The 562,454-nt window shown below is 44.7% G+C and overlaps 2 protein-coding genes across 3 annotated transcripts; both read left to right on the top strand.

The window, feature by feature from the left end:
• The first annotated feature begins 29,546 nt into the window (after positions 1-29,546).
• LOC141098264 (intelectin-1-like) lies at positions 29,547-136,074 on the top strand. Of its 2 annotated transcripts, XM_073585898.1 has the most exons (9): positions 29,547-29,578; positions 72,466-72,649; positions 76,559-76,646; positions 102,856-103,023; positions 103,184-103,431; positions 123,996-124,154; positions 130,967-131,087; positions 131,174-131,277; positions 135,703-136,074. In XM_073585898.1, the coding sequence occupies exons 2-9, from the start codon at positions 72,602-72,604 to the stop codon at positions 135,853-135,855; spliced, it is 1,089 nt and encodes a 362-aa protein (XP_073441999.1). In that variant the 5' UTR covers positions 29,547-29,578; positions 72,466-72,601; the 3' UTR covers positions 135,856-136,074. The 2 variants fall into 2 exon arrangements, with proteins under 2 accessions (XP_073441999.1, XP_073442000.1); XM_073585899.1 differs by lacking the exon at positions 72,466-72,649 and having other exon boundaries at positions 29,549-29,578.
• A 171,534-nt stretch (positions 136,075-307,608) lies between these two features.
• On the top strand, positions 307,609-532,661 carry HTR7 (5-hydroxytryptamine receptor 7). Its single transcript, XM_073585897.1, has 3 exons — positions 307,609-308,647; positions 487,138-487,887; positions 532,357-532,661. The coding sequence occupies exons 1-3, from the start codon at positions 308,121-308,123 to the stop codon at positions 532,415-532,417; spliced, it is 1,338 nt and encodes a 445-aa protein (XP_073441998.1). The 5' UTR covers positions 307,609-308,120; the 3' UTR covers positions 532,418-532,661.
• Positions 532,662-562,454: the final 29,793 nt, after the last annotated feature.

The following is a 562,454-nucleotide window of genomic DNA, read 5'->3' as shown; positions in this document are numbered from 1 at the left end:
GGGTCATCAGGCTGCCTTTACTATTCTTAAAGGGCCAGCAGTCAGCCCTCACTATTCTTAGAAAGCGATCAGCCAGCTATGCTTTGCTGTTCCCATTATTAAATAGTGGGTCTCCTATACTGTTATTGCATATGCAGTGAGTGGCAGGGCTGCCCAAAATTTGGATGCACCCCAATACCCTTTGAAGAAATGTACAGGAGGGATGCTTGAAAGCAATGTTCCCATTATTAGAAAGTTGATACTCCCATACTGTTTGCCCATGAAGTGAATGCAACACCAGCCTCAAATGTGGGCGCACCCCAACAACCCTTTGAAGAGACGTACAGGATGGCCCCCTGAAAGCAATGTTCCCATTGTTAGGAAGTTGGTTCTCCCATACTGTTTGCCCAAGAAGTGAAGAAGTGAATACAAGGCCTGCCCTGCCCCAAATTTAGACGCACCAAAATAACCCTTGGAACAGACATACAGGATGGCCACCTGAAAGCAATGTTCCCATTATTAGGAAGTTGGTACTCCCATACTGTTTGCCTATGCAGTAAATGCAACACCTGCCCCAAATTTGGACGCACCCCAATAACCCTTTGAACAGGGTCACTGAGAGGGAGAAACTCCTGCCAGAACAGTGGGCACAGGTACTGGCGCCATACTTGATGGAGGAACCTCAGAAAGCATTCAAAGATTTAGCTTTGCAGGACGCTAAAGAGTACAGCAAGCTAAAAATAGATATTCTTGCATGCTTGGGCATAGTAGTGACACTCAGGCCGTATCACTGGGGCAAACCATCGCGCTCCCAAATGTTTGACCTGTTGCACCTGGTTCACAAATGGCTGCAGCAAGAGTCCTGTACACCTGCGCAGATGGTAGAACAGGTGGTGATAGATTGGTTTGTGCACTTTCTGCCAAGGCCCATTAATTTGGGTTGCACAGGGTGATCCCCGGAATGCAGATGAACTGGTCGGACTGGTCAAGAAATACCAGGGGATGGAAGGTTCCATGGGAAAGCAGCCCACTCCATACCAGGTGTCTTAACAGGGGGCAGAGGCCCAAAATGGATTGGGGCGTCCATACTGTTTGCATATGCAGTGAATTCCAGAGCTTCCACAAATTTTGGTGCACCTCAATACCCCTTGGAAGAGATGTAGAGGATTGCCTCATAAAACAATTTTCCCATTATTAGGAAGTGGGTCTTCTGTACTGTTTGCCTATGTAGTGAATGCAATGGCTGCCAAAAATTTGGATGCACCCCAATATCCCTTTGACGAGACGTGGATGAGGGTCTCATAAAAAATGTTGCGGGTCTCCTATACTTGTAATGCCTAGACACTAAATGTATGGACTGACAAACATTTACCCCTGGGGGTATACATGAACATACTGTATAAAAATTTTTGTTATGGGGCATCATAAATACCCTTTAAAAAATTTATGGAGGTGGTGGTGGGCATCATAAATACCCTTTAAAAAATTTATGGAGGTGGTGGTGGGTGATGAGGATAAGGAGAAGAAGAACAACAGCAAAGAGCGAAAATCAGGAAGCATATACCCATGTGTGGGTGTGTAGAGGTGCATGGAATAGACCTCCCAAAAAAAGACACTGGATAAGAACGTATGTTATGCTGCTATCATTTGGTGGTGTAGAGAAGTCTGGCCCAATCCATCCCATGTTCATTTTTATAAGAGTCAGCCTGTCAGCATTTTCAATAGACAGGCAGATGAACTTATCAGTTATAATTTCATCAGCGGCACTAAAAACCAACTCTGACAAAACGCTAGCGGCAGGGCAGGCTAGGACCTCAAAGGAGTAGAGAGCCAGATCATGCCACATGTCCAGCTTGGATACCCAATAATTATAAGGCACAGAGAAATCACAGAGGACATTGGTACGGTCAGCAAGGTACTCCCTTCAGCATCTTCCAAAGTTTTGCACGCTTTGTAATAGTACCCCACGCCTCAGGGCCAGTGCGATGGGAGGGTCTGAGAAAACTCTCCCAGAACTTTGACAGTGTTCCCCTGCCTCTACTGGATTGGAGCTGTGTCTCTCTCATCTGTACTCCTTAGTTGTCTAATGAGCTGTGACCTCTGCTGCCAGAGTTTTCAGATGGGAATTTTTTTAATAATTCCGCAACAAGGGCCCTCTGGTACAGCCCTATTTTAGTAGACCTGTCTGCCTCTGGAATAAGAGATAGAAAGTTCTCCTTGTAGCGTGGGTCTAGAAGTGTCACCAACTTGTCACCCGAGATTTGGAGAATGCGAGGGTCACGGGAAAGGCAACTTAACATAAACTCTGCCATACGTGCCAGACTCAGGCCATCCACACTGAACAGACAGTATGACAGTCGTGCAAATAGTACTGTCTATAGCGCATGAATCTAGCTCCTGTTCTTCCTCCTCTTCTTCATCGTCACCCAATCCACGTTGGGATGAGATGAAGCTGGATTGTGTGTAATCTCCCTGTATGGTTCCTTGCTACATCTCATCGTGCTCTGCCTGTAAAAATCGCAGGAACATGGGATGTCATCATGGACAGGTGACAGATCAAGAGTTAACAGGGATTTATTACCAACAGGGATACTCCACACAGGGAGTGTAAGGACATGGGAATGTGGAAGGGAGTAGGGCATAACTGGGTGCATGATTGTTCAGTAAGAAAAGAGAAGAACTTATCAGTCTGTAATCTTCTTGATTGCAGCTCCTCAGTCTCCAACGGTGGCACCGACAACAGCGCCTTGTGTAATCTTTGAGCTGCCCGGCGTAGACGAAGTTCCTGGTTTCCGATGTGGGCGAGGGTCTTTACTGGGTTAAGTGGGATCCTGCTCCCACACTTCCTTCGTACTGTGCTCAGTTCGTTGTGAGATACCGCTGGAGCGTATCTCTGCTCCGCAGTGTAAACAGATGAAGAGTCACCAAGATCTATGCAGCACTAAGTACTCTACTTGCGGCACATGCGCTGTATTGCTCAGTCACTAAGCGCGTGGCACCTCAATCTCTGCCAGCTACTGGGCGTGCTACAACACCTGGCTCAGTTCTGCTCTGCTCCACACGGCTCCGTTCTGCTCAGCTCTGTTCTGTGCAGCTGTCCTGCAGGGCTCTGCTCTGTATGGCTCTGTTTTGCAGAGCTCTGCTCTGCACGGCTCTCTCTGCTCCTTCTATATGGCCCATCGCCACGCCGGTGCTCTCTGGCAGGGAAAGCAGGGCACACCACTCTCTGTGCTGCCCTCTACACTACTCTGTGCCAGTGCCAGACTGACTTGCTTTGCGCACTTTTTCTTTTTAAGCCTCCAACCCTGCACACCTTTTCAGTTTCTCCGCATCCTCCTGGGATAGAGGGAAGCTCCGTCTCACTCAGGCTTTCCCCAGAGAGCAGGAGAAGGTCTTCCCTACTCAGGCATCTCCCCGGGAACAGAGGAAGCAGCCTTTTTAGTTCTGGACCCGGCATGCAGGTACCCGCGGTCCGGCCAACCTCCTTACACGCCTGCAATGCATCCTGTTTGATTGTGAGCAGAGAGTGTTTCAAAACACAGAGAAACGGGATGGTGACACTAATTATGGCGTCATCGCGGCTCACCATCTTGGTGGAGTCCTCAACATTTTGGAGGATGGTACATATGTCTGACATCCATGTCCACTCCTGAGATCTTATGTGTGGAGTCTGAACTGAATACCGAAGGCCTTGTTCATGCTGGTAGTCAACAACTGCCCTCTTCTGCTCACAAATCTTTTTCAACATCTGCAGTGTAGAGTTCCTGCTCGTGCGGACATGTTAGCAGCGGATTAATCAGCGTAACATCCAGAGTCAGCAACACAGAATGTAGATTTATTCATATCCAGGTTGAACAGCTTACAGCATGAAATGTGATTAGTCTGGTATCTGCTGCGGCTTGAAGCATGGGAGCATTACAACAGCAAGAAGGGAAGAGAAGGAGGGGGCATCCTGTCTGTTTTTTTTTTTTTGTCACTGAACTTTGTACTTTGTTAACAATCTCACAATATGCACAATATATAAAACAGTACAGTAGTAGTTGTTGCAATACATACAGATCAATATGCATTATTCCAACACCCCCACTCAACAACTACTTATCCTCTTAGTCCCAGTGTGGTCCTCAATTCTTGGAACCTGGCTCGTGGCAATGGCTTTGTCATAATGTCACATTTCCAAGGTCTTTTGTTTCAAAATGCTGGTTCAGAATTTCAGCCATTTTTCCAATTTCTGCATCTTCCTGATGAACTACAATCACATCGTCCACATATAAGAGAATATACATCCACTTTCCATCTGTATATTTTGTGTATAAGCATGGATCCGCTTGACCTCTTTTAAAACCTTCTTCCAACAAGACCTTATTCATCTTGGTATTCCATGCTCTTGCTGATTGCTTAAGACCATAAAGGGATTTTTGTAGTTTGCAAACAAGATTCTCTTCACCCCCTTTTACATAACATTCAGGTTGAGTCATGTATAAGTCCTCAATGTCACCACTTAAAAAGGCAGTTTTTATATCCAAATGTCTGACATTCATCTTTTGTACAGCAGCTACAGCTAACAAAGCTCTGAATGTGGTCTGTTTAGCGACTGGAGCAAACGTAGCATTGTAATCTTCGCCATACTTTTGAGAATATCCTTTTGCCACCAACCTTGCTTTAAATCTGTGGACTTTACCTTCAGAGTCATATTTGGTTTTGAAGACCCACTTGCACTTGATTGCCGTTTTGTCCTGTGGCAGCTTGGTGAGTTTCCAAATTTGAAGTTGATGAAGCGATTTGATTTCCTCATTAGCAGCATTGATCCACTTTGTTCTTTCATGGACAGATAGTTCTTGCATTTCATCCCATGACTGCGGCTCTGATTCAGGTAGTGTCTTGACTATGTAGGATAGACATTTAGCTGGTATGCCTCTGTTTGATCTTGAAGATCTCCTGATTTCAGATTCACCTGATTTTTCTGTTGTTCCTTCAGTGGTTGAAGAATCCAGCCAGACCTCTACATCCTCCTTGTTATTGTCTTGTAATTGTGACTTCAGCTGGACTACTGGCGTGATGTCACAAAACTTGGGGGACACAAAGTTCTCATCAATCACTACATCTCTACTTATTGTGACCTTGTTTGTTTCTGGGTGTAGAATCCTATAACCTTTCTGGGTTTCACTGTAGCCTACCAGGATCCCTTCCTTAGCGTGAGATTCCCACTTAGTTCGCCTTTCTTTGGGAACATGTACAAGGGCTTTACTTCCGAATATTTTTATATGATGTAGTTTTGGCTTTCTGCTGTTCCATTGCTCAAACGGAGTTTTCTCTGTAGCTTTACCTGGTAGTCTGTTCTGAAGATAGCAAGCTGTCATGATTGCTTCACCCCAATATGCTGTGGGCAGATTTGCAACAAACAACATACTTCTTCCACTTTCACAGAGTGTTTGGTTCCTTCTTTCCGCGACACCATTTTGCTCAGGATTGTACGGTACAGTGGTCTGAAATAGGATTCCATTTTTCTTTAAAATGCTCTGTGTCTCATTACTTGTGTATTCAGTCCCATTATCTGCACGTAGAATCTTTGGCATTCTCCCAAATTTATTATATACCTCAGCTAGATATAGTTCAAGTTTCTCTGGAACTTCTTTCTTGCTGTGAAGCAGATGGACAACTGTATATCTTGAATGATCATCAATAAATGTGAGAAATATCTCTTCTTCCCAGGAGTCTGAGTGCTCATTGGACCACAGACATCTGTATGTATTATATCTAGTGTCTGTTCTGTTCTTGTAGTACTTCTCTTAGGAAAAGCTTTTCTAGACATTTTCCCTTTGATGCAGCTAGTACATTTCATTATCTGGTTACATAGATCAATTGTAATGTCCTAAGCTAGTTGCTTTTGAACTAACTTCCTTATTGCTTCCGTGTCTCTGTGTGCTAGGTGCCTATGCCATACATGAATGCAGTTATTGTGCCTTTCTTCCTGAGCAGTATACACACACTCTTTGCATTTAAGCTGGTAAAGTTCATTTGTGATTTTTCCTTCTGCTTGTGTGTGGCCCTCTTTTGGGATGATGCAGCTATCATGCTTAAATGTAACTTCATTTCCTTGTTTTGTGAGTTTCTTCACAGATAGTAAATTACTCTCAAGGCTAGGCACATAGAGCACATCTTTTACTGGGATCTTCTTGCTTTGTGCTAGTGAGATTTGACAATCAATATAACCATCTCCTATACCTTGTGAAGTCATGTACTGACCATTAGCCATAATCACTTTCTCTGACTTACTTTGGTTAAGCTTAGAAAAGAAGTCCCTGTTATTAGTCATGTGACTAGTTGCTCCAGAGTTTATACACCATGCATGCTTTGATGTATTTACACTGACAGTAAATGCAGTTTCAGTATTCACAGAATCATTTTCTGCAGACACAGCACTTTTAACCCTTTGGAGACTGCTTTGCTTTTTCAGCTGATTCATTCTAGCTTTCCAGACTCTGCAGTCGGCTTTCAAATGTCCTGATTTCTTGCAAACAAAACATTCACGTGTTTCTTTTAGGTGCTTTCTGTTATCATTTAGATTTTGTGTCTGTAAAGCAGATTCTGCATCGCATGTCCTGCTGTTTACACCTTCCGCTTTCCGCTTATATTCATCTATGAGCTTCCCTCTGACATACTCCAATGTAAGCTCATCATCTGGGCGCGCATCTAGTGCGGTTACAAGCACCACTAAGCAGTAACGCGGCTACATGAAAGTCCTTCAAATCTTCTCCAATGCCTCTCAGGCGTTCTACAATCTCTAGAATGCTTGTTATGTAGTCCTGCATATCCTGGCCATTCTGTAGTTTAGACTGGTACAATTTTCTCATGAGATAAAGTTTATTGCTTAAATTTATCCTCTCATGCACCTTTTGCAGCTGCTCCCACATTTCTCTTGCAGTTTCACTTTTACACTCATGCACAATCTGATCATCATCTATACTGAGCGATATGGTACTTTGTGCTTTCTGATCCATGTCTATCCACTCCTGTGATACTGGGTCAGGTTTAGGCTCCTGTGTGTATTTCCACATACCTTCTCTTATCAGCAGCATTTTCACTTTGAATTTCCAGGATTGATAATTCTGGTTAGTGAGACTTGGTACTGTAAACTTCATGGAGTTGCTGCTGCTTGTGGCCATCTTTGCTGTCTTCCTTTCTTTTCTTTTCTCTGTGCTCTGGGGATCTGGGACTCTAGGACTCCGGGCCCATAATTTGTTAGCAGCGGATTAATCAGTGTAACATCCAGAGTCAGCAACACAGAATGTAGATTTATTCATATCCAGGTTGAACAGCTTACAGCATGAAATGTGATCAGTCTGGTATCTGTTGCGGCTTGCAGCATGGGAGCATTACAACAGCAAGAAGGGAAGAGAAGGAGGGGGCATCCTGTCTGTTTTTTTTTTGTCACTGAACTTTGTTAACAATCTCACAATATGCACAATATATAAAACAGTACAGTAGTAGTTGTTGCAATACATACAGATCAGTATGCATTATTCCAACAGGACATCACACATCAGTCGGTGAGCTGGACTCTGCAAATGCTGCTGAATCACGGCAAGGGTGGAGGAAGATGTAGTTGACCTTTTAAAATGAGCACACAGGCAGCATACTTTGACAATCAGATATGGCAGCTCCAGGTAGGTTTTGAGAAACCCATGAACAACGAGTTTAAGCACATGGGCCAGGCATGGTACGTGTGTGAGCTCACCTCACCTCAGAGCCGCCATCAGGTTCCGACCATTGTCACACACGACCATGCCTGGCTGTAGGTTCAATGGTGTCAGCCACAGATCTGCCTGCTCTTTCAGAGCTGTCCACAACTCTTCAGCATTGTGCGGTTTGTCACCTAAGCATTTTAGCTTCAGCACAGCCTGTTGCCGCTGGCAGAGGCAGTGCTGCAGTGCTTCCAGCTTGTGACTGATGTGGTCATTTTGGAGATGGATGCTGAAGAGGAGGAGGATGAGGAGCAGTTGCTGTAGTCTGTGGGGCAACCCTGATTGAACTAGGGCCCACAATCCTCAGCATCGGGAGGACGTGTTCCATCTCAAGGTCCAACTGGGTCCCTGCTTCCACTATGTTAACCCAGTGTGCCGTCAGCGAGATGTACCATCCCTGCCCACAAGCACTTGCCCACATGTCCGTGGTTAGGAGGACTTTCCCAGTAACTGCATTATTGAGGGCATGGCTATTGTTGTGCGACTCATGCTTGTGTAATGCTGGGATGGAACACCGGGAAAAATAGTGGGGACTGAGTGCCGAGGGATGACCGCCGCCATCAGGTTGCGGAAAGCTTCCGTCTCCACGAGCCTAAAAGGCAACATTTTGAGCGAAAGCAGTCACGAAATGTGTTAATTGAGTTGAATGACCTGTGGGGCATTGACTGTGTATTTGCGCTTGCATTCCAAGGACTGGGGAATGTGAAACGGAGGCCAGGGAGGGAGTTGTGGCAGTAGGTGGCAGTACTGGCACACCCTGGCCCTCCGCTCTATAAACACATAGTAGTTCACTCACTTGCAAGCCAGTGGCCATTCCGCATGGCAGGGAGTCCTTTTCCTTTAACACCACACAATGACAGTCAGAGTCCAGGTTCAACTTCAACAAAACTCAGCTCGTTTTACTCAGCTCTTTCAGTTTAGTCACAGAAACAGCACAAGATTCTTCTCAGAATATCACCATTCCATTTCCTGTACTGTCCCTCACTCCTCCAGAAATATCCACCGGATCCGCCGGTCCCGCAGATTCCTTACTGGTCAGACTAACCCGTTTCAGGAGTTCACCGACCGCTTCCCTTTCTGAAGGTGAAGTCGAGAAATGGCTCTTCCATTCCTTACTAGGCCCTATGCCTTGGACGTTTAGAGTTGTTCCCAGGAAGTTAGCTGCAACCCTTCTGATGCTGCCAAGATATTCCTCAACACATGTGACTGTCAGCTCTAGGCCCTGGGCTGCTGGGCTCTTCAGCTTAAACTTTCCCCCTGAACACTACTGTGCTGTCCTTGCTCTCGGCTCACACTCTGCTCAACACTACACTGACTCAATCCCAGGAAGTTACCCAAACTACCCTCAGTTGACTCCTCCTAAGTTTATTTGCAATGCATAAGCATAAGTACAATTCTAATACATAATATATACTGTGATAAAACACTCCGGGATCGCCTTTGCTGGGGTCAAAGGTCACGTGCATTCAGCATGAAACTCAGGCGCAGAGCTGGGATTCGGGTGTAACTGACCCTGGGTCAGGTTTATTAACGGTGAAAGCAATGCAAAAGGAAATAAAACATAAAACAAATCCTTGCCTGTCCGGCACTAACTAAACAATGGACAACCTAACTACCAACTGGCGGGCTTCTCCCGTCCAGCCAAACCACAGTTGCAGTGGGCACTGCTTTCACTCACGTGTGTGTCTCTCACACAGACAAGCTCTCTGTGTTCCCAGGCTGAGACACTCACACAACCACCTGGCATCCTTTTATATCCACCTCCCATTATCCATTAGTAAGCAGGTGCGATACTGACCAGACTAGGCCACATAGGAAAGGAATCTGGGCGAGATATACCTGCCCTCATCCACTATTCCCACATGATTCTCACATATCCCCCCCTCTGCTCAGACCACTCCGGTCGAGCAATGACACCCGCCAAACAGTGCACTCGGGACAGGGCATCTGCATTCCCCATCTGTTCCCCTGGGCGGTGCTCCACCGTAAAAGTGTAGGCCTGCAAGGCAAGGAACCACCGGGTCACCCGGCTATTCCGTTCCTTGTTCAAGTGCATCCACTTGAGAGGGGCATGGTCAGTGATCAGCCTGAACTTTCGGCCCACCAGGTAATATTTGAGGGCCTCTAGAGCCCACTTAATAGCTAGGCACTCTTTTTCCACGACTGCATACCTTTGCTCGTGTTTATTCAGCTTCCTTTTGAGATAGAGGACTGGGTGTTCCACTCCGTCCCTCACTTGTGAGAGTACGGCCCCGATACCGGTATCAGAGGCATCCGTTTGTACCACAAACTCGCTGCGGAAGTCCGGAGTCACCAGTACGGGCTGAGAGCAAAGTGCCCGTTTTAGGCTATGGAAGGCTTCTTCAGCCGCTAAACTCCATTTAATCATGACGGAGTCTTTCCCTTTTGTAAGATCCATCAGGGGGGTAGCGATGGCTGCAAAATTGGGTATGAACCGGCGATAATAGCCGGCGATCCCCAGGAAGGCTTGCACCTGCTTCTTGTTGACAGGTTGTGGCCAGTCCTGAACCGCCTGAATCTTATCAACCTGGGGTTTAACAACACCCCTCCCAATTACATACCCCAAATACCGGGCTTCTTCTAGCCCGATGTGACAGTTCTTGGGGTTCGCGGTTAGACCTGCCTCCCACAGGTCGTCAATCACAGCTTGTACTTTCTGGAGATGAGTCTCCCAGTCCAAGCTGTAAATGACAATGTCATCCAAATAGGCCAAAGCATACTGCCTATGTGGCCTCAGGACTCGATCCATCAGTCTCTGGAAGGTCGCCGGTGCCCCGTGCAGTCCAAACGGCATATACACATACTGAAATAAACCTTCCGGCGTAGCAAATGCCGTCTTTTCTCTGGCAGCCTCAGCCAGAGGGATCTGCCAATACCCCTTTGTTAGATCTAGGGTCGTAATATACCGGGCTTTTCCTAACCGATCTATTAACTCGTCGACCCGGGGCATAGGATAGGCATCAAATTTTGAGACCGCATTCAGTTTCCTGAAGTCATTGCAGAACCGGATGGTGCCGTCCGGTTTAGGAATTAGCACAATCGGGCTGGACCAAGCACTGTGCGATTCCTCAATGACACCTAACTCTAACCTTGCCTTCACTTCTTGGGAAACGGCTTCACAGCACGCTTCCGGGATTCGGTAGGGCTTTACGTGAACTGTGACACCAGGTTCCGTTACGATGTCATGTTTCATTAGCATAGTCTGCCCGGGTTTTTCTGAGAAAAACTTTTGGTTGTGAAGTAGAAACTGCCTGACCTCAGTCTTTTGCTGCTCCGAGAGAGTCTCTGCAACCCGTACCTCCGGTATGGTATGCGAGCAGACAGGACGGGCCAGCTCCACTGACAAGGCAGACCGCTCCTTCCAGGGCTTTATCAGATTTACATGATAAATCTGTTCAGGTTTTCGTTTACCTGCCTGGTATACTTTGTAGTTTACTTCACCAACTCTTTCCTTGATCTCAAAGGGGCCCTGCCACTTTGCCAGGAACTTACTGTCCACCGTGGGCACCAGGATCAACACCTTATCTCCGGGTGCAAACGTACGGATCTTGGCGCCCCTATCATAGATTGTTTTTTGGGCTCCTTGAGCCTGTATCATGTGTTCTTTGACGACAGGCATAACAGCCGCAATACGGTCCTGCATTTGTGTGACGTGATCTATCACTGTTTTAAACGGAGTGACCTGACCCTCCCAGGTTTCTTTTGCAACATCTAATAGTCCGCGAGGACGTCGGGCGTACAATAACTCAAAAGGCGAGAATCCCGTGGAAGACAGGGGTACTTCCCTGATGGCAAAAAGCAAATACGGAAGTAAATAGTCCCAGTTCTTCCCATCCTTGTCTATCACCTTTCTCAGCATCTGCTTCAGAGTTTTATTGAACCGTTCGACCAACCCGTCTGTTTGAGGGTGATACACGGATGTGCGTAACGGTTCGATTTGTAACAACTGGCAGAGCTCCTTCATTACCCTGGACATAAAGGGGGTCCCCTGGTCGGTGAGTATCTGTTTCGGTATACCGACCCGACTAAACACATGCACCAGTTCCTTGGCAATCGTCTTGGTGGCCGTGTTACGCAAAGGGATGGCCTCTGGGTAACGAGTGGCATAATCCAAGATGACCAGGATATGTTGGTGTCCACGTGCAGACCGTGGAAGGGGCCCAACTAAATCCATCCCAATCCTCTCAAACGGGACTTCAATAATAGGTAGGGGTACCAAAGGGCTACAGAACCGGGGCTTAGGTGCAGAGGCTTGGCAGTCAGGACAAGACTCACAATATACACGAATATCGTGATGCATGCCTGGCCAAACAAAACAGTGTAATATCCTTTCGGTGGTTTTCTGGACTCCCAGGTGACCTCCCATCACATGTCCGTGGGCCAGGTCCAGCACCTGCCGCCGGTAGGGTTTTGGCACGACTAATAGTTTCACCGTATCTTCCCCCTTTTTCTCTATCTGATAGAGTAAATCATTCTCCAGAACCATGTAAGGATATGCCAGCGTAGAGCCAGGTTCTACGGGTACCCCGTTTATCACTTTTACATTTGTCCTAGCCTGAGAAAGGGTAGGATCCTTTATTTGCTTGCTTTGGAAGTCATCTTTCTGAACTTCTAAATCCGGCAAACGGGGAGGTGGACGGCTGTCGGCCTCCTCCTCTTCCCCGGTCTCCTCCGTATCACCCGCCATGACTGAAAACGGGAACTGCAGGTCATTTCCCGCAGACTCTTCCCCCGAGTCTTCCGGGGAGACCTCTTCCAGGGGTTTGGGACCCACACGTGCCCTGGGAGAAGAATCATGTACACTATTACCCGAGGGCATCAACTGATTCTCCCACAATTGCCAGAAGTGGGGAAAATCCCGGCCCAGGATAACATCATGCAATAATGCCGGGACGAGTCCCACTTTATGTTGCACAGACCCATAGGAAGTAGTAATGTATATGACCGTGGTGAGGTACGAACAGGTGTCTCCATGCACACACGTTACAGAAAATTTGTCTGATGGGCCAGTCGGGGCTGACACCAGACTGGCCTTCACCAGAGTCACCACACTTCCCGAGTCTAACAATGCCACCACATTTTTGCCATCAACAGTTAAATCACACAAGTGTTTTTCCACATCCTTTTGACCGGCATTCACACTCACCACCCGTGCAACCATAGACATGCGGTTTTTAGAGTCTGTGACGTCGCACTGCATGGGTTCAGTAGTGACCGGACAGTTCGCAGCAATATGTCCCATCTCTTGGCAGCGGAAACACCTAACGGGCCCCTTGCTTAGACCATAGTTCGTTACTCTCGGCCTCGCAGTGCGGGCAGTCCCGTTTTCCTCCCCCACTGTCTTAGGGATTTTTCCATCTCCCCTACTCCCTGGAACAGTCTTACCGGTTCACCGTGGAGATGATGAAGAACGAGGTGGGGTAGCGTCGTCTCGGAGTCCTTCTGCCACGGAGTAACGTTCAACCAGATCCACCAGTTGATCTGCCGTCGTAGGATTTCCATGGCTTACCCACTTCCTCAGGGCTGGCGGTAGAGCTCTCAGGTACTTGTCCATGACGACTCTCTGGATTATCTCTGGCGCTGTCAGCACCTCGGGTTGTAGCCACTTCTTCGTCATGTGGATCAGGTCGAACATCTGTGACCGCGGTGGTTTATCCGGCTGATAAGTCCATTGATGCACTCTCTGTGCACGGACAGCGGTCGTCACTCCCAGCCGGGCCAAGATCTCGGCTTTCAGTTTGTCAAAGTCCTGCCTGGCTTCAGGCTCTAAGTCATAATAAGCCTTTTGGGCCTCACCGGAAAGAAACGGGGCAATCAGGCCGGCCCATTGTGCCATCGGCCATTTTTCTCGCACGGCCGTCCGTTCAAACGTGGTCAGGTATGCCTCGACGTCATCTTTGGTCGTCATTTTCTGCCAGTACCGACTCACGTGAATCACTCTCGACTCGGCTTCCAGGTTAAGCTCAGGTAAGCTTGCCAAGCGCTGCGCCACCTGCTGGAGAAGCGAACGATCGGCAACTGTCATGTCCACCAACTCCTTCAGCTGGGCCATCATCACCCGATTAGCTTCTTGCTGGACGGCGGTGGACTGTACCAGCGCTTTCACCACGTCCTCCATGCTCATGCTTGCAACGTGCTGCCCGCGTTCTCCACCACAATGTGATAAAACACTCCGGGATCGCCTTTGCTGGGGTCAAAGGTCACGTTCATTCAGCATGAAACTCAGGCGCAGAGCTGGGATTCGGGTGTAACTGACCCTGGGTCAGGTTTATTAACGGTGAAAGCAATGCAAAAGGAAATAAAACATAAAACAAATCCTTGCCTGTCCGGCACTAACTAAACAATGGACAACCTAACTACCAACTGGCGGGCTTCTCCCGTCCAGCCAAACCACAGTTGCAGTGGGCACTGCTTTCACTCACGTGTGTGTCTCTCACACAGACAAGCTCTCTGTGTTCCCAGGCTGAGACACTCACACAACCACCTGGCATCCTTTTATATCCACCTCCCATTATCCATTAGTAAGCAGGTGCGATACTGACCAGACTAGGCCACATAGGAAAGGAATCTGGGCGAGATATACCTGCCCTCATCCACTATTCCCACATGATTCTCACAATACACATATATACGGGACACATGAAATATACTGTTTCTGTCAAGAACATATTTACATGCCAGGGACATATGCAAGGAGTGCAGGACATTAAACTGGCTCCCATAACCCCTAGATATGGACAACTGAACGCTGCACTGGGACAAGGACGTGGACGTTCTTGATGATGGTGCTTGTTGAGTGTGTGCAATGACAGGTGCAGGGCAGGAGGCATCTTTGCATGAACTATAGACAGGGGATTTGCTTGCATGCACAACAGTGGAAGAAGCAGTGTTGTCACCCGCAGACACTGTTCGTGGACCCTGTGGTTTGGCCCACAAAGTCGGTTGCTTTGCTGCCATGTGCCTGATCATGCTGGTGATAGTGAGCCTGGTAGTTCTGCTACCCCGCTGAAGCTGGCAAGTGTGGGGAAGGTGACTTGATGGACCGACGTGACTGGTAGAAGGAGGGGACGGTTTGTGCACTAGGGACAGAGATTGACAGGTTAGAAAGGTAACTGCAGGGAAAGACAGAAAAGGGAGTGCAGTACCAGAAGGGCATGCAAGTGATTGGCTTGCTTTGGTGGGCGTCACAGGGGGTATAAAAGGGCGTGCACGCCGACCGCCATCTTCCTTCTGCCGATCTTAGCATAGGGAGAGGTTGCTGCTGCTGATTCTGTAGGGAGAGCGTTAGGCAGGGAAGAAGAAAAAAAAACTGCTTCTGCTGCTAGCGATTTTGCCTGTACAACACACCAGTCACTGTGTGTGCAGTGCAAGGGGAGGCTATATTGTGGTGGATCAGCGGTGTTGGTTGTTAGGCTGCCTTCTAAGGCTTCCTGACAGCTGCATTGCTGTTTACCCACTGCTCTGCAAACTGCTTTTTTAAAAGCAATCCCAATTTTTTTTTTTGTCCTGCTGAGGTACTGAGCGCGCATTTTTTCACACCATACAGCGGTGTACGCTCCTCACACAGTACCGTGTAACGGCTGTTATCACAGCCACAGTGAAGCTATCTGTGTGTCACTCTGTGAGAATAAGTCGAGGACATGTTCCGTTCTTGCAGACCTGCACCTACTAGTTTTGTCTAGCTTTCAAACAGTTAAATATATTTGCTGTTTGATCACATTCAAAACTATAGAGAGACAGCGTGTGTCAGTCCGTATACTTAAAAAACACGGAGCTTGACAATTTTACGTACACCGGACAGCCGTTTACGTGCACGCTCCTCTCAGTACCGTGTAACGGCTGTTATCACGGCCACAGTGAAGCTATCTGTGTGTCACTGTGGAAGGATAAGTGGAGGACTTGTTCCGTTCTTACAGACCTACACTCTAGGGAGATTCCTATTCTGCCCAATTCTACATACACCTTGTAGTTTGTGATACACTAGCCAATTTCTGCCTGTGACATAGCGCTCTGATATTCAGTGGGCCTCACACAATCCAAAAGTGTCCAGTGTCCACTAGTGTGTGCAGAAATTCAAAATCTCCCTTATCCTGTAGTCACTTTTTTCACACCTGTGCCATCAAGCCTGTGACAGCGCTCTGATATTCAGTGGGCCTCACACAATCCAAAAGTGTCCAGTGTCCTCTAGTGTGTGCAGAAATTCAAAATCTCCCTTATCCTGTAGTCACTTTTTTCACACCTGTGCCATCGAGCCTGTGACATAGCGCTCTGATATTCAGTGGGCCTCACACAATCCAAAAGTGTCCAGTGTCCACTAGTGTGTGCAGAAATTCAAAATCTCTGTGATCCTGTAGTCACTTTTTTCACACCTGTGCCATCAAGCCTGTGACATAGCGCTCTGATATTCAGTGGGCCTCACACAATCCAAAAGTGTCCAGTGTCCACTAGTGTCTGCAAAAATTCAAAATCTCCCTTATCCTGTAGTCACTTTTTTCACACCTGTGCCATCGAGCCTGTGACATAGCGCTCTGATATTCAGTGGGCCTCACACAATCCATAAGTGTCCAGTGTCCACAAGCGTGTGCAGAAATTCAAAATCTCTGTGATCCTGTAGTCACTTTTTTCACACCTGTGCCATCGAGCCTGTGACATAGCGCTCTGATATTCAGTGGGCCTCACACAATCCAAAAGTGTCCAGTGTCCACTAGTGTGTGCAGAAATTCAAAATCTCCCTTATCCTGTAGTCACTTTTTTCACACCTGTGCCATCGAGCCTGTGACATAGCGCTCTGATATTCAGTGGGCCTCACACAATCCAAAAGTGTCCAGTGTCCACTAGTGTGTGCAGAAATTCAAAATCTCCCTTATCCTGTAGTCACTTTTTTCACACCTGTGCCATCGAGCCTGTGACATAGCGCTCTGATATTCAGTGGGCCTCACACAATCCAAAAGTGTCCAGTGTCCACTAGTGTGTGCAGAAATTCAAAATCTCCCTTATCCTGTAGTCACTTTTTTCACACCTGTGCCATCGAGCCTGTGACATAGCGCTCTGATATTCAGTGGGCCTCACACAATCCATAAGTGTCCAGTGTCCACAAGTGTGTGCAGAAATTCAAAATCTCCCCTGTCCTATAGACACCTTGTACCTTGTTTTACATCACTATATAGTTTGTTGGATTTTGTCTACATTTCTACAAAAAATGAGGAAGGCTGGTGAAAGAGGCCGTGGAATTGGGCGGGGGTTGGCAGCTGGCAATGATGGTGTTGGTGGTGGATCTGATGGTAGTGGCAAGAGCAAAATAGGACCGAATGCAGGAGGTGTTGAGCCTGCGTCATCGTCTGGCTCCATAAGGCTTCAAAGTCTTAGTTTTCTAGGAGTTGGCAAACCGCTTTTAAAGCCAGAACATCAGGAAAAAGTTTTGTCTTACATTGCTGACTCAGCCTCCAGCTCTATCGCCTCCTCTTCTGAAGTTGTAAAAAGTAAAAGCACTGAGTCATCATTGGAGGCTCATGTTCATGAACCACACCTTTCCTTGTGTCCTTCACCCCAACCAAGATTGAAGGATGACGCAGGCCATACTACTGATTACTCCATGGAGCTGTTTTCACATACCATGCCTGGATTATCAAGTGAAATGGTGAATTACCCAGGCCAAGATGAATCTGACGTGGAGTGCACTGATGCACAGCCGCTGATAGATGATTCTGCTGGTACGTTCACTCAGAGCACTACATTGTCCTCGCAGTGTACAGAGCCAGATTCTGACCCTGACTCAGGTGCCCCTTCCCGCACACTATACCACCATACACGGTGACACAGAGGAAGGTGCACATGACATTGAAGAGGAGGTGATGGATGACCCAGTTGTTGACCCAGATTGGCATCCATTGGGGGAAGAGGGTGCTGCTTCCAATAGCTCAGATGAGGAGCATCCACAGCAGACATCGACATCGCAACAGCTGTTATCTGGCAGGCCCGGAGCACTCCAAAGACAGGATCCAAAAATCAAAAGAGTTACTGGACAGCTTGTCCAGAGGGTCAAAAGATCACAGCGTGCTAGGCCGCAAAATGTCTGCCAAAGTAGGAAGAGTGCAGTGTGGCACTTTTTTGAACAAAATCCTCATGATCAGGCCAAGGTTATCTGTAAGAAGTGTGCAAAGACCTTTAGCCGAGGGAAAAATCTGAAAAATTTGAATACCAGTTGCATGCTTAGACATTTAACCAGCATGCACTTGCAAGCGTGGACACAACACCAAACCTCAAGTGCCACATGTGCAACTGATCACAAAGAAGGTAGTCAGCAACGCTACATTGTTTCCCCCACTGTAAGCCCACCGGTTAGCACAGCAGCAAATGTTGAGGTGTCGTTGCAAGGCCACAGCAGTCAGGGAATCCCACTGTTATATCAACGAAATACTGAATCTAGGCCATCAGAAAGAACACCAACTCCATCACCATCATCAACCCTCTCTCAGTCCGCCCTGTCCACCGCTACTTCCACCATATGCAGCTCTCAAGTCCAGCTCACCCTCCCAGACACTATGAGTAGGTCAAGAAAGTACTCAGTCTCTCATCCGCGTGCACTGGGTTTGAACGCCCACATTGCCAAACTAATCTCGTTTGAGATGATGCCCTATTGGTTAGTGGAAAGCGCAGCTTTCCGCGAACTCATGGCCTATGCAGTACCACGCTATGACCTACCCAGTCGCCACTTCTTCTCTTGCAAAGTCATCCCAGCCCTCCACCATCATGTAAAGGACCGCATTGTCCATGCACTCAAGCAGTCAGTGAGTGGAAAGGTGCACCTCACAACTGATGCATGGTCCAGTCGGCATGGCCAGGGCCGTTACGTGTCCATCACTGCGCACTGGGTTAATGTGGTGGATGCAGGGTCCACAGGGGACAGCGGTGGTGGGACAGTGCTGCCTAGCCCACGGTATAGGAAACAGTTGGCTGTAGGCGTTCCACCCTCCTCCTCCTCCTCCTCCTCCTCCAGAAGCGAAAGCTCGTCCACAGAGCGCAGTCGTACGAGCACTCCATCTGCAGCTGCCACTGTTGCACACGAGGTGTCCCCCTATCGAGCAGCTAGTGGAAAGCGTCAGCAGGCTGTGTTGCAGATGATGTGTTTGGGCGACAGACACGCCGCCGAGGTGCTGGCCGAGTACTTGAAGCGACAAACTGAGTCATGGCTGGGTAGTGTACATCTTGAGGCAGGCAAGGTAGTTAGTGATAACGGCCGTAATTTTGTGGCAGCCATAGCCCTTTCAAAACTCAGCCACATACCTTGCTTGGCTCACACCTTGAACCTGGTGGTGCAGTGCTTCCTCAAAAATTATCCGGAGTTAACAGCCCTGCTCCAGAAGGTGCGAAGACTGTGCGCGCACATCCGCCGGTCGCCTGTACACTCCGTTTGTATGCAGAAGCTGCAGCGATTGCTCCACCTTCCCAACCACCGCCTCATTATCGACATTGCAACAAGGTGGAACTCCACCCTGCACATGGTGGAGCGGCTGTGCGAGCAGAGGCAGGCCATAATGCATTTGTGGGAGGATACATGGCCAGGCACTTTGAGAGCAGACATGGAGTTGACAGGTGTGCAGTGGTCGAAGCTGAAAGACCTCTGTAAAGTCCTTCAGTGTTTTGAGGAATGCACACGACTGGTAAGCGCAGACGACGCCATCCTAAGCATGAGCATCCCACTTATGTGTCTGCTCATGCAAACTTTGACGCACCTTAAGGAGCAGGCGTCTGCAGCCAATGTTGATGAGGAGGAAGTGGAGGAGGGAATCCTTGATGACATTCAGCCATTGTCTGCTCAGGGACCTCTCCTGGACGAGGTGGAGGAAGAAGAGGAGGAGGAGGATGATGATGGGGATGATTACTTAGGGGAGGAGGATGCATCTCGTGGGGCAAGTGAAAATGTTGGCGTGGCAAGGTCTGGTACAGGGTTTGTGCATGACTGGAGGGATGTGGATTTGCCAGAAAGTGCTCCTCCACCCAGCACTCGCAGTGCATCATTGACACTGGGAACATTGGCCCACATGTCAGATTATGCCTTGCAGATCCTAAAAAGGGACCCCCGCATTGCCAAAATGAAGAACGATGACGACTACTGGTTGGCCAGCATCCTGGATCCACGCTATAAAGGCAAATTACAAAACATCATGCCACAGGAGAACCTTGACCTAATATTGGCTAATAAACAAGCAACTCTGGTAAATCGGTTGCTTGAGGCATTCCCAGCACACAGCAGCGGTGATGGTTCAAACACGAGCCGTACGGGCCGGGGGCAGCTTGGCAGAGGTGTTCGTGGTGCACACAGCAGAAGTGGCGTTGGAGACAGGGGTTTCATGACAATGTTGTGGACTGATTTTTCAAGTACCGCTCACACAACTGGTAATACTGCATCGATGGAAAGTGACAGGAGACAGCAGTTGTCAACTATGGTTACAAACTACTTTTCCTCCCATATCGATGTTCTCCCACACAGGTCATTCCCCTTTGACTATTGGGCCGCTAAACTGGACACCTGGCCTGAATTGGCACAATATGCCTTACAGGAGCTCGCTTGCCCAGCTGCAAGTGTGCTATCGGAAAGAGTCTTCAGTGCAGCTGGATCAATCCTGACAGAAAAAAGGACCCGTCTGTCAACCCAAAATGTGGATGATCTAACCTTCATTAAAATGAACCATGTATGGGTTTGCAAGTATTTTGTCCCACCTTCCCCTGATGACACATAGGGTGACAGAAAAATGGCTTGCTTTGGTCCACCTCTTCCTGGGACTTGATCTATTTCGCCTTTTGCATCAGCTGAATGTCCAACATCAACATATGCCACTTTCTAAAACTCCCTTACTGTGCTGCCTCCCCCCCATGGCCGGGGTCACCACCTAGCGCATGACACCGTGCGAGTGCCGTTGCCCTGGACAGGTGGGTAGGCTGACTCTTTGGAGCGGGCACTGGCACAGGGTCCCTCATAGTGCAATCAAGTGTCTCTGACGGTGGTGGTGCACACCCGCCGTCAGACACACCGCCGTACTATGAGGGGCCCAGTGCCAGTACCGACGCCCACGAGTGGGCCCCCCTTGCTTGGGCAGGGCCCCAGCATTTGCAATCTTTACCTCTCCCTGCTCCTCCGCTGTGTAGTCTGGGTCGTCAAATCCATACTGTGCCTGACACCGTCTGAGCCTGCCTCCTGATGTATAGACATATATTTTGAATGTGTACGCTATCCATACATGTTACCCGGGGATACGGTACCCTTTCTCACCTTTGTGCAATCACGTGCAATCCATACTGGGCCTAACACCATCTGAGCCTGCCTCCTGATGTATAGACATATATTTTGAATGTGTACGCTATCCATACATGTTATCCGGGGTTACGGTACCCTTTCTCACATTTGTGCAATCACGTGCAAGCCATACTGGGCCTAACACTGTCTGAGCCTGCCTCCTGATGTATAGACATATATTTTGAATGTGTACGCTATCCATACATGTTATCCGGGGATACGGTACCCTTTCTTACCTTTGTGCAATCACGTGCAAGCCATACTGGGCCTAACACCGTCTGAGCCTGCCTCCTGATGTATAGACATATATTTTGAATGTGTACGCTATCCATACATGTTATTTGGGGATACGGTACCCTTTCTCACCTTTGTGCAATCACGTGCAAGCCATACTGGGCCTAACACCGTCTGAGCCTGCCTCCTGATGTATTGACATATATTTTGAATGTGTACGCTATCCGTACATGTTATCAGGGGATACGGTACCCTTTCTCACCTTTGTGCAATCACGTGTAATCCATACTGGGCGTGAGAACGGCTGGCGAGCTGTTAAGCAAGCTACAGCACCTGTGGTTTGCACACGTAAGTTTTTTATTTTTTCAGGAATGACGGTTAGGCCTAATTCCGGAACTGCGGTTGACCTGCACTTACTGGGAAATCATCGTTCGCGGGAAATAATTGTAATCAGTGAGCCCCATCACTAACGTTGTTCAGCGGGTTATCTGCACCTGTAAGCGACAAACGCTGGCCTTTTCAGTGTCGCGCACATGCAGCCACGGACATGTAAGGGCATGACACACCAGTTATTGGCCAATCTCATGTGCCAGAGCCTCATGTGTCCCTCTAGTAAGCCGGACTCGGACCGCGGGGCATGACGGAGTCTCGTTCGTTAACGGAATTAAGCTTGCAATGTGTGCATCTTTTCTGTAGCTGGCATGGTTGAGGTTTCCCAGGTGGAGTCGAATTTAACCGTAGGCTCCACTCCTGGTGGTGCCCTTCTGGACATTCCTTTAAGGTTCAGCTTTGCAACCATACTACCCACGTAAAACAAACACTTTGCCGTCATGAACGCTGTTTGGAGGGTCATGACTCGTGAGAATAACGCCGCCCAATCAGTTAACCTGCTAGAGAGATCCTTCGTTGCTCCCAAGCATGACATCACACTCCCTAGGAGGAAGGTAATGCCACTGTGGCGACCGTACTCCTGGGGGCGACACAATTGCACTGATGCCCAGCCACTGCTCGATGAATCTGCTGGTACATTGACCCAGACCACTACATTCCCCTCGCACGCTACACGGCCTGAATCTGACCCTGATGAAACTCAGGTTACCCTTCCCATGTACAGTTCTATCTTACACGGTGACAAAGAGGAAGCTGCAGATGAAAGTGCTGGTTCGGCCCACACGCCATCAGACACACCACCGTACTGTCAGGGGCCCTGTGCCAGTGCCGTCGCCAACGAGTGGGCCCCCCCTGCTTGCTCAGGATCACAACACTTGCAAGGTTGAAATACTGTGCAGTGAGATGGAAGATGGGGACGACGAGGAGTCCAGACTAGTACAGGGATTCCCTAGCGAGGAGACTTATTTGATTGTTTTCAATGTTGGGACAGCAATTTTTGGGGAGCACTATACTCTGGAGAATGATAGATGGGGCCCACCATACACTGGAACATTCCAAAGGTGGACATCAGACACTGGAGCAGCATTTACAGGGCCCATTATACACTAGAGCATTAGAAATGGGGCCCATTATGTTTGGAGCATTATTTGGGCCCATAAGACAGTGGAGCTTCATCCATGGGGACCAACATATACTGTAGCATTATGTGGAGCTCATCATATACTGTTTCAAACATTATATGGGACCAATGATTCTGTATGGAGAAATAGATGGGCCTCGTCATGAGATGTAAAAAGTGAAGTATTTTTCATTGTACTATACCACTATTTCTCTGCCGTATCGGAGCATGATGAGTTGTGGTATGTGTTAAAGGGGCGCTCTTTCGCCCAGGGCACATGAAAACCAGGAGCCAGCCCTACCCCCGCACAACTTTAGCCAAATAACCCCCATTTTTCAGTGCGTAACTTGTATTATGAAGTTAATTAAGGTTGACAAGCTTAAGTAAGAAGAATTGATGCTTTTGGCATTCAAATGGGCACTGTAGGTGTGTTTCCTGTCCTCCTCTCACTGCCGACTTTTATTCCCCATTGACTTACATTGGGTTTCGTGTTTCGGGATGACCCCGACTTTTCCCTATAATCGGCCGATCTTGCTCGACCCGACTTTTGGAAAAGTCGGGTTTCACGAAACGAAACTCGACCCTAAAAAACCAAAAGTCGCTCAACTCTAATTATTTACATTACATTCATCTCTGTGGGTACTGATGCTGATGTCGCCTATTATATTACTTACAAATATTTGCTTGATTCTGCCATTTTAGTAATCATTTGGGGTCTCCAACACTGTAATCTTCAGGAATCAAACACTTATCACATACAATGCCTTGAAAAAATATTCATATCATGTGAAGTTTTCCACTTCATATTCACAAACTTAAATGTATTTTCCAGGATGTCCCTCCTGACAGCACCAAGCAGGTCGTCCTTCATATCCTTTCAGGGATAGGAAAAACACGAGAGGTTAAAAGGCCTCTCCCACCCTTCAGTATCTTTTCCAAGTACCACACCAGGACGGATGCAACAATATTTTATTAAATTCTCTTATACAAATGTTAAATCACATAAATATGGAAAATTTTCCAAAAAGGGAGGGAAATAACCATGCTTTCAGGATGAACTCCTTGAAATACAATTACCATTAGGTCTAATTACCATTTTCCAGGACGTTCCTAATGACAGCACCAAGGAGAATACCAGAGCTAGGGTGGGAAAACTGCATGGAGAACCGTCCTACTAAAAGCAGTCTACTGCTCTGAAACCACGTCAAATTTGTAGTGTCTAGAACAGGTGTTCAGGCTGGACTACGTTGTGGCCCTACAGATTTGACCTACCGAAGCTCCCCATCTCTCTCTGCCCAGAATATGGAGAATGTTTTAGTCGAATGGGCTTTCAAAACCTCTGGGGGGGTTTCCTTCTGATGCATAGGCCAGACCTAACATGGCTCTAATCTATCTTGCTATTGTAGACTTAGCTGCCTTTTTACCTCTATGTCTTTGCTACTATTAGATAAACAAATTGGGGTTCTGTCTAAAATCTCTGGTAGCCTCCAGGTAATGAATGACTGTCTCCCTGACCTCTAGAGAGTGAAAAAACTGCTCCTTCTGATTCTTGGGATGCTAACAAATTAAGGCAGGACAACCTCCTGGTTCATATTTGAGGTAGACACTAATTTGCGAAGGCCGGATCAAACCTGAAGACTATTTGGTCATCATAAATCTGTAGACATGGATGTTAGGCATCGGCTTCCTGTCACTGCACAGCAGGAATCCCAAGCCTTGCCTTCGGTGGTCTCCCATTCCTCTTCAGCCGCAGGGGAGGCTGCTCAGACTAGCACTGTGGCTTTGGTTGCTGCTGCCATCTCTGGTCCAGCTATAGCAACGCATGCTGGTAAGCAGCGAGCTACTCCACGGACTAAGTCCTCCTTTCAGTCTACTGAGCATGCCCGTGGGACGATCTCTCATTGGAGATCGGAGGTCACATGTCCTTCTCCAGCTTGGATTGGACCAACAGGAAGGTCCCGGAAGGAGGCTGCTATAAAAGGCTCGCATGGTTGCTCGGCCATGCGCTAGTATAGACAGTATTTTGCAGTTGTGTGTGTGAAGGTGGATGTATGTGTTCTGGTGACTGACTCATTAAGACTCCCTCTCTCTGGTTGTGCATGTGTATAGAGTATTGGAGATAAGTCAGCGCCTACAAGTGGCATTGCCTATGTGCCACGGTGCATCCAGTCCTCTGCACCACACTTACCACCTAACTGTGCCATCCAGCACAAGGCACTACTATACTGCGTCAAGCAGCAACCGCCAGTGCGGCGCCGTGCGCTAACATTGCGCTATCCTGCCATAAGGTTAGGCTGGTTAGTGGCGTCAGCCAGTGCGGCGCTGTCTGCACCTAGTGTGCTTTATCTTTAATTTGTGTATGTCCAGGCACCACAGTAGCGGTGCCGAACGCTAGTGGGTGGGTCTAGAGGGACTCTAAACCTGTGTCCTTGGGGCAGGTTCCTGTGACCAACACACTAGCGCTCATTCAGCGGTATTGCGGCCCTGTGAAGCAACATGGTCCGCTTCCTATTAACCGGATGAGGTTAACCTGTGTGTACTAGTTATACCGCCAGTTATTGTCCGCCATTACCGAGCAGCAGTTGTCATCTCTGCACAGTGGACCCCGGGCTGCGAACGCACCTCTTACCACCTCTTTATTATTTGGTGCGTTCCGCCATCCCTAACACATGGATTTCTGATGCACAAGGCCTGTAACTCTCCAATGCTCTTTGCAGAGGCGATGGCCGCAAAAAAGCAGATAGAGCGTCGACCCCTTTGGGATTGTCCAGAGGTTTTAATGTATAAAACATTCTGACTTGCGCATTGCCCTCTACTCCTCTTTGGTCAGACCTCATCTGGAATACTGTGTCCAGTTTTGGGCGCCACATTTTAAAAAAGCCATCAACAAACTGGAGCAAGTTCAGAAAAGAGCGACCAGAATGGTGACCGGTCTGCAAACTCTGTCTTATGAGGAAAGGTTGCAGGATATGGGAATGTTTAGCTTGCAAAAGAGAAGACTGAGAGGAGACTTAATAACTGTCTACAAACATCTCAAGGGCTGTCACATTGCAGAAGGATCATCTTTATTCTCATTTGCACAAGGAAAGACTAGAAGCAATGGGATGAAACTGAATGGGAGGAGACACAGATTAGATATTAGAAAAAACTTTTTGACAGTTAGAGTGATCAATGAGTGGAACAGGCTGCCACGAGAGGTGGTGAGTTCTCCTTCAATAGACTCTCCTTCTCCAAAACCAACTTCACCTTCATGGAACATCAACTTTCCTCTTTACTCTCCAAATCATATCTCGTCACCACCTGTGAACTTGAGCCCAAACTGTCCCACCTCATTCCAAACCTTACAACAGTCTTTATTCCAAAACTAACCCACCACTTCAACCTGTCACTAACAACTGTTGTCTTCCCCTCATGCTTCAGACATAACTCGATCACACCCATCCTCAAAAAGTCCTCCCTTGACACATCCTTTGTGTTTGGCTATCGCCCAATATCACTTCTCCCCTAAGCCTCAAAACTAGTGGAACACTTTCATTTTGAATTGTTCTCAAATCTATCCAAGTCTTTGACCGCTTACAATCTAGCTGCTGACTGCACCATTCCACTGAAAGTTCCCTTACTAAAGTCAACAACGATCTACTAACTGCCAAATCAAAGTGACACTATTTAGTTCTCTTCCTCCTGGACCTGTCTTCTGCCTACGACACAGTGGACCATTTCCTCTTACAACAGATTCTCTCATCTCTTGGCATCACAGACTTGGTCCTCTCTTGGATCTCCTCATACCTAACAGACAGGACATTCAATGTCTCCCACTCACACACCACCTCCTCATTTTGTTCCCTATCTGTCAGTGTCCACCAAGGTTCAGTTTTAGGGCCCCTGCTCTACTCCATCTACACCTTCCGCCTGGGACGGCACATGGAATCTCATGGCTTTCAGTATCACTTCTATGCTGATGACACACAGATCTACCTCTCCGGACCTGATATCACCTCCTTACTTACCAGAATCCCACATTATCAGTCCTCTATTTCATCTTTCTTCTCTGCTAGATTTCTAAGTCTTAACATGGATAAAACCAAATTCATAATCTTTCCACCATCTCATTCAACCCCCCAACTGACCTATCCATCAAAACCAATGACTTGACTCTGATCTCTCCTTCAAATCTGAGATCCAAGTCATTTCCCCTTCCTGCTCCAACTCAAAAATATCTCCCGAATCCACAAGTTCCTCAATCTGCAAAAATACTAGTGCATACCCTCATCAACTCCTGCCTTGACTACTGCAACCTCTTGCTCTGTGGCTTCCCTTCTAATACTATCACACCCATCCAATCTATCCTAAACTCTGCTACCCGACTAATACACCAGTCACCCCGATATTCCCTGACTTCTTACCTATGGTCAATCCTTGCACTGGCTCCCTGTTGTCCAGAGACTCCTGTTCAGAACCCCAAGTGTCTCCTCAATACATCAGTGACCTAGTCTCCTGGTACTTACCCGCACGCAACCTTTGATCTTCACAAGATCTCCTTTTCTACTCCCCTTTTATCTCCTCTTCCCACAATCACATTCTAGATTTCGCCCATAGATCCCCTCTACTCTGGAACTGTGTCCCTCAACATATCATACTCTCAACTACCATGGGAACCTTCAAAACGAACCTGAAGAAATACCTCTTCCAACAAGCTCACAACCTCCACTATCCATCGCTCCACCATATTGCTGCGCAAGCAGCTCTACCTACAACTATTATATCCTCTCCTCATCCATGCTTTGTAGACTGTGATCCCTCTCATCCAGTAGAAGCCAGTGTCTTGTATTGTTTAAGATTATTGTACTTGTTTTTATCATGTTTACCCTTTTCACATAAATGGCGATATAACAATAAATAATAATAATAATACCGCTGTGCAGCTGTCACAGAAAGGGAGTCGAGTAGAACATACAGTAACTGAAGTTTTAAAAAAACTGCACAATTATAGTATTTCTAAATTTTAGAAAAGTTTGTACTTCAAGTTGGGTCTCCTTCATGTGTGTTGCATGTAGCAGTACCAGACCGACAGGCCTGCAAATATTTTCAGTCAGCTACCTGTGCTACTATCCTTAAATTCTTATAACATTTGTGGTATACCAAGCTGATATTTGTGGCCAATCAAAAATCACGTTTAAGATGTTCCAAGGGGTATCAGGGCTCCCAGCTAAGAAGGCTTACATCGCTCCCTCACCCACCTCGTCTTAATTGAAACTTTGTCATGATCCATGCTGGATCAGGACTGATAAGAAGCACAGGTAACCTTTTTTTTTTCTTAAGCTGTGCTTAAGTTTGGTTTTTGCCCCCCGGTGGCCATTAGGATTATTGCACTGTGGTGTCTTTTGTTCTAAGTTTGCCCCCGGTGGTGGTGATCGTCATTGCACTCTTGTTTCTTTAGTTAAGTGCACATGATTATAATGCAGGTGTGATTGCTGGCTCTTACCTATAAAAGAGTCACAGGTGTTGCAATCAGTGTTGGTGATAGTGTTCATTTCAACCATCCTTGGTGGAGGAAGGAGCTGGAGAGCGTTCCTTGCAGCACTGTCTTAGCCCTGGTGTGGAAGGAGTCATAGGGGATTTCCTTGTAGCTCTGACAGAGCTTGGTGGCAGCGATTCAGGAGGAGAGCTGCATTCTGGTGGTGGACTCTGTTACCAGGAGCAAGAGCAACAGAGTAAAGCTAAGTGGTGTTTCCCTGTTTGTGTTTTCCTTAGTGTGTATTAGTACAGCGGTGGGGCCAGTGCCTTCACCACCCAGCTCCCTAGCAAGGGATAGGTGTAGGGTGTGCTAGGGCGACAGGTTCCTGATCGGCACCTGTTGCGGAACCGGCATAGGGAGCATTAGGGACACTGACTCAGGGGAGTGCAGGAGGTCTCCACGTCCCCTTTCCCTATCACAGGGCCCACCATTGTAACTGTTTCCCCTTTTCCCGTGTCTTGTTGTTTTAGTTACCGTCCGGCGGGCCATGTCACACAGGACAGTATCACGTTCCGCATCTTGTTGTTTCAGTTACCGGCCTGCGGGTCGCATCACACAGGACGGGTCATTGTGACAAACTTCAATTCAAAGCTGTAAATGCTGTACCAGACGCTGATACCTCATGCATGGCCCATGACTGACTGCTGCTGTGTGGGTAAATTGATGCCAGTTTTCATGATGTCTACCCCTAATTTTAGCTGTTTGGGAAGCATTTTGTCACTCCTTAAGGTGTTCTGTACATGTTTGGACTCCCATTGAATGTAATGGGGTTCAGGTACGTTTGTCGAACCGTTTGTTGAACATGTTCGTGAAGTCTAATCGTTCAGCGAATCAAACCGAACCTTGAAAGGTTTGCTTATCTCTAATTGCAGGTGCACGGCCTACATGTTTACACATGTACATTACATAACACAAGATGGCCAGTAACAGAAAATATGTAATTATTGACATGTTCTCCAGAAAACACGTGTTCACAATGTCACCTGAAAAACAAGTGCTTTTCTGGAGATGCACATTCTCATTATATGATGCCTTGTATTATGGCATACCAGATAGAATGTAACACAGCTCAATTAATGTAATAATAAGTTGCAACAAATATTATATTCTGGGAATGAAGACAATTAAAAAAGATAAATATTGAAGGCAAATATTGTTTGAGTCACATATTTATTATTATGGTCTATACAGACATCTGATTGGAGAGTTTGGATTAGAGAGCGCTATAAATGCTGGCATATGGACAAGTGTCCTGCTACACTGCAAGAACCTCTGAGCTGGTAAGAGGCACCTCTTACATTGGTCTTCTTTTAGCTTGCCATGTGCAGAGTTGAATTAGGTTTTATTTTGGGCTATGATTCCTGAACATATATGGGCATTATTTTTATTAAACCAATTCTCTTTATTTATCAATTTGATTAACCCCTTTGGGCTTACTTTTATTTTTTGTGCTTTTGTTTTTCCTCTGCTTCTTTGAAGAGCCATAACTTTTTTTAGGGCTTGTTTTTGCCAGAACAAGTTGTAGTTTTGAATGGTTTCAATTTTTTTTTACCATATAATGTACTGAAATACAGGAACAAAATTCCAGGTAGTGTGAAATTGTGAAAAGTATTGCAATCTCTCCATTGTTTTTTGGGTTTTGCTTTTACAGTGTTCATTGTGTAGTATGGCAACATGATTCTCTAGGTCAGTTCGATTATGGTGATATTAAACTTGAATAGTTTTTCTTATATTTTAGTAGTGGAAAATATTCTGAATTTTGTAAACGGTTACTTTTTATTTTCCCATCGATGTTTCTGTGTGAGGGATTGTTTTTTTGTGTGATGAGTTAATGTTTCTATTGGTAAATTTTGAGGTACATGATATATTGATCACTTTCTTTTCCAATTTTTGTGTAACTGTGGTGAGTGAAAAACTGCAAATATCGCATTTTTATTTATGCTTTTGCAGTTATTATTTCTTTATTGTAAAAATATTAAAAAGGATGAGTTATTGGTAGTGTTGAGCATTCCGATACCGCAAGTATCGGGTATCGGCCGATACTTGCTGTATCGGAATTCCGATACCGACTTCCGATATTTTTTCAATATCGGAATTCGGCATCGGAATCGGAAGTTCAGTTGATTGACGGCCTGACGTCATCATGATGCGCGGTGTGTGCGCATCATGATGCGCCGTCATTTCGGGCCTTCCGGGGGTCTCTGCCGGCCTGCTGGGGGGCTGTGCCGGCCTGCCGGGGGGCTGTGCCGGCCTGCCGGGGGGCTGTGTGGACTGCCCGGGGTCTGTACCGGCCTGCCGGGGGGCTGTGCCGGCCTGCCGGTGGTCTGTGCACCCTGTGGGGGTCTGTACCGGCCTGCCGGGGGGCTGTGCCGGCCTGCCGGGGGGCTGTGCTGATGTCCGGGGGTCTGTGCAAGCATCGTCCGATGGGACTACAAGTCCCATCGGGCGATGCCTGCTACCATGACAGTGATTGACACATTAGCCAATGATGGGACAGTAGTAGTCCCATCATCCGGCTAATGTGTTAAATGTTAAAAAAAAAAAAAAAAAATACTACATACATACTACATGCTACATACATACTACATATATACTACATACATACTACATACATACTGCATGCTACATACATACTACATACATACTACATACATACTACATGCATGCTACATATATACTACATGCTACATACATACCACATACATACTACATGCATGCTACATATATACTACATGCTACATACATACCACATACATACTACATACATGCTACATATATACTACATACATACCACATACATACTACATACATGCTACATACATACTACATACATACTACATGCATGCTACATACATACTACATACATACTACATGCATGCTACATACATGCTACATACATACTACATGCTACATACATACTACATATATACTACATACATACTACATATATACTACATACATACCACATATATACTACATACATACTACATGCATGCTACATACATACTACATGCTACATACATACCACATACATACTACATACATGCTACATATATACTACATGCATGCTACATACATACTACATATATACTACATGCATGCTACATACATACTGCATGCTACATGCATGCTACATACATACTACATACATACTACATGCATGCTACATACATACTACATGCTACATACATACCACATACATACTACATACATGCTACATATATACTACATGCATGCTACATACATACTACATATATACTACATGCATGCTACATACATACTACATGCATGCTACATACATACTACATACATACTACATGCTACATACATACCACATATATACTACATACATACAATACATTCATACAATACATACATAGACATACAGTACATATAACATAGAGTAACATACTTACCAATACTTGTCACATTGTTCCCCGAAGCCATTGTCTTTCCGGAATAAATATTAACATAACAAACCACAAAAATACTCACCCACGATCCGAAGCAGTCCACGAGTGTGTCCCACGACGATCTTGGGTAGAGAACGGCAGCATCAGATGATGCTGCCGTTCTCTACGGGCTGCAGGAATCCAATGACGGAAGGTAGGTATCCTTCCGCACTGTATTCCTCCGCCACTTAAAAAAAAAAAAGTCCCTAGTCTCACTTTATGCCATTGCTGTGTGGGAAATTCCCACACAGCAATGGCATAAAGTGAGACTAGGGACTTTTTTTTTTTTTAAGTGGCGGAGGAATACAGTGCGGAAGGATACCTACCTTCCGTCATTGGATTCCTGCAGCCCGTAGAGAACGGCAGCAACAGCTGATGCTGCAGTTCTCTACCCAAGATCGTCGTGGGACACACTCGTGGACTGCTTCGGATCGTGGGTGAGTATTTTTGTGGTTTGTTATGTTAATATTTATTCCGTAGACGACAATGGCTTCGGGGAACAATGTGACAAGTATTGGTAAGTATGTTACTCTATGTTATATGTACTGTATGTCTATGTATGTATTGTATGAATGTATTGTATGTATGTAGTATATATGTGGTATGTATGTAGCATGTAGTATGTATGTAGTATGTATGTAGCATGCATGTAGCATGTAGTATGTATGTAGCATGCATGTAGTATATATGTAGTATGTATGTAGCATGCATGTAGTATATATGTAGCATGTATGTAGTATGTATGTGGTATGTATGTAGCATGTAGTATGTATGTAGCATGCATGTAGTATGTATGTAGCATGCATGTAGCATGCATGTAGTATGTATGTAGTATATATGTAGCATGCATGTAGTATATATGTAGCATGTATGTGGTATGTATGTAGCATGTAGTATGTATGTAGCATGTATGTAGTATATATGTAGTATGTATGTAGTATGTATGTAGCATGTAGTATGTATGTAGCATGCATGTAGTATATATGTAGTATGTATGTAGCATGCATGTAGTATATATGTAGTATGTATGTGGTATGTATGTAGCATGTAGTATGTATGTAGCATGCATGTAGTATATATGTAGTATGTATGTAGCATGTAGTATGCAGTATGTATGTAGCATGCATGTAGTATATATGTAGTATGTATGTTGCATGTAGTATGAATGTAGCATGTATGTAGTATGTAGTATGAATGTAGCATGTATGTAGTATGCATGTTGTATGTATGTAGCATGTAATTTTTTTTTTTTTTTTTTTTTACATTTAACACATTAGCCGGATGATGGGACTACTACTGTCCCATCATTGGCTAATGTGTCAATCACTGTCATGGTAGCAGGCATCGCCCGATGGGACTTGTAGTCCCATCGGACGATGCCTGCACAGACCCCCGGAGCCTGCACAGACCACCGGCAGGCCGGCACAGCCCCCCGGCAGGCCGGCACAGCCCCCCGGCAGGCCGGCACAGCCCCCCGGAGCCTGCACAGTCCCCCGGCAGGCCGGCACAGCCCCCCGGAGCCTGCACAGCCCCCCGGCAGGCCGGCACAGCCCCCCGGCAGGCCGGCACAGCCCCCCGGAGCCTGCACAGACCACCGGCAGGCCGGCACAGACCACCGGAGCCTGCACAGACCCCCTGGCAGGCCGGCACAGCCCCCCGAAAGGCCCGTACAGACCCCAGAGAGGCTGTACAAGGGCAGGAAAGGGTTTTTCTTATTCCGATACCGGAAGTCCCATAGACTTGAATGGGACTTCCGGTATCGGAATCGGCGATACCGATACTTTTTTTAAAGATCGGCCGATACCATCCGATACGATACTTTGAAGTATCGGATGGTATCGCTCAACTCTAGTTATTGGATGTGGTATATCTTGTAGTATATCTTGATTTTTCCAAAGCGTTTGATACCGTGCCACACAAGAGGTTGGTACACAAAATGAGAATGCTGGGTCTGGGGGAAAATGTGTGTAAATGGGTAAGTAACTGGCTTAGTGATAGAAAGCAGAGGGTGGTTATAAATGGTATATTCTCTAACTGGGTCGCTGTGACCAGTGGGGTACCGCAGGGGTCGGTGTTGGGACCTATTCTCTTCAACATATTTATTAACGATCACCATTACACACTGAACGGGAAACCACAGGGTAAATCTGACATGGAGAAGGACTTGGGGATCCTAGTTAATGATAAACTTACCTGGAGCAGCCAGTGCCAGGCAGCAGCTGCCAAGGCAAACAGGATCATGGGGTGCATTACAAGAGGTCTGGATACACATGATGAGAGCATTATACTGCCTTTGTACAAATCTTTGGTTAGACTGAACATGGAGTACTGTGTACAGTTTTGGGCACCGGTGCTCAGGAAGGATATAATGGAACTAGAGCGGGTACAAAATTAATAAAGGGGATGGGGGAACTACAATACCCAGAGAGATTAGCAAAATTAGGATTATTTAGTCTAGAAAAAAGACGACTGAGGGGCGATCTAATAACCATGTATAAGTATATAAGGGGACAATACAAATATCTCTCCGAGGATCTGTTTATAGAAAGGAAGGTGACAGTCACAAGGGGGCATTCTCTGCGTCTGGAGGAGAAAAGGCTTTTCCACCAACATAGAATTGGATTCTTTACTGTTAGGGCAGTGAGAATCTGGAATTCCCTGCCTGAGGAGGTGGTGATGGCGAACTCAGTCGAAGGGTTCAAGAGAGGCCTGAATGTCATCCTGGAGCGTAACAATATTGTATCTTACAGTTATTATTAGGTTCTTTAGAAGGACATAAATCTGGGGATTTATTCTGACAGAATTTTATAGGCTGAACTGGATGGACTAATGTCTTTTTTCGGCCTTATTAACTATGTTACTATGATGATTAAACCTTTAATATTTTTGCAATTTTTTTTTTTAAAAAGATGTTAGCCATTTTTTATTTTTTGCTTAGTTTTTAGCTTCCCGAGGAGACTTTAACCGGTAGTAATTTGATTGCATATACTAGATTATGCAGTAGCATAGCTACCACGGATGGCAGAAGGGTGGTCTCCCCAGGCCCTGCGCTCTGAGGGTGCCCACTCGGAGCTAGGCCCACGCCGATACAGTTACTTTCTATGGCAGAGCAGGAAGAATCGATCTGCCCTGCTCTGAGGCTCCTGAGCAGGAGGGGGGACCCGGTGCCAGCAGTGGGCCCCCACACCCGTCATCGCAGATTCAACTGTATCCAGAACAGTGGAGGATCCAAGAGGAAGAGAGGTGAGTATTGTGTTTATTTTTTTCTGCAGGTGCATTATACTATAGAGGCCTAAGGGGGAGCGCATTATATTAGAATCTGCCTATGAGGAGACTGCATTATATTAGAGTCTGCCTTTGGGGTCTGCATTATACTAGTCTGCCTACGGGGGGGTGCATTATACAATAGAGTCTGCCTATGGGGGGCTGCATTATACTATAGAGTCTGCCTATAGAGGGCTGCATTATGCTATAGAGTCTGGTTAAGGGGGGTGCATTATACAATATAGATTCTGTCTATGGGGGGCTGCATTATACAGTATACAAGGTGGCCAATTTATATGGATACACATAAATAAAATGGGAATGGTTAGTGATATCAACTTCCTGTTTGTGGCACATTAGTATATGGGAGGGGGAAAACTTTTCCAGATGGGTGCTGCCATTTTGAAGGCAGCCATTTTGGTTCCAACTTTATTTTTTTCAATGGGAAGAGGGTCATGTGACACATCAAACTTATTGAGAACTAGCTGAAGAACCCGGCATTGCCTGGGCATAGTAACCAAATGTGGTTAGTTATAACAAATTATAATGATTATATTGCACATAAAAACATTTCACATCATATATTCAACACTACAGATTTGCAACACAAATTAACTAAACCATTACCCAACTATTGATAGTATTTTATTTTCAACTCATTCAAGAGCCTTTTGATAAACAACATTTTTGGTTTTTCCTTTCGGTGCAAAGATGAACAGATTTTTGGCAGTTCCAACTCTTGAACAGACCATGTAAAGTTGACCATGAGAAAAGCATGGATATTGCAAATCCATGCCTACTACTTTCAAGGACTGTCCCTGAGCATTGTTAATGGACATTGCAAATAGCAGTTGAACAGGAAACTGGAGGCGTTTAAAATAAAAAAACAAATCAGATGGAATGAGTGGAATTCTGGGAATGAAAATGTCCTCTCCTTTGGCACATCCTGTTTCTGAGCTGTGTATCTAACCCTATCCTGTGTGATAATGTCTGCTGAGCTGTGTACCTAATCCTCTCCTGTGTGATACTTTCTGCTGAGCTGTGTATCTAATCCTATCGTGTGTTACTGACTGCTCAGCAGTATATCTAATCCTATCCTGTGTTACTGACTGCTGAGCAGTGTATCTATTGCTATCCTGTGTGATACCATCTGCTGAGCCGTGTATGTAACCCTATCCTGTGTGATACTGACTGCTGAGCCGTGTACCTAATCCTATCATGTGTTACTGACTTATCAGCCATGTATCTAATCCTATTATGTGTGATACTGTCTGCTGAGCCGTCTATCTAATGCTATTCTGTGTGATACTGTGTGCTGAGCTGTGTATCTAATCCTATCCTGTGTGATACTGTCTGCTGAACTGTGTATCTAATCCTCTCCTGTGTGATACTGACTACTGATCTGTGTATCTAGTCCTATCCTGTGTGATACTGACTGCTGAGCCGTGTATCTAATCCTATCCTGTGTGATACTGGGCTACCCCTGCAGTCTGTGTCAGAGGGTGGTCTGTGTCGGCACGGTAATAAATTGTGCTATTTCCAGCTTTACAGAAGGACGATGACACCATAGAAATGATAAGAATAATAGGCAAAATTGTTTGGTGAATTGGAATGCGCAGGGTTAAAATTTCGCCTCACAACATAGCCTATGATGCTCTCGGGGTCCAGACGTGTGACTGTGCAAAATTTTGTGGCTGTAGCTGCGACGGTGCAGATGCCAATCCCGGACATTCTTACATACATACAAACATACACATACACATACAGCTTTATATATTAGATTTCACAAGAAAAACAATGGTTTGCTTGGTTTCAACATAACTTTATTCTTTCATGAGTTAGTTACAAGTTTCTCTTTGTTTACAGCCATTGACATGTCGCCGAGGTTAACACGTGAGGAGCAGATAGAAATTATGTTGATGTCTGGTGAACGCAGTACCCGGGTCTGTGCAGCAGATTTCAATGCAAGACACCCTACACAAGAAAACTGTCACCATTCCCATTTTATTTAGGTGTATCCATATAAATGGCCCACCCAAAAAAGTTTGTCTCATCACTGAACATAATGTTCTGTGTAAACTGAGGGTCCTGTTCCAATTTTTGTTTTGCCCATTCTGCTAATTCAGCGTGTCGATCTGGGTCACCAACCATTCCCATTTTATTTAGGTATATCCATATAAATGGCCCACCCTGAAGACTTTATCTATGGTGGACTGCATTACTCTATAGAGTCTGCCTATGGGTAGTGCATTACACAATATTGAGGACTATCTGATGCATTATACTATATGGAGGCTATCTATGGGGCCATCATACAGTTTCACAGCAGAAAAAAGGGGGCAAATAAACGTCCCAGAATAAAATTCAATCAAGTTTATTAAATAAACATATAAGACACAACGGAATAATAATAATAATTAATCAAGGACAAAGTAAAAAAATTGATGTCCTGTTCCTTCCCACCACTAGAGTATAGGTTGACTATGTGTATATTGCATCTGTGACATCAATTTTTTAACTTTGCTCTTAATTAATTATTATTATGATTCTGTTGTGTCTTATATGTTTATTTAATAAATTCGATTGAATTTTATTCTGGGACGTTTATTTTTTCTGCTGTGAAAGTTAAATGCTATGGGAGAGTCCTGAGCTACTGTAGCCCCCATCACCACTTGGAATTGGGTATGACTGTAATAATTGAACTGGTATGATTTCTGTTCTTAAGATATCATTCCTTAATTGGCCATCATACAGTGTGGAGATTACAGTGACGGGCCATAATACAGTGTTGGAGCCATCAAACAGTTTGGGGGATACTAAGAAGTCAGTATATACAGTGAGAGAGCATTATACTGTGTATAGAGGCGCTGTACAGGGAGGAGAGACTCGGGACATTATTAAATGTAAAGTGGACAATTATTATCATAGGGGAACTCAAGTTACTGCGACTGTCAAAGGGGCACACAGAGGGCATTATTACATTCTAGTGGACAAAAAGTGGGCACTGTTTTCTAGGGAACTTGCACCTGGCATTACTATAATATAGAGGGTTGCTTTAGAATTTAGAGGGCACAGAAAACCACACAGTAGTTGCAATAATAGGGACACATACGGCAGCAAGATTTTATCTGAAACAGAAAATCCAAATGACAGCAAATAAGAAAAAAATAAAAGAATTTCAAAAATAACAAGAAATAGTATTACATACAAATCACATATCCATTACTGTGTACAGTAAAGCCTTCCACAAAATTCTTGTACTTAGAATTAGTAGCATTTTTAATAGGCATTCACGTATGAGAAAAATTATTATTCATCTAGTTCCACCATTAGTAAAAATAAAGTAGAAACATATATTAATCATATACAGAACAAAGAAACGTCGCAACCAAGTGGAAAAGGTTCCAATACCTGTATAACTAAAGGTCCACACATGTCACAACTTGGATTCCTCAGGTATCCATTTCATATAAGTGGCCTGTAGATTACCTCATATAGAAAAGGAACACCGATCAGTATCCCAAACAAAGTGCAAATACCTCATGTGAAACAAAGGGTTAAACCCGCTTTAACATACCACCAAAGTGACCGTCCAAGGGGCATGTCGGCAAGTGTTGCGGTGTGTTCTGTGAACGCCGTGCAGGGAGCGCACCTTAAGTATCATGGCGGATAATCAGTTCCGGGGAAGGTGTCAGTGTCCAAGGCGGAAGACTGCGCATGCGTCGGCGAAGTTTGACAAAAAAGACCGAAGCCTCACAGATATAGGAGCGCCGTACACCCGAAGATCACCGGAGAGTCCCAAAACTCAATAGGGACGCCGCCAATATCCCAGGAGATAAAGTGCGCAGACGTGGACATCAATGTGACAATCAAGTGACTGGTTTATCGCGGGTGCTATCAGTTTGTAACTAGAAAAAAAGGAAAAAGTATTAATAAGAATAATAATGGAAATAATATTAATAAATGTAATCCAAATTACAAAATATTAAATGATGTCATAACCACTTGGGTATAATATACTAAAGCACGCGCTAATACAGTAGGTTACCTAAAACTGCAACCAAAGTATTTTCATAATTAATTGTAAAAAATCATAAAAGAACAATACCCATTAAATTCATACAAAACAGAGGGAAAAATTCAGCAATGGGTAACGTGTATCCATATTAACTGAAGAAATTGACATGAGCTGAAGCATATGGAACGGGGTCCGGCACAGGTCCCTGCAGGGAACAAGGCTGAACTAACAACAGCAAAGCAGAAATCAGAGTAAGGCAAAAGCAGACAAATGACTTATCTGAAAGATGCAGGACCAAGCAGGGGACAAACAGACTTCCAAAGTGCACAGGAAGAAACCAAATCACTAGCAACAATTGAGGGAAGATTGCTCACTTAAATTTTCCCAGTTTGTAACACCTGACCTCCAATCATCCTCTTCAGGTGATTGACATCTGTCAGCTAGACCAACGTCATTACCCGCTGCAACTACCAGAGGGAGCCCAAACTCAGAAGCCAGGTCAAAAGTGTTCACAATAGTACCCCCCCTTGAGGAGGGGTCACCAAACCCTCACCCGAGCCACCAGGCCGATCCGGATGGGCCCAGTGGAAGGCACGAACCAATCTCTTGGAATGAATGTCAGAAGCAAACACCCAAGAATTATCTTCCTGACCATAACCCTTCCACTTGACCAAGTACTGGAGCCTCCATCTAGCCAGACGAGAATCCAATACCTTTTCTACCTCATACTCCAGATTATCCTTAACCAATACAGGATCAGGGGGTGCAGCCATGGGAACTACTGGCTCCACAAACCTTTTCAACAAAGATTTATCAAAAACGTTGTGAATCTTAAAAATTCCTGGAAGAGCCAAACGGAAGGAAACAGGATTAAGGATCTCCAAAATCTTATAAGGTCCAATGAACCTTGGCTTGAATTTTGGAGATGCAACTTTCATAGGAATATTTTTTGAGGATAACCAAACCATGTCACAAACTTTAAACCTGGGACCAATAGTCCTATGCCGATTGGCAAACCGTTGGGCCTTCTCCTGAGAATTAGACAACTTATCCACTACTTGATCCCAAATCTGCTGCATTCTCTCTACCACAGAATCTACACCTGGACAGGCCGAAGCCTCCACCTGCCCTGAAGAAAACTAAGGGTGAAACCCAAAGTTGCAGAAAAAAGGAGACATCAAAGTGGCAGAACTAGCACAATTATTTAGAGCAAATTCAGCAAAGGGCAAAAAAGAGACCCAGTCATCTTGATCAGCAGACACAAAACATCTCAAATAGGTTTCCAAAGTCTGGTTTGCTCTCTCAGTCTGCCCATCGGTCTGAGGATGAAACGCACAGGAGGACAACTGAATTCCAAGTTTAGAACAAAAAGTTCTCCAAAATCTGGAAACAAACTGAACTCCTCTGTCAGACACAGTGTTCTCCGGAATGCCGTGCAAACGAACCACCTGTTGTAAAAACAAGGGCATCAACTCGGAAGAGGATGGCAACTTCGGCAATGGTACAAGATGGACCATCTTGGAAAATCTATCACAGATCACCCAGATAACAGTCATTCTCTGAGAGGCAGGGAGGTCGGAAATAAAATCCATTGAGATGTGGGTCTATGGCCTCCTGGGCACCGATAGTGGCATTAAAAATCCACTAGAACGAGAACAGGGCTTGGACCGAGAACAAGTCCCACAGGACTGCAAAAAATTCCTGACATTCCGAGATAAGGCAGGCCACCAAAAAGACCGACTCACCAAATCTCTGGTACCAAAAATACCTGGATGACCAGCCAACGCAGAGCAATGAATTTCAGACATCACTCTTCTCCTCCATTGGTCGGGGACATACAATTTCCCCATAGGGAATCGTTCAGGTTTGTCCTCCTGAAATTCCTCCAAGGTAAGTCTCAAATCGGGTGAAATAGCGGAAAGAACCACACCCTCATTTAGAATGGTAAAAGGCTCAGTCACATCAAGAGAATCCGCAAAGAAACTCCTAGAGAGGGCATCCGCCATAATATTCTTAGTGCCCGGAAGAAAGGAGACCACAAAATTAAAAAGCATGAAAAACAAGGCCCACCTAGCCTGTCTAAAGTTGGAGTCACACATAGCGACTTACCAGCGATACCGACACCGATATCAAGGTGTCAGGATCGCTGGTAAGTCGCTATGTGATCGCTGGTGAGCTGTCACACAGACAGCTTCACCAGCGATCAGTACAGTGATGCCGAGCGCCCGGCATCGCTTGCCATCCCTGTGAAAATAGAATTAAAATAAAAAATATTGTCATTCTCACCTTCCGACGTCCCGCGTAGCCTTCCTCTCTCCACGCTCCGGTCCCAGTAATCCTTTGCGAGAATGACCGCGAGATGTCACGGTCTCGCGGGAGCGCAAACTCTCGCGGTCATTCGTGCAAAGGATCACTGGGACCGGAGCGTGGAGAGAGGAAGGCTGCGCAGGACGTCGAAAGGTGAGAATAGCAATATTTTTTATTTTAATTCTATTTTTTACAGCTGATCGCTGGTCTCCCGCCTGTCACACACAGCGATGTGTGCTGGCCAGCGGGAGACCAGCGACGAAAAATATGTCCAGAGGTTTCTTGCAGCGATTAGCGATACCGGCAGGGGGGGCACTCGCTGATCGCTGTCACACACAGCGATCTCGCTGGTGAGATCGCTGTTACGTCACAAAAGTTGTGACTCAGCAGCGATCTCGCTAGCAAGATTGCTATGTGTGAATCGAGCTTAGGATTCAATCGCTTGGCTGATTCAAGATAGATCAAGTTCTTCTGGTCAGTGAGGACCAAAACTTGATGTCTGGCTCCCTACAACCAATGTCTCCACTCCTCAAACACCCACTTCATAGCCAACAATTCCCGATTCCCCACATCATAATTACGTTCAGATGGGGAAAATTTTCGAGAAAAGAAGGCACAAGGGTTCATCTAAGGCCTGTTTCACACTTCAGTTTTTTGTGTCAGTTAAAATCCGCCAAAATGGCGGAAAGCGGATCCGTTGGTAACTGATGTGAACGGATGTCACCGGACCGTTTTTTTGACGGATCCAATGAATGAAGAATTAAAAGAACCGCCGCCCGGGAAGGGGAGAGAGGGAGAGAGAGAGAGAGACAGAATGAATTCTCTTCAGCCGCCAGAACAGGGTTAAATTTGCGGCCGAATACGGGGGGGTAAAGACAGTTAAACGGGGTCCCAGGCAGCACACGGGGGGCCCCAGGCAGCACACATTGTGCAGAGACAGCGAACAGGGTCCCAGGCAGCACACGAGGCCCCAGGCAGCACACAGGGGCGCCAGGCATCACATGGGGAAGAGACAGTAAACATGTTTTGCCTGGGACCACGTTTGCAGTCTCTGCCCCCCGTGTGCTGCCTGGGATCCCCATGTGCTGCCTGGGGCCCCGTTTGCTGCCTGGGACTCCGTTTGCTGTCTCTGCCCCCTGTGTGCTGCCTGGGGCCCTATGCGCTTCCTAGGACCCCGTTCGCTGTCTGGGGCCCCGTTTTCATGGTTCTCAAAAGCGTTAAAAATCTGATCTACAGCAGCTAGGGTATATTCTGGCCCAGAGGGGTATAAACTGGCCTAGGCCACTTTAACCCCAGGTATATTCTGGGCAGGGGATTAATCTGGCTTGTTACATCAGTATGCGTATGCAAGGGGAGAATACACAAACACCTTGCAGATGTCCTTGGTTGGATTTGAACTCAGGATTCCAGCACTGCAAGGCTGTGGAGCTAACCACTGAGTCACCATGCTACCCCTGTAAGAATCAACAAGCTTCTTACATCCCTCAAATGTAAAATTGGACCACTCTTCTTTTGCAGACTGCTCCAGGTCTCTCATATTTGAAGGCACCTTCTCACAATAGCAATTTGAAGATCTCTCTACAGGTATTCAGTGGGATTTAGATCCAGATTCATTGATGGCCACATCAGAACTCTCCAGCGCTTTGATTCTATCTATTTCTGGGTGCTTTTTATAGAATGTTTAGATTCATTGTCCTGCTGGAGGACCCATGATGCTTATAAGGCCTGTTTCACACTACAGTTTATTGACGTCAGTCAAAATCCGCCGTTTTTATAAAAAAAACAGATCCACCTTTTTTTGGCGGATCCTTTTTTTTTCTCCATAGACTTGCATTAGTGGCAGATTTTAACTGATGGTCATCCGTTGGATCCGTTTTTTGACGGATCCGTTAGAATTGTAGCATCTCCCGGGCGGAGCAGATGGACAATGAAACGTTTTTTTCCAGCAGCGGACCGCTATTTTAAACTACGCATGCCTAGAAGCTTTGCTGTTCCAAGCATTTTAACCCTAAACTACGTTCTGGAAGCAGCGAAAAAAAAATCAGTCTCTCTCTCCTTTTCCAGACCGCGGTTCCTTTAAATTTCCTGCCCTTTGCACCTTCAGCGAATCCGACCACAAAAACGGTCCAGTGACATCCATTTGTTGCAAAACGAAAACGGATCCTTTTTTTAATCTTTGGCGGATTTCAACTGAAGAAACATAACTGAAGTGTGAAACAGGCCTAAGACGCAAACCAAGCTTTCTGACACGGGGCACCACATTGTAGTTTGAATTATACAATTCACTTTATTCAAATAATGTAACGAAAAACTAGAAAAAGTGTTCATTGTGCAATAAAAATGACCTGGTGACATAATTCTCCAGGTTAGAACAATTAGATGATACCACATTTGCTAAAATGTATTTTTTTTATTTCAGTAATGAAAAAAATTTGCATGTTCGTAATGCAAAACAAGGTGTTTTGTGTTGCCAGCATCGACAATATAGCATTGTGTATATGTTAAATATTAGGCTTCTAAAAGATTTTTTTTTACAGACAATTGTTGAAGGTTATTACAGTCTCCAATCTTCATCAAAGTCTACAGTCTTCGAGGGAGTAGAAGAAGTGGACACCAGAAAAGGATTACTCTATTGATCTCCTTATCATTTTCTTCTGGCCTTGCACATTTTACAAAGCCATTAAAAGTGTGGGAGTACATCAACTACAATTTCAAAATATTTGAATGGGGCCCGCAAGCTGTTACTGTAGGGTTCAGCAGGTTCGCAGGATGCAGTGACGAGGCACGAGACTGAGTGTGGTTTGTGGAAACAACTTTTATAAACTGTAGCCGCTGGGGCTATATTGAGCAAACAAAAGGGGTTAACAATAACCAGTCCACGCAGGGACTCAACAAACCTAACAACACTTTCTTATTATGGATGCGACTAACCCGGTTTGCCTGGGATGCTATAGGCCACGTATGACCAAACTGGGGGTCCTTATCTACTATAATAGACTTATCCTTCCAGGGGTCTGTCAGGTTCACAGGTGTGGCCGCGTAGAGGTTGCTGATGCGGCTGCCTTTACTTCTCGATACTCCAGGATGAAAATGGGCGCAACAGGCCCTGAAGAAACGATGCCGGTGGGGCGCAAAAGGCCCTGAAGAAACGATGACGGTGGGGCGCAAGAGGCCCTGAAGAAACGATGCCGGTGAGGCGCAACAGGCCCTGAAGAAATGGTGACGGTGGGGTGCAACAGGCCCTGAAGAAACGGTGACTGTGGGGCGCAACAGGCCCTGAAGAAATGATGATGATGGGGCGCAACAGGCCCTGAAGAAACGATGACGATGGGGGGCAACAGGCCCTGAAGAAACGATGATGGTGGGACGCAAAAGGCCCTGAAGAAACGGTGCCGATGGGGCGCTACAGGCCCTGAAGGAACAATGCCGGTGGGCGCGGTGATGACGCAGTCTCTAAATGTAACCGTTCACCAGTCTCTGCCCAGAGTCCCTCAGCAAACCGGACGGGGGCCTCTACTGCCGCCCGTAGCAAGGTGGCGCCCCCTTGGGCCGGTGATGACAGGGCCACAGCTGAGGGAGAAGGCAGGGGGGCAGTGTCCTGACCGCTGTAAAGGAATAGTCTCTAGTCGCAGCGGTCAGTGGAGGTCGTGGACCTGTCACAGCAGGATGTGAAACAGCGGGGGCGGCTGTATGTGACCATATGAGGGGAGCGGCCGCCGGTGCAAGGCTCTCACGTGTCACTAGTCAGTAAGTCCACAGCTTTCCTTGCACAGGGCCCTGTCGGTCTCTCCACAACACACCGTCCGCTCTCTCGGTCCTCTCTGTCTCACCCAGCTTCTTGTCTGTAGTCCGGCTCTCTGTCAACTGCCACTTAAGCATGCCCCCTGCTCCTTTTATCCTTGCCCCGCCCCCTGTTTCCCTGACAACTTCAGTCAAGTATCTCCCTTTACTGTTCTCCCAGTATCGTTCCCTCAGGAACCCTGATGGCGGTCCCTTGGGTACCTGCCTCGTCACTGCATGGGAGTCCTCCTCCCCACATTACCTTCAAGGGTCAATGGATTGCTGTATTACTCAGCTTATCTTTTTTTCCTTGCTTTGAATTTTGTGCAAAGCCTTTATGAGCGTAGGAGTACATCAACTACACTTTCTAAATGTTTGAATAAGGTCAGGAAATTGTTGCCTTCAAGGGTCCATGGATGACTGGATGACCCACCTTATTTTTTTCTGGCTTTGCGTAGTGTGCAAAGCCTTTATGAGTGCCACAACTACTCTTCTTAATTTTTTTTATGAGGCACTCCATTTGGTGCTTTCAAGTATGTAAGGATGACCCTTCATATCATTTTTTTTCTGACTTTGCACTGTGTGCAGAGCCTTTAGGTGCGTAGGAGTACCACAACTACATTTTGCTGACAATATTTAAATGAGGTACTACAATTTGTGCCTTCAAGGGTATATTGATGACCTTGTTTGTAATTTTTGGCAGGCTTTTCACTGTGTCCAGAGCTTTTATGAGTGTAGGAGTATGACAACTACACTTTGTTCACAATATTTGAATTAGGCAGTACCGTAGGTGCTTTTAAGGGTTTATGAATGACCCTGCTTGTAATTTTTGGCAGGCTTTGCACTTACCTGTTATGTAGGTGGATGTAAGCTCCACTAGATGGCAATAGAGTGGAGGGAGGACTGCATACAGCAAAAGCAGACCTGCAGTGCAGCAGCGAGGCTACCACCAGATGCCAGCAGAATAGTCAAACAAGCCGGGTTGATATTAGTCTGTAGCAAAGGAATAAACAAGTCAGTACCAAAGGAATAAACAAGCTAAATGGGTCAATACCGGTCAGGAGCAGATATGCCAAAGACAAAAGACCAACATCAGGTCAGGGTCCAAGCCAAGTCAAATACCAGGGAGTCAAAACATGAAAGGGGAACACAGAGTTGGGACGGGAAGAGAGGAATAAACAGACATGAGTGTTAGGAATGGCGGAATGCACTAAATAAAAATAAATAATAAAGTGAGTTCGCCGCTTGGGGTCCACCGTGCAGTAGGTGTTACACCGCTGCTAGGTAATGACAGACGAGCAATATGGCGGTATAATGCGCACGGATTAGACTTCAGCCGAAGTGCGCAAAGCGAGCTCTGTTCGCGCACAGAGGCGCCACAACATAAACATAAGAAAACACTGAGCCTGTTAGTGTCACAGACCACAGGGAAATGCACACACGGTATCTGGTCACAGGAGCAGGGCCCAAGGCAGAGGAGCTCCGTCCGTCTAGACCTACCGTGTGTGCGGCGTCGCTACTGCAGACGCCAAGGAGGGCTGCAACTGCAGCACGGCGTAGGGCGCGGCCGCTAGTCGACAAAGCTAGGAAGCAGGCGCAATGTCGGATGCTAGAGTAGAGGTGCGGTGTGCACAGTGGCCTAAGGCTTGCCACTGACTGGCGCTGACTGCTGCACTAATTCCCTATCCACATGCATAATATCAGAGGGAAGGGGTTTCAAATGAGTCAGTCACCAGAGTCATACATCCGTCACCATTCACACATTTAGCTTGAAAAGTCTATACTAACGCATGGCCGAACGGTCATGCGTGCTTTTTATAGCCGTGCGGGACCTTCCAGATCTCCGAGATGGACCAATGAGATCTGGAGCAGGACCTGGGCACATGACTCCTGATCTCCAATGGGAGATCGCCTCGTGAGCATGCCCAGTAGGAGCACAGAGGAATGGTCTGCTGTAAATTAATCTTCTCTGCAGTAGATAGACAGCAGGAGACCGCAGAATGTGAGGCTCTGGATTCCTGCAGAGCAGACGCAGAAACCAGATGCCTAACATTACCCCCCTCCTAGGGCCCCCTCCCCTCTGAGCCTTCCAATCCACCATCTTGTGCCCAACAGAGGCATAGGTCTCAGACTCGTCCGAAGGCAATTCTGATGTCCCGGTAGATGACACGGAAAACCGGGACACGTGGAAGGTATCAGAGGCGGCCAGATCGCCAGGTTTAAGAAGGGACACGTGGGAGACAATGGGAGCGGCAAAATCGCCAGGAGCATAGGTTGAAGTGGAACGCCGCGGTGTGTCGGCGGACGTCTCCGCTCTCTGTTTAAAGAGGCTATCCCGAGCACATGAGGCGCATGCCCGAATATATTTTTTAATGTCCCGAGCCCTGTGCGGCCACCAATACGACCCTGCCAGGAGTTTTGTGGTCTGCATGTAGCCACAGTGACCACCCACCCTGGACGCGTGTGCCCATGCGAGAACCTTCAGCCGAAGGTGAGGGGGGGCAAAGGTCTTGCCCGGTGGCACAGAGTTTGGCCATTGCGGGGCCCCGTTATCCTGGGGAGCAGAGTGCTGACAGTGGTAGCCGCAAGTGGAGCTTAGTGCTGGACGCGCCTCGAGACTGGCGTGAGACATCTCCATGGGCTCTGGGAGTGAACACTCTGGCTGGGTGATTCCAATGGTTCAAAGAGGTTGGGAGCCGGAGTAACCCTCCATCTGGATTGAGCACGCTCCAGCCCGCGCTCCTAGAAATGGAGATCAATGCGGGTGGCAATGGCAATCAGCTCCTCCAGACTTGCAGGAAACTCTCTGGTAGATAGAGCATCCTTAACATGCTCAGCTAAACCTCTCCAAAACACAGGGATGAGGGCTCTATCAGACCACTCCAGCTCGGAAGCCAGTGTCCGAAAATGAACGGCATACTGGCTGACAGAGAGGGATCCCTGAGTTAATGCAAGGAGCTCAAGAGAGGTATCGTGCGTGACCCGTGGTCCCAGGAAAACCTGCTTGATAGATGTTAAGAACTGAGCAGCGGTCCGAACCTCAGGGTCACCACTCTCCCACAGTGGCATGGCACACTCCAACGCCCTGCCCGACTGAAGGGAATTAATAAACCCCACCTTAGCCCGTTCTGTAGGGTATCGCGTAGCCAGTAACTCCAGCTGGATAGAGCACTGGCTCACGAAACCCCTACAGGAGGCGCAATCGCCAGAAAATTTATCGGACAACGGGAGGCGGGAAACTATCGGCACAGGGGAAGACATGGACATACGGGAAACCGCCTCTGCGATCACCTGTACAGCAGCCTCCAAAGACTTCGCCGCTGAGATAACACTCTCAAGAGTAGCCAACCGGCCCTCTAGCTGGCGAATGCACTGAAGGAGTTGCTGCTGATCTGCCATTACTAGCCAGACCCTGGCGCTAGTATAATGTTAGGAACGGCGGAACGCACTAAATTAAAATAAATAATAAAGTGCGTTCGCCGCTCGGGGTCCACCGTGCAGTAGGTGTTACACCGCTGCTAGGTAATGACAGACGAGCAATATGGCGGTGTAACGCGCACAGGTTAGACTTCACCCGGAGTGCGCGAAGCAGGCTCTGTTCACGCACAGAGGTGCCGCAACATAAACATAAGAAAACGCTGAGCCTGTTAGTGTCACAGACCACAGGGAAATGCACACACGGTATCTGGTCACAGGAGCAGGGCCCAAGGCAGAGGAGCTGCGTCCGTCTAGACCTACTGTGTGTGCGGCGTCGCTACTGCGGACGCCAAGGAGGGCTGCAACTGCAGCGCGGCGTAGGGCGCGGCCGCTAGTCGACAAAGCTAGGAAGCAGGCGCAATGTCAGATGCTAGAGTAGAGGTGCGGTGTGCACAGTGGCCTAAGGCTTACCACTGACTGGCGCTGACTGCTGCACTAATTCCCTATCCACATACGTAATATCAGAGGGAAGGGGTTTCAAATGAGTCAGGCACCAGAGTCATACATCCATCACCATTCACACATTTAGCTTGAAAAGTCTATACTAGCGCATGGCCGAACGGTCATGCGTGCTTTTTATAGCCGTGCGGGACCTTCCAGATTTCCGAGATGGACCAATGAGATCTGGAGCAGGACCTGGGCACATGACTCCCGATCTCCATTGGGAGATCGCTTCGTGAGCATGCCCAGTAGGAGCACAGAGGAACTTAGTCTCTGGAGCGGTCTGCCGCAAAGTAATCTTCTCTGGAGTAGATAGACAGAAGGAGACCACAGAATGTGAGGCTCTAGATTCCTGCAGAGCAGACACAGAAACCAGATGCCTAACACATGGGTACAGTCAGCAAAAGGAGGACAAATCAGGGCAAGCAGAGTCAGCTACCCATGCCGTAGGCAGAAACTATAACTTACACTGCCTGCAGGATGCAGTGGAGGGAAATAGTGGCCTGAAGCCAGAAAGAGGCAGAGAAAAGTTAACCTTTGACATGATCAGACTAGGAAAGAGAGACAGGATACAATCCCTGGCCAGGATCATGATACTTTATGAGTGTAGGAGTACCACTACATAACAATTTGAACATAATCTGTATGAGGCCCTCCTTTAAGTCTAATACAGTGTGTATTTGAGTCCCTCTTCCATCTAATTTTTGACAGTTCTTGCTTCCTTCATAAATTACACTGCAGTTTCCAAGTTTTTAACAAAAAATAATAAAAATATAATAATAATAGTCAATTAAATTTTGGTTTACTTAAATTCCTTCTTTTACAATCTTATTTAAATTTTACCTTATATACAAGTTACTATACAGGAAAGGGTGTTTCATAAAAGACGTTAACTGTAAACTCCAATTTCTCGTCGATTTTGAATGTTTTATTGTCCGTCCTTAAAGAGGAGTAAAAGTTTAAACAACACCATTGTCCTCAGCAGCCATCTGGGAGTCAGAGATGCTTCCAAGAGCCTTCCCCATGCTGTTCCCTTCCATTCAGCACTTTTTCCATCCATTTCAACATATTCACTGCCACTCCCCCCCAGACCTTCTTGTGGGATCTGCTTGAAAAATGCTTGGATTGACTCTCATTATACTCAATACTCAAAACAAGTATCTGAGCATTAGGAATTGCTCAGTTTGAGTAACGAGCATCAAAGCATCTTAGTGCTCACTCATTCCGAATATATATACCGTATACAGTATGTTTGTGGTTGAAGATTTTCATTCTACTTGGAAATTTAGACTCATTGTGATGGGTTTCATTTAAAAATAAGTATTGTGGTTGTTTAGGAGGCATGTCCAAGTAAAATAAGTCATAGTTTAAAGTGTCCTTCAATTTGTTTTTAAGTGTTAAAATTTGTTTTTTTGAATATGTGATCAGTGACAAGACAATCTCATAACCTCTTGAAACAGATGCCCTGTAGTGGCAGAGACTGGCATTAGGGAACCTTGGAAAATTCACATTTATGTGTAATTGCTGCATTGTAGTATCATGATGTGACTGTAACAGCTCCCTGTACTGTCCCAATGATTACAAGCAGATGCAGGGAGAATAAAACTTTATTTTCTCCCTAAAGCTGCTGCTCCAGTAAGGTAGCCATGTATGCGTTAAAGTGAACATGTCATCAGGATTGTGCTCAGTATTCTACAGACACTGTCAGGTTGGCACTGTTATACTGATTAAAATGATATCTTGCATGATGAAATCCGTCTTGTGGTGGTTGTTTAATCTTCATTTATAGTATTCAGTTAATGAGATTCTCGTGCTCTGAGGCGGCCTGTGGGGGGGTCTTTTTGAGGTGCTCTGCTTACATATTCATCCTTATGGCTTATCACAGATCAATGATCCTTTAGTGACCTACCCCTTATTTTACATACTGTATATCTTATTGATTGAAAAAAAAATGACATTCATCATGCAGGTGCATATTTTCATTTAATTTAGTCATATATATTTCTTGAGAAAAAAAATGGTGCCAGCAGCCACGCCTGCGCAATAGCTTCATTCGGAACAGTATAGATACTACTGCGCAAATGCTGCTACCGATGCCATTTTGCTAGAGAAAAAAATTTGACTCCATTAAGATGGTGCCAGAGGCATCTGTACAGTACCATCTATCGGCACCGCTGGTGCCATTTTGATGGAGCCAAATTTTTTTCTCTAGCAAAATGGAACAGATGGCACACCTGCGCAGTAGCATCTATCGCGTTTCGAATTGTTCTACTGTGCAGATGCAGCCGTCGTTGCCATTTTGATTAAGATAATTTTTTTTTCTCAAGAAATTTACAGGTGCTTCTCACAAAATTAGAATATCATCAAAAAGTAAATTTATTTTAATTCTTCAATACAAAAAGTGAAACTCACATATTATATAGCGTCATTACAAACAGAGTGATCTATTTCAAGTGTTTATTTCTGTTAATGTTGATCATTGTGGATTACAGCCAATGAAAACCCAAAAGTCATTATCTCAGTAAATTAGAATAATTAGCAAAAAACATTGGCAAAGGCTTCTTAAGCGTTTAAAAAGGTCCCTTAGTTTGTTTAGGCTCTACAGTGATGGGGAAGACTGCTGACTTGACAGATGTCCAGAAGGCAGTCATTGACACACTCCACAAGGAGGGTAAGCCACAAAAGGTTATTGTTAAAGAAGCTGGCTGTTCACAGAGTGATGTATCCAAGCATATTAATGGAAAGTTTAGTTAAAGGAAAAAGTGTAGTAGAATTTTGGGGAGACGCACAAGCAGTGGACTGCTGCTGGAGTCATTGCTTCAAGAGACACAACACAGAGATGTATCCAGGACATGGGCTACAAGTGTTGCATTCCTTTTGTCAAGCAACTCATGACTAATAGACAATGCCAGATGCGTCTTACCTGGGCCAAAGAGAAAAACAACTGGACTGTTGCTCAAGGTGTTGTTTTCAGATGGAAGTTAATTTTGCATTTCTTTTGGAAATCAAGGTCCAAGAGTCTGGAGGAAGAGTGGAGAGGTCACAATCCAATCTGCTTGAGGTCTAGTGTGAAGTTTTCACAATCAGGGATGGTTTGGGGAGCCATGTCATCTCTTGGTGTAGGTCCACTGTGTTTTATCAAGACCAAAGTCAGCGAAGCTGTCTACTAGCTTTTTGCATATGGAAATTTAATTCTCCAGCAGTACTTGGCCCCTGTCTACACTGCCAAAAGTACCAAAACCTGGTTTAAAAACAACAGTATCACTGTGCTTGATTGGCCAGGAAACTCGCTTGCCCTTATTGTCAAAAGGAAGATGAGAGACACCAGACCCAACAATGCAGATGAGCTGAAGGCTGCTATGAAAGGAACATGGGATTTTAAAACACCTCAGCAGTGCCACAGGCTGATCGCATCCATTCCATTGATCACATGCGGGAGTCCTCAATATGAAAAACCCCTACATTTTTGGGGCATGTCCCCTCCAAAAGACAATATGACTCACAAAAATATCCTCCAAAAGGAGACAAACAACAGAGGGATATTGCAAAATGGTACTTTATTGAAAAAAATTCATAAAAAATTGGTAATAAAAAGGGAATGACTCGAAATATACATGAATCAGGGACATATCACCATAAAATACCAAAAATGCACAAAAGCTGTTTACAAACCAGTATGCCGATCAATAAATGTAATTATGTGCCACTGAAATTGGTACACCAAAAATATGTAACGTGAAAATCAGCACTAAAAAACTGGGGTTATGTAAACAAATGCCCCTACCATATATAAAGTGCACTAGTGCTTGTAAATGTAGATCATAGCAAGATCAAGGCATAACACTAATAAACCTGCTTGCAGAGACATAATAATCATACCTCAATGAAACCCAAATGACACATGAGTTACTGGGAGCAAAAAAACGCAATCCCTGAATTTGGGTATAAGCTATCATAGTGCAGTCCCCAAATAGGACATGAAGGGTATAACCAATAAACACACGGGGCATACATATAAAACAAAAGTAAAGAAGGGCATATACCTGTAGTTGGCACAATGGAGTCCTGGCATCCCTGCTGCTCCGACGCGCGTTTCGCAATCCTTCTATGTCACATCCGGTGTAGTGCTCCATGTCACTTCCGGTGGTGACCGCCGTTTCAGTTTCATATGGCCATGCACTTCTATTGGCTACTGAGACCTGTCCATCAGAATGCGGGGTCCAATTAGAACACACTTGTGATGTATTTAAACCTGACGCGCCCCCTGCTCTGACAAAGGATTGCGAGTCATTCCCTTTTTATTACCAATTTTTTATGATTTTTTTTCAATAAAGTACCATTTTGCAATATCCCTCTGTTGTTTGTCTCCTTTTGGAGGATATTTTTTGTGAGTCACATCCATTCCATGCAGTAATTGATGCAAAAGGAGCCCCCACCAAGTATTGAGTGCATCTACTGAACATACATTTCATTAGGCCAATATTTTGGATTTTAAAATAATTTTTAAAGAATTCTAATTTACTGAGATAATGACTTTTGGGTTTTCATTGGCTGTAAGACATAGTCATCAACATTAACAGAAATAAACACGTGAAATAGACCACTCAGTTTGTAATGAATCTATATAATATGAGTTTCACTTTTTGTATTGAAGAACTGAAATTAACTTTTTGATGATATTCTAATTTTGTGAGAAGCACATGTGTATGACTATATTAAATGAAAATATGAAAATTATAGATTGTATCATGCTACAACGCAGGGGCCCGCATGATGAATTATTATTTTTTTAAACAATAAGATATACAGTATGTTAAATAGGGGGCAGGTCAGTGTGTAGTGTCGGTGGTGGGGTGCCGAGCTGGGGGGGGTGGTCCTACTTTTATACCGCGCAGAGATGACAACAGAGACACGATGGAGGCAGATTCTGGGTGCAACAGGTCCAAGTTTATTTCTTCACTTGCCGTCCGACTGATGGCACACCTCGCGGCCCTCCGTTTCCAGAGCCGCTTCTCACACCGTACACTGGAGACGTGTCTGCACACACCGTCCCCTCCTTTACTGTCGACGCTCCTGACAGTTCCGTCACTGTGGCCGCCTTAGGCCCATTAATCAACAGCGCTTCTACTGCTCAGTCGTCGTGTCACATACGGTGTCTTACACCCAGTACCTCGTCTCAACTGCGGTCCTTTCCTGTCAGGACCACCCCCCTGACGTCCTCTCTCCTCAGTCCCCCTGGTCTGGATTCTCCTCAGAGTGCACAGACTGTCGTAGTCCTCCTGTCACTTGAGCTCTCCCTGGGGACTGGAACCTTCTGGAACCCTCCCTCAGTATTTATAACTCTCCCGGTTCCTTGAAACTGTCACTCTAACTGTCACCACGCCCCCCATGACCAACGGTTTCTAAAGCCCTAAGCTGCTGTAAAGTCCTTTGCTCACACTCCTCCCTGCCATCTAATGTCCACCCAAGGTACTGCACGTCCACTACACTTTCCTAGCTGTTTCCCCTCTATAATAACTGACACCTACCTACACTGTGCATACCTATCTTTCTCCATTCTGACACGTCCGTCCGTCCGTCAGGTCACCTTCCCTACACTCCCCCTTCCGTTGTCCATTGTCGTCCTCGACAATCGTCATCCCTGCCTTTGTCGTTCTGAATCTACACCTACATTCTGTTGTCGGACCAGAAGTTGAGCCAAACCCACTATCTGCGGGGGCCGAACCATACTGGGAGCACTATGCTCTGAGCAGCCTACTGCTACTCACCAGCGCGCACGCCACATGACAACGTCTTTCAAATTGGGCAAGGTACACCCGTATTCTCTCTACGGCGTGTATCTTTCCCCTACTCTCCCCTACTGTTACCTTTCACTATCCGGTACGCCATGATCGAGGCCACTCACCTACCAGATCATTGCCGGCGCCCGCCTTTCCTTTTTCAGGGGTGTCCGTGGTGTTGGGGACCTGACCTAGGACGGCTGTCTTTCTCACGTCTTCCAACTCATTTTCCTTCTTTCAATTACATGTCATGGTCGGCGTCCCGGTCTCCCAGACCTCCTCAACTCTTAGATCCCTACCGGATCTCACACTTTCCTTTGGTCCCGCAGACCTTCCCTTACCCGGACCTGTTGCATTTACTTTGGCATATTATACATTAAACAACTTTATAATAGCACAAGTACCCATTTTTATAATTTTTTTTTTTTTTTCTTGCTTTAAAACTCAACGTTCAACAATAAACATCGCCAGTACTCCTTTTCCCTCCCCCTTCCTTGGACATGAACACTCCCTCTTGTCTTCGTATCCCCGTTCTGTCAAGTTTCCAAATCAGTAAAATAACATCCTGTAAGAGGAACATTCTAAAAAAAAACAGCTTAATCACATAAAACATTTTTTTTTTTTTAAAACTAGAACTGTTCTTTCAGACTCTGACAGTCCAGGCCATCTCCTGATGGCCGGTAGCAAGGGGCCCACAGCCGTGGAACTCCTGGGGTGAAGGGAGTGTCCAATACAGTCCTCTTTACGGGGGTTCGCGTTCCTCAGGTACCGCCAGTACCGCCACCGCATAATACCCGCGGGGGCAGTATTCTTTATAATAAGAGACAAAGTCCCCTATTTCCAGGGCACGGCCGTGGCGTATGGAGGCTACGTTCACGTATACCTTCTGACCAGTCTGATCACGTATGAAGCCATACCCCCGGGCCACATTGGTGTACACCAGCCGCCCCCGGGATCTTTCCACCGCCATGCCAGCCTCCCCTTTTGAATGAAGCAGGCTCCATACCTCCTGCTCTCGAACCTTCTTTTGTTTTACCACCTCCGCAACCCAAACGGAGGGTACCGCGCCAGTCCCAGAGTCCGGTGGGCGGGACCTTGCCGAGAAGGGGCGCGGGCAGAGGCGGTCGATGATATCTGTGGCCCAGCAGCCGCTGGGGCCGGGTAGCGGATGGGAGCAGCCGTGATTCCGGAGGGCTGGTCCACAGGGCCCGTTAAACAGACCCTAGCCGGTTCCAATACTGGCATTACCGCGGCCGCAGGGTAGGCCGCATCCACAACTTCCAATGGAGCCGGAGTAACAGCCGGTCCCAACGACGCAGCTGCTATCAGCAGGGGGAACGCAGCAGCGTCTTCTTTGGATGACTTCCACACTGGCGGCTCCAGGCGGGGTACCTCAGGGACTTGAGCAGGGGCCTCGCTCAACTCTGCATACACCACCGGGCCCGATGTACCAAGGTCTTCCGGGGCGCAGGGGGCAGCGTGCTGCGGTGGAATGATGAGGGCCGCTGGCGGAGGCACTGGGGGTGCTGAGGGTACTCTCACCTTCCCCGGCGCTGCGGCCTCCATCACATAAATACGCGGCTTCACCCGCAGCCTCCGTCCCTTGCTCCACTGTCCCGCGGGTCTTTCCCCCAAACTCGGGGGCTCCGCTGAGAAGTCCTCTGCTGGTATTGGTGGCGGCCGTTCTCGCTGACTCTGCTCAGGCTCCGCACCCCAGCTCAGCATCCCGCTGTTCTCCCGTGGCTCTGAGGGCGACTTCTGGCACAGCTCCATCCCCTGCCGCCACTGCCACTCTAGGCGGCCGATGCCCCGACACCTGCAGAGTCTCATACCGTCCGTTGGGCAGCACTCGAATGGCATCAGACAGCCGCAGCCAAGTTTTTCTTCTGTGCCACTCCCTCTGTGAGGTGAGGTGTCGGCAGGCCTCTCCACCCTCCTGTCAGGGTCCAATATATGGAAGCGTCGATCTCCAGGCACATACTGCTTCCTTTTGGGGTACGTTGGAGGGGGTCCCAGTCCATTCAACACAACTGCAAACACCCGGACCTCTCCTCTGCGCTGAAGCAACACCGCCATACTGCACAGTCCCTGGTACCGCCCCGGATCCTCTGCTGGCCACACAGATCCGCCACAGCGCTTCCCATTTGTATTCCACAGGTAGGTCATTTGTAATCCACAGGTAATTGTAATCCAAACAGAGTAGTCCAAGTCCTTTTCCAGTCTTTGAGGCAGGTCTGCCGCAGAAGATGAGGTATTAGCGGCGTCGATCCTGCCGACTACGCCAAATGTAGTGTCGGTGGTGGGGTGCCGAGCTGGGGAGGGTGGTCCTACTTTTATACCGCGCAGAGATGACAACAGAGACACGATGGAGGCAGATTCTGGGTGCAACAGGTCCAAGTTTATTTCTTCACTTGCCGTCCGACTGATGGCACACCTCGCGGCCCTCCGTTTCCAGAGCCGCTTCTCACACCGTACACTGGAGACGTGTCTGCACACACCGTCCCCTCCTTTACTGTCGACGCTCCTGACAGTTCCGTCACTGTGGCCGCCTTATGCCCATTAACCAACAGCGCTTCTACTGCTCAGTCGTCGTGTCACATACGGTGTCTTACACCCAGTACCTCGTCTCAACTGTGGTCATTTCCTGTCAGGACCACCCCTCTGACGTCCTCTCTCCTCAGTCCCCCTGGTCTGGATTCTCCTCAGAGTGCACAGACTGTCGTAGTCCTCCTGTCACTTGAGCTCCCCCTGGGGACTGGAACCTTCTGGAACCCTCCCTCAGTATTTATAACTCTCCCGGTTCCTTGAAACTGTCACTCTAACTGTCACCACGCCCCCCATGACCAACGGTTTCTAAAGCCCTAAGCTGCTGTAAAGTCCTTTGCTCACACTCCTCCCTGCCATCTAATGTCCACCCAAGGTACTGCACGTCCACTACACTTTCCTAGCTGTTTCCCCTCTATAATAACTGACACCTACCTACACTGTGCATACCTATCTTTCTCCATTCTGACACGTCCGTCCGTCAGGTCACCTTCCCTACAAGTGAGGGATCAGTGACCTATCATAAGCCCATAAGGATGAATATGTAAGCAGAGCACAACATAAAGCCCCGCCCACAGACTGCCCCAAAGCACGAGAATCTCATTAACTGTATACTACACATAAAGATTAAACCACAAACACAAGACAGATTTCATCACCAAGGTATCATTTTAATAAGTATAATGGCGCCAACCTGACAGTATATGTAGGATACTGAGCACAATTCTGCTGACAGGTTCCCTTTAACACCTTTCTGACATCTGATGTACTATCCCGTCCACGGTACCCGAGTCCATATGACTGGGGATGGGATAGTACATCATCGCAATCAGCAGCACCCCCCGGGGGGAGCGCCGCTGATTGCGGCTGGGTGTCAGCTGATTATCACAGCTGACACCCGGCACTATGTGTCAGGGGCGGTCATGGACCGCCCCCGGCACATTAACCCTCGGCATACTGTGATCAAACATGATCGCAGTGTACCAGGGGATTAGAAAAGCATTGGCAGGGAGGGGGTTCCCTCCTTGCTTCCCTGAGACCCCCAGCGCAGCGAGATTTGCTCCTTCCCTGCAGGCCCCTGGATCCAAGATGGCCACGGGGGGCCTTCGGAGGCCTGCAGGGAGGTGGCTTCCTCAGTGCCTGCTAAGAGCAGGCATGAGGAAGCCTGCTGCAGTGCCTGTTAGATCGCTGATCTGACACAGCGCTGTGTGAAGTGTCAGATAAGCGATCTGACACAAAACAGTGATGTCCCCATGTCCCCCCCTGGGACAAAGTAATAAAGTTTAAAAAAGTGTAAAAATTGTTTATAAAAAATCACTAAATAAATAAATTTAAAAAATCCCTAATAAATTCATTTTTTGGAAATATAAAAACAAAACAATTAAAGTACACATAATTAGTATCGCCGCGTCCGTAACAACCCGCCCTATAAAACGGTCCCACTAGTTAACCCCTTTAGTGAACCCCTTAAAAATAAAAAACAAAGCAAAAAATAATGCTTTATCATACTGCCGAACAAAAAGTGGAATAACTCACGATCAAAAAGACGCATATAAATATCCATGGTTTCGCTGAAAACGTCATCTTGTCCCGCAAAAAACGAGCTGCCACACAGCATCATCAGCGAAAAATAAAAAAGTTATAGCTCGCAGAATAAAGCGATGCAAAAATAATTATTTTTTATATAAAATTGCTTTCATTGCATAAAAGCGTCAAAACATAAAAAAAGACATAAATGAGCTATCGCTGTAGTCATACTGACCCAAAGAATAAAACCGCTTTATCAATTTTACCACACATGGAACGGTGTAAACGCACCCCCCAAAAGAAATTAATGAAATGCTGTTTTTTGTTCATTCTGCGTCCCAAAAATCGGAATAAAAAGCGATCAAAAAAAGTCACGTACCCGAAAATAGTACCAATAAAAATGTCAACTCGTTCCACAAAAAATAAGACTTCACATGATTCAGTGGGTCAAAATACGGAAAAATTATAGATCTGAAAATGTGGTGATGCAAAAACTATTTTTACAATAAAAAGAGTCTTTTAGCGTGCGACAACTGCCAAACATAAAAACCCACCATAAATAGTAAATTAAACCCCCCTTTATCACCCCCTTAGTTAAGGAAAAATAATAACACTAAAAAAAAGTATTTATTTCCATTTTCCCATTAGGGTTAGGGTTAGGGCTAGGGTTAGAGTTAGGGCTAGGGCTAGGGTTAGGGCTAGGGTTAGGGCTGAGATTAGGGTTAGGGATGTGTTAGGGTTAGGGTTGTAGTTAGAATTGGGGGGTTTCCACTGTTTAGGCACATCAGGTGTTCTCCAAACGCAACATGGTGTCTGATCTTAATTCCAGCCAATTCTGCGTTGAAAAAGTCAAATGGTGCTCCTTCCCTTCCAAGCTCTGCCATGCGCCCAAACAATGGTTTACCCCCACATATGGGGTATCATCCTACTCAGGACAAATTGTACAACAACTTTTGGGGTCCAATTTCTCCTGATACCCTTGGGAAAATAAAAAATTGGATGCAAAAATATCAGTTTTGTGGAAAAAAATATGATTTTTTTATTTTTATGGCTCTACGTTATAAACTTCTGTGAAGCACTTTGGGGGTTCAAAGTGCTCAAAACACATCTAAATAAGTTCCTTGGGGTGTCTAGTTTCCAAAATGGGGTCACTTGTGAGGGGTTTCAACATATTAGGCACATCAGAGGCTCTCCAAATGCAACATGACACCCGCAGACCATTCCATCAAACCAAAGTCTGCATTCCAAAACATCACTACTTCCCTTCCGAGCCCCGACGTGTGCCCATACAGTAGTTTTCTCCCACATATGGGATATGAGCGTACTCAGGACAAATTGCACAACAACTTTTGGGGTCCAATTTCTCCTGTTACCCTTGAGAAAATAAAAAAATTGGGGACTAAAAGATCATGTTTGTTGAAAAAAATGATTTTTTTATTTTCACAACCGGGCGTTATAAACTTCTGTGAAGCACTTGGGGGGTTCAAAGTGCTCACTGCACATCTAGATAAGTTCCTTGGGGGGGTCTAGTTTCCAAAATGGTGTCATTTGTTGGGGGTTTCCACTGTTTCCAAACGCGACATGGCGTCCGATCTCAATTCCAGCCAAAAAAGTCAAATGGCGCTGCTTCCCTTCCGAGCTCTGCCATGTGCCCAAATAGTTGTTTACCCCCACATGTGGGGTATCAGCGTAATCAGGACAAATTGCACAATAACTTTTGGGGTCCTGTTACCCTTGGGAAAATAAAAATTGGGGGGTGAAAAGATCATTTTTGTGGAAAAAATATGATTTTTTAATTTTACGGCTGTACATTATAAACTTCTGTGAAGCCCTTGGGGGTTCAAAGTGCTCACCACACATCTAGATAAGTTCCTTGGGGGGTCTAGTTTCCAAAATGGTGTCATTTGTGGGGGGTTTCCATTGTTTTGGCACATCAGGGGTTTTCCAAATGCAACTTGGCATCCGATCTAAATTCCAGCCAAAAAAGTCAAATGGCGCTACTCCCTTCCGAGCACAGCTATGCACCCAAATAGTGGCTTACCCCACATGTGGAGTATCAGCGTACTCAAGACAAATTGCACAATAACTTTTGGGGTCCTGTTACCCTTGGGAAAATAAAAATTAGGGGTGAAAAGATCATTTTTGTGGAAAAAATATGATTTTTTAATTTTACGGCTGTACATTATAAACTTCTGTGAAGCCCTTGGGGGTTCAAAGTGCTCACCACACATCTAGATAAGTTCCTTGGGGGGTCTAGTTTCCAAAATGGTGTCATTTGTGGGGGGTTTCCATTGTTTTGGCACATCAGGGGTTTTCCAAATGCAACTTGGCATCCGATCTAAATTCCAGCCAAAAAAGTCAAATGGCGCTACTCCCTTCCGAGCACAGCTATGCACCCAAATAGTGGCTTACCCCACATGTGGAGTATCAGCGTACTCAAGACAAATTGCACAATAACTTTTGGGGTCCTGTTACCCTTGGGAAAATAAAAATTAGGGGTGAAAAGATCATTTTTGTGGAAAAAATATGATTTTTTAATTTTACGGCTGTACATTATAAACTTCTGTGAAGCCCTTGGGGGTTCAAAGTGCTCACCACACATCTAGATAAGTTCCTTGGGGGGTCTAGTTTCCAAAATGGTGTCATTTGTGGGGGGTTTCCATTGTTTTGGCACATCAGGGGTTTTCCAAATGCAACTTGGCATCCGATCTAAATTCCAGCCAAAAAAGTCAAATGGCGCTACTCCCTTCCGAGCACAGCTATGCACCCAAATAGTGGCTTACCCCACATGTGGAGTATCAGCGTACTCAAGACAAATTGCACAATAACTTTTGGGGTCCTGTTACCCTTGGGAAAATAAAAATTAGGGGTGAAAAGATCATTTTTGTGGAAAAAAAATGTTTTTTTAATTGTACGGCTGTACGTTATAAACGTCTGTGAAGCCCTTGTGGGTTCAAAGTGCTAACCACATATCTAGATAAGTTCCTTGGGGGGTCTAGTTTTCAAAATGGGGTCACTTGTGGGGGGTTTCCACTGTTTAGGCACATCAAAAGCTCTCCAAACGTGACATGGCGTCTGATCTAAATTCCAGTCAATATTGCCGTGAAAAAGTCAAACGGCGCTCCTCCCTTCCTGAGCTCTGCCATGCGCTGAAACAGTGGTTCCCCCGCAACATATCAGGTATCAGCGTACTCAGAACAAATTACACAAAAACTTTTGCAGTCCAATTTCTCCTGTTACCCTTGGTAAAATAAAAAAATTGGACCTGAAGTAATTTTTTTTGTGAAAAAAAGTTAAATGTTCATTTTTTTTAAACATTCAAAAAATTACGGTGAGGCACCTGAAGGGTTAATAAACTTCTTGAATCTGGTTTTGAGCACCTTGAGGGGTATCTCACTTTTGCGTATTTACTATGATATAGACCCCTAAAAGTGACTTCAAATGTGATGTGATCTCTAAAAATAAAATGGTGTTGCAAAAATGAGAAATTGCTGGTCAATTTTTAATCTGCAGATAAATAGCATTTCTAAAGGTGAGAGATTCACTTTAATATCTTTTTATTGATTTTTAAATGCAAAACAAAAAAGAACATTCTTTGAAATGTATATAGTTTTACAATGGAGTATTGAAAGTCCTTTGTCGATAATCATAGGTAAATATACAATGCATGACCTTAATCATATTCGTTCATATATACCGTAATAAACTAATTCTTTTAAATACATTTCTAAAAGCAAAACAGTATAAAATACAGATATAAAAAGAATAAACAGAAGATAGGAATGGAGTGATAGAAATGTTCCCCAAGGCTGGGGAGGGGGCGGAATGACGCCTAAATTCAGACTATCCCAGAAGGATTTCAGGGATAGTGTTATCATTGCCTTAGTATCTGGTCTAGTGTTAGTATAAGAGGAAGACCATTTTCTTGACTCTTTCAACTTACTATCTTTGAAGAAGTCGTAATATTCATCAGACTCTCTATATGATATCCATGGAGCCCAAATTTCCCTAAATTTATCATGTGAGAGGTTTGTATATGTGACTATTTCTTCTATATAGTACAACTGATCTACTTTTTGTATCCACTCTGAAGTGCACCTGCAACTCTGGGAGCGCCATTTTGGAGGAATAAGTAATTTAGCTGCCGCCACCAGAAATAACAATAAGGATTTCTACTTTGTTTGCTGGGAATCACTGGACCAGTTTAGGAAAATAAGATTCGGTTGTAGAGGTTTTGTAAGCTTGCACAATTTAGTGATAATTTTCAGGACACCTTCCCAGAATGGCGTTATCATATTGCAAGACCACCATAAGTGAAGGAATGTTCCCTTATCTGTAGCACATCTCCAGCAAATTGGAGGAATATTGGGATACCATCTATGTGTTATCACTGGAGTGATGTACCACCTTGTAACAATCTTATAGGAGTTTTCTTGGACTCTCACACATCCGGACAGGCCATATGAATTTTTATATATATGTTCAACTTCCCAGTCCTGCAGTGTGATGCCCAGTTCTTTCTCCCATGCCAGTATATACGCTCTTTTTACAGAGATTGAATTGGTCATGAGTATCTGGTACAATTTTGCCAGTATACCTCTTGGGCATTTGGTCTGGGTTATTAATGATTCAAAGACTGTTAATCTCCTGGTTGGGACTCCAGGTTTTAAATACAATTCCATGGCATTTTTGAGTCTCTGATAGTTAAGAAAATTTAGATGGTAATTTGGGAACTTAGTTTGTAAATCTGGTAATGGGAGTGGGGTGCCCTCTGCCAAAAAAAAATCCTATTTCATCTCTAATTTGGTGCAAGGAGTCAATAGACTTAGTTTTGACCTTATCCAGATACAATCCCGGCAAGTCCACAATTCTGGCTAAAGGTGACGGGAGTGGCATTTGTGAAGTCGAATGATTCGCCCAAGTTTGCACTATATTCCTAGTAATAGCATTGAGTACGTCTAATTTATAGATAAATTCCTTGGATGCGTGGAGTATGGTGGAGATCGGTATTGATATTGATTCCTTTGCTACCTGTACCCATAATTTATGTTCGTAGTTTCTCGCCCAGTCAACTACCAGAGACAGCGTCGCTGCTATTTGATACCTCTGTGGATCAGGAGCTCCCATGCCTCCTTTAGAACGAGGGAGCGATAGTGTCTTAAAATTATGTCTAGATTTGGAGATTTTCCATATATACCTCCCAAAAATGGAGCGCACCTTTTGGAAAAAGGTGGCAGGAATTTGAATAGGAAGCATTCAGGAAACATAGCTGAACTTGGGTAAGATGAAGCTTTTTAATAAATTATTGCGTCCCATCCATGATACAAAAGGTGCCCTCCATGTTTTGATCGATTCCAAAGTAGCATTAAGTAATGGTACATAGTTAAGTGTAAACAGTGAGTGCCAGTGGGGGCTTAGTTTAATTCCTAGATAACTAATGTGGCTCGAGTTCCACGGGAATCTGGATTTGATGTCCTGAAGGGATGAATTTTGGATATTCATACTCATCGCTTCTGACTTATCAAGATTCACTTTGAAATTCGAGAGATCACCAAATTTTTCAAACATTTCCAGTACCGCTGGAATTTCTCTATTCGCGTTAGGTAATAGAAATAACAAGTCGTCTGCGAAGGCTGCTACAACATGTGATGTCCCTGCCAGCTGTACCCCTTCAATGTCTGGGTGTTGTCTTATACTTTGAATCAAAGTTTCAATAGTCAGAACAAGTAGAGATGGTGAGAGCGGGCAACCTTGTCGGGTGCCATTTCTTATCTCAAACGGTGCAGATAAGTCTCCATTAACCCTAACTTTTGCCGTTGGACATGTATACATTTGAAATATAGCATTAATTAATGACAAGGGGAAACCAAATTTCAAAAGAGTCTCTTGCATGAAAGTCCAGTCAACCCTGTCGAACGTCTTCTCTGCATCCTTTCCCATTAGTACTAAGGGTTTCTGGTGCAGACGGGCATGTTGCATCAAGTATAGAATTCTTACTGAATTGTCTTTGCCTTCCCTGCCCCCTTCAAAGCCCGCTTGATCTGGTAAAATCAGCGTATCTAAAATCAGACTTATTCTATTGGCAATCATTTTTGCAAAAAATTTAAGATCATTATTCAATAGAGAGATTGGTCTATAGTTGCTACACATCTCAGGGTCTTTGCCCTCTTTATGAATCAATGAGATATGTGCTTCCAGCGTCTGTTTCGGGAAGGTTGCTCCCACTAGCAGTTCATTGCACAACTTCAGAAGGTGGGGGCTTAAGATCTCTTGAAAGGTTTTGCAGTAGGAGGCAGGTAGACCATCCGGACCCGTACTTTGCCCATCGGACACCTCGACAGGGCCGACTGGAGTTCCTGCCCAGTAAAGGGAATACTCAACCTGAGTTGTTGGTCATCAGAGAGCTTTGGTAGGTTGATTGAGTGCAAAATTTGTTTATGTCAGTCATTCTCAAGTTGCAAAATATTTTCGCAGGGAAGTAAATTGTAGAGAGAGGTATTATAATCTCGAAAGCCCTTTGCTATACTATCCGGGTTTGTAATTTTAGTTCCATTCGAACTTTTGAGGGCATAGATAAGTGACCTTGCTTTTCTCTTTTTAATCAGAGAGACCATGAACTTTGACACTTTATCACCATGGGCAAAAATGTTATGCTTCCATTTTGTAAAAAATGTTATTGAGTCTTTGTTCATCATGTCTCTCAGAATTTGTCTCTTTTGTGTCAGAAGAGCTAGAGTTTGAGGGTTCTGTGATTGTTTATGGTCTTTTTCAAGGGATTGAATCTCCCTAAAAAGGGTATCTAAATTTGTTTGTCTTAATTTTTTCTGATGTGAGGCTAATGAAATCATCTCCCCCCTTACTACAGCCTTGTGCGCTTCCCAGACAATAGGGAACTGAATATTGTCTTGTGTGTGTTAAGCTCAAAATATGTATTTAACGTTTTCTTTATTTTATCCTTAAAGGACTGTTCAGACAGGAAGGACTCATTTAGTCTCCAAGTATTATTTTGGGGTCTGTGTCCTATCACCAGTTTGACTACAAGAATAGAATGGTCAGAGTGCACATTAGAGAATATTTGTGCATCTTTTAGAAACGGGATTGACTGAAATGGTAGGAAAAAATAATCAATGTGGCTATACGACGACTGTGCTTGTGAATAATGGGGTGAAATCTTTTAAGGTAGGGAAAAGATATCTCCAAGTATCAATAAGTTGATTTAAATTTAAAATCGTGAAGATACGCTTAAGTGCTCTCTTAGTAATATTAGATTTCCCTGTGGAGGTGTCCAGTACTGGTTCTAGAGGTGTATTTAGATCCCCCCTATAATTAAGGTTCCCTCTGTAAACTGGGTGATACACTTTAATTACTTATTTTCATACAGTGAGGAAAAAAGTATTTAGTCAGCCACCAACTGTGCAAGTTCTTCCACTTAAAAAGATGAGAGAGGCCTGTAATTGATATCATAGGTAGACCACAAGTATGACAGACAAAATGAGAAAACAAATCCAGAAAATCACCTTGCTTGATTTGGCAAGATTTATTTAGAAAATTATGGTGGAAAATAAGTATTTGGTCATCTAAAAACATGCAAGATTTCTGGCTCTCACAGACCTGTAACTTCTTTTTTAAGAGGCTCCTCTGTCCTCAACTCATTGCCTGTCTTAATGGCACCTGTTTGAACTTGTTATCAGTATAAAAGACACCTGTCCACAACCTCAAACAATCACACTCCAAACTCCACTATGGTGAAGACCAAAGAGCTGTCGAAGGACACCAGAGACAAAATTGTAGCCCTGCACTGGGCTGGAATGACTGAATCTGCCATAGGCAAGCATCTTGGTGTGATGAAATCAACTGTGGGAGCAATAATAAGAAAATGGAAGACATACAAGACCTCTGATAATCTCTCTCGATCTGGGGCTCCACGCAAAATCTCACCCCGTGGGGTCAAAGTGATCACAAGAATGGTGAGCAAAAATCCCAGAACCATACGGGGGAACTAGTGAATGACCTGCATAGAGCTGGGACCACCGTAACAAAGGCTACCATCAGTAACACACTACGTCGCCTGGGACTCAGATCCTTCACTGCCAGACATGCCCCATGCTTAAGCCAGTACATGTCCGGGCCCATCTGAAGCTTGCTAGAGAGCATTTGCATTATCCAGAAGAGTATTGGAAGAATGTCATCTGGTCTGATGAAACCAAAGTAGAACTGTTTGGTAGGAACAAAACTTGTCGTGTTTGGAGAAGACAGAATGCTGAGTTGCATCCAAAGAACACTATACCTACTGTGAAGCATGGGAGTGGCAACATCATGCTTTGGGGCTGTTTCTCTGTAGGACGACTTACCCATGTACATGAGTGAAAACCTCCGTCTATCTGCAAGAGCATTGAAGATGAAACGTGAATGGGTCTTTCAGCATGATAATGATCCCAAGCACACCACCAGAGCAACAAAGGAGTGGCTTCGTAAGAAGCATATGAAGGTCCTGGAGTGGCCTAGCCAGTCTCCAGATCTCTAAACCATAGAAAACCTTTGGAGAGAGTTGAAAGTCCATGTTGCCCAGCAACAGGCCCAAAATATCACTGCTCTAGATGAGATCTGCATGGAGGAATGAGCCAACATACTGTCATGATACCAGTGCTGGGTGACAGGCACTTCTGGGGTTAATGTTCTGATCGCAATGCAGACTCTCACCTGCACACCTGGGACCTATTAGGGTGGCTTCTCATTGGTTCTGGGGAGGCTTCTTATAGCCTCAGGAAGCTCCCATCCCCCCGTCAGTTATACTTTCGCCCTTGGCATTGTGTGGTGACCCCTGAGTGTGTTAGTGCTGTGTTCTGGTTGCTTGATTCCCTGTGTATGACTCAGTCTGTTCTCTGGATATCGCTTTGGATTCTGCTTGGTACCTTCTACGTCTGTTTAGTTTTTGATCTCTGCTTGGCCCTGACTATCCGCTCTGTCTCATCCCTGGTACTGTATTGATATCTTGTGTATGACCTTTGGCTTTGTCTGACCTCCCGTCTGTTTATCCCTCCTGTACCTCGCTTGCCTGTATTGTGCCTGACCTCTGCTTTGCCCGACTCTGAGTTTTCTTCCTCCTCTGAAAGCAGGACACTAAGCCCCGCCCCTTGCAGTCACATGACCGTTCACATGACCGTAGGTCCTGTGCCGGCTTTCTAATCTTCTACATTCAGGTCCTGTGCATCTTTGTTGTCCGGCTGTTCTTGTCCCCAGGGGTCCCTACGGTACAGGTGAGTCCCTGCTTAGCGGAGGCTGTACGCCGGCACTGTTAGGACCCTGACACATACCACCAACAGTGTGTGCCAACCTTCTGAAGACTTAGGCTGGGTTCACACGCAGTGGAACTCTCACGGAAATTACAGCGAGAATTCCGGAATTCCATTCCGCTGGAAAATCGCATTTTAAATTACCGCGGAAAAACTAGCATTTTGCAAGCGTAATTAGTTTGCAGAATTGCTAGCGTTTTCCAAACGATCTGTAGCATCGCTTGGAGAACTGATTGACAGGTTGGTCACACTCGTCAAACATAGTGTTTGACGAGTGTGACCAACTTTTTACTATTGAGGCCGCCTATGCAGCTTCAATAGTAAAAGATAGAATGTAAAAAATAATAATAAAAAAAAATATTGTTATTCTCACCTTCCGACGTCCCGCGCAGCCTTCCCGCCTCTCTCAACGCTCCCGGTCCCAGTAATCCTTTGTGACAATTACCGCGATGACATCCGTTCTCGCGGGATCGCAACGTCTCGCGGTCATTCGCGATGACGTCACGCGAATGACCGCGAGACTTCTCGATCCTGTGAGAATGGACGTCATCGCTCGCAAAGGCTTACTGGGACCGGGAGCGTGGAGAGAGGCGGGAAGGCTGTGTGGGACGTCAGAAGGTGAGAATACCAATATTTTTTATTTTAAATTCTATTTTTTACAGGGATATGGTACCTAAAGCCCGGAGGACAGTCTCCTCTCCTCCGGACCGTGGGTACCATCCGCAAATGTTCTGCTTACTTTTCGCATGGTGTGCACAGCCACATGCGGAAAGTAAGCAGAACAATGCATTCCTATGGGTGCGGGATCGCCGCGATTCCGCGAAATTAATGAGCATGCTGCGTTTTATACCACGAAGCGATTCCGCCGTGGTAAAAACCGCAGCATTAGCACAGCATTGCGGAATCCCATAGGAATGCATGGTATGCTTATTTTTCGCGTTTTCGCGGCAAAATCGCGCGGTTAAAACCGCCGTAGAAACGCGAAAAAAACGCCACTTGTGAACTCAGCCTTACAGAAAACGTTTGACCTCTGTCATTGCCAACAAAGGATATATAACAAAATATTGAGATGAACTTTTATTAATGACCAAATACTTATTTTCCACCATAATTTGCAAAATAAATTTTGCCAAACCAGACAAGGTGATTTTCTGGATTTGTTTTCTCCTTTTTTCTCTCATAGTTGTGGTCTACCTATGATGTCAATTACAGGCCTCTCCCCTTTTTAAATGGGAGAACTTGCACAATTGGTGGCTGACCAAACACTTTTTTCCCCACTGCATTTTACATATATACATTAATATTGATTTTAAATACTTAGTCAAAAATTATGATGGGTGGCTGGGCGTGGCCTGGGCTCTGAGCATGTAGGCAGCAAGAGCTCTAAGCTCCCAAAGTCACATTCTAAAGCTACAAAATAAGCGTGCATAGCGTTAACCAAAATAACCTTGCTGGACCCTATTTTATTTATGAAGTTTGGGTGCCCATTTTGAGACAAAAAGCAGGTCTCTGGTCCAAAGAGGACTGAAGAAATAAGCTTTTACAAGTCTGGATGGCTGCGGTGCAGCAGAAGCTGAGGGACATCACCCCACATCCTCTGCCCTCCTGTGAAGAGACCGGAGTGCCAGCCTAGGCTTTACTGAAGCCAGGATGGATCTGGAGGATCATTATTGGTACTGAGGACTTTATTTGGACCCCCCCAGTAAGGTACAATGTAAATCCAACTGTCTGCACAGCTTTCTGTCTGTAGTGTGTGGAGGATAACAGTGTGGCTGTGGCGGAGGGATACAGACTCCTGCATGTTCATCCCTGCTGATTACACCTGAGTGCCGCTGAATTCTGACTGCTGTAACATCAGGGTGAGGTTAGTGGGGACAGAGGAGCTTCCCTTGACATATTCTAGCATGGCACGCTGAAGAGGAAAGCAAAGACACCGGCAGGGACTCTTTCTTTGCCAAGGAGCTGAAGGGCGGAGGGATACCACCAGACTTCTAGGACCATACCCCGGAATTGGCCAAGAACAGCGCTATACAGCCTCATAAAGGACCGGATCAGAGGCGACTAGCACCGGGGGAGCCACTAAAAACTGCTGAGGTGAGGCACAACTGAAATCCGGTCACTAGAACCAGACGCTGCACACTGATCACAGCCACAATAGAACTCAATGGGAAGTAGCTCCAGCTGTGTCCAGCCTGTCAGCGATGCAGAAACCTGACATCTCAGGCCTCGCAGCACACAGCAAGTGGACCCCGGTACTACAGGCTCAGCTATACCCCAGAACTGTGCGGTGCAGCAGGTAAGTCATCCCCAAGAGTACTGAGGAGAAGGATATACAGTAGATTGCAGGGAGGGCCCTCACTATCCCCACACAATAAAGGAATACTGACTATTCTGCACTTACCAGCAGCGCAGACTTATAACACAATAGTGATCGTAGGTTCTGGCTGGTGGCCCCGGTGCCCTATACTCATCTGTGCAGTGCACCATAATAGAGGATTATCCACTCTTCAAGCAAGGATCAGAGCTACAGTGGACTGCTTGCATTATTATTGAGGAATTGTGTGACTTTTGGCGCTTTTACTGAGGGTTTCTCAGTTGACTCCTTTTCTGAAACTTGTTTTAGACCATTTTACTTAACTTGTCTGATTGATCAAGCTAAAAGGGTCATAGATCTGAGGCCAGGGAAGGCTGCGTGGCAAATTAAGATGCAGTCAGGCAGGGGCAGAATTAATAATAGCTCACACAGGGTGATGAGGCACAATTTGGGGGCATATTCAAAATCCTATGAGGATATCCCTAATGTGTTAAGCCCCACAAAATCTAGGTCACCTTTGAAAAGAGGTGAGCCCAAAACGCCTTATATAAAACAACCCCATAACCTTGCACCTATCAAAGCTGCAAAAGGGGGATCAGGTATCAATAACCCATTGACCAAAACACTGCCTAAAATACAACCTGAAACAATTCAAAAAAATAAAAATTTTGGGGGACACATTAAAACTCCTCCTCCAAATCAGCTCCTCACGGAGGAAATGGACACTTCCAAATCAAACAAAAGGTAGGGCCCAGACAATCAGGAAAACACCAAGAGTCTTTCTTCTGAGAACTCCGACAGTGTCTCAGCTGACTATACCCCAAACACAAGCCCTGAAAGACAGAGGCCTAGAAGGGACACTGGAGGTCCATTTCCTTCATTTGAGGTTCCTCCTCCATCCATCAACCTGGGGGAATACAAGGGGTCCAATAAACAAGCCACCGAAGGATTCATGGCGGATCTCTTCCAGTCCTTCAGTGATGCCCTAAAAATAGGGTAGACTCAGGCTAAGGCCCTACAGGAAACTTGCAGGAATCTTAGCTAAAACGTTGAGAAATATGAGGTAAAGATGGTACAGGCGGAGAGGGACATAGTCTACCTCTCAAAGGAAAATTCTCTCCTCAAAACTGAGGTTATTTCCATTAAAAACAAATTGACGGATCTGGAGGACCGAAGCAGGAGAAATAACTTAAAAATATGAGGTATTCCTGAGTCGGTCTCCCAGGCAGATCTTTCAGATTACACTAAAAATGTATTCAAAAAATTATCGCCAAAATTGACAGAATTAGAAGTAAATATTGATCGTATACACTGCCTCCCACGTCCAAAAGGGGTCCCACAGGAAAAGCCTAGGGACACTATCCTCAGAGTCCATTTTTTTGAAACAAAAGAGAAGGTTCTAAAATCTCTGAGAGAGAGAGAGGTTCACCTCCAGAGCCACATAAAGATTTAAAGATTTTCCAAGACTTCTCCAAAGAGACAATGGACGCAAGAAGGTCCTTCAGAGATTTGACCTCTAAACTTAGAGAGCTCAGAGTGTCATATAGATGGGGTTCCCTACCAAGCTATTAGTCTGGTAGAATGACAAAAACTACCTCATCTACACTCCACACGATGGTCAGAAGTTCCTTAAATTTCTGATGGATGACCCAGCATTTAGGGATAGGGATTAGGACTGATTTTTATCTTATGTTCGAATTTACATGGTGTATACTATTAATTTCCTTTTCATGAATATGAGTATCTTATGACCCGTATTTACGGTTTATTGATGTCACTGTGGGAACTTGCCACTTAATTTTTTCTCACTTTTTCCCCCACACTAAGGTGAGACACCAACCGGTTTGGAGTCCTCCAGGAGAACGCTCAAGTTCCTAATTTTTTTTTCTGTATTTCACTGTTTTGCTTGTTTCCATTTTTCTGTTTTGATATTGCACTCTAACGATGAAAATCTTATCATACAATCTTAGGGGGCTCAACAGTCCGAATAAGAGGTATGCGGTATGGAAGGAGATCAACCGAACCCGTGCTGAATTGGTATGCCTCCAGGAGGTTAAACTGACCTCCGATCAACACCCGATCTTCCAGCACAAGAACTTTCCACACATGTACAAGTCACTGTCCACAAATAAAAAGGCTGGGGTCATTATACAGGTAGGTGGCACCGTTACTTTTCAGCTCATCAAAGAGATACCAGACTCATTGGGCAGGTTTCATATACTCATATGCTTACTCCATGAAAGGCCATGCACAATAGTGAATGTATACGCACCTAACAAGGGACACATTCGTTTCTTGAACAAGCTAATCAAAAAAATAGACAAAGTCAAAACAGGTGATCTGATCTTACTAGGCAATTTTAATATTGTCCCAGATAGTAGCATTGATTCATCTTCATAAGTTCGCCACAGGGTTCCAGCTTTGAAAAACTGGTTAACTCAAAATGAGCTTTATGATGCTTTTCGTTGCTTGAACACATCGTCTCGTGAGTATTCTCACTTTTCAGATGTACATAAGACAGCATCTAGAATCGATCTACTACTTACTAATATATTTACTTTAACCAAAATTAAAGATATACGGTTCATGCAAAAGACCATCTCGGATCATACCCCGGTACTCGCTGAGTTCCTCGTGGGTCCTCCCTCTGACAAGCCATTCCTCTGGAGACTTAACCCAGCCTTGTTATATACCAGAGTACAAGCAAGAGATAGAAAATGTTCTCTTAAACTACTTCAAGAAAAATGTATCTGGTGAAGTAGATCAGTTCACGGTCTGGAATGCCCATAAGGCAGTCCTGAGGGGATGCCTTATGCAGATCCTCTCTAAACATAAGAAGAGAAATAGGGAAAAAATTACAAACCTACAGGCCCATATTAATGATCTAGAAAAAAAAACAAACCAACTTGAAAGTACCTTCCCAAACCATCCAGGCTGAGATTTTGAGACTCAGACAGAGTCTGAGATCTGAAATCTACCAGGAATACGATGCAGCCATCAAAGCATCAAGGTATAAATCGTATACATCTCTCAACAAGCCTACTAAGTTTATGATGAGGAAATTAAAAAGAGAAAGAATCAAAAAAATTATAATTAAGATTGTATCTCCGTCGGGTGATCCCAAAATTCACCCTAGGGACATTGTCAACTCGTTTGCAGATTTCTTTAAAAATCTTTATAACCTGAAAGATAACCCCCAAACACTTGTGGTTAACTCAAATTTTGTGGATTCTTTTCTACAGAGTATCGATTTACCAAGAGTTGATGAGCTGGATTTGAATTATGTCAATAGCCCTTTTACAGAGAATGAAATAGTTGACGTTATCAAGAAACTGCAGTCCCAAAAATCACCAGGGCTGGATGGCCTCTCTGGGGAATACTATAAATCCTTTTAAAAAATTCTGGCTCCACATTTGGCTTCCGTCTTTGGTCTGGCAGCCTCTTGGGGTTCCTTCCCAAAGGAGATGTTAGGGGCAACAATTGTCATGATTCCAAAGGAGGGGGGAGACCCCGAGAGGATACAGAACTATAGGCCAATCTCGCTCATAAACAGCGATATTAAAATCTACTCAAAGATCATCGCAAACTGACTAAAAAACATCCTGCCACGTCTGTTGGTGGATGATCAAATAGGGTTCTCAGAGGGCCGCCAGGCCTCAGATGGGACTAGAAGGGTGTTGAACTTAATAAATTTAGCTAACAATTTGAGAACCGAAACTGCTTTTCTGGCACTGGACGCCGAGAAGGAGTTTGATAGACTAAACTGGCTATATTTAAAAACAACTCTCGCTAGATTTGACTTTGACGAGAAATTTCTATCAACAGTCTTCGCCCTATACTCGGGTCCTAGTGCCAGGATCTATGCAAACAACTTCCTTTTGTGACTCGTTCGACATTACTAATGACACAAGACAGGGGTGCCCCTGTCTCTCCTTCTATTTGTGCTTGCCATAGAGCCCCTAGCCGAAAAAATTAGATTAAACAATGATATTAAAGGCTTTGAACTGCCATCACGAAATTTTAAAATCCGGTTATTCGCAGATGATCTCTTCCTCACACTTCTTGATCCCACAAATTCCATTAAAGCCCTTTCAGATGAACTGGAAAAATTCTCTAGAGCATCCTATTTTAAGATAAACCCACATCCAAATTTATAACTCTAAACATGAAACAATCCAAAATTAACGAAATAAAGACTCAAACCCAGTTCATTTGGGAGGAGAAAGAGATTGTCTATCTAGGGATTAGAATAGCAGGATCAATCCAAGCCACAGTTAGGGCCAATTTAGACAGCATTATAAAGACTATTACAGGCAATCTATCCTTTTTGGCTCAGTTAGAGACTTCCATTTTTGGGAAGATACTGGCAGTCAAAGCCCTTATCCTTCCCAAAATTTTATACATATTTAGGACTTTGCCAGTTAGCTTTCCACGCCAATCCATTGATAAAATTCAAGAGCTCATCCAACCATTTATTTGGAAAGGTAAGAAAGCAAGAACATCTGCAGACTTACTTTATAAAAATAAAAAACATGGGGGCGCAGGACTGTCCAACATCTACGCTTATTATCAGGCCTCACTTATTAAACAGAGCTGGCACTGGTTTATGGAAAACATGACACATCCGGCTTGGTATGGCTTGGAGAGAGATGCTAGTGATAGAGGTTCCACGCAAAAGCTTTTCTTTTTCTTCCTTCTGCAAAAGCACAGTGCGAACTCATCGCATCCTATATTTCGGTCGATAATCTCAGCCTGGAGGGAACTCATTAAGCCGACTAAAAATATCAAAAAAGCAGAGCAAATCTTAAAACTACCTCTATCTTTATTTGCACTGATGGATGATCTCCCGATGCCGGAGGTATGGGGGAAATCTGGAATCAAAAAGGTGGGGGATGTTTTTAGTGGAGTGGAGCTCTTGAAATTCAGTGACATCAAGGCTAAATATAATCTACCATCATCTGAGCTGGTCTTTTACACCATGTTGAAAGACAGAATTTTGAAAATCATAAAAGGGAAGACTTTAAATTATGAAATGCTAACTTCACTGTTGTGCAACCTTAAAAATAAAAACCTCTGGAGTCTGCGTAACTTGTATAGATCTGTCGTCAAGGACATAACGAGCCACAAAAACATATACATGAAGAGATGGGAGTCCAATTTAGGTGTTGATATCCGTCTCGAGAATTGGAACGATGCCATCAAATTCACTTACAATTCCAACATATCAATGGGTCTTCATGAGAGTTATTTCAAATTGTTAAATAGGTGGTACTATACCCCGACAAGGTTATCACATTTTAACACAGAATTGTCTTCCTTGTGCTGGAGAGGCTGTGGACATCAAGGGAACCTCTACCATATATTTTGGGGTTGTTCAAAGATCAAAAACCTCTGGTTCCAGGTCACACAGCACATTAACCTCATTGCTAAGGACTTCAGAATTACGCCTGAAAGAGCACTTCTTTCATTAGACATGGAACAGTTCAGTTTGATGATTCGGTAAGATAAATTATCATACACATCCTCTTAGTGACTAAGACCATGCTAGCACAATGGTGGAAGAAAGTCGAGGTTCCTAAGTTTTCGGACATACTTGATAAGATAGGCCAACATAGTGATTTAGAACTCAGATTTGCGATTAACAACAATCACATCCACAAATATACAAAAAAAATGGAAGACTTGGAACAACAAATTCCATATCAAATAGACCTATTAAGAGGTATTATATTTTGAGGCCTAAACATGGCCGTTGTAGTACCGGGATGTTGTATCTCCTTCCAAGATTGTTACCCCCATAATAAGGATTGGCGATTTTCTTTTCCTTTTATGTTGTTATTTGCTATATGCTATTTAATGCCTATTTGTGGGTTCTCTAGTTTTAAATTTTTTCCGTACCTCTACAAGGTTCTTTACTTCCCATTCCTTTTCCTCCCTTCCTACCTTCCTTCCCTTACCCTGTTTAATTACTGAAAACCAATAAAATTATTTGAAAAGAAAAATTATGATGGGTTTCATGTTAATACATATTACATGCTTTGTTTTCTTTGCCTTTAATTTTAGTTTCTACATACATCAAAAGGAAAGATGCTAGTGTACAGCATCTTAATCATCTCTTTGCTACTTTCTGAAGTGAATAGTGACAAATGTGGTGAGTACTTTTTCAAATAAATATTGACGTAAAATGCATATAATAAAATATATTTTCTTGGTGAAATAATTATTATCGAACATGAAATTAAATATTATTAAATTAAAGATGTTGTAAGGGCTCAAATAAACAAGCCAAGAAACATGCTATAAACCAGAGACACTTGAAAAAGGAATGTCCAGCTCCAAGGTTAAAATCCAAAGAATTTCTTTATTGTATATCCATTAAAAATTCATGACATGGCTGCTATATTCATCACATCGAGGACAAAGCCTATGAGGATCTGGACGCGTTTCAAATACTGTGTGTTCTTAAACTCAATGTTCGGAACGCGTCCAGATCCTCATAGGTTTTGTCCTTGATGTGAGGTGAGTATAGCAGCCATGTCATGAATTTTTAATGTATATACAATAAAGAAATTCTTTGTATTTTAACCATGGAGCTGGACATTTCTTTTTCAAGTATTCATCTGATACGTCTGCTGGAGACGGGTCCCTGCTCGGTGTGCTGATGCCGTTTGGAAAACACTTGGGGGTGGGCTGAATTTCTTTGTTCATTTATATAGAGACCACCAATAAAATAATCAAAATTTCAAAATTTATTAGAGACAACACAACGCCAAGAAACTAAAAACATTTAAAAGCAACCCATTATATACACAGCCATTGATGGGGTCCACCCACTGGACAAGCACCATAATATTATTAACATGCAAAAAGGTACAATAATCTAATATATACTTATCTTGTAATGTCTTCAAATCCTGTTCTGTCCAGATGTCACCGGATTCCAGAATTCCAAGCGGCAGAAGTGCACTGACCGCCATATTGGGACACCCAAGTGATGGGTGTCTCAATATGGAAACTGCTGGTGGTACCAGCCTCTTGTGCGGTACCACCAGCGGAACACCGTTGCACCACACACACATAGTATACGCCGTACGCACCACCCACACAAACACACATTGTATATGCCATACACACACCACACACTGTATACGCCGTACGCACCACACACACACACTGTATACTCTGTATGCACCACACACACACACACAAACACACTGTATATGCCATACACACCACACACACACACTGTATATGCCATACACACCACACACACACACACACTGTATATGCCATACACACCACACACATACACTGTATACGCCATAACCACACACACACTGTATACACCGTAAGCACCACACACACACAAACACTCTGTATATGCTGTACGCACCACTCACACACACACACACAAACACTGTATACAATGTACGCAGCCTCTTGTTGTGCGGTACGACCAGCGGAACATCATCGCGAACACGCAGCCACCGGGATCAGCCTAATGATTCACTGACCGCTGCCATCTTTGTACAGGAGTAGCACATGTGCAGTTTTAATGTGACCGCCGCTATCTGTCTGCACAAAGATGGTGGCGGAACACATGAGGGAAGAAGACAGCATAGTGGTGAAGAGAGAGAGCAGACAAGGGGGAGAGCACATGGGGTAGACAGGTCAAAGAAGAGAGCACAGACGGCAGAAGTCAGCACATGGGGAAAGAGAGAGTGGATAAGTGGGTGAGCACATGGAGGGATAGATTCTAAACACTGCAAAGCCTGCCCCCATGGTGACAAAACCTCCCTCCCGATGCGATAGCATCGGACCTCCATCTAGTAGTACAATAATGGAACAATAATCCTGTTAGTTGTGTCAAATATTCGACTCTGGTCCTTATTAAAATATCAAGTTTTTTTGACATCCTATGTGAGGAACACAAATTTAATGTGAAACCTGCTGCACCAAGAACAAATTGAAATCCATGTATATGCTGTGTGAACACCTGGCAAAGAATATGAATGTATATCCTCCTGAATATCACAAAGGCACCATAAAGGAGAATTGAAAAGGTGCTCATATAGACAGGGTTAGGCCAAAGAATAGACTTTTGTCTCTATTTGTTTGCTGATATACAGGGGGACATTATGTGCAATTGTATATTGCACATAATGTCCCCCTGTATATCAGCAAACAAATAGAGACAAAAGTGAAACAAGTAACTATATATCTCTGGAGTAATATAATATAATGTTCAAAGTGAACCTCGGAGCAATACCATAATTGAGATAGGATTTACCTCAGCAATTGAAAAAGAGCTGCAAGTAACAGGTAAATGAAAGTAATTTAGAAATAAGGTTCCCCAAAGGCCTTCAATATAAAGGCCTGATAAGTGGCTGCTGTGGACTGCCATCCACAGGTGAGAACAACAATATCTTAAGTACAGGATCAGAGTAGGTGCTGACAAGTGGACCGGTGGGCATGAGGAGCCCGGCGCGTGTGGCCACTAGAGTGGCTTCATCAGGGGCAAGTGTGGTGATGGGGTGAGACTCCTGAAAATAAATAAATATGCCAAATGAGCAGAATCCTCATCAGCTGGGAATCTTGGCGACATGAGGCCAGAAATGACGTAGGCGCTAGAATTCGAAGCACAAGAGGTGAGGTGCACTTGAAAAAAGTGCACTCCAGGAAGAGACAACGGTTCGCCGTGAGTTACGCATGCGCAGAATAACTCCCCATGAGGCACGTAATGTTAGAGTCAATAGTCAAGGAAATGTGATATGCGCATGTGCAGGAAGTTTACAAGGAGCACAGTTCAATGCAATTAAAGGATCCGAGGCACCGGAAGTCAGGTGCGCTGATATAATGTGCACTATGAGAACAAAAAGGCATCGGCTACTCACGCACGCACAAAATAAAGCCACACAATGTATTTAGTCTTGGAATTAGTCATAAGAAATTACTGACATATGCGCAAGAGCAAAAAGTTTTCAAAGTATGCAATTAACTGTGATAGTAACCCATAGATTGTTATGGAGTACACACAGAACAAATGTCTATTATACATGCATGAAAACTAAAGCATAAATATGCAAAAGGAGCAGGAAAGGTGAAGGTAAGTATCAATGATGTCGTAGACCAATGTAGCTTATTTTAAGGGGGCAGACACTCCAAAAGGCAAAATAAATGTTTCTAACAAGTCTCCTAGTCAATGGGATGGTGTCTGGGATATTAGAATAACACAACTGAGGAATCAAATGTAAGACGAAAGTGATAACGTTTGCAATTAAAGATTAAATAACTTTATTTAAATTTATCAAGTATGGAAAATTTAGACAAATAAATACTATAACAATCACTTTGGAGTTGAAAATCCCAACCTAAATAAGAAGCCATATGGAACATCTAAAAAGGGAATAAATGATCATAGAGAATGCATATATAGCCAGAGATGGTAAAACATCACTGGTTATGTAATCCCCATGAATGACAAGGCAAACTATTAACCCATTTACCCCCAAGGGTGGTTTGCACGTTCATGACTGGGCCAATTTTTACAATTCTGACCACTGTCCCTTTATGAGGTAATAAATCTGGAATGCTTCCATGAATCCCAGGGATTCTGACATTGCTTTCTCTTGACATATTGTACTTCCTGTTAGTGGTAAAATTTCATTGATATAACTTGCTTTTATTTGTGAAAAAAATGGAAATTTGGCAAAAATTTAGAAAATTTCGCAATTTTCCAACTTTGAATTTTGATGCCCTTTAAATCAGAGAGATATGGCACACAGAAAACTTAATAAGTAACATTTCCCACATGTTTACTTTACATCAGCACAATTTGGGAACCAAAATTTTTTTTTTGTTAGGAAGTTATAAGGGTTAAAAGTTGACCAGCGATTTCTCATTTTTGCAACACCATTTTATTTTTAGGGACCACATCACATTTGAAGTCACTTTGAGGTGTCTATATGATAGAAAATACCCAAAAGTGATACCATTCTAAAAACTGCACCCCTCAAGGTGCTTAAAACCACATTCAAGAAGTTTATTAACCCTTCAGGTGCTTCACAGGAATTTTTTGAATGTTTAAAAAAAATTAACATTTAACTTTTTTTCACAAAAAAATTACTTCAGGTCCAATTTTTTTATTTTACCAAGGGTAACAGGAGAAATTGGAATTCAAAAGTTATTGTGCAATCTGTCCTGAGTACGCTGATACCTGACATGTGGGGGGAAGCACTGTTTCAGTGCATGGCAGAGCTCAGAAGGGAAGGAGCGCCATTTGACTTTTTCAATGCAAAATTGGCTGGAATTCAGATTGGATGCCATGTCACGTTTGGAGAGCTCCCTGATGTGCCTAAACAGTGGAAACCCCCCACAAGTGACCCCATTTTGGAAACTAGACCCCCCAAGGAACTTATCTAGATATGTGGTGAGAACATTGAACCCCCAAGGGCTTCACAGAAGTTTATAACCCCCAGGCGTGAAAATAAAAAAATCATATTTTTTTTCCACAAAAATGATATTTGTCCTGAGTAGGCTGATACCCCGTAAGTGGGGGTAAAACACTGTTTGGGCGCATGGCAGAGCTTGGAAGGGAAGGAGCACCGTTTGATGTTTTTCAACGCAGAATTGACTGGAATTGAGATCAGACGCTATGTTGCATTTGGAGAGCACCTTATGTACCTAAACAGTGGAAACCCCCCAATTCTAGCTCCAATCCTAACCCCAACACACTCCTAACCCTAATCTCAGCCCTAACCCTAGCCCTAACCCTAATGGGAAAATGGAAATAAATACATTTTTTTTAATTTTATTATTTTTCCCTAAGAGGGTGATAAAGGGGGGGTTTGATTTACTATTTATGGCAGATTTTTACATTTGGCAGCTGTCACACGCTAAAAGACGCTTTTTATTGTAAAAATACTTTTTGCATCACCACATTTTGAGAGCTATAATTTTTCCATATTTTGACCCACTGAGTCATGTGAGGTCTTATTTTTTGCTGGACGAGTTGACGTTTTTATTGGTACCATTTTCGGGCACATGACATTTTTTGATTGCTTTTATTCCGATTTTTGGGACACAGAATGAACAAAAACCAGCATTTCATGAATTTCTTTTGGGGGGTGAGTTTACACCATTCTGCGTGTGGTAAAATTGATAAAGCAGTACCATGATTATTTATATCAGTCTTTTTGATCACGCGTTATTGCATTTTTTGTTCGGCGGTATGATAATAAAGCATTGTTTTTTGCTTTGTTTTTATTATTATTTTTTAAGGGGTTCGCTAAAGGGGTTAACTAATGGTTTTAACGGGCGGGTCGTTACGGACACGGTGATACCAAATATGTTTACTTTTATTGTTTTTTTTTTTATTTCCAAAATATGAATTTATTAGGGATTTTTTTTTTATTTATTTAGCAATTTTTTATAAATTATTTTTATACCTTTTTTTTTTTACTTTATTACATTGTCCCAGGGGGGACATCACCGTCATGTGTCAGTTCGCTGATCTGACACTTCACACAGTGCTATGTCAGATCAGCGATGTGACAGGTGGTGCACAGGCTTCCTCATGCCTGCGCTCTGTAGGCAGTGAGAAAGCCACCTCCCTGCAGGCCCCCGAAGGTCCCCCCGCCATATCGGATCCGGGGACCTACAAGGAAGGAGGCCCCCAGAGCAGCGCAGCACATTGTGCTGTGCTGGGGGTCTCAGGGAAGCACGGAGGGAGCCTCCTCCCTGCCGATGCTTCTCTAAACCCCCGGTACACTGCGATCATGTTTGATTGCAGTGTGCCAGGGGTTAACGTTCCGGCGGCAGATGTCAGAAAGGGGTTAATAGAAGAGGCCTGCTGCATAAGTGTTAGGGCTGGCAGAATGCACCAAATATTAAAAAGATCCACCATGCAGAGATGCTAACTGCTGCTCGGTAATGGCAGACACACAATGGTGGTGGTATCGCACTGGACACACGTGGGTTAAACGCCACCCAGTGTGTAGATGCCATGAGCTCTGTTGCTTCAGAGAGCCACGGAACTGCAGAGCAGAGATACCGTACCCTGTTGACTGTCACAGGGCAGAGCTGAATCAGCGCTACTGTTCGGTCACAAGACTCAGCCCCAAGGACGCGGGGTAAGAGCCTCTCTAGACCCACTAAGCACATGGTGTCGCACCTGCAAATGCCACAATAGATGCTGGCTACTGTGGAGGGCAGACCAAGTGCACAGTGGTGTATAGGCAAAGCCACTACTTGGCGCTGATGATAGGCCCTGACTCTGCCTCTTACCTGCACTAACTGGCAAGGCTGAATAACACATGCATACCAAGGGAAGGGGTTTCATAATGAATCAATCACCAGAGACAATCATACGTGCATACAACACTCACTCCACATGGACTATCCTAGCGCATGGCCGTGCGATCCTTATATAACCGCAGCCTTCCAGGACCTTGCTGATGGCCCATTCCTAGCTGCTTAAGGAGCTGAGCATGTGACCTCCGACCACCAATGAGCGGTCGTCTCACGGGCATGCTCAGATGGAGAAAAGCAGGACTTATTCCCAGGAGCGTCTGCTCACCACTGACTAATGCTGGATGCTATAGCCGAACCTGGGGTGGCAGCATCAACCAAATGCATAGCATTAGCCTGAGCAAGATGCTGGGACTGACATCTCTGCTGAGCAGGAACCTCTGCAGCTAAAGAAGTATAGGAGACCGCAGAGGAAATGGCTTGAGATTCCCCCTGTGCAGTGGCGGGAACTCGACGCCTAACATTGCCCCCCCTCCTTGGGCCTCGCTACGCACAAAAGCTGCAATGAGCTCAATAGGTTTCCAGGTCCTGTCCTTTGGGCCATGACCCTTCCAGTCCATCAGATAGTACTTTTTGCCATGTACCACCTTTGCCCCCAACAATGGCGTTCACCTCATAATCATCCCTGGACGAGCTTGTTGTCCTGGCAGATGACTCAGAAAACCGGGACATGTGAACGGGTTTAATGAGGGACACATGAAAGGTGTCGGTGATACGGCGTGGAGGAAGGGCCAGACGATAGACCACAGGGTTGGCTTGTTCCAGGACCTTGAAGGAATCTATGTAGCAAGGTGCAAACTTAGTGGACTCAACTTGCAGCCTAATGTTACGGGAGGAGAGCCACACTAAGATGCCCGGAGCGGGGTGCCGGTGTGCATCGGCAGAGACCCTCATTCTCTCCTTAGAAGCCCAGATGGCATCCTGTGTGCGGTCCCAAATGTCACATGCTTCCACCGCCCATTTTGCCACCCTAGAGTCGGTGGATGACACAGGCATGGGCACAGGGACATGCGGATGTTGGCTGTAATTAAGAAGGAATGGGGTCTGCCCAGTGGAGTTGGCTACGGTGTTGTACAGCACAAACTCTGCCCACGGTAGCAAGAATACCAAGTCATCCTACCTGGCCGAAACAAAATGTCGCAGGTATGTGACCAGGGTCTGGTTGGCCCTCTCTACCAACCCGTTTGTCTCAGGATGGTAGGCTGAAGAGATTTAGCGCAATGCTGAGTAGGCCACAAAGGTCTCTCCAGAACCGAGACGCGAAATGGGGACCTCGGTCACTGACTATTTTGTCAGGCATACCATGTAGGCGAAAAACATGCTTATTGAACAACACCGCCAAGTCCCGTGCAGAAGGTACCCGCGGAAGAGGCATCAGATGCACCATTTTGGAAAAATGGTCGGTGACTACCCAGATAATGGTGCAGCTACAGGACTTGGGTAAGCCCACCAAAAAGTCCATCCTGACCATTTCCCAGGGCCTGTCCGCCACCAGCAGGGGCATAGTAACCACGCAGGCCGTTGCCGAGGAGACTGATTCTTGGCGCAGGAGACACATGCCCGAATATAGTCTCCGATGTCATGGGCCATATGCAGCCACCAGTACGTCATCGCCAGGAGCTCAAATGACCTCTTGGTCCCAAAATGTCCACCCACCCTGGACGAGTGAGCCAAAGAGAGAACCTCCGGTCGCAAATTAGATGGTACAAAAGTCTTGCCCGGGGGCACAGACTCTAGTGAGACCGAAGCCACAGTTCTCAGGCTCCTCCTCATCTGATGATACTACGGAGTGGGAGAGGACTCCTGCTCAAACACACACTTCTCCTACTTGGCATACAGGGAGATTGCCCATAGGAAGCCGAAGACTTTGCAAACATCTCTCCGGTGGGAGTCTATATCTAGAGAGTAGATGAGAAAATCATCCAGATAGACTACAACTGAGGTGATGAGCATATCCCGGAAGATATTCACAAAGTCTTGGAAGACAGCAGGGGCATTACAGAGCCCAAAGGGCATCACCAGGTATTCATAGTGCCTGTCCCTGGTGTGGTGTTAAATGCAGTCTTCTATTCGTCCCCCCTCACGGATGCGAAAAAGGTTGTTAGCACCCCACAGATCAAGTTTAGTAAAAACCCTCACTCCCTGCAACCTATCGAAGAACTCAGATATCAGTGGCAGAGGGTACTTATTCTTAATGGTTATGGCATTAAGACCCCTGTAATCTATGCATGGACGTAGTTCCCCATTCTTCTGCATGAAGAAGAACACAGACACCACGGGTGACACTGACTTCCTAATGAATACTCTTGCCAGATTGTCCTGAATGTACTGAGACATTGCCTCTGTCTCTGGGAGAGAAAGTGGGTAGACTCGACCCCGGAATGGCTCAGCACCAGGCAAGAGGTCAATAGGACAGTCATAGGGGCGGTGAGGCAGAAGGGTCTCCGCCGCCTTTTTGGAGAACACGTCTGCATAGGCCCAATAGTGTTTGGGAAGAGAGGAAAGATCTGCGGGTACTTCTGTAGTAGCAACTTGAACACACTCCCTCAGACATCTACCCTCACAAGATTTCCTCCATCCCAGAATTCTTCCTGAGGACCACTCTATATGAGGAGAGTGATTATGTAGCCAAGATATCCCTAAGAGGACCTCATCTATTCCCTCGGGAATAACTAACAGAGAGATAATCTCCTGATGGGAAGGAGACATGGAGAGAGTAAAAGGAATGGTTTTATGGGTAATCTGTGAGGGCAATGTAGACCCATTTACCACTTGTACAGTCACTGGTTTGGCGAGCATCACCAGGGGTATTGCGTGGGCGTAGGCAGAAGACATAAATTTGCCCTCCGCCCTGGAGTCCTTGCAAAGCTCTACCGCATGAGTGGATAGGCCTATGGTAACTGTCCCCTTGAAGAACAGTTTGGAGGAAAACGCCACTGTACCTAGTGAATCTCCTCCTATGGTCACTAGGCGAGGTCATTTTCTCGACCGCTGAGGGCAACTTCTGGCATAGTGTCCCGACTGCTGGCAGACTGAACAGACCGTGGGCACTCAAGTGACTTGGGACTTAGATCCCACTCGAGCTTTATGGGCTTTTTTGGCTCGGACATCCGATCCGGAGATTCCAGAGGTCTAGTAAAGGTGGGAGCCAACCGAAACCTCTGCCTACACTGGGCTCGCTCCAACCCTCGCTTGGTAAAACGAAGGTCGATGCGAGTGGAGACCACTATTAGCTCCTCCAGTGTGGTGGGAATCTCTCTAGTGGCCAAAGCGTCCATCAGACTGGCCCCTCCAAAATACAGGGATGAGGACTTTATCCGACCACTCCAGCTCAGATACTAAAGTCTGGAAGTGGACGGCAAAATGACTGACCATGGACGAGCCCTGTGTCAGTGCCAGCAGTTGGAGCGCCGTATCATGGGTGACTCGAAGTCACAAAAAGACCTGTTTCAGAGTGCTCAGAAACCATGGAGCACTCTGCACCACATGATCGTCATGCTCCCACTGTGCAGAGATGTTAACTGCTGCTCAGTAATGGCAGACAAAAAATGGCGGTATCGCACTGCACACACGTGGGTTAAACACAGTGTGTAGTTTCGACAAGCTCTGTTGATTCACAGAGCCACGGAACCGCAGAGCACAGATACTGTACCCTATTGACTGTCACAGGGCACAGCTGGAACAACGCTAGTGTTCAGTCACAACACTCAGCTCCGAGGACTCAGGATAAGAGCCTCTCTAAACCCACTAAGCGCTCCTGCGAATGCCACTAATAGATGCTGGCTACTGTGGAGTGCAGACAGAGTGCACAGTGGTGTATAGGCAAAGTCACTACTTGGTGGCCGTGCGATCCTTTAATAACTGCAGCCTTCCAGGATCTTGCAGCAGCAACCAAATGCATAGCATTGGCCTGAGCAAGATGCTGGGACCAATGACTGTGCTGAGCAGGAACCTCTGCGGCTGAAGAAGAATGGGAGACCGCAGAGGACATGGCATGAGACTCCCCCTGTGCAGCGGCGGGAACTCGACGCCTAACAATAAGAATACTAGGTATAATCACACACACCCCTGTATATGTCATATGTCATTAAGGTACATGGGACCAGAAATATGGCAACAACCCATGTCAGTTAAGTTGAAAAACAAAACAAGTACACTGCAAATTGGTTGACTGAAGAATTTGTCTAATTGTGGAATGTCCTCACAAAAAGCCATGATAATATGTCTGTTTGCTGGTTAAAAAAGTGATAGTGTCCCAGCATTAAAGATGCCATAACGTTATAATCGTTATGCACTAGTACCTGTGAATATATCTGTTAAAATTGACAGGCATACCCATCTATAGGAGGAAAGACTGAGAAGAAACCATACAAAAAGGCCTAAATGAGGAGGGGGATTGGAATAACAATTCTGGCTATATTATGATAGTATTTGCATAGAATCAGATTGGTCCAGATAGGAAGTCAAAAAAAGGATCAGGCTCCAAATATTTAAAAAAGACCATGTAAAAGCGTTCTTAGGTTATGTGCACATGTTGCGGATTTACCTGTGGAATTTTCTTCACAAATTCTTCCTCTCTTGGCAGAAAACGCAGTTGAAAATCTGCGCGGATTTGTATGCGTTTTTGTAAGCTAAATAAAGTTATATTATTTAACAAAAAAAAAAATCCAGCAATGGATGTGCAAGACCTCTGGGCTTTCACAAAATGCCGGCACAGCCCCCGCACCACAGAGCACCGCCGAACCTGCCGCACCAGCCCGTGATGGTATTTCTTAGAAGCCACCGCATCACATCAATGGATGTGCTGGGGCTCTGGGTTTTCAGAAAATGTCGGCGAAGCCCCCTGCAGCTTTAGCACCGCCGAACCTGCCGCACCAGTCTGGGATGGGAGTCATATCGCTGGACCAGTGAACATCCCCTGTGACCACACTCCACCAGCACTGCCAATCTCCCCGGTAAGCTGAATTTGGATTGTAAGACTGACCTCCATTTGACACATTCATTTTTTTTGCCGATTTTCCTTCTGAAAATTTGGGGTGCGTCTTATGGTCAGATGCGTCTTATAGTCTGAAAACTACGGTATTCCTCAGCTCCTTACAACAAAATGTGATCATTCACAACAGCGAGTGTTTCAAAAACACCACACAATTTCATTTAGCCCTTTGTGAATAGTTACTTAACTATTCTTTAGAGATGAGGAAATCTTTGTTGGCTGTTTGCCAAATTTTTCTCCAAAATGTAACTATTTGGGAATCCATTTGCCATGAAACAAAAGTAGATAAATTGCTCTCAAAAGACTTGTATAACAGTCTGAAGTCTTTTGGGAATGTATGCAACCCCTTTCAAGCTCTTAAACCCCTTCCTGGCATGGCAGTCTGTCATTTTTGTACTATAATTTTTTACTCCCCTTTTACAATAGACATAAGTCTTTTATTTTTCAGTCAACATAGCTGTATGGAGCCTTATTTTTGCAGGAAGTGTTGTAGTTTTGCATTACACCATTCATTTTACCACTCAATATCCCCAAAAAAGGAAAAATATTTCAAGTGAAATGGTAATTAAAATTAATGCAATTACGCAGTTATTTTGGGGGTTTTGTCTTTACAGTATTCATTGTATGGTAAAAACGACTTGTCACCATAATTCTCCAGGTCAGTTGCAGTGAAGGAAAACTTATATATTGTTGGTTTTATTTCAGCGAAAAAAATGTGAAAATTTATTAGAAATTATTTTGCTTCAGTCGCCAGTTGTAAGACAAGTAACGTTTTTATTTTTCGGTTGATGGAGCTGAGTGAGGGCTTATTTTTTGTATGGAGAGCTAATAATTGTATTGATAGGTTAGATAAAGCATTTTGAGCACTTTGTGTTGCATTTTTTTATGGAGCTGTGGTGAACGGAAAAAATGCAATTCTGGCATTTTGATTCCTTATCTCATTCCAATGTTTTCGGATCAGGTTAATTAATGTTATATTTTGACAGTCCATACTATTACTGATATTGTGATACCAAATACAGTATGTTATTTAAAAATTTGTTTTCATTTCTTTATTTTTAATAAGGAAAAGGGGAAGGTGATTTGAATATTTATACCTTTAAAAAAAAAACTTTGTTTACTGTATTTTTAGTCTTTTCATGGGTTTGAACCTGTAATTGTCTGATTGCTTGTACTATAGTCTACAGTACCATAATAAACATCACGGTGTCCTATGAATGCCAGCCATAAACAATTTTTACAGGAGGACCAACATGACCCCCAGCTGTCATTTGTAGCCAGTGATGCCACCTGCAATAGCATCACAAAGGGGGAGGGTGTGGATGGGTGCATAGAATCATAGAATGAGAGAGCTGGAAGGGACCTACTGGGTCATCTGGTCCAACCCTCTGCTCAAAGCAGGATTCACTATATCATCCCAGACAGATGTCTGTCCAGCCTCTGTTTGAAGACTTCTGTTGAAGGAGAAAGGAGAACTCACCACCTCTCATGGCAGCCTGTTCCACTCATTGATCACTCTGTCAAAAAGATTTTTCTAATATCTAATCTGTGTCTCCTCCCATTCAGTTTCATCCCATTGCTTGTAGTCTTTCCTTGTGCAAATGAGAATTAAGAAGATCCTTCTACAATGTGTATAACCAGCCAATGGATAGAATATTTAAAATATACCTTTTATTAGTTTATATAAAATAAAGTGCAAGGTGCTCAAGTTACGTTAAACACAACAAAGAAGAATGCATAAATGAAAAAAGCTAGTATTGCCCATCGTTGCTAGGTATCCCAATTATCAAGCATATTCATTGGGTACTTGAAATCAATCAAAAACAGCCGACCTCTTCTAAAGACATAAAGTACATAGTTCTCAAAATAGTCTCTAGGCTTATCATATCATAGCATTGGCCGTCTTTTATTGGAAACCGGTGTCATGCCATCAATATGTTCCCAAATATGGCATACCCGTTTCCCTCTCCTCATCAGGAGTACTATATATAACAGGGTACAATACTGCTATACAGAATAAAACAGAACCACATAGCCTCAGTTATCGCATTTGCTGTGGGTTCTATGGCACATATATAGTATATCAGATAGAAATGTATCATGTGTCCTAACAAAGATATAATCCCGCATACCCTTCATCTATATCAGTAACAAATCTGAATCCACCAGGTATGCATAAATATCTTAGATAGACCGTCTCTTATATAGTGAGACCAATATCTGGACACCAAAGTATTAAATAAAAAACGGAACAATCTCACCCAATTAACAGGGGCATTCTCTGATTGATTGCCATCTCCGTGACTAGTGAGCGCGATACCCCTTTCTCCCGACGCGTTTCGTCCAATCTCATCAGGGGAGTCAAGTGGGGTTCATCTGAATGGTGTATCACGCATGGCCGTTCTATACTTCATCCGACATTATGTGTACATACACTCATGCATGCCTCCTTTTAAATGTTGGCGCCGTGGCGTCTCGGGAAGCCGACACTTCCGGTCCCTGATCCACCTCACATCCTGTGTTCAGGTCGCGCGCATCATCAGTGTGCTCGCTCAACAGAGCGCGTCACACGCTGAGAGCGCGTCTACCACCAACTGGGCATGCGCACATAGCGCTGCCCGCTCCAAAGGGAGAATGATACATATACATTATATTATATTATAATGGCGCTATTTAGTTGCGGCATCAGACAGCCCCTGTTGCACTACATATGCGCCTATCATTACCATCCATACAACAGCAAAATATCATCTCATGCTAATTGTGGGAGCCCCTTTAGAGTTTTAATTCTTGGAGATATTACCATATTTTGGAGTATCCTCTACTTCAATCATGTGCAGGAATTCATATATAAGGGATTAGTTCCATGTTTAATCAGGGGTTTTAGTTAGTACAGCTGCAGAATCAACAGACCCCTTCAGAGATATATCAGTTCTAGAAAAACAGGCAGTTATGAAAATTATTGCTATGACAGTACCGACTCACTTTGACCAGATGGGCCTTATTACCACCGAAAAGTGAAAGGGGTGCCACTACATTCTCCCTATAACAGTTCCTAGACTACCTCTCCCTACCTACCGCGGAGATTGGCACCCTAAGACCTGCGCAGATGGCGTCCCCACTCAACGTCGGCTGTCCCTCACTGCTGACCCTATTAATCCCTTTGCTAGATGAAAGATACAAAGGATAGTTGATCATTAAGGCCCTTTGGATATGTAGTTTGTAACCAGAAGATCCATTTTGTTTCCTTTAGGAGGATCATCTGGTCCCAATTGCCCCCACGTATGGGTGGTTTTATTTTGTCAATACCCATAAATGTATTAGCCTTGGAGTTACCCTGATGGTATCCATTTATGTGGTTGGCAATAGACGTGTCCCTTTTATTGCTGATGTCACGCATGTGTTCTCCTACCCTCCTCCGAAACTCTCTCTTGGTCTTTCCTACGTATTCCAGACCGCATTCACATGTTGCCTTATACACCACCCCTGTGCTTTGGCAATTGATAAACTGTCTAATAGAGTACACTTTACCAGTGTTACTGCTTTTAAAGGTTTTACCAGGGGATATAGAAACACATGCTTTGCATTTCCCACATCTATGGCATCCCAGTGGAGGTGACCCCAACCATGTCTGGTTACACGGATTCTGAAGATGACTGTGGACCAATCTATCCCTCAGTGATCTACCTCGACGAAAGGTGACCTGAGGGGTAGGGCCCACTGTATCCCTGACATCCACGTCCATACACAACACTGCCCAGTGTCGTTCTAAGATTTTACGTATCTCTTTAGCCCCACTAGAAAACTTCGTTATAAACCTAGAGATATTATCCTCCCGTTTCGGAGGTGCATGGCTCAATAGATCTCTTCTGTTTTTTGTCAGAGAGTTTTTGTAGGCTTCAGTTAACACATTCTTAGGATAGCCTCTATCCAAAAACCTTTGCTTTAAATCATCAGCCTGTTCCTTATAATTGGCTGTATTTGAGCAATTCCGACGAATTCTAAGATATTGTCCCTTCGGAATGCCTTTCTTCGGGGAGTTGGGATGCCCACTTTCCCATCTCAAGAGGGAATTTGTAGCCGTAGGTTTACGGTAGTTTTTTGTCATAAGCTCACCATTCTCATTCTTTTGGACTAGGATGTCTAGGAATGTCAGACTGCATTTATTAACCTCATAGGTGAAATGCAAACCTATCTCATTGTCATTCAGTCCCCCAACGAACTGACCAAAGTCAACCTCTGTACCTTTCCATATGACGAACACGTCGTCTATGTAGCGTACCCACATCACTATCTTCTCGCTGAATTCAGTGAATGTATCATTGAATACTATATTCTCCTCCCACCAGCCCAGGAGCAAATTTGCGTACGTAGGGGCACAGGGGCTCCCCATCGCAGTACCCCTGAGCTGGTGGAAGACCTTGTTATCAAACAAGAAGATATTACTATTAAGGCAAAATTCCAAAGCTTTCATCACAAACTCATTATGTCTATGGTATTGACAACCTCTTGTATGTAAGTAGCTATCAACAGCTTTAAGACCAGCATCATGAGGGATTGAGGAGTATAGTGCTTCCACATCTATACTTCCCATTATCATATCAGTTTCTAAGCACACACCATCTAGTTTCCCAATAAGTCGGTAGTGTCACGCACATATGAATTTAGAGACAGGACAAATGGTCTGAGTATCTGATCAAGATATAGACCCAAATTTTGTGTAATACTGTTAATACCTGCTACAATCAGTCTCCCTTTAAGGGGATTCGTGCCTTTATGAATTTTTGGAAGGCAATAAAACGTGGCCATAACAGGGTGCACTGGAATGAGAAAATCTCTCTCATTCGCATCAATTACACCAGCATCAAAGCCTTCATTAATCAGGTTTATTAGATTACGAACAATGTTATTAGTGGGATTACTCTGGACCACTTCATAGTTCTCACCATCATTCAATATTGCCATACACATGGACTTATATTGCATTATGTCCATCACCACTACATTTCCTCCTTTATCTGAAGGTTTAATTATGATGCTCTTGTCCTGCTCCAGAATCTTCAAACTACCCATTTCCTTATTTGTAAAATTGTGAAAGTTAGCCTTAAAGGTACTTGACAGATTCATTAGATCGTTCGACACAAGATTGACAAATACATCTATCGAGCTTAAATCTCCCGTTTGGGGTGGCATTTTTGTACTCTTGTTCTTTAATTTTGTAAATGGACCCACTCCTCTATCATTGGGGTTCACATCTCCCAAATGATACAAGAATCGTACATCCGCCAATAACTCGTCATCAATGCCAAACTCTGTCGATGTCTTTTTGTCCTCTCTTATAAAATGTTTTCGCCATTTCAATTTTCGTGCGAATAGGTGGAGATCTTTAATTGTTTCAAAGCAGTCATAATCACTTGTGGGAACAAAGGATAACCCTTTACTTAGAACACACATTTCAATTTCCGTTAATGGTCGTGTAGAGAGATTAACTACTTGAGGTTCTAAGGGGCGTTGTGAGTGTTCTGTCGACTTCTTAGGGGGTAGCTGAGGTCTAAAAAATCTCCCTGCGGGGACCTTCTATTGCTCCCTCTATTACCACCTCTATTTCCTCTACCTCTACCTCTTCCCCTCTGATACCTAGACTTTGTCTCAGTGTCTGACACCTCAGCTTCAGAGGAGATGTCTGTTTCTGGTATTTTAAAATTACGACCAATGGATACTGAATATGCTTTATTTTCTCTGAATTCCAGAAGGTCCCTGTTATAGATTTTGTGTTTCCGTTCTTTCAAATGGTATTGGAATCTTTCAAGATTATTTTGCAGACTCAGCTCTTTAGCTGCAAAATCTGGTTCACTTGAGAATTTTTTTGTGACTTCTATCTGTTCTTTTAAAGTCTCGTTTAATTTATTTAGGGTCACCTTCTCTTCATCTAGTAATAGTTTCATAAGTCTAAGGGAACTTTCTGTTGCTTCTTTTTCCCACTTCGCTATAAGACCTGGGTTCTTGTATCTATAGCCCAGTGCAAGAGTAATTCTTAAATGTCATGGGACTATTCCTGCTCTGATATAATTGTCCAAACTTTGGACCTCCCACCAGGATGAAACTTGATCTTTATATGTTTTTGTCAATTCCTTAAAGGCAGCAGTGTATGAAGGAGTATATCTCTTCTGTACAAACATACGGTCCGAAAAAACATCTCGTGCCTCAGACACCCAAGCATTGGTATCAATCCCTACTGTTAGAAATCCTGCCATAATCCTCAGTCAAAATATATATATACAGCACTAGGATATCCACTTCCCAAATTGTATAACCAGCCATGGATAGAATATTTAAAATATACCTTTTATTAGTTTATATAAAATAAAGTGCAAGGTGCTCAAGTTACGTTAAACACAACAAAGAAGAACGCATAAATGAAAAAAGCTAGTATTGCCCATCGTTACTAGGTATCCCAATTATCAAGCATATTCATTGGGTACTTGAAATCAATCAAAAACAGCCGACCTCTTCTAAAGACATAAAGTACATAGTTCTCAAAATAGTCTCTAGGCTTATCATATCATAGCATTGGCCGTCTTTTATTGGAAACCGGTGTCATGCCATCAATATGTTCCCAAATATGGCATACCCGTTTCCCTCTCCTCATCAGGAGTACTATATATAACAGGGTACAATACTGCTATACAGAATAAAACAGAACCACATAGCCTCAGTTATCGCATTTGCTGTGGGTTCTATGGCACATATATAGTATATCAGATAGAAATGTATCAAGTGTCCTAATAAAGATATAATCCCGCATACCCTTCATCTATATCAGTAACAAATCTGAATCCACCAGGTATGCATAAATATCTTAGATAGACCGTCTCTTATATAGTGAGACCAATATCTGGACACCAAAGTATTAAATAAAAAACGGAACAATCTCACCCAATTAACAGGGGCATTCTCTGATTGATTGCCATCTCCGTGACTAGTGAGCGCGATACCCCTTTCTCCCGACGCGTTTCGTCCAATCTCATCAGGGGAGTCAAGTGGGGTTCATCTGAATGGTGTATCACGCATGGCCGTTCTATACTTCATCCGACATTATGTGTACATACACTCATGCATGCCTCCTTTTAAATGTTGGTGCCGTGGCGTCTCGGGAAGCCGACACTTCCGGTCCCTGATCCACCTCACATCCTGTGTTCAGGTCGCGCGCATCATCAGTGTGCTTGCTCAACAGAGCGCGTCACACGCTGAGAGCGCGTCTACCACCAACTGGGCATGCGCACATAGCACTGCCCGCTCCAAAGGGAGAATGATACATATACATTATATTATATTATAATGGCGCTATTTAGTTGCGGCATCAGACAGCCCCTGTTGCACTACATATGCGCCTATCATTACCATCCATACAACAGCAAAATATCATCTCATGCTAATTGTGGGAGCCCCTTTAGAGTTTTAATTCTTGGAGATATTACCATATTTTGGAGTATCCCCTACTTCAATCATGTGCAGGAATTCATATATAAGGGATTAGTTCCATGTTTAATCAGGGGTTTTAGTTAGTACAGCTGCAGAATCAACAGACCCCTTCAGAGATATATCAGTTCTAGAAAAACAGGCAGTTATGAAAATTATTGCTATGACAGTACCGACTCACTTTGACCAGATGGGCCTTATTACCACCGAAAAGTGAAAGGGGTGCCACTACATTCTCCCTATAACAGTTCCTAGACTACCTCTCCCTACCTACCGCGGAGATTGGCACCCTAAGACCTGCGCAGATGGCGTCCCCACTCAACGTCGGCTGTCCCTCACTGCTGACCCTATTAATCCCTTTGCTAGATGAAAGATACAAAGGATAGTTGATCATTAAGGCCCTTTGGATATGTAGTTTGTAACCAGAAGATCCATTTTGTTTCCTTTAGGAGGATCATCTGGTCCCAATTGCCCCCACGTATGGGTGGTTTTATTTTGTCAATACCCATAAATGTATTAGCCTTGGAGTTACCCTGATGGTATCCATTTATGTGGTTGGCAATAGACGTGTCCCTTTTATTGCTGATGTCACGCATGTGTTCTCCTACCCTCCTCCGAAACTCTCTCTTGGTCTTTCCTACGTATTCCAGACCGCATTCACATGTTGCCTTATACACCACCCCTGTGCTTTGGCAATTGATAAACTGTCTAATAGAGTACACTTTACCAGTGTTACTGCTTTTAAAGGTTTTACCAGGGGATATAGAAACACATGCTTTGCATTTCCCACATCTATGGCATCCCAGTGGAGGTGACCCCAACCATGTCTGGTTACACGGATTCTGAAGATGACTGTGGACCAATCTATCCCTCAGTGATCTACCTCGACGAAAGGTGACCTGAGGGGTAGGGCCCACTGTATCCCTGACATCCACGTCCATACACAACACTGCCCAGTGTCGTTCTAAGATTTTACGTATCTCTTTAGCCCCACTAGAAAACTTCGTTATAAACCTAGAGATATTATCCTCCCGTTTCGGAGGTGCATGGCTCAATAGATCTCTTCTGTTTTTTGTCAGAGAGTTTTTGTAGGCTTCAGTTAACACATTCTTAGGATAGCCTCTATCCAAAAACCTTTGCTTTAAATCATCAGCCTGTTCCTTATAATTGGCTGTATTTGAGCAATTCCGACGAATTCTAAGATATTGTCCCTTCGGAATGCCTTTCTTCGGGGAGTTGGGATGCCCACTTTCCCATCTCAAGAGGGAATTTGTAGCCGTAGGTTTACGGTAGTTTTTTGTCATAAGCTCACCATTCTCATTCTTTTGGACTAGGATGTCTAGGAATGTCAGACTGCATTTATTAACCTCATAGGTGAAATGCAAACCTATCTCATTGTCATTCAGTCCCCCAACGAACTGACCAAAGTCAACCTCTGTACCTTTCCATATGACGAACACGTCGTCTATGTAGCGTACCCACATCACTATCTTCTCGCTGAATTCAGTGAATGTATCATTGAATACTATATTCTCCTCCCACCAGCCCAGGAGCAAATTTGCGTACGTAGGGGCACAGGGGCTCCCCATCGCAGTACCCCTGAGCTGGTGGAAGACCTTGTTATCAAACAAGAAGATATTACTATTAAGGCAAAATTCCAAAGCTTTCATCACAAACTCATTATGTCTATGGTATTGACAACCTCTTGTATGTAAGTAGCTATCAACAGCTTTAAGACCAGCATCATGAGGGATTGAGGAGTATAGTGCTTCCACATCTATACTTCCCATTATCATATCAGTTTCTAAGCACACACCATCTAGTTTCCCAATAAGTCGGTAGTGTCACGCACATATGAATTTAGAGACAGGACAAATGGTCTGAGTATCTGATCAAGATATAGACCCAAATTTTGTGTAATACTGTTAATACCTGCTACAATCAGTCTCCCTTTAAGGGGATTCGTGCCTTTATGAATTTTTGGAAGGCAATAAAACGTGGCCATAACAGGGTGCACTGGAATGAGAAAATCTCTCTCATTCGCATCAATTACACCAGCATCAAAGCCTTCATTAATCAGGTTTATTAGATTACGAACAATGTTATTAGTGGGATTACTCTGGACCACTTCATAGTTCTCACCATCATTCAATATTGCCATACACATGGACTTATATTGCATTATGTCCATCACCACTACATTTCCTCCTTTATCTGAAGGTTTAATTATGATGCTCTTGTCCTGCTCCAGAATCTTCAAACTACCCATTTCCTTATTTGTAAAATTGTGAAAGTTAGCCTTAAAGGTACTTGACAGATTCATTAGATCGTTCGACACAAGATTGACAAATACATCTATCGAGCTTAAATCTCCCGTTTGGGGTGGCATTTTTGTACTCTTGTTCTTTAATTTTGTAAATGGACCCACTCCTCTATCATTGGGGTTCACATCTCCCAAATGATACAAGAATCGTACATCCGCCAATAACTCGTCATCAATGCCAAACTCTGTCGATGTCTTTTTGTCCTCTCTTATAAAATGTTTTCGCCATTTCAATTTTCGTGCGAATAGGTGGAGATCTTTAATTGTTTCAAAGCAGTCATAATCACTTGTGGGAACAAAGGATAACCCTTTACTTAGAACACACATTTCAATTTCCGTTAATGGTCGTGTAGAGAGATTAACTACTTGAGGTTCTAAGGGGCGTTGTGAGTGTTCTGTCGACTTCTTAGGGGGTAGCTGAGGTCTAAAAAATCTCCCTGCGGGGACCTTCTATTGCTCCCTCTATTACCACCTCTATTTCCTCTACCTCTACCTCTTCCCCTCTGATACCTAGACTTTGTCTCAGTGTCTGACACCTCAGCTTCAGAGGAGATGTCTGTTTCTGGTATTTTAAAATTACGACCAATGGATACTGAATATGCTTTATTTTCTCTGAATTCCAGAAGGTCCCTGTTATAGATTTTGTGTTTCCGTTCTTTCAAATGGTATTGGAATCTTTCAAGATTATTTTGCAGACTCAGCTCTTTAGCTGCAAAATCTGGTTCACTTGAGAATTTTTTTGTGACTTCTATCTGTTCTTTTAAAGTCTCGTTTAATTTATTTAGGGTCACCTTCTCTTCATCTAGTAATAGTTTCATAAGTCTAAGGGAACTTTCTGTTGCTTCTTTTTCCCACTTCGCTATAAGACCTGGGTTCTTGTATCTATAGCCCAGTGCAAGAGTAATTCTTAAATGTCATGGGACTATTCCTGCTCTGATATAATTGTCCAAACTTTGGACCTCCCACCAGGATGAAACTTGATCTTTATATGTTTTTGTCAATTCCTTAAAGGCAGCAGTGTATGAAGGAGTATATCTCTTCTGTACAAACATACGGTCCGAAAAAACATCTCGTGCCTCAGACACCCAAGCATTGGTATCAATCCCTACTGTTAGAAATCCTGCCATAATCCTCAGTCAAAATATATATATACAGCACTAGGATATCCACTTCCCAAATTGTATAACCAGCCATGGATAGAATATTTAAAATATACCTTTTATTAGTTTATATAAAATAAAGTGCAAGGTGCTCAAGTTACGTTAAACACAACAAAGAAGAACGCATAAATGAAAAAAGCTAGTATTGCCCATCGTTACTAGGTATCCCAATTATCAAGCATATTCATTGGGTACTTGAAATCAATCAAAAACAGCCGACCTCTTCTAAAGACATAAAGTACATAGTTCTCAAAATAGTCTCTAGGCTTATCATATCATAGCATTGGCCGTCTTTTATTGGAAACCGGTGTCATGCCATCAATATGTTCCCAAATATGGCATACCCGTTTCCCTCTCCTCATCAGGAGTACTATATATAACAGGGTACAATACTGCTATACAGAATAAAACAGAACCACATAGCCTCAGTTATCGCATTTGCTGTGGGTTCTATGGCACATATATAGTATATCAGATAGAAATGTATCAAGTGTCCTAATAAAGATATAATCCCGCATACCCTTCATCTATATCAGTAACAAATCTGAATCCACCAGGTATGCATAAATATCTTAGATAGACCGTCTCTTATATAGTGAGACCAATATCTGGACACCAAAGTATTAAATAAAAAACGGAACAATCTCACCCAATTAACAGGGGCATTCTCTGATTGATTGCCATCTCCGTGACTAGTGAGCGCGATACCCCTTTCTCCCGACGCGTTTCGTCCAATCTCATCAGGGGAGTCAAGTGGGGTTCATCTGAATGGTGTATCACGCATGGCCGTTCTATACTTCATCCGACATTATGTGTACATACACTCATGCATGCCTCCTTTTAAATGTTGGTGCCGTGGCGTCTCGGGAAGCCGACACTTCCGGTCCCTGATCCACCTCACATCCTGTGTTCAGGTCGCGCGCATCATCAGTGTGCTTGCTCAACAGAGCGCGTCACACGCTGAGAGCGCGTCTACCACCAACTGGGCATGCGCACATAGCACTGCCCGCTCCAAAGGGAGAATGATACATATACATTATATTATATTATAATGGCGCTATTTAGTTGCGGCATCAGACAGCCCCTGTTGCACTACATATGCGCCTATCATTACCATCCATACAACAGCAAAATATCATCTCATGCTAATTGTGGGAGCCCCTTTAGAGTTTTAATTCTTGGAGATATTACCATATTTTGGAGTATCCCCTACTTCAATCATGTGCAGGAATTCATATATAAGGGATTAGTTCCATGTTTAATCAGGGGTTTTAGTTAGTACAGCTGCAGAATCAACAGACCCCTTCAGAGATATATCAGTTCTAGAAAAACAGGCAGTTATGAAAATTATTGCTATGACAGTACCGACTCACTTTGACCAGATGGGCCTTATTACCACCGAAAAGTGAAAGGGGTGCCACTACATTCTCCCTATAACAGTTCCTAGACTACCTCTCCCTACCTACCGCGGAGATTGGCACCCTAAGACCTGCGCAGATGGCGTCCCCACTCAACGTCGGCTGTCCCTCACTGCTGACCCTATTAATCCCTTTGCTAGATGAAAGATACAAAGGATTTATTTTATATAAACTATTAAAAGGTATATTTTAAATATTCTATCCATTGGCTGGTTATACAATTTGGGAAGTGGATATCCTAGTGCCTTCTACAATGTGACAGCCTTTCATGGAAAGGCTTGCATTAATTGCTGCATTCATAGATTGGTAGCGTAATAATCTTAGAGGGAAATAACGGCTGTGTACCGGGAAAGCCTCCATAGCGACCCATTGACGCCCCGTGATGGCAACATGAAATGACAGTGTTGATGGGTTCATGGAAAGGCTCATCCCCATGTTAACGTGCATCAACTGGTGCTACCAGAGATTGATAGCGTTAGGTAAATAGTTATTATTATTATTTATTATTATAGCGCCATTTATTCCATGGCGCTTTACATGTGAGGAGGAGTACACATAATACATACAAGTACAGTAATCTTAAACAATACAAGTCATGACTGGTACAGGATGAGAGAGGACCCTGCCTGCGAGGGCTCACAATCTACAACGGGATGGGTGAGGATACAGTAGGCGAGGATAGAGCTGGTCGTGCAGCGGTTTGGTGGATCGGTGGTTACTGCAAGTTGTAGGCTTGTCGGAAGAGGTAGGTCTTCAAGTTCTTTTTGAAGGTTTCCATGGTAGGCGATAGTCTGATATGTTGTGGTAAAGAGTTCCAGAGTAGAGGGGATGCGCGGGAGAAATCTTGTATGCGATTGTGGGAAGAGGAGATAAGAGGGGAGTACAGAAGGAGATCTTGTGAGGATCGGAGGTTTCGTGCAGGTAAGTACCAGGAGACTAGGTCACAGATGTACGGAGGACTCAGGTTGTGGATGGCTTTGTATGTCATGGTTAGGGTTTTGAACTGGAGTCTTTGGGTAATGTGGAGCCAGTGCAGGGATTGACAGAGGGGAGAGGCCGGGGAATAGCAGGGGGACAGGTGGATTAGTCAGGCAGCAGAGTTAAGAATAGATTGGAGGGGTGCGAGAGTGTTAGAGGGGAGGCCACAGAGCAGGAGGTTGCAGTAGTCAAGGCGGGAGATGATGAGGGCATGGACTAGGGTTTTTGCAGATTCTTGGTTGAGGAATGTACGGATCCGTGAAATATTTTTGAGTTGAAGTCGGCAGGAAGCAGAAAGGGCTTGGATATGTGGTTTGAAAGAGAGATCAGCAACTGCAGATCTCAAGGTTATTAGAAGCAGATAATAGCTTTTTGCTATCAGAGATGAAAGCTAAGTTCCTGAACTCATATGAAAGATGAGTGACTCAATATTAGAGATGAGTGAATTTGTTTGGATTCCGAATACGATCAGATTCCAATTTTGTTTTTGCAATATTCGTCAAACACTGCTGAACGCCATTAGAGTCAATGGGAGCAGAAATTTCCGAATATGTTCATAACCGAACATAAGACATATATTCGGCACGAATAGTGTTCGAATATGGCTCAAATATGACAAAACAAGATCAAATTTGCTCATCTCTACTCAACATATGATGAAATAGAACTTCACATGTTGGGAAGAGGTTAATGCAAATGCAGCCTTAAAGTCAAAGTTTATTCAACATATAAACGGATGAAAACCATTAGTAACCAGCAGCCTGTTTAATAATACGCTGTTTTTTGCACTTTGTATGCTTTTTTATGGAAAAATGGTCCAAAAATTATCCCTTTTTAGAGCTAGATGATGACCAAACCATTCACATGGAGTATGTATAAACAAAGCTATGGGTTTTTGACTAGTGGACCAAAAATGATCTCTTTTGTTGAGTAGCAACAGGTTTGTTGCTTAGTAAGTGAAGAAGCATTCTTTTTTTGGGAGGGATCAGCAACAGGTTTGAACAAGAAGTGCAAAATAAACATTAATAAAATCATATTTGACTAATTCAAAATGTGTACAAAAATATAGGAGCAAATTTTGTGTGGCAGAGTTAGCTTTTTTCTGTCAACAATATTGGTGGCTTGCTTCTGAATAAAGAATGAAAAAAGAGTAATTGAAATGAGGCAGCTGCACTATAATCTGTGATCAATCACTGTCAGCTCTTCTCTCTGTTTCTCCATTGAATCTTTATATTTTTCTCTTTTCTTAATGGACCACTAATCTTAATCAGTACTGCTATTGTGTTATATACTATCTGGACAAATTTTTCACTGTTTTAAGGCTTTCTTTCCTATTTTTAATGTTAAGCTGTGATGTCCTTTCACTATGCTGATTAATCCGAAAATGCCCGATGCATGCCTTGCCTCTGCTTTCATCTCCTGACTCTAAATTGGCTGTAACTTGTGATGTGATAATTGCAAACCCTTATGTGGAAATGCGTCTTGCCACTTCCAAGGTAATATGAGTCTTCACTGCTAAAATGTCGACAACAAATCGCTAATTGTTCAAATTTGTTGGGTCAGCTAACCAAATTGATTCACTCGTTTCTACGATTTTGTTATAAAAACATCCCAAAAGAACAAAACATTTCTATTGGAAAAATGGTATAATTATGAAATATCAATATGTTAGCATGCATTACCAAATTCTTGTTTTTTAGGTAAATCTTCTATTGCCGAGATTAAACAAAACCTTCAGAGTCTGTTTTCTTGCTGGGACAATGAAAATGACTATAACTACAAGTCAAAGGCTAGGTATGCGGCTGGTGGGTCAGACTATGGACACAGAAGTTGCAAAGAAATCAAGAGCGTTTATACGTATGCTGAAGGTGAGCTATATCTCTCATAATGTCCATTAAAGCTTTATAATTTTTCAGACTTTCTGTGTTTAAATTTATTGCTTAGGCACATATCCATACATACTGTATGTATGTTCGTAAGTGAATATTCAAAATTAATTTCATATTGTATGGCTCATTTTCCATTTAGATGGAATATATAGTTTGACCACAGAAGATGGCGTAATGTATCAGACCTACTGTGACATGACAACCAATGGTGGAGGATGGACATTGGTGGCTAGCATCCATGAAAATAACATCAATGGTAAATGTACACAGGGAGATCGCTGGTCCAGCCAATCAGGAAGCAACGCCAACAATCCAACGGGAGATGACAACTGGGCTAACTATGCCACATTTGGTTTACCTGATGGAGCTACCAGTGATGATTATAAGGTACTTGATATGAAAAAAACATGGAAATATAAGGCTGCATACACACAGCAGAGCCTCATCCCTCACATATCAGACACACGCAGCTCACACCGCTCACATATCAGACTCACACAGTCCATACACACCATTCACATATCAGACATATACAGCTCACACCGCTCACATATCAGACACATAGAGCTCACACCGCTCACATATTACACACAGGCAGCACACAAACATCGGTCACATATCAGACATAAAGGACTTATATTTAAATCATCAGCAGATTGGATATTCATTGGCATGTAAAAGTTGGGCACCCCTGGTCAAAATTACTGTGATTGTGAACGGTTAAGCAAGTTGAAGTTCAAATGATCTCTAAGAGGCCTAAAGTTAAAGATGACACATTTCCTTTGCATTTTAGGCAAAAAATATATATATTTTCATTTTTTACATTTTAAAAATTACAAAAAGGAAAATGGTCCAATGCAATAGTTTGGGCCCCTTGAAGACTTGTGTGCTCAGATTACTTTGTCCAAGGTTTCAGACATTAATTAGCCTGTTGGGTCATGGCTTTTTCACTATCTTTGTTAGGAAAGGCTAGGTGATGCAAATTTCCCCGGTTTTGTAAAAACCCAGCCTCCTCTAACTTTTTGCCAAAAAACAGCAGCCATGGGTTCTTTTAAGAAGCGCCTAGCACTCTGAAAATGAAAATGGTGGAGGCCCACAAAGAAGGAGAAGGCTATAAGATAGCAAAGCGTTTTCAAGTTGCCCTTTCCTCAGTTTGAAATCTAATTAAGAAATGACAGTTAAGGCCTCTTTCACACATCAGGTTTTCGCCGTCAGGCACGATCCGGCACTTTTGACAAAAACCGGATCCGGCGAAATGCAATGCCGGATCCGGTTTCCCCTCCATTGACTTGCATTTGCGCCGGATCGCGCCGGATGGCCATGCGTTTCATCCGGTTTTCGCCGGATCCGGCAATGTGTTGCAATCTGGCGTCTGGAAAAAACGGCTACTGTAACATTTTTTGTCTCCGGCGAAAAAGCCGGAGACGCCGGATCCGGCGCGTCCGGCTTTTTCACACAATGAAAGTCTATGAGCGCCGCAATGCGCCGGATCCGTTTTTTTGGGTCTGAGCATGCTCAGTAGCTCTGCCCGCAGCAACACATATATAAAAGCATGACAGTGGGACCCTCAGCCACACCCAACATGCCACCCAAGACAGCAACCAGGCGCAGGAGAAGGCAGGAGACCACTACAGCACCATCAGCACCACCACCACCCCAAATGGAGCAGCAAAGGGAACATGCTGAACAACGGGAGGGGAGTCCAGCAGCAGATGAGAGACGGTAATTATCAAATCCCCCATTCCTCAAAACGAGGGCCATGGAATATCAAGATATTCATTGGCCCTTTGTTTCTCTTTTTTCAACAGCCGCCCAAGAGATGCAGCAGCAGCAGCAGCAGCACTGGCAGCATTGGCAGCAGCAACAGCAGCAGCACCACCCACAGCCATGGAGTCTGGCCAGCAACATGACAGCACATCTTCTTCTGGGAGCCCTCCCTCGCATCGTTAGCGTTTGACGGTAAGTTTTTATTTCCAAAATCCATCAAGAAGAAGGAAGGGGTGGACAGACACCTGGAGTGGGCTCACAATTGGTAAGTTTTTTGCATCAAACGCAGAAACACAACATCACACTACACACAACACATAGAAAACAATGCACCGCAGACCTCACACAGCAAACAAATGCCTACATCCAAACACATAATTTTTTTTCTTTTCTTCTCTTGTCTTCCCAATCTGGTGCTCGGCCAAGAGGTCCTCGCAGTGCCTTCCAGGGTCGTCGGCGACAGCAACGCGGCGGTCACCAGCGTGTAAGTATAATATTTAAGTTAAATTTTGGTACACTTTTTATTTCATGTCTTAAAGTGTGGTGACTAATTTTGCTATTTTTCTATTTTACTTTAACAGCCTTCACAGCGTGCTCCCGACTCAGACGGTGAGGATGGAGGAATTGATGTGGACCACCTCATCGATCTCGTCAGAGAAAGGGAGCCGCTATGGAATATGGCTGACCGCCGCCATGCTGACCTGATTGTTACCCGACGACTCTGGGAGGAAATCTGTTCGCTCCTTGTGGGCCGCTGGGAGGACCTCGATGCTCGGGCCCAGATTAAAGAGCGTAAGTATATACAGTACCGGTTGCTTGATGTAAACCAGTGTTTCCCGAACTCCAGTCCTCGTGGTCCCCACGGATCATGTGTTCAGGATTTCTATTTACTATGGAAATCCTGAAAACATGACCCCTGGGGACCATGAGGACTGGAGTTTGGGAAACACTGATGTTGTATACTAACCACTTTGTCCTTTCTCGTTTCAGGGGACAGAATTGTGAAGCGGTGGCGGTCTGTGAGGGATCGTTTCAAGAAGGAGTTCAATAAAGAGATGCGGGCCCCGAGTGGATCTGGAGGACGCAGGAGCAAGTACAAGTACGCACAAGCCCTGTCGTTCCTCCGGGATACAATGGTCACCAGAAGTTAAATATTACACACCACATGTGAAAAAAAAATGTTTAGATGTAACAATTTTTTTTCAGCCAGGGCCATGCCATGTCACTATTTTAATTGTCTTTTTTCTCTTTATTCCACAGCACGGTGAGCAGCACTCGGGAACCTGCACGTTTGGACCCTTCTGAGGCGATCCCTGAGGAGACCGGCACCGAGGGACACTTCGACTGCCCCGGTACATCTGCACCTTCCCAGCCTTCCCACACATTTGACCCATCTGTCCCATCCACCAGCACAGGAGCATCGTGGCCGCCTACATTACATGAAGCTGCTGGTGAGGAGATCGCTTTCCCTTTACCCCACCGTTCTGCCCCTGCCACCTCTAGTACACCTGCGGGTACTGGGCGGCAGCGGCAGAGGGGTCAGGAAAAGACTTATGCGCCAGAGTTCTTGCATCTGAATGCATCTTTCCAGAACTGTCTAAAAGTCTTGTCAAAGCAAATCTCCGCAGGCTTTCAGCAGATCAACTCCAGCATTCTGGAGGTGAAGACACTTCTGCAAACCATGCATTCAGAAGCAAGATCTTCGACAAACCACACCTTTTTCAAGTCTGTTGTGGAGCGCATGGAAACGCTCTCTCCTACCCAGCAGATGCATGTAATGCATTCATGCCACGGTTCTCTCCAGCACGTTACCTCCCAACCTCCTCCTTCAACCCCAGTAGTTCCTCCACCTGCACCCCCTCCAGCCACTTTCCATCCTCCCCCTCCTATTAAATACCAGCCACCTCCCCAGTACCAGCAACCTCCCCAGTACCAGCAACCTCCCCAGTACCAGACATCTTCCCACTTCCAGCAACCTGCCCCGTACCAAACTCCTTCCCCGTACCAAACTCCTTCCCCATACAACTTTCCATCAACATCATCTGCTCCTACAGTCCCTGCCCAACCCTCCACTCCACCGCCCACCACCTCTTCTGCCTCCCACATGTCCACCCATTCTGTAGCTTTTTCCACACCTTCACCTCTAACTGTTCCTTCCCCACCACGATCCAGTGTCGAAGTGTCCCGCAGCCCCTCCAGCAGTATTTCCACCCCACACTACACCGATTTGTAATGTGTGTTTTGTAATAAAAATGCCCATTTGGTTTAAAACCTTTATTAAAAAAAGTTTTTTTAACTTTAAAAACATTTTACAAAAAAAAAAATATTTTAAATAAAAGTTAAATTAACGTTTTACAATAGTTGTCTGTCATTTCTTTCTGCGGCGAAATATGTTTAAAAAAAAGGTTAAATACAGGGTATTTCAAAGGTGAAATGGTATTCAAAACCAGGTATATAACTGTGGGTAAATTTTAGCTTTTTGCCACAGTTGTGTTCCTGGTTGTGTTTGAAGCAAAGTATTTCACCTAAAAAGTTGTGTTTATTGTTGGTGATTTCCTAACAATGTACACAACTTTTGTTAAAAGGTGAAATACTTTGCATAAAACACAACCAGGTACACACCTGTGGCCTAAAGGTAAAAATATTAAGACCATGACAAGATAGCCAACTTTGGTTGGCAAAGGTATATACTGTTGGTACAGAAGGTACACAAGTTTGGTTAAGGGCACAAATCTTTCACACTCTGTCATCCTGCCAGTGTACTCTGCCTTGAGGTGACATAAAGTATAGTGCAAAATTGTCCCTCATTACTGAAACCGTCACAGAACTTCTAGTGGTAATGTCATGGTAATCTTGCAAGGTGGTTTCTTCAGAGGTGTCCTCAATGGAAATGGGTTCCTTGCAGGTAACAAAATTGTGGAGTACCACGCAAGCTTTGATCACCTCGTCCACAGTTTCTGTCTTGAGGTTGATCGCAGTCAATAGGACCCGCCATTTGGCTGTCAGAATACCAAAGGTACATTCAACCATTCTTCTTGCTCTTGTGAGGCGGTAATTAAAAATGCATTTTGTTCTTGACAATCCTCTGCTACCGTACAGTTTCAAAAGGTGTTCTGACAGCTGGAAGGCTTCATCCCCTACACAGACAAATGGCATAGGTGGACCAGATGTTTGCAGCAGCGGTCTAGGGGATGGGAACTGGAAGGTGTTTCCATACAGTTTACGCCGCATGGCAGACAGTTTGAAAACTTGAGAGTCATTGGAGCGGCCATAGGCCCCAATATCAACAGCAATAAATTTGTATTCCGCGTCAGCGATGGCCATGAGGACAATTGAAAAATATTTCTTGTAATTGAAATATTCCGATCCCGATCCGGCTGGCTTTACAATGCGGATATGTTTCCCGTCCACAGCGCCCAAGCAGTTCGGAAACTGACATATCTGTTGAAACTTTTCTGAAATTTCTATCCACCTCTCTGTTGTGGGCTCTGGTAAAAACTCTTCAGCTAAGGAGTCCCACAGTGCACGGCATGTGTACTTCACTATTCCAGATATGGTGGAAATCCCGAGTCTGTACTGGAAATGCAGTGACGAAAGGGATTCTCCAGTTGCAAGAAATCTGTGGGGAATTAAAAAACAATCAATTAGTTTAAAATCACAGCATTACATACCAAAACTCAGCTATAACACTTGGAGATACAAACTACCACCAACAAGATTGCAGTGAAAGTGTGCTCTGATGCGAGCATATCCAATAAATGTGGCTTACCTTAAAGTCACCATCAGATGCTCTGCGGGTGAAACAGAGAAGCGGCAATAGGAGTCCGATTTTCTTATGAGGTGTGCAATGCGCTCCACCAAGTAATCAAAATTCTCCATTTTCATCCGAACATATCCAAAAAATTTATCCGGGTTTCGTCTAAGGTCCATGCAGAGTGTAGAATAGACCCCACGCGTCATTCTCTTGGCTGTGATGGGGTGGATCCACAAACGTCGTCTACGATGCCTGATGCGCTGCTGTCTCGCTCTCTCCTTCTCCAGAACAATCACCCTCAAACGATTCGCCTCCGCTGTAAAATTCGCCAAATTCTTCAAAATATTTCCAATCACAACATCCATCTTCGCCAGTAACTTGCTCTTCTCTCCAACCTGCACTTTCTCCTCTACAACCTGTCAAAGAAGGGCTGTAGGAACATGCTATATATAGTTTTTCAGTAGCCAATCCCGTTCGGAAGGCCACAAGGTGCGATTTTAAAAACCGGATCCGGCGTAATCCGTCGAAAAACGGATCGAAAACCGGATGAACCGGATGAGACGGATCCGGTTTTGGCTGTCAAGCGCAAGACGGATCCGTCAGAAAACCGGATCCGTCACATCCGGTTTTACAAAACATTCGCCGGATCCGGCGCTCCGGCACGACGCCGGAACGCGCCTGACGCCGAAAACCTGATGTGTGAAAGTAGCCTAACAGGAACAGTGGAGTTAAAGATATGGTCTGGAAGACCAAGAAAAATTTCAGTGAAAGCTATTCATAGGATTGCTAAAGAAGCAAATCAGAATCCCCACTTGACTACCAATGACTTTCAGAAAGATTTAGCACTCTGAAGTTGTGGTACATTGTTCTGCTGTTCAGAGACACCTGCACAAATATGGCCTACATGGAAGAGTCATAAAAAAACCTCACCTGCATCCTCAGCATAAAATTTAACAACAGAAATAGGTAAAAGAATATCTACACAAGCCTGATGCATTTTGGAAACAAGTTCTGTGGACCGATGAGGTTAAAATAGAACTCTTGGCCACAATAATCAAAAGTATGTGTGGAGATAAAAGGGCACAACATTTCAGGAAAAGAACATCTCACCAACCATTAACCATGGGCGTGGAACAATCATGCTTTGGGGGAACATTTCATGGGGTACAGGGAAAAATGGATTCAATGTAGAGTTGAGCGAAATGGGTCGGCCAATTTCAGAATCCGCCGACTTTGGCTAAAGTCGGGTTTTGCCGATCGAAACCCGACCATAGCGTGAGGTCGGCCATGAGGTCGCCGACTTGAGTGCCAAAGTCGCGTTTCCCACAATCCTTCCTGCACCTTTTCTCAGCCAATCATGAAGGACGCTTCGTGTGGCGTCACAGTGCCTATAAAAGGCGGTGATCGCCGACTGCCATCTTACTTCTGTCGACCTTAGCATAGGGAGAGGTTGCTGCTGCTCGTTCTGAATAGGGAGAGTGTTTAGGCAGGCAAAAGAAAAAAATTGCTTCTGCTGATAGCGAATGTCACTGTACAACACAACAGTTTGTGTGCAGTGACAGGGGAGGCTATATTTTTGTGCATCAGCTCTGTTGGTTATTAGGCTGCCTTATAAGGCTACCTGATAGCTGCACTGCTGTGTGCACACTGCTGTGCAAACTGCTTTTTTAAAAGCAAAAATCCTTTTATTCCTTTTTTTCTGCACAGTAGATACTGAGCGTAAATTTTTTCACGCACTGTATAGAGGTGTACACTCCTCACACACTACCGTGGTATCACGGACAAATACATGCTATATGTGTGTGATTCCGTAAAAAAATACACGGAGATTAACATTTTTCCATACATACACCGTATAGAGGTGTCCGATTCTCAAACAGTATCGGATATTTGGTGTTCTTATTACGGTCACATCTCCACAGAGACAGCGTGTGTGTGTGACACTCCATAAAAACATACACAGACATTTCCATTTCTCCATACATCGTATTGACTGCTGTCCGATTATCAAACAGTATCGGATATCTGGTGTTCTTATTACGGTCACATCTCCAAAGAGTCAGCGTGTGTGTGTGACACTCCATAAATACATATACGGACATTTCCATTTCTCCATACACCCTCATCCCCCAATCCTGGTATGCATGGTACTCCCTCATCCTTATCCTGGTATGTATGGTCCCCTCACCCCCTATCCTGGTATGCATGTTACCCCTCATCCCCCAGTCCTGGTATGCATGGTCCTCTCACCCCCCAATCCTGGTATGCATGGTACCCCCTCATCCCTATCCTGGTATGCATGGTACCCCTCATCCCCCAATCCTGGTATGCATGGTCCTCTCACCCGCCTATCATGGTGTGCATGGTCCCCTCACCCCCTATCCTGGTATGCATGGTACCCCTCATCCCCCAATCCTGGTATGCATGGTTCCCTCACCCCCCAATCCTGGTATGCATGGTACCCCTCATCCCCCAATCCTGGTATGCATGGTACCCCTCATCCCCCAATCCTGGTATGCATGGTCCCCTCTCCCCCTATCCTGGTATGTATGGTCCCTTCACCCCCGATCCTGGTATGCATGGTACCCCTCATCCCCCAATCCTGGTATGCATGGTCCTCTCACCCCCTATCCTGGTATGAATGGTCCCCTCACCCCCAATCCTGGTATGCATGGTACCCCTCATTCCCCAATCCTGGTATGCATGGTACCCCTCATCCCCCAATCCTGGTATGCATGGTCCCCTCACCCCCCTATCCTGGTATGCATGGTAACCCTCATCCCCCAATCCTGGTATGCATGGCCCCCTCACCACCCAATCCTGGTATGCATGGCCCCCTCACCCCCCAGTCCTGGTATGCATGGTCCTCTCACCCCCCTGTCCTGGTAGGCATGGTACCCCTCATCCCCCAATCCTGGCATGCATGGCCCCCTCACTCCCTAATCCTGGTATGCATGGCCCCCTCAGCCCCCAAATCCTGGTATGCATGGCCCCCTCACCTCCCTATCCTGGTATGCATGGTCCTCTCACCTCCCCTATCATGGTTTGCATGGTCCCTTCACTCACAAAAAAAAAAAACATTTATACTCACCTTTCTTTCCTGTGCTCCAGCGCTGTTCTGCTGGAGACCGGGGCAGGAGTGAGGCCGGAATCGCGCATGCCCATAGCGCTGTCCGGTGCCATATTGCTGAAGACACACTGCAAGTGTGTCTTCAGTAAAATGGCGCCGGATCGCGCATGCGCAGCGCAATTCCGGCCGCACTCCAGCCCCGGTTTCCGGGTGAAGAGAAGCGCCGTGGCAACGCTCCTCCCGGTCAGGTATGTATGTATGGCATCGGAGATGGCGGTATGCAGTGTGTACGGTACCGCCATCTCCGCGTCGCGCTTGTGCAGTCTATAAAGGCTTCGGACAGAGTGACGCTTACAGCGTTATATTAGAGATATCAATAATGCTTAACCAAATTCTGACCCTTTTTTTTTTTTACTTTGTCACAAAACAAAATAAATTTTGTTCATATAGACCAGGGGTACACAACCTGCTGTTTAGGGGCAACATGTAGTCCGAAATGCCATTTGGCTCGGCCCCCAACCAAATGGACAGAAAAATGCTTGATTGACAAGTTAACTACCGTATGTCATTGTCCCAGAAAGTTGGCGGGGAGCAGCGGAGCAGCAGGTCACAGAGGCAGGAGCCTGTGGCTGTGGCTAAAGCCTGTGCCGCTGCCAAAGAGAAATGAATGACAGCTGCAGCCACCGACTTCCAGAGACACTCTACTCACCTTCCTCCTGCGTGCCCTTGCAGCATCTAATTAGTTCCGGTGCCCTCGCAGCATCTTGTTGGTGCCGCCTTCCAGCAGCTCTTTCTATGCTGAGCGATCATGTGGCACCGCTCATTAAGGTAATGAATATGCACATGTCTCCACTCCCATATGCGTGGGGGGAATATTCATTACCTTAATGAGCGGTGCCATGTGATCGCTCAGCACAGGAAGAGCTGCTGGAAGCTGGCCCCAACAATATGCTGCGAGCGAGGGCGCTGGGACCAACGAGATGCTGTGAGGGCATGCTGGAGGACAGTGAGTAGGATTTTTTTTGTAAATAGGAAGCATGCATACGAGGATGGGAGGGGGGGAGCCATGCATACCAGGACAGCGACAGGGGTAGCCACACATACCAGGACAGTGACGGGGGAACCATGCATACCAGGCCAGGACGGGGGAACCATGCATACCAGGACATCGATGGGGGAGCCTCGCATACCAGGACAGGACGGGGGGAGCCACGCATACCAAGGCAACGATGGGGGGAGCCACGTATACCATGACAGGGATGAGGGGACAATGCATACCCAGCTTATACTCGAGTCAATAAGCTTACCCAGTTTTCCGTGGCAAAATTAGGTGCCTCGGCTTATACTTGGGTAAGCTTACACTCGAGTGTATACGGTATATATGAGCAGCCACATAGGAGAGCAGTGACAAGCAGCTGAACATCAGGGACTGGAAGTAATAACAGTGCCCTATGTAGACATCTCTGGAGGCCTCATACATCAGGAGAATGGGATCAATTAACCCCGGCACTCCAGAAATGAGTATGTGAATAAGGCCAGGGTCAGACAAGAGCTGATTCTATGTATGTATATGACACTTGGCTCAAACTCTGCCAGAGTTTTAGCTGTGTGTCAGTTTAATGTGATCCGATTCTCTGGCATGAGATAGTCGTATCACAGGTGCAGAGAAGATGGAGAACTTAACTTCTCCATCTTCTGCATTGTCTCCTTCCGCATATATCAGATTGCACTCGGATGTCACCTGAGTGCAGCCCAATATTTCACACATAAACTTGTATGGTTGCACATGATCCAAATTCCAGAACAACTTGCAGCATGCTGTGATTTTTTTTTTTCCGAATGCCAAATTGGCATGAGAATAAAATGCCAGATCTGCATTGCCCCATAGTATACCATTGGTCTCATTGCTATCCGATAAAGCTTTGAATATCATTCAGCCATGTTATACGCTCATGTGAGCAAGCCCTTAGATGGGTGGCTTCCATCTCTGTGCTCGCTTCACGGTAGTGTATGGGAGTTCTGAAACATTGAGCAGTAGGCAAAAAACCCATGATCTTTTGTAGAGAGCTGTGTGAATGCATGACCTGTCCATCTTTATGGCCTATGCAAACAGTTTTTTATGAGGATTTAGAAGCGGATTTTACTGCCAGCCCACATAAAAATGCTTTAAATACTCTGTGAATAAGCCCCAGGCCCACAACATCCATCTCGAGGTTGCCCCAGATCATATAGACAGAATCACACGGAAGGGTATTTTTGGCAATCCACTACCCTGAGTATTAGGCCCACACTGTCCCTAGCAGCTTCTTGTCCCAGGCCTGCTACTTCACTCACTGCTGTCCACACACTGACTGGCCCTGTCACTTCCTCGACCTGCTACCAACACTCAGTCTCCCCTCCCAAACTGGACCGGTCATTACAGTGAACCCTGTCTCAGCTAACTGCAGCTCCAGTGGGTATCATCCTTTCATATGAAGAAAATAGAAAGAAGTCCAGCTCCACGAAAAAATACGATTTTCAAATTTATTCCAATATGGATATAAAGCAATTCAGCTCCAGGACTGCATCAGCTCAAACAGGAGAGACATGAGCGACGCGTTTCGATCGCTACATGCGATCTTTATCTCTCCTGTTTGAGCTGATGCAGTCCTGGAGCTGAAACATTTTATGTCCATTTTGGAATAAATTTGAAAATCGTATTTTTTCGTGGAGCTGGATTTCTTTCTATTTTCTTCATTGGATTGGCCACTGCAGGATGGCGTTCCATGCTCCCTCTGGAAGTCAGTGAGCTGGCTTTATATCTTTATGTGATCATCCTTTCATAACATACATTAACATTAAATGCATTTAACCTTTGAAATGTCAGGGATCAAGCCCTCAGCCGCCACCACTGCTGCACACACCTTGTTTTGTTTTTCCTGAGTGTTTTGCCAAAGAGGTGCATATTTGCAAAATGCAGCATGTCACTTCTTTCTGTGTTTTTTCACCAATTTTTACCCATTGAAATCAATGGATAATGCAAAAAATGCTGCAGAAAACACAGGTATGAGGTATTGCTGCCTTTTTGGTGCCAAAACCTGATGAAGTTGAATCAGATTTTTTTTACGCACTAATCTTTATCAGCATGCACAAAAGACAAAAGTACCCTGACAAAAATTCAGCAAAAAGAACGCAGCAAAACCAAAGCAAAAAACACAGCAAAAACTAAGCAAAAAAACACAGCAAAAACTAAGCCAAACCTGCTTCTTGTAAGCAGCTGAAGCTTTACATAAAAAAACGCTGCAAAAATACAACTTGTGAACATAGCCTTAGATGCTGCATTTTTGATGTAGTGAAAATACACAATGTCAAAAGCTTACCAAAAACTCATCATGGTTAGGCCTCATTCATACATCCATTTTTAAACATGTACATGATAAAATGACGTTGGTGTCATCTGTGTATCCATCTTTACCATCAGTGTTGAACAACAGCATGGATTTTAATGGGTACATGTTGTATCTGTGAAAAAAACAATACAGCACAAGAAATATGGATGCGTGAATGAAGAGGTTAGAGGGCTGATTGTTGGTGGTAAGGTGACGGTAAGTTCCCAGATGAGAATTTGGTGAATTTTTGATGCCGCAGATTTTCTGCACTATTTCTGCATATTTTTACAAACGTTTTTTCTTGTTTTTTTTTGTCATATTTTAAATAAAGTTGCTTTTTCAATACTTCTTGGTATTTTCCTAGGACAAAACTTCATATGGGGGTTACATGCATTTTTTACTATTTTCTGCAGTGGAAATGCACATGTGTTTTTTACCTTTGGGTTTTCAGTATCAACTGCAATTGTATGAGGAAATTCTGCACGTAAAACCAGTGTACCCGCATGAGAGATTGACACAATATTGATTTGAAACACACACAAGTCAGTTTACCATGAGTAAAAAAAATCCCACAGAGGACACGAGATTTCTGTAATTCCCATCCACTGGATAAGTTAGATGCTGCATTTTTGATGCGGTGAAAATAGGCAACATCAAAATCTCATCGAGAGCTACGATTCATAGTTAGGGGCATTCAAGGTTAGTTTTAGTCAATTTTGAATTATGAAGAACAAATTTTACTAAAAATATTATTACATTTCAGAATTTTGTTTTAACTTCTTTACCCCCAAGGGTGGTTTGTACGTTAATGACCGGGTCAATTTTTACAATTCTGACCACTGTCCCTTTATGAGGTAATAACTCTGGAACGCTTCCATGGATCCCGGTGATTCTGAGAATGTTTTTTCATGACATATTGTACTTTATGATACTGGTAAAATTTCTTTGATAAGACTTGCGTTTATTTGTGAAACAAATGGAAATTTGGCAAAAAATTTTAAAATTTCACAATTTTCAAACTTTGAATTTTCATGCCCTCAAATCACAGAGATATGTCACACAAAATAATTACTAAATAACATTTCCCACATGTTTGCTTTACATCAGCACAATTTTGGAAGCAAAATTTTTTTGTTAGGAAGTTATAAGGGTTAAAAGTTAAACAACAATTTCTCATTTTTACAACATCATTTTTTTTTAGGGACCACATCACATTTGAAGCCACTTTGAGGGGTTTATATGATAGAAAATACCAAAAAAGTGACACCATTCTAAACCAGACCCCCTCAAGGTGCTCAAAACCACATTCAAGAAGTTTATTAACCTTACAGGTGCTTCACAGGAATTTTTGGAATGTTTAAAAAAAAATGACCATTTAACTTTTTTCACACAAAAATGACTTCAGATCAAAATTTTTTTTTTTACCAAAGATAACAGGAGAAATTGGACCACAAAAGTTGTTGTGCAATTTTTCCTGAGTACACAGATTCCACATATGTGCAGGTAAACCACTGTTTAGGCGCATGGGCGAGCTGGGAAGGGAAGGAGTGCTGTTTGACTTTTTCAATGCAAAATTGGCTGATATTGAGATCGGACGCCATGTCTTTTTTGGAGAGCCCCTAATGTGCCTAAACAGTGGAAACACCCCACAAGTGACACCATTTTCAAAACTAGAACCCCTAAGGAACTTATCAAGATGTGTGGTGAGCACTTTGAACCCCCAAGTGCTTCACAGAAGTTTATAATGAAGAGCAGAAAAAATAAAAAATATTTTTTCCACTTTTTGCCCTCAATTTTTTATTTTACCAAGGGTAACAGGAGAAATTGAACCATAAAAGTTGTTGTGCAATTTGTCCTGAGTACACTGATAACCCATATGTGAGGGTAAACCACTGTTTGGGCGCATGACAGAGCTCGGAAGGGAAGGAGTGCCATTTTACTTTTTCTTATTCTTATTGTTTTATAATACATAACAAAAACAAACATATCAACAGGTTCAAACAAGCAAACCATGTGGAATAGTAACTACTAAAATAGAGAATTGTGTAGTAACATGAAAACAAACAACTCTATGCAGTATCAACAGTAGTTTGCAATAGGCAATTGACCTGTTAAACTAAATCACAAGAAGGAGAAGAGAAAAGAGAAGAAATGTTTATTGGGACCAATAGGGACCATGAGGACAAATCACTAAGGCAGATGGAGTATGAACTATAATATCGGCATACTAAATATCGTAAAAGGATAAGCTAGCAATTATCTTAGCATATTTTGGTACATCGATGAGGATAAGAAGGATTCCCAATGAAACTATTTTGCAGCCACTTTGTTAGCTGCCTCTTGTGTATGGGCTATCAAGGATTCCATCCGGTGAACTGTAGCCACCTACCCAAACCATTCCTGTAGAGAAGGCGGGTCTAAGGACTTCCAATATCATGGAATTACCACCCTAGCAACCTGAAGAAGATGCTTCAACAACTATTTCTTAAAAGCATTCTTAGGCATGGGATTGACACTCCCGTCATTTCTTTAATTGCTTTAAGAACACCCTCCCTGAAGGCCGCCAAGGATGGGCATGCACACGATATATGCAACATCAAACCCACATGAGCCCCATATCGCCAGCACAGGTTGGATACTCCTAGGAATCATTTATGTAAGACCAAAGGTACACAATACCATCTAGATACTATTTGTCAGGAACACCGCACTACACTTGCTCACTGAGCCATTGCGCGTGTCCTGAGTACAGAAACAGTGCTAAAAGATACCTGTGGAGCAGGGCAGCAGAGGTGACGATGCGTGCTTCAGACTATCCATGTCAGGATCCTGTCAGCACCGGAAAGTAAAGATGCACAGGACCTGGGGACGCTGAAGTTAGCAAGCTGGCACAGGACCTATGGTCATGTGACTGCAAGGGGGCAGGGCTTAGCGTCCTGCTTTTAGAGATAACAGGATCCCATACAACACAGTCAGGCAAAATGGAGGTCACACACTGTACAGGCAAACGAGGCACAGGAGGGACAAACAGACGGGTGGTCAGACAAAGCCAAAGGTCATACACAAGAGGGCTATGAGGTACCAAGGGAACGAGCAGAGAGAAGTCGGGTCACAAGCAGAGAGTCATACACGAGAGGTAGCGCAGTACCAGAGGGACAGGCAGAACTCGTAACAGGGACAGAACCGGATCAAAACCAAACAAGCAAGCAAGATATCTGGCACAAGGCACACGTACGCACAAGGTCAACTAACTCAGCCGAGGGCAGGAGTATAACTGACACCGGACCTAGGTCCAGTGAGCATTAAGTAGCTGCCCTCTGACAGAGAGAGGCGGAACAATTAACCCCCAGTCTTGACCAGGACGGGCCAAAGTGAAACCCCGTCCTGGATCATGACACTATTGCAGAACTAGTTTCGTGAGCTTTAGTGACTATATTAGATTTATGAGAATGATGGAAACATTTATACCATTGTTATCTTGTAAAGGATTGATGGAGCTCCCTTTCCCATGCCTTACAAAAACGGGGAAGCATATCCGGATCACTGACTTTTTCAACGCAAAATTGGCTGGAATTGAGATCGGACGCCATGTCGCATTTGGAGAGCTCCTGATGTGCCTAAACAGTGGAAACTCCCCAAAAGTTTCACCATTTTGGAAACTAGACCCCCCAAGAAACTTATCTAGATGCGTTGTGAGCACTTTGAACCCCCAAGTGCATAGAATCATAGAATCATAGAATCGTAGAGTTAGAAGGGACCTCCTGGGCCATCTGGTCCAACCCCCTGCTCAAAGCAGGATTCGCTAAATCATCCCAGTCAGATGTCTGTCCAGCCTCTGTTTGAAGACTTCCATTGAAGGAGAACTCACCACTTCTCGTGGCAGCTTGTTCCACTCATTGATCACTCTAACTGTCAAAAAGTTTTTTCTAATATGTAATCTGTGTCTCCTCCCATTCAGTTTCATCCCATTGCTTCTAGTCTTTCCTTGTGCAAATGAGAATAAAGTTGATCCTTCTACAATGTGACAGCCCTTTAGATATTTGTAGACAGCTATTAAGTCTCCTCTCAGTCGTCTCTTTTGCAAACTAAACATTCCCAAATCCTGCAACCTTTCCTCATAAGACACGGTTTGCAGACCGGTCACCATTCTGGTCACTCTTTTCTGAACTTGCTCCAGTTTGTTGATGTCTTTTTTAAAATGTGGTGCCCAAAACTGGACACAATATTCCAGATGAGGTCTGACCAAAGAGGAGTAGAGGGAAATAATGACTTCACGTGATCTAGACTGTATGCTTCTGTTTATACATCCTAGAATTGCATTTGCCTTTTTTGCTGCTGCATCACACTGTTGACTCATATTCAGTCTGTGATCTATTAGTATACCCAAGTCTTTTTCACATGTGCTGTTGCTTAGCCCTATTCCTCCCATTCCGTATATGCTTTTTTCATTTTTATTGCCCAGATGTAGTACTTTGCATTTTTCCCTGTTAAAAACCATTCTGTTAGTTGCTGCCCACTTCTCCAGTTTATTTATATCTTTTTTAATCCTCTCTCTCTCTTCTCTAGTATTAGCTATCCCTCCTAGCTTTGTGTCATCAGCAAATTTAATCAGTTTACCCTCAATTCCTTCATCTAAATCGTTGATAAAGATGTTGAACAATACAGGGCCCAGGACAGAGCCCTGTGGTACCCCACTTGAGACATTCTTCCAACTGGATGTGCAGCTATTTATGACCACTCTTTGGGTCTGATCACTAAGCCAGTTATGAATCCACCTAACAGTTGCCTTGTCCATTCCACACTTAGTCATTTTTTCAATAAGGATTGTATGAGATACTTTGTCACATGCTTTGCTGAAGTCAAGATATACGATATCTACAGCATTTCCTTGATCCACCCAATCAGTGATTCCATCATAGAAGGAAATTAAGTTAGTCTGACATGACTTATTAATTACAAACCCATGCTGACTCTGTTTAGTCACTTCATTCTTATCCAGGTACTGACATACATGTTGTTTAATTATTTGTTCAAAGATCTTTCCTGGTATAGAAGTCAGACTCACCAGCCTATAGTTGCCTGGGTCCACCTTCTTCCCCTGATTGAAGATAGGAACAACATTTGCTCTTCTCCAGTCTTCTGGGACTTCTCCTGTTCTCTAAGAATTTTCAAAGATTATGGAGAGGGGTTCAAAAATTTCTTCTGCTATCTCCTTCAGTACTCTGGGGTGTAATTCATCTGGACCTGGAGACTTGAATTCATTTAGGTTAGCTAAGTGTTTCCTCACTATCTTTCTGTTTATAGATATCCTGGATTCTTCTATTCCCTTAATAGGACAGTGAAGAACAGTTGATGTTACATTTCCTTTCTGAGAGAAAACAGATGCAAAATAGGAATTTAAAAGTTCGGCCTTCTCAATATCCTGTCTTACCATTTCATCATTTTCATCCTGTAAAAATCCTATAGCATCTTTGACTTTTCTTTTACTTTTGATTGACATATCCCCAAAATCCTTTATTATTGCTTTTGACATCTCTTGCAAGCCTCAATTCTGCAGGTTCTGCAGACAGCATTATATTCTTCTTTCGATATGCCTCCCTCTTTTCATTTTATAAACATTTTTATTTCCTTTTTAGCATGTGCTTAAGTTCTGTGTTCATCCATCCTGGCTTCCTTAAATGCTTCCTATTCTTCCCTCTTTTCGGAATTGTTAACAATTGTGCTTTGAGAATTTCATTTTTCAAGATTTCCCATCCTTCCTGGACATTTTTGTCTTTAAGGATATCCAGCCATTGGATCCCCCCAATTCTCTTTCTGAATCCCTTAAAATCTGCCTTTCTGAAATCTAACCTTGACGTCTGAGTCTTCACAGGTCTTCCTCCTCTAGTTATCCAAAATTCTAAAATAGCATGGAATACTACTTTTGAGGCACAGTGCAAAGCTCAGAAGGGAAGAGGCGCCATATTGGAGTTCAGATTTTTCTTGAATGGTTTGAGGATGCCATATCACATTGGCAAAGCAGAGCCCCTGAGGTGCCATAACAACAGAAACCCCCTATATGTGAACTCATTTTACAAACTACACTACCCAAAGAATTCATCTAGCGGTGCAGTGATCATATTAACACCATGTGTCTCACAGAATTTTATACCACTGAGCGGTGAAGAAAGAATAACTTACATTTTTACCACTAAAATGTTGTTTTAGCCCCAAGTTTTTAATTTTTCTAAGGGCTAGTAGGATTTTTTTTTAGAACAAACTGAGGTCCATTTTTTCCTGAGTGTGCCAATACCCTAAATGTAAGGCTGGGGTCGCACTGCGTTATGGCAGTCCGTTAGACGGACTGCGTTACACCGCGGTATAACGCGGTGTAACGCAGTCCGTTAACACTGCCATTAACCCCCATTATCTGGAGCATTGCCAAAGCATGCCATAATCGGCATGTGCTAGCGATGTGCCGTCATTCAGTGACGGAGCCTCGGATGTGGGCTGTAGCGCCTGAGGCTCTGTCACCGCTAGCGAAGATGAATCATCTGTGCTAGCGGTATAGCATAACGCGATTGCGCCAGATTTTACTGTTATGGTTGCAGGTGCCATGACCCACGGGGAGAGCCCATGAGGTGCTAGAACAGCAGAACCCCCATAAGTGACCCCATTTTACAAACTACACCTCTCAACAAATTCATCTAGAGGTGCAGTGATCATATTGACACCATGGGTGTGTCACAGAATTTTATACCATTGAGCAGTGAAGACAAAATAGCTAAATTATTACAACCAAAATTTTGTTTTAGCCAAATATTTTACATTTTCACACAAGAAGTGTGTAACAATGGCACCAAAATTTGCCCCACAATTTTTAGTGAACGTGGCAATACCCCATATGTGGCTGTACTGTACTACTTAGCCAGACGGAGACTCGGGAGGAAGGAGCGCTATTTGCCTATTCAAGTGAATAGGTCTGTGCACATGTCAGTGTGTTTCCATGGACTGTTTTCAGCATTGGGCCACAAAACATCCCGCTCACGTGCATACGCATAACACACATGGATGTCATCCATGCGACATGCATCGGCTCTGGGGAAGAAGTGTAAGCACTGTTCCCCGGTGCCAGGTGCTGAACCCGGCTCTCATCATTCTCCCCTGCTTTGCCGGCGATCAGCGTGAGCAGGGAAGAATGATGAGCATTTAATCTAAGTGATAAAAGAGACAGAAGGCGGCGGCTGATGGGACTAATATTCTCATCCTACCGCTGCTGATAATAACAGTGACAGCAGGAGCAGCTGATGGGGGTATTCATCAGCCACTGCCTGCGCTATAAATAAATAAATGTAAAAACCAGCGTGGGTTCCCCTGTATTTTCTATAACCAGCCAGGCAAAATCACAGCTGGGAGCTGCAACCCTCAGCTGTCAGCTTCAGCAAGGCTGGTTATCGAGAATAGAGGGGTCCCCACGCTTTTTTAAATAATAATTTAAAAAAACAGCCTGGGGTCCCCCCATTTTTGACATCCAGCCTTGCTGAAGCTCACAGCTGGGGGCTGGCATTCTCATGTGATTCAGTCATGGTGCGGTGGTATTTGTCCCTTGTATGTGGCTTTATTGGTCATTTTAAAAATTGGATGATAAAAATATACCTAAAATTGCATTGTATATTTTAGCAAATGTTTAATAAGTTACAGTAGAGTATCGCCCTGGCAAAAGAGTCTACTTTGTCATGGTGATGGATTAAAAAATCTTTTGTCCAAAACAAAAGCTGCTGTTTATGTATGTGATCTGGTGATGGGAACTGTTAATGTATGATTGGTGAGGACATGGTGCAGAAGTGGAGCTTTTCCAAGAGAGGGTGGTGGGACTGTGGAAGGTTCGAGGGGTAGAGGCAGGGCTAGGGTGGGGCCTTTGTGGAGTTTCAAGGGGCCCCCAAAATTTTGCCAGTATGAGGCCCCGAAATTCCCAGTGTCAGCCTTGTTTATACCGTTTTGTGTGTGGTAAAATTGATAAAGCAGTTTTATTCTTCGGGTCAGTACAATTACAGCGATACCTCATTTATATCTTTTTTCATGTTTTGGTGCTTTTTTACAATAAAAACTCTTTTATAGAAAAAAAATAATTATTTTTGTATCACATTATTCTTAGAGCTATACCTTTTTTATTTTTCCACTGATAAACTTGTATGGTGGTTTGGTTTTTGCGGGACAAGATGACGTTTTCGGTGGTACCATGTTTATTTATATCAGTCTTTTGGATCGCGTGTTATTCCACTTTTTGTTCGGAGGTATAATGATAAAGCATTGTTTTTTGCCTACTTTTTATTTTTTTATGGTTTTCACTAAAGGGGTTAACTAGTGGGACAGTTTTATAGAACGATTCTTTGTGGACACAACGATACCAAATATGTATACTTTTATTGTTTAGATTTTTCTTCATTCAAATATTTAATTAGTGATAGAATATATATTAATTTTTTCATAATTATTATTGTTTTTAATATTTTTACAATTATTGAAAAAAATGTGTTTTTACTTTTTTCTAACTTTTTTACTTAGTCCCACTATTAGACAATCATTTTTTGCAGGCTGATTGCTTTTATAGCATGCAGATGAAGCAGCACTGACAGTGAGACTTCCTGATCATGCACTGTGCATGATTATCAAGTTTCTTCTCTCTGGTGACCCAGATGTCGTCATGACAACATCGGGACCCCGCATCACGGCGCAGGGTCTCTGATCCAAAGGCTATCAGCCTTCTGCAGGCTTCCTGAATGATGCAATCTTGTTCGATCGCAGCATTTCGGGGGTTAAAGTGCCAGGAGCAGTCTCCATGTGCGTGGCCGATCACGATAACGTTATATTCCGTACCTGGTCAGATATGCCCAGAACACATGGACGGAATATTACGTCAGATGTCAGAAAGCGGTTAAACCTGTTTAATTGTGAATTCCAGGAATGTTGAAAAATGTTGGTATCTCTCTATTTTAATCTTTTTTTTCCCCAGAATCCAGGATATTATGATATTGCTGCTGAAGACTTGGGGTTATGGCATGTTCCCAACAAGACACCACTGTCTAACTGGAGAAACACCGCTATTTTAAGATATCGCACAAACAACGGTTTCTTTTCCAAAGAAGGTGGTAATCTCTTCGGCCTATACAATGTAAGAAATGCCAATAACTCCATTATAAATGTCTACCTTAGTTCTATGTTTTACAACATTACAATTATTTGTAATTGGTCTTATTTCAAGCAATATAAAAATATAAATCAAAACACTGGATGTACTGTCTAAGGCATGAGTGAATTATATGGAGGACTTTCACATTTAGGAATGATTTGACATATCAGTATAAGGAGACTTCTAGGCCATGCAATGCTCCTCTGGGAAATTAAATATGCAAATAGCCTCTTCAGAAAGAAAAGGATTTGATCTCTGGAACCATCTATTGGAGACCCCAGTTAGAGGTCTCTCATTTAGCCAAATCAGATCTCCTTCTGTGTATTGAGGAGGAGCAGCATCCTGAAACACAAGTCTGCAAATAGAGTTTCCGGTTTGGCTTGTCATGTGACAAGGATTGTTAAAGTTCACCTGTCAGCAGTTTTGGCCAATATAAGATGCGGCTATCACCTTTCAGGGCTTATGTACAGCATTCTGTAATGCTGTAGCCAGCTCCAGGTTTTTGAGGGCCCCGGGCAAAAGAGTCTCAGTGGGCCCCTCCTTTAACACATACCATGATTCATGCCGTGTGGCATCCGTGGTGCCGGCCAAAAATGGACTTGTCTCCGTGTGGATCACACGGACACGCATGTGATCCACATGGACACACGCTCTGTGGCAAAACACGTTCATGTGAAGGAGGCTATTGATTATTAGTGTACGTATGAAAGAAAGATGAGAAAGAAAGAACAGAGAGAGACAGAGAACAGAAAGAAAGAAAGAAAGAAGGGAAAGAAAGAACAGAGAAAGAAAGAACAGAGAGAAAGAAAGGAAGAACAGAGAGAGAAAGAAAGAGCAGAGAGAGAAAGAAAGAACAGAAAAAGAAAGAAAGATTAGAGAAAGAAAGAGGGGAAAGAGAAAGAAAGAATGAGCAGGGTGAAAGAAAGAACAGAAAGAAACAGAAAGAGGGGAAAGAAAGAAAGAACAGAGAGAGAAAGAAAGAGGGGAAAGAAAGAACAGAGAGGGGGAAGAAAGAAATAAAGAAAGAAAGAGTGGACAGAAAAAAAGAACAGAGAAAGAAGGAAAGAGGGAAAAAAGAACAGAGAGGGAAAGAGAAAGAGTGGACAGAGAAAAAGAACAGAGAGAAAAAAGAAAGAGGGGAAAGAAAGAACAGAGAGATAGAGAGAAAGAAGGGAAGGAACAGAGAGAAAGGAAGAAAGAAAGGGACAGAAAGAACAGAGAGAGAGAAAGATGGGAAAGAAAGAACAGAGAGAAAGGAAGAAAGATCAGAGAGAGAAAGACAGATCAGAGAAAGAGAAAGAGAGGAAAGAAAGAGCAGAAAGAACAGAGCAAAAGAAAGAACAGAGAGAAAGAAAGAGAGGGGAAAGAAAGACAGAGCAGAGAAAGAGTGGAAAGAAAGAGGGGAAGAAAGAAAGAACAGAGCGAGAGAAAGAGGAAAGAACTTAGAGAAAGAAAGAAAGAAAGAGGGGAAAGAAACAAATAACAGATAGAGAGAAAGAGAGGAAAGAAAGAAGAGAGAAAGAAGAAATAAAGAACAGAGAAAGCGAAGGAACAGAGATAGAAAAAAAAGACGGGAAAGAAATAGAAAGAAAGAACAGAGAGAAAGAAAGAAGGGAAGAAATAAGAGATAAAAAAGAAAGAGGGGAAAGAAAGAACAGAGAGAGAGGGGAAGGAAAGAAAGAACAGAGAAAAGGAAAGAAAAATAACAGTGAGAAAGAGTGAACAGAAAAAAAGGACAGAGAGAAAGAAACAAAGAAAGAAAGAAAGAGGGGAGAGAGAAAGAAAGAGGGGAAAGAAATAAAGAAAGAACATCAAAAGAAAAAACAGAGAGAGAAAGAGGGGAAAGAAAGAAGCCGATCCCGCTGTTCACGCTGTCGGAGGACACGGTGATGGTTCTGAAGCATTCCCTGAAGTGCCTCCATAGTTCCGTCAAAATCTCCTCCCGAAATGACCTCATTTCCGGTCAGTTCCAGCACGTCACTTCCAGTAGAATGTCACGTGCGAGTTTTAAAGTGCTCTTTGGGGCTCCACCGTGTAATCCTGTGTCCATAGGAAAAGTAAGCTCCCGGCTGGGGCAGTCTCTCTATCAAAATCGTGATTGTCCCGCTGGATCCGGGACAGTTGGGAGTTATGAATGCTCCTCCCCATACACCTCGTACACGCACGGCTCCGCACACCTCATAACACACACGGTTCTGGTTTGTATGCCTCGTACACACATGGCTCTGCTCTGTACACCTTGTACACACACAGCTCCACTCCATACACACGCGGTTTCACTCCGTCCACACTCGGCTCTGCTCCGTAAACACACGGCTCAGCTCCGTAGTTTACTTTACACACAGGGCTCCATTCCGTACACCTCGTACACACAGCTCCACTCCGTACACCTCATACACACATGGCTCCACTCTGTAAACATCCGGCTCCGTAGTTTACTTTACACACAGGGCTCCATTCCATACACCTTGTACACAAGCAGCTCCGCTCCGTACACCTCGTACACCGTACACACGCAGCTCCGCTCATCTCGTACACATGCAGCTCCGCTCCGTACACCTCGTACATATCCGGCTCCGCTCCGTACACCTCGTTCACAAGGCTCCGCTCTGTACACCTCGTACACACATGGCTCTGCCCTGTACACCTCTTACACATACAGCTCCAGGCTTCACTCCGTACACCTCGTACACATGTGGCTCGGCTCTGCACACCTCGTACACACGCAGCTCCGCACACCTTGTACACATGCAGCTCCGCTCTGTACACCTCGTACACACATGGCTTCTCTCTGTACACCTCGTACACACACTGCTTCGCTCCGTACACCTTGTACACAAACGGCTCCGCTCCATACACCTCGCACACACATGGCTACGCTCTGTACACCATGTACCCACGCAGCTCTGCTCTGTACACCTCGTACACACATGGCTCCTCTCTGTACACCTCATACACACACGGCTTCGCTCCGTACACCTCGTACACACACATCTCCGTTCCGTACACCTCGTACACACATGGCTCCGCTCCGTACACCTCGTACACACATGGCTGTGCTCTGTACACGTCATACACATGCGGCTCCTCTCCGTACACCTAGTACACACGCTACTCCACTCCGTACACCTTGTACACACGTGGCTCCGCTCCGATCACCTCCTCGTACATACGCGGCTCCGCTCCAGTACACCTCGTACACACACGGCTCTGCTCCATACATATCCCGCTCTGCTCCGTACACCTCATACACACGGCTCCGCTCCGTACACCTCATACACACACGGCTCTGCTCCGTACACCTCGTACACACATGGCTCCGCTCTGTACACCTCGTACAAACATGGCTCCACTTCAGACACCTTGTACACACATGGCTCCGCTCTGTACACCTCGTACACACGCGGCTCCGCTCCGTACACCCCGTACACACGCGGCTCCGCTCCATACACTTCGTACACACACGGCTCCGCTCCGATCACCTCCTCGTACACACACGGCTCCGCACCGGTACACCTCGTACACGCACGGCTCTGCTCCGTACACCTCGTACACAAGCGGCTCCACTCCATACACCTCGTTCACACACAGCTCTGCTCCATACACACACAGCTCTGCTACATTGCCCCTGTAAACCCCCCTGACCCCACACATAAACTTCCCGGACCCTCATCCAGTACCATGACAACCTGCACAGCAGAGTCCTGCAGACACGGCTTCTGATCATGTGACCACTGACTCTTCCCCTCCTGTGACCTCATCACAGGTCCTGTGCCAGAAGAGAACATAGCCTAGCGATTACTAATTGCTGGCTACAGTGGCTCACGGAGAGGACGAAGGATGGGGTCGGTGCATGGGGGGCGTGGCGGCGGGTACCCAGACAGCATGAGTGGGCCCCCCGGTCTCGCCAGGGCCCCGGCACTTGCCCGGGTGCGCCGGGTGCTGACACTGGCCCTGTGTATAAAAGCCCCCAACCCAACCTGAAAAAAAAGTTTTATTATACTGAACTGCGGTGCCATCCAGTTCGAGCGAGGGGTGTTGCTGGTCTTGGTCCGGCACCTTCCATCTTCTTATGATCTCCGCTCTCATGCTTGCTTCTTGTGAATGACACGACCCTGCATCATCAACAGAGGCTGGCTGACATCGTGCTCCTGCGCAGGCGTACTTATCTGCCCTGTTGAGGGCAGAGCAAAGTACTGCAGTGCGCAGGTGGCGGAGCTCTTTGACCTTTTCAGGCGCCTGCGCACTGCAGTACTTTGCTCTGCAAGCAGGAGGGCAACGATCATAAGAAGAAGGGAAGCACCAGACCAAGACCAACAACACCCATCGAACCAGACCGCCCTGCAGGTATGTATAATAAAACTTATTTTTCAGTTCTTCCAGGTCGGGTTGGGGGTTTATATACAGAGTTATAGAATTCATAGTCTTGAAATGTGATGGCTGCATCTTATATTAGCCAAAACTGCTGACAGGTTCCCTTTAAATGGTCGATATTGACTTATATGATTTTTCCATCCAATTGATGGTGCCAGACATCAAACACTCTTCCTTCTAAAGAGGCTATTTGCACATTTTGGAACCGTAATCCTGTATAATTTTGGCATTATTTAGGTACTAAGCACCTACTGTATACAACACAACATTCTCAAAATAGTAATGATCATTGTAGACAGAATAATGTTTTGGGCCCTTTAATTCGGAGAAGATGGGAGGGTTATGGGTCCTTAGATCCCCATCAATTGCTCAAAAGACCTCTTAGAAGTGTGTAACTTAGATGTGACTTTTTACTGTGCAATTTTAAGAGGTGTAAAGGAAATGATAAGTGGTTTTCCTAATATTTTAAAAATATAAATATGAAAATTGTAACTTAGATTTTAATTCAGCCCCCTGTAGCCTGATACCTTGTAGGACCACCATTTGCTGAAATTACTGCAGCAAGTCTTTTTGGGTAAGTCTCTACCAGCTTTGCACATCTAGAGGCAAAAACTTTTGCGCATTCGTTTTTGCAAAAAAATGTCTGTGAACAGCAATTTTAAAGCCTGTCTGAACTTTGACTGAGCTAAATATTGAGAGCTAGATATCTTCTGGCGATATCTTCTGGCGAGGATGAGTGAACACTGTCATTTCTTGCAACACAGCACACTCCACTAGGTGGTACAGCAGTGACTGCACTACAGCAACTTGACTAGATGAGAGTTGAGTTGTCACACAAAGGAATGACTGGGAGTATACGCCTGTTTCCTCAACACCAAAAAAAGAAAAAAAAAAACAAAGAGAAAAATGAATAGGGCCAGCACTCCTTTAGCACTGAATTAGAGTACTGTAAAGAATAGGAGTACATAAATACCTTATGTATCCAATACACAAACACATACATGAATTATGTGTCAGTAATAAATGAGCAATAACCATAAATATAAAAGTAATAAACAGCTGTAAATATTAAAAAAGTAAGTTACTTAGCTAACATTTTAACATGTGATCAAAAACTGGAAAAGCCATCCAACCACATCACGGTGTAGCTATATATGTCATGATCCATGCTGGATTATGACAGATAAAAGCACTAGTAACCTTTTTTTTTCCTTTGAGCTGGTTGCTAAGAGAGTGTTTTGCCCTCGGTGGCCATTTGGGTCATTACACAGTGGTGTCTTTGTTCTAGCTTGCCCCGGTGGTGGTTAGTGTTATTGCACATGATAATAAAGCAGGTGTGATTGCTGGCTTACTTATATAAGAGTGTCAGGTGGTTGCAATCACGGTTGGTGATATTGCCCATTTCCAACCAAGACTGGTGAAGGAAAGAACTACAGAGAGCAGCTCAGGGGAGCTCTGGTGTAAAGTCTGGTGAAGGAAGGAATTACAGAGAGGTGTTCCTTGCAGCTCTGACAAAGCTTGGAGAAGTAGCAGCTATTCTGGAGGAAAGCTGCATTCTGGTGGTGGACTCTGTTGCTGGGAGCAATAGCAACAGAGCAAAGCTAAGTGGTGTTTCCCTGTTTGTATTTTTCCCTGGTGTGTATTAGTACAGTGGTGGGGCCAGTGCCTGCACCACCCAGCTCCCTAGCAAGGGATAGGTGTAGGGTGTGCTAGGATGACAGGTTCCGGCTTGGCGACAGGTGAGGAGCCTGTATAGGGAACGTTAGGAGTGTGAAGGACACTGACTCAGGGGAGTGCAGGAGGTCTCCACGTCCCCATTCCCTATTGCAGGGCCCACCATTGTAACTGTTTCCCCTTCCCCCGTGTCTTGTTGTCTTAGTTACCGGCCTGCGGGTCATGTCACACAGGACGGGTCCACATGACAATATATGGATGGATCTTCAATACAATAATCAGTCATTATGATCCCTGACCTGCCATTATGGTGGCAGAGGAGCTTTGCAGAATACTGACTCAAACTGACTGTGTCGCTGTCAGGGGTATCATATTCCTGCTGTAACTGAGATAAGTGAAGAGCCATATATTATATTATGCCCTCCACTTCCTCCCACTATTTTACTTTCCAGAAGCAAAGAAGGCCAGAAGTGACATACGTTTGCCTGCACGCTGGTAGCAGTGCTGGCTGTGCTGTTAGTGTCTACCATATTCTTAGACTTGAATTGTGTTTTCTTTCTTTTGCTACCCCGTCTGTTGCCAGTGCCACTTTACTTTGGCCATTCATTTTGCACACAAGGATTATAACCACACTTATCAAAACCTTGACAAATTAGAATGAACAAGAAATATTAGATAGGGTACACATACAGCAAATATAACATTTTATTTGATTCCTAAAAAATATTTGCTTGATTTTCTCACAGAAATACCCAGTGGTGTACAATGTTGGAGCCTGCCCCACAAATAATGGACCCGCTTTTCCTGTGGTGTATGACTACGGCAGTGCTGAGAAGTCAAAATCATACTTTTCACCAAATGGACAAAGTAAGATAACATCCAAATGTACCATAAGATGACCGAGATTATGGTTATGAATATGAACTTTAATCAAATTTTCTGTATTTCTGCAGAAGAGTTAATTGGGGGTTATGTCCAGTTCCGTGTTATTAATAACGAAAGAGCTCCTCTGGCGTTGTGTCCAGGTATAAAGGTGACAGCATGCAATGCAGAACATGTAAGTATTAACAGTGCATCACATAATGTTTTGAATAAATATTTTGGTCCTTGCTCTATTTTTTTAACATATGCAAATGAAGTAAATTAAATTCCCGTGTCAGCAACCCTTATTAAATCGAATGGTTCACCACAAGCTGCCAAATATTCTTAAACCTACACTAATAAAATGCAATTGATAAATTGTCATCTAAGTCACTTTTCTTATTTATTTTGTGGCATCTGTTGCTGTTTTTGCTAAAATTCTTTAAAAAATCGTGCACGTACTTCATAAATTTCGTGCAAAGTCAAAACTGGTATTTATTTTTGCATTTAACTGTTTTGTAACTCTTTAGAACCAAAAGACACACATTTTGGAAAAAGTTGTAAACATTGTACAAAAAATTGCTTAAAAGGGGACATTTTCTCAAAAAAAATTGCAACTTTTTGAAAAATTCCAAATGATAATTCAAAAACATCTGGAAAGCCTAAAGCCTCGCCACAATGAAGGACTAAAAAAAGTTAAAAAAAAAAAAGCAAACAAATATAAATAATTTATTACCCCCGCTATAACTGAATTAAAAATAAAGAAATAAAAAATACACTTAGAGTGCCTTGAGAAAGTATTCATTCCCCATGAAATTTATCACATTTTTTCACATTACACCCACAAATGTAAATATACTTTTTTTGGACTGTGACGTACATTTCTATTCAGCCTCCTGAGTCAATACTTTATAAGGCCACCTTTCACTGCAATTACTGCTGTGAGACTTTTGGGGTATGTCTCTACCAGCTGTGCACATCTAGAGTTTTAAATTTTAGTCATACGGCTATGTTGACATGTGTATAAAAAAAGTTATGGCACTTGGAAGAAGGGGAGGAAAACGAAAATGCAAAAAGGTAAAATCCCTTGGTTGAGAAAGGATTTAAAAAAATGCAAATTAAAAAATAAGTTGCAAATTAAAAAAAGCACAAAATTAGACAAAAATGGCAAAAAAGTAATGATGACTTGGCCCTTAAGAAACTGTAGATATACAGTACAGACCAAAAGTTTGGACACACCTTCTCAATCAAAGCGTTTTCTTTATTTTCATAACTATGAAAATTGTAGATTCACTCTGAAGGCATCAAAGCTATGAATTAACACATGTGGAATTATATAATTAACAAGAAAGTGTGAAACAACTGAAAATACTGTATGTTCTTCAAAGTAGCCACCTTTTGCTTTGATTACTGCTTTGCACACTCTTGGCATTCTCTTGATGAGCTTCAAGAGGTAGTCACTGGAAATGGTTTTCACTTCACAGGTGTGCCCTGTCAGGTTTAATAAGTGGGATTTCTTGCCTTATAAATGGGGTTGGGACCATCAGTTGTGTTGTGCAGAAGTCTGGTGGATACACAGCTGATAGTCCTACTGAATAGACTGTTAGAATTTGTATTATGGCAAGAAAAAAGCAGCTGAGTAAAGAAAAACGAGTCGCCATCATTACTTTAGGAAATGAAGGTTAGTCAGTCCGAAAAATTGGGAAAACTTTGAACCCCAAGTTCAGTGGCAAAAACCATCAAGCGCTACAAAGAAACTGGCTCACATGAGGACCACCCAGGAAAAGAAGACCAAGATTACACCTGTGAAGTGAAAACCATTTCCGGTGACTACCTCTAGAAGCTCATCAAGAGAATGCCAAGAGTGTGCAAAGCAGTAATCAAAGCAAAAGGTGGCTACTTTGAAGAACCTAGAATATAAGACATGTTTTCAGTTGTTTCACACTTTTTTGTTAACTATATAATTCCACATGTGTTAATTCATAGTTTTGATGCCTTCAGAGTGAATCTATAATTTTCATTGTCATGAAAATAAAGTAAACTCTTTGAATGAGGTGTGTCCAAACTCTTGGTCTGTACTGTATATGGCACTCCTTTTAAAGGAGAACATGGTGCTTGAATAGGGATCCAGTCCATATAATAAGAAAGAGAAACTTGGCACTTTTATTTTGCAGTAAATGAGCAAAAGTTTTTTCAATGGCAATCCAAAACAATATAACAACCAGGTTGTAATTGTAAATATATATCGTGAGGGTAACTCTAGAAAAAAGGAGGAAGACAACCTGTTTGGTGCACATAAATGCAAGAATATGCCTCCGATGTAAGTAGCCCCTTAAGATACAGGAATTCAAGGGAGAGACACACACATACACATAAACCTGATCATGTGTTGCAATAATATGGTTATACTAGTATTGAGGACACAATTGTTCACTGGTAGATTAGATGTCCATGATCAATCACTGTGCATATAAGAGACATACATATAAATAAATAATATGCACCTCAATTAAAATAATGATATTATTGCGCTAAGACCAGGATCACACTACCGTGTGTGATGCGAGAAATTTGCATAAGTCTCTCGCATAAACACCTGACGCTACCACTGGCACTCAGGGCTGGAGCTGGGGCTGCATGTATTTCTATGCAGCTGCAGCTCCTGTCCTGAGTGCCAGCGGCAGCGCCGGGTGTTGAGATGAGAGACTCGTGCGAGTTTCTCGCATCACACACGGTAGTGTGATCCCGACCTGATACCAAGGATCTGATTGTCCGTAAAAGGAGATATTGTCTGTGAACACTCACTATGCATCCGATGATCCTGTATTGGGAGCGAGGCAAAAAAATGGACACAGAGGCATAGAACGCTGTGAAGATCATCATGGAGTCCCAGCCGGAGGCTCAACCGGAAGCTTCTGGTAGACTGCGTGTGGGAGCAAATGGCGTGTTCTCAAAAATGAAAGATCTATGGGAAATAGCCTCTTTAAATCAATATTTAAAATGAGCACATTCCGAAAAGACTTGATTGTCCAAAAAAAACAAACTGACAGGTAATTTTGGAATTCCCGTTATTCAGCAAGAATGGCATAGTATGTTTTTTGATTTTTCTAAGAAAAATGTTTAATTCATTCAGAAAAAATGAGATAAATACATAAAATGGATCATACTATCAGAGACCTCTTTAATAGACTTCAACCATTTAAACAAATAGAAGTCTCAAATATTTCCAATAATATTCTGCATCGCATCAAAAATAAAGAAAATTAAATTCTTGATAAAAAACATGAAAAAATTTAGGAGAGCTATCGTTCCATTTGATGAACATTTTCTAAATAACATATTTTGCAATGATGATTTGGGTATAGCAGCCAAATTCATTGCAGTGGATGAATACCGGATCTCTATGTACAAATCATGCAGATTTTTGGATTTTTCTCCATAGGACAATTACAGTGAGGAGGCCCTTCTAGAGTCTGATGAATTATCAGCCCCTCTAATATCTGGATCTTGCTTTAACTCCTTGCCTTTGTCTCCCATTATGACAGTGTCAAAAAAATTGGAAGCTAATCATATTAACACTGGCCATCACAATAAGCATAAAAATGACAAAAAAAATCCATAAAACCTAATGGACTCAACAAATGTATTATTTTTGAGGGTTGTGATTCCATTACCTCAGAGGAGATCCCTGATGACAATATGTGTGGAGCACCCAATACTCACATCGGTTTAACTCTAGATGGGGATTCCACATCCACGAATGAGACCATGGAACCATAAACCCCAACCAAAACACCTTTACCAAGTGTACACCACTATTTTCCCACTAAATCCAACACTATAAGCAAGCTGACTATCCTTCAAAACAATATTAAGAAAACCCACTCTGAAAAGCTAGCCTCGAGAGGGGCATGTTTAAAAGCAAGGGTCAGTCTAAATTACACCTCAATAAAGGGGAAGAAACGCTGACCGCAGCATGTCAATTTCTCTTGTTAGCGTCCCCAAGAGAAATTACATCACCTGGTTAGTCTAGGCCTACAAGCACGGTGTTTCTCTCAGCATACGTCCTGACTTCCTAGCGCAAAATATGTTCCCGCCTTGTCACTCAAGCCTTTTATATGGGGTAGCTGTGCCACAGACATTACCTGACCCAGTGGTCTTCTTAGACCCTTCCTTCCCGCAACACTTCCATTATCCTTTAATTCAGCAGGGTTCCGTTTGAACAGTGGGTGGCTGTCTTGAATCTCATCTTCCACGGCAAACCCACTACACACAAAAAAGCACCACGTCTGCACAAAGTATTTGCATGACCCCTATAAAGAAACAATATGGACCTTTACCCATTACAGGGCCGTTGACTCTTGCGCTAGGTTAATTGGACCTGTGGAACGGCAGTACAGTGCCCACATTCTTGTTTAAATCTCAGTCATAATAGGTTATGGCACCTGAAACAGTATGAACTCAGTATGTCATAACAGTAATAGAGTTCAAGGAGATGTCTTCTAGAAAGGGTGGTGATAATGCTCCTCCAGGAATCTCCTTAGACCCTTTTATGATTGGGCACCATCAAGTGATAATGAAATTTGTAACAGATATTTATTTTTGTTTAATACATTTGCAGCACTGTATTGGAGGAGGTGGATATATGCCTGAAGGAAATCCTAAGCAGTGTGGAGATTTTGCATCTTTTGACTGGGATGGTAATGGAAAACATGCAGGTTGGAGTTCAAGCAGAGAAATAACTGAAGCGGCCGTCCTTCTTTTCTATCGTTAGTTTAATTATACTTTTCATCTGAAATTTACAAAAGTAGAGCAAAGTAATTCCTGGGAATTGTATTAAATATTCAAAACAATAAAATAATTGCATAACAATGTACATTACCATGGAATCAATGGAGTTCTAAAAATAAATAACAATAATAACAATAACCATGATTTCAGAGCGAATAAAGATTTACACTTACATCAATAAAAACAATATTTCTGCAAGTAAGGTACCTTTCATACTTCCTATTTTTACACACTGTACGTGTGCATATTATATTCTATGGAACTAATCACAAGAACTGGAAGATCTGCAGCAATTGGACCAGAGATTTTATCCAATCTGCAGCAAGTAGCCCAGTAAGTGACATATCACTGGAATCAGAGTCACTGCCATTAAATCATGCTTCTCACACTGCGGGGGGCTTATTATCAAAGGAGGTTAATTGGAGCGTTGCTATATCACACAGGAGAACAATTCTCATATAGAGGCACAATAAGGAGTCATTTACCATAAGGAGGGTTGCGGGTCATTATTATAAGAAGGTGTGGCGCCCCTGAGGCTTCAGTCGCCACAGAGGTACTGCACCTTCTCCTAAGGTGTAGTGCCCCACCATCCAGGTAAGGTGGGAACTCCTGACCACACTCCACACCTGCATTCCACACACAGGATAGTTCAGTGGGGCCACCTAACAGCTTCAGGCTGGGGGTTAGCAGAGCACCCCTCGTGGAACCCTGCTTCGTAACACGAGATGTGCTGGGAGGTGGGTGGAGTGAGATGATATAAAAGAGTGGGAAGAGTGAGAGTTAGGAGAGAGTTAGTTAGTGAGAGAAGAGAGAAGATGGGTGTCTGAAGGACGTGCTGCAGCAGGTCCCAGTGATCTGGGCTGCTGGCACGAGAAAAACCAGAGAAAGAGACTGATAAGACTGATAACCTAACCTTCCATAAGAGAGATAGAACAGATTGGAACGAAGGAGAATAGAAGGATGGTGGGAAGCAGGTTGAAGAAAGATAGAGAACCCTTCCAGTCCAGAGAGCGCAAAGGCCGGGGCCCGGTCCCCGAGGTTGATTGGATCATTATGTCCGGCAACAGACACCGGAGGAGTAGTGAGCCGCTAACGCCTTGCTCCCATCATAGACTTGGGACACAACAGCAACTGAATAGATAGCCGGGACACAGTGAGGAGTCCCCGAAGCAGGCTACAGCTGTCTGTCATACAAGTAAAGACTAGGAACACCTAGAGAGAGGCATTCCAGGGTAACAAAGTACTGGAGTGCTTCGCACCTAAAGGCGCATTGGAGGAGTCGTTCAGTAAGGTACATGTTGGCGGAGTGTGGAAGGGAGAATCCTATCCTGCCTGGAGGTTGGCTGGAGCCCTGACCTGGAGAACACGGTACGGAGGCAGGCAGTTGAGTGTACTGCAAACAGTGAGTAAAGCTTTGGAACTGCATACTCTGGTGTCCTCCAGTTATTCCAGCACCGCTACACCTGAGTAACAACATCTATACCATTCTGCGCCTCTCCTCATCCATTGCACCTACACTGCCCTGGGACTACAGCTCCACCTGTGGGGACCTATACCATCTTTGCAGCACCACACCATCAGTCCCAGGGGATCTGCATGCAGCGTTGGCTCAACATCTTACTTGCCAAACACCATGAGTGGCGTCACAAACTATTCTAATAAACTTTAACACCATTACCATCACCGCCATTGATATTGGGCGCCCAGAGCCACGGACCGGGTCACCGCTGCTGTGACACACTCCCGCCTTGACACCGGCCCGGTACCGAGTACTCCGCTCCCCTGGGTGTGTGAGGGCGACCCAAAGGCATAATGGGGGGGGGCAATATCATAAGAAAGCTCACTGGGGTCATCATCCAAAGGAGGCATACTAGGAGGTAATTATTATAAGGAAAATAAAATGAAGTCATTATTATAAGCAAAGACAAGGGGGAGGTAATTATTAAAATGAAGCACAACCTGGGGACATTATCAAAAGGAGACACACATTATTATAAGGAGGCACATGGGAGAGGAACATCATAGAGAAGCACACTGGAGATATAATTATTTTAAGGCAGCACTTTGGGGGTGGTCATTATCATAAGGAGAAACACTGAGGGGAGGGTATTATGAGGAGGCTCATTTGGGAGCGGGAATGGTAGGGTCAATATCATAAGTAGGCACATTAGGGGGTAATTGTAAGGAGGTACACTGGAGGTTCATCATCATAAGGAGGCCCATGGGAGGGAGGTCATCATAAGGAGGCAAATTGTGGGTATCATGATCCAATGGAGGCACACTGAGTGGAGGTTTATTATTAAAGAGGTACATTGTGGGGGGATCATTATCATAAAAAGGCACACAGGAGGGGGTCATCATAATGAGACACAATGGAGGGGCATTATATGGAGGCACACTATGGGTGTGCCATCATCATAAAAAGGCACATAGGAGGGGGTCATCATAATGAGGGACAGTGTCATTTTGATAAGGAGAAGTACTTGGGGGGCATTGTTATGAAGAGGCACCCAGGGGAGGTCACTATCTTAAAGAGGCACATGGGAGGGAGTCATAGTACTGAAGCAGGAGTCCCTGCAATTTAATACAACGAATTAACCCCTTAAATTAACCCCTACAAGTCCAAAAATTTAACCACAAACCCTCATCTAATTAATAGTGATAGACATAACAAAAAAAACATGAAATGAAATGGTTAACTGTATGTAAACCATATGTCATTTCATGTCGGGCAGGAGAATGATTATACAAAAGCCGGCAAATGTTTCTGCGGCTATTCTGCTATAATGAACTGTATGAATTTGTAATATATATTAAAGTGTCTCTATGACATGTATAAAATATATATATATATGTGTCTAGATCTATTCATTCTTTGTGTGGGGAAACCTGTCATTGGGCTCCATTATATGTCCATTTAGCTACCCTGCGAGAAAATCTCGCCAGACGGATGTCAAACGGATCCTTACATGCGATTAAAATCGCATTAATTAAGAATAATCGCATCAAAAATGGATCAATGGTTAAGATACCTTTGTGCGATTTCGGACCATTAAAATGGGACCTTTTTTTAATGGTTGTGTGTGTGACTCCAGCCTCAGACTCAGACCGGGAGAATCAAGCACAAATGGGAGGCTTAGTCCTCCCCACCTACAAATGCCTAGTTCAGGAGCAGGCTACATTATAAGGGTGTAGCCACACCCACGAACACAGCAGCTGACTGGACACGTGACTGTGACCTCACCACAGGTCCTTGCAAAACATTAGTAATATAGCAATATCTATTATGCCATACATTACGGAGACAAGCCATCTCTGAGACACATATCTCCCGTCAATAATACAACCCTTAGCCACGCCACATACCTCGCCCCTATGCCTAAAGCTGTGGGGCTTGGCACTTTCACCTACCAGGCAAGGGATTCTTGAGAGGGCATCGGCATTCCCATGTAGCTTCCCGGCCCTATGCTCTACATGGAAGCTGAAGTCTTGCAGGGCTAAGAACCAGCAGGTGACCCTTGCATTCTTACCCTTTGTTTCCCTCATCCATCTGAGTGGGGCATTGCCGGATATTAATCTAAACTTACGTCCCACCAGATAGTACCGTAACGTATCCACTGCTCACTGTATGGCCAAACACTCCTTCTCTACAACTGAGTAATTCCTTTCGCATGAAGATAGCTTCCTACTCAGGTAGAGGGAAGGATGCTCCTCCCCATGTATCTCCTGGGAGAGGGCTGCACCTACCCCGACATCTGAGGTGTCTGTCTGAAGGATGAACTCTTTTTTAACTCCTTCATGACCAAGCCTATTTTGACCTTAATGACTAGGCCATTTTTTGCAATTCTGACCAGTGTCCCTTTATGAGGTAATAACTCAGGAACGCTTCAATGGATCCTAGCGAATCTGGGAATGTTTTTTTTCGTGACATATTGGGCTTCAAGATAGTGGTACATTTAGGTCGATAATTTTTGCGTTTTATTTGTGAAAAAATCAGAAATTTGGTGAAAATTTTGCAATTTTCAAATTTTGAATTTTTATTCTGTTAAACCAGAGAGTTATGTGACACAAAATAGTTACTAAATAACAGTTCCCACATGTCTACTTTACATCAGCACAATTTGGGAACCAAAATTTTTTTGGTTAGGAAGTTATAAGGGTTAAAAGTTGACCAGCGATTTCTCATTTTTACAACACCTTTTTATTTTTAGGGACCACCTCACATTTGAAGTCACTTTGAGGGATCTATATGGAGAAAATACCCAAAAGTGACACCATTCTAAAAACTGCACCCCTGAAGCTACTCCAAACTACATTCAAGAAGATTATTAACCCTTCAGGTGTTTCACTGGAACTAAAGGAATGTGGAAAGAAAAAATGGACATTTTAATTTTTCCAACAAAAATTTTCTTTTAGCATCAATTTTTTCATTTTCACATGGGCAACAGGATAAAATGGATCCTAAAATTTGTTGGGCAATTTCTATTGAGTACACCAATACCTCATATGTGGTCAAAACCACTGTTTGGGGGCACGGCAGGGTTCAGAAGGGAAGGAGCGCCATTTGACTTTTTGAATGGAAAATATGCTGTAATATTTAGCAGTTGCCATGTCGCGTTTGGAGAGCCCCTGTGTGCCTAAACATTGGAGCTCCCCCACAAGTGACCCCATTTTGGAAACTAGACCCCCCAAGGAACTTATCTAGATGCATAATGATCACTTTGAACCCCCAGGTGCTTCACAAATTGAGCCGTAAAAAAATTACTTTTTTTCACAAAAATTTTCCTTTAGCCTCAGTTTTTTCATTTTCACATAGGCAACAGGATAAAATGGATCCTAAATTTGTTGGGCAATTTCTCCTGAGTACACCGATCCCTCATATGTGCTCATAAACCACTGTTTGGGCGCATGGCAGGGTCCGGAAGGGAAGAAGTGCCATTTGACTTTTTGAATGGAAAATTAGCTCCAATAGTTATCGGACACCATGTCGCGTTTGGAGAGCCCCTGTGTGCCTAAACAGTGAAAACCCCCACAAGTGACACCATTTTGGAAACTAGAACCCTTATGGAACTTATCTAGATGTGTAGTGAGCACTTTGAACCCCCAAGTGCTTCACAAAAGTTTATAACACAGAGCAGTGAAAATAAAAAAATAATTTTTTTTCCTCTAAAATGATTTTTTAGCACGCTATTTTTTATTTTCACATGGCTAACAGGAGAAATTGGACAATAAAAGTTGTTGTCCAGTTTGTCCTGAGTATGCTGGTACCCCATATGTGGGGGGAACCACTGTTTGGACGCACGGCAGTGATCAGAAGGGAATGAGTGATATTTGACTTTTTGAAATGAAAATTACCTCTAATTGTTAGCGGACACCATGTCGTGTTTGGAGAGCCCCTGTGTGCCTAAACATTGGAGCTCCCCAACAAACGACCCCATTTTGGAAACTAGACCCCCTAAGGAACTTACCTAGATGCATAGTGAGCACCTTGAACCCCCAAGTGCTTCACAAAAGTTTATAACGCAGAGCCGTGAAAATAAAAAATATTTTTTTTTCCTCAAAAAATTATTTTTTAGTGCGCAATTTTTTATTTTCACAAGGGTACAAGGAGAAATTGGACCCCAAAAGTTGTTGTCTAGTTTGTCCTGAGTACGCAGGTACCCCATATGTGGGGGGGGGACCACTGTTTGGACACACGTCGGGGCTCAGAAGGGAAGTAGTGACATTTTGAAATGCTGACTTTGATGGAATGGTCTGCGGGCATCATGTTGCATTTGCAGAGCCCCTGATGTACCTAAACTGTGGAAATCCCCCACAAGTGACCCCATTTTGGAAACTAGACCCCCGAAGGAACTTATCTAGATGTGTGATGAGCACCTTGAACTCCCAAGTGCTTCACAGAAGTTTATAATGCAGAGCCGTGAAAATAAAAAAATCATTTTTTTTCCTAAAAAAAAAATAATTTTTAGCTCACAATTTTTTTTTCACAAGGGTAACAGGATAAATTGGACCCCAAAAGTTGATGTACAGTTTGTCCTGAGTTTGCTAGTACCCCATATGTGGGGGGGACCACTGTTTGGGCACACGTCGGAGCTTGGAAGGGAAGTAGTGATATTATGAAATGCTGACTTTGATGGAATGTCCTGCGGGCGTCATGTTACATTTGCAGAGCCCCTGATGTACCTAAACTGTGGAACCCCCCCACAAGTGACCCCATTTGGGAAATTAGACCCCCCCCAAGGAACTTATCTAGATGTTTGGTGAGCACTTTGAACCCCCAAGTGCTTCACAGAAGTTTATAACGCAAAGCTGTGAAAATAAAAAATCATTTTTTTCCTCAAAAAATGATTTTTTAGCTCGCAAATTTTTATTTTCACAAGGGTAACAGGAGAAATTGGACCCCAAAAGTTGTTGTTCAGTTTGTCCTGCGTACACTGGTACCCCATATATGCGGGAACCATTGTTTGGGCACACGTAAGGGCTCGGAATGTAAGTAGTGACGTTTTGAAATGAAGACTTTGATGGAACGGTCTGCATTCGTCGTTACGTTTGCAGAGCCCCTGATGTGCTAAACAGTAGAAACCCCCCTTAAGTGACCCCATTTTGGAAACTAGACCTTCCAAGGAACTTATCTAGATGTCTGGTGAGCACTTTGAACCCCCAAGTGCTTCACAGAAGTTTATAACGCAGAGACGTGAAAATAAAAAAATAATTTTTTTTCCACAAAAATAATTTTTTAGCCCACAGTTTTTTATTTTCCCAAGGGTAACAGGATAAATTAGACTCCCAAAGTTGTTGTGCAATTTTTCCAGAGTACGCTGACACCCCATATGTTGTGGTAAACCACTATTTGGGCACACGTCGGGGCTTGGAAGGGAGGGAGCACCGTTTGACTTTTTGAACACAAAATTGGCTGGAATCAATGGTTGCACCATGTCGCGTTTGCAGACCCCCTGATGTGCCTAAACAGTGGAAACCCCTCAATTCTAACTCCAACCCTAACCCCAACACACCCATAACCATAACACTAACCCCAACACATCCCTAACCCTAATCCCAACCCTAACCATAACCCCAACACATTGCTAACCCTAATCCCAACCCTAACCACAAGCCTAACCCTAATCCCAACCCTAACCCCAACACATCCCTAACCCTAATGTTAACCCTAATTCCAACCCTAACCCTAAATCCAACCCTAAGAAAAATTCTAACCCTAACTCTAATTCCAACCCTAAGCCTAATTCCACTCTAACCCTAATTCCAACACTAACCCTAATTCCACCCTAACTCTAATTCCAACCCGAACCCTAATTCCAACCCTAACACTAACCCTATTTCCAACTCTAACCCTAATTCTAACCCTAACCCTATTTCCAACCCTAACCCTAACCCTAATGGAAAAATAAAAATAAAAATAATTTCTTTATTTTATTATTTGTTCCTGCCTATGGGGGTGATAAAGGGGGGGGTTATTTACTTTTCATTCTATTTTGATCACTGTGAGAGCAGGCTACATTTTGATCACTGGTTCAGGAGCAGGCTACATTATAAGGGTGTAGCCACACCCACGAACCCAGCAGCTGACTGGACACGTGACTGTGATCTCACCACAAGTCCTTGCAAAACATTAATAATATAGCAATATCTATTATGCCTTACATTACGGAGACAAGCCATCTCTGAGACATGTACCTCCCATCGATTATACAACCCTTAGCCATGCCACAATATATATATATATACAGTGGGGCAAAAAAGTATTTAGTCAGTCAGCAATAGTGCAAGTTCCACCACTTAAAAAGATGAGCGGCGTCTGTAATTTACATCATAGGTAGACCTCAACTATGGGAGACAAAATGAGAACAAAAAATCCAGAAAATCACATTGTCTGTTTTTGTTTCATTTTATTTGCATATTATGGTGGAAAATAAGTATTTGGTCAGAAACAAGCAATCAAGATTTCTGGCTCTCACAGACCTGTAACTTCTTCTTTAAGAGTCTCCTCTTTCCTCCACTCATTACCTGTAGTAATGGCACCTGTTTAAACTTGTTATCAGTATAAAAAGACACCTGTGCACACCCTCAAACAGTCTGACTCCAAACTCCACTATGGTGAAGACCAAAGAGCTGTCAAAGGACACCAGAAACAAAATTGTAGCCCTGCACCAGGCTGGGAAGACTGAATCTGCAATAGCCAACCAGCTTGGAGTGAAGAAATCAACTGTGGGAGCAATAATTAGAAAATGGAAGACATACAAGACCACTGATAATCTCCCTCGATCTGGTGCTCCACGCAAAATCCCACCCCGTGGGGGTCAGAATGATCACAAGAACGGTGAGCAAAAATCCCAGAACCACGCGGGGGGACCTAGTGAATGAACTGCAGAGAGCTGGGACCAATGTAACAAGGCCTACCATAAGTAACACACTACGCCACCATGGACTCAGATCCTGTAGTGCCAGACGTGTCCCACTGCTTAAGCCTGTACATGTCCGGGCCCGTCTGAAGTTTGCTAGAGAGCATTTGGATGATCCAGAGGAGTTTTGGGAGAATGTCCTATGGTCTGATGAAACCAAACTGGAACTGTTTGGTAGAAACACAACTTGTCGTGTTTGGAGGAAAAAGAATACTGAGTTGCATCCATCAAACACCATACCTACTGTAAAGCATGGTGGTGGAAACATCATGCTTTGGGGCTGTTTCTCTGCAAAGGGGCCAGGACGACTGATCCGGGTACATGAAAGAATGAATGGGGCCATGTATCGTGATATTTTGAGTGCAAACCTCCTTCCATCAGCAAGGGCATTGAAGATGAAACGTGACTGGGTCTTTCAACATGACAATGATCCAAAGCACACCGCCAGGGCAACGAAGGAGTGGCTTCGTAAGAAGCATTTCAAGGTCCTGGAGTGGCCTAGCCAGTCTCCAGATCTCAACCCTGTATCGAGGCCACAGCGCGGGGTGGTGGTGTATCGCGGAGGTTGGCTCAGCTTGAGTCTCGCTGGATTTGGACTCTTAACACACTTCAGCCACATGGGCTGAATGAATATAATAGTTTTTCTCCCTTTTTATGATCTAGACGACATCCATCGAGTCATTTTTTCATCGGTGGCAACAGTTTTGTTTCTTTTAATTTATTTTATTTCTCTTCTTTCTACGTTTTTATTTAGGTGGTCTAGGAGTGTTTTTTCGTCTTTGATGTATGGCATGGAGTTTCGATTCCTATATGGTAGCTACTGGAAATCTACGTGGGCTCAATTCAGGAGTGGTGGAGACCTGACTGTTATACAGCGCTACATCATTGGATATACTATGTACTTATGTGCCGTATGTTGGTTATCTACTTTTTGGCACTTTATTATGTTAATTACTGGTAACTACGTGGATTCATCTGGACAGTGATCGAGCTTTAGATTTGATGGACAATGCATAGTTATCTTGCATTTTTTGTTGTTTTGTATTTTTTATATAAAGATGCAATAAAAATAATGTGCTTTATATGCACTTATATTATATTTAATGTCCTGCTATGTAATTGATATGTATCGATATATTCTGTCTATTTGCCCATATTCCCTGATGATGTATTACGTTATCTATTTGGTTCTATCCACCGTCTGACCGTGCCACCGTGGGGTCCTTTATTGTATTATTGTATGTTTCTTTCTTTATGTATTTTATATATCCTTAGTGTATTCTATTCGTTTATTTTGTTTTTTTTCATGTGTTTTTCTTACTTTTGGATCAAGGACTTAAGGTATTATATTTGCCCTTATCTTTGCCCTTTTCTAATATGGCGCTTAATACTTGTGTGCATGCGCTGTGGTCCGTCCTTAAGCGACTCCCTCATCCTGATGACGTCTGGTCATGTGGGCCCGCATGTTTCCGGCGCTCACTAGATGAGGGGCGCGGCTCGGAGTTGACTGACAGCTGCAGCACCTTATTGAACTTCCGGTTATAGCGCTCTATAATATGGCACGTTGCCTCCCTGTAACCACGCCCCCTGAAGAAGGAGCTGTGCTCTGAAACGTGCGTCGGGGAGACGCTTGGACGCCGAACGCTGTGGCCTCTTGCCCCCTGTTGTCACATTGCCTATAAGGTATGATCGCTACTTGCTATCTCTTGTTTGCGATTTTTCAGTAAGTGCTCATTCTCACCCATGTATTGGTTGAGCCTTACTCTTTGGCATAATAGTTTCTAATATGACTGGGCATTTTTTCTCTTGTGTCTGACTCAGGGGATTATAATTATAATTATATTTATGATGAGTTGTTGTTTATTATATGTTGTAATGTTGAGGCCTCAGCGTGACGTTCATACGTCGTCATTAATCATGCTGTTTGCACAAAAGTGGTGTTATACCGTACCTGTATGTGTTATCTAATAAAGAATTTTGTATGAATTTTTCATATTAATTTTGGACTTATGATCGTAATTTTTTCTGTGTGTTGTGAGATCTCAACCCTATAGTAAACCTTTGGAGGGAGTTGAAAGTCCGTGTTGCCAAGCGAAAAGCCAAAAACATCACTGCTCTAGAGGAGATCTGCATGGAGGAATGGGCCAACATACCAACAACAGTGTGTGGCAACCTTGTGAAGACTTACAGAAAACGTTTGACCTCTGTCATTGCCAACAAAGGATATATCACAAAGTATTGAGATGAAATTTTGTTTCTGACCAAATACTTATTTTCCACCATAATATGCAAATAAAATGAAACAAAAACAGACAATGTGATTTTCTGGATTTTTTTTTCTCAGTTTGTCTCCCATAGTTGAGGTCTACCTATGATGTAAATTACAGACGCCTCTCATCTTTTTAAGTGGTGGAACTTGCACTATTGCTGACTGACTAAATACTTTTTGGCCCCACTGTATATATATATATACACACATCTATATATATATATATATATATAATATATATATATATATATATATATATATATAAATTTTGGCACAGCCAGCTCACCGCTTTGAAGAAAACAAGGAATAAGTCCAGCGTGTGGTAGCAGTTCGCACGGAAAACGGATTGGGATTGCATGTAAAAGAAATAGTATGGTTTCTCCAGCGATCAGTCCAATGGTGGGGTAAAATATAACTTCTATTTTTCCATTAAAAAGGTTCCATGTTTCTTCAGTAACAATTTTGCATATAGTCAATCCTTTTTGGATGACATGTTTCGACACTAAATGTGTCTTCCTCCAGGTCCCTGGACTGATCACTGAAGAAACCATACTATTTCTTTCATATATATATATATATATATATATATATAAAAATATATATATAAATATATATATATTAGCTATGAACCTGTTCTACGCCCGGGTGGTGAGCATTTTTATTAGTAAATGGTCTCCTATCCTGCTATGTGCTGCCACCTTCCTATCCTAGTATGCATGGCACCCCTCATTCCAATCCTGGTATGCATGGTACCTCCCCAATCCTGGTATGCATGGCACCCCATTCTTCATCCTGGTTTGCATGGTCCCCTCACCTCCAATCCTGGTATGCATTGTACTCACTCAACCCTATCCTGGTATGCATGGTCCCCTGACCTCCTATCCTGGTATGCATGGTACCCCTCATCAGCCAATCCTGGTATGCATGGTGCTCTCACCCCCCAATCCTGGTAGGCATGGTACGCCCTCATCCCTATCCTGGTATGCATGGTCCCCTCACCCCCTATCCTGGTATGCATGGTACCCCTCATCCACCAATCCTGGCATGCATGGTACCCCTCATCCCCCAATCCTGGTATGCATGGTACCCCTCATCCCCCAATCCTGGTATGCATGGTCCCCCTCATTCCCCAATCCTTTTATGCATGGAACACCTCATCCTCCAATCCTGGTGTGCATGGTCCTCTCACCCCTCAATCCTGGAATGCATGGTCTCCTCACCCCCTATCCTGGTATGCGTGGTACCCCTCATCCACCAATCCTGGTAAGCATGGTACATGGTTCATGTTTCGCATGAAGATAGCTTCCTACACAGGTAGAGGGAAGGATGCTCCTCCCCATGTATCTCCTGGGAGAGGGCTGCACCTACCCCGACATCTGAGGTGTCTGTCTGAAGGATGAACTCTTTTTTAACTCCTTCATGACCAAGCCTATTTTGACCTTAATGACTAGGCCATTTTTTGCAATTCTGACCAGTGTCCCTTTATGAGGTAATAACTCAGGAACGCTTCAATGGATCCTAGTGAATCTGGGAATGTTTTTTTTGTGACATATTGGTCTTCAAGATAGTGGTACATTTAGGTCGATAATTTTTGCGTTTTATTTGTGAAAAAATCAGAAATTTGGCGAAAATTTAGAAAATTTTGCAATTTTCAAATTTTGAATTTTTATTCTGTTAAACCAGAGAGTTATGTGACACAAAATAGTTACTAAATAACAGTTCCCACATGTCTACTTTACATCAGCACAATTTGGGAACCAAAATTTTTTTTGTTAGGAAGTTATAAGGGTTAAAAGTTGACCAGCGATTTCTCATTTTTACAACACCTTTTTATTTTTAGGGACCACCTCACATTTGAAGTCACTTTGAGGGATCTATATGGAGAAAATACCCAAAAGTGACACCATTCTAAAAACTGCACCCCTGAAGCTACTCCAAACTACATTCAAGAAGATTATTAACCCTTCAGGTGTTTCACTGGAACTAAAGGAATGTGGAAAGAAAAAATGGACATTTTAATTTTTCCAACAAAAATTTTCTTTTAGCATCAATTTTTTCATTTTCACATGGGCAACAGGATAAAATGGATCCTAAAATTTGTTGGGCAATTTCTCTTGAGTACACCAATACCTCATATGTGGTCAAAACCACTGTTTGGAGGCACGGCAGGGTTCAGAAGGGAAGGAGCGCCATTTGACTTTTTGAATGGAAAATATGCTGTAATATTTAGCAGTTGCCATGTCGCGTTTGGAGAGCCCCTGTGTGCCTAAACATTGGTGCTCCCCCACAAGTGACCCCATTTTGGAAACTAGACCCCCCCAGGTGCTTCACAAATTGAGCCGTAAAAAAATTACTTTTTTTCACAAAAATTTTCCTTTAGCCTCAGTTTTTTCATTTTCACATAGGCAACAGGATAAAATGGATCCTAAATTTGTTGGGCAATTTCTCCTGAGTACACCGATACCTCATATGTGCTCATAAACCACTGTTTGGGCGCATGGCAGGGTCCGGAAGGGAAGAAGTGCCATTTGACTTTTTGAATGGAAAATTAGCTCCAATAGTTATCGGACACCATGTCGCGTTTGGAGAGCCCCTGTGTGCCTAAACAGTGAAAACCCCCACAAGTGACACCATTTTGGAAACTAGAACCCTTATGGAACTTATCTAGATATGTAGTGAGCACTTTGAACCCCCAAGTGCTTCACAAAAGTTTATAACACAGAGCAGTGAAAATAAAAAAAATAATTTTTTTTCCTCTAAAATGATTTTTTAGCACGCTAATTTTTATTTTCACATGGCTAACAGGAGAAATTGGACAACAAAAGTTGTTGTCCAGTTTGTCCTGAGTACGCTGGTACCCCATATGTGGGGGGAACCACTGTTTGGACGCACGGCAGTGCTCAGAAGGGAATGAGTGATATTTGACTTTTTGAAATGAAAATTACCTCTAATTGTTAGCGGACACCATGTCGTGTTTGGAGAGCCCCTGTGTGCCTAAACATTGGAGCTCCCCAACAAACGACCCCATTTTGGAAACTAGACCCCCTAAGGAACTTACCTAGATGCATAGTGAGCACCTTGAACCCCCAAGTGCTTCACAAAAGTTTATAACGCAGAGCCGTGAAAATAAAAAATATTTTTTTTTTCCTCAAAAAATTATTTTTTAGTGCGCAATTTTTTATTTTCACAAGGGTACAAGGAGAAATTGGACCCCAAAAGTTGTTGTCTAGTTTGTCCTGAGTACGCTTGTACCCCATATGTGGGGGGGGACCACTGTTTGGACACACGTCGGGGCTCAGAAGGGAAGTAGTGACATTTTGAAATGCTGACTTTGATGGAATGGTCTGCGGGCATCATGTTGCATTTGCAGAGCCCCTGATGTACCTAAACTGTGGAAATCCCCCACAAGTGACCCCATTTTGGAAACTAGACCCCTGAAGGAACTTATCTAGATGTGTGATGAGCACCTTGAACTCCCAAGTGCTTCACAGAAGTTTATAATGCAGAGCCGTGAAAATAAAAAATCATTTTTTTTCCTAAAAAAAAAATAATTTTTAGCCCACAATTTTTTTTTCACAAGGGTAACAGGATAAATTGGACCCAAAAAGTTGATGTACAGTTTGTCCTGAGTTTGCTAGTACCCCATATGTGGGGGGGACCACTGTTTGCGCACACGTCGGGGCTTGGAAGGGAAGTAGTGATATTATGAAATGCTGACTTTGATGGAATGTCCTGCGGGCGTCATGTTACATTTGCAGAGCCCCTGATGTACCTAAACTGTGGAACCCCCCCACAAGTGACCCCATTTGGGAAATTAGACCCCCCCAAGGTACTTATCTAGATGTTTGGTGAGCACTTTGAACCCCCAAGTGCTTCACAGAAGTTTATAACGCAAAGCTGTGAAAATAAAAAATCATTTTTTTCCTCAAAAAATGATTTTTTAGCTCGCAAATTTTTATTTTCACAAGGGTAACAGGAGAAATTGGACCACAAAAGTTGTTGTTCAGTTTGTCCTGCGTACGCTGGTACCCCATATATGCGGGAACCATAGTTTGGGCACACGTAAGGGCTCGGAATGTAAGTAGTGACGTTTTGAAATGAAGACTTTGATGGAACGGTCTGCGTTTGTAGTTACGTTTGCAGAGCCCCTGATGTGCTAAACAGTAGAAACCCCCCTTAAGTGACCCCATTTTGGAAACTAGACCTTCCAAGGAACTTATCTAGATGTCTGGTGAGCACTTTGAACCCCCAAGTGCTTCACAGAAGTTTATAACGCAGAGACGTGAAAATAAAAAAATATTTTTTTTTCCACAAAAATAATTTTTTAGCCCACAGTTTTTTATTTTCCCAAGGGTAACAGGATAAATTAGACTCCCAAAGTTGTTGTGCAATTTTTCCAGAGTATGCTGACACCCCATATGTTGTGGTAAACCACTATTTGGACACACGTCGGGGCTTGGAAGGGAGGGAGCACCGTTTGACTTTTTGAACACAAAATTGGCTGGAATCAATGGTTGCACCATGTCGCGTTTGCAGACCCCCTGATGTGCCTAAACAGTGGAAACCCCTCAATTCTAACTCCAACCCTAACCCCAACACACCCATAACCATAACACTAACCCCAACACATCCCTAACCCTAATCCCAACCCTAACCATAACCCCAACACATCGCTAACCCTAATCCCAACCCTAACCATAACCCTAACCACAAGCCTAACCCTAATCCCAACCCTAACCCCAACACATCCCTAACCCTAATGTTAACCCTAATTCCAACCCTAACCCTAAATCCAACCCTAAGAAAAATTCTAACCCTAACTCTAATTCCAACCCTAAGCCTAATTCCACTCTAACCCTAATTCCAACACTAACCCTAATTCCACCCTAACTCTAATTCCAACCCGAACTCTAATTCCAACCCTAACACTAACCCTATTTCCAACTCTAACCCTAATTCTAACCCTAACCCTATTTCCAACCCTAACCCTAACCCTAATGGAAAAATAAAAATAAAAATAATTTCTTTATTTTATTATTTGTTCCTGCCTATGGGGGTGATAAAGGGGGGGGTTATTTACTTTTCATTCTATTTTGATCACTGTGAGAGCAGGCTACATTTTGATCACTGGTTCAGGAGCAGGCTACATTATAAGGGTGTAGCCACACCCACGAACCCAGCAGCTGACTGGACACGTGACTGTGATCTCACCACAAGTCCTTGCAAAACATTAATAATATAGCAATATCTATTATGCCTTACATTACGGAGACAAGCCATCTCTGAGACATGTATCTCCCATCGATTATACAACCCTTAGCCATGCCACAATATATATATATATATATATATATACACACATCTATATATATATATATATATATACACTCACTGGCCACTTTATTAGGTACACCATGCTAGTAAGGGGTTGGACCCCCTTTTGCCTTCAGAACTGCCTCAATTCTTTGTGGCAGAGATTCAACAAGGTGCTGGAAGCATTCCTCAGAGATTTTGGACCATATTGACATGATGGCATCACACAGTTGGCGCAGATTTGTCGGCTGCACATCCCTGATGCGAATCTCCCGTTCCACCACATCCCAAAGATGCTCTATTGGATTGAGATCTGGTGACTGAGGAGGCCATTTGAGTACAGTAAACTCATTGTCATGTTCAAGAAACCAATCTGAGATGATTCGAGCTTTATGACATGGCGCATTATCCTGCTGAAAGTAGCCATCAGATGTTGGGTACATTGTGGTCATAAAGGGATGGACATGGTCAGCAACAATACTCAGGTAGGCTGTGGCGTTGCAACGATGCTCAATTGGTACCAAGGGGCCCAAAGAGTGCCCAGAAAAAATTCCCCACACCATGACACCACCACCACCAGCCTGAACCGTTGATACAAGGCAGGATGGATCCATGCTTTCATGTTGTTTACGCCAAATTCTGACCCTACCATCCGAATGTCGCAGCAGAAATCGAGACTCATCAGACCAGGCAACGTTTTTCCAATCTTCTACTGTCCAATTTCGATGAGCTTGTGCAAATTGTAGCCTCAGTTTCCTGTACTTAGCTGAGAGGAGTGGTACCCAGTGTGGTCTTCTGCTGCTGTAGCCCATCTGCCTCAAAGTTCGACGCACTGTGCGTTCAGAGATGCTCTTCTGCCTACCTTGGTTGTAACGGGTGGCAATTTGAGTCACTGTTGCCTTTCTATCAGCTCGAACCAGTCTGCCCATTCTCCTCTGACCTCTGGCATCAACATGGCATTTCCGGCCACAGAACTGCCGCTCACTGGATTTTTTTTCTTTTTTGGACCATTCTCTGTAAACCCTAGAGATGGTTGTGCGTGAAAATCCCAGTAGATCAGCAGTTTCTGAAATTCTCAGACCAGCCCTTCTGGCACCAACAATCATGCCACGTTCAAAGGCACTCAAATCACCTTTCTTCCCCATACTGATGCTCGGTTTGAACTGCAGGAGATTGTCTTGACCATGTCTACATGCCTAAATGCACTGAGTTGCCGCCATGTGATTGGCTGATTAGAAATTAAGTCTTAACACACAGTTGGACAGGTGTACCTAATAAAGTGGCCAGTGAGTGTATATATATATATATATATATAAATTTTGGCACAGCCAGCTCACCGCTTTGAAGAAAACCAGGAATAAGCCCAGCGTGTGGTAGCAGTTCGCACGGAAAACGGATTGGGATTGCATGTAAAAGAAATAGTATGGTTTCTCCAGCGATCAGTCTAATGGTGGGGTAAAATATAACTTCTATTTTTCCATTAGGCTACTTTCACACATCAGGTTTTCGGCGTCAGGCGCGATCCGGCGTCGTGCCGGAACGCCGGATCCGGCAAATGTTTCGTAAAACCTGATGTGACGGATCCGGTTTTCTGCCAGATCCGTCTTTTTCTTGACAGACAAAACCGGATCCGTCTCATCCGGTTCATCCGTTTTTCTATCCGTTTTTCGACGGATTACGCCGGATCCGGTTTTTAAAATTGACCCTTGTGGCCTTCCGAACGGGATTGGCTACTGGAAAACTATATATAGCATGTTCCTACAGCCCTTCTTTGACAGGTTGTAGAGGAGAAAGTGCAGGTTGGAGAGAAGAGCAAGTTTACTGGCGAAGATGGATGTTGTCATTGGAAATATTTTGAAGAATTTGGCGGATTTTATAGCGGAGGCGAATAGTTTGAGGGTGATTGTTCTGGAGAAGGAGAGAGCGAGACAGCAGCGCATCAGGCATCGTAGACGACGTTTGTGGATCCACCCCATCACAGCCAAGAGAATGACGCGTGGGGTCTATTCTACACTCTGCATGGACCTTCGACGAAACCCGGATAAATTTTTTGGATATGTTAGGATGAAAATTGAGAATTTTGATTACTTGGTGGAGCGCATTGCACACCTCATAAGAAAAGCGGACACCTATTGCCGCTTCTCTGTTTCACCCGCAGAGCGTCTGATGGTGACTTTAAGGTAAGCCACATTTATTGGATATGCTCGCATCAGAGCACACTTTCACTGCAATCTTGTTGGTGGTAGTTTGTATCTCCAAGTGTTATAGGTCAGTTTTGGTATGTAATGCTGTGATTTAAAACTAATTTATTGTTTTTTAATTCCCCACAGATTTCTTGCAACTGGAGAATCCCTTTCGTCACTGCATTTCCAGTACAGACTCGGGATTTCCACCATATCTGGAATTGTGAAGTACACATGCCGTGCACTGTGGGACTCCTTAGCTGAAGAGTTTTTACCAGAGCCCACAACAGAGAGGTGGATTGAAATTGCTGACAAGTTTCAACAGATATGTCAGTTTCCAAACTGCTTGGGCGCTGTGGACGGGAAACATATCCGCATTGTAAAGCCAGCTGGATCGGGATCGGAATATTTCAATTACAAGAAATATTTTTCAATTGTCCTCATGGCCATCGCTGACGCGGAATACAAATTTATTGCGGTTGATATTGGGGCCTATGGCCGCTCCAATGACTCTCAAGTTTTCAAACTGTCTGCCATGGGGCGTAAACTGTATGGAAACACCTTCCAGTTCCCACCACCTAGACCGCTGCCGCAAACATCTGGTCCACCTATGCCATTTGTCTGTGTAGGGGATGAAGCCTTCCAGCTGTCAGAACACCTTTTGAAACCGTACTCTAGCAGAGGATTGACAAGACCAAAACGCATTTTTAATTACCGCCTCACAAGAGCAAGAAGAATGGTTGAATGTACCTTTGGTATTCTGACAGCCAAATGGCGGGTCCTATTGACTGCGATCAACCTCAAGACAGAAACTGTGGACGAGGTGATCAAAGCGTGCGTGGTACTCCACAATGTTGTTATCTGCAAGGAACCCATTTCCATTGAGGACACCTCTGAAGAAACCACCTTGCAAGATTACCATGACATTACCACTAGAAGTTCTGTGACGGTTTCAGTAATGAGGGACAATTTTGCACTATACTTTATGTCACCTCAAGGCAGAGTACACTGGCAGGATGACAGAGTGTGAAAGATTTGTGCCCTAACCAAACTTGTGTACCTTCTGTACCAACAGTATATACTTTTGCCAACCAAAGTTGGCTATCTTGTCATGGTCTCTATTTTTAGCTTTAGGCCACAGGTGTGTACCTGGTTGTGTTTTATGCAAAGTATTTCACCTTTTAACAAAAGTTGTGTACATTGTTAGGAAATCACCAACAATAAACACAACTTTTTAGGTGAAATACTTTGCTTCAAACACAACCAGGAACACAACTGTGGCAAAAAGCTAAAATTTACCCACAGTTATATACCTAGTTTTGAATACCATTTCACCTTTTAAATACCCTGTATTTAACCTTTTTCGCCTCAGAAAGAAATGACAGACAACCAGTGTAAAATAATTTAACTTTTATTGAAAAATGTTTTTTTTAGTAAACTTTTTTAAAATTTTAATAAACTTGTTTAATAAAGCTTTGAAACCATAAAACTGGTCATTTTTATTTAAATACACACATTATAAATCTGTGTAGTGTGTGGTGGAAATACTGCTGGAGGGGCTGCGGGACACTTCGACACTGGGAGTGTGGAGAGAGGACTGGGATCGTGGTGGGGAAGGAACAGTTAGAGGTGAAGGTGTGGAAAAAACTACAGAATGGGTGGACATGTGGGAAGCAGAAGAGGTGGTGGGTGGTGTAGTGGAGGGTTGGGCAGGGACTGTAGGAGCAGATGATGTTGATGGCAAGTTGTATGGGGAAGGAGTTTGGTACGGGGCAGGTTGCTGGAAGTGGGGAGATGTCTGGTACGGGGCAGGTTGCTGGAAGTGGGGAGATGTCTGGTACGGGGCAGGTTGCTGGAAGTGGGGAGATGTCTGGTACGGGGCAGGTTGCTGGAAGTGGGGAGATGTCTGGTACTGGGGAGGTTGCTGGTACTGGGGAGTTTGCAGGTACTGGGGAGGTTGCTGGTACTGGGGAGGTTGCTGGTACTGGGGAGGTTGCTGGTACTGGGGAGGTTGCTGGTGCTGGGGAGGTTGCTGGTGCTGGGGAGGTTGCTGGTTCTGGGGAGGTGGATGGTGCTGGGGAGGTGTATGGTGCTGGGGAGGTGGATGGTATGTAATAGGAGGGGGAGGATGGAAAGTGGCTGGAGGGGGTGTAGATGTAATAGGAGGGGGAGGATGGAAAGTGGCTGGAGGGGGTGTAGATGTAATAGGAGGGGGAGGATGGAAAGTGGCTGGAGGGGGTGCAGGTGGAGGAACTACTGTGGTGGGAGGAGGAGGTTGGGAGGTAACTTGCTGGAGAGCAGCGTGGCATGAATGCATTACATGCATCTGCTGGGCAGGAGAGAGCGTTTCCATGCGCTCCACAACAGACCTGAAAAAGGTGTGGTTTGGCGAAGATCTTGCTTCTGAATGCATGGTTTGCAGAAGTGTCTTCACCTCCAGAATGCTGGAGTTGATCTGCTGATAGCCTGCGGAGATTTGCTCTGACAAGACTTTTAGACAGTTCTGGAAAGATGCATTCAGATGCAAGAACTCTGGCGCATAAGTCTTTTCCTGACCCCTCTGCCGCTGCCGCCCAGTACCCGCAGGTGTACTAGAGGTGGCAGGGGCAGAAGGGTGGGGTAAAGGGAAAGCGATCTCCTCACCAGCAGCTTCATGTAATGTAGGCGGCCACGATGCTCCTGTGCTGGTGGATGGGACAGATGGGTCGAATGTGTGGGAAGGCTGGGAAGGTGCAGATGTACCGGGGCGGTCGAAGTGTCCCTCGGTGCCGGTCTCCTCAGGGATCGCCTCAGAAGGGTCCAATCGTGCAGGCTCCCGAGTGCTGCTCACCGTGCTGTGGAATAAAGAGAAAAAAAAACAATTAAAATACTGACATGGTATGGCCCTGGCTGAAAAAAAAAATTTACATCTAACATTTTTTTTCACATGTGGTGTGTAATATTTACCTTCTAGTGACCATTGTTTCCCAGAGGAACGACAGGGCTTCTGCGTACTTGTACTTGCTCCTGCGTCCTCCAGATCCACTCGGGGCCCGCATCTCTTTATTGAACTCCTTCTTGAAACGATCCCTCACAGACCGCCACCGATTCACAATTCTGTTCCCTGAAACGAGAAAGGAGTGGTTAGTATACAACATCAGTGTTTCACAAACTCCAGTCCTCATGGTCCCCAGGGGTCATGTTTTCAGGATTTCCATAGTAAATAGAAATCCTGAACACATGATCCGTGGGGACCACGAGGACTGGAGTTCGGGAAACACTGGTTTACATCAAGCAACCGGTACTGTATATACTTACGCTCTTTAATCTGGGCCCGAACATCGAGGTCCTCCCAGCGGCCCACAAGGAGCGAACAGATTTCCTCCCAGAGTCATCGGGTAACGATAAGGTCAGCGTGGCGGCGGTCAGCCATATTCCAGAGCGGCTCCCTTTCTCTGACGAGATCGATGAGGTGGTCCACATCGAGTCCTCCATCCTCACCGTCTGCGTCGGGAGCACGCTGTGAAGGCTGTTAAAGAAAAAGACAAAAATAACATAATTAGCCTCCACAAAAGAAATGAAATAAAAAGTGCAAAAAAACAAAGCAAAAATATTTATACTTACACGCTGGTGACCGCCGCGTTGCTGTCGCCGACGACCCTGGGAGGCACTGCGAGGACCTCTTGGCCGAGCACCAGATTCGGAAGACTAGAGAAGAAAACAAAAAATGTTATGTCTTTGGATGTAGGCATTTGTTTGCTGTGTGTGGTCTGCAGAACATTGTTTTCTATGTGTTGTGTGTAGTGTGATGTTGTGTTTCTGCGTTTGATGCAAAAAACTTACCAATTGTGAGCCCACTCCAGGTGTCTGTCCACCCCATCCTTCTTCTTCTGGGAGCTCCTCTTCATCTTGTGAATCCTGTTTAGAAATAAAAGGCAATGAATAGACATATATTACAGAGAAGATGGATTTTGGAAATAAAAACTTACCGTCAAACGCTGACGATGCGAGGGAGGGCTCCCAGAAGATGATGTGCTGTCTTCCTGGTGGCCACACTCCATGCCTGTGGGTGGTGTTCCAGCTGCTGCCATTGCTGCTGCTGCTGCTGCATCTATTGGGCGGCTGTTGAATAAAGAGAAACAAAGGGCCAATGAATATCTTGATATTCAATAGCCCTAGTTTGGAGGAATGGGGGATTTGATAATTACCGTCTCTCATCTGCTGCTGGCCTCCCCTCCTCAGCATGTTCCATTTGCTGCTCCATTTGGGGTGGTGGTGGTGCTGATGGTGCTGCAGTGGTCTCCTGCCTTCTCCTGCTGCGCTTGGTTGCTTTCTTGGGTGGCATGTTGGGTGTGGCTGTGGGTCCCACTGTCTTGCTTTTATATATGTCTTGTGGGCAGAGCTACTGAGCATGCTCAGACCAAAAAAACGGATCCTGCCGCCGGATCCGGCTTTTGCCGGATCCGGCGCATTGCGGCGCTCATAGGCTTTCATTGTGTGAAAAAGCCGGACGCGCCTGATCCGGTGTGTCCGGCTTTTTCGCCGGAGACAAAAAACGTTACAGTTGCCGTTTTTTCCAGACGCCGGATCGCGACACATTGCCGGATCCGGCGAAAACCGGATGAAACGCATGGCCATCCGGCGCGATCCGGCGCAAATGCAAGTCAATGGGGGGGAAACCAGATCCGGCATTGCATTTCGCCGGATCCGGTTTCTGTCAAAAGCGCCGGATCGCGCCTGACGGCGAAAACCTGATGTGTGAAAGAGGCCTAAAAAAGGTTCCATGTTTCTTCAGTAACAATTTTGCATATAGTCAATCCTTTTTGGATGACATGTTTCGACACTAAATGTGTCTTCCTCCAGGTCCCTGGACTGATCACTGAAGAAACCATACTATTTCTTTCATATATATATATATATATATATATATATATATATATATATATATTAGCTATGAACCTGTTCTATGCCCGGGTGGTGAGCATTTTTATTGGTAAATGGTCTCCTATCCTGCTATGTGCTGCCACCCTCCTATCCTAGTATGCATGGCACCCCTCATTCCTATCCTGGTATGCATGGTACCTCCCCAATCCTGGTATGCATGGCACCCCATTCTTCATCCTGGTTTGCATGGTCCCCTCACCTCCAATCCTGGTATGCATTGTACTCACTCATCCCTATCCTGGTATGCATGGTCCCCTCACCTCCTATCCTGGTATGCATGGTACCCCTCATCAGCCAATCCTGGTATGCATGGTCCTCTCACCCCCCAATCCTGGTAGGCATGGTACGCCCTCATCCCTATCCTGGTATGCATGGTCCCCTCACCCCCTATCCTGGTATGCATGGTACCCCTCATCCCCCAATCCTGGCATGCATGGTACCCCTCAACCCCCAATCCTGGTATGCATGGTACCCCTCACCCCCCAATCCTGGTAAGCATGGTCACCCTCATTTCCCAATCCTTTTATGCATGGAACCCCTCATCCTCCAATCCTGGTATTCATGGTCCTCTCACCCCCCAATCCTGGAATGCATGGTCTCCTCACCCCCTATCCTGGTATGCGTGGTACCCTTCATACCCCAATCCTGGTATGCACGGTACCCCTCATCCACCAATCCTGGTAAGCATGGTACCCCTCACCCCCTATCCTGGTATGCATGGTACCCCTCATCCCCCAATTCTGGTATGCATGGTACCTCTCATCCCCCAATCCTGGTATGCATGGTATCCTCACCCCCTATCCTGGTATGTATGGTCCCCTCACCCCCTATCCTGGTAAGCATGGTACCCCTCATCCCCCAATCCTGGTATGCATGGTACCTCTCATCCCCAATCCTGGTATGCATGGTCTCCTCACCCCCTATCCTGGTATGTATGGTCCCCTCACCCCCTATCCTGGTATGCATGGTACCCCTCATCCCCCAATTCTGGTATGCATGGTGCCCCTCATCCCCCAATCCTGGTATGCATGGTCCTCTCACCCCCCTATCCTGGTATGCATGGTCCCCTCACCCCCCCTATCCTGGTATGCATGGTACCCCTCATCCCCTAATACTGGTATGCATGGTACCCCTCATCCCCCAATCCTGGTATGCATGGTACCCCTCATCCCCCAATCCTGGTATGCACGGTCCCCCTCATCCTCCAATCCTGGTATGCATGGTACCCCTCATCCCCTAATACTGGTATGCATGGTCCCCTCACCCCCCTATCCTGGTATGCATGGTCTCCTCACCCCCCAATCCTGGTATGCATGGTTCCCCTCACCCCCCAATCCTGGTATGCATGGTCTCCTCACCCCCCTATCCTGGTATGCATGGTACCCCTCATCCTCCAATCCTGGTATGCATGGCCCCCTCACCCTCCAATCCTGGTATGCATGGTCCCCTCACCCTCCCATCCTGGTATGCATGGTCCCTCTCACCCCGCTATCCTGGTATGCATGGCCCCCCATCCCCCAATCCTGGTAAGCATGGTCCTCTCACCCCCCTATCCTGGTATGCATGGCCCCCTCACCCTCCAATCCTGGCATGCATGGCCCCCTCACCGAATAATCCTGGTATGCATGGTCCCCTCACCCCCCTATCCTGGTATGCATGGTCTCCTCACCCCCCTATCCTGGTATGCATGGTACCCCTCACCCTGAAATCCCGGTATGCATGGCCCCCTCACCCTCCAATTCTGGTATGCATGGTCTCCTCACCCCCCCTATCCTGGCATGCATGGCACCCCTCATCCTCCAATCCTGGTATGCATGGCCCACTCACCCCCCAATCCTGGTATGCATGGTCCTCTCACCCCCCTATCCTGGTATGCATGGCCCCCTCACCCTCCAATCCTGGTATGCATGGCCCCCTCATCCCTCAATCCTGGTATGCATGGTACTCCTCATCCCCTAATACTGGTATGCATGGTACCCCTCATCCTCCAATCCTGGTATGCATGGCCCCCTCACCCTGCAATCTTGGTATTCATGGTCCCCCCACTCCCCATCCTGGTATTCATGGTCCTCTCACCCCCCTATCCTGGTATGCATGGCCCCCTCACCCTCCAATCCTGATAGGCTTGGCTCCCTCACCCCCCCATCCAGGTATGCATGGTCTCCTCACCCCCCTATCCTGGTATGCATGGTACCCCTCATCCTCCAATCTTGATATGCATGGCCCCCTCACCCCCCAATCCTGGTATGCATGGCCCCCCATCCCCCAATCCTGGTATGCATGGTCCACTCACCCCCCTATCCTGGTATGCATGGCCCCCTCACCCCCTAATCCTGGTGTACATGGCCCTCTCACCCCCCCTATCCTGGTATGCATTGTACCCCTCATCCCCCAATCCTGGCATGCATGGCCCCCTCATCCCCAAATCCTGGTATGCATGGTACTCCCTCTTCCCTATCCTGGCATGCATGGCCCCCTCACCCCCCAATCCTGGTATGCATGGCCCCCTCACCCCCCTATCCTGCTATGCATGGTCCTCTCACCTCCCCTATCATGGTTTGCATGGTCCCCTCACTCCTATTAAAAGTACAAAAAAAAAACATTTATACTCACCCCTCTTTCCTGTGCTCCAGCGCTGTTCTGCTGGAGGTCGGGGCAGGAGTGTGGCCGGAATCGCGTATGCCCATAGCGCTGTCCGGCGCCATATTGCTGAAGACACACTGCAAGTGTGTCTTCAGTAAAATGGTGACGGATCGCGCATGCGCAGCACGATTCCGGCCGCACTCCAGCCCCGGTCTCCGGGCGAAGAGAAGCGCCGCGGCAATGCTCCTTCTGCTCAGGTAAGTATGTATGTCGCCGGAGATGGCGGTATGCAGTGTGTACTGCACCGCCATCTCCGACTCCATACACACTCCTCACCGCTGGCTGCCTCACTCTGTCTGGAGCCAGACTGCGCAGGCGCATCGCGCTTGCGCAGTCTATAAAGGCTTCGGACAGAGTGACGCTTACAGCATGATATTATATATATATATATATATATATATATATATACTAGCTGAAGAGCCCGGCGTTGCCTGGGCATGGTAACCAACTGTGGTTAGTTATAACAAATTATAATGATTGTATTCCACATAAAAACGTTTCTCATCATATATTCAACACTACAGATTTTCAACACAAATTAACTGAATGATTACCCAAGTATTGATAGTATTTTATTTTCAACTCATTCAAGATTTTTGGTTTTTCCTTTCGGTGCAAAGATGAACAGATTTTTGGCAGTTCCAGCTCTTGAACAGACCACGTAAAGTTGACCATGAGAAAAGCATGGAGATTGCAAATCGATCCCTACTACTTTCAAGGACTGTCCCTGAGCATTGTTAATGGACATTGCAAATAGCAGTTGAACTGGAAACTGGAGGCGTTTAAAATCAGAAAACAAATCAGATGGAATGAGTGGAATTCTTGGGATGAAAATGTCCTCTCCTTTGTCACATCCTGTTTCTGAGCTGTGTATCTAACCCTATCCTGTGTGATAATGTCTGCTGAGCTGTGTACCTAATCCTCTGCTGTGTGATACTTTCTGCTGAGCTGTGTATCTAATCCTATCATGTAATACTGACTGCTCAGCCGTGTATCTAATCCTATCCTGTGTGATACTGACTGCTGAGCAGTGTGTCTAACCCTATCCTGTGTGATACTGACTGCTGAGCCATGTACCTAATCTTATCATGTGTGTTACTGACTGCTCAGCCATGTATCTAATCCTATCCTGTGTGATACTGTGTGCTGAGCTGTGTATCTATTCCTATCTTGTGTGATACTGACTGCTGAGCTGTCAATCTAATCCTATCCTGTGTGATACTGACTGCTGAGCTGTGTATCTAATCCTATCCTGTGTGATACTGACTGCTGAGCCATGTGTCTAATCCTCTACTGTGTGATATTGACTGCTGAGCTGTGTATCTAATCCTATTCTGTGTGATACTGACTGCTGAGCCGTGTATCTAATACTATCCTGCGATACTGACTGCTGAGCAGTGTGTCTAACCCTATCCTGTGTGATACGATCTGCTGAGCCGTGTATCTAACCCTATCCTGTGTGATACTGACTGCTGAGCCGTGTACCTAATCCTATCCTGTGTGTTACTGACTGTTCAGCCGTGTATCTAATCCTATCCTGTGTGATACTGACTGCTGAGCCGTGTATCTAATCCTATCCTGTGTGATACTGACTGCTTATCTGTGTATCTAATCCTCTCCTGTGTGATACTGTCTGCTGAGCCGTGTATGTATTCCTATCCTGTGTGATACTGACTGCTGAGCTGTGTATCTAATCCTATCCTGTGTGATACTGACTGCTGAGCCATGTGTCTAATCCTCTCCTGTGTGATACTGACTGCTGAGCTGTGTATCTAATCCTATCCTGTGTGATACTGATTGCTGAGCCGTGTATCTAATCCTATCCTGTGTGATACTGGGCTCCTCCTGCAGTCTGTGTCAGAGGGTGGTCTGTGTTGGCACGGTAATAAATTGTGTTATTTCCAGCTTTACAGAAAGACGATAACACCATAGAAATGATAAGAATAATGGGCAAAATTGTTTGGTGAATTGGAACGCGCGGGGTTAAAATTTCACCTCACAACAAAGCATATGACGCTCTCGGGGTCCAGATGTGTGACTGTGCAAATTTTGTGACTGTAGCTGCGACGGTGCAGATGCCAATCCCGGACATACACACATATATACATCCAAACATACACACACACACACACATTCAGCTTTATATATTAGATTAACTAGTGTTAAGACTGTAATAAAAAATATGGTGATGAATGGGTTAAATGTCTGCAGATTATGCTGCAATTTGTGAAAGGATTGGTATTACTTTATGGACTCCTTCCCTGACACCAGAAATATTTGACATCCAGCAATCCTAATATTTAAAACAGAGCGGAAGGATGTCTGGGAATTCCAACAGATCCAGCAGAAGAGTTGTCACATAGGATTTGGAAATATTATACGTAAAAGAGATTGATGACAAACAAGATCAGGCGGAATAGACTTAGAGAAATTTTGAACATCTTTCTCTACGCTCCTGAAACAATTGTATATGTTATCTGTAATGCAAGGTAAGGGTTATGCCAATTTCCCAGTTGTCCCAGTTATCTACAGTAGTGGTGTTAAAATAAAACTTAGAACTTCAACAATAAGAATTTATTACAGTGGAAAATAATAAAAAAAGTCTTGAAAATTTGTATTTAAAAAAATTAAACGCAGTTCAAACTCAAAGGGACCTGAAGATCACCGTCTCTTGGATAAGTGCTTGGCACATGGAGAACTTTACTCCCACGCAGAGAGTAAAAGGCAGAAGCGATGGCAAAACGATGTCGGTGTGGGGAGGCCACAGCATCTGCTATGCCCTCTGGTGGCTTCTGGATTTGGGTTATATACCATTTATTGGTCACTTATTTTATTGATTGTGACCTGAGGCTGGCTATGAGGAATCCAGGCACAATTACCACATAAGTAGAAGGGCATTCCTGTTACAATGATTATTGCACTTGCACTTTATTTATAAAGCCATGTTATTGTGGCATGACTAACCTGTATGCATATAAGCACCTTTCTCTTGATGAATTTTGCATTTGCACTTTGTTTATTATGATTTGGATATGCCATCTTATAGAAATCCTACTGAAAAATATATGTGGCAAACAGTGGTAGGTCAGTAGTTAGGGGAAGATACATATACTTATTATCCTCAAACAAATCCTATAAATAATCCCCAAGAAATAAATACCATGGACATAAAATGGGACCGGTTGTTCATGCAAAACAATATGTAGATATAGAAATCCTATATTACTACTTGGATCTGTAATGTATTGCCTGCGTTCCCCCTGTTTTGGAGGTCAAATGACCTGCCTTTTTGTTTTTATGCATTGAATAAAATTATGTTTTAATTATCAAGCTGGAATCTCTTTACGGGTTGTTAATCTATTGATAAAGTGTCTAGCATTTAATAATTTTGATTGGGACATATATGAATGTGGCGTAATTTGAAGCTCATAGGTTCCAAAGCAAAATCTCTACCAGGGCCCCCAATTATTACAGGATTTAATGGTAATAGTCTTTTAGTCTTTTTGTGTGGGCTAAATAGACCTTTTGCCTACCCCCCAGGCTCCAGGGTCCGAGTACGATTGCAATTCCTGCATCAAATATAATTTATGATGTCAGTAACGTTACCGCTCTTCACGGCGCTGAGTGTGACCAGGAAGGCAAAGACTATGGCCCCATATACTTTGTACAGTAGATTCGCTGGAGTGGTGTGAGGGAGGGTTTATTTCAACAAAGTATTTTTTTGTTTGTGTTTACTTTTTATTACTGGGTTAGTAATGGGGGTGTCTGATAGACATCTCTCCATTACTAGCACCATGGCTTCATGTCATCTGTGTTTTTGGGCAATTCACAACTGACATAAACCCCAAGCACCATTACGCAAATTGCCAAAGCAATAGAGCATCGGGAAGAGCCTTAGCTGCTTACCAAAAATGGTGGTGACCCTATGTCGTTGGTTTCATATATTTATTTGGTTAATATATGTACAGTAAGCTACACATGCAATGCACTAATTATACAGTGGGTACGGAAAGTAGTAACACTTCTTTAAATTTTCTTTGTTTCAGTGCAGCCATTTGGTAAATTCAAAAAAGTTCATTTTTTTCTCATTAATGTACACTCTGCACCCCATCTTGACTGAAAAAAACAGAAATGTAGAAATTTTTGCAAATTTATAAAAAAATAAAAACTGAAATATCACATGGTGATAAGTATTAAGACCTTTTACTCAGTATTGAGTAGAAGCACCCTTTTGAGCTAGTACAGCCATGAGTCTTTTTAGGAATGATGCAACAAGATTTTCTCACCTGGATTTGGAAATCCTTCCATTCTTCCTTGCAAATCCTCTCCAGTTCCATCAGGTTGGATGGTGAACGTTGGTAGACAGCCATTTTTGGGTCTCTCCAGAGATACTCATTTGGGTTTAGGTCAGGGCTCTGGCTGGGCCAGTCAAGAATGGTCACAGATTTGTTCCGAAGTCACTCCTGTTATTTTAGCTGTGTGCTTAGGGTCATTGACTTGCTAAACATTCCCAAATCCTGTAACTGTTCCTCATAGGACATGGTTTGCAGACCGGTCACCATTCTGGTCACTCTTCTCTGAACTTGCTCCAGTTTGTTGATGTCTTTTTTAAAATTTGGTGCCCAAAACTTGACACAGTATTCCAGATGAGGTCTGACCAAAGAGTAGTAGAGGGCAATAATGACTTCACGAAATCTATACTGTATGCTTCTGTTAATACATCCCACAATTGTATTTGCCTTTTTTGCTGCATCACACTGTTGACTCATGTTCAGTCTGTGATCTATTAGTATACCCAAGTCTTTTTCACATGTACTGTTGCTTAGCCCTATTCCTCCCTTTCTGTATATTCTTTTTCATTTGTATTGCCCAGATGTAGTACTTTGCATTTTTCCCTGTTATAAACCATTCTGTTAGTTGATGCCCAATGCTCCAGTTTATTTATATATTTTTTGAATCCTCTCTCTCATCTCTAGTATTAGCTATCCCTCCTAGCTTTGTGTCATCAGCAAATTTAACCCTAAATTCCTTCATCTAAATCATTGATAAAGATGTTGAACAATACACGGTCCAGGACAGAGCCCTGTGGTACCCAACTTGAGACATTCTTCCAACTGGTTGTGCATTCATTTACGACCACTGGTTGTGCAGTCATTTATGATCACTAAGCCAGATATGAATCCACCTAAGAGTTGCCTTGTCTATTCCATACTTAGTTAATCTTTCAATAAGGATTGTATGAGATACTTTGTCAAATGCTTTGCTAAAGGCAAGATATACTATATCTACAGCATTTCCTTGATCCATCCAGTCAGTGATTCTGTCATAGAAAGAAATTAAGTTAGTCTGACATGACTTATTAGTTACAAACCCATGCTGGCTCTGGTTAATCACTTCATTCTTATCCAGGTATTTACATACAGTGGGGCAAAAAAGTATTTAGTCAGTCAGCAATAGTGCAAGTTCCACCACTTAAAAAGATGAGAGGCGTCTGTAATTTACATCATAGGTAGACCTCAACTATGGGAGACAAACTGAGAAAAAAAATCCAGAAAATCACATTGTCTGTTTTTGTTTCATTTTATTTGCATATTATGGTGGAAAATAAGTATTTGGTCAGAAACAAAATTTCATCTCAATACTTTGTGATATATCCTTTGTTGGCAATGACAGAGGTCAAACGTTTTCTGTAAGTCTTCACAAGGTTGCCACACACTGTTGTTGGTATGTTGGCCCATTCCTCCATGCAGATCTCCTCTAGAGCAGTGATGTTTTTGGCTTTTCGCTTGGCAACACGGACTTTCAACTCCCTCCAAAGGTTTTCTATAGGGTTGAGATCTGGAGACTGGCTAGGCCACTCCAGGACCTTGAAATGCTTCTTACGAAGCCACTCCTTCGTTGCCCTGGTGGTGTGCTTTGGATCATTGTCATGTTGAAAGACCCAGCCACGTTTCATCTTCAATGCCCTTGCTGATGGAAGGAGGTTTGCACTCAAAATATCACGATACATGGCCCCATTCATTCTTTCATGTACCCGGATCAGTCGTCCTGGCCCCTTTGCAGAGAAACAGCCCCAAAGCATGATGTTTCCACCACCATGCTTTACAGTAGGTATGGTGTTTGATGGATGCAACTCAGTATTCTTTTTCCTCCAAACACGACAAGTTGTGTTTCTACCAAACAGTTCCAGTTTGGTTTCATCAGACCATAGGACATTCTCCCAAAACTCCTCTGGATCATCCAAATGCTCTCTAGCAAACTTCAGACGGGCCCGGACATGTACAGGCTTAAGCAGTGGGACACGTCTGGCACTGCAGGATCTGAGTCCATGGTGGCGTAGTGTGTTACTTATGGTAGGCCTTGTTACATTGGTCCCAGCTCTCTGCAGTTCATTCACTAGGTCCCCCCGCGTGGTTCTGGGATTTTTGCTCACCGTTCTTGTGATCATTCTGACCCCACGGGGTGGGATTTTGCGTGGAGCACCAGATCGAGGGAGATTATCAGTGGTCTTGTATGTCTTCCATTTTCTAATTATTGCTCCCACAGTTGATTTCTTCACTCCAAGCTGGTTGGCTATTGTAGATTCAGTCTTCCCAGCCTGGTGCAGGGCTACAATTTTGTTTCTGGTGTCCTTTGACAGCTCTTTGGTCTTCACCATAGTGGAGTTTGGAGTCAGACTGTTTGAGGGTGTGCACAGGTGTCTTTTTATACTGATAACAAGTTTAAACAGGTGCCATTACTACAGGTAATGAGTGGAGGAAAGAGGAGACTCTTAAAGAAGAAGTTGCAGGTCTGTGAGAGCCACAAATCTTGATTGCTTGTTTCTGACCAAATACTTATTTTCCACCATAATATGCAAATAAAATGAAACAAAAACAGACAATGTGATTTTCTGGATTTTTTTTTCTCAGTTTGTCTCCCATAGTTGAGGTCTACCTATGATGTAAATTACAGACGCCTCTCATCTTTTTAAGTGGTGGAACTTGCACTATTGCTGACTGACTAAATACTTTTTTGCCCCACTGTACATGTTGTTTAATAATTTGTCCAAAGATCTTTCTTGGTATAAAAGTCAGACTCTCTGACCCATAAGTGCCCTGAGCCACCTTCTTCACCTTTTTGAAGATAGAGACAACATTTGCTCATCTCCAGTATCCTGGGACTTCTCCTGTTATCCAAGAATTTTCAAAGATTATGGAGAGGGGTTCAAATTTGTTTTCTGCTATCGCCTTCATTAGTCTGGGGTATAATTCATCTAGACCTGGAGGCTTGAATTCATTCATGTTAGCTAAGTATTTCCTGTTATGAATGGGTCACTGAGGAGGATAGCAGGCTCAGGCTAAGCCACAGAAAACCAGAGGTTGGTAACTAAGCAGATGCAGACCCCTGATCCTGTCCACTCAACTAGCAGTAGCCGTGGAGCATACCTACGATGATCCTAGACGCCTCAGCACAACCGGAGAGCTAACTAAACCTAAAGCAAGAAAGGGGAAATCTAAACTGCCCCGGAGCAGACACAAAGGAATAGATAGCCCCCAAACATATAATGTCGGTGAGACAAGATGAAAACACAAACGCAGGTAGAAAAATAGACTGAGCAAACAATGGGGCCCACACTGACCAGACAGGACAGGAAAGTAAAGACACTGTCTGCAATTACGCAAAAAACCCTGCAAAAAGTCCAACACGTCTGATGCACAAAAACACTGAAGTTGCACGACTTCGCCCCCACTAATCAGCACTCTGGTATATTCTGAAAGCAAAGCAAAAAGAGACCAATATAAAAGGGGACAAAACAAACTGGCACATGCAGTAACATATGGGCGGTGATTCAGCAAAGCCCCAGCCGGAGCTAGCTGACCCGCACAAAGCAGAGATAAACAAAACCAGATCAAATGCAAACAGAATAGCAAATGAACCACTTAGCTGAACATGCAGGGAAAGAGCAGGAGACATCAGACCTCAGGAGGCACAAGAAGAAAATCACCAGCAGGGATAGAGGGAGTCAGCTGTCTTAAATCCCAATCAGAAACCCCAGATCTCTAATCGTCTTCCTCATTATCAGGTAGCAAGCCTCTGTCAATCAGATCAGCTCCACTACCTCCAGTAACCACCAGAGGGAGCCCATAAAGAGAACTCTTAATCTGACCAGCTCCACTATCTTCAGTAATCACCAGAGGGAAGCAAGAGAGAGAATTCACAACAGTACCCCCCTTCTTGAGGAGGGGTCACCAAACCCTCATCCACACCACCAGGCCGGTCAAGATGGGCCCGGTGAAAAGCACGAACCAATCTTTCGGCATGAATGTCAGAAGCAGAGACCCAATAATTATCCTCCTGGCCATAACCCTTCCATTTGACCAGGTACTGGAGTTTCCGTCTAGCCAAACGAGAATCCAATATTTTCTCTACCTCTTAATCCAAATTACCTTTAACCAATACAGGGTCAGGAGGTGCCACCATGGGAACTACTGGCTCTACAAACCTCTTCAACAAGGATTTATGGAACACATTATGAATCTTAAACGTAACTGGAAGAGCCAAACGGAAAGAAACGGGATTAAGGATTTCCAAAATCTTATAAGGTCCAATGAATCTTGGCTTGAATTTTGGAGACGCAGCCTTCATAGGAATATTCTTTGAAGACAACCAAACCATATCACCCACTTTAAACTGGGAACCAATGGTCCTATGCTAGTTGGAAAACCGTTGGGCTTTTTCCTGAGAATAGGACAACTTATCCACCACTTGGTCCCAAATCTGCTGCATTCTCTCTACCACAGAATCCACACTTGGACAGGCTGAAGATTCCACCTGCCCTGAAGAAAATCAAGGATGAAACCCAAAGTTACAGAAAAAGGGCGACATCAAGGTGGCAGAACTAGCCCTATTGTTTAGCGCAAATTCAGCCAAGGGCAAAAATAAGACCCAGTCATCCTGATCAGCAGATATGAAACATCTAAAATAGGATTCCAAAGTCTGGTTTATTCTCTCTGTCTGCCCATTGGTCTGAGGATGAAATGCAGAGGAGAAAGATAACTGAATTCCCTGTTTGGAACAAAAAGCTCTCCAAAATCTGGAAACAAACTGGACTCCATTGATCGACACAATGTTCTCAGGAATCCCGTACAACCGAACCACCTGTTGAAAAAACAAGGGCACCAACTCAGAAGAAGATGGCAACTTTGGGAGTGGTACAAGATGGACCATCTTAGAAAATCTATCACAGATCACCCAGATAACAGTCATTCTCTGAGAGACAGGAAGATCTGAAATAAAATCCATTGAGATATGAGTCCATGGCCTCCTGGGCACCGGCAGGGGCGTCAACAACCCACTACAACGAGAACAGGGATTGGACGCAGAACAAGTCCCACAGGACTGCACAAAATTCCTGACATCAAGAGATAAGGCAGGCCACCAAAAAGATCGACTCACCAAATCTCTGGTACCAAAAATACCTGGATGACCAGCCAACGCGGAGCAATGAATTTCAGACATTACTCTTTTCCTCCACTGGTCAGGGACATACAATTTTCCCATAGGACAAAGTTCAGGTTTGTCCTCCTGAAATTCCTCCAGGGCACGTCTCAAATCGGGTGAGATGGCAGAAAGAACTACATCCTCATTTAAAATGGTAGCAGGCTCGGTCACATCAAGAGAATCCGCAAAGAAACTCCTAGAAAAAGATCCGCCTTAACATTCTTAGTACCCGGAAGAAAAGAGACCACAAAATTAAAACGGGTGAAAAACAAGGCCCACCTAGCCTTTCTAGGATTCAAGCGTCTGGCTGATTCAAGATAAATCAAATTCTTGTGGTCAGTGAGGACCACAACTTGATGTCTAGATCCCTCCAACCAATGTCTCCATTCTTCAAATGCCCATTTCATGGCCAACAATTCCCGATTCCCCACGTCATAGTTACGTTCAGATGGGGAGAATTTTCGAGAAAAGAAGGCACAGGGATTCATCTTAGAAGTCACCGGATCTCTTTGGGACAAAACGGCTCCTGCACCAATCTCAGAAGCATCTACCTCCACCTGAAATGGGAGTGAGGCATCAGGTTGCCGTAGAACCGGACCAGAAATGAATCTCCGCTTAAGCTCCTGAAATGCCGAAACTGCCTCTGGAGACCAATTCACCACATCAGCGCCCTTTTTGGTCAAATCACTCAGTGGTTTAACAATACCAGAAAAATTACTTATAAATTTACGGTAGAAATTAGCAAAACCCAAAAACTTCTGGAGAGCCTTCAAAGAAGTGGGCTGAACCCAATCATAAATGGCCTGAATCTTGGCTGGGCCCATTTCAATAGCCGACGGGGACAAAATTAATCCCAAAAATGAAATCCTCTGTACAACAAAGAGGCACTTTGATCCCTTAACATACAGAGAATTTTCCCTCAAAGTCCGGAACACAGTCCGGACATGTTCCACATGAGAATTCCAATCATTGGAAAAGATCAAAATACCAGATAAATGATCAGAAACTTATCCACAAAGTCCCAGAAAATATCATTCATAAAAGACTGGAAGACAGAAGGGGCATTAGTGCGCCCAAAAGGCATCACCAGGTACTCAAAATGTCCCTCCGGAGTATTAAACGTTGTCTTCCATTCATCCCAGTGCTTGATGCGAATAAGATTATACGCCCCCTGAGGTCCAGCTTGGTAAACCAACAGGCACTTTTAACTCTGGAAAATAAATCAGAAATCAGGGGTAACGGGTACTGATATTTAACAGTGATTTTGTTAACGGAACGATAGTCAATACATGGCCTTAATGAAGCATCTTTCTTGGCCACAAAAAAATGACAATTTTAACCTGCTGCACAGAGCTCCCCGATGAGTTAGGTTTCAAAGCAAAAAATAATTTACAATTATTCTTAATATTCAAAAATTTAGAGCGATCCCCAGAAAACACATCAGGAGTAGGGATTTTTGGTTCAACAGCAGATGATTGAGCAAGATAGGCAGAAATTCTCCGCACTTCAGCAGCGAGCTGCTCAACACGATCAGACAATTGCTTAGTCTCCATTTAGACATGTGCTGAGTGCGATGAGACAGCAGATACCACACTCGGACACTCCGAAGAGCTCTTCAGTGTTCCATTTGGAGACTCGTGCCTTTCGCCCAGTCCACTTGAAATGGTTCAAGATGATATTCCATGTAGCGATGCACAAATCTTTTAGTAGCCTCAATCACAAGAGGTAGATGATGATGAGACACAATTGCTGGAAAGTCAGGAGGAGGACCAGCGTGGGGAAGTGGAAGATGAGGTGGTGGATGATGTAGTAACAGACCCAACCTGGCAGGAGAACACGCAGAGCAAGTACAGCAGCACACAGGGGGAAGTAGGCATGGCACCACTTCAGGAAGAAGCAATGTGGTGTCTGCAGACGGAAGGCATGCAACCGTTCCCCGTAACACCAACCTGAGGGAAGTTGCCAGTCCAGCTGTTAGGTCTTCCCGAGTTTGGCTATTTTTTAAAGACTTTTCCAATAACACCAAACAGGCTATTTGCAACACCTGTCATGCCAGCATCAGTAGGGGTAGCAAAACTACCATCCTTACCACCACCAGCATTATCAGGCACATAGCAGCAAAGTACCCGACTTTGTGGGCCCAACCCCCTGCAGCAGGAACAGTGTCTGAGGGTGACATCATAGCTTCTTCCAGTGTTGTGCGTGCAAGCCAATCCTCTGTCCACGGTGCATGCGAAGATGCCTCCTGCCCTGCACCTACCGTTTCCTACAGTTAAATAGCACCATCATCTAGCACGTCCACGTCCTTGTCCCAGCGTAGCCTTCAATTGTTCATACCCCAGTCATTGGAACGTAAGCGGAAAAACGCAGCCAACGCTCCACAGGCTTCAGTACTCAATTCTCATATTTCTCGTCTGCTTGCAGTCGAAATGCTGCTTTTCAGGCTCGTGGAGACAGAAGCTTTCCACAACCTGATGATGGCGGCCGTCCCAAGGTACTCTGTCCACAGCCGCCATTATTTTTCCCGCTGTGCTATCCCGGCATTACACAAGCACGTGTCCCACAACATTACCCATGCTCTCAACAATGCAGTTACTGGGAAAGTACACCTAACCACAGATACGTGGACAAGTGCTTGTGGCCAGGGGCGGTACATCTCGCTGACGGAACACTGGGTTAACATAGTGGAAGCCAGGACCCAGTCAGACCTTGGGATAGAACACGTCCTCCCGACGCCAAGGATTGCGGGCCCCACGTCGATCAGGGTTGCCCCCACTGTGTACAGTTCCTGCACCTCCTCTTCCTCCTCTTCAGCCTCCATGTCTGAAATGAGCACATCATTCACAAGCTGGAAGCACTGCAGTACTGCCAAAGTGGCAACAGGCTGTGCTGAAGCTAACTTCCTTAGGTGACAAACCGCACAATGCTGAAGAGTTGTTGACAACTCTGAAAGAGAAGGCAGATGTGTGGCTGACACCGCTGAATCTCCAGCCAGGCATAGTTATGTGTGACGATGGCAGGAACCTGGTGGCGGCTTTGAGGCGAGGCGAACTGACACACGTACCATGCCTGGCCCATATGCTGAACCTCGTTGTTCAACGTTTTCTAAAAAGCTATCCGGAGCTGCCGGATCTGCTGGTTAAAGTACGCCGCCTGTGTGCACATTTTAGAAAGTCTGCTACAGCTTCAGCTGCCCTTGCCGTGCTTCAGCAGCGATTGCAGATTCCGGCTCACCGACTGGTGTGTGATATCCCCACGCGTTGGAACTCTACACTGCATATGTTACAAAGGATTTGTGAGCAGAAGCGGGCAGTTGTTGAATATCAGCATCAAAAAGGATGTCGTTTTTCAGGTTTGACTTCACACATAAGACCTCAGGAGTGGACATGGATGTCAGACATATAGCATCCTCCAAAACTTTGAGGAGTCCACCAAGATGGTGAACGGCGATGACACTATAATTAGCGTCACCATCCCGCTCATCTGCATTCTGAAAAGCTCTATGCTCACAATGAAAGAAGAGGCATTGCAGGCGGAGCACCAGGACATGGATCAATGAACCATATAGGGTGATTACACACAGCCCAGCCTCATGTTATCCCAACATGGATTGATTGACGATGGGGAAGAAAAGGAGGAGGAAGAACAGGAGCTACTTTCATGAGCTATAGACAGGACTACAACCACAACTGCCATACCGTCTGTTCAGCGTGGATGGCCTGAGGACAGGAAAGAAGAGGAAGAGGAGGAGGACACCTTGGTCAGTCATCCTATTGGTGAGGATACAGAAGGCTTACCTGTTACCAGTCTGGCATGTATGGCTGACTTTATGTTGCGCTGCCTTTCCCGTGACCCTCGTATTGTCAAAATATTGGGTACCAGTCATTACTGGCTAGCGACACTTTTAGACCCATGGTACAAGGATAACTTTCAATCTCTTGTTCCAGAGGCAGACAGGATTACCAAAATGGTGCATTACCATAGGGCCATTGTTGCAGAATTATTAAACAAATTCCCATCTCAAAACGCTGGCGGCAGAGATAACAGCTCATTGGCCAACCAAGCAGGGCAGGCGAGGCAGACACAAGTCCACTCCAGCAGAGGCAGGGGAACACTGTCAAAGTTCTGGGACAGTTTTCTAAGACCCTCCCATCGCCCATGCACTGAGGCATGGGGTAATCTCACAAGGAATGCAATCTTTTCTAAGATGCTGAGGCAGTACATTGCTGACCGTACCAATGTCCTCCGTGATTCCTCTTTGCCTTTTAATTATTGGGTATCCAAGCTGGACACGCTGGCACTCTAAGCCTTGGAGGTCCAGGCCTGCCCTGCCGCTAGCGTTTTGTCTGAGCGGGTTTTTAGTGCTGCTGGTGGCATTATCACAGATAAACACATTCGCCTTTTTACGGAAAATGCAGACAGGCTGACTCTTATAAAAATGAACAAGGGATGGATTGGGCCTGACTTCTTGACACCACCAAATGACGACAGCGAAACATAAACTCCAATGTAGTGGTTTTTTGGAAGGTGTATTCCTATGCACCTCTTCACAGTCAAATATGTACACCCCCAGGGGGAAATGTTTGTCAGCCCATACACTCAAAGTATGAGTATTCCAAGTCTAGGAGACCCCTTCCTTTATATTGGGCATAATTTTAATCAGGCTTTCCTCCACGTCTCATCATCCGCTGCCACTATATCACCAGCGTTAATGTGTTCCGTGCTGCAACAGCCAGTGTCAAAATCGTAACAAGGGTGGGTTTTTTTGCTGGGCGTTAAATACTTGTTATGGAAAAGGTTGAGATGTACCCCCAAGGGGAAATGTTTGCCAGCCCATACTCTAAGTGTATGGGCATTCAAAGTCTAGGAGACCAGCTTCTAGAAATTGAGCCTATTTTTTAATCAGGCCTTCCTCCAAGTCTCATCATCCACCACCACTAGATCAAAAGGTTTTACATGTTCCGTGCAGCTACAGCCAGTGTCGAATTATTAACAAGGGTGGGTGGTTATGCTGTGCGTAAAATACTTGTTCTGAAAATGGTTGAGGTGTACCCCACAGGGGAAAATGTTTGACAGCCCATACACTAAGTATATGGGCATTCCAAGTCTAGGAGACCCGCTCATTTAAATTGGGCATAGTTTTGAATCAGGTTTTCCTCCACGTCTCATCATTCGCCGCCACTAGATCACCAGCGTTAACATGTTCTGTTCTGCTACTGCCAGTGTCGAAATCCTAACAAGGGTGGGTTTTTTTTGCTGGGCATTAAATAATTATTATGGGAAAGGTTGAAATGTACCCCCCAAGGGGAAATGTTTGCCAGCTCATACATTAAGTATATGGGCATTCCCAGTCTAGGAGACCCGCTCCTAGAAATTGGGCCTATTTTTTAATCAGGCCTTCCTCCAAGTCTCATCATCCACCACCACTAGATCACCAGTGTTCCGTGCTGCTACAGCCAGTGTCGAAATCCTAACAAGGGTGGGTGTTTTTGTTGGGTGTTAAATAATTGTTATGGAAAAGGTTGAGATGTACCCCACAGGGGAAATGTTTGTCAGCCCAAAACACTTAGTGCATGGGCATTCCAAGTCTAGGAGACCCATTCCTTTTTAATGGAACATTTTTTTGTTAAGAGGCCCTCCTACATGTTTCTTCCAGGGGGGATTGGGGTGCATATAACTTGGTAGCAGGGCAGGCCTTGCTGTCAATGGATAAGAAAACAGAATGGGGGTACAAAATGAATAGTGTGAAGTGGATTTTCCTGTGCCCATCCAGTATGTGGGTTCAAAGACTTATTGGGGTGCATATGACTTGGTAGCAGGGCAGGTCTTGCAGTCAATGCATAAGAAAACAGAATGGGAGTATGTTAGGCATCAGATTCCTGCCTCTGCACAGGAAGAATCTTGAACCTTGCCTTCTGTGGTCTCCCATTTAGTCCCAGCCGCAGAGGAGCCATCTTTGGCAATCCGCACTAGCCAACAGCGAGCAGCTCCAGAGGCTCCAAAGTCCTTTTTGCAGCCTTCTAAGCATACCCGTGGGATGACCTCTCATTGGTGTGTGGGGACAGGCACGTGTCTCCCTGCAGCATAAGTATCACTGCAGCAAAAGTATCGTGAAGATGCAGTTATTACTACGGCTGAGAATTAACATCCATCTCCTCTCCTCTCTTCACACAGGTATGCTGCTGATCCACTCAACTTTCCTGCTTTGTGTGTCTATATGAACTACATATAAACCTACCCTGGTACAATCTCTGGTACAATCCCCGCTTGCTGCTATCTAGTGCAACCTTTCCTTTAATGGTATGCTGCTGATCCACTCAACTATCCTGCTTTGTGTGTCTATATGAACTGCATATAATCATACCCTGGTACAATCTCTGCTAAAATCCCCACTTGCTGCTATCTAGTGCAACCTTTCCTTTAATGGTATATAACAGTGCCTCTGAATGTTTGTTAAATTCATTTGTTGCATTGAACTCAATACTTACTGCTGTATATCCATGTTGGGGCCATTAGAGATGTTATCAGGTGTAAGGTGTTACTAGCATATGGATGTTGCCAGGCCCTGTGCCTTTGATTGTATAACCACCCCTGGTGTGCAAGGCAATTTATCCCAAATCAGTTCCCGCAATCCCTCCCACCTGAGCTTCTACTCAGTCCTATATATTTAGATGCCCCTAAGGGGGGGCACGTGTGCGGGGACAGGCCCGTGTCTCCCTGCAGCATAAGTATCACTGCAGCAAAAGTATTGTGAAGATGCAGTTATTACTACGGCAGTTAGACACGGCAGGAGTCAGGACCCCTCACTCTACACCTGTCTCTTTTGGGTATGTCTGCTGAGTAAGCACTTCTTATTACTTGGATCAAGCTTTTCTATTCACCCTCCTACTCCTTCATGCTTACATATGCCCTCACAGTGTTTGCTCCTTTAATCCTCACTCTCCTTCGCTATCCCCAAACCCCAGCACCCTCTAACCAAATAATCATCTCGCCTTCCCTCTGTCCTCCCCACCTGACCTCCTCTGCTGAACTGCTCCTCAACCTCAAATCTGTCCTAATTAAACATAAAACAAGCTGCCCACTCTCCTTCTCCCACCTGCTCTCCCTTTCTCTGCATCTCCTCACTGCTGGCGACATATCTCCCAATCCTGGACCCCCACACAGCTCATACCCCCCATTAATACCCCTTCCTACCATTCTCTGTCTAATAAGAACTACTGCAATCTTTCCAGCTTAAAACCCGTGCCATTGACACCCAACCCCCTGCTCCCTCTCTCTGGAGCACTTTGGAATGCCTGCTCCATCTGCAATAAGCTTCATGTGAACTGTGAGCACTCGCGGGCAGAGTCCCCTCTCCTTATGTACTTGTGTGTCCCTTGTCTTGCATATGTTTATTATATTTGTCTATATTTCCCCTTTTCACATGTAAAGCACCATGGAATAAATGGTGCTATATACATGCATAATAATAATAAATAAATAATGTGAATCATGATGTCTTTCTCTCTCGCAATCTTGCCTTTCTCGGCCTCACAGAAACCTGGCTGACACCCTCTGACACCACCTCCCCTGCTGCGCTGTGTTACAGCGGCCTCCACTTCACCCACACTCCTCGCCCTGGCAACAGAAATGGTGGAGGAGTGGGTCTTCTCCTTTCTTCCAACTGCACCTTTAACCCAATCCCACCTCTTCCCTCCCTAATCCTCCCCTCTTTTGAAGTCCACTCTGTCCGCATCTACTGTCCCTCCAACCTCCAAGTGGCCGTCATATACCGACCTCCAGGCCTGACCACTGCCTTCATTGACCAATTCTCTACCTCGCTTCTTCACTTTCTTTCTACTGACATCCCCACTATCATCATGGGTGACTTCAACATCCCCACTGATACCCTTCAATCAGCAGCCTCCAAACTCCTGTCCCTTACTTCATCCTTTGGACTTACTCAGTGGTCCTCCTCAGCCACCCACACAGACGGACACACATTAGACCTGGTCTTTACCCGCCTCTCTTTCTAACTTCACCACCTCCCCTCTCCCTCTCTCTGACCACCATCTACTCACTTTCTCATCCCTGTCCTCTTCTCCTGGCACCCATATCCAGCAACATGCGCATCCCCACAGAAATCTTGCACACCTAGACACCCACAAGCTCTCTGACTCTATTCTACCACTGGCATCCATATCCTCACTCCAAGACACAGACAGTGCCACTGCTTTCTACAATGCCACTCTCGCATTAGCTATTGACACAGTCGCTCCTCTCGTTCATGGCAGAATGCGATGTACCAACAGACAACCCTGGCACAATAACACCACTAAAAAGCTCCGGCAAGTGTCCAGGGCTGCAGAGCGGCGTTGGAAGAAAACAAATTCGCAAGATGACTTCACTGCATTCAAACAGGCAACAATCGCTTTCAAATCTGCCCTCACCTCTGCTAAACAGGCCTACTTCACAACCCTCGTATCTTCCCTATCCTACAATCCCAAACAGTTATTCAGAACTTTTAACTCCCTCCTCCGCCCACCACTGCCCCCTCCAACCTCCCTCATCTCTGCTGAGGACTTTGCCACACACTTCAAAAATAACATCAACCAAACAAGGAATGTCTTCTTTGTTCAATCACCACAACCCCTTTGTATACCAGACCAATGCCCAAACCTCATAACCTCCCTCTCCAACATCATTGAAGAGGAGCTTAATCACCTCTTCTCCAAATCACACCTCACAACCTGTGCACTTGACCCTATCCCATCCCACCTCCACTCCAACCTCACCACCACACTTATCCCATCCCTAACCCACCTCTTCAACCTATCACTAACGTCCGGTAGCTTCCCTTCTGCTTTTAAATAGGCCACAATCACGCCTATCCTTAAAAAGCCAACCCTCAACCCAACGGCTATTTCCAGCTATCGCCCAATATCACTGCTCCCATTCGTTTCCAAACTCCTGGAGCTGCACGTCCACGCTGAACTTTCCTCACACCTCTCATCTAACTTGCTCTTTGACAATCTACAATCTGGTTTCCGCCCCCATCACTCCACTGTGACAGCCCTGACTAAAATTACTTACTTACAGCCAAAGCAAACGGACAATACTCTATACTCTACCTTCTAGACCTGTCTCCCACTTCCACACTACCTCCTCATCCCACCCTCTCTCTGTTGGTGTCCCCCAAGGCTCTGTTCTAGGACCCCTACTCTTCTCAATTTATACCCTTGGCCTGGGTCAACTTATAAAGTCCCATGGATTCCAGTACCACCTTTATGCTGATGACACTCAGATCTATCTCTCTGGCCCAGAAGTCACCTCTCTGCTGCCCAGAATCCCGGAGTGTCTATCAGCCATATCCTCCTTCTTCTCCTCTCGCTTCCTCAAGCTCAATGTGGACAAATCTGAACTCATCATCTTTCCTCCATCCCCCACACTTATTCGCTCCTCACCCAACCGCCTCCAAGACTTCTCCCGAATAGTCCCCATCCTCTGGAATACTGTCTTCTTCCCCACCATCCTGTAGCATGTAAGCCCGAAAGGGCAGGGTCCTCTCCCCTCTGTATCAGTCTGTCATTGTAAGTTTGTTTACTGTAAGTGATATCTGTAATTTGTATGTAATCCCTTCTTATGTACAGCACCATGGAATCAATGGTGCAATATAAATAAATAATAATAATATTAATAAAATGAATAATGCGAAGTGGATTTTCCTGTGTCCATCCAGTATGTGGGTTCAAAGGCTTATTGGGGTGCATAAGACTTAGTAGCAGGGCAGGCCTTGCAGTCAATGCATAATAAAACAGAATGGGAGTACATAAAGAATAATGTGAATTGGATTTTCCTGGGCCCATACAGTACCTGGGTTCAATGGCATATTGGGGTGTAGAAGACTTGGCAGCAGGGCAGACCTTGCAGTCAATGCATAAGAAAACAGAATGGGAGTACAAAATGAATAATGTGAAGTGGATTTTCCGGTGGCCATCCAGTACGTAGCTTGAAAAGCTTATTGGGGTGCATGTAATTTTGGGGCAAGCCAGGCCTTGCATTCAATGCTACATTTTTTATGCTGAAATGGGAGTTAAACATCAGGTTGCCGTAAGACAGGAGCAGCAGTGAATCACCGCTTAAGCTCCTGAAATGCCGAGACTGCCTCTGGAGACCAATTCACCACATCAGCGCCCTTTTTGGTCAAATCCGTCAGTGGTTTAACAATACCAGAAAAATTACTTATGAATTTACGGTAGAAATTAGCAAAACCCAAAAACTACTGGAGAGCCTTCAAGGAAGTGGGCTGAATCCAATCATAAATGGCTTGTACCTTCGCCAGGTCCATTTCAATAGCAGACGGGGACAAAATGAATCTCAAAAACGTAATTTTTTGTATGCCAAAGTGACATTTCGATCCCTTAACATACAGAGCATTTTCTTTCAAAATCTGGAACACATTCCGAACATGTTCCACATGAGAATCCCAATCACTGGAAAAAATCAAGATATCGTCCAAATAAACGATCAAAAACTTATCCACAAAGTCCCGGAAAATATCGTTCATGAAAGATTGGAAGATGGAAGGCGCATTAGTGAGCCCAAAAGGCATCACTAGGTGCTCAAAATGCCCCTCAGGAGTATTAAACGCCGTCTTCCATTCATCACCGTGCTTGATGCGAATAAGATTATACGCCCCCCTAAGGTCAAGCTTGGTAGACTAACTAGCACCTTTCACTCTGGAAAATAAATCAGAAATCAGGGGCAACAGATACTGACATTTAACAGTGATTTTATTAAGGAGACGATAGTCAATACACGGTCTTAATGAACCATCTTTCTTGGCCACAAAAAAACCCCCAGCACCTAAAGATGAAGAGGACGGTCTGATATGACCCTTCTCCAATGACTCCTTGATAGTGTTGAGCATTCCGATACCGCAAGTATCGGGTATCGGCCGATATTAGCGGTATCGGAATTCCGATACGGACTTCCGATACTTTTGTCATATCGGATTCCGGAATCGGAATCGGAAGTTCCCATCATGCTATGAGCCTGCTTGCTTTGATTAAGCCAATGGGAATCCTCCGAAGTGTGGGCACATCCTGTTAGGCATGTAGGCATGTTAACTATTGGCATGGCTGTGATTGGCTGCCAAAATGATGTCATGATGCACTATAAAAGCCACCGCAGCCGCCATTTCTGGTCACTCTGCTGTGAATTCAGTTAGGGACAGGCTGCTGTAGAAGACTGTGAGGGACAGTTAGAAATAGCGATTCCACCAAACATCTAGTGCTTTACCCAGGCTACATAAACCACCACTGTAGCCTTCTTTGCCCTAGCAGCAGTGTTCACAGCTGTCTGCAAGGGCTGTGTGAGTGCAGCTCACGCTGTGGAGTGGGTCCTGCAGCCACGTCAGGCTGTAGGCCACCCAGTGTGATCACTGCTGCCTCATACATCTTTTATTTTTTGAGCTGCATTTTTTACATAATTTCAATCTAGTGTGCTTCCATCCGTATCCATATACGTTGGTTGCAAACACTAGTAGTAGACAGCGGAGCCTTTCTGCAGCCTTTCAGTGCTAGTGTCCACTTTGCTGCACTGTTCACGGCTGTCTGAGAGGTCTCTGACTGTGTGTGAGTGCAGCTCACGCTGAGTAGTGTGTCCTGCAGCTACGTCTGGCTGTAGGACGCTCAGCGTGCGTCAGTGCCTCACACATATTTTTATTTGAGTGCAGCTCATTTTTTCTTCTATTAGTGTGCATCCATCCGTCTCCATCTACGGTGGTTGCAAACACTATATAGGAGTACACAGCGGAGCCTTTCTGCAGCCTGTCAGTGCCAGTGCCCACTTAGCTGCACTGTTGACAGCTGTCTGAGAGGTCTCTGACTGTGTGTGAGTGCAGCTCACGCTGAGTAGAGTGTCCTGCAGCTACGTCTGGTTGTAGGACGCTCAACGTGCGTCACTGCCTCACACATATTTGTCTTTGAGTGCAGCTCATTTTTTCTTCTCCTATTAGTGTGCATCCATCCGTATCCATCAACATTGGTTGGTTGCAAACACTATATAGGAGTAGATAGAGGAGCCTTTTTTTCTGGCTTGTGCCCTGCCGGCGCAGCCAGATTAGTATTACCCAATTTTTTTGGAGCCTCATCTTTTGCATTGTAGGTTACCTGCCTGCATTGTAATAGCTCCAAAAAGTTGGTGATACTATCAGTTTCAATTCTTTGTTCACATACTTTGAGTTTGTTTCCAACAAAGAAACCACAAAAAAAGTTCACCAAACACTACATTTGGAACTTGTGTAGGCCACATCAGCTCCTATTAAAGTGTAGTCCACACACACACACTTCATAAAATTAGTGTTTCTTGTACCTGTAACCAGCTGTTCAGGAATAAGCACACTAAGGCCCCCCTTTGTACTTTTCTGCCTATCTTAAGCAGTCTTGCAAGATGAAGAAGGCAGGGAGTAAGGCGCGTGGGCGTGGGCGTGGGCGTGGAGTTTCAGCAGGGAGAGGACGTGGGGATTCTGCAGGGAGAGGACGTGGAGATTCTACAGGTAGAGGACGTGGGGATTCTGGGCCTGCTGCAGGCACCAGTGGATCAGCATCCCCCAGTTTTAGCAGGCAACAGTCCTTTATGCGCAGCTTTGTAGGACCTCAACGTACCCCACTGCTGCGGGAGGAACAAATTGAAGCCGTTGTCGGATGGATGGCAGCTAACGCATCGACTTCAATTACTTCCGCATCCTCTCAGGGTCAGAGCACCGAAGAGCAACCATCTGTCTCTTCACCACCTGCCAAAGTGCCCAGGCAGTCAGAGAGACATGGACAGGAGCCATCACAGTCTCTACTTCTGTTCTCGGAATTTGTTGGCTTGGAAAGAGGGGGCCAGCCAAGCAGCATTCCTGAATGTGAAGAAGAGGGAGTATGCAGTGATGCGCAATTTCTTTGTCCCTCTGAATCTGAAGAGGCGAGTGGGCCAGTGCCTATGGTCAGCACACCTCAGTACGCATCAGATGATGACGAGACTCAGTTGCCACTTTCTGGTGCGTACGGTGCTGGCGAGACAACCCCGGAGAAGCAGCTGTTTGAAGAGGGGAGGGAAGATGATGAGGTCCTTGACCCATCATGGCGTGAGGAACAGGAAGGTGGTGGGAGCAGCTCGGAGGAAGAGATTCCCCTACCGGCCAAAACAGGAGGCAGAGGGAGGGGGAAGACTTGGTTGCCTGTACCCTCCACTTCGGCACCCGTTAGGAGCATTCCTCATTCCAAAGGCAAACCGGGCGCTCCCAAGAGTTGCAGTGCGTGGTCCTTTTTTGACACAGTTGCAGATGACATTTGCTTTGTCAAATGCAAGCTGTGTCATCAGAGAGTCAAAAGAGGGAGAAATGTCAGCAACCTCAATACCACAAATATGTGGAAACATGTGCGCACCAAGCACGAGTTGGAGTTGCAGAGACACCCTGAAGACGTAGGCCAACGTACAGCACCACCTACCACCTCTTCAGTTCGTGTTGGGGCCTCTTCCTCCAGCTCACACACTGCTGGTTCGGCTTCCTCACAGGATCGCCAAGGAAGAATCTCTGCCACTGTTGTCCGGAGACCCTGTCAGATTACACCCATAGCAGCACGTTCCCATCCATCACAGCCATCGGTAGCACAGGCATGGGATAAAAGGCGCCCTTACTCGGCAAACCATCCCCGAGCACAGTCTCTGAATGCTGGCATTGCCAAACTTCTGGCAGTTGAAATGCTGTCATTCAGGCTGGTGGACACTGACACCTTCCGGGACTTAATGGCATTGGCAGTCCCCCAATACAACGTGCCCAGCCGCTTTTATTTCAGCAGGCGAGCCGTCCCTGCCTTGCAGAAACATGTTGAGGGCAAAATAAAACATGCGCTACTAAACGCCGTTAGTAGCAAGGTCCACCTGACCACCGATGCGTGGACCAGTAACCATGGACAGGGACGATACCTTTCCCTCACTGCCCACTGGGTCAATGTTGTGGAGCCGGGTACGGATCTGGAGAGTGGCGCTGTACGTGTTCTTCCAATGCCACGGATTGCAGGACTCCAGTCTGTACACATAGACTCCTCCTCCTACTCAAGTTCCTCAGAAACAGCAGAGCAGGAGCCTGTTACGACCGATATGAGCACAGCCGTGGCCAAACGTCAACAGGCTGTACTCAAATTAATTTCTTTGGGGAATCGAAGCCACACAGCGCAGGAGCTCTGGAATGCTATCAAGCTGGAGAGCGATGTGTGGTTTGGGCCAGCGAATCTCCAGCCGGGCTTGGTAGTGTGTGAAAATGGCCGAAATCTGGTGGCAGCTCTTGGCCTAGGCAACCTCACACACATCCCATGTCTGGCACATGTTCTTAACTTGGTCGTGCAGAGCTTTCTGAGGGACTATCCGGATCTTGATGCACTGTTGCACAAGGTCCGCATAGAGTGCGCTCACTTGCGACGTTCCAGCACGGCAAGATCGCGCCTCGCTGCTCTGCAGCGACGATTTGGCCTTCCGGAACATCGCATCATATGTGACCTACCCACCCGGTGGAATTCAACGTTACATATGTTGGAGCGGTTGTGTGAGCAGCAGGCAGCAGTCATGGAGTACCAGCTGCATCAGGCGCAAACAAGTCGCACTGTGCGCCGTTCACACTTCAGCAACATTGAGTGGGCCTCTATGAAGGACATCTGCCTCGTTTTGCGTGCCTTCGATGAATCCACGCGGATGGAGAGTGCAGATGATGCACTAGTCAGCATGACTGTCCCCCTTATCTGCCTGCTTCAACAAACACTGCAAGCACTAAGGGATGAGGTTTCGGAAGAGGTGGAGGATGAGGAGTCCCAAATGCCATCTGCTTCTGGACAGTCTGCGCTACGTGTTTCCTCACAAAGGCCTAGGCAGGGGACACTTTGTGAGGAGGATGAGGAGGAGTCGATGGAGGAGGAAGACATCTCTCCAGAGGAGGGAGGTACACAAACCTCTACTCAGTATGTACAGCGAGGGTGGGGTGATGCAGAGCAGGCCGAGGTCACGCCTCAAACAGGGGACAGCGGTTCTTTGGCAGTTGGGAGTCTGCAGCACATGGTTGATTTCATGCTGCAGTGCCTGAGAAACGACCGCCGCATCGCCCACATTCTCGTCTCAGCTGATTATTGGGTGTACACCCTCCTAGATCCTCGCTACCGGGACAGCGTACAAAGGCTCATACCAACGTTGAACCGGGAGCGTAAAATGCGGGAGTACGAAGAGTCACTGGTGCAGTCCATAATGTTTTCCATTCCACCCGACAGCATTGTTGCTATTGCTTTAAAAAGCAGCTCTGTGCGTCGAGGCAGTGGAGGAAACTCTGCACAAAGAGGGAGCAGAGGCAGCGCCGCAGCACAAGGCAAGACCACTATGGCCCAAATGTGGCAAAGTTTTGTGTGTCCACCACAATTGTCTACACCATCAGCGACGCCTCGAGTCAGCAGGAGGCAACACTTCCGTCAGATGGTGTCAGACTACATGTCTTGCCCTGTCGCTGTACTCCCAGATGGCTCTTCCCCCTTCAAGTTTTGGGTCTCTAAGCTGGATACATGGCCAGAGCTTAGCAAGTATGCAATGGAGGTGCTGGCTTGCCCTGCTGCCAGTGTATTATCGGAACGTGTCTTTAGTGCCGCAGGTGGTGTACTAACAGACCGTCGCACGCGACTATCTTCCGATAATGTTGACCGGCTGACTTTTCTGAAAATGAACAAGGCCTGGATCTCAAAAGACTTTGCCATTCCTCTTACAGACTAAATTAGTGGTTGGCAACTGTATCCAGGTCTGCTGGTGTGTTCATTTTTCTACCACCTGAACTATAATCCCTGTGCTTCAACACAGCCAGTTGTCGCTCAGATGTGTCGTCTGCACAGAGAAACACACTAGCTCCTGTGTTAGTGGGGTTCAGTAATGCCAGCTGATCCCCTGCTGTGTGGACGGCAAAGTCACCAGCTCCATCAACATTCAAACCACTACTGATTTTTAACCGTGCCCAACTTAGGTCTCTGGCTCCACTGTCTCTACTATTTCCCCTGACTTCCAACCCCGCCATCTACATCTCTGAAGTGGCGTCAGCACAATCTACACTTGTTCCTGTGTTCCTGTGGCTCAGTCCCATCAGTTTATCCCCTGATGTGTGTCCGGCAAGGTCTCCTGCTCTGTCCACATTCCCATAACCAGTAGTGGGAATGAGGACAGAGCTGGCGAACTTGCCGGACAAACATCAGGGGATCAACTGACGGGACTGAGCACCAGTAACACAGGAACAAGTGTAGATTGTGCTGACACCACTTCAGAGATGTAGCTGGCGGGATTGGAGGCCAGGGTAAATAGTAGAGACAGTGGAGCCAGAGGCCTAAGTGGAGCATGGTTAGAATCAGTAGTAGTCCACAACCTCCATAAAAACCGCTGCCCATTGGCCTCTGCATGCGGCATGCGTAATCCTGGGCTCCAACAGTGTCAGTTGGTGTTCAGAAGTGTCGTCTCCACAGAGCCAAACACATTCGTTCGAGTGTTAGTGGGTTTCAGCACTGCCAGCTGTTCCCCTGTTGTGGAGATGGCAAGTCTCCTGCTGCCTTCACCTGCCAAAAACAACAGGCCCCAGCCTGCTCCTCGCCTAATCCTGGGCTCCAACAGCATCAGTTGGTGTTCAGAAGTGTCGTCTCCACAGAGCCAAACACATTCGTTCAAGTGTTAGTGGGGTTCAGCACTGCCAGCTGTTCCCCTGCTGTGGAGATGGCAAGTCTCCTGCTGCCTTCACCTGCCAAAATCCAGTAGGCCCCAGCCTGCTCCTCGCCTAATCCTGGGCTCCAACAGCGTCAGTTGGTGTTCAGAAGTGTCGTCTCCACAGAGCCAAACACATTCGTTCAAGTGTTAGTGGGGTTCAGCACTGCCAGCTGTTCCCCTGCTGTGGAGATGGCAAGTCTCCTGCTGCCTTCACCTGCCAAAATCCAGTAGGCCCCAGCCTGCTCCTCGCCTAATCCTGGGCTCCAACAGCGTCAGTTGGTGTTCAGAAGTGTCGTCTCCACAGAGCCAAACACATTCGTTCAAGTGTTAGTGGGGTTCAGCACTGCCAGCTGTTCCCCTGCTGTGGAGATGGCAAGTCTCCTGCTGCCTTCACCTGCCAAAATCCAGTAGGCCCCAGCCTGCTCCTCGCCTAATCCTGGGCTCCAACAGCGTCAGTTGGTGTTCAGAAGTGTCGTCTCCACAGAGCCAGACACATTCGTTCGAGTGTTAGTGGGTTTCAGCACTGCCAGCTGTTACCCTGCTGTGGAGATGGCAAGTCTCCTGCTGCCTTCACCTGCCAAAATCCAGTAGGCCCCAGCCTGCTCCTCGCCTAATCCTGGGCTCCAACAGCGTCAGTTGGTGTTCAGAAGTGTCATCTCCACAGAGCCAAACACATTCGTTCAAGTGTTAGTGGGGTTCAGCACTGCCAGCTGTTCCCCTGCTGTGGAGATGGCAAGTCTCCTGCTGCCTTCACCTGCCAAAATCCAGTAGGCCCCAGCCTGCTCCTCGCCTAATCCTGGGCTCCAACAGCGTCAGTTGGTGTTCAGAAGTGTCGTCTCCACAGAGCCAAACACATTCGTTCAAGTGTTAGTGGGGTTCAGCAATGCCAGCTGTTCCCCTGCTGTGGAGATGGCAGTCTCTCCTGCTGTCTCCGCATTCCAAAGACAGTAGGCCTCTGCCTACACCCTCCTATTTCCTGGGCTTCAACTCAGCCAGTTGTAGCTCGGAAGTGCCGTCCACATGGAAAGAGATACTTGCTCCCGTGTCTCAGTGGGGTTCAGTAACGTCAGCTGATCCCCTGCTGTGTGGATGGCAGTCTCTCCTGCTGTCACCTCATTCAAAATACAGTAGGCCTCTGCCTACACCCTCCTATTTCCTGGGCTTCAACACAGCCAGTTGTAGTTCGGAAGTGCCGTCCACACGGAAAGAGATACTTGCTCCCGTGTCTCAGTGGGGTTCAGTAACGTCAGCTGATCCCCTGCTGTGTGGATGGCAGTCTCTCCTGCTGTCACCTCATTGAAAATACAGTAGGCCTCTGCCTACACCCTCCTATTTCCTGGGCTTCAACACAGCCAGTTGTAGTTCGGAAGTGCCGTCCACACGGAAAGAGATACTTGCTCCCGTGTCTCAGTGGGGTTCAGTAACGTCAGCTAATCCCCTGCTGTGTGGATGGCAGTCTCTCCTGCTGTCACCTCATTCAAAATACAGTAGGCCTCTGCCTACACCCTCCAATTTCCTGGGCTTCAACACAGCCAGTTGTAGTTCGGAAGTGACGTCCACACGGAAAGAGACACTTGCTCCCGTGTCTCAGTGGGGTTCAGTAACGTCAGCTGATCCCCTGCTGTGTGGATGGCAGTCTCTCCTGCTGTCACCTCATTCAAAATACAGTAGGCCTCTGCCTACACCCTCCAATTTCCTGGGCTTCAACACAGCCAGTTGTAGTTCGGAAGTGCCGTCCACACGGAAAGAGACACTTGCTCCCGTGTCTCAGTGGGGTTCAGTAACGTCAGCTGATCCCCTGCTGTGTGGATGGCAGTCTCTCCTGCTGTCACCTCATTCAAAATACAGTAGGCCTCTGCCTACACCCTCCTATTTCCTGGGCTTCAATACAGCCAGTTGTAGTTCGGAAGTGCCGTCCACACGGAAAGAGATACTTGCTCCCGTGTCTCAGTGGGGTTCAGTAACGTCAGCTGATCCCCTGCTGTGTGGATGGCAGTCTCTCCTGCTGTCACCTCATTCAAAATACAGTAGGCCTCTGCCTACACCCTCCTATTTCCTGGGCTTCAACACAGCCAGTTGTAGTTCGGAAGTGCCGTCCACACGGAAAGAGATACTTGCTCCCGTGTCTCAGTGGGGTTCAGTAACGTCAGCTGATCCCCTGCTGTGTGGATGGCAGTCTCTCCTGCTGTCACCTCATTCAAAATACAGTAGGCCTCTGCCTACACCCTCCAATTTCCTGGGCTTCAACACAGCCAGTTGTAGTTCGGAAGTGCCGTCCACACGGAAAGAGATACTTGCTCCCGTGTCTCAGTGGGGTTCAGTAACGTCAGCTGATCCCCTGCTGTGTGGATGGCAGTCTCTCCTGCTGTCACCTCATTCAAAATACAGTAGGCCTCTGCCTACACCCTCCAATTTCCTGGGCTTCAACACAGCCAGTTGTAGTTCGGAAGTGCCGTCCACACGGAAAGAGATACTTGCTCCCGTGTCTCAGTGGGGTTCAGTTACGTCAGCTGATCCCCTGCTGTGTGGATGGCAGTCTCTCCTGCTGTCACCTCATTCAAAATACAGTAGGCCTCTGCCTACACCCTCCAATTTCCTGGGCTTCAACACAGCCAGTTGTAGTTCGGAAGTGCCGTCCACACGGAAAGAGATACTTGCTCCCGTGTCTTAGTGGGGTTCAGTAACGTCAGCTGATCCCCTGCTGTGTGGATGGCAGTCTCTCCTGCTGTCACCTCATTCAAAATACAGTAGGCCTCTGCCTACACCCTCCAATTTCCTGGGCTTCAACACAGCCAGTTGTAGTTCGGAAGTGCCGTCCACACGGAAAGAGATACTTGCTCCCGTGTCTCAGTGGGGTTCAGTTACGTCAGCTGATCCCCTGCTGTGTGGATGGCAGTCTCTCCTGCTGTCACCTCATTCAAAATACAGTAGGCCTCTGCCTACACCCTCCAATTTCCTGGGCTTCAACACAGCCAGTTGTAGTTCGGAAGTGCCATCCACACGGAAAGAGATACTTGCTCCCGTGTCTCAGTGGGGTTCAGTAACGTCAGCTGATCCCCTGCTGTGTGGATGGCAGTCTCTCCTGCTGTCACCTCATTCAAAATACAGTAGGCCTCTGCCTACACCCTCCAATTTCCTGGGCTTCAACACAGCCAGTTGTAGTTCGGAAGTGCCGTCCACACGGAAAGAGATACTTGCTCCCGTGTCTCAGTGGGGTTCAGTAACGTCAGCTGATCCCCTGCTGTGTGGATGGCAGTCTCTCCTGCTGTCACCTCATTCAAAATACAGTAGGCCTCTGCCTACACCCTCCAATTTCCTGGGCTTCAACACAGCCAGTTGTAGTTCGGAAGTGCCGTCCACACGGAAAGAGATACTTGCTCCCGTGTCTCAGTGGGGTTCAGTAACGTCAGCTGATCCCCTGCTGTGTGGATGGCAGTCTCTCCTGCTGTCACCTCATTCAAAATACAGTAGGCCTCTGCCTACACCCTCCTATTTCCTGTGCTTCAACACAGCCAGTTGTAGTTCGGAAGTGCCGTCCACACGGAAAGAGATACTTGCTCCCGTGTCTCAGTGGGGTTCAGTAACGTCAGCTGATCCCCTGCTGTGTGGATGGCAGTCTCTCCTGCTGTCACCTCATTCAAAATACAGTAGGCCTCTGCCTACACCCTCCAATTTCCTGGGCTTCAACACAGCCAGTTGTAGTTCGGAAGTGCCGTCCACACGGAAAGAGATACTTGCTCCCGTGTCTCAGTGGGGTTCAGTAACGTCAGCTGATCCCCTGCTGTGTGGATGGCAGTCTCTCCTGCTGTCACCTCATTCAAAATACAGTAGGCCTCTGCCTACACCCTCCAATTTCCTGGGCTTCAACACAGCCAGTTGTAGTTCGGAAGTGCCGTCCACACGGAAAGAGATACTTGCTCCCGTGTCTCAGTGGGGTTCAGTAACGTCAGCTGATCCCCTGCTGTGTGGATGGCAGTCTCTCCTGCTGTCACCTCATTCAAAATACAGTAGGCCTCTGCCTACACCCTCCAATTTCCTGGGCTTCAACACAGCCAGTTGTAGTTCGGAAGTGCCGTCCACACGGAAAGAGATACTTGCTCCCGTGTCTCAGTGGGGTTCAGTAACGTCAGCTGATCCCCTGCTGTGTGGATGGCAGTCTCTCCTGCTGTCACCTCATTCAAAATACATTAGGCCTCTGCCTACACCCTCCTATTTCCTGGGCTTCAACACAGCCAGTTGTAGTTCGGAAGTGCCGTCCACACGGAAAGAGATACTTGCTCCCGTGTCTTAGTGGGGTTCAGTAACGTCAGCTGATCCCCTGCTGTGTGGATGGCAGTCTCTCCTGCTGTCACCTCATTCAAAATACAGTAGGCCTCTGCCTACACCCTCCAATTTCCTGGGCTTCAACACAGCCAGTTGTAGTTCGGAAGTGCCGTCCACACGGAAAGAGATACTTGCTCCCGTGTCTCAGTGGGGTTCAGTAACGTCAGCTGATCCCCTGCTGTGTGGATAGCAGTCTCTCCTGCTGTCACCTCATTCAAAATACAGTAGGCCTCTGCCTACACCCTCCTATTTCCTGGGCTTCAACACAGCCAGTTGTAGTTCGGAAGTGCCGTCCACACGGAAAGAGATACTTGCTCCCGTGTCTCAGTGGGGTTCAGTAACGTCAGCTGATCCCCTGCTGTGTGGATGGCAGTCTCTCCTGCTGTCACCTCATTCAAAATACAGTAGGCCTCTGCCTACACCCTCCAATTTCCTGGGCTTCAACACAGCCAGTTGTAGTTCGGAAGTGCCGTCCACACGGAAAGAGATACTTGCTCCCGTGTCTCAGTGGGGTTCAGTAACGTCAGCTGATCCCCTGCTGTGTGGATGGCAGTCTCTCCTGCTGTCACCTCATTCAAAATACAGTAGGCCTCTGCCTACACCCTCCAATTTCCTGGGCTTCAACACAGCCAGTTGTAGTTCGGAAGTGCCGTCCACACGGAAAGAGATACTTGCTCCCGTGTCTCAGTGGGGTTCAGTAACGTCAGCTGATCCCCTGCTGTGTGGATGGCAGTCTCTCCTGCTGTCACCTCATTCAAAATACAGTAGGCCTCTGCCTACACCCTCCAATTTCCTGGGCTTCAACACAGCCAGTTGTAGTTCGGAAGTGCCGTCCACACGGAAAGAGATACTTGCTCCCGTGTCTCAGTGGGGTTCAGTAACGTCAGCTGATCCCCTGCTGTGTGGATGGCAGTCTCTCCTGCTGTCACCTCATTCAAAATACAGTAGGCCTCTGCCTACACCCTCCTATTTCCTGGGCTTCAACACAGCCAGTTGTAGTTCGGAAGTGCCGTCCACACGGAAAGAGATACTTGCTCCCGTGTCTCAGTGGGGTTCAGTAACGTCAGCTGATCCCCTGCTGTGTGGATGGCAGTCTCTCCTGCTGTCACCTCATTCAAAATACAGAAGGCCTCTGCCTACACCCTCCAATTTCCTGGGCTTCAACACAGCCAGTTGTAGTTCGGAAGTGCCGTCCACACGGAAAGAGATACTTGCTCCCGTGTCTCAGTGGGGTTCAGTAACGTCAGCTGATCCCCTGCTGTGTGGATGGCAGTCTCTCCTGCTGTCACCTCATTCAAAATACATTAGGCCTCTGCCTACACCCTCCTATTTCCTGGGCTTCAACACAGCCAGTTGTAGTTCGGAAGTGCCGTCCACACGGAAAGAGATACTTGCTCCCGTGTCTCAGTGGGGTTCAGTAACGTCAGCTGATCCCCTGCTGTGTGGATGGCAGTCTCTCCTGCTGTCACCTCATTCAAAATACAGTAGGCCTCTGCCTACACCCTCCAATTTCCTGGGCTTCAACACAGCCAGTTGTAGTTCGGAAGTGCCGTCCACACGGAAAGAGACACTTGCTCCCGTGTCTCAGTGGGGTTCAGTAACGTCAGCTGATCCCCTGCTGTGTAGATGGCAAAGTCTCCTGCTGCCTACACAGTCGTACCACTACTGATTTTTAACCGTGCTCCAATTAGGCCTGTGGCTCCACTGTCTCTCGTATTTCCCCTGTCCTCCAACCCTGCCAGTTACAGCTCCGAAGTGGCGTCTGCACAATCCACACTTGTTCCTGTGTTACAGGTGTTCAGTCCGGTCAGTTAATCCCCTGATGTGTGTCCGGCAATGTCGCCTGCTCTGTCCACATTCCCATTATGGGAATGTGGACAGAGCAGGCGACATTGCCGGACACACATCAGGGGATTAACTGACCGGACTGAACACCTGTAACACAGGAACAAGTGTGGATTGTGCAGACGCCACTTCGGAGCTGTAACTGGCGGGGTTGGAGGACAGGGGAAATACGAAAATCAGTGAAGCCACAGGCCTAAGTGGAGCTTGGTTAAAATTAGTAGTCTACAACCGATCTTAAAATTTCTTCAATGCAGCCTCAGCCTGCTCCGTGCTTGTCCCTGGGCTTCAACACAGCCAGTTGTTGCTCGGAAGTGCCGTCTTCACAGAGTAAAACACTAGCTCCTGTGTTTGTGGGGTTCAGTAACGTCAGCTGTTCCCCTGCTGTTTTGATGGCAATCTGTCCTGCTGCCTCCCAATTGACAGCACATCAGGCCTCAGCCTGCTAAGTGCTTGTCCTGGGCTCCAACATCGCCAGTTGCTGCTCATAACTGACTTTGGCACGGGTACTCCCTCCTGCCCAGCTTGGTTCCAGCCCTGCCTGCTGTTTCCGGGAAGTGTCAATGTCAGTTTGCCACCCCAAGTTGCCATGTCGTGTTGCGGTTGGGTTAGCCGAGGCTAGGGTGCCAGCAGTTTAGGTGCTTCCTATGTGGACTGCGGGTTCTGGTAAGAAAGGCTTGTTCCATAGTGCCAGTAGGACAAGCACCCCCTGTAGGACTGTGTGATTCGGTAACTGCGGCCAGCTTGCGGCATGCCAACTTTGCTTTTCAGGGGTAACTTCTGATACCCCTCCGGGTTCCAGCACCGTCAGCTGGTTCTCGTCAGAGCCTTTGGCCTAGGTGCCTCCATCTCGGTATCCGAGTTCCGGCAACGTCTGCTGGTCCTTGGTAGTGCTTTGTAGCACAGGTACCTCCTGCTTAGTAACCGGGTTCCAGCACCGTCAGCTGGTCCTCGGTTGTGCCATTGGCTCTTATTCCTTCTGCTGCCCCTCCGGGTGCCAGCACTGTCAGCTGGTCCTCGCTATTTCCATTTGCTCTTGCAGCTTATGCTACCCCTCCGGGTTCCAGCACCGTCAGCTGGTTCTCGTCAGAGCCTTTGGCCTAGGTGCCTCCATCTCGGTATCCGAGTTCCGGCAACGTCTGCTGGTCCTTGGTAGTGCTTTGTAGCACAGGTACCTCCTGCTTAGTAACCGGGTTCCAGCACAGTCAGCTGGTCCTCGGTTGTGCCATTGGCTCTTATTCCTTCTGCTGCCCCTCCGGGTGCCAGCACTGTCAGCTGGTCCTCGCTATTTCCATTTGCTCTTGCAGCTTATGCTACCCCTCCGGGTTCCAGCACCGTCAGCTGGTTCTCGTCAGAGCCTTTGGCCTAGGTGCCTCCATCTCGGTATCCGAGTTCCGGCAACGTCTGCTGGTCCTTGGTAGTGCTTTGTAGCACAGGTACCTCCTGCTTAGTAACCGGGTTCCAGCACCGTCAGCTGGTCCTCGGTAGTGCCATTGGCTCTTGTTCCTTCTGCTGCCCCTCCGGGTGCCAGTACCGTCAGCTGGTTCAAGAGGACAAAGAACAGGAAGACAACCACCAAGATGCAGAACAACAAGAGAGAGAAGACAAAGAAGCATAAAAAAAACAAAGCAGAAGAACATTAAGCATAAGACTAATACTCTGAGCAAATGATATTATCTTATTTATAAGCAGAAGAAGACTAAGCAGTGTATGGGGGTGAGTCCATTCCTCCTCGTGGTGCCCCTGGAAAAGGCCTGCTGCTGCAGGCCAAACTGAACGCGGACAAATCCTGTTGTAAATCTTTTGTGACAGGCAGAACGGAAGGTGTAAACTTCTAACTTTTCTAGATAACAACTACAGGAATGCCTGACACAAACAAGAATATGATGAAGAAGAATAGGAAGAAGATGAAGAAGTTGAATATGTAGAATAATAATTGTTGAATAAGAAGAATATGAAGAATGTAAGAAAATGAAGAAGAAGAAGAAGAATGTAAAAAAAGGAAGTAGAAGAATTTAAAAAAGGAAGAAGAAGAAGAATGTAAAAAAAGGAATAAGAAGAAGAATGTAAAAAAAGGAAGAAGAAGAAGAATGTAAAAAAAGGAAGTAGAAGAATGTAAAAAAAGGAAGAAGAAGAAGAATGTAAAAAAAGGAATAAGAAGAAGAAGAAGAAGAAGGTAAAAAAGGGAAGAAGAATAAGAAAGAAGAAGAAAGAAGAAGAAGACATACATGTCTGGCAAAATATAAATGAGGCTAACATAGTCAATATCTTTGTAACTCCTAACGTCTTTAAAAAAAAAGTTTAATTCCTGCTATTCCTTTTGATTGGGCTAAAACTCTATGGCTTTAATGTCTCCTCCACCTCCCACAATACATTCTACATTATTCTTAGTTGTTTTTCTTCATGTAGAATTAACCTACAAGGAAAGAAAGGGTTTTTTTTAATTCCGATATTTTGGCCCCATTGACTTGCATTGGTTCCCGGTATCGGAATCGGCGATACCGATATTTTTTTTTAAGATCGGCCGATCCATTCCGATCCGATATTTTCAAGTATCGGCTGGTATCGCTCAACTCTACTCCTTGATATAAGATTGCATAACATCAAGTTCAGGTACAGATAAGTTCAAAAGTCGACCCTTGGGAAATTTACAACCGGGCATTAACTCGATCGCACAATCATAACTCCTATGAGAAGTCAAAGACGCGGACTTACGCTCACTAAACACATCAGAAAAATCAGCCAAATAGACAGGAACATCATGAGACTGGGGAGAGGTGGAGAAAACAGGAGTGTCACTAAGAACACATTGACAATCCCAACTAACCACAGACACAATTTCCAATCCAGAACAGGATTACGAGTCTGCAACCAAGGAAAACCCAGTACAATAATGTCATGTAAATTATGCAACACCAAAAATTTACAATTCTCTTGGTGGTCCGGGGCTACCCGCATTATCACCCGGGTCCAAAACTGGAGTTTATTCTCCGCCAAAGGGGTGGCATCATTACTCCTTAAAGGAATAGGAGTCCGCAGGGGTAACATGGGAAAACCACAATGCTTGGCAAAGTCAAAATCCATCAGGTTCAGGGCTGCTCCTGAATCAACAAAAGCCTTAGCAGGAAATGAAGATAAGGAGCAGATCAGGGTAATCGCCAAAAGGAATTTAGGCTGTACACAGCCCACAGCAAATGAGTGAGCAAAACATTTTTCCTGCTTAGGGCAGACAGAAATAGTATGAGAGGCGTCCCCACAAAAGAAGCATAACTTATTACGCCTTCTAAACTCTTGACGTTGCGCCCTAGACAAAGCCCTATCACATTGCGTGGGCTCAGAAGTTTGTTCTAAAGGCAGTACCGCCTCTCGCATAGTTTTACGTTCAAGTAAACATCGATCAATTTAAATGGCTAATGACATGGAGTCGTTAAGACCAGAGTGGACAGGGAATCCCACCATAACATCTTTTACGGCTTCTGCTAGACCTTTCCGAAAAAGAGTTGCTAGGGTGTCATCATTCCATTTAGTAAGGACCGCCGCTTCCTGACCTTGGTTCAATGCCAATAAAGTTTTCTCAGCTTGATCAATAACATTAGGTTCATCATGCAACAACCCCAGAGCATGAAAAAACGTATCCACATTAGCCAGAATAGGATTCCCAGGTGTCAGAGAAAAGGCCCAGTCCTGAATGTCGCCGCGCAACAGGGAGACGACAATTTTAACCTGCTGCACCGAGCTCCCCGTGGAATTAGGTTTCAAGGCAAAAAACAGTTTACAATTATTCTTAAAGTTCAAAAATTTAGACCAATCCCCTGAAAATAAATCAGGAATAGGGATTTTTGTTTCTACAGCAGACGATTGAGCGAGATAGGCAGAAATTCCCCGAACTTCAGCAGCAAGCTGCTCAACACGATCGGACAATTGCTTAGTCTCCATTAAAGAAAAAATCCTCCTACGGCCCTCAGAGAAAAAGAGGAAAAAGTTTATAAAAAATTCAGACACTTTTTTTTCTTTTTTTTTTTTTACAATTTTTCCCTTCTTTAGAGTACCCTATAATCTATAGTTTAGGCTGGTGATTCTGTTATGATTAGGTCACCGAGTAGGATAGCCGGGGAATAAGCTAGGCAACCAGAAAACCAGAAAGGTTGGTAACTAAGTGGATTGCAGACCCCTAAAACTAACAACACAACTAGAATTAGCAGTGGGATGTACCTATGATGCCCTAGACGCCTCGGCACAGCCAAAGAGTTAACTAAGCCTAAAGCAAGGAAGGGGAAAGCTAAACTGCACCGGAGTAGAACCCCAAAGGAACAGATAGCCCCCAAACATATATTGCTGGTGAGACAAGATGAAGCAGAAAATAGAGTAAGCAAATGATGGGGCCCAAACTATCTAGATAGAACAGGACAGGAAAGATACTGTCTGCAATCACGCAAAAAACCCTAAGAAAAATCCAACACTTCTGATATGCAAAAATACTGAGGCCACACGACCTCTCTCCCACTAGATCAGCATTCTGGTGTGAACTGGAAGCAAAGCAAAAGATACTGATATAACAGGGGACTAGCAATACTGAACAGACTGACATAAGCTGTGGCATATGGAACGGGGTCCAGCACTGGTCCCAGCAGGGAACAATCCTGAACCCACACAGCAAAGCAGGAAGCAGAGAAAGGCAAAAACTGGATCAAATGCAAAAAGATTCCAGCAAACAAATAACTTATCTGAGTGATGAAGGACCAAGCAGGGGGCAAGCGAACTTCAAAATGCATAGGAAGAAAACCTAATCACCAGCAACAACTGAGGGAAGCTTGCTGACTTAAATCTTCCGAGTCTGTAACACCTGACCTCCAGTCATCCTGTTCAGGTGATTGACTTCTGTCAACCCAACCAGCTCAATTACCCGCAGCAACCACCAGAGGGAGCCAAACTCAGAAGTCAGGTTAAGAGTGTTCACAACAAAGACCAATGTCCCTCTCGCCAGCGATAAGTTTACCTTCCACAGTATACTTGGAGAAGGGGGTTATGGAAAGATTATGCTGGTCACTGATAAAATTTATAAAGAAAGTGAGAAAGTGTGGCCCTTAAAATCGTAAAGAAGAAAAGCCTAATCTCTGACCCTGAATGCCTTGTAGAACACCATGTCCTGAAACTTAGGGTTCCATTACATTTAGCGACGCTCCAGTGATCCCGTCAACGATACGACTTGGTAAGGATCGCTGGTTCGTCGCTACATGGTCGCTAGTAAGCTGTCAAACAGGCAGATGTATTCAACGATGCAGCATCGATACGGCGATCCGTATAACGACCTCGGTGGTCGTTGGGACCTTGTCACACAGCAGCTATTCTGACGACTCACGCCTCACGTTCTGCGTCGCCAACGAGGTCACTCGTCGGCGTCAAACACAGCTCTGCATGCTAGCCAGAGGGACGACCAACGATCAAAATATGGCCAAGGACATTCGACCACAATCAGTGATATCCAGCGGGGGGGCCGGTCGCCGCTGTGTCACACGTAGCCAGATCGCTGGTGAGGTCGCTGTTGAGTCACAAAATCTGTGACGTTTCAGCGATCTCGCTAACAATCTCGTTATGTGAGACGGGGCCTTTACCCACAACAGCAGATTCCTTACACATTGCTATGCGGTATTTCCTACCAAAAACCATGCCTATATTGTCACCGAGCTGGCCAGTGGAGGCGATCTGCAAGACTATATATATAGTACCATTCCCCTGAAGGACCCTGTAACATTTATAGCAGCAGAAATCATTTGTGGAGAAAAAATAAATAAAAGAGGACACAGAACACATGACATGGTCGTATTACTGACAAGTATGCACATTTTTTCGTAATCTGAAAGATTGATACAATGTTACTTTGTACCCCCTTCTGATCTCCCCATCATGCTTGTCCAGAAGGTGAATAAGCATGGATATAAATGTGTTCGCTTCCAATAAATGTGATATTTGGGTAAATTAGACTTCGAGGTGTGAACAATAATAGCAAGCATTAAAAAGGTGACTAAGTTTTGGACAGCCCTGGGAAATTATAATTTTAACGTTATAGGAACCTCAGTTATAGGCAATTATTTGGTTCACTTAAAGAAAGAGCTGTGTCAGCAGATCACATACACTACTGGCACTCATCACCACAATTATTGTGCTAAGAGACACTAATTTCTGCTTTAGTCTGTTAAAGGGAACCTGTCACCCTCCCTGGCGCTTTTAAGTGAAAGAGCCACCTTGTGCAGCACTAATGCTGCATTCTGTCAAGGTGGCTTTTATTTAGGGTACCTTCCACCGCAGAAATAATAGTTTGTAAAATTGGTCAGACATACCTGATATTTGACAGGGGGGTAGGTCTTTCCCCATCTGACAGACACGCCTCACATCCATCACTCATGTCTTCCTGCATTTTTGTATCCGCCTCCACATCGCTCTTTTCAAATTCTGGCACCTGAGCTGTCCTATTTATTTTTGGGCATGTGCAGTTACCGCTGCCTGTCCTCTCTCATGACTTCCTGGCCTTCCTATCGCGCCTGCGTGGACGAGCAGCCAGAGATTCCGCCCCTCAGTCGCTTATGGTTTATTCACACTGTGGGGCTGGGAATCTCGGGCATGCGCAATAGCTCTCTGCGGATCTCCGACTCCATGAAATCCCTCCGCCTCTTTCCTACATTGCAGCGTCATCGATGGGAGAAGCTGACGATAGTGAGCACCAGCTCCACATGTTGGAATAGAAATTCACGCAGGGTGCAGTCCACCAGCTGTCCAGAAAGCCCAGAGCTGCGCTCTGCCGTGAAGGACAGCTGCTGCCGTTTGTGCCTCATCATCTGGTAGCGCCGGGGCCTAGAGATGCTTCCAATGCTGGGTTCGGTGTCCTTTACCATGCAGTTGTGCCACAGGTTATCCAGCAGCATACCCACTGAGTAATCGTCCTGTTCAGCCACAACGTACACAAAGGCCTGGTTGACAGGCACGGTAAACAAGCAATTGATGCTTTGGTTGGTAAGGACATGGCTCTTGTGGAAGATCCGGTACATCTGATCCTCCAGGGCATGCTGAAGCCTTTGCTTGGTTGAATGCTTCTTGGGCTTCTCAGTGGCCATCTGACCCGCTCCCTGGCTGGGCTCCACTCCCCGTAGGGCGCCATTCAGCTGGAAAACAAACATCAGTCGTGGAGGGCAAGGGTGGGCATTCAGTTTCCACTCGAGCCCCACAGGGCACTCCTTGAGGGCTGCCTTTAGTGAGGGCAAGAGCTTCTGACGCACACTATCCAGTGCCCGAAACAGCTTCTCATAGGCAATGTCGAAGCAGCAGGTGGGGTGCAGGAGCAGCAGCAGGTGGCACACAGAGAACAGGTACAGCACATGCATGCAGTGCAGCTTCTCCTCTTCCTTCCACCACTCAGTGGGTATGCTGCTGGATAACCTGCGGCACAACCGCACTGTAAAGGACACCGAACCCAGCATTGGAAGCATCTCTGGGCCCCAGCGCTACCAGATGATGAGGCACAAATGGCAGCAGCTGTCCTTCACAGCAGAGAGCAGCTCTGGGATTTCAGGCTTCAGAAATCCAAACCGCTAACCAAGCGCAGGGTTGAGCAATCTAGTCCACTACCAGCTGGGATCCGAGCCATCTCATCCGCTGGCGAAGCGGGGCTCGGAAAAAGTCCTACCGTCCATACTGCTCGGCTGAGTCCAAGGCCAGAGCTTCTGTCACGGACTGCGGCCGCTAACGCGGCCCAGCAGGCGCCTCCACTGCGAGGGGCGGGCGTCCCCCGGGGATACAATATGGACTCTCTATACCGCTTACCCAAACTAGGGCAGGGCAGCGACCGGGATTCTGTGGCAGCTAAGCATGTGGACATAGAAGACACATAGGACTAGATAACACCGCACAACTTCAGGTATAAAGAACAAAGTTTACTTAAAGTAAAGTCACACAGTACATAGATGAAACAGGGCAATGCCAGGCTCCAGATTCTACACCTCCCAGAAGGGTACCAACCAGTGGACCCCAAGGCACCAATGGATCACTGAGGCACACATAGGCAGGACATCGGGACACAGTCAGGACATTAGGGTACATGAGGACATCGAGACACAGGCTGAACATCGAGACACAGGTTGGACATCAGGACACAGGCTGGACATCTGGACATCCGGACACAGGCTGGACATCAGAACATCCAGACACAGGCTGGACATCAGGACATCCAGACACAGGCTGGACATCAGGACATCCAGCACAGGCTGGACATCAGGACATACAGACACAGGCTGGACATCAGGATATTCGGACACAGGTAGGACATCAGAGTCACCCAAAGGACATAAAAGTCACCATCAGACAGGAGTCGTTCGGTGCCGGACATCCGACATGACCTACAGGCACCACTGCAGTCATCAAGCTCCAGGCAGAGGTCATCAGGTTCCAGACTGCAGTCATCAGGCTCCAGGCATTGGACGTAGGAGGAATTCAATCGTGATGGTGCTAGAACTGCTGGATTGCTGGGACTGCATGGAGCTAGCACTGCATGGTAGTCAGAGCGCAGGATAGTAGATGCTTAGCAGGAACACCGGTTACAAGAGACTCAGTCACTGGGTGCGAGACTCCAAACACAGAGGGATTCCAGAAACATAACAGATAACAGCAGACACAGTTCAAACAGGGTCAGGTACAAGACAGGTTCAGGATCATGGATTCAGGCCTGGATATACCGCCTCCAGGGCAGGGCGCAGGAAAAGGACAAAGCAGGAATCAAGGTAGGGACTTGGGTATCAAAACAGAGACAGGAGAGGTCCAGGGACACAGACACAAAACACACATGGCAAAGTTCAGGAGCTTTGTGAGTTGTGAGTAGCTCTGGCAGCGCTCAGCAGGGGAGGGGAAGTTTATATAGGAGCTGCCCCTCGGCAATTGGCTGGGGACAGCATTTCAAGTACACACACTAACCCTGATAAAATCAGGGGAGGTGTGGCCGCACACACCCTAAGCACACACAGAAACCATTGCAGCACAGTCAGTACAGGAACGGCGGCTTAGAGCACCTGGCATCGTCTGCAAACCTAGACACAAATGGAAAGTCATGCACCAGCTGCAAATAACCTCGCAACCCGCGGACAGCTTCCAGAGTGGCAACCAGGGACCGCACATGCGGATGGTCAAGCAGCAGAGCAAAGACCTAACAACACATGTACGGCTACGCAGCAGAGCAGGGAACTGAGCAGGCTCCATACAGGTAACAGCAGTATCCCAGCTCACTTAGGGGGAAAGGAGCAAAGGGTTAAAAGCAAAGACATGCATTGTCCACAACCAGGTACAGACAGAACGCTGACAGGGGTACAAAGTAACATTGTATCAATCTTTCAGATTACCAAAAAATGTGCACACTTGTCAGTAATACGACCATGTAATGTGTTCTCTTTTATTTATTTTTTCTCTACAAAGATTACTGCTTGCTTGTGAGCAGCATATAAAGCATGCTAGAAATCATTTGTGGCCTACAACTCCAATGGCATCGTTCACCGGGACTTAAAACCGGATAACATCCTGCTGAATGGCGATGGCCACATAAAATTAGATGACTTTGGACTAACTCTATGTGAGTTTGATAAGAGATTCACTACCAGAAATTACAGTGGAACGCCTAGATATGGCGTTCCAGAAATGATCATGGGAGACTTTCATGATCCCGGAATAGACTGGTTCGCCTTTGGTGTCATATTATACAACATGATTCTACGAGACTCACCATTTGAAGGAGACACCATTGAAGAGACTGAGAGTAATGTCATGCACCATGAACCATCATATGAAGACCTCGCTGACTACGCTGCTGCCGACATTATGTCCAGACTCCTCTGCAAAAACCCATCTGTCTGGATAGGGGTAAATGGGAAAATCAGAAAACACCCCTTCTTTTCAACTGTTAACTGGGCAGACAAAAGGACAGGAAAAGCATCATCTTCAGTTATAAGAGGAAAGAATATGGATGTGAGCATGAGGCAGCAGATCACAGCACCATGCAGTGAAGATCTGAACAAGCCAATTTCTGATGAAGAGCAGAAGATTTTTACTAGCTTTTCATTTGTGGATCCAACATGGAGTACAACTCACCACTAAGCGGCGAAACAGCAAAATAAAATCATACCGTCTAATCTTCCTGTTTCTTGACTTAAGACCATCTGCTACAGTTCAATTATTGCCGTACCATCAAAAACTAATAAAGGAGAAGAAAATTCCAGCTTCCAAATGAAAATGAAATTTATTGGAGCATAAAATCAGGGTCAACAGACAGACCACATCAGTGCAAAGAGGTAAAGCAGTAGCAACGCGTTTCGAACAACCCGTTGTTCTTTTTCCAAGCTACCAGTGAATGAACAACATGCGGTATATATCACTCCTAGCCCACACACATGGTGCATAATGACAAACCCACATGATGCATAACTAAAACCACCAATAGAAATGGTATCAAACGAATTCCATTACAAACATTAATAGGTTATACAAATAGACAAAGATAAAATTAAAACAAAAAAGAAAAAAATAAATACAAATACTTCAATAGTGAAACATAATTTCTTTGCGTGCATTAAGTCCATGGGGAACACATGTTCTCAAACGGAGCATCCAAAAGGCTTCTCTGGTCATTAATTGCAGCTTCAAATCTCCACCTCTTGCTGAAACATCAACCTTTTCAAATCCCACAACTTGCAAAGAGGAAATATTTCTGTGATGTTGGGAGATAAAATATTTAGAGGCGAAAGACATAGCCCGATTGGAACTGCTGAGAGAAACAATATCAGTTATGTGTTCTGAAACCCTCACCTTTAATTTGCGCATAGTGCAGCCAACATAATTCTATTTACACTCAGTACACATGATCAAATATATAACATTTTTTGTGTTACAATTAATAAAATGTTAGATTTTAAATTGCTGTACATTGCCATTATCCGCAAAGAAATGCGTTACTTTAGAATGAGCACAGGTTCCGCACTTGGCTGCACTGCAGCGGTAAAAACCTATATGGTCCAACCATGTGCGTTTTTTGTTACGAAAATGCAAAAAACTTGGAGAAATAATGTTGCCCAATGTGGATGCTATTTAGCAACAATATGACAACCTTGCGAGAGAATAACTGACAAGACATCATCTTCATTCAATATGACCATATTATTGCGAATAATTTGTTTTATCGCATTAAATTGAGGGCTAGAATTAATGGAACACACCAATTTATTATTTTGTGTATTAAATGAATTTTTACACCTATTATTTGTGACTAATAATTCCTCACTGTTTTTTTCATGAGCAATGCTTCTGGCCCGATCAAGTGACCACTTAGGATAACCCCTTCTTTTTAGTCTGTCACAACACAAATTAATTTCATCTGTTAAGGTACTAACATTGCTGTAATTTCTAGTTAACCGAGTCAACTCACCGTCAGGAATCGCCTTGATGCTGTGGCTGGGATGGCTACTCCTCGCATGCAAACTATTATTTCCAGCAAGCGGCTTATAGTGAGTAGAAGTGACAATTGGAGCATCTGGAAAACCTGTAATTACTAATCCAAAAACGAGATACACATTGGGTCTATCTGATGAGTGAACCGTAAATTGAAATCATTGTCATTCAAGTACCCGACAAATTCCGATATGGCAGACACATCACCACTCCAGATGAGTGTATCATCAATGTATCTGCCATACCAGAAGATGTCGGGCACAAAAGGATTGTCAATAGTGTACAAAAACCGCTCCTCCCAATATGCCATCACCAGGTTGGCAATAGATGGGGAGTGTTTTCCCCCCATAGAAACTCCTCTACATTGAAGAAAAAAATTTTGGTTAAACAAAAAATATTTTCTCTTCAAATGAAACAAATCGCTGAAATGATGTAATCACAAAGATCTTTCGTGTAGTCACTATATTTATCTAAGTGAAAATGAACCGCCTCAATCAATATATTTTGTGGTATAGATGTATATAGAGCGATTACATCCCATCCCACCCAATAGAAATTCTTTTTCCAGGTAACTCTGGATAATTGATCTAATACCTCCTTGGAATCCCTCAAGAATCTTACTGTGCGCATACATACAGTAAGGGTCCCGCACACACAGCGATCTCGCTAAAGAGATCGCTGATTTTGTGACACATCAGCGATCTCGCCAGCAAGATCACTGTGTGTGATGAGGATCAGTGACCGGCCCCCCTGACGGTTATTGCTGATCGTGCTCGAGCGGCCTGGGCCATTTTTCGATCACTGGTCTCCTGCTGCCCAGCACGCGTCGCTGCGTGTGGCAGCGAGAGACCAGCGATCAGCGACGCTGGACTCTGCTTTCTAATGTAAACGTCTGGTATCCAGGAGCTGCGGCTCCTTGATACCTGCTGTTTACCTTGGAAACCAGCGTACATGCTGGTGTGATGTTATTTGTCCCTCGTATATGGTATTATTGGTCATAGTACGGTAGATTATGTTTTGTATTGAGATCACTTTTTCTCTCTGGTATTAATAAGATTTTTTTGTTTCCAATAGAGATTAAATACTTGCACTTTTAAAAAGAACCTGTCACGTCATTTCAAGTATCTAAACTGCTAATTTTGTAATAGGGGTAGGCTTCATTTTATGCTTAGTCACAGGAGGTGCCGCCCACTCAATTCGATTAATTTCCCTGGTTGAGCCGACGTTACTGGAATCCTGCGCTTGCGCAGTGGAGCACTTGGAACCGTGCTTGCACAGTGCTGAGCAGTCAGCTGCGCTTGTGCAGCATGGAGCGTGGAGCTGGCTGGCGCAGTGTGGAGCGAAGAGCCACGTGCGCCGTGTAATGATGCCCTAGTGCTTTATGGAGATCATTACATCACCATTTTTAATTAAAAAAAAATTCTAGATTCTTTGGCAATTCTTTGGTAGCCTAAAAAGTCTGAAACTTCTATGAGTGGTTAAATAGGCTGTTACAGGTCACTACCACTTACCATTTGTTTTCCCCATTGACAGTTCGGTTGAGGTCCTTTGGACATTAAAAAGGCTGTCTTTGCATTATATAAATATATATTAAATAGCCCCAAAGGAGAATTCAGAGTGTTATACACATATTTTTGAGGTAAATAGAGGACGTTAGGTATGCGATTCGAGGCAAATTTATTTATCGCAACTCAAATTTTGCAGGAAAATTCAGCAAAAACTGTGAATTTGAATTTCAAAAGATCATCTAATCTCTACTCAGTACAATTGCAACAATACCAGATTCTTTTTATATTTTGATATTTTTACACACTAAAAAACCTTTTTTTTTTAGAAAAAAATTTTTTTGCATTGCTATATTTTGAGAACTATAACTTTTGCATGTTCTCGCCAACTGAGCTTCTAAGTGGGTTCTTGTTTTGTTGTTGAAGTTTTTATTGATTCCATTTTGAGATACAAAATATTTTTTATTGGTTTCTATTCCAATTTTTGCTAGTCAAAAGAAACAGAAAACAGAAGTTTTAGAAATAATTCTATTTTTTTTATAAACTGTGCAGTAAAAGAAGTAACACAACTTTATCCTTCGGGTCTGTTCAAGATGGACGCGCAATACCGACTTGTGCTGTCCAAGCACACTGACCAATGTTGTTAAATATGTCTGTTCAGATTACTGTTTTTCCACACTTGAACTCTGTTCCTGTGAAAAAAAAAATCATGCAAGTCTATGGGTGCACAAAAAAAGTCGGATCCATACTGATTATCTGTGTAGCATCTAATTTTTATGGATATATTGCCTTTATTAACCTCCATTTCATCATTTCCATTTTATATTGTTATTGTATAAAATCGGATGCTACACAGATGTCATCAGATGTAAAAAAAAAAACCAGCCAGAATGATGGCATACGGATGACAAAATCAATAAAATGATTTGAGTTTTTTGGATGAATCTTGAACTATTTTCATTTTTTTAAAAAAAATACCATAATTTGATTTCCTCTAAATGACAGTCCCCATTGACTCTACTGCATCCAGTGGGTTAAACAGCTGAGCGCCAGTGATGATGATCATGCCAAAAAACAAACAAACAAACAAACCGAGCTTTTACTCACCCAGGGTCCAGCACTGCTTTTTGCTGCTGCTCCAGGCACTTTTGATCAGCTGCAATGTCATGTCGACAGTGCTGCAGCCAATCACTGAGCTCACTGGTCCTGATAATTTAAATGGGGCATTATTATTATTAAATGCAGGTCGCAATCCTTTATTCTACGCGCTATAAAGTTCAGTAGTGAACGCTGAATGCATCTGCACCAGTAGCGTAGATACCTGGGGGGGGCGGGCAGAAAGTGAGGCTGCCCTGGGCCTCATGCACTGAGAAGCTCACCTGGAGCTATGCTAATTTCAACTGTATCAGCATGTGCAGGGCACAGGTAGAGTTAAACTCTGCGGCAAAGCAGGGTGACATGATGGGGTGCATTACACTGTATGGCCTATGGGGTGCATTATACTGTATGGGCTATTGGAGGGGTGCATTATACTGTATAGACTGTGGAGTGCATAATACTGTATGGGCTATGGGTTGCATAATACTGTACGGACTATAGGTTGGATTATGCTGTACGGGCTTTGGAGTGCATTATGCTGTATGGGCAATGGGGTGCATTATGTTGTATGGGCTATGGGGTGCATTATGTTGTATGGACTATGGGGTACATTATGCTGTACAAACTATGGGGTGCATTATGCTGTATGGAGGACTATGCGGGGCTATTATAATATTTGGATGGCTATGTGGGAGCCTTTAAACTGTTTGCAAGCAGTTATACAGTGTGAATGTTTGTGTTGGGTCCATTGTACTGTGTGGAGGGCTGTGTGGGGCCATTATATAATATGGAGGGCTGTGGGGCCATTATATTTTACATAGGCCCATTATACAGCATGTAGGACTGTGTGGTGGGGTACAGTAGCGTCATCATACTGTGTGTGTGGATAATACTGTGAAGGAAATCACTGTAGGGGTATCTTAGTGTTTGTGGGGCACTTTTGTTGACATCATAATTAATGATTGCAATGAAAGTCGAATCTAGGGATCCAGTAGGAGGAAAATTAGAGGCCACATAGTACCACACAGTAGGTTCAGTAATACGGACACATATGGCAGCAGCTCAGCATTGGGGTATCAACAGGATAAGGAGTTTGTGCAGGTCGGGGACGGTGCCTGAAATGTGAGAAGTCAGATGTGTCTATGTTGCAATCTTTGCAGCCGAGTCCTGGCTGGAAGAAGTTGCCATGTTGATCTGAGCCAGATGGAAAAGAGGTGAAACGGGAATTATTCCATCAGAAAGAACGCCATCTGTAAGTCACCATAAATAACTGTACTGTGATCTGTTATATGTTCTGCTGAACTACTATATGGTCACCATATGGCGGCAATAACAGTGTTGGTCTTTGTATTGAGACTTTTTTTTAGTAACAGCCCGGTCATGTGGCTCTGCTGAGGTTCTCCTACATCCACTATTAGGGTGTGCCACCATACTTGTGTAGGGAGGAGGACCCCCGCAGAGTGTCCAAACCGGAACCAAGGGGACCGCCATCTGAGTTCCTAAGGAAACAGTACCCGGGGAGCAGAGGAGGAGAGTGGAGTGCGGAGAGTGACAGGACAGCAAGGGGAGGGGCGAGTATAAAAAGGGACAGGGAGCACACAGGGGAGTCAGTTGGTGATACGTCAGACACAGAGCAGGAGGTGGAGGGGGCGTGAGCGAACGAGGAGGACTCAGACAGTTCAGAGAGGAGACCAGCAGCAAAGGGTAGATATGCAGTGGCCCTCAGGAGAGAGGCGCCGAGCTTACCGACAGGGGACTGCCTCTTCACCCCAATCCTGGGTCACGATCTGCCCCGGTCATCCTCCGCCATTACCGCTGAGCCCAAACCCGCCGCGGCCTGTCCGCTGCCCCTCCTGGCCACTGCCGTCCCACTTCAGCCCGCGGTTGCGGACTGCCTGCTGCCAGCCGTGGACGCTGCCATGTCACTTCAACCCGTGGTTGCGGCCTGTATATCACCGCTCACAGCCGCCTTTACCCCGCTGCAGTCGGCAGTTGGGGCCTGTTCCTCGTCAACAGAGACACTCTGCACACAGCCTCAGGCTGTGCGCGTGGCCAGTAAACCGCCACTCTTAAAGACTGTGACACAACCCTGCTTGAGTACAAAAGTCCCATTGAACTCGCTAACAAGCGCAACCCCGCTGTTACTACAGGGGGTTACTTCATCGCAAGACTCCATCAGGGCTTGTTGTGCCCCAACTCCTCCTGGGAGCTGGGGCGCCCGAAGACTACTCCAAATCTTCAGCGGCTGGGCCCAGCGGCTGCGTCGCCAAAACAGCCTCTCCAAAGATGCCAAAGCAACCTCATCAAAGACATCAAAGCAGCTTCACCCGCAACGCAGCTCCAACAGAGAAGCCGAGGGACGTCAGGATGGATAAGTGACATTATAAAGTATAAGAACCCGTAGACGGCCATACCACGGCCGCATAGTCACCGGCCTTGGCCGGGTTAGTCGTATTCTTTTCAAATAGTGTTTGGTTGTACTGAATCCCTGCGAGGACAACTTTGTTATCCCTTTTTGGTTGCTTAGTATAGCCCTAGCGGCTTCAATTTTATAAAAGTTTGCTTCCAAAGTTCAACCAGTCTCGCGTCTCGTCACTGCATCCTGCGAACCTGCTGTTACCTACACTTGGCGTAGTCAGCAGGATGCAGTCTCCGAGCGCGGACCTGGGTTGGGCCGTGAACTCAACAGTTGATGAGGGCCCTCGTTCCAGGATTTTGTTGGGGGCTATGCTGAGCAACCTGCCTAGATTTTCTGGCTCCAATACCATGCTATGGAGCATGACAGAGCGAATGCGGGGGCTCTTTTGAATACACCCGATGACTCCTGACCTGGAAGCAGAAGTAGCTCTCATGGCATTAGATGGGGAGGCTCGGAATTCAGTGATGTTGAGGCCCTCGGGACACCGCAACACCTTTGATAAGGTTTTACAGATTTTAGAACAGACCCATGGGGACCCAACCAACGTGGGAGAGTTAAGAACCGAGTTGTTCAGTCGGATGCAGGGGGAGGGGGAGACCATCCCCAGTATATGAATGTCCTCCAAGAGTTACACACGTTAATAAAGCAGGCATTACGGGAACAGATTAGAATGAATCCACGTATAGACTTTTCCGAGGTGGGAAGTCAAGCACGTGCTCGAGAGCAGGAGCAGGAAATGGCGGTCCCCGTGGGGAAGGTCCGGAGTATGGAGGCTTCCCTGAGCGCAGTTGCGGAGCCTCAATGGGTAGAGAAAATGAAGCAGGAGTTGAAGAACATCCAGGGTGAGTTGGCTGAAGTGAAAAGAAGGACTGAGTCTGGGACTGGACGGCCTATTTTCAACCCTGGTCCCTGGGGACCCCGCTTCCCCCGGGGCGGTCGGTCTGCGCAGACCCGGTGCTATGAGTGCAGGGAGCCGGGCCACTTCGCCCGAGAGTGTCCACGGCATGGGAGATACCCACCTTGGCAACCATTAAACTAGAGGGCTCCGGGCTGGGGGTACGCCGCTCGAAGCCAGAAATCACAATTAGGGGTGGTAGAAGTCCCGAAGATTTGGTCGCAAAATGTCCGGTGGTATGGGCAGAAGTAGAGGGCCGGGCAGTCCGGTGCCTAGTGGACACGGGGTCACAAGTGACAGCTATGCCTGCAACTTATTTCCGGCAAAATTTTCCCGAAGCAGCGAGACCCCAGTGGGGACCCATGAATAGACTGGTAGCCGCCAATCAACTACCGGTCCCTGTTGCCGGGGTGGTGTGGGTAAAGGTGATGCTGTGCGGTAAATTCCTCGGCCGCAGAGGAGTGGTTCTGACCCACGGAGAAACTGATAAACAGCACCCAGTCATTCTGGGCATGAACATACTGCAGAAGTTTGGCAACCTACTCCTCAATGATCCCACACATGAGACCTTGAAACAGTGGGGTTCCTGCACGGCCCAAGGACAGGTATTCCAGCAATTGGTGCGGGAAGCACAAGTCCTCCAGGACTGCCAGGAGGGCGAGGCCCTGGGCAAAGTCATCGCACCAGCGGCTCCCCTGCTTGTACTGCCCCCTGGACAGACAGTGGTGGCCCTGCCCATCCGAGCCCCGATACCATTGGAAGGCGTGGAGATGCAGGTGGAACCATGCTACTCGGAGCGCTTATCCCCTGGCATACTGGTGGCTCGCTCTCTGACCACAGTGCAGAAGGGGACTGTCCTGGTGCGCTGTGTCAACCTTGAAGACCAAGACATCGTCCTGAAGCCCCGGACAGAACCGGCCAAGCTAGTAAGGCCTTTTGAAGAAATGTTACCGGCCCCTGCGGTTCAATTGAGAGTGCAGTCCGAGGACCCTTGGGCAGTAACTATCCGGACTCTACAGGCTACCAAAATTTCAACTCAGGAAAAGGGTCGAAACATCCTGGAACAAATGCAGACCGAGCTCTCCTGACTAACTTCAGCCCAGCTCTCTCAGATAAAAACACTGCTTGGACAGTACCACAAGGTATTTGCTAGTCATGAGGAAGATTTTGGATGTACCACCGCCATCACCCATGGAATTCCCACGGCAGGAGCAGCCTCCATCCGTGAACGATATCGACAGATTCCTCCACAACTCTACCAAGAGGTGAAAACTTTGCTGGCCCAAATGCTACGAAAGGGAGTGATTCGAGAAAGCCAAAGCCCCTGGGCGGCTCCCATTGTGTTGGTCCGCAAAAAGGATGGCACCTTACGATTCTGCATAGACTGGATTTCTCGCAAACTGTTGTGAGTTCATTTTCCCCTTAACCGTCGATGTCTGATGAACTCCCTCTTCTGGTGAAGGAAGGTAGTGAGGCTGATTACCAAACACCTGATCTGGTAGATGATGACTGGGTAACAGGAAATTCTGACTGGATATAAGGCAGCCGACACCCTTCTGAGTCGCTGGTGATTTCTCTGCTTCATTCTTGGAGACCAGTCTGATTCCTGCTTCACAAAGATAAGTTTTTGCTCTGCTAGTGAACTTATTAGTTTTGTTTTGTTTACCTTGTTTTTTGGAGTTCAGCCATCCCCGGTCGGGGGTGTGCTGAGTTCCATTTTTGTCTCTGATCAGTTTGTCTCTTTGCTCTGTCTTCAGAATTTACCTGAGTGCTGATATAGTCTTTTTGAAGTCCTAGCGACTTCAGGGCCTGTTTTTCCTATCAGATGGTTGGGACATTTTTTGGTAGGGTTTTTTACGGATTGCAGACAGCAGCTTTTCTATCCTGTCCTTTTTAGTTAGCTTGGGCCCCATCGTTTGCTCAACCTATCTTTCTATCTGTGTTAGTGTTTTCATCTTGCTTCACCGTCATTATTTGTTGGGGGCTGCCTATTGCTTTGGGGTCTGCTCCAGGGCAGTTTAGATTTCCCCTTTCTTTCTTTAGGCCTATTTAGTTCTCCGGCTGTGATCGAGGGGTCTAGGGCATCGTAGGAACCCCCCACGGCTACTGTTAGTTGTTGTGGATAGGATCAGGGGTCTGCAATCCGATAGCTACCAACCTCTCCGGTTTTCTGGACTTAGCTTGTATTTTTGTTTTTTCCTCCCTCGGTGACTCATTCATAACAGCAAACGCTCATCCTGCACACTGACTGGAGTCTTCACGGGCTGGGGGCTGTGCTGTCACAAGTTCAAGATGGCCGGGAGAAAGTGATCGCTTATGGAAGCCGCTCACGCCATGATTCTGAGCACAACCCTGACAATTACAGCTCCTTTTAGCTCGATCTCCTCGCAGTAGTGTGGGCCATGATGGAGCGGTTCGCAGAGTACCTGGCGGGCTCCGAAGTAGTGGTGCGGACCGACAATAACCCGCTGGCCCATTTGGAAAACGCCAAACTGGGAGCTCTGGAACAAAGATGGGTGGCCCGAATGGCAAAATTCAACTATAAAATTATCTATAAAAGAGGGGCCGAGAATGTACACGCTGATGCTCTCTCCAGGATTCAACATACAACCCCAGGGAAGAGTCGAGACGACGAACTAGAAGGGGAAGAGATACCGTTCACCCTCACCGCTGCCGTGCTTACAGCTGCCACCCAGGAAGTACCTCCCATGGAGACCCTAAGGGGCATGCTGGAACAATCACGGGATAAGTGGATCCAACAGCAGCAAGAAGACAAAGAAATTGGGCTTCTCCAGAAATGGGTAATCGCTGGCAAACTGCCCACTGACTCCCAAAGACAGACTTTGACTCAGGACATGTCACTGATGTTACGACAATGGGAGAGACTGGTTATCCGGAAGGGACTATAATATCATAAAATGACATCACAAGCAACTTTTATGACAATTTGGCAGGTAGTTACGCCCGGAGCCCAACTTAACGAACTGGCTCAAGAAGCCCACGGAAAAGGGGCTCATTTCTGAGCTCAAAAGATCTAGCAATGGTTAAACTAGAGTTGAGCGAAACAGGTCGGTCATATTCAAAAGTCGCCGACTTTTGCTAAAGTCGGGTTACATGAAACGAAACCCGACCATAGCGTGAGGTTGGCCACGAGGTCGGCGACCAGAGCGCCAAAGTCGCGTTTCAAAAGATGCTTCCAGCGCCCTTTTTCAGCCAATGATGGAGGACGCACACTGTGGGCAACGCGATAACATAGGCATCGGTCACCACCATGTTTGAGAATGGCATGCAAGTGATTGGCTGGCTTTGTGTGGCGTCACAGGGGCTATAAAAGGGAGTGAACGCCGACCGCCATCTTACTTATGCCGATCTTAGCGTAGGGAGAGCTGCTGCTGATGATGATTCTGTAGAAAGAGCGTTAGGCAGGGAAGAAGAACCAAAAAACTGCTTCTGCTGTTAGCGATATCCACTTACAACACAACACTTTGTGTGCAGTGACAGGGGAGGCTCTATTTTTGTGCATCAGCTCTGTTGGTTATTAGGCTGCTTATAAGTCTCCCTGATAGCTGCATTGCTGTTTGCACACTGCTGTGCAAACTGCTTTTTTAAAAGCAAAAATACTTTTAATCCTCTTTTCTGCACAGTTACCAATAGAGTTGAGCGAAACGGGTCGAAAAATTTCAAAAGTCGCCGACTTTTGGCAAAGTCGGGTTTCATGAAACGAAACCCGACCCTAGGATGAGGTCGGCCACGAGGTCGGCGACTTACGCGCCAAAGTCGCGTTTCAAAAGTTTGTTTTGCGCTCTTTTTCAGCCAATCAGGATCCACGGACACTGTGGGCAACGTGATGACATAGGCACGGGTCACCACCATCTTTCAGAAGGGCATGCAAGTGATTGGCTTGCTTTGGTGGGCGTCACAGGGGGTATAAAAGGGCGTGCACGCCGACCGCCATCTTACTTCTGCCGATCTCAGTATAGGGAGAGGTTGCTGCTGATTCTGTAGGGAGAGCGTTAGGCAGGGAAGAAGACAAAAAAACTGCTTCTGCTGCTAGCGATTTGGCCTGCACAACACACCAGTCACTGTGTGTGCAGTGCAAGGGGAGGCTATATTGTGGTGTATCAGTGGTGTTGGTTGTTGGGCTGCCTTTTAAGGCTTCCTGACAGGCTGGCATTGCTGTTTACCCACTGCTCTGCAAACTGCTTTTTTAAAAGCAATCCAATCTCCCTTATCCTCTAGTCACTTTTGTAACAGCTGTGCCATCGAGCCTGTGACATAGAGCTCAGATATCAGTGGGCCTCACACAATCCAAAAGTGTCCAGTGTCCACAAGTGTCTGCAGAAATTCAAAATCTCCCTTATCCTCTCGTCACTTTTGTCACAGCTGTGCCATCGAGCCTGTGACATAGCGCTCAGATATCAGTGGCCCTCACACAATCCAAAAGTGTCCAGTGTCCACAAGTGTCTGCAGAAATTCAAAATCTCCCTTATCCTCTAGTCACTTTGGTCACAGCTGTGCCATCGAGCCTGTCACATAGCGCTCAGATATTCATTGGGCCTCACACAATCCAAAAGTGTCCAGTGTCCACAAGTGTGTGCAGAAATTCAAAATCTCCCTTATCCTCTAGTCACTTTGGTCACAGCTGTGCCATCGAGCCTGTCACATAGCGCTCAGATATTCATTGGGTCTCACACAATCCAAAAGTGTCCAGTGTCCACAAGTGTGTGCAGAAATTCAAAATCTCCCTTATCCTCTTGTCACTTTTGTCACAGCTGTGCCATCGAGCCTGTGACATAGCGCTCAGATATCAGTGGCCCTCACACAATCCAAAAGTGTCCAGTGTCCACAAGTGTCTGCAGAAATTCAAAATGTCCCTTATCCTCTAGTCACTTTGGTCACAGCTGTGCCATCGAGCCTGTCACATAGCGCTCAGATATTCATTGGGCCTCACACAATCCAAAAGTGTCCAGTGTCCACAAGTGTGTGCAGAAATTCAAAATCTCCCTTATCCTCTAGTCACTTTGGTCACAGCTGTGACATCGAGCCTGTCACATAGCGCTCAGATATTCATTGGGCCTCACACAATCCAAAAGTGTCCAGTGTCCACAAGTGTGTGCAGAAATTCAAAATCTCCCTTATCCTCTAGTCACTTTGGTCACAGCTGTGCCATCGAGCCTGTCACATAGCGCTCAGATATTCATTGGGCCTCATACAATCCAAAAGTGTCCAGTGTCCACAAGTGTGTGCAGAAATTCAAAATCTCCCTTATCCTCTCGTCACTTTTGTCACAGCTGTGCCATCGAGCCTGTGACATAGCGCTCAGATATCAGTGGCCCTCACACAATCCAAAAGTGTCCAGTGTCCACAAGTGTCTGCAGAAATTCAAAATCTCCCTTATCCTCTAGTCACTTTGGTCACAGCTGTGCCATCGATCCTGTCACATAGCGCTCAGATATTCATTGGGCCTCACACAATCCAAAAGTGTCCAGTGTCCACAAGTGTGTGCAGAAATTCAAAATCTCCCTTATCCTCTAGTCACTTTGGTCACAGCTGTGCCATTGAGCCTGTCACATAGCGCTCAGATATTCATTGGGCCTCACACAATCCAAAAGTGTCCAGTGTCCACAAGTGTGTGCAGAAATTCAAAATCTCCCTTATCCTCTAGTCACTTTGGTCACAGCTGTGCCATCGATCCTGTCACATAGCGCTCAGATATTCATTGGGCCTCACACAATCCAAAAGTGTCCAGTGTCCACAAGTGTGTGCAGAAATTCAAAATCTCCCTTATCCTCTAGTCACTTTGGTCACAGCTGTGCCATCGAGCCTGTCACATAGCGCTCAGATATTCATTGGGCCTCACACAATCCAAAAGTGTCCAGTGTCCACAAGTGTGTGCAGAAATTCAAAATCTCCCTTATCCTCTAGTCACTTTGGTCACAGCTGTGCCATCGATCCTGTCACATAGCGCTCAGATATTCATTGGGCCTCACACAATCCAAAAGTGTCCAGTGTCCACAAGTGTGTGCAGAAATTCAAAATCTCCCTTATCCTCTCGTCACTTTTGTCACAGCTGTGCCATCGAGCCTGTGACATAGCGCTCAGATATCAGTGGCCCTCACACAATCCAAAAGTGTCCAGTGTCCACAAGTGTCTGCAGAAATTCAAAATCTCCCTTATCCTCTAGTCACTTTGGTCACAGCTGTGCCATCGAGCCTGTCACATAGCGCTCAGATATTCATTGGGCCTCACACAATCCAAAAGTGTCCAGTGTCCACAAGTGTGTGCAGAAATTCAAAATCTCCCTTATCCTCTAGTCACTTTGGTCACAGCTGTGCCATCGAGCCTGTCACATAGCGCTCAGATATTCAATGGGCCTCACACAATCCAAAAGTGTCCAGTGTCCACAAGTGTGTGCAGAAATTCAAAATCTCCCTTATCCTCTAGTCACTTTGGTCATAGCTGTGCCATCGAGCCTGTCACATAGCGCTCAGATATTCATTGGGCCTCACACAATCCAAAAGTGTCCAGTGTCCACAAGTGTGTGCAGAAATTCAAAATCTCCCTTATCCTCTCGTCACTTTTGTCACAGCTGTGCCATCGAGCCTGTGACATAGCGCTCAGATATCAGTGGCCCTCACACAATCCAAAAGTGTCCAGTGTCCACAAGTGTCTGCAGATATTCAAAATCTCCCTTATCCTCTAGTCACTTTGGTCACAGCTGTGCCATCGAGCCTGTCACATAGCGCTCAGATATTCATTGGGTCTCACACAATCCAAAAGTGTCCAGTGTCCACAAGTGTGTGCAGAAATTCAAAATCTCCCTTATCCTCTAGTCACTTTGGTCACAGCTGTGCCATCGAGCCTGTCACATAGCGCTCAGATATTCATTGGACCTCACACAATCCAAAAGTGTCCAGTGTCCACAAGTGTCTGCAGAAATTCAAAATCTCCCTTATCCTCTAGTCACTTTGGTCACAGCTGTGCCATCGAGCCTGTCACATAGCGCTCAGATATTCATTGGGCCTCACACAATCCAAAAGTGTCCAGTGTCCACAAATGTCTGCAGAAATTCAAAATCTCCCCTGTCCTATAGACACCTTGTACCTTGTTTTACATTACTATATAGTTTGTTGGATTTTGTCTACATTTCTACCAAAAATGAGGAAGGCTGGTGGAAGAGGCCGTGGAATTGGGCGGGGGTTGGCAGCTGGTAATGATGGTGTTGGTGGTGGATCTGATGGTAGTGGCAAGAGCAAAATAGGACCGAATGCAGGAGGTGTTGAGCCTGCGTCATCGTCTGGCTACATAAGGCCTCGAACGCTTAGTTTTCTAGGAGTTGGCAAACCGCTTTTAAAGCCAGAGCATCAGGAAAAAGTTTTGTCTTACATTGCTGACTCAGCCTCCAGCTCTATCGCCTCCTCTTCTTCAGTTGTAAAAAGTAAAAGCACTGAGTCGTCATTGGAGGCTCATGTTCATGAACCACACCTTTCCTTGTGTCCTTCACCCCAACCAAGATTGAAGGATGACGCAGGCCATACTACTGATTACTCCATGGAGCTGTTTTCACATACCATGCCTGGATTATCAAGTCAAATGGTGAATTACCCAGGCCAAGATGAATCTGACATGGAGTGCACTGATGCACAGCCGCTGATGGATGATTCTGCTGGTACATTCACTCAGAGCACTACATTGTCCTCGCAGTGTACAGAGCCAGATTCTGACCCTGATGAGACTCAGGTGCCCCTTCCCGCACACTATACCACCATACACGGTGACACAGAGGAAGGTGCACATGACATAGAAGAGGAGGTGATGGATGACCCAGTTGTTGACCCAGATTGGCATCCATTGGGGGAAGAGGGTGCTGCTTCCAATAGCTCAGATGAGGAGCATCCACAGCAGACATCGACATCGCAACAGCTGTTATCTGGCAGGCCCGGAGCACTCCAAAGACAGGTTCCAAACATCAAAAGAGTTGCTGGACAGCTTGTCCAGAGGGTCAAAAGATCACAGCGTGCTAGGCCGCAAAATGTCTGCCAAAGTAGGAAGAGTGCAGTGTGGCACTTTTTTGAACAAAATCCTCATGATCAGGCCAAGGTTATCTGTAAGAAGTGCGCAAAGACCTTTAGCCGAGGGAAAAATCTGAAAAATTTGAATACCAGTTGCATGCTTAGACATTTAACCAGCATGCACTTGCAAGCGTGGACACAACACCAAACCTCAAGTGCCACATGTGCAACTGATCACAACGAAGGTAGTCAGCAACGCTACATTGTTTCCCCCACTGTAAGCCCACCGGTTAGCACAGCAGCAAATGTTGAGGTGTCGTTGCAAGGCCACAGCAGTCAGGGAATCCCACTGTTATATCAACGAATGACTGATTCTAGGCCATCAGAAAGAACACCAACTCCATCACCATCATCAACCCTCTCTCAGTCCGCCCTGTCCACCGCTACTTCCACCATATGCAGCTCTCAAGTCCAGCTCACCCTCCCAGACACTATGAGTAGGTCAAGAAAGTACTCAGTCTCTCATCCGCGTACACTGGGATTGAACGCCCACATTGCCAAACTAATCTCGTTTGAGATGATGCCCTTTCGGTTGGTGGAAAGCACAGCTTTCCGCGAACTCATGGCCTATGCAGTACCACGCTATGACCTACCCAGTCGCCACTTCTTCTCTCGCAAAGCCATCCCAGCCCTCCACCATCATGTGAAAGACCGCATTGTCCATGCACTCAAGCAGTCAGTGAGCGGAAAGGTGCACCTCACAACTGATGCATGGTCCAGTCGGCATGGCCAGGGCCATTACGTGTCCATCACTGTGCACTGGGTTAATGTGGTGGATGCAGGGTCCACAGGGGACAGCGGTGTTGGGACAGTGCTGCCTAGCCCACGGTATAGGAAACAGTTGGCTGTAGGCGTTCGACCCTCCTCCTCCTCCTCCTCCAGAAGCGAAAGCTCGTCCACAGAGCGCAGTCGTACGAGCACTCCATCTGCAGCTGCCACTGTTGCACACGATGTGTTCCCCTATCGAGCAGCTAGTGGAAAGCGTCAGCAGGCTGTGTTGCAGATGATGTGTTTGGGCAACAGACACACCGCCGAGGTGCTGGCCGAGTACTTGAAGCGACAAACTGAGTCATGGCTGGGCAGTGTACATCTTGAGGCAGGCAAGGTAGTTAGTGATAACGGCCGTAATTTTGTGGCAGCCATAGCCCTTTCAAAACTCAGCCATATACCTTGCTTGGCTCACACCTTGAACCTGGTGGTGCAGTGCTTCCTCAAAAATTATCCGGAGTTAACAGCCCTGCTCCAGAAGGTGCGAAGACTGTGCACGCACATCCGCCGGTCGCCTGTACACTCCGTTCGTATGCAGAAGCTGCAGCGATTGCTCCACCTTCCCAACCACCGCCTCATTATCGACATTGCAACAAGGTGGAACTCCACCCTGCACATGGTGGAGCGGCTGTGCGAGCAGAGGCAGGCCATAATGCATTTGTGGGAGGATACACGGCCAGGCACTTTGAGAGCAGACATGGAGTTGACAGGTGTGCAGTGGTCGAAGCTGAAAGACCTCTGTAAAGTCCTTCAGTGTTTTGAGGAATGCACACGGCTGGTAAGCGCAGACGACGCCATCCTAAGCATGAGCATCCCACTTATGCGTCTGTTCATGCAAACTTTGACGCACCTTAAGGAGCAGGCGTCTGCAGCCAATGTTGATGAGGAGGAAGAGGAGGAGGGAATCCTTGATGACATTCAGCCATTGTCTGCTCAGGGACCTCTCCTGGACGAGGTGGAGGAAGAAGAGGAGGAGGATGATGGGGATGATTACTTAGGGGAGGAGGATGCATCTCGTGGGGCAAGTGAAAATGTTGGCATGGCAAGGTCTGGTACAGGGTTTGTGCGTGACTGGAGGGATGTGGATTTGCCAGAAAGTGCTCCTCCAACCAGCACTCGCAGTGCATCATTGACACGGGGAACATTGGCCCACATGTCAGATTATGCCTTGCAGATCCTAAAAAGGGACCCACGCATTGCCAAAATGATGAACGATGATGACTACTGGTTGGCCAGCATCCTGGATCCATGCTATAAAGGCAAATTACAAAACATCATGCCACAGGAGAACGTTGACCTAATATTGGCTAATAAACAAGCAACTCTGGTAAATCGGTTGCTTGAGGCATTCCCAGCACACAGCAGCGGTGATGGTTCTCACACGAGCCGTACGGGCCGGGGGCAGCTTGGCAGAGGTGTTCATGGTGCACACAGCAGAAGTGGCGTTGGAGACAGGGGTTTCATGACAATGTTGTGGACTGATTTTTCAAATACCGCTCACACAACTGGTAATACTGCATCGATGGAAAGTGACAGGAGACAGCAGTTGTCAACTATGGTTACAAACTACTTTTCCTCCCATATCGATGTTCTCCCACACAGGTCATTCCTCTTTGACTATTGGGCCGCTAAACTGGACACCTGGCCTGAATTGGCCCAATATGCCTTACAGGAGCTCGCTTGCCCAGCTGCAAGTGTGCTATCGGAAAGAGTCTTCAGTGCAGCTGGATCAATCCTGACAGAAAAAAGGACCCGTCTGTCAACCCAAAATGTGGATGATCTAACCTTCATTAAAATGAACCATGCATGGGTTTCCAAGGATTTTGTCCCACCTTCCCCTGATGACACATAGGGTGACAGAAAAATGGCTTGCTTTGGTCCACCTCTTCCTGGGACTTCACCTATTTCGCCTTTTGCATCAGCTGAATGTCCAACATCAACATATGCCACTTTCTAAAACTCCCTAACTGTGCTGCCTCCCCCCCCCATGGCCGGGGTCACCACCTAGCGCACGACACCGTGCGAGTGCCGTTGCCCTGGACAGGTGGGTAGGCCAACTCTTGGGTGCGGGCACTGGCACAGGGTCCCTCATAGTGCAATCAAGTGTCTCTGACGGTGGTGGTGCACACCCGCTGTCAGACACATCGCCGTACTATGAGGGGCCCAGTGCCAGTACCGACGCCCACGAGTGGGCCCCCCTTGCTTGGGCAGGGCCCCAGCATTTGCAATCTTTTCCTCTCCCTGCTCCTCCGCTGTGTAATCTGGGCCGTCAAATCCATACTGTGCCTGACACCGTCTGAGCCTGCCTCCTGATGTACAGACATATATTTTGAATGTGTACGCTATCCATACATGTTATCCGGGGATACGGTACCCTTTCTAACCTTTGTGCAATCACGTGCAATCCATACTGGGCCTAACACCGTCTGAGCCTGCCTCCTGATGTATAGACATATATTTTGAATGTGTACGCTATCCATACATGTTATCCAGGGATACGGTACCCTTTCTAACCTTTGTGCAATCACGTGCAATCCATACTGGGCCTAACACCGTCTGAGCCTGCCTCCTGATGTATAGACATATATTTTGAATGTGTACGCTATCCATACATGTTATCCGGGGATACGGTACCATTTCTAACCTTTGTGCAATCACGTGCAATCCATACTGGGCGTGAGAACGGCTGGCGAGCTGTTAAGCAAGCTACAGCACCTGTGGTTTGCACACGTAAGTTTTTCATTTTTTCAGGAATGACGGTTAGGCCTAATTCCGGAACTGCGGTTGACCTGCACTTACTGGGAAATCATTGTTCGCGGGTAATAATTGTAATCAGTGATCCCCATCACTAACGTTGTTCAGCGGGTTATCTGCACCTGTAAGCGACAAACGCTGGCCTTTTCAGTGTAGCGCACATGCAGCCACGGACATGTAATGGCATGACACACCAGTTATTGGCCAATCTCATGTGCCAGAGCCTCACGTGTCCCTCTAGTAAGCCGGACTCGGACCGCGGGGCATGACGGAGTCTCGTTCGTTAACGGAATTAAGCTTGCAATGTGTGCATCTGTTCTGTAGCTGGCATGGTTGAGGTTTCCCAGGTGGAGTCGAATTTAACCGTAGGCTCCACTCCTGGTGGTGCCCTTCTGGACATTCCTATAAGGTTCAGCTTTGCAACCATACTGCCCACGTAAAACAAACACTTTGCCTTCATGAACGCTGTTTGGAGGGTCATGACTCGTGGGAATAACGCCGCCCAATCAGTTAACCTGCTAGAGAGATCGTTCGTTGCTCCCAAGCATGACATCACACTCCCTAGGAAGAAGGTAATGCCACTGTGGCGACCGTACTCCTGGGGGCGACACAAGTGCACTGATGCCCAGCCACTGCTCGATGAATCTGCTGGTACATTGACCCAGACCACTACATTCCCCTCGCACGCTACATGGCCTGAATCTGACCCTGATGAAACTCAGGTTACCCTTCCCATATACAGTTCCATCTTACACGGTGACAAAGAGGAAGCTGCAGATGAAAGTGCAGGTTCGGCCCACCCGCCATCAGACACACCACCATACTATCAGGGGCCCTGTGCCAGTGCCGTCGCCAACGAGTGGGCCCCCCCCTGCTTGCTCAGGATCACAGCACTTGCAAAGTTGAAATACTGTGCAGTGAACTGGAAGATGGGGACGACGAGGAGTCCAGACAAGTACAGGGATTCCCTAGCGAGGAGACTTATTTGATTGTTTTCAATGTTGGGACAGCAATTTTTGGGGAGCACTATACTCTGGAGAATGATAGATGGTGCCCACCATACACTGGAACATTCCAAAGGTGGACATCAGACACTGGAGCAGCATTTACAGGGCCCATTATACACTAGAGCATTAGAAATGGGGCCCATTATGTTTGGAGCATTATTTGGGCCCATAAGACAGTGGAGCTTCATCCATGGGGACCAACATATACTGTAGCATTATGTGGAGCTCATCATATACTGTTTCAAACATTATATGGGACCAATGATTCTGTATGGAGAAATAGATGGGCCTTGTCATGAGATGTAAAAAGTGAAGTATTTTTCATTGTACTATACCGCTATTTCTCTGCCGTATCGGAGCATGATGAGTTGTGGTATGTGTTAAAGGGGCGCTCTTTCGCCCAGGGCACATGAAAACCTGGAGCCAGCCCTACCCCCCCACAACTTTAGCCAAATAACCCCCATTTTTCAGTGCGTAACTTGTATTATGAAGTTAATTAAGGTTGACAAGCTTAAGTAAGAAGAATTGATGCTTTTGGCATTCAAATGGGCACTGTAGGTGTGTTTCCTGTCCTCCTCTCACTGCCGACTTTTATTCCCCATTGACTTACATTGGGTTTCGTGTTTCGGGACGAACCCCACTTTTCCCTATAATCGGACGATCTTGCTCGACCCGACTTTTGGAAAAGTCGGGTTTCACGAAACGAAACGCGACCCTAAAAAACCAAAAGTCGCTCAACTCTAGTTACCAAGTGTGTGTGCACTGTGCAGCAGTCCTGCTTATTAGGCTGCCTGCGTCCATACTTGGACTGAGAGCATCATTGTCAGCGTCCTCAAATCTCTAGTGAGATCCAAAATCTCACCAATCCTATAGACACCGTCCACATTGTCATACACCATCCAATTTCAGCCTGTTACATTGAGGTGTAATCTCTACTGGGCCAGAGACAATAGTTCTGCTTCCTCAAATCTATAGTGAGATTCAAATTCTCACCAATAGTAGATATACCTTCTACCTTGTTTTACAGTACCATATAGCTGGTGGTATTTTGGGTACATTTTCACAAAAATGAGCAAGTATGGTGGAAGACGCCATGGAAGTGGGCGGGGGTTGCCAGCTGGTCCCGATGGTGGTGGTGGTGGTGTTGCATCTGTTGGTAGTGGCAAAAGCACAATAGCACCTAAGGCAGGAGGTGTTGAGCCTGCGTCATCGTCTAGCTCCACAAGGCCTTGAAGGCTCTCTTTTCTGGGAGTATGTAAACCACTTTTAAAGCTGGAGCTTCAGGAACAAGTTTTGGCTTACATTGCTGATGCAGCCTCCAGCTCGCTCGCCTCCTCTTCTGAAGTTTCAAAGAATAAAAGCACTGAGTCTTCATTGGAGGCTCCTGGTCAGGAACAACACCTTTCCTTGTGTCCTTCACCCCTACCAAAAGTGAAGGATGTTGCAGGCCACACTACCGATTACTCCATGGAGCTCTTTTCACATACCATGCCTGGGTTAGCAAGTCAAATCGTGAATTCCCCAGTCCAAGATGAATCTGACATGGAGTGCACTGATGCACAGCCACTGCTAGATTTTTCTGCTGGTACATTCACTCAGAGCACTACATTGTCCTCGCAGTGTACTGAGACAGAATCATACCCTGATGAAACTCAGGTGCCCCTTCCCGCATTCTATACCACCTTACACGGTGACACAGAGGAAGGTGCACATGAAATTGAAGAGGAGGTGATGGATGACCCAGTTGTTGACCCAGATTGGCATCCATTGGGTGAAGAGGTTGCCGCTGCCAATAGCTCTGAAGAGGAGGAGGCGGATCCGCTGCAGGTAACGACATCGCAACAGCTGTTATCTGGCAGGACCGTTGCAGTCCAAAAACGTGTTACAAAAACCAAGAGGGTTGCAGGATAGCTTGGCCAGATGGTCAGATTAGCAAAGCGTGCAAGATCTCAAAATATCTTCCATAGTAGGAAGAGTGCAGTGTGGCACTTTTTTGAACAAAATCCTAATGATCAGGCAAAGGTTATCTGTAAGAAGTGCGCAAAGACCTTTAGCCAAGGGAAAAATCTGAGAAATTTGAATACCAGTTGCATGCTTAGACATTTAACCACCATGCACTTGCAAGCGTGGACGGACTACCAAACCTCACGTACCACATGTGCGCCTGCTCTGAATGAAGGTAGTCAGCAACACTACATCGCTTCCCCCACTGTAAGCCCACCGGTTAGCACACCACCAGAAACAAATGTCGAGGTGTCGTCGCAAGGGCAAAGCAGTCATGGAATCACAATATTATTGCTACAAAAGACTGAATCTAGGTCATCAGCAACACCACCAACACCATCACCATCACCAACCCTCTCTCAGTCCATTAATGTCATAGAATCATAGAATCATAGAATGGTAGAGTTGGAAGGGACCTCCTGGGCCATCTGGTCCAACCCCCTGCTCAAAGCAGGATTCGCTAAATCATCCCAGTTAGATGTCTGTCCAGCCTCTGTTTGAAGACTTCCATTGAAGGAGAACTCACCACTTCTCGTGGCAGCCTGTTCCACTCATTGATCACTCTAACTGTCAAAAAGTTTTTTCTAATATCTAATCTGTGTCTCCTCCCATTCAGCTTCATCCCATTGCTTCTAGTCTTTCCTTGTGCAAATGAGAATAAAGTTGATCCTTCTACAATGTGACAGCCCTTTAGATATTTGTAGACAGCTATTAAGTCTCCTCTCAGTCTTCTCTTTTGCAAACTAAACATTCCCAAATCCTGCAACCTTTCCTCATAAGACAGGGTTTGCAGACCGGTCACCATTCTGGTCGCTCTTTTCTGAACTTGCTCCAGTTTGTTGATGTCTTTTTTAAAATGTGGTGCCCAAAATTGGACACAATATTCCAGATGAGGTCTGAACAAAGAGGAGTAGAGGGAAATAATTACTTCACGTGATCTAGACTGTATGCTTCTGTTAATACATCCTAGAATTGCATTTGCCTTTTTTGCTGCTGCATCACACTGTTGACTCATATTCAGTCTGTGATCTATTAGTATACCCAAGTCTTTTTCACATGTGCTGTCACTTAGCCCTATTCCTCCCATTCTATATATGCTTTTTTCATTTTTATTGCCCAGATGTAGTACCTTGCATTTCTCCCTGTTAAAAACCATTCTGTTAGTTGCTGCCCACTTCTCCAGTTTATTTAAATCTTTATGAATCCTCTCTCTCTCTTCTCTAGTATTAGCTATCCCTCCTAGCTTTGTGTCATCAGCAAATTTAATCAGTTTACCCTCAATTCCTTCATCTAAATCGTTGATAAAGATGTTGAACAATACAGGGCCCAGGACAGAGCCCTGTGGTACCCCACTTGAGACATTCTTCCAACTGGATGTGCAGCCATTTACGACCACTCTTTGGGTCCGATCACTAAGCCAGTTATGAATCCACCTAACAGTTGCCTTGTCCATTCCATACTTAGTCATTTTTTCAATAAGGATTGTATGAGAGACTTTGTCAAATGCTTTGCTGAAGTCAAGATATACTATATCTACAGCATTTCCTTGATCCACCCAATCAGTAATACCGTCATAGAAGGAAATTAAATTAGTCTGACATGACTTATTAGTTACAAACCCATGCTGACTCTGTTTAATCACTTCATTCTTATCCAGGTATTGACATACATGTTGTTTAATAATTTGTTCAAAGATCTTTCCTGGTATAGAAGTCAGACTCACCGGCCTATAGTTGCCTGGGTCCACCTTCTTCCCCTTTTTGAAGATAGGAACAACATTTGCTCTTCTCCAGTCTTCTGGCACTTCTCCTGTTCTCCAAGAATTTTCAAAGATTATGGAGAGGGGTTCAAAAATTTCTTCTGCTATCTCCTTCAGTACTCTGGGGTGTAATTCATCTGGACCTGGAGACTTGAATTCATTTAGGTTAGCTAAGTGTTTCCTCACTATCTTTCTGTTTATAGATATCCTGGATTCTTCTATTCCCTTAATAGGACAGTGAATAACAGTTGATGTTACATTTCCTTTCTGAGAGAAAACAGATGCAAAATAGGAAAATAGTCCACCATGTCCACCGCTAGTTCCACCATATGCAACTCTCAAGTCCAGCTCACCCTACCACAGACTCTGAGCAGGACAAGAAAGTACTCATCCTCTCATCCGCGTACACTGGCTTTGAACGCCCACATTGCCAAACTAATCTCGTTAGAGATGATTCCCTACCGGTTGGTTGAAAGCAAAGCTTTCCGCAAGCTCATGGCCTACGCAGTACCACGCTATGACCTACCCAGTCAGCACTTCTTTTCGCAAAAAGCCATTCCAGCCCTCCACGTGCATGTGAAAGACTGCATTGTCCATGCACTCAAGCAATCAGTGAGCGGAAAGGTGCACCTCACAACAGATGCATGGTCCAGTAGGCATTGCCAGGGCCGTTACGTGTCCATCACTGCGCACTGGGTTAATGTGGATGCAGGGTCCACAGGGGACAGCGGCGGTGGGACAGTGCTGCCTAGCCCATGGTATAGGAAACAGCTGGCTGTAGGCGTTCGACCCTCCTCCTCCTCAAGAAGCGAAAGCTCGTCCACAGAGCGCAGTCGCATGAGCACTCCATCCACAGCTGCCAGTGTTGCACATGAGGTGTCCCACTATCGAACAGCTAGTGGTAAGCATCAACAGGCTGTGTTGAAGATGATGTGTTTGGGAGACAACAGACACACCGCGGAGGTACTGGCTGACTATTTGCAGCGACAAACTGAGTCATGGCTGGGCAGTCTACATCTTGAGGCAAGCAAGGTAGTTAGTGTTCACGGCTGGAATTTTGTGGCAGCCATAGCCCTTTCAAAACTCAGACACATACCTTGCCTGGCTCACACCTTGAACCTGGTGGTACAGTGCTTCCTCAATAATTATCCGGAGTTAACACCCCTGCTCCATAAGGTGCGAAGACTGTGCTCGCACATCCGCCCGTCGCCCGTACACTCCAGTCATATGCAGAAGCTGCAGCGATTGCTCCACCTTCCCAAGCACCGCCTAATTATCGACGTTGCAACAAGGTGGAACTCCACCCTGCACATGGTTCAGAGGCTGTGTGAACAGAGGCAGGCTGTAATTCATTTGTGGGAGGATACACGGGCATGCAGTTTGCAGGCAGACATGGAGTTGTCTGGTGTGCAGTGGTCGAAACTGAAAGACCTCTGTAAAGTCCTTCAGTGTTTTGAGGAATGCACACGGCTGGTAAGTGCAGACAATGCCATCATAAGCATGAGCATCCCACTTATGCATCTGTTCATGCAAAGTTTGACTCACATTAAGGAGCAGGCGTCTGCAGCCGAGGAGGAAGAGGAGGAGGGAAGCCTTGATGACAGTCAGCCATTGTCTGCTCAGGGAAGTCTCGTGGACCAGGTGGAGGAAGAAGAGGAAGAGGAGGAGGATGATGGGGATGATTATTTTGGGGAGGAGGATGCTTCTCAGGGGGCAAGAAAAAATGTTGGCGTGGCAAGGTCAGGTACAGGGTTTGTGTGTGACTGGAGGGATCTGGATTTGCCAGAAAGTGCTCCTCCACCCAGCACTCGCAGTGCATCATTGACACCTGGAACATTGGCCCACATGTCTGATTATGCCTTGCAGATCCCAAAAAGAGACCGCCGCATTGCCAAAATGATGAACGATGACAACTACAAGTTGGCCAGCATTCTAGATCCACGCTATAAAGGCAAATTCCAAAACATCATGCCACAGGAGAACCTAGAGCTAATATTGGCTAGTAAACATGCAACTCTGGTAAATCGTTTGTTTGAGGCATTCCCAGCACACAGCGGCGGTGATGTTTTTCCAACAAGCCGTAGGGGGCAACATGAAAGAGGTGTTCGTGGTGCACACAGCCGAAGTGGCGTTGGCCACAGGGGTTTCATGACCATGTTGAGGACTGATTTTTCAAGTACCGCTCACACGACTGGTAATACTGCATCGATCGAAAGTGACAGGAGACAGCAGTTGTCAACAATGGTAACAAACTACTTCTCCTCCCATATCGATGTTCTCCCTCACCGGTCATTCCCCTTTGACTATTGGGCCAGTAAACTTGACACCTGGCCTGAATTGGCACAATATGCCTTACAGGAGCTCGCTTGCCCTGCTGCTAGTGTGTTATCTAAACGAGTCTTCAGTGCTGCTGGATCAATCCAGACAGAAAAAAGGACCTGTCTGTCGACCCAAAATGTTGATGATCTAACCTTCATTAAAATGAACCATGCATGGGTTTCAAAGGATTTTGTCCCACCTTCCCCTGCTGCCAGAAAAATGGCTTGCTTTTGTCCTCCTCTTCCGCGGACTTCTCCAGTTACTCCATTTGCAGCTGCTGAATGTCCAACATCAACGTTTGCCAATTTTTCCACCTCCCTAACTGGGCTGCCTCCCCCCACAGGGCCGGGTTCACCACCTGGCGCACGCACCCGTGCGAGTGCCGTTGCCCTGGACAGGTGGGTGGGCACACTGTTTGGCAATGGCACTGGCACAAGGTCCCTCATAGTACAATCAAGTGTCTCTGATGGTGGGGGTGCACAAATAACCCCCAGTTTTCAATGCCTAACTACTATTATAAAGTAAAGTAAGGTTGACAAGCTTAAGTAATAAGAATTGATGATTTTGGCATTAAAATGGGCACTGTAGGTGTGTTTCCTGTCCTCCAGTCACTGCCGACTTTTCTTCCCCATTGACTTGCATAGGGTTTCGTGTTTCAGTCGGCCTTCGACTTTTCACGATAATCGGCCGATTTCGTTCGACCCGAGTTTTGAGAAAGTCGAGTTTCATGAAACCCGACTCGACCCGAAAAAAGGCAAAGTCGCTCATCTTTAGTTACAGCAGAAAATTTACCTTCCATGCTTGCATGCTGTTGTGGACAAGACTTGCCGGACCTGTCGCCTATGCGAATTAGCTAAACCGCCCGCACAGCAAGTCTCAGTTCAAACAATAGTGACCTCAGCACCCCTCGAGCTTCTGACGGTGGATTACCTGACCATTGGTCCCGCATTCCTGGGGTATGGACACTGCCTCATCATGGTAAACCATTTCACTAAGTTCGCTGTGGTCACCCCCACTCGACACCAGACCGCGGAGTCGGCCACCTCCACAATTTGTAGAAACTTTATACAAGTTTACGGCTGCCCTCAGTGGATACATTCTGATCAAGGAGCATGTTTTTGGGGCAAAATAATGGAGGAACGACACCGGCTCTACGGTATTGACAAATCCCGGACCACGCCATATCACCCGCAGGGAAACGGGGCCTGCGAACGATTTAATCGGACATTAATCCAAATGTTGCATACTCTGGAGAGTGACAAGAAGGCCCGTTGGCCCGAATATGTTCCTGAACTAGTATGGGTCTATAACAACCGAGTACATCGAGTTACTGGCTATACCCCCTTCTCCCTGTTGTTCAGACACGAGGGCAAAGGGATCACGGAGGTAGAGTTGGACCCAGAGGAACCTCAGCCTTGGACTGGGGTACCATCATGGGTCTGAAATCACCGGCACAGGCTGCAAACTCTTCATCGAATCGTACATGCCAAACTTCAAGACTTAGAACACCCAGGAAAGAGTTCATCTCTACCTCCCAACCTCCAAAGCGGAGACCGAGTACTCGTACTAGACCATCGTCCCCAGAACAAATTAGAGCCACGCTGGGAAGAGAGTTCCTATCGGGTCCTATGCCGTATAAACTCTGAAGGACCTGTGTACGAAATACGACCCGAGAAAGATGAATTGTTGCCTACCCGCATTGTGCATCATAATATACTACGCCCCTGTATTTCCACTGACCCGAAACAACCTGAACCTGCTCCTCAGGTCTCTGAACCATTGCCCGTGTTCTGGGACCCGGACGACGAAGAAGACTTCCCCACAATAACCAGGGGCTCTCTACTCAATGATAAACCAACTGACACAATTAGCCTGCCTGAACCAGCTAGCCCACCACAGACCACCACCCCAGAAGACTCCACCCTAGTCAAACTAAGACGCTCCGAGCGGTCAACAGCCGGCAAACGCCCCGAACGATACAAACAGGACCAGTTCATATGGCAACAAAAACTGACATACTGAGGCCCTCGCCTGAGGACTGGCGAGCTTACAGGATGGGGGAGTGTAGGGAGGAGGACCCCAGCAGAGTGTCCGGGCCGGAACCAAGGGGACCGCCATCTGAGTTCCTAAGGAAACAGTACGCGGGGAGCAGAGGAGGAGAGTGGACTGCAGAGAGTGTCAGGACAGCAATGGGAGGGGCGAGTATAAAAGGGACAGGGAGCACGCAGGGGAGTCAGTTGGTGATACGCCAGACACGGAGCAGGAGGCGGAGTGAGCGAACGAGGAGGACACAGACAGTTCAGAGAGGAGACAAGCAGCAGAGGGTAGATACGCAGTGGCCCTCAGGAGAGAGGCGCCGAGCTTACCGACAGGGGTCTGCCTCTTCACCACAATCCTGGGTCACGATATGCCCCCGGTCGTCCTCTGCCGTTACCGCTGAGCCCGAACCCACCGCGGCCTGTCCGCTTCCCCTCCCGGCCACTGCCGTCCCACTTCAGCCCGCAGTTGCGGCCTGCCTGCTGCCACCCGTGGACGCTGCCGTGTCACTTCAACCAGTGGTTGCGGCCTGTATATCACCGCTCACAGCCGCCTTAACCCCGCTGCAGTCGGCAGTTGGGGCCTGTTCCTCATCAACAGAGACACTCTGCACACAGCCTCAGGCTGTGCGCGTGGCCAGTAAACCGCCACTCTTAAAGACTGCGACACAAACCTGCTTGAGTACAAGAGTCCCATTGGACTCGCTAACAAGCGCAACCCCGCTGTTACTACAGGGGGTTATTTCATCACAAGACTCCATCAGGGCCTGTTGTGCCCCAACTCTATGATCTATGATCTATGATCTATGATCTAACTCCTCCTGGGCGCTGGGGTGCCCGAAGACTACGCTAAATCTTCAGCGGCTGGGCCCAGCAGCCTCACCAAAGACGCCAAAGCAGCCTCACCAAAGATGCCAAAGCAGCCTCATCAAAGACGTCAAAGCAGCTTCATCCGCAACGCAGCTCCAACAGAGACGCCGAGGGACGTCAGGACGGATAAGTGACATTATAAAGTACAAGGACCCGTAGACGGCCATACCGCGGCCCCATAGTCACCGGCCTTGGCCGGGTTAGTCGTGTTCTTTTCAAATAGTGTTTGGTTGTACTGAATCCCTGTGAGGACAACTTTGTTATCCCTTTTTGGTTGCTTAGTATAACCCTAGTGGCTTCAATTTTATAAAAGTTTGCTTTCCAAAGTTCAACCAGTCTCGCGTCTCGTCACTGCATCCTGCGAACCTGCTGTTACCTACACTTGCTATCAGGTTTACAGTTTTTTCCTGTTTGAACCAAACCCACAGCTGCCTCCTGCCCGGGATCCAAAGAAAACAACGTCACAGACTGTACCTCCTTCAGGCCAAGAGATTCCCAGCCCTGCCCTACACAGTGAGGGTGTATCCTTTGTGCCTCTATCTGACAATAATGCCTTTGTTACCATGCATAGATTAGATAGTGCTTATGTTCTGCTCCCCCGAAGTAATACTACCCTCTTTATACTACCAGAGCTCAGAAGTCTTCCAGTCTGTAATAGTACTTCCATATAGTAATGTTTTATCTTTTGAACATACGCTTTTTCATTAGCAATAGTGCCCTCTTTATGCAAGTTAAAAGTGAAAAGAAAATCTATACAGCCACTCATTGTCAAAATCGAGTTAGGTTTCATTCTTTTCCTGCTCTCCAAGGCTAGCTGTATGATATCACTGTGTCACCTGTGCCGGGATGCTGAGATCCTCTCCCAACCTTTACTAAGCAACAGGTCTAAAGCAGATTGTAGCTTCCCAGAGCTCACAACAAGATCTGCTACCTTAGAACAAAACACAGTTGAAAGGGGAATGTACACTGGAGGGTCTCCTTCTTTCTGGACCAGTCATGGGTGCACCCCTTGGGACTGTATTCATTAGGAGGCTAGCCCTCATTTGTGACTCTCTGATCTTTCATTTTAACCAGTAATCATGAGACATGTGGGAATAAGTGTAACCCTTTGAATCTGATCTAATGAACAGTGGTAAGCACTAGAGATCAGCAGGACAATCTGAGGAGGATCGAGTTTGAGTCACATTTTCTTAAATTTGTGGGCTCACGCAAATTCAATCATTTTGAGATTCCATTTGCAGTTCACAAAAATAATCTTGCCGGGTACCATCACCCAAACTGCTGAAGAGTATATACTTTTGTGATAAATGGGGTCTTTTCTCTCTCTTTTTTGCTCCTCTCCCTCACATGTAGTTTCAGAGTAATTACAAGATTTCTAGTATTAAGATTACTGGCAGCTCTAATATATTTACTGTAAATTAAATTTGGGGGGAAAATTCAAATGTCAAATGTTAATAGATCTGCTCATTTCTGGTAAGCACTACTATTTTCTTCAGGGTAACAGGAAGTCCTCTTGATTACTGGACTTCTGTGCTGGTGCACATTTTGCTCAATTTTTGCACTGATTGACCAAATTAACTTGTTTGGTCATCTTTTGAAAGTATTTGGTTACCATAGGCGGTGTTTTTCAACTCCAAATTTTCAATTATTCTTTGAAAATTTTGCTTTTGGTTCAGAAGAAAATGATTATCTTCTTCTCCCTGAACTTGAATTGCTAAGTAATTCTTTATGTTTCCTAGCTCCATGGACTCAAAATTTTGATTTAAAGTTTGTAGCATTCCTGTTCCATCGCCTTTGCTCAAACAGAGTAAAAGATTGTACACATAAATTAGCACAAGTATACATCTGCCTGTCAGTCTATGTGTAACAGGCAGGAGTCTGCCTTACTACTCTGAAAGTCCTCATTTAGAAGCATTTCATTTATTTTGACGTTCCAAGCTCTAATGGCCTGCTAAAGACCATAGATTCTTTTCTGAAGTTTGCATAATAAGTCTGGTTATCCTTCATCCTTGAATGTCTTCCGATAAATCATAATGCAGGAGTGCTGTCCTCACGTCAAAATGCTACACCTGTATTGTCTTTGTAGGTGCTACTGTAGCAAAGTCCAGATTGTAGCATGTTTGATTGCTGATGCAAAAGTCTCATCATCGATCTCTCCATAGTTTTGTCAGCATCCCTTGGCAAAAGTTTTGCTTTTGTGTCATTAAACCAGTCTAGCTTGCATCATTCAACTGTTCCATCTGTATTTTCTTTGACTTTAAAAATACTTTTACAACCTTTGGCTTTTTTCCCAGTTGACAGCTTTTTTAGTGTCCATGTTTTGGTTTTATGAATGGACTTCATGCCTTCCTCTGCAGACATATCTATTTATTGGCTTCCCAATCTAAGAGCTGAAATATTTCTTTCCAAGAGGTGGGTTTATATACACTGACTGCTTAGTATAAAAGATTTACAATAGTTTACCTTTGTTTGTGCTTTTGAATGCTTTGCTTCTATATCTAGGTTTAGTTGTAATGAAAAAATAAAAAAGCAGCACAGATGAAAAAGGAGAAAAGAGGGTGCACGCTCTCAGGTATATACCAAACCTTTAAGACATCCATAAGAAAAATGGAAAGCAGCACTCCTTTAGAAAATATAAAGGTGTTTTATTCAGCCCATAGGGCTATGTGGCCATTCAGTGCAACGTTTCGGTCCAAAAAGGGTGCGGACCTTTCTCAAGCTTGAGAAAGGTCGGCACCCTTTTAGGTTTGGCTGTAACTGCTGATGGGTCGCCCCTCACACCCAGGGCAGCGGGGTACTCGGTACCGGGCCGGTGTCAGGGGAATGTGTCACAGCAGCGGTGAGCCGGTCCGTGGCCCTGGGCGCCCAATATCAATGGCGGTGATGTTTGTAATATAGTTTATATGGATAGTTCGTGACGCCACCTGTAGTGTGATGTTAGGCCGACGCTGCGGGCAGATCCTCTGGGACTGATGGTATGCGCAGCTCAGATGGTAAAGCTCCCCACAGGTAGAGCTGTAGTCCCAGGGCAGTGTAGATGAAGTAATGGCGGGGAGGCGCAGTTGGTGTAGGTGTAGGTACCCAGGTGTAGCGGTGATGGAATAACTGGAGGACACCAGAGTATGCGGTTCCAAAGCTTTACTCACTGTTTGCAGTTCACACAACTGCCTGCCTCCGCACTGTGTTCTTCAGGTCAGGGCCCCAGCCAACCTCCAGGCAGGATAGGATTCTCTCCTCCACACTCCGCCAGTATGTACCTTACTGAACAACTCCTCCAATGCGCCTTTAGGTGCGAAGCACTCCAGTACTTAGTTACCCTGGAATGCCTCTCTCTAGGTGTTCCTAGTCTCTACTTGTATGACAGACAGCTGTAGCCTGCTTTCGGGACTCCTCTCTGTGTCCCGGCTCTCTATTCAATTGCTGTTGTGTCCCAAGTCTATAATGGCAGTAAGGCGTTAGTGGCTCACTACTCCTCCGGTGTCTGTTGCAGGACATAAAGATCAAATCAACCTCGGGGACCGGGCCCCTGCCTTTGCGCTCTGGACTGGAAGGGTTCTCTCTCTTTCTCAACCTGCTTCCCACCGTCCTTCTATTCTCCTTTGTTCCGATCTGTTCTATCTCTCTTATGGAATCTGTAGTCTCCAGTCTACGTCTCTTTCTCCTCCTCTTTTCCTCCCGTGCCACCTGGCCCAGTTCACTGGGGCAGCTGCAGCACTCCTTCCTCCATCCCTTCTTCCAGGGATCCCCACTCCTCACCGAGTGTCTTCCTGTCAGACTGACCTCCTGACTGACTGACTGACCTGAAATCCTACACCTTCCCTCTCCTTTATATCTAACTCCACCTGCCTCCCCAGCACCTCTCGTGTTACGAAGCCAGGGACCACAAAAGGCACCCTATGACCTTTCCAGAATAAAGCATGGATGGGTCCCTGCTGAACTATCCTGTGTGTGGGGTGCAGGTTTTGGAATGTGAAAGGGAGTTCCCACCCTACCTAGATGGTGGGGTACCACACCTTAGGAGAAGGTGCAGTACCTCTGTGGCGACTGAAGCCTCAGGGGCGCCACACTGACTTGGATTATTTAGACTTGAACTGACTTCAGCCATTTGTCCAGAAGTAGTCAGATTATAGTCTGTTTTCTCTAGTGGAACTTGTGCCCTTGTAACACTAGCAGTAACTGAAATAAAATTAACTGAGTAAGAAATGTAGATAAATATTACAATTACAAGTCGAAATGCGTCAAAGTTCATTTTCGTCTGTATATAATAAAATTTCATATTTTGCAAAGATACCGCTTTTTTGGGGGGTGTTAATATGGAAGATATTTACCTGCCTTGACTGATGGGTTTTCTGGAATTTGGCAACTGTGGTAATGGAGTTATTGTCCTTCTGAGTGGAAACAAACTTTCTTGATAAAGATAAATATCATTGTTTAAATTCTTAGTTAAAACACAGCCACATGTGGTGATCAACAGGAGAGAGGCAATATCCAAAATAGGAATAGAGAAAAATCTGTAGCACTCACCCCGTAGCTAAAAGATATTCTTTTATTACATACTGGGTGGAGGATACAGACAGAAAAAAGAGCAATAGTTGTTTCACGCTGCCAAGCTGTCACGATTCATTTTTGAATCTGTGTCAGTTTGGGCTTCTCAGATATAAACTTTTTTCCTTTCTGGCCATCGGGGGTTAATGTCAGGTTTACCCCTGGTGGCCGCTGGTGTTACTACATGTTTAGTTAGTCTGCTGGTGGTGACCACTCCCACCTTCCCATATAAGGTCACCTGGTGCATCAGCTGACTGTTGGTTATGACAGGTCCTTTTTGGATACCAACCATGGTGAACACCAGAGCTACCTGGAGCAGTGGTGGTTCTGCCGGAGAGAGGTGCTTTCAAGAGCAGTGGTGATTCTGCTGAAAGCTGAGTTCAGGAGCCTTACTCTGCTTCACGGTGCATTGGCAGCAGAGAAAGCCAAGTGTTGTTTTGTTTAACCCTGTCTGTAGTATCTCCCCTTGGTGTTTTATTAGTGCAGCGGTGGGACCAGTGTCCGCACTTACCAATTCCCTAGTGAGGGATAGGTGCAGGGTAAGTGAGGGATAAGGTATCCTGCTTGGTGACAGGTTGAAAAACCTGTATAGGGACTCTAGTAAGAGCAAGGCACAACCTCAGGAAAGTGCAGGAAGTGTCCACGTTCCCTATCGCAGGGCCCATCATTGTAATTGTGTCCCCGTGTTCCCTTTTTTGTTTGTCGTTTAGTAACTGACCGATTGCTGGGTCATATCACACAGGGCCAGTCACTTCATGACACAAGCGCTTCATCTAGACATCTAGACTCGTCAACAGACCCTGGATAAAGCACTTGGCAGCATGAAACAGCTGTCACACTTTTTTGTCTGTTTATTTCCTCTATGTAATAGAGGAATATATCTTTAGCCACAGACCGAGAGCCACAGTTTTTTTTCTGTTCCTGTTTTGGATAACGCTTGGATTTAATCATATTATTTGAATAATAAAACAGTATACGATTCTTTCACAGTTTCCGTTAAGTTCGCTAATAGTGTATCTGTCACCAAGTTGTTACTACCCCATCTGAGAACAGCATAATGTAGTAAAATAGAACCTGATTTAAGTGATGTATCATTTAGCTTACTGGGTGCATCAGTTGTGACCCAGTCGTAATTTTTAGATGTAGCATGTACAGTGGCATGTAACAGTTTGTACACCCCTAGTCAAAATTACTGTTATTGTGAACAGATAAGCAAGTTGAAATGATCCCTAAAAGGTCTAAAGTTAAAGATGACACATTTACTTTGTATTTTAGGCAAAAAAAAAAAGAATGGAGAGGTCTGTAATTTTTATCGTTGGTACACTTTAACTGTGAGAGACGGAATCTTAAAAAAATCCAGAAAATCACATTGTTTGGTTTTCACATAGTTAATTTGCATTTTATTTCATGAAATAAGTATTTAATACAATAGAAAAACAGAACTTAATATTTGGTACAGAAAACTTTGTTTGCAATTACAGACGTCGGACGTGTCGTTTAGCTCTTAACCAAGTTTGCACACACTGCTGCAGGGATTTTGGCCCCCTCCTCCATACAGATCTTCTCCAGATCTTTAAGGTTTCGGTGCTGTCTCTGGGCAACACTGAGTTTCAATTCCCTTCAAAGATTTTAAATTTGGTTCAGGTCTGGAGACTAGCTAGGCCACTCCAGGACCTTGAAATGCTTCTTACGGAGCCACTCTTTAGTTGAACTGGCTGTGTGTTTTGGGTCATTGTCATGCTGGAAGACCCAGCCACAACTTATCTTCAATGCTCTTACTGAGGGAAGGAGGTTGTTGGCCAAAATCTAACAATATATGACCCCATCCATCTTCCCTTCAATGCGATGCAGTCATTCTGTCCCCTTTGCAGAAAAACACCCACAAAGTATGAGGCTTCCCCCACCATGCTTCATGGTTGAGATGGTGTTCTTGGAGTTGGACTCATCCTTCTTCTTCTTCCAAACACGGCTAGTAGAGTTCATACTAGAAAGTTCTATTTTGGTCTCATCTGACCACATGACCTTCTTCCATGCCTCCTCTGGATCATTCAGATGGTCATTAGTTAACTTATAACTAGCCTGGATGTTGACCTGCAGGAATTTATTCCATGATGGCGTAGTGTGTCGCTAAAGGTAATGTTTGAGACTGTGGTCCCAGATCTCTTCAGGTCATTGACCAGGTCCTCCTGTGTAGTTTTGGGCTGATTCCTGACCTTTCTCAGAATCATCCGTATCACACGAGGCGAGATCTTGCATGGAGCCCCAGACCAAGGAAGATTGACAGTCATCTTATGTTTTTTCCATTTTCTAATAACTGTACTAACAGTTGTAGCTTTCTTGCCAAGCTGCTTGCCTATTGTCCTGTAACCCATCCCAGCCTTGTGCAGGTCTACATTTTTGTCCCTGGTGTCCATAGATAGCTGTTTGGTCTTGGCCATGGTGAGAGGTTGGAGTTTGATTAAGTGAGTGTGTGGACAGGTATATTTTATACAGGTAGCAAGTTAAAATAGGTGCAATTAATGCTTATAATGAGTAGGAGGGCTTCTTAAAGAAGTACTAATAAGTCTGTGAGAGCCAGAATTCTTTCTGGTTGGTGGGTGATCAAATACTTATTTTATGCAATAAAAAAATTTAATCCGTTCACAACATTTGCAGCATATATATGTCATGGTCGGGAAGTACTTCCCGACTGATGTATTATACATACATCATAGCGATCTTCCACGCACAGGAGACTGTACGCAGGCAATCACTGCCGGGTGTCAGTTTATTCTGACACCTGACACCCGGCACTCCGTACCAGGAGCAGTGCCGTGAGGATTTTGCAGTTACATGGCTCCATCCATTGTCCCATTGATGCGGTGAAGTAGTCCTGTGCTCTTAGCAGAGAAACAACCCCAAAACTTAATGTTTCCACCTCCATGCTTGACAGTGGGGATGGTGTTCTTTGGGTCATAGGCAGCATTTTTGTTTCTCCAAACACAGCAAGTTGAGTTAATGCCAAAGAGCTAAATTTTTGTCTCCTCTGACCACAGCACCTTCTCCCAATCACTCACAGAATCATCCAGGTGTTCATTGGTAATCTTCAGACGGGTCTGCACATGTGCTTTTTTGAGCAGGGGGATCTTGTGGGCACCGCAGGATTTTAAACCTTTACAGTGTTACCAATGTTTTTTTTGTTGACTGTGGACCTAGCTGCAATGAGATCTGTTGGAATATGTTTTGTGCAACAACTCCATTCATGTCTATAAGTGTTCAGTTGCTAGATTTGTATACATTTTATAAAGGTAAAAATAACTCCCACAGGCTCACACAGGGAGAGCATGTGACTGTATTTCCTGTTTGTCCTGTGTCTGTGCATGAGAGAAGCAGCCTGGTATAGATGCTGCACAGATAAAGGCAAATAAATTATTTATTCCTGATCTATTAAGCTTATTATTATTATTATTATTATTAATATTTATTTATATAGCGCCATTCATTCCATGGTGCTGTACATGAGAGAGGGTTACATACAAATTACAGATATCATTTACAGTAAACAAACTAACAATCACAGACTGATACAGAGGGGAGAGGACCCTGCCCTTTCGGGCTTACATTCTACAGGATGGTGGAGAAGGAGACAGTAGGTTGGGGAGTTGCGGCAGCTCCGGTGTTGGTGAGGTGGTAGCTCTGGTAGTGGTGAAGAGGTAGTGGGGTCATTGCAGGCTGTAGGCTTTCTTGAAGAGGTGAGTTTTCAGGTTCCGTCTGAAGGATCCGAATGTGGTTGATAGCTGGAAGTGTTGGGGCAAAGAATTCCAGAGGATGGGGGCTATTCGAGAGAAGTGTTAGAGGCAGTTGGGTGAGGAGCGAATAAGTGTGGAGGAGAGAAGGAGGTCTTGGGAGGATCAGAGATTATGTGAGGGAAGATATCGGGAGATTAGTTCAGAGATATATGGAGGAGACAGGTTATAGATGGCCTTGTAGGTCAGTATTAGTAATTTGAATTGGATAAGCTGAGGGAGTGGGAGCCAGTGAAGAGATTTGCAGAGGGGAGAAGTGGAGGAGTAGCAAGGAGAGATGAATTAGTCGGGCAGCAGAGTTAAGGATGGACTGAAGAGGTGCGAGGGTGTTAGCAGGGAGGCCACAGAAAGGGATGTTGCAGTAGTCGAAATGGCAGATGATGAGGGCATGCACAAGCATTTTAGTAGAGTGAGGGTTGAGGAAGGGATGGATTCTGGAAATATTTTTGAGCTGTAGGCAGCAGAAGGTGGAGAGAGCTTGGATGTGTGGTTTGAAGGACAGGGCAGAGTCAAGGGTTACTCCGAGGCAGCGAACCTCTGGTACGGGGGAAAGCGTGATGTCGTCAATTGTTATAGATAGCTCAGGTAAGGAAGATCTGTGAGATGGGGGAAGAAGATCAGTTCAGATTTGTCCACATTCAGTTTGAGGAAGCGGGAGGAGAAGAAGGAGGATATGGCTGATAGACACTCTGGGATTTTGGAGAGCAGAGAGGTGACGTCTGGGCCAGAGAGGTAGATCTGAGTATCATCGGCATAAAGGTGGCACTGGAATCTATTGGACTTTATGAGTTGCCCCAGGCCAAGTGTATAGATTGACAAGAGTTGGGGTCCTAGAACAGAGCTTTGGGGGACTCCAACAGAGAGAGGGTGGGATGAGGAGGCAGTGTGGGAGTGGGAGACGCTGAATGTGTGGTTGTAGAGGTATGAGGAGATCCAGGATAGGGCAAGGTCTTTGATGCCAAAGGAGGAGAGGATCTGTAGTAGGAGGCAGTGGTCAATTATGTCGAAGGCAGAGGACAGGAGCTTATCATATTTTGTTCCTGTTTGTTCCTGAATAAAGAAGCTCTGTTGTCACACACTTGGAGAGAATCCTGAATAATCTGCTGCCAATAGGTTAGGGGCCCAGAGTGACACAGAACCCCAGAGTAACACAGCAACAGAAGTCCAGAGCAAAAGCAGCACAGAGCAACATAGAAGATGTCCACTAGCAGCAATCCTGTCAAGTTCTCAGTGCTAAGCCTCACTAACCAGAACTACCAGTCCTGGAAATTCAAGGTGAAGATGCTGCTCATAAGAGAAGGTACTTGTAAATATTCTCAGGAACAAGTGCCTCATCAATTTCAAGATGATTGGCTAGAGAAGGATCAGAAAGCACAAAACATGATCTCCCTCAGTGTAGCTGATAATCAGATTGTGCACATATTCAAGTGTGCAACTGAAAAGGAGATGTGGGATGAATTACAAAAAGTGCATGAAAGATCAAATCTCAGCAATAAGCTTCATCTCATGCAAAAGCTGTAACAGCCTAAGCTAAGTGATGGACAGAATATGTAGGACTATATAAGAAACACCATAGAGATTGTGGAGCATCTCAGGGGTATTGGAGAAGAAATTAAAGATTTTCATGTTGCTACACTTCTATTAAGTGGTCTTCCAGAGAGTTATGACACTCGTGACTGCACTAGATGCACGGTCAGATGATTAGCTGACACTAGAATATGTAAAAGGCAAACTTGTGGATGAATTCAAAATACAAATGCAGCATGTTAGCAGCAGTATTGAATCCAGAGCAGAAACAGCATTAAAGACACAGGATTTCCCTAAGTATAAGAGCAATCTAAGAGAAACTCGTGAATGTTTTGTCTGTTAAAAGCCTGGCCACCTTAAAGCAGACTGCAGAATTTGGAAAGCAAGAATGAATCAGCTTAAAAAGCAGAACAGTCATGAAAGAGTTAAAACAGCTGTAAAGGAAGATTCTGCATGTGTTGAAGCTGCATTTAATGCCAGTACTGGCCCATCTGCAAAGCATATGGTGTATAGATTCTGGTGCAAGCAGCCATATCATCAATAACAGGGATTTCTTCACTTAATGAAACCAAGTCAGAAATGGTCATCTTAGCTAATGGTCACAATATGACTTCATAAGGAGTAGGAGACAGCTACCTCCACTGTCCAGTTTCCTCAGCAAAAATGCAGAAAGATCCCAGTAAAGGATGTTCCCTGTGTTTCTGCCAGTAAAGAAAATTACGCAAAAGGAGAATGTAGTTACTTTTATAGATAACAGCTGCATCATCTCAAAAAAGGGTCACACTCTTGCAGAAGTAAAAATCCAAGATGAACTTTATCAGCTAAAGTGCAAAGAAAGAATGTATAGTGCTAGACAAGATCTACATAAGAACTGTATCAATGTATGGCTCATAAGTTTTCGGCACAGAGACCCAAAAGCAGTAAGGAAACTAGCTCAACTTGCAAATGGTATTTAAATCAACCAGTATAGTCAAATGATGTCTTAAAGGGAAAATGTCCAGAAAAATCCTTTCCTAAAATAAGCACCACTAGATCTGCACAGCCAATGGATCTGATACATACAGATGTATGCGGTCCAATGAGTTTTCAAACTCCTAGCAAGAAGAGATATTTTCTCACATTTATTGATGACTAATCCAGATATACAGTCGCCTACCTGCTTCACAGTAAGAATGAAGTTCCACAGAAACTTAAAGAATATCTTGCTGTAGTGTTTAACAAATTTGGAAGAATGCCAAAAACCCTGCGTTCAGATAATGAAACCAAATATACAAGTGGTAAGGTGCAAACCATTTTGAAAAAGGATGGAATCATGTTCCAGATTACCATTCCATACAACCCAGAACAAAATGGCATTGCAGAGAGAAAGAACCGTACTCTCTGTGAAAGTGTGTTTGTAAAATGCAAAAGTCTCTCTGTGAGGAACACTGCACTGCACTTGCTCACTGAGCCAGTGCACATGTCCTGAGTAAGACAAACTGTGCCCTAAGATATTTGTGGAGCGGAGCAGCAGCAGTGAAGATGCATTTTAGTAGAGTGAGGGTTGAGGAAGGGATGGATTCTGGAAATATTTTTGAGCTGTAGGCAGCAGAAGGTGGAGAGAGCTTGGATGTGTGGTTTGAAGGACAGGGCAGAGTCAAGGGTTACTCCGAGGCAGCGAACCTCTGGTATGGGGGAAAGCGTGATGTCGTCAATTGTTATAGATAGCTCAGGTAAGGAAGATCTGTGAGATGGGGGAAGAAGATCAGTTCAGATTTGTCCACATTCAGTTTGAGGAAGCGGGAGGAGAAGAAGGAGGATATGGCTGATAGACACTCTGGGATTTTGGAGAGCAGAGAGGTGACGTCTGGGCCAGAGAGGTAGATCTGAGTATCATTGGCATAAAGGTGGCACTGGAATCTATTGGACTTTATGAGTTGCCCCAGGCCAAGTGTATAGATTGACAAGAGTTGGGGTCCTAGAACAGAGCTTTGGGGGACTCCAACAGAGAGAGGGTGGGATGAGGAGGTAGTGTGGGAGTGGGAGACGCTGAATGTGTGGTTGTAGAGGTATGAGGAGATCCAGGATAGGGCAAGGTCTTTGATGCCAAAGGAGGAGAGGATTTGTAGTAGGAGGCAGTGGTCAATTATGTCGAAGGCAGAGGACAGGAGCTTATCATATATTGTTCCTGTTTGTTCCTGAATAAAGAAGCTCTGTTGTCACACACTTGGAGAGAATCCTGAATAATCTGCTGCCAATAGGTTAGGGGCCCAGAGTGACACAGAACCCCAGAGTAACACAGCAACAGAAGTCCAGAGCAAAAGCAGCACAGAGCAACATAGAAGATGTCCAATAACAGCAATCCTCTCAAGTTCTCAGTGCTAAGCCTCACTAACCAGAACTACCAGTCCTGGAAATTCAAGGTGAAGATGCTGCTCATAAGAGAAGGTACTTGTAAATATTCTCAGGAACAAGTGCCTCATCAATTTCAAGATGCTTGGCTAGAGAAGGATCAGAAAGCACAAAACATGATCTCCCTCAGTGTAGCTGATAATCAGATTGTGCACATATTCAAGTGTTCAACTGAAAAGGAGATGTGGGATGAGTTACAAAAAGTGCATGAAAGATCAAATCTCAGCAATAAGCTTCATCTCATGCGAAAGCTGTAACAGCCTAAGCTAAGTGATGGACAGAATATGTAGGACTATATAAGAAACACCATAGAGATTGTGGAGCATCTCAGGGGTATTGGAGAAGAAATTAAAGATTTTCATGTTGCTACACTTCTATTAAGTGGCCTTCCAGAGAGTTATGACACTCGTGACTGCACTAGATGCACGGTCAGATGATTAGCTGACACTAGAATATGTTAAAGGCAAACTTGTGGATGAATTCAAAATACAAATGCAGCATGTTAGCAGCAGTATTGAATCCAGAGCAGAAACAGCATTAAAGACACAGGATTTCCCTAAGTAAAAGAGCAATCTAAGAGAAACTCGTGAATGTTTTGTCTGTTAAAAGCCTGGCCACCTTAAAGCAGACTGCAGAATTTGGAAAGCAAGAATGAATCAGCTTAAAAAGCAGAACAGTCATAAAAGAGTTAAAACAGCTGTAAAGGAAGATTCTGCATGTGTTGAAGCTGCATTTAATGCCAGTACAGGCCCATCTGCAAAGCATATGGTGTATAGATTCTGGTGCAAGCAGCCATATCATCAATAACAGGGATTTCTTCACTTAATGAAACCAAGTCAGAAATGGTCATCTTAGCTAATGGTCACAATATGACTTCATAAGGAGTAGGAGACAGCTACCTCCACTGTCCAGTTTCCTCAGCAAAAATGCAGAAAGATCCCAGTAAAGGATGTTCCCTGTGTTTCTGCCAGTAAAGAAAATTACGCAAAAGGAGAATGTAGTTACTTTTATAGATAACAGCTGTATCATCTCAAAAAAGGGTCACACTCTTGCAGAAGTAAAAATCCAAGATGAACTTTATCAGCTAAAGTGCAAAGAAAGAATGTATAGTGCTAGACAAGATCTACATAAGAACTGTATCAATGTATGGCTCATAAGTTTTCGGCACAGAGACCCAAAAGCAGTAAGGAAACTAGCTCAACTTGCAAATGGTATTTAAATCAACCAGTATAGTCAAATGATGTCTTAAAGGGAAAATGTCCAGAAAAATCCTTTCCTAAAATAAGCACCACTAGATCTGCACAGCCAATGGATCTGATACATACAGATGTATGCGGTCCAATGAGTTTTCAAACTCCTAGCAAGAAGAGATATTTTCTCACATTTATTGATGACTAATCCAGATATACAGTCGCCTACCTGCTTCACAGTAAGAATGAAGTTCCACAGAAACTTAAAGAATATCTTGCTGTAGTGTTTAACAAATTTGGAAGAATGCCAAAAACCCTGCGTTCAGATAATGAAACCAAATATACAAGTGGTAAGGTGCAAACCATTTTGAAAAAGGATGGAATCATGTTCCAGATTACCATTCCATACAACCCAGAACAAAATGGCATTGCAGAGAGAAAGAACCGTACTCTCTGTGAAAGTGTGTTTGTAAAATGCAAAAGTCTCTCTGTGAGGAACACCGCACTGCACTTGCTCACTGAGCCAGTGCACATGTCCTGAGTAAGACAAACTGTGCCCTAAGATATTTGTGGAGCGGAGCAGCAGCATTGAAGATGCATTTTAGTAGAGTGAGGGTTGAGGAAGGGATGGATTCTGGAAATATTTTTGAGCTGTAGGCAGCAGAAGGTGGAGAGAGCTTGGATGTGTGGTTTGAAGGACAGGGCAGAGTCAAGGGTTACTCCGAGGCAGCGAACCTCTGGTATGGGGGAAAGCGTGATGTCGTCAATTGTTATAGATAGCTCAGGTAAGGAAGATCTGTGAGATGGGGGAAGAAGATCAGTTCAGATTTGTCCACATTCAGTTTGAGGAAGCGGGAGGAGAAGAAGGAGGATATGGCTGATAGACACTCTGGGATTTTGGAGAGCAGAGAGGTGACGTCTGGGCCAGAGAGGTAGATCTGAGTATCATTGGCATAAAGGTGGCACTGGAATCCATTGGACTTTATGAGTTGCCCCAGGCCAAGTGTATAGATTGACAAGAGTTGGGGTCCTAGAACAGAGCTTTGGGGGACTCCAACAGAGAGAGGGTGGGATGAGGAGGTAGTGTGGGAGTGGGAGACGCTGAATGTGTGGTTGTAGAGGTATGAGGAGATCCAGGATAGGGCAAGGTCTTTGATGCCAAAGGAGGAGAGGATTTGTAGTAGGAGGCAGTGGTCAATTATGTCGAAGGCAGAGGACAGGAGCTTATCATATATTGTTCCTGTTTGTTCCTGAATAAAGAAGCTCTGTTGTCACACACTTGGAGAGAATCCTGAATAATCTGCTGCCAATAGGTTAGAGGCCCAGAGTGACACAGAACCCCAGAGTAACACAGCAACAGAAGTCCAGAGCAAAAGCAGCACAGAGCAACATAGAAGATGTCCAATAACAGCAATCCTCTCAAGTTCTCAGTGCTAAGCCTCACTAACCAGAACTACCAGTCCTGGAAATTCAAGGTGAAGATGCTGCTCATAAGAGAAGGTACTTGTAAATATTCTCAGGAACAAGTGCCTCATCAATTTCAAGATGCTTGGCTAGAGAAGGATCAGAAAGCACAAAACATGATCTCCCTCAGTGTAGCTGATAATCAGATTGTGCACATATTCAAGTGTGCAACTGAAAAGGAGATGTGGGATGAGTTACAAAAAGTGCATGAAAGATCAAATCTCAGCAATAAGCTTCATCTCATGCGAAAGCTGTAACAGCCTAAGCTAAGTGATGGACAGAATATGTAGGACTATATAAGAAACACCATAGAGATTGTGGAGCATCTCAGGGGTATTGGAGAAGAAATTAAAGATTTTCATGTTGCTACACTTCTATTAAGTGGTCTTCCAGAGAGTTATGACACTCGTGACTGCACTAGATGCACGGTCAGATGATTAGCTGACACTAGAATATGTTAAAGGCAAACTTGTGGATGAATTCAAAATACAAATGCAGCATGTTAGCAGCAGTATTGAATCCAGAGCAGAAACAGCATTAAAGACACAGGATTTCCCTAAGTATAAGAGCAATCTAAGAGAAACTCGTGAATGTTTTGTCTGTAAAAAGCCTGACCACCTTAAAGCAGACTGCAGAATTTGGAAAGTAAAAATGAATCAGCTTAAAAAGCAGAACAGTCATCAAAGAGTTAAAACAGCTGTAAAGGAAGATTCTGCATGTGTTGAAGCTGCATTTAATGCCAGTACAGGCCCATCTGCAAAGCATATGGTGTATAGATTCTGGTGCAAGCAGCCATATCATCAATAACAGGGATTTCTTCACTTAATGAAACCAAGTCAGAAATGGTCATCTTAGCTAATGGTCACAATATGACTTCATAAGGAGTAGGAGACAGCTACCTCCACTGTCCAGTTTCCTCAGCAAAAATGCAGAAAGATCCCAGTAAAGGATGTTCCCTGTGTTTCTGCCAGTAAAGAAAATTACGCAAAAGGAGAATGTAGTTACTTTTATAGATAACAGCTGTATCATCTCAAAAAAGGGTCACACTCTTGCAGAAGTAAAAATCCAAGATGAACTTTATCAGCTAAAGTGCAAAGAAAGAATGTATAGTGCTAGACAAGATCTACATAAGAACTGTATCAATGTATGGCTCATAAGTTTTCGGCACAGAGACCCAAAAGCAGTAAGGAAACTAGCTCAACTTGCAAATGGTATTTAAATCAACCAGTATAGTCAAATGATGTCTTAAAGGGAAAATGTCCAGAAAAATCCTTTCCTAAAATAAGCACCACTAGATCTGCACAGCCAATGGATCTGATACATACAGATGTATGCGGTCCAATGAGTTTTCAAACTCCTAGCAAGAAGAGATATTTTCTCACATTTATTGATGACTAATCCAGATATACAGTCGCCTACCTGCTTCACAGTAAGAATGAAGTTCCACAGAAACTTAAAGAATATCTTGCTGTAGTGTTTAACAAATTTGGAAGAATGCCAAAAACCCTGCGTTCAGATAATGAAACCAAATATACAAGTGGTAAGGTGCAAACCATTTTGAAAAAGGATGGAATCATGTTCCAGATTACCATTCCATACAACCCAGAACAAAATGGCATTGCAGAGAGAAAGAACCGTACTCTCTGTGAAAGTGTGTTTGTAAAATGCAAAAGTCTCTCTGTGAGGAACACCGCACTGCACTTGCTCACTGAGCCAGTGCACATGTCCTGAGTAAGACAAACTGTGCCCTAAGATATTTGTGGAGCGGAGCAGCAGCATTGAAGATGCATTTTAGTAGAGTGAGGGTTGAGGAAGGGATGGATTCTGGAAATATTTTTGAGCTGTAGGCAGCAGAAGGTGGAGAGAGCTTGGATGTGTGGTTTGAAGGACAGGGCAGAGTCAAGGGTTACTCCGAGGCAGCGAACCTCTGGTATGGGGGAAAGCGTGATGTCGTCAATTGTTATAGATAGCTCAGGTAAGGAAGATCTGTGAGATGGGGGAAGAAGATCAGTTCAGATTTGTCCACATTCAGTTTGAGGAAGCGGGAGGAGAAGAAGGAGGATATGGCTGATAGACACTCTGGGATTTTGGAGAGCAGAGAGGTGACGTCTGGGCCAGAGAGGTAGATCTGAGTATCATTGGCATAAAGGTGGCACTGGAATCCATTGGACTTTATGAGTTGCCCCAGGCCAAGTGTATAGATTGACAAGAGTTGGGGTCCTAGAACAGAGCTTTGGGGGACTCCAACAGAGAGAGGGTGGGATGAGGAGGTAGTGTGGGAGTGGGAGACGCTGAATGTGTGGTTGTAGAGGTATGAGGAGATCCAGGATAGGGCAAGGTCTTTGATGCCAAAGGAGGAGAGGATTTGTAGTAGGAGGCAGTGGTCAATTATGTCGAAGGCAGAGGACAGGAGCTTATCATATATTGTTCCTGTTTGTTCCTGAATAAAGAAGCTCTGTTGTCACACACTTGGAGAGAATCCTGAATAATCTGCTGCCAATAGGTTAGAGGCCCAGAGTGACACAGAACCCCAGAGTAACACAGCAACAGAAGTCCAGAGCAAAAGCAGCACAGAGCAACATAGAAGATGTCCAATAACAGCAATCCTCTCAAGTTCTCAGTGCTAAGCCTCACTAACCAGAACTACCAGTCCTGGAAATTCAAGGTGAAGATGCTGCTCATAAGAGAAGGTACTTGTAAATATTCTCAGGAACAAGTGCCTCATCAATTTCAAGATGCTTGGCTAGAGAAGGATCAGAAAGCACAAAACATGATCTCCCTCAGTGTAGCTGATAATCAGATTGTGCACATATTCAAGTGTGCAACTGAAAAGGAGATGTGGGATGAGTTACAAAAAGTGCATGAAAGATCAAATCTCAGCAATAAGCTTCATCTCATGCGAAAGCTGTAACAGCCTAAGCTAAGTGATGGACAGAATATGTAGGACTATATAAGAAACACCATAGAGATTGTGGAGCATCTCAGGGGTATTGGAGAAGAAATTAAAGATTTTCATGTTGCTACACTTCTATTAAGTGGTCTTCCAGAGAGTTATGACACTCGTGACTGCACTAGATGCACGGTCAGATGATTAGCTGACACTAGAATATGTTAAAGGCAAACTTGTGGATGAATTCAAAATACAAATGCAGCATGTTAGCAGCAGTATTGAATCCAGAGCAGAAACAGCATTAAAGACACAGGATTTCCCTAAGTATAAGAGCAATCTAAGAGAAACTCGTGAATGTTTTGTCTGTAAAAAGCCTGACCACCTTAAAGCAGACTGCAGAATTTGGAAAGTAAAAATGAATCAGCTTAAAAAGCAGAACAGTCATCAAAGAGTTAAAACAGCTGTAAAGGAAGATTCTGCATGTGTTGAAGCTGCATTTAATGCCAGTACAGGCCCATCTGCAAAGCATATGGTGTATAGATTCTGGTGCAAGCAGCCATATCATCAATAACAGGGATTTCTTCACTTAATGAAACCAAGTCAGAAATGGTCATCTTAGCTAATGGTCACAATATGACTTCATAAGGAGTAGGAGACAGCTACCTCCACTGTCCAGTTTCCTCAGCAAAAATGCAGAAAGATCCCAGTAAAGGATGTTCCCTGTGTTTCTGCCAGTAAAGAAAATTACGCAAAAGGAGAATGTAGTTACTTTTATAGATAACAGCTGCATCATCTCAAAAAAGGGTCACACTCTTGCAGAAGTAAAAATCCAAGATGAACTTTATCAGCTAAAGTGCAAAGAAAGAATGTATAGTGCTAGACAAGATCTACATAAGAACTGTATCAATGTATGGCTCATAAGTTTTCGGCACAGAGACCCAAAAGCAGTAAGGAAACTAGCTCAACTTGCAAATGGTATTTAAATCAACCAGTATAGTCAAATGATGTCTTAAAGGGAAAATGTCCAGAAAAATCCTTTCCTAAAATAAGCACCACTAGATCTGCACAGCCAATGGATCTGATACATACAGATGTATGCGGTCCAATGAGTTTTCAAACTCCTAGCAAGAAGAGATATTTTCTCACATTTATTGATGACTAATCCAGATATACAGTCGCCTACCTGCTTCACAGTAAGAATGAAGTTCCACAGAAACTTAAAGAATATCTTGCTGTAGTGTTTAACAAATTTGGAAGAATGCCAAAAACCCTGCGTTCAGATAATGAAACCAAATATACAAGTGGTAAGGTGCAAACCATTTTGAAAAAGGATGGAATCATGTTCCAGATTACCATTCCATACAACCCAGAACAAAATGGCATTGCAGAGAGAAAGAACCGTACTCTCTGTGAAAGTGTGTTTGTAAAATGCAAAAGTCTCTCTGTGAGGAACACCGCACTGCACTTGCTCACTGAGCCAGTGCACATGTCCTGAGTAAGACAAACTGTGCCCTAAGATATTTGTGGAGCGGAGCAGCAGCAGTGAAGATGCATTTTAGTAGAGTGAGGGTTGAGGAAGGGATGGATTCTGGAAATATTTTTGAGCTGTAGGCAGCAGAAGGTGGAGAGAGCTTGGATGTGTGGTTTGAAGGACAGGGCAGAGTCAAGGGTTACTCCGAGGCAGCGAACCTCTGGTATGGGGGAAAGCGTGATGTCGTCAATTGTTATAGATAGCTCAGGTAAGGAAGATCTGTGAGATGGGGGAAGAAGATCAGTTCAGATTTGTCCACATTCAGTTTGAGGAAGCGGGAGGAGAAGAAGGAGGATATGGCTGATAGACACTCTGGGATTTTGGAGAGCAGAGAGGTGACGTCTGGGCCAGAGAGGTAGATCTGAGTATCATTGGCATAAAGGTGGCACTGGAATCCATTGGACTTTATGAGTTGCCCCAGGCCAAGTGTATAGATTGACAAGAGTTGGGGTCCTAGAACAGAGCTTTGGGGGACTCCAACAGAGAGAGGGTGGGATGAGGAGGTAGTGTGGGAGTGGGAGACGCTGAATGTGTGGTTGTAAAGGTATGAGGAGATCCAGGATAGGGCAAGGTCTTTGATGCCAAAGGAGGAGAGGATTTGTAGTAGGAGGCAGTGGTCAATTATGTCGAAGGCAGAGGACAGGAGCTTATCATATATTGTTCCTGTTTGTTCCTGAATAAAGAAGCTCTGTTGTCACACACTTGGAGAGAATCCTGAATAATCTGCTGCCAATAGGTTAGGGGCCCAGAGTGACACAGAACCCCAGAGTAACACAGCAACAGAAGTCCAGAGCAAAAGCAGCACAGAGCAACATAGAAGATGTCCAATAACAGCAATCCTCTCAAGTTCTCAGTGCTAAGCCTCACTAACCAGAACTACCAGTCCTGGAAATTCAAGGTGAAGATGCTGCTCATAAGAGAAGGTACTTGTAAATATTCTCAGGAACAAGTGCCTCATCAATTTCAAGATGCTTGGCTAGAGAAGGATCAGAAAGCACAAAACATGATCTCCCTCAGTGTAGCTGATAATCAGATTGTGCACATATTCAAGTGTGCAACTGAAAAGGAGATGTGGGATGAGTTACAAAAAGTGCATGAAAGATCAAATCTCAGCAATAAGCTTCATCTCATGCGAAAGCTGTAACAGCCTAAGCTAAGTGATGGACAGAATATGTAGGACTATATAAGAAACACCATAGAGATTGTGGAGCATCTCAGGGGTATTGGAGAAGAAATTAAAGATTTTCATGTTGCTACACTTCTATTAAGTGGTCTTCCAGAGAGTTATGACACTCGTGACTGCACTAGATGCACGGTCAGATGATTAGCTGACACTAGAATATGTTAAAGGCAAACTTGTGGATGAATTCAAAATACAAATGCAGCATGTTAGCAGCAGTATTGAATCCAGAGCAGAAACAGCATTAAAGACACAGGATTTCCCTAAGTATAAGAGCAATCTAAGAGAAACTCGTGAATGTTTTGTCTGTAAAAAGCCTGACCACCTTAAAGCAGACTGCAGAATTTGGAAAGTAAAAATGAATCAGCTTAAAAAGCAGAACAGTCATCAAAGAGTTAAAACAGCTGTAAAGGAAGATTCTGCATGTGTTGAAGCTGCATTTAATGCCAGTACAGGCCCATCTGCAAAGCATATGGTGTATAGATTCTGGCGCAAGCAGCCATATCATCAATAACAGGGATTTCTTCACTTAATGAAACCAAGTCAGAAATGGTCATCTTAGCTAATGGTCACAATATGACTTCATAAGGAGTAGGAGACAGCTACCTCCACTGTCCAGTTTCCTCAGCAAAAATGCAGAAAGATCCCAGTAAAGGATGTTCCCTGTGTTTCTGCCAGTAAAGAAAATTACGCAAAAGGAGAATGTAGTTACTTTTATAGATAACAGCTGCATCATCTCAAAAAAGGGTCACACTCTTGCAGAAGTAAAAATCCAAGATGAACTTTATCAGCTAAAGTGCAAAGAAAGAATGTATAGTGCTAGACAAGATCTACATAAGAACTGTATCAATGTATGGCTCATAAGTTTTCGGCACAGAGACCCAAAAGCAGTAAGGAAACTAGCTCAACTTGCAAATGGTATTTAAATCAACCAGTATAGTCAAATGATGTCTTAAAGGAAAAATGTCCAGAAAAATCCTTTCCTAAAATAAGCACCACTAGATCTGCACAGCCAATGGATCTGATACATACAGATGTATGCGGTCCAATGAGTGTTCAAACTCCTAGCAAGAAGAGATATTTTCTCACATTTATTGATGACTAATCCAGATATACAGTCGCCTACCTGCTTCACAGTAAGGATGAAGTTCCACAGAAACTTAAAGAATATCTTGTTGTAGTGTTTAACAAATTTGGAAGAATGCCAAAAACCCTGCGTTCAGATAATGAAACCAAATATACAAGTGGTAAGGTGCAAACCATTTTGAAAAAGGATGGAATCATGTTCCAGATTACCATTCCATACAACCCAGAACAAAATGGCATTGCAGAGAGAAAGAACCGTACTCTCTGTGAAAGTCTCTCTGTGAGGAACACCGCACTGCACTTGCTCACAGAGCCAGTGCACATGTCCTGAGTAAGACAAACTGTGCCCTAAGATATTTGTGGAGCGGAGCAGCAGCAGTGAAGATGCATGCTAGAGCAACAGGACCTGAAGCACGTGACTGTTGGGGGCATGGCTTAAACTCCAGAGAGCTAGGAGCTGCAGTAAAACTCCTAGAAGGGTAACTACGGGACAAAGTTTCCAAGGGGAATAGACAGAGACGTAAACAGATCAGGCCAGGGTCAAAGCACGAGATAGCATGACAGTACCAAAGGATTAGACAGAACGGATAGTCAGGATGTAGCAGCAGTCAGAAACCAGAGAAGCAGATACATAGTACAGAATCAAAAGACAAACTCACAAAGGGGGACAGCTAGAAGACAAGCACAAGGCACAGGCACACAGGGGTCATCACACTCGGCCAAAGGCAAAAGTATAACTGACGGGGATTGGAGCTTCCCAGGGCCCTAAGAAGCTCTCCCCGAACCAAAGAGAGGCCACAATAATTAACCCCAGGTGTGCAGGTCATAGCCTGCACTGGGCTCAAGACATTAACCCCTGACGTGCAGGTCAAAACTTGCACTGGGATCATGACACTCTCTATGGACTTATGCAGTTGCCAAAAGCTTGGAACTCGAACATGAATAAAGTTTTTATGTATAAAGGATTAAAAATATCTTAAGTTGATCCATTTTTACATGAAAAATGTAGCGAAGGATTGGATGTATGTTCTCCTATATGTAGACGATGTAATCATGTCTCATCAAGATGAAAAGGAAATTGCAAAGCTAGGTGAAATTCTCAACCAGCACTTTGAGACTAAGGACCTTAGAAATGTGACATATTATTTGGGAATCCAAATCAAGAGAGATGAAGATGGGAGTTGTCTTCTCAACCAAAGCTATAAAATTTCCACAATCCTAAACCAGGTTGGAATGTCAGAAGCCAAAGGTGTGTCAACACCAATAGAGCCGTCCTATTTAAAGTTGGAAGGAAAAGATCTGCTACCCAGCAATGAGAGTTACAGACAAGCAGTGGGGCGCTTCTGTACATAGCAACCACAACTCATCCGGATATCACAGCCACAGTTGGAATTCTCTGCCGACATGTAAGCAAGCCACACCAAAGAGACTGAAATGCAATTAAGATAATTTTTCAATATCTTAAAGAAACTCAAAGGCTAAATCTTAAGATATCTGCATCAGGAGATCTCACTTTCAGAGGTTATATGGATGCAGATTGAGCTGGAGATTCAAGTGATCGGAAATCAACAAGTGGTTACTTGTTCATGTTAGGAGAAAATTAAATTTCTTGGTCCAGCAGAAAACAAGTGTCAGTCGCATTATTTTCTACAGAAGCAGAATACTTGTCTGCTGCTTATGCAAGTCAAGAAGTAGTTTAGTTGAAACAACTTTTGGAAGATTTCGGCAAGCCATTAACTCAGCCAACAGTTATCTATGAGGACAACCAAGGATGCATTAAACTTGCCAGCAGAGAGAAGATTAGTGCAAGGACTAAGCACATTGATGTAAAACATGACCACTTATGTGACTTAGTGGAACGTGGTGTACACGAGTTTGTTTATTGCAAGTCTGACAAGATAATAGCTAATGATATGACAAAGCCATTATCAAGAGCCAAGTTTGTGGACTTCAGAACCACAATGGAACTAACAGGATAAGTAGTTATTGAGTGGGGGTGTTGGAATATGTTTGGTGCAACAACTCCATTCCTGTCTATGAGTGTTCAGTTGCTAGATTTGTATGCTCTTTATTAAAGTTAGAAAAAATAACTCCCAGAGGCTCACACAGGGAGAGCATGTGACTGTATTTCCTGTTTTTCCTGTACAGTTTCTGTGTATGAGAGAAGCAGCCTGCTGCAGATGCTACACAGATAGACATAAATGATTTATTCCTGATCTATTAAGCTTATAATATATTGTTCCTGAATAAAGAAGCTCTGTTGTCACACGCTTGGAGAGAATCCTGAATAATCCGCTGCCAAAAAGATCTTTAACAAGTCCCCCCCGTGTAGTTTTAGGCTGATCTCTCACCTTCTTCGTGATCAAGGATAGCCCAAGAGGTGAGCTTTTGTATGGTGCCCCAGATCAATGTCGATTGATGGTCATTTTGTATTTCTTCAATTTTCTTACTATTGCACCATCAGTTGTCTCCTCACCCAGCGCCTTACGTATGGTTTTGAAGCCCATTCCAGCTTTGTGCAGGTCTATAGTCTTGTCTCTGGCATCCTTAGAAAGCAGTTTGGTCTTGCCCATGTTGTAGAGGTTAGAATCTGACTAACTAATTTAGTCTGTGGGCAGGAGTCTTTTATAAAGGTGACTATGTAAGACAGCTGCAGGTAATGAGTTGATTAGGAGCATCTAACTGGTCTGTAGGAGCCAGGACTCTTAATGATTTATAGGGGATCACATACTTATTTCTTACTGCAAAATGCAAATAAATGTATATACTTATACAATGTGATTTTCTGGATTTTAGTTTTGTTATTCAAACGTTCAATGTTAAAATTAACCTACCCTTAAAATTATAGACTGTTCATGTCTTTGTCAGTGGGCAAACTTTCAAAATCAGCAAGGGATCAAATAATTATTTCCTTCAATGTACATGTTTCAGATCACCAAACAAGTTTAAATATTAAGGTCCCGTTACACATAGTGATATCGCTAGCAATAATGATATAACGTCACTGGTTTTGTGACGCAGCAGCAATATTGCTAGCGATATCGCTATGTGTGATACTTACCTCCGACCGGCTCCCCCCGCTGGTTATTGCTGATCGCGCGAGAACATTCTGGGCCATTTCTCGTTGTCTGCTTCCTGCTTGGCTTCCTGCTGTGGCGACTAGCGACGCGTGGACGCGTGCGGGAGGACGTCTTCATCACCTCGTCTGACAGGTAAGTAGCGAATGCCAACAGCTGCTATGTCGCTGTTGAGATCTGCCTGTTTGGCAACACACTAGCGACCACTTAGGGATGCACCAGCAATCCTGACTGGTTCATATCGTTGTCGGGATAACTGGTGCATCACTAAGTGTAACGGTACCCTTAGACAAATAACACAAATCAACAAATAACACAAGTCAACAGATAATGCAGTTTTTAAATGAATGTCTATATCTTTAAGAGAAAAAAGTCACATCTACAGGGCTCTGTGTGTAAAAGTGATTGCCCCTAAACCTAATCACTGGTTGGGCCACCCTTAGCATCAACAACTGCAATTAAGCGTTTGTGATTACTGGCAGAGTTTTACAACCCTCAGGTGAAATTTTGGCCCACTCATCTTTGCAGAATTATTGTAGTTCAGCCACATTGGTGGGTTTCTGAGCGTGAACCACCTTTTTAAGGTCATGCCACAGCATCTCAATTGGATTAAGGTCAGGACTTTGACTAGGCCACTCCAAAGTCTTAATTTTTTTTTTAATCCATTCAGAGGTCAACTTTATTGAGTATTTTGGATCATTGTCCGGCTGCATAACCTAAGTGTGCTGCTTGAGGTCAAGAACAGATGGCCGGACATTTTCCCCACTCAAAGCTTTAACAAAGAACGGTCTTATTCCTTGTTTCCTGTGCTGTCTTTCTTGGGATATACATAGCTATTGGATTTTTGGATGAAATAAAGTTTTCTATACTAATTTTAACCAGGAGCTGGAATTTCTACTTCTTCTGAAAGCTGACCCTGCCCACACCACAGCTTTCTGCAAATCACAGGAGGAGGCTTGGTCAGACCAGGACTCATGAGAGCTATACTTCAGGCAGTGATAATCTGCTGGTGATAAAACATTCATTGTATTGAAACAACAGCACAAAGCCTAATAAGTGACTCTTCCCTGAAATCTGTGTCTCAGCCCCTATATCAAGCTGTCCTCAGATTACATAGCAAAAACTTGCTGACACATTCCCTTTAATGTATGTTGGTGACCCAGACATCAGCGCCTTGTGTGGATACATTGAGTCCATATGTGCAGTTCCTTTATGGTATGTTTCCACAGTCAGCAAACGCTGCATCCAGATGTTACAGCAGAGTGGAAGGGATTTCATGAAATCCTGTCTCCACTATGGGTTAAAAGACGCTTGTGGCAGACCCGCGTAAACGGACATGCGGCGCATCTTTCCAGAACGCAGCATGTCTGTTTACAATGCAGCGATGCTCCGTCGTCGTACCGTAAATTTCCCGTACATAATCATTAGATACGGTAGATGCTTACTATGCATGTCTACTAGTGTTGAGCTTTCCGATACCGCAAGTATCAGGTATCGGCCGATATTTGACATATCGGAATTCCAATACCGAGTACCGATACTTTTTTCGTATCGGATACCGGAATCGGAAGTCCAAAATGCAATGAGCCACTTTTGTGGCTGTGATTGGCTGCCGAAATGACGTCATCATGATGCGCTGTCTGTGCGCATCATGATGCGCCGCCAGTTCGGGCCTTCGGGGGGTCTGTGCCGACTGTCCGGGGGTCTGTACCGGCCTGCCGGGGGGCTGTGCCGACTGTCCGGGGTCTGTACCGGCCTGCCGGGGGGCTGTGCCGGCCTGCCGGTGGTCTGTGCAGGCTCCGGGGGTCTGTGCCGACTGCCCGGGGGTCTGTACCGGCCTGCCGGTGGTCTGTGCAGGCTCCAGGGGTCTGTGTCGACTGCCCGGGGGTCTGTACCGGCCTGCCGGGGGGCTGTGCCGGCCTGCCGGTGGTCTGTGCAGGCTCCGGGGGTCTGTGCCGACTGTCCGGGGGTCTGTACCGGCCTGCCGGGGGGCTGTGCCGGCCTGCCGGTGGTCTGTGCAGGCTCCGGGGGTCTGTGCAGGCATCGTCTGATGGGATTACAAGTCCCATCGGGCGATGCCTGCTACCATGACAGTGATTGACACATTAGCCAATGATGGGACAGTAGTAGTCCCATCATCCGGCTAATGTGTTGAATGTAAAAAAAAAAAAAAAATGTACATGCTACATACATGCTACATACATACAACATGCATACTACATATATACTACATGCAACATACATACTACATATATACTACATGCAACATACATACTACATACATGCTACATACTGCATGCATACTACATACATGCTACATACTACATACATGCTACATATTACATACATGCTACATACATACTACATGCTACATACATACTACATACATAATACATATATACTACATGCATGCAACATACATACAACATATATACTACATGCATGCAACATGCATACTACATATATACTATATATACTACATGCAACATACATGCTACATACTACATACATACTACATACATACTACATACATAATACATATATACTACATGCATGCAACATACATACAACATATATACTACATGCATGCAACATGCATACTACATATATACTATATATACTACATGTAACATACATACTACATATATACTACATGCTACATACATGCAACATACATACTACATACTTGCTACATACATACTACATACATACTACATACATAATACATATATACTACATGCATGCAACATGCATACTACATATATACTATATATACTACATGTAACATACATACTACACATATACTACATGCTACATACATGCAACATACATACTACATACTTGCTACATACATACTACATGCATGCTACATACATACTACATACATACAACATATATACTACATGCATGCAACATGCATACTACATATATACTATATATACTACATGTAACATACATACTACATATATACTACATGCTACATACATGCAACATACACACTACATGCTACATACATGCAACATACATACTACATACATGCTACATACTACATGCATACTACATACATACTACATACATGCTACATACATACTACATACATACACTACATGCATGCAACATACATACTACATATATACCACATGCATGCAACATGCATACTACATATATACTATATATACTACATGTAACATACATACTACATATATACTACATGCTACATACATGCAACATACACACTACATGCTACATACATGCAACATACATACTACATACATGCTACATACTACATGCATACTACATACATACTACATACATGCTACATACATACTACATACATACACTACATGCATGCAACATACATACAGCATATATACTACATGCATGCAACATACATATATACTACATACAATACATACATATAGACATACAGTACATATAACATAGAGTACATACTCACCGTCACTTGTTACTTTGATCCCCGAAGCCATTGTCGCCTGAGGAATAAATATCAAAATAAAAAACACCAATATACTTACCCCGATCCGCAGAAGACCACGAGGGTCCCACGTCGATCTTGCGTGGAGAACAGCAGCATCAGCTGATGCTACCGTTCTCTACCAGCTCCAGGAATACAATGACGGAAGGTAGGTATCCTTCCGCACTGTATTCCACCACCACTGAAAAAAAAAAGTCCCTAGTCTCACTTTATGGCAAAAGCTGCGTGGGAACTTTCTCTCGCAGCAATGGCATAAAGTGAGACTAGGGACTATTTTTTTACAGTGGTGGAGGAATACAGTGCTGAAGGATACCTACCTTCCGTCATTGTATTCCTGGAGCTGGTAGAGAACGGTAGCATCAGCTGATGCTGCTGTTCTCCACGCAAGATCGACGTGGGACCCTCGTGGACTTCTGCTGATCGGGGTAAGTATATTGGTGTTTTTTTATTTTGATATTTATTCCTCAGGAGACAATGGCTTCGGGGATCAAAGTGACAAGTGACGGTGAGTATGTACTTTATGTTATATGTACTGTATGTCTATATGTATGTATTGTATGTAGTATATATGTATGTTGCATGCATGTAGTATGTATGTTGCATGTATGTTGCATGCATGTAGTATATATGTTGTATGTATGTAGTATGTATGTAGCATGTATGCAGTATGTATGTAGTATGCATGTAGTATGTAGCATGTATGTAGTATGTATGTTGCATGTATGTAGCATGCATGTAGTATATATGTTGTATGTAGTATGTATGTAGCATGTATGTAGTATGTATGTAGCAAGTATGTAGTATGTATGTTGCATGTATGTAGCATGTAGTATATATGTAGTATGTATGTTACATGTAGTATATATGTAGTATATATGTAGTATGTATGTTGCATGCATGTAGTATATATGTTGTATGTATGTTGCATGCATGTAGTATATGTATTATGTATGTAGTATGTATGTTGCATGTATGTAGTATGTAGTATGTATGTAGCATGTATGTAGTATGTAGCATGTATGTTGCATGTAGTATATATGTAGTATGTATGTTACATGTAGTATATATGTAGTATGCATGTTGCATGCATGTAGTATATATGTTGTATGTATGTTGCATGCATGTAGTATATATGTATTATGTATGTAGTATGTATGTAGCATGTATGTAGTATGTAGCATGTATTTTTTTTTTTTTTTTACATTCAACACATTAGCCGGATGATGGGACTACTACTGTCCCATCATTGGCTAATGTGTCAATCACTGTCATGGTAGCAGGCATCGTCCGATGGGACTTGTAGGCCCATCGGACGATGCCTGCACAGACCCCCGGAGCCTGCACAGACCACCAGCAGGCCGGCACAGCCCCCCGGGCAGTCGGCACAGACCCCCGGGCAGTTGGCACAGACCCCCGGAGCCTGCACAGCCCCCCGGCAGGCCGCACAGACCCCCGGGCAGTCAGCACAGACCCCCGGAGCCTGCACAGACCCCCAGGCAGTCGGCACAGACCCCCGGCAGGCCGGCACAGCCCCCCGAAAGGCCCGTACAGACCCCAGAGAGGCTGTACAAGGCAAAAATAGGGTTTTTCTTATTCCGATACCGGAAGTCCCATAGACTTGAATGGGACTTCCGGTATCGGAATCGGCGATACCCGATATTTTTTTTAGATCGGCCGATCCATTCCGATCCGATACTTTTAAGTATCGGACGGTATCGCTCAACACTAATGTCTACTAATTAAAATAAAGTTTTTACCTGTCCTTCCACCGGAAGTCCGCGTTCTCTGCAGTTCTCGCGATAACTTAGCTTATCACGAGAACTGCCGTGTTATCGCGAGAACTGCCGTGCCCGTGACCGTGGGTTATCTCTGGTCACTAGGCCAGTTCTCGCGGTCAGTTGGCCATGAGAACTATAGTGTAGATGATTGCTGGAGATCTACGGTGGTCTTCAAAAAGCTCTGCCATATCTGGATGTACCAGAGTTGGACTCGTCATGGGACACTCGTGATTAAGGACTATGTCGGACAGGGAGTTTTTGTGTTGGCTTGTTATTTTATTTTTTTTTCAGTTGATCGATGGCTTCGCTTGGATTTGGGCATGCAGTAAAATATGGAAAACTGTGTAGTGTTTTATTTCAGTAAAAAACTTTTTCTGGCTGTGTCTTTTTTAACCTTTTAACTATAGGTTTAATAATGCATAGGTGTCTTATTGACACCTCTCCATTATTAACCGGGCTTAATGTCACCTTACAATCAAAGGTGACATTAACCCCTTATTACCCCATATGCCAAAACTACACAGCAGTGGAAAGAGAGAGGCTAAGCTCTGGAATTGGCGCATCTTAGAGATGCGCCATTTCTGGGGCGGCTGAGAGCTGGTGGACCCCCTCTAGGCTATGAATGGACCCTCTCTAGGCTATGAATATCAGCCCGCAGTTGTCTGCATAGCCTTTCTGGCTATAAATTATAGGGGGACCAAACGTCATACGTCATTCTTTTAGGGGGGGCCCCCTATGTTAATAGCCAGATAGATATATCTATCTATCTATAGATATATGTATCTATCTATCTATAGATCTATCTATACATAGATAGATCTATAGATAGATAGATCTATAGATCTATCTATCTATCTACCTATATCTATCCATCTATCCCATATCTATCTATCTATCTGTCTATCTGTGTGTGTAATGGAGTGTGGGTTGGACAAATGCTAAAAAGGAGGTTGGACCAGAAATGACATCACAAATCATTTTTTTTGTCAAATAATATATCTTTATTTAGCTTACAAAAAAACGTACTCAAATCCGCATGAAAAAAGCGCATCAAAAACGCATGTAAAAAACGCATCAAGAACGCAGGTGGCCTGCCAGTTACCTCTGATACAGGTTTGGTGCAGATTTTACCCACATCAAATCCTGAGCAAATACTGATCCAATCCTGGCAGTGGAAAAACACCCTTACTTTGCTCAGAAGATATAAATGCTTATCTATTTTCGCAATGGCTATCACCAGCTTTCCATCTAGGATAGCTCACCTGTCACTTAGAAATTATACAGTGAGTTATTAAGCTGTTCTACATTTAACAGATACCAGTCACACTTCTAGACTGAATACTTACAATACGTCTTTTACTGCTATGGCCAAATTCTGTCCACTTGATTCCATTTTCAGTACTTTCTGTGTTTATTCTGCTTCCATTAGTAAGATAGATTGCTTCCTTGTTATCTAAGTCAAGTTTTGTGAAAAGCGTGTCATGTGACTTTTTGCTGCGGCATTGAAGTGCCATCCTTGTAACTCATTAACCACAAAATATCCGTTCAAAGTGATAATGAATCAACTCCTCCATTCAGTGTCAGCAAGCAGTTAATCCTGAATGCTATAAATGTCTTTTCAACTCTGCAAGCTTATATCTGGTAACCACCTCTTTCAATCTCTGCTCTGAATCAACTCCTCCATTCAATGTCAGCAACAGTTAATCCTGAATGCTATATATGTCTTTTCAACTCTGCAAGCTTATATCTGGTATATATTTATTACACCTTACTCTGCTTGTCCCCTTTTGCTCTGAGGTCAAGAAACTTTTCAAAGTGGTTTATGATGCATGTAGGCCTGGACATTGGTTTGTCTGATAATTACCTTTATTGTGCCCTGCTGTCTAAGTTTAGTTTGATTGATTAACGAGAAGAGAGAGAGAGAAAAAAAAATCTAAGCCTTAGGGTACCGTTACACTTAGTGATGCACCAGCGATCCCGACAACGATATGGATCGCTGGTGCATAGCTAAGTGGTCGCTAGTGAGCTGCCACACAGGCAGATCTCGCCAGTGACATAGCAGGGGTCGGGGGTCGCTACTTACCTGTCAGACGAGGTGATGAAGACGTCCTCCCGCCCGCGTCCACGCGTCGCTCGTCGGCGCCACAGGAAGCCCATCAGGAAGCGCCCGACGAGAAATGGTCCAGGACGTTCTCACGCGACCAGTGATGAGCAGCGGGGGAGCCGGTCGGAGGTAAGTATCAGACATAGTGATATCGCTAGCAATATCGCTGCTACGTCACAAAATCGGTGACGTTACAGCGATATTGCTAGCGATATCGCTATGTGTAACGGGGGCTTTAGATTCCTATATATTCAGACCTACCTTGGGGGAGCATTTATGCAGGGGGCATTTATGCACACTTTATCGAAGTACAGTTTATCAAAGTACTGGCAGTTATAACATGGCACTTAGACAGGGCAGGAGACAGGTAAGGCATTTATATACATCTACTCCCTGTACATTTGGAGTACAACAAATATATACCATATGCATTTGTGTAATTTATATCCTGGCCGCTGCTTTCACACACATCCACCACCCTGGCATTAACTCTCCACACTCCATCCATATCGGCCCCTCACTCCTTTCCTCTCCTATGTATAGCACTCACACTCTTTTCACATTGTTAAATTGCACAGATCCATTCAGTCCCACCATTCAACATAAGAGACGCTCCCACAAATCACTCAACCATCTGCTCACTCTTTCTATCCTTCTTCTCCTAGTCGCAGGAGACATTGCTCCCAACCCAGGTCACCCATGTTATAGAAAGTCAAACCCCCCAACTGCTACACTCAGAAACCCCTCTAATCTTATTAATATTCCCTGAATTCCATCTGTCTCTCTTAATTGTGCCCTTTGGAATTCTCGCTCAGTGTGTAATAAACTCTCCTTCATCCATGACTTCTTCCTTTCTAATTCTCTTAACCTCCTGGCTCTTACTGAAACCTGGATCCAGCAGTCAGACACTACCGCTGCTGCTCTTTCATATGGGGGATTACACTTCTCTCATACCCCAAGATCAGACAAAAGAGCAGGTGGAGGCGTTGGTCTGCTCCTATCACCAAAATGTAACTTTCAGGTTATCCCTCAAGTATCCTCACTAGTCTTCCCTTCTTTTGAGGTCCATGCTGTCAGACTCTACACCCCCTTCTCCATGCGGGTGGCGGTAGTGTATCGTCCCCCCGGCCTCTCCCATCAGTTCCTGGATTATTTTGCCACTTGGCTTCCACATTTTCTCTCTTGTGACATCCCTACCCTCATCACGGGTGATTTCAACATCCCCATTGCTCTTCCCCTCTCCCCATCTGCTACTCACCATTTATCTCTAACCTCCTCGTTTGGCCTTTCGCAGCTTACTAATTCTCCAACACATGAAGATGGAAACTCCCTCGATTTGGTCTTCTCTTGGCTTTGTGCAGTGGATGATTTCACAAACTCCCCTCTCCCGCTCTCTGATCACAACCTTCTTTCATTCTCTATCAAAAACTGCCAGGCCACTCAGGTCACCCCCACTGTCCATACTTATAGAAACATACAGGCCATTAACACCCAGAAACTTACGATGAACTTGCAGTCTTCATTGGCCCCTATCTCCTCCCTCTCATGTCCTGATTCTGCATTGAAGCATTACAATGAAACACTTCAAACTGCCCTGGATGATTTTGCATCTCCTATACATAGAACAAAATGACAAAGACAGCGACAACCCTGACACACCCTGCAAACACGTTTCCTGCAGCGGTGCTCCAGGTGTGCTGAACGTCTATGGAGAAAATCCAATCTACATGAAGATTTCATCCATTATAAGTTCATGCTTAGAACATACAACACTGCCCTTCACCTCTCCAAACAAACCTATTTCAACACCCTCATCACCTCACTGTCCAATAACCCGAAACGTCTCTTTGACACATTTCATTCCCTGCTCAACCCAAGAGTGCAGGCCCCAACCACAGAGCTTCGAGCTAACGATCTGGCCAATTACTTCAAATAAAAAATTGATCATATCCGACAGGAAATTATCTCCCAATCATCTCATACCATGCACTGTCCTCCCTCCCCCACTGCATCTAGCTCACTCTCTGAGTTTGAACCAGTCACAGAAGAAGAAGTGAGCAGGCTCCTTGCATCTTCTCGCCCAACCACTTGCACCAGTGACCCATTTCCGTCACATCTGCTCCAGTCCCTTTCCCCTGCTGTCACCCCTCACCTAACTAAAATATTTAAGCTCTCTCTCTCTTCTGGTATCTTTCCCTCCTTATTTAAGCATGCCAACATACATCCACTACTTAAAAAACCATCCCTCGACCAAAACTGTGCCGCTAACTATAGACCTGTCTCTAATCTTCCCTTCATCTCTAAATTCCTGGAATGCCTGGTCCACTCCCTTCTGATCCACTATCTCTCTGATAACTCTCTTCTCGACCCTCTCCAATCCGGTTTCTGCTCTCTACACTCTACTGAAACTGCCCTCACTAAAGTCTCTAATGATCTACTAACAGCTAAATCTAACAGTCACTACTCCATGCTAATTCTCTTGGATCTCTCTGCAGCATTCGACATGGTGGATCATCAGCTTCTCCTCACTATGCTCCGCTCCATCGGCATCAAGGACACCGTTCTCTCCTGGTTTTCCTCCTATCTCTCTGACCGCTCCTTTACTGTATCTTTTGCTGGCTCCTCCTCCTCTCATCTTCCCCTTACTGTTTGGGTTCCTCAAGTATCGGTTCTAGGCCCCCTCCTCTTTTCCTTGTACACTGCCCCTATTGGTAAAATAATCAGTAGATTTGGTTTCCAGTACCATCTCTATGCTGATGACACCCAATTATACGCTTCTTCTCCTGACATCACGCCAGCTTTTCTAGAAAACACCGACGATTGTCTAAACGCTGTGTCTAGAATCATGTCCTCACTATATCTGAAACTGAACCTGCCAAAGACTGAACTCCTTGTGTTTCCTCCCTCAACTAATGCTCCTATACCCGACACTGCCATTTCTGTGTGTGGTTCCACTATTACTCCCCAGCAACATGCCCACTGTCTTGGGGTCATACTTGACTCAGAGCTTTCATTCACCCCCCACATCAAATCACTGGCTCACTCTTGTTATCTGCATCTCAAAAACATTTCTAGATTTCGACCTTTTCTTACCTTTGACTCTGCAAAAATTCTTACTGTTTCTCTTATTCATTCTCGTCTGGACTACTGTAACTCTCTTCTATTCGGTCTCCCTCTTACCAAACTTTCCCCCCTCCAATCTGACTTGAATGCTGCAGCCAGGATCATATTCCTTGCCAATCGTTACACCGATGCCTCTACATTGTGCCAGTCCTTACACTGGCTACCCATCCACTCCAGAATCCAGTACAAACTTATTGCCCTCACCCACAAAGCACTCCATGGCTCAGCACCACCCTACATCTCCTCCCTTGTTTCAGTCTACCACCCTTCCCATGCCCTCCGTTCTGCTGATGACCTGAGGTTAGCATCCTCGATAATCAGAACCTCCTACTCCCGTCTCCAAGACTATACACGTGCTGCGCCAATTCTTTGGAATGCACTTCCCAGGTCAATACGAGTAGTCCCCAATCCCTACAATTTTAAGCGTGCCCTGAAAACTCATTTATTCAGACTGGCCTACCGCCTCAACACATTAACCTAATCTATCCCTAGGTGGCACAGCCAAAAGTTTTACCATAACCAGGTTCCCCGTATCATGTTCCCACATGCTTTATGCATCTATTAGCCCTCTGTGTCTGTACTGTTACCCACTTAACATTATGGCTGGTCCAAACAATCAGGGCAATTGTTACCACCCACCTTTCGTGTCTCCCCTTTTTCCCTCATAGATTGTAAGCTTGCGAGCAGGGCCCTCATTCCTCTTGGTATCTGTTATGATCTATTTGATTAGTGTTATGATGTAATGTCTATCGTCTGTACAAGTCCCCTCTGAAATATAAAGTGCTGCGGAATATGTCGGTGCTATAGAAATAAAATTTATTATTATTATTATTATTATTATTATAATGTCACATCAAAAAGCTATATATAACACAATATAAACTGCAACCTCCGAATCAAATAAAGGGTCGAGTTTAAGAAGAGATCCATATTAAAATTCCATTTTATTGTTACCAAAATTTTAAAATATATTTGTAAGCAGAGATGGTCATGTAGGGGTCACTGTCAGGGCGAAAAACATAGATAGGGAGGCGGAGAAATCTATAGAAAATAATAAACTTTTTTCAGTGATATCGTACTATTCTATACTTCTCTGTTCCCTGATTAAATTACAATTTCCAAGTGAATGGCAACAAACTGTGGAATACACAATGTGCACTATGATGGCCAAGAATTAATAGAGTAGGTAAGATACCTATAAATCCTGATATAAAAAGAGAAAAGAGCCAGCACTGCCAGTGGTCAGAACGCATAGCATGAGGTGCATATGCACATATCTTACTGCATTCAAAATGAGACATTTAGCAAAATATTGATCAATATATTGAGCCACCCCGCCACGCCAAGGCAATCTCATATGGGGGGTCCTATAAATCCTGAGTATGTGGATTCTGTAGGTCAGGGAAGGAGAGGATACACACCAATCTTAATTATATCTAGATTTATGCTAATATGCTGCAAGTGAATGATGGCAATATAGATACAGGTCAGTATGTTACTCCTTGATTCATGGATTATATGGCCAAATAACAAGAAATGCATAAGGTAAAGAATCAGTAATTAATAATGCCTTGAGTATCGATAAAGTGTTCGGTGCCAAAGTTATCTTGGAGAGGATGTCAGTAATTTCCAAGTGGGAAGTAACTGCCACAGCGACCCCTCACTAGCTGCTTCTGGGGCCGTGTCGAGGTGTATATAGAGAAATAGGTGGAGTTATTGATGGTTGTTGGATACTTTTATTTGTTTCATAACCTTGTTCTGATGTTGCGCGCCTTAGGGTTTTTACAGGTGTTTGTTTTTTTTAACTACATTATTAAAATATTAGTTTTTAAGGGTTAGGCTGGTTTCACATTAGCGTTTTTTTGCGCAGCGCATCGTGCGCATGCGTCATGCGTACCTATCTTTAACATGGCATATACATGGCTATTCGCTTGCGCACGGAATGCGTCATAACAATGCATTACAGTCTATGGGAATGCAGGCGTGCGCATGGACATGCGTACACCTGCGTTTGCATACACATGCGTTTTACGAGTAAACATGTGTAGACACTGGTTTAACACCTAGAGAACGAATGCGCATAAAAAGTGCAAATGCATGCAAAAACGCATAATGCATTTTTGCATGCGTTTCTACTTGCGTATGATGCGCAGCGCACAAAGACGCTAATGTGAAAGCAGCCTTATATGTACGCAATCTTTGTCTCTTAGAGTTCAATTTTTTTTTCTTGCATATTAGTGCATTCCACATGCTTTTAGCAGTGTGCTCATGTCTTATGTAGATCAGTTGGTAATCCTCCACTAATAAGTTAGTAGTGCCTCTTGTCTGTCTATTTTTCTTGTCCAATTGATGATTATTACTCTGTGGTCTGTCTGTAGTAATAACCTCCCAAAAGTCATCCCTTGTCAGTAGCACCTCCACCTTACATTTCAAAAGCTAGAAAGTCTATTTGTTCAGTTTAGCCACTGTAATTTTAAGCCCTAAGCCACTGGCCATTTTTTTTTCTACTTTATACGTATATACTGAGATTCTTGTATACACGAGATGTGAGCCTCTGGGACATTCCTTGCATCAGTCTGTACACTAAGCTATGCTGTGCAGAGTTGTGTCTGGGTCCACAGCCAGTTGAAAATTAATGCTTTCAGCAGAACAGTTCTACAGTCAGGTACTGTAAATGCAAAGCCTGAAGAACTACTTGTCCCCACGCTGCCCCGGCATGATACACAGCACCCGACTCCTTCAAGACTTACCAGCTCTGACTCAGACATAATGTCATCACATGCAGGCAGTAAACTGTGATATGATCTGATTTTCTCTAATGTGAATTTGGCCACACTTTCAACAATAAATAAAGGGCGGCATTATCCTAAATACCCAGATTAAGTCTAGTCATGAAGTGATCTCATGGGTCCACCCATAACCTTGTGTAAACTTATCGGTGACTGATGAAGGTCCGCTATTAGAACCGAAACGTTTCTGTCTGTTACGACTTTGTGGACACCATTAAAATTGGTGTGGGAACCTACTCTGGCACCTTCCTATGACTGTGCACATGCTTATATTTCTGAGGAAAGGACTGTAGTACTATCATATCTTAGATGTAAGATGTCAACATCAAGGAAAACAAAGGCTATTTATTCTTCCTTAAAGTGGTATAAATTTAATAAATCCTACATGAGAAACAGGTTGCGTTCATTGTTTTGACCGAATAAGAAGATAGAGCAAGGTACGTAGTGGCGCCTGACTGTTCTTCAATGGACCCCTTACCCGACACTACCTTCTTACAGATGTAATTGAAAAAGACCACCATTCAGTCAAAACATCAAATGCTATCTGTTTCTATCATGAAATATATGAAAAGAAAAAAGCGAAAGAAAGTCCAATGCAAAAATTTGTACAAAAATACAAAGATAATTTTATTGAGATAAATCCAAGGTACAGGAAACAGTGAGATAAGAGTCAATAATGGCCATAAAAAGCACATGGGCAAAAAATGGGGCACACAAAGGTGTATAGACACAGGGATAATTGTGATTACAGCAATAAACAATACAAAATTTAAGAATCCTACATTATCCCTCAGTAATGCAAACAACCAGTCATAATATATATTGAGGCACATAGGTATCATTACCCCCCGTGGTAGAACCTGCCACCACACATACTATACACTGAACATGTGAGCATACAAGAAAAGTTTTTACTACATAGTATTATCTCAGACTGGTCGATGGTGACGGTCCTGCCTAAGTGTACCCCCCCCACGCACGTTTCGGCCGAATTGCCTTTATCAAGGGGTGAAAAAACATAGGAAGTAGTGAATATTTAAAATATGGAGCCACCAATAAAATTGTGAGAACTACGCACCTGACCTGATAGACCAATAATATGGTATATCAGATCACCCTCCCAGGAAGTGACATATGTTACCATAGAAATAGAAATTGACTAACTCCTTATGGACAAAGGAATGTATCCAACACTCATGATCATGATAGAGTCCTAATGTTTCATATTGCTTAGAATAATGATCAAAGAATGCCCCCACACATGATGTAATAGATAGCGCTGCATAACCGCTCATATACACCTCAAGTAGTTAAGGCTGCATCCTCAAGCAAAACATTCAAGAGTCCGCCCCTAGTAACACTAGCATGGCAACAACGCCGCCCCTCATAATCATCAAATGGCAGGCGCCGCATACTGAGGCTAACACAAGTTCCGCCCCCAATAACGTCATATAACTGTGGTATCAATGGGCAGGAACTTCAAGTGAAGATCTCTCACACTATTTGCCCCATAGCGCATCTCGTCCACCCATCGTGACGCAGGCGTTGCCGTGGCAACCCAGACGCGAGACGGCGTCGGCATCACATGACCGATGACGCCACGCACACGTGACCAGTCACCAGGCAACCCAGATGCCGAAAGCTGCCGAGCACACAGGGAGCAGCGGCTCACATGCGTGCCGGGAGGACAAGAGTCGTTAGGGGGAAGAGAGGTAGACAGCAAGAGTGGGGAACCATTAAGCAGAATAGTAAATCCGCAAATATAGGACACGTCCATATCAATACATAAATGTGTAAACCATATGGGGCATTATAAGATGAATCATAGGAAGGGCATAAATGTGATGACAGGACACATTAATATAATACAAGAAGTAATAAAAAATAATACTAATAATGAAAAAATAAAAAATAACAAAATATAACAGCATTTGGAATATATGTTTTCTTGAAGGCAGCATATACAATTGTGTATACCTATACTTAAATCATCCCATGGTCATAATCAGACAATGCTGACCACAGTAAACATAATCCATAGCATCCTCAAATGTATAAATAATAATAGTGATAACAAATAAAAATAAAATATATAAATAAAAATAACCACAAAAATAACTGCACAAAATAAAAATAAAAATGAAAATAATAATGAAAATAAAAAATAAGTAATAAATAATAACAAAAATAACTGCATAAAATAAAAATAAAAATGAAAATAATAATAAAAATGGATCCTCATCACAGATTTGCCAGACGCAGAATGTTCATCCTCATGTACGAACAGAAGATGGATAGCCACAGTTCCTTATCATGTTTGTCCAAAATCGTAGAGGGTGTTAACACAAAATATCAGTGGACACCACACTAAAATAAAATATAAAAACAAAAATTAAAAACAAAGCACATGAGCAAGAAATGATCAATAATAAAGCCGCACAAGATGACTACAAGAATGGGGCAAAGCTAATAGCCTCATTAAGTCCTTTTGGTTGTACGGTGTCCAAGGACCAAATCCAACGGGTTTCGACCTGTGATAGCCTCTTCGTTAGATTGCCACCCCGAATGCCATGTTTAATTATATCGATACCCCTAGCACGAAGTAATGAACTGTCACAGTTGTGTTTAAGCTTAAAATGCCTTGGCAAGGTCCTGAGAGTGGCCAAGTCCTCATGGTCGACTGCCGCCTGTATCCCAAGTACATGCTCACGAACACGTGTTTTTAATTGCCGAGTGGTCATCCCAATGTATATAACATTACATGGGCATAAGGCAAAGTACACCACATAACGTGTCGTACAAGTAATATAACTTCTAATCTTCTAATGTCGTATGTTCTAGTTCCTGAAGAATTTAAGAACACTTTAATACAATCAACATTAGGGCAGGCGACACATCGGCCGCAAGGAGTAAAGCCACTCCCAGGACGGCCGGCATCAAGAAAAGTAGTTTTTGGTTCCGTCTGATAACAACTACGAACAAGATGATCCCGAAGGTTTCTTGATCGTCTAATGGAGATACTGGGCATTGGTGGAAGGAACTGATTTAAAACAGGATCGGTCTGAAGAATAGGCCAAGCCCGTTTGAGACAACCTTTCATACGAGCAAATTGCGCATTATAATTAGTTATAAATCTTATTTTATTATCTACTTTTATCTCTTTTTTCTTGTATAATAGAGAATGACGTGTAGACCATTTAGCACGATTAAATGCTCTTTTAATCACTCGCCCACTATAACCTCTCTCCCGAAACCTATCAGCAAGGTCCCTTGCCTGAAACTCAAACTCCTGCTCGGTAGAGCAGATCCTACGCAACCGCAGGAACTGCCCTATCGGAACAGAATTAATCACATGTTTGGGATGTGCAGAGGTAGCATACAACAGCATGTTGGAGGATGTCTCCTTCCTGAAAATGCTAGTTTGCAAATTATTATCCACATCCCTCCATACTGTGACATCCAAGAAACTGATCTTATTTGCATCACAATTATATGTAATATGAATATTTTTACCATTTGAGTTTATGCCCGTCATAAAATCACAGAGTTGGGAAGAGTTCCCCTGCCAGATCAGAAAAATATCGTCGATGTACCGCACCCAAAAGGGGATGCGGTCCATCGACAGACACTGATCTGACAGGGGGAGGTCCCTCTCCCACAGCCCCAGGAATAAATTAGCATAAGCGGGGCAAAAGAAGCCCCCATAGCGGTACCCTGGAGCTGTAGGTAGAAGGACCCCATAAAAGTGAAAAAATTGTGTGTCAGGGAAAACTCAAGTAACTCAAGAATTAAGGCACTTATATTACCTGGCAAATTTGACATATTAAGAAAGTATCGGGTAGCAGCCAAACCATCTGTATGTTTGATGCTGGTGTACAGGGATTCAACATCACCTGTCACCAGCATCATATCTTGACTCACATGAAGACCATCTATCCATTTAAGGAACTCCCCTGTATCCAGGATAAATGATGGTAAACTCTCAACCAAAGGTTGTAATTTTGAATCTATCCAGCGATTAACCCTTTCCAGAAAGTTACCAGTACCGGAAATAATTGGTCGTCCTGGAGGGGCCTCGAGATTCTTGTGTACCTTCGGTAACAAATATAATGTAGAGATAGTTGGTTCCTGTACCTGAAGGGCCAAAGCTAGGTCTTTAGTAATTACACAATTCTGAACAGCCAAATTCAAAATTTTCGTGATGTGATGTAAAAGACAAAAGGGGATTGAATGTTAAACGCTTATAGCAAGCCTTGTCATTCAACTGCCTAAGTGCCTCCTGTTCATAGAGGGACTTAGGCCATATGACATATGACAATATTTCCCCCTTTATCTGCTGGCTTCAACACAATATCAGGAAGCCCCTTCAGGGCGTCCAATCTCCTACGTTCCTCACAACTGAGGTTGTCTCTACCCACCCCTTTTGGAATGTCCAAAAAATCTCTAGTTACCACCTGCACAAATAAATCAACAGCTGTACAGGTTGTAAGATGGGGGAATTTCCTAGATTTTCTATCATGACAGATCTTAATAAATTTATACCAGTTTTAGGAAGGATCAATAGCCTTTGTCTCATTTATCACTCAGAGATTGTGCGAGAATGAATTGCCCTGCATAGGGAATACAGCAACCATTATCTTGATCAACCCAACATGGAAGATTACAGGGAAGAAGTGACACAAACAAAACCAGAAAGGTCATACAATATAGTCTAGAGTAACTGCATGCACAAATTCTAGCAGATAACATTAGAGATGAGCGACTTTGCCTTTTTTCGGGTCGAGTCGGGTTTCATGAAACCAGACTTTCTCAAAAGTCGGGTCGAACAAAATCGGTCGATTATCGTGAAAAGTCGAAGGCTGACTGAAACACGAAACCCAATGCAAGTCAATGGGGAACCAAGGTCGGCAGGAAGTGGAGGACAGGAAACACACCTACAGTGCCCATTTCAATGCCAAAAACATAAATTCTTATTACTTAAGCTTGTCAACCTTAATTTACTTCATAATAATATTTAGGCATTGAAAACTGGGGGTTATTTGGCTAAAGTTGTGGGGGGGTAGAGCTGGCTCCAGATTTTCGTGGGCCCTGGGCCAAAGAGTGTCACTGGGCTCTTTTAACACATGCCACAATTCATGATCCTCTGATATGGCAGAGAAATAGCGGTATAATACAATGAAAAATACTTCACTTCTTACATATCATGACTGATATCCATTTTAAATTCTCCAATAGCTCCAAAAACAGACAGTATATTACTCCATACAGTATTATGGCCACCGCATAGTGCGCTATACAGGGTAATGAGGCCCATATATTTCACCATACAGAATCATTGATCCCATATAATGTTTGAAACAGTATATGATGAGCTCCACATAATGCTACAGTATATGATGGGCCCCATGGATGAAGCTCCACTGTGTTATGGGCTCAAATAATGCTCCATATATAATGGGCCCCATTTCTAATGCTCCAGTGCACAATGGGCCCTGTAAATGCTGCTCCAGTATCTGATGTCCACCTTTGGAATGCTCCAGTGTATGATGGGCCTCATGTCAGAATGTCACTGTCAGGAAACGTGGAAGACGTCACGGCGGTGGAGCAGGGAGAGGTAAGTATTTCAGCTTTGCAAGTGCTGTGATCCTGAGTAAGCAGGGGGGGCCCACTTGTTGGCGATGGCACTGGCACAGGGACCCTCATAGTACGGCGGTGCTTCTGATGGTGGGTGGGTGGGCCGGGCCCTCCCACCGGCAGAGACACTTTTGCGTACTATGAGGGGCCCTGTGCTAGTGCCGTCGCCCATGAGTATGCCCCCCTCCACCTTCTCAAGGAACCTGCACTTTCATCTGCACCTTCCTCTTTGTCACCGTGTAAGGTGGTATAGTATGCGGGAAGGGGAACCTGAGTTTCATCAGGGTCAGATTCTGGCTGTGTAGAGTGCCAGGGGAATGTAGTGGTCTGGGTCAATGTACCAGCAGAATCATCTAGTAGTGGCTGGGCATCAGTGCACTTGTGGCGCCCCCAGGAGTACGGTCGCCACAGTGGCATTACCTTCCTCCTAGGGAGTGTGATGTCATGCTTGGGAGCAACGAAGGATCTCTCTAGCAGTTAAACCAACACACAACACAGTTCCCACTCCAGGCCAGCAGGGAGACCTCTGAACCTGACTGCTGAGGAGCTGCTCTCTGTGGTCGGGAGGAGGTAAGTTAGGGCAGTCTGTGAAGGGAAGGGGAAGTGTGTGGACGTGAGAAGAGGAACTGGAGGATGAGCAGAGATAAGGCTCACTCCTAGCTGGAGCGCATGGTTGGGATTCCGGTGTCCGAGTTTGCAGGGAGACTGACGGTCCTGCAGCAGAAACCGGAGGAAGTAGCAGCTGTAAATGCTCTGTTCCCAACTAAAGCTCGGAGGCCCCAGCAGCGACGTGTGTTAGCCAGAAGGAAAAGTGTTGTGAGTTCATTTTCCCCTTCATTACTGAGGCCCGAGGAACTCCCTCTTCTGGTAAAGAAAGGTAGTGAGCCTGATTATCAAACACCTGAGGCTGATGATGATGACTGGCTGAGTGGAGTTACTGACTGGATATAAGGCTGCCGACGCCCTTCTGCCCTGCGGGTGATTTCTCTGTGGGATCCTTGGAGACCAGTCTGAATTCCTGCTCCTCTAAAGCTAAGTTTGCTGCTCGGCCTTTTGCTTTGGTGCTTGACTTTGTTTTACTTTGTTTTTCTGGATTTCTGCCATTCCCTGCTGGGGTGTGCTGAATTCATTTAGCTCTGTCTTCTGAAAATACCTGTGTGCTGATTTAGTTTTTGAAGCCTAGCTGCTTCAGGGCCTTTTTCATATCAGCTTGTTGGCTTATGTCTTTGATAGGGTTTTGGCAGATTGCAGACAGCAGCCTTCCTGTCCTTTCCTATCTAGGTAGTTTTTGGGCCCCGTCTTTGCTCAGTCTATCTTTCTGTCTGTGTTAGTATTTTCATCTTGCTTCACCGTCATTATATGTTGGGGGCTGCCTATTGCTTTGGGGTCTGCTCTGGGGCAGTTTAGATTTCCCCTTTCTTTCTTTAGGCCTATGTAATTCTCCGGCTGTGATCGAGGGGTCTAGGGCATCGTAGGAACCCCCCACGGCTACTGCTAGTTGTGTTGATAGGTTCAGGCGTCTGCAATCTGATAGTTGCCAACTTCTCTGGTTTTCTGGACTTAGCTTGTATTTCTGCTTTTGCCTCCTACGGTGACTCATTCATAACAGAAAAGGCTACGGCTGCCTGCCATACGAGAAAGTTCCAAAAGAGAGTCAACAGGGGGAACTTCAGTGAACTCAGTACTGCGAGTACCTCAGATAAGCGCTAGAACGAAGGCCACACTACCTATCTGCAGAAAGAGAATTCCTAATTTGCTTCCAGGCTGACCGACTCCTTCTCCATCTGTACTCTGGGTCCTGGACGGCACTTACCAAGTACAGGTAAAGTAACTACATGACTGTGTCTGTCATCTTTCTCCTGCGCCTGGCGCACTGCTCTGCTACATCCTGCACTGCACACCATCTACCAACTCTTTCATCTGCCCTGCGACTACTGCCCTACCTGTGCAGGGCTTCAACATCTTAGCTGCACCACAACATCTGTCCCAGAGAAGCGACACTGCAGCGCGGGTCAATCTGATCAGAAGCCACAGGTGGCGTGACGTATCATTCACCTATAAACATTATTCACCCCTTTGCATGGACGCCCAGGGCCACGTAACGGGTCATCACCACCAACGTGTCATAGAATCATAGAATCATAGAATCATAGAATCATAGAATCATAGAATCATAGAATCGTAGAGTTGGAAGGGACCTCCTGGGCCATCTGGTCCAACCCCCTGCTCAAAGCAGGATTCGCTAAATCATCCCAGTCAGATGTCTGTCCAGCCTCTGTTTGAAGACTTCCATTGAAGGAGAACTCACCACTTCTCGTGGCAGCCTGTTCCACTCATTGATCACTCTAACTGTCAAAAAGTTTTTTCTAATATCTAATCTGTGTCTCTTCCCATTCAGTTTCATCCCATTGCTTCTAGTCTTTCCTTGTGCAAATGAGAATAAAGTTGATCCTTCTACAATGTGACAGCCCTTGAGATATTTGTAGACAGCTATTAAGTCTCCTCTCAGTCTTCTCTTTTGCAAACTAAACATTCCCAAATCCTGCAACCTTTCCTCATAAGACAGGGTTTGCAGACCGGTCACCATTCTGGTCGCTCTTTTCTGAACTTGCTCCAGTTTGTTGATGTCTTTTTTAAAATGTGGTGCCCAAAACTGGACACAATATTCCAGATGAGGTCTGACCAAAGAGGAGTAGAGGGAAATAATGACTTCACGTGATCTAGACTGTATGCTTCTGTTAATACATCCTAGAATTGCATTTGCCTTTTTTGCTGCTGCATCACACTGTTGACTCATATTCAGTCTGTGATCTATTAGTATACCCAAGTCTTTTTCACATGTGCTGTCACTTAGCCCTATTCCTCCCATTCTATATATGCTTTTTTCATTTTTATTGCCCAGATGTAGTACTTTGCATTTCTCCCTGTTAAAAACCATTCTGTTAGTTGCTGCCCACTTCTCCAGTTTATTTAAATCTTTTTGAATCCTCTCTCTCTCTTCTCTAGTATTAGCTATCCCTCCTAGCTTTGTGTCATCAGCAAATTTAATCAGTTTACCCTCAATTCCTTCATCTAAATCGTTGATAAAGATGTTGAACAATACAGGGCCCAGGACAGAGCCCTGTGGTACCCCACTTGAGACATTCTTCCAACTGGATGTGCAGCCATTTACGACCACTCTTTGGGTCCGATCACTAAGCCAGTTATGAATCCACCTAACAGTTGCCTTGTCCATTCCATACTTAGTCATTTTTTCAATAAGGATTGTATGAGAGACTTTGTCAAATGCTTTGCTGAAGTCAAGATATACTATATCTACAGCATTTCCTTGATCCACCCAATCAGTGATACCGTCATAGAAGGAAATTAAGTTAGTCTGACATGACTTATTAGTTAGAAACCCATGCTGACTCTGTTTAATCACTTCATTCTTATCCAGGTATTGACATACATGTTGTTTAATAATTTGTTCAAAGATCTTTCCTGGTATAGAAGTCAGACTCACCGGCCTATAGTTGCCAGGGTCCACCTTCTTCCCCTTTTTGAAGATAGGAACAACATTTGCTCTTCTCCAGTCTTCTGGCACTTCTCCTGTTCTCCAAGAATTTTCAAAGATTATGGAGAGGGGTTCAAAAATTTCTTCTGCTATCTCCTTCAGTACTCTGGGGTGTAATTCATCTGGACCTGGAGACTTGAATTCATTTAGGTTAGCTAAGTGTTTCCTCACTATCTTTCTGTTTATTGATATCCTGGATTCTTCTATTCCCTTAATAGGACAGTGAATAACAGTTGATGTTGCATTTCCTTTCTGAGAGAAAACAGATGCAAAATAGGAATTTAAAAGTTCAGCCTTCTCAACATCCTGTCTTACCATTTCATCATTTTCATCCTGTAAAAATCCTATAGCATCTTTGACTTTTCTTTTACTTTTGACATATCCCCAAAATCCTTTATTATTGCTTTTGACATCTCTTGCAAGCCTCAGTTCATTTTCAGCTTTAGCTAATCTGATTTGTGCCCTGCAGGTTCTGCAGACAGCATTATATTCTTCTTTAGATATGCCTCCCTCTTTCCATTTTATAAACATTTTTTTCTTCCTTTTTAGCATGTGCTTAAGTTCTGTGTTCATCCATCCTGGTTTCCTTAAATGCTTCCTATTCTTCCCTCTTTTCGGAATTGTTAACAACTGTGCTTTGAGAATTTCATTTTTCAAGATTTCCCATCCTTCCTGGACATTTTTGTCTTTAAGGATATCCAGCCATTGGATCCCTCCAATTCTCTTTCTAAATCCCTTAAAATCTGCCTTTCTGAAATCTAACCTTGACGTCTGAGTCTTCACAGGTCTTCCACCTCTAGTAATCCAAAATTCTAAAATAGCATGGTCGCTACCTCCTAGGGTCCCAGCCACTTTTACCTCCTCAACCATTTCCTCCCTGTTTATAAGGATTAGATCCAAGGTAGCAGTTCCCCTTGTTTTCTCCCTTACCTTTTGGAAGATAAAGTTGTCAGCAAGAGAGGATAAGAATTTCCTTGACCTGTTAGTTTTGCCTGAGAGAGATTCCCAACAAATGTCTGGATAGTTGAAATCTCCCATGACAACTATGTCATATTTTTTGGAGAACTTGGCCATCTGATGCATAAAGAGTTCATCTATATCTTCGGCTTGCACAGGCGGCCTGTAGTAAATGCCTACAATGGTGTCCTTTCCATTGTTCTGTCCTTGTATTCTTACCCAAACAGTTTCCACAGAACTCCCAGTCTCTGAAGCTTCAATCTCTGTGCAGATATACGCGTTTCGAACATACAATGCGACACCCCCTCCTCGTTTATCAAGTCTGTTTCTTGCAAATAAGTTGTATCCTTCTAGTCTTGTATTCCAATCATGTGTATTGTCCCTCCAAGTTTCAGTGATTCCAATTACATCATATTTCTGTTCCTGTGTTAGTAGTTCCAATTCTCCTTGTTTGTTGCCCATGCTTTGTGCATTAGTATAGAAACATTTTAGTTTGTGATTGGTTTCTCTTTCTCCAATATTTTTATTAATTAGATTCTTTCGTCTTTGTTCTTCCTTTCCACTTCTAATAGCAGAGTTCTCAATAGCATTTGTCAGGTGTATGGCTTTTTCTGGTCTTTTGCTTCCCTTCCCATGTTGTTCTAGTTTAAAGCTCTCCTTACAAGTGTAGCAAGGCGACTTCCAAATACATGCTTTCCAGTCTTCGTAAGGTGCACCCCATCTCTAGCAAGTAGTCCATCGTATAAGTAGTTCACTCCGTGATCCAGAAATCCAAATCGTTGCTGACGGCACCATCGACGTAGCCAGTTGTTCACCTGCAGAATCTTATTCCACCTCCTTGTTCCATGGCCATCCACTGGGAGGATGGAAGAGAAGACCACCTGCGCTCCCAGTTCTTTCACTTTCTTGCCTAAGTCTTCAAAGTCTCTGCAGATGATTTCCAGGTCGTTTCTTGCGGTGTCATTTGTCCCCACATGTAGTAGCAGGAATGGGTAGTCATCTGTAGGTCTGAAGAGTCCTGATATCCTGTCAGACACATCTTTAATTTTTGCACCTGGAAGACAGCACATTTCTCTTGTAGTTATATCCGGTCTGCAGATAGCGGCCTCTGTTCCTCTCAGCAGGGAATCCCCCATGACCACCACTCTCCGTTTCTTCTTCACAACATTTTTCTTTCTCCATCCAGGAGGACTCTGAGGGCGTACAAGGTTGCTGTTTGTTGGCAAAGTCTTATCCTGATGTATTTCTTCATCGTTTTCCTGCGTGAGAGCCTGGTACTGGTTCCTGAGCAGTATGGGTGCTGACTGCCTCCTGATCCTCCTGCTTCTCTGGGTCACATGTCTCCATTCCTCTGTTTCTTCAGGTGCACTTCGAATTTCTTCTCTTTCTGTAACATGAAGAGATAATTGTGCTCTGTCCAAGAACTCTTCACCTTCCTTAATGATCTTCAACGTAGCTAACCTCTCTTCGAGATTTTGCAACTTTTCCTCCAACAGGGACACAAGCTTGCATTTGTGGCATGTGAAGTTTGGCTTTTCCACTGGTAAATCTGTGAACATGTAGCAAGAAATGCAGCTCACCAAATGGCTCCTGGCCTCTTCCATCTTGAGATTTCTTAAAAACGATGAAAGATGAGCCAAATTTTTCACTTATCCCAGAAGGCACTGGGAATATGCAAATGATCTCCTCAAGACTCTTCCCCTGGTTTTCCGATTTCCTCTTTTCAGCTGCAACGGCCGAAACCCAGTGATCGTTGAGCTCGCGGAGACTCTTCACTTATCCCAGAAGGCACTGGGAATATGCAAATGATCTCCTCAAGACTCTTCCCCTGGTTTTCCGATTTCCTCTTTTCAGCTGCAACGGCCAAAACCCAGTGATCGTTGAGCTCGCGGAGACTCTTCACTTATCCCAGAAGGCACTGGGAATATGCAAATGATCTCCTCAAGACTCTTCCCTGGTTTTCCGATTTCCTCTTTTCAGCTGCAACGGCCAAAACCCAGTGATCGTTGAGCTCGCGGAGACTCTTCACTTATCCCAGAAGGCACTGGGAATATGCAAATGATCTCCTCAAGACTCATCCCCCTGAGACACCGGCCCGGTACCGATTAACCCCACTGCCCTGGCTGGCCACCGACACTCCATGTCAGATTCATCTTGGACTGGGGAATTGACGATTTGACTTGATAACCCAGGAATCGTATGATAGAAAGAGCTACATGGACTAATGTGAAGTGTGGCCTGCTGCATCATTCATTTTTGGTAGGGGTGAAGGACACAAGGAAAGGTGTTGTTCCTGGCCAGGAGCCTCCACTGACGACTCAGTGCTTTTACTTTTTGAAACTTCAGAAGAGGAGGCGAGAGAGCTGGAGGCTGTATCAGCAATGTAAGCCAAAACTTGTTCCTGAAGCTCCGGCTTTAAAAGTGGTTTACCTACTCCCAGAACAGAGAGCCTTCGGGGCCTTGTGGAGCCAGACGATGACGCAGGCTCAACACCTCCTCACAAACTTGGTGCAGTACTCAAAATTATCAAGCACCTCACAAATATCAGCGATCCACACCCACTCAATAGTTGTTATGTGTCTTGGCTGAGTCTCAGTGTGACTGGCATGTTTAAGCTGGTATTCAGCAAGTGCCCTCTGCTGCTCACTTATTCTTGAAAACATATGATATGTTGAGTTCCACCGTGTTGACAGGTCGCAAATGAGTTGGTGGTTTGGCAAATTAAATTGCTTTTGAAGTGCTGCAAGATCAGCAACAGCGGATGAAGAATGGCAGAAAAGGGCGCAAATATGGCCCACCTTCTCTAGTAGGTATGGCAAGACAGGGTATGTTTTTATAACTTTCTGCACCACTAGGTTCAGCACGTGAGCCATGCATGGCACGGGTACCAGCTTCCCGAGCTTTAAAGCCACCACCAGGTTATGCCCATTGTCGCAGACAACCAGACCGAGTTGGAGTTGCAGTGGGGAGACCCACTGATCGGTCTGTTGTTTTAGTCAACAGCTCTGCTGCAGTGTGTGGTGTTTCACCTAAGCAGCTCAGCTTGAGCAGAGCATGTTGCCGCTTTGTCGATGTGCTGCTGCACAGCTCCCAACTTGGGAGTGATGTGGAGGGTAATTCAGCATAGGATGACGAGGTGGAGGAGGAGGAGGAAGAGGGGAGACAGGACGTATATGATGAGGTGGAAACCCTGATTGAGGTTGGACCCGCTATTCGTGGCGTGGGTAGGATATGTGATGGTCAAGTTTGAGACTTTGTCCCACCCTCCACCAGGTTGAGCCAGTGTGCCGTGACAGAGATGTATCGTCACTGGCCACAAGTACTTGTCCACTTGTCTGCTGTAAGGTGGACCTTCCCGGTTACGGCGTTGGTGAGAGCACGCTTTAGATTATTTAAGACATACTGGTGTATTGTGAGGACGGCACACGGGGAAAATAGTGCCGGCTGGGAACCGAGTATCGTGGGGCAGCCACAGCCAAAAGATCACGGAAAGACTGTGTGTGATGAGCTCATTTTCTGCTCCACCAGTTGAGAGTTCTCCTTCCGTTCTCCCTCTGGAGGTGACAGGAGGTAGTGAGGTTGGTTTAATTGGTAATGATCTGCCACCTTGTGAGGAAGATAACGATTGGATCTCTGGAGTATCAGACTGGATATAAGACAGCCGACTCCCTATCCTGGTGCTGGTGATTCAGTCTGCTTCTCAGGTCTTGGACTCAGCTCTGTTCCAGTCTTCTCAAGTTAAGTTTGCTTTTGCTAATGTTCACACTTGCTCTTGTTGGTCAATTCAGTTTTTTGTGTGGTCAGCCAGCCCGGCTGGGCTGTGCTGAATTTCCACTCTTATTTATCTGTATTTGCCAGTTTGCCTTTTTTTGTCTCTTATTAGATTGGCCTCTTTTTGCTCTGTCTCAGAATATTTCAGAGTGCTGATATAGTGGGAGAAGTCTAGTGACTTCAGGGTTAATTTTGCTATCAGTTGTGTTGGACATTATTTTTGGTAGGGTTTTTGGCAGATTGCAGACAGTGGCTTTCCTTTCCTGTCCTTTCTAGTTAGTTTGGCGCCATCATTTGCTCAGCCTATTTTCCTGCCTTTGTTTGTGTTTTCATCTTGTTTCACCGTCAATACTTGTGGGGGGCTGTCTTTCCTTTGGGGTCTGCTCTGGGGCAGTTAGTGTTCCTCTTTTCCTGCTTTAGGCTTATTTAGCTCTCCGGTTGTGACGAGGCGTCTAGGACTGCTGCTAGTTGCGTGTTAGGATCAGGGGTCTGCAGTCTGCATAGTTACCAACCTATTTGGTTTTCTGAGACTTAGCTTGTGTTGTTTTTTTATTTCCTCCTTGGCAACCCACTCATAACAGAATCACGAGCCATACCGCAGATTCTAGGGTACTCAAAAGCAGGAAGAAGTTGTTAAAAAAAAAGGGAAAAAAAAAGTGTCAGAATTTTTTTTTTTATTATTTATTTTTTCCTCTTTTTTTTCTGGGGCCGTAGGAGGATTTTTTTTTTTCTAATGGAGATTAAGCAATTGTCTGATCGTGTGGAGCAACTTGCTGCTGAAGTACAGGGAATTTCCACCCACCTCATTCAGTCACATGCTGCTGAACCTAAGATCCCTACTCCTGATGTGTTTTCTGGGGATCGGTCTAAATTTCTGAATTTTAAGAATAATTGTAAATTATTTCTTGCCTTGAAGCCTAACTCATCGGGGAGCTCTGTGCAGCAGGTTAAAATTGTCATCTCCTTGCTGCGCGGCGATCCCCAGGATTGGGCGTTTTCTCTGACACCTGAAAATCCTATTCTGACTAATGTGGATGCATTTTTTCAGGCCTTGGGGTTGTTGTATGATGAACCTAATGCCGTTGATCAAGCTGAGAGAACCCTGTTGGCATTAAACCAGGGTCAGGATCCTGCAGAGTTATACTGTCAAAAATTCCGAAAGTGGGCGGTCCTTACTACATGGAATGATGCATTGGCAGCTCACTTTCGGAAGGGTTTATCAGAGACCGTAAAAGATTTTATGGTGGATTTCCTGTTCCCTCTGGTCTGGATGATTCCATGTCATTAGCCATTCAAGTTGATCGGCGTTTACGTGAACGTAAAACTACACGGAGGCGCTGCCACCTTTTGAACAAATGTCAGAACCTATGCAATGTGATGGGGTTTTGTCTAGGGCACAACATCAGGAGTTTAGAAGGCGTAATAAACTGTGTTTTTTCTGTGGAGACGCCTCTCATACTATTTCTGTCTGACCTAAATGAAACGTTTTGCACACACATTTGCTGTGGGCAGTGTACAACCTAAGTTCCTTTTGGCAATTCCTCTGATCTGCTCCTTGTCCTCATTTTCCACTAAGGCTTTTGTGGATTCAGGAGCAGCTCTGAATCTGATGGATTTGGACTATGCTAAACTGTTATGATTGAGTCACCGTAGGAGGCAAAAACAAAAATGCTAGCTAAGTCCAGAAAACCAGAGAGGTTGGCAGCTATCGGATTGCAGACCCCTGATCCTATCACAACAACTAACAGTAGCCGTGGGGGGTTCCTACGATGCCCTAGACCCCTCGATCACAGCCGGAGAATTAAATAGGCCTAAAGAAAGAAAGGGGAAATCTAAACTGCCCCAGAGCAGACCCCAAAGCAATAGGCAGCCCCCAACATATAATGACGGTGAAGCAAGATGAAAACACTAACACAGACAGAAAGATAGACTGAGCAAAGACGGGGCCCAAACTACCTAGATAGGAAAGGACAGGAAGGCTGCTGTCTGCAATCCGTGAAAAACCCTATGAAAATAAGAGCCAACAGACTGACAGTGAAAAAGGCCCTGAAGACGCTAGGCTTCAAAAAGCTATGTCAGTACTCAGGAATATTCTGAAGACAGAGCAACCGGCAAAAGGAGATTCAGCTCATCCCAGCAGGGAATGGCAGAATCCAGAAAAGCAAGGAAAACAAACACAAAACATAAATGCAAACAGGCAAAGCAGAAAACTTAGCTTTAGGGAAGCAGGAATCAGACTGGTGTCCTAGAAGTCCACAGAGAAATCACCCGCAGGGCAGAAGTGCGTCTGCAGCCTTATATCCAGTCAGTGACTCCATTCAGCCAGTCCTTCTCATTAGGCTCAGGTGCCTGATAATCAGGCTCATTACCTTCCTTTACCAGAATAGGGAGTTCACCAGACCTCAGTGACAAAGGGGAAAATGAACTCACAACAGTACCTCCCCCTTGAGGAGGGGTCACCGAACCCTCAACCACGCCACCAGGGCGATCAGGGTGAGCCCGATGAAATGCACGTACCAATCTTTTGGCATGAATATCAGAGGCAGAGACCCAGGAATTATCCTCCTGACCATAATCCTTCCACTTAACCAAATACTGGAGTCTCCGTCTAGCCAGACGGGAATCCAGTATTTTCTCTACCTCATATTCCATGTTACCTTCAACCAATACAGGGTCTGGAGGTGCCACCCCAGGAACAACTGGTTCAACAAACCTCTTCAACAAGGACTTATGGAACACATTATGGATTTTAAATGTGACAGGAAGAGCCAAACGAAAAGAGACCGGATTAATAATCTCCAAAATCTTGTAAGGTCCAATAAATCTAGGCTTAAACTTAGGAGAAGCCACCTTCATAGCAATATTTTTTGATGATAACCACACCATATCACCAATCTTAAACTGGGGACCAATGGTCCTATGTCGATTGGAAAACCGCTGGGCCTTTTCCTGGGAGAGAGATAACTTATCCACCACTTGGTCCCAGATCTGGTGCATTCTCTCCACCACAGTGTCAACACCTGGGCAGGCAGAAGGCTCCACCTGCCCTGAAGAAAATCGAGGATGAAACCCAAAGTTACAAAAAAAAGGTGACATCAAAGTGGCAGAACTAGCTCTATTATTTAAAGCAAATTCGGCCAAAGGCAAAAATGAAACCCAATCATCCTGATCAGCGGAAATAAAACATCTCAAATACGACTCCAAGGTCTGGTTTGTTCTCTCTGTCTGCCCATTGGTCTGAGGGTGAAAAGCAGAGGAGAAGGACAACTGAATTCCCAGCTTGGAACAGAAATTCCTCCAAAATCTAGACACAAACTGAACTCCTCTGTCAGATACAATGTTCTCAGGAATCCCGTGCAAGCGAACCACCTGTTGCAAAAACAGGGGCACCAACTCAGAGGAAGATGGCAACTTAGGGAGTGGTACAAGATGAACCATCTTAGAGAACCTATCACAAATCACCCAAATAACAGTCATTCTTTGAGAGACCGGCATATCAGAGATGAAATCCATTGAAACATGGGTCCATGGCCTCCTGGGGACCGGCAAAGGCATCAACAACCCACTAGAGCGAGAACAAGATTTAGACCGGGAGCAAGTCCCACAGGACTGCACAAAATTCCTGACATCATGAGACAAGGTGGGCCACCAAAAAGAGCGACTCACCAGATCTCTAGTACCAAAAATACCTGGATGACCAGCCAGTGCAGAGCAATGAACTTCAGACATCACTCTCTTCTTCCACTGGTCAGGATCATACAACTTTCCACTGGGACAATGCTCAGGTTTGTCCTCCTGGAACTCTTGCAGAGCAAGTCTCAAATCGGGCGAGATGGCAGAAAGAACTACCCCTTCGCCTAAGATGGTAGCAGGCTTGGTCACCACAGGAGAATCAGCAAAGAAACTCCTAGAGAGGGCGTCTGCCTTGACATTCTTAGTTCCAGGAAGAAAAGAGACCACAAAATCAAAACGTGTAAAAAACAAGGCCCACCTAGCCTGCCTAGGGTTCAAGCGTTTAGCCGACTCTAGGTAAATCAAATTCTTGTGGTCAGTGAGGACCACAACTTGATGTTTAGCTCCCTCCAACCAATGTCTCCACTCCTCAAATGCCCATTTCATGGCCAACAGTTCCCTATTCCCCACATCATAGTTACGTTCAGATGGAGAGAACTTTCGGGAAAAGAAAGCACAGGGATTCATTTTAGATGTTACAGGATCCTTTTGGGACAAAACAGCTCCTGCACCAATCTCAGAAGCATCCACCTCTACCTGGAACGGTAGTGAGACATCCGGTTGCCGCAAAACTGGGGCGGAGGTAAATCTTCGCTTCAGCTCCTGAAAGGAAGCAACAGCCTCCGGAGACCAATTCAACACATCAGCACCCTTCTTAGTCAGATCAGTCAATGGGTTGGCAATACTAGAAAATTTTGCTATAAATTTCCGATAAAAATTAGCAAAACCCAAAAACTTCTGGAGGGCCTTCAAAGAAGTGGGCTGAACCCAATCATAAATGGCCTGTACCTTGGCCGGGTCCATTTCAATAGTTGACAGAGACAAAATAAATCCCAAAAATGAAATCCTCTGTACTCCAAAAAGGCATTTCGATCCTTTGACATACAGGGAATTCTCCCTCAAGATCCGGAACACAGTCCGAATATGTTCCACATGAGAATCCCAATCCCTGGAGAAGATCTAAATATCATCCAGATAGATAATCAAAAATTTATCGACAAAGTCTCGGAAAATATCGTTCATGAAGCACTGGAAGACTGAAGGGGCATTAGTGAGCCCAAAAGGCATCACCAGGTACTCAAAATGTCCCTACCGAGTATTCCATTCATCCCCCTGCTTAATGTGGATAAGATTATACGCCCCCCTGAGGTCAAGCTTGGTAAACCAGCAAGCACCTCTAACTCTAGAGAATAGATCCGAAATCAGGGGTAACGGATACTGATATTTAATAGTAATTTTATTGAGGGCACGATAATCAATACAAGGCCTTAAAGAACCATCATTTTTGGCCACAAAAAAAAACCCGGCACCTAAGGGTGAAGAGGATGGTCTAATATGACCCTTCTCCAACGCCTCCTTAATATAGGACCACATAGCCTCGTGCTCGGGTACAGATAAATTGAAGAGCCGACCCTTTGGAAATTTACAACCCGGGCTTAGTTCAATTGCACAGTCATAACTCCTATGAGGAGGCAAGGACGCAGACTCATTCTCACTAAATACATCATAAATTCCGCCAAATAGTCAGGAACATCATGCGACTGAGGAGAGGTGGAAAAAACCGGAGCCTCACTAAAGGCACACCGATAACCCCAACTCACCACAGACACAGACTTCCAATCCAAAACTGGATTATGAATTTGCAACCAGGGAAACCCCAGAACAACGGCATCATGCAGACCATGCAACACCAAAAATCTGCAATTTTCTTGATGGTCTGGGGCGACCCGCATGACCACCTGGGTCCAAAACTGAGGTTTATTTTTAGCCAAAGGAGTAGCATCAATCCCCCTCAAAGGGATAGGCGTCTGCAGAGGTGTCATCGGAAATCCACAACGTTTAGCAAAATCCAAGTCCATTAGGTTTAGCGCTGCTCCCGAATCCACAAAAGCCTTGGCGGAAAATGTGGACAGGGAGCAGATCAGAGTAATTGCTAGAAGAAACTTAGGTTGAACACCACCAACAGAAAACGTGTGTGCAAAGCGTTTCTCTCGTTTAGGACAAACAGAAATAATATGCGAGGCATTTCCTCAGAAAAAACACAGCTTATTACGCCTTCTGAACTCCTGACGTTGCGCCTTAGACAAAACTCTATCACATTGCATAGGTTCAGACGTCAGTTCAACCGGTGGCAACACCTCTCATGCAATCCTGCGTTCACGTAAACGCCGATCAACCTGAATGGCTAATGACATAGAATCGTCCAGAACAGAGAGAACAGGATATCCCACCATAGTATCTTTTACGGCTTCTGACAAACCCTTCCGAAAGAGAGCAGCCAAGGCATTATCATTCCAGGTAGTAAGGACCGCCCACTTTCGGAACTTTTGACAGTACAACTCTGCAGAATCTCGACCCTGGTTTAACGCCAACAAGGTCTTTTCAGCCTGATCAATAGCATTAGGTTCGTCATACAACAACCCCAAAGCTTGAAAGAATGCGTTCACATTAGTCAGAATAGGATCATGTGGTTTCAAAGAAAACGCCCAATCCTGGGGATCGCCACGCAGCAAAGAGATGACAATTTTAACCTGCTGCGCGGAGCTCCCTGACGAGTTAGGCTTCAAGGCAAAAAATAATTTACAATTATTTTTGAAACTCAAAAATTTAGATCGATCCCCAAAAAATACATCAGGTGTAGGGATCTTTGGTTCAACAGCATGCGAACGAGCGAGGTAGGCGGAAATTCCCAGCACTTCCACAGCGAGCTGCTCCACACGATCAGACAATTGCTTTATCTCCATTGAGAGAAAAAAAAAAAATTCCCCCTACGGCCTCAGAGATATAGAGGAAAGAACATACACACACTTTTTTTTTTTTTTTTTTTTAAAACACAATTCTTTCCTGCTATTGCGTACCCTAGGATCTGCAGTATGGTGGGTGATTCTGTTATGATTGAGTCACCATAGGAGGCAAAAACAAAAATGCTAGCTAAGTCCAGAAAACCAGAGAGGTTGGCAGCTATCAGATTGCAGACCCCTGATCCTATCACAACAACTAACAGTAGCCGTGGGGGGTTCCTACGATGCCCTAGACCCCTCGATCACAGCCGGAGAATTAAATAGGCCTAAAGAAAGAAAAGGGAAATCTAAACTGCCCCAGAGCAGACCCCAAAGCAATAGGCAGCCCCCAACATATAATGACGGTGAAGCAAGATGAAAACACTAACACAGACAGAAAGATAGACTGAGCAAAGACGGGGCCCAAACTACCTAGATAGGAAAGGACAGGAAGGCTGCTGTCTGCAATCCGTGAAAAACCCTATGAAAATAAGAGCCAACAGACTGACAGTGAAAAAGGCCCTGAAGACGCTAGGCTTCAAAAAGCTATGTCAATACTCAGGAATATTCTGAAGACAGAGCAACCGGCAAAAGGAGATTCAGCTCATCCCAGCAGGGAATGGCAGAATCCAGAAAAGCAAGGAAAACAAACACAAAACATAAATGCAAACAGGCAAAGCAGAAAACTTAGCTTTAGGGAAGCAGGAATCAGACAGGTGTCCTAGAAGTCCACAGAGAAATCACCTGCAGGGCAGAAGGGCGTCTGCAGCCTTATATCCAGTCAGTGACTCCACTCAGCCAGTCCTTCTCATTAGGCTCAGGTGCCTGATAATCAGGCTCATTACCTTCCTTTACCAGAATAGGGAGTTCACCAGACCTAAGTGACGAAGGGGAAAATGAACTCACAACACTAAACGTTGTGGTTTGTCCATGACACCTCTGCAGACGCCTATTCCTTTGAGGGGTATTGATGCTACTCCTTTGGCGGAGAATAAACCTCAGTTTTGGACTCAGGTGATAATGCGAGTTGCCCCAGACCACCAAGAAAATTGTAAATTTTTGGTGCTGCATAATTTGCATGATACTATTGTTCTGGGTTTCCCCTGGTTGCAAACTCATAACCCAGTTTTGGATTGGAGATCTGTGTCTGTGGTGAGTTGGGGTTGTCAGTGTGTTCTTAGGGACGCTCCTGTTTTCTCCACTTCTCCTCAGTCTCATGATATTCCTGATTATCTGGCTGATTTCTCTGATGTATTTAGTGAGAGTAAGTCTGCGTCTTTGCCCCCTCATAGGAGTTATGGCTGTGCAATTGAGTTGATGCCTCGGTGTAAATTTCCCAAGGGTCGGCTTTTCAACTTATCTGTACCCGAACATGATGCTATGTGATCCTATATTAAGGAATTGTTGGAGAAGGGTCATATAAGACCATCCTCGTCACCTTTATGTGCTGGGTTTTTTTTTGTGGCCAGGAAAGATGGTTCATTAAGACCGTGTATTGATTATCGTTCCCTTAACAAGATGACGGTTAAATATCAGTACCCGCTACCTCTGATGTCTGATTTATTCTCCAGAGTTTAGAGTGCCTGCTGGTTTACTAAGCTTAATCTCATTCGCATCAAGCACGGGGATGAATGGAAGACGGCGTTTAATACTCCGGAGGGACATTTTGAGTACCTGGTGATGCCTTTTGGGCTCTCTAATGCCCCTTCTGTCTTCAGTCCTTTATGAATGATATTTTCCGAGACTTTGTGGATAAGTTTTTGATCATCTATCTGGATGATATTTTGATCTTTTCTAGTGTTTGGGATTCCCATGTGGAACATGTCCGGACTGTGTTCCGGATTTTGAGGGAGAATTCCCTGTTTGTTAAGGGATCGAAATGTCTCTTTGGTGTACAGAGGATTTCATTTTTGGTATTTATCTTATCTCCATCGACTATTGAAATGGACCCGGCCAAGGTACAGGCCATTTATGATTGGGTTCAGCCTACTTCTTTGAAGGCTCTTCAGAAGTTTTTGGGTTTTGCTAATTTCTATCGCAAATTTATAGGTAATTTTTCTAGTATTGTCAAACCACTCACTGATCTGACCAAGAAGGGAGCTGATGTGCTGAATTGGTCTCCTGAGGCTGTCTCAGCATTTCAGGAGCTTAAGCGGAGATTTACTTCAGCTCCAGTTTTACGGCAACTTGATGTCTCACTTCCATTTCAAGTGGAGGTAGACGCTTCTGAGATTGGTGCAGGATCTGTTTTGTCCCAAAAAGACCCTGTGACTTCTAAGATGAATCCCTGTGCCTTCTTTTCTCGAAAGTTCTCCCCATCTGAACGCAACTATGACGTGGGGAATCGGGAATTGTTGGCCATGAAATGGGCATTTGAGGAGTGGAGACATTGGTTGGAGGGAGCTAGACATCAATTTGTGGTCCTCACCGATCACAAGAATCTGACTTATCTGGAGTCGGCCAAATGCTTGAATCCTAGACAGGCTAGATGGGTCTTATTTTTCACGCGTTTTAATTTTGTGGTCTCTTTTCTTCCAGGCACTAAGAATGTTAAGGTAGACGCCCTTTCTAGGAGTTTATTTGCTGATTCTCTTAATGTGACTGAGCCGACTACTATCCTAGGTGAGGGGGTAGTTCTTTCTGCCATTTCGCCCAATTTGAGACGCACCCTGGAGGAATTTCAGGAGGATAAACCTGAACGTTGCCCTATGGGACGATTGTATGTTCCTGACCAGTGGAGAAAGAGAGTGCTGTCTGAAGTCCATTGCTCCGCATTGGCTGGTCATCCAGGTATTTTTGGTACCAGAGATTTGGTGAGTTGGTCGTTTTGGTGACCTGCCTTATCTCGTGATGTCAGGAATTTTGTACAGTCCTGTGGGACTTGTTCTCGGTCTAAACCCTGTTCTCATTCTAGTGGGTTGCTGATGCCCCTGCCGGTACCCAAGAGGCCATGGACCCATATCTCAATGGATTTTATTTCTGATCTTCCTGTCTCTCAGAGAATGACTGTTATCTTGGTAATTTGTGATAGATTTTCGAAGATGGTCTATCTTGTACCACTCCCAAAGTTGCCATCTTCCGTTGAGTTGGTACCCTTGTTTTTACAACAGGTGGTTCGGTTACATGGGATTCCTGAGAACATTGTGTCCGATAGAGGGGTCCAGTTTGTTTCCAGATTTTGGAAAGCCTTTTGTTCCAATCTGGGAATTCAGTTATCCTTCTCCTCCGCATTTCATCCCCAGACCAATGGGCAGACCGAGAGAACAAACCAGACCCTGGAGTCTTATTTAAGATGTTTTATATCTGCTGATCAAGATGATTGGGTCTCATTTTTGCCCTTGGCCGAATTTGCGCTGAACAATAGAGCTAGTTCTGCCACTTTGATGTCACCCTTTTTCTGTAATTTTGGGTTTCATCCTCGATTCTCTTCAGGGCAAGTGGAATCTTCATCCTGCCCAGGTGTGGACACTGTGGTTGTGAGAATGCAGCAGATATGGGACCAAGTGGTGGATAAATTGTCACTCTCTCAGGAAAAGGCCCAGCGCTTTTCCAACCAGCATAGGACCATTGGTCCCCATTTTAAAGTGGGTGATATGGTTTGGTTGTCGTCTAAGAATATTCCTATGAAGGTTGCATTTCCAAAATTTAAGCCAAGATTTATTGGACCTTATAGGATTTTGGAGATTCTTAATCCTGTTTCTTTTCGATTGGCTCTTCCAGTTACGTTCAAAATCCATAACGTATTTCACAAATCACTGTTGAAGAGGTTTGTTGAGCCAGTAGTTCCTGTGGCAGCACCTCCTGACCCTGTATTGGTTAAAGGCAATATGGAATATGAGGTAGAGAAAATATTGGATTCTCGTTTGGTTAGACGGAGACTCCAGTATTTGGTCAAATGGAAGGGTTATGGCCAGGAGGAAAATTCTTGGTTCTATGCCTCTGATATTCATGCCAATAAATTGGTTTGTGCTTTTCACCGGCTCATCCTGATCGGCCTGGATGAGGGTTCGGTGACACCTCCTCAAGGGGGGGTACTGTTATGAGCTCATTTTCTGCTCCACTAGTTGAGAGTTCTCCTTCCGTTCTTCCTCTGGTGGTGACAGGATGTAGTGAGGTTGATTTTATTGGTAGTGATCTGCCACCTGGTGAGGAAGATAACGATTGAATCTCTGGAGTATCAGACTGGATATAAGACAGCTGACACCCTATCCTGGTGCTGGTGATTCAGTCTGCTTCTCAGGTCTTGGACTCAGCTCTGTTCCAGTCTTCTCAAGTTAAGTTTGTTTTTGGTAATGTTCACACTTGCTCTTGTTGGTCAATTCAGTTTTTTGTGTGGTCAGCCAGCCCGGCTGGGCTGTGCTGAATTTCCACTCTTATTTATCTGTATTTGCCAGTTTGCCTTTTTTTGTCTCTTATTAGATTGGCCTCTTTTTGCTCTGTCTCAGAATATTTCAGAGTTCTGATATAGTGGGAGAAGTCTAGTGACTTCAGGGTTAATTTTGCTATCAGTTGTGTTGGACATTATTTTTTGTAGGGTTTTTGGCAGATTGCAGACAGTGGCTTTCCTTTCCTGTCCTTTCTAGTTAGTTTGGCGCCATCGTTTGCTCAGCCTATTTTCCTGCCTTTGTTTGTGTTTTCATCTTGTTTCACCGTCAATACTTGTGGGGGGCTGTCTTTCCTTTGGGGTCTGCTCTGGGGCAGTTAGTTTTCCTATTTTCCTGCTTTAGGCCTTTTTAGCTCTCTGGTTGTGACGAGGCGTCTAGGACCACCGTTGGAACGCTCCACGACTGCTGCTAGTTGCGTGTTAGGATCAGGGGTCTGCAGTCTGCATAGTTACCAACCTCTTTGGTTTTCTGAGACTTAGCTTGTGTTGTTTTTTTATTTCCTCCTCGGTGACCCATTCATAACAACTGTGTCTCCACAAGCCTAAACGGCAATATCTCCTCGGCTAGCAACTTGGCAATGTGCACGTTCAGAATTTGTGCTTGTGGGTGTGTGGCTTGGTATTTATGCCTCCTTTCAAACATCTGGGGAACGGACAATTGGACACTTTCCTGGGACAATTAAGTGGATGAGCTTGTTGTGTCCTGTGTCTGTGCAACCACAGCTTGTGAGCAAGAGGTATGATGATCACCTGCTTCCTGCCCAGCAGATTGGGAAGTATCACAGGCGATATGGCAGTGGTTTGATCTGCACACATCGATTTGGTACCCTGTTGTTCAGCCCACCGACTAGGGTGCTTGGCTGCCATGAGTTTCCACATACTGGTGGTGCTTTGGTTGCCTTTGCCCTGGCCTCTGCTCAGCTTCGCATGACAGATGCTACAGATGACAACATTTGGTTCAGAATGACTATCGGTAAAAAATTTCCAGATAGCGGCTGAACTCACCCTTGCCTTGAATTGGGGCACAGAGGGATTGCTCTTGCCAACAGTTGACACACTTCTTGCTCTGCTCAAACCAGTAGTCCTTGGTGCCTTTGCTGGTGCTACGTATCCACCTTCCTCTGTGCTGCTGTGCTGCCTATGTGTGCCAACAGTCCAGGTCAGATCAGTGGTCTCATCATCGACCACTTCGTCGTCCATGTCATCCTACTTCCGTGTTGATATTGTTGTCTGGCCAGATGGCAACTGTGTCTCATCACCATCAGCCTCCACATCTTCACCCGGTATATCACGAGGATGAAAGTGGCTTTCTTTTGGCCATGGAGTTTCAAATATTTGGCCATCATTAACAGACGATACCTCCTCACACTCCTCTTCAATGTTGCGCGATGAGAGGCCAGAGGCAATGAAAGGAAATGGACCAAACAGATTCACGGAGTGACCAAGGTTGGGGTCAAATGTTTCCTATGACTCCTGATGGGGTGATGAACTAGGAACAGGTTGAGAATAGGATGACCCAGAGTTCTCTGTATGGACAGTAGACTGTTTTGTCATGGATGATTGCGTGCTGCTAGAACATTTCGTTGAGGTCTTATCAGCCATCCAAGACAGTATCTGCTCTTGTTCATCTGGCTTCCAGAACCGTTTAAGTTCCAGACCAGGAAATTTTGCCAGGAACCTAGATGCATCAACCTTCTTCGGTCTCCCAGACTCTGTGTCTTGTTGGGCATCAATGACAACCCCACGTCCACGTCCATGTCCCTGTCGGTTCATAACAGCCATTTTAGGAATTTTGTATTTTTCTGCCATAGTTGCAGATGTTCAGATGCAGATTTTGGGGAACAAGGAGCAGTTAGTGCTCTGTGGAAGGTAGTACTACAGCCTAGTACTGCTTTTTATTTACAAACAGCAATGCAGCAGCACAAAAATATTGCCCTGAGGTTTAAGGCAAGATTACGCACCCCAGTAACCACACAAGACAGTGGTGCTGCCACTAAAATATTGCCCTGAAGTTTAATGCGAGATTACGCACCCCAGTAACCACACAAGACAGTGATGCTGCCACTAAAATATTGTCCTGAGGTTTAAGGTGAGATTACGCACCCCATTAACCACACAAGACAGCAGTGCTGCCAATAAAAAAATTGCCCTGAGGTTTAAGGCAAGATTACGCACCCCAGTAACCACACAAGACAGCTGTGCTGCCAATAAAAAAAATGCCCTGAGGTTTAAGGTGAGATTACGCACCCCAGTAACCACACAAGACAGTGATGCTGCCACTAAAATATTGCCCTGAGGTTTAAGGCGAGATTATGTACCCCAGTAACCACACAAGACAGCGGTGCTGCCAATAAAAAAATTGCCCTGAGGTTTAAGGTAAGATTACGCACCCCAGTAACCACACAAGACAGCGGTGCAGCCACTTAAAAATTTCCCTGAGGTTTAAGGCGAGATTACGCACCCCAGTCACAACACAAGATAGCGGTGCTGGCTGCATGTCAGTTGTGCAGTACCGTGTGTCCTATTCGCTGTGAGCACAGCACCGCAACAGCACAAAAAAGCTGCCCTGCAGGGGTAAATGAGACCCCAAAAATAGCTGGGAAAACTGTCACTAATCAGTCCCTGACCTTATACTTTCAGCTCTGAAAAGAGCTTTTGGGTTTTACAGAGAATTTTTGGACGATTTGCACAAACACAACTCTCCCTAGCAGCTGCTCACACTCTTCCTACACTAGCTGTGTTCTGCATGCAATGTGCAGAAAATGGCGGCGGCAGGGCTTATATAGAGCCAGGCTTTGACTCATAGGCTATGAGTCATATCCTATGACTCGTGTATGATGCTGGATGGCCAGTCAATCATAGTAATGCCGCCCACAACCAAGAAGGCTGCGGCATTACTGTTATTGGCAAATGCTGGGCGGGAGATCCGAATAGTGCGAGGCGAGTAGTGAGATACTCCCTATGCTCCAAGTACCGCGAGTACTTCACTACTCACCGAGTACCGAATACCCACGATTATGCTCGTTCATCCCTACTCAAATCTAGATAAGTTCCTTGGGGGGGTCTAGTTTCCAAAATAGGGTCACTTGTGGGGGGTTTCTACTGTTTAAGCACATCAGGGGCTCTGCAAACGCAACATGATGCCCGCAGACCACTCCATCAAAGTCTGCATTTCAAAATGGCGCTCCTTCCCTTCCAAGCCCTGCCATGCACCGAAACAATGGTTTCCCCCACATATGGGGTATCGGCGTACTCAGTAAAAATTGCACAACAACTTTTTGGTCCAATTTCTTCTGTTATCCTTGTGAAAGTAAAAGGTAAAAATTTTGGGGTGAAAACATCATTTTTGTGGAAAAAAATGATTTTTTTTATTTTCACAGCTCTGCGTTAAAAACTTCTGTGAAGCACTTGGGGGTTAAAGTGCTCACCACTACAGTTGAGCGACTTTGGTCGGATTGGGTTTCATGAAACAAAATTGATAAGCTCCTTAGGGGTCTAGTTTCCAAAATTAGGTCACTTGTGGGGGGTTTCTACTGTTTAGGCACATCAGGTGCTCTGCAAGCGCAACATGATGCCCGCAGACCATTCCATCAAAGTCTTCATTCAGAAATGGCACTTCTTCCCTTCCGAGCCGTACCATGCACCCAAATAGTGGTTCCCCCCAAATATGGGGTATCGACATACTCAGGACAAATTGCACAACAACTTTTGTGGTCCAGTTTCTCCTGTGTCCTGTTATCCGTGTGAAAATAGAAATTTGGGGGTGAAAACATAATTTTGTGAAAAAAAAAATGATTTTTTATTTTCACGTCTCTGCATTAAAAACTTACGTGAAACACTTGGGGGTTTAAAGTGCTCACCATACATCTAGATAAGTTTCTTATGGGGTCTAGTTTCCAAAATGATGTCACTTGTGGGGGTTTCCACTGTTTTGGCACATCAGGAGTTCTCCAAAAGCAACATGGCGTCCGATCTCAATTCCAGCCAATTCTGCACTGAAAAAGTCAAATGGTGCTCCTTTCCTCCCGATCCCTGCCGTGCACCCAAACAGTGGTTTAACCCCATATATTTGGTATCAGCGTATTCAGGAGAAATTGCACACCAAATTTTGTGGTTCATTTTCTCTTTTAACACTTGTAAAAATAAAAAAATTGGTTCTGAATTAAATTTTTTTGTAGAAAAAAGTTAAATGTTAATTTTTTCCTTCCACATTGCTTCAGTTTCTGTGAAGCACATAAAGGGTTAATAAACTTCTTGAATGTGGTTTTGATCATCTTTAGGGGTGCAGTTTTTAGAATGGTGTCACAATTGGGTATATCCTGCCATATAGACCCCTCAAAGTGACTTTAAATGTGATGTGGTCCCTAAAAAAATGGTTTTTTAAATATTGTTGTAAAATGAGAAATCACTGGTCAACTTTTAACCCTTATAACTTCCTAACAAAAAAAATTTTTGTTTCCAAAATTATAGTGATATAAAGTAGACATGTTGGAAATGTTGTTTATTAAGTAATTTGTGTGACATATCTCTCTGATTTAAGGGCATAAAAATTTAAAGTTTGAAAATTGCTAAATTTTACAAATTTTCGCCACATTTCCATTTTTTTCATAAATAAACACAAGTCATATCGAAGAAATATTACCACTAGCATGAAGTACAATATGTCACGAAAAAAAAATCTCAGAATCAGCGGGATCTGTTCAAGCGTTCCAGATTTATAGCCTCATAAAGTGACAGTGGTCAGAATTGTAAAAATTGGCCTGGTCATTAAGCTGCAAAATGGCTCTGTCACTAAGGGGTTAATAAGAAGAAAAAGAAAATATGGCCTCCAGCATCAACTCTGTGAAGTTCACTGTGCCAAATCTGACTAACTAGAACTACAAATCCTAAAAATTCAAGGTAAAAATGCTGCTGATAAGAAGGTACGTGGAAATACACCCAAGAGACTAGACCTGACCCACCATCAGAAGACTGGGTAGAGAAGGATTTAAAAGCACTATCTTACTCAGTATAGATGATGTCTATGTTGTGCATGTATATAAATGTGAAACTGCAAAAGAAATGTCATGAGTGGGTAATGACCTCCTGGGAGATCTGTGGTTAGAAGATCACTACATATTGTGAATGGCAGATCTTTCTTTTAGCCTGTGTGTTTTTGTTTCATATTAAATGGATTTTGTTTCCTTTGTTGCTGAACAGGTTAATGACCCTTTATATGCTGATTAGAAACTTGCAGATCAATCTGACAGCTGTTCCTGACCTGGTTACTTCCTCTTGCTATAAAATGTGTCCAGACCTTCTCTTCCCTGCCAGTGAAAGTTTTACTTCTTAGCTCCTTGGAGTTGAAATGCTGAGTTGGAAGTCATTGTTGCTACTGGAGATTGTTGCGTACTGTTTTTGGGTGTATGCTTTCCTCATTGTCCTATTCCCATTTTGTTGGAGTATTCCTATCCATCCCTATTTACCTCTCTACATTTGGTGAGCACTTTGTATGTTTGTTGCTTCTTGTTATCCCTGTCTGTCTTACCTGCTTATTCACTAGCATATCTGTCCCAGGCCCCTCCCAGAGAGCGAGGGAGGGGACAGCTTTAAAGATTTACATGAGGACAGGAAACCTGGTGGCCCAAACCTCCTCACTTTTAAAGGTACCATTTGGAAGCAGGGAAAGTTAAGGCCCCAGTCCTTGGGCCGGTTCAGTGTCCCTTTCCCGAATCATGTACAGTGACAGCTTGACAAAATGTGATAAGCGCTGCAGAAAGTGCATGAATGGATAAATCTCAGCAATAAACTATATTGAAATAGAAAGCTCTATCAGTCTAAGCTAAACAAGGGCCAAGATATGCAGGATTACATAAGAAATACTCTAGAAATTGCAGAGCACCTGCGGGGCATTGGGGAAGATCTAAACTATTTCCATGGTGCTGCACTACTACTTAGTGAAGATAACCAAAAAAATGGATAACTGAGCAAATTACATAAAATATACACTACCGTTGAAAAGTTTAGGGTCACTTAGAAATTTCCTTATTTTTTAAAGAAAAGCACAGTTTTTTCCAATGAAGCTAACATTAAATGATTCACAAATACACTCTATACATTGTTAATGTGGCAAATGACTATTCTAGCTGCAAACGTCTGGATTGTAATTCAATATCTTCATAGTTGTATAGAGGCCCATTTCCACCAACCATCTCTTCAGTGATATTATGGTACTTTGTGTTTACTAACTGTGTAAGAAGGCTAATGAATGGTTAGAATACCCATGAAAACCCTTGCGCAAGTATGTTAGCACAGCTGAAAACAGTTTGGCTGATAAGAGAAGCTATAAACCTGACCTTCCATTCAGCTAGTTGATAGTCTGGAGCATTACACTTGTTGGTTCCATTAAACTCTCAAAATGGCCAGAAAAAAAAGAACTTTCATGTGAAACTCGAGAGTCTATTCTTGTTTTTAGAAATGAAGGCTATTCCATGCGAGAAATTGCCAAGAAACTGAAGATTTCCTACAACGGTGTGCACTACTCCCTTCAGAGGAGAGCACAAACAGGCTCTAACCAGAGTAGAAAGAGAAGTGAGATGCCCTGCTGCACAACTGAGCAACAAGACAAGTACAATAGAGTCCGTAGTTTGAGAAAACTATGCCTCACAGGTCCTCAACTGGCAGATTAATTAAATAATACATGTAAAATACCAGTGTCAACGTCTACAGTGAAGAGGCGACTCCGGGATGCTGGCCTACAGGGCAGAGTGGCAAAGAAAAAGCCATATCTGAGACTGGCTAATAAAAGGAAAAGATTAATATGGGCAAAAGAACACAGACATTGGACAGAGGAAGATTGGTAAAAAGAGTTATGGACAGACAAATCCAGGTTTGAGGTGTTTGGATCACACAGAAGAACATTTGTGAGACGCAGAACAACTGAAAAGATGCAGGAAGAGTGCCTGACGCCATCTGTCAAGCATGATGGAGGTAATGTGATGGTCTGGGGTTGCATTGGTGCTGGTAAAGTGGGAGATTTGTACTAGGTAAAAGGGATTCTGAATAAGGAAGGCTATCACTCCATTTTGCAATGCCATGCCATACCCTGTGGACAGCACTTGATTGGAACCAATTTCATCCTACAACAGGACAATCACACAAAGCACACCTCCAAATTATGCAAGAACTATATAGGGAAGAAGCAGGCAGCTGGTATTCTATCTGTAATGGAGTGGCCAGCGCAGTCACCAGATCTCAACCACATTGAGCTGTTATGGGAGCAGCTTGACCGTATGGTACGCAAAAAGTGCCCATCAAGCCAAACCAACTTGTGGGAGGGGCTTCTGGAAGCATGGGGTGAAATTTCTCCAGATTACCTCAGCAAATTAATTGCTAGAATGCCAAAGGTCTGCAATGCTGCAATTGCTGCAAAGGGAGCATTCTTTGACGAAAGCAAAGTTTGAAGGAGAAAATTATTATTTCAAATAAAAATCTTTTTTTTCGAACCTTGTCAATGTCTGAACTAGATTTTAAATTCATTTGATTAATAAAAGTATGAGTTTTCATGAAAAACACAAAATTGCCTGGGTGACCCCAAACTTTTAAACGGTAGTGTATATATAACTTTATTATAACAATTTACGTAAAAACAGAGACATAAATATAACTGTTCTAAAATTAAAGGGCAGCAACACTTTAGTGCCACGTTTGGGCAGAGTCACAATTAGTAAGTCTGTATGGATGCTTAATAGATAACAAGAGGAATTCAGGATATATATATATACACACATATATATACACTGTTTATATAGAGCTATGCAGGATTAACTTTGTAGAGGTAGCCAGATGTAGTCATACTAAAAGGACTGTAGAATGAAATTAATGCCAAATAGAAAGGGTGATAAATTAAATTCATATGCATATTATCCATGGGGCAGTATCAAGTGCATAGTGCATAAAGAAAAATCTATAATAGTGACTGTCCATCATGGATGACATGCATATGTGGGAGCAGCTGAAGACAACCAAGATGCAGTAAATGTGGTCCACCAGACCTACTGATAAATAGTTGACGTTCAGCAAAAAAAGGTAGTAATCAGTTATAGACAGTTTAATCAATATAAGATACACATCCTAGTTAAAGTAACCCCTTAGCATAATGAAGCTAAGTGACCAGCCTGCTGCAAACGTGCAAGAGGCAGGCCCCAAACACGTTTCGCAATTTGCTTCTTCAGGTGGGCGTGGGAGTAAGTTATTCAATAGGCATTTAATACAATGAATATTCCCTTTAGAAGCGGGCACACATTGACGCCCGGCATCTGCAGGAAGATGGCGGCTGCGGCTAACCCTGTGCACACTATTAAAGAGCAATGAATATTCACTGCTCTCCATGCACATAGACCGGGTGTGGAGAGCAGCGAGTATTCCGGCAGCTGTCTTCAGCTTGTAAGCAGCGCATGACGTCACTGCCATATGCTGCTTACAAGTATAAATCAGCTTCTGACGTCAGAATAGGAAGCTGTGAGGGAGCAGAGGAAGGTAAGTTTAATGTTTTTCTTATGGTGCCCTGCATACCAGGATGGGAATGGGGGCCAATCATATCATACCAGGATAAGGATGGGGGCCCTGCATACCAGGACAGAGATGGGGGCCCTGCATACCAGGATAGGTATGATGGGTCTGTGCATACCAGGATAGGGATGAGGGGGACCATGCCTACCAGGATAGGGATGAGGGGGCCATACTTATAAGGCTAGGGATAAGGGGGACATGCCTACCAGGCTAGGGATGAGGGGGCATGCATACCAGTTTAGGGATGAGGTGGCTATGCATACCAGGATGGGGATGAGGGGACCATATATACCAGGATAGGGGATATTAGCACAGAATTTTTTGTTTCAATTTTTTTTCTAATTTCCTCCTCTAAAACCAAGGTGCGTTTTATGGTCTGGCGTGTCTTATAGTCCAAAAAATGTCTGCTCAAGCTTGTCAAAAGTTAAATTTCTGGGTCAAGCAGAAAACAGGTGTCTGTAGCCTTGGTATCTATAGAAGTAAAGTATGTATCTGCACCTCACGCAAGTCAAGAGTTAATGTGATTAAACCAATTATTAGTCGATCTTGGTAAGCCATCAACTCAACCAATGGTTATTTATGAAGACAACCAAGGATGTATTAAACATGGATGCACTGAGAAGATCAATGCCAGAACCAAACACATTCATGCTAAACATCATCATAATTGAGTTTGTTTATTACTAATAATAAATAATAAATCTTTATTTATATAGCGCCAACATATTCCGCAGCGCTTTACAATTCAACAGTTCATATACAACTCATAATTAACAACGTTAAAGATAATACAATAATTAAAGCAAAGATAAGGATAACCCTGCCTGCAAGAGTTTACAATCTACAATTAGTTGGGGGAATCACAAAGTACAGTAAAGCAAAGTTCTTATTTACAATGATGGTCCAGCCATCTTGAGGGAATGGGGGATAAAGACTGCATGAGGTTGTCACCAGCCAGTGTGTGTGGTGCTTTTGGGTGCAGTGGAGTTTGATGGAACGTGATAGGCCACTCTAAGCAGGGAGCGTCTAAAACGGTATGTTTTGGTTAGTTCTGATTTCTTTGAGTAGAGCGTTCTAGAGGATTGGTGCAACTCGTGATAAATCTTGGAGCCAAGAGTGGGAGGTGTGGATGTTAGGCAAAAGTTGCTTGCGGAGCGTAACAAGAGGTTAGATCAATAAAAAGAAATGAGGGAGGAGAAGTAGGGGGTGCTGCACTGTGCAGAGCTTGGTGGGAGAAAAAAATTTTTTGGGGCAAGGTTGAGTTTCAGATAGAGAGCGGACATGATGTTGGAGACTGCGGACAGACAGTCACTGGCTTTCTGTAGTACAGCGGGGGTAAGGTCAGTGGATGACGTGTATAGTTGTGTGTCATCAACATAAAGATGGTACTGAAAGCCAAATCTGCTGATGGTTTGCCCAATTGGGGCCATGTAGAGAGCAAAGAGAAGAGGGCCAAGGACTGAACCCTGAGGGACCTCAATAATGAGAGGAAGAGGAGAAGTGGAGTCAACGAGTGTTACACTGAAGGAGCCGTCAGAAAGATGGGAAGAGACTCAGGAGAGAGCAGTGTCCTTTATGCCTATTGATTGGAGACTGATCAGATGTTAGCTGATGTTATGACAAAGCCACTTCCAAGAGGCAAATTTGAAAAATTTAGAACCACTATGGGACTAAGACGAAAAGTAGACTTTGAGTCAGTTGTTGAGTTATATGTATTGCAACAACTACTACTGTTTATTAGTGAATGGTTTTCTGTCTTCAGCAATAGCAACAGGGAGTTCCTGTTCTCTCACTGTGTGTAGCTGGAGCACACTTTAATTTGACTTTGCAAGCTGACAGACAAGATGCTAAGGTCCCAAGCTATAGGAAATACCAGTTGTAAGCTGTGTTATCTTTGTTCCTGAAAAAATATTCCCTGTTGAACAGGACAGTACAGAGATTAATCCGCTGCCAGCAGTATCCATTCATGCATTTTATAGAGGAACACCACAGCACACATACACACCTCTGTTTGACAGGCACATCACTCCCAGCTTTTCTTAGCTGCATTAGATTACTTGCCAGCACTAATATACAGATTAAAGGGAATCTGTTACCCCTTTTTTCGAATATGAGCTGCAGGCACCAACATCAGGCGCTTATCTACAGCATTCTGTAATGCTGTAGATAAGCCCCCGAAGTAACCTGAAAGATAAGAAAAAAGTTAGATTATACTCACCGGTGAGGGGGTAGTCCGGTCCGGTTCGATGGGTGTCGCGGTCCAGTCTGGCACCTCCCCTCTTCTAACGGTGATGTCTTCATTGCCACCTGTCGTGGCTCCTGCGCAGGCGCACTGCTCTGCCCTGTTGAGGGCAGAGCAGAATACTGCAGTGTGCAGGCACCGGATCTCTCCGGGCGCATGCGCACTGCAGGACTCTGCTCTGCCCTCAACAGGGCAGAGCAGTGTGCCTGCGCAGGTGCCATGACAGGAAGGAAAGAAGAGGACATCACCGTTAGAAGATGAGAGGCGCCGGCCCGGATGGCGACACCCATCAGACCGGACCGCCCCTGGGTGAGTATAATCTAACTTGTTTTTCTTATCTTTCAGGTTACATCAGGAGCTTATCTACAGCATCACAGAATGCTGTAGATAAGCCCCTGATGTCGGTGCCAGCAGCTCATATTCGAAAAAAGGGGTGACAGATTCCCTTTAAACATCCTCTAAAGAAAATGACCAGAGTAAGGCTTAGCTCTTTTCACTATTGGCTTTTCTGTTTTTATGTTCTGTTATGTGAGTAGATAAGTGGATTTCATGCAGTGGATGGACTGAACAACCAATTCTGGTATCTAAGCTTAGTGTAGGCATTAAGATAGCAAGCCATGCTCCAGAATTTTTCTTCTGAAGCATGCACACTTTTGTTTTTTTTTAGTTTCCTAAATATAGATGATGGAACCTTTAGACAAATTGCTGTTCAGCTATTATAATGGTGGGCATTTTTTATTACTCAGTTGTATATGTTATATAAAAAACCATGTTGGTTTAAATACCAATATTAACAAATAATTATTTCAGCCATCATTCACGATGTGATAGAACATTGGTGACTTAGTGAGTCCGTGGGACAGCAAATGTCCAAAGAACTGCTCATCTTCAGTTCTGAATGTAATAATTTATATTTCTATTTCCGTCGTAAGAATAAGTAATGCTCCAGATGTCCACTAGATGTCACCACAATGATGAGACATTTCAACCTGAGCACTATTGCTATATGATGGTGAGGATGGATTGGATGCTTTTAGCTTCAGTACAGAAACTCTACACACTGCCTTTGAGTTGCTGCTAAGACATGAAAGATTCTGGAAACCACTACAATCACAGGGCAGTCAGAAGTGAATGGTTTTTCTAGCCTTAAGTGATAGCATCTCAAGAAGAAGCTCCTAGGGCCGTTACTTCTATCTTAGGGAACTTGGCGAACACAACTACATTTAACTTTTTTTTTTCCTTTGGCATGGATTATTGGATGAAGAATTTCTAAATAAATTCACTATTTTAATGACCAATTAAAATTGTTAGAATTGCTGCTGATTTTAGAGGTGGACTATTGGGGAATGGTGGTAGAGGACCAATGACTGGGATCTGAAGGAAGTTGGGATCACCGAGAATGACTAATAGACAAGGTTAGTCCTATGATCATAATGAATGAATGTCTACATTACGACATCAATTGGGATTGAGAAATGCCTTCTGATTCGATTCCTGCAAGTGTGAAGTAACTGCTGGACCCAAAATATTTGGGGGCTCTACCTATGGGCTACACAAATCACGATGGTCATCATTATCAACAGCAGCCACTTATACAGTGACATCAGGTCTTACATTATAGAAGATTTGGAGGATCCCAGCACCTCTGGAATGATTTCCGGTTCTTTCAACCCTTTGCTACTGAAAATCATTCAAGATGCCACCACGGGCAGCCCATCGCCTACCTCAAGCTTTGCAAGTGAAAATGACACCCAGTGTGGAGAGCAAATCCTTAATTATGGCCACATTGAGAAACTGGTAATAGGAGCTATCCTGTCCCTCATCACCTTACTTACCATTGCAGGAAATTGCTTAGTTGTCATTTCTGTCTGCTTTGTTAAGAAACTTCGGCAGCCCTCAAACTATCTGATTGTATCTTTGGCTTTGGCTGACTTATCTGTGGCCATAGCTGTTATGCCTTTTGTCAGTGTCACCGACCTCATTGGTGGAAAATGGATTTTTGGACACGTCTTTTGTAATGTCTTCATAGCAATGGATGTGATGTGCTGCACAGCTTCGATAATGACATTATGTGTCATTAGCATTGACAGGTAAGACCTTTCCAACAGTTAAAAAAATCTATTTTTTTCTGTATGTCTTGGTGTTTTGTGTTGTACCTGGGGTAGGTCAGTCTATTCGATAGCAGGTACCAAAGTGAGAACTTTATGTCATTTCTATCACAAACAGAATGGAATCTCTTCTTTTTTTCTGGAATCACTGACTGCTCTTCTTCTTTGTAATAATTAGCAGATTTACGGTAATAACGTTTTCTGCCATAACGTCTTTGCAGATCAACGTCTAATAAAAAAAAGCAGAATATTACTCATCTCTGCAGGTGTTCTAGTGAGGATAAGGGCATTAGGAGAATGAATTATTCATTAACCTACGTCATTCTGAATTAGGCAATAACTTTATTAGACCAATTTTAATAATCAAATAATTAGAGGCAAGACACTATAGGAAAGGCAATGTGTCAAAATAAAGCAGTTCTGACATATAAAGAGCAAGAAGTGCATTTATACATTTATTCATCTTTTGACATGTTCTTTATAGCACTGGTGAAGGCCTATGAGCTGAGCGCCAGTATAATGAGGCTTTAGTGAACTGCGACGTGTTGTGGTAACCCTTTGGCTTGCAGGTTTTTACATTCCAATTCTAGAATGACAGCCCTCATGTGAAAATTAATTGGGCTGTAATTTAGATGGCCAAAAAGATATCACCAGCAAAATAGTTTACAGGAACTTAAGATTAAGCCAAAGGAGCATAACATCGAATAAAATACAATTGTCACTATGTTCTGACCTGAAATTTTATAAATATGTCATACAATATAGAAACATGATGAAAAGTTATGAAACATATTACTAAACTTTTATGCTGTACTTGCAATTCCTTAAAGATTTAATTCATGTCAGTGAGACAAGAAGTTGAAATAACACTTGTGACCACAGCCCTGTTCACTCAGCTCCTGGGCTGCAAGGTGTAAGTGGCCTTTCTTGATGCTTTTGCTCTTTAAAGGAAACCTGACATGCAACTTTGGGCAGCATGTATCAGCCACTGACTGTACGATCACAAACATACTTTCTCTATTGCTGCATCAGGGGACACAGGAAATCATGAATGTATGCTGCTTCCACTAGGAGGCTAACACTATGCAAAAAAAGCTCCTCCCCAGCACTATATATCTGCCAATTGGCACAAAGCTAAACAGTTTTAGCATAGTCTATTACTACCCTAGGTTTGTTGTTTTCTAATAATGATATTGATTTTGCAGGTTCAATTTTTGACTATGGGTAACAGAGTGGAATTGTATCCTTCTGCTCTCCCCTCTAAAGACCGAGAGCACAGTGTGTGATTGCATCACTACCGTTGTCTCGCCGGTCCATACGGCAGGACCCTATACCCCTAACACATCATCCGTGTTCAGGGTCTTTGCACATAGGGACAGGCAGATTAGTCCTCACTATCATCCCCCTGTCCACTGTCCCCTCAGAGCCAGATGTGCAGGGTGAAAAGATGGTCCATTACTGGCCACAAGCCTTCTGATGCTAGCCTGAAGATCATACAAAACAGAAGCCACGGAGACACCATCACATGTTTCTCAACGCAAGCAATGACCAGCCAGGTCTTTGCCCGGGAAGGAACAACCACGGGAAGGGAAGTCTCCAATGAAGGAAACCACCTATGCCAAAACATGGTATCCATCCACATACAGCTGTTTCGGGGTATTGCCCCTCATCAGTGTGGAGTAGGAAACTGGCTGGTAGGAGCAATGCCTAGTAAAAAGACTATGAAAAGGAGGATGAATGAACTCATGGAGATCAACATCCGACACTGCGGAGACACCATCACGTGTTTCTCAACGCAGTGATTCTAGAGCACTAACCCCATCCCTTAAGGGAAATATGTAAAACATGCAAAACAGAAGCCACGGAGACACCATCACATGTTTCTCAACGCAAGCAATGACCAGCCAGGTCTTTGCCTGGGAAGGAACAACCACGGGAAGGGCAGTCTCCAATGAAGGAAACCACCTATGCCAAAACATGGTATCCATCCACATACAGCTGTTTCGGGGTATTGCCCCTCATCAGTGTGGAGTAGGAAACTGGCTGGTAGGAGTAATGCCTAGTAAAAAGACTATGAAAAGGAGGATGAATGAACTCATGGAGATCAACATCCGACACTGCGGAGACACCATCACGTGTTTCTCAACGCAGTGATTCTAGAGCACTGCCCCCATCCCTTATAGGAAATATGTAAAACATGCAAAACAGAAGCCGCGGAGACACCATCGCATGTTTCTCAATGCAAGCAATGACCAGCCAGGTCTTTGCCCGGGAAGGAACAACCACGGGAAGGGCAGTCTCCAATGAAGGAAACCACCTATGCCAAAACATGGTATCCATCCACATACAGCTGTTTCGGGGTATTGCCCCTCATCAGTGTGGAGTAGGAAACTGGCTGGTAAGAGCAATGCCTAGTAAAAAGACTATGAAAAGGAGGATGAATGAACTCATGGAGTTCAACATCCGACACTGCGGAGACACCATCACGTGTTTCTCAACGCAGTGATTCTAGAGCATTGCCCCCATCCCTTAAGGGAAATATGTAAAACATGCAAAACAGAAGCCGCGGAGACACCATCACATGTTTCTCAACGGAAGCAATGACCAGCCAGGTCTTTGCCCGGGAAGGAACAACCACGGGAAGGGCAGTCTCCAATGAAGGAAACCACCTATGCCAAAACATGGTATCCATCCACATACAGCTGTTTCGGGGTATTGCCCCTCATCAGTGTGGAGTAGGAAACTGGCTGGTAGGAGCAATGCCTAGTAAAAAGACTATGAAAAGGAGGATAAATGAACTCATGGAGATCAACATCCGATACTGCGGAGACACCATCACGTGTTTCTCAATGCAGTGATTCTAAAGCACTGCCCCCATCCCTTATGGGAAATATGTAAAACATGCAAAACAGAAGCCGCGGAGACACCATCACATGTTTCTCAACGCAAGCAATGACCAGCCAGGTCTTTGCCCGGGAAGGAACAACCACAGGAAGGGCAGTCTCCAATGAAGGAAACCACCTATGCCAAAACATGGTATCCATCCACATACAGCTGTTTTGGGGTATTGCCCCTCATCAGTGTGGAGTAGGAAACTGGCTGGTAGGAGCAATGCCTAGTAAAAAGACTATGAAAAGGAGGATGAATGAACTCATGGAGATCAACATCCGACACTGCGGAGACACCATCACGTGTTTCTCAACGCAGTGATTCTAGAGCACTGCCCCCATCTCGTCCAGCCGCCCGATGGTCATCGATGTCAGTCTTCTATCTCAAGTCTGCAGCGAAGGATTCTGGAACTTCAGAACAGGTATCTCCATCCAGGCAGGGAGGGGGCTCTTTTTAACATCTAATGCCCAGCCATACAGGAACTAATGAAATGTCCTTTTCCTTTCAATAGCGTTCACTGCACCCCCCTCCAGCGGCCGTCATCTTAAATTTAGTTCTTGACTCTGTTCTAGGCCTTCTCCAAAGGCTGGATCATGCCCTGTCAATCCATCCAATCACGCTCTCCGACTCATCTCATGGGACGCACACTGCTTCCAACCAATCAAGACGTCCCTGTCTCCCAGAGAACTCTGTGCACTTTTTTCCCAGCACCACCTCCTCCTGTCATCTGGCGAGCGGGAACCCTTTGTGCGCATTGCTGCCTCCACCTCATCCTATCCGGCGCCATCTCCAGTTTCTACCTTGTAGTCTCACATCATCCGCTCTCCACAGCACAGCATACATCAGGTCTCTCCACACATCGCCGACTCAGCACTACAGGAATCAGAAACAAGGGTTTGGGTAACCTCTGTAACCTGGGGGCAGCTCTCTTCCCAGCATAACTCACATTGACACATTCTTTCTCTCTAGACCCAGGGAGTCTCACTTCCATCCTCCTATTGTCCTGCATTTTTCTTGCATCAACTTGTCCCTCTAGCCAAATTGCAACCCATCTAATATGCCACCAAGGAAGCCACCCACTGCCCGAAACAAGATTGTGCTTCCCCCTGTGTGGGCTGCATCCATCTCCCAGTATAGCTAACCTCCCCAAGGCATCCCAGACTTTGGTCTGAGTCTTAGAACAACTATCCCACCCTACCTCTGCTAAGGTACCTCCAATTGCTCCCATCAGTGCTCCGGAGCGGCGGCCCTTCAGTCCCAAAAGGTTACACCATGCAGATGGGACAAGTCGACTCGCTCCCTAGTCCATCAACTCAATCTTCCCTAGTCTATCGAGGAAGAACTTTCCTACCAGCACATTGAAAGATCATGACAACGGACATGTTAAGAATGGGTCACTGAGGAGGATGGCAGGCCCAGGCTAAGCCACAGAAAACCAGAGAAGTTGGTAACTAAGCGGATGCAGACCCCTGATCCTGTCCACGCAACTAGCAGTAGCCGTGGAGCATACCTACGATGATCCTAGACGCCTCGGCAAAGCCGGAGAGCTAACTAAGCATAAAGCAAGAAAGGGGAAATCTAAACTGCCCCGGAGCAGACCCCAAAGGAATAGATAGCCCCCAAACATATATTGTCGGTGAGACAAGATGAAAACACAAAAGCAGGCAGAAAAATAGACTGAGCAAATGATGGGGCCCACATTGACTAGACAGGACAGGAAAGGAAAGATACTGTTTGCAATCATGCAAAAAACCCTGCAAAAAGTCCAATACGTCTGATGCACAAAAACACTGAAGTCGCACGACTTCGCCCCCACTATATCAGTACTCTGGTATATCCTGGAAGCAAAGCAAAAAGAGACCAATATAAAAGGGGACAAAACAAACTGGCACATGCAGTAGCATATGGGCGGTGATTCAGCACAGCCCCAGCCGGAGCTAGCTGACCTGCACAAAGCAGAGATAAACAAAACCAGGTCAAATGCAAACAGAATAGCAAATGAACCACTTAGCTGAACATGCAGGGAAAGAGCAGGAGACATCAGACCTCAGGAGGCACTGGAAGAAAATCACCAGCAGAGATAGAGGGAGTCAGCTGTCTTAAATCACAATCTGAAACCCCAGATCTCCAATCGTCTTCCTCATCATCAGGTGGCAAGCCTCTGTCAATAGGATCAGCTCCAATACCTCCAGTAACCACCAGAGGGAGCCCAGAAAGAGAACTCTCAATCTGACAAGCTCCACTATCTTCAGTAATCACCAGAGGGAAGCCAGAGAGAGAATTCACAACAGGACACCAGTCTACTCGGTTTAGTGCAGTTTTCCAAAACTTAACAGTCCAAGGCCGATAGACCAACCAGTAATTGTCTCTTCCCATCAACATTCTGGAACTCTGGTCAAACTTTCTTGCTCTACTTCATTGGCAGAATCTCCTCCTCAACCAACCGACAATGCCACAGCGATAACATGCATAACCCACAAGAAGTAACCCGAAGTTGATCAGTATTATCGGAAGTGACGTGGATTCTATGTGGGCCGAACAGAATGTTCTGATGATCTCAGCTGAACACATTTCAGGAGTGAACAATTAGGCTGCAGATTTTCTCAGCCGAGAGGTTCTTGCTGCTAGTGAGTGTTTCTTGAATACGTCAAACTTTTAAGAGATTTGTCTCTAACTGGGGACTCCTGACGTTGACCTGATGGCGTCTAGACTGAACCACAAGGTTCCTCAGTTCATCTACAGATCACTTAACCCGCTAGCAATCAGCGCTGATTACCTGGTAATTCCTTGGTCTTAGTTTTCCTTGCATACCTGTTTCCCCCTCACCATTGATCCCTAAGTGGTCAAAAATACAGAGATGGAAGGAGCGTCCATTATTCTCATCGATTCAGACTGGCCCAGAAGACCCTGGTACGCAGAATTAATCAACCTACTCGCGGACACTCAGTGGAAACTCCCAGACCTTCTAGACCTTTTCTTGCAGGATCCTCTCTTCCACCCAAACACTGAGTCACTCAGTTTATCGGCATTACTGTTGAGGCTGCAGTTCTGAAATCCACCAGCTTTTCCGACATGGTTGTTCACACCCTGATCAGGGCTAGGAAGCGCTCTTCCTCTCACATTTACCACAGTATTTCAAAAGCCTTTTTCCGCTGGTGCAAATCTAACACTAACCGGACTTCCCCGATACTTGCTTACTGTTGGTTCTGGTTATGATATGATTGTTGTATTCTTGTTGCTTCTCCTACTGCTTTCTCATGAACTGATTAGCAGTTGGTGGGTATATACTGCTGGAAAGGAGCTAACTTTTTTTGCATAGTGTCGCCTCTTAGTGGCTTCAGCATATACCCATTGTTTCCTGTGTCCCCCAATGAAGGCTCAGAGAAAGAGATTTTATGGTAGGTACCCAAAATATTCATTTTAATAGTAACACTGGGAGCGGAAATATCAGTAACTCACCGGCACCTGGCAGTAGAAGCGTGAATCCAATGCCCAGAGAAGAACAGAAAACTGAAGAGGAATAAAGACACTGGGTCTGCAAAGACACAAGATTACAGGAGGAAAACCCACCTCCACAGGCACACAGTGACGCTATGGAAGATGATTCACATTATAATGAAGTATGGAGGCAAATATATCTTCTGGTAGCATCTTTCCATACCCTGGTAAAACATAAACGGATAAGAGTGGATATGTCAACAAGGCAAGCATCTAATATAATGCATACAGGTAGGACTTTTTTTTAATAATCTCTATAACGTGTATGCCCATATTAATAAGTTACATGGTTCAAAAGGGGTGTCAAATTTGCTTTAATTACGGTATACAAATAGTCCATAGAAATACTACTGAAAATAATTACAACCCACAACCCACTCGATAACAAAAAGGGATAAATGTGGAAACAGAAAAAAAAATATTTTAACAGTCATTTCAGCCTAAATATCATAGTATTCCACATCACCTTTAGAGAGCTTTAAAGGGGTTTTCCAGCCTCAATATATATTTCTGCAGTCAGTATCCAGACAGTATGCAATATGAACACTGTCAGGATACTCATCTATTTCCAGCTTGAGCGGGTGGTCAGGTGACCACGAGTATGAGAGTATGTGATTGGCATTATTGTGGTCACATGTTGAGTGGCTTCTCATCCGCTTCATAGAACATTGAAAAAATCAGGAGTAACATAGAGTAACTGCAGAAAATTATGCTGTGCTGGTAACACCCTTTTATAGGTTCTTCATAAGTATAATACATAATTACTGCCATAAATCATATGCGAGAACCCTTCACTCATCACTTCATTGTAGTCTATCTGAATGGAAAACGACATTTCTCCACTATTTTGATTTTAATCTTTGATAGTAGGTGCTCATCCAGAATGAAAAAGTCACCCAAGATACATTTTTGTATATAACTAACTCAGTAAACTTTTGCTTATCTTGGCTGTTATTCCTTTACAGATTCTCTTTAATTATTCATAAGGCAAACCAGAAAATTAGCTTTTGTATTGCTTTACAATTTGAACAGTGTATCATTAGGACATAAATGATCCAAAGTTCATTTCACTCTTGCAGTGAAGTTACTTAGCCCTGCTTTACAGGTACAATTCAGAGTTTAACCTAAGTAACTTAATTACAAATGCAAAAAGCATTTGGAGCATAATTCATTATTTATAGTAGTCAGGATTTCTTGTTCTACAAAGTGTTCTGCTCAGATAGTACCTTAAGCCCATTGGAGAAATGATTCAGAAATCTAACTATCGGGTTTACACAGAAGATGGGCATCAAGGCTATGCACCGCCATATAATTAATAAAATCTAATAGACCAGTATGGAGCTATTAATATTCCTGAAGAACCACATGAGAGATCCTGACTATTGTGGAGGGCTGAACCAATAGGCTGAAATTAAGGGTAAGTACACATGTTGTGGATTGTGCTGCGGATTTTTCCGCACAGATTTGGCAAAATCCGCAGGTAAATGCGCAGGTCAAAAGACCTACGGTTTATCTGCGGATTAGCCTGCAATTTTCCCCTGCAGTTTGACACCTGGACAATGGAGCAGGTGTAAAACCGCTGCAGATTCCGCACAAAGAAGTGACATGCTGCGGATTTGAAACTGCAGCAAATCCGCGCGGAAAAATCCGCAGCATGTGCACTGCGGTTTTCATTTTCCATAGAAAATAAAGGTACTGTACAATGCAGCAGAATCCGCAGCGTGTGCACATACCCTAATAATTCTGATCAATATTAATAATAACATATTAATTATAATTATTACTTTATATATTAATTGTATCTCTTATTATTGAGCAGAATTAAGTAGGCTGACACCCCCTATATACAATATGAGCCCCACACAGCCCCCTGCATGCAGTATGAGTCTCCACATCTCCGATATACAAAATGAGTCCTCACATAGCCCCCTAAATTTATAGTATGAGCCCCAACATAGCCCTTATATGCATTAAGTGCCCCCACATAGCCTCCTAATATACAGTGTGATATACCACCTAGCACCCCTATGTACAGTATGAGCCCACACACAGTTCCCCTATGTACAGTATGAGCTCTCACATAAATATTCTATATAGAGTATAAGCCCCCATATAGCTCCCTATATATAAGATGAGCCCCCACAAAGTCCCCTATATACAATGTGGGCCCCCACATATCCTCTCTATGTATAATATGACCCCGACATAGCTTCTTATATACACTGTGAACCCCAACATAACCTCTCTACAAACAATATGAGCCCTCACATAGCCCTCCTACAGTATATGCAATATAAGCCCTTACATTGTCCCCTATATACAAGCATGCAACCCATAAGCATATAAAAAACACATACCTTGCTTCCATTCCCATTGCGCTCTGCTGCAGTTTCTGCTCTGTTGCACTGACTCTGCAAAGCAGACGAGATGTAGTGACATCATCACTGAGGATGCAGATAGCGGTGATATCGGGAAAGGTGCGTTGGAGGCTATAGTGTGGCCCATGGGTCACTGTTTAAAGCCCATTGGCTTTTTGGGCCTACAGGCCGAAATGGAAGAGCCAGAGGGCCAGATGTGGCCCGCGGGCCACACTTTGCCTTTGTCTGCAGTACACTATTAGTAATTAAAAGGGTTGTGCACAACGTTGCTTTTGGAGACCAATTGTTAGGCCGTATATTATGTAGTTGAAATTCTCAGGTACTGCAGCTAAATTTCAAAGCGGGTAGGCCATCAAAAAAAAATGTCATGAACAACCCATTTAAGGGTTGTGTGACAGCAGTTATCTTAAAAATTGCACAGCAAAAGCATAAGTCCAACTTGTCTGCAACTTGCCGTCAATATCACTATTTTAGACCTGTGATTTTAGAACTATAAAAAAACAGCCAACATGCGGATAAGTTGCACACAAGTCGCATGTAGTGTTTATTAATAGTAATAATAATAATCGTTATTTATATAGCGCCAACATATTCTATAGCACTTTACAGTGTAACAGTTTCAAACACAAGAGTCATAAGTAACAACGTTAACAATAGTACAATAATTAAAGCAAAATAAAGCGAGCTTACAATCTACAATGAGGTGGGGGAGATACAAAGTACAGGTGTGTATTTACATTGATGGTCCAGGCATCTTGAGGGAGTGGGTGATAGAGAGAGTGAATGGGCTACACATATAAAATGACTTTGATTAGGGAACGTAATAGGCTGCTCTGAACAAATGTGTTTTGAGGGAGCACCTAAAACTGTGCAAGTTGTGGCTGGCCCTAATTTCTTGGGGTAGAGCATTCCAGAGGATTGATGCAACAGGGAAGAAGTCATGGAGTTGGAAGTGGGAGGTGCAGATTAGTGCAGAGGTTAATCTGTGGAGATCTTTGTGGGTGAGAACAAGTACTTTGAATTGAATCCTATAATGAATGGGCAGCCAGTGTAACGACTGGTGAAGAGCGGACACGTCTGAGTACTGATTAGCCAGATGGACGACCCTGGCTGCTGCACTAAGGATGGACAGGAGAGGGGTAAGTTGAGTGATGGGGAGACCAATTAATAGAGCATTACAGTAGTCCAGGCAGGAGTGGATCAAGGTGACAGTGAGGGTTTTTGTTGTCTCCCTGGTAAGAAAAGGGCAGATTCTAGAGATGTTCTTTAGGTGTAAGCGGCAAGCGTGGACAAGAGATTGTATATGGGAGCTAAAGGAGAGATTGGTGTCAAACATAACACCCAGACAGTGCGCCTGCTGCCGGGGCGTAATTATGGTGCCACCCACAGAGAGGGAAATGTCAGATTTAGGGAGGTTAGTAGATGGTGGGAGCAGAAGAAGTTCAGTGTTGGAAAGGTTGAGTTTCAGGTAGAGAGCGGACATGATGTTGGAGACTGCGGACAGACAGTCAATGACGTTCATAGTGCAGCGGGGGTAAGGTCAGGGAATGATGTGTATAATTGTGTGTCATCAGTATAAAGATGGTACTGAAAGCCAAATCTGCTGATGGTCTGTCCAATTGGGGCCAAGAAGAAGAGAAGCGAAAGGGGCCAAGGACTGAGCGCTGAGGTACCCCAACAGTGAGAGGAAGAGGGGATGAAGTGTAGCCAGCGAACAAAACACTGAAGAGTGGTCAGAAAGATAGGAAGAGAACCAGGAGAGAGCAGTGTCCTTAATGCCTAGTGACTGAAGCCTAGAGAGTAGGACATAGTGGTCAACAGTGTCAAAAGCTGCAGAAGGGTTGAGAAGAATGAGTAGAGAGTGGTCAATGTTACATTTTGCTGTTAAAAGGTCAATAGTGACTTTGATGAGAGCAGTTTCTGTCGAATTCAGGGGGCGGAAGCCGGACTAAGAAGGGTCTAGGAGTGAGTGAGTGGAGAGGTATCGGGTAAGGTGGGAGTAGACTAGGCGTTTAGAGATGACGGGGGAGATTGGAGACGGGTCTGCAGTTGTTTGTGCAGGATGGGTCGAAAGTGGGTTTCTTTAATAATGGAGTAATGATAAAGTGTTTGAAGGAGGAGGATAAAAAGTCAGAGGAGAGGGAGAGATTAAAGATTGTAGTTAGGTGAGTTGTGATGACTGGAGAGAGAGGCTGGAGGAGATGTGAGGGAATGGGGTCAGTAGTGCATGTAATCGGACGTGAAGAAGAGACTTCTTTTTCTGTGATGGGATCAAATATGGAGAGTGAGCCAGGGGAAATGCAGGGAGGGATGGGAATTATGGCACCTGGTGGCTGGGAGCGGCTTTCCTGACGCATATTATCTAGGTCTTCAGTGTAAATGTCTGTGATATGGGACTTGTGCTTTCGACCTGAGGAGGGAGTGAAAAAGGTGTCAAAAAGTTTCTTGGGGCTGTTGGATAGGGAAGAGTTCAGGGTGGTGTAGTAGGTCTGTTTCGCGAGATTAAGGGCAGCGTTATAGGTTCTTAACATAAATTTGAAATAGATGAAGTCTTCTGATATGTGAGTTTTCCTCCATAAGCCTACAGCACTCCTAGAGCATTGCTGGAGAACTCGAGTTTGTGATATGAGCCAGGGCTTTTTTACTCTGTGCTTGGAGGTTCTGAGGGTGTAGGGAGCTACTTGGTCAAGGGTGCTTCAAAGAGTGTTGTTGTAGTGATGTACAGCCAGATCAGGACAGGAAAAAGAGGAGATTGAGGACAGTGATGAGTGTAGAGAGTCTGAAAATGTATGATGGTTAATGGTTTGTAGATTTCTGAATGTGAGGTAGGTGGGAGTGTTCTGGGGTGGGCGAGGATTTGTGAGCGTGAAGGAGAAAATGTTGTGGTCAGAGAAAGGGGAAGCGGTGAGAGGTTGGAGATTGAACAGAGCTGGACAAAGACCAGGTCAAGGGTGTTACCGTCTTTGTGTGTTTGAGAGGTTGAGAACTGTGAGAGGCCGAGAGAAGTGGTTAGTTATAGAAGCTGGAATGCATATGTGGAAGTGGGGCTGTTAATGAGGATGTTAAAGTCTCCCAGGATAAGGGTTGGGAGTTCTGAGGATATGAAATGCGGCAGCCAGGCAGATAAATGGTCAAGGAAGTGGGTGGGTGAGGCTGGTGGCTGGTATATGACTGCTACTCTGAGGGAGAGCCTGATGGTGTGGACCTCAAAAGAAGGGAATGAGAGTGATGGAACTGGAGGGATGACCTGGAAAGTGCATTGTGGGGACAGGAGTAAGCCGACTCCACCACCATATCACGATATCCTGAGACATAAAAATACACAAAGAAAATGGGAGACGTTTATTAGCATCCTGAATAGGACCTGTGCACAATATATACCGTATGGGAATAAACATGCGAGAAATAGGAGGAAACCACTATGGCTAAATAGAGCTGTAAGGGTTGCAATAAGAGATAAAAATAAAGCATTTAAAGAATTAAAGCAAGTAGGTAGTGATGAGGCATTAACTAAATACAGAAGATTAAATAAATTCTGTAAAAAGCAAATCAAGACAGCAAAGATTGAGACAGAGAGATTCATTGCCAGAGAAAGTAAAAATAATCCCAAAATATTCTTTAACTACATAAATAGTAAGAAACTAAAAAATGATAGTGTTGTCCCCCTTAAAAATAGTCTGGGTGAAATGGTGGATGAGGATGAGGAAAAAGCCAATATGCTAAATGACTTTTTTTCATCAGTATTTACACAAGAAAATCCCATGACGGATAACATGATCAGAGATAAAAATTCTCCGTTAAATGTCACCTGCTTAACCCATCAGGAAGTACGGCGGCGTCTAAAAATCACTAAAATTGACAAATCCCCGGGCCCGGATGGGATACACCCCCGAGTACTGCAGGAATTAAGCACAGTCATAGATAGACCATTATTTTTAATCTTTAAAGATTCCATAATAACAGGGTCTGTACCACAGGACTGGCGTATAGCAAATGTGGTGCCAATATTCAAAAAGGGGACAAAAACTGAACTTGGAAATTATAGGCCAGTAAGTTTAACCTCAACTGTGGGTAAAATCCTGGAGGGTTTTCTAAGAGATACTATACTGGAGTATCTGGAGAAGAATAACCTCATGACCCAATATCAACATGGGTTTACAAGGGACCGTTCCTGTCAGACTAATCTGATAAGCTTTTATGAAGAGGTAAGTTCCGGACTGGACCAAGGGAATGCAGTGGACGTGGTGTACATGGACTTTTCAAAAGCTTTTGATACGGTGCCACACAAAAGGTTGATACATAAAATGAGAACAATGGGGATAGGGGAAAATATGTGTAGGTGGGTTAAGAGCTGGCTCAGGGATAGGAAACAAAGGGTGGTTATTAATGGAGCACACTCAGACTGGGTCACGGTTAGCAGTGGGGTACCACAGGAGTCAGTTTTGGGCCCGCTTCTTTTTAACATATTTATTAATGACCTTGTAAGGGGCATAGAGAGTAGAATTTCAATATTTGCAGATGACACTAAACTCTGCAGGGTAATCAATACAGAGGAGGACAATTTTATATTACAGGAGGATTTATGTAAACTAGAAGTTTGGGCTGATAAATGGCAAATGAGCTTTAATGGGGAAAAATGTAAGGTCATGCACTTGGGTAGAACGAACAAGATGTATAATCATGTGCTTAATTGTTAAACACTGGGCAAAACAGTCACTGAAAAAGACCTGGGTGTATGGGTGGACGACAAACTCACATTTAGCGGCCAGTGTCAGGCAGCTGCTGCAAATGCAAATAAAATAATGGGATGCATTAAAAGAGGCATAGATGCTCATGAGGAGAACATAATTTTACCTCTATATAAGTCACTAGTGCGACCACACTTAGAATACTGTGTACAGTTCTGGTCTCCGGTGTATAAGAAAGACATAGCTGAACTGGAGCGGGTGCAGAGAAGAGCGACAAAGGTTATTAGGGAACTAGGGGGTCTGCAATACCAAGACAGGTTATTACTAGAGTTGAGCGAAACGGGTCGAAAAAATTCAAAAGTCGCCGACTTTTGGCAAAGTCGGGTTTCATGAAACGAAACCCGACCCTAGGATGAGGTCGGCCACGAGGTCGGCGACTTACGCGCCAAAGTCGCGTTTCAAAAGTTTGTTTTGCGCTCTTTTTCAGCCAATCAGGATCCACGGACACTGTGGGCAACGTGATGACCTAGGCACGGGTCACCACCATCTTTCAGAAGGGCATGCAAGTGATTGGCTTGCTTTGGTGGGCGTCACAGGGGGTATAAAAGGGCGTGCACGCCGACCGCCATCTTACTTCTGCCGATCTTAGTATAGGGAGAGGTTGCTGCTGATTCTGTAGGGAGAGCGTTTGGCAGGGAAGAAGACAAAAGAACTGCTTCTGCTGCTAGCGATTTGGCCTGCAAAACACACAAGTCACTGTGTGTGCAGTGCAAGGGGAGGCTATATTGTGGTGTATCAGTGGTGTTGGTTGTTGGGCTGCCTTCTAAGGCTTCCTGACACGCTGGCATTGCTGTTTACCCACTGCTCCGCAAACTGCTTTTTTAAAAGCAATCCAATCTCCCTTATCCTCTAGTCACTTTTGTCACAGCTGTGCCATCGAGCGTGTCACATAGCGCTCAGATATCAGTGGGCCTCACACAATCCACAAGTGTCCAGTGTCCAAAAGTGTACGCAGAGATTCAAAATCTCCATTATCCTCTCGTCACTTTGGTCACAGGCAGCTGTGCCATCGAGCGTGTCACATAGCGCTCAGATATCAGTGGGCCTCACACAATCCACAAGTGTCCAGTGTCCAAAAGTGTACGCAGAGATTCAAAATCTCCATTATCCTCTCGTCACTTTGGTCACAGGCAGCTGTGCCATCGAGCGTGTCACATAGCGCTCAGATATCAGTGGGCCTCACACAATCCACAAGTGTCCAGTGTCCAAAAGTGTACGCAGAGATTCAAAATCTCCATTATCCTCTCGTCACTTTGGTCACAGGCAGCTGTGCCATCGAGCGTGTCACATAGCGCTCAGATATCAGTGGGCCTCACACAATCTACAAGTGTCCAGTGTCCAAAAGTGTACGCAGAGATTCAAAATCTCCATTATCCTCTCGTCACTTTGGTCACAGGCAGCTGTGCCATCGAGCGTGTCACATAGCGCTCAGATATCAGTGGGCCTCACACAATCTACAAGTGTCCAGTGTCCAAAAGTGTACGCAGAGATTCAAAATCTCCATTATCCTCTCGTCACTTTGGTCACAGGCAGCTGTGCCATCGAGCGTGTCACATAGCGCTCAGATATCAGTGGGCCTCACACAATCTACAAGTGTCCAGTGTCAAAAAGTGTACGCAGAGATTCAAAATCTCCATTATCCTCTCGTCACTTTGGTCACAGGCAGCTGTGCCATCGAGCGTGTCACATAGCGCTCAGATATCAGTGGGCCTCACACAATCCACAAGTGTCCAGTGTCCAAAAGTGTACACAGAGATTCAAAATCTCCATTATCCTCTCGTCACTTTGGTCACAGGCAGCTGTGCCATCGAGCGTGTCACATAGCGCTCAGATATCAGTGGGCCTCACACAATCCACAAGTGTCCAGTGTCCAAAAGTGTACGCAGAGATTCAAAATCTCCATTATCCTCTCGTCACTTTGGTCACAGGCAGCTGTGCCATCGAGCGTGTCACATAGCGCTCAGATATCAGTGGGCCTCACAAAATCTACAAGTGTCCAGTGTCCAAAAGTGTACGCAGAGATTCAAAATCTCCATTATCCTCTCGTCACTTTGGTCACAGGCAGCTGTGCCATCGAGCGTGTCACATAGCGCTCAGATATCAGTGGGCCTCACACAATCTACAAGTGTCCAGTGTCCAAAAGTGTACGCAGAGATTCAAAATCTCCATTATCCTCTCGTCACTTTGGTCACAGGCAGATGTGCCATCGAGCGTGTCACATAGCGCTCAGATATCAGTGGGCCTCACACAATCTACAAGTGTCCAGTGTCCAAAAGTGTACGCAGAGATTCAAAATCTCCATTATCCTCTCGTCACTTTGGTCACAGGCAGCTGTGCCATCGAGCGTGTCACATAGCGCTCAGATATCAGTGGGCCTCACACAATCCACAAGTGTCCAGTGTCCAAAAGTGTACGCAGAGATTCAAAATCTCCATTATCCTCTCGTCACTTTGGTCACAAGCAGCTGTGCCATCGAGCGTGTCACATAGCGCTCAGATATCAGTGGGCCTCACACAATCCACAAGTGTCCAGTGTCCAAAAGTGTACGCAGAGATTCAAAATCTCCATTATCCTCTCGTCACTTTTGTCACAGGCAGCTGTGCCATTGAGCGTGTCACACAGCGCTCAGATATCAGTGGGCCTCACACAATCCACAAGTGTCCAGTGTCCAAAAGTGTACGCAGAGAATCAAAATCTCCATTATCCTCTCGTCACTTTGGTCACAGGCAGCTGTGCCATCGAGCGTGTCACATAGCGCTCAGATATCAGTGGGCCTCACACAATCCACAAGTGTCCAGTGTCCAAAAGTGTACGCAGAGATTCAAAATCTCCATTATCCTCTCGTCACTTTGGTCACAGGCAGCTGTGCCATCGAGCGTGTCACATAGCGCTCAGATATCAGTGGGCCTCACACAATCTACAAGTGTCCAGTGTCCAAAAGTGTACGCAGAGAATCAAAATCTCCATTATCCTCTCGTCACTTTTGTCACAGGCAGCTGTGCCATCGAGCGTGTCACATAGCGCTCAGATATCAGTGGGCCTCACACAATCCACAAGTGTCCAGTGTCCAAAAGTGTACGCAGAGATTCAAAATCTCCATTATCCTCTCGTCACTTTGGTCACAGGCAGCTGTGCCATCGAGCGTGTCACATAGCGCTCAGATATCAGTGGGCCTCACACAATCCACAAGTGTCCAGTGTCCAAAAGTGTACGCAGAGATTCAAAATCTCCATTATCCTCTCATCACTTTGGTCACAGGCAGCTGTGCCATCGAGCGTGTCACATAGCGCTCAGATATCAGTGGGCCTCACACAATCTACAAGTGTCCAGTGTCCAAAAGTGTACGCAGAGAATCAAAATCTCCATTATCCTCTCGTCACTTTGGTCACAGGCAGCTGTGCCATCGAGCGTGTCACATAGCGCTCAGATATCAGTGGGCCTCACACAATCCACAAGTGTCCAGTGTCCAAAAGTGTACGCAGAGATTCAAAATCTCCATTATCCTCTCGTCACTTTGGTCACAGGCAGCTGTGCCATCGAGCGTGTCACATAGCGCTCAGATATCAGTGGGCCTCACACAATCTACAAGTGTCCAGTGTCCAAAAGTGTACGCAGAGAATCAAAATCTCCATTATCCTCTCGTCACTTTGGTCACAGGCAGCTGTGCCATCGAGCGTGTCACATAGCGCTCAGATATCAGTGGGCCTCACACAATCCAAAAGTGTCCACTGTCCACAAGTGTGTGCAGAAATTCAAAATCTCCCCTGTCCTATAGACACCTTTTACCTTGTTTTACATTACTATATAGTTTGTTGGATTTTGTCTACATTTCTACCAAAAATGAGGAAGGCTGGTGGAAGAGGCCGTGGAATTGGGCGGGGGTTGGCAGCTGGTAATGATGGTGTTGGTGGTGGATCTGATGGTAGTGGCAAGAGCAAAATAGGACCGAATGCAGGAGGTGCTGACCCTGTGTCATCGTCTGGCTACATAAGGCCTCGAACGCTTAGTTTTCTAGGAGTTGGCAAACCGCTTTTAAAGGCAGAGCATCAGGAAAAGTTTTGTCTTACATTGCTGACTCAGCCTCCAGCTCTATCGCCTCCTCTTCTTCAGTTGTAAAAAGTAAAAGCACTGAGTCGTCATTGGAGGCTCATGTTCATGAACCACACCTTTCCTTGTGTCCTTCACCCCAACCAAGACTGAAGGATGACGCAGGCCATACTACTGATTACTCCATGGAGCTGTTTTCACATACCATGCCTGGATTATCAAGTCAAATGGTGAATTACCCAGGCCAAGATGAATCTGACATGGAGTGCACTGATGCACAGCCGCTGATGGATGATTCTGCTGGTACATTCACTCAGAGCACTACATTGTCCTCGCAGTGTACAGAGCCAGATTTTGACCCTGATGAGACTCAGGTGCCCCTTCCCGCACACTATACCACCATACACGGTGACACAGAGAAAGGTGCACATGACATAGAAGAGGAGGTGATGGATGACCCAGTTGTTGACCCAGATTGGCATCCATTGGGGGAAGAGGGTGCTGCTTCCAATAGCTCAGATGAGGAGCATCCACAGCAGACATCGACATCGCAACAGCTGTTATCTGGCAGGCCCGGAGCACTCCAAAGACAGGTTCCAAACATCAAAAGAGTTGCTGGACAGCTTGTCCAGAGGGTCAAAAGATCACAGCGTGCTAGGCCGCAAAATGTCTGCCAAAGTAGGAAGAGTGCAGTGTGGCACTTTTTGAACAAAATCCTCATGATCAGGCCAAGGTTATCTGTAAGAAGTGCGCAAAGACCTTTAGCCGAGGGAAAAATCTGAAAAATTTGAATACCAGTTGCATACTTAGACATTTAACCAGCATGCACTTGCAAGCGTGGACACAACACCAAACCTCAAGTGCCACATGTGCAACTGATCACAACGAAGGTAGTCAGCAACGCTACATTGTTTCCCCCACTGTAAGCCCACCGGTTAGCACAGCAGCAAATGTTGAGGTGTCGTTGCAAGGCCACAGCAGTCAGGGAATCCCACTGTTATATCAACGAAAGACTGATTCTAGGCCATCAGAAAGAACACCAACTCCATCACCATCATCAACCCTCTCTCAGTCCGCCCTGTCCACCGCTACTTCCACCATATGCAGCTCTCAAGTCCAGCTCACCCTCCCAGACACTATGAGTAGGTCAAGAAAGTACTCAGTCTCTCATCCGCGTACACTGGGTTTGAACGCCCACATTGCCAAACTAATCTCGTTTGAGATGATGCCCTTTCGGTTGGTGGAAAGCACAGCTTTCCGCGAACTCATGGCCTATGCAGTACCACGCTATGACCTACCCAGTCGCCACTTCTTCTCTCGCAAAGCCATCCCAGCCCTCCACCATCATGTGAAAGACCGCATTGTCCATGCACTCAAGCAGTCAGTGAGCGGAAAGGTGCACCTCACAACTGATGCAAGGTCCAGTCGGCATGGCCAGGGCCGTTACGTGTCCATCACTGCGCACTGGGTTAATGTGGTGGATGCAGGGTCCACAGGGGACAGCGGTGGTGGGACAGTGCTGCCTAGCCCACGGTATAGGAAACAGTTGGCTGTAGGCGTTCGACCCTCCTCCTCCTCCTCCTCCTCCAGAAGCGAAAGCTCATCCACAGAGCGCAGTCGTACGAGCACTCCATCTGCAGCTGCCACTGTTGCACACGATGTGTCCCCCTATCGAGCAGCTAGTGGAAAGCGTCAGCAGGCTGTGTTGCAGATGATGTGTTTGGGCGACAGACACACCGCCGAGGTGCTGGCCGAGTACTTGAAGCGACAAACTGAGTCATGGCTGGGCAGTGTACATCTTGAGGCAGGCAAGGTAGTTAGTGATAACGGCCGTAATTTTGTGGCAGCCATAGCCCTTTCAAAACTCAGCCACATACCTTGCTTGGCTCACAAATTGAACCTGGTGGTGCAGTGCTTCCTCAAAAATTATCCGGAGTTAACAGCCCTGCTCCAGAAGGTGCGAAGACTGTGCGCGCACATCCGCCGGTCGCTTGTACACTCCGTTCGTATGCAGAAGCTGCAGCGATTGCTCCACCTTCCCAACCATTATCGACATTGCAACAAGGTGGAACTCCACCCTGCACATGGTGGAGCGGATGTGCGAGCAGAGGCAGGCCATAATGCATTTGTGGGAGGATACACGGCAAGGCACTTTGAGAGCAGACATGGAGTTGACAGGCGTGCAGTGGTCGAAGCTGAAAGACCTTTGTAAAGTCCTTCAGTGTTTTGAGGAATGCACACGGCTGGTAAGCGCAGACGACGCCATCCTAAGCATGAGCATCCCACTTATGCGTCTGCTCATGCAAACTTTGACGCACCTTAAGGAGCAGGCGTCTGCAGCCAATGTTGATGAGGAGAAAGAGGAGGAGGGAATCCTTGATGACATTCAGCCATTGTCTGCTCAGGGACCTCTCCTGGACGAAGTGGAGGAAGAAGAGGAGGAGGAGGAGGAGGATGATGGGGATGATTACTTTGGGGAGGAGGATGCATCTCGTGGGGCAAGTGAAAATGTTGGCATGGCAAGGTCTGGTACAGGGTTTGTGCGTGACTGGAGGGATGTGGATTTGCCAGAAAGTGCTCCTCCACCCAGCACTCGCAGTGCATCATTGACATCGGGAACATTGGCCCACATGTCAGATTATGCCTTGCGGATCCTAAAAAGGGACCCCCGCATTGCCAAAATGATGAACGATGATGACTACTGGTTGGCCAGCATCCTGGATCCACGCTATAAAGGCAAATTACAAAACATCATGCCACAGGAGAACCTTGACCTAATATTGGCTAATAAACAAGCAACTCTGGTAAATCGGTTGCTTGAGGCATTCCCAGCACACAGCAGCGGTGATGGTTCTCACACGAGCCGTACGGGCCGGGGGCAGCTTGGCAGAGGTGTTCGTGGTGCACACAGCAGAAGTGGCGTTGGAGACAGGGGTTTCATGACAATGTTGTGGACTGATTTTTCAAATACCGCTCACACAACTGGTAATACTGCATCGATGGAAAGTGACAGGAGACAGCAGTTGTCAACTATGGTTACAAACTACTTTTCCTCCCATATCGATGTTCTCCCACACAGGTCATTCCCCTTTGACTATTGGGCCGCTAAACTGGACACCTGGCCTGAATTGGCCCAATATGCCTTACAGGAGCTCGCTTGCCCAGCTGCAAGTGTGCTATCGGAAAGAGTCTTCAGTGCAGCTGGATCAATCCTTACAGAAAAAAGGACCCGTCTGTCAACCCAAAATGTGGATGATCTAACCTTCATTAAAATGAACCACGCATGGGTTTCCAAGGATTTTGTCCCACCTTCCCCTGATGACACATAGGGTGACAGAAAAATGGCTTGCTTTGGTCCACCTCTTCCTGGTACTTCACCTATTTCGCCTTTTTCATCAGCTGAATGTCCAACATCAACATATGCCACTTTCTAAAACTCCCTAACTGTGCTGCCTCCCCCCCATGGCCGGGGTCACCACCTACCGCACGACACCGTGCGAGTGCCGTTGCCCTGGACAGGTGGGTAGGCCGACTCTTGGGCGCGGGCACTGGCACAGGGTCCCTCATAGTGCAATCAAGTGTCTCTGACGGCGGTGGTGCACACCCGCCGTCAGACACACCGCTGTACTATGAGGGGCCCAGTGCCAGTACGGACGCCCACGAGTGGGCCCCCCTTGCTTGGGCAGGGCCCCAGCATTTGCAATCTTTACCTCTCCCTGCTCCTCCGCTGTGTAATCTGGGCCGTCAAATCCATACTGTGCCTGACACCGTCTGAGCCTGCCTCCTGAGACATATATTTTGAATGTGTACGCTATCCATACATGTTATCCGGGGATACGGTACCCTTTCTAACCTTTGTGCAATGACGTGCAATCCATACTGGGCCTAACACCGTCTGAGCCTGCCTCATGCTGTATAGACATATATTTTGAATGTGTACGCTATTCATACATGTTATCCGGGGATACGGTACCCTTTCTAACCTTTGTGCAATGACGTGCAATCCATACTGGGCCTAACACCGTCTGAGCCTGCCTCATGCTGTATAGACATATATTTTGAATGTGTACGCTATCCATACATGTTATCCGGGGATACGGTACCCTTTCTAACCTTTGTGCAATGACGTGCAATCCATACTGGGCCTAACACCGTCTGAGCCTGCCTCATGCTGTATAGACTTATATTTTGAATGTGTACGCTATCCATACATGTTATCCAGGGATACGGTACCCTTTCTAACCTTTGTGCAATGACGTGCAATCCATACTGGGCCTAACACCGTCTGAGCCTGCCTCATGCTGTATAGACATATATTTTGAATGTGTACGCTATCCATACATGTTATCCGGGGATACGGTACCCTTTCTAACCTTTGTGCAATGACGTGCAATCCATACTGGGCCTAACACCGTCTTAGCCTGCCTCATGCTGTATAGACATATATTTTGAATGTGTACGCTATCCATACATGTTATCCGGGGATACGGTACCCTTTCTAACCTTTGTGCAATGACGTGCAATCCATACTGGGCCTAACACCGTCTGAGCCTGCCTCATGCTGTATAGACATATATTTTGAATGTGTACGCTATCCATACATGTTATCCGGGGATACGGTACCCTTTCTAACCTTTGTGCAATGACGTGCAATCCATACTGGGCCTAACACCGTCTGAGCCTGCCTCATGCTGTATAGACATATATTTTGAATGTGTACGCTATCCATACATGTTATCCGGGGATACGGTAACCTTTCTAACCTTTGTGCAATGACGTGCAATCCATACTGGGCCTAACACCGTCTGAGCCTGCTTCATGCTATATAGACATATATTTTGAATGTGTACGCTATCCATACATGTTATCCGGGGATACGGTACCCTTTCTAACCTTTGTGCAATGACGTGCAATCCATACTGGGCCTAACACCGTCTGAGCCTGCCTCATGCTGTATAGACATATATTTTGAATGTGTATGCTATCCATACATGTTATCCGGGGATACGGTACCCTTTCTAACCTTTGTGCAATGACGTGCAATCCATACTGGGCCTAACACCGTCTGAGCCTGCCTCATGCTGTATAGACATATATTTTGAATGTGTATGCTATCCATACATGTTATCCGGGGATACGGTACCCTTTCTAACCTTTGTGCAATGACGTGCAATCCATACTGGGCCTAACACCGTCTGAGCCTGCCTCATGCTGTATAGACATATATTTTGAATGTGTACGCTATCCATACATGTTATCCGGGGATACGGTACCCTTTCTAACCTTTGTGCAATGACGTGCAATCCATACTGGGCCTAACACCGTCTGAGCCTGCCTCATGCTGTATAGACATATATTTTGAATGTGTACGCTATCCATACATGTTATCCGGGGATACGGTACCCTTTCTAACCTTTGTGCAATGACGTGCAATCCATACTGGGCCTAACACCGTCTGAGCCTGCCTCATGCTGTATAGACATATATTTTGAATGTGTACGCTATCCATACATGTTATCCAGGGATACGGTACCCTTTCTAACCTTTGTGCAATGACGTGCAATCCATACTGGGCCTAACACCGTCTGAGCCTGCCTCATGCTGTATAGACATATATTTTGAATGTGTACGCTATCCACACATGTTATCCAGGGAAACGGTACCCTTTCTAACCTTTGTGCAATCACGTGCAATCCATACTGGGCCTAACACCGTCTGAGCCTGCCTCATGCTGTATAGACATATATTTTGAATGTGTACGCTATCCATACATGTTATCCAGGGATACGGTACCCTTTCTAACCTTTGTGCAATCACGTGCAATCCATACTGGGCCTAACACCGTCTGAGCCTGCCTCATGCTGTATAGACATATATTTTGAATGTGTACGCTATCCATACATGTTATCCAGGGATACGGTACCTTTTCTAACCTTTGTGCAATCACGTGCAATCCATACTGGGCGTGAGAACGGCTGGCGAGCTGTTAAGCAAGCTACAGCACCTGTCCAGACAAGTACAGGGATTCCCTAGCGAGGAGACTTATTTGATTGTTTTCAATGTTGGGACAGCAATTTTTGGGGAGCACTATACTCTGGAGAATGATAGATGGGGCCCACCATACACTGGAACATTCCAAAGGTGGACATCAGACACTGGAGCAGCATTTACAGGGCCCATTATACACTAGAGCATTAGAAATGGGGCCCATTATGTTTGGAGCATTATTTGGGCCCATAAGACAGTGGAGCTTCATCCATGGGGACCAACATATACTGTAGCATTATGTGGAGCTCATCATATACTGTTTCAAACATTATATGGGACCAATGATTCTGTATGGAGAAATAGATGGGCCTAGTCATTAGATGTAAAAAGTGAGGTATTTTTCATTGTACTCTACCGCTATTTATCTGCCGTATCGGAGCATGATGAGTTGTGGTATGTGTTAAAGGGGCGCTCTTTCGCCCAGGGCACCTGAAAACCTGCAGCCAGCCCTCCCCCCCCACAACTTTAGCCAAATAACACCCATTTTTCAGTGCGTAACTTATATTATGAAGTTAATTAAGGTTGACAAGCTTAAGTAAGAAGAATTGATGCTTTTGGCATTCAAATGGGCACTGTTGGTGTGTTTCCTGTCCTCCTCTCACTGCCGACTTTTATTCCCCATTGACTTACATTGGGTTTCGTGTTTCGGGACGACCCCGACTTTTCCCTATAATCGGACGATCTTGCTCGACCCGACTTTTGGAAAAGTCGGGTTTCACGAAACGAAACGCGACCCTAAAAAACCAAAAGTCGCTCAACTCTAGTTATTACACTTGGGGTTATTTAGTTTGGAGAATCGAAGGCTTAGGGGTGATCTTATTACAATGTATAAATATATGCGGGGACAGTACAAAGACCTTTCTAATGATCTTTTTACTCTTAGACCTGTGACGGGGACAAGGGGGCATCCTCTATGTCTGGAGGAAAGAAGGTTTAAGCATACTCACAGACGCGGATTCTTTACTGTAAGAGCAGTGAGACTATGGAACTCTCTGCCATATGATGTTGTAATGAGTGATTCCCTACTAAAATTTAAGAAGGGACTGGATGCCTTTCTTGAAAAGTATAGTATTACAGGGTATATACACTAGTTTCCTTAATATTGCGTTGATCCAGGGAGCTAGTCTGATTGCCGTATGTGGAGTCAGGAAGGAATTTTTTTCCCCAATGTGAAGCTTACTGTTTGCCACATGGTTTTTTTTTGCCTTCCTCTGGATCAACATGTTAGGGCAAGTTAGGATAGGATATGGGCTGAACTAGATGGACTTAAAGTCTCCCTTCAACCTTAATAACTATGTTACTATGTTACTATGTTACCAAGTCTGTTTGTGGGTCTAGGGGAATGGGAGAATTGGAAGCCAACATGGGAAATGGCAGCAGGGGAGACAGTGTCAGAATCCTGAATCCAGGTTTCAATGAGGGCCAACAGGTTAAGAGAGTTGTTCAGAAAGTAATTGTGCAGGGAAGAAAGTTTGTAACATACAGACTGTGGATTCCAGAGGGCACACTTAAAAGGAGATGAAGGAGTGCAACTAATATTAATAAGGTTTGTAAGGTTTCGATGTGAGGTAGGATAGGGGTTGAGGAATGGTGGACTAGGGTTGGGGGAGATGTCCCCCGTAATCAGTAGAAGTAGGAAGATAAAGAGCAAGTAGTTATTGGAATTGTAAGAAATTTTGACTTGCATTGAAGTATGTGACAAGAGTGTCCGAAAATCCAACACAATTAGGAAGACTTTCGACTCTGTGTTCCAGACACAGTATGTCGCAGCTTACAACGAGACACCATTGAAAACCTTTACATCTTATGTTGCAATATGTCAGCTGTGGGACCATCATACTGTGTGTGGGCTGTGGGGACATCATACTTTTTTTGGGAGAGCTGTTGATTATAGTACAAGGGCTAAATAACAGGAACAGCATGATTTACTAATTTTTATAACATTTATAAAAAGTAGTAAATTATATGGTTTTGATCTGCTCAATAATATCAACAAAATTAATGAAAATAATATGTTAATGTAAATATTGAACAGAATTAATTTCAACGCATTGGTTTGGGCCTTTGCAACAGTTATGGTCTCTCATGTGGTCCCTCATGAAAATTTATTGCCCACCCCTATAGTAGACTAATGCTGGCCAAGCACACCAATAATGATGGGTTCGGCTGACTGGCCAATGTATATGGGACCCCCAGACAATTGATTGTCGAGAGAGTTAAGGATCCGACATTCCTCATTTTGGACTTTAAATCATTATTTAAGCCACCTTCACAGATCTCGGACGGTGGATCTCTCATACAGAACACAAGGGTACTTGATCGAGCAAATGGTCCTGTCAGGCAGAGTTGGCTACGATGAACTGTTGTGATGTGATTGGATCCAAATCAGCTTCAAGTAGGGTTGATTTCTACTGGATATTGGAGTTTCAGAATCTGAGCTGACTGGAGGATTCTATAAGAACACGTGCATAAAGGTTGGACTAAATTACATATAGGAATTTTATTTCTTTACTTCATCTAGAGGTTCTGAAGAACATGGGTAGGAGGAGCAGCCTGTGGGACAGTTCACTTTTGCAGTCTTGAGACATTTTGGACATATTTTAATTTAAAAGCATAGACCAAACCAAAGTCGTGGGGGAAGCAGGCAGAAAGCTACAAACAAACCTAATGTCTGATTCTGAACTCATATTTCTTGTTGTGTATAACTTATGGAGAAAAGCGAATCTTACAATTTAGCTTTGTTTTTATTTGTGACATATTGTACTTCTTGTTTGTGGTACAATTTCTTCAATAAGACTTGTGTTTATTTAAGAAAACAATGAAAATTTGGCAAAAAATGTAAAAATTTAGAAATTTTCAAGCTTTTAATTTTTGAGCCCTAAAACCAGAGTCAATATCACACAAAATATATAATAAAAAATATTTCCCACATGTCTACATCAGCACAGTTTTGGAAACATAATTTTTTTTTTGTTTGGAAGTTATAAGGGTTAAAAATTGACCAGTAATTTCTCATTTTTCCAACAAAATTTTCAAAACCATTTTTTTAGAGACCACCTCACATATTTAGTCACTTTGAGGGGTCAATATGACAGGAAATACCCAAAAGTGACACCATTCTAAAAACTGCACCCCTCAAAGTGCTCAAAACCACATTCAAGAAGTTTATTAACCCTTCAGGTGCTTTACGAGAACTAAAGCAATGTGGAAGGAAAAAAATAACATTTAACTTTTTTCATTAAAAAATGTATTATAGACCCAAACTTTTTTTTATTTTCACAAGGGTATCAGGAAAAACTGGACCTCAGAATTTGTTGTGCAATGTCTCCTGAGTACACTGATACCCCATATGTAGGGGAAATCCATTGCTTGGTAGGGCTCAGAAGAGAGGGAGCATCGACATTTTGAATGCAAAATTGGCTGGAATCGATGGCGGGCACCATGTCATGTTTGGAGACCCCCTGATGTGCCAAAACAGCGGAAACCCCCCAATTCTAACTCAACCCTAACACAGCCCTAAACCCAATCCTAACCCCAACACACCCCTAACCACAACCCTAACCCCAACACAACACTAACCCCAACCCAACCTTAACCCCAACACAACCCTAACCCCAAAACAACCCTAACCCAACAAAACCCAGCCCTAACCACAACCTTAACTGTAATGCAACCCTAACCACAGCTCTATCCCCAACCCTAACCACAACTCCAACCCAAACCCTAACCCTAACGGCAATGAATGGAAAAATTTAATTTTTTAATTTCATTATTTTTATCTAACTAAGGGGGTGACAAAGGGGGGTTTGATTTTTTTTTTATTTTAATCAGTGTAATAGGATCTATCACAGTGATCAAAATGAACCAATGGAAAAAAATCTCCTATTGTTGCCTGGTACCAGCCGGCAGATCTTGGTGGGAGTCTTGTGCATGTGCCCGCCATTTTCTTCCAGGAAGATGATGTAGGAGACAGAGCAGGAGGATCTGGGAATGGCGGAGGTCCTGAGGGGGTTTGGCGAACCCCATTTTTCTTTCCTCTGGTATGCTAGATCATACTGTATAAGAGGAGAGAGAAATGAATGGAAAACCAGACTTTTTTTCACAGGGGAAAGTAAAAACTGACCCGAATCAATTTCAGATGCTGGAGGGCACTGAACACTTATTTCTCAGAGCTGTTAAAAAGTGGCACTGAGGAATTAGTACCCTTAAAGGAAATCTGTCACCCTTTTTTTCCCCTATTAGCTGCCGGCATAGACATCGGGGGCTTATCTACAGCATTCTGTAATGCTGTAGATAAGCCTCCGATGTAACCTGAAAGAGAAGAAAAACACATTATATTATACTCACCGAGGTGGGCGGTCCGGTCCGATGGGTGTTGCGGTCCGGTCCGGCGCCTCCCATCTTCATGCGATGACGTCCTCTTCTCCCATCCTGAAATGGCTCCGGCGCAGGCGCATTGCTCTGCCCTATTGAGGGCAGAGCAGAATTCTGCAGTGCGCAGGTGCCAGACCTCTCCCGACACCTGCGCACTGCAGGACTCTGCTCTGCCCTCAACAGGGCAGAGCAGTGCGCCTGCGCCGGAGCCATTACAGGACGGGAGAAAAGGACGTCATCGCATGAAGAAGGGAGGCGCCGGATGAGACGGCAACACCCATCGGACCGGACCGCCCACCTCCGTGAGAATAATATAACGTGTTTTTCTTCTCTTTCAGGTTACATCGGAGGCTTATCTACAGCATTACAGAATGCTGTAGATAAGCCCCCGATGTCTGTGCCGGCAGGTGAAAGGTCAAAAAAAGGGTGACAGATTCCCTTTAACTGCTGCCATTTAAAGGCATATCGGTGGTTATTAAAGGGTTAATGTCTGCATTAAGCATACACTGCTTGATGTTATCATTCCATGGAACTTTGCAAAGCATAGCGTTTACTTCTGTACCATATACTGATACCTGATTGTCATGTTTTTTATTCAAACTCAAAGTACTAATGAAAGTGTAATTTTCTTTTTTTAGAGTATAGGTTTATAACAATGGATGTTATCTATTTTTCTATGGAAACTTTTGCAAATAAATGTATGGATGGTGGACCGCTGTGTGTTCCTACACCTGAAAACACCAATCACGTCTGTGAGATGTAGAGTGTTATGTGATTTGTGTCTTGCATCTTTTGTATATTTTGTGTAATTTTGTGTAGTAATTTATTGTGGGGTCAGAGGAGTTAATTCTTGGGACTAGTCCATAGTGGGAGAGGCTAGTCTTAGCGAAAGTGACTACTGTCTGCTAGGAAGGGAGGGTTTGGAGTTCAGAGGGAGCAGCGCCGCTTACAAGGGTGACCCTAAATTAGAGAAGACTGAACAAGAGGGATAGTGAGATCCTAAAGATAAATGCCTAAGAGAAACAGAGTGGGGTTCTGGAGATGGACCCTAGGAGAGGATGCCTAGCCACTAGACCTTGGGCTTGTAGCACTGAGCAGTAATAGACCTAAACACCAGTGGAAGAAATAGGACAGAACTGAAGAGCAAGTAAGGAGACTTGTTGATCATGACTGTAGTGTTAAAGCTGGGTTGTGGCAAACTAGGGAGAAACAGAGGACAAAGAATTCCCTGGAGAACACTACAAAGGAAGTATATTATGTATAAAATGCTTCATGTTGTAAAGGAAACGTCTATAAGACTTTGTACCCCCTATCCTTCCTATATAATCCTTACCAAGTTGCCTTTTAGTGAAGAGTTTATTTTGGAATGGTGGCCTCCTTCACTGAGGAGGTCTTGGCAACCAGCAGCATAGGTTATATGCAACCTGTACGGGCTTAATGCCCTCTCAGCACAAGTCCATACACCCAGTCAGGACCTCCACTTTCATGTAACGTGCCATGGTGCCTGAGAAAAGTGCCTCACCCACGCCACGTTACAATGGGAAAAAGGACAGGTATAAAATAACAGGGGTTTACCATGGCTTTTTCCATTGTTATAGCACACTTTACATACTTTTACAAATTTTTTTTTATTGAGAACAAGAATGAACTTATTTGAGGGATAAGAGTGAAACAGAACAGCAAGGACAAGCGAAACATTTAGAATATTCAGAGCAGTTATGTGTCAAAAAAAATGAGCATAAATCACATCAGCTATACATCACAATGAAAATATCTATGACATGCTAATAGTCTATTAGACAAGATATTCCTTTATTAAAAGTTAGACATCAGCATAACTTATCCAAGGAACAAAATGTAGGGAGAAGAACAAGAATAATAGCTAGGGCACCTTTACAGAAAGTCCCAGAAGTGGTCTGATGAGTAGGGGCATGTTGACTAGATAGTCAGGCATCTGCCTATACGTGCATGTGGGCAGAGATCTGTCAATCCAGGACAGCGGGTGGGGAGAAGCCACCTGGGACCTGCCTGTCCGACTAGTCTCCAACGCGGCTCGGTCCTCAACAGCTATTAAACTATATCGTTCTTTGAAAGACTACTGCATTTCAGACTTAAACATATATGGTTGCAGTCCTTCAACCACTGTCTGATACAGTCTTCCTGTGGATTGGGCATCATATACCAGCTCGCAGATTCACTTTAACTAAAAAAAAGCGTGACAGAAAGTGCAACACCTTGTGCTGAAAAATAAGCCAAATTTTGGCACAAAATTCTATTGTAAAGTAAACCAATTAATATCCAAGAGAAAAAGGTCGCACTCTGCGGGATAATGTTGAATGTTTATTGACACTGAATTACATGTCACGTCGGAGATGTGAAGGAGAGTGTGTCAAATGGCTGACTACGGCCGTTTCACGCTACTCGAGCGCTTCCACGGACCCGTGGAAGCGCTCGAGTAGCGTGAAACGGCCGTAGTGCGACCTTTTTCTCTTGGATACTACTATCGTCTTGCTACGAGGTCAAGCACCCGGGAGTCCTGGATGTGAGCTCTCCGCCTGCTGCCAGCCACGGATCCTAGTACGGTAATAGCGGTGCCGCCCGCTCTCTTGCATTGACTAAACCAATTAATATGTGACACAAAATTAAACCTCATGGACTAAAGATGTGCCAGATTTATTAATCCCTTAACGACCCGGAGTATTTCAGTTTTTGAATTTCATTTTTTTGCTCCTCTTCTTCCCAGAGCCATAACTTAATTTTATTTCTCAATATGGCCATATGAGGGCTTGTTTTTTGAGGGACAACTTGTACTTTTGAACAACACCATTGGTTTTAACATATCGTGTACTGGAAAACGGGAAAAAAAATCCAAGTGCAGTGAAATTGCAAAAAAAAGTGCATTTCCACAGTTTTTTTTTTTTTTTAATCATGTTCACTGAATGCTAAAACTGACCTGCCATTATGCTTATCCAGGTTATTTCAAGTTCACAGACACCAAACATGCCTAGATTCTTTTTTTTTATTTAAGCGGTTAAAAAAAATTCCAAAATTTGTTTTTAAAAAAAGCACCATTTTTCGAGCCCTGTAGCATCTCCATTTTTCATGATCTGGGGCTGGGTGAGGGCTTTTTTTGTGCACCGTGGGAGACTAGAAGCTGCAGTACTTCGATCGCCTCTTCTATACACAGGCGATGATCAGTTTGCCTTTGTGTAGAAGAAATGCTCCCTTGCTATGAGCACCGACCATGTGCAGGTACATGGCAGGTTCAGAACACTACTAACCTACAGATTAACGCCATATCAGCAGATTAATAGCGTTTTTTCTAGAGACAGATTGCCTTTAATTTATCTTTAATAAATATGTAAAAAAAAAAAACAACTAACAGGACATAAGTCTATTCACATTATCTAATATATATCAATAAACTTATTTTATCCCTAAATATCTTTTCCCTCACCCACCAACCATTTTTTTAGAATGGAGGAGAAAGAGAACGAAAGTGGCAAAAATATATATAACTAGCTGAAGAGCTCGGCATTGCCTGGGCATAGTAACCAACTGTGGTTAGTTATAACAAATTGTAATGATTATATTGCACATAAAAACCTTGCATTTAATCCTATCCTGTGTGATACTGACTGCTGAGCCATGTATCTAATCCTATCCTGTGTGATACTGACTGCTGAGCCATGTATCTAATCCTCTCTTGTGTGTTACTGACTGCTGAGCAGTGTATCTAATCCTATTCTATGTGATACTGTCTGCTGAGCTGTGTACCTAATACTATTCTGTGTGATACTGTGTGCTGAGTTGCGTATCTAATCCTATCCTTTGTGATACTGTCTGCTGAGCAATGTATCTATTCCTATCGTGTGTGGTACTGACTGCTGAGCCGTGTATCTAATCCTATCCTGTGTGATACTGACTGCTGAGCTGTGTGTCTAATCCTATTCTGTGTGATACTGTCTGTTGAGCCGTGTAGCTAATATTATTCTGTGTGATACTGACTGCTGAGCCGTGTATCTAATCCTATCCTGTGTGATACTGTCTGCTGAGCCGTGTATCTATTCCTATCGTGTGTGATACTGACTGCTGAGCCATGAGTCTAGTCTTCTCCTGTGTGATACTGACTGCTGAGCTGTGTATCTAATCCTATCCTGTGTGATACTGACTGCTGAGCCGTGTATCTAATCCTGTCCTGTGTGATACTGGGCTCCCCCTGCAGTCTGTGTCAGAGGGTGGTCTTTGTTGGCACGGTAATAAATTGTGTTATTTCCAGCTTTACAGAAGGACGATAACACCATAGAAATGATAAGAATAATAGGCCTCAGTTACCACAACTGTCTACAAAGAAAACTGTTGCTGATAGCGACCAATCACAGCTCATTTATCATCTTTTAAACAGCTCTGGGACAGCGTGGCGAGTTTTGAGTGGCGACTTTTGTGTTTCGACTTTTATGTGGTGAGGTTGGTGTTTGTGTGGTGAAATGTGTGCTGAGGGTGGTATACGTATGTGTTGAAGCACGTGGTAGTGTGTGGCGCATTTTGTGTGTGTGTTCATATCCCCGTGTGTGGTGAGTATCTCATGTCAGGGCCCCACCTTAGCAACTGTACAGTATATACTCTTTGGCGCCATCACTCTCATTCTTTAAGTCCCCCTTGTTCACATCTGGCAGCTGTCAATTTGCCTCCAACACTTTTCCTTTCACTTTTTCCCCATTATGTAGATAGGGGCAAAATTGTTTGGTGAATTGGAACGCGCGGGGTTAAAATTTCGCCTCACAACATAGCCTATGACGCTCTCGGGGTCCAGACATGTGACTGTGCAAAATTTTGTGGTTGTGGCTACGACGGTGCAGATGCCAATCTTGGACATACACACACACATACATACACTTTTTCCCATTGTGTAGATAGGGGCAAGATTGTTTGGTGAATTGGAATGCGCAGGGTTAAAATCTTTGCCTCACAACATAGCCTATGATGCTCTTGGGGTCCAGACGTGTGACTTTGCAAAATTTTGTGGCTGTAGCTGCGACGGTGCAGATACCAATACATACATACACTTTTTCCCCCATTATGTAGATAGAGGCAAAATTGTTTGGTGAATTGGAATGCGCGGGGTTAAAATTTTGCTTCACAGCATAGCCTATGACGCTCTCGGAGTCCAGACGTGTGACTGTGCAAATTTTGTGACTGTAGCTGCGACGGTGCGGATGCCAATCCCGGACATACATACATACACATCCACATTGCTTTATATATTAGATAATAAATACCAATTTCTTACAAATGTTTTATACAGGAATTCTATATCTCATTCTTTCGATTTATACTCTTTATTCTGATATACATTTTCTATTTTTCTATTATACTCCTCCATTTTTAACATGGAGACCCTGTTTGATTCCATATCTTTTATTATTGCAACCTAGAGATGAGCAGATCAGACAAAATTTGAATTTCCTTGTTCAAACAAACAACCAATCACATACATTACAATTTTTCCTGGTGCAACCCCAAGCCAAAATGTTTCAGTTTCCTTATCTCCTGTTATCCAACATGCTAATGACTGAGTCACTGTTCATGCCTGCCCGTGCAGAGGCAGGGACATAATCTCTTCCATTATCTCCCTCGCTTTTGGCTCTGTATATGACAATCTAATATATAAAGCTCAATGTGTGTATGTATGTATGTATGTATGTGTGCATGTATGTATGTGTGTGTGTATGTCCGGGATTGGCATCCGCACTGTCGCAGCTGCAGCCACAAAATTTGGCACAGTCGCACGTCTGGACCCTGAGAGTGTCCTAGGCTATTTTGTGAGGTGAAATTTTAACCCCGCACGTTCCAATTCATCAAACAATTTTGCCCCTATCTACAATCTACATACTGGGGAAAAAGGGTGTGTATCAAGCCCCGCCCCTCATTATGATGTCATAATGGTTGCCATGGCGACGCTGATGTCATCATAGGTTGCAAGCCCCGCCGCTCATTATGATGTCATAATGGTTGACTATGGGATGGAGGATGTGTGATGGGTATATGGGCACTGGACTATGGGATGGAGGATATGTATGACGGGTATATGGGCACGGGACTATGGGATGGAGGATGTGTGATGGGTATATGGGCACTGGACTATGGGATGGAGGATATGTATGACGGGTATATGGGCACGGGACTATGGGATGGAGGATATGTATGACGGGTATATGGGCACGGGACTATGGGATGGCGGATATGTATGATGGGTATATGGGCACGGGACTATGGAATGGAGGATATGTATGATGGGTATATGGGAATGGGACTATGGGATGGAGGATGTGTGATGGGTATATGGGCACTCGACTATGGGATGGAGGATATGTATGATGGGTATATGGGCATGAGACTATGGGATGGAGGATGTGTGATGGGTATATGGGCATGGGACTATGGGATGGAGGATGTGTGATGGGTATATGGGCACGGGCCTATGGGATCGTGGACTTGTATGATGGGTATATGGGCACGGGACTATGGAATGGAGGATAATTATAATTTGCTATAACTAACCACAGTTAGTTACTATGCCAGGGCAGCGCCGGGCTCTCCAGCTAGTTGTATATATTTAATAACATCTTTCCTTACCCCAATACATTCTAACCCACCCCATAAATATCCCCATTACACACAATCAAAAGCTTTTGCGGCATCTTTATAACAGCCCTCTTATTCCATCATTAATCTGCTCTGAGGAAATGGCCATAAACACTTATCTAATATTTCAATTTAAGCTAAGATTTGAGAATTTTAATTTAGCAGTGAAATATGTCCATAATAATCTACCCTTAATACATGCCTCCTTAAAAGTTTGCACTGATTGTGGAACTAATATGGTCTACATACTTTTACAAGCTTTACACGTGCCACGCCAATTCTTAGGAATGCACTTCCCAGGTCAATACGATTAGTCCCCAATCCCCACAATTTTAAGCGTGCCCTGAAAACGCATTTATTCAGACTGGCCTATCACCTCAACACATTAACCTAACCTATCCCTGTGTGGCACAGCCAAAAGTTTTACCATAACCAGATTTCCCGCATCATGTTCCCACATGCTTTATGCATCCATTAGCCCTCTGTGTTTGTACTGTTACACACTTAACATTATGGCTGGTCCATACAATCAGGGCAACTGTTACCACCCACCTTTTGTGTCTACCACTTTCCTCATAGACTGTAAGCTTGCGAGCAGGGCCCTCTTTCCTCTTGGTATTTGTTATAATCTACTGTATGTGATTATTGTTATGCTGTAATGTCTATTGTCTGTACAAATCCCCTCTGAAATGTAAAGTGCTGCGGAATATGTCGGCGCTATAGAAATAAAATGTATTATTATTACTATTATTATTATTATTACAAGCTTCAAAGGGGTTCCTGTTAGTTTTCAGAGCACCATTATACCTACATAAGTTTAGTGCTTCCTCTACTTCTACTAACTCAATGGTTCTATGAAATTTTGGATCCCTTATATCAGGGGTCTCAAACGTGAACTGCGGGCCGCATGCGCCCACTGAGGCTGCTTCATGCGATTCACAGGCACTGTAGACCCCTTGACGATCCTGGCCTGGTGCAGGAGCCGCCGATGGCAGCACTTCGGTTGAATGTGTATTTTTTCACTCATTTATGTGTATGTGAAGAATGGCACAATAAGGGAACATATCTACAATATGGGGATCTGTATGGGGACCTAACAACAATATTGGGACCTCGATGGGGGCAAAACTACAATATGGGGACATAACTACAATATGAGGACCTAGATGGGAACATAAGTACAATATGGGGAACTGGATGGGAATTTAACTACAATATGGGGACCTGGATAGTGACATAAATTCAATATGGGAACATAACTGCAATATGGGAACATGGATGGAGACGTAACTAAAATATCGGGGCCAGATTGGGGCAGCATTGCAAGATAAAGACAAAGTCACATTACTACAAGAAGGGGACCTGAATAGTGCATTACTACAAGAGGTAGACCAGGATGGGGCAGTACTGCAAAAATAGGAACAGGATCGGGCATTACTACAACATGGGGACATTGCTACGAGATGGGGACAGAATAGGAACATTGCTACTAGATGGGGACCAGGATGAAGCATTACTACAAGAAGAGGACCAGGATGGGGACAATACTAGAAGATGAGGACGAGGATGGGACATTACTGCAAGAAAAGGACCTGGATGGGGGACATTACTACAAGATGAGGACATTACTACAAGATGAGGATCAGGATGTGAACATTACTACAAGAAGAGGACCAGGAAAAGGACTTTACTCCAAGAGGAGGACCAGGATGGGGCATTACTACAAGATGGGGATCAAGATATGGACGTTACTACAAGAAGGGGACCAGGATGTGGCATTACTACAAGAAGAGGACCAGGATGGGGGACATTACTACAAGATGAGGACCAGGATGGGAACATTACTACAAGAAGAGGACCAGTATTGGGACATTACTACAAAAGAGGATCAGGATTGGGAAATTACTCCAAAATGAGGACCAAGATGCGGCATTACTACAAGATGGGGACCAGGATGGGGCATTACTGCAAGTTGGGGACCAGGTTGTTTGCCAGAATTACTATATGGTGCTAATTGTAAGACAATATTACTGTATGTAGCCAATATGGGGAAGCAAAATTGTAAAAAAGTAAAAAAAAATTAAAATTCAAAATCATGCATGAAAAAAATTGTCACTAATAATGCTGTTTTATACATAAACCAAAGTACAAAAATAGTACAGATTTGTTATCGCTACATCCATAACAACCCAAGCTATAAAAAATAAAATAAACACTGCAAAAAATGTTCAAAAGGTGTATAAAAAATAGTATCCCTTAAAAATGTCACTTTGTCCTGCAAAGAATGAGGCCCCCCAAATTCATTTTTTTTCTATGTGTGGTCCATATACCAAGCAAAGTTTGAGACCCCTGCCATATATACAGTTTTTAAATGAGATTATGTCTAAAAATTCCATCCAGCAGAGCTTGATCATACAGTGGGTTTGGAAGGTATTCAGACCTCTTTCAATTTTTCACTCTTTGTTTCATTGTAGGCGTTTGGTAAATTCCAAAAAGTTCATTTTTTTTCTTGTTAATGTACATTCTGCACCCCATCTTGACTGAAAAAAACCCCCAGAAATATAGAAATGTTTGCAAATTTATTAAAAACGAAAAACTGAAATATCACATGGTCATAAGTCTTCTGGTGGTCCCAAACTTCTTCCATTTAAGGATTATGGAGGCCACTGTACTCTTAGGAACCTTGAGTACTGCAGAAATTCTTTTGTAACCTTGGTCAGATCTTTGCCTTAGCACAATTCTGTCTCTGAGCTCCTTGGCCAGTTCCTTTGACCTCATGATTCTCATTTGGTCTGACATGCACTGTGAGCTGTGAGGTCTTATATAGACAGGTGTGTGCATTTACAAATCAAGTCCTATCAGTTTAATTAAACACAGCTGGACTCCAATGAAGGAGTAGAACCATCGCAAGGAGGATCACAAGGAAATGGACAGCATGAGACTTAAATATGAGTGTCTGAGCAAAGGGTCTGAGTACTTATGACCATGTGATAGTTCAGTTTTTCTTTTTTAATAAATTTGCAAAAAATTCTACATTTCTGCTTTTTTCAGTCAAGATGGGATGCAGTGTACATTTATGAGGAAAAAATGAACTTTTTTGAATTTACCAAATGGCTGCAATGAAATAAAGAGTGAAAAATTTAAAGGGGTCTGAATGAATACTTTCCGTTCTCACTGAATGCACAGTATATAAATATAATAAATATATGTGTATATATAATATATATATTCAGTTGTGCTCAAAAGTTTATATACCCCAGCAGAGTTTTTACTTTCTTGGCCTTTTTCCAGAGAATATGAATGTTAATACCAAAACTTTTTTTCGACTCATGGTTAGTGGTTGGGTGAAGCCATTTATTGTCAAACTACTGTGTTTTCCCTTTTTAAATCATAATTACAAACCAAAACATCCAAATGATCCTGATCAGAACTTTATATACTCTGGTGATTTTTGCCTGATAACATGCACAGAAGTTGACACAAATGGATTTGAATGGCTATTGAAGGTAACATCCTCACCTATGACCTGTTTGCTTGTTATCAGTCTGTGCATAAAAGCTGAGTGAGTTTCTAGGATCAAGACAGACTCTTGCATTTTTTATCCAGCCACTGACATTTCTGGATTATGAGTCACGGGGAAAGCAAAAGAACTGTCAATGGATCTACGGGAAAAGGTATACCAACAATTTAGTGAGATCAACTCACTCAATATTCATAAATCGTATTCGGATATTCAGTATACACAGTATAAACCTTCTAAAAAAAAATGTTAATAAACCAGAAAAAGTCCAAGAATATAAAGACTTTAAAATAATTTTATTCATAACACAAAATATTAAAAGAACAAAAGAGAACCAGCATAAATAGGACATAGTAAAAATACCATAGTGTAAGGAGATAATAATAACAACATAGTATACCTACCTTGAGAAAGCCACGGTAGGCGAAATGTGCGTTGGAGTTAGAGACTCACTGTGCCATTCAGGGTATTTACAATCCTTATTACACTCCCTATGCACTTTATTTCAGACTTTATGTCTGTCTATCATTGCACTTTATAAAGATTATGTTAGGATTATATATGGTCTAGTTACTTAATCATGGTCCCAGTGTATACTATGTTATTATTATCTCCTTACACTATGGTATTTTTGCTATGTCCTATTTATGCTGGTTCTCTTTTGTTCTTTTAATATTTTGTGTTATGAATAAAATTATTTTAAAGTCTTTATATTCTTGGACTTTTTCTGGTTTATTCACTTTTTTTGAGAAGGTTTTTACGGGAAAAGGTAGTTGAACTGTATAAAACAGGTAAGGGATCCAAAAAAATATCCAAGGAATTGATAATGCCAGTCAGAAGTGTTCAAACTGTGACTAACAATTGGAAAATCAGGGGCTCTGTAAAAACAAAACCACGGTCAGGTAGACTAACAAATATTTTGTCCACAACTGCCAGGAAAATTGGCCGGGATGCAAAAAAACCCCCACAAATAACATCAGCTGAAATACCGGACTCTCTGAAAACTACTGGTGTGGCTATTTCAAGATCCATGGTCGAGTCACCAGAAGAAAGCCTTTATTGCACAAATGCCACAAAGTATCTCACCTACAATGGGCACTTGACACAAACCTCAAAACTTCTGGAACAAGGTAATTTGGAGTGATGACACCAAAATTGAACTTTTTGGCCACAACCAAAAATGTTACATTTGGAGACAGGTCAACAAGGCCTATGATGAAAGGAACACAATTCCTACAGAAGAGAATTGCTGATGTTTTGGGGATGTGTGAGCTATAAAGAAACAGGAAATTTAGTAAAAGTTGAAGGAAAGATGGATGCAGCACGTTATCCGCAAATACTGGAGGCAAATTTGTAATCATCAGCCCGGAAGCTGCGCATGGAACATACTTGGACGTTCCAACATGACAACGATCCAAAACACATGGCCAAGTCGACCCGTCATTGGATACAGCAGAACAAAGTGAAAGTTGTGGAGTGACCATCTCAGTCTCCTGACCTCAATATCATTGAGCCACTCTGGGGAGATCTCAAGCACGTAGTTCATGCTACAGCCCAGGAATTTACAAGAGCAAGAGGCCTTTTGCCAAGAAGAGTGGGCAGCTTTACAATCTGAGAAAGTAAGAACCTTATCCACAACTACCACAAAAGATTTCCATCTGTCATTGATGTTAGAGGGGACAATACATGGTATTAAGAAATGGGGTATGTAAACTTTTGATCAGGGTCATTTGGATGTTTTGGGTTGTCATTATCATTTTAAAAGAGGAAACACAGTAGTTTGACAATAAATGGCCTCACTCAACCACTAACCATGAGTAGAGAAAAAGTTTTGGTGTTATCATTCATATCCTATGAAAAAAGGCATATATATATATATATATATATATATATATATATGCAAATAAGCCGGCTGCCGCAGTGTTTTCTTTGACTGGTCTCCCTGAGGTCAGTGATTGTTTCGTAATATATATATATATATATATATATATATATATACACTCACTGGCCACTTTATTAGGTACACCATGCTAGTAACGGGTTGGACCCCGTTTTGCCTTCAGAACTGCCTCAATTCTTCGTGGCAGAGATTCAACAAGGTGCTGGAAGCATTCCTCAGAGATTTTGGACCATATTGACATGATGGCATCACACAGTTGGCGCAGATTTGTCGGCTGCACATCCCTGATGCGAATCTCCCGTTCCACCACATCCCAAAGATGCTCTATTGGATTGAGATCTGGTGACTGAGGAGGCCATTTGAGTACAGTGAACTCATTGTCATGTTCAAGAAACCAATCTGAGATGATTCGAGCTTTATGACATGGCGCATTATCCTGCTGAAAGTAGCCATCAGATGCATGTTCTTAGCTGAGAGGAGTGGTACCCAGTGTGGTCTTCTGCTGCTGTAGCCCATCTGCCTCAAAGTTCGACGCACTGTGCGTTCAGAGATGCTCTTCTGCCTACCTTGGTTGTAACGGGTGGCAATTTGAGTCACTGTTGCCTTTCTATCAGCTCGAACCAGTATGCCCATTCTCCTCTGACCTCTGGCATCAACAAGGCATTTCCGGCCACAGAACTGCCGCTCACTGGATTTTTTTTCTTTTTCGGACCATTCTCTGTAAACCCTAGAGATGGTTGTGCGTGAAAATCCCAGTAGATCAGCAGTTTCTGAAATACTCAGACCAGCCCTTCTGGCACCAACAATCATGCCACGTTCAAAGGCACTCAAATCACCTTTCTTCCCCATACTGATGCTCGGTTTGAACTGCAGGAGATTGTCTTGACCATGTCTACATGCCTAAATGCACTGAGTTGCCGCCATGTGATTGGCTGATTAGAAATTAAGTCTTAACACACAGTTGGACAGGTGTACCTAATAAAGTGGCCAGTGAGTGTATATGATACACACAGCTCTGGCAAAATTAGGAGACTATAGCACAGTTTTATAAAAATGATCTTCTCTACATGTCTGACAGTATCAGTTGAATTCCAACCAGAGTACTCCTCATTCTACTTAATGTGCTTCTGGTTAGGTGATCACCTGAACCAAATCTTATTTATCGGAGGAGAGCATAAAAAACCCTGCTGTGGTGGTGTTCACAATCCTTTTGCAATAGGAGAAGCTGGATGGCAAAGAAAGTGCTGGTAATATCCCAAAAGTAATAGGAATGAAAAAAATAACTTTTAACCATGCCAAAGGAGTTGAAAAGAAAAGTCATGAGTAAGGAAAAGAAGGGCTCAATTCTGGCCTTACTAGCAGAGGGATACAGTGGGCATCATGTTGCCTACATCCTTAAAATGTCTAAGACGGCAGTCCATTACAACAAGATCAAGCAGCAGACATTGAGGACAACAAAGCTCTAGACCGACAGAGGGCGAAAACAACTCTCCACTGACCGGGATGACAGTCATCTTATTCGAATGTCACTCAGCAACCGCAGGATGACATCAAATGACCTACAAAAGGAATGGCAAATGGCAGCTGGGGTGAAGTGCTCGTCAAGAACAGTTCATAACAGGCTCCTAGAGGCAGGGCTCAAGTCATGTAAAACTAGAAAAAAGCCTTTCATCAATGAGAAGCAAAAGAGAGCCAGGCTGAAGTTTGCCAAAGACCATAAGCATTGGACCATAGAGGACTGGAGTAAAGTAATCTTCTCTGATGAGTCTAATTTTTAGCTTTGCCCAACACCTGGTCATCTAATGGTTAGACAGAGACCTGGAGAGGCATACAAGCCACAGTGTCTTGCACTCACTGTGAAATTTGGTGGAGGATAAGTGATGATCTGGAGATGCTTCAGCAAGGCTGGAATTGGGCAGGATAATCTTTGCGAAGGACGCATGAATCAAGCCTCATACAAGGTTATCCTGGAAAAACAGTTGATTCCTTGTGCTCAGGCAATGTTACTCAACTCTGAGGACTGCTTTTTCCAGCAGTACAATGCACCATGCCACACAGCTAGGTCAATCAATGTGTGGATGAAGGAACACCAAATCAAATCCTTGACCAGCCTAATCTCCAGACCTGAATCCCATTGAAAACCTCTGGAATGTAATCAAGAGGATGTTGGATAGTCACAAGCCATCAAACAAAAGAAGAACTGCTTAGGCCTGTTTCACACATCAGTTTTTTGAAATCCGTCAAAATCCGCCGTTGTGCCAAAAAAACGGATCCGCCATTTTGCTTGGCGGATCCGTTTTTTTCCCATTGAGTTGCATTACTGGCGGATCTTGACGAATAGCCATCCATTCGATCCGTTTTTTTTCGGATCCGACAAAATTTTGGCATCCGCCGACATGCCTGAACGGACCATGCAACGTTTTTTCGGCGGCCGGATCCGCATTTAACATTGCGCATGCCCGGAGGATTTGACTCGCTTGGAAATTTAACCCTAAACTCTGATCTGACAGCGAAAAAATTCTCTCTCTCTCTCTCTCTCTCCTCCCCTGGCAGTGGTTCCTTTAAAATTCTTCCTTCGACGGATCCGATAAAATAACGGTGTGGTGACAAACGTCATCAGTCCAAGAACGGATCCGTTCTCCGCCATTTTAGCGGATTTTAACCGAAGCAAAAAAACTGATGTGTGAAACAGGCCTTAAATGTTTGTACCAGGAGTGGCATAAGGTCTCCCAAAAGCAGTGTGAAAGACTGGTGGAAAGCATGCCAAGATGCATGAAACCTGTGATTAGAAATCATGGTTATTCCACAAAATATTGATTTCTGAACTCTTCCTGAGCTAAAACATTAGTTGTTTCTAAATGCTTATTAACTTGTTTTCTTAGCATTATTTGAGGTCTGCAAGCACTGCATTTTTTTGTTATTTTGACCATTTCTCATTTTCTGAAAATAAATACAAAATTTAGTGCTTGGAAATTCAAAAACATGTTGTCAGTAGTTTAAAGAATAAAAGAGCAATTTACATTTTGCTCAAAAATATACCTATAAAGAGAAAAATCAGCCAAACTGAAAATTTTGCAGTGGTCTCTTTATTTTTGCCAGAGCTGTATCTATATATATAAGAGGCATCGTGATTACTCACTAATTCCGCCCACTGCACAGTAACTCCGCCCCCCACCCCATCACCACACATAATCCTGCCCCCCACCCCATTACCACACACAATCCTGCCCCCCACCCCATTACCACAAACAATCCTGCCCCCACCACATCACCACACACAATCCCGCACCCCCACCACGTTACCACACACAATCCCGCCCCCCACCACATCACCACACATAATCCCGCCCCCACCACTTTACCACACACAATCCTGCCCCCACACCACATCACCACACACAATCCGGCCCCCACACCACATCACCACACACAATCCGGCCTCCACACCACATCACCACACACAATCCCGCCCCCCCACCACATCACCACAAATAATCCCCCCACCACATCACCACACATAATCCCGCCCCCCACCACATCACCACACATAATCCCGCCCCCCACCACATTACCACACATAATCCCGCCCCCACCACATCATCACACAATCCCGCCCCCCACCACATTACCACACATAATCCCGCCCCCCACCACATCATCACACATAATCCCACCCCCCCACATCACCACACATAATCCCGCACCCCACCACATTACCACACATAATCCCACCTCCCCACCACATCACCACACATAATCCCGCCCCCCACCACATCACCACTCAGTCCCGTCCCCACCACATTACCACACATAATCCCGCCCCCCTACCACATCACCACACATAGTCCCCACCACCACATCACCACACATAATCCCACCCCTACATCACCACACATAGTCCCGCCCCATCACAGCACCACACATAGTGCCGCCCCCCCACCACATCACCACTCACAATACCACCCCCCCACCACATCACCACACATAATCCCGCCCCCCACCACGTCACCACACATAATCCTGCCCCCCACCACATTACCACACATAATCCTGCCCCCCACCACATTACCACACATAATCCCACCCCCCACCACATCACCACACATAATCGCGCCCCCCACCATATCACCACACATAATCCCACCCTCACCACATCACCACACATAATCCCGCCCCCCACCACATCATCACACATAATCCCGCCCCCTCACCACATCATCACACATAATTCCGCCCCCCCACCATATCACCACACATAATCCCGCCCTCACCACATCACCACACATAATCCCGCCCCCCACCACATCATCACACATAATCCCGCCCCCTCACCACATCACACATAATTCCACCCCCCGACCACATCACCACACATAATCCCGCCCCCCCACCACATCACCACACATAATCCCACCCCCCACCACATTACCACACATAATCCCGCCCCCGTCACATTACCACACACAATCCCGCCCCCACCACATCACCACACATAATCCCGCCCCCCACCACATCACCACACATAATCCTGCCCCCCCACCATATCACCACACAAAATCCCATCCCCCACCACATCACTACACATAATCCCGCCCCCCACCACATCACCACACATAATAATCACCACCCCACCACATCACCACACATAATCCTGCCCCCCACCACATTACCACACATAATCCCACCCCCACCACTTCACACATATAATCCTGCCCCCCACCACATCACCACACATAATCCTGCCCCCCACCACATCACCACACATAATCTCGCCCCTCACCACACATAATCCCGCCCCCCACCCACATCATTACACATAATCCCGCCCCCCACCACATTACCACACATAATTCCGCCCCCCACCACATTGCCCAGCTTGTGCTTCTGGAGACATGCACCCCTAATTTAGGCAGACTATTGTCACTACAGAAAGGCCAAACTTGTGGACACTAAATATGATTTAGGCACACTAGGGCTCATAAGAGAGGGGAGTAGAGTTGAGCGAAACGGGTCGAAAAATTTCAAAAGTCGCCGACTTTTAGCAAAGTCGGGTTTCATGAAACGAAACCCAACCCTAGGATGAGGTCGGCCACGAGGTCGGCGACTTACGCGCCAAAGTCGCGTTTCAAAAGTTTGTTTTGCGCTCTTTTTCAGCCAATCAGGATCCACGGACACTGTGGGCAACGTGATGACATAGGCAGGGGTCACCACCATCTTTCAGAAGGGCATGCAAGTGATTGGCTTGCTTTGGTTGGCGTCACAGGGGTTATAAAAGGGCGTGCACGCCGACCGCCATCTTACTTCTGCCGATCTTAGCATAGGGAGAGGTTGCTGCTGCTGATTCTGTAGGGAGAGCGTTAGGCAGGGAAGAAGAAAAAAAAACTGCTTCTGCTGCTAGCGATTTTGCCTGTACAACATACCAGTCACTGTGTGTGCAGTGCAATGGGAGGCTATATTGCGGTGGATCAGCGGTGTTGGTTGTTACGCTGCCTTCTAAGGCTTCCTGACAGCTGCATTGCTGTTTACCCACTGCTCTGCAAACTGCTTTTTTAAAAGCAATCCCAATTTTTTTTTTTTGTCCTGCTGAGGTACTGAGCGTGCATTTTTTCACACCATACAGCGGTGTACGCTCCTCACACAGTACCGTGTAACAGCTGTTATCACAGCCACAGTGAAGCTATCTGTGTGTCACTCTGTGAGAATAAGTCGAGGACATGTTCCGTTCTTACAGACCTGCACCTACTAGTTTTGTCTAGCTTTCAAACAGTTAAATATATTTGCTGTTTGATCACATTCAAAACTATAGAGAGACAGCAAGTGTCAGTCCGTATACTTAAAAAACACGGAGCTTGACAATTTTACGTACACCGGACAGCCGTGTATGTGCACGCTCCTCTCAGTACCGTGTAACGGCTGTTATCACGGCCACAGTGAAGCTATCTGTGTGTCACTGTGAGAAAACAAAAAGCAAAAAACACAAATATCCTGAACTAAAAAGTAAAAAATATACTGCAAATAATGCATAAAGGTAATAATAATAATAATAATAAGGGTATTTAGTAAACATAATTTTGATCAAAATAATGTACAAGCCATCCCGCCACGTCACGGCAACCCTTGTGTGACATTACCTACTCTAGTATTTAAAACCTTTTCACTTGCCAAGTGGCGTGAATGTGAATAAGGGTCGAGTGGAGCGGCTGTGCGAGCAGAGGCAGGCCATAATGCATTTGTGGGAGGATACACGGCCAGGCACTTTGAGAGCAGACATGGAGTTGACAGGTGTGCAGTGGTCGAAGCTGAAAGACCTCTGTAAAGTCCTTCAGTGTTTTGAGGAATGCACACGGCTGGTAAGCGCAGACGACGCCATCCTAAGCATGAGCATCCCACTTATGCGTCTGCTCATGCAAACTTTGACGCACCTTAAGGAGCAGGCGTCTGCAGCCAATGTTGATGAGGAGGAAGAGGAGGAGGGAATCCTTGATGACATTCAGCCATTGTCTGCTCAGGGACCTCTCCTGGACGCGGTGGAGGAAGAAGAGGAGGAGGAGGATGATGATGGGGATGATTACTTAGGGGAGGAGGATGCATCTCGTGGGGCAAGTGAAAATGTTGGCGTGGCAAGGTCTGGTACAGGGTTTGTGCGTGACTGGAGGGATGTGGATTTGCCAGAAAGTGCTCCTCCAACAAGCACTCGCAGTGCATCATTGACACCTGGAACATTGGCCCACAAGTCAGATTATGCCTTGCAGATCCTAAAAAGGGACCCCCGCATTGCCAAAATGATGAACGATGACGACTACTGGTTGGCCAGCATCCTGGATCCACGCTATAAAGGCAAATTACAAAACATCATGCCACAGGAGAACCTTGACCTAATATTGGCTAATAAACAAGCAACTCTGGTAAATCGGTTGCTTGAGGCATTCCCAGCACACAGCAGCGGTGATGGTTCTCACACGAGCCGTACGGGCCGGGGGCAGCTTGGCAGAGGTGTTCATGGTGCACACAGCAGAAGTGGCGTTGGAGACAGGGGTTTCATGACAATGTTGTGGACTGATTTTTCAAGTACCGCTCACACAACTGGTAATACTGCATCGATGGAAAGTGACAGGAGACAGCAGTTGTCAACTATGGTTACAAACTACTTTTCCTCCCATATCGATGTTCTCCCACACAGGTCATTCCCCTTTGACTATTGGGCCGCTAAACTGGACACCTGGCCTGAATTGGCACAATATGCCTTACAGGAGCTCGCTTGCCCAGCTGCAAGTGTGCTATCGGAAAGAGTCTTCAGTGCAGCTGGATCAATCCTGACAGAAAAAAGGACCCGTCTGTCAACCCAAAATGTGGATGATCTAACCTTCATTAAAATGAACCATGCATGGGTTTCCAAGGATTTTGTCCCACCTTCCCCTGATGACACATAGGGTGACAGAAAAATGGCTTGCTTTGGTCCACCTCTTCCTGGGACTTGACCTATTTCGCCTTTTGCATCAGCTGAATGTCCAACATCAACATATGCCACTTTCTAAATCTCCCTAACTGTGCTGCCTCCCCCCCCCATGACCGGGGTCACCACCTAGCGCACGACACCGTGCGAGTGCCGTTGCCCTGGACAGGTGGGTAGGCCGACTCTTGGGCGCGGGCACTGGCACAGGGTCCCTCATAGTGCAATCAAGTGTCTCTGACGGTGGAGGTGCACACCCGCCATCAGACACACCGCTGTACTATGAGGGGCCCAGTGCCAGTACCGACGCCCATGAGTGGGCCCCCCTTGCTTGGGCAGGGCCCCAGCATTTGCAATCTTTACCTTTCCCTGCTCCTCCGCTGTGTAGTCTGTGCCGTCAAATCCATACTGTGCCTGACACCGTCTGAGCCTGCCTCCTGATGTATAGACATATATTTTGAATGTGTACGCTATCCATACATGTTATCCGGGGATACGGTACCCTTTCTCACCTTTGTGCAATCACGTGCAATCCATACTGGGCCTAACACCGTCTGAGTCTGCCTCCTGATGTATAGACATATATTTTGAATGTGTACGCTATCCATACATGTTATCCGGGGATACGGTACCCTTTCTCACCTTTGTGCATTCATGTGCAATCCATACTGGGCCTAACACTGTCTGAGCCTGCCTCCTGATGTATAGACATATATTTTGAATGTGTACGCTATCCATACATGTTATCCGGGGATACGGTACCCTTTCTCACCTTTGTGCAATCACGTGCAAGCCATACTGGGCCTAACACCGTCTGAGCCTGCCTCCTGATGTATAGACATATATTTTGAATGTGTACGCTATCCATACATGTTATCCGGGGATACGGTACCCTTTCTCACCTTTGTGCAATCACGTGCAAGCCATACTGGGCCTAACACCATCTGAGCCTGCCTCCTGATGTAATGACATATATTTTGAATGTGTACGCTATCCATACATGTTATCCGGGGATACATTACCCTTTCTCACCTTTGTGCAATCACGTGTAATCCATAATGTTCGTGAGAACGGCTGGCGAGCTGTTAAGCAAGATACAGCACCTGTGGTTTGCACACGTAAGTTTTTCATTTTTACAGGAATGACGGTTAGGCCTAATTCCGGAACTGCGGTTGACCTGCACTTACTGGGAAATCATCGTTCGTGGGTAATAATTGTAATCAGTGATCCCCATCACTAACGTTGTTCAGTGGGTTATCTGCACCTGTAAGCGACAAACGCTGGCCTTTTCAGTGTAGCGCACATGTAGCCACGGACATGTAAGGGCATGACACACCAGTTATTGGCCAATCTCATGTGCCAGAGCCTCACGTGTCCCTCTAGTAAGCCGGACTCGGACCGCGGGGCATGACGGAGTCTCGTTCGTTAACGGAATTAAGCTTGCAATGTGTGCATCTTTTCTGTAGCTGGCATGGTTGAGGTTTCCCAGGTGGAGTCGAATTTAACCGTAGGCTCCACTCCTGGTGGTGCCCTTCTGGACATTCCTTTAAGGTTCAGCTTTGCAACCATACTGCCCACGTAAAACAAACACTTTGCCTTCATGAACGCTGTTTGGAGGGTCATGACTCGTGGGAATAACGCCGCCCAATCAGTTAACCTGCTAGAGAGATCCTTCGTTGCTCCCAAGCATAACATCACACTCCCTAGGTGGAAGGTAATGCCACTGTGGCGACCGTACTCCTGGGGGCGACACAAGTGCACTGATGCCCAGCCACTGCTCGATGAATCTGCTGGTACATTGACCCAGACCACTACATTCCCCTCGCACGCTACACGGCCTGAATCTGACCCTGGTGAAACTCAGGTTACCCTTCCCATATACAGTTCCATCTTACACGGTGACAAAGAGGAAGCTGCAGATGAAAGTGCAGGTTCGGCCCACCCGCCATCAGGCACACCACCGTACTATCAGGGGCCCTGTGCCAGTGCCGTCGCCAACGAGTGGGCCCCCCCTGCTTGCTCAGGATCACAGCACTTGCAAGGTTGAAATACTGTGCAGTGAGATGGAAGATGGGGACGATGAGGAGTCCAGACTAGTATAGGGATTCCCTAGCGAGGAGACTTATTTGATTGTTTTCAGTGTTGGGACAGCAATTTTTGGGGAGCACTATACTCTGAAGAATGATAGATGGGGCCCACCATACACTGGAACATTCCAAAGGTGGACATCAGACACTGGAGCAGCATTTACAGGGCCCATTATACACTAGAGCATTAGAAATGGGGCCCATTTTGTTTGGAGCATTATTTGGGCCCATAAGACAGTGGAGCTTCATCCATGGGGACCAACATATACTGTAGCATTAAGTGGAGCTCATCATATACTGTTTCAAACATTATATGGGACCAATGATTCTGTATGGAGAAATAGATGGGCCTCGTCATGAGATGTAAAAAGTGAAGTATTTTTCATTGTACTATACCGCTATTTCTCTGCCGTATCGGAGCATGATGAGTTGTGGTATGTGTTAAAGGGGCGCTCTTTCGCCCAGGGCACATGAAAACCTGGAGCCAGCCCTACCCCCCCACAACTTTAGCCAAATAACCCCCATTTTTCAGGCGTAACTTGTATTATGAAGTTAATTAAGGTTGACAAGCTTAAGTAAGAAGAATTGATGCTTTTGTCATTCAAATGGGCACTGTAGGTGTGTTTCCTGTCCTCCTCTCACTGCCGACTTTTATTCCCCATTGACTTACATTGGGTTTCGTGTTTCGGGATGACCCCGACTTTTCCCTATAATCGGCCGATCTTGCTCGACCCGACTTTTGGAAAAGACGGGTTTCACGAAACGAAACTCGACCCTAAAAAAACAAAAGTCGCTCAACTCTAGAGGGGAGCATTTGAATTTGGGAGTGCAGGATTTGCCGAGTTTCTTTTGGGGGTGAGGAGTGCTTTCACTTTTCCAAAGTTTTTGTACTACCAGTAATCTGGAAGCCCCTAAATTTCTGTTAACAGATGATGATCAACCAAAGTGGGAATTTGCATTTTATGTGGATTGAGTTGAAGCTTTTATTGGGAACATTTTACATAACGTTAGGGATCACATTTATCTGGCTCTCTACACTGAGGACTTATTTTGGGGTTTCCATTGAAATCTCCAAGTGGCGTGATTCAGATGAAACCCCTGACAGATCCTCTCACTATAATGAGGCAGCAGAGTTACCCTGGACTCGGTCTGGCATCTGTTCATGTTTTCCTATTATTCAGAAGAGCACAAAACTGTGGCTGACTGCACTTTTTTGCAATTCTAAAAAGACGGACACCACCGGATTACAGGTCCTATGACGCCCACAGTACCTTCATCTGATTCATTATAGGGAATCTTCCGCCAGAGGTTCTGTCTGAATTACGTATTTCCTAGATATAAATGGAATCCCGGATATAAGCACTCAGCAGGTTAAATGTGAGCCGAACTTTACTGCAATCTTTGGGAGTCAGAATGAAAAAATCAACAGCGTGTGAGGAATTGTTTTTATTTATTTTTTACTCCGTTAATCATGCTGTATAAGTGATTAGACAACTTTATTTTTCGGGTACAGAATGATTCAAGCGATACCAGGCTGCTGTCAGGCTGGTTTCACATTTGCGCTTTATCGCGCAGCGCATTGTGCGCCATCGGTCGCATGCGCATTTGTCCCCTATATTTAAAATGGCATGCGCAGTGTCTAGCGATTGCACGCAGGCCTCAGCGTTTCAGTGCGCTGTGATCAGACGCACCGGACGCTACATGTTGTATTTTTTTGGCCCGCCCAACGTCGTTAAAAATGCGCATGCGCGCGTCAGCGCACGCAATGCGCGCGTCAGCGCATGCAATGCGCAAAAAATAGGATTACAGTCTATTTGCTTGCTGACATGCGCTGTATAGTGCGCATGCCTGCGCTTAGCGAGCGCGTGCGATTTCAGAATAAAGAATGTCTAGACACTGTCTAAATCCAGCCCCTCAACAAGAAACATTGTTTGGGAGCATGGGAGATAAAAGAAGGGCTTTGTAGTGCCACCTCATCACTCTCCAGACATACTGCAAGAAGAAAAGACACCCACCCAGCCAGAGTTCATATTTTGGATCACAGCAGCTTAATGTGAGTATAATTTTTCTGTGAGCCTGTGCTTTCAAATATATAATGTGTACTAATGTTTTATTTTTATCTTTTGCTAGAATGTCTTCTGGATCCGAATACTCACCAGCAACGGAAGAATTGGCAGACGCAGAGCGTGAGGTGAGTAGTTTGCTGTCTTATGAAGTATACCTGCCTGTCCAAATATTTAATTATTTATTTTCTTTTACAGACCTCAGCATCGGACCAGCTAAGTGAGGGTGAGCAGCCTAGAGCAGCGTACCCAAAGCACGGCGGGAAGGAGACGCACGGTAGGAAAGTTTTTTCCTAATTTTTTATTTTTTAAAAAAATTTTGGATTCTGGTTTTTCTGTCCAGCTTTTCTCCCCCTTTATTTTTTCTCCATCACCACTCTCCATAAATGCAAAGATTCTAAATGTATTTCTTTTCTAGGTTCCACAACGGGATGAGGACGTCTATCTAGACAATGAGCAAATCATCAGCCTTGTCCAGGAGCGTGTCCCATTGTGGGACAGCCATGACCAGCAGTACAAGGACATTGTGGTGACCCGGTGGCTATGGAATGAAGTGGCTGCAGCATTGATGGAGGGCAGGGACAGCGCCTCTGCAACTGTCAAACAGGCGTTCGGTAAGTATTTCTCTGTGTGTGACGCTGCATTGACTCTTGATCCTGATGATACATGTGTGTTTACTGCAAGAGATCTGCTTGCAGTAAACACACGTTTCCTCAGGTTCAATAGTGTACGCATTGTGTATTGAATGCTGTGTCTTTTTTATGGTTCACTCTTGATCCTGATGATACATGTGTGTTTACTGCAAGAGATCTGCTTGCAGTAAACACACATGTTTCCTCAGGTTCAATAGTGTACGCATTGTGCATTGAATGCTGTGTCTTTTTCATGGTTCACTCTTGATCCTGATGATACATGTGTGTTTACTGCAAGAGATCTGCTTGCAGTAAACACACGTGTCCTCAGGTTCAATAGTGAATGCATTTTTATTTGAATTATTGGTGATTCGGCAATGATGACAACTCAGGTGTGTGTGGTAATACAGATACCATCATTGTGTTGTCCCGAGTTGATGTACTTGAGCGAGGCCTTTCATGCCAGTCTCAAGACGCTGTCCAAAAGAGTGGAAAGTGGATTTTCTCTAATGGAACGTGGTTTTAACTACATGGAACACCTCTTCCACTCTTCCGCACAGCGCCTTGACCGGCTGGAGGCCGACCTCAATAGACCAGCGCACCATTTCTTTAGTAAAATTGAACGGGGCATGGCGGATCACCTTAGTCCTGAGCAACAGCTGACTGTCTTACATGCCTGCAACACTGCTTACTTGCAGGCTATGCAGCAGAATCAGTACGTGCAGCAGTCAGTGTTGTCATTCCCACCTGTGCCACCGCTGACTCGCTTCACCACAGTATTGACTTCTGCTGGATATCACTGCACAGCCACCAGCATTCCTAGCCAAGCTGGGCATCACTACACCACACCAATGTCGAGTGCAGCTGGACACTCCACCCCCGCCACCACCATGTCATGCGCTGCTCCTGTCTGGAGCACCAGTACTGCCACCGTTACCACATCTTGGCGCACCTCCAGTGCTAAATCACGTTGGGCCACCACCTCTTCACCTGTTCGCACAGAAAGAACATCTCCGGATCGGAGCACCGCCACTTGTGCAATGCATGAGAGCACCACCACAACTCCGCACCATACAAGGAGCATGCCAACCACCACTCTTCAGAGGAACACCACCAACACCACATCTCCTCATAGGAGCACCGCCACCACTACTCTGCAGAGGATCACCACCAACACTTCGCCTCCTCATGGCACCTCCAAAACTCAACATCAGAGTAGCACCGCCACCTCTTCACCAGATCGGAGCACCGCCCACACTTCTCCCACCAGAAGCACCGGGTGTAATTCACCTTCCATGAGCACCGTCACCACCATTTCACCTACAAGGAGCACCACCAGCACCACCACCGAGCACCCTAGGGGAGACCCTCATTCTGTTTTTTATTCACATCATCCACGGACCAGCAGCTCTAGGCGGTCAAGCCATGGAAGGCGGTCACACGGTGGTAGTCGGTCCAGGCAGGTGACTCCTACCCCAAAGAAGAAAAAACAAAAGACTTTGTTACTCAATCCCCCCTCTCCTTCCAATGTTTCACAACCTTCCTCCTTTATCATGCCTGACCTCCCTTCCCCCAGTAATTTAGTAGCACCTTCACCTAGAACCCCTTCCTCAGTTTCCAGCTGTTCATTCTCTCTCCACACCCCCAAAGTATCCAACACTTCTCCCAAATGTCCTTCAAAGTGAAAATAATTTTATTAAAAAAAAATAAACATTGAATATTTTGTGTTCAAATAATGTTTGGTTAATGTGTCTTTTGCCGCCGTACACACACTGGGCCGTACACTTTTCTTTTTTGTGTACACATAGCTCCAGAAATGACACATGTTTCGTGTGTCAATTTTGGAGATATGTATCTGCAAACAAGAAAAACTCAATATACGTTCATTTTTTACATGGCGTCAGTGTCTTTGCTCAAGTAACGTAATAGATGATGGTGTTGATTGCAAGGACTATCTATTGTTACCTTGATGAGTATCCTTATCAGTTAATCTACTATGGTGTTTTGTAACATCATTTTACTGTTTGGAATACAATCCAAGGTTATTATAGATAGACCTTGTAAATCAGGGTTCCCCAACTCCAGTCCTCAAGGCCCACCAACAGATCATGTTTTCAGGATTTCCTTAGTATTGCTCACGTGATAATTGCATCACCTGTGCAATACAAAGGGCATCCTGAAAACATGATCTGTTGGTGGGCCTTGAGGACTGCAGTTGGTGAAACAAGTTATAAACAACCTCATACTCTATTTAATGTGTGTTTACAAAGTGAGGAGATGATGTTGAAAATACACGTCATATGGTCATGAACATGGCGTTGTATCATACTTTGAAGAAAAAACCATACAGGTATAAACACAGGTGTTTTATTAACATACACAACACATAAAAATTAGGTTACACCATTTGCTCTTGCCAGGCCACCCGTCCAACATCAGAGGTGAAGTAGGTCGCAAATTGGTCCCTCATTTGCCTTACTTCAACAGATAACCGTAGAGGGTGCTGATTAAATTCTGGCAAGGGATTAGGAGAGGAATCATCTAGTTCAAAACTAGGGTGCTCTCTATCCATCACAAAATTGTGTAGACCAACACAGGCCTTCACCACCTCATCCACAGTTTCTAGTTTAAGATTAATGGCTGTTGAGAGAATTCGCCATCTGGATAGTAGTATACCAAAGGCACACTCTACAGTTCTTCTGGCCCTGGTCAACCTGTAATTAAAAATTCTTTTAGTGTGGTCCAAGTCCCGGCTGGAGTATGGTTTGAGCAGGTGTTGGCACATCTGGAATGCCTCATCCCCAACCATTACAAAGGGCTGTGGCAGACCTTCGGTGTTGGGAAGAGGCCATGGCATGGGGAAATTGAACTGGTTGCCATACAACCTCCGTCCCATATCTGAGTTCTTAAAAGCCTGGGAGTTATTTCCACGCCCAAATGCACCAATGTCCACTGCAACAAACTTACAGTCTGCATCAGATATGGCCATTAGTACTGTAGAGAAGTACTTATTATAGTTGTAGTACTCTGATCCAGTTCTCTTGGGTTTTATAATCCTGATGTGTTTCCCATCCACCGCACCCAAACAATTAGGGAAATTGCAGACTGTCCAGAATCTTTCTGCATTTTCAAGCCACTTTTACACGGTGGGCAGGGGTATAAATTCTGGACAGAGAACGTCCGACAAAGCCCGGCAGGTGTCTGCAACTATTCCAGACAAGGTGGATATTCCAAGACGGAACTGGAAGTGCAGAGAAGAGAGGGTCTCTCCAGTAGCCAGGAATCTGGGACACAAAGAAACAACAAGAATTTATATTTGTGTATAGGGATTTTTAACAGATTAAAAAAAAACAAAAAAAAAAAGGGCACACCAATAAATAAATATGCATCCTTTTCTTTAAAAAAATGCCTCAAACCAATGCAGCATACTTTTAGTACAATGCAGATCAAGAATTCTGCCATAATATACTACTACATCAGAGAACCAATACTATCATGCAGTCAGTCGTTATGTACCGTAATGTGACCAGGAGCCGTTCCTCGGGAGGAATCGCACGACGGAGCTGTGTGTCCTGTCTACGGATGACATCTTGTACACGACCAAGTAAATACATGAAGCTTAGTTGGGACATCCGTGTGTAATCCGTAAATTTATCCGGGTTTGCCTGTAGCTCGCTGTAGAGGGTGTGGTACACTCCACGGCTCTCCCGGAGTTCAACAATAGGATGAATCCACAAATGCCGCCGCTGCCATCTTCGCTGTCTCTATCTCTCTTTGTTCATGGAAAGCAACTGCATAAGCTTGAGCCATCCGAATGTCTAGATCCAAGTTGAAGTGAAAGCTTTTCCAGCGCAGATCCATGTCTTCATCAAAAACTGCTAGCAACTGGGAAGAATAGCTGTAAACTGGGTCTAGATAAGGAATTCCAATAACACACGCCCACTGCTGTCCAATTGGTGGAGTATGAGTCATAATTGGTCAATGATTTGTAAAATCCTGTGATTGTGACATTATGCGCACTAATCATGCAAACGCATGCAAAACGTTTACAAACGCATACAATCGCTGCTTTTTTTGGCTTACCGCGCACGATTATGATCCAAAAAAACGCTGCGTTTACAAGCATTTGTAAGCGTTTTTTGTATGCGTTTGATGTGCGCTCCAAACACAGCGCAAAAAAAGCTAGTGTGAAACTAGCCTCACACACTAAAGATGCTTTTTATTGCAAAAATAAGTTTTTGCATCCCCATATTTTGATAGATTTAGTTTTTCCATATTTCAGCCAACAGTGTCATGTGAGAGCTTGTTTTGAGCAGAACGAGTTGCCGTTTTTACTGGTACCATGTTGGAGCAAATGTCAATGTTTGATCGCTTTCTATTCTGATTTTTGGGAGGAAGAATGAACAAAAACGAGCAATTCAGAAATTGTTTGTCTTTTTTTATGCCATTCCATGTGTGGTAAAATTGATGCAGCAGCTTTTTTCTTTGGGTCACTACGATTACATTGATACCACACTTCTCGTATATCTTTTTTTTTATGTTTTGGCGCTTTGACACAATTAAAACTATTTTATAGAAAAAATAATTATTTTGTATCGCTTTATTCTGAGAGCTGTAACCTTTTTATTTTTGCACTGATGGAGCTGCAGTGTCACTTGTTTTTTGCTGGACAAGATAACATTTTCAGCAATACCATTTTTATTTACATTCATTTTTTTTTATTGGGACAATGATTTATTGGGACCTCATCTATGCTTTCCACATTAAGTAACATTGAAAGTACACCTGAGCCAGATTTATATGTAAGCCATTGCTGTATAAAGTAGACACATTTATTTCCTCAATGCCCTTTGGAATATCCACACATCATATTCTTACGCCTTGTTCTATCCTCCATATCTTTAAAATTACCAACAATGACACTTTTATGCCATTATAGATTAAAATAAAATAGGAAATTAAGTTTTTGTAAAAAAAAAGTGGTAGTACAACTGATTTATATTTCCGCTATCAACTATATCAAATATAGACTTACAATTTCCTGAGCTCTGTTGCTGCCGATGTTGGCTAAATCCCTGCATCAAGTAGATCCAAGTTTTACTATCATTTATAAAAGCTACAGTAGGACTTGAGCATAAAGTTTCTGTAAATTTATTGTAAGATGCCCAAGCGAGTTAGTCGTGGGCGATAGAGTTGAGCGAAACGGGTTGGTCAATTTCTAAAGTCGCCGACTTTCGCAAAAGTCAGGTTTCATGAAACGAAACCCGACCATAGAGTGAGGTCGGCCACGAGGTCGGCGACCATGGCGCCAAAGTCACGTTTCAAATTATGCTTCAGCGTACTTTTTCAGCCAATAATAGAGGACGCACACTGAGGGCAACGCGATGACATAGGCAGCGGTCACCACCATCTTTGAGAAGGGCATGCAAGTGATTGGCTTGCTTTGTGTGGCGTCACAGGGGCTATAAAAAGGTGTGCACGCCGACCGCCATCTTACTTCTGCTGATCTCAGAATAGCGAGAGCTGCTGCTGCTGCTGATTCTGTAGGGAGAGCGTTAGGCAGGGAAGAAGATGCAAAAAACTGCTTCTGCTGCTAGCGATTTTGCCTGTACAACACACCAGTTAGCGTGCAGTGCAAGGGGAGGCTATAGTTTGGTGCATCACTCTGTTGGTTATTAGGCTGCCTTATAAGGCTCCCTGATAGCTGCATTGCTGTTTTCACACTACTGTGCAAACTGCTTTTTTAAAAGCAAAAATACTTTTCATCCTCTTTTTTGCCGAGTTACCAAGCGTTCATTTTTCCCCACTTTTGTGTGTAGCAGTCCTGCTTATTAGGCTGCCTGCTACCATACTTGGGACTGAGAGCATAATTGTCAGCTTGCTAAAATCTCTAGGGAGATTCAAATTCTCCCCAGTCCTATATAGACATTTTATACACCATCCAATTTCAGCCTGTTATATTGAGGTGTTATCTACACTGGGCCTGAGATAATAGTTTAGTGTCCTCAAGTCTGTAGGGAGATTCAAATTCTCCCCAGTCCTATATAGACATTTTATACACAATTTAATTTCAGCCTGTTATATTGAGGTGTAATCTACACTGGGCCTGAGATATTAGTTGTGTCCTCAATTCTGTAGGGAGATTCAAATTCTCCCCAGTCCTATATAGACATTTTATACCCCATCCAATTTCAGCCTGTTATATTGAGGTGTAATCTACACTGGGCCTGAGATAATAGTTCAGTGTCCTCAAGTCTGTAGGGAGATTCAAATTCTCCCCAATACTATATACACCTTGTACATTGTTTTACAGTACCATATTGCTGGTGGTATTTTGGGAACATTTTCCCAAAAATGAGGATGTGTGTTGGAAGAGGCCGTGGAAGTGGGCGGGGGTTGCCAGCTAGGAATGATGGTGTTGGTGGTGGATCTGCTGGTAGTGGCAAAAGCACAATAGCACCTAATGCAGGAGGTGTTGAGCCTGCTCCACAAGGCCTCGAAGGCTCCCTTTTCTGGGAGTAGGTAAACCGCTTTTAAAGCCGGAGCTTCAGGCACAAGTTTTGGCTTACCTTGCTGACACAGCCCCCAGCTCTATCGCCTCCTCTTCTGAACTTTCAAAAAATAAAAGCACTGAGTTGTCATTGGAGGCTTATGGTCAGGAACCACACCTTTCCTTGTGTCCTTCACCCCTACCAAAAGTAAAGGATGTGGCAGGCCACACTACAGATTACTCCATGGAGCTCTTTTCACATACCATGCCTGGGTTATCAAGTCAGATTGTGAATTCCCCAGTCCAAGAAGAATCTGACATGGAGTGCACTGATGCACAGCCACTGCTCGATTTATCTGCTGGTACATTCACTCAGAGCACTACATTGTCCTCGCAGTGTACTGAGCCAGAATCTGACCCTGATGAAACTCAGGTTCCCCGTCCCACATACTAAACCACCTTACATGGTGACACACAGGAAGGTGCACATGACATTGAAGAGGAGGTGATGGATGACCCAGTTGTTGACCCAGATTAGCATCCATTAGGGGAAGAGGGTGCCGCTGCCAATAGCTCAGAAGAGGAGGAGGAGCATCCGCAGCAGGCATCGACATCGCAACAGCTGTTATCTGGCAGGCCCGGAGCAGTCCAAAAGTGGGTTACAAAAACCAAAAGAGTTGCAGGACAGCTAGGCCAGACGGTCAAATTAGCACAGCGTGCAAGGCCTCAAAATGTCTTCCATAGTAGGAAGAGTGCAGTGTGGCACTTTTTTGAACAAAATCTTAATGATCAGGCAAAGGTTATCTGTAAGAAGTGCGCGAAGACCTTTAGCCGAGGGAAAAATCTGAGAAATTTGAATACCAGTTGCATGCTTAGACATTTAACCACCATGCACTTGCAAGCGTGGACAGACTACCAAACCTCACGTACCACATGTGCAACTGCTCCCAATGAAGGTAGTCAGCAACGCTACATCGTTTCCCCCACTGTAAGCCCACCGGTTAGCACACCACCAGCAGCAAATGTTGAGATGTCGTTGCAAGGCCAAAGCAGTCAGGGAGTCACAATTTTATTGCTGTGAAAGACTGAATCTAGGCCATCAGAAAGAACACCAACTCCATCACCATCATCAACCCTCTCTCAGTCCGCCATGTCCACCGCTAGTTCCACCATATGCAGCTCTCAAGTCAGTCCAGCTCACCCTACCAGAGACTATGAGTAGGACAAGAAAGTACTCATCCTCTCATCGGCGTACACTGGGTTTGAACGCCCACATTGCCAAACTAATCTCGTTAGAGATGATGCCCTACCGGATGGTTGAAAGCGAAGCTTTCCGCAAACTTATGGCCTACGCAGTACCACGCTATGACCTACCCAGTTGGCACTTCTTTTCTCGCAAAGCCATCCCTGCCCTCCACCTTCATGTGAAAGACCGCATTGTCCATGCACTCAAGCAATCAGTGAGTGGAAAGGTGCATCTCACAACAGATGCATGGTCCAGTAGGCATGGCCAGGGCCGTTACGTGTCCATCACTGCGCACTGGGTTAATGTGGTGGATGCAGGGTCCGCAGGGGACAGCGGTGGTGGAACAGTGCTGCCTAGCCCACGGTATAGGAAACAGTTGGCTGTAGGCATTCGACCTGCCTCCTCATCCTCCAGAAGCGAAAGCTTGTCCACAGAGCGCAGTCGCACTAGCACTCCTTCCGCAGCTGCCAGTGTTGCACGCGAGGTGTCCCACTATCGAACAGCTAGTGGTAAGCGTCAGCAGGCTGTGTTGAAGATGATGTGTTTGGGTGACAACAGACACACCGTGGAGGTACTGGCCGACTACTTGCAGAGACAAACTGAGTCATGGCTGGGCAGTCTACATCTTGAGGCAGGCAAGGTAGTTAGTGATAATGGCCGGAATTTTGTGGCAGCCATAGCCCTTTCAAACCTCAGACACATACCTTGCTTGGCTCACACCTTGAACCTGGTGGTGCAGTGCTTCCTCAATAATTATCCGGAGTTAACAGGCCTGCTCCAGAAGGTCCGAAGACTGTGCTCGCACATCCGCCGGTCGCCCGTACACTCCAGTCGTATGCAGAAGCTGCAGCCATTGCTCCAACTTCCCAAGCACCGCCTAATTATCGACGTTGCAACAAGGTGGAACTCCACCCTGTACATGGTTGAGAGGCTGTGCGAACAGAGGCAGACTGTAATGCATTTGTGGGAGGATACACGGCCAGGCACTTTGAGGGCAGACATGGAGTTGTCAGGTGTGCAGTGGTCAAAGCAGAAAGACCTCTGTAAAGTCCTTCAGTGTTTTGAGGAATGCACACGACTGGTAAGCGCAGACGACGCCATCGTAAGCATGAGCATCCCACTTATGCGTCTGCTCATGCAAACTTTGACGCACATTAAGGAGCAGGCATCTGCAGCCAAGGAAGATGAGGAAGAGGAGAAGGGAAGCCTTGATGACAGTCAGCCATTGTCTGCTCCGGGACCTCTCCTTGAAGAGGTGGAGGAAGAAGAGGAAGAGGAGGATGATGATGGGGATGATTATTTAGGGGAGGAGGATGCTTCTCGTGGGGTAAGAGAAAATGTTGGCGTGGCAAGGTCTGGTACAGGGTTTGTGCTTGACTGGAGGGATGTGGATTTGCCAGAAAGTGCTCCTCCACCCAGCACTCGCAGTGCATCATTGACACCTGGAACATTGGCCCACATATCAGATTATGCCTTGCAGATCCTAAAAAGGGACCCCCACATTGCCAAAATGATGAACGATGACGACTACTGGTTGGCAAGCATCCTAGATCCACGCTATAAAGGCAAATTCCAAAACATCATGCCACAGGAGAACCTAGAGCTAATATTGGCTAACAAACAAGCAACTCTGGTAAACTGTTTGTTTGAGGCATTCCCTGCACACAGCAGCGGTGATGGTTCTCCAATGAGCCGTAGGGGGCAACATGGAAGAGGTGTTCGTGGTGCACACATCAGAAGTGGCGTTGGAGAAAGGGGTTTCATGACCATGTTTTGGACTGATTTTTCAAGTCCCGCTCACACGACTGGTAATACTGCATCGATTGAAAGTGACAGGAGACAGCAGTTGTCAACTATGGTTACAAACTACTTCTCGTCCCATATCGACGTTCTCCCTCACAGGTCATTCCCCTTTGACTATTGGGCCTCTAAACTGGATGCCTGGGCTGAATTGGCACAATATGCCTTACAGGAGCTCGCTTGCCCTGCTGCTAGTGTGCTATCGGAAAGAGTCTTCAGTGCTGCTGGCTCAATCCTGACAGAAAAAAAGGACCCGTCTGTCGACCCAAAATGTTGATGATCTAACCTTCATTAAAATGAACCATGCATGGGTTTCAAAGGATTTTGTCCCACCTTCCCCTGATGAGACATAGGTTGCCAGAAAAATGGCTCGCTTTTGTCCTCCTCTTCCTCGGACTTCTCCAAATCCTCCATTTGCAGCTGCTGAATATCCAACATCAACATATGCCATTTTTTAAACTTCCCTAACTGGGCTGCCTCCCCCCCATAGCCGGGGTCACCACCTAGCACACGCAACCGTGCGAGTGGCATTGCCCTGGCCAGGTGGGTAGGCCGACTCTTGGGCGCCGGCACTGGCACAGGGTCCCTCATAGTGCAATCAAGTGTCTCTGACGGTGGGGGTGCACACCCGCCATCAGACACACCGCCGTACTATGAGGGGCCCAGTGCCAGTACCGACGCCCACGAGTGGGCCCCCCTTGCTTGGGCAGGGCCCCAGCATTTGCAATATCTACCTCTCCCTGCTCCTCTGCTGTGTAGTCTGGGCTGTCAAATCCTTCCCTGGGACTGCCACTACAAATTTGGTGAACTGATAGATGATGGTTAAGACGCAGCTATGCCCTGTCCTGCTGGCCGGGCTCTAGCTTCAGATGATCAATGGCTTCCATTTCTTATGGACGTCGACTCACAATGACATGCAGTGGTGGTTTATCATCAGCTTTCACAGTTTTCCTACTCACAAACATGTGACATTCCTGCGCTCATTTTTAAATGTGCCCTCTCATGCCAATCCAATAGAATCGCCTACAGCCTGTGGCTTCTGTCTTTCACACTCCAAAGTTACCTGACAGATCATGATAGGCAGTGAGGACCATGTCTACATCTCTCTCTGTGATCAAAATTTGATGGAGATGAGTAACGGTGATGGGATCAACGGTACTGCGATACAGCAACCCTTTCTTCACAAAGAACTGTTTTCGCTGTCTCCACACACAAAGTAATTGAGGGTCAGCATCGCCTCTGAGAATTCTCCCGGGAGTTTTTCCCGTGATTAGTAATTCCTAAATTTCTGCAATCACTCGACTTTATGTCTGTACTTTTATCCATCTCGTTTCCTCTTGCAGATCGTCTGGACTGTCTTACTGAGACAGAAATATATATGAAGATTTAAAAATACCCCAACAGTGTATACTGGTGTACGCTTCAAAAACATTTCCTTTTTTCTACTTTTTAGATTGTTGTCTAATCCATACTGAGGCTGTGAGTGTCTTTGTCGGACTCCGGAAATAAACACGGAGATTTTAAATGTTTAAACTATGCTATATATTTGGGTCGCCCTCCCAGGGCCGTGGGGTACTCAGTACCGGGCCGGCGTCAGCGGGATGTGTCACAGCAGCGGTGACCCGGTCCGTGGCCCTGGGCGCCCAATTATTAGGGGAAGTTTGAATGGTGGAATGTAATTAATGGAATAGTTCGTGACGCCACCTGTGGTGTTCGGCAAGTGAGATGTTGAGCCGACGCTGTGTGCAGATCCTCTGGGGCTGGTGGTGTGTTGCAGCCAAGATGGTGAAGCTCCCCACAGGAGGAGTTTTAGCCCCAGGGCAGTGTAGATGTAGGGGTAGAGGAGAGGCACAAGCGGTGTAGAAGCTGGTACCCAGATGTAGCGGTGCTGGGTGTGTTGGCGCAAGAATCAATGGAGGACACCAGGCTTGTAGTTCCAAAGCTTTTCTCACAGTCTGTAGTACACACAGGTGCCTGCCTCCGTGCTGTGTTCTCCAGGTTAGGGACTCAATCAACCTCCAGGCCAGATGGAATGCTCCCTTCCAACGCTCCGCCAACATGTGCCTTTCTGAACGTCTCCTCTTATAGCGCCTTTAAGTGTGAAGTACTCCCAGTACTGAGTTACACTGGAGTGCCTCCTGACAGATGTTCCCAAGAACTCTACTTGTACGATAGACAGCTGTAGCCTGCTTCGGGGACTCCTTATTCCTGAGTCCCGGTTCACTATCAAGGTTGCTGTTGTGCCCCCAAGTCTTAGATGGGAGTAGTGCATTTACAGCCCACTACTCCACCAGTGTCTGCTGTAGGACCATTAGTATCCATACAACCTCGGGGACCGAGCCACGGCCTTGCGCTTAGAACTTCTAGGCAGGGTTCTTCCTCTAACTCACGTCCTCTGTTCCCGTTTACTCCTACGTTCCGTACTAATCTTTCCTTCTTATGGAAGATCAGGTTTCAGTTCAATGTCTTTCTCCTTCTTTCCTTTCCCATGCCAGAAGACCCAGGTCACTGAGATCTGCTGCAGCACCTCCTTCCTCCATCTCTCTCAGGGATCTTCTTTCCTCACTCCTCACCGAGTGACTCTCTCCCACTGACTGACTGACTGACCCCCAATCCTAAACCTTCCCGCTCTTTTATGTATTCTAACTCCACCCGCCTCCCAGCATGTTTCGTGTTCCAAGCAGGGAGCCACCAAAGGTCCTCTGCTACACTCCAAGCAGGGAGCCGCAATGTGGCTTTGCTGAACTACCGTGTTGTGTGGGATGCAGGTGTTGGAGCGTGCTCAGGAGCCTTCAACTTACCTGGATGGTGGGGCACCACACCTCAGGAGGAGGTGCAGTACCTCTGTGGCGACTGAGCCTCAGGGGCGCCACATATACCTGTTAACCGGTGATACTGTACCCTTTCTCAACTTTCTGCAATCTTGGAAATGCTTGTTCGCGGGGAAGAATTGTAATCCCAGATCCCCATCACTAACGGGGTTCAGCGTGTTATCCGCACCTGTAAGCGATACACGCTGGTCCTTTCATTGTAGCACGCGTGCAGCCCGGACATGTAAGGGCATGACAGACCTGTTATTGGCCGATCTCGCGTGCCAGAGCCTCGCGTGTCCCCTCTAGTAAGCTGGACGCGGACCGCGGGGGCATGCCTGAGTCTCGTTTGTTAACGGAATTAAGCTTGCAATCTGTGCAGCTTTTTTTGTGGATGGCATGGTTGAGGTTGCCCGTGTTGAGTCCAATTAAGCCGTAGGCACTACTCTTGGTGGTGCCCTTCTGGACATTCCTTTAAAGTTCAGCTTTGCAACCATACTGCCCCCGGAAACCAAACACTTTTCCTGACAGTGACATTCTGGTCAAAGAGCACGATGACATCACGTCTGTACGCCCTCTGCCTAAACAGTCCAAGTGCAGAGAAATGGAAGATGGGGACGATGAGGAGTCCAGAGTACAGGGATTCCCTAGCGAGGAGACTTATTTAATTGTTTTAAAGGTTGGGAGCAATTTTTGGGGTGCCTGATACTCTGGAGAATGATATCTGGGGCCCACCATACACTGGAGCATTCCAAAGGTGGACATCAGTCACTGGAGCAGCATTTACTGGGCCCATTATACACTGGAGCGTTAGAAATGGGGCCCATTATATATGGAGCATTATTTGGGCCCATAAGAAACTGGAGCTTCATCCATGGTGAACAACATATACTGTAGCATTATGTGGAGCTCATCATATACTGTATGGAACATTATATGGGACCAATGATTCTTTATGGAGAAATATATGGGCCTCATTACTCTGTATGGGGCACTATGCGGTGGCCATAATACTGTATGAAGGAATATACTGTCTGCTTTTGGAGCTATTGGAGAATTTAAAATGGATATCAGTCATGTGATGTAAGAAGTGAAGTATTTTTCATTGTACTATACTGCAATTTCTCTGCCATATCAGAGGATCATGAATTGTGACATGTGTTAAAGGAGCCCAGTGACACTCTTTGGCCCTGGGCCCACGAAAATCTGGAGCCAGCACTACCCCCCCACAACTTTAGCCAAATAACCCCCAGTTTTCAATGCCTAACTATTATTATAAAGTAAATTAAGGTTGACAAGCTTAAGGAATAAGAATATATGTTTTTGGCATTAAAATGGGCACTCTAGGTGTGTTTCCTGTCCTCCACTCACTGCCGACTTTTCTTCCCCATTGACTTACATTGGGTTTCGTGTTTCAGTCGGACTTCGACTTTTCACAATAGTCGGCCGATTTCGTTCAACCCAACTTTTGCAAAAGTCAGGTTTCGTGAAACCCGACTCGACCCGAAAAAAGGCAAAGTCGCTCATCTCTAGTGGGCGAGCTTCTATTCCCATTCGCTTTGGCATCCTACATACAATTGTGTTAGTGATGTGAGGGCCTTGTGCCCATGCAGGCCGCCGGTAGTCGATGGTATTGGCTGGCCAGGACCACGAGTTCCACAGATTAGCAAAGGAGACTTCTGTTCAAACATGAGAACTTTACTGAACTTGATGAGGGTTATATACAAGGGATAGCGAGTACACAGTCAAAAGCACTTTTCATTCACAGCAAGAAGCCTTCTCACTGACATCATCCTTCCACTGTATTCTGCTCCATTCCGATACCGCACACTGCTTTGCCATACTTCGTCACAGCCTAGCTTGACAGTACAGTTCAGTGAGTTTTTCTATACACGCTCAGTGGGTCCTATCGCTATGGATGCCCTGGATCTACCTCTAGGGACCCTCAATAGTCCCACAGTCTCAGTCCTCTTTAGGTCCATACCTTCTTAGGCATTTCTCAAGCTCAAGGTTTCTCATGACATGTCATCCTATTCAAGGACCCCTTTAAGGTAAAAGGCAACTCTACCTCTTCTGTTAGTGCCTAGTCACACTACCTCATCATCCCGTTGTCTCCTTTGCTCCCAACACAAGCTCTGCACCCTTATCAATTCAGTCTCTAACTCTGCTCTGACTAACTTCAGGAAGCAGGTCACTTGTCCTAGCACTCAGCCATCCCCCTGTGTCTGTTGATGGGGAAACCCCTTCACCTACATTCTATTCATATGCATTTTTAGCCCCACTGGCCAGTGTGAAAATTGTAAGATAACTGACTTTGTAATATGGAAAAATAAAACATTGCCAAAAAAACCTGTGTAACATAAACTAACATAAACCAGATTTAAACAAGTTCATTTTCTGATGACAATCTTATTTTAAGGAGAAAATTGCCTCTTACTGTATCAGCCAGTCTATGACACCCTATTAATCTAGACCAGCAATATTCATGTCGGTCTTGATGCGGAGGAGTGCTGGAGTCAGAAGCTCCTGATTCATTAAGAGACGCACACCTGACAAGTGACGTGCACCTCACCGCAAATCTTACTCCAGTCAGGGACTAGGGTAAGATTTCTGGCATAAGGAATGCCGCCACTTGTCATTAATTTGACGAGCAGTGCTTGTCATGCCCACGTCCACCCCAGCTTTACTTATTTGCTGTCACTGGACAAAAATGGTGGGAGAACGCCATAAGTCACAAACTTTTAGTGCAGCCTTGTGTTGCACCAAAATTTTGCAACTTTTAAAAGCTTTTATGCCAGAATTCTGGTGTAAAAGCTTTTATTAACTGGGAAAATGTCTCCATCTGGGATTGTTCAAGTATTGTGCCTCTCTGTGATTACCAGTATGCTTATTCGCCTCATTGAAACGTCAGAGTCGAACGTTACGCATTCATTTAGGACTGACAACACTATGTATTAAGAGTCAAAAGATTTGTCTCACAGGACAGGATCTGATCTCTGAAATTAGCACTTCATGGTGCCTAAATATTGCTACCGGAATCGGGAGATAATTTTGCCAATTCAGCAATGTTTATAGATATATTGCTTTTCTGTTGAATTAGATCAAAAGTTCAACTGGGAAATGTGAATATCAATGGCCTGGATCTGAAAGCATTACATAATATTGGCACTGCTTCAAGTTTATTTTGTTAACCTTTTTAATTTCAGACTAACATTGATTGGCATCATAATTTATTGAAAGGAATCCAAATTATCAATAATAAACGAGAAAGAATGGTAAATGAAATAAAACAATGCTTGATTTTTGTAATGTTAATAATGGATTCAGGACATCCAGCGCGGCTTGATCCTTTGCAGAGATTTATTTAATTAAAATGTAAAATAACTTAACAGTGTGATTCTCAGTGCTCACTTGGAATTTGGACAGAAGCAAAAAAATAAAAAAATCACCAGCATTTCAGTAGGCGAAAAATGGTAGCGTGGTTTTACTGCGTGTTTAAAAAAAATGCTAAAAAAAATCTTATATGAACAGCAACGTGGATTCCCATAGAAATTAATAAAAACTATTTTCAAAGCATTTTTAAGTTCCTTTTGGGAGAATTTATGAGCACGTCTGTTCCCAAAAACTCTTGAAAAAGCTCTATGCAAACATAGCCTAAGTCTATGTGCGTACTGAGCTTTTGAGGAGTTTTAGAGCCGAAACTGAGCAAGAAACTCTTCAAATCCACCTATAAATCTCAAACCTCCTTAAAAACTATCAATTTCCACCCCATAAATGCAGCAAAAAGTCCCAACATTTACGTATCCTAAGTCCTGATTCACACATCTGATTTTTGTGTATGATGCTATCCATGGTTTTTACGGATAGCACTCTTACCCATAATATTCTATGAAACCAGTCACATGTTTGATATTTTCCTCGGGCCATGTGGTCTGCAGCAAAAATCGGAGACATGTCCAATTTTGATCCAACGGTCGCATCAATATCGTCAATCAAGTCAATGGGTCCACGAAAAATTCAAACCATACTCAGTTGACATCTGAGTGCAGTCTGATTTTCATGGACTCTCAGAATGGAGAATGTGGAGAAATTGTTCTACATAAGAGAAAATTGAATGATACTCATAGCACACTCTGATCAAACTCTGATCAGAGCCTGATCAGAATAATCAATCCAATTTTTTGATAAGAGGAAAAAATCAGAAGTGTGACAGAGGCCTTAGAGAAAGTGTTGCCTTGATCCCCTTGATTAATAAAGGGGATGGGTGAACTACAATGCCCAGAGAGATTAGCAAAATTAGGATTATTTAGTCTAGAAAAAAGACAACTGAGGGGCGATCTAGTAACCATGTATAAGTATATAAGGGGACAATACAAATATCTCTCCGAGGATCTGTTTATACCAAGGAAGGTGACGGTCACAAGGGGGCATTCTCTGCGTCTGGAGGAGAGAAGGTTTTTCCACCAACATAGAAGAGGATTCCTTATTGCTAGGGCAGTGAGACTCTGGAATTCCTTGCCTGAGGAGGTGGTGATGACGAACTCAGTCGAGGGGTTCAAGAGAGGCCTGGATGTCTTCCTGGAGCGTAACAATATTGTATCTTACAGTGATTAGGTTCTTTAGAAGGACATAGATCTGGTCTTTTTTCAGCCTTGCCAACTATGTTACTGTGAGACATCAACTTTAACCCCTTTCTGCCATCTGACGTACTATCCCGTCCATGGGACCCGGGCCCCTGTGCCCATGGACGGGATAGTACATCATAGCGATCAGCGGCCGGGTGTCAACTGATTATCACAGCTGACACCCTGCACTATGTGTCAGGGGCGGTCACGGACCGCCCCTGACATGTTAACCTCTGGCACACTGCGATCAAACACGATCGCAGTGTACCGGGGGTTTAGGGAAGCATCGGCAGGGAGGGGGTTCCCTCTGTACTTCCCTGAGACCCCCACAGCAGCGCAATGTGCAGCACTGCTGCAGGGGGCTCCTTCCCTGCAGGTCCCCGGAACCAAAATGGCAGCGGGGACCTTCGGGGGCCTGCAGGGAGCCGGCTTCCTCAGTGCCTGCAAAGCGCAGGCACGAGGAAGCCTTCTGCACTGCCTGTGACAAATCGCTGATCTGTCACAGTGATCTGTGATGTGACAGATCAGCGATCTGTCTCATGACAATTATGTCCTCACTGGGACATTGTAATAAAGTAAAAAAAAAAAAAGTGTAAAAATAATTTATAAAAAAAATTGCTAAATAAATAAATAAATAAAAAATTCCCTAATAAATTCATATTTTGGAAATAAAATAAAAACAATAAAAGTACACATATTTAGTATTGCCGCGTCCGTAACGACCCGCCCTATAAAACTGTCCCATTAGTTAACCCCTTTATTGAACCCCTTAAAAAATAAAAATAAAAAGCAAAGCAAAAAATAAATCATCATACCGCCGAGCAAAAAGTGCAATAACGCGCGATCAAAATGACAGATATAAATAACCATGGTACCGCTGAAAGCGCCATCTTGTCCCACAAAAAACGAGCCACCACACAGCATCATCAGCAAAAAATTTAAAAAGTTATAGCTCGCAGAATAAAGCGATGCAAAAATAATTATTTTTTTATATAAAATTGTTTTCTTTGCATAAAAGCGCCAAAACAAAAAAAAGACATAAATCAGGTATTGCTGTAACCGTACTAACCCGAAGAATAAAACCGTTTTATCAATTTTACCGCACGCGGAACGGTGTAAACGCACCCCCCCAAAAGAAATTCTTGAAATGCTGGTTTTTGTTCATTCTGTTTCCAAAAAAATCGGAATAAAAAACGATCAAAAAATGTCACGTGCCCGAAAATGGTACCAATAAAAACGTCAACTCGTCCTGCACGAAATAAGATCCCACATGACTCGGTGGGTCAAACTACGGAAAAATTATAGCTCTCAAAATATGGTGATGCAAAAACTATTTTTACAATAAAAAGCATCTTTTAGCGTGTGACAGCTGCCAAAAATAAAAACCGCCATAAATAGTAAATCAAACCCCCCGTTATCACCCCCTTAGTTAGGGAAAAATAATAAAATTTAAAAAAAATGTATTTATTTCCATTTTCCCATTAGGGTTAGGGCTAAGGTTAGGGTTAGGGCTGAGATTAGGGTTAGGGGTGTGTTGGGGTTAGGGTTGGAGTTAGAATTGGGGGCTTTCCACTGTTTGGGCACATCAGGGGATCTCCAAATGCAACATGGCGTCTGATCTCAAATCCAGCCAATTCTGCGCTGAAAAAGTCAAATGGTGCTCCTTCCCTTCCAAGCTCTTCCATTCGCCCAAACAGTGTTTTACCCTCACATATGGGGTATCAGCCTACTCAGGACAAATTGAAAAACAACTTTTGGGGTCCATTGTCTCCTGTTACCCTTGGGAAAATAAAAAAATTTGGGACTAAAAGATCATGCTTGTGGAAAAAATATGATTTTTTTTATTTTCATGCCTGGGCGTTATAAATTTCTATGAAGCACTGGGGGGTTCAAAATGCTCACAACACATCTAAATAAGTTCCTTAGGGGGTCTAGTTTCCAAAATGAGGTCCATTGTGGGGGGTTTCCACTGTTTAGGTACATCAGGGGCTCTCCAAAGGCAACATGACACCTGCAGACCATTCCATCAAAGTCTGCATTCCAAAACGTCACTACTTCCCTTCCGAGCCCTGACGTGTGCCCATACAGTAGTTTTCTCCCACATATGGGGTGTCAGCGTACTCAGGACAAATTGGACAACAACTTTTGGGGTCCAATTTCTCCTGCTACCATTGGGAAAATAAAAAAATTGGGGACTAAAAGATAATGTTTGTGGAAAAAATATGATTTTTTTATTTTCACGCCCGGGCATTATAAACCTCTGTGAAGCCCTTGGGGGTTCAAAGTGCTCACCACACAACTAGATAAGTTTCTTGGGGGGGTCTAGTTTCCAAAATGGTGTCATTTGTGGGGGTTTTCCACTGTTTAGGCACATCAGGGGCTTTCTAAACGCGGCATGGCGTCCAATCCCAATTCCAGCCAAAAAAGTCAAATGGCGCTGCTTCCCTTCCGAGCTCTGCCATGCACCCAAATAATGGTTTACCCCCACATATGGGGTATCAGCGTACTCAGGACAAATTGCACAATAACTTTTGGGGTCCTGATATCCTTGGAAAAATAAAAATTAAGGGTGAAAAGATAATTTTTGTGGAAAAAATATGATTTTTTAATTGTATGACTGTACGTTATAAACTTCTGTGAAGCCCTTGGGGGTTCAAAGCTCTCACCACACATGTAGATAAGTCCCTTGGGGGGTCTAGTTTCCAAAATGTTGTCATTTGTGGGGGGTTTCCACTGTTTTGTACATCAGGGGCTTTCCAAACGCGACATGGTGTTCGATCTCAATTCCAGCCAAAAAAGTCAAATGGCGCTGCTTCCCTTCTGAGCTCTGCCATGCGCCCAAATAGTCATTAAAACCCACATATGTGGTATCAGCATACTCAGGACAAATTGCACAATAACTTTTAGGGTCCTGTTACCCTTGGGAAAATAAAAATTGGGGTGAAAAGATCATTTTTGTGGAAAAAATATGATTTTTTAATTGTACGGCTGTACGTTATAAACTTCTGTGAAGCCCTTGTGGGTTCAAAGTTCTCACCACATATCTAGATAAGTTCCTTGGTGGGTCTATTTTCCAAAATGGGGTTACTTGTAGGGGGTTTCCACTATTTATGTACATCAGGGGCTCTGCAAACGTGACATGGCGTCCGATCTGAATTCCAGCCAATTTTGCATTGAAAAAGTCAAACAGCGCTCCTTCCCTTTTGAGCTCTGCTATGCGCCGAAATAGTGGTTCCCCCCAACATATCAGGTATCAGCGTACTCAGAAGAAATTGCACAATAACTTTTGTAGTCCAATTTCTCCTGTTACCCTTGGTAAAATAAAAAAAAATTGGACCTGAAGTAATTTTTTTGTGAAAAAAAGTTAAATGTTAATTTTTTTATAAACATTCAAAAAATTCCAGTGAAGCACCTGAAGGGTTAATAAACTTCTTGAATATGGTTTTGAGCACCTTGAGGGGTGCAGTTTTTAGAATGGTGTCACTTTTGGGTATTTTCTATCATATAGACCCCTCAAAGTGACTTCAAATTTGATGTGGTCCGTAAAAATAAAATGGTGTTGCAAAAATGAGTAATCACCGGTCAAATTTTAACCCTTATAACTTCCTAACAAAAAAAAATTTTGGTTCCAAAATTGTGCTGATGTAAAGTAAACATGTGGGAAATGTTATTTATTAAGTTTTTTGTGTGCCATATCTCTGTGATTTAAGGGCATAAAAATTCAAAGTTGGAAAATTGCGAAATTTTCAAAATTTTCACCAAATTTCCGTTTTTTTCACAAATAAACGCAAGTTATTTGATTGAAATTTTACCACTAACATGAAGTACAATATGTCACAAGAAAACATTGTCAGAATCACCGAGATCCATGGAAGCGTTTCAGAGTTATTACCTCATAAAGGGACAGTGGTCAGAATTGTAAAAATTGGCCCGGTCATGAAAGTGCAAACCACCGTTGGGGGTTAAGGGGTTAAGTTAATGAAAATAGACAATACTAGAAAAAGCAAAATTGATTTAAGTTCCATGTGTTTATGAATGCTGGCTGAAATTTCCTATAACTTGCTCCAAATGGAATTTTCATGTTCAATAATTTAGAAAATGGGTGAAAATCCAAATTCTAATCCCCAATGCTGTAGTTTTTTTTTAACATGCAAGGAGTTCACTTTTTCCCTTTTCCAACTCTAAAATTCAAAAATATTTTCTTTAGTTGTTTACAAAAAATACATTTTTTGTTCTTTGTTTAATTATATTTGCATCTTGCAGTAAAGGGGATAAACTAAAACAGCAGTTAAATGTATTCTAAATGAAAGTTATGTTATTTTCAAACGTGTCTTTTATCAATAAAAATAATCCCTAGAGCTTCAGTGGCAAATTATGGCTTTAATATAATAACAATGGAGCTTTCCTTCAACACAGCCCGAGAGATTTCTGAATTAATATTAATTATACTCCGGATGTTCTGTTCCACGATTCACACTGAACCTTCACGATTTCTACAATGAGGGGTAGTCGTTTAGGCATTTTCAAGCTCTAATGAAAAGAAGATTAATAAAATGATTAATGTTGCTTTATCTGTCCTTTTTGATGATGACAGCAATTGACAGCTCTGAATTGACACATCTTGATAATTGTGTTCTGCTCATTTTCCCATTGTAATTGCTTCCTTCCAGTACATTACAACACGGTATCTTTCAGCTAAGCTGTCCTACTAATGGCAAATAGTTTGAACTCGGCAGGATGGAACTGTTTTTTCTCCGTTCTCTGTATAAAGTCTGTTCTGTATGAGCTCATTTTATGGCTGTCATTAATACAGGCTTGCTGTTTGCTTCCATGATTGTAATTGGGTTTTGTAGGGAGCGATGTTTGGTTGATACTTTCATTTTTTCAACATTTTATTCCATTTGTTTTTTTTTCCCCCATTTTTCACACCTTCTATGTTAAAATTAATGGTATTATTAAAAACAACAACTTGTCCTACAAAAAAAACAGTCCTCATATAAACAGATGGAATGCAGATATACAGATGACTACACAGTTGGATAAAGAAAAATTATGACTTATGATTATGGAACGATAGAGAAAAGAAAAAGCAAATGAGCGAAAATGAAATTTTTTTCTGCCAGAACGGCGTTAATTAAACAACTTAAAAACAATGGTTTGAACTCCTTTTGTGAATACGCTTTTCAATCTGGGCCACCGTTGTTTTCGGAAAGCAAAACTAAATTTAAACTTTATATTCATAGGTTATTTTTATTCACAATGTGACTCTTTGTTTCATGTTGTAAAGCTAAGAGGTGTTGAAATTGCTATTATTCATTTTGGTGCTCCCTTTAGTTTACTTCTTTAGTGTCCAATTAGTGACTAAATATAGATTTACCGCTACCATAGAATAGAAAGCAGATTAAGATGGCTGACAGCTTCGTGAGTGCTCATCTAGAAATCAGCTTTTGTGTATTGACTTGAACTAGTGGTAATTTTTCTCTCTTTTATTTTTAGACCTTTTGTTTAATGTTCGCTTCTTGAAATTTGCACCTTTACTGATTTTGACAGCATGTTCATTAGACAATTGTGCAAACATATAGATCTACTGAGAAATGGTTTTTGCCTTTGACTTTTTTTTATGAAATTTAATCTAATGTCTTTGAGACTCTAATGTTCAACAACAAAAAAAAATGTCCTATTATTATTTATTATTATAGCGACATTTATTCCATGGCGCTTTACATGTGAGATCAGTACCAAGACATTATATATAAAATTTATTCTGACCAAATATAATAAAAATTCAAATCAGACAGACAAATAGTCATACACACACACAATTAATTAGTTAATCTAGACAAAAAAAAAAAATTCATACTAAAACTTGAGAAAGTTAGGTTTCTTTTTCACGGTTCTGAGGATCCTTAATAGATACTGTCATGATCCAGACAGGGTTTTGAGTCCTGTTTTTCCATGTCTGGTCATTTCGGGGTTAACTTTTCTCAGCCTCAGTCTGGTTTCAGGTTTGCCATTTAGCTCCGCTGCATCCTGCAGGTGTGTGTCAGCTATAGTTCTGCCTTCGGCGTATGTATCTGACTCTGGTATTTCCTGATTTGTCCTGCTGTGATTCCTGGCTTGCCCCGTGTCTGTTTATTCCCTCTGTCTGTCCTGACTCAGTGTTTCCCTGTAAGTTTGTTGACTCCCTGGTTTTGACTTGGTTTGCATTCGGACCTGCTTCTGTCTTGTTTTTGTCTTTTGTCTTATCCGCTTCCAACCGTTGCTGATCTCCTGGCTTGTTTCTGACCACGTGTACTGTTGTGACATCTGGTATTCTGCTCCTGACTGTTTCTGACTCGGCTAGTCTGACCACTCTTTTGCCACCTTGTGGCGCTTGTGCTGCTGCTCAGTGTTGCTATGCTGTGTGTGCAACCTCTCTTCCCTCACCAGCACTCCCTGGTGGAGGTTGCGCTATACTGAACGGCAGTAGCATGACAGATACTTAATTCTCTGTAAATTATGCAATGTGTTTACTACAATTTTTAGGCAGGCTATTCATTTAATTAATCAAATGCCAGAGTCATTTGATTGAAAATTTTTGTTCTTTTAAAGGCAGATATAGATGAGCGTGTATTCTCTCTTCTGAGACAATTATGCAAATTACACTCTGATCAAACTCTGATCAGAGATTGATCAAGTGTTATCATAATGTGATCCAATTCTCTCAGATGAGGAGAAGATGGAGAAAAATACTTTCTCCATTGTGTCAGTCCACAGAAATCGGACTGCACTCACATGTCATCCAAGCGAAGTCCAATGTTTTTCACAGAAGCATTGACTTGCTTGACAGAGTCCGTTCCGAATATCAGATAAAACTTGTGGGTGTAGCGATTTTTTTTCACTGGACCATCTCTGTCAAAGGAAAACATCGAACACGTGCACCCATAACCTAAGAGCATCGCATTGATTTGGGTGTGATCCAATATTTTGTTGGATCGAACTGAAAATTCGCTTGTCTGCTCCTGCCTTAGAATAACTTAAAGAACAAATCATCCAGCCAAAAACTTGTTTCCAAACCAAAAATGAGAAAACTATTATTAAGGACAGCTCTGTTTACATCACTATGAATTTATGTTGTGTCAAGCTTTCATTACAAGGATCGTAAAGTCTGCAGAAATATTCTTGTGGTGCTAAAGGAAAAATGGAAACAAAATGAAGATCTTACAGACCAATTGTAAGGTTCTGGGATCCATTAGGGTAAGTGCACACGATCCGGAATGGCTCAGGATTTGCTCAGGATTTGACACAGGTAAAATCTGCACCAAATCTGCATCGGAGGTCACTGGCAGGTCACCTGCCTTTTTATGTGTTTTTTACATGCGTTTTTTATGCATTTTTGCTGTGTTTTTTTTCATTGCATGTGTTTTTTTGTCACTTGAAATAAAGCTAATTGAAAGTTGGCTTCTGTGAAGGAAAAAAATGATTTCATTTCCTGTTTGCAGATATATTTGGGTATGTTCCCACGGTCAGTAAATGCTGTGGGTTGGATGCTGCGTACAGCTGCAATGTCCAACCTGCAGCCTCCAGCTGTTACAGCATAGTGGATGGGATTTCAAGAAATCCCATGATGCCCACTATGCATGCACCGATGCCCACGGCTCACCGCAGCATGTCAATTTATGTAGCTGTGTAAATTACCCATTCACTATCATTAGCTGCGGTAAACCCACATGCTTTATGCATCTATTAGCCCTCTGTGTCTGTACTGTTACGCACTTAACATTATGGCTGGTCCATACAATCAGGGCAACTGTTACCACCCACCTTTCGTGTCTACCTCTTTCCTCATAGTTTGTAAGCTTGCGAGCAGGGCCCTCATTCCTCTTGGTATCTGTTATGATTTATGTGATTTTTGTTATGCTGTAATGTCTATCGTCTGTACAAGTCCCCTCTGAAATGTAAAGTGCTGTGGAATAGAAATAAAATTATTATTAGTCACGTGCGTATTAAGTGCGGGAACTAAGCTTACTACCCATGTGTACTAATTTACATAATGGCGAATCTTGTGGCACAGCTAGAAGTACATGACACAGAAAGTGGAGGAAAGCACAGAGAGAGGTCCCCTTCTTTTTAAGCCCCCTCCCTCTGTATCACCCCTGACTGAGCCCTTGATCACTATATTATCTCTGCCTGTAGCACCTTGTTTGTATCACCTCTGACTCAGCCCACTCCCCCTGTATCACCCCCGACTGAGTGCCTTCCCCCTGTATCACCCCTGACTGTGCCCTTCTCCTTCTGTATTACTCCTGACTGATCCCACTCCCCCTGTATCACCCCTGACTGATACCACTCCCCCTGTATCACCCCTGACTGATCCCACTCCCCCTGTATCACCCCTGACTGATCCCACTCCCCCCGTATCACCCCTGACTGATCCCAGTCCCCCTGTATCACCCCTGACTGATCCCAGTCCCCCTGTATCATTCCTAAATGTGCCAACTCTCCCTGTATCACCCCTGACTGAGCCCCTCTCATCCTGTATTACCCCTGACTGCACCACCTCTCCCTGTATCACCCCTGACTGAGCCACCTCCTTCTTTATCTCCCCTGACTGAGCCCTTGATCACTATATTATCCCTGATTGTACCCCCTTCCTTGTATCACCCCTGACTGAGCCCACTCCCCCTGTATCACCCATCACTGCACCCCTTCCCTCTGTATCACCCCTGACTGCACTCCCTCCCCCTGTATCATTCCTGGCTGTGCCACCTCCCCCTGTATCAGCCCTGACTGAGCCACTCTCCTCCTGTATTACTCGACTGCACCAACTCCCCAAGTATCACCCCTGACTGATCCCACTCCCCCTGTATCACCCCTAGCTGCACCACCCCCCGTATCACCCCTGACTGATCCCACTCCCCCTGTGTCACCCCTGTCTGTGCCACCTCCCTCTGTATCACCCTGTCTGAGCCCCTCTCACCCTTTATTACCCCTGACTGACTGAGCCCCCTCTCCCTGTATCACCCCTGACTGCAACCCCTTTCCCTGTATCACCCCTGACTGCGTCACTCCCCCTGTGTCAACCCTGACTAAGCCCCTCTCCCCCTGTATCACCCCTGACTAAAACTTTTCATCCCCTACTACTAACAAAATGAGGCCCTTCAAAAAAAGTTATGGCCTTATAGGTGGCAGAGAGATTTATGTAAAAAGTGTAGGGGGATGTGAGGGAAAGCTCTTTTGATATGACTCCAAAGTCATATATAAGAGATTTAGTACTCCCAACACTATAAGAGGCTCAGTCACATAATATATTTCTTAATAATAGAAATTTCTTAAATGGAAATCCCACAGCAAGTTAACATCAGAAACATCCACACAGATATTGTGCAGATATTGTGCAGATATTGCTGCGTTTACTACTATGTAATGATGCACCATTACCACTGACCTAATCCTTTGTTTTGTGAAGGATGAAATCGGTGGCGAATATCCGCAGCATGAATTGACACATTGTTCATTTTAAATCTGCATTGGTCAATTCCAGCAGTGGATTTTCTCAGAGTAAAGATGAGATGTCATTAAATCCCATCCAATGCGCTGGTGCTATAACATATTGGCTTAGTGGTTAATAAACACCAGGGGACATTTATCATTGAGTTTGCACCAAATTGTGGGCGCCAACCCCTGCTATATCTTTAAGATGTGTACTACCTTATATTATACCCTGATATTAGTGTGTTTTACCGCACAATTGGTCGTCTTGTATTTATTTCTATGTAGCTACATAGTGGGGCCCAAGAATGATTTTCTCAGGGGGTCCCAAGGTGCTCCAGTCCGACGTTGTAGACAGTCTATGTGGGTGAGAGGACATGGAGTTCAGTCTGGGTGAGATCAGAAAGGTCTGACCAGTCCTTCCTGCTACTGAGACAACATTGGAGCCTGGAGGGGTGAGTTTCCCACTGGACATCAAGTATGCAACAATAACCATTTTTTTCTGACACTGTACTGTAATGTTTATTTGCTGCTTGTTTAGATCAATCAATTTGGAAGAAACAGCACTTTGATCCTTAAATGGGTTTTAGGACATAAAATCATAGAATCATAGAATCATAGAATGGTAGAGTTGGAAGGGACCTCCTTGGCCATCTGGTCCAACCCCCTGCTCAAAGCAGGATTCGCTAAATCATCCCAGTCAGATGTCTGTCCAGCCTCTGTTTGAAGACTTCCATTGAAGGAGAATTCACCACTTCTCGTGGCAGCTTGTTCCACTCATTGATCACTCTAACTGTCAAAAAGTTTTTTCTAATATCTAATCTGTGTCTCCTCCCATTCAGTTTCATCCCATTGCCTCTAGTCTTTCCTTGTGCAAATGAGAATAAAGTTGATCCTTCTACAATGTGACAGCCCTTTAGATATTTGTAGACAGCTATTAAGTCTCCTCTCAGTCTTCTCTTTTGCAAACTAAACATTCCCAAATCCTGCAACCTTTCCTCATAAGACAGGGTTTGCAGACCGGTCACCATTCTGGTCGCTCTTTTCTGAACTTGCTCCAGTTTGTTGATGTCTTTTTTAAAATGTGGTGCCCAAAACTGGACACAATATTCCAGATGAGGTCTGACCAAAGAGGAGTAGAGGGAAATAATGACTTAACGGGATCTAGACTGTATGCTTCTGTTAATACATCCTAGAATTGCATTTGCCTTTTTTGCTGCTGCATCACACTGTTGACTCATATTCAGTCTGTGATCTATTAGTATACCCAAGTCTTTTTCACATGTGCTGTCACTTAGCCCTATTCCTCCCATTCTATATATGCTTTTTTCATTTTTATTGCCCAGATGTAGTACTTTGCATTTCTCCCTGTTAAAAACCATTCTGTTAGTTGCTGCCCACTTCTCCAGTTTATTTATATCTTTTTGAATCCTCTCTCTCTCTTCTCTAGTATTAGCTATCCCTCCTAGCTTTGTGTCATCAGCAAATTTAATCAGTTTACCCTCAATTCCTTCATCTAAATCGTTGATAAAGATGTTGAACAATACAGGGCCCAGGACAGAGCCCTGTGGTACCCCACTTGAGACATTCTTCCAACTGGATGTGCAGCCATTTACGACCACTCTTTGGGTCCGATCACTAAGCCAATTATGAATCCACCTAACAGTTGCCTTGTCCATTCCATACTTAGTCATTTTTTCAATAAGGATTGTATGAGAGACTTTGTCAAATGCTTTGCTGAAGTCAAGATATATTATATCTACAGCATTTCCTTGATCCACCCAATCAGTGATACCGTCATAGAAGGAAATTAAGTTAGTCTGACATGACTTATTAGCTACAAACCCATGCTGACTCTGTTTAATCACTTCATTCTTATCCAGGCATTGACATACATGTTGTTTAATAATTTGTTCAAAGATCTTTCCTGGTATAGAAGTCAGACTCACCGGCCTATAGTTGCCTGGGTCCACCTTCTTCCCCTTTTTGAAGATAGGAACAACATTTGCTCTTCTCCAGTCTTCTGGCACTTCTCCTGTTCTCCAAGAATTTTCAAAGATTATGGAGAGGGGTTCAAAAATTTCTTCTGCTATCTCCTTCAGTACTCTGGGGTGTAATTCATCTGGACCTGGAGACTTGAATTCATTTAGGTTAGCTAAGTGTTTCCTCACTATCTTTCTGTTTATAGATATCCTGGATTCTTCTACTCCCTTAATAGGACAGTGAATAACAGTTGATGTTACATTCCTTTCTGAGAGAAAACAGATGCAAAATAGGAATTTAAAAGTTCAGCCTTCTCAACATCCTGTCTTACCATTTCATCATTTTCATCCTGTAAAAATCCTATAGCATCTTTGACTTTTCTTTTACTTTTGACATATCCCCAAAATCCTTTATTATTGCTTTTGACATCTCTTGCAAGCCTCAATTCATTTTCAGCTTTAGATAATCTGATTTGTGCCCTGCAGGTTCTGCAGACAGCATTATATTCTTCTTTAGATATGCCTCCCTCTTTCCATTTTATAAACATTTTTTTCTTCCTTTTTAGCATGTGCTTAAGTTCTGTGTTCATCCATCCTGGTTTCCTTAAATGCTTCCTATTCTTCCCTCTTTTTGGAATTGTTAACAACTGTGCTTTGAGAATTTCATTTTTCAAGATTTCCCATCCTTCCTGGACATTTTTGTCTTTAAGGATATCCAGCCATTGGATCCCTTCAATTCTCTTTCTGAATCCCTTAAAATCTGCCTTTCTGAAATCTAACCTTGACGTCTGAGTCTTCACAGGTCTTCCGCCTCTAGTTATCCAAAATTCTAAAATAGCATGGTCGCTACCTCCTAGGGTCCCAGCCACTTTTACCTCCTCAACCATTTCCTCCCTGTTTATAAGGATTAGATCCAAGGTAGCAGTTCCCCTTGTTTTCTCCCTTACCTTTTGGAAAATAAAGTTGTCAGCAAGAGAGGATAAGAATTTCCTTGACCTGTTAGTTTTGCCTGAGAGAGATTCCCAACAAATGTCTGGATAGTTGAAATCTCCCATGACAACTATGTCATATTTTTTGGAGAACTTGGCCATTTGATGCATAAAGAGTTCATCCATATCTTCAGCTTGCACAGGCGGCCTGTAGTAAATGCCTACAATGGTGTCCTTTCCATTGTTCTGTCCTTGTATTCTTACCCAAACAGTTTCCACAGAACTCCCAGTCTCTGAAGCTTCAATCTCTGTGCAGATATACGCGTTTCTAACATACAATGCGACACCCCCTCCTCGTTTATCAAGTCTGTTTCTTGCAAATAAGTTGTATCCTTCTAGTCTTGTATTCCAATCATGTGTATTGTCCCACCAAGTTTCAGTGATTCCAATAATTATAGATTAAGGTAATGAGTCGTCAGTTGAAATCCGCCAAAGATTAAAAAAACGGACCCAATTCCGTTTGATAAAAAACGGATGCATCGTTTATTGGTCGGATCCGCTGCAGCTGCCAAAGAGAGAGAGAGAGATTTTACTCCGCTCCCACAACGCTATTGAGGGTTAAGATGCTTGGCAGAGCAAATCTTCTGGGCATGCGCACTTGAAAATAGCGGTCTGCCGCTACAGAAAAATGTTTCAGAGTCCGTCTGCTCCGCCCGGGAGATGCTACAATTCAAACGGATCTGTCCAACAATGGATGCAATGAACGACTGTCAGACAAAATCCACCGCTAATGCAAATCTATGGGGAAAAAAAACGGATCCGGCAAAAAAGGGGCGGATCCATTTTTTTCGAAAACTGGCGGATTTTGACTGACGTCACAAAAACTGAAGGGTGAAAAAGGCCTAAGCTGCAGAGGGAACCCGGCTTCCTGGATCATGCCAGGTGAACAGCTGATTGGTGCCGCAGCTGCATGTATCGCGGCTGTGTGACAGTGTGGCTGTGTGACAGTCACAGCACATTCATGAAGAGCCTGTTTGTTGGGCTCTCCATGTATAGGGTCGTGGGCCGGGCTGGGGGGTGGTCCCTCTGTATACCGCGCAGTGACGTACAGACAAAAGATGGAGGCAGATTTCAGGTGCAACAGGTCCAAGTTTATTTTCCGCCGTCCAACTGACGGCCCTCACGATACACCGCAATTCTCTTCACGGCCCTCCGTGTCCAGGCCCCGTTACTCACTCACACACCGTACTTTTCCACCAGGGACGGAATTACACGTACCATCCCTTTTTCACTTAGTGACGATCCTGTCAGCACAGTCACTGTGGCCGCCTTAGGCCCGTTCACCATCAGCACTTTTACTGGTCAGTTATCGTCTTCAATACAGTACGCTTTTCTCCGGAGCCTCGTCTGTACTGCGGTACTCCCTGTCAGGACCACCCCCCCTGACTTCCTCTCTCCTCAGTCCCCTGGTTTGGCTCTCCTCACAGCACACAAACTGTCACAGACTCCTTGTCTTTTGAGCACCTCCCGGGGACTGGAACTTTCTGGAACCCTCCTGTCAAATTTATAACTTTCCCGGTTCCCTGTAACTCCGCCCCCATGACCAACGGTTTCTAAAGCCCTAAGCTGCTGTTAAGTCCTGAACTTACACTCCTCCCTGCCATCTAGTGGTCAATCCAAGGTACTGCTATCTGCCTAAGCTGTGCAAACCCTCCTTCTTACTAATAAGTCCGTCCGTCAGGTCAGCTTCCCTACACATACACTCACTCATCTCTAGTCCTCACATGGTATCCATCCACAGACAGCTGTTTCGGGTGTCTCCGCGGTTTGTGTTTTGCATATATTTACATATTTCCCAGAAGGGTGGGGGCATTGCCCTAGAATTACTGCGTTGAGAAACGTGATGGTGTCTCCGCAGTGTTGGATGTTGATCTCCATGAGTTCATTCATCCTCATTTTCACAGTCTTCTACTAGGCATTGCTCCAACTGGCCAGATTCCTACTCCACACTGATGAGGGGCAATACCCCGAAACAGCTGTCTGTGGATGGATACCATGTTTAGGCATAGGTGGTTTCCTTCATTGGAGACTGCCCTTCCTGTGGTTGATCCCTCCCGGGGAAAGACCTGGCTAGTCATTGCTTGCATTGAGAAACATGTGATGGTGTCTCCGCGGCTTGTGTTTTGCATATATTTACATATTTCCCAGAAGGGTGGGGGCATTGCCCTAGAATCACTGCGTTGAGAAACATGTGATGGTGTCTCCGCAGTGTTGGATGTTGATCTCCATGAGTTCATTCATCCTCATTTTCACTATACTGAGATGCTGTCAGCAATGGTATATGTGCTGACACTAGCTTGATTAATGTCCTGTAGGTGTTACGATACTGGTGGAACATGGCTTGAATACAATGACTGAAGGCACATGAGCAAGAAACAGCAAATTGTAGTTGAAGTTCTTGAAGGTAGGACTAGAAATCATAGGAACAATCCGGAGAGAAGTGGAAAAAGTCTGGGTAAGACAGTTCTCAGGAGCTGGAGGCTGGAAATGGACAAAAGGCTAAACACAATCCTCAAGTGAGAGTGCTATGTGGCTTTAAGTAGGCTCAAATAGGAAACAAGATGGCTTCCCCCAGGTATAACATCGACTATCTGAGTTAAGGACGATTGCACAAACACAATAGCAGCCTCCAGTGGTAAATAGTAGAAATGCAGCACAATTTATTAAAGTGAGTAATAGCAGCCACTAGTGGTCAATCCACAGAAGGACAACACAATCCTGACGATAGGGGATCAATGAGTCATACTGTATATATAATCATGTATTCTAATGTAATCGAGCACTCTGGAGCACCCAGCACTATACCTTCTGGTCAAAGCTGATAAAATTAATTACGGTATTTTGTGCAAAGCCTGCAATGTCTCTGTGGCTAAATCTCTCCTTCCCTGTACCCATCACCAGTCACTCTCAACTTATTGAGGGTCACAGGCCCCATGACAGCAGCATTCAGAGCTCCCTGCAGAGCTGCTGGGTGAGTCATCCAAAGTGCAGACGGGAAATCTCTACTCTGTGCTTTCAATGGACTGTAAGGAGCTGGAGGTCACAACACCCATAAGGGAAAACTCAGGAACAAAGCAGAAGTTTAACAAAAAGTAAATTGTGAAGTTTCTTCAATTCTAATATGCATTACTATGCTTTACTAACCTGTGTGCCCTGAAAGCCTCTTTAAATTGACTGCTCAGTAGCTACAAAGGTTTCGAGAGAACATTTCTTTTAGTACTGCTTTTAACATACCTGTCAAAGATTTTTCATATTTGGCAACACAGAAGCTGGATAAAAAGGCATGACTAAACAGCTGCCATGTAATATTAGGTATTTCTGTGTACATCATGCACTGTATGCATATACATCTGACACATCTGGTATGAAGAGCAAACCTCTTTATAGATGACCCCCATATGTACAGTATATAGTCGATTGTTTATCTCTGCTTCTCTATGATTTATAGTAGATAAAAACCCTTTGTGCAAGTTTTCCATGGCAACAATCCACAGTACAAAGAAAGTTAAAAATAATGTAATTGCTTTATTTGAAATGTTCTGCTTAGTCAGTATTTTATATAAATCACCTGGACAGCATTGTATGTGCAGCATCTCCGCCATAATTCTCAGTTGTCAGCTGCCACCACTTTTCCTGGGAGAAGAAAAGTCTGTAATAAAGGCCAATTTCATCTGAAAGTGTATTTTTTTTAATTTAATTTGATTCATATAGTTATCTTTCCCTTGCCCTATTTCTGATGCAGCAGCTGCATTTTTGTCTGCACAAACAGTTTTTTCATAGTACATGTGTGCGCAGTAGATCATTTTTGTCAAATACACCTGGTTTTCCGCATCCGAAAGAAGCATGTTCAGTGCGCCATTTCTAAATGACAGAGTGAGCCTGCTGGAGGGGCGCTGGTAGGAGTTTTATCCCCTTCATTTCTTTTTTTTTCTTTGAAAAAACAAGCTGTATGGGAACTTATTTTTTACTGGACGAAGTTTTGATGACACCATACACTTTCTCATGTAATGTGTCGGAAAACAGTGAAAAAAAATCCAAGCAAAGTGAAATGATGAAAGATAATGCAATTTTGTCATTGTTTTCTAGTTTTGTTTTTATAGTGTTCATTGTGTGTGGTAAAGTTATCTGGCAACAGCATTTCCTATGTCAGGGCAATTAAAGTGATACTGAATCTACAGGGTGGGCCATCTATATGGATAGACCTATATGGATACACCTAATAAAATACAATGGGAATGGCTGATGATAAAGTGGATTGGTCATCATGGGCCAGTTGAATGGCCACCAAAAGCTCCCGATCTGACCCCCTTAGACTTTTATCTTTAGTGTGATCTGAAGGCAATTGTCTATGCTGTAAAGATACGAGATGTGCAGCATCTGAAACAATGGATATACTGGAAGCCTGTGCCTGCATTTCTTCTGCAGTGTTGCTATCAGTGTGTCAAGAGTGGGAGAAGAAGGTTGCATTGACAATCCAACACAATGGGCAGCACTTTGAACACATTTTATAAGTGGTCATAAACTTGTAAATAACTCATGAAAGTATAAAGTTACATTAAAACCAAGCACACCATTGTTTTTCTTGTGAAATTCTCAATAAGTTTGATGTGTCATATGACCCTCTTCCCTTTGAAAAAATAAAGTAGGATCCAAAATGTCCGACTTCAAAATGGCCGCCATGGTCACCACCCATTTTGAAAAGCTTTCCCCTCCCATATACTAATGTGCCACAAACAGGCAGTTGATATCACCAACCATACCCATTTTATTTAGGTGGATCCATATAGATGGCCCACCCTGTATAGATTTATTTATAGTTAGTGGCTTTAAAGGGAACCTATCACCTGGTTACCCCAATATAAATTTGGCCAGCACCTTTAAGAGTATGTTTCCATGGCCAGTAAATGCTGTGGCTTGGATGCTGCTTACAACCGCAGCGTCCAACCCGCAGTGGCCAGATGTTACAGCATAGTGGAGGGGATTTCAGGAAATCTCATCTCCACTATGCGTGCAGGGATGCCTCCGGCTTCCCTGCGTAACCGGACATGCGGCGTGTCTTTCCAGACCGCAGCATGTCTATTTATCTTGCAGAAATGCTCCGTCTCTGCAAGATAAAGTCACTCATACAATGTATAGGACACGGTGATTCTGCATGGTTCAATGAACACATGCGGAATCACCGGCTTTCAAAAGCCGGCAGCACTTTGGATGGAGCGGACATGTGCTGCGTCCAAAGCGCTGCCAATACTGACCGTGGAAACATACCTTTAGCCCTCTGTTACAGAATTCTGGTTTGCTGTATGTATGTCCCAAATCCACTCTGCAAGTCACAAAAAAAGAGAGCTTTTATTATCTCATTCATGACCTTGGATGTACCCATATGTCCTGGTGATCATGCAGCCACCATGACTGAAGGCACGGTGATTGCACGAAGGTGCCTGCTGCATAGGGCACCTGTGCTTCACCCCCCCCTGCAACTACGATCGCTGTGTTTGGCTGTTCAATTCTGAACAGACAAACACAGCGATTTTAATGTTTAGACAAATAGAATTGCCTTAAACATTGAAGTCCAGCTATGATCTGTGCTAAACAGCACCAATCATAGGCTGAGGTTAGGCAACAGCAGCATCATCAGAGCCAGCACTGATTTGTGTGATCGGACGTTGACATCCGACCACAACAATCAGGGAGCAGAGACGCGGTCTAACCTCACAGTGATAGCTCTGCTTCATTCTAGATTGGAGATGTATGCATAGCAGTCACTGTGCTGTTTTGCCCATTCTGCAAATTCAGCGCGCCGATCTGGGTCATCCTCGTTGAGATGTTGCAGCAGCTGGATTTTGTAAGGGTGCCATTTGTAAGTAGCTAATATCCGCCAAAGGGATGATCGACTGATGCCAGATCGGCGGGTTGAATTTTCAGAACGGGCAAAACAAAAATTGGAACAGGACCCTCAGTTTACACAGAACATTATGTTCAGTGATGAGGCAAACTTTTTGGGGTGGGCCATTTATATGGATACACCTAAATAAAATGGGAATGGTGACAGTTTTCTTGCGTAGGGTGTCTTGCATTGAAATCTGGTGAAATCACCCGGGTACTGCGTTTACCAGACATCAACACAATTTCTATCTGCTCCTCATGTGTTAACCTCTGCGACATGTCAATGACTGTAAACAAAGAAAAACTTGTAAATAACTCATGAAAGAATAAAGGTACGTTAAACAAAGCACACCATTGTTTTTCTTGTGATATTCTCAATAAGTTTGATGTGTCACATGACCCTCTTCCCATTGGAAAAAATAAAGTTGGATCCAAAATGGCCGACTTGAAAATGGCCACCATCATCACCACCCATCTTGAAAAGTTTTCCCCCTCCCATATACTAACGTGCCACAAACAGGAAGTTATATCACCAACCATTCCCATTTTATTAGGGTGTATTCAAATACATGGCGCACCCTGTATTTTTAATAAATATAGTTAGGCCGGATTCACACTAGCTTATCATTTCCAATGCAAGAGCATGGGATGCGATATGCTAATGACACTCAGCTCCTGCTTTGCTGCAAGCATGAGCCGAGTGTCAGTTCTCTGTGCTCCTGGTGATATCCAAGTGCAGTGCGATGTTTTACAGGCACCCATGGACTTATATTGGTGCATACAATTATCCATCACCTCCGGTGGACTTATAGGGGGTGGATTATTTAATTTTATTTTCTGCAAATGATTGTAGGGACATCTATTTCACTTGGGCGGCACGGTGGCTCAGTGGTTCGAATCCCACCAAGGACAACATCTGCAAGGAGTTTGTATGTTCTCCCCATGTTTGCGTGGGTTTCCTCCGGGCACTCCGGTTTCCGCCCACATTCCAAAGACATACTGATAGGCAATTTAGATTGTGAGCCCCATCGGGGACAGTGACGATGATGTGTGCAAACTGTAAAGCGCTGTGGAATTTGTTAGCGCTATATAAAGATTATTATTATTGAGCTTCTGCTAATAGTAGTTAGAGATATGCCCTACAGCATCACACTGTCATAGAAACAATACACTGGAGATGATCATTGACTTGTTGAGAAGAGATTTCTAGCTAGGCTCGGTGGTGGAGTAGAAGACATTATGCAGGAAGCGGAGCTGATGAGCACTGTCTGGTAGTTATTGTGAATGGTGGGATCCTATTTTATACATACAGCGAGATGCTTCTTGTGTGGCACCGCGGTAATGAGACACATTTTTATAGGCCACATTTTTTATAGTTGAACCCACTGATAATATTTTTCTCCAAGTGGCGGAGTGGTTTTTTAATTACTGATAGAGTTCAGATGGTGTCATGACTTTCCATGACTTTTGCAGCTCTTTCTTCATGTGTTCAATGCTTATTTCCCCTGTGTCATTTCTCATTATAGCTTAATTTATGGACATCTATGGTTTGATTTCTTTGCCTGTGTGCATTGGATGGATTGTGAGAATTTAACTTTGCTAGCACCTTAAGAAATATATTTACTTAGAAAATTGATGATCTGTTCAATACTTATTTTACCCACTATATACAGTATGTTACCTGTTGTTGTAACTCTTCCTGAAATTTTTTGAATATAGTGACATAAAAAATGTAATAAAAAATACCATAAAAGATGCCTTTTATAGGAGAAACTGTCATATATCCCTTGCTTGCAAATCCTTTGTTTCTGATTGTTATTCCTGAGATTTGATCTTGATCGTAATCTTGACCTCCCATGGTGAAATGTATGCACATGACTGGTATACTGTTGGTTTTTCATTTTGGAGTAAGGTACCATTACACTACGCGACGCACCCGCGATCACAACAACGATACGACCTTGGAAGGATCGCTGGTACGTCGCTAAATGGTCGTTAGTGAGCTGTCAAACAGATAGATCTACTCAACGACACAGCAACGATCCAGCGATCCGTATAACGACCTCGGCGGTCGTTGGCACCTTTTCACACAGCAGCTATTCTGACGACTCACGCCTGCGTCCATGAGTTCTGAGTCGCCAACGAGGTTGCTCGTCAGCGTCAAACACAAAAATGCATGCTGGCCAATGGGACACCAGTGATCAAAAAATGGCCCAGGACATTGGAGCACGATCAGCGAGATCGCAGCGGGAGCCCGGTCGCCGCTATGTGTCACATGTAGCGAGATCGCTGGCGAGGTCGGTGTTGCGTCACAAAATCGGTGACATTTCAGCAATCTCGCTAACGATCTCGCCTTTATGGCTACAACCTGTAGACTGTTTATATGGGGATGTTAATGATCTAATTTGTCATGTTTCTTAGCACAGTGTCTGCTTTTTCCTTTATTATAGACAGTGAATTAATTTATCTCTTGCCTGTTGTCACATGTCCCGTCCTGAGTGACACGGCCAGCAGGCCGGTAAATAATACAACAGGACGCAGCACGTGTAATTGTCCTATGTGACGCGGCCCGCAGGCCGGTAACTAATACAGTAAGACAAAGGGAATAGGGAAAACCTGGGTAACAATAACAATGGTGGCCCTGCAATAGGGAATGGGGACATGGAGACCTCCTGCACTCCCGTGAGTCAGTGTCTCTACACTCCTAGCGTTCCCTAGGCTGGTTCCGCACCGGGCGCCGATCAGGAACCTCAGAACCCTGACTCGCCCTGCACCTAAACTGTCACTAGGGAATTGGTCGGTGCGGAAACTAATCCCACCACTGCACTAAACACACATAAGGAAAAGTGACAAAACAGGGGAACACTTAGGTTTGCTTTGATGCACGTGCTCCTGGCAACAGAGACCAACACCTGAGTGCATCTTCCTCCACCGTGTCCAACACCTGGGTGCAGCTTTACAGCAACAGCGTCCAGCACTGAGTGTCACCTTGGAGCAACAGAGTCTACACCATAGCTGCCACTCCACCAAGCTTTGCAGGAATTCTTCACTGACACCATAGCTGCCACTCCACCATGCTTTACACGAACTGCTCGCTGACACCATGGCTGCCACTCCAGGACTCTGAATGAGCCGCCCTGGACTCTACTCCGGCTCCCCATCCAGCTCCTTCCTTCACCCAGGATGGTTGGAAAGCCCAGCAATAATAATATCACCAACGTCAGTGAGCACTACTGACTCTCCTTTATAGAGCAAACACACCTGCTACCGTCGGGATATATGTGTTTGGTCCTGATATTTATACTCTGGATGTTTGGAACTATCTAAAGGACTGTTGTTACCAGCTGGAGCGGGAGACATGTGCTAAGGTCATTGTATGTAGCATGGACTGTGACAACAGATTATACTGGTTGGAGTGGGAGATACAAAAGCTGTTGGCCAACCAAAAATAGACAGACAGTGGGTATCGTCTGGTATGGGGGCAGTGGAATTATCAGCCCCAGGATGGCATCTTATGGACTAGCGACATTATATTGTAACCATCTGCCCAGATCTGTTATTAGACCATGAATTTAAGGAATAAAAATAGTTGCATTATTAACCTTCCTTGGTGATTATTACAACTCACAACCTCAACTCTTCACAGCAGCTAATAGACAAGGACAAGCAAAAAGCTTGCAACTGAGCTATCACTTTATCTACAGTATTAAAATTCCACTCTTTTAGTGTTACAACATGGAAAGTCCTGAGTACGATCATATATAACGCAATCACCTAGTTGAGACCAAAAAATCAAAGGAGAAGAAAACTTCCTTTGTTCCATTTAGAAAAATCTCATCTACAATGATTTGATTTAAATAAAGATTGGTGTTGTGAGTTCATTTTCCCCTTCGTCACTGGATTCTAGTGAACTCCCTATTCTCGTGAAGGAAGGTAATGAGCCTGATTATCAGGCACCTGAGTCTAATGAGGATGACTGGCTGAGTGGAGTCACAGACTAGATATAAGGCTGCCGATGCCCTTCTGCCCTGCGGGTGATTTCTCTGTGGACTCCTAGGACACCAGTCTGATTCCTGCTCCTAAAGCTAAGTTTTCTGTTTTGGGTGTTAGCCTTTTTGTTTTGTTTTTTGTTTTCCTTGCTTTTCAGTATTCTGCCATCCCCTGCTGGGGTGAGCTGAATCTCCTTTTGCCTGTAGCTCTGTCTTCAGTATATTCCTGAGTGCTGACATAGCTTTTTGAAGCCTAGCGTCTTCAGGGCCTTTTTCACTGTCAGTTTGTTGGCTCTTATTTTCATAGGGTTTTTCACGGATTGCAGACAGCAGCCTTCCTGTCCTTTCCTATGTAGTTAGCTTGGGCCACTCTTTGCTCTGTCTATCTTTCTGTCTGTGTTAGTATTTTCATCTTGCTTCACCGTCATTATATGTTGGGGGCTGCCTATTGCTTTGGGGTCTGCTCTGGGGCAGTTTAGATTTCCCCTTTCTTTCTTTAGGCCTATTTAATTCTCCGGCTGTGATCGAGGGGTCTAGGACATCGTAGGAACCCCCCACGGCTACTGCTAGTTGTGTTGATAGGTTCAGGGGTCTGCAATCCGATAGCTGCCAACTTCTCTGGTTTTCTGGACTTAGCTAGCATTTCTGTTTTTGCCTCCTACAGTGACTCAATCATAACAGAATCACCCACCATACCGCAGATCCTAGGGTACTCAATTGCAGGAAAGAATTGTGCTTAAAAAAAAAAAAAAAGTGTGTGTATATTCTTTCCTCTATATCTCTGTGGCCGTAGGGGGAATTTTTTTTTCTCTCAATGGAGATAAAGCAATTGTCTGATCATGTGGAGCAGCTCGCTGCGGAAGTGCGGGGAATTTCCGCCTACCTTGCTCGTTCGCATGCTGTTGAACCAAAGATCCCTACACCTGATGTATTTTTTGGGGATCGATCTAAATTTTTGAGTTTCAAAAATAATTGTAAATTATTTTTTGCCTTGAAGCCTAACTCGTCAGGGAGCTCCGCGCAGCAGGTTAAAATTGTCATCTCTTTGCTGCGTGGCGATCCCCAGGATTGGGCGTTTTCTTTGAAACCTGATGATCCTATTCTGACTAATGTGAACGCATTCTTTCAAGCTTTGGGGTTGTTGTATGACGAACCTAATGCTATTGATCAGGCTGAAAAGACCCTGTTGGCATTGAACCAGGGTCGAGATTCTGCAGAGTTGTACTGTCAAAAGTTCCGAAAGTGGGCGGTCCTTACTACCTGGAATGATAATGCCTTGGCTGCTCTCTTTCGGAAGTGTTTGTCAGAAGCCGTAAAAGATACTATGGTGGGATTTCCTGTTCCCTCTGGTCTGGACGATTCTATGTCATTAGCCATTCAGGTTGATCGGCGTTTACGTGAACGCAGGATTGCACGAGAGGTGGTGCCACAGGTTGAACAGACGTCTGAACCTATGCAATGTGATAGAGTATTGTCTAAGGCGCAACGTCAGGAGTTCAGAAGGCGTAATAAGTTGTGTTTTTTCTGTGGAGATGCCTCGCATATTATTTCTGTTTGTCCTAAACGAGAGAAACGCTTTGCACACACGTTTTCTGTTGGTGGTGTTCAACCTAAGTTTCTTCTGGCAATTACTCTGATCTGCTCCCTGTCCACATTTTCCGCCAAGGCTTTTGTGGATTCGGGAGCAGCGCTAAACCTAATGGACTTGGATTTTGCTAAACGTTGTGGATTTCCGATGACACCTCTGCAGACGCCTATCCCTTTGAGGGGGATTGATGCTACTCCTTTGGCTAAAAATAAACCTCAGTTTTGGACCCAGGTGGTCATGCGGGTTTTTCATCAAGAAAATTGCAGATTTTTGGTATTGCATGGTCTGCATGATGCCGTTGTTCTGGGGTTTCCCTGGTTGCAAATTCATAATCCAGTTTTGGATTGGAAATCTGTGTCTGTGGTGAGTTGGGGTTGTCGGTGTGCCTTTAGTGAGGCTCCGTTTTTTTCCATCTCTCCTCAGTCGCATGATGTTCCTGACTATTTGGCGGACTTTTATGATGCATTTAGTGAGAATGAGTCTGCGTCCTTGCCTCCTCATAGGAGTTATGACTATGCAATTGAACTAAGCCCGGGGTGTAAATTTCCCAAGGGTCGGCTCTTCAATTTATCTGTACCCGAGCACGAGGCTATGCGGTCCTATATTAAGGAGGCGTTGGAGAAGGGTCATATTAGACCATCCTCTTCACCCTTAGGTGCCGGGTTTTTTTTGTGGCCAAAAAGGATGGTTCTTTAAGGCCTTGTATTGATTATCGTGCCCTCAATAAAATTACTATTAAATATCAGTATCCGTTACCCCTGATTTCGGATCTATTCTCTAGAGTTAGAGGTGCTTGCTGGTTTACCAAGCTTGACCTCAGGGGGCGTATAATCTTATCCGCATTAAGCAGGGGGATGAATGGAAGACGGCGTTTAATACTCCGGAGGGACATTTTGAGTACCTGGTGATGCCTTTTGGGCTCACTAATGCCCCTTCTGTCTTCCAGTGCTTCATGAACGATATTTTCCGAGACTTTGTCGATAAATTTTTGATTATTTACCTGGATGATATTTTGATCTTCTCCAAGGATTGGGATTTTCATGTGGAACATATTCGGACTGTGTTCCGGATTTTGAGGGAGAATTCCCTGTATGTCAAAGGATCAAAATGCCTTTTTGGAGTACAGAGGATTTCATTTTTGGGATTTATTTTGTCTCCGTCAACTATTGAAATGGACCCGGCCAAGGTACAGGCCATTTATAATTGGGTTCAGCCCACTTCTTTGAAGGCCCTCCAGAAGTTTTTGGGTTTTGCTAATTTTTATTTGAAATTTATAGCAAAATTTTCTAGTATTGCCAAGCCATTGACTGATCTGACTAAGAAGGGTGCTGATGTGTTGAATTGGTCTCCTGAGGCTGTTGCTTCCTTTCAGGAGCTGAAGCGAAGATTTACCTCCGCCCCGGTTTTGCGGCAACCTGATGTCTCACTCCCGTTCCAGGTAGAGGTGGATGCTTCTGAGATTGGTGCAGGAGCTGTTTTGTCCCAAAAGGATCCTGTAACATCTAAAATGAATCCCTGTGCTTTCTTTTCCCGAAAATTCTCTCCATCTGAACGTAACTATGATGTGGGGAATCGGGAACTGTTGGCCATGAAATGGGCATTTGAGGAGTGGTTGGTTGGAGGGAGCTAAACATCAAGTTGTGGTCCTCACTGACCACAAGAATTTGATTTACCTAGAGTCGGCTAAACGCTTGAACCCTAGACAGGCTAGGTGGGCCTTGTTTTTTACACGTTTTGATTTTGTGGTCTCTTTTCTTCCTGGAACTAAGAATGTAAAGGCAGACGCCCTCTCTAGGAGTTTCTTTGCTGATTCTCCTGTGGTAACCAAGCCTGCTACCATCTTAGGCGAAGGGGTAGTTCTTTCTGCCATCTTGCCCGATTTGAGACTTGCTCTGCAAGAGTTCCAGGAGGACAAACCTGAGCGTTGTCCCAGTGGAAAGTTGTATGTTCCTGACCAGTGGAAGAAGAGAGTGATGTCTGAAGTTCATTGCTCTGCATTGGCTGGTCATCCAGGTATTTTTGGTACTAGAGATCTGGTGAGTCGGTCTTTTTGGTGGCCCACCTTGTCTCATGATGTCAGGAATTTTGTGCAGTCCTGTGGGACTTGCTCCCGGTCTAAATCTTGTTCTCGCTCTAGTGGGTTGTTGATGCCTTTGCCACTCCCCAGGAGGCCATGGACCCATATTTCAATGGATTTCATCTCTGATATGCTGGTCTCTCAAAGAATGACTGTTATTTGGGTGATTTGTGATAGGTTCTCTAAGATGGTTCATCTTGTACCACTCCCTAAGTTGCCATCTTCCTCTGAGTTGGTGCCCCTGTTTTTGCAACAGGTGGTTCGCTTACACGGGATTCCTGAGAACATTGTATCTGACAGAGGAGTTCAGTTTGTGTCTAGATTTTGGAGGACTTTCTGTTCCAAGCTGGGAATTCAGTTGTCCTTCTCCTCTGCTTTTCACCCTCAGACCAATGGGCAGACAGAGAGAACAAACCAGACCTTGGAGTCGTATTTGAGATGTTTTATTTCCGCTGATCAGGATGATTGGGTTTCATTTTTGCCCTTGGCTGAATTTGCTTTAAATAATAGAGCTAGTTCTGCCACTTTGATGTCACCTTTTTTTTGTAACTTTGGGTTTCATCCTCGATTTTCTTCAGGGCAGGTGGAGCTTTCTGCCTGCCCAGGTGTTGACACTGTGGTGGAGAGAATGCACCAGATCTGGGACCAAGTGGTGGATAAGTTATCTCTCTCCCAGGAAAAGGCCCAGCGGTTTTCCAATCGACATAGGACCATTGGTCCCCAGTTTAAGATTGGTGATATGGTGTGGTTATCATCAAAAAATATTGCTATGAAGGTGGCTTCTCCTAAGTTTAAGCCTAGATTTACTGGACCTTACAAGATTTTGGAGATTATTAATCCGGTCTCTTTTCGTTTGGCTCTTCCTGTCACATTTAAAATCCATAATGTGTTCCATAAGTCCTTGTTGAAGGGGTTTGTTGAACCAGTTGTTCCTGGGGTGGCACCTCCAGACCCTGTATTGGTTGAAGGTAACATGGAATATGAGGTAGAGAAAATACTGGATTCCCGTCTGGCTAGACGGAGACTCCAGTATTTGGTTAAGTGGAAGGGTTATGGTCAGGAGGATAATTCCTGGGTCTCTGCCTCTGATATTCATGCCAAAAGATTGGTGCGTGCATTTCATCGGGCTCACCCTGATCGCCCTGGTGGCGTGGTTGAGGGTTCGGTGACCCCTCCTCAAGGGGGAGGTACTGTTGTGAGTTCATTTTCCCCTTCGTCACTGGATTCTAGTGAACTTCCTATTCTGGTGAAGGAAGGTAATGAGCCTGATTATCAGGCACCTGAGTCTAATGAGGATGACTGGATGAGTGGAGTCACAGACTGGATATAAGGCTGCCGACGCCCTTCTGCCCTGCGGGTGATTTCTCTGTGGACTCCTAGGACACCAGTCTGATTCCTGCTCCTAAAGCTAAGTTTTCTGTTTTGGCTGTTAGCCTTTTTGTTTTGTTTTTTGTTTTCCTTGCTTTTCAGTATTCTGCCATCCCCTGCTGGGGTGAGCTGAATCTCCTTTTGCCTGTAGCTCTGTCTTCAGTATATTCCTGAGTGCTGACATAGCTTTTTGAAGCCTAGCGTCTTCAGGGCCTTTTTCACTGTCAGTTTGTTGGCTCTTATTTTCATAGGGTTTTTCACGGATTGCAGACAGCAGCCTTCCTGTCCTTTCCTATGTAGTTAGCTTGGGCCCCTCTTTGCTCTGTCTATCTTTCTGTCTGTGTTAGTATTTTCATCTTGCTTCACCGTCATTATATGTTGGGGGCTGCCTATTGCTTTGGGGTCTGCTCTGGGGCAGTTTAGATTTCCCCTTTCTTTCTTTAGGCCTATTTAATTCTCCGGCTGTGATCGAGGGGTCTAGGACATCGTAGGAACCCCCCACGGCTACTGCTAGTTGTGTTGATAGGTTCAGGGGTCTGCAATCCGATAGCTGCCAACTTCTCTGGTTTTCTGGACTTAGATAGCATTTCTGTTTTTTGCCTCCTACGGTGACTCAATCATAACAGATTGAATTATGCTTTCATGACAATTTTCCTTTTAGCTATCTCTATGTACAAACAATTTCCATATAATAAGCAAATGGTAGTCAACTGTGGCTGAGGAGAATGGTGGCTTTGCCATATATAAAGTACAATAAGTGCCACAAGCATTCTTGGGAAGTCGATGGATTGGAAATTCTAAATGGCACATGACTTAGGTACTGAGGGCCCGATTTGCCAAAGCTTTCATGCCAGAATTTTGATGTAAAAGCTTTGAAAAGTCATAACATTTAGGCGCAATCTGGAGTTGCATCAAATTTTTGCAAATTTTGGAGTTCTCATGACAGTTATTCTTAGCTCCGGTGAAGGCGGGACGCCACAGCTCATCTAGTTCAGGACGAGCTGTAGCATTCCCCATGTCAGAAATATCCCTCCAGTACCTGACTGCCGTAAGATTTCTAATGTGGTCCATGGAGGTGCACGGCCCATGACAGATGCTCCAGATTTATGAAGAGATGTACACTTCTTCACAAATCAGGAGCGTCTGACTCCAGAATGCCCCCTCATGAAGTCTGGCATAAATAATGCTGGCCTTGATGAATCGGACACTGATTGTTGTATAGCTGCGGACCTATCCTGAGGACCAATAATGTAGTTGGTTGTTCACTCTAGTGGTAGACTGTATTAATCTGTATATATTAGAGATGAGTGAGTCAGTTTGAATGCAAAATTTTTTTTGCAATTCTTTGTGTGAATCCAGTAAAATCTCAATTGATTGTCAACCATTTTGTTGATTTAAAGAGACCTAGGAAAACAATGAAAAATATTCAAAAACATTTCCTTACATCATCCTTATCTTCCATGTCATGACATGCATCCCTCAAGGCCTAGTCAATGCTTAGATGACAGGCATTGTGACAGTGGGAACCCAGGTACAGAGTGGAGATAGAGGAAAAGAACATAATGTGCCTTGTAGGAGTAAAAAAGAGGCTCGATGGGCTAAGTGGCAAAGTGAGTAGTATTTTTTTCTTTATCCCATAGAACTCTGAGCATAATAAGGCACATTTAATTCACAATTGAATAGATTTGATGCAAATCAAGTTTCCTGGCCAAATTTGAGTGAGCTGCAGAATAAAAACTTTGGCAGTATTGCTCATCGCTGGTGTACTTTTACACCAATATCCCTGTCTTCCTTCTTCAATGATCCCTGAGATCAGTACAAGGAAATCAAATTTTAATGGAGACTATATTATAAACTCAGAGCACTACATGCACTCTTTTAATTTAGCCCTTTTATATCAAACTATTGACCCTCTTTCAATATACTTAGACAGTAATAAAAAAGGACATAAATAAATTAGGCTCTCAAGTGTAATGATGACTTTCAAATGTACTTCCTCTTGAAATATAAATGTGATCTATCAATAACGACATCTAAACTCTAGATTTTTGTGACTGCTACATATTTTCTTTCTTATTCTTTTAAATAAATTTGCTGCCTTCTAAGGCTGGCAGTATTCCAAGTCAGCTCTAACAGACCTAAAATTCAATATCTTCTGTCTTGAGGATATCAACTGGAAGGACGAGCTGAAATCCACTGCATGTATTAATGGTTGCTTGTTACTTAGTTCGGATGGGATTGGGATTCTCTCAAATGAGTTGTCAACCCTGAGATTAAGGTTATGTTCATACGTTGCACTTTTGCTGCTTTTTTATGCAAAGGTTAAACTATGTTTAGGCTATGTGCACATGTCCGGAATTACCGCGAAAAAAATAGCGTTCTGCAAGCGTAATTAGCTTGCAGAATACTAGCGTTTTCCAAGCGATCTGTAGCATCGCTTGGAAAACTGATTGACAGATTGACAAGAGTGACCAACATTTTACTATTGAGGCTGCCTATGCAGCATCAGTAGTAAAAAGATATAAAGTTTAAAATAATAAAAAAAATAAAAACTCATGATGTTCTCACCTTCCAGCATCCCACGCAACGTCCCCAGTCCTCAGTGATGCTCCCGGTAAGTCTTGTTCCTAGCAATGCCTTGCGACAATGACCTTTGATGACTACGTCATCGGTGAGGCCTGGGGACGCCGGAAGGTGAGAATAACACGATTTTTTATTTTAATTCTATTTTTTACAGGGATATGGTACCCAGGGCCTGGAGGAGAATGAGCATGCTGCATATTTTTCCACGATGCGATTTTGCAGCGGAAAAATAAGCAGCATTAGCACAGCATGTGCAGAATGTCTTTGAATACAGTGGGTTGCTTATTTTATGCGTTTTTGCTGCATTTTCGCAGAGAATAATCTTCTTCCTTGCGTTTTTCACTCAAATCAATCAAAAACACAGGTAATGTGATGCAGACATAGGTAATATGATGCGAGGAGTCATTACAGGAACGACAGTCAAATATCAAGAAATCATTTGCAAATTCTGCTATAAATATTGGGGAATTTCCTAATTTAGACTCATTGCTAGGGATGAGTGAGCATATTCATGGGTATTCGGTACTCGGCGAGTAATGCGGTACTCGCGGTACTCGAACCTCGCCTCGCTATTCGGTTCTCCCACCCAGCAGTTGCCAATCACAGTAATGCCGCACCCTTCTTGGTTGTGGGTGGCATTACTATGATTGGCTGGCCGCCCAGCTTCCTATGAGTCATCATAATATAAAAAATGTTGGCACTCAACTTGTTGCAAAGTGAAGATTTTATTTGCAGTCTCAATAATTAGACGTTTCGGCTTCTACAGACAAGCCTTCATCAGTTAGCTGCAAATCAGATACAAGTGTACAATACAAGTCAGAGGCTACATAGTGTATAGTCATTTAAGATAACATCCAGCGGATACCAAAACAAATTTACAATAGTGCAATAGTGATAGGTGGGACGGGTTGAGGTATAAGGGAATAAAGGGAAAATGGAAAAAAAAGGGGGGGGAACAATTGGGGGGAAAAAGAGGAGGTATATAACCTACCCAGACTGCTCTCTTGGAAAGATTTGCAATGTATCTGAAGTGACAGAAAAAAAAATATATATATGTATATATAATGATTGCGCCAAATTGTATAAAAGAGATAAAGTGAATCAATCATTGAATATGTCACTACTCACTCAGTATCAGGACACCACTGTACTAATGGTGTAAATAGTCTGATCCGTGTTAGTGATTAATCTTGTATTTATCTTAAATAATAAAAAGGACAAGAAAAAAGGGGGGGTTATAACTATAATAGAAAGCTTCCATATAAATGCACCAAACTATTGTGATAAGTGCAAATGAAGTATTATAGATACCAACCGGTAAAAATTTGTAACTGGATTGACAGGTAATAATGCCGTAAGGAATCCTATATGAGGGGTCTGTAAGTCATGAGAAGGATGAAGAAATTTCACTCAATGTACTCAAAAATTGAATAGTCAACATGCCCCCAATGAATCTACTCACTTAGTGTCAGGCTAGGAGTCACCTGTGAGTTCATGCTCCATAGAATAACCTTTACCACGCTGTGTGATGTGGCTGTTAACAGAGATACATGGTACATGAGGGGTTAAGTACCGCTTCAAAGTACTCCCATGTATAGAAGTGCTAGGCTAAGATGGGCTTACCGTTGGTGGGTGGCAGCGTAGTATGCCCTGGAGAACGCGGTATCCACCGCTTGTAAGTTTAACCCGTGTGCCCATGGCTTTAAATAGGCGGTGGGCGGGACTCCCCTGGACTGACTGGACCGCGTCACCGGAAGTGACGTTGCCGTCCATGTGAATGTGCAGACAGGGTTAGAGGAATGTAGGGGCGTGTTGTGGGAGGTGGCGCTGGAGTGCACGTCATCCCACTGTATGTAAACAAACGTCCGTGCTCTTTAGATTGTTGCACAGGGAGGAAGTTTGTAAGAGGTGAAAAATGAGGGGATATGCATGTGGTATTGCATTTGAGTGAAGCTATTTCTGAAGGAAATGGGCAAGATGTATGATTGCAGTGGAATAATTAATGTGAACAGTATGCAAATTAAACAATCTATATTTCACTAATTAGACCAATACTGGAGAAAATTGTATTGTAGTTTCCTGCGACAGAGTGAGATGGGATATCTCAATTAGTGTTCTAAATCAAGAGAGATACAATTGGATGCAAAATAGAAAATAGTTTAGAAACTATGATATGTAAAAAATTAGCTTGAAGGAGGCAGAGAGGGGAAGTCTGAGGGAGGAACAAGGACAATCGGTGACAATTGCGTGTAGTTCAGAATTGCCGACTCTGCAAGATTAAGGCCTCTTTCACACTTCAGTTTTTTGCATCAGTCAAAATCCGACAAAAGGACAGATGCTGGATCCGTTTTAGAACTGATGACAACGGATGCCACCCATCCGTTTTTTTGACGGATCCGCAAAATGAAGAATTTTAAAGGAATCTCAGCCTGGAAAAGGAGAGAGAGAGAGAGAGAGATTTTTTTTTTTTCCGGCACCCAGAAAGAATTTCGGGTTAAATGGGTGTCTGGAGGATCCGCCAGAGAAAAAAACGTTGCAAGCTCCGTTTTCAAATCTTTGAGGATGGTGACGGACAGCAACTTTTGGCGGATCCTCAAAAAAAACGGATGCAACGGACGGCAATCCGTCACAATCCGCCATTAATGGAAGTCAATGGGGAAAAAACGGATCCTCAAAAGAAAATTGAGGATCCGTTTTTTTTCAAAACCTGGCGGATTGTGACTGATTGTAAAAAACTGAAGTGTGAAAGAGGCCTAAGACAATGCGTTAGGATCAGGCAATGATAACATGACTTGGTGACAAAACACATTACCATATATATGTTTGTTACGATCCCAAGACTATGTAATTATATAGTCACAGACCCATTATATGAAGGACAGTAAATCATAGTCTCTATTGAGGCCCTTTGGTGCTAAAGTTTGTAGTTCATGTATCCAAAAGGCCTCTCTTCTTTTTAAGAGTTGGATACGGTTGCCACCTCTTCGTGGGAAGGGCACATGCTCAATAACACAAAATTTTAGTTGAGGGATGGTGTGGCCAGCTGTAATGAAATGATGTGGTAAAGGTAATAATGTGTTTCCACACCTGATTGTGGATTTATGCTTGCTTATGCGGTCCTTGATAGACTGGGTGGTTTCCCCAATGTATAAAAGACCGCAAGGGCATTTAATCAGGTAAACCACATGTGATGTATCGCAAGTGGAGAAGTCCTTGATTTGGTAACATTTCCCAGAGTAGGGGTGATGGAAATAATCTCCCTTCAGTACGTTATTACATTGATTACAATGTAGGCACGGGTAAGTACCTGTTTTGGGTGTGGAAAGGAATCTTTGTGTGGTTGATCTCACTCCTGGGCCTATATCTGCTCTGATTAAGGTGTCCCTAATATTTTTGGGGCATTTGTAGCACGGTAAAAAATTCTGTTGGAATTCTGTAACCTCTGGATGAGCCTCCTTTAGAATGCCCCAATGTCTTCGTATGGAGCGATGTAAGATCTGCACATACGGATGATATGTGTGGACAAAGGGTAAACGTCCTGAGACCCCACTATGATTCCGGGCCGGGGGTTGTCTTGCTTGGTCTAGTAGGTCTGGAGGGTAGCCGCTTGTGCGAAACTTATTATGCATCTCGTTCAATCTGATATTGCTGATTGTCGGATCAGAGACAATCCGTTCGACCCTCTTGAATTGTGACACAGGTATGGATCTTTTGGTGGAGGGGGGTGTAAGCTCTTGTAGTGTAACAGACTGTTACGGTCTGTGGTTTTGACATATAAGTCAGTACTCAAGTGTCCCTCCACACTCTTGATGACCTTTGTATCCAAAAAACTCACTGTGTGTTCATCTCTGGTCATGGTGAAAGATAGACCCAGCCAGGCCATATTTAATTTATTATAGAATGTGTCTAGTGTATCAGCCGGCCCCGTCCAAATGCAAAAAATGTCATCAAAAAATCTCTTCCACAATTTGCAGTGGGTTTTGAAGGAAGGGTCAGGGTAGACAATATCATCTTCAAATGTTGCCATAAATGTGTTTGCATAAGGGGGCGCGACATTAGACCCCATCGCGGTCCCTTTGGTCTGTAGATAGAATGTGTCCCCAAAAAGAAAGTAGTTTTTAGTGAGTACAAGGGATAATAATTCAATGCAAAAGTCTATCATATTGCTATCCATCTCGGATCTTGACAGGCGTCTCTTGACGCAATCAATACCTAATTCATGTGGAATTGATGTGTACAGATCTTTTACATCGAAGGACATGAGAAAAGAGTCTCCAGGGACAGGACCTAAATTACGTAGGATTTTAAGGAAATCACCTGTATCTAGTAAAAAAGAAGGTGCTTGTCTCGTAAGAGGGGTCAGAATTTTTTCCAAATGTATGGATAATGGTGATAGGATGGAATCAGTTGACGCTACTATGGGTTGGCCAGGGGGACACTCTAATCTCTTATGGATCTTGGGAAGAATATAGAATACCGGAGTGATGGGATCTGTTTTGATCAAAAAGTCATGTGTTTTGATGTCAATTATACCCCGTGTGGTATAGTCTGTAACTACAGAGTTTATACAGTCTCTGACATTCCTCACTGGATCGTGAGGTAAGACTGTATAGACGGAGCTATCATTTAATTGGCGCAACACTTCACGCATGTAGTCCTGTCTGTCCATTGCTACAATAGCTCCACCCTTATCAGCAGGTTTAATAATGATATTAGGATCTTGACGGAGTGCCTCCAAAGCCTGGAAGTCCACTGTGTCAAGATTGGGGGAGACGTGCAGATCGCCTCTCTCTATATCCTGGCGTAGTCTGAGAAATGCCTTATCAATAAATTCGATAAATGATTCGACCGCGTGTGAGCCCGATGGTGGCCGATAGGTGCTTTTGTTACGAAGTCCCAGGCAATCGATCGAAATAGGGCATGGAGTAATGGATTGAGGTCCGGGTATCTCCTTGTCCTTTTTCGCAAAATGAACCAATAATCTGATGCGGCGGTAGAATCGCTGCAGATCCATGTCCATCTGAAACGTACCGAATTTGAAGGAAGGGCAGTATGACAAGCCCTTTTGAAGAAGATTGTTCTCTGCTATCATAGAATCATAGAATCGTAGAGTTGGAAGGGACCTCCTGGGCCATCTGGTCCAACCCCCTGCTCAAAGCAGGATTCGCTAAGGGACCTAGAGAAAATGTTAACCACTAGGGATTCCATACCTGGGATCTCGTGATCCTGTTCGTGTCTGGATCTCTTCCTCCGTTGGCTGCGGCGAATCCTCTTCTGGCTGGACGTCTTCTTCGCTGGTCTAAAAAATACGAGGATCGATATTCTCTCCTATCGGTTTCAGAGCCTGATGTGGAAGTGTCGTTCGAGGATTGCTGCTCAAACCTAGAGGAGTTGGAACGAGAGGCAGTGTTATAGCGCCAATGATAGACCCTATTGTTATTATAATCTTCTGTGTCCCTTTGGAATTTAATTCTCTTTCTCTGTTCAGTGTCACGTTTATGTTGGTCAATAACCCTTTAAGTTTATCTTTCAGAGTGGTGAGTTCTTCAGATGTACTGGAAGAGGCCAGTTGTGACTCAATATTTTTTATATTGTCACGGCTCTTGTTAATGGATGTCTGCAGGTGCTCGACAGTGAGAGTCATCAAATCAAAAGAGCATTTATTTAATATCTGTTCAAATTTCTGGCAGAAATCTGTGGAGTCACTAAAAAGTGTTGGTCGTATCGGGACCCGGAGTCCTCTTGGAATGCGTTGGACTCGGAGATATTCCGATAATGTTGCACAATGTAGCTCAAGATTCGTCTGATGTCTTAATTCACGCTCTAGGTCTTTCCCTCTTGTCTCCTTGGGTGGGACTTTAAGAAAATCACTAGAAAAACTAAGCTTGGACAAAATTGCATTAGTTTCTTCTTGGTTGTATGAGAAGGTTAGAGAGGACATAGTAGCCAGTGTGCACACGTAAGGGTGAATAAATCAACAAATATATCGTGGCACTACTGCGTTGGTGCACAAAAGAAGGTTCCCACACCAGTATAGATAATATAAAAAATTTTGGCACTCAACTTGTTGCAAAGTGAAGATTTTATTTGCAGTCTCAATAATTAGACGTTTCGGCTTCTACAGACAAGCCTTCATCAGTTAGCTGCAAATCAGATACAAGTGTACAATACAAGTCAGAGGCTACATAGTGTATAGTCATTTAAGATAACATCCAGCGGATACCAAAACAAATTTACAATAGTGCAATAGTGATAGGTGGGACGGGTTGAGGTATAAGGGAATAAAGGGAAAATGGAAAAAAAAGGGGGGGAAACAATTGGGGGGAAAAAGAGGAGGTATATAATCTACCCAGACTGCTCTCTTGGAAAGATTTGCAATGTATCTGAATCAATCATAGCCTGGCACTAAGCCCTGCCTTCTGCCTCCATTTTCTGCACATTGCATGCAGAACACAGCTGGTGTAGGGAGAGTGTGAGCAGGTGCTAGTGAGAGTTGTGTGCTTTGGTTCAAATCAGCCAGAAATCCTCTGTGAAACCCAAAAGCTCTTTTCAGAGCTGAAGGTATTAGGTCATTGACCGAGTAGTGACCATTTTCCCAGCTTTTTTAGGTCACATTTACCCCTGCAGGGCAGGTTTTTTGTGCTGCTGCTGTGCTGCATTCACAGCGAATAGCACGCATGGTACTGCACAACTGACACGCAGCCAGCACCGCTGTCTTGTGTGGTGTCTGGGCTGCGTATTCCTGCCTTAAACCTCAGGGCAGTTTTTTAGTGCTGCTGCCGTGCTGCGTTCACAGCGAATAGCATGCATGGTACTGCACAACTGACACGCAGCCAGCACCGCTGACATGTGTGGTGTCTGGGGTGCGAATTCTTGCCTTAAAACTTAGGGCAGTTTTTTAGTGGCAGCACCGCTGTCTTGTGTGGTTCCTTGGGTGTGTAATCTCACCTTAAACCTCAGGGCAATTTTTTTCTGCTGCTACGGTGCTGTTTGTAAAACACAAAGCAGTACTAGGCTGTAGTGCTACCTTCCACAAAGCACTCACTGCTCCTTGTTCCCCAATATCTGCTTCTGAACATCTGCAACTATATCAGAAAAATCAAAAATTCCTAAAAAGGCTGTTGTGAAGGGACAGGGACGTGGACGTGGGGTCGTTGGTGCCCAACAAGGCACAGAGTGTGGGAGATTGAAGAAGGTTGATACATCTAGTTTCCTGGTGAAATTTCCTGGTCTGGAACATAAACGGGCCTGGAAGACAGAAGAACTAGAGCAGATACTGTCTTGGATGGCTGACAAGGCCTCCATGAAATGTTCTAGCAGCACCCAATCGTCCATGACAAAACAGTCTACTGTCCATACAGAAAATGCTGGGTCATCCTATTCTCAACCTGTTACTAGTTCATCACCTGGTCAGGAGTCACAGGAAACATTTGACCCCAACCTTGGTCACTCCGAGGATCTGTTTGGTCCATTTTCTTTTGTTGCCTCTGGCCTCTCACCGCGCGACATTGAAGAGGAACGTGAGGGGGTATCGTCTGTTGAAGATGGCCAAATATTTGAAACCCCATGTCCAGAAGAAAGCCACTTTCATCCATGTGATATACCGGGTAAAGAGGTGGAGGCTGATGGTAATGACACACAGTTGCCATCTGTCCAGTCGCCAATATCAACACGGAAGGAGGATGACATGAACAACGAGGTGAGCGATGATGAGACCACCGATCGGACCTGGGCCGTTGGCACGCATAGCCAGCACAGCAGCACAGAGGATGAAGGTGGATACATTGCACCAACAAAGGCACCAAGGGCTACTGGTTTGAGCAGAGTGTGAAGTGTGTCAACTGTTGCCAAGAACAATCCCTCTGTACCCCAAGTCAAGGCAAGGATGCGTTCAGCCGCTGTCTGGAAATTTTTTTCCGATGGTCCTTCTGAACCAAATGTTGTCATCTGTAGCATCTGCCATAGGAAGCTGGGCAAAGGCAACCAAAGCACCACCAGTATGCAGAAACACATGGCAGCCAAGCACCCTAGTCGGTGGGCTAAACAGCAGGGTACCAAATCAGTGTCTGCAACTGCGGGTCAAAACATTGCCATGTCGCCTGTGATACGGCCTCACCAATCTGCTGAGCAGGAAGCAGGTGACCATCATACCTCTTGCTCACAAGCTGCGGTTGCACAGACATAGGCCACAACAAGCTCATCCACTTGTTTGTCCCAGGAAAGCGTACAATTGTCCGTGCCCCAGATGTATGAAAGGAGGCGTAAATACCAAGCCACGCACCCACAAGCACAAATACTGAACGCGCACATTGCCAAGTTGCTAGCCGTGGAGATGTTGCCGTTTAGGCTTGTGGGGTCACAGTCTTTCCGTGATCTTTTGGCTGTGGCTGCCCCATGATACTCGGTTCCTAGCCGGCACTATTTTTCTCGTAGTGCTGTCCCCACGTTACACCAGCACGTCTTAAACAATCTAAAGCGTGCTCTCACTAACGCCGTAACAGGGAAGGTCCCAATCTCAATCAGGGTTTCCGACTCATCATATACGTCCAGTCTCCCCTCTTCTTCCAACTCCACCTCGTCATCCTATGCTGAATTACCCTCCACATCACTCCCAAGTTGGGAGCTGTGCAGCAGCGCATCGGCAAAGCGGCAAAACCCTCTGCTGAAGCTGATCTGCTTAGGTGACACACCACACACTGCAGCAGAGCTTTGGCAAGGAATAAAACAACAGACCAATCAGTGGCTCTCCCCACTGCAACTCCAACCTGGTCTGGTAATCTGGTGGTGGCTTTAAGGCTCGGGAAGCTGGTACACGTGCCATGCATGGCTGACATGCTGAACCTGGTGGTGCAGAAATTTATAAAAACATACCCTGACTTGCCGTACCTATTTGAGAAGGTGCGCCGTATTTGTGCCCATTTCCGCCACTCCTCAAGCGCTGTTGCCGGTCTTGCAGTGCTTCAAAAGCATTTTAATTTGCCAAACCACAGACTGATTTGCGACCTGCCAACACGGTGGAGCTCAACATATCATATGTTGGCAAGGGTAAGTGAGCAGCAGAGGGCACTTTCTCAATACCAGATTAAACATGCCCATCACACTGAGACTCAGCCAAGACACATAACAACTGTCGAGTGGGTGTGGATCACTGATATTTGTAAGGTGCTTGATAACTTTGAGTACTGCACCAAGCTTGTGAGCGGTGATCAGGCTATTATCAGCGTAACCATCCCTATACTATGTCTGCTGAAATAAACTGCTGCAGAATCAAAAAATCGAATCTTTGCGTGCCCAGCAGCCGGGTATGGAGCAATGTTTCACAATGGGTGATCCTACCCAGCCCAGCCAGTATCATCAGGTAAGTTGGGGGATGAAGAGGATGATAAAACTGAGGAGGGAGAGGACTTCTTTTTCAGTGGTACCGAGGGGACACGTCATGCTTCAGAGGGGAATCCAAACCCCAGCTCCATGTCTGTCCAGCATGGGTGGGCTGAAGAGGAGGAGGTGGAGAAGGAGAGTCAGTGTGAGGAGAGGATGGGTATTGTTCCTCCTTCAGGGGTCACAGAAAATTTGCCTCTATGCAGCTTGGCACACATGGCACACTTCATATCTGACTGTGCCAAGACCCTCGCGTAATCCACATTTTCAATAGCAACCTATACTGGTTGGCCACCTTTCTAGACCCACGGTACAAGGACAAATTTCCTTCGCTACTGTTGCAGTCACCAAGGGGTTTCACAATGGAATCCTTCAAGAAGGCCATTGTCGATAATTTGATGGCAACAGCACCCTCAGACACCACTGCTAGCAGAGATACCAGCTCTGTGCAACAGCATGCATTAATGGGGAGAGATACGCCAAGCAGGTCCAAAAGAGGTGGTGGTAAAATGTCCACAAACTGGGCCATCTTCAATAAACCGGCTCATCACCTAGGACTAGCTGCAACAATAGCAATGTCAAGGAGGGAGAAGTTGAACAAGATAGTCAACGACTATCTAAGTGACCATACCTGCGTCCTTCCTGAAGCTTCTGTACTATTTAATTACTGGGTATCCAAGCTGCATAGTTGGCCCGACCTCTCCTTCTATGCCTTGAAGGTGCTGGCCTGCGCTGCTGCTAGTGTGATGTCAGAGCATGTTTTCAGTGCCGCTGGGGCAATCATCACAGATACACGCACATGGTTGACTACAGAGAATGCAGATAGGCTGACTCTGATCAAATTTAACAGTGACTGGATTTCGCAACAGTATTTAAGCCCTCCAGGTGACAGTATCCCAACCTAAAGTCACCCAAGAGGTTTTTTTAAAATATTGGTGATCACATCCATCCCATTCCCTTCCCATACAAGCCCCTTTTCTTCTTCTTACACGTTTTCAAAACCTGCTTCTCACACATGTACCTCATGGTCAATAAGCTAAAAACAATGTTACGTTAATTAATATTTCCCATTGGAGGCACTTGTGATGAGAGTGAGACCCTTCTTCCTTCATCAACCATGCTATCATGCCCCTTGGGCTAATTTTTGGAGACACTATTGCTATGCCTGGACACTGAGCACGGCCACCTCTATGCTAGTAGTCCAACTCCTAGCTTCATTATAATTGTTTGGCCCTTCAGACCTGTCTTGCTTCCTTCATGAACTATGATACAACCCCATGGGCTAATTTGTGGAGACACTATTGCTATGCCTGGACACTGGGCACGGCCACCTCTATGCTAGTAGTCCGACTCCTAGCTTCATCATAATTGTTTGGCCCTTCAGACCTGCCTTGCTTCCTTCATCAACCATGATACAGCCCCTTGGACTAATTTTTGGAGACACTATAGCTTTGCCTGGACACTGGACACGGCCACCTCTATGCTAGTAGTCCAACTCTTAGCTTCATCATAATTGTTTGGTCCTTCAGACCTGCCTTCTTCTTTCATGAACTATGATACAACGCCATGGGCTAATTTTTGGAGACACTATTGCTATGCCTGGACACTGGGCATGGCCACCTCAATGCTAGTAGTCTGACTCCTAGCTTCATCTTTATTGTTTGGCCCTTTAGACCTGCCTTGCTTCCTTCATCAACCATGATAGAGCCCCTTTTGCTAATTTTTGGAGACACTATAGCTATGCCTGGACACTGGGCACGGCCACGTCTATGCTAGTAGACCTGTCTTTATCATAATTGTTAGGCCCTTCAGACCTGCCTTGCTTCCTTCATCAACCATGATACAGGAGGACACTATATGTTTGGAGGACACTATATCTATGCCTACACATTGGGCAGTGGCACAACAAGGACAGCAGTCCAAGCTTTATAATTGTGAATCCCTTGTGATGAAGATGATGATGATGATGGGTGGCTTCTTCCTGCGTTAACCATAACACAGCCCCTACCCCTAGGGCAGATTGCTCTCCTTACACCACTTACACACTTAGGTGTTAGTAGATTGCCTCCATCATCACTCTCTCTTACAGTACTTCTTCTGATATATCACTGGCACTGCATAAGTGGCGTACGAGTCCCGCTCTTCCGGCAAAAAACCAAAGGACTTAAAATAGTGTTTGTACATTCTAGTGAAGCAGTGGTGTAAAACCACTCGTGCAGCCCCTGACCAGGTGCCCCCATGTTATATACATAAGTTTACAGCATACATTTACACATTTTTTAGCGTTTTCCTCAGTCCCCAGACCGCTTTGAAGGGTCCATCAGACAATTACTCGCATTTTCCATTGACTATCATTGGACTCGCTATTCGTACCAAATACCCGAGTATTAGAGTATACTCGGTACGAGTATAGCGAGTCCAAATACTTCAGTAATCGCTCATCCCTACTGTATATCTCTGCAAACAACCACAGGCTAACAGCGCCCTCCATATAACTATATATTTTAGAGTAATACATGGTTGGGTTCATTGTTCACAATGATAATTCTCTTCTTTATTGATTCAAAATGAGCTAAGAGAAGGGCATAGTTATAGATAGTGCAGGGGTGAGGTGACATATTATTGGAAACATTATATACGGTATATATCTATAAACACACACACTGTATATACAAGTGCTTCTCCCAAAATTAGATCATCAACTAGTTTTGGGAAGCACTTGGGGGTATAAAGTGCTCACCATACATTTAGATAAGTTCCACTGTTTAGGCACATCAGGGGCTCTCCAAACGCGACAGGGCGTCCAATCTCAATTCCAGACAATTCTGCATTGAAAAGTCAAATGGTGCTCCTTCCCTTCCAAGCTCTGCCATGCGCCCAAACAGTGGTTTACCTGCATATATGGGGTATGAGAGTAATCAGGAGAAATTGAAAAACAACTTTTGGTGTCCAATTTCTCATGTTACCCTTTGTAGAATAAAAAAATGGATCTGAAGAAAAATTTTTTGTGAAAAAAAAGTTAAATGTTCATTTTTTTTAAAACATTCCAAAAATTCCTGTGGGTTAATAAACTTCTTGAATATGGTTTTGAGCACTTTCAAGGGTGCAGTTTTTAGAATGGTGTCACTTTTTGGGTATTTTCTATTATATAGACCCCTCAAAGTGACTTCAAATGTGATGTGGTCCCTAAAAATGAGAAATCGCTGTTTAACTTTTAACCCTTATAACTTCCTAACAAAAAAAATGTCGGTTCCAAAATTGTGCTGATGTAAATTAAACATGTGGGAAATATTGCTTATTAAGTATTTTATGTGACATATTTCTGTGATTTAAGGGCATGAAAATTAAAAGTTGGAAAATTGCGAAATTTTCAAAATTTTTGTATGCAAATTGCCTCTTCAGAGAGAAAGAGTACTTGAACTCTATAGCACCTAGCCAAAATTTGTCAAATTTCCATTTTTTTTCACAAATAAATGCAAATAAGATCAAAGAAATTTTACCACTATCAGGAAGTCACGACAAAACAATGACAGAATCATCGGGATCCATGGAAGCGTTCCAGTGTTATTACCTCATAAAGGGACAGGGGTATATATATTCTGTGCCATGTGTGAGGCAGCGACCAGTGTCATATGAGAGGGTTTCTATGTGTCCCCCAGGATGCACACAGTAGCATATTGAGGCTGTGGGAGTGCATAGCTGTGATTGTGATGCAAAATAAAAGTAAGTGGTCGTCTCTTTGACACTTTTCATTCCCTGCTCCACCCAAGAGTGCAGGCCCCAACCACAGAGCTTTGAGCTGACGATCTGGCCAATTACTTCAAAGAAAAAATTGATCATATCCGACAGGAAATTATCTCCCAATCATCTCATACCATGCACTGTCCTCCCTCCCCCACTGCATCTAGCTCACTCTCTGAGTTTGAACCAGTCACAGAAGAAGTAAGCAGGCTCCTTGCATCTTCTCGCCCAACCACTTGCGCCAGTGACCCATTTCCGTCACATCTGCTCCAGTCCCTTTCCCGTGCTATCACCCCTCACCTAACTAAAATATTTAACCTCTCTCTTCTGCTATCTTTCCCTCCTTATTTAAGCATGCCAACATACATCCACTACTTAAAAAACCATCCCTCGACCAAAACTGTGCCGCTAACTATAGACCTGTCTCTAATCTTCCCTTCATCTCTAAACTTCTGGAACGCCTGGTCCACTCCCATCTGATCCACTATCTCTCTGATAACTCTCTTCTCGACCCTCTCCAATCCGGTTTCCGCTCTCTACACTTTACTGAAACTGCCCTCACTAAAGTCTCTAATGATCTACTAACAGCTAAATCTAACAGTCACTACTCCATGCTAATTCTCTTGGATCTCTCTGCAGCATTCGACACGGTGGATCATCAGCTCATCCTCACTATGCTCCGCTCCATCGGCATCAAGGACACCGTTCTCTCCTGGTTTTCCTCCTATCTCTCTGACCGCTCCTTTACTGTATCTTTTGCTGGCTCCTCCTCTGATCTTCCCCTTACTGTTGGGGTTCTCAAGGATCAGTTCTAGGCCCCCTCCTCTTCTCCTTCTACACTGCCCCTATTGGTAAAACAATCAGTAGATTTGGTTTCAAGTACCATCTCTATGCTGATGACACCCAATTATACGCTTCTTCTCCTGACATCACGCCAGTCTTTCTAGAAAACACCGGCGATTGGCTAAACGCTGTGTCTAACAACATGTCCTCACTATATCTGAAACTGAACCTGTCAAAGACTGAACTCCTTGTGTTTCCTCCCTCTACAAATGCACCTTTACCCGACACTGCCATTTCCGTGTGTGGTTCCACTATTACTCCCCAGCAACATGCCCGCTGTCTTGGGGTCATGCTTGACTCCGAGCTTTCATTCACCCCCCACATCAAATCACTGGCTCGCTCTTGTTACCTGCATCTCAAAAACATTTCTAGAATTCGACCTTTTCTTACCTTTGACTCTGCAAAAACTCTTACCGTTTCTCTTATTCATTCTCGTCTGGACTATTGTAACTCTCTTCTAATCGGTCTCCCTCTTACTAAACTTCCCCCCCTCCAATCTGTCTCGAATGCTGCAGCCAGGATTATATTCCTCGCCAATCGTTACACCGATGCCTCTACCTTGTGCCAGTCCTTACACTGGCTACCCATCCACTCCAGAATCCAGTACAAACTTATTGCCCTCACCCACAAAGCACTCCATGGCTCAGCACCACCCTACATCTCCTCCCTTGTTTCAGTCTACCACCCTACCCGTGCCCTTGGTTCTGCTGATGACCTGAGGTTAGCATCCTCAATAATCAGAATCTCCCACTCCCGTCTCCAAGACTATACACGTGCTGCGCCAATTCTTTGGAATGCACTTCCCAGGTCAATACGAGTAGTCCCCAATCCCTACAATTTTAAGCGTGCCCTGAAAACTCATTTATTCAGACTGGCCTACCGCCTCAACACATTAACCTAACTATCCCTGTGTGGCACAGTCAAAAGTTTTACCATAACCAGGTTCCCCGTATCATGTTCCCAAATGCTTTATACATCTATTAGCCCTCTGTGTCCGTACTGTTACACACTTAACATTATGGCTGGTCCAAACAATCAGGGCAATTGTTACCACCCACCTTTCATGTCTCTCCTTTTTCCCTCATAGATTGTAAGCTTGCGAGCAGGGCCCTCATTCCTCTTGGTATCTGTTATGATCTATTTGATTATTGTTATACTGTAATGTCTATTGTCTGTACAAGACCCCTCTGAAATGTAAAGTGCTGCGGAATATGTTGGTGCTATAGAAATAAAATTTGTTATTATTATTATTATTATTAATTGTTGGTCTTGGGCGGGCAAACTATTTGTCCAAGGCAGATTTAAGAAATCCTGCCATGGGCTTTTATTTTCTAAACAGACTACAGGAAGGTAGCAGGGGCAGTCCATTTCCTCCCCCGGCCCAGGTTTTCCATGTGGCCTAAGGCCACAAATTCTTTGTAAATACCCCTGCAGCCGAGGGTTGGGTGTGTCAGCCTTGTTTTGCAAACCTGTAGAGCAGAAGGCTCTGCCATAGCTTCAGCCTGTGTGAAGCAACTCGGAGCCAAGTGTAGCCAAAAGGTCTGGCACCCTTCAGCGTACACAGTGGCGCAGTCGCCCACGGCAACCATTCCCAGACTATCTTTTTTCCCATCTACAATCTGGAGGATCCTATTTACTTTCTGTTTTGTGAGTACGCTGACTTTTAAAGAGATTTGGTTTTGAACTTTCCTGGGTCACTGCCTGTCTGTCACACTGCACCAACACCAACCCTGCTGCACTACATATGGTTGGAGAATGCGGGCAGTGTGAACTGAGACATACCCCAAAGCATGCATCATGTCAGTGAGTAAGCCTGCAATGCTTCAGTTCAAGCCTGCTGACAAAATGGAGGAGATGTTGAAACAGTTAGTCCTCACTCAGCAATGGCAGCAATAGCAGCTACAGTTTGAGCGGCAGCAGCAAGAGGTGCTGCAGTTGCAGCCGCAGCAAGAGCATCAGCAATGACAGCAGCAAGAGGTGCTGCAGTTGCAGTGGCAGCAGCTTGAGCATCAGCAGCGGCAGCAGGAACTACATAATCAGCAACAGCAGCAGAAAACTAACCTGTTAATGCAGCAGATCACTGCTCTGTGAGAGAGGTCCACACCAGCGACCACGTTTCGTTCAGAGGCCCAGCATAAAGTCCGCTTGCCGGTGGCCCAGTGGGCTGAAGTGGTGGCCTCCTTCCTGTGGTCTTCCAGTGGTCTTTTGTGGAGTCGCATCCCGCCAAGTCTCAGGAATATGACTTACTGCAGCTGGTAAAAAATGGCTCCAGCATGAGACCTTAACTCTTTCCAGATGGTAGAGAGGGTGGTCGCTGACCAGCTGTTGAGGGCTCTGCCAGCAGCCATACAGCATTGGGTGGGGCAAGGGGACCCAGGCACTCTGGACCAGGGGGTTGGACTGGTTGAGCGGTATACAGCCACTCAGGACTTTATCCGGGACACTTCTCCACTTCGGCTGTCACGCAAGGTCCCACTGGCCCTGGCGTCTGGGAGAAGTCCACGACCCTCCACTGAGGCGAATCCAGACCAAGCTCGTACTGAGGGGGTATCTTGAAAGGAGAGTGACAACAGACCCATGTCCCCTAAATAGATCCCAAGGTTCATTCATGCCGCAGCTGTTAAGAGTGGGCAGTGCCAAGAGCCCAGGCATGTGGCTGCCAACTGCCCCCTAACAACTGAACCCATGGACTGCAGGTATACTCGCCGAGTGTCTATGTACACCCAGCCTGTCTGCACAGCAACTGCAGGCACTGTCAGTACCGGACCTTAACTGGGCAAGGTACTAGTCAATGAGTACCAGACGGATGCTCTCTTGGACTCGGGGAGCTTAGTGACTCTGGTTCATAGGTCCCTTTTTGCAGCGGCCAAGCCCAGTGGACGGAAAATGGGGGTGGTATTCATACATGGGGAACTCTGAGAATACTCGACCACAGAGGTTACGTTTTCCATCCCATGTGGAGAAATAAGACATGTAGTCAGAGTGGTAAAGACTCTTCTGTATGGGACTGTGTTGGGAAGAGACATGTCCCTGTTCTGGTCCCTGTGAGAGACCAGGGTTAACCCTCCCAAGGTAAATGCTATTCCGGGCGTAGAACCGAAGATCCCTAGTCAGGGATACCTGCCGTAGGAGTCGCCAACATAGGGACAGAGTGTAACCCCAATAGGCTTCCCCTAGAGGTATTGGCAGGAGAGGTCGAGGAGACCCAACCGATCCCCGAGTTGGAAGTGTCCCCTAGTAAGTTCGAGACAGCTCAGCTCCAGGATCCCACTCTTGCCTGGGCCCGAGAAAGGGTCATAAAGATAAATGGAGTGGCTCAGCAACCAGGTGCTGAGACAGTTTTTTCCTGCATGTCTATACCCCAAGAGTTGTTATACAGGGTGTATAAAATCCGGGATGAGGTGGTGGAACAGCTGGTGATACCCCAATTCTAACATCGGGCTGTGTTCAACATGGCTCACACCTACATGCTGGTAGGCCACTTTGGGCCAAAAAGATGCAGGAGCGCATACTGCTATGGTTTTTTTTGGCCTGGGGTCTACACAGAGGTATTGTGACACGTGTCCGGAGTGCCAACTAACCTCACCCACCGCGAACTAAGAGTCCATTGGTACCTCTGCCCATCATAGATGTACCATTTGAGTGGATAACAATGGATCTGGTGGGGCCCATAGTGAAATTCGTCCATGACCATCAACATATTTTGGTCATAGTGGACTACTCCACGCGGTACCTGGAGGCGATACCTCTCTGCCACACCTCGGCCAAACTAATAGCCCGCAAGCTATTTGCCCTGTTTTATCGCCTTGGGCTGTCAAAGGAGATTTTTACAGATCAGGTGACTCCTTTTATGTCCAAGGTAACCAAGGAGATATGCAAGCTGCTCCGGATCATACAGCTATGCACGTCAGTGTACCACCAACAAACCGACAGGCTAGTTGAGAGGTTTAACAAGACCCTCAAAAGCCATGCTCAGAAAGTTGGTCATCACGGATGGGAGGGATTGGGATATATTATTACCCTATCTGATGTTCGCTATCCAGGAGGTACCCCAGGCGTCCACAGGTTTTTCCCCATTTGAGCTATTATATGGCAGGAATCTGAGGGGGCTGATTGACATAGCTAAGGAGATGTGGGGACAGGAGCCAACTCCGCATTCGGAGTGTGATAAAGCACGTGGCGAGCATGCAGTACCAGATTGCGGCCATCAGACCTATAATCAAGGAGAATCTGTTGGATGCCAAGTCCGTGTAGAGTTGTGTGTATAATAAGAGAGCCAGGGTCACCCCAGAGAGTAAGCTCATGGCCAAATGACAAGGGCCATATGAAATACGGGGGAAGGTGGGAGAAGTGATTTAAAGGGTATACCAACCTGGAAAAAGGAAACCCGAGAACTGTATTATGTCAACCTGCTAAAAGCCTGGAAGGACCGGGATTGTATGGTAACGGTGGCGACTCCGGTCATACCAATGAGGATCCCTCTGGCACCGGCCCAAGATCCTGCTGGGGGTCAGGTTAAAATAAGTGACTCTGTCACCAAATAGCAACGGGAGGTTCGGTTTCTGGTGCAACAGTGGTTGGCCCTGAGGAAGTGGCAGATTTGCCACGAAACGCGTCGGCACAATAAACTAGATCGCTGCATCACATAAAATAGTAAATAAATAACATTTCCCACATTTCTATTTTACATCAGCATCATTTTTTAAACATATTTTTTGTTAGGAAATTAGAATCGTTAAAAGTTGATCAGCAGTTTCTCATTTTTCCAACAAAATTTACAATACTACATTTTTAGGGACCACATCACATTTGAAGTGACTTTGAGGGGTCTAAATGACAGAAAATACTCAAAAACTGCACCACTCAGATACTTCACAGGAATTAAAGCAATGTGGAAGGTAAAAAAAACAGAAATGTTTAGTTTTTCCACAAAAAATGTTGATTTAGCCCCAAATTTTGCATGTTCACAAGGTTAACAGGAGAAAACGAACCATGTTATTTGTTGTGCAAATTCTCCTGAGTACGCCGACACCCCATATGTGGTGGAAAGCTACTGTTTGAGGGCACGGCAGGGCTCAAAAAGGAAGGCGTATCAATTGACTTTTTGAAAGGCTGGAACTGGATGCCATGCCATGTTTGCAGACCAACTGCCTAAACAGTTAAAACCCCCCAATAAGTAACCCAATTTTGCAAACTACATCCAGCAAGGAACTTGTCTAGTGAGAAATTATAATCCACAGGTGCTTCACAGACCTTAGTAACATTGATAATTAAAAAATACATTTTTGCCTCAAATTTTTAATTTTCACAAGGGTAACAGGAGAAAATAAACCATGCAATTTGTTGTGTAATTTCTCTTGAATACACTTATACCCCATATGTGAGAACAGAGCCGAAAGACCACATCATCTGCGGCTCCTGCTTTGCCGCTGAGAAGAAGCACTTCTCTGGCATATTAAGGGTGTTTGTTTTCTTTGTTTTCTTTCATCAGGACAGGGGTTAATCTGCCATGTGGAAATCCCTGCTACCAGCTGTGCTTGGTTAACCACTCCTCTCTCCTATAAAAGCTAGGTCTGCTGGCCAGATCTTTGTCTGAGTTAGCATTTGCTACAAGATCTGGAGAAGGAGAAGCTGGTGGTTGGAGTGCTGGAGGAATTTATTGTGCGACTGGTGTTTGGTTTGTATGCTTGGAAATTCCTCATCCCATCCTGCTTTATTTTCTTCCCCTGTCCTTCACACCCTGGTGTATCCTTCTGTGGTTTGTGAGAGTATTAGTTGTGAGTGGAATTTTCTTTGATGCTTGTCTTGTTCCCCTGTCTGTCGGGTTTGTGTACTTCGGTGCACAGTAGCGCCTCTCTTCCCCGTGTGGGGGGAAGGGGAAAGATGCAGGGCTGAAGCTAGGAGACAGGGCTAGGTCGGAGGCCCTGGCATCCTCGCGATCTGAATCCCCTCTCAAGTGACCCTATTTTGGAAATCAAACCCCTCTTGGAATTATATACAGATGCCGTGATGGTTGCTTTCCAGAAATAAGCAGCAGTGGATGTTGCAGAGTGAAAATTTCAAACTGCCGTTTGTTGTGACCAGTACATTGTAGTGACCAGTACGTTATGCCCATCTCATGCTTTGGTGACATTCACCTGTAAATTAAGCGGGCTCTCATCGCTATAAAAATGCCAAACATGTGGACGCTAAATTTGGTTTAGGCACACTGAGGCTCAGAAAGGTGGGGTGGAGGATTGGATTTGGGAGCACTGAATTTGCTAGATTTCTTTTGGGGGGTGAGGAGCCATGGTCCTTTTTCAGATCCTTTGTGCTACCATTAACATGGAAAACCTCTATTTTCATTGACAGATGATGGAACTGAGTGTAGACTTGCTTTTTTAGTGGATTGAGTTTTTATTGGAGACAGTTTACATAACATTTTAGATCACATTTATACTACCCTCTGCACTGAGGACTTGCATAGGGGTTTCCATCTAAACCTCTGAATAATTTGATTCAGATGAATCTCCCGACGGGTTCATTCACTATAATGAGGCAGCAGAGTTACTATGAATTCTGTCTTTCCTTTTCAGATGTGCACAAAACAGTGGCTGACTATGCTTTTATGCACACTTAAAAAACAGATTCTACAGGATCACAGGGCAGAGTCCACAGTGTCTTCAGCTTCCTCCTTAAAAGTCATCTTCCGCTGGGTGTCTGCAACACGAATTTCAGAGTTTTACATGGAAACCCTAGTGCCAGTGTAAGCATTCAACTTATAGTGTAGGATTAATTTACGCTGAGCTTTACTGAAATCTTTGAGAGGCAATATGAACAAATCAACAGCAGGTGAAGAATTGGTTTTATTTATTTTTTTACGCCGTTCCTCGTGCGAGATAAGTGATTAGACATAGTAACATAGTTTTGAAGGCTGAAAGAAGACCTTATGTCCATCTAGTTCAGCCTATTTTTAGTGCAGCTGTTCTGCATTGTTGATCCTGGGGAAGGTAAAAATCCCACAGAGTAGAAGCCAATTTTCTCCATAGGGAAAAAAATTCCTTCCCCTAAGCTGGGTCAACCATCTACCTATAATATTCTGTTATTCGTAACCTTCTATACTGTTACTCACAAGAAAAGCATCCATTCCTTTCTTAAATTCATTCAGTGAGTTGGCCATCACCACTTTCTAAGGACAAAATTTTTCTTTCGACGTTGCAATTACAATTATACCACAATTATATAATTTTTTATATGGCTGCTGTCACACACTAAAAGACACTTTTTTTGCCAAATAATGTTTTTGCATAGCCATTTTTTGAGAGCTATAATTTTTCTATATTCCTGCTGACAAAGTCATGTGAGGGCTTGTTTTTGCGAGCCAAGTTGATGTTTTATTGGTATTACATATGGGCACAAAATATTTTTTGATCTCTTTCTATTCTATTATTTGGCAGGCAGAATGAACAAAAAACAGCAATTCAGGAATTTTTTTTATGCTGTTTACCATATGGTAAAAGTGATAAGGCAGCTTTTTTTTCAGGTAGTACGAATACAGCGATGCCACATTCATATAATAATTTTGTGTTTTGCCTCTTTAACACAATAAAAATTTTTTTTATAGAAAAAAGAATTGTATTTGCATCACTGTATTATGAGAGCTATAACTTTTTTATTTCTCCAGTGACGAAGCTGTATGTCAGCTTGTTTCTTGAGGGACAAGATAACATTTTCAGTTATGTCACTTTTGTTTACTTTTGACTTTTGATCACATCTTATTTCACTTTTTTTGTACGGTACGATGAAAAAGCATAATTTTTTACTACTTTTTTTCTCATTTTTTATGAAGTTCACTGAAGGGGTTACATAGTGGGACAGTTTTATAGGTTGTTTTGTTCCAGATTCAGCAATACTAAATGTGTATTTTTTGTTTATTTTTTTTACATAAATATACCTACCATTTTTTGCTGACTATAAGATGCATCAGACCATACGATGCAACCCAAATTTTGGGGAAGAAAATAAGAAATAATTTTTTTTAAATAAAATGGTGGTGTGCCCTATACATCGGTTTTTATGGTAGCTTACCGGGGAGCAGCTGCAATGGAGCAGGGTCACAGGAGGCAGGTAGTGGCTAGAAGGATGGAGTGTCCCAGGCCAGCAGTACAACGCTGCGAGACCTGGGCTTTCATAAAATGTCGTCGGTGAGTGAAGTTCCCTTCATTTTCCCTGCAGTGGCTTTTGGGAAAATGGCCTTGTCGGAGGTGGACACATGTGCAGATTAAGAACTTGGGAGCTGAGATCTTCAGAGATGAGATCTCGATTGCGGAGATCTCAATCTGTGCATCCGTCAATTTCCAAAAGCCCACCACAGGAAAATCTTACATTTTATGAAAGCCCAGGGCCCGCAGCCTCGCACAGTTGTGACACTCTCTACTCCCAGCACGAAGGCCCGCAGCATCACCCCACTCCTGCTGCTGCCGGCATCCTTCAGGAGCAACTCTGCCTCCTGTGACTCCACGCTACCACCATTCTCCCCCGGTAAGCTACATTCGGATTATAAGATGCACCCCCATTTTCCTCCTAAATTTGGAGGAAAAAATGTATCTTATAATGCAAAAATATGGTTTTCATTGGTTTATTTTTTTAAATTTTTTGCTTATCTATCTTTTTATTTTTTTATATTTTTTCTTTTTTTTACTTTTTCATTTAGTCCCTCTATATGACTTTAAATTTTATCACGCTGATATAATGCATTGCAGTGCACCAGCATTACAATTACAATTTGTATTGGATTACCCCACAAGACTTGTTCGTTTAGTGATGATCTGAGCCAGTTGTCTAGCCATCACACTTTTATCCTTACGAAAGTTGCTCAGGATCTTATGATTTGCACATCAGACTTTTATCTTGTTACCTAAGATATTTCTTGAAAGATGCCATCATAGTAAAAGATAATCAATGTTGTTATTTTAATCCGTCAGTGGTTTTTATATTATGGCTCAAATCTGTAAGTGTTGAATAGAATATGCACAAAACATTTATTGGCATTTTTGTCCCATACTCTGGATTGTATAATGTCATATACGTTTCTTCTGTCTATATTATTTAATTTGTTCTGATAATAGAGTTATTTTTAGTTCAAGAAGGATATATATAAAGTGGTTTAAAATAATAAATATTAATCCATTGCGTGACAACAGCCATAGGCATACAGTTGTACACATAGGAATATTTAGCAATAAACTTAACATTGTGTTATGCTGAAAAAAAATCAAACATCACAAACATATAATTTAAAATATTCCCAGGACAATGTTGAATCTAATCCGCTGACTTTGCCTATGAGCAGCATTGTAATTCATGGAGTGTTCTTTGCACCCTACATATGAAGCTGTTTTTAGATTAGAATACATGTTTACAGCTAGAGAAAAAAGTCATGGTTAAAATATGTATTACAATTACGTTCAGCTACTGTAACTCATTCTATCATTGTATTATGTATTCTGCCGTTATTTGCTTGATGAACGAGTGCACAGATTCAGCCCACATTGTCAGCAACAACTCGTATGTGTAATTACAACAGTCATCAATCAACTGATCAATCACCAAGTGTTCAACTTTTGTAAACCTTGATGGTAGCGGTTATGGCTGCTTCAGTTTCACAAGAGAGGAAGATGCTTTTTGCACCAGGCTTGTAGTAATGGATTGTATAGCAAGAGGTGTCACTTTATGACTTCTAGTATACTCTAATACAGTGTTCCCCAACTCCAGTTCTCAAGGCCCACCAACAGATTATGTTTTCAGGATTTCCTTAGTATTGCTCAAGTGATAATTGCTTCACCTATGCAATACAAAGGAAATCCTGAAAACATGATCTGTTGGTGGGCCTTGAGGACTGGAGTTGGGGAAACCTTCTCTAATATGTTACAGAAAGCAGCTGTTGGGACAATTTGAAGCGATTTGCATACATGTGGTCACATACCAACTAGACTTGCGTGGATTCACTGTATACATGTGAATTTATGGAGGCCGGACATGTCTAGTCAGAATGTGACCAAAAATATGCAAACTGCATATTTGTGGTCATACTACAGCCTACTCCTGACATCGAATAATCCTGGCAACGTCCACTGTTCTCTCTGTAAAGATTCACAAGTCTGCAGTCACATAGAGTGACTGCAGGTAGCAAATTCTAAGTGCTAGACTAAATCCTAATTCAGATGTCCGGGAAGCACAGTCCGCGTATGGGACAACATGCCTGATTATTTTTTGGACATCACATCAATATATTGAAGTCCTTAAATTGATTTTCCCATGAACAAAGTTAATTTTAACCCCTCAGAGACCGAGCCAATTTTGACCTTAATAACCAAGCCAAATTTTACAATTCTGACCACAGCCACTTTATGTGGCTGCATCTCTGGAATGCTTCAACATATTCCACTGTGTCATGCACACACCCTGACTGGTGGGCATGAGCCGGGGTGTTGTGGCCCCACTGTGTCACAAACCAGACTACCCTGGAAGGGGCATGACTAGGACAGTTACCTTGGTGTCTACTGGAGCCTCTGATGGTGAGGTCAGGCTTGTGCAGCAGGTAGCTGCCAGGTGCCACTCCATGGTGGTGTCTGGCTGTGGCTGCTGATCCCACTCAGGGAAACAGAACACTAGGACAGGTGCGGGTGACAGGCATGACTGGCAGATGAGCATGGCTGATATTCGGACAAGTAGGCAGGCAAGCACGGCTGAGACACTGGCATGCGGGCACGGTTGAGACACTGGCAGGCGGGCATGGTTCAGACACAGGGCAGGCAGGCACTGCTGAGACACAAGGCAGGCAGGAACAGCTGAGACACAGGACAGGCAGGCATGGCTGAGACACAGGGCAGGCAGGCACGGCTGAGAGACAGGGCAGGCATGGCTGAGACACAGGGCAGGCAGGCATGGCTGAGACACAGGGCAGGCTGGCACAGCTGAGACACAAGGGCAGGAACTAACTCAAAAGGCACAGGGACATGGGCAGGAAGGAATGATGTATGGAATAGTTAGAGTCCTGTTCACACAGCAGGTGCAGGTACTGGTACTGGCAGGAAGGAATGGTGTATGAAGGAACAGGTAGAGACCTGTTCACAAAGCAGATGCAGGTACTGGTACTAGCAGGAAGGAATGGTGTATGAAGGAACAGGTTTGGGCCTGTTCATACTGAAGAAGAACCGCAAGAGTACGGAGCAGGCAGAGCCACAAGAGTGCGGAGCATAGGCAGAGTCACAAGAGTGTGGAGCATAAGCAGAGCCACGAGAGTACGGAGCAGGCAGAGCCGCAAGAGTGTGGAGCGCAGGCAGAGCCACAAGAGTATGGAGCACAGGCAGGGCCGCAAGAGTTTGGAGCACAGGCAGAGCTGCAAGAGTATGGAGCACAGGCAGAGCCGCAAGAGTGTGGAGCAGAGGCAGATGGAGAGGACACAAGGACAGACACAGCAGAGAAAGGAGCCACAAACAAGGAGACTGACAGACAGAGGTAGGACAGAGTTCAGACAAGCTAACGGTACGAGACAAGGTACAGGAACCAAGACACAGAGAGCCAGATATACTGCCACCTAGAGGGCAGAGAGGACACATACAAGGCAAGGCAAGGACCGATAGCACAGGGATCAGGATATTCTGCCTCCTGGAGGGTGGACGGAGAGGTACAAGGCAAGGTAAAGAACTATAGCACAGGGATCAGGATATTCTGCCTCCTGGAGGACGGACGGAGAGGTACTAGACAGGGCAAGGAGCAAGGACACAGAGACTAGAATATTATGCCTCCTAGAGGGCAGACAGACAGGCACAGACACAGAACTAGAAATCAAGCCTCCAGAGAAGGCAAAACATGACAGGACCTGGCGAATCAGCAGAAAGACACTAACTGAGTTAAGGCTTTGCTCAGGCAGCCACCATCGGGTGGAGCTGCCGTAAATACTAGAGGCCTCTTGGTAATTGTTCAGGGACACATTAGACAGGTGCACTGTGATTCCATAAAAACCAGAGAGTTCTGGCTCTGCCGCCTATGCACACGGCCAGGAAGCATGCAGAGAACAGGCAGGAAACAAGAGGCATACAGCATAGAGCCGGCAGCAGACAGAACACACAGCAAGGCCTGGACCATTGAGTAAGTTGGTGTGTGGGGGATGGAAGGCCATGCAGTGATGCTGGCAGGGTTGTTACACACTGGTTATGGGACTGCTTTTTCATGACATATAGTACTTCATGATAGTGGTAAAATTTCTTCAATATGACTTGCGTTTATTTGTGAAAAAAATGGAAATTTGATGAAAATTTAGAAAAATTTGCAATTTTCAAACTTATAATTCTTATGCCCTTAAATCAAAGAGATAAGTCACACAAAATATTTAACATATAACATTTCCCAAATGTCTATTTTATATTAACACAATCTTTGAAATATAAAGTTCAGAGGGTTAAAAATTGACCAGCGATTTCTCATTTTTCCAACAAATTTTACAAAACCATTTTTTTAGGAACCACATCTCATTTGAAGTGACTTTGCGGGGTCTATATGAAAGAAAATTCCCAGAAGTGACACCATTCTAAAAACTGCACACCTCAAGGTGCTCAAAACTGTATTCAAAAAGTTTATTTACCCTTGAGGTGCTTCACAGGAACTGAAGCAATGTGGAAGGAAAAAAATGCATGGCAGGGATCGGAAGGGAAGGAGCATCATTTGACATTTTGAGACCAAAAATGGCTGGAATCAAGAGCGGACGTCATGTCACGTTTGGAGAGCACCTGATGTGCCTAAACAGTGGAAACACCCCACAAGTCACACCATTTTTGAAACTAGACCCCTGAAGGAATATTGTATATGTAGATCTGTGGCAAGCACCTTGAACTCCCAGGTGCTTCACAGAAGTTCATAAAGTAGAACTGTGAAAGCAAAAAAAAAATCACATTTTACCCACAAAAACGTATTTTAGCCCCAATGTTTCATTTTCACAAGGGTAACGCGAGAAAATGGACCCCAAAATTTGTTGTACATTTTCTACTGAGTATGCTGATGCCCCATATGTGGGAGAATACTACTATTTAGGAGCACGGTAGAGCTTGGAAGGGAAGGAGCACCGTATGACTTTGGGACTAGCTCCCTCATGCCAAGTCTCCAACTCTGCAACCTCCTGTGATAAGCAGCTCACTGTCAATAGACAATGTAGCTGTGGTGTGGGTGGGGTTAGCTTTCTGAGCTCTGCTGCATTCTACATCTAAGGTATCTGATTGTGACACAACTGATGCACCCAGTAAACTAAGTGATTCATTGCTGGAATCAGGGTCTCTTTTCTATATTTTGTGCATATTATCTCAGATGACGTAGCAAAAACCCGTTGACAGATTCCCTTTCACTCATATGTAGTGAGAGAACAGTAGCAGCCTAACAGATGACCTAACAAAATAGCTATCCACAAAAGATGTTCTTTTTATACTTGGCTCTGCTCCAGTTCCGAACACAACACATTGTTGTTTATTCTAAGAAGACTTGATTAGAGAAGAGCGGATATTTTGAAATTTGAATTCGGTTTCTCTGAAATTTTCCCAAGGATTTAATGTGCGGTAATTAAATTTACACGAATCTCAATACTGTAAAGCTTGTAACTGCTCAAAAAAAATACATGAGGGAGAAAGGACCCTGTTGACCATAATGGCTAACACTATATACAGTAGGTACGGAAAATATTCAGGCCCCTTTAAATTTTTCACTCTTTGTTTCATTGCAGCCGTTTAGTAAATTCAAAAAAGTTCCTTTTTTTCTCATTAATGTACACTCTGCACCCCATCTTGACTGAAAAAAAAAACAGAAATATAGAAATTTCAATCTATTTATCAACTTTTATTCTTATTGATTTTAATTAATTTTAATAAAAAGCTCTCTATTTCTAATGTGATATTTTGTGTCATTATGCCTCTTATATACTAATAAAATAATAATTATTTTTTAAGTATTTTTTAATGAATATTTTTTGGGGCTTTTATATTTATGGTTTATGTTCATTAATATAAGATTGGTTTGTTATTTTAAGTATTCTTTTCTATATAGGATATTATTAGGTGATGAGCAGTGCCTGGCTTTCTCCACACATACCGCTTAGAATTATCACCAAAAAGTTCTATCTTTGTCTCATCAGACCAGAGAATCTTATTTCTCATAGTCTGGGAGTCCTCCATGTGTTTTTTAGCAAACGCTATGCGGGCTTTCATATGTCTTGCACTGAGGAGAGGCTTCCGTCGGGCCCCTCTTCCATAAAGGCCCGACTGTTGGAGGGTTGCAGTGATTGTTGACTTTGTGGAACTTTCTCCTATCTCCTTACTGCATCTGTGGAGCTCAGCCATAGTGAGCTTGGGGTTCTTCTTTACCTCTCTCATCAAGGCTCTTCTCCCACGATTGCTCAGTTTGTCTGGATGGCCAGGTCTAGGAATGCTTCTAATGGTCCCAAACTTCTTCCATTTAAGGATTATGGAGGCCACTGTGCTCTTAGGAGCCTTGAGTACTGTAGAAATACTTTTGGAACCTTGGCAAGATGTGTGCCTTGCCACAATTATGTCTCTGAGCTCCTTGGCCAGTTCCTTTGACCTCATGATTCTCATTTGGTCTGACATGCACTGTGAGCTGTGAGGTCTTATATAGACAGGTGTGTGCCATTGCAAATCAAGTCCTATCAGTTTAATTAAACACAGCTGGACTCCAATGAAGGAGTAGAACCATCTCAAGGCGGATCACAAGGAAATGGACAGTATGTGACTTAAATATGAGAGTCTGAGCAAAGGGGCTGAATACTTATGACCATGTGATATTTCAGTTTTTCTTTTTTAATAAATTTGCCAAAATTTTTACATTTCTGTTTTTTCAGTCAAGATGGGGTGCAGAGTGTACATTAATGAGAAAAAAATGAACTTTTTTGAATTTACCAAATGGCTGCAATGAAACAAAGAGTGAAAAATTTAAAGGGGTCTGAATGCTTTCTGCACCTACTGCATCAAAGAGAGAGAGGACTCCACTGATCATAAGATATAAAGTAATGTAATCTATAATGTAAAGTGCTGCGGAATATGTTGGCGCTATAGAAATATAATAATAATTTTAATAATTTACACTCTAAGCACATGCAGCAACAGAAAATTATGTTAGCCTGAACACTGATTCTAGTGTAGGAAATGGTGCTGGACACGGTTTTATTTAGTGAACCACTAATTAAATCTCAATGTAATGTTCAAATTTGCATGAAACTGCAAATTAAATTCAACGTGAACTTGATTCTCTGCAGATCAATTCCATTCATTTCTAGAAATGACAGATTAATATTTTACTATCAAAAATAGATTATATAGAGCTTTCTGGAAATTTCGAAGCACTACTAGTACCAAGTTTTTAGCCATCAATAATGCCAATGCATATTCATAATTTAAACTAATGTTCACATTACACATATTGTGCTAAATATAATATGTCTAGGAAAGAGCCATAGGAGCATCTCTACTGTATACCCTTCAGGCATCTCTTTTCTTTGATGGCCATGCTATCAGATGTTCCTTCATTGCCTTCGGCACCAATTTTTGCATTCAAAAGTACAACGATGCAATGCGCCAAAGAAATTCTGCAGAGATTTCGGGATTGATTATTTTATCTTATAAACCAAACGCTTGACAAGGTGACATGTCTTGATGTCTAGAAAATACATTTTCCCTAATAAGTATAAAAGCAATTGTACAGTGAAATTGGTAAGTTGAATAATTTATTCTCAGTTTTATTGACAGTTGAGGTGGAAGGGTTGTTTGGACGAAAAGGTAATCAAGTTTTATGTCAATCAATGACAGAATATGAGGGAAACGTTTAAAGAGAGTGATGAAAACCATGACCTTATTACTCATTAGTCTAAACAACCACCATATAGGAAAGCAGCTGTCAATAATGTAACCGTAAAAATCTTTCCAGGTCACTTGCAGTAATTAATACAATAGATTGGGGTGTGATGTGGCACTCAATTTGAAACTGTTGTAATAAGACTCGTTGCAGAAACAAGTAGCCCAGAAAAGGACTTTTGAGGACTAGATTCTGGAACAGCAGAAACAACTGATTAAATATAAGGTCTGAATTGCCATCGTATTGTCTGTGGTTACGACTTTCTCAGCTCACACAAGAACCACTAGGGACTGCGGGGTCAGGAAGGATCTCTAGTCTGTACAGGCAAGGGCAGGGTCAGTTGTAGTTTTTAGTGTGTTTCCCATTTTCCAGGGTGAATTGCTACACTATCATAAGACCTACTCAGTGACTCTGAAGATAGAAAATTACTCTGTCCTACAAACTGTGCTCCACTGGGATCCGCTGATCTGTCATGACTCAGGTACTGACAAGGTATTAGCGTGGCTGGTCTGGAGCCGGAATCTCCAGGAGTGGGCCCTCTGGGCCGTGGCACCGAGGGGCCCCGGGCGAGCTGCCAGGTGGAACCGACCCCTATAGAGGGACCGTTAGGAGCAGGTCCAGAGGTTCGAGTACCACGGTAGCCAGTACCGAGAGGGGCGGCACAGGATGGACTGGAGTAGGAGTGTGGGACTGAAGTGTAGATGACAGGACAGAGCTGGAACACAGGAGACAGGAGTGGAGTAACACTGTAGACTGGAACGTGGAGGGATGGCTGGAGCAGGAACACAGGAGACAGGATTGGAGTAGGACGGAAGGAGTGGAGCAGGATGGAACAGGAACACCGGAGGCAGGACTGGAGTAGGACGGAAGGACTGGAGCAGGAAGGAACAGGAACACCGGAGGCAGGACTGGAGTAGGACGGAAGGACTGGAGAAGGATGGAATGGGACCACCGGAGGCAGGACTGGAGTAGGACGGAAGGACTGGAGCAGAATGGAACAGGAACACCGGAGGCAGGACTGGAGTAGGACGGAAGGACTGGAGCAGAATGGAACAGGAACACCGGAGGCAGGACTGGAGACGGACTGCGGAGCACAGCAGGGGACATGGATAGCAGGACTGCGAGGCTGCTGCAGGGAGCACATGAGACCAGGACTGTGAGACTGCAGAGAGCACACGAAGAAGCGAGGCCCAGTGTGCTAGGAAACACAATGATCAGGCGTCTCCCTCAGGGGGAAGCGGCCTGATATGCCCCTGTCAGGTCTGCCATTGATCAGGGGGTGCTTCCGGGCTTCAGGGCATAGCCGGAGCACAAGAAGCAGAAGGGAGGCGCGGCCACGGCCTATGGCGCATGTGCATTGTATGCAGAGGCGCCGTCAGCCGCGCGCCTGTCAGAGGTGACTGCTGTGGCTGTCGGGCGGCGGGGAGCTGCGGCGTGGGAGCGATGGCCGGGTGAGTATGCAGAGATGGCGTGGGAGCGGAGGCCGGGTAAGAATGTCGGAACGGCGTGAGAGCGGAGGCCGGGTCAGTATGTCGGAACGGCGTGACACAAGGTATGATAATCTACTAGATATCATTGCTGCAGGGCATCATGGTGAAGTCAGAAGCGGCAACAAAAATGATCTTAGCCCGCTCTCTGATGCCTCATCGGTGTTAGAAATAGTGTGGGCAAGTTTTTTTTTTGCGAACCGCAAATCGAATCTCAAAATGTTCAAATTCGCATTAAACCCTAAATTCAGGAAATTTAACTCAAACTGGATCCTCCACAGATCGATTCACTCATCTCGACTCAGTTGCATATTAATGGAAACTTTAAGAAAGTTACTGTCTGTACATAGACATTTTTTTCAGCTTCTCCCTTTTTTTATATTAATTCTTTATTTTTGGTGAGGAAAGATATATATCTTTGTACCATGTTAACCAGTAGATAGAAAAATATTTAGAATTAAGAGTCCCCAGTGGATGAAACCTTTTAATGGCTAACTGAAAAGATGGTAACACATTGCAAGCTTTCGAGACTACTCAGGTCTCTTCATAAGGCATGGACTAATACAAAATCTGAAGAGTCACACATTTATACACAAAACAGCCCAGAAATAAAGCAATAGATAAGACAAGTGATGTGAAGCAGAATTATCATTATGGGAGAGGGATAAACATAAATATTGGAACAGTTCATAGATAAAGTAGATAAAGAGTGTGAAAGTTTTATTGCCCTCTGATTGTGGTCTGGTTCTGTGTTGTGTGATGACCCCAGACCTTGTGCAAAAGCTAATGATTTTAGTTCCAACATCCCAATTCTCAATCCCTCAATAGATACCTCTTTTCTTATCTTCTGTATCAATATCTCTATAATTAAAGTAAATAAGGAAGGGGACAGCGGACAACCTTGTCTGGCCCATTATTTATATTAAAACTCTGAGACAGCGTGCTATCGACTCTCACCCTGACCATGGGCTGTGAGTATAAGGAAAAAACTGCAGAGATAAATTGCGAAGGAAAAGCCAAACTTATCTAATACTAGCTGAAGAGCCCGGCGCAGTCCCGGGCATAGTAACTAACTGTGGTTAGTTATAGCAAATTATAATTATCCTCCTTCCCATAGTCCCATGTACATATACCCATCATACATATCCACAATCCCATAGGCCCGTGCCCATGTACCCATCATACATATCCTCCATCCCATAGTCGAGTGCCCTTCTACCCATCATACATATCCGCCATCCCATAGTCCCATGCCCATATACCCATCACACATCTTCCATCCCATAGTCCCATGCCCATATACTCATCATACATATTCGCCATCCCATAGACGAGTACCCATATACCCATCACACATCCATCATCTCATAGTCCCATGCCCATATACCCATCATACATATCCGCCATCCCATAGTCCCGTGCCCATATACCCGTCATACATATCCTCCATCCCATAGTCCAGTGCCCATATACCCATCACACATCCTCCACCCATAGTCCCGTGCCCATATACCCATCATACATATCCTCCATCCCATAGTCCAGTGCCCATATACCCATCACACATCCACCATCCCATAGTCAACCATTATGATCCTCCAGAAGTAGTTTGGGGAGTTTTAAAGGGTCCGGGAACCTGTCTATTTTTTCTGAGAGCACTGCTGGATCCAGACCATCCAATTGCATGTCAAGATTATAAAGCTTTTCATAAAAACCTTTAAACTCCCTAGCAATATCAGCCATTTCAAGAATTGTTGAGCCATCACTGGCCTGCAATTGCTTTATGAACGTTTTATCATTGCGTTTTTTCAACAATGAAGTCATGAGTTTACTGCCTTTATTACCATGAAGATAAATATTTTGACGACTTCTCATATAGACCTTGGCTGATTGGACATTCAAGAGATCTTTCAAAGCTTGTCTAAGCACAACCAACTCTTCCTGCACTTCTCTCGCTAGGGATAGCTTATGTAGAGTTTCAAAAGAATTGATCTGGTGGAGGGTAGAAATGATCTCTCTCAACTTTTCTTTCTTTAAATGTGAAGCCAATGCGATAAAATTCCAATCACATGACAGCCTTATGTGCTTCCCATATCATGGATAGTGAGAGTTCTCATGGAAAAAGAGTTTGAGTGAGTTGGAGAGCTTAGAAATATGAGATCTAGAATCCAGCAGTGTCTTATTCAACGTCCAAGAATGAAGTAGTAAAGAAAGGGAGACAACATCTATTGTTGCAGATTTTACAAGTTGGATGTGCGATGTTTGCACTAAAAGATAATTCAATCTATGGTAGTTATTATGGGGAGAAGAAAAGAAGGTATAATCTTTGGTCGAGGGGTGTAAAGCTCTCCAAGGGTCTATTAAGTTAAATGATTGTAAATTGAGATGTAATTTTCTTAGTGCCTTTTGGGAAATAGAGTATTTACCAGATGCGGTGTCCATTAATGTGTTAAATGAGACATTAAGATCAGACCCCCACAATAATTCCTTCAGTAAATAGGTGGAGAGTGTGTAGGACCCCAGCAAGCCAACTAATTTGGTTATCATTAGGGGTGTATAAATTACGCAATGTAATTTTTGTATTAGCCAGAATGCCTTTTATCATAATACTAGAGGTGTGGCCGATGCTATCGCATTGGGAGGGAAGTGTGTGTGGGGTGTGTGTGTGAGTATGTGTGTGTGTGTGTACATGTGTGTGTGTACGTGTGTGTGTGTGCATCACAGCTGCCTGCCCACCCACCTTCGTGCAGTCACAGCCGGCAGGAAAGAGAGTGGTTTGCGGCCTGTGCTGGAGATGTGAGTACGTGTGTGTGTGTGTGTGTGAGTACATGTGTGTACATGTGAGTGAGTACGTGTGTGTATATGTGAATACGCACGTGTGTGTATGTGAGTGTGTGTGTATGAGTGTGTGTGTGTATGTGAGTACGTGTGTATGTGAGTACGTGTGTGTGTGTATGTGAGTACGGGTGTGTGTATGTGAGTACGTGTTATGGGCTGGCGGAATGCACCAAATAATATAATGATAGTAGGTGCGATCGCTGCCCGGGGTCCACCGTGCAGAGGTGGTAAACTGCTGCTTAGTAATGGCGGTTGTATATAGCGGTATACAGAGGTCACACGCAGGTTAACGTCACCCGGTGTGAACAGGAGCGGTCTCTGTTACGTCACAGAGCCACAGTACCGCGAAACTTAAATGCCGGAGTCTGTTAGCACTCACAGAGCTCGGCAAGGGGGCGCTCAGAATGTGGTCACAGAACTCTGCCCCAAGGACACGGGGTCAGAGTCCCTCTAGACCTCCTGAGTGCGCGGCGTCGCACCTGCAGACGCCACTATAGACGCTGACTATGGAGTGTCGATCACGTGCACCGTGGTGTGCCGAGCCACAGGTGGACACCGATGCCTGTCTCAGACTCTGTCCTACCTACACCTAAGTCTGGGCGCTTAACAGGCTAGGCTCCACAACACATGCGTACCAAGGGTTGGGGTTTCTTAATGAGTCATTCACCAGAGACATTCATACATGCATACGATACTCACTCCTCATAGTCTGATAATGCAGTCTATACTAGCGCATGGTCGAGCGGCCATGCAAACCTTTTATAGCCGCGTCCTTCCGGGACCTTCCTGACCTTTCTGATGGTCCATCCGAGCTGGAGAGGGACCTGAGCATGTGACCTTCGATCTCCAATGAGAGATCATCCCACGGGCATGCTCATTGTACCGAAAGTAGGACTTAGTCCCTGGAGTAGCACGCTGCTGACCAGCATGCGTTGCTATAGCTGGACCAGAGGTGGCAGCAGCAACTAAACCTACAGAGCTGGTCTGAGCAGAGCGCCTGGATTGACAAGTCTGCTGAGCAGCCTCCTGTGCAGCCGGAGAGGAATGGGAGACTGCCGAATGCCAGGCTCGGGTTTCCTGCTGTGCAGCAACCGGAACCCGATGCCTAACAGTGTGTGTGTATGTGAGTACGCGTGTGAGTGTGAGTACGTGTGTGCGTCTGTGAGTACATGTACATGTATGTGTATATGTGGGTACGTGTGTGTGTATGTAAGTACGCGTATGTGTATGTGAGTATGTGGTGTATGGGAGTGTGTATGTGAGTATGTGAGTACGTGTGTATGTACATGTGTGTATATGTGAGTACATGTACGTGTGTGTATGTCAGTATGTGGGTACATGTGTGTACATGGTGGGCAGGCAGTGGCGTGGCCAGCAGTGGTGGGTCCAGCGGGGGGGCCCTGGCGGAGGGCACCTGCACTCCATCTCCAGCACAAGCCGCGGTCTTTCCTGCCAGCTGTGACGGAGGTGGGTGGGCAGGCAGAGGCGGGTCCAGCAGTGGCGGGGTGGGGTCTGGCGGCGGGGGGGTCCCGGTGGTGTCCCGCTGGTGGTACTGTGGAAGGGCCTGGTACCACGAGCGGGTGTCATATTGGAATACCCATCAATTGGGTATTCCAATATGGCAGTGGGCGTACTTCCGCAGTGCTCAATGTGTGGATGGTATCCAGGTTCCGGAGGAGAGGAGACTCTCCTCCAGGCCCTGGGTAGCATAAACCTGTGAAAAGTAGAATTAAAATAAAAATGGTGATATACTCACCTTCCGACGGCCCCCGGACTCTTTCCCTCCTCTCACCACACGCCCTGCACCTTCATGAGAGTGCGACGTCATCAGCGGTGTTTTGCACAAAGCATTACTGGGACCGGAAGATGCTGGGCGCATGGAGTGGAATTTGGGGACCGTCGGAAGGTGAGAATATGTAAAAAATAGAATTAAAATAAAAAATAGTTATATACTCCCCTTCTGATGGCCCCCGATCTCCGCTCCACGCTCCCGGCACCTTCCGGTCCCAGTAATACTTTGCACAAAGGGCCGGAGATGACGTCACTCTCGCGAGAGTGTGACGTCATCAGCGGTGTTTCGCGCAAAGCATTAGTGGGACCAGAAGATGCCGGGCGCGTGGAGTGGAGATCGGGGGCTGTCGGAAGGTGAGTATATAACTATTTGTTATTTTAACAGACACTCTAGAATACCCGATGCGATAGAATCGGGCCACCATCTAGTTTATATTATATCTTATTAGAGCGAAGTGTGTCCAGAAGAGGTTTCAGGATCCGGCGCTTTGCAAGGGTCGATGGAGCTAAGTCTGGTATAGTTGGATGGATGCACCTTCATAAGTGATATTTTTGCAGTCACGAGAAGCAGACAAAATGGCTGAAGTATCCAAATAATTCAGAAGCCACAAATCACATCCCTAGGGGGGTCTGAGGGCCTTGACTTAGGTCTAAGTGATCTATGAACTCTTTCTATAATAATTTGTTCACATCTCTCTTGCATTAGTATCAATGCAAAAATCTCTTTGGATACTTTCTCGAGTATATCTGATGACACACTTTCAGGATGTCTTTAATTCTGATATTTTTCCTACGGCTCTGATTTTCTTGATCTTCCATAGCAGCTGACATGTGCCTCTAACAGTCACCGCCGGTGGAATCGCGATCCACCTGCGGCTATTAACAAGTTAAATGCTGCTGTTAAACTCTGAAAGCAGCATTTAAGACGTGCTTCCGGCAAACGCACCGGAAATCCGCCCATCGGTGACCCCAGTCATGTGATCGCGAAAAAAGCTTCAAATAGCTGTGATCAAGAAAAAGTAAAACACATTATTATCACCAGAAATCAAAGAGGAAAAAATGTATAAATTGTAGTATAATTGTAATATTCAAGGCCAAAATTAGCCCAAGCATGAAAGTTGTGTTTTACATTGTCTTACTGAAGCTTCATTTACCATATATGTCCGTATTTAAACACATACGTAAAAAATGGTACCGGTGTCAATCAGTATTTTGGATCAGTGATTTGTCTGTGTGTCCATTTTTACCATCAGGCCGGGGTCACACTAACCGACGCAAAATATGGTCCTTATTTTACATGCATAATACGGATGAATGACCCCTAAATAGTGTTCCGTACGTCATCCGTAAGCAAGGTGTGGTCGCGGATTTTGCGCATGTCAGCATCCATATGTAATCCGTATGGCATCCCTATGCTGAGATTTTCACACCGGCTTGCAAAATGGACATATAATGGAGCCCTATGACAGGGTTTCTAACAGAAACGAAAGAATAGATATAGACACATAGAATACATATATATATACACATGTCATTGAGACAAACATATATATATATTTATATTTCATAGAGTTCTACATAGCAAAATAGCCGTTAATTCAATTGCCGGCTTCTGTCAAATCATTCCCCAACCCGACATGAAATGACACATGGTTTACATACAGTAAACCATTTCATTTCATTTTTTTTTTTTAATATGTCCCTGACTAATAATTAGATGAGGGTTTGTGTGCAAAATTTGGGAGGTGTAGGTGTTATTTTAAGGGGTTAATTCATTGTAAAAAAATACGTGGGCTTCCGCTGTAATTTGTCAACCGGAGAGGTTAAGCAGGTGAGTGAGGGCAGATTTTAGTAGCCATGAGAGGGCCCATTGTTTTTGGCCCCCTGGCTACAAAAATCTGCCCCCAGACACCCCAGAAATAGCGCATCTTTAAGATGTGCCAATTCTAGCACTTATCCTCTCTATTCCCATTGCCCTGTAGCAGTGGCGAATGGGTTAATATAACAAAGGGTTAATGTCACCATTCGATCGTAAGGTGACGTTAAGCCGATTAATAATGGAGAGGTGTCAATAAGACACCGATTCATTATTAACCCTATACTAAGAAAGGGTTAAAAAACACACACAGACATTAATTAAAAAGTAATTTAATGAAATAAATACACCAAGTTTTTGACAAATGTTTATTAGTCTGGTAATCCCAAAAAAACCATGACCTGCAACAAAAATAACATAAAAAATCACCAATATCCTTACCTCTCCGCCGTACAGTCATGTCCCACGCTGCAATCCATCAGAAGGGGATAAATAGTTTACAATGAGGACCGGTGCTAATGCGACCAGACCAGCCTCACTGTAATCTACTACAAAATGAATTGACTCAGCTCTGCGCAGCCTCAGTGGCTGCCTGTAGATGATCTAATTACCGTGGGAAAGTTTCTGACTTTTTTCACACAGTCATTAGTTCATTCACAGATCAGCCGGGGACTCCCCGCAGCCTCAGTGATGTCAGCGGGAGTCCCCCGGCTGTGTTTGGATAAATAAGTTACAAAGCTTCTCCTACATTTTGCAATGTTTAATACGTATTGCACACGGATGGCGCATCCGTATGCTGTACGATTTTTTTCTCTGACCCATACACTTGTCCTTGTTATCCAAGCTGTCAGGAAAAAAAGGACATGTATCCGTGTATTTTGCACAGATACGCGGATATGTATCAATGAAAAAAACAGATAGAACATGGATATGCAACACGGATGTCTGAAAGAGGCCTCAAGCACACACTAATACATGTAAGGGCGGTTTCACACGTCCAGATATTTCCGGTACCGGAAAACACGGTGTGACCCGTACCACACGGACGGCCGCCGGGGAAGTAGCGCTACAGCAAGAGATGTTCCCCTGCATGTGGTGCTGTCATTGTCCCTGTTCTGTTGGCAACAGTGCGAGCAGGGAAGAATTAATTTATAAAAAACGACGTGGGGTCCCCCTTATACTTTGAACCAACCCTGCAAAACTAACAGGTATAGGCTGCTATTCTCGGGCTGGTAAGGGGCCATGAATATGGGCCCCCCACTTGCCCTGTAGAGGTGGCAAGTGGGGTCATAAGGGGTTAATATCACCTTTCTATTGTAAGGTGATATTAAGCCCGGCTTAATAATAAGACACATATCCATTACTAATCCTATAGTACATAAAGGGTTAAATAAACACATACACAGTAAGAATAAAGTCTTTTAATGAAATAATACACCACACATTTTTCCATCTTTATTACAATGCTAATCCCATCTTGAATCCCTCGATCTCCTGTAAAAAAAGCAACAAAAAAAAAAAAAACAACAATATACAATACCTGTCCGGTGCTCAGTCAAGTCCCACGGCATAAATCCATATCTGGGGGTTAATCAATTTACAGTCGGAATGGTGCTAATGCGACCGCTCGGGCTGTAAACTGCAGTGGAAAAATGATGGTGCTGAGGTCACAGGAATTCAAGCCGTCAGTGAGCAGTAGCACAGACTCAGTGATGTCACCGCTCGTCACTGAGCCTGTGCGCGCTGCTTCCCATTCATTCCCCAGTAGTTTACAGGCCGAGCAGTCGCATTAGCACCCCTCTGGCTGCAAACTGATTAGCCCCCAGATATGGATTTACGCCGTGGGACTTGACTGAGCTTCAGACAGGTAATGTATATTTTTGGGTTTTTTTAATTTTTATTTACAGGTGATCAATGGCTTCCAGATGGGATTAGCAGTGTAATAAATATGGGAAAAATGTGTGGTGTATTATTTCATTAAAAGACTTTAATTCTTACTGTGTGTGTTTAATTAACCCTTTACTTACTATAGGATTAGTAATGGACAGGTGTCTTATTGACACCTCTCCATTACTAAGCCGGGCTTAATGTCACCTTACAATAGCAAGGTAACATTAAGCCCTTATGACCCCACTTGCCACTGCTACATGGCAAGTGGGAAGAACCCGACAAATCTCCAGAATAGGCGCATTTAATAGATGCGCCTTTTCTGGACAGCTGCAGGCTGCTGTTTTTAGGCTGGGAAGCCCATATTCATGGCCCCTTACCAGCCTGAGAATAGCAGCTTGCACCTGTCAGTTTTGCCTGGTTGGTTCAAAATATAAACGGGGCTCCACGTTGTTTTTTTTCTTCTCTGCTCACACTGTTGCTGAGCAGGGAGAATGACAGCAATGTTTAACACCACATGTAGGGGAAAAGCGCTTACAGTTGCCGCTTCTTCCCCGGTGGCCGTCCGTGCTCACGGAGGACAGTGCACACTGTTCTCCGTGTGCACGTGTGCTGCACGTGTTTGCGGCCCATGTGTCTGGGTCAAAACGGACATGTCTGTGTGTTTTGCCTACGGACACATGGTCCGTGAAAACACGCTAACATCTGCATAGACCCATTCATTTGAATGGGTCTACGTGTGTCAGTGTCTCTGGTACGTGAGAAAACTGTCACTACAAGTATCAGCCACTGGCATCTGAAATGGGCCTTATTATTGAGCTAAGCATCCAGTGAGTAAGCATCATGTTTCTCAACTCATAAAGACTTTGCAAACCTAGCTGAACAAAGCAGCAGTTGTAGTCATGTGGTGTAAATGTATTTATTTTACTCACTGATATAGCGCCATTAATTCCACAGTGCTTTACATACATCATCACTGTCCCCTTTGAGGCTCACAATCTAGATTACATATCAAAACATATTTGGGGTGTGAGAGGTAACCTGAGAACCCAGAGGAAACGCACACAAACACGGGGAGATCATGGCTTGTTAAACAGATGAGCATTAATCTAAATGTGACCCCCAAATGAGAGATAAAACTATCAATATTATTGGTACCATTATCAACTTCTTAGTGAGTGTGATCAAAAAATGAGTACATCAATTTACGGAAACGTGTGTGCAAATGTTTTGTAAATTTTAGAGCATTTATAATGACAAAAATATGTTGCCACCAACATACAGATTTTTCTTGGTTTTTTTCTTGCATTTTTTGCAGCGTTTTTGGCTTGCTAGATTTGTCTCTTGTGCATGATGATCAAGTTTAGTGTTGATTTTATAGAATCAGTTTTTGGTACAAAAAACGGAGCACATCTGATACCTGCGTTTTTGTTGCATTTTTTTCAGTGTTTTTTCACCATCAATTCATTTTAATGGGTGAAAAACGCTGAAAAAAAAACCCTGAAAGAAGTGCAAAAAACAATGCAAAGCACAAAATCCTGATGACAAAAAAAAACCAAGCTGTGTGCATGAGATTTCTGAAATCTCATAGACTGTGCTGGTACTGTAAAACACAACAGAAAATTTACATAAAAAAGTATTAAAAAAACTTCAAAAACGAGTAGTGCGCACATAGCCTTAAGAATCATAATTGTGGTATTGGATAAACTAGGGCTTCTATTGATATGTCCAAACTAGGATAGTATCTGCTAGGCTGTATTGTGCATAAATATGTGACTTCAGATTTTGTATTAGTCTAGCCTGATGAAGAGACCTGAGTAGTCTCGAAAGCTTGCAATGTGTTACCATCTTTTCAGTTAGCCATTAAAAGGTATCAACTACTGAGGACTCTCAATCCTGAATATTTTTCTAGTTTACTTTAGAATCTTCTAATTGATGTAGGTAGGCAGTAGCTGTCTTCTACATTGCAGCTACGCCTTCTTTATCAACTTCAAAGTTAGTTACATTTCTGAAAATGTTTTTTTTTTATTTGTTGTTGCAGGTTTACCATCAATTTTTATTCAAAACATTTCTGACCACTTGCCAAATAGGATGGCTAAAAAATAACCTTCCTGATTGTCTGCAGAAAACAGCATTATCAGTTGTGCATCATGGCCTTTATAAATAACATTACTAATCTACTTGTTTCTCATACTTCGTACAAACTTGTTTTTCATATCTTACCGTGATCTTTGATGACTTGATGAGTGCTACTATGTACCGAAACATGGAGTACAATTTGGAATACATGACTGGTAATTTTAAGCAGAATCTGTGCAAAATCGGTTTAACCCCTTAAGGACCGGGGTTATTTTCGTTTTTGCGTTTTTGTTTTTCGCTCCCTTTCTTCCCAGAGCTATAACTTTTTTATTTTTCTGTCAATATGGCCATGTGAGGGCTTATTTTTGCGGGACAAGTTGTACTTTTGAACAATACCATTGATTTTATCATGTCGTGTACTACAAAACGGGAAAAAAATTCCAAGAGCGGTGAAATTGCAATCCCACGCTTGTTTTTTGCTTGGCTTTTTTGCTAGGTTCACTAAATGCTAAAACTGACCCACCATTATGATTCGCCAGGTCATTACGAGTTCATAGACACCAAACATGTCTAGGTTCTTTTTTATCTAAGTGGTGAAAAAAAATCCAAAGTTTGCTAAAAAAAACCACAAAAAAAAACAACACCATTTTCCGAGACCCGTAGCGTCTCCATTTTTCGTGATCTGGGATCGGGTGAGGGCTTATTTTTTTGCGTGCCGAGCTGAAATTTTTAATGATACCACACTTATGCAGACATGTTCTTTTGATTGCCCTTTATTGCATTTTAATGCATTGTCACAGATCAAAAAAACGTAATTCTGGGGTTTTTACTTTTATTCTCGCTATGCCGTTTAGCGATCGGGTTAATGCTTTTTTGTACTGATAGATCGGGCGATTCTGAACGCGTCAATACCTAATATGTGTATGTGGGATTTTTTTTTACTGTTTTATTTTGATTGGGGCGAATGGGGGGTGATTTGAACTTTTAGGTTTTTTTTATTTTTTTATTTTTAAACATTTTTTTTACTTTTGGCATGCTTCAATAGCCTCCATTGGAGGCTTGAAGCATGCACAACTCGATCGGCTCTGCTACATATGGGCAATGAGCAGATCGCCCATATGTAGCAGATTTACTCCTGTGCTTTCAGCGCCGACCACTGGGCCTCTTTTTGCTCTGCTTTCAGAATATACCAGAGTGCTGATATAGTGGGCGAACTCATGCGACTTCAGTGTTTTTTGCCTCAGACGTGTTGGACTTTTTTGCAGGGTTTTTTGCGTGATTGCAGACAGCTTCTCTCCTTTCCTGTCCTGTCTAGTCAGTGTGGGCCCCATCATTTGCTCAGTCTATTTTCCTGCCTGTGTTTGTGCTTTCATCTTGTCTCACCGACAATATATGTTTGGGAGCTATCTATTCCTTTGGGTCTGCTCTGGGGCAGTTTAGATTTCCCCTTTCTTGCTTTAGGCTTAGTTAGCTCTCCGGCTGTGCTGAGGCATCTAGGATCATCGTAGGTACGCTCCACGGCTACTGCTAGTTATTTGGATAGGATCAGGGGTCTGCAATCCGCTTAGTTACCAACCTCTCTGGTTTTCTGTGGCTTAGCTTGGGCTTGCTCTCCTCCTCGGTGACCCAATCATAACAGAATCACCAGCCTAACTGTAGACTCTAGGGTACTCTAAAGTAGGAAAGAATTTAAAAAAAAAAAAATAGAAAAAAAAAAGAAAAGTGTCAGAATTTTTTTTTTATCCAAGAAGTATCATTTCTCCTTGCGGAGAATGACATACTAAGCATGTCGAGGTGAGGAGACTTAAAGCCGCAATGCTCCTCTGGGAAATATGCTAATTATGCAAATTGTCTCTTCAGAGAGGAAGAGGACTAGAACTCTAGTGCCACCTACTGGAGGTAGCAATCCTAAAAGTCAATGTTGACCCTTTAACGAACCTAGTTACATGACTTAGGATAAAAGGATTCTGGCTTGGCTTTTATCATGTAACTAGGCTCGTTAAAGGGTCAACATTGACTTTTAAGATTGCTACCTCCAATAGGTGGCACTAGAGTTCTAGTCCTCTTCCTCTCTGAAGAGACAATTTGCATAATTAGCATATTTCCCAGAGGAGTATTGCGGCTTTAAGTCTCCTCACCTCGACATGCTTAGCATGTCATTCTCCGCAAGGAGAAATTATACTTCTTGGATATCGGTCAGACGCCTCTCTCACAGCCAAACCAGATCTCCCACTTTGCACTGATGAGGGGCAGTACCCCAAAACACAGTGTCTGCAAATGGAGATTCTGGCTTGGCTTTCATCCTAAGTCATGTAACTAGGCTCGTTAAAGGGTCAACATTGACTTTTAGGATTGCTACCTCCAATAGGTGGCACTAGAGTTCTAGTCCTCTTCCTCTCTGAAGAGACAATTTGCATAATTAGCATAAATTTTTTTTTCTCTTGTATATTTTTTCCTCTTTTTTTTCTGGGGCTGCAGGAGGAGATTTTTTTTCATTTTCTAAATGGAGACTAAGCAATTGTCTGATCGTGTTGAGCAGCTCGCTGCTGAAGTGCGGGGAATTTCTGCCTATCTCGCTCAATCTTCTGATGTTGAACCAAAAATCCCTACTCCTGATGTGTTTTCTGGGGATCAGTCTAATTTTTTGAATTTTAGGAATAATTGTAAACTATTTTTTGCTTTGAAACCTAACTCATCAGGGAGCTCTGTGCAGCAGGTTGAAATTGTCATCTCCCTGCTGCGCGGCGATCCCCAGGATTGGGCCTTTTCTTTGACACCCAGAGATCCTATTCTGGCTAATGTGGACGCATTTTTTCAAGCCTTGGGGTTGTTGTATGATGAACCTTATTCTATTGATCAAGCTGAGAAAACCTTATTGGCATTGAACCAAGGTCAGGATTCTGCAGAGTTATATTGTCAAAAATTCCAAAAGTGGGCAGTCCTTACTAAATGGAATGACGATGCCATAGCAGCTCTCCTTTGGAAGGGTTTGGCAGAAACCGTAAAAGATGTTATGTGGGATTTCCTGTTCCCTCTGGTCTAGATGACTCTATGCCATCGGCCATTCAAGTTTATCGGCGTTTACGTGAACGTAAAACTACACGAGAGGCGTTGCCGCCTTTCAAACGAATGTCTGAACCCATGCAATGTGATAGGGTTTTGTCTAGGGCGCAACATCAGGAGTTTAGAAGGCGTAATAAACTGTGTCTTTTCTGTGGTGACGCCTCTCATACTATTTCTGTCTGCCCTAAATGAGAAAAGCATTTTGCTCACACATTTGCTGTGGGCAGTGTACTTTTGGCAATTACCCTGATCTGCTCCTTGTCTACATTTTCCGCTAAGGCTTTTGTAGATTCAGGAGCAGCTTTGAATCTGATGGATTTAGACTTTGCTAAACATTGTGGTTTTCCTATGATACCCCTGTGGACTCCTATCCTTTTGAGGGGTATTGATGCTACTCCTTTGGCGGAGAATAAACCCCAGTTTTGGACCCAGGTGATAATGCGGGTCGCCCCGGACCACCAAGAAAATTGTAAATGTTTGGTGTTGCACAATTTGCATGATACTATTGTTATGGGTTTTCCTTGGTTGCAGACTCATAATCCTGTTTTGGATTGGAAATCTGTGTCTGTGGTGAGTTGGGGTTGTCAATGTGTTCTTAGTGACACTCCTGTTTTCTCCACCTCTCCCCAGTCTCATGATATTCCTGACTATTTGGCTGATTTTTCTGATGTACTTAGTGAGAGTAAGTCTGTGTCTTTGCCTCCTCATAAGAGTTATGACTGTACAATTTAGTTAATGCCTGGGTGTTAATTTTCCAAGGGTCAGCTTTTCAACTTATCGGTACCCGAACATGATGCTATGCGATCTTATATCAAGGAGTCGTTGGAGAAGGGTCATATTAGACCATCCTTTTCACCTTAAGGTGCTGGGTTTTTTTTTTGTGGCCAAGAAAGATGGTTCATTAAGGCCATGTATTGACTATCGTTCCCTTAACAAAATCACTGTTAAATATCAGTATCCGTTATCCCTGATTTATTTTCCAGAGTTAAAGTGCCTGTTGGTTCACCAATAGTGTTGAGCATTCCGATACCACAAGTATCGGGTATCGGCCGATATTAGCTGTATCGGAATTCCAATACTTAGTTCCGATACTTTTTTCATATCGAATACCGGAATCGGAAGTTCCCATAATGCTAGGAGCCCGCTCGATTTGATTCAGCCAATGGGGATCCTCAGAAGTGTGGGCACATCCTGTTAGGCTAGGCATGTAGGCATGTTAACTACTGGCATGGCTGTGATAGGCTGCTGAAATGATGTCATGATGCACTATAAAAACCGCAGCAGCCGCCATTTCGGGTTCACTCTGCTGTGAATTCAGTTAGGGACAGGCTGCTGTAGAAGACTGTGAGGGACAGTTAGAAATAGCGATCATCAAACATATCTATTGCTCTACCCAGGCTACATAATCCACCACTGTAGCATTTTTGTAGCCCAGCAGCGCTGTTTTAATAGCTGTCTGCAAGTGTGTGAGTGCAGACCCACGCTGTGTAGTGTGTCCTGCAGACACGTCTGCTTGTAGGCCGCCCAGCATGTGTCTCTGCCTCATACACATTTTTCTTTTATTGCTGCTTTTTTTTTCTCCTGTATAGTGTGCTTCCATACGCATCCATATACGTTGGTTGCAAACACTAAAGGAGTGGACAGTGGAGCCTTTCAGCAGCCTTTCAGTGCTATAGCCCATTTCTCTGCACTGTTTTTGGCTGTCTGATAGGTCTCTCTGTGTGTGAGTGCAGCTCACGTTGCAGTGTGTTCTACAGCCACCGCTGGTTGTAGTCCGCTCAGCGTGCGTCACTGCCTCATACATAGTCCTTTTTTTGCAGCAAATTTAGCCAGATTTTTGCTCTTATATTAGTGTGCTTCCATCCGCATCCATTGTCATTGGTTGGTTGCAAACGCTATATAGGATCAGATAGAGGAGCCTTTTTGCTGGCTTGTGCCCTTCAGGGCCAGCCAGACTAGTATCACCCTATTTTTTGGAGCCTCATCAATTGCATTGTAGGTTAGCTTCCTGCATTGTAATCACTCCAAAAAGTTTGTGATACTATAGCTTTCAAACTTTGGTCACATCCTTTTCTTTCCCCCCCCAAAAAAAGGAAATAAAGTTCACCAAACACTCCACTTTACAGTTGTGTAGGCCACATTAGATCATATTAAAGTGTAGTACACACACTCTTAGCCAAACTAGTGTTTCTTATACTGGTTAGCAGGTGTTCAGGAATAAGAACACTAAGCCACCCCTTTTTTACTTTTCTGCCTATCTTTATCAGTCTACCAAGATGAAGAAGGCAGGGAGTAAGGCACGTGGTCGTGGCCGTGGAGTTTCAGCAGGCAGAGGACGGGGGGATTCAGCAGGGAGAGGACGTGGGGATTCGGTGTCTGCTGCGGCCACCAGTGACCCGGCATCCCCCACTTTTACCAGGCAACAGTCCTTCATGCGCAGCTTTGTAGGACCTCGACGTACCCCACTGCTGCGTGACAAACAAATTGAAGCCGTTGTCGGATGGATGGCAGCTAACGCATCCACTTCAATGACTTCCGCATACTCCCAGGGACAGAGCACTGAAGAGCAACCATCTGTCTCTTCACCACCTGCCAGATTGCCCAGGCAGTCTGAGAGCCCTGGACAGGAGCCATCTCAATCTTTACTTCTGTTCTCAGAATCTGTTGGCTTGGAAAGAGGTGGCCAGCCAAGCAGCATTCTAGAGCGTGAAGAAGAGGGAGTATGCAGTGATGCGCAACTGCTTTGTCCCTCTGAATCTGAAGAGGCGGGTGGGCCAGTGCCTATTGTCAGCACAACTCAGTGCTCATCTGATGATGATGAGACTCAGTTGCCAATTTCTGGTGCCTACGGTGCTGGCGAGACAATCCAGGACCAGCCGGTGCTTGAAAAGGGGAGTGGAGATGATGAGGTCCTTGACCCATTATGGCGTCAGCCACAGGAAGGTGGTGGGAGCAGCTCTGAGGAAGAGATTCCCCGAACGGAAAAAAGAGGAGGGAGAGGGCGGGGGCAGACTTGGTTGCCTGTAGCCTCCACTTTGGCACCCGTGAGGAGCAATCCTCTTCCAAAACAGAAAACGGGCGCTCCCAGGACTTGCAGTGCGTTGTCTTTTTTTGACACAGTTGCAGATGACATTTGCTTTGTCAAATGCAAGCTGTGTCATCAGAAAGTTAAACGAGGGAAAAATGTGAGCAACCTCAATACCACAAATATGTGGAAACATGTGCGTACCAAGCACAAGGTGGAGTTACACAGACACACTGAAGATGTAGGCCAACCTTCAGCAGCACCTACCACCTCTTCAGCTCGTGTTGGGGCCTCTTCCTCCAGCTCACACACAGCTGGTTCAGCTTCCTCACTGGAACGCCATGGAAGAACCACTGCCACTGTTGTCCAGAGACCCAGTGAAATTCCACCCACTGAACCACGTTCTCAGTCATCAGCACACTCCCAGGCCACTCACCAGCAATCGGTAGCACAGGCATGGGAGAAAAAGCGGCCATACTCGGCAAACCATCCCCGAGCACTGGCTCTGAATGCGGGCATTGCCAAACTACTGGCCCTTGAGATGCTGTCATTCAGGCTGGTGGAGACTGACACCTTCCGGAACTTGATGTCATTGGCAGTTCCACAATACAATGTGCCCAGCCGCTTTTATTTCAGCAGGCAAGCCGTCCCTGCCCTGCAAAAGCATGTGGAGGTAAAAATTAAAAATGCGCTACTAAACGCCATCAGTAGCAAGGTCCACCTGACCACCGATGCGTGGACCAGTAGCCATGGACAGGGACGATACCGTTCCCTCACTGCCCATTGGGTCAATGTTGTGGAGCTGGGTACAGATCTGGAGAGTGGAACTGTACGTATTCTGCCAACTCCAAGGATTGCAGGAATGCAGTCTGTACATATTGAGTCCTCCTCCTACTCTAGTTCCTCGGAATCAGCACTGCATGAGCCTGTTAGGCCAGATATGAGCACAGGTGTGGCCAAACGTCAACAGGCCGTCCTTAAATTAATTTCTTTGGGGAATCGGAGCCACACAGCACAGGAGCTCTGGAATGCCATCAAGCAGGAGAGCAATGTGTGGTTTGTGCCAGCGAATCTCCAGCCAGGTTTGGTAGTGAGTGACAATGGCCGAAATCTAGTGGCAGCTCTGGTCCTAGGCAACCTCACTCACATACCATGTCTGGCACACGTGCTCAATTTGGTCGTGCAGAGCTTTCTGAGGGACTATCCGGATCTTGATGCACTGCTGCACAAGGTTCGCCTAGAGTGTGCTCACTTGCGGCGTTCCAGCATGGCAAGATCGCGCATTGCATCTCTGCAACGCCGATTCCACCTGCCAGAACATCGCATCATATGTGACCTCCCCACCAGGTGGAATTCAACGTTACATATGTTGGAGCGGTTGTGTGAGCAGCAGGCAGCAGTAATGGAGTACCAGCTGCATCAGGCACAAACAAGTCGCACTGTGCGCCGGACACACTTCACCACCACTGAGTGGGCCACTATGAGGGACATCTGCCAAGTTTTGAGTGCCTTCGATGACTCCACGCGGATGGCCAGTGCAGATGATGCACTAGTCAGCATGTCTGTCCCCCTTATCTGTCTGCTTCAAAAGACCGTACAAGCACTAAGTGAGGAGGTTTTTGAAGAGGTCGAGGATGAGGAGTCAGAAATGCCATCTGCTTCTGGCAAGTCTGCGCAACGTGCCTCCACACAAGGGCCCAGGCAGGGGACACTTAGTGAGGAGGATGACGAGGAGTCAATGGAGGAGGAGGAACACATCTCTGCAGAGGAGGGAGGTGCACAAGGCTCTAGTAGTCAGTGTGTACAGCGAGGGTGGGGTGATGCTGAGCAGGCTGAGATGCTGCCTCAAGCTGGGGACAGCGTTTCCGGTCCAGTTGGCAGTCTACAGCACATGGTTGATTTCATGCTGCAGTGCTTGTTAAATGACCGCCGCATCGCCAACATTCTCCACACGGCTGATTATTGGGTGTACACCCTCCTAGATCCTCGCTACCGGGACAACTTACAAAGCCTCATACCACAGTTGAACCGGGAGCGAAAAATGCGGGAGTACCAAGAAACACTTGTGCAGGCCATCATGTTCTCCATTCCCCCCGCAAGTGTTGCTGGTAGTGCTTTTCAAAGCAGCCATGTGGGTAGAGACAGTGGAGGAAGCTCTGCACAAAGAGGTAGCAGAGGCAGTGCCGCAGGACAAGGCAAGGCCAGTATGGCCCAAATGTGGAAAAGTTTTGTGGGACCGCCACAAACGGCTACACCATCACAGACGGCTCCAGTCAGCAGGAGGCAACGTTTCCGTCAGATGGTGACAGACTACTTGTCTTGCCCTGTTAGTGTACTCCCAGACGGCTCTTCCCCGTTCAAGTATTGGGTCTCTAAGCTGGATACATGGCCAGAGCTTAGCCAGTATGCATTGGAGGTGCTGGCTTGCCCTGCTGCCAGTGTATTATCGGAACGTGTCTTTAGTGCTGCAGGTGGTGTGGTAACAGACCGTTGCACGCGACTATCCGCCGATAATGTTGACCGGCTTACTTTTGTGAAAATGAACAAGGCCTGGATCTCACCTGAATTTGCCAGTCCTCTTCCAGAATAAATAATTGGCTGGCAACAGGATCCAGGTCTCCTGTTGTGTTCATGTTTCTATGACCTGAACTTTATTTCCTGGGCTACAGCAACGCTCGTTGTTGCTCAGAAGTGCTGTCCACACAGACAAAACACTCGCTCATGTGTAAGTGGGGTTCGGTAACGTCAGCTGATCCCCTACTGTGTGTATGGCAAAGTGTCCTGCTCCCTCCAAACTCAAAGTACCTCAGATTTACACCTGGCTCCAAGTAGGCCTCGGCCTACTACCTGATTTTCCCTGGGCTCCGACACCGCCAGTTGGTGCTCAGAAGTGCTGTCCGCACAGACAAAACACTCGCTCATGTGTAAGTGGGGTTCGGTAACGTCAGCTGATCCCCTGCTGTGTGTACGGCAAACTCTCCTGCTGCCTACAACTTCTGACTACCTCTGATTTAATATATTCTCTGATTTGCCCTCTGTCTCCACTCTGTTTTGAGTATTTCCTCCGGCCTACAACACCGCCTGTTTCTGCTCTCAAGTGCCGTCTGCACAATCCACACTTGTTCCTGTGTTACCTGGGTCCTGTAACATCTGCTCATCTCCAGAGGTGAGTTCGGCAATGTCTCCTGCTTTGTCTACATTCCCACTACTTGTAGTGGAAAAGTGGACAGAGCAGGAGACATTGCCTGACTCACCTCTAGGGAGAAGCTGCCGTTGCAGAACCCCAATAACACAGGAACAAGTGTGGGTTGTGCAGACGGCATTTCAGAGCAGCAACTGGCGTGGTTGGAAGCCAGAGGAAATACTCGAAACAGAGTGAAGACAGAGGCCTAATTGGAGTACGTTGACAGTTAGTAGTAGTCTAGAAACAATCGAAAACTGCCACCAAGTAGGCCTCGGCCTACTACCTGATTTTCCCTGGGCTCTGACACCGCCAGTTGGTGCTCAGAAGTGCTGTCCGCACAGACAAAACACTCGCTCATGTGTAAGTGGGGTTCGGTAACGTCAGCTGATCCCCTGCTGTGTGTATGGCAAAGTGTCCTGCTCCCTCCACAGTCAAACAACCTCAGATTTACACCTGGCTCCAAGTAGGCCTTGGCCTACTACCTGATTTTCCCTGGGCTCCGACACCGCCAGTTGGTGCTCAGAAGTGCTGTCCGCACAGACAAAACACTCGCTCATGTGTAAGTGGGGTTCGGTAACGTCAGCTGATCCCCTGCTGTGTGTATGGCAAAGTGTCCTGCTCCCTCTACAGTCAAACAACCTCAGATTTACACCTGGCTCCAAGTAGGCCTCGGCCTACTACCTGGTTTTCCCTGGGCTCCGACACCGCCAGTTGGAGCTCAGAAGTGCTGTCCGCACAGACAAAACACTTGCTCATGTGTAAGTGGGGTTCGGTAACGTCAGCTGATCCTCTGCTGTGTGTATGGCAAAGTGTCCTGCACACTCCACAGTCAAACAACCTCAGATTTACACCTGGCTCCAAGTAGGCCTCGGCCTACTACCTGATTTTCCCTGGGCTCCGACACCGCCAGTTGGTGCTCAGAAGTGCTGTCCGCACAGACAAAACACTCGTTCATGTGTAAGTGGGGTTCGGTAACGTCAGCTGATCCCCTGCTGTGTGTATGGCAAAGTGTCCTGCTCCCTCCACAGTCAAACAACCTCAGATTTACACCTGGCTCCAAGTAGGCCTCGGCCTACTACCTGATTTTCCCTGGGCTCCGACACCGCCAGTTGGTGCTCAGAAGTGCTGTCCGCACAGACAAAACACTTGCTCATGTGTAAGTGGGGTTCGGTAACGTCAGCTGATCCCCTGCTGTGTGTATGGCAAAGTGTCCTGCTCCCTCCACAGTCAAACAACCTCAGATTTACACCTGGCTCCAAGTAGGCCTCGGCCTACTACCTGATTTTCCCTGGGCTCCGACACCGCCAGTTGGTGCTCAGAAGTGCTGTCCACACAGAAAAAAACACTCATTCATGTGAAAGTGGGGGTCGGTAACGTCAGCTGATCCCCTGCTGTGTGGAGGGCAAACTGCTGCTGCCTCCAAATTGTAACTACTTCAGATTTAAACATTCTCTGATTTGGCCTCTGTCTCCACTCTGTCTCTAGTATTTCCCCTGACCTCCAGCACCGCCAGTTCCTGCTCACAGTTGCCGTCCGCGCATTCCACACTTGTTCCTGTGTTCCTGGTGTTCTGTTACGTGAGCAGATCCCCCAATGTGTGTCCGGCACTGTCTCCTGCGCTGTCCACCTTCCCACTGCAAGCGGTGGGAAAGTGGACAGAGCAGGAGACAGTGGCAGACACACATCAGGGGATCTGCTGACATTACAGAACCCCAGTAACACAGGAACACGTGTGGATTGGGCAGACGGCTACTGTACGCATAAACTGGCGGTGTTGGTGGTCACGTGAAATCCTGGAAACAGAGTGGAGACAGATGCCTAATTGGAGCACATTGACTGTCTGTTGTAGCCTACAAACAATCTAAAACTACCACCAAGTAGGCCTCGGCCATCACCATGATTGTCCCTGGGCTCCAACAACGCCAGTTGGTGCTCGGAAGTGCTGTCCACACAGAAAAAAACACTCGTTCATGTGAGAGTGGGGTTCGGTAACGTCAGCTGATCCCCTGCTGTGTGGAGGGCAAACTGCTGCTGCCTCCAAATTGTAACTACTTCAGATTTAAACATTCTCTGATTTGGCCTCTGTCTCCACTCTGTCTCTAGTATTTCCCCTGACCTCCAACACCGCCAGTTCCTGCTTACAGTTGCCGTCCGCGCATTCCAGCTGTTTCCGGGTAGTGTCAAGGTCACTATGCCACCAATCCGTTGTCCAGTTGTCTTGCAGCCGGGTTAGCCGACTCTTGGGTGCCTGCAGTTTAGGTGACTCCTATGTGGGCTGCGGGAACTGGCACTGAAGGCTGGATCTGTAGTGCCAATGGGACATGGACCCCCTGTAGGACTGTGGGTTTCGGTAACTGCGGCCGGCTTGCGGCCTGGCTACTTTGCTTTGGATGGGTACCTTCTGCTACCCACCCGGGTTCCAGCACTGTCAGCTGGTTCTCGCCAGAGCCTTTGGCCTAGGTGCCTCCATCTCGGTATCCGAAGGTCCAGCACCGTCAGCTGGTCCTTGGTAGTACTTTCTAGCACAGGTACCTCCTGCCTAGTAACCGTGGTCCAGCACCGTCAGCTGTTCCTCGGTAGTGCCATTGGCTCTTGTAGCTTTTGCTACCCATCTGGGTTCCAGCACCGTCAGCTGGTTCTCGGCAGTGTCTTTGGCATGGGTACTCCCTGTTGCCCAGCCTGGTTCCAGCACGCCAGCTGTTTCCGGGTAGTGTCAAGGTCACTATGCCACCAATCCGTTGTCCTGTCGTCTTGCGGCCGGGCTAGCCGACTCTACGGTGCCTGCAGTTTAGGTGACTCCTATGTGGGCTGCGGGAACTGGCACTGAAGGCTGGATCCATAGTGCCAATGGGACATGGACCCCCTGTAGGACTGTGGGTTTCGGTAACTGCGGCCGGCTTGTGGCCTGGCTACTTTGCTTTGGATGGGTACCTTCTGCTACCCACCCGGGTTCCAGCACTGCCAGCTGGTTCTCGCCAGAGCCTTTGACCTAGGTGCCTCCATCTCGGTATCCGAGATCCAGCACTGTCAGCTGGTCCTTGGTAGTGCTTTTTAGCACAGGTACCTTCTGCTTAGTAACCGTGGTCCAGCACCGTCAGTTGGTCCTCGGTAGTGCCATTGGCTCTTGTTCCTTCTGCTACCCATCCGGGTGCCAGCACTGTCAGCTGGTTCTCGCCAGAGCCTTTGGCCTAGGTGCCTCCATCTCGGTATCCGAGGTCCAGCACCGTCAGCTGGTCCTTGGTAGTGCTTTTTACCACAGGTACCTTCTGCTTAGTATCCGTGGTCCAGCACCGTCAGTTGGTCCTCGGTAGTGCCATTGGCTCTTGTTCCTTCTGCTACCCATCCGGGTGCCAGCACTGTCAGCTGGTTCTCGCCAGAGCCTTTGGCCTAGGTGCCTCCATCTCGGTATCCAAAGTCCAGCACCGTCAGCTGGTCCTTGGTAGTGCTTTTTACCACAGGTACCTTCTGCTTAGTAACCGTGGTCCATCACCGTCAGTTGGTCCTCAGTAGTGCCATTGGCTCTTGTTCCTTCTGCTACCCATCCGGGTTCCAGCACTGTCTGCTGGTTCTCGCCAGAGCCTTTGGCCTAGGTGCCTCCATCTCGGTATCCGAGGTCTAGCAACGTCAGCTGGTCCTTGGTAGTGGTTTCTAGCACAGGTACCTCCTGCATAGTAACCGGGGTCCAGCACCGTCAGCTGTTCCTCAGTAGTGCCATTGGCTATTGTTCCTTCTGCTGCCACTACGGGTTCCAGTACTGTCAGCTGGTTCTCTCCAGTTTCTCAGCCTTCTTGTACCTTCTGCTACATTTCCAAGATCAAGCTTTTTGAAATTGTCTTTGGTAATCCTTATTGATCTCCATGACGATGACCCTGATGACGACGACCCTGAAGACCACACCAAAGAAGACCAGAAATATGACCCTAAATAATAAGACCAAGAGGACAAAGAACATGAAGACAACCACCAAGATACATAACAAAAGACAGAAGAACAAGAAGCAGAAGAAGCAAAAGCAGAAGAACAGAAAGCAGAAGAACATTAAGCATAAGACTAAAAATCAGCATAGAAGAAATCAAAATTATAAGCAGAAGAAGACTAAGCAGTAAATGGGGGTGAGTCCATTCCTCCTCGTGGTGCCCCTGGAAAATGCCTGGTGCTGCAGGCCAAACTGAACGCGGACAAATCCTGTTGTAAATCTTTTGTGACAGGCAGAACGTAAGGTGTAATCTTATAACTTTTATAGATAAGTACTACAGGAATGCCTGTCACCATAAAAAAGTGAAGAAAAAGAAGATTAGGAAGAAGATGAAGAAATAGCATATGAAAATTAATAATAGCTGAATAAGAATAATATGAAGAATGAAAAAAAAAAATTAATGGGAAGAAGGTGAAGTAGAAGATGAATAAGGTGAAGAAAAAGTTGATGAAAAAAATGCTACTGCTGCGGATCATGAAGGAGAAAGTGTGGGAGAAGTACAAAAGAAGGTGAAGAGCATGGAAGTTGTGAAACATACATATCTGACAAAATATAAAAAAGTTAACATAGTCAATATCTTTTTAACTCCGAACGTCTTGAAAAAAAAAATTGGAATTAATGCTATGCCATGTGATTTGAATAAACCACTATGCCTTTAATGTCTCCTCCACCTCCCACAATACATTCTACATGATTCTTATTTGTTTTCAATTATGTAGAATTAGCCAACAAGGAAATAAAGGGCTTTTTTAAATTCCGATACCGGAAGTCCCATTGACTTGAATGGGACTTCCGGTATCGGAATCGGCGATACCCGATATTTTTTTCGTATCGGACGATACCATCCGATACGATATTTTTGGGTATCGCTCAACACTATTCACCAACCTTGACCTCAGGGGGGCGTATAATCTTATTCGCATCAAGCACGGGGATGAATGGAAGACGGCGTTTAATACTCCGGAGGGACATTTTGAGTAGCTGGTGATGCCTTTTGGGCTCACTAATGCCCCTTCTGTCTTCCAATCTTTCATGAATGATATTTTCCGGGACTTTGTGGATAAGTTTTTGATCATTTATCTGGATGATATTTTGATCTTTTCCAGTGATTGGGATTCTCATGTGGAACATGTCCGGACTGTGTTCCGGATTTTGAGGGAAAATTCTCTGTTAAGGGATCGAAGTGCCTCTTTGGTGTACAGAGGATTTCATTTTTTGGGATTCATTTTGTCCCCATCTGCTATTGAAATAGACCTGGCCAAGATACAGGCCATATATGATTGGGTTCAGCCCACTTCTTTGAAGGCTCGCCAGAAGTTTTTGGGTTTTTCTGGTATTGTTAAACCACTGACTGATCTGACCAAAAAGGGCGCTGATGTGATGAATTGGTCTCTAGAGGCAGTCTTGGCTTTTCAGGAGCTTAAGCGGAGATTCACTTCTGCTCCGTTTCTACAGAAACCTGATGTCTCACTCCCATTTCAGGTGGAGGTAGATGCTTCTGAGATTGGTGCAGGCGAAATTTTGTCCCAAAAAGATCCAGTGACTTCTAAGATGAATCACTGTGCCTTCTTTTCTTGAAAATTCTCCCCATTTGAACGTAACTATGATGTGGGGAATCGGGAATTGTTGGCCATGAAATGGGCATTTGAAGAGTGGAGACATTGGTTGGAGGGAGCTAGACATCAAGTTGTGGTCCTCACCGACCACAAGAATTTGATTTATCTTGAATCAGCCAAACGCTTGAATCCTAGACAGGCTAGGTGGGGCTTTTTTTTCACGTGTTTTAATTTTGTGGTCTCTTTTCTTCCGGGCACTAAGAATGTTAAGTCGGACGCCCTTTCTAGGAGTTTCTTTGCGGATTCTCTCAATGTGACCGAGCCTACTACCATTCTAAATGAGGGTGTAGTTCTTTCCGCCATCTCACCCGATTTGAGACGTGCCCTGGAGGAATTTCAGGAGGACAAACCTGAACGTTGCCCTTTGGGAAAATTGTATGTCCCTGACCAGTGGAGGAAGAGAGTAGTGTCTGAAATTCATTGCTCCGCATTGGCTGGTCATCCAGGTATTTTTGGTACCAGAGATTTGGTGAGTCGGTCTTTTTGGTGGCCTGCCTTATCTCGTGATGTCAGGAATTTTGTGCAGTCCTGTGGGACTTGTTCTCGGTCCAAGCCCTGTTCTAGTGGGCTGTTGATGCCCCTGCCGGTGCCCAGGAGGCCATGGACCCATATCTCAATGGATTTTATTTCCGATCTTCCTGTCTCTCAGAGAATGACTGTTATCTGGGTGATTTGTGATAGATTTTCTTAGATGATCCATCTTGCACAACTCCCAAAGTTGCCATCTTCTTCTGAGTTGGTGCCCTTGTTTTTACAACAGGTGGTTTGGTTGCATGGGATTCCTGAGAACATTGTGTCTGACAGAGGAGTTCAGTTTGTTTCCAGATTTTGGAGAGCTTTTTGTTCCAAACTGGGAATTCAGTTATCTTTCTCCTCTGCATTTCATCCTCAGACCAATGAGCAAACTGAGAGAGCAAACCAGACTTTGTAGTCCTATTTGAGATGTTTCATATCTGTTGATCAGGATGACTGGGTCTCATTTTTGCCCTGGGCCAAATTTGCGCTGAACAATAGAGCTAGTTCTGCCACTTTGATGTCGCCCTTTTTCTGTAACTTTGGGTTTCATCCTCGATTTTCTTCAGGGCAGGTGGAATCTTCGACCTGCCCAACTGTGGACACTGTGGTAGAGAGAATGCAGCAGATTTGGGACCAAGTGGTGGATAAGTTGTCCCACTCTCAGGAAAAAGCCCAACGGTTTTCCAACCGGCATAGGACCATTAGTCCCCGGTTTAAAGTGGGTGATATGGTTTGGTTGTCTTCAAAGAATATTCCTATGAAGGTTGCGTCTCCAAAATTCAAGCCAAGATTCATTGGACCTTATAAGATTTTGGAGATCCTTAATCCCGTTTCTTTCCGATTGGCTCTTCTAGTTACGTTTAAGATCCATAACGTGTTTCATAAATGTTTGTTGAAGAGGTTTGTGGAGCCAGTAGTTCCTATGGCGGCGCCTCCTGACCCTGTGTTGGTTAAAGGCGATTTGGAACATGAGGTAGAGAAAATATTGGATTCTCGTTTGGCTAGACAGAGACTCCAGTACTTGGTCAAATGGAAGGGTTATGGCCAGGAGGATAATTCTTGGGTCTCTGCTTCTGACATTCATGCCAAAAGATTGGTTCGTGCTTTTCACCGGGCCCATCCTGATCGGCCTGGTGGCGTGGATGAGGGTTCGGTGACCCCTCCTCAAGGGGGGGTACTGTTGTGAATTCGCTTTCTGGCCTCCCTCTGGTTATTACTGAAGGTAGTGGAGCTGGTCAGATTGACAGAGGGGTTGCGAGTTCTCTTTCTGGGCTCCCTCTGGTGGTTACTGGAGGTAATGGAGCTGATCTGATTAACAGAGGCTTGCCGCCTGATAATGAGGACGACGATTGGAGATCTAGGGTTTCAGATTGGGATTTAAGACAGCCGACTCCCTCTATCCCTGCTGGTGATTTTCTTCTTGCCTCCTGAGGTCTAATGTTTCCAGCTCAGTCCCTGCATGTTCAGCTAAGTGTTCATTTGCTATTCTGTTTGCATTTGATCTGGTTTTGTCTATCTCAGTTTTATGTGGGTCAGCCAGCTCCGGCTGGGGCTGTGCTGAATCACCGTCCATATGTTACTGCTTGTGCCAGTTTCTTTTTGTCCCTTATTAGATTGGCCTCTTTTTGCTCTGCTTTCAGAATATACCAGAGTGCTGATATAGTTGGCGAAGTTGTGCGACTTCAGTGTTTTTTGCATCAGACGTGTTGGACTTTTTGCAGGGTTTTTTGCGTGACTGCAGACAGCGTCTTTCCTTTCCTGTCCTGTCTAGTCAATGTGGGCCCCATCATTTGCTCAGTCTATTTTCCTGCCTGCGTTTGTGCTTTCATCTTGTCTCACCGACAATATATGTTTGGGGGCTATCTAGTCCTTTGGGGTCTGCTCTGGGGCAATTTAGATTTCCCCTTTCTTGCTTTAGGCTGTTAGCTCTCCGGCTGTGCCGAGGCGTCTAGGATCATCGTAGGTACGACTACTGCTAGTTGTTTGGATAGGATCAGGGGTCTGCAATCCGCTTAGTTACCAACCTCTCTGGTTTTCTCTGGCTTAGCTTGGGCTTGCTCTCCTCCTCGGTGACCCAATCATAACAATTACCGCTACAGAGAGGAGGCAGATTTCTCATACTCCTGCACTGTTTAGAAAAACTTAACTTTCATGTTAAACAGTGCAGGCTTCTGCTAGCAGTGTAGGGGTTAATCTGTTCAGTTGAGAGCTCCTCTAAACTTTCCTGCTTTGATGCTCTCAGCTGTTCAGTTTTGGACACTCCCCTCTTATATGTATACTCGCATCTGGCAAGCAGGCCTTGCCAGAGTTAGTTTGATACTGCCTGGTTATGGAGCTAGAGATGTTGATTATTTCAAGAGGTGCTTTGGCATTTTGTTCAGCAGGCTGTTGCTTAGTGACTTGTCTGGGTGCATATATTATTCATCTCCTATTTGGTTTTCCCTTCCTTTACCTCTCAGTGTTGCACTCGGTTGTTTGTGAGTGCATATTTGTATCATTGGTGTTTCATTTATCCCTGTGCATCTTCCATTTTTAGTCTGGTTTGTGTATCCATATACACAACAACTCCCTACTCCCTGGGACGGGACGGATAAGGACTGATTCTGTAACTCAGTAAGGCAAGTGGCCCCATCATCTTCACAATGAGAAGTAATTTGGGGAGCAGTGATAGCTAGGGTGTACCTAGCTTTAGGGATGTCAAAGGAGCACCTTTGCTTGGGGTATCTTGCAACTGTGCAGTGACAGTTATGCAGCGGGGAGTTTACCGTCAATTAGCATGACATCAATCACACCAATATTACATCGTGTCATCTGAGCAAAGTGGAAGATCAGCGGCTTATCTGTTGATTTGAAGTCACCAGAAGCTGCAGAATCAACAGCAGGAGCAATCATTGACTGCTCTTAGCTGGCAGAGATGCGCACTGGGCACAACAGTCAGGAAGTTAGAAACTACCTTATTTAAGTTCTTAGGCCCATTAGAAAAATAGTCCCAAATAACCCTTTTAATTTGCCTCCTAAAGTTTAACAAAATATGTTAATTCTCCTGAATCTAAATTTTTTGAAATTCGCTCTGTGAAAATTCTGAAAAATAGCAGTCAGCCTCCATTTTTGCAGAACTTTAGAAAGCAGGGAAATGTGCTAAAAAAACAACATTGATACTCACCTTGTCACACTTTTATCCCACAGCAACAGGTGGTCTCCTGCTCCATTCAGCCTCTTTTTTGCTTTGTTGCATTTCAAATTCATTGGGTATCTTGACTCAGCACTGGGGATTCCAACACTGACTTGGTCTCTGACATCTCACCAACAAAGCCGCTGACAACATTAAAGTGTACTTTGTGGTAGAAATCCCAGGGCTTAGTGAAACTGCCCCCGGAAGATGTCACACGCCAAAGTAAAGAATAGGTGGCACAGTGCATAGGCTGCAATGGTGGCAGGACAGGTAAGCCGAGATTTGATTATGCACTTACCGTAATAGCTTCAAAGAAGTGTAAATCCGCACAGCGGCGAAGCCCACTCAATGCACAGGTGTTGCGTGAACTAAGCTGCAGGCATATATCCAGCAATGAATGCTCCGTGAGCCGAGGTGCCTCTCCAAAGAAAGCAGCCACAATAAATGCCAAAATTGAAAGAAACGGATGGCACTCACCGGTAAAAAAAACTTCTTTATTCCAATACTTTAAAACATCGGCATTAAGAGTTATTTTTCGGATTATAAGATGCACGTTTCCCCCAAAGTTTGAGGGGAAAATGGGGGTGCGTCTTATAATGCGGATATACCTTACTGGCCGTGGTGGAGCAGGGTCCCAGGGTCGCTGCTGGAGGAGGCAAGAGTAGTGTGTTGCTGCAGGCAGCAGGCTGGTATGAGGGGGTTTTCCAATGTGCGCTGCTGCTAGTGAGAATGACTGTGGTGCGAGGGGGCGCCGCCTGCATTTTGTGAAAGCCTGGAGTCCCCCGCACATCCATTACTGTGATATGGTGGCCTCTGGGAAAATGGCCGCCGAGGGCGGCGCATGCTCAGATTGATATCTTGGCAACGAGTTCTCACCCCAAGATCTCAGGAGACAAGATCTCGGTACCCGAGTTACAGCCGTCGTTTTGTACATTCAGAGCGGTGACAGAACCAGCTCTCGCGCCGCCCCAGGGACTGAAACCAGGACGCTGCCAGGGGGAATAAAGTTCATCTTCTACCCACAGCATTTGAATATGTGCAGGCTCAGGGCTTTTTCTGGTGACAGGTTCCCTTTAAAAAAAATGATTTTCAGGGCTCAGACTACTATTGTGAATTGAAGAATAGATGCTTTGGTTTAGAGAATATTGACAATTGTTCATGATTATTGTTCTTGTTCTTTTATTATGTATACCCTTTTTTACATCTTAAGCACCATGGAATAAATAGCAGTATAATAAATAATAATAATATGCACATTCTCTGTTACATACTTTTTAATTCAAATAAAACAGAAATATCCTTTTCTTTACTATCCTTAATGAAGCCACTTCTGTTTTCATACTCGTGAAAAAATGTGATGCCTTTTTATTGTTTTAAAGCAGTGCAAGACTTTACATTCTTTTAACATATACCTACCCCAATGTATACCCTTAATAAACCTTAATATGTCGAAATACAGATTTTGCAACATCTGTTATATGCCAAATTCGCATTCACACATTTTGCCATTCATTTGGCACGTTGCTTCTTTGTTTAGCCTTCTCCTGGATGATGATCCCTTCATATTCCCAAGGTGCCTTATTTTCAAGGCTTTGCTTTCTTTTGACTGAATTTACAAAAGAATTTGTTAAGATCATGCTGTGAACAGCATCCAGCTATTCATGTAAAGTAATCAAAACTATCCTTCCTAGATAAACTTCATCTTCACTAGCAAATTATTTTTTCCTAAATTGAGCAAACATGTTGTTTGACAGTTAAGTAAAAAGATGTTGTACCTGATGTAACATACGTGAAATGATCATGGGCTAAATATGCTTGAAAATCCATTCAATATCAAGATGTATATATAAAACACAGCAAAAAGTTATTACCGTATCTAAATTTAGACAATTCACCTACTGAACACCTAGGGGACAGCAATTGTGTCCTTGGGAATTTGGGAAAATTGACTCTAAAGGAGTGTTTACCAACAAGATAATCGTGAGCAAGCATTGTTAAAATTGCTCATTTGACGATTCTCTTGCCATGTAAGCAGACTGCCGATCACCTGACGAATAAGCAAAATGCTTGTTAATTGGATGAAATGATCTTTTGTGCAGCATAAAAAAAAAAATCATTGTTCGCAGTAGTGCATCCTTGGGTGTTAAAAGGACTTGTGCTGCCGAGAACTATGGATTCTATCTAGCAATTTACTTTGGTCTACCTGTGTAAATGGCCATTTAAACAACCGCCAATCAATAACAACCAATCGAAAGTCTTATCATACCATTGAGTGGTCTGTGTAAAGGGACCTTAAGACTCTGATGCAATGACATAAAACAATTTACAAAAGTAATGTTCTCTCGCTGGGCTGTACAAATGGCACAGTGCACCAACTATTACAGATCAGTGTATTTTTCAAAAGGTAAAACAATACAATAAAGTACAGTATGCTGCTACTTTAACTATAGCCTGACTGGCCGCTGCTACTACTGCTGCACGGCTACCATGCTCTGTCTATTGCAGCCTATCCTAAGCCCTAAACATGTGTGCACATGGGGTTAACACTCACAGTAAAGTTGGTGTCTCAGTTCCTTCCTGGGGGTCCCCTGCAGTTTTCTGCAAGATGATGCGAAGTCCTCCCTGGCAGCTCTGTGAAACATGGTCTTGTCCTTGTGTGAAGATCCCGAGCCTGTTCCTAGAAACGGTGAATTCCCTCTTCTGAATTCCTTCCTTGTATATCTTCGTGGCTCCTCGCAGCAACATAGGAAAATCACCTTCCATATCCCCAGAAGGGTATACACAATCCCACAAGTTCAGTCAGTTACAAGATGTTTTTCTCCTCACATCAGTCTCCTGCAGACTCCCCGCTCAGAACACTCACTGGGATAACAGCCCCTCCCCTCTCCTTAGCTGGAAGAGCAAACCAAAGCAGTCTTTTGAAGGGTAGAACAGAACATACCATCGCATCAGCCAAGGGGGTGCTGTCTCTTAATGTGGCAGCGTGTCTCTGCTGTCCATAGCAATGTCAGCCCCTTACATGCCACCCTACTTAAAGATGTTCATCCTTGGCCATCACAGCATCAAGGTTGCAGTGAAATGAAGAAACTTGCAATGCAGGAACAGCACCTATAGAGGAGGCAACAAAATTGGTAAAACAGACAGAGAACACTGTTCTACGTATCGGACTGGTGGAACCCCTGCAGTAGACCTGTGGGATCTCCGGAGCTCTTGCTGCAGGAGTTGTAGTAGGTTCTTTTTGGGATTCGTCATCACGTGGCGGTAGTGGTACATCCAAAAGATTACCTTCTCTGTGCGCCCAAGGACCCCCCACGGTGTCAGGGCCGGTCCATCATTCATCATTGATTTCATTAACAGGCAAGACAGGTTCAGGAAGTGGGGCAGAGCCTTCAGGCGGCAATGGTACAGAACGGGCCTCAGACCAGCATGGCCGCAGCATATTTCTGTGGAGCACTCTAGGGGCGGACGACCCATTCTCAACCTGCACCTTGTAGACCGGACCGTCAGCATACACTCGCTTGATGACTTTGTAAGGCTGTACTTCCCATCTGCCTCTTAGTTTACCCTTGGGGCGTTTCTCCCTGACTAATACTCCGTCCCCGGAGCGGTATCTCTTGAATCGGTTAAGGCCCGTATGTTCTTTCCCCACTCTTCATTGGTTCTCCCCAGAGATCAGGGTAGTGCGCAGGCCTTCCTACTTGACTGGACCGCAACCACTAGGGTCTTAAACTTGTGGAAGTCTGGGGTTTCTTCCTCTTCAAGTTGTTCATCGAGATCCCCCACTGGAGTTTCCACCGTCACTCGTGACAGGCCATCGGCATTTGCATTTCAGTAGCAGAGCGATAACTGATGGTAAAGTCAAACTTGGCCAGGCGAGCCACCCACCATTGTTCTACGGCCCCCAATTTAGCATTCTCAAGGTGGGCCAGGGGATTATTGTCTGTTCAAACTTGAATCTTGGTCCCAGCCAGGAAGCCCGCAAACTTCTCTGCCATGTCCCACACGAGGGCCAGGAGCTGTAACCGGAAAGAACTGTAATTATGGGGGTTTCTTTCACTGTCTCGCAGGGACCTACTGGCATACCTGATGACTCTCTCATGTCCATCCTGTATTTGGGAAAGTACTGCACCAAGTCCATGAAGGCTACTGTCTGTGTACAACAGGAACGGTTGATCAAAATCTGCGTAGGCCAAAACCGGGGCTGAAGTAAGAGCATTCTTTATAGCCTGGAAGGCCTCCTCTCGCCTCTGGTCCCAGGGGATGCACTGGATCTTTGGCGCTCCGGCGGTCCCCATCAGCAGTTCATTCAGAGGACCCACCACCTTTGCGAAATCTGACAAACCGTCGGTAGTACCCGGCGAGTCCAACAAAGGCCCAGAGTTCCTGCACGGTTCGAGGAACTGGCCACTTCTGGACAGCAGCTACTCTTTCTGGTGAAGGCAGAACTCTGTCTTGTGACACTATGTGGCCCAGGTACTCGATCTCTCTCTTAAAGAGGTCGTACTTCTTTGGCTTCACCTTCAGATTATGAGCCCGCAGTCTTCCGAGTAACTGTCCAAGCTGGGCAAGATGGCCTTCGAACGAGGCAGAGAACACAATGATGTCATTCAGGTAGATCATGGTAGCCTCAAAGCTTAAGTCTCCCAAACACTTTTCCATCAGCCGTTGAAACATGCCCGGAGCATTGGAGAGTCCGAAGGGCATCCGGTTAAACTCAAACAATCCCATAGGGAGGTTGAAGACAGTTTTTTCTTTTAGCACCCCGGCTGTGCTCACCGCCCCCGCTCCTGGTCCGGCTTCCTCCTCAGTCTCTGCCTTGACGCGCGCCCTCGCTCTGCGCGCTTTCTGGCAGCTGGCCTCCCGATGCCCTCCTCCACTTCCCTCGGTTGCGCGCATGGTACCTCTGCGCACGCGCCGGAGGGTTAGATCGTGCGCCTATAGTCGCCTGTCGGCGTGACCTGCTCAGACCTCCTCCCGACCTATCAGAGCCCTCCACCAGGTATTTCAGGCCGCCCTCTCCTAGTGGAGGCACCTGACTATTGAGTTATTGTCTCTTGTGTCTAGGCCGTGCTCGCTGCTGTTGCAGCTGCTGTCCTGTTAACCCTCTGTGCTGCCTGCCTTTGTGCTCTCTGTCTCTGTGCTCCCTGTCCCTGTACTCCCAATCTCTGTGCTTCCGGCTGTGCCATAGTGTTATCGCTTTGTCTCCTGCTCCTGCCATCTGTTTAACCCTCGGTTTCCTCTCTCCTTTTTAGTTTTGCTTCCACTCCTTCCTCCTGCTGGTTCCACCATCCCACCGTCTCCTCCTCGGATCTCCCACCACTCCTCTTCATCGCTCACCCTCTTGAGCCGACCCCTGGTCCTGGCTGCCGTGGCGCTTGAACTCCTCGAGTCTGTTCCCTAACGGTCCCTGTATAGGGGTCGGTCCACTTGGTGCGCTCGCTCGGGGAGGGTTCGGTGTCACGGTCCAGTGGGTCCACTCTCGCTTCCGGCATCCGAAGTGTAACAGAAGTGTAACAGAATAGTCAGGCCATGGACCCCGCTAGGGCCGCCGCCCAAAAGGAGTTGGTATTCCTGAGGGAAAACCAGACCTGAATTATGTCTTTTATGAAGACCATGGATTCCTGCTTGTCGGCCTTACAGGTCGCTGACCCTGGCAACGCCTCCCAACTGGCCAGCCTCCAGCAGGAGCTGGTTCAGCAACGGGACACCCAAGCCCATATCCTCTCTTACATGGCCTCGGTCGACGATCGGTTGCTGTCACTGCAGTCGGCTGCCGCGCGAGATCCGTCCCGCGGTTTCGATCCCGTACCTGCCCCGTCACCCAGGCTGGGTAAACCGCCTCGGTATGGCGGCGACCCAAAGTTGTGCAGGGGCTTCCTAAATCAGTGCAGGTTGCATTTCGAACTATTGCCCCAACAGTATCCCACTGATCGGGCCAAGGTGGCCTTTATTGTGTCCCATCTGGAGGGAGAGGCTCTCTCCTGGGTGAATCCCCTGTGGGAGCGGGACGATCCCGTAGTCTCTAGTGTCCAGAACTTCACGGACACTTTCCGTAGAGTCTTTGACGAGCCCGGTCGGGTAGCTTCCGCCACGGAGTCCCTTTTCTGCCTCACTCAGGGTACCCTTACGGTCGGACAATATGCCATCCGGTTCCATACCTTGGCCTCTGAGTTGGGGTGGAATAACGAGGCTTTGGTCGGGGCCTTCTGGCGTGGTCTCTCTGGCAAAATCAAGGACGAACTGGCAGGGCATGATACCCCGACCACCTTGGAGGATCTTATTTCTCTGCCCACACGAATTGACCTCAGGTTTCAGGAACGCGCTCGGGAGGCTGCGAGAGAGAGGCGACCGCTCAGACCGTCTGCTTCTTTTCACAGGCCGTCCAGTCCTCATCCTCCTGGTCCGTCCTCCAGTCTGGCACCGGAGCCGATGCAGGTGGATCGAGTCAAGTTGCCAGAACAGCGCTGTAAGGAGAGACTGATGGAGGGTTTGTGCCTGTATTGTGGCAGCGCTTCACACTTCCTGCGTTCCTGTCCTGAGAGACCGGGAAACTCCTCCACCTAGGGCAGGTAAGTGAGGCCGACCTAGGTGTATCTCACTCCTCTCATCCCCTTACCCTTTCGGTTCAGCTGGTTTTTGGTCAGAGACGTGGCTCGGAGGTGGCCTATGTGGACTCGGGGGGAACTTCATAAGATTGAAGGAGGTGAGGAAGTACCAGATTCCCGTGATTACCCTGAAAACTCCATGTGTTATCGCCTCTGTAGATGGAAGACCCCTATAGGAATCCGTGTCCCTGGTTACGGAGGAGGTGTGTCTGCAAATCGGGGCCTTGCACTGGGAGCGGATCGCATTCTACGTTCTTCCTGACCTAGCCCATGCCTTGCTACTTGGCCTACCCTGGCTTAGAACACATGAACCCGTCCTGAATTGGCGTTCCGGGGAGGTCCTCCGCTGGGGACATCCCTGCCAGGAGAGGTGCCTGGGGCCTGTGCGTCCAGTCAGTCCTCCTCCAGTCTCCTCGGGCCCAGGAGGCTTACCACCCGCATACTGGTCGTTCTCAGACGTGTTTGATAAGAAGGAGGCGGAGATCCTTCCTCCGCATCGCCCGTATGACTGCCCTATCGATCTCCGACCCGGGACCACTCCGCCCCGTGGGCGAATTTATCCCTTGTCCCCAGCTGAGACTGCGGCCATGTCTGAGTACATTCGTGAGAATTTAGCCAGAGGTTTCATACGGAAGTCTTCTTCGCCTGCTGGAGCAGGGTTTTTCTTTGTGAAAAAGAAGGACGGTTCTCTCCGTCCTTGCATTGATTTCCGGGGTTTGAACGACATTACTGTAAAAAACAAGTATCCCTTGCCTCTCATCCCTGAACTCTTTGATCGGCTGCGTGGAGCCCGCATCTTCTCGAAGTTGGATTACGCGGAGCCTACAATCTCGTCCGCATCCGTCCGGGTGACGAATGGAAGACCGCCTTCAACACCCGGGACGGGCATTACGAATATCTGGTTATGCCCTTCGGTCTCTGCAATGCTCCCGCGGTGTTCCAGGAATTCATCAACGATATCTTCCGAGACCTATTGTACTCCTGTGTGGTGGTGTATCTGGACGACATCCTTATTTTCTCCCCGGATCTGGCATCTCACAGGAGGAGCGTTCGTCTGGTTCTACAACGCCTACGGGAGAATCGCCTCTACGCGAAGCTGGAGAAGTGTCTCTTTGAGCAGTCTTCCTTACCCTTTTTGGGCTACATTGTTTCTGATTCTGGTCTGGAGATGGTCCTGGAAAGTTGTCGGCAATTCTTCAATGGCCCCGGCTGGTGGGAGTCAAGGCGATTCAAAGGGTCCTCGGCTTCGCCAACTATTATCGCCAATTTGTGCCACATTTTTCATCCGTCATCAAACCCATCTCCAGTCTCACTCGCAAGGACGTCAACTCCTCGTCCTGGTCTCAGAGGCTGAAGAGGCCTTCTCCTGTCTGAAACAAGCCTTTGCAACGGCACCTGTTTTACACCCACCCTAGGCTACCAAGCCATTCATTCTGGAGGTGGATGCCTCTTCCATCGGAGCAGGTGCAGTGCTTTCTCAGAGATCCCCGTCCGGCTGATTGGTTACCTGCGGGTTCTTTTCGAAAGCCTTCTCTCCAGCAGAGTGTAACTACTCCATTGGCGATCGCGAACTGCTGGCCATAAAATTGGCATTGGAGGAATGGCGCTACCTTCTTGAGGGGTCGGTCCACCCGTTTACCATCTTTACCGATCACAAGAACCTGGCGTATCTCCAGTCGGCCCAGAGACTTAATCCTCGACAAGCCAGATGGTCTCTCTTCTTCGCTCGGTTCGATTTCGAGCTGCATTTTCGCCCCGGGCCAAAAAACTTCAAGGCGGATGCATTGTCCTGATCTCTGCAGTCTCCTGATTTGGTGGAGGATCCGACTCACATCATCAATCCAGACAAGATCATCACGGTGGCCCCAGTGAGACTGATTACTCCTCCCCCAGGCAAGACCTTCGTGCCCGAGGCAGACAGAGAAAAGGTACTGCAGTGGGGACATTCCTCTAAAGTTTCCGGACATGTCGGAGTCAAAAAGACGATGGAGCTCATCGCTCTTTTTATTGGTGGCCCTCTCTCCACAAAGATGTGTCTGACTTCACGGCGTCCTGTTCCTCTTGTGCCAAAGTCAAGGTTCCCAGGCGACCACCCTCCGGTCTTCTGCTTCCACTGCCGATTCCCTCGGTCCCTTGGCAACATATCGCTTTGGATTTCATTACGGACCTGCCTGACGCTTCCGGATATGCAACTATCCTGGTAACTGTCGACCGCTTCTCCAAGATGGCCCATTTCACTCCTCTTCCAGCCTTGCCCTCCGCCCCAGAGTTGGCGAAGATTTTTATCCAGCACATCTTTCGCCTCCATGGCTTTCCGAAGCATATTGTGTCTGATCGAGGCGTACAATTCACCTCGCGATTCTGGAGAGCCTTATGTGAGCTTCTGGAGGTAAGGTTGGACTTTTCCTCCGCGTACCATCCCCAGTCCAATGGCCAAGTGGAACGCATTAATCAGGTACTAGCGACATATTTACGGCAGTTCACCAACGCTCATCAGGATAACTGGGTCCATCTCCTTCCCTGGGCAGAGTTCTCCTACAATAATCACCCCAGCGAGTCTTCGGCCAAGTCTCCATTCTTCGTGGTGTTTGGGATGCATCCTGGTATCCCTCTACCTATTTCCACCACCTCTGGTGTGCCTGCAGCAGATTCTCTGACCCTGGAGTTCTCTAAGATCTGGTCCGAGACTAAGGAGGCTTTCAGGAAGTCTGGGGAGCGCATGAAGAGACACGCTGACAAGAGACGCTTGGACTCTCCGATCTACCTCCCGGGTCAAAAAGTTTGGCTTTCGGCCAAATACATTAGGCTAAAGCTCCCTTCTTACAAACTGGGACCTCGCTACATTGGACCTTTCAAGATTCTCAAATGCATTAACAACGTATCTTACAAACTGGAGTTACCCGTCTCGCTTCGGATCCCCAACTCCTTCCACGTCTCTCTCCTTAAGCCGGTTGTCTTGAATCGGTTCCACCCAGCTCCTAACCCTTCTCCTCTACCTGTCTCTTCCGATGATATCTTTGAGGTAAGGGACATTTTGGCCTCGAAAAAAGTTAGGGGTAAAACCTTTTTCCTAATCGATTGGAAGGGTTTCGGTCCCGAGGAGAGATCTTGGGAGCCGCAAGAGAACATCAATGCTCCGCGCATTCTTAAGAAGTTTTTAGCCAGACGCAGTGGAGGGGAGGGTAAGAGAGGGGGTACTGTTAGCACCGCTCCCCGCTCCCCGGCTGTGCTCACCACCCCCGCTCCTGGTCCGGCTTCCTCCTCAGTCTCTGCCTTGATGCGCGCCCCCGCTCTGCACACTTTCCGGCAGCTGGCCTCCCGACGCCCTCCTCCACTTCCCTCGGCTGCACGCATGGTACCTCTGCGCACGCGCCGGAGGGTTAGATCGTGCGCCTATAGCCGCCTGTCGGCGTGACCTGCTCAGACCTCCTCCCGACCTATCAGAGCCCTCCACCAGGTATTTCAGGCCGCCCTCCCCTAGTGGAGGCGCCTGACTATTGAGTTATTGTCTCTTGTGTCTAGGCCGTGCTCGCTGCTGTTGCAGCTGCTGTCCTGTTAACCCTCTGTGCTGCCTGCCTTTGTGCTCTCTGTCTCTGTGCTCCCTGTCCCTGTACTCCCAGTCTCTGTGCTTCCGGCTGTGCCATAGTGTTATCGCTTTGTCTCCTGCTCCTGCCATCTGTTTAACCCTCGGTTTCCTCTCTCCTTTTTAGTTTTGCTTCCACTCCTGCCTCCTGCTGGTTCCGCCGTCCCACCGTCTCCTCCTCGGATCTCCCACCACTCCTCTTCATCGCTCACCCTCTTGAGCCGACCCCTGGTCCTGGCTGCCGTGGCGCTTGAACTCCTCGAGTCTGTTCCCTAACGGTCCCTGTATAGGGGTCGGTCCACTTGGTGCGCTCGCTCGGGGAGGGTTCGGCGTCACGGTCCAGTGGGTCCACTCTCGCTTCCGGCATCCGAAGTGTAACAGAAGTGTAACATCTTCCTTGTCTTTCTCGGCCACGGCCACTTGCCAGTATCCGCTTGCTAGATCCAAGGTGGAGAAGTACTTGGCTTTCCCCAATGCTGTCAAGGATTCCTTGATGTTGGGTAACGGATATGAGTCTCGCACAGTGCAGGCATTGAGTTTCCTGTAATCTACACAGAACCGGATGGTCCCATCCTTCTTCTTGATGAACACCACCGGTGCCGCCCAATGGCTCTGACTACTCTGCACGACTCCTGAATCCAGCATCTGCCTCAATAATGTCTTCACCTCTGGGTACATCTTGGGTGGGATTTTCCGGTAACGTTCTCAAATTGGACGAGCGTCCCCGGTTGGTAACTCCTGTGTGATCGCTTCGGTACAGCCAAAATCTTCGGCGTGATGGGCGATTGCGGCCTGATTTTCCCACAGCATGGCTTCTATCGCCTGCACATGCTCTGGGCCAAGAGTCTTCACATCCACTTCCATTTGGTCAAGGATGATCCGCCCATTCCACCCTGGGGATGGCTTCTCTTCGGGCCCCGCAGCGACTGCCAGGGTCTAGCCCACACCTTCGATCGGCAATAAAGACATCTCTTTCTGACTCACCACTTCACCCTTGTGTAGGTACACCCGGGCCAGATCTGTCCCCCATGGCAAGGTGACTTCCCTGGGGCCCACGTTCAAAGCTCTTATGTGGACGTGTCCTCGCTGGACCACAGCTATCGTACGAGCTATCATGACTTCTTGGTCTGTTCCTCCGCCTACCACAGGTTGAACTATCACCTCCAGCCATCAAGGTTGCAATGAGCCCCCACTGGAAGATGTAATATACTTTCTCTTTCGGGAGGCAGGATTACAGACTCCTTCCCGGGGGGCCCTGATGACCCCTACCGCCTGATAAGATGGCACACTCTTCTGCGTCCCACAGACGCGGATCAATCGCTGAAGGGCTTCTTGAGTAGGCTTGTGTGTGGCAGCCTTCTTCCAATAACTGGGTCCCCATTTGGTGAACATTATCTGATCGAGTTCTCATAGGATATTCATTCCCAGTACTACAGGCACATCTTCTTTGATGGGCTCAGGGAATAGCAGGATCCCTTTCTTTCCTACTTCTTGCCCACAGATTCGAATATTCATCCACATGACCCCTATGATCGGGATTGGCTGTTGATTGGCAGCAAACAACCGGATCAATGTCTCCTTCTCTGGCTTAGCCAGGGCTTAAAAATGCTGTTTGAAATATGATTCTGGCATCGTTGTCACTTGTGAACCGGTATCTGACAAGCAATCCACTGGATCGCCCTCAAATTCAGCATGCAGGATGGGACTCCCAGCAATCAAGTGTTCATTATGATAAGGAGCGGCCTCTCTTCTTGCTTCCCCCAGAGTGCCGCATTACTGCGGGGGTTGGTAGTTTAACGGCGGTTGCTGCTGGCTTTGAGCATAATTCCGGCAGTCCCTGGCAAGGTGCCCTTGTCCTCCACATTCCCAGCATTGTATGCCTCCTATTTACTGAGGGGCACCCCGAGCCTGTCTTCGTGCCTCTGATGCCTGGCGGGGAGGAGCTTGCACTCATTGACCCCTTAAAGGTATGGCCGAAGGATGGTTATATGAGTGCATTGAGTCAGACTGTTGTTCTCCCATTCTTTGCTCCATCCGGGTTAATTTATCTTGCATACTGACAAGAGACTGTTGCGAGTTGTGCACTACCTGGACCAGAGCCTCCTGATGATTTGGGCCTCCTCTGGTATTGGCACCCTGGACACACATCACACCAGACGCGTAACTGTCTTCCTTGCTTCGGGCCACTGCTTCTGCCTGGATTTGACGGAATGAAAGAGTCGGATCTACATGGATCTACACGTTCTGAGAGCGCTCTCCTCAAGGATGTGTTGTGCAGTACCAGAATGAATTGTTCCCAGAGTATCCGGTCTTTGAAGCCCATGCCACCAAGCCCATCCGTCTCTTTCCTTTGCACTTCTGCTAACACTTCTTGCAGTGCTGTCGCATACTGAGAGATCCCTTCATCTTTCTGCTGCATTTTAAAGAAAAATTTAGCGCGGAGGTGTCCCGCACTAGCAGTCTCACCATAGATCTCTTCCAGGAATCTCACTAACTCCTTCAGGGTACTACGGGTGAGTTCCAGCTGTTGACAGATGTTTTTACAGGCCTCTCCTTCCAAGGCAGTCCACTTCAAGGTATGTGCTGATGTTATAAATCTTTAGGGTGCTTTGCAGCCGGGACACCCAATCAGACAGGGGCATATTATTGCCATCAAATTTTGGAAGTACACTAAATATGGTGCCCATATGGAGTGTCCTTGCAGGGATTCCACCAATGCCCACAGCATCCCCACTAACACTAGCATTCTCGCTGTTGCCGCCTGCTGCCTGCATCTTGGTGATAGTCAACCTGTTCGCAGCGCCACTTGAAGCAATGGACGGGGGACCACCACAATGCAGGGAGACAACAGTACGCAAGATGAGGTGCAAACAACAAAGGGTTAATTTATTTACAGGCAAGAAATGAAGTGTTAGGAAAGTGTAAACAGGGGTATGCAATGACATAAAACAATTTACAAAAGTGATATTCTCTAGCTGGGCCGTACAGTATGCTGCTACTCTAACTATAGCCTGACTGGCTGCTGCAACTTCGGCCACATGATTACCGTGCTCTGTCTATTGCAGCCTATCCTAAGCCCTAAACATGTGCGCACATGGGGTTAACACTCACAGTAATGTTGGTGTCTCAGTTCCTTCCTGGGGCCCCCCTGCAGTTTTCTGCAAGATGATGCGAAGTCCTCCCTGGCAGCTCTGTGCAACGTAGTCTTGTCCTTGTGTGAAGATCCCGAGCCTGTTCGTAGAAACGATGAATTCCCTCTTCTGAATTCCTTCCTTGTATATCTCCGTGGCTCCTTGCAACAACACAGGAAAATCACCTTTGTTGTCCCCAGAAGGGTATACACAATCCCACAAGTTCAGTCAGTTACAAGCTGCATGCTTTTCTCCTCACGTCAGTCTCCTGCAGACTCCCAACTCAGAACACTCACTGAGAAAACAGCCCCTCCCCTCTCCATAGCTGAAAGAGCATACCAAAGCAGTCTTTTGAATCGTAGAACAGAATATACCATCGCATCACCCAAGGGGGTGCTGCCTCTTAAAGTGGCAGCGTGTCTCTGCTGTCCATAGCAATGTCAGCCCCTTACAATAGCAGCTATCTTTGTTGTTTAAGCGTAAGATGCTACAATCATTATGTACGGTATGCCCCATCAAATGACTTTGTATCTTTTAATATGTAGTCTTAAAGAATCCAATTAAATGTAGTTATCCTTTTTTCTAATCATTTTATTGTTTTATTGTACATTTCTTGCTATTCTACCCTATGATTATTTAGGCTGTCCTCTTTCCAGAGCTGCTTCTCTTTGCTGTGGGTTCAGGGATTTTCTCCATAGCTGCCTAACAGAAACCTGTCAGAGGAAAAGGCAAGGTCTTCTGTGGGATTGTTTGTCAATGGGAAACAAAATGGGGCATATGTTACCATCACCTACTCTCAGTGGCTGATCCCCTGTTATTTGCCTTTGGCTTTAAAAGAGAAGTATTGCCTTTCCTTGTAATCCTGTTTTTGAAGACTGCTGAGGCGGGATCATTAGAGAATAGAAAGTGTCAGTCTATTGTACATGAATGGAAAAAGAGAATGGGTGCTCCAAGTGTGCTACCCCAATATAAGACACAGCGAGCAAGGGATTTCATATGCTCACCTGCCTGGGTTGTGATCTGGTATAACTTTGTACATGTAAGAATGAAGGGCTACTGCTCCGACCGCTGACCCACGCGCCGATGGGAAGAAACATATTAAAAAAAACAGGAAAAAGAGTGGTGATTCTTGGGTGCTACCACAGAGTGAAGACAAGGGTGTGTATCTCTGGATCTTTATTAATACAATACGTTTCGTGAAGGTGTCAACCTGATTTCGAAATGCATCATATGTAAAGATCCCGAGACTATACACCCTTGTCTTCACTCTGTGGCAGCACCCAGGAATCACCGCTCTTTTTCCTACTTGGTTTAAATAAGTCTATTGTATGGTCATTGCCTAAATTAAAAACTGCAAAATGTATAGATTTTATTTTATATATTGTGGTGAACAAAATCCCCACCAAAAATGTTTTAGAAATATGGTTAACATAAAAACACCTACTTTCAATATCAATAAAAAACGGAATCACTGCTATATTGTGACTGTAAAATATCATATAGCCATATCTTCTTTGCTCTCAAAAGGTAAGTATGAATTGTATATGTCGTACAATATTTCTGTTGTATAAAGTTTGTGAAGTCCCCATAATAAGGATTTTTTTTTAAACTTTTGATTGTCATGGAATTAACGTTGGCATGGTGACAATGTACAACGCAAACGAATGCTTATAAAGGCTGCTAGTAGCAACAGGAAATGAATTTGTGAATGAATGGTGTACTGTAGTTATTGACTAGACAATTATAAATGAGCTTGTATAATTAGTTGATATAGAAAAGTAATGCACACTGTGGGACGTCTGCTTCATCTGATTGCATTTGCAGGCGATAAAACATGGAAACGCTATACTTCCTATGGTCAAGACAGCTCCTGCCTCTGCCTTTGATCTTGACTTGACCATCAAATTCAGGACTCTAAGAAGGATCATGGGATTCTTTTCTAATCGCTAGACTTGAAGGGAAGGGATCTCTTGAAGAGAAATGCTGGGTACTTAAAAGAAAATTAATTCTCCGGTCTTATTCTAGAGATTTTGGACTAAATTTCCTCTTTCTACCTCTACAGGCTATTCCGGGACGGTATCCCCTCTGGTGTCTATATATCCTAGTTGGGCATATGGAAAGGAGTTGTCTTTACAACCAATTTAATATATTAAATCAATTAATTAAAAAATAAATAGCTCTCCAGAATTTGTACACATCATTACCAATTCTGCTTTCTTTATTCAGCAGTGAATCCTAAATACTGAACTTTAGCTTGAAGATAGTCATGTTCCTATTCTGTCTTATGTGCTCTGAGTTATTGGCCTTCTTCCTATATATTCACCATCCAGTAATATTTTACTTGTTCTCCTGGCTCCCCACTGTTATCATGCCAGGTAGAAACAGAAGAGAGAACAGGCATAGTAATGAGCGCTTTATTCAGATATGACTTTGATGAATTAGGCAATGTTATGCTTGTCAGCTGTGAGAAAATGAGCAAATGTTAGCATGTTATCACTTTTATTGTGTTTATCAGCCTGCTAATTCTCCAGGGAAAATGACTATAGCACACAAAATAATGTTATCAATCAAGAATATCTGAAATACCTGGTTGAATAGTCTTTATTCTCATACTGAAAAATATTATTAGGTGCAATATACTTTATGGATGACTGTGGGGTGCATTATACTTTATGGATGACTATGGGGTGCACTATACTTTATGGATGACTATGGGGTGCATTATACTTTATGGATGACTATGGGGTGCACTATACTTTATGGATCACTATGAGGTGCATTATACTTTATGGATGACTATGGGGTGCATTATACTTTATGGATGACTATGGGGTGCACTATACTTTATGGATGACTATGGGGTGCATTATACTTTATGGATGACTATGGGGTGCATTATACTTTATGGATGACTATGGGGTGCACTATACTTTATGGATGACTATGGGGTGCATTATACTTTATGGATGACTATGGGGTGCACTATACTTTATGGATGACTATGGGGTGCACTATACTTTATGGATGACTATGGGGTGCATTATACTTTATGGATGACTATGGGGTGCACTATACTTTATGGATGACTATGGGGTGCATTATACTTTATGGATGACTATGGGGTGCACTATACTTTATGGATGACTATGGGGTGCATTATACTTTATGGATGATTATGGGGTGCATTATACTTTATGGATGACTATGGGGTGCACTATACTTTATGGATGACTATGGGGTGCATTATACTTTATGGATGACTATGGGGTGCATTATACTTTATGGATGACTATGGGGTGCACTATACTTTATGGATGACTATGGGGTGCATTATACTTTATGGATGACTATGGGGTGCATTATACTTTATGGATGACTATGGGTTGCATTATAGTTTATGGATGACTATGGGGTGCATTATACTTTATGGATGACTATGGGGTGCACTATACTTTATGGATGACTATGGGGTGCATTATACTTTATGGATGATTATGGGGTGCATTATACTTTATGGATGACTATGGGGTGCACTATACTTTATGGATGACTATGGGGTGCATTATACTTTATGGATGACTATGGGGTGCATTATACTTTATGGATGACTATGGGGTGCATTATACTTTATGGATGACTATGGGGTGCGTTATACTTTATGGATGACTATGGGGTGCACTATACTTTATGGATGACTATGGGGTGCATTATATGACACGGATGACTATGAGCTGTACAGTATATTATATAGAGGACTATGGGATGCTTTATACTATATGGAGGACTATGGGGGGAGAATTATAATTCTTCTATGGAGCCCCATTTATGCCCATGATGAGGATAATGGTTCATTTTCTTCTAAACATTAAAGAACAGCGGCAGAATGGGGGACATATATACCAGGATGGGGAATTTATATATCAGGATGAGGCCCGCAATAAAGGACATATAGCAGAATGGGTGATGTATATACCAGTATGGGGCCAGGATGAGGGACATATATAACGTTTATACTAGGATAGAGAATGGATATATATATATATATTTTTTTATGCAGGATGGGGGCAGGTCCAAATCTTGCACAGAAGGCTTTAGTTGCGCCACTGATAGGACCTACCACTGGGCTCAAATGAATACAGTCATCAGGGATTTTAATGAGTAAACTGAAATTGTACTGAAACTCTTCCCACAAAAATACAATGGGAGGAATAAGTTATGAATATGTCACCAGTTTTCTAATTAAATATTTTTCTAAAGGTGCTATTGACATGATATTCTCACCAGATGTCGGTGATAACTCATCCAATCCACACGGGCAAAGAAATCAAACCATATCTGTCCATAAATTAAGTATTTAATAACGATCATGTATATTTTTTTTTTCTAAACATGAAATACAAAATGTTTAAAATTAAGACTTCAATAACATTATTTACAGGTATATTACAAAAATTTGTCTGGTTCCTTTTAGGTGCAAAATTGACATTGACACTGCAAATCAATTGAAAATATGTTTTATATTTTTAATCAATTTTACTTATTATCTGTGGTGTAAAATATCAAATGTATGTTCATTCCAACCGGCATTTTTTTTAAAGTCACAGATAAAAATGCTAATGTTTAAGAGCACCTTAATTGATTGCTGATTGGTTCCACTGAGCAAAGAGTCACTTCTTTTTCTCAGTAATAGTTTTATATATGCGAGATATGCAAAAAAATTCAACCTCTTTCTAATCTACCCGTTCAGTCCAAAAAGAAGACATAATAAAAATTGTGGGCAATCGTGGCTAAATTATCTTTGTAAGGTAAGGTGTTCTCCAGAATAACCATTCTAGGACAGTTGTAAATATTCCCTTGATCAAAATGGTCTTTCTGCAAATTGTGAGTTTTTAGTAAATCTTACTTTTTTTTAATCGCTGATCTGCCATGTATATAGATTTTTTCTTACACCGAATTAACATATCTGTGAAATGTGGACCATGCTCAAATCGCAGTTTCTGGTCTTCTGACCTACACTAACTTCTTCATATTTAGACAAACCTGTGAATTCGGCTTTGGTTTAAGTCTTTTTGAAGTTAAAAATAATAATCTTTATTTTTGTATAGCGCTAACATATTCCGCAGCGCTTTACAGTTTGCACATATTTTCATCACTATCCCCGATGGGGCTCACAATCTAAATTCCGGAGTGCCCGGAGGAAACCCACGCAAGCACAGGGAGAATATACAAACTCCTTGCAGATGTTGTCCTTGGTGGGCTTCGAACCCAGGACCCCAGCGCTGCAAGGCTGCAGCGCGAACCACTGAGCCACCGTGCTGCCCTAGTTCTAAAGTTCTAAAGTTCTGAACTGAAGTTCTAAAACAATGATATAATAAATAGTAGGAAGTTACACATTCCTTAACTGCTGCAATACCTCTTTTCGAAGAGAAACATTTGAGGTTCCAGTACAATATTTATTTATTGATTAATGCCCAATTTTTTTTTGCAATAGTTGTGTTTTTTATGCTCAGACATATGGGAAAGTCCTAACGCTACAGTTAGTGGAGAACCTCTTAAAAAGGACTTATCTCTCCTCCTGTCATGTCTACGTAAAAAAAAAGCAGTCTCACCACATCTATTCATATGGTCATTATAAATGATATGAAATAACGCTGCTATGTTTATTTTCAGGTATCTTGGAATCACACGACCCCTGACCTACCCTGTGAGGCAGAATGGGAAATGTATGGCCAAAATGATCCTGTGTGTTTGGCTCCTTTCCGCCTCGATCACGTTACCTCCACTCTTCGGTTGGGCTCAAAATGTAAATGATGACAAAGTTTGCTTGATTAGTCAAGATTTTGGCTACACCATCTATTCCACAGCTGTTGCCTTTTACATCCCCATGTCGGTCATGCTGTTCATGTATTACAGAATATTCAAAGCTGCTAAGCGGAGTGCTGCCAAACACAAGTTTTCTGGGTTCCCGCGATCAGAGGACAGTGATGGAATGATTGCAGGAAATGGAGTTGTAAAAACACACAAAGAATCGGAAGAATGTACAAATTTGTCAAAACTGCTGAGAAATGACAGAAAAAACATATCCATTTTTAAAAGAGAACAGAAAGCAGCTACTACCCTTGGGATTATCGTAGGAGCTTTTACTATATGCTGGCTACCTTTTTTTATACTTTCAACTGCAAGACCGTTTATCTGTGGAACAGAATGCAGCTGTATTCCATTATGGATGGAGAGGACATTTTTATGGCTGGGATATGCAAACTCACTGATAAATCCTTTCATTTATGCCTTTTTTAATAGAGACCTGAGAACAACTTATCGCAATCTGTTACAATGCCGGTACAGGAATATCAACAGGAAGCTGTCAGCTGCAGGAATGCATGAGGCTTTGAAGCTTGCAGAAAGGCCTGATCATACCTTGTAAGAATACTACTGATATTTCTTCTTGTAACATACTATACATGAATATTCATGAAAGATCAACATTTCTGGAGTATTTTAAATGCACCATACATAGTGTAATACAATATTCAGCTAGTTGACATAAGGGGAATCTGTCAGCAGGTTTTTTTGCTTTGTATTCTGAGAGCAGCACAATATAGGACTAGTGAGCCTGATTCCAATGATGTATCACATAGTTTTCTGGGTGCAACAGTTGTGACACAGAGTTTTTTTGACGCAGCATGGATCAGAGGTGAGAAAACTAACCTGACCCACTCCACAGATAACCCCGCCCACACCAGGCTCTGTATGTACGTAGTCTCTAGACAGGGAGCTGCTTATCACAAGAGGTGGGCGTGGTCAGACCAGTGGTCCAGTGCCGCAGTGATTATCTTTTAGTAACAAAACCTTCAATGTAGAAAAAAGTATCAGAGCTTACCATGCTTTGTAGGTTGAAAGTCCATGGGAAGAAAACATGTGGGTGTTATGGCTCCAGCTGGTGTGACTCAACAACAATGGGAAAAGTGAAGAGAGAGGCACTTCCACAGGTGAAATAAAAGCACTGTTTTATTTCTTTAACCCCTTTCTGCCATATGATGCACTATCCCATCCATGTGCCCTGGGACTTAATTCCCAAGGACGGGATAGTACGTCATCATAGATCAGCGGCGCTCACAGGTGATAATCAGCTGACACCCGCCACTATGTCAAAATAGTCTAATTCACCGCACACTCAAATAGATTTCATGCAAATAAGTGTCCATTTTATTATATATAAAACATGTGGGAGCCAAACAAGAATATATAGCACACAGTAGAAGCGATATAAACAAGACTTTTCGGCTCAGCCTGAGCCTTCATCACTTTATCGCTTAATCCAGAGTTGGATCTTTGCATAGGGTGCAGAAGGAGAAGTAAAACTCCCAAGAAAACAGCCCAAGAGAGGTGGCTAATGTTTTGCTTGTGGAAGGAAGTGCTCCCGCGCCTGTCTGTCTGTCCAACTCTGGATTAAGCGATAAAGTGATAAAGTTTCAGGCTGAGCCGAAACGTCTTGTTTATATCGCTTCTACTGTGTGCTATATAATCTTGTTTGGCTCCCACATGTTTTGTATATAATAAAATGGACACTTATTTGCATGAAATCTATTTGAGTGTGCAGTGATTTAGACTATTTTGAGATTAAGTACCGATTGGTCCGTTACACCTGCACCTCGTTATTTTGGCCTGAGTGCACGCTAACTCCCCAGTTTACCCGGCACTAGGTGTTAGGAGCGGTCATGGACCGATCCCGGCACATTAACCCCCACACACTGCAATCAAGCATGATCGCAGTGTTCCGGGGGCATAGGGAAGAATCGCACAGGGAGGAGGCTCCCTGTGTGCTTCCCTGAGACCCCGGAACAACGCGATGTGCTTGTGTTGTTCCGAGGGCCTCCTCCCTGCAGACCCCCGGATCTAGGATGGCCGCAGGGAGCTTCTGAGTTCTGCAGGGAGGTGGTTTCTCAGTGCCTGCTAAGAGCAGGCGCTGAGATGCCGCCTGCATTGCCTGTCAGATGGCTGATCTGACAGTGCACTGCAAAGTGTCAGATCAGCGATCTGACACTATATAGCAATGTCCCCCATTGGGACAATGTAATAAAGTAAAAAAAAGTGCAAAATTCCTAAATAAATAAAAAAAAATTATTCAATAAATACATTTCTTTTTGTAAAAAACAAACAAACAATAAAAGTACACATATTTGGTATCGTCGCGTCCATAACGTCCCGCCCTATAAAACTGTCCCACTAGTTAACCCCCTTTAGTGAATCTCTTAAAAAAAAAAACAAGGCAAAAAACAATGCTTTATCATCATACCAACGAACAAAAAGTGCAATAACACGCGATCAAAAAGACAGATATAAATAAACATGGTACCGCTAAAAATGTCATCTTGTCCCGCAAAAAACGAGCTGCCACACAGCATCATCAGTGAAAAAATACAAAAGTTATAGCTCGCAGAATAAAGTGATGCAAAAATAATTATTTTTTGTATAAAACCGCCAAAACATAAAAAATGATATAAATGAGGTATCGCTGTAATCATACTGACCCGAAGAATAAAACCACTTTATCAATTTTACCACATGCAGAATGATGTAAACGCCCCCCCCCAAGAAATTCATGAATTGTTGGTTTTTGCTCATTCTGTGTTCCAAAAATTGGAATAAAAAGCGATAAAAAAAGTTGTGTGCCCGAAAATGGTAGCAATACAAACGTCAACTCGTTCCGCAAGAAATAAGACCTCAAATGACTGTGGGTCAAAATATGGAAAAAATTATAGCTCTCAAAATGTGGTGATGCAAAAACTATTTACACAATAAAAAGTGTCTTTTAGCGTGTGACAGCTGACAAACATAAAAACTCGCTATAAATAGTAAATCAAACCCCCCTTTATCACTCCCTTAGGCTAGTTTCACACTTGCTTTTTTTTGCAGCGCGTTTTTCCCGCAAAAAAACGCATTGAAAAAACGCATACAAAAGCATAAAACTGCTGCGTTTTTTTCAAGCATTTTTATGAGCATGCATGAAAAAAACGCAGCGTTTTTATGCGTTTGTATGCCTTTTTAGTGCGTTTTTACCACGTTTGCGTTTTTTTCCAACATTAGGTGGCCCCTCACACTAACCCAAACCATGACTTTACTAACCCTAACCCTGACCCTAACCCTAACCCTAACCCTGACCCTAACCCTAACCCTAACCCTGACCCTAACCCTTAACCAAATCATACTTAACCCTAACCCAAACCCTAAACCCTAACTAACCCTAACCCTAACCCTGACCCTGACCCTAACCCTAACCCTGACCCTAACCCTAACCCTAACCCTGACCCTAACCCTAACCCTAACCCTAACCCTGACCCTAACCCTTAACCAAACCATACTTAACCCTAATCCTGACCCTAACCCTGACCCTTACCCTTAACAAAACCATACTTAACCCTAACCCTGACCCTAACCCTAACCCTGACCCTAACCCTAACCCTAACCCTGACCCTAACCCTAACCCTAACCCTAACCCTGACCCTAACCCTTAACCAAACCATACTTAACCCTAATCCTGACCCTAACCCTGACCCTAACCCTTAACAAAACCATACTTAACCCTAACCCTGACCCTTACCCTAACCCTGACCCTAACCCTAACCCTGACCCTAACCCTAACCCTAACCCTGACCCTAACCCTTAACCAAACCATACTTAACCCTAATCCTGACCCTAACCCTGACCCTAACCCTTAACCAAACCATACTTAACCCTAACCCTGACCCAAACCCCAACCCTAACCCTGACCCTGACCCTAACCCTAACCCTAAACCCCCTTAACTAACCCTAACTCTAACCCAAACCCCTAAATTCCATGGTTAAAAAAAAAAACGCATATGCAAAAAAACGCATACATGAGCATGCCAGTGCGCAGATATGCGCATCCATAGGCTATAATGGCCATTTTTAGCGCAAAACGTGCGCATATGTGCGCATGCGCTTTTTTGCAGGGCCAAAAAATGCAACATGCTGCGTCTGGAAAATACAAACGCACACCCCAAAAAAACGCAGCGCATGAAAATCGCATACATGCGCTTACAAGCGCGCAGGTATGCGCACCCATGTTAAATATAGGGGAAAAAACGCATGCGCACATATGCGTTTTTTTCCAGCGCTAAAAAACGCAAATGTGAAACCAGCCTTAGTTAGGGAAAAATAATAACATTTAAAAAAAAATATTTATTTACATTTTCCCATTAGAGTTAGGGTTAGCTCTAGGGTTAGGGCTAGGGGTGTGTTGGGGTTAGGGTTGGAGTTAGAATTGGGGGGTTTCCACTGATTAGGCAAATCAGGTGCTCACCAAACGTGACATGGCATCTGATCTCAATTCTAGCCAATTCTGCATTGAAAAAGTCAAATGGTGCTCCTTCCCTTCCAAGCTCTGCCATGCGCCCAAACAGTGGTTTACCCCTACATATGGAGTATCGGCCTACTCAGGACAAATTGCACAACAACTTTTGGGGTCCAATCTCTCCTGTTACCCTTGGGAAAATAAAAAATTGACCACTAAAAGATCATTTTTGTGCAAAAAAATAGGATTTTTTTATTTTTAAGGCTCTACGTTATAAACTTCTGTGGATCACTTGGGGGTTCACCACACATTTAGATAAGTTGCTTGGGGGGTCTAGTTTCCAAAATGGGGTCCCTTGTGGATGGTTTCCACTGTTTAGGCACATCAGGGGCTCTCCAAATGTGACATAACACCCGCAGATGATTCCATCAAAGTCTGCATTCCAAAACGTCGCTACTTCCCTTCTGAGCATCGACGTGTGCTCAAACAGTGGTTCCCCCCACATATGGGGTATGAGCGTACTCAGGACAAATTGGACAACAACTTTTGGGGTCCAATTGCTCCTGTTACCCTTGGGAAAATAAAAAAAATTGGACCTGAAATAATTTTTTGGTGAAAAAAAGTTAAATGTTCATTTAAAAAAAAAAAAAAAACATTCAAAAAATTCCTGTGAAGCACCTGAAGGGTTAATAAACTTCTTGAATGTGAATTTGAGCACGTTGAGGGGTGCAGTTTTTAGAATGGTGTCACTTTTGGGTATTTTCTATCATATAGACCCCTCAAAGTGACTTCTAATGTAATGTGGTCTCTAAAAATAAAATGGTGTTGTAAAAATGAGAAATCACTGGTCAACTTTTAACCCTTATAACTTCCTAATAAAATAAATTTTGGTTCCAAAATTGTGCTGATGTAAAGTAAACATGTGGGAAATGTTAATTATTATGTATTTTGTGTGACATGAAAATTTATAGTTGGAAAATTATGAAATTTTCTAAATTTTCCCCAAATTTCTGTTTTTTTCACAAAAAAAATGCAAAGATTACATAGCAAAGACCTGCTGAAACATTACATTTAATGTGGAGCTCCTGACTTAAATGATAGAGGTTCTCTTTTGGAAGCCTCATCTTTGAGCCAGAGAAATGAGTGGTTATAAAAATGTCTTTTGGAGGACCCAAAACATTTTACGGTTCATTGATTTCAATTAAAACATTCTGAAGTTTACTTTCCCTCCTATGATGGCACTGTAGGAAAATGTGAAGATTTGCTGCTTGGTTGCTCTACAAATTGCCTCTGAGGATTTCAGGAGCAATTTGTTATGTAATTAACATATTTTCAGGGGAGAATAGCAATGGATTTTTGGTCATAGTGGCCAACTCTTTTAAGATGATCTTATCTCATTTATAGTTATCACTATGTCCTTCTCACTAGTGAGATTTCCAATTTGTAAGATTCTGAAGGAAGCATTTTATCATGCAATACACAGGGGCAGAATTAATTTGTGAGTGTGTCTAGACTTTTTTTTTAAATGTACCAATTTTGGTGCATTTTGGTACAAATAGTCATTTAGAGTTTTGCACTTATTTTGCTATATGTTTAAAACACTGTGTCTCACTCAGAAGGTACTGTGACTCTCATTTCAATGGAGGATCCATCTTCATCAGGTGGATGTTTTCCATTTTCCTGTTGAAGACGGATCCTCCGTTGAAACGAGATGTGGTTTAAACCCATCTTTTGTCTGAGTCACTTTGCTGCGCTCCTAAGACGATTTTCCATTTTCTCTTTGCAAGGAGAATGACACTCTTGAAAAAGGATTAAACTGCACTAACATGATGCAAAATGCATTGAGCTATGTACATATTAAACAGAATTGGCAGATCTGCCCTTGGTATGGTGTGAAATGTAGCTTCTTCACCTGAACTCATAATCAGGAGGTTTCTGAGAAAGGGCACTTGGGTGTTGAGCAGAAAGAAAGACTCAAAAAAAAAGTGATAGTTTTTTATTAAAACTGTAAGATAACTAAGCATATCAGCAGGTCTATACCCAAATTTGCACAGAATGAGGGATAGCATAGTTATTTCTAAGGATCATACCCCTGGGATCCACAGCAATCTTGAAGAATTGTTCTCCAGAACCAAGAGAAAGGAGTTCTTCGGAGGCCTGGCTTAAATAGGCTCCATTTATTGTCTACAGCATTGCTGAAAATAGCCGAGAGCTGTACTCAGCTTTATTCCATACACAGTGAATGCAGCAGAGGTCATGTATGGAGGTCATGTACTGTATGCATGCGCACCTCCACTCCATTCAATCAGGTTCTCTGCACAGGTCTTGAGTATGATTTCAGAACTTTGTTCTCAAGACCACTGGGGAACTAGCAGTTAGGCCCCCAATGATAGGAAATAGCATTTTAGGGATAACCCTTTAAGAATCATACCTAGAGTAATCATATTCTGTTGTACAATTTAAAGGTTGTATAATAAGGTACAATATTACATTTATGAAATAATTTTGTGAGTTAACAAAAATATACAAAAAAAAGGCCAATTCACTAAAACTTTTAAGTGACAAGTGTTGTAAATGTTTATTTAAATTTATTATTATTTTTTTGTGCAATATTTTCACACCAGTTTGAATAAACTCTGCCTAAACTGGTGGAGCTGGGGAGGAGCCGGGCAGGACAAAGTGTTGCTACACCTGCCTGTCCAATTTACCAAAACTGCTGGTGTTCTGCACAGCAGAAATGCAGGAGCATCTCCAATGCGACGAACAGAGGTGCACGCCACTCAAAAAAAGTACTGAAGTGTACCCCTCTTAAAGAATTTGGCGCTTTATGTACTCCGTCAAAACTGGTGTAGTGCGATCTTGTGCAATGCTAGTTTCAATGAATCCGCCTGAATGTCTTTCTCCCTTGTCAATATAGCAAATATGTCATAGAATTCAGAGCCTAATTTAAGTAAACTTGGAGTATAATATAAGTAACAGTAAAGCAAATTATATTTTCTGTAAAATTCATTTACAAACTATAATTCAACTCACAAGATGCTTTTTCTGGTTACTTATATGCTCAGATGCATAGTTAAAATAAATATTTTTAAAAAGATACCAGTGATTCCTGTTTACTATTACCGATACTCAGCTCATCATTTTTGGAATATCTAGTAAATATCCAGCAAAAGAAGTTGGGTTGCTATATAAGAGAAGTATGTAAACATGAAGGTGAATTTAGGATACGCTGACACTGGCGAGTAGCCATCATTAGTGTTGAGCATTCCGATACTGCAAATATCGGGTATCGGCCAATATTCACTGTATCGGAGTTCCGATACTGAGTTCCGATATTTTTACAATATCGAATACCGGAATCGGAAGTTCCCATAATGCAATGAGCAAGTTGTGTTAGCCATGTTAACTAATGGCATGGCTATGATTGGCTGCTGAAATGATGTCATCATGATGCGCGGTCTGTGCGGGCCTGCCGGGGGTTTGTACGGGCCTGCCGGGGGTCTGTGTGGGCTGCCGGGGGTCTGTGTGGGCCTGCCGGGGGTCTGTGCGGGCCTGCTGGGGGTCTGTGCGGCCTGCTGGGGGTTTGTGCGGGCTGCCGGGGGTCTGTGCGGGCCTGCCGGGGGTTGTGTGTGTGCAGGCAACGTCCGATGGGACTACAAGTCCCATCGGGCGATGCCTGCTACAATGACAGTGATTGACACATTAGCCAATGATGGGACAGACCCACTCAGACCCCCGAGAGGCCCGTACAGACCCCGCCAGCACACACACGCACAGTCTCCGCCCACGCACCGCCCACACTCTTCCCGCCTCCCGAACTGGATGTGCAAGGAAAGAAAGGGTTTATTTTCATTCCGATATTTTTGCCCCATTGACTTGCATGGGTTTCCGGTATCGGAATCGGCGATACCCGATATTCTTGGGGTATCGGTCCGATCCAATCTGATCCGATGTTTCCTGATATTGGAAGGTATCGCTCAACACTAGCCATCATATAACTCGGACAAGTGCTGTCCGATATTTCATCGGATAGCACTCACTCCAATGTGATATTATGGAGCAGAGCCGACTAACATTTTTTTTCTCATGCTAATTTGGCATGAGAAAAAAAAAATTGCCACATGTGCATGAATCCCCCAGCGCACGCACTGTGTGGTGTGGGAATTCGCTGATTTCAGACCCGGGAATGAAGGGTATGTATGCAGTTTATATACCCCTGACCAGTGAGCATGGCATTCCTCCATACACTTGTATTGAGTCGAGGCTGGGCCCTGTCTAGAGACACAGCCAGCCTATGGGCATGTCTGACTAGAGGGCGTGGCCTCACTTCATGCAACTGTATGGATAGCAAGGTCACACCACTGCTGGGGGTATGTATAACTAATACATACCCACTGATCCTGAAACCGGCTAATCCTTTCAACACACAGTGCATGCGCTGGGGGATCCATAAGTCTGCAGTCACACAGAGGGTCGTGGCTTCTTAGGTGGTACAGGTATTTTGGCATACTGTCTGCTCACAGTAAAAACATGCACCCACACCATGGCGAACCGCAGGCAATCTCGTTTGGGAACTAACTTCTCCCACCTGCATGGGTTCGTCCATCAGCACCGGTGTGTCCTCCTCCCTAGCAAGGACCACAGGGGGCACATTTGGTGTATGCCTCTCCCTCAGGCGTCTATCCACCCGGATAGCAAGAGAAATGGTGGCCTCCAATAACCTGGAGGTGGCGTACTGCACCAGAGTAAAATGGCTCTTAAGGCCAGGGTCATTCCACTGCGTGTCAGTGGCCCACCTCCTGAACTCTGTGCAGTACTCCTCCGCTGGCCGGCCGGCCCCCCTGCTTGATTTTATGCAGTCGGGATTCCGCCAGGGAGACGCCATCAGGATCCCCATACACCAGCGCCAATGCCACAAAAAACTCATCCACTGACCGTAAAGATAGAGAACCAGTCAGCAGGGAGAAGGCCCAGGATTGGGAATCACCCTTGAGAAGGGAGACTATAATCCCCACACGCTGCTCCTCACTCCCTGATGAACGAGGGCAGAGCCTGAAATTCAACTTGCAGGTTTCCTTATATACCAAAAATGTATCTCACCCTACTGGTCAGGGAGAGAAATCTTGGGTTCTGGTAGAGCTTGCAACTGAGCCAAGTTCCAGATCCCTGCCAACTGCTGCACCACCTCAGCCCGCAGCACCTTAAGCTCATCGGTGAGGGTCTGAAGCAGATGGGCAAAGGCCTGCATTTGGGCCATGGCTCACCAGAAAAAAATGGAGCTGTTCGTGATAATGTCACGGAGTGACTGTCCCAGTGTGTCACAACCCAGCGATTGGTTGGTCATCAAAAAATTAAGCGACTCAGCGCCGATGGAATAGGGGAGAGAGGAAGGCCCTGACAATAGGGAATCAGGGATGTTCACCTCCTGAGCTCCAACCTGAGCCTGTTTCTGGTCTCATCCAACTCCCTATGCAGGTCCTCACCCCTGCCGAGTTCAGGATACCTCTTCCCTAAACTCTCACCTTAAATAGCCCTTGTTAGTGCACTGGCTAGCTTAGGAAGCTAGCCTAGCCTAGAAACACAAGGGGAGGGGAACAGACACAAAAGGGATGAGGTAACAAAAACACAGCACTTAGCTTATCTGCACCGCTGCAAACTCCACACCACAGATAGCACAGCAACAGGACTCCAATACACCAGACTTGGCTTAACACGAGAGAGCTGCTTCTGCTTGGTCGGTATCCAGAAAGGACCTGTATAACCAACAGTCAGCTGATGCATCAAGTGACATTTTAAAGGATGGTGGGAGTGGTCACCACCTGCATCAGGAAACCCAGCGGCAATGCAATTACACCAGCAGGCCACCAGGGGAAAAAATGACATTAACCCCTGATGGCCTGAAAGGAAAAAAGTTTTAATCTGAGAAGCCAGGTCTGCAACAGATCCAAAAATGGATCATTAGTCGTGACACATTCGCAGCAGAGTTTGCAGGCTCATTTTCATATAGCATCCAATTTTCTCACATCAAAGAATCACCAGACGCTGTACACTAGTGTGAGTGAGCCCTTTGGCTCACAAAAAACAGCAAGTCTTCATCCAAAACCACTTTAGGAAATGCTCATTCTTTAGGGTATGCATGCAGAGTTTTCAGAGCACTAATACGGCAAAAACTCCAAGTCTTTGAGGAGTTTTGAGATTTGGAAGCTGATTTGGAGACTTTCCGCTCAAAGCGTATGTGTACATAGAGTCTTTATGAGAGCTTTTGGAACAAAAACTAAGTAGAAAAGTTAACGTTTCTGAGGAATTTTTAAATTTGGAGGAGGATATGGAAAGTTTCCACACAGTGTCTGCTCCAAAAAGTCCTCAAATGATCCATGTACACATATCCTTAGGTTATGTGCTCAAAGAATTTTTTGAGGAGTTTGTTGAGTAGAAACTGTCCAGAAACTGAATGGAAACTCTCCAAATCATCACTCTAAATCTCAAAGTTCTTCAAGAACTTGGAGTTTCTATTTGGCTCTGCTCTGAAAACTCAACAAAAAGACTCTGTAAAAACAACATTACTGTGCAACATGTTCTGCCTTATGTCACTTCTTTTAACTGTGTCAGGGTTTAAAAACCCTAAAATGGTTAAAAGAAATGACATGCTCATTCTTCAGCTGACATCCATTAGGAAGCCGTCTGTTTTCTATACTTAGCAACACAGAGTGAAGAACAATAGTAAAGCCACTGGCCTCAGGAAAATGACCACTAGTGCTTTCTTGAAGTGGCTTTTTCTTGGAAAACACAACGTCTGCTTTGACATCTCACTGACTATGCACATATGCTTTCAGAATTATTTAAAGCATTTCTTGACTAAGTTTTTAAGAGTTTTTAAAGTATTTTGGGACAGTTTTTTATCCTGAAGCAACATTTTCAGCCTTCTGATCTGACAGTGCCTATTTTGGAGTGGATTACATAAGGGCATGTGCTTTTTTTCCAGGAGGCTTTTGTTTTTCTTCAAAACCTGAAGTGATGAAAAAATGCTCAAAACACTGAACATAAGAACAGCAAAATGGTTTTGCAACAGAGATAAATAGGAACGGTCTTTCCATTGTTAGTTGAATGACTTTTCAGGCCTATAGTAGAATATATACATACACACACAAACACATATACATGTATATATATTACATAATCTCCTTTATTATGTATAATGCTGTCCCTTATAAGGTGCCCTCTCTTGCTATGTAAAGCACCATACCTTACATATTAGATTATATAGAGACCTGATTTTTATTACATACCGTCCTCTCTTATTAGATATACAATACAATGATGGCTGATGGAGCATGGGAAAGCTTCTTTTCTAATGGAGGAGATGATGGACTGGTAGTCTGGTCACCGGCTTCTTCATCAGCAGTTATTTTATATCTAACAAGAGAGCGGACTATGTAATAAAAGAGGGCGCTGTGAACAACAAAAATTACAAGAATACACTATGTAAGAGACAGCACTGTACATAGCAGCAGAGGAAGCTATATAATAAGGGACGGCACCATATTTAACTAGAGAGGATGGTATGTAATAAGGGATGTGTTATACATGATAAAATAGGAAACTATGTAACTAAGGATGGTGCTACACATAATAAGTGAGTACACTATATACTAAGGGACTGTGTTAAACATAATAAGTGATAATAACTTCTTCCTCCACCTCCCCCTGTTCCTAAATCCATTATAAATCCCCGTCCCATCCTTCCCAATCTCCCACACCCCTCATTTTCCTACTCCACCGCATCCTTTTATTGTTCTCTCCCCCACCCCATCATTGCCTTATCCCCCAGCACCCCCATCATTGCCTTTTCCACCACCTTTATCATTGCTTTCTCTCCACAACCCCATCATTGCCCATTCCACCACCTCCATCATTGCCTTCTTCCCCACCACCCCCATCATTAAATCCTCCCCAGCACCCCCATTATTGCCCTTTCCACCACAACCATCATTGTCCTTTCCACAACCACCATTACCTTTTCCCCATCACCCCATCATTGTCCATTCCAGCACCTCTATCATTGCTTTCTCCCCCACCACCCCATTGCTTTCACTCCCACCACTACCCATTCCACCTCCATTATTTCCTCCTTCCCCACCCCCCATTATTGCCCTTTCAACCACCCCATCATTGCTTTCTCCACCACCACCCCATCATTGCCCTCTCTGTCACCACTATCATTGCTTTCTCCCCTGCCACCCCATCATTGCCCATTCCACCACCTCCATCATTTCCTCCTCCCCCTCTACCACCATCATTGTCTCTTCCCCCACCACCCCCATAATTGTCAATTCCACCACCTTAATCATTTCCTTCTCCCCACCACCCCCATTATTCCCCTTTCCACCACCACCATCATTGCATTCTCCCCCACCACCCCATTATTGCCCTTTCCACCACCTCCATCATTGCCTTCTCCCCTACCACCCCATCATTGCCCTCTCCATCACCCCCGTCATTGCCCTTTCCACCACCTCCATCATTGCCTTTTCCTCCACCACCACCATTATTGCCTCCTTTCCCAACACTCCCATCATTGTCTTTTCCACTACCACCATCATTCCCTTCTCACCCATCTCCAACATTGCCTTCTCCCCCATCAACATCATTGCCCTTTCCACCACCTCCATCATTTCCTCCTCCACCAACATCCCCTTCCTTGCCCATTCCACCACTTCCTTCATTTCCTCCTCCACCACCATCCCCATCATTGCCTTCTCCCCATCACCCCCATCATTGCCTTCTCCCCATCACCCCATCATTGCCTTCTCCCCATCACCCCCATCATTACCCTCACTGTCACCCCCATCATTGCCCTCTCCTCCACCTTCACACATACAGACACACACAGCACTATTCAACTTTCTGCACGTTCCCCCCACAGCGTTATGCATGCACACACACACCACTCATCTCTACACAAACACACGTACGTACACACACACACACACACAGCAGACAGCACCTCTCATCTCTCTGCTCACTCTCCTGCAGCCACAGCATCACTGCCGCCGGCAGCTTCCTCTCCCTGGCACAGCAACCGCGGTGCGATTTATGATGTCATCCAGCCACACTGTTGACTGCTGTGTGAGACAGGAAGCACGGGTAGGAAGCAGGATGGATCGCTGCAGCTCCACTGCCATTTTGTCTTGTAGGCAGGGGAGCTGCAGGGATTTCTCCCTGCCCGCCGCACATGAGGGCAATCTGGCCAAGGGCCCCCCAGAGCCTCTGAGCCGGATAAACAGACCAGATTGCCCTCATTTTTAGCCACCCTGCAGGGCCCCCCCACAGCCTCTGGACCCTGGTGAAGTTGCACTGGCTGCACATGCAGTATGTCCACCCCAGTATGAAATCCCATCTCCACTATGCGTGCAGGGACGCCTCCGATTTCCCTGCGTAATCGGGCATACGGCGCGTCTTTCTAGACTGCAGCGTGTCTATTATCTTGCACAGACGCTCAGCCTCCACAAGATAAATATTACAGTTTATGGATAGGTTGCGGTGATTCCGCATGGTTCAATGAACACATAAGGAATCATCGCGTGTGCAAAAGCCGGCAGCGCTTTGGACGGAGCTGCGTCCAAAGCGCGGCCATTACGGACCGTGGAAACATACCCTTATACATATCCCAGGTGTGGGAGTGGTGCTGTTAGTAAAAAAAAAAAAACATCTACTAGCTAGATTAGGCAGTGACTTCATAGAGCGTTTCATGCTCTAGAAGAACTTACATGTCTGTATATTATATTGACAGCCAATTCAATTGAATAGAAACGATGGAATTTTTTATTTCCCCTGCAGTGATGCTAAAAACCTGCTACCAGGTACTCAACAAATTACAGCAGAAGAGTGATAACTTCAGTACTGAAAAATGAGATGTCCATGAAATTTGCTGAATAAGTGATATTTAATGAAACTCCAACCAAAGGGGATATAGAATGGAATTCAACTTTTTAGCTGATATGTGCCTTTATCAAGGTTATCTCTCAATATTATATACAGAAAATCAAGTATGAATAAAAAAATGAATACAATGTAGAAATCCAGCAATAGGACAAAGAATAATGAACTAAAATATAACATTCTTGGATTTCCTAAGATACATTCAAGATAGTAACCCAACTTTGATTTCTTTCTTTCCTTGCCTTCTACCCTTTTTATTTTTCCTTTACCCAGTCTTTTCATCTCGGCCATGCATGCAATTTATTATATGGGTACATACATATACAGTACATATGGATATTGCTTTTTAGACTATCTTTTCATTCATTGGATATATATATATATATATAATCTCCAATGAATGAAAAGATATATATATATATATATTGGATGTGTATATATATATATATATATATATATATATACTGCTCAAAAAAATAAAGGGGACACTTATACAACAAAATTTAACTCCAAGTCAGTCAAACTTCTGTGAAATCAGCACTGATTGTGATTCAATTTCTCCTGATGTTGTGCCAGTGGAACAAACAACGGGTAGAAATGATAGGAAGGTCAACATGCATCCATGTGTCGGCTCAGTAAGAGTGTCTAGTGCTCCCTTTAGTTTTTTGAGGAGTGTATATACCGTATCTTCCAGCGTATAAGACGACCCCTCAACGTTTCCAGTTAAAATAGTAAATCTTCTTAAAAGTCGGGGGATCTTCTTATACGACTGTGTCATCTTATATGCCGGGTGCGGATCTTCATATGGCAGGGGAGTGGTCCCGATGAAGAAGGGAGGGTGTAAGTGGAGTTATCATCCCCCTTTTACCTCATTGGTGGCAGCGGTGCTGCTGGTCTCTGTGCTGTGGGGATCGTTGGCTCCTCCATCTGCAGTGTCGCGGCTCTGTGCTGGGTGTCGTCAGCGGCTCCTCTTTGTCCAGCATGAGGGCACTGTGCTGGGGGGCGGCTGCGGTGGTTCTCTGTCCAGCGTCGGGGCTCCGGCATTTCCCCATAGCCCGGAGGCCCAGGCAGCTCCATTGCTGCGATGCGGTGGCCTCTGGGAAAATGGCCGCCGGAGCCCGCGCGAGCTCAGATTCAGATCTCGTCTCCCGAGATCTCGGGATGATAACACCACCTATACCCTCCCTTCTTCATCGGGACCACTCCCCCGCCATATGCACTCGGTGTATAAGACGACACCCGGCGTATAAGACGACCCCCGACTTTTAAGCAGATTTTCAGGGGTTAAAAAGTCGTCTTATACCCCGGAAAATACGGTACTTATGATATATATATATATATATATATATATATATATGTATATACCTAATACTAGCTGAAGAGCCCGGCGTTGCCTGGGCATAGTAGCCAACTGTGGTTAGTTATAACAAATTATAATGATTATATAGCACATAAAAACATTTCACATCATATATTCAACACTACAGATTTGCAACACAAATTAACTAAACGATTACCCAAGTATTGATAGTATTTTATTTTCAACTCATTCAAGAGCCTTTTGATAAACAACATGTGTATCTGTGTATCTAACCCTATCCTGTGTGATACTTTCTGCTGAGCTGTGTATCTAATCCTATTGTGTGTTACTGACTGCTCAGCCGTGTATCTAATCCTATCCTGTGTGATACTGACTGCTGAGCCGTGTATCTAATCCTATCCTGTGTGATACTGACTGCTGAGCAGTGTATCTAATCCTATCCTGTGTGATACTGACTGCTGAGCCGTGTACCTAATCCTATCATGTGTGCTACTGACTGCTCAGCCTGTGTATCTAATCCTATCCTGTGTGATACTGACTGCTGAGCTGTGTATCTAATCCTATCCTGTGTGATACTGACTGCTGAGTCATGTATCTATTCCTATCCTGTGTGATACTGTCTGCTGAGCTGTGTATCTATTCCTATCCTGTGTGATACTGACTGCTGACCTGTGTATCTAATCCTATCCTGTGTGATACTGAGTGCTGAGCCGTGTATCTAATCCTATCCTGTGTGATACTGGGCTCCCCCTGGAGTCTGTGTCAGAGGGTGGTCTGTGTCGGCACGGTAATAAATTGTGTTGTTTCCAGCTTTACAGAAGGACGATAACACCATAGAAATGATAAGAATAATAGGCAAAATTGTTTGGTGAATTGGAATGCGCGGGGTTAAAATTTCGCCTCACAACATTGCCTATGATGCTCTCGGGGTCCAGACGTGTGACTGTGCAAAATTTTGTGGCTGTAGCTGCGACGGTGCAGATGCCAATCCCGGACATACACACATACATACTGTACACACACACATTGAGCTTTATATGTCTAACTAGCTGAAGAGCCCGGCGCTGCCTGGGCATAGTAACAAACTGTGGTTAGTTATAACAAATTATAATGATTATATAGCACATAAAAACATTTCACATCATATATTCAACACTACAGATTTGCAACACAAATTAACTAAACGATTAGCCAAGTATTGATAGTATTTTATTTTCAACTCATTCAAGAGCCTTTTAATAAATAATATTCTTTATTTTTATATAGCGCTAACATATTCCGTAGCGCTTTACAGTTTGCACACATTATCATCACTGTCACTGATGGGGCTCACAATCTAAATTCCCTATCAGTATGTCTTTGGAATGTGGGAGGAAACCGGAGTACCCGGAGGAAACCCACGCAAACACAGGGAGAACATACAAACTCAAGAGCCTTCTGGTAAACAACATGTTTGGTTTTTCCTTTCGGTGCAAAGATGAACAGATTTTTGGCAGTTCCAACTCTTGAACAGACCATGTAAAGCTGACCATGAGAAAAGCATGGAGATTGCAAATTGATACCTACTACTTTCAAGGACTGTCCCTGAGCATTGTTGCTGGACATTGCAAATAGCAGTTGAACTGGAAACTGGAGGTGTTTCAAATAAAAAAACAAATCAGATGGAATGAGTGGAATTCTTGGAATGAAAATGTCCTCTCCTTTGGCACATCCTGTTTCTGAGCTGTGTATCTAACCAAATACTGTGTGGTAATGTCTGCTGAGCTGTGTACCTAATCCTCTCCTGTGTGATACTTTCTGCTCAGCCGTGTATCTAATCCTATCCTGTGTGATACTGACTGCTGAGCCATGTATCTAATCCTATCCTGTGTGATACTGTCTGCTGAGCCGTGTATCTAATCCTGTCCTGTGTGATACTGACTGCTGAGCCGTGTATCTAATACTATTCTGTGTGATACTGTGTGCTGAGCAATGTATCTATTCCTATCCTGTGTGATACTGACTGCTGAGCTGTGTATCTAATCCTATCCTGTGTGATATTGACTGCTGAGCCATGTATCTAATCCTATCCTGTGTGATACTGGGCTCCCCCTGCAGTGTGTGTTAGAGGGGGGTCTTTTCCTTTCACTTTTTCCCCATTATGTAGATAGGGGCAAAATGGTTTGGTGAATTGGAACATGCGGGGTTAAAATTTCGCCTCACAACATAGCCTATGACGCTCTTGGGGTCCAGACGTGTGACTGTGCAAAATTTTGTGGCTGTAGCTGCGACGGTGCAGATGCCAATCCTGGACATACACACATGCATACACACACACATTGAGCTTTATATATTAGATATCGGATGTGTGTATGTATGTATGTATATATATATATATATATATATATATATACAGGGTGGGCCATTTATATGGATACACCAAAGTAAAATGGGAATGGTTGGTGATATCAACTTCCTGTTTGTGGCACATTAATATGTGGGGGGGAAGCTTTTCAAGATGGGTGGTGACCATGGTGACCAATTTGAAGTTGGCCATTTTGGATCCAACTTTATTTTTTCCAATGGGAAGAGGGTCATGGGACACGTCAACCTTATTGAGAATTTCTCAAGAAAAACAATGGTGTGCTTGGTTTAAACGTAACTTTATTCTTTCATGAGTTATTTACAAGTTTATGACCACATATAAAATGTGTTCAAAGTGCTGCCCATTGTGTTGGATTGTTAATGCAACCCTCTTCTCCCACTCATGACACACTAATAGCAATACTGCAGAAGAAATGCTAGCACAGGCTTCCAGTATCCGTTGTATCTAAGATGCACCTTTTCTGGGGCGGCTGAGAGCTGATGTTTTTAGCCAGGGTAGGCCAGCCTGCATAGCCTTTGCTGGTTATTAATTATAGGGGGACCCCACGTCATTTTTTTGGGGGGTCCCTCATTTTAATAGCCACTAAAGGCCAAGTATACAGCTGTGAGCTGATATTAATAGCCTGGGAAGCTCCATGGGTATTACCCCCTTCCCAGGCTATTAACATGGTTACGACAATTGCGTGGGAGCCCACAACATTTTTTTCCTAAAAATAATCTTTTATTAATTAAATACATGTACAGTAATTTGCACACACACTGTACTAATTGTATTCATCACTGACATCTATATATCTACCTATTCTATTTGTATTTACTGTATGTAATCCATCTATCCTATCCTGTCGGCTCCTGCAGTGATTTTACAGAACACAGCAGATGAATTACTGGCTTTTCTTCTATCTATCTATGCAATATAAATACATATATATATAGTATATATATATATATATATATGTATATATATACACTCACTGGCCACTTTATTAGGTACACCATGCTAGTAAGGGGTTGGACCCCCTTTTGCCTTCAGAACTGCCTCAATTCTTCGTGGCAGAGATTCAACAAGGTGCTGGAAGCATTCCTCAGAGATTTTGGACCATATTGACATGATGGCATCACACAGTTGGCGCAGATTTGTCGGCTGCACATCCCTGATGCGAATCTCCCGTTCCACCACATCCCAAAGATGCTCTATTGGATTGAGATCTGGTGACTGAGGAGGCCATTTGAGTACAGTGAACTCATTGTCATGTTCAAGAAACCAATCTGAGATGATTCAAGCTTTATGACATGGCGCATTATCCTGCTGAAAGTAGCCATCAGATGTTGGGTACATTGTGGTCATAAAGGGATGGACATGGTCAGCAACAATACTCAGGTAGGCTGTGGCGTTGCAACGATGCTCAATTGGTACCAAGGGGCCCAAAGAGTGCCAAGAAAAAATTCCCCACACCATGACACCACCACCACCAGCCTGAACCGTTGATACAAGGCAGGATGGATCCATGCTTTCATGTTGTTTATGCCAAATTCTGACCCTACCATCCGAATGTCGCAGCAGAAATCGAGACTCATCAGACCAGGCAACGTTTTTCCAATCTTCTACTGTCCAATTTCGATGAGCTTGTGCAAATTGTAGCCTCAGTTTCCTGTTCTTAGCTGAGAGGAGTGGTACCCAGTGTGGTCTTCTGCTGCTGTAGCCCATCTGCCTCAAAGTTCGACGCACTGTGCGTTCAGAGATGCTCTTCTGCCTACCTTGGTTGTAACGGGTGGCAATTTGAGTCACTGTTGCCTTTCTATCAGCTCGAACCAGTATGCCCATTCTCCTCTGACCTCTGGCATCAACAAGGCATTTCCGGCCACAGAACTGCCGCTCACTGGATTTTTTTTCTTTTTCGGACCATTCTCTGTAAACCCTAGAGATGGTTGTGCGTGAAAATCCCAGTAGATCAGCAGTTTCTGAAATACTCAGACCAGCCCTTCTGGCACCAACAATCATGCCACGTTCAAAGGCACTCAAATCACCTTTCTTCCCCATACTGATGCTCGGTTTGAACTGCAGGAGATTGTCTTGACCATGTCTACATGCCTAAATGCACTGAGTTGCCGCCATGTGATTGGCTGATTAGAAATTAAGTCTTAACACACAGTTGGACAGGTGTACCTAATAAAGTGGCCAGTGAGTGTACATGTGTCACTGACAACCAAAGATCTATGTATTCTATATGTATCTATCTATTCTATTCTAACCGGTCAGTGTTATTTTAGTGTATGCGGCACATGAATTGCTGGCTTTTCAAAGGACACCGGTGTGTAAAAATCGGATAGCACTTGCATGGTCCGAGTGCTGTGCGATTTTTTTCTCCACCCATAGGTTTGCATTGTCAAGTCTCGGCAGAGTCTGGGTGACAATCACAGCATGCTGTGATTTTACATGCACGCTGAATACGCCTGAGAAAATAAACGGTGATGTGAGCTGCCCCATATATTAATACTTGGCCCGGTGCTATGTGATATTTTCTCGCATAGCACTCGTCTGTATTCTACGGTAGTTCGACTCTGGGCTAGGCCACATTTAGCGTCCACATGTTTGGCATTTCTGTAGCGATGACAGCCCGCCTAATTTACAGGTGTGTGTCTCCAAAAGTATAAGCTGGGTACTACAATATACTGGTGAATGTAACATACTGACACCATAAATGCAGTTTACAATTTTCACTCAGCAATATACACTAATGTTTGTTTCTGGAAAACACCCATCGAGTCACTACACCTGTAGATAAATTCACAAAGGGGTATAATTTCCAAAATGGGTCACTTGAGGGGAGGTTCTGCTTTTCTAGCACTTGGGGTCTCTGTATATGGAGTCTTCAGACTATTCTAGCAAAATCTGTGCTCCAGGAGGAAAATAGCGCTCTGTCCCTCTTGAATTTCACCGTATGACTAAGCAATACTGTACAGCCACATGTCAAACTGGGATTCCATTTCCCAGTTTGAACAAGTAAAATCTGGGGTAAAACAACATTTTTGGTGGTAAAAATGTAATTATTTTTTCTTTGCTGCCCGATAGTATAAAATTCTGTGACAGACCTGTGGTGTCAATATGATCACTGCACCCATAGATGAATTCAATGAGAAGTGTAGCTTGTAAAATTGGTTAACGTATGGGGGGTCCTGCTATTTTAGCACTTCAGGGCCTCAACCAATATGACGTCACATGGCACCCTCTAACTAGTCCAGGAAAATCTGAGCTCCAATATGGCACTTTCTCACTTCTGAGCTTTGCACTGTGCCTCAAAAATAGTTTTTGGACACATATGGGGTATTGGTGTACTCAGGAGAAATTGCAAAACAAACATTGGGGTCCATTTTACCCTGTTAACCTTGCAAAAATAAAAAAAAATTGTGGCTAAAAGAACATTTTGTGGGAAAAATGTGATTTTTTTATGTTCATGGCTCAACGTTATATACTTCTGTGAAGCACCAGGGGGTTCAAGGTGCTCACCACACATCTAGATAAATTCTTTGAGTGATCTAGTTTTCGAAATGGGGTCACTTGTGGGGGCTTTCCACTGTTTAGGCATCAGGGGCTTTGCAAATGCGACTTAACACCTGCAGAGCATTCCATCAAAATCTGCATTCCAAAACATCACTCCATCCTTTCTGAGCTTTGTCGTGCACCCAAAGAGTAGTTTATCCCCCACATATTGGGTATCTGCGAACTCAGGAGAAATTGCAAAAAAAAAATTTGGGATCCATTTTTTCCTCTTATCCTTTTGAAAATAAAAAAAATTGGGGCTATAAAAACATTTTTGTGAGGAAAATCTAATTTTTATTTTCACCACTCAACGTGATAAATTTTTATGAAGCACCTTGGGGCTCAAGGTACTCTCCCCACATCTAGATAAGCTCCTTGAGCGTTCTAGTTTCTAACATGGGATCATTTGTGGTTTCCCCTCTTTAGGCACATCAGGGGCTCTCCAAACTCGACATAGTGTAAGCCAATTATGCCAGCAAATTTTGCATTCAAAAACCCAAATGGCTCTCCTTCCATTCCCAGCCCTGCTGTGCACAAAATCAGTAGTTTTTCTCCATGTTTTTGGTACTGGCATACTCAGGAGAAATTGCTCAACAAATTTTATGGTACATTTTCACAGTTTGTGTGTCATTTATTTTTATTTTCATGGCTACACGTTATAAACTTCTCTGAAGCACCTGGGGGTTCATGGTTCTCACCACACATCGAGATAAGTTCCCTGATAGGTCTAGTTTCCAAAATGGTGTCACTTGTGATTGATTTCCACTGTTTAGGCACATCAGGGGCTCTCTAAACATGACATGGCATCTGCTAATTATTCCAGCAAATTTTACATTCAAAAAGTCAAATGGCGCTCCTTCACTTTTGAGCCCTAACATGTGCCAAAAGTTGTTTTCCCCCACATATGGGGTATCAGCATACAAAGGAGAAATTGCACAACAAATTCTATGTGCAATTTCTCCTGTTACCCTTGTGAAAATGCAAAATTTGTGGCTAAAACATTTTTGTATGAAAAATGTGATTTTTTTATTTTCACTTCTCAATGTTACAAATTTCTTTGAAGTACGTGGGTGTTCACAACACATCTAGATAAGTTCCCTGAGATGTCTAGTTTGCAAAATGAAAGGTTTCCACTGTTTAGGCACATCAGGGCTCTCCAAATGTGACATGCTGTCCACTAATTATTCCATCAAATTTTACATTCAAAAAGTCAAATGATGCTCCTTTCCTTCTGAGCCCTGCTGTGCGCAAAAACAGTAGTTTTCCCTCAAATATGGGGTGTCGGCATACTCAGGAGAAATTTCACAACAAAATGTATGGTGCAAGTTCTCCTGTTACCCTTGTGAAAATGAAAAAAATTTTGGGCTGATAAACATTTGTGTGTGGAAAATTAGATTTTTTTTATTTTCACAGCTCAACGTTATAAACTTCTGTGAAGCAGCTGTGGGTTCATAGTGCTAAGCACACATTCAGCTAAGTTCCCTGTGTGATCTTGTTATGGCGGCGGAACACGCTTAAAAAAATATAAATAAACGTGTTCGCCGCCCGGGGTCCACCGTGCGGCAGGTGATATGACCGCTGCTAGAGAGGCAGAGCACTGTAGCGGTAATGTGCATGGGGTTCACTGCACCCAGTGCACTAAAGCAAGCTCTGTTAGGATCACAGAGCTGGTCGCTTAAAGCATGCAAAAACCACTGAGTCTGTTCTAGGTCACAGACTCCAGCGGAGCAGACACGGTATAAATAGTCACAGGAGTAGCCTTAGACGTCAGGACAACTCCGTCTAGACCTACCGTGAGAGAGAGGTGCGAGACGTCGCAACTGCGAACGCTCGAGGAACTGCAAACACAGCGTGGTGAGAACGGAGCCTCAGCGGAGACACCGCGATATCGCTGGCGCGATGCAGGACGCTAGCTGCTGAGACAGAAGTAGCTGGAGCGCGCTGACGCTAGCGCTGCTACTGGCGGCTGCCCAATCACTCACACAGTCATAATATCAGAGGGAAGGGATTTCATAATAAGTCAGCCACCAGTCCAAGCATCCGTCACCATACACACAGCAGCAGTATGAAAATACTAGCGCATGGCATAGCGGCCATGCGCACTTTTTATAGCGTACGGGACCTGCCGGAAATCTCCAGAGCCCTGAGCTGAACCAATGGAATCAGGAGCAGGACCTGAGCACCTGACTCCTGAACTCCAATGGAAACTCATTCCACGAGCATGCTCAGAAGCTGGCTGAAAGGACTTAGCCTCTGGAGACAAATGTGAGGATCTGGATCTCTGCATATGTATTGCAGGACACAGATTCCTAACATTACCCCCCTCCTAAGGCCCCCTCCTCCCTGAACCTTCCGGGCGACTGACCCATGCCCTCCGATGGCACAGGGCTCAAACTCGTCCGAGGACGAGCTTGGTGTCCAGGTAGGTGTTACAGTCACCCGAGACACCTGGAAGGCATCAGTGGAATCGAGGTCACCAGGTGTCAAGAGGGACACCTGAGAGATTGCAGGAGCGGGAATGACCGAGGCACGCCGCCGCATGTCTGCAGATGTCGCCACACTCTGCCTGGGATGGTTAGGCTGAGCACAAAAGGTGCAAGCCTGAATAAATTTTTTAATGTCCCGAGCTCTATGGGGCCACCAATACGCACCAGCTAGTAGCTTTGAGATCTGCATATAGCCCCGATGATGGTGCATGTTGGGCGCATGTGCCCAGGCGAGCACCTGAGCCCTAAGATGTGGAGTGACAAAGGTCTCGATAGCCGGTTCAGACTCCGACCTTTGCGGGGAGCCGACTTCCGGAGAAACCGCACAGACATGGTGACAACCGCGGATGGATTCCCGGTCAGAGTCTGTATTAAAGTTAGTGCGAGACACCTCCATGGGCTCAGGAGGTAGAACCTCCGGCTCGTCTAGCTCAAGGGGTACAAAAAATTTGGGAGCAGAAACGGATTTGCGCTTGGAGTGAGCTCGCTCCATACCGCGCTCCGAAAAACAGAGATCAATGCGTGAGGAGACTGAGATTAGCTCTTCCAAGCTAGTGGGAATCTCTCTAGTAGAGAGAGCATCCTTCACATGCTCCGCTAGACCTCGCCAAAAAACAGGGATTAGGGCCTTGTCGGACCATTCCAACTCGGACGCCAGTGTCCGAAAACGGACGGCATACTGGCTAACCAAGAGTGACCCCTGAGTAAGGGCGAGTAGCTGCAGGGACATATCATGCGTGATCCGAGGACCAAGAAAAACTTGCCTGATGGCAGTTAGCCAGTTAGCCGCGGACCGAATCTCTGGGTCACCACGCTCCCACAGAGGCGTAGCCCATTCCAGCGCCTTGCCCGACAGTAGGGAGATGACAAAAGCCACCTTAGCCCGCTCCGTAGGAAATTGTGCAGCCAGCAGCTCTAGGTGTATTGAGCACTGGCTGATAAAACCCCTACAGGAGGCGCCATCCCCAGCATATTTATCGGGCAACGGGAGGCGGGTAACTGTCGGCGCAAGGGCGGACATGGACATACGCCCTACCGCGTCCGTAAGTGCCTGAACGGCAGCATCTGTAGCCTGCGCAGCTGCGAGAGACCTCTCAAGGGTAGCAAGATGAGCCTCGAGCTGACGCACAAGCTGTAACAGCTGCTGCTGATCTTCCATCTCTAGCCAGACCCTGGCACTAGTATTATGTTACGGCGGCGGAACACGCTTAAAAAAATATAAACGTGTTCGCCGCCCGGGGTCCACCGTGCGGCAGGTGATATGACCGCTGCTAGAGAGGCAGAGCACTGTAGCGGTAATGTGCACGGGGTTCACTGCACCCAATGCACTAAAGCAAGCTCTGTTAAGATCACAGAGCTGCACGCTTAAAGCATGCAAAAACCACTGAGTCTGTTCTAGGTCACAGACTCCAGCAGAGCAGACACGGTATAAATAGTCACAGGAGTAGCCTTAGACGTTAGGACAACTCCGTCTAGACCTACCGTGAGAGAGAGGTGCGAGACGTCGCAACTGCGAACGCTCGAGGAACTGCAAACGCAGCGTGGTGAGAACGGAGCCTCAGCGGAGACACCGCGATATCGCTGGCGCGATGCAGGATGCTAGCTGCTGAGACAGAAGTAGCTGGAGCGCGCTGACGCTAGCACTGCTACTGGCGGCTGCCCAATCACTCACACAGTCGTAATATCAGAGGGAAGGGGTTTCATAATAAGTCAGCCACCAGTCCAAGCATCCGTCACCATACACACAGCAGCAGTATGAAAATACTAGCGCATGGCATAGCGGCCATGCGCAGTTTTCATAGCGTACGGGACCTGCCGGAAATCTCCAGAGCCCTGAGCTGAACCAATGGAATCAGGAGCAGGACCTGAGCACCTGACTCCTGAACTCCAATGGAAACTCATTCCACGAGCATGCTCAGAAGCTGGCTGAAAGGACTTAGCCTCTGGAGACAAATGTGAGGATCTGGATCTCTGCATATGTATGGCAGGACACAGATTCCTAACAGATCTAGTTTCCAAAATGGTGTCACTTGTGGGGGTTTCTCGTGTTTAGGGACATCAGGGGCTCTCCAAATGTGACATGGCATTTGCTAATTATTCCAGCAAATTTTACATTAAAAAAGTGAAATGACGCTACTTCCCTTCCATTCTCTGCCGTGTGCTCAAACAGTGGTTTTCCTTCACATATGGGGTATCTACATGCTCAAGAGAAATCGCACAACACATTTCGTGGTCCATTTTTCTGGTTACCCTTGCAAAACAAAAGGGTCTAAAGTAACATTTTTATGAAGTTAAAAGTTAAATGTTCATTTTTTCCTTCCGCATTCCATGAATTCCTGTGATGCACCTTAAGGTTTAATAAACTTCTTGAATGTGGTTTTGAGCACCTTAAGGGGTGCAGTTTTCAGAATGGTGTCGCTATTGGGCATTTTCTGTCATATAGGCTCCTCAAAGTCACTTCAAATGTGATGTGGTCCCTAAAGAAATGGTTTTGTAAATTTTGTTGAAAAAATGAGATCACTGGTGAACTTTAACCCTATAACTTTCTAAAAAAAAAATTGGTTAAAAAAATTGTGCTGATGTAACGTCGACATGTGGGAAATGTTATTTATTACCTATTTTGTGACATAACTGATTTAAGGGCATAAAAATTAAACGTTTGAAAGTTGCAAAATTTTCACCAAATTTACAATATTTTCACAAATAAATGCAAGTCTTATTGAATTTTTTTAACAGTGTTGTGAAGTGTAAGTATACCAGGAAAAAAGAGTCTCAGAATCAGTGGGATCCATTGAAGCATTTCAGAGTTATAAAAACATAAAGTGACATTGGTCAGAATTGAAAAATTTGGCTTGTCAGGAAGGAGAAAACAGGCTTCGGGGTGAAGGGGTTGAAAGCAAGCATCAAAACGTTTTACCTCATAGAAGGAATTAGTTGCGATCCCATACTATAATGTCTGTATACTCTTTTGCTTCCGCCCCTGCCCAGGAGATTATATGGTATGATCAGACCCTGTTCCTGCACGGTAAGACACGGTCATTACACAGTACACAGCAGGGGCACATTTATAAGATTATCTCAGCACAGGAACATTTTTGTAACACATCCAACTGTCGACATTTTTATTATTATTCCAAGATTGATTAATTAAAATGCACTTTATTGATTGAAAAAACCTTTCAATTCTGTATTTGCTTTCTATCATGTAAATTGGTATGCAGTTTAAATGAGAATTTGCAAAAACACAGGAAGAAACATATAAAAAAACGCACATTTTCCTGCCAAGAGATGCAGAAATGGTGGTGAAATTTCCGCATCCATTTATTCAATGTGTGCAGACAGTCTAAGGCCCACTTTTTAGCAAGAAAAACTAGCTGAAAAGTGCCTTCGTCTTAGGCCATGTGTACCCGTTGAGTATTTGGTGATTTTTTTTCCCCTAAGTATTTGTAAGCCAAAACCAGGAAAGGAATCATCAGAGGAAAAGTATAATAGAAACACGTTACCTCTTCTGCATGTTTCACTCACTCCTGGTTTTAGGCTTACAAATACTGAGGTAAAATACGGACCACATACTAAATGTGCGCATGTGGCCTGAGGCTACATTTTCACAAATATAGTTTAAACCAAAAGTTTACACATACTATATAAAAACACACATATGCATGTTTTTCTCAATGTCTGACATGAAATCAGAATAAACCTTTCCCGTTTTAGGTCAATTATCATTACCTAATTATTAATATTTGCCAAATGCCAGAATAATGAGAGAGAGAGACAATGTTTTAAGGCATTTTTATTACTTACTGCAAAGTCAAAAGTTTACATACACTAAGATTACTATGCCTATAAACAATTCTGGACTGCCCATATGATGATTTCTTGTGTTTGGAAGCTTCTGTTTTTTTGACAACATCTGAGTTAATTAGGGACACACCTGTGGATGTATTTTAATGCACACCTGAAACACACTGCTCCTTTCTGTAGCATCATGGGAAAGTCTCAAGAAATCACCCAAGATATCAGGAAGAGAATTGTGGACTTGCTCATCCTTAGGTACAATTTCAAGATACCTGAAGATGCCTCGGGCATCTGTACAAACAATTATGTTACACCCGGTCCCGGTTCTGGCCCTGCACCCGGTTCTGGCGCTGCCCCCAGTTCTGGTCCCTCACCTGCTCCTGCTCTCCACGCTGCTCCTGTAACTCAGCGAGGTCCCTGTCTGGATCCCCGTGCTCTGTCTGTCCCTCGGCATCCTGCTGTGGCTTCTCTCTCCCCCACTTTCTGGCATGCTGCCAGCAGGCCTTTAGGGAGAATGCTTAGCAGGCGTGTGCGCTTCCCTCTGGTCTCTTATAGGGACAGCATGCATATTTTGAAAATAGCAATTATCCAATGGCAGTGCACTGATTACTATTTCTGGCCTCTTCCCCATAGGGAGAGTTCCGGAGCACTGAGTATCAACTCTTGCTACATCCGGTTCAGTCCCTGTTCTGTCTGCGCTGCACTAGCAATCCATTTGTACTTGCTCATACTGTTTGTCTCCGCAGGGTATCTGTGACCAGTGTTCAATTATCTAAGATGACATCAGTATCCATTGATTCAAGTGCCATCCCGTTTCGCCACTCGCCATCCGAACCTGAGGACTATGTCAAGGTTACTGGAGCCAGCTTCCTACCATCTACCCAGAACCTGACCTTCCTCACCAATGCCAGCTTCACTACTCATATCCGGTGTCTGCCAGTCAGCTCCATCAGATCTGTTATTTCTGCTACCCATTTGTCCTGCTGGGACAGCTGCCACATGTACAGGGTCTAACTGGAGGCAGCACCTGTGTCCCTCAAGTATTCCACTCTGTGGTCCTATTCGTGGGACCTTACTACGGATACCTGGGGCTCACTAGTCACGCCCCTTAGGAGCCCCTCAGACCATGGTCCCGAGGTTCCACTCTAAAAATAAAAAACAAATGTGAACATCACCATCTGTGCCGCCACTTTCATTCCTTACAAATTACAGTACAGACCAAAAGTTTGGACATACTTTCTCATTCAAAGATTTCTTTATTTTCATGACTATGAAAATTGTAGAATCACTCTGAAGGCATCAAAACTATGAATTAACACATGTGGAATTATATAATTAACAAAAAAGTGTGAAACAACTGAAAATATGTGTTATATTCTAGGTTCTTCAAAGTAGCCACCTTTTGCTTTGATTACTGCTTTGCACACTCTTGGCATTCTCTGGATGAGCTTCCAACAGTCTTGAAGGAGTTCCCAGAGATGCTTAGCACTTGTTGGCCCTTTGCCTTCACTCTGCGGTCCAGCTCACCCCAAACCATCTCAATTGAGTTCAGGTCTGGTGACTGTGGAGGCCAGGTCATCTGGGGTAGCACCCCATCACTCTCCTTCTTGGTCAAATAGCCCTTACACAGCCTGGAGGTGTGTTTGGGGTCATTGTCCTGTTGAAAAATAAATGATGGTCCAACTAAATGCAAACCGGATGGAATAGCATGCCCCTGCAAGATGCTGTAGTAGCCATGCTGATTCAGTATGCCTTCAATTTTGAATAAATCCCCAACAGTGTCACCAGCAAAGCACCCCCACCATCACACCTTCTCCTCCATGCTTCACGGTGGGAACCAGGCATGTAGAGTCCATCCATTCACCTTTTCTGCTTCGCACAAAGACACGGTGGTTGGAACCAAAGATCTCAAATTTGGACTTATCAGATGAAGGCACAGATTTCCACTGGTCTAATGTCAATTCCTTGTGTTCTTTAGCCCAAACAAGTCTCTTCTGCTTGTTGCCTGTCCTTAGCAGTGGTTTCCTAGCAGCTATTTTACCATGAAGGCCTGCTGCACAAAGTCTCCTCTTAACAGTTGTTGTAGAGATGTTTCTGCTGCTAGAACTCTGTGTGGCATTGACCTGGTCTCTAATCTGAGCAGCTGTTAACCTGCGATTTCTGAGGCTGGTGACTCGGATAAACTTACCCTCCGCAGCAGAGGTGACTCTTGGTCTTCCTTTCCTGGGGCGGTCCTCAAGTGAGCCAGTTTCTTTGTAGAACTTGATGGTTTTTGCCACTGCACTTGGGGACACTTTCAAAGTTTTCCCAATTTTTCAGACTGACTGACCTTCATTTCTTAAAGCAATGATGGCCACTCGTTTTTCTTTACTTAGAATTTGTATTATGGCAAGAAAAAAGCAGCTAACAGTGTATTCAGTAGGACTATCAGCTGTGTATCCAACAGACTTCTGCACAACACAACTGATGGTCCCAACCCCATTTATAAGGCAAGAAATTCCACTTATTAAACCTGACAGGGCACACCTGTGAAGTGAAAACCATTTCCGGTGACTACCTCTTGAAGCTCATCAAGAGAATACCAAGAGTGTGCAAAGCAGTAATCAAAGCAAAAGGTGGCTACATTGAAGAACCTAGAATATAAGACATATTTTCAGTTGTTTCACACTTTTTTGTTAATTATATAATTCCACATGTGTTAATTCATAGTTTTGATGCCTTCAGAGTGAATCTACAATTTTCATAGTCATGAAAATAAAGAAAACTCTTTGAATGAGAAGGTGTGTCCAAACTTTTGGTCTGTACTGTATGTGTAAGTACAAACAAGATGGGAATGTCCAGCAATCATACCGCTCAGGAAGGAGACAGGTTCTGTGTCCCAGAGATGCTTTGATCCGACGTGTGCATATCAAGCTAAGGACAAAAGCAAAAGCCCTTGTGAAGATCATGGCGGAAGCTGGTGAGATTGTGTAAATATCTACAGTGAAACGAGTACTGTATCAACATGGGCTGAAAGGCCACTCTGCCAGGAAGAAGCCATTATTCCAATAGAAACATAAAAAAGGCAGATTAATGTTTGCAAATGCACACAGGAACAAAGACCCTAATTTTTGAAGACGTGTCCTGTGGTCTGATGAAACTAAAATTGAACTTTTTGAGTATAATGACAATGATTATGTTTGGAGGTAAAAACAGAGAAGCTTGAAAGCCTAAGAACACCATCCCAACTATGAAGCACAGGGGTGATAGCATCATGTTGTGGGGTTGATTTGCTGCAGGAGGGACTGGTGCACTTCATAAAATAGATGTCATCATGAGAAACGTAGATTATGTGTCAATACTGAAGCAACATCTCAAGACATCAGCCAGGAAGTTAAAGCTCGAGCCGAAATGGGTCTTCCAAATGGACAGTAACCCAAAGCATACTGCCAAAATGGTAACAATGTAGCTTAAGGATAACAAAGTCAATGTTTTGGAGCGGCCACACAAATCCCTGATCTCAATCCTATTGAAAATTTATAGGCAAAGCTGAAAAGGTAGGAGCGAGCAAGGCGACCTACAAACCTGGATCAGTTATGCCAGTTTTGTCAGGATGAATGGGCTCAATTTCTGTGGGAAGCTTATGGAAGGATATCCCAAATGTTTGACCCAAGTCATTCAGTTTAAGGGCAATGGTACCAAATACTAATGAAATGTATGTAAACTTTTTACTTTGCAGTAAGTAATAACAATGTATTAAAACATTCTCTCTCTCTCTCATTATTCTGGCTGTTGGCAAATATTAATAAATATGGTAATCCTAATTGATCTGAAACATTGAAGGTTTATTCTGATTTCATGTCAGATATTGAGAAAAACATGCATAGGTGTCTTTTTATATAGTGTATGTAAACTTCAGGGTTCAACTGTAGCTTTAAGAACCAGTGAAGTTATAGATAAATATATAGTCAATAAAATTAGGGAATAAAGCTGTTATTTTGGTCAGGGATCTTACTTCTTTCTGGTAGAGTGGTACTAGGATATTCTAGTACTGAGTGAGTGCCAACAGTGTATTTTTAATACTGAAATTCTAGCTTAAGTTATTTTTCTATTCTAACAATTGCAATAGTGCCTGAAAAAGACAATTTAAACGTTAAAAGTAAAACTTTTTAATGTTACGAAAATCTTAAAATCCTGCATGTTTCAGCTCCACCATTTACTATAGCGCATCCCAATTTCTGCAAACTAAATATATACCCTTAAAGACCAAGCCAATTTTTACAAATCACTGTCACTTTATGAGGTTATAGCTGTGGAATGCTTCAACGGATCCCAGTGATTCTGAGATTGTTTTATCGTGACATATTGTACTTCATGCTAGTGGTAAAATTTATTCAATATAACTTGCATTTATTTATGACAAAAACAGAAATTTGGCAAACAGTTTGAAAATGTAGCAATTTTCAAACTTTTAATTTTTGTACCCTTAAATCAGAGTGGTGTCACACAAAATAATAAATGACATTCCCCACATGTCTACTTTACATCAGCACAATTTTGGAAGCATATTTTTTTTTTGTTAGAATGTTATAAGGGTTAAAAGTTGACCAGCGATTTCTCATTTTTCCAACAAAATTTACAAAAAATTTTTTCTAGGGACCATCTCACATTTGAAGTGAGTTTGGGGGTCAATATAACAGAAAATACCCAAATGTGACACCATTGTAAAAACTGCATCTCTCAAGGTGCTCAAAACCATATTCAAGAAGTTTATTAACTTTTCAGGTGCTTCACGAGAACTAAAGCAATGTGGAAGGAAAAAATGAACATTTTACTTTTTTCACAAAAAATTTTTCTTTGAAACCATTTTTATTTTCACAAGGGTATCAGGAAAAAATGACCAGCAAACTTTGTTGTGCAATTTCTCCTGAGTACGCCAATACCCCATATGTGGGGGAAAGCTATTGTTTGGGTGCACGAAAGGGCTCAGAAGGGAACTCCATTTGACTTTTGAATGCTATATTGGCTGGAATCAATGTCGTGTTTTGAGACCCCCTGATGTAACTAAACAGTGGAACCCCCCAATTCTAACTCCAACCCTAATCCCAGCACACCCCTAACCCTAATCCAAACCTAAATCCATAACCCTGGGTGGCTGGATTTATGTGGTGGCTCAGTGGATAGCACTGCAGCTTTGCAGCGCTGGAGTCCTGGGTTCAAATCCCACCAAGGACAACATCTGCAAGGAGTTTGTATGTTCTCCCCATGTTTGCATGGGTTTCTTCCCACAGTCCAAAAACATACTGATAGGGAATCTAGATTGTGAGCCCCATCGGGGACAGTGATGATAATGTGTGCAAACTGTAAAGCACAGCGGAATATGTTAGCGCTATATAAAAACAAAGATTATTATTACCTTAACCACAAATATAACCCTAACACACCCCTAACCCTAATCCCAACCATAGCCACAACCCTAACTTTAGCCCAATGCTAACCCTAGCACAACCCTAATCCTAATTTTTGCCCAATCCTAACCCTAGCTTTAGGCCAACCCTAACCCTAACTTTAGCCCAACTCTAACCCTAATGGAAAAATGGAAATAAATCATTTATTTTATTTTATTATTTTTACCTAACTAAGGGGGTGATAAAGGGGGGTTTGAATTACTATTTTTTTATTTTGATCACTTTGATAGGGTCTATCACAGTGATCAAAATGAACCAATAGGAAAAATTTCCTATTGTTGCCGGGTGTTGGACGGCAGATCTCACTGCACATGTGCCTGCCATTTTCTTCCTGCAGGGACTCTGGAGGTAACGGGGGAAATTAGGGGACCCCTTTTCTTTCTCCTCTGATGTGCAATCACATCAGAGGAGAGAGAAATGAAAAATCGGACTCTTTTTTTTTCGGTCACGGTTATTCCGTTAATAACGGGAACTGCAACCCTTGGGTCAGTAAAAACCAAACCAATTCATGTTCTCTGGGGTCTGAGATATCTCCAGTAGCCGAGTTCCTGGAGATATTCCAACCTTGAGTGACACTATACACTTATTTCTCAGCGCTTATTAAAAAGAGGTGCTGAGGCATAAGTACCCTTAACTGCCGCCGTTAAAAGGTGTATCGGTGGTCGTTAAGGGGTTGAAATATATATATATATATATATAGCATTTCAGACATATTCACACCATTGCTCATAGCAGTAATTTTTTTGTATTGATTTAGATAAATACTTTGTTTTATCTGCAGTTATACCTTTAAGATCCAGAGAAGTTATAGGTTAATACATAGTCAATCACACTAGTACATGAAGCAATACATGGTTGAATCCATAATGTTTAATGCTGATAAAACGGAAATATTTCTTACAAACTGTCATTAAAGACAACTTTTCTTGCTGAAAGGCAATTTTAACGAGAAATATATGACAATGTCATGGGTAAATGTTTAACTTCTACTGAATAATGCATTTGACCTAACACGCTTAAGCATGTGAGATTGACAGCTAGCTGATCTTTCACATTTCGGAATGTCACAGCATTTTGTACGAATTCACCCATGATCAGAGCACTTACATTTAGATCTCCCTATTTGGGAATGGTAGTATGAGCTTAGTCTAGATGCCTGAATCAGGAAATTATGGCACATATAATGTTTATCATCCCAAGCAGACAATCTGTGCTAAAAAAACACTGCAAGAAATATTTTCCAACTCACATCTTTATAATAACAAGCTATGTAAAATAAAATAGTTATTGAATATAAGTTTAGAATATTTAAAGCGAACAAGTCATCAGGTTTTCCCAATATAAAGTACGGCCACCACCTTTCAGGCCTCTTTTACATCAGTCTAGTATGCTGTATGTATGTCCCCAATCCGCTGTGCAAGGCACAAAAAAGACCTTTAATTTTACTCACAGACAGCGCTGTCCGGTTCCTCCTCCTTATCCAGCGCCTCCTCTCTTCTTACCATTGCCATCCTCTTGTAAGCAGGTTGTGGGATGCAGTGATGCAAGAGAGGCAGAGCAAGGGTTAACAGTTTTAATTTAACAGGGGATACTCCACACAGGGAGATAAACAGTTAAATGAGGGTTAAACAGTTGAAGGGTAGGCAATTAATAGAGTTAATGAGCAATAAAAAAGATAGCGGCAGTTCCTTAAATCACTTATAGTGTCAAAGGCTTTCCAGTCTGCTGCTGAAGCTTGGAGGGCAGCGGCGCCAACAACGGCTGTCGCAGTGCTGTTCCAGTGGAGTCCTGCAAACAACAGTCCATCTTCTGGCAGCAGCGATCAGTCTCCGGTAACGTAACTTCCACTGTGCCGCTAGTCCATAGGTTGGCATGGCCGGGATGAGCAGGGCTGCTGCACTTGCAGGGTCCAATGTGAGGTGATCAGCAGCAATGGGCTATGTAGACTGCAGTTCATCTGCTACCCGACTCTTTCTAGGCGGCCCGTGTGCTGTACTCTTAGCCACGAGGCACACGGTTCCTCTGTCGCACCGAGGCAGGGCACCCGACACCTCGGTCTCTGACAATCACTCTGGTGATCACAGGAGCTGGTGAGCACGGGTGCTCGGGGGATGGAGCACACTTCTCAACCTACTGCACGCTGCCTGTTCGTGACAAAACTAGCTGATGCGTGTGCTTTTTCTTGTGTACACCCCCTGCTTCCGGGTCAGGGGTCCTGTCTGGGCGCTTATGCCTTCCCCCGGACAACAAGGGATGCAGCCTCAGCAGTTCCGGACACGGCGTGGTACAAGTGCCTGTGGTCCATTACTTCTCCTTACCCTCTTTCCCTGCATCATGTGGATGATGTATTGTACATCATCCACACAGTGCCCCTCACAGCGCTCCTTCGCAGGCACACTTTTCTCTGCCCTGCTGGGGGCAGAGCAAAGCACTGCAATGTGAATGCGCCAGGAAATGCAAAAGAGCACCGGCATCCAGTATGTAAAGCCATGCAGGAGCGCATAGGGGACAATGTGTGGATAGTGCAGGCTGTGTCTTCCACATGAAGCAGGGAAGAAGGACGATGACTAAAGGAAGAGAGGAGGCACTGTGTCAAGACCATAGATGTCTATCGGACCAGATAGAGCAGCCTGTGGTTCAAATATAAGGACCTATAGTGTGCTCCATAGGGAATTGAGGACATACATACAGCATACTACAATGCTGCAAAAGAGGGCTTACAGGTGCTGTCCTACATTATATTGGGAAAACCTGGTGACAGGTTCCCTTTAATGCAATACTATTCAAAACACTGCTCTTCTCTAAGACCTTATTATGCAACTTCATACAGTATATCTTCACTATATGGCCAAAAGTATATGGACAGCATAGTATCATACCTATATGCTCTTAATGGATAATCTATTCAAAAACCATTGATGTACTGCTAATATGGGGCTGACCATTGTCTTAATTGGTTTCTTTTTTTACCAAAGTTAGACTAGCACTTCTGCAGACCACCAGGTCACAAGGTCAATCTAGTATAATCAGGATGTTACAACCTTTGGCTCAGTTCTTACAGTGCAGTTTTTGAAAAGTAGCCAAAAACAGGAGTGGATTCTAAGGAGAGGATAGATACAGGAAAAATAAGTATTTCATACACTGATCATTTTGCAAGTTTTCGCACCTACAAAGATTGGAGAGGTCTGTAATTTTTATTGTAGGTGCACTTTAACTGAGAAACAAAATCTAAAAATAAAAAACAGAAAATCACATTGTAGAATTTTTAAAGAATTAAATTGCATTTTATTGCATGAAATATGTATTTGATCACCTACCAACCAGCAATAATTCTGGCTCTCATAGACCAGTTACTTTTTCTTTAAGAACCCCTCCTACTCTCCACTCATTATCTGTATTAATTTCACCTGTATAAAAGACACATGTCCAAACACTCAAACCCACCCTAACCAATCCACCATGGCCAAGACCAAAGAGCTGATTAAGGACACCAAGGACAAAATTGGCCACAGGATAATAAACAAGCTGCTTGGTGAGAAGGCAACAACTGTTGGCACAATTATTAGAAATGAAAGAAACACAAGATGCTGTCAGTATTCCTAGGTCTGGGGCTCCATACAGGTTCTCGCCTTGTGAGGTAAGGATAATTTTGAGAAAGGTCAGGAATCAGCCCAGAACTACATGAGAGGACTTGGTCAATGATCTGAAGAAAACTGGTACCACAGTCTCAAACACTACTGTTAGTATCACACTACACCGTCATGGATTAAAATCCTGCAAGGCACGCAAGTTCCCCCTGCTCATGCCAGCACATGTCCAGTTCCATTTCAAGTTCACCTATGACCATTTGGATGATCCAGAGAAGGCATGGGAGAAAGTCGTAAGGTCAGATGAGACCAGAATAGAATAAATCTTTTTGTTATCATCTCCACTCGCCATGTTTGGAGGAAGAAGAACCCAAGAACACAGTCCCACCTCTGAAACATGATGGGGAAACATCATACTTTGGGGTGGACTTTTCTGCAAAGGGGATAGAATGACTGCACTGTATTGAGAGGAGGATGAATAGGGTCATGAGTTGCGAGATTTTTGCTAACTGAGTAGTGGCTCAGCATTTCAAAGTCATGGAGTGGCCTAGCCAGTCTCCAAACCTGAACCCAATACAAAATCTTTGGAGGAAGCTGAAACTCAATGTTGCACAACGAAAGCCCTAAAATCTGAAAGATCTGAAGAAGATCTATATGGAGAAGTGGACCAAAATCTCTGCTGCAGTGTGTGCAAACTTGATCAGGAGCTAAAGGAAACTTCTCACCTCTGTAATTGCAAACAAAGGTTTCTGTTCCCAATATGAAGTTGATTTTTCTATTGCATCAGATATTTCATGCAATAAAATGCAAATTAATTATGTAAAAATCATACAATGTGATTTACTGGATTTTTTAAAGATTCTGTCTCTCTCAGATGAAGTGTACCTATGATAAAAAATTACAGACTTCTCCATTCTTTGTAGGTATAAAATCTTGCAAAATCGGCAGTGTATCAAATACTTACTTTCCCCAATTTACAAAGTTCATACGTATGTTTCCATTCTTTTTGATATCCACTTTTGCCTGTTTTGGGCTAAAAAAGACTTCTCCAAACTTGAATTGAGTGTATCTAGTTTTTTTATGTGGATTTTTCATGTTGAAAAGCACATTTAATGAATGTCTTAAAAAAGATGAGATGTTTGGTACGGTTTTGTCTATGTTTTGATGTATTTTCTTAGATTGATTTTTTTATGTGTTTTCAGTTACAATATGGGAAGCAGCAGCACCCCAAATACATAACAGGATAAAACGTTAGCAAAAATGTGCATTTTGTTGTGATGTACACATGGAAAATATGCAAAACAAATCCTGATATGATGCTTTTTCTAACGAGTATTAGAGTATTAAAATGGTAACCATACTTTCAAGTGACTTTTAGAATAGGCTCCCATATGTGTGTACATGAGGAAAAGCACTAATCATTATACAACTTCCATCCTTGTTTTCCCTGCTATAAGTTCTACCTCTAATTTGCAACCCATTCTAAGCTGATGTGAGGACTCTAGCTTAGTGCAGTCGAAAAGCGTCGACTGGGTCATGTCGACCATGTACATTTTTCTTTTGTATGCACTACTTCTTTTGAAAAAGAAAAGGAAAATCCAGTCCTGTTGAGCCGGACTCCAATTTTTTCTATTATCTGTAGGGATCCTACTCGCTCAGGTGCAGCGGGAGACAGTCAGGAGGCAGGTTCCTTTACAGTTCATGTGGTTTATTACATCATAAACCCATCAGGCAGCAAGTTATAAAGAAAATAGCCTTTAGCTTAGGCAAGAGCAAACAGAAATGTCCGTTAACTCAGGCTCAGACCTGGAGCTTCAGTACACACGGGAGGCTTAGTCCTCCCCACCTATAGCTACCTGGTGCAGGAGCAGGCTACATTATAAGGGTGTAGCCACAATCACGAACCCAGCAGCTGACTGGTCACGTGACTGTGACCTCACCACAGGTCCTTGCAAAACAGTAAGAAAGCAATATCTATTATGCCTTACATTATGGGGACAAGCCATCTCTGAGACACATATCTCCCATCGATTATACAACCCTTAGCCATGCCACATACCTCCCTCCTTTGCCTAAAGCCGTGGGGCTTGGCACTTTCACCTACCAGGCAAGGGATTCTTGAGAGGGCATTGGCATTCCGATGTAGCTTCCCGGCCCTATGCTCTACATGGAAGCTGAAGTCTTGCAGGGCTATAAACCAGCGGGTGACCCTAGCATTCTTACCCTTTGTGTCCCTCATCCTTCTGAGTGGAGCATGGTCAGATATTAATCACTGCTTGGACCTTTTCCAGGTGAGTCTCCCAGTCCGAGGTAAAGATGACGATATCATCCAGATACGCGGCAGCGTATAGCTTTTGAGGTGCAAGGATTCTATCCATAGCCCTCTGGAAGGTTGCCCGGAACTCCCTGCAGGCCAAACGGCATCCAGACATACCGGATGCACCCGTCAGGTGTAGAAAATGCCGTCTTCTCCTTGGCTTCCTGTGCCATGGGAATCTGCCAATATCCCTTTGTCAGATCCAAGGTGGTTATGTACCTGGCAGGTCCAAGTCTCTCGATGAGCTCCTCAACGCATGGCATGGGATAAGCGTCGAACTTGGAGACCTCATTCTGCTTCCGGTAATCGTTGCAGAACCTCCATTCGCCATCAGGTTTTGGAACCAGGACAATCGAGCTCGACCAGCCACTCTTGGATTCCTCAATGACCCCGAGCTTCTACATACGCTGCACCTCCTTGGAGATTACCTCTCGATGGGCCTCAGGAATACGATACGGTTTCACATTCACCCACACATGTGGCTCGGTCAGAACTTCATGCTCCACAACCTTCGTGCACCCCGGCAACTCTGAAAACAGGTCCCTGTTTTTCTGGAGTAACTCCCGCCACTTCTGTTTCTGGGCCTTTGATAGCGTCTCCGCTATGGTAACCGCTCCAACCTCCCCTTCTAGGTTGCCTAGCAAGCACGGAGTTACCGCTGGCTCTCTGTCTTGCCACGGCTTGATGAGGTTGACATGGAAAACCTGGTATGGCTTCCGTCTTCCGGGTTGGTGGATATTGTAGTTTACGTCTCCCAGCTTCTCCACCACCTCATACGGCCCTTGCCACTTGGCCAAGAACTTACTCTCCACCGTCAGGATTAGCACGAGAACTCGGTCTCCCGGATTGAACTGCCTCACTTTGCTGACCGGTTGTAGACCCTGGCCTGAGCCTCTTGTGCCAGGCGGAGATGTTCTTTAACAATGGGCATCACCTTCGCAACCCTCTGCTGCATTAGTGTCACGTGCTCAATGACGCTTCTGTGGGGTGTGACTTCGGCTTCCCAGGTTTCCTTGGCTATATCTAGGAGACCTCGCGGATGTCGGCCGTACAGAAGCTCGAAGGGCGAGAACCCTGTGGACGCCTGGGGGACTTCACGTATAGAAAACAGCAGATACGGTAAGAGACAATCCCAGTCTCTACCATCTTTCTCTATGACTTTTCTTAGCATGCTCTTCAGTGTCTTGTTAAACCTCTCAACAAGGCCATCTTACTGCGGATGGTACACTGAAGTCCTCAACTGGGAGATTTGCAGGACTCTGCATAATTCGTTCATCACCTTGCTCATAAAAGGTGTCCCCTGGTCGGTCAGGATCTCCTTCAGCAAACCCATCAGGGAAAGCACATGGACCAGCTCGCGGGCTATACTCTTCGTGGAGGAATTTCTCAGGGGAATGGCTTCAGGATAGCGGGTGGCATAGTCCAGGATGACTAATATATACTGATGGCCCCGAGCTGACTTAACTAAGGGACCGATCAAGTCCATGGCAATTCTCTCAAATGGCACCTCAATAATGGGCAGTGGCACAAGGGGGTTCCGAAAATGGGATGTGGGGTCAGTTAACTGACATGTCGGGCAGGACCTACAATAGTTTGCTATTTCACAGTGACACCCAGGCCAATAGAACATCTGTACAATCCGTTCCTGCGTTTTTTCCACCCCCAGGTGTCTCCCCAAGATGTGTGAATGGGCCATGTCCAACACTTTCCGTCTATAGGGGCCTGGTACTATTAACTGCTCTACCACCTCCTCCCTTATTTTCGTGACCCGATATAACAACTCCCCACTCATCATACAATAGGGAAACCTGGTGTCTGCTCCCGGCTCTTGTGCAACCCCATTAATGACGGCGACATTGTTGAAGGCTTCTCTAAGTGTTGGGTCCCTATGTGGAGCACTCCCAAAATTCTCACCGGCCACCCCTAACTCCGGAATGTCAGATACAGGGGACCCTTCCTCCTCATCCCCAACAAGGACACATAAAGGAAACCCATCTACCTCTGATGGTGGCTATACCTTATTAGGGTTCATTGGTTCCCTGCTCTGGCTAGCAATCTCAGAACCCTTACCCCACAGATCCCAAAATAGACAAAAATCCCGGCCTATAATTATAGGATGCAACAAGTCCCGAGCGACGCCAACTTCACGGGACTCAGTGCCATGCGTTTCAGTGTTCACCTTGGCCATAGGGTAGTCTTTTGCATCACCATGTATGCATCGAACGCCGACCTTTTTACCTGGTAGTTGGCTGAGAGGAAAAGTGGCCCGTACAAGAGTCACCAAGCTCCCGGAGTCTAGCAGCGCCATTACAGCTTGACCGTTCACCTTCTCGGGACACGCTTGTGGCCCCTCATTAGGTGGAGAGTTCACACTGCAAACTGGATATGAATAGTATGAACTATGGCATCCCATGCTGCAGTCCATCTGCTCGTTCGTCTGGGGACAACGGGCAGCTATATGTCCTGGCCCCTGGCATCTCCAACAAATTATATCACCCGTGGGGACCTTGGGCACTGCCTCCCCCTCCCCTTTTGACCTTGGACACCCCACCCCTTTTTGGGCCTCCGCCCCCTGCTGGAATCTCCAATACGGAACGGGTTGCTTCCCCAAGGAGCTTTCCATCCCCTGGTATCTCTCAACCAGTCCGACCAGTTCATCGGCATTCTGGGGATCCCCCTGGGCAACCCAAGTCTGTAGGGGTCTCGGCAGGGAATGCAAAAACCGATCCATTACCACTCGCTCTACCATCTGTGCAGGGGAAGATGTCTCTGGCTGCAGCCATTTCTGGACCAGGTGCAAAAGGTCGAACATTTGGGAGTGTGGCGGTTTGTCCTGGTGATAGGCCCAGCGGTGAACTCGCTGTGCCCTGATAGTCATTGTCATGAGACTGATTACAAGTTTGTAGTCACCTCTGATGCTAATTACAGGACACACCTTAGTTTACCATGTCCCTATGGTCAAATTATTTTCAATCTTTTCTAGGGATATCTTCATTTTTCTCAAGGCCATTTCTGTTTAACCACAATACAAAAGCAATCTCTGATTGTCATTAGATGATATTCAGTAAATTTGAATTGAAAATTACTTTTTTCTGTTTTAACAGCAAAGAGATGGAAATGCATAATGCAGCCACAGGATATGCCGTAAATGTCTGACAGATGTGGGTCTCAAAGCAATAAATGAAGGTGCACTGACCCTCTCTCCTGTCCGGTACCCTTAGCAGTGACAAGTAACCACCCGTTTATTCTCAGGGTCAGTGAGATGCCACCGATCAAACCCACAATGATGGAATATTCTAGTGATTCAGTGGCTTACAATGGAAAAATTTGAAGGTGCAGCAGGGGAAAATAATTTTGAGACTTTTGACAGCTCCTTATAAGCCTGAAATGCTATAAAATAATAAAAAAAAACTCTATTGTTTCTCAATCCACTGCCCTTCCAGCCTCCACATACTAAGCATACAAGCTTCAGTGCTAAGGCTGCTCTAAGGATGGGTGATTTTGCAAGGAGTGATTATTACTAATTATTTCATACACTTAGGGAATTTTGAATTTATTTAAGAAGGTTTGATGATGATGATAAACCAATATTTGAAATGTTTACTGTTTTTTAAAGGTGCATTTAATCACTAGTCTACAGTACAGAGTGGCAATATCTTCTATATTTGTACCTGAGAATTTTCTGCATTGCTTTAGACCCACTCTTTTAACATATAATCCTATAATTAAACCATTTTCTGCATATTTCATCCACCCACATATAATTTATTGCTTTTTCTACTCAATTTTCACATTCCAGCTTTGACTAAATGTGCTTAGCTATGAGTTAAATACAATTGAATTTACATTAAAATGTAATTTGCTTTGTATGTCATAATAACACCCACCAAAGACCTACAGGATCTTGACGGCTAATCATGTTATTTGAAACCTATCTTTTAAGCATGTGAATAGACTAGAAAAATTTACATAACCGGACGACTGTAAATTGAGAAGCATACTGTATGTCCTTCAATTCACAATGGCATTTAATCTTTATCAAACACTTTAAAAATGGCTGTATTTTTTAAAACCTTTTTCTTGTGTCTGTCATTTATGATGGTAAAACTTTATAGAACATATAGAAAAACACAACTAAATGCAGAGAAAATATATTGGATGTTATTTCAAAGAAAATGTTGTACCCCTTAGTAAAGAGGAGGGTAATGCGATGTGAATGCTCAAAGCACATAATTTAATTGGCACCATATTTTTTCATCTAAAGTGAAGATGGCAAGGAAGAGATGATCAAATATTAGCTAGAAAATGAATGGGTGATTACCAGCATTCACATTTTTACCTTGAAGCTCTCTTACACATTAGACTATTGTTGTCTGAGCCTGTCGATACCAATGTGTTTCGTTGATGATATATGAGATGCCGGTTGACTGATGGTTGAGAGAGATGTCTACTGCACATGTCCTGTTTCGGAATGTTGATCGCATTGTTCTACCTAAAATAAGCAACCGGCCAACTTGTCATAGGGAACACCTTATAGATTGTAAGCTTGGGAGCAGGGCCCTCATTCCTCTTGGTATCTGTTTTGATCTATGTGTTTATTGGTATGCTGTAATGTCTATTGTCTGTAGAAGTCCCTTCTATAATATAAAGTGCTGAGGAATGTGTTGGCACTATAGAAATAAAATGATTATTTTTAACACCGGAACGCTGAGCCAAATAAGTGCTCCTGTGTATGGGATTGTCGGCCGGGATGGCTGTTGGCAGAATGATCGACTAAAGCATCATTAAGCCAATAGGCCATCTTATGTGTATGATCATCCTAAGTTTGATCACTTGTAGAATAAGAGTTTTCCATTAAAATATTAAAATAAACTATGAATTCATAATCATCATGCCGCATCATACCAACATCATGACACAATGGAGCTCTTCTATTTTCCCATGTGAAACCTTTTTGAAATCCAATTTCTGTTCATCGACTTCACTGCAGAAATCACTGATTTGCTGGCAAAGTCTATTGTCCGATGATGCTTGAATAAAGCAAATCATACAGAAAAGGGAAGGTGGCCACTGGGACTGTGATTCAGCATGCCTGCGCACTGAAGGAAAGGACAGGAATAATTGGTTGTGAAAAGTCTAACTTAATACATAGAAAACATGAAAAGGACAGGATTAGATTCACTTCCAACAACCTGGTGTATATGTACAGTGAGTATAAAAGTATCAGTCACACCTTCTGTCTCTTACAGTATGTACATAATAATTTTAAACATATCCCTTGGTAGTTGTACAGGTTTTATTCTGGGTTCAGAACACGAAATTATGCCTCTGACACCATTAGAATGCAAAGACTAATGCAGAGTTGCAGTTGTCACCCAGTTGAAGGTGCTGGTGTCACCTAATGTTACAGTACAGTGTTATTTATCAGATTTATTTTATTATTTTTATGATTACTGGTGATAATTCACATATGAATCTAAGGTGTTACCAGGGATTTTATCTTTAAAGATGTTCTGGAATCCCTTTGTAATGGAATTTCAAAATTTTCCCTGTGCTTGTATAAGTTTTTTTCTAAGTGCTGTACTTTTCTCACAGAAATTGCCCCTAATATATATATGTAGAATGCATTAAATGAGTATTTCTCTTGAACCGAAAAACGATGGTACAATAGTAGTTTTTTTTTGCTTTCTTTACTGTGTTATACTAACAGTTTGTATATAAAACCAAGAGATGTCATGGTGAATACTTCTGACTGGTCATATTTTGTTTTTCAGAAAAACCTGCTCACAAGAAGATCTCCTGCAAGGGCAATTTATCAGCAGGCTGCGCTCATAATCTCTTCATATATTCTATGCCCTTTCTTTGATGGCAGCATAATCTTTTTAATCTTTAAATTATATTTTCCATTATTTAATAATATTCTGGGGTCTGACACATCTTTAATAGAGGAGCCTGAAGAAACAGAACTTTGTTGAATTTAATATGGTTAACGTTATTATTTAATAAAAATGTTTTTCATTTGTGGATCTCTTAACTATAATGTCTATGTACCAAATAAAGTTTTTAGATTTATTGCTGTCACTGTTAATTACCTTCTATTTTTAAAATACATTTCTCAGAAACATTGGAGTCCATGCAAATCTCAAAATTTGTTGTTAGGAGTGTGCTAGAAAAACAAATTAGAACCATGGATGCCCTCACATATTATTTGTCTTAAAGGCACATTTTTGCCACAAAGGAATAATTTTTTAAAAAATCACTTCTCACAGACTTGATTGTCACGTGTGCATGGGAAATGTGGACAGCTTGCCTAAATAGACGTTTCAATAAGTGCAAAAGGAAATTTGGCACTTCAAATGTACAATGCAGAAAATGAAGCTTAAGTAGAACCGTAATCCAAATAAAAGTAACATTGAGACCTCCTTCGGATGAATTGCTAAACAGATAAACTAGAAAACTGTGTAATGAAAACAGCGTAGACTAAGGAAAGGGTAAGCAGTAGCACCCATGTGATGAGAACACATCATCTGGGTGGTTATCCTTTCCTCAGTCTGCTCTGTCTTAGAGATGAGCAAACTTGTTCAGAAAAGGTTCGCCAATCTCAAATTCGGCACGAACATTGCACATTTGGATTCGTGTTCAGATTCCCGAGCTTTCTTCCTAAAAATCGTCAAAAGCCAGACATAGTTCGGTAAATGACCAAGTTCACCAAGAGCTCTTTCAGACATCAGTGTTTCTGATAGCAGCACCAGCTGAAAAACATCCGGCACTTGTGCACACTGATGACACACGGATGACATCCCAGTGTCATCATTGTGACACGAACTGGCACCTGGGAATCAGCGCTACTTTTCACGCTGAAGACAGCTCACATTACTGTCCCCTGCTTACGCTATGATCAGCACTAGCAGGGGACCACAACCTTTTTTCATTCTCTATCAAGAACTGCCAGGACACTCAGGTCACCCCCACTGTCCATACTTATAGAAACATACAGGCCATTAACACCCAGAAACTTATGAAGAACTTGCAGTCTCCTCCCTCTCATGTCCTGATTCTGCACTGAAGCATTACAATGAAACACTTCAATGTGGCCTGGAAGAATTTGCACCTCCTATACATAGAACAACATGACACAGACAGCGACAACCCTGGCACACTCTGCAGCGGTGCTCCAGGTGTGCCGAACGTCTGTGGAGAAATCCAAACTACACGAAGATTTCATCCATTATAAGATTATGCTTAGAACATATAACACTGCCGTTCACCTCTCCAAACAAACCTATTTCAACACCCTCATCACCTCCAATAACCCTAAACGTCTCTTTGACACTTTTCATTCCCTGCTCAACCCAAGAGTGCAGGCCAAAACCACGGAGCTTCGAGCTGACGATCTGGCCAATTACTTCAAAGAAAAAATTGACCATATCAGACAGGAAATTGTCTCCCAATCACCTCATACCATGCTCTGTCCTCCCTCCCCACTGAATCTAGCTCACTCTCTGATTTTGAACCAGTCAAAGTAAGCAGGCTCCTTGCATCTTCTAGCCCAACCACTTGCACCATTGACCCATTTCCGTCACATCTCATCCAGTCCCTTTCCCCTGCTGTCACCACTCACCTAACTAAAATATTTAACCTCTCTCTCTCTTCTGGTATCTTTCCATCCTCATTTAAGCATGCCATCATACATCCACTACTTAAAAAACCATCCCTCGACCAAAACTGTGCTGCTAACTATAGACCTGTCTCTAATCTTCCCTTCATTTGTAAACTCCTGGAACGCCTGGTCCACTCCCATCTGATCCGCTATCTCTCTGATAACTCTTCTCGACCCTCTGCAATCTGGTTTCCACTCTTTACACTACTGAAACTGCCTTCACGAAAGTCTCTAATGATCTATTAACAGCTTAATCTAATGGTCACTATTCCATGCTAATTCTCTTGGATCTCTCTGCAGCATTCGACATGGTGGATCATCAGCTCCTCCTCACTATGTTCCGCTCTATCGGCATTAAGGACACCATTCTCTCCTGGTTCTCCTCCTATCTCTCTGACTGCTCCTTTACTGTATCTTTTGCTGGCTCCTCCTCCTCTCATCTTCCACTTACTGTTGGGGTTCCTCAAGGATCGGTTCTAGGTCCCGTCCTCTTCTCTTTGTACACTGCCCCTATTGGTCAAACAATCAGTAGATTTGGCTTCCAGTACCATCTCTATGCTGATGACACCCAATTATACGCTTCCTTTCCTGACATCACGCCTGCCTTTTTACAAAACACCAGCGATTGTCTAAGCGCTGTGTCTAACATCATGTCCTCACTATATCTGAAACTAAACCTGTCAAAGACTGAACTCCTTGTGTTTCCTCCCTCTAATAATGTACCTATACCCAACACTGCCATTTCTGTGTGTGGTTCCACTATACTCCCCAGCAACATGCCCACTGTCTTGGGGTCATTCTTGACTCTGAGCTTTCCTCTGCCCCCACATCCGATCACTGGCTCGCTCTTGCTATCTGCATCTCAAAAACATTTCTAGAATTCGACCTTTTCTTACCTTTGACTCCTCAAAAACTCTTACTGTTTCTCTTATTCATCCTTGTCTGGACTATTGTAACTCTCTTCTAATCAGTCTTCCTCTTACCAAACTTTCCCCCCTCCAATCTGTCTTGAATGGTGCAGCCAGGATCATATTCCTCTCCAATCATTACACTGATGCCTTTACCTTGTGCGAGACCTTACACTGGCTACCCATCCACTCCAGAATCCAGTACAAACTTATTACCCTCACCCACAAAGCACTCCATGGCTCAGCACCACCCTACATCTCCTCCCTCGTTTCAGTCTACCACCCTACCCATGCCCTCCATTCTGCTGATGACCTGAGGTTAGCATCCTCAATAATCAGAACCTCCCACTCCCGTCTCCAAGACTATACACGTGCTGCGCCAATACTTTGGAATGCATTTCCCAGGTCAATACGATTAGTCCCCAATCCCTACAATTTTAAGCGTGCCCTGAAAACGCATTTATTCAGATTGGCTTACCACCTCAACACATTAACCTAACTATCCCTGTATGGCACAGTCAAAAGTTTTACCATAACCAGGTTCCCCGTATCATGTTCCTACATGCTTTATGCGTCTATCAGCCCTCTGTGTCTGTACTGTTACACACTTAACATTATGGTTTATCCAAACAATCAGGGCAATTGTTACCACCCACCTTTCGTGTCTACCTTTTTTTTTCCCTCATAGATTGTAAGCTTGCGAGCAGGGCCCTCATTCCTGTAAGTATCTGTTATGATCTATGTGATTATTGTTATGCTGTAATGTCTATCGTCTGTACAAGTCCCCTCTGAAATGTAAAGTGCTGCGGAATATGTTGGCGCTAAAGTAATAAAATTTATTATTATTAACTGTTAACAGTGAGAGCAGGCAGCGGCTGATGGGAGAATTCATCAGCCACCTGCACTATAAAAAATTTTTTAAAAAGTGATGTAGGTTACCCTGTATTTTTGCCAGGCAAAACTGAAATCAGAGGGCTGAAACCCGCAAGGCTGGTTTATCAAGAATAGACCAGTCCCCACGCTGTACTTTAATTATTTAGATAAATATTTAAAAAAAAACATCATGGGGTCCCCTCATTTTGACAATCAGCCAAGTTAAAGCAGACAGCTGTGGGCTGGTAATCAGCAATGTATATTGCCCCTACCCAGCCTAAAAATAGCAGCCATCTGCCACCCTAGAAAAGGCACATCTGTTAGATGTACCAATTCTGTTGCTTTGCCTGGCTATTCCCACTTGCCATGTGGTGGTGGCAAGTGGGGTTCATATTTGTCACCTTTATATTGTCCGGTGACATCAAGCCCACTGGTTAGTAATGGAGAGACACCTTTCCAATATTAATTCCATACTTATATTTTAAATAAACACACACTGAGAATAAAGTCCTTTAATTGAAAGAATGACATAGACTAATGAATCTAAATTGAAACATACTCATGTCATCACCTAGTCGACAGAAGCCATGGTCTCCTGTAACAGAATGAAAATAATTAACCACAATATTCCTTAACTGTCCATTGGTCCAGCAACGCATCTAACTCTGCTACATATAGATGGCAGACTGCATTGTTGCATAATGTAACTATACAGCCGACTATCCAGCAGAGACACTGAGCAGCTTGTGCAACTGTTGCTCAGTGTCTCGTGGTGAACTTCTATGACCTGACTGAAAGTTCTCACACACATGGTGCCATCAGAAAGGTCATGGGAGTTCAAAGCAAATGAACTCAGTTCAACTCACTGAGGTCAGCGCGAGAGCCGTAGGAAGGCTGTAATGGAGCTCGCCCTGATGTCAGTGAGTTGAACTGAGTTCATTGGCTGTGAACTTCCAGTACCTTTCTGACAGCAAAGTTCTCACGCTCGCAATGACATCAGTCAGGTCATAGGAGTTCATTGCGAGATATGCTGCTCTGTGTCTTTGCTGGATGACAGGCTATATAATCACATCATGCAGCAATGCAACCTTACCACCTAGATGTAGCAAAACTAGACCTGTTGGGGGACAAATGGATTATTATCTTCTCTGTGGACAGATGAGGAATCTTTGTTAACAAATCAAAACCCAGTACCATGTTAATCTATGAGACTAGGCACCAAATGAGTCCAAGTTCATAAAGGATTTAAAGGGAATTTGTCACCACATTTGACTTATCCAAAGTATTAACATGGGCATACAGGTTTTAAACTGTTGTTTATGTCTCATATCAGATGCCTTGTTCTTGAGAAATCATCTTTTATCACTTGATATAAATAAACCAGGCACTAGGAAGTTAGTTAGATCATGCACAGTGCATGACCTAACTAACTTGTTTCTGCAGGGCTAACAGGATATAAGGTATAGCAATGCTCCTACATAGCTGTACCTCATAACTGCGATCAGACTGCAGAAAGTGAAAGTCCCATAGATGGAATAAGTTAAAAAGCAAAAAATAAGTTGTAAAAATATTTTTTTAAATAATAATAAAATACATATATTGTACCCATGAATAAATATTTTTATGAAAAGAAAAAAATAAAAGTGCACATATTTGGTATCGCCGCATCCAGAACCACCCAACCTGCAAAACTGTCCCACTAGTTATATAGTGAACAACATAAAAAATAAATAAAAAACATTGCAAAAAAACAATGCTTTATCATCATACCGCTGAACAAAAAGTGGAATAAAACGTCAACAAAAAATAAACATGGTACCGCTGAAAACGTCATCTTGTCCCACTAAAAACAAGCCATCATATAGCTCCAAAAGAAGAAAAAAAAAAAAGGCCAGCTCACCTGAAGGCATGTGTAGTGGATAGCCCAGACCACATGCAGTCTTCACGCATTAACCAAGGAAAAGGAAAAAAAAAGGTCCAGCTTTGCAAATTCAAGTCCAATTTATTGTTAAAAACAAGTCCAAGACAGAGCAAAAATAGGTGTGTTCACATTAGCAACAAGTAGTGGATTACGCGTTTCGAACAATAGCTTGTTCTTTCTCAAAACTACTTCTCCTGGAAGTATAGTATATATCATATAGCTCCATCAGTTGGAAAATAAAAAAGTTATAGCTCTCAGAATAAAACAAGGCTAAAATAATTATTTTTTTCTATAAAGCAATTTTTATTGTGTAAAGGTTCCAAAACACAAAAAATAATAATGTGGTATTTCTGTAATCATACTAACCCAAAGAATAAAGCTGCCTTATCAATTTTACCACACGCAGAACGACATAAAAAAAAACTATTCCTGAATTGCTAGTGTTTGTTCATTTTAACTCCCAAAAATCACAATAAAAAAGGGATTAAAAAATTTAATGTGCCCAAAAATGGTACCAAAAAAAATTTAAACTTGTCTCACAAAAACAAGCCCTCACATGACTGTCGGCCGAAATATGGAAAATTTATAGCTCTCAAGATATGACAATGCAAAAACTAGTTTTTGCAATAAAAAGCATCTTTTAGTGTGTGACAGCAGCCAAACATAGAAACTCGAAATATATATGACATCGCTGCAATCGCCCTGACCCAAAGAATAAAGTTTTCTAATTGCTTATACCGCATGAGGAACGATGTAAAAAGATAATAAAAGCAACAATTTTTCACCTGCTGCTGACTTGTTCATTCTGCCCCCCAAAGATCGCAGTAAGGCTCAGTTCATACTTGCTAAGCGCTTACACTGGGGTTTCCTTGTAAATATCTGAAATACTTGATTCAGATGGAACCCCCAGAAGAAGATTCCCTATATGAGGCAGATGGACGCACTGTGCACGCCGTCTGGCCTATAATCTGGCGATGTGCATAAAAGTGCCGTTGGCCACAGTTTTGTGCACTTCTGAAAAGAAGAACAACACTGAACAGAGGCCAGTCAGATTCCAGAGTAACTCTGCTGCCTCATTATAGTGAATGGATCCCTCTGGGGATTCATCTGAATCCCATCACTCGTAGATTTAGATGGAAGCCCTAATGTAAGAGCTCAGCGTAGAGAGCTGGATTATTATTTTTTTTTATTATTATTATTTGTTTATCAAGCACCATTGGCTCCATGGTGCTGTACATGAGAAGGGGTTTCCTACAGATAACAGATATCACTTACAGTAAGCAAACTAACAATCACAGACTGATATAGAGGGGAGAGAGGACCCTGCCCTTTTGGGCTTACATGCTACAGGATGGTGGGGAAGGAGACAGTAGGTTGGGGGGGTTACAGCAGCTCCAGTGATGGTGAGGTGGTAGCTCCAGTAGTGGTGAGGAGGCAGCGTGGATAATTGCAGGCTGCATGCTTTCCAGAAGTGGTGGGTTTTCAGGTTCCGTCTGAAGGATCCGAGTGTGGTTGATAGCCGGACGTGTTGGGGCAGGGAATTCCATAGGATGGGGCCTATTCGGGAGAAGTCTTGGAGGCGGTTGAGTGAGGAGCGAATAAGTGTGGAGGAGAGAAGAAGGTCTTGGGAGGACCGGAGATTACGTGAGGGAAAGTATCAGGAGATTAGTTCAGAGATGTATGGAGGAGACAGGTTGTAGATGGCCTTGTAGGTCAGTATTAGTAATTTTAACTGGATATGCTGAGGGAATGGGAGCCAGTGAAGAGATTTGCAGAGGGGAGAAGTGGAGGAGTAGCGAGGAGAGAGATGAATTAGTTGGGCGGCAGAGTTGAGGATGGACTGGAGAGGAGCAAGGGTGTTAGCAGGGAGGCCACAGAAAAGGATGTTGCAATAGTCGAGGCGGGAGATGATGAGGGCATGCACAAGCATTTTATTAGATTGAGGGTTGAGGAAGGGACGGATTCTGGAAATATTTTTGAGCTGGAGGCGACAGGAGGTGGAGAGAGCTTGGATGTGTGGTTTGAAGGACAGGGCAGAGTCAAGGGTTACTACAAGGCAGCGGACCTCCGGTACGGGGGAAAGCGTGATGTTGTCAATTGTTATAGAAAGTTCGGGTAAGGAAAATCTGTGAGATGGGGGAAAGATGATCAGTTCAGATTTGTCCACATTGAGTTTGAGGAAGCGAGAGGAGAAGCAGGAGAATATGGCTGATAGACACTCTGGGATTCTGGAGAGCAGAGAGGTGATGTCTGGGCCAGAGAGGTAGATCTGAGTATCATCGGCATAAAGGTGGTACTGGAATCCGTGGGACTTTATGAGTTGCCCCAGACCAAGTGTGTAGATTGAGAAGAGTAGGGGTCCTAGATGTCACGGACACGTGTGTCTGGACGGAGCGACTACCGCAAGACGAACCCATAACACACGTGACCCTGGATAAACCGCCTCCAGTGGGCTAATTTAAATAATAAAACGTGCAGCTGGATACGCCGCCTCCAACTAGCGAATTTAGGTAATACACGTTATGCACAATAGTCTGGAAACCCCACCTCCAGTAAGGTGAATTTAAATAATAAGGGGGAACCTGGGTAACATTAACAATGGTGGCCCCTGCGATAGGGAATAGGGAAGTGGAGACCTCCTGCACTCCCCTGAGCCAGTGTCCCTGCACTCCTAACGTTCCCTATGCAAATTCCGCAGCGGGCGACGCACGTGTACCTCAAACCCTAGCTCGCCCTGCACCTAAACCCTCACTAGGGAATTGGTCGGTGCGGAAACAAATCCCACCACTGCACTAAACACACATGAGGAAAGATGACAAAACAGGGGAAACACCACTTAGCTTTGCTCTGTTTCGTATGCTCCCAGCAACAGAGCCCACCACCTGCGTGCATCTTCTCCTCCACCCGGATTCATCACCATAACTGGATCCTTCACCATAGTGCAGCCTTGGAGTCCCCCACCAATTGCAGAAGTCCAGTAACAGAGTCCCAAAGATGAGTTTAGCTCCTGCCCAAAAAGTCAAGCATGCTTGAGTCCAGCTCTCAGCAATCAAGTCCCGCATGCTGAGTGCAACTCTCTCCATAGTCACCACTCCACCAAGCCATGCAAGCACTTCCTGCCGACACCATAAACTGTGACTCCACCACGCCATGCCAGCCCTTCTTGCAGACCACATAGCTGCCACTCGTCCCCTCTGGCTGGGCTGCGCAGGACTCATGTTCAGCTCCTTCTTTCACCCAGGCTTCCTTCTGAATGACTAACACACAATATATCACCAACAATGATTGCACACACCTGGCTCTCTTTTATAGAGTCTCACACCTGATTCATAATTAAGTGCACATTAAACCAAAGAAACTAAAGTGCACTACCGCTAACCACCACCGGGGCAACTTAGAACAAACAACACCAAGTGCAATAATTCTAATGACCACCGGGGGCAATGAACCCACTTTGGCACCAAGCCAAAGGAAAAAATGTTCACTTTGTGAATTTAAACTGTCAGATCCAAACTGGATCATGACACTAGAACAGAGCCTTGGGGGACTCCAAACAGAGAGAGCGTGGGATGAGGAGGTAGTGTGGGAGTGGGAGACGCTGAATGTGTGGTTAGAAAGGTATGAGGAGATCCAGGATAGGGCGAGGTCTTTGATGCCAAATGAGGAGAGGATCTGTAGTAGGAGGCAGTGGTCAACTGTGTCGAAAGCAGAGAACAGGTCTAGAAGCAGGAGTATAGAGTATTGTCTGTTAGCTTTGGCTGTATGTAGGTCGTTGGTTATGTTGGTCAGGGCTGTCTCAGTGGAATGATGGGGGCGGAAGCCAGATTGTAGATTGTCAAAGAGCAAGTTAGATGAGAGGTGGGAGGAAAGTACAGTGTGGACATGCTGCTCCAGGAGTTTAGAAGCAAATAGAAGCAGCGATATTGGGCAACAGCTGGACGTGGCTGTTGGATCGAGGATTGGCTTTTTAAGGATAGGTGTGATCGTGGCATGTTTGAAAGCACAAGGGAAGGTACCAGAAGTTAGTGATAGGTTGAAGAGGTGGGTTAGGGATGGGATAAGAGTGGTGGTGATGTTGGGGAGGAGGTGGGATGGGATAGGGTCAAGTGCACAAGTGGTGAGGTGTGATTTGGAGAGAAGATGAGCAAGCTCCCCTTCAGTGATGTTAGATAAGGAGGTTATGGGGTTTGGGCATTGGTCTGGTATACAAAGGGGTTGTGGTGGTTGGGCAATAAAGACTTGCCATGTTTGGTCTATCTTGATCTTGCCGTGTTTGGTCTATCTGGATAAATTTGATCCTTAACATAATGTAAAATGTTACCAAGAAAAGCTTCAACTCAATCCACAAAAGCAAGATGCCACTCAGGTACGTCATCTGTTAACAAAAAAATAGGAGACTTCCACATAACTGGTAGTACAAAGACTCTGTAAAAGCGAAATGACTCTTCACCCTCCCAAAGAAATTCAGCAAATTCTGCCCTCTGAAATGCAAATGCCCCTCCGCTTCTTGGTCCCACAGTATACCTAAACCACATATAGCATCCAAATGTTTGGCATTTCTGTAGCGATGAGAGCCCGCCTAATCTACAGGTGCATGTCTCCAGAGGCATGAGCTGGGCTTAACATACTAGTCACTATAAGGTACTGGTCACTACAGCGTACTGGTCACTACAATGGCAGTTTGCAATTTTTAGTCAGCAACATCCACTGCTGCTTGTTTCTGGAAAATAGCCATGGAGTCAAAATCGTCACTACACCTGTAGATAATTTCAAAAAGGGGTATCATTTCCAGAATGATGTCACTTGAGGGGGGATTTTGCTCTTCTAGCATTTATGTGCTCTGTATATGAAGTCCGCAAACTATTCTAGGAAAATCTGCCCTCCAGCAGGAAAATATCACACCATCCCTTCTGAGTCTTGCCGTGTGAATAAGCAGTACTGTACAGCCACATGTGGGGTATTGCCATGTTCAGTAGAAATTATGATACAAATGTTGTTGCATTTTAACCCACTTGTTATGTGAAACTCTAAAATCTGGGGCTAAAACAAAATTTTGGTGGTAAAAATGTAATTATTTTTCTTCACTGCACCATAGTATAAATTTCTGTACTGCACCTTTAGATGAATTCGTTGAGAGGTGTAATTTGTAAAATGGGGTCACTTATGAGGGTTTCTGCTGTACTAGAACTTCAGGGGCTCTTCCAGTGGGTCATGGCACCCGCAGACCATAACAGTAAAATCTGCAGTATAATATGGTGCCCCTTACATTTTGAGCTTTGCACTGTGCCTAAAAAGTATTTCCCAATTACATATAGAGTATTGGCGCACTCAGGAAAAAATGGACCTCAGTTGTAAAAATTTCTCCAATTATCCCTTGGAAAAATTAAAAACTTGGGGCTAAAACAACATTTTAGTGGTAAAATTGTGATTTATTCTTTTTTCACCCCTAAATGGCATAAAATTCTATGAGGCACATGTGGTGTCAAAATGATCATTGCACCCCTAGATGAATTCATTGGGGAGTGTAATTTGTAAAATGAGTTTGCAAATAAAGTCCGTGGAGCCTCATTTAAGAGTCTCAAACACGGGTCTAGCCAGATCTTCCTCCAGGGAAGGACCCAGCCAAGTCAAAGATAACACTGCGGCAGCCGGCAAGGCGCTCAATCACAGAGAAATCCTAGGTACATTGCTCCCTGGGAAATACGAATATGCAAATAAAGTCCGTGGAGCCTCATTTAAGAGTCTCAAACATGGGACTGGCCAGATCTTCCTCCAGGGAAGGACCCAGCCAAGGAGTGGCTCCTTCGGAAACCACTATTACCACCATATTAAGTGGCCCTTTAAGTCAATATCCAGCTCTTTGCGAGTTTACAGATATGACAAGGGAAATACCAAGCGCCTTGCCGGCTGCCGCAGTGTTTTCTTTGACTGGTCTCCCTGAGGTCAGTGATTGTTTCGTGATGTTGGTCTACTAGGCATTGCTCCCACCTAGTCAGAATCCTACTCCACACTGATGAGGGGCAACACTCCGAAACAGCTGTCTGTGGATGGATACCTGGCCTTGGTATTTCCCGTGTCATATCTGTAAACTTGTAAAGAGCTGGATATTGACTTAAAGGGCCACTTAATATGGTGGTAATGGTGGTTTCCGAAAGGAGACACTCCTTGGCTGGGTCCTTCCCTGGAGGAAGATCTGGCAAGTCCCATGTTTGAGACTCTTAAATGAGGCTCCATGGACTTTATTTGCATATTCGCATTTCCCAGGGAGCAATGTATCTAGGATTTCTCTGTGATTGAGCGCCTTGCCGGCTGCCGCAGTGTTATCTTTGACTGGTCTCCCTGAGGTCAGTGATTGTTTCCTGATGTTGTAAAATGAGTTAACATATGGTGGATTTCTGCGACACTTCTTCCTTTCTGAGCTTTGCACTGTACCTCAAAAGTAGTTTTTCCTCAGATATGGGGTATTAGCGTATTTAGGAGAAATTTGCACAACAAATTGTATAGTGCAATTTCTCTTGTTACCATTGTGTAATGAAAAAGGGGCTAAAATAACATTTTTGTGGGGGAAATGTGATTTTTTTTTAATTTTCATGGCTTGGTGTTCAAGGTGCTCACCACACATCTAAATACACTGCTCAAAAAATAAAGGGAACACTTAAACAACAGAATATAACTCAAAGTAAATCAAACTTCTGTGAAATCAAACTGTCCACTTAGGAAGCAGCATTGTTTGACAATCAATTTCACATGCTGTTGTGCAAATGGAATAGCAACAAATGGAAATTATTGGCAATTATCAAGACACACTCAATAAAGGAATGGTTCTGCAGGTGGGGACCACAGACCACATCTCAGTAACAATGCTTTCTGGCTGATGTTTTGGTCACTTTTGAATGTTGGCTGTGCTTTCACACTCGTGGCAGCATGAGACGGACTCTACAACCCACACAAGTGGCTCATGTAGTGCAGCTCATCCAGGATAGCACATCAATATGAGCTGTGGCAAGAAGGTTTGCTATTCTGTCAGCGTAGTGTCCAGAGGCTGGAGGCGCTACCAGGAGACAGGCCAGTACACCAGGAGACATAGGGGGCTGTAGGAGGGCAACAACCCAGCAGCAGGACTGCCACCTCAGCCTTTGTGCAAGGAGGAACAGGAGGAGCACTGCCAGAGCCCTGCAAAATGACATCCATCAGGCCACAAATGTGCATGTGTCTGCACAAAGGGTTAGAAACCGACTCCATGAGGAAGGTCTGAGTGCCCGACGTCCACAGACGGGGGTTGTGCTCCAGCCCAACACCGTGCAGGTTGGCATTTGCCACAGAACACCAGGATTGGCAAATTCGCCACTGGCGCCCTGTGCTCTTCACAGATGAAAGCAGGTTCACACTGAGCACATGTGATAGATGTGACAGAGTGTGCCTTTGCAAGTTTTTGGGAGGTTTCCACCCCTCTCTTGTGGGCCATGCACATATAAAGCCGTCTTACACAGCGTGTCCACATCAGGAATTACCTTTCTGAATCCTGCTTATATAGGTACTGTTCACATGTTCACGTATTAAATACATTGGTTAGGACTGATCTGAGATGGGTATACCTTGGCGTTTGGTAGAGCGGCTTAGTATACATTTTGCAAAAAAACGTATCAACTAAATACCCTGTTTTGTTGTCATCTTTTTACTAGCACTTGCTTTTATTGTTAGATTTTTTTTTACCTTGTTTATCTGTGTTTCAGGGTACCAATAGCGCACCATTAGAGTTGAGCGACTTTTGGTTTTTTAGGGTCGAGTTTCGTTTCATGAAACCCGACTTTTCCAAAAGTCGGGTCGAGCAAGATCGACCGATTATAGGGAAAAGTCGGGGTCGTCCCGAAACACGAAACCCAATGTAAGTCAATGGGGAATAAAAGTCGGCAGTGAGAGGAGGACAGGAAACACACCTACAGTGCCCATTTGAATGCCAAAAGCATCAATTCTTCTTAATTAAGCTTGTCAACCTTAATTAACTTCATAATACAAGTTACGCACTGAAAAATGGGGGTTATTTGGCTAAAGTTGTGGGGGGGTAGGGCTGGCTCCAGGTTTTCATGTGCCCTGGGCGAAAGAGCGCCCCTTTAACACATAATACCACAACTCATCATGCTCCGATACGGCAGAGAAATTGCGGTATAGTACAATGAAAAATACTTCACTTTTTACATCTCATGACGAGGCCCATCTATTTCTCCATACAGAATCATTGGTCCCATATAATGTTTGAAACAGTATATGATGAGCTCCACATAATGCTACAGTATATGTTGGTCCCCATGGATGAAGCTCCACTGTCTTATGGGCCCAAATAATGCTCCAAACATAATGGGCCCCATTTCTAATGCTCTAGTGTATAATGGGCCCTGTAAATGCTGCTCCAGTGTCTGATGTCCACCTTTGGAATGTTCCAGTGTATGGTGGGCCCCATCTATCATTCTCCAGAGTATAGTGCTCCCCAAAAATTGCTGTCCCAACATTGAAAACAATCAAATAAGTATCCTCGCTAGGGAATCCCTGTACTAGTCTGGACTCCTCGTCGTCCACATTTTCCATCTCACTGCACAGAATTTCAACCTTGCAAGTGCTGTGATCCTGAGCAAGCAGGGGGGGCCCACTCATTGGCGACGGCACTGGCACAGAGCCCCTGATAGTACAGTGGTGTGTCTGATGGCAGGTGGGCCGAACCTGCACTTTCATCTGCAGCTTCCTCTTTGTCACCGTGTAAGATGGAACTGTATATGGGAAGGGTAACCTGAGTTTCATCAGGGTCAGATTCAGGCCGTGTAGCATGCTAGGGGAATGTAGTGGTCTGGGTCAATGTACCAGCAGATTCATCGAGCAGTAGCTGGGCATCAGTGCACTTGTGTCGCCCCCAGGAGTACGGTCGCCACAGTGGCATTACCTTCCTCCTAGGGAGTGTGATGTCATGCTTGGGAGCAACGAAGGATCTCTCTAGCAGGTTAACTGATTGGGCAGTGTTATTCCCACAAGTCATGACCCTCCAAACAGCGTTCATGAAGGCAAAGTGTTTGTTTTACGTGGGCAGTATGGTTGCAAAGCTGAACCTTAAAGGAATGTCCAGAAGGGCACCACCAGGAGTGGAGCCTACGGTTAAATTCGACTCCACCTGGGAAACCTCAACCATGCCAGCTACAGAAAAGATGCACACATTGCAAGCTTAATTCCGTTAACGAACGAGACTCCGTCATGCCCCACGGTCCGAGTCCGGCTTACTAGAGGGACACGTGAGGCTCTGGCACATGAGATTGGCCAATAACTGGTGTGTCATGCCCTTACATGTCCGTGGCTGCATGTGCGCTACACTGAAAAGGCCAGCGTTTGTCGCTTACAGGTGCAGATAACCCGCTGAACAACATTAGTGATGGGGATCACTGATTACAATTATTACCCGCGAACGATGATTTCCCAGTAAGTGCAGGTCAACCGCAGTTCCGGAATTAGGCCTAACCGTCATTCCTGAAAAAATGAAAAACTTACGTGTGCAAACCACAGGTGCTGTAGCTTGCTTAACAGCTCGCCAGCCGTTCTCACGCCCAGTATGGATTACACGTGATTGCACAAAGGTGAGAAAGGGTACCATATCCCCGGATAACATGTATGGATAGCGTACACATTCAAAATATATATCAATACATCAGGAGGCAGGCTCAGACGGTGTTAGGCCCAGTATGGCTTGCACGTGATTGCACAAAGGTGAGAAAGGGTACCGTATCCCTGGATAACATGTATGGATAGCGTACACATTCAAAATATATGTCTATACATCAGGAGGCAGGCTCAGACGGTGTTAGGCCCAGTATGGATTGCACGTGATTGCACAAAGGTGAGAAAGGGTACCGTATCCCCGGATAACATGTATGGATAGCGTACACATTCAAAATATATGTCTATACATCAGGAGGCAGGCTCAGACGGTGTCAGGCCCAGTATGGATTTGACGGCCCAGACTACACAGCGGAGGAGCAGGGAGAGGTAAAGATTGCAAATGCTGGGGCCCTGCCCAAGCAAGGGGGGCCCACTCGTGGGCGTCGGTACTGGCACTGGGCCCCTCATAGTACGGCGGTGTGTCTGACGGCGGGTGTGCATCACCACCGTCAGAGACACTTGATTGCAATATGAGGGACCCTGTGCCAGTGCCCACGCCCAAGAGTCGGCCTACCCACCTGTCCAAGGCAACGGCATTCGCACGGTGTCGTGCGCTAGGTGGTGACCCCGGCCATGGGGGGGAGGCAACACAGTTAGGGAGTTTTAGAAAGTGGCATATGTTGATGTTGGACATTCAGCTGATGCAAAAGGTGAAATAGGTCAAGTCCCAGGAAGAGGTGGACCAAAGCAAGCCATTTTTCTGTCACCCTACGTGTCATCAGGGGAAGGTGGGACAAAATCCTTGGAAACCCATGCATGGTTCATTTTAATGAAGGTTAGATCATCCACATTTTGGGTTGACAGACGGGTCCTTTTTTCTGTCAGGATTGATCCAGCTGCACTGAAGACTCTTTCCGATAGCACACTTGCAGCTGGGCAAGCGAGCTCCTGTAAGGCATATTGTGCCAATTCAGGCCAGGTGTCCAGTTTAGCGGCCCAATAGTCAAAGGGGAATGACCTGTGTGGGAGAACATCGATATGGGAGGAAAAGTAGTTTGTAACCATAGTTGACAACTGCTGTCTCCTGTCACTTTCCATCGATGCAGTATTACCAGTTGTGTGAGCGGTACTTGAAAAATCAGTCCACAACATTGTCATGAAACCCCTGTCTCCAACGCCACTTCTGCTGTGTGCACCATGAACACCTCTGCCAAGCTGCCCCCGGCCCGTACGGCTCGTGTGAGAACCATCACCGCTGCTGTGTGCTGGGAATGCCTCAAGCAACCGATTTACCAGAGTTGCTTGTTTATAGCCAATATTAGGTCAAGGTTCTCCTGTGGCATGATGTTTTGTAATTTGCCTTTATAGTGTGGATCCAGGATGCTGGCCAACCAGTAGTCGTCATCGTTCATCATTTTGGCAATGCGGGGGTCCCTTTTTAGGATCTGCAAGGCATAATCTGACATGTGGGCCAATGTTCCCGGTGTCAATGATGCACTGCGAGTGCTGGTTGGAGGAGCACTTTCTGGCAAATCCACATCCCTCCAGTCACGCACAAACCCTGTACCAGACCTTGCCACGCCAACATTTTCACTTGCCCCACGAGATGCATCCTCCTCCCCTAAGTAATCATCCCCATCATCATCCTCCTCCTCCTCTTCTTCCTCCATCTCGTCCAGGAGAGGTCCCTGAGCAGACAATGGCTGAATGTCATCAAGGATTCCCTCCTCCTCTTCCTCCTCATCAACATTGGCTGCAGACGCCTGCACCTTAAGGTGCGTCAAAGTTTGCATGAGCAGACGCATAAGTGGGATGCTCATGCTTAGGATGGCGTCGTCTGCGCTTACCAGCCGTGTGCATTCCTCAAAACACTGAAGGACTTTACAGAGGTCTTTCAGCTTCGACCACTGCACACCTGTCAACTCCATGTCTGCTCTCAAAGTGCCTGGCCGTGTATCCTCCCACAAATGCATTATGGCCTGCCTCTGCTCGCACAGCCGCTCCACCATGTGCAGGGTGGAGTTCCACCTTGTTGCAATGTCGATAATGAGGCGGTGGTTGGGAAGGTGGAGCAATCGCTGCAGCTTCTGCATACGAACGGAGTGTACAGGCGACCGGCGGATGTGCGCGAACAGTCTTCGCACCTTCTGGAGCAGGGCTGTTAACTCCGGATAATTTTTGAGGAAGCACTGCACCACCAGGTTCAAGGTGTGAGCCAAGCAAGGTATGTGGCTGAGTTTTGAAAGGGCTATAGCTGCCACAAAATTACGGCCGTTATCACTAACTACCTTGCCTGCCTCAAGATGTACACTGCCCAGCCATGACTCAGTTTGTCGCTTCAAGTACTCGGCCAGCACCTCGGCGGTGTGTCTGTCGTCCAAACACATCATCTGCAACACAGCCTGCTGACGCTTTCCACTATCTGCTCGATAGGGGGACACCTCGTGTGCAACAGTGGCAGCTGCAGATGGAGTGCTCGTACGACTGCGCTCTGTGGACGAGCTTTCGCTTCTGGAGGAGGAGGAGGGTCGAACGCCTACAGCCAACTGTTTCCTATACCGTGGGCAAGGCAGCACTGTCCCACCACCGCTGTCCCCTGTGGACCCTGCTTCCACCACATTAACCCAGTGCGCAGTGATGGACACGTAACGGCCCTGGCCATGCCGACTGGACCATGCATCAGTTGTGAGGTGCACCTTTCCACTCACTGACTGCTTGAGTGCATGGACAATGCGGTCTTTTACATGATGGTGGAGGGCTGGGATGGCTTTGCGAGAGAAGAAGTGGCGACTGGGTAGGTCATAGCGTGGTACTGCATAGGCCATGAGTTCGCGGAAAGCTGCGCTTTCCACCAACCGAAAGGGCATCATCTCAAACGAGATTAGTTTGGCAATGTGGGCGTTCAAACCCAGTGTACGCGGATGAGAGACTGAGTACTTTCTTGACCTACTCATAGTGTCTGGGAGGGTGAGCTGGACTTGAGAGCTGCATATGGTGGAAGTAGCGGTGGACAGGGCGGACTGAGAGAGGGTTGATGATGGTGATGGAGTTGGTGTTCTTTCTGATGGCCTAGATTCAGTATTTCGTTGAAATAACAGTGGGATTCCCTGACTGCTGTGGCCTTGCAACGACACCTCAACATTTGCTACTGTGCTAACCGGTGGGCTTACAGTGGGGGAAACAATGTAGCGTTGCTGACTACCTTCTTTGTGATCAGTTGCACATGTGGCACTTGAGGTTTGGTGTTGTGTCCACGCTTGCAAGTGCATGCTGGTTAAATGTCTAAGCATGCAACTGGTATTCAAATTTTTCAGATTTTCCCCTCGGCTAAAGGTCTTTGCGCACTTCTTACAGATAACCTTGGCCTGATCATGAGGATTTTGTTCAAAAAAGTGCCACACTGCACTTTTCCTACTTTGGCAGACATTTTGCGGCCTAGCACGCTGTGATCTTTTGACCCTCTGGACAAGCTGTCCAGCAACTCTTTTGATTTTTGGAACCTGTCTTTGGAGTGCTCCGGGCCTGCCAGATAACAGCTGTTGCGATGTCGATGTCTGCTGTGGATGCTCCTCATCTGAGCTATTGGAAGCAGCACCCTCTTCCCCCAATGGATGCCAATCTGGGTCAACAACTGGGTCATCCATCACCTCCTCTTCAATGTCATGTGCAACTTCCTCTGTGTCACCGTGTATGGTGGTATAGTGTGCGGGAAGGGGCACCTGAGTCTCATCAGGGTCAGAATCTGGCTCTGTATACTGCGAGGACAATGTAGTGCTCTGAGTGAATGTACCAGCAGAATCATCTATCAGCGGCTGTGCATCAGTGCACTCCATGTCAGATTCATCTTGACCTGGGTAATTCACCATTTCACTTGATAATCCAGGCATGGTATGTGAAAACAGCTCCATGGAGTAATCAGTAGTATGGCCTTGCATCATCCTTCAATCTTGGTTGGGGTGAAGGACACAAGGAAAGGTGTGGTTCATGAACATGAGCCTCCAATGACGACTCAGTGCTTTTACTTTTTACAACTTCAGAAGAGGAGGCGATAGAGCTGGAGGCTGAGTCAGCAATGTAAGACAAAGCTTTTTCCTGATGCTCTGGCTTTAAAAGTGGTTTGCCAACTCCTAGAAAACTAAGCCTTCGAAGCCTTATGGAGCCAGACGATGACGCAGGCTCAACACCTCCTTCATTTGGTCCTATTTTGCTCTTGCCACTACCATCAGATCCACCACCAACACCATCATTACCAGCTGCCAACCCCCGCCCAATTCCACGGCCTCTTCCACCAGCCTTCCTCATTTTTTGTAGAAATGTAGACAAAATCCAACAAACTATATAGTAATGTAAAACACGGTACAAGGTGTCTATAGGACAGGGGAGATTTTGAATTTCTGCACACACTTGTGGACACTGGACACTTATGGATTGTGTGAGGCCCACTGAATATCACAGCGCTATGTCACAGGCTCGATGGCACAGGTGTGAAAAAAGTGACTACAGGATAAGGGAGATTTTGAATTTCTGCACACACTAGTGGACACTGGACACTTCTGGATTGTGTGAGGCCCACTGAATATCAGAGCGCTATGTCACAGGCTCGATGGCACAGGTGTGAAAAAAGTGACTACAGGATCACAGAGATTTTGAATTTCTGCACACACTAGTGGACACTGGACACTTTTGGATTGTGTGAGGCCCACTGAATATCAGAGCACTATGTCACAGGCTCGATGGCACAGGTGTGAAAAAAGTGACTACAGGATCACAGAGATTTTGAATTTCTGCACACACTAGTGGACACTGGACACTTTTGGATTGTGTGAGGCCCACTGAATATCAGAGCGCTATGTCACAGGCTCGATGGCACAGGTGTGAAAAAAGTGACTACAGGATAAGAGAGATTTTGAATTTCTGCACACACTAGTGGACACTGGACACTTATGGATTGTGTGAGGCCCACTGAATATCAGAGCGCTATGTCACAGGCTCGATGGCACAGGTGTGAAAAAAGTGACTACAGGATCACAGAGATTTTGAATTTCTGCACACACTAGTGGACACTGGACACTTTTGGATTGTGTGAGGCCCACTGAATATCAGAGCGCTATTTCACAGGCTCGATGGCACAGGTGTGAAAAAAGTGACTACAGGATAAGGGAGATTTTGAATTTCTGCACACACTAGTGGACACTGGACACTTTTGGATTGTGTGAGGCCCACTGAATATCAGAGCGCTATATCACAGGCTCGATGGCACAGGTGTGAAAAAAGTGACTACAGGATAAGGGAGATTTTGAATTTCTGCACACACTAGTGGACACTGGACACTTTTGGATTGTGTGAGGCCCACTGAATATCAGAGTGCTATGTCACAGGCTCGATGGCACAGGTGTGAAAAAAGTGACTACAGGATCACAGAGATTTTGAATTTCTGCACACACTTGTGGACACTGGACACTTATGGATTGTGTGAGGCCCACTGAATATCACAGCGCTATGTCACAGGCTCGATGGCACAGGTGTGAAAATAGTGACTACAGGATAAGGGAGATTTTGAATTTCTGCACACACTAGTGGACACTGGACACTTCTGGATTGTGTGAGGCCCACTGAATATTAGAGCGCTATGTCACAGGCTCGATGGCACAGGTGTGAAAAAAGTGACTACAGGATAAGAGAGATTTTGAATTTCTGCACACACTAGTGGACACTGGACACTTTTGGATTGTGTGAGCCCCACTGAATATCAGAGCGCTATGTCACAGGCTCGATGGCACAGGTGTGAAAAAAGTGACTACAGGATCACAGAGATTTTGAATTTCTGCACACACTAGTGGACACTGGACACTTTTGGATTGTGTGAGGCCCACTGAATATCAGAGCGCTATGTCACAGGCTCGATGGCACAGGTGTGAAAAAAGTGACTACAGGATAAGGGAGATTTTGAATTTCTGCACACACTAGTGGACACTGGACACTTTTGGATTGTGTGAGGCCCACTGAATATCAGAGCGCTATGTCACAGGCTCGATGGCACAGGTGTGAAAAAAGTGACTACAGGATAAGGGAGATTTTGAATTTCTGCACACACTAGTGGACACTGGACACTTTTGGATTGTGTGAGGCCCACTGAATATCAGAGCGCTATGTCACAGGCTCGATGGCACAGGTGTGAATAAAGTGACTACAGGATAAGGGAGATTTTGAATTTCTGCACACACTAGTGGACACTGGACACTTTTGGATTGTGTGAGGCCCACTGAATATCAGAGCGCTATGTCACAGGCTCGATGGCACAGGTGTGAAAAAAGTGACTACAGGATAAGGGAGATTTTGAATTTCTGCACACACTAGTGGACACTGGACACTTTTGGATTGTGTGAGGCCCACTGAATATCAGAGCGCTATGTCACAGGCTCGATGGCACAGGTGTGAAAAAAGTGACTACAGGATCACAGAGATTTTGAATTTCTGCACACACTTGTGGACACTGGACACTTATGGATTGTGTGAGGCCCACTGAATATCAGAGCACTATGTCACAGGCTCGATGGCACAGGTGTGAAAAAAGTGACTACAGGATAAGGGAGATTTTGAATTTCTGCACACACTAGTGGACACTGGACACTTTTGGATTGTGTGAGGCCCACTGAATATCAGAGCGCTATGTCACAGGCAGAAATTGGCTAGTGTATCACAAACTACAAGGTGTATGTAGAATTGGGCAGAATAGGAATCTCCCTAGAGTGTAGGTCTGTAAGAACGGAACAAGTCCTCCACTTATCCTTCCACAGTGACACACAGATAGCTTCACTGTGGCCGTGATAACAGCCGTTACACGGTACTGAGAGGAGCGTGCACGTACACGGCTGTCCGGTGTACGTAAAATTGTCAAGCTCCGTGTTTTTTAAGTATACGGACTGACATACGCTGTCTCTCTATAGTTTTGAATGTGATCAAACAGCAAATATATTTAACTGTTTGAAAGCTAGACAAAACTAGTAGGGGCAGGTCTGTAAGAACGGAACATGTCGTCGACTTATTCTCACAGAGTGACACACAGATAGCTTCACTGTGGCCGTGATAACAGCCGTTACACGGTACTGAGAGGAGCGTGCACATACACGGCTGTCCGGTGTACGTAAAATTGTCAAGCTCCGTGTTTTTTAAGTATACGGACTGACATACGCTGTCTCTCTATAGTTTTGAATGTGATCAAACAGCAAATATATTTAACTGTTTGAAAGCTAGACAAAACTAGTAGGGGCAGGTCTGTAAGAACGGAACATGTCCTCGACTTATTCTCACAGAGTGACACACAGATAGCTTCACTGTGGCTGTGATAACAGCCGTTACACGGTACTGTGTGAGGAGCGTACACCGCTGTATGGTGTGAAAAAATGCACGCTCAGTACCTCAGCAGGACAAAAAAAAAAAAATTGGGATTGCTTTTAAAAAAGCAGTTTGCAGAGCAGTGGGTAAACAGCAATGCAGCTGTCAGGAAGCCTTAGAAGACAGCCTAACAACCAACACCACTGATCCACCACAATATAGCCTCCCCTTGCACTGCACACACAGTGACTGGTGTGTTGTACAGGCAAAATCGCTAGCAGCAGAAGCAGTTTTTTTTTTCTTCTTCCCTGCCTAACGCTCTCCCTACAGAATCAGCAGCAGCAACCTCTCCCTATGCTAAGATCGGCAGAAGTAAGATGGCGGTCGGCGTGCACGCCCTTTTATAACCCCTGTGACGCCCACCAAAGCAAGCCAATCACTTGCATGCCCTTCTAAAAGATGGTGGTGACCCCTGCCTATGTCATCACGTTGCCCACAGTGTCCGTGGATCCTGATTGGCTGAAAAAGAGCGCAAAACAAACTTTTGAAATGCGACTTTGGCGCATAAGTCGCCGACCTTGTGGCCGACCTCATCCTAGAGTCGGGTTTCGTTTCATGAAACCCGACTTTGCCAAAAGTCGGCGACTTTTGAAATTTTTCGACCCTTTTCGCTCAACTCTATGCACCATTACTAGACTAAGAACGCTGCACAAAATTGTGACTTTGTTGCAGCTATAATTATGGAAACAGTGTGGATTTACTGCGGATCTCGCCCTCTGCATTGTAATGAAAACTGCAGTCTAAATTGATAGACTGTGAATATCAAATCTACTGCACCAATCTCTTTCTTCTGCAGATTTCCTCTGCATCCCAAGGATGTCATACACAATGCTGCAACTATAATATGCTTTATGATATAAAATAGTTTTCTGTCTGAAAAATTAGGATGGAAAATCCACTGTGTAATGGACCCTTGATCACCTACCCTTAGTATACTACACGGGATTCCAGAGAAGAGTGAGGCTAAGCTCACACTGGCATTCTGAAATACATTTCTATGTTCCTGTTAATTTAAATGTATTTATTTTATTTACATGTAATTGTTACATATTTCTCCTAAATAAACTAATATCAAAATATTGATCATACTAAAGGTCTGATACCACAGGACACTTTCATAGATCTTGTAAATTAATGGCTTGAAAGGTCAATGAGGTCACTAGGGTAACATACACACATGGGCGGACATACCGCATGTGCAGCCTGTGGGGTTGCACTGGGGCCCAGAAGTGAAGGGGGGCCCCTGCAGGGCAGCTAATAATGAGGGCAATTGGGCCTAATTCTCCAGGCCCAAGAATCTAGGGGGCCCCTGGCCAGATTGCCCTCATCTGCCGCAGGCAGGGAGCAATCCCAGCAGCTCCGCTGCCTACAAGGGAAAATATCTTCAGAGCGGAACTGCAGGGATCCATCCTGCTTCCTGCCTGGTGCCCGTGCTTCCTGTCTCTGACACAGAAAGCAATGCTGTTGGATGACATTGCAGGATCACGTCATCATTCAGCGGCCAGCTGTGCCAGAGAGAAGAAACAGCCGGAGGCAATGATGCTGCGGGAGAGAGTGCGGACAGGTGAGAGGTGCTGTGTGTGTGTTTTTTTGTATGTACTTGTGTTGTGTGTGTGTGCGTGCATGCGTAGCGCTGTGGGGGATTGTGCAGAGAGATGAATGGTGCTGTGTGTGTCTGTGTGTGTAGGGGGAGGAGAGGTCAATGATGGGGGTGATGGGGGAGGAGGCACTGATGGGGTTGATGAGGAGAAGGCAGTGATAAGGAGAAGGCAATGATGGGGTGATGAGAAGAAGGCAATGATGGGGGTGATGGGGAGAAGGTAATGATGGGGATGGTGGTGGAGGAGGAAATGATGGAAGTGGTGGAAAGGGCAAGGATGGGGATGGTGGTGGAGGAGGAAATGATGGAGGTGGTGGAAAGGGCAATGATGGTGATGGGAGAAGGCAATGTTGAAGATGGGTGAGAAGGGAATGATGGGGGTAGTGGAAAAGACAATGATGGGAGTGTTGGGAAAGGAGGCAATGATGGGGTGGTGGAGGAGAAGGCAATGATGGAGGTGGTGGAAAGGGCAATGATGGGGGTGATGGAGAGGGCAATGATGGGGTGGTAGGGGAGAAGGCAATAATGGAGGTGGTGGAAAGGGCAATGATGGGGTGGTGGGGCAGAATGCAATGTTGATGGTGGTGGAAAGGGCAACAATGGGGGTGGTGGGGGAGAAGGAAATGACTGAGGTGGTGGAATTGACAATTATGGGGGTGGTGGGGGAAGAGACAATGATGGGGTGGAGGGGGAGGAGGAAATGATGGAGGTGGTGGAATGGGCAATGATGGGGTGGCAGGGGAGAAACCAATGATAGTGGTGGGGGAGAAGGCAATGATGGAGGTGGTGAGGAGGGAAATGATGGGGTGGGGGAGAGGACAATAATGGGATGCAGCGGGAGGAGGACAATGAGGGGTGTGGGGAATAGGGATGGGAGGAAGGAGGACTTATAATGGACTTAGGAACAGGGGGAGGTGGAGGAAGACATTATTATCTCTTATTATGTCTAACACAGTCCCTTAGTATATAGTGTACTTACTTATTATGTATAACACAGTCCATTAGTATATAGTGTATTCACTAATTCTGTATAACACCATCCTTAGTTACATAGTTTCCTCTTTTATTATGTATAACACCGCCCCTTATTACGCATCATCCTCTCTAGTTATATATGGTGCCATCAGTTATTATATAGCTTCCTCTGCTGTTATATACAGTGCTTTCTCTTACATAGTGAAAGCTTGTTAATTTTGTTATTCACGGCGCCTTCTTTTATTACATAGTCCCCTCTCTTTTTAGATATAAAATGACTGCTGATGGAGCAACTGGTGACTAGACTACCAGTTCATCAGCTCCTTCATTAGAAAGGAAGCTTTCCCATGCTCCTTCAGCCATCATTGCATTATACAGATACAGCTAACAAGGCAGGACGATATGTAATAAAAACAGGGTTCTATATAATCCAATATATAAGGGACGGTACTGTACATAACAAGGAAGGCATTGTATAAGGGACAGCAATATACATAATAAAAGAGACTATGTAATATATATACACATGTATGTGTGTGGCTATATATATATATATGTGGCTATATATATATATATATATATATATATATATATATATATATATACACACATACATACACTATATGTATATATATATATATATATATATATAGCTTTGTTGCCATGAAAGGAAGGTGGCCCAGACACATTTCTTGCACAGGGGCCCCAAGCTGTCAGTGTCCGCCCCTGCATACAGAATTAGAATTTACACATCTTTTTTTATTCATGCTCATAAAAACAGACCAATTTATCATCAATGTTCTGGATACAGCTTTTATCTGTTTTTGATCTGTGTTCATTTTTGCCAACTGCGTTTCATTTACTTTTCACTTTTAAAAATAAAAATTTCATGTTGGTTTCTTATAATTCCTAGAAAACAGTCATTACGATGCAACTAAAATACCATGATCGAGCTCTCTGTTTTGCATTTTTCACTCACCCATTCGCATGAATAAGCCAGATTGGTCTGTAAATCAGACCAGAAAAGGATATATCTCCTTTAATTATATGAACCATCAATCAGCAAAAATAAACCTGAATATAAATGTAAATAGATCCATAGAATATAACGTGGTAGTGTGCTGTCAGGAAAAAGCACTTACCGTATTTATTGGACTATAAGATGCACTTTTCTCTCCCAAAATTTTTGGGGAAAAATGGGGGTGCGTCTAAGAGTTGGAATATACTTACAAATACTGTGAAATCAGATTAAAAAATTGTACACAAGAACCGATCATAAAAAATACAAAATTTAATTGACAAAGAAAAATGCAAAAAAAACAGACAAGGTATTAAAAAGTGGGAAACCCAAAAAAATGGCAGAGGAAACTCACCATATATTGTACAGAGCCACTACATAGAACTAGATACACTGATACACATGATTTTACATCAAAAAACAAAATCAAGGTGCTTGATATAAATACCATTCATGTACAATGATTTAAAAAAAATCACAAAGAATAAATATAACAGTAGTAAAAAAATTACCTCTGGTGGGTGCCAGTGCCTGCCCCTACATACGTTTCGGCTATTGCCTTCTTCTGTGTACATGAATGGTTTTTGTACCAAGCACCTTGATTTTGTTTTTTGATGTAAAATCATGTGTATCAGTGTATCTAGTTCTATGTAGTGCCTCTATACAATATATGGTGGGTTTTCTCTGCCATTTTTTTGGTTTCCCACTTTAACAGCTTATTTTTCTTTGTCAATAAAATTTTGTATTTTTTATGATCGGTTCTTGTGTACAATTTTTTTTAATCTGATTACATATATTCTGTACTGAACCTTATTTATGTCCATTTTTTGGCAAATAATTTTTGGTATTTTTCTAGGTTAATAAATATATATTTTCGGGATTTTTCTTTTTGTTAGTTTGATGCCTTAATTTGATCCAACCCCCTTTCTTCTTTACAAATACTGTGGCAGCAGCAGGAGCGGGCGATTCTGGGGTGGTCAAATGCTGCCGGGCAATGATTATACTCCCTTCCCAGGCTGGTGCAGCAGGTGTGGCAGGTGCGGCGATGGTGCTCTGTGGTGTGGGGAGGCTCTGCCAGCATTTTGCGAAAGCCCGGAGGCCCCACACATCCATTGCCGTGATGCGGTGGTCTCCGGGAAAATGGTAACCGGGGGCGGCACATGCTCTGATTGAGATCTCGGCAACGGAGGCCACCACATCACAGCAATGGATGTGTGGGACCTCCGAGATTTCACAAGATGCCAGTGGTGCCACCTGCAGCACAGAGCACCACCGCCGCACCTGCCTGGGAAGGGATTTCCCAGAGGCCACCGCATTGCAGCAATGGATATACGGGGCCTACGAGCTTTCACAAGATGCCGGCAGAGCTTCGAGCACCACCGCCGAACCTGCCACACCAGCCTGGGTTGAAATTCTCAGAGGCCACCCAGGCTGCAGCACCAGCCTGGGATGGGAGTCATATCGCCGGACCACCAAACGTATCCTGTGACCCTGCTCCTCCAGCGCTGCTGTTTGCCCCGGGTAAGCTGAATTCGGAGCCCCCCATTCAGCCCCCCATTTGACACATTAATTTTTTTTCCCTATTTGTCTTCTAAAAATTTGTGGTGTGTCTTATGGTCTGGTGTATTGATATACGAATGGAAGAATAAAGGAATTGAACTTTTTCACCCGGATTGGATGCTGTTCCTTCTTCATATGTTATGGTCCGGTGCGTCTTGTAGTCTGAAAAATATGGTACCAAACACGTAAATGGAAAAACTGACGTGTATATAAGCCATTAGACAGATGGTTTTATTGGCTGATTGCTGATATCTCATTAGGTCATTCAATGAAAGGTTTAGTTTTGTCTTTCACAATATTCTGTTAGTGTCCAGACTGAAGGAAGCAACTCTTCATCCTTCTCTTCCTGCATCTCATTTAGCATCTGAACAAATCAGATAGCACACATACAATTTATATGCTCGTCTGCATGAGCCCTAGAGTAGAGAAACAGTTTCCTATTGCTACCCATAGATTGCAGATGACATGTCAGATGTGAAGTGCTCCTCACATGCCAAACAGCAGAAACCTCCAAAAGTGACCTTATTTTGAAAACTATACCTCTTGAGGAATTCATCTAGGGGTGTAGTGAGTATTTGTACGCCTCAGGCAATACACAGAATTGTGTAACATTGGGATGAGTCAATGACAAATTACATTTTTTTCTACTAAAATGTTGCTTAGGACTCAAGTTTTCAAATTTTAAAGGGGATTAATAATAGAAAATGAATAGTGCAATCCATTAAGCAATTTCTCCTGAGTAGACCAATACCCCATATGTGGTCAAAAGCTACTTTTGGGGCACAGTGCAAAGATCAGAAGGGAAGGTGTAATGTAAGATATGTCTGTAAAGTATGATTTTGCTGGAACATTCTAGAATCTCCCATTGCTACATGACTTATGAGAAAATCAGCCTGTCACAGCTGCAAATGTGATCCTCCTCTCCCCCCTCCCTAGCAGCTGTGTGCACGTGTCCTCTGCATGCTGGTAATAGGACACTGGCCATTTCCTGAGTAGCTAAGGAAATGTTGATTAGCTAAGTGAAAGAATGGCTTTGTTTGAACCTTGAGGGGCAAGCATATGAATGAGAGATATTAAAATATGCCTAGCATGGGCTCCGGTTGCAACAGAAAAATGAAATGGACATTTCTGTGATCTGCTCTGACCCGGCTTCACTACGGTGGCTCTTGCGAAGTTCTACCACCTCAGAAACTGAGATATGGATTACTCCCAAATGGTGTGTCATAACTACTGTATGTTTGATCTTGTTTTATTGTACTCGATAAACAGGGAAAAATGATACCATCTGCGTGTCCATACGAGTTTTCCTCGTCGAGATACAGTTAGTATAAGTTTTTTGCTAAATTGCAACTTAGAGAATCGGGGGGCAGACCTTCTCCAGCCGGCCCCTTTTGTGATGTCACACAGCAGAGGCCATAAGGGATGCTAGTGGACAAACAGCTGAGTTAAGCTGCAGAGTCCATGCTGACAAGAACCCAACAGATGCAGGGGGATGTGTGGCTGCTGCCTCTCCCCCGGACACATGGTTTGCCTAATACCAACTAAGCACATGTAAGTGTTAATCTGTTTTTTTAATCCTTGTTATTTTATATTTGCAATGTACATATCTAATGTCTCAACTTTGTAACAATTTTTTATCTATGTAGTCACTGCCCGACTTTGGGGAATAAATTGTAAACTTATTAGCTCTGTCTCCATTCTCTAAGAAACGAACATGTGCCTTTAAGATAATTGCTACTAATTTGGGGGTTTACTACGGATCCTCTTAATTAACTCATTGATTAAGTAAATCGTAGCTGGTAACGGCGAAATGTGATTTGGGCCCCGGGTACTGCTGACTGTGATGGAAAGGGATTTGATAAGCTAATTGGATGGCTGCAGCCAGGGCGCTATAATTCCCTCACTGCAGCATACGGGGTGGCCAGACCTCATTGAAGCAGCCGGCCGGTGACCAATTATCCCAGGTGTAGGTCCCTGACTGACCTGAGGGTAAGGGGGGGCGCCGGAGAGCTGTGAGTTCCAGAGTGGAACTGAGAAAGTGGGATATACATAAATCCCCCAGTTCTTGGAAGGTTGTTAGCAGTGGTGGGGAATCCAAAATAACCCCCCTGCGATAAAGTGTTAGGGCAAGACTAGCTTGCTGTATTTTTGTGACATGGTGCCAGTGGTGGGAAACTAAGATAAGCCCCCACTGTGCCTGTGATTGCCGTGTGCCGGCAGTGCATCGCATCCCTCCGTCCGTTGACATACCCGAGTTAGCGGTGGGATCGTGACAGAAGGAGTACCATATCAAGGTGCACATTTTGCTGGAAAGCCATGTCACATT

The sequence above is a fragment of the Dendrobates tinctorius genome, unplaced genomic scaffold (genome assembly GCF_039654945.1).
Source record: "Dendrobates tinctorius isolate UK_male_01 unplaced genomic scaffold, ASM3965494v1 ptg000089l, whole genome shotgun sequence".
In the NCBI taxonomy this organism is placed as follows: domain Eukaryota; kingdom Metazoa; phylum Chordata; class Amphibia; order Anura; family Dendrobatidae; genus Dendrobates; species Dendrobates tinctorius.
This window is presented reverse-complemented; position numbering and strand designations above follow the sequence as displayed.

Excerpts from the sequence above, each read along its gene's own strand:
- HTR7 (XM_073585897.1), top strand. The coding sequence starts at position 308,121 with ATGGTCATCATTATCAACAGCAGCCACTTATACAGTGACATCAGGTCT. Across the intron at positions 308,648-487,137 it reads TGTGTCATTAGCATTGACAG|GTATCTTGGAATCACACGAC; the intron begins GTAAGACCTTTC and ends GTTTATTTTCAG. Across the intron at positions 487,888-532,356 it reads GAAAGGCCTGATCATACCTT|AAAAACCTGCTCACAAGAAG; the intron begins GTAAGAATACTA and ends TTTGTTTTTCAG.
- LOC141098264 (XM_073585898.1), top strand. The coding sequence starts at position 72,602 with ATGTACAAGTCACTGTCCACAAATAAAAAGGCTGGGGTCATTATACAG. Across the intron at positions 76,647-102,855 it reads AGTGAATAGTGACAAATGTG|GTAAATCTTCTATTGCCGAG; the intron begins GTGAGTACTTTT and ends CTTGTTTTTTAG. Across the intron at positions 103,432-123,995 it reads CTACCAGTGATGATTATAAG|AATCCAGGATATTATGATAT; the intron begins GTACTTGATATG and ends TTTTTTCCCCAG.